The sequence below is a fragment of the Anopheles coluzzii genome, chromosome 3 (genome assembly GCF_943734685.1).
Source record: "Anopheles coluzzii chromosome 3, AcolN3, whole genome shotgun sequence".
In the NCBI taxonomy this organism is placed as follows: domain Eukaryota; kingdom Metazoa; phylum Arthropoda; class Insecta; order Diptera; family Culicidae; genus Anopheles; species Anopheles coluzzii.
Window position 1 is genome coordinate 9,778,682 of NC_064671.1, and position 437,842 is coordinate 10,216,523.

The following is a 437,842-nucleotide window of genomic DNA, read 5'->3' on the forward strand; positions in this document are numbered from 1 at the left end:
TCGTCTCTCGTCCCGAATGTTCCGCGGTATTGCTGGTCAACATTATTAATCATTTCGTTCTTTTACAGGCTAGTTCTCGCCATGCGGTACCAAGGGCTGAAGGTGAAGCTGTAAGTATTGCTATTACTTTATCTGCATTATATTATTGTATCTGTATTACTATTACTATTATCTATAACTGTAAAGCAGTTTGACAAAAAAAAACTTACTTATCCGGCGCTACAAGCGCTTTGCGTATTAGTTTGTATTAGTTCAACGTTCATAGTGTACGATTTTGCAATCCTTTCAAGTGAGCATTTGATTTCACTTGGATGAAACTTCGAAGCAAGAACTTATTTGTATTACTTTTATTTTAAATGTGTAGTACCACACACCACTACTACGCATAATCAAATTGATGGAACGGGGTAGAATCTCTACCACATAATAATTTAGAATCACTGGGAATAATTTGATAATTGTTGATACACTTACAACACGTTGGTAGAAGAAAACAATGATGTCTTTCGATTTGAATACCCCAATGATTCAATCAATCTACCAATGCTTGTTGTGTCGAAGAAAGGCATCTCCTTTATGAAATAAAGATCATCCAAGCACCCATAGTTGGTTAGCAAAACCGTTCTATAGTGAGTAACTTTTTCGTACACAGAGATTCTATAGTGAGCAATCGTGTCACCTATGAGCGTAACGTGAGCGTAACGTGAGCGTCACCTCTTACTTCGTTTTGTAATGGGAGATTTATTTGTTTTTACTATACATACTATACTATACAGAACATATTGTAATACACCATGATGCCATGCTGCAGAGAGATGTCCAGGTTTCGTACCGGCCAGCAGAGGAAGCTGCCGGATTGGGCAACCCTTTGGCTTTCTCAACGCCTAGGCCTGTACCTAGGGAGGAGGATATGGGGGCGTACGATTTTGGCCCATTGTTTGAGGTGGCAGCTCAAGCAATGAGGCCAAAAACTAAAAAATAAAGACGCCTCCAGAATTCTGCAGGCTATAATTGACGCGATAGGAAGGTTTGAGGGCGCTAGGACTTCAATGCTTTGTGAGGTCTAGGAATTATTGTTTTGCTGATTTATTTATTTCTTCAACAAAAGTAATTGAGCCACTATTCCGGTTGCAGTTACACTAAGATAGCAACTAGCAATATTTTTGCAATTTCACGCCTGTGTGGTTTGTGTTTTTGCAGTCATAAATTTTCAGATGTCTCGTATGGATTTTAATAAAATCGCAAACATATGACTATCTATATACATTACTAATTCATGATTTGTCTTTTTTTTGTAAGGCCTTAACCCGTAGCCAAAAACTGCAGCTTTTGCGCTGCATTAAAAACACCCCTTGCTCTGGCAGACAAAACATATGTATTATGGCAATAACAGCCTTACTGCCAGGGCATGGGGTGCAATAGCTGCCGGGCTACGTAGCACGGTGCCCACTTGTAAAAAAGTGTGGCAGCAGCTCAGGTTCCGCTATCGGCAAGTTCAGATGCGCGTAATCGCTGCGAATTGCAACGACGAAAGTAAGTAAGAAGTTGCTTGACGCGCTGTAAATGCATGAAGTAAGACATATTCAGTCGTACCTTGCATATAAATGGATACCAGCATTACATGCCAATCATAGAACACGTAAATTTTTAAAGCGCAACGCTATAAAATGAGTGCGAGAACATAGCACAGTTCAGTTACGCAGCCGGTAACGTAATAGGATTCGAGCAGTAGCATCGATTAAAAATTGCAGAGGTTTGTTAAAAGATGCTTGATGCGCTGGCAAATGCATGAAGTAAGACATGGTAAATTGTGCGTTAGTAAATTGATGTTATTTATCAAACCACGGTTTATTAGGTCTTGTATACTTACCATTGCTTTCCTCCAGGATGACGACGAATGGACGAATCTCTATAGAGAAACGCTATCGAGCTACCAAAATATCTACTTGACACTTGGAACCTGTGCTACACGAATGACGAGCAGCACAATATCCGATGCAATTGTAGCGGTCAGTGATATATTCTGGAAATGGTACAGAAAGATGTTAGTAATTAGTTCCAGGTCAAGAGAAGGAATATAGGGATTATATGCTACACAAACCCCCTTTGGAACAAAATGTACGAAAACAACCCTACGGATGCGGAAATCCCCCGTTTCATCCATTTTATCATGCGTAGTAGTTGTGTGGCTCAAAACGTTTAAATAATAATGATAATAAAGTAACACAAATATGTACTTGCTTGGAACTATCTTCCAAGTGTAGTCAATTGCTCGCTTGAAAGGATTGCAAAATCGTACGCTGTGAACGATGAACATTTACAACTTTCCATTGTAGATTAACCCAAACATGCGTGGTAAAATGCAATATAGTGAATCTATCGGAGCTACATAGCTAGGATTAAGTGTCGCCTGAAAGACGGATAAGATTTTGCACGAGTTGTGTTAAACAGTTGAAAAAAAAATCTAAAATTTAATAATTGAATTTTAATATTTATTCATCGATCGAAAGTATATCTTGCGGGAAAAATTATCTTTTGGTTCAGCAGTGGCATTACAGTTGAACTGAACTGAAAAACTGAAATGAACTGCAATTCCTATTGGGAAAAGTAGTGGTACAATAATGTACACGGAATAAGGACATTCCTGCGCCAAGGTGTTCTTTTTTATATGAGCACATGATGAAGCAACTAATTTTCATATCTTATAAGCATATCTTATAGATCATCAACATGTTTTTATATAACAAGCAAAACAGCTAACAAATTTATAGAACTTTTGAAAAAAACGTAAGTAAAATTTAGAAAAGACTTTAGCATCCTCTCAAAACTTGCGGCCTGGCCGGTTGGGGTGTTGGAGTTACAGCACATTTTTATTGAAAAAAAAAATTGGTAGGATTTTTTAAATTCTAATTTTACTACGATATGTTACAAAACATTGTTATGAACCTATAAAACAGTATTCATTCAAATCTAACAAGTAATTCAAAAGTACACGCTTTTAACCACGAAAAACAACATTCTTCCATACGAAATGCATGGCCTACCAGGGTATGCCTGATGAAAATTTATTCTTGATGGTGGGAACAAGTGGTCCGCAGACTAAAGGTTAGAACACTGCTTATTATTATATATTATACGTTTCGGATACGCATTTTAGGAGCATGGTTACTTACCAATTGGTTGCTTTCTTCCAGGACGAGTCCTATTGATCCCATTATAATGATGAAAGATCAAACACGAATATATCAAGCAGAAATATTCACAGGACAATAATAGCTCAACCGCACAGTTTGGCACTCTGATTGTAAAAGAACGATATGATAATGAAACGGAAGTGAGGCTGTGACGTTAGAGTGAGACAAAGATCGAGAAAAAAAATAAGGTGTCTGATCAAAAACGATACGAAACGATCAAGCTACAATCAGTACCGTTGCGTAACCGATCGCGCGGAGGACACATGACCATGTTTTCATACGAGTTTTTTTTTAAAGCCGCTAGCTAATTTTTTTTAAATGAAAAAATAGGAATTTTTACAGCTGAAAAAATATTTTGAATGAATTTCTGCTTAGCATTTTCGTAGTAAGCTGGCGATATCGGAATGATTGTCTCATGTCGTCATACATATGACTCAAGTTACACTAAGCAATTAACGCCGCGCTCTTGCAACTATCGAACAAAACATCTGACCCGCGTACAAGGTGGCCATAATATAGAGGTTATCTTTTTGCAAGATGTATGTCGTAACAAGGTGTATCATTATCGCAACTACCCAGTCAGACAAATCGGACTTAATTTACCCCTATCTTACCGCTAAATTACCGGTAATTTAAGAGTAATTTAATGGTAAATTAGCAGTCGTTAATTTATCCATTCGAGCAGTTTTGAAAGATCCTGTCAATGTTTGGATAGCTCCTATCAATTCCTTCCTCAATTTTGTTTTATTTTTTTCGGCCTCATTTCATTTTCCTTAAGTTATACAAACAATTTCTTTTTTTTTCAGCCAACTCGACATGTACAGCCGCTTCACCCGGAGAAAATGATGCACAATAAGCACTAATAAACGTACTTTCTCGGCTGATTTTTACGTTTAACAGTTTTGAACACACCGCCGTCGTCTTCTTCCGCTAAAGATCATTAAAACTACACTCTTTTTGCTCTTATTTATATCTTTTCACCGGCAACAAACGACAACACTTCCTTCCGCTAAATTGCTCTTAAATTACTGTTATGCCAGACACAAAACTGCTCGAATGGGTAAATTAACAGAAGGCTGTCTGACTGGGTTATACCCAGGTGACAACTGTTCTACAGTTTTAGCTTATGCTTCTTGTGAACAGCTCGATTTAACCCATTGCCTCATACAAATGCTTGAAAACATAGATGTGTGAGTGAACAACGATGTGTTGAAGCGTTGATGTTTATGTCAGAGCTTCGGTAGAAGCCGGACAAGCAAGTAGCTTGCAGTTTCGTCCTCGGGGTTCAACAATCAAAACACTGAGTAAGAAGAAATAAACTATTGTAACCGTATCAATAAACGATACGCAATCTCAAATTGCGCATATATTTATCTGTCAAACAGATCGGTTTGATATATTTATCTGTCAAAAAAAAAAAAAAAAAAAAAAAAAAAATATATATATATATATATATATATATATATATATATATATATATATATATATATATATATATATATATATATATATATATATATATATATATATATATATATATATATATATATATATATATATATATATATATATATATATATATATATATATATATATATATATATATATATATATATATATATATATATATATATATATATATATATATATATATATATATATATATAGGGGAAAGCGGGGCAAAATGGGCATGTGGGGCAAAATGGGCACCCTCTATTTAAGCATTATTTGACTACAAAAATACTTTCCAATGCTCAAAATGTATTCATCAGAGTGTTCTATGAACACTATGTAAGTATCATAACCCTTACATAATAAATAACCAAGAAAAATGCAAAATAAGGTTTAGTAGCATATTGATATAATTTTTGCCACTTCAAAAATAAGCTTAAACCATTGTCACAGGGATGTGTTGATGTTTTACATGATGTTTTTAAAGATATGATATTTCTTTACAATTTGTCTGAAGAAATCAAGGCGATTTAATGCGTATTTTTACTAATATAACAAAAAATACAAAAATGCTTCACGTGGGGCAAAATGGGCAGTTACGCTTGGGGCAAAATGGGCAGATGCTTTTGACATACGGCGCTTGGTGAGGCTATGGTGTTGTATTTGTCGCCTTAATAATGATAACAGGCACAGCTTCAAAAGATTCAGTTTTGTAGATTTAAACGTGTAAAAACTGTTTTAATTTTGATAACATATTTTTGGAAGAATTTGAAGGGCTTTCCTGACCAGCAAAACAAAAGATAGAACGAAAATACATTTCACGAAACGTGCGCATAAGCATAGACCATTACCTAAGCGCAGTTGTTGTGGCCCATTTTGCCCCGGTGTTTTGACGTTTCACAGTTTGTTTACATATGCCCATTTTGCCCCGGGGTTATGCCCATTTTACCCCGCGTGTCAAAAAAGCTTCTCGTAAAACATCAACTTTTATTTTACATTATTTTCATCTATTTAAGTTGTTTTAGTTCTATGTGGCAATTTTAATCCATAGATAAATGGTGGAGGCATACAATAATGAAAGAAAAATTGAGTTTTGTGGCATATTCAAAGGGATATTCAGTAAACTGCTTAACATGCCCATTTTGCCCCGCTTTCCCCTATATATGTATATATATATATATATATATATATATATATATATATATATATATATATATATATATATATATATATATATATATATATATATATATATATATATATATATATATATATATATATATATATATATATATATATATATATATTTTTTTTTTTTTTTTTTGACAGATAAATAAATCAAACCGATCTGTTTGACAGATAAATATATGCGCAATTTGAGATTGCGTATCGTTTATTGATACGGTTACAATAGTTTATTTCTTCTTACTCAGTGTTTTGATTGTTGAACCCCGAGGACGAAACTGCAAGCTACTTGCTTGTCCGGCTTCTACCGAAGCTCTGACATAAACATCAACGCTTCAACACATCGTTGTTCACTCACACATCTATGTTTTCAAGCATTTGTATGAGGCAATGGGTTAAATCGAGCTGTTCACAAGAAGCATAAGCTAAAACTGTAGAACAGTTGTCACCTGGGTATAACCCAGTCAGACAGCCTTCTGTTAATTTACCCATTCGAGCAGTTTTGTGTCTGGCATAACAGTAATTTAAGAGCAATTTAGCGGAAGGAAGTGTTGTCGTTTGTTGCCGGTGAAAAGATATAAATAAGAGCAAAAAGAGTGTAGTTTTAATGATCTTTAGCGGAAGAAGACGACGGCGGTGTGTTCAAAACTGTTAAACGTAAAAATCAGCCGAGAAAGTACGTTTATTAGCGCTTATTGTGCATCATTTTCTCCGGGTGAAGCGGCTGTACATGTCGAGTTGGCTGAAAAAAAAAGAAATTGTTTGTATAACTTAAGGAAAATGAAATGAGGCCGAAAAAAATAAAACAAAATTGAGGAAGGAATTGATAGGAGCTATCCAAACATTGACAGGATCTTTCAAAACTGCTCGAATGGATAAATTAACGACTGCTAATTTACCATTAAATTACTCTTAAATTACCGGTAATTTAGCGGTAAGATAGGGGTAAATTAAGTCCGATTTGTCTGACTGGGTAGTTGCGATAATGATACACCTTGTTACGACATACATCTTGCAAAAAGATAACCTCTATATTATGGCCACCTTGTACGCGGGTCAGATGTTTTGTTCGATAGTTGCAAGAGCGCGGCGTTAATTGCTTAGTGTAACTTGAGTCATATGTATGACGACATGAGACAATCATTCCGATATCGCCAGCTTACTACGAAAATGCTAAGCAGAAATTCATTCAAAATATTTTTTCAGCTGTAAAAATTCCTATTTTTTCATTTAAAAAAAATTAGCTAGCGGCTTTAAAAAAAAACTCGTATGAAAACATGGTCATGCGTCCTCCGCGCGATCGGTTACGCAACGGTACTGATTGTAGCTTGATCGTTTCGTAACGTTTTTGATCAGACACCTTATTTTTTTTCTCGATCTTTGTCTCTCTCTAACGTCACAGCCTCACTTCCGTTTCATTATCATATCGTTCTTTTACAATCAGAGTGCCAAACTGTGCGGTTGAGCTATTATTGTCCTGTGAATATTTCTGCTTGATATATTCGTGTTTGATCTTTCATCATTATAATGGGATCAATAGGACTCGTCCTGGAAGAAAGCAACCAATTGGTAAGTAACCATGCTCCTAAAATGCGTATCCGAAACGTATAATATATAATAATAAGCAGTGTTCTAACCTTTGGTCTGCGGACCACTTGTTCCCACCATCAAGAATAAATTTTCATCAGGCATACCCGGGTAGGCCATACATTTTGTATGGAAGAATGTGGTTTTTCGTGGTTAAAAGCGTGTACTTTTGAATTACTTGTTAGATTTGAATGAATACTGTTTTTTAGGTTCATAACAATGTTTTGTAACATATCGTAGTAAAATTAGAATTTAAAAAATCCTACCAATATTTTTTTTCAATAAAAAAGTGCTGTAACTCCAACACCCCAACCGGCCAGGCCGCAAGTTTTGAGAGGATGCTAAAGTCTTTTCTAAATTTTACTTACGTTTTTTTTTTCAAAAGTTCTATAAATATGTTAGATGTTTTGCTTGTTATATAAAACATGTTGATGATCTATAAGATATGCTTATAAGATATGAAAATTAGTTGCTTCATCATGTGCTCATATAAAAAAGAACACCTTGGCGCAGGAATGTCCTTATTCCGTGTACATTATTGTACCACTACTTTTCCCAATAGGAGTTGCAGTTCATTTCAGTTTTTCAGTTCAGTTCAGCTGTAATGCCACTGCTGAACCATAAGATATTTTTTCCCGCAAGATATACTTTCAATCGATGAATAAATATTAAAATTCAATTATTAAATTTTAGATTTTTCAAAGTCTTATCCGTCTTTCAGGCGACACTTTATCCTAGTTATGTAGCTCCGATAGATTCACTATATTGCATTTTACCACGCATTTTTGGGTTAATCTACAATGGAAAGTTGTAAATGTTCATCGTTCATAGCGTACGATTTTGCAATCCTTTCAAGCGAGCAATTGACTACACTTGGAAGATAGTTCCAAGCAAGTACATATTTGTCTTACTTTATTATCATTATTATTTAAACGTTTTGAGCCACACAACTACTACGCATGATAAAATGGATGAAATGGGGGATTTCCGCATCCGTTTCCGTAAATTTCGTTCCAAAGGATTGTGTAGCATATAATTCCTATGTTCCTTCTCTTTGCCTGGAACCAATTACTAACATCTTTCTGTACCATTTCCAGAATATATCACTGACCGCTAAAATTGCATCGGATATTGTGCTGCTCGTCATTCGTGTAGCACAGGTTCCAAGTGTCAAGTAGATACTTTGGTAGCTCGATAGCGTTTCTCTATAGAGATTCGTCCATTCGTCGTCATCCTGGAGGAAAGCAATGGTAAGTATACAAGACCTAATGAACCATGGTTTTATAAATAACATTAATTTACTAATGCACAATTTACCATGTCTTACTTCATGCATTTGCCAGCGCATCAAGCATCGTTTAACCAACCTCTGCAATTTTTAATCGATGCTACTGCTCGAATCCTATTACGTTACCGGTTGCGTAACTGAACTGTGCTATGTTCTCGCACTCATTTTATAGCGTTGCGCTTTAAAAATTTACGTGTTCTATGATTGACACGTAATGCTGGTATCCATTTCTATGGAAGGTACGACTGAATATGTCTTACTTCATGCATTTACAGCGCGTCAAGCAACTTCTTACTTACTTTCGTCGTTGCAATTCGCAGCGATTACGCGCATCTGAATCTGCCGATAGCGGAACCTGAGCTGCTGCCACACTTTTATACAAGTGGGCACCGTGCTACGTAGCCCGGCAGCTATTGAGCCACATGCTCTGGCAGTAAGGGTTTTATTGCCATAGTATATATGACTTACCTGCCTGAGCAAGGGGTGTTTTTCAATGCAGCGCAAAAGCTGCAGTTTTTGGCTACGGGTTAAGGCCTTACAAAAAAAGACAAATCATGAATTAGTACTGTATATAGATAGTCATATGTTTGCGATTTTATTAAAATCCATACGAGACATCTGAAAATTTATGACTGCAAAAACACAAACCACACAGGCGTGAAATTGCAAAAATATTGCTAGTTGCTATCTTAGTGTAACTGCAACCGGAATAGTGGCTCAATTACTTTTGTTGAATAAATAAATAAATCAGCAAACCAATAATTCCTAGACTTCACAAAACATTTAAATTTATGCGTTCTCAAACCGTCCGATCGCGTCAATAATGACTTGCAGAATTCTGAGAGCGTCTTTTTTTCTTTTTGGCCTCATTGCTTGAGCTGCCACCTCAAACAATGGGCCAAAATCGTACGCCCCCATATCCTCCTCCCTAGGTACAGGCCTAGGCGTTGAGAAAGCCAAAGGGTTGCCCAATCCGGCAGCTTCCTCTGCTGGCCGGTACGAAACCTGGACATCTCTCTGCAGCATGTCATCATGGTGTATTACAATATGTTCTGTATAGTATAGTATGTATAGTAAAAACAAATAAATAAATAGATAAATAGACAAACAAACTAAACTTAACAAAAACATCACACAATTACGCGTCGTCGAATCTTCCGATCGCGTCGATCATGGCCTGCAGTATTCTGGGAGCGTCTTTTTTTCTTTTTGGCCTCATTGCTTGAGCTGCCACCTCAAACAATGGGCCAAAATCGTACGCCCCCATATCCTCCTCCCTAGGTACAGGCCTAGGCGTTGAGGAAGCCAAAGGGTTGCGCAATCCGGCAGCTTCCTCTGTTGGCCGGTACGAAACCTGCAAAACAAGAGCACATTATCGTATCACCTTTGAAACTCATTCTCTGTTTTATCAACATACCTGGTCATCTCTCTGCAGCATGGCACCACTGCTGCTGCTTCTAAGGAAGGCCATGGCCTCGTACGCGAACCATTTTGGCCTGTACCTAAGATCTGAAATTAACATTAATAAAAAAAGTCCGATTTATGATGCCTTACTTCATGCATTTACAGCGCGTCAAGCAACTTATTACTTACTTTCGCCATTGCGGCTAGCAGCGTCTACGCGCGTCTGAATCTGCCGATAGCGGAACCTGAGCTGCTGCCACAGCTTCTTAAACTCCGGCACCGATCCCCGTAGCCCCGCAGCTATTGCACCCCATGCCCTGGCAGTAAGGCTTTTATTGCCATAATACATTAGTGATGGGTAGCCGGAATCGCACCCACGGCTCGGAATCGCTTCCGAGCATTGCTACTCCGGCTCCGATTCCGAAAAATTCAAACCGTCGATTCCGCCCGGAGCCGTCGGAGCCGTCCGGAGCCGTCGGAGCCGTCCGGAGCCGTCCGGAGCCGTCGGAGCCGTCCGGAGCCGTCCGGAGCCGTCCGGAGCCGCTAGTCGGCAGCCGGAGCCGTCGGAGCCGTCGGAGCCGTCCGGAGCCGTCGGAGCCGTCGGAGCCGGCCGGAGCCGTCGGAGCCGTCCGGAGCCGTCGGAGCCGTCCGGAGCCGTCCGGAGCCGTCGGAGCCGTCCGGAGCCGTCCGGAGCCGTCGGAGCCGTCCGGAGCCGTCCGGAGCCGCTAGTCGGCAGCTGGAGCCGTCGGAGCCGTCGGAGCCGTCCGGAGCCGTCGGGGCCGTTGGAGCCGTTGGAGCCGTTTGAGCTGTCCGGAATCGTTGGAGCCGTCGGAGCCGTCCGGAGCCGTCGGAGCCGTTGGAGCCGTCGGAGCCGCTAGTCGGCAGCTGGAGCCGGTCGGAGCCGTCGTAGCAGTTGGAGCCGACGGAGCCGGTTGGAGCCGTCCGGAGCCGACGGAGCCGACGGAGCCGTCCGGAGCCGGTCGGAACCGTCGTAGTCGTTGGAGCCGACGGAGCCGTCGTAGTCGTTGGAGCCAACGGAACCGGTTGGAGACGTTGGGACCGTCGGGGCCGTCGAAGCCGACAGAGCCAGTTCGAGCCGTCGGAGTCGTTGTAATAGTCGGAAGTCTTCTGAAGCGCATTAATTTCCCGATATCAGCGATGATTTCATTTTAAAAAAACAGCTTACGAGTAAAAAAAGAGTCTTCTTCATTTATTGCTCTGAAGTTTTTTTTGTATTTTTTTTAAACAATAAAGTCAAAAACAATTGTTTGCTCCGTATATATAGGGAAAAACTATGAATCAAACTATTATTGATCTTTATTTTCATAAAAGATGGACGGATGATTGATAGTTATATTCTTTGTCTTGTCCATGTGCCATCATGTTATTCGGTAAAAAACAAGTGCGGCCTAAACCATACACGTTAGTCAATGTAAACAACCGTGCAAAACTGCCATAATTACACTCGTCTGCCTCGTTCGTATTTTATCAAACCCACCTCCCGTCATAGATCTATTGCTCCTTGACCTCCTAATTTGATTCATTTTTTTTCCTATGTATATATACGGAGCAAACAATTATTTTTGGCTTTATTTTTGAAAAAAAAAACACACAAAAAAACTTCATATCAATAAATGAAGAAGACTCTTTTTTTACTCGTTAGCTGTTTTTTACAATAAAATTATCACTAATATCGGGAAATAAATGCGCTTCAGAATGCTTCCGACTATTACAACTACTCCGACGGCTCCGACGGCTCCGGACGGCTCCAACGGCTCCAACGGCTCCGACGGCTCCGCCGGTTCCGGACGGCTCCGGCTGGCTCCGGACGGCTCCGACGGCTCCAACGGCTCCAACGGCTCCAACGGCTCCAACGGCTCCGACGGCTCCGGACGGCTCCGACGGCTCCGGACGGCTCCGGCTGCCGACTAGCGGCTCCGGACGGCTCCGGACGGCTCCGGACGGCTCCGACGGCTCCGGACGGCTCCGACGGCTCCGGACGGCTCCGACGGCTCCGACGGCTCCGACCGGCTCCGGCTGCCGACTAGCGGCTCCGGACGGCTCCGAACGGCTCCGGACGGCTCCGAGGTCGGAGTTTCGCACCTACCTTCCGGAATCGCTTCCAATTTTGGCGGAGTCATCCGGAAGCGATTCCGGATTTTTGTTGAATTTACCCATCACTATAATACATATGGCTTGGCTGCCAGAGCAAGGGGTGTTCCGATACCAAGGCTATCAATATCCTTTTTGGCATCGGCAAAAAACGCCTGCTCCATTTGCCAGTCGCTCTTTACTAATTTTGTGCCGCATCCGAGCTTTGAGATCACTCAAAAAAGGATCAAAATTCAGCTTCATATCTTTACAGCGCGTCAAGCAACTTCCTACTTACATTCGCCTTTGCGAATAGATGCCAGCTCACGCATCCTGTTCTGTCGATACTTGTACCGGAGCTGGTACCACACCTTCCGGCAAATAGCCATTCTGATTTGGCGATAGTTGTATCGGAGCTGGTACCACACTTCCCGGCAAATAGCCACCGTTGTGGCTAGCCTGCCGGATATTTTAACCCATGCACTAGCTGTAACATTTCTATTGTTCTAGAGCGCATGGCTCGTCTGCCAGAGCATGAGGTGTTCCGATATCATGGCTATCAATAGCCTTTTTTGTCCCTCCTTGGGTAGTGCCTAGAACTCTGTACCTTTCTACTCTTTTTAACACAAAATTGCACAAAAACACAGAAAAAAACACAAAAAACTGATTAGGCACAAAAACAGTAATGGCACGATACAGCACTTGTAACAAAAAGGCCGAATCATGTATGGTCTCAAGATATGTGTATTTAGAAGGTGAATTATTTTCGCGTATGCCGGGCGCCATCATTGAGAATTGATAGGCTGAAACAAGATAAGTGTAGAAACGAGATCAAATATTACGGTATCAATACCCAAGAAACTGTATGTGATTATTAACAGTTTTTTTTAAGCCCAATCCGGCAGCTTCCTCTGCTGGCCGGTACGAAACCTGCAAAACAAGAGCACATTATCGTATCACCTTTGAAACTCATTCTCTGTTTCATTAACATACCTGGTCATCTCTCTGTAGCATGGCATCCGTGCTGCTGCTTCTTAAGAAGGCCATGGCCTCGTACGCGAACCATTTTGGCCTGTACCTAAGATCTGAAATTAACATTAATAAAAAAAGTCCGATTTATGATGCCTTACTTCATGCATTTACTGCGCCTCAAGCAACTTCTTACTTACTTTCGCCATTGCGGCTAGCAGCGTCTACGCGCATCTGAACCTGCCGATAGCGGAACCTGAGCTGCTGCCACATCTTTTTGCACTCCGGCACCGATCTCCGTAGCCCCGCAGCTATTGCACCCCATGCCCTGGCAGTTAGACTTTTATTGCCATAATATATATGGCTTGTCTGCTAGAGCAAGGGGTGTTCTGATACCAAGGCTATCAATATCCTTTTTGGACGTCGGCAAAAAACGCCTGCTCCATTTGCCAGTCGCTCTTTACTAATTTTGTGCCGCATCCGAGCTTTGAGATCACTCAAAAAAGGATCAAAATTCAGCTTCATATCTTTACAGCGCGTCAAGCAACTTCCTACATACATTCGCCGTTGCGAATAGATGCTGGCACACGCATCCTGATCTGTCGATACTTGTACCGGAGCTGGTACCACACCTTCCAGCGAATAGATATTCTGATTTGACGATAGTTGTATCGGAGCTGGTACCACACTTCCCGGCAAATAGCCACCGTTGTGGCTAGCCTGCCGGATATTTTAACCCATGCACTAGCTGTAACATTTCTATTGTTCTAGAGCGCATGGCTCGTCTGCCAGAGCATGAGGTGTTCCGATATCATGGCTATCAATAGCCTTTTTTGTCCCTCCTTGGGTAGTGCCGGCGGTTGAACGGCAGTGACCCGTGTACCGTGACCTATCACACGGTAATATACGGGGCCGTATCATTACGGTGGAGTCAGGTTAATGAGGGCCTAATAGGGTACATCGGGGGGTGTACCTAGTGGAGTACAAGTTGTGCTCGCCGAATGTAGCCTTAAAGGTTTGCAGATTGGCTTTTTGCCTTTCCTTCTCCCTGCTGCCTAATGGGGCCAGAGGGTTAAGAGGAAAAAGGCACATGGAGTGCGTTTAGGGCGGTAACGCGGCACGCTTAGTGTCGTGAGTCCCCCACTCTACGTCCCCCACGTAGGTTAGTCATAAAGATTTAATTCTCCATGTAAAAAAAAAAAAAAAAAAAAAAAAAACGTTTGGAATTCGAGGACGAAGTTCGAAGATCGCATCTGATGAAATTGACGTACATAAAAAGCATAGTTTATAAGCATTATTTAGATGCTCTTCTATCTTCTTAGGATCACTTACCACTTAGCATAGCATAAATATTTTTCGCGTCTCACATCTCTCATCAGCTGCTGGCCAATGTTTCGTCTATTTTGACTCAGGCAGAGAGAAGATGATTGTTCCCTTTTTTGTTATTACATGGTTGGGGCCAAACTTTCATCGCGACCTTTTTAATCTCTTCTGATCGGCACTCACAAATCGCGTGGATTGCGCGTTCACCGACATCCCTATAGTTCGCACGCCCACTTCGACATACAGCCTCATTTGAGTGCCATTCTCGGCCATCTAGGGGACCATTAGTTTGAGATATAACACGATTTTAAACTCACTATCGCTTTCTTCTCAATAAAAGCGATGAGATATTTTCCTTGGCAATGGGATGTTTCTCCTGCACAGTCAAAAAAAAAAAAAAAAAAAAAAAAAAAAAAAAAAAAAAAAAAATATATATATATATATATATATATATATATATATATATATATATATATATATATATATATATATATATATATATATATATATATATATATATATATATATATATATATATATATATATATATATATATATATATATATATATATATATATATATATATATATATATATATATATATATATATATATATATATATATATATATATATATATATATATATATATATATATATATATATATATATATATATATATATATATATATATCTCGGACATATAATCTTGAAATTGTATGCGCAATCTTAGCGCAATCTCAAATAGTATGCAAATATCGTTTAGAGCTTAGGGTTGGCTACGCGAAATGACATATGTTTTGATAAAACGAATATATGCGCAATCTGAGATTGAGCATCGTGTATTAATACGGTAATGTATTGAATTTTCGGAAGAACGGAAGATCGGAAGACGCTTGCAGTATGCTTGTTCAAACTCGAATGCCCATTTTATTTTTCTGCAGCTGTCACTTTCGGTTTTGACATTAATCAAGATTCACAGAGACATAAGGTGAGACGGAATACCACGATTGCTATATACAAGATATTACACTAACTATCCAGGAATATCAGAATAGCGGAGAAATGCAGGGAAAATAACAAAACAACGTGAAAGAGTGTTTTATAATAAACTTTTTGTTTGATACGGATTGAAGAGTACGCATGTTTTGTTTTGGGCCGGTAGCTTGTGTGATGACAATTCTCAAGATGGCCCCAGGAAAAAACGCTTCACTCTGACGTTTCAACTGTTTTAAGCCTGCAGCTTAAAAAACGCTAAGAATCTGCTCGAAAATGTCACTTGGGTACCCAGGTGACAACTGTTCTACATTTTTAGCTTAAACTCCTCGTGAACAGCTCGATTTAACCCATTGCCTCATATGAACGCTTGAAAACATGGGTGTGTGAGTGAACAACGATGTGTTGAAGCGTTGAAGTTTATGTCAGAACTTCGGTAGAAGCCGGACAAACAAGAAGTTTGCAGTTTCGTCCTCGGTGTTCAAACAGCCAAAACACTGAGTAAGAAGAAATAAACGATCTATCCAGGAGCATCAGAATAGCGGAGAAACGCAGGGTAAATAACAAAACAACGTGAAAGAGTGTTTTATAATAAACTTGTTGTTTAATATGGATTGAAAAGTACGCATGTTTTGTTTTGGGCCGGTAGCTTGTGCACAACGTGATGACAATTCTCAAAATGGCACCAGAAAAAACGCTTCACACTGACGTTTCAACTGTTATAATAAGCTTAAATTCTGCAATATCGCTTGCTCTTTAAGCCAATTTTAAGCCTGCTGTTTAAGCTTCCAGCAACTCGAAAAACGCTAACAATCTGCTCGAAAATGTCACTTGGGTACTCACTTTGGTACCCAGCTGCTCGAAAACTGCTGTCCAATGCAAATAATTGACAGGCTAAAATTTCAGCCAACCAAAGTGGGTAGAAAGGAGGTGTCGTCATGTAGAACAATTGGGCATCGAGCAAGGTGGAATGTATAATGAGGTGTAGTTATAGCGCTTTTGGCGATCCCCCCCCCCCCCTGAGCTTCGATTTTGACAGATGGTTTTCCGCTTGTATATGTAATGATGGATTGTTTACGTTTTGCATGGTCAATATTTGGTGGAGATCAATTTGGGTGAATATTTTAGTTTATTAGAACACAGTCCGTCATTTGAAATGGAAATTTTCCTTCGAGAACTTGAAGCGTTCGCCAAAAGCGGAAAACTAACTGTCAGTTTTCTTCGTCGATTCTTCTTCCATCTAGCTGTCAAAACGGGCTTATAACTTGACCTAATATCTTTACGGTCCTTGGCATCGAGGCTTCAGAAAAAAATTACAAAACCAGGATCGACGGCAGTTGTCAAATGCGACGAATGTTGCTGGTATTTTGATGATATATGAATTGTTTTCGTTTAATAAACATTTTTTTTAGTATTAAAAATTCGTATTTTGCATCCACACTCCATAAATCGAAATTTTACACGTTATAATGCAGCTGCTGCCTGTAAACAAATATCGACGGCTATTGTCTAACTGAATCTCAAAATGGCAACATGCCAAACGCTAAGAAGACGCCTCCTCTATATTCGACCTTGCAGCCAACGAACTGAAAACGGAAAGGACCCCAATGATCGTTTTAAAAAATCAATCCTGTAATGAGCGTGGAGCAAAATATAAAAACATGCACCGCCATAAATCTCTTGCGCATGTGTAGCCATGTGTCCAAGCATCAAGCCCGAAAAGAAACACGGCAAAGATCCATTTTTTTTTTGGAACGATAACATTTTACAGTTTACCCGCTTATTTTCTCTAGCAGTGCCAACTACGACAGCTCTTATCTGCAATATTCACCGCCAGTGTGGCTTACTGCGCTGCATTTCATGGGAAGCGACCGTGTTTGCACTTACACATCGCAACGGCAAGAAGCGCCGTGTGGCTGTTCAGGTGAGAAAATAATAAACAAATATAGTATACCCTGGGCTGGGAACAGATTCCCAGGATACGTGGGCTGTGGTCCGGGGCACTACACATCCTTTCTCTCATACACTATCACGACGTGCAAGCAAGGACGGAAGATTTATTCGCAGCTTCCGTAGAGCTCGAAGCTTTGGCCACGCAGCGCGCTGCTACAGAGGGAAATGCCCCGGTGCATTCCATCGCTGCAAGAGTGTGCAGCACGCGCCACATAAAGCACTCGGGTTGCAGTGCAAACAGTTTTCGGTTGAAAATGGGGGGCGGTTGAATCTTCATTTCATCGTCCCCATCCCCCCCCCCTCGTCCATCAAAAACCGTTCCAAACCTTGAGGTTGGTAAGCTTCGTTCCGGCAGCGTACAGGAGGAACGCTTTCAGCGGTTAAGCTTTGTGGCCTGGTTGCTGTTTGCACGGGATCTATAATGCAAAAAAGTATGTACCTTGTGCAATAAATTTTGCAAAACCCCGAAAGTCGTCGTGGCAGATTTCTGGGCTGCAAAGTAAGGGTTTAGCATTGCGTAGTGTGTACATATTACGGTACGGGTTTTAGGAATGTTACGAGGACTAGGAAGTGGTATTGGCAGTCTGAAAGGAAAGGATACTAAAATATTCACTGCACGCCACGGCATCGGTTCGCACAAATATGGTTCTGTGGATGGGAACCCTTTGCGGGCAGGGTACGGGCATCGGGTGGTAACGATGAATAAAAGACGACAGCAAACCAGAAAGAGCTGGTGCGAAGTGACGTAAAACAATCCACAATTACGTTACCCACGTTTCGACTTACTTGCGCCCCGGTACCAATCATAATCAAACAAATTGGATCAGAAAGTTTCTTTTCGCTGTGTTGCTGTTGCTTTCTTCGCGATAGATTGATAAGCGGCTGGAGCAGCGATAAACATTGAACGTCCGGGATGCCCATCACAATTATATCAATCTTCTGGGCTGTGAAGTGCGGGTGGAACTGAACGCTTTTGTAGGTGAAAATGTTGAAATAAAAAAGGCATTTGTTTTGAAATGAAACAGTGCGAAGATCGTTTTGGTGCAGCTGATTGCCTACATTTGGGCGTCTTTTGCATATTGAATTAAAAAATCAACTAAAACGCCTGAAAGTATGCAATGCGCATTGCACACCAATGAAAACCGTCGTTACTTTAGTTGTTAAATGATAGCTTTTACAATGCATTGTCATAGAACCCATCTATTTACTCAATAATCTAACGGTTCTTGTTTTCTTTTTTCGCTAGCTTCACACACTCATGGGAGGATTGATTATTTCCCCTCCCTGCGCCATAACGCCATCGTCATTCAGCTTAGCAAAAAAACATACACACACACTTTGTCTGTACCGCAACGAGAGCGGAAATATACAATATTTTCATTCAATCAACCGTCCATTCATCGTGCCAAAGCCCGGCCCGGTACGTGGAACGGAAACAGTGGAAACCGGGCGCTTGTGTAGTCTCTTTGATGACTTTCCGTCTTTCGGCCGTTCGGGATGCCGTGGTCCGAGCGGGAACGTGCTTCCACTGTGTGTTGAAGTTGTTGCACTCAAAATCAGAAAAAAATACACCCCGACGGATCTAACGACCAAACCCCGTTGCCCGGATGGTAGTTTGTTTGATATTGGTTAGCTCTTACTGGCTAGTGTTCGCGACAGATGAAGCACACCATACATACTGGTCGTGTTATAGGAATCATAATGGGAGCGGAGAGGAGGTACAGGCAAAAAAACAGGGAAGAGCTGTCAGAAGGAAAAAAGTTGATAAATTTAATTTATGAAACCATTGCCGTGCGCTGCTAGGCGGCTGTTACTGTTCCAACGGATCCCCCCCTCGAGTATGAAGTGGTAACTTTTTGCGGTTATGTATTTCGAGTTTTTTTTCCCTCTTCTATCCCTCTGTCCATCGTACGCTCTGACCGATGGGAATAGTTGAGTTTCAGATTGATTAATTAAATTATAATATTCCGAGCAGGTAAAACCCGTGCACCTTGATGAGCTTCCCGCACGGCAGTGTAGTGTGCGTGCGGGAGAAGGCAGCAAAAGCTCGTTAGTGAAAGGCCAATCAGGTCGCCTTCTAGGTTTTTTTTCCCCCGTTGCTCCTCTTTTTTAAACGCACAAAGATTAGAACCAAAGGTTTCATTAATGAAGAAGCGAACGTTAACTTCTTCTGGTAAGTTTCACCGGAATGCCGCCGGAAGGGCGGATGACCAGATCCGCCTTGTAGCGCACTTGATCGATCGACTCGCCGGGCAGGATACGGTAGCTGGCCAGCAGCTTCACGATGGTAACTTTCATCTCGAGCAGCGCGTACTTCTGACCAGTGTTGTTAACTGTTGACATTTTTCATGACAGTCACCGTAAACAGCCGGTCAAAATAATTTTTGGCTGATGACATTCAATGCTTCCACGACACGACTGTCATTAAACGAAATTCATTCGTGTCGCTACCGTCAGGGCTGATGCAATGACATGAAATGTAAACAATGTAGTCTGAATGTCATTTGACATTTTTTGAACAACACAAATCGATACGATCGGAGGATTATGAAGTGTATCGTCGCTGAATTCTAGTGAAATAACAAAAACTAGTGAAATGAAAGCCTTTGCACCGCACGCTCTGTTGTAGTTTGACATGAATACGGCCGTTTGCAATACGACACAGTTCACGATTCATACAGGTTGGCGAATGTCAAATGAATGTATCTTGAAAATGTCTTCATGTCAAATGACATTTTTTGACGGGAATGTCAAATGACAGAGAGAGATGGGAATGGGAAGCTTCAAATCGAATGAATGTTTACAATTTTATGTCGATGAACGTCACCGTTCGCAACACTGCTTCTGACCAATACAGTTCCGCGAACCGGCACTGAACGGGATGTAGTCGTACGGGCCGCGCGGGATTTCGTTCGCGTCGGAGAACCGCTCCGGGATAAACTTTTCCGGCTCGCGGAACACCTCGGGATTGCGGTGCAGGCAGAAGATGTTGAGCGAGATGGTTGTTCCGGCGGGCACTACTGTGCCGTCTGGAGTGAGGAAAAGAACAGCTTAGTTGCAAAGCTACAGAGCGAAGGCGACCAAAGTGACTTACTCATTTCCATATCCTCGAGAAGTTTACGCCCCACGAACGGAACCGGAGGAACTAAGCGCAACGACTCCTTGATTACTAGATCCAGATACTTAAGCTCCTGAAGGAGTGCGTTCGTGAGGACGATCGTCTTTGCACTCTCCCCCAGCACGGTATCGATCTCTTCGTACAGCTTCTGCTGAACATCCTGATGCTTTGCCAGCTGCAGAATGGTGAACGAAATGCCCGAAGTCGTCGTATCATGCCCCTCGAACATGAACGTGTCCACCTCCTCCCGAATGTCGGCCGTACTGAGCGGCTGTCCGTTGACCCTTACCTTCAGCAGCTGATCGAGGAACGTATCGCGGTGTTTGGAGTAATCGTCCACCTGTACGGGTTTGTTTTCCCTTGCCAGCTGTTTCCTTCTCGTATCGATGACAGTGTTTGTGAAATCATGCAACCGTTTGATGATCCTTCCCTGTTCCCTTGCGTAAGAGTACAGCACAAAGAGGGCGGGGAACTGATTCAGCACACTGAAGATGCGCCGAAACACGTACTCGGACACCTTCTTAACGCCCTGGGTGTACTCGTTGCTGGGGTCTTCCTGTGCGTTGATGTGAACACCCATCGATGTTGCTAGAAGGCCCAGATAAAACCATTGTACGATAAGCTACACCAATAATCCCACCAACACGCAAAGCCCCCGCGCAATGACCTACCGCAAATACTATCCAGCGCGTACAGCGTGATGTGATCGTAGATATCGAACTCTTGCTGATCGACGTGCCGTTCCAGCTTGGAGACGAGCGTGTCCGCCTCCTGGTTGAACACGTCCATGAATTGGTCGAGAATTTTGAAATGAAACGACGGTGTGATGATCTTGCGACGCTGGAACCACTTCTCGCCGAACGATAGCAGCAGACCGGTACCGAGCCACGGCTCTAGGAAGTCGTATTGGTAGGATTTTTTCGTGGTCTTTGCCAGCAGCACCTTTTCGATGTTTTGGGCGGAAGCGATTTCTAGCTCCAGCATGTTGAATGCACCGATTAGGCATATATCCTTACCGTATTGGGCATGGGAGTCAACAATGGTATCGAATATTTCTGTTGTAAAAGCGGAAATAAGCAAGTTTTTTTTAATACGGGTGTTCAAAAACATTGCAAAAACTCAATGCTCACCTGTAATAGATTTGTTATAAAACAGGTAACTACACCCAAGAATGTACTCCGGCTGGGGTCCTGGGAAGTACCTAAGAAGCTTCAGTCTCTCTTGTCGCTTTTGATGATATTTTAGCAATAGGTAGGAAAGATAAACCACAAACACCGCAACCAAAACAAACATTTTGGTAGTGTAACTTTTGAACCTTTACGCCTTATCGACACGGACCACTGGCAACTGATGCGTGAAGACACCGCTGCGCTGGACGTTTATATAGCAAGGGTCTTATCGTATCGATAAGATCAGCTGATTGCAGGTTTGTTTTCATCGAAAGCGTTGGCTACAGCGAGCAGTGAGTCGTGGGAGCAAAGCTCATGGGCGGGATTTCTGAGTGACTTTGAATCATCCAACCAAAGTCGGTTTTGGCGTCTGTAATCTTGTTGTCGAGTGACATCATTTGTTCAATTTAAATTTTGGTTTAGATTTGGATACCAATTGAATGTTTGCTGTTTTGGATATTTAAGACATTTTTTTGTAAATTTAACCAAACCTTAAAAAATTGTAAAATGTTCACGAGCCACGCCACCTTTACGAAACAAGACAGCCACTAAAAAAGAAGCTCTTGTCCCTTCCTTCGTTAACTCAAACAAACCGTGCGCCGGATAAGAAATCTCTTCCTGCTACGACGTAACGCTCCCGGTTTGATTGGCAACGACCGGGCAATAGCACTCTGACCCGTGTGCTCAGATCAAGATTTGCCAACTGTGTGACCGGAACGTGACAAACCAAATCCAACGTAATCCTTTTTGTCTTCCGAAGCCCGTGCCCGTGTCGTGCTCGCTATGGTGACGCTACGATACCAGCGATACAGGCGTTCTGTCTGTCTGTTCTTCAGGGTTCAGCGAAAGTCCTTACCTCGATTTGGACATTGGGCTAGATAAAAAGAAAACCAAAACTCACGAACAACTTGAAGAAGCGATGCTCGTGGTCCCACTCGAGATAACGATAGGATCACGGCTTGGAAAAGGCCCATGAACTCCGGCGGTGATGTTACAAAACTGTCCAGATTTGGACAACGCAGCATCATCATGTAACACAACGGTTTGAACTCCCTCTTCTGCAAAAAAAGAAACACGCAAAAAAGGGCAATACTAACCCAGCAACTTAACGATGCTTGTTTTTAATGTGATTTTGTACGGATTTTATGCCCGTGTACCATTCGCACCGTGACAAACCAACTGGTTTGCTTGTTTAGCTGCGAATGTCGTAATTCGCAAATGTGTACAACGTGCCCTCGGAGTTGGGGTTTGTGCTGCCGTTTACCACACGCCATTTCCCGTTGTATGGCTGATACCTTAGAAGCCCGTTTTAATTCACATTCACCTCCCGAGCCGTGTGTGTGTGTGCACAGGAAATGGGCGGCAAATGTTTACCAAGAGGGTGAGGAAATGGACGCAATAAAAGCATCTTCAGCTGTCCCGACGACGGCTGGTATCGGTGGTATGTATCGGAAACGGTTAAACGGTTTCATTACGAAGGGACGGTAACGTTTCACAAAAGGGTGGGGAGAGTGTATGAATTTTGCTGTGTAGCTTTTGCACCGTACAATGGAGGACGATCGGGATGGGTTTTTTTTCTGTTTCGCCACCAACCGTCCCCGGCTCGGAGGTTGGATGGATGGATCCCGCCAGCTGAACGGCAGCTGCTGGGAGCCTGGTGGGCGTTCAGTAAATCCAGCAGGGATTAGCTGAGACCGGTGGAGCTGAGTGTTGCGTTTAATAGTTGCTGAAAGCATAAATAAGCGACGAGATAAGACGGAAGGAATCTATTTTAATTTTATAGGTTTCGAACGGTGCAGGAACGGTGCTGGAACGGTGGACAGGATTATGGGCTCTGTATTGCTAATGGGAGCAATACTACTTACGGTGGAGCATTGTTGTCATCGAAAGCGACTTGGAGGGGGGAGGAAACGTGGCAGTTGTGTAAAAGTAGGAAGTGTTTTATTGTACACGAGCAAACAGATGTTAACTGGGCGTTGATGTGTATTATGGTGATGGTTCTTGTAGCAGAGAATCGTTTAACACGATGGAAATACGTTTGCTCTGAATCAGCTTTGGTTAGCAAATTTCAAGACTAAAAAGTGTTGTTATTAGCTAGCCAAGCGTTCAACTTGACGGTTTGTCGCCATAAAATAGGTTTCAATTGCAAATTGCATGCATTTAGGCGCTTCGATACGCATTACATTTTAGTTTTTACACGCCTAGATGTATGCAATTAACACAACAAAAACGCTTTAAAAACTTGTTTATTGCCTTTTTCGCTTTATTTTTTGTCATGTATTATTATTTTCAGAGCTAACTTTAGCTGTAGTGTTTGTTAAATGCAATAATTTGACAAATGTTGTGCAATTTGCCTTCAACTCTCTAGATGTAGTCCCAGCATCATTCAGATAAGAACATGCCATCGATGTTAATCCAATCACCCTCCTAAGAAAGCGTAACAACATGTCCCAATGTCCGGCCAATAACGGAACCCAATTCCTTCCGAAGCTTCTGTGTGCTTTGGGAATAAATAGTCTCCAATCTCAGCTGACCCAATAAAACACCAGCATGAGAAAGAAGGAAAGACGAAGCACACACGCACACACAATCGAGTGGACCTATTATCGTAATCACATTCTTTCCGGTAATCTAATTTCAATCGAGATCAATCTTGATGACATGACTCACTGTGCAATAGGTCGACAGGACAAAGACAAAAGGCTGCAAAAAAAGGCTAGCTAAATGTTGAATCTGTAAGCAATCCGAGCGTCAATCGATCTCAGCTCTATTTGGACGGGTTCCGGTGTCGGTTCGATGTCTTCGTGTCGCCATCATTTATCTTTCATGACTAGCCTCGATCTCGGAATCGATTTCGGTGCAAAAAGGAGTGAGTGTAGGGAAGGGTTTGGGGACAGTTTGGTGCAGCCCTATCGTAGCAGCTGTGCGCCCGAAGAGGGCAAGACGAAGCAAAAAGGATGGCCACATTGGAGCAAACGCAAACGGAAGCGAGCATAAAAATGGGAAAGTTTCTCTTAATTACTATCCTCGCCACATTGATCACAACTAATGTGAGTGAAATAACGTTTGCGAAATTAGATCCTATTTGATTATACGGCACGAAACCGGTCTTGGTGTCTGGCATGCGAGCGTTGGGAATGAGCTGAGCAGTGGGAAGTGCGGGACGAAGCTTTCCGAACAGGAAGCGCTGCGACAGGAGCTTTAATTGCTTTCGTTAAAGGGAAAAGATTGGTTTTCCGGTGCTTGTGGAGTGGAGTGTGAGATGCGCTTAGGCTATCGATCTTGGCATTGAGTTTTATGGAAATCGGACCGTTTCAGAAAAGGAAAGATTGCTGGTTCGGTAAAGCTACAGGGATTTGGAGTGGAAATTGACGTGCAGAATTCAAATGAAGCTCAAGGAAACGTATATGCAACTAGGATAAATATTCAAAAAAGGATCCCAAAATCCAGCATCCAGAAATATGAAACAGTTTCGTTACGCTCTACTATCCGTAGCGAAGCGTCATTTGATAAGCTAAATAAACAACAACAACAACAACCATCCACCCCGCCCAACACCCATCCATGACGCTCTATTGTCTTCCGTTTCCATCTCACCCCAAAAACAAAGTCCTGCGGGAGTTTCGAAAGTTTTCCTTCCCCGGTAGCAATGCAATTTCGACAACAACCAGTCACCAGGCATTGGGCAGATGGAGATGGAGAACCTGCCCTGGAACATAAAACCATTACTATTATGATTATTAGCATTCGCATTATGCTGCTGCTACAACTTTATCCGAGCCGGGGGCCAGAGGGGCTAAACAACCGAACCGCCCGGTTCGGGTTCATTTTTGGCTACTCTCCAGCATCTAACGTATGCTACGTTTTGACAGGATGGACTCTGTGTGTCTGTGTTTTTTTTTCTCGTAAATATAGAGATAACAATAAAACGTAATAACAGGTGACCTAAGGTGGGTTGGGAGTTGTGGAGGAAGTTACATTTACATGGAATGCGGTGTTTGGTGCGATGCTGGGAGAGCAGGAATTGGAAGAACTACACCAGAGTATGATCCCCCAGTTATTGATAGTTTCTTTTGGGTTGTTAGCGTGCAGGAGAAGAAGTATATTGTACCGTGCCGCTCTTAAATGGTAGGCCAAACATGTGAACAGGCTTATGCACCAGCAAATTGACCTTATCGTACAAAGCCCCTGTAGCTGTACAAAGTGTACTCGTTGCTCATTTGCCTGGATTTGGGAAGGCAAAAGTTAGTGCAGCTTCCCTTAGGCAATGTGTCCTTTTTACAATACCGTAATGAGTCATCGGGGAGCTTGTTGGATTATATATGACTAAGGGAGTTCCTAGTAGCTCTCCACAGTCTTACGACCTGCATAAATGTCCGCTCTGTGGTGGACAATTTTTGGTCAAAAGGTCCATAAAAGTCAAACGATGTTTGCAGGGGAGTATTCATATTTATATCCTTTACAGATAAATATCCCAAAAGTATTCGAGGTACTTCTTATAGGGTTTTCCAGGTCCTCATACTTGTGGGGCATTTCGTAGACTTTTTCTTGTTGGAAATTTGACCTTATGGTACCTTGTTTGAATCGGCTCCTTGGAAACTCCTATTGGATTTGTCCAACAAGTGTGCTATAGAGTGCAATTCCCATTACATTAAGCTCATTTCACGAAAGAAAGAGTCAATAAAGTATCCCACAGCTATATGAGAACTCCTAGAAAACCCTGTAAAGCATCACTTCAAGGAATGAACTTGCAATACTGACACACCGAGCAAGATGATTAAAGTAACTTTCCTTCATTCAACGCAGCGCTAATTACTGACAGGGTTACATACCTTCTGAAGCAATCTAACAAATTGTTATTTTAAGAAACTCAAATCCCTTCCCACTCTCCCGGCTTCCCTCCTTTCCCGCCATTACACCTTTGTGAACATCTTCCCCGGAGCAGGATTCATTTCATCCTGACCAAACACAATAGTACCGGTAGCAAACGGTGGTAGAGCTTAACATTTAATTCCGTCATAATTACTCCCCGATTCGTTACTTCCGTCATCTTCCGTCTTATCGTGCACACACCTTTTTAAATGGCAGGAGGGGGGGGGGGGGGAAAGAAGAATGCTTGCCGGAAAACTCGCGACGAGGGTGGCAAAACGGTTGGTGGCCACCGTGAAAAGTCAACGCACTTCAAGAAAACTTCACCCAATCTAGGTCACTCAGCGAACGTACCCTCCGGGACGGGGTTTTCGGGGCGTCTTGTGGAATGTTTTGACGGAATGAAATTGTTAATAAAACCGTGTAACCCTTCCGCATTAGGCATTTGCTTGCCGAATCCTTCGCGGCCGATGTGGAGGGATGGTTTTCGGTGGTGTTGGCTTCATACTTGGGAGCCTTTTTTTAGGGAAGTTCAAAAAGGGGCCTTGGGCGACCCTTTACGGTTGAGTGGCCGGCAGAGGTTGCAAATGGCGCGCTGCCTTCTTGGTTTCGGCGTTCGTTTGCATGCAAGAAAGTACCCCTCCTATGGTGAGGAATTTCTATCAGCAGGTGGATTTAGCAGTAAGGAAGCAGAGAGCGAAAAATGATAGGGAAAACGATTGCGAAGGGATGGAACTTTTTACGGCCGTCTCTCTCTCTTTTCCAGGTCAGCCCGTCGACGAGGGATGTCGGTAGCAAAATCAAAGCAGGGAGCAGGTGCAGTAGGGAAGTATGCGCCGGAATGGAATTACACTATCGCAGGGGTTGAGATGCTGATGAACTTTTTTCCGTGAAACGATGAAGAGATAGTGAAGGGACAGGGAAATCACGTGCATCGTTAATGACGTTAATGGGGCTTGAAATGAAGCAGGTGGAAACGCCGGCGAGATGTGCTCGTTTCTCTTTTTTCCCCCTTTCGACCGTAGAACGTAGCATAAAAGCTTAATCAGGGATTGAGTGCTTATCTGAAGCATGCATGCGAAGAATGCAACCCCGAACGCTTGATTGTTGCATCGCAGCACTTACTTTAAGCGAAGTACTTACCGCAGCTCAACTGTTCAGTGATATTTCTTTCCATTTTTACCTAAATTTTACTAAACAAAAAACCAATCTAATCGCAGTCTTTTTATAAAATTATTTTCTATTTTCAGTTGATTATTTCTCGCTCTCCCTCGCCCTTCAATACGTTCGTCACATTTGTGTCGAGCATCGATAAAAGCGGTAGATAAAAAGATTATACAATACACCTTTCGTACAATAGCCGTCGCAATAATGGTAATAATAATTACAATAGTATAATCGGTCCATTAAGAGGCTGGTGATGCTTCTCAGTTCTCACGCACGCACCAACGCACGCGCGCTATATAGGAAGGATCGCGGATTTTGGATAGCTAGCAGTGTGTGTTTTTCTCTCTCTTTCTCTATCTTTCGGGATCAAAGCAGCCGACGCTTGCTCGATGAACGACAACAAGGGGGCATGGGGCAACGTCCGTCTTTCGGGATTGTTGTAAAATTTCATTCTATAAAACTGTGTACCTGTATTTTCGGAACCGGAAACCACCGTGCGTCTCCTGCATATGATTAGTGATGATCATTAGTAGTATCCTAGTGCCAATTAAAATCTGTGTTCCCCTCTCATTTGTGAGTGGTTTCAGTGCTGTGCTGCTGTTTGTAGATGGCTTAGTAAACGGTTGGTTTATAATCTGTTGTGCTCAATTCTTGCAACAGCTGAAATGCTTCTTACAATGCTGTACAAAGATCGGGTTTAAATAAAAAATTAATCAGCATTAAACTGTTGAAGAATCGAACTCAACGATTGTAAACAAACGGCCGCGTTGTTGTGGTTGTTACTAAGAGGGATAACGTCATGCTTTTCTGCTACTATGATTGTTGACAGGTAAAATTGATATCTCTTCATACTTCGATTTACTATTTTCTACTCTGTCTGTCCCCCTTTTAACCATTCTCCCGCTCTCTCTCTTTCTCTCTCTCTATTTCACTCGCACACTTTCTCTCCCTTTCTCACTCCCTTCCATAAACGTGTTCGCTATTCGTTTAATCTTATTTTCTTTTGTTTATTTTATTTCGCTACTTAAGACCGCGCGAACACATAAATCGGATTGCAAATCATTTACATTACCATGGTGATTATCGCATCGTAATTGCCACAATTGTTCGATCGGTTTGTGAACAAAGAGCAACAAAAAAGCAGCATGGGGGAGGGCGGCCACCCACTGGTTCCGCCACCCAAACCCAACCCGATAGAGATTTAATAACAGATTATACATAAACGATTGTTTCGTGTAGCGCTTTTTTGCGTTGCGTTGCGCTGATGCTCTACTGGTAGGATTTGCATTTCGATGTTTGTTTATTTTTTTTTTTATTTTTTTTTACACATGCACTCTGTAACAAGCGACCATTCAAAGTGCCCTCAATATAGTACCGTAAGAGCCCCTCACCCCCCCCCCCCCCCCCCCTCCGATTGGGAGATAATTATCGCACAAATCAGTTCAATTGCCCACTTAGTACGGAACGTGCAATGCGGAGGGGGGGGGGGGATAGGGCTTAATTTCGCTAACGCAATTAGTTACGGGGCGACATGGCATGGCATTTAGCGCGCAGCGCAGCGACATTTTAATGGGGTGGGCACATTTTTGGCAACCGAGTAGTGGTAGTAGTGTCATTAGTTCGATGCGAGCCTTTCTAAATGGAGGTGAAATTTAATTTTAAAACATTATTCGATACAACGGGAACCGGGCAATGGGACAGGTTGGCTTGAATTAAAAGTCCAAGCAATAATAATCGCATTAAACTAGTCTGTACAATCGGTTTGTGCCATAATTTATCTGTGCGATTAGAGCGATTAGGAAGCATTTAGCCCAGAGGCAGCGAAACACACTGCAACATTTGTTGAACGATGTTCGAATGATAGTTCGATAACAGCAGGGTAAACAGTACAATTATCCAACAACGACAGAAAAGCATGACATAACGATTATGATTATGATTTTTACTCAGCAATGCTGTGAAGTGTTAAGAGAGAGAGAGAGATAGAGAAAAGGAGATCAAGAGAGTGGTACAGATGTAGGAGCATAAAAATAGAAGTTAAATTTGAGAAGAATTGATTACTTTTCACTGTCAACCTGCGATGAAGCACCCTACTAATGTGAAGCACCAATTAGGGTTAGTTTCTGTTCCGCGTCTTACAGCCTCCACCCATTACAGTTCGTCCGCGTGAGCGTTTGGATCAAGCGATCTTATTGTCAGCAATATATAGGCGATATTCTGGCGATGTAGCAGGCTTTTGCAGTAAACCAAAAAACTAAACATACAACACTGATGTAGCTTGCCATGGCGAAGTTGTCACGACGACGCGCAGTACAGCACGATGAACAGATTAGCTAAAGCACATCGAACGGCCTTCTAGAAGTCACTGATTTCACCCTCCGTGTCGGGATAGGTGCAGTTGAACGGGTTCCGCAGCCAGTGGCAGAGCGATTTGTTGTCGGCACGGTTGCGCTTCTTGCCACCGGCACCGGCCGACTTCTGGTGCGCCCTGGACGCCGCCGACCCGAAGCTCGACTCGTCGCTGTCCCGCACCGTCCCGACGCTATGGTATCCACTCTCGGCGCGCCGCGAGATGCCCGAATGTTTCGAGGTGCGGGGCGTCGAATCGTGCCCACTATCGTACGCTTCCGGTGTGGACAGAGGTAGCAGCGGCAGGGTGGGCAGGTTCTGGGGTGGAAGCAGAGTGGACGACGGTCCTTTCAGCTGCCCATCGTCGTCTTCGCTCTGGCAGTGGAGCAGCTCGGCCAGCGGGTTCTCGCGGATGTGCGTGTGAGGTCCGTCGTCCGGGTCCAGCATGTCGTCCGTTGTTTTCTCCATCTTCGGCAGGTTTGGGTCGGACGCACCGTCCGGATGGCGAAGGGAGGCGTACTGTTCCATGCCCGCGATCGCCACTATCCCCGTGAGGCTTGGCAACGAGCTTTGGCTGGGTGTGCGAGACATCGTCATGGACTGGCGACAATCCCGGCAGCGTGGACTCGGTGGACGGTAGGCCGGTTCGCTGCAGACACTGCCCGGGCCGGCATTGAAGCGATAGGCGGGCTCACTGTACACGCTGTTTGTATCGCCGAGCCGGAAGGAAGGTGTCACCTCGGCCATCGCTAGCTGGGAGGTGAAGATCTCGCGCAGTCGTGCGAGTTGGTCAAATTGGCTCCTGGAGTAAAGAGGAGTCCATGGAAGAAATTTGTAAGGGACGAAGAGGTTGTGCAGGTTATATAATTTGGAAGTCTCTCCAAGATAAATAGATCCTCGAGTTTGAATATCTTGATCTCTAAGCTGTAGATCTCTTCGAGGATCACCTTAGACAGACTTCCAGGTTTTATGCAGTAATATCAAAATCATTTTATAGTATCCCAATTGCCCTTACCTCATGTTATCGCCGATAACACAATCACTAAAGACATCTCCACCAACATTGAAGCTCGATACGATTGACAACTCTCCATGACTCAAGGCGCTCAGTGGATGCTCTCTGTGGAAGATCCAGCACAAAACATAACCTTTTTGTTAATATCAGCTCAGAACTATACACACCTATTACCTACCCCTTCATAGTCTTGGCAATTTCATCCTCCGTCACCTGTAGTCCACAGTCCATCATGCCGATGTTGTGACTGTTATGGCTATGCACGCTCATCGCGTCATCCCGGGACGCATGACGCGAGCAGAGCATGTGGATGCTTTCGTGTGAGATTTCCCGCGAACCAAGCGGATCCATGAGCGGCAACGCCGGCGGTACTTCCGAAGGTCCACTGTCCTGATCCTCCTCCTCCTGGGTGGTCGCATCCGTTTGCTGCTGTTGCGTGTGGGACGCCCTATCACTAGCTTGTGATGTAGTGCGCGATCGTTCCGAGTGATTGTCATGCAGAGAGCTTGCCGAGGTCATCGTTGCTGTGGGTGCCGCGGTGGACATTTTAGCGGCATGAGACACCGATGCGTAAAGTGGTTGACTCTGCTGGGGATGTTGATGATGCTGCTGCTGCTGCTGCTGCTGCTGTGTGGTAACATTGTATGTCTGTTCTGCGTCGAAACTGTAACCCTGCTTCAGGCCCGTTCGCACGTGACTCTCCGAGCTGTTCGCTGCAACAGTAGTCGCCGCAGTGAAGCCTCGCATTGCGATCGGATTGACCAACTCATCACCGTTCGCACGATCGAGCTCGAGCGTCAAGAAACCATCCTCATCCGATCGGCTCGGCTTAAACTTTGGCAAACTGTAAGTGGTATGGTGCTTCGTGTGCATCGGTGAGTTGTTGGCTGACATGGACTGCTGGAGGAGCTGGATGGACTGGTTTTCGACCCACTGTCGGATCATGTTCTTCTTGTGCGTATCCATAAACCCGTACCCGCCGGCAATGTTGGCAGCGGCGGCTGCCGCTGCTGCCGCACTTGCTGACAGCGGTTGTGATTGACTCGGATGAGCTTGTGCGCTGTGTGTTCGAGGACCATCGACCCAAGTTTCACACTTCTTCACGTGATTGATTTCGCGCATTAGATGACGCGCTTCATGCACCTTGGATTTGGAAACTCGCGGACCATCGATCCACTTCTCTTCGCTGATTTGTCGCGAGGGACTTTCTCGGTTTGCGGAGGGGCCGCCGACGTTCGCGACGGCCGGCCCTGCCGTTGGGCGTCGCATGGGCGAACCCTTTGGCGTAGGGATGTTGGAGCCTTTACTGACGCCAGACACATGCTTAAAGGCTCCCGCTATCACTTTGGGCGAGGCGTGCTGGGCCGCTATCTGAATGGCGCTCGAGACCAGCTCCGGACCCTGGCCCTGCTGGTGCGCGTACGCTGAATGCTGGTTGCGCTTAAGACTATCGGTGCGGCCAGGAACAGTGGTGGCACTACTCGTACCGGGAGCGTTTGTGGATTGAGCTGCAGGGGGATTGAATTGGAGGATTAAGGATCGGTAAAAATTGAGGAATGAAGAATACGAATCTCTAATAAGCCTAGAATTTCCCCCAGTTATTACAAACATTGTAGTCACTTACCTTTGGAAGCACTTGCCGCGGATGTTTTCTTCTTGGGTGAAGGAGTCGCGGTGCAGGGTCCTTTCTCTGCCACCGAACCCTTGAGCGCCTTGTTCATGGCGCACCGATTGTCGCCCGAGTTCAGACTTGGAAGATAGACGGGTGGATGCTCCCCGTCAGTTGGATCATCGCAAGGGCCCATGTAGATGACGGTGTCCTGCGAAAAGTCGGAGCTGGATGGATCCGGACCCTCGGACGAACCGCCCGACTGGTGGCCGGACGACCCATTGTTCAGTCCCTTGTCGCCTAGCAGATGGTTTCGGGGCCGCAGTCTTCGCCGCATCCGATGGATGCGTGAGGCAAGCTGGATGGTCGTGAGCGTGTCCGTGTGGGTCTATGTACAAGAGTCATGTCATAGGGGAAAATAAGGTTGTAAATAGTGATAAAGACGTCTCTTATTATTAAGAAAACTTGTGTGTTCTTACCTGTGTGTGAGCTACATGCGCCACTACCGCTACGTGACAGGTGATCGGTGCAAGGCAGTCCCGCAGCAGTGGCGTCAGTGGATGATCCCGGTTAGGTGGATGCTTCTGTCCGCTCAGAATCGCCAGCAGCACATTTCCAATGCCCGACAGTGGAAGACCTCCGTTTCGATTCGCACAGCCACCGAGATCGATTAGATGCAGACGACTTCTTCCTCCTTCAACTACGGTTGTAGGGTGAAAGTACGGTTCGGAATTAAATCATCCGAATCTCTAGTCCATCTCTCTCTCTCTCCAAAACTTACCTCCACGCTTGCCCGACAAGCTGTACTGATAGACGTGCAGGGTGTAGATTAAGGCCGGCTCGAAGTTGCACTGCGATCGTCCCGATAGCGCCAGATCGAGAAAGAGTGCGGCCCGTTCCGCTGTGGGCGCCCGAAGCTCCGTTGGCCGGCCGAGAAAGTCTCCCCGTAAGTACATCCCGGGCGAGTCATCCGATTCTGAGAGAGATTATGATTATGAAATGGGAAAAGAATAACCGAAAAGAAAGGATTTGCTTAATAAATTGTTGTTCGGATAAATAAGGGAAGCCAATCAGCTCTCCCATTCTTCGGTTGCCAACCCCTCTTAACCCATTTTGATAAACGGATCCAACTTTATCGTAATCGATTTATGACGAAATTGAAACCCCGGGTTCGTTCGTTGTTGCCTCCTAAAATACCCTAAAACTGCACAGTGTGTCCCTGGATTTTGTTGTACCAGCTTCTCCTTGCCCATAAAAAACGATCGATTATAGCACATGTGTGATTGTAGGGAAAAACCTTTTTCCTTGTGCCTTTTTCTTCCCTAAACCCTCATAGACACACACACCATCATCACGTGCAGGACATTTGTCTCAAAGGGGTTGCGCGTCTGGAAAACCTGTGCACAATCTCTTCCCTTTCACTGCTCGGTAACACATCTTGCTACCGTAAATAAAATGAACCTTATCAAAATTCCAAACACACACACACACACGGTCATATTCGTTCCGATCTCACTCCAAGAGTTATTCTTCCAGGACAACTGTATCCTTTTTCGGTGACAAAACAAGCCTATCCCAGCTGTGTCTCAGGCAATTCCTTTTTTCCGCGACAGTGGAAAGAGAAATGATGAGAGGAAAGTTTTGCTTTCGTTCACAATGAAAAGAAAAAAAAACGAGTCCTTCGTTTTTTGAAGGTAGCAGGTGAGTAAAATGTTTCGAAAATCGATTGATAGCGCCGGAGAGACATTCCGATACGTTAAATAACACATCCAGAAATTCCATAGGGCGAACCAGGGCGAATTTGATTGGAGGTGGATGAGTTACAGTGGACCAAGCAGAGAAGGGGAAAACCTTCCCGAAATGCAACCAAAATTACACAGAAACACCCAAAACCAGCCCAGCTGAGGCTAGAATTAGTCCTCAGTCATTGGAGTTCGTTAAAGTTGTGCTCCAATCTTTTCACTCATTGTCCATACACCCAAGAATGGAAATAGAAAGTAACGAAAAACTCATCTCTTGTTGGAGCAAAAGCGGAGTAGGATTGAAAAAAAAAATGTAGAAAAAGAAAGAGTAAATCGTTTGACGATTATGAGGGTTCTAACGAGGGTCACCGTGTGCTGCCCGGTCCAGCTTCTTCCCGCCCCGGCGATACGCTCACTGGAAAAGGGACTTTGCAGCATTTCTACTCGGGATGACAGGTTTCGGAAGGAGCAATTTACGAAAAAAGGGAACTGCTTTTCCGCCTGCTTCTCGCAACAACACAACTGGACATTTATAAATGATTTGATTGAAAGGCACACAGCAGTGGATTGTAGGTTAGAGCACGTTTCAGTTTTTGCCAGACATTTTCCTGGCTCCTACGGTTTGGGTTTTCTGTTTCGTATGATTGTGTGTCCTTTTTATTCCTTTTTTGCCTGCATCTGTATCCTTTTTCAAGAGCTCGAAGATGTCCCGTCCCGTGGTTGGGCGTGCTATTGGGGGCAGATTGAGCTGTTTGTTTGTTTGATTGATGATGATGCTCGCAACGACGCCGATGATGATGATGATGATGGTGAAAGTGAGCAAGCGATGGAATACAGACATCAGCAGTGATCAATTTCTTTTGCTACAAACGGTGAGTCAATTTAATGGGATGGTAACAAAATGGGACTGCTGTCCATATGTGACACTGACCGTAGAGATATAATGTACAGTTCTACATTGTACGATTGCAGAAAATCATAAACCATTGACAGTTTGTTGCATTGCAGCGATTTGATCAGATAATGGAAAATTAAGTTGTTAAAAGAGGTCCTGTGCTAGTGCTGTTACTGCCACCGTGCGCTACATTGTGTGCGGGGGTTGTTAAAATCCAATCAAGTGTGTCCGTCAATGGAAACGAAAGATGTAAACCGGATACAAAAAAGAGGTAATAATGGCAACGTAGAATGAAAATTGCAATGATGCCTTTTTTGCCGGGCGGAATTCTCACCGCGGAACGTGTGCAGTACGATATTGTACGACTCAATCGATCGACCATCAAATAGCGTCGTCCATTAACCAGTGCTATCGGTTTGTGTGGCATCGATCAGCCCATTAGCAAATCAAAAAGATATAAATCTTTATACTTCTTTTTTGCTGGTCGATCGATTCGTCGTTGCGCTTCAATTTGCCAGTTTTTGATTCTTTCTTATGCCTCTTTGCACTCGGTCCCTTCCAAGTTCCAATTTGCTATAAAAACACGACGCGCTTCATTCAACTTGATTTGAGGTTGACTTTTTCCATCGTTTTTCTCCGCAGTTGCTTGCGAGAGAAGAGCGTTTCCTTTTTGAGCCGTCAAGAATAGAGAGGTGACGCGAATTTTTACCTTTTTTCGCTCGATAGAAATAGCTCGCTGAGAATCATGGCAAGGGCTGGAAGTTTGTTTGGCCAATTTAAATGCTATCAAAAACGACCATTATGGTCTCCTTCCGCTTCTTGAGCGGATGGGCTGCCGAGCAAAAGGGGTGAACAAATGATAATGGGCAAATCATTACGGTAATGAGCCAAGTGCAGCCAATTGCCTCCTGAGGTGAGCAGCGATGGCCGATCGGCCGATAAAGCTGTTTGCATAATAAGAGCTAAGTTATTGATATTTACTGTGGAGAGCAATTCGCGCGGAAAAAGATGCTACTTGATAATCGGTACAAAACAACCAACCATTTGGAGGATTCAAGGAGGGAGGATGGTTCGATCGTGTTCATGTTTTTCCGCATCAAGCGTCAGTATCGATTGGGCGGCCCGCGTATCACAGTTGAACAAGCGCGCCCCTCCATCCACCAGGCCCAGGGATCATGTTCAACCAGGTTTTCGCGGTTGATTTCCGCGCTCATCCCGGTGGACAGCAAAAAGGCCTGGCTGGCTGGCACGGCCCAAAAAACCGATGTCAACAGTAATGAAATCAAATAAATACAATAATTGCTCGAGCGTCCTGATTGCCGCCATTAGGGGGCCGCGCACCGTTCGGCTGGTGCGTTGGTCGCGGTTGCAAGCGACTGTGCACGTCAAGTGCTTTATTTACGGTTCACCGTTTCGGTGTAGTGGCAGGATGTTACCGGCAGGCCCGCTACCGACACGCACGCGACGCTGGTCATTTGGACGGTGTTTGTGAAATTATGTTGCCCTGCTGGCACTGCTGGGCAGCATACCATCGGGAGACGGTGGCTTTGTGAGGCGTCCTGACATGATTATTGTCGAAGGGAACGAAAAGCGGACGCTTGGGGACAGTTTGCGAGTTTGCAATCGAACGATGCACTTTTAGGGAGGGGGGGGGGGGATTTGCGGAGGGGACTGTGGCAAGCCAAACCGACATGCAAAATGATAAATGTTGATGCTATTAGTGAATTATTAAACAATTAATTTATACTCCCTAATCTGGGATGATGAGGCCGGGTTGACCCGGGTACATACAGCATACGGAAGGCTTATCGGATTCCAGCTAATGTGTGTATGTTTGTGTGTGTGTGTGTGGTTATATGCGGGCTAATCCCTGGTGCAGGATGCTGCAGTGGAGTGGTTGGATGTTTAAGCCTATTTGAGCCGTTCATGACAGGTCGAGAAGAGGGATAGAGTGGGCTGCACTCGGGACAGCAGAGTCAAATGAATGGTTGAGTCTGGTAATTTTGTACTTAAAATGCATGTAAAGAATGCTTCACAATGGGCATAATGCATTGCTACTGGTGGACAAAAGGGCTTGAACGCTTCAGTTGTGTTTATCGCGCTGTGGCGCCTAAAAGTAGGCAATATGGAATACATTAGTGTCTTTTGTTCCATATTGGATTCAAATTTGATTTTCTATACTTATAACTTAAAAAGCTAAATTATTTAATTTTACAATTTTACACAATTGAAATTCTTTTAAATGAGAATGTTCCAAACTGAAATGATCCAAAAATTACCCCGCGAATAGCTAGAATATGTCCATAAAACACTCCTGCTGCAACCTAATCCCTTCAGGTGACTACCCCGACAAAGAACGCTCACCGACTCGTGGAATGGAACGTGGATTTTAATTGGAATTTTGCCATCATCGTACACTCATTTGATCGTTTCGCCCACGAATGCAGGAATGTCAATTATCTAGATACCGCTGTCCGGTGCGAATAATTGTCAAATATTTATCCTCGACTCTACACTTTTACGCTCTCCGTGCGCACTCTCTCTCTCTCGCGGGTAGCTGATGAACACGCCGAAATACTGATGAGATTTCTGTGAACGTCGTGCATCCGGAATGAATGTTGTGGAGTGGAATTTTTGCTGCGATTTAGTTGCTTTATTGGCGGTAGTGGTCGTTGTTGTTGAAGGGGTTAGGAACAGTTGTTAGAGATGGTGGACAAAGATTTAGTTGTGATTTGAGTTTTGCTTTCATAAGCATATATAGGATTGATTAACACGGTAATGTTATAGATTTGAATGAAATTAAATTAACTGTACATCAAATCATACTGCACTCTACGCGTCTAAACGTTACGCAGCACGCGTGTTACACGAACTGGAGCTACAGTTTTGCAAAAACACTCAAACGGCACGATAATCGGTGCACGAAATTTCGTGTAACACGAATTAAAATCACATTCTTTTGGAGCGAAACAAAAAAAAAATCCGCCATTAACCAATTCACTTTACGACCGAAGGAACCTCTCCACCCCTGCACCCCGCACCTAACCAAAGGAAGTGAAGCGAACTGCAATAATATTTTATTATCTCATGAATTCATTATTATTATCATTTCACCGTTTCTAGCATTTACGCAAAACGAGCTGTACGCCGCCACGCAATGGGGGTAAAGGCATCGTTTGCGTACCTTTTGTTGAAAGCGTAAAGCAGTATCCTGCTCGAGCTGAACGAACGGAAGTCACCTGGCTGACGACGGTGGTTTCACGGAGGCTTTTTGGAGTTTTTGAAGCGAGTTTGGAGTTTTTGGTTTTTGCAATTCCGGGGAAGGGAGTGAAGTTAGCGTTTAATCATTCGGTAGCTGGTTCCGGCTGTACCTAACCAAATTGGCAACCGGATGCGTACTGCAACGTTTATTGTTGGCGCACAGTAGAGCAAGTTTTGGTTGTAAAATTTGAAGCACCGATCAAAAAACGGAGCAAATCCGTACATTTTTAATAGGCAAGCGGTTTGTAGGCGCTTGAACTGTGTTGTGTCTGTTTAAATAATTAGCGGTCAGTCGGACAGCATGAAGGTAGAAGCTACCTTTAGCTTTTCCTACACCAACGGAACTTCATCAAAAAATCATAAATCCATCCAAGCGAGCTCCTCCTGTCAGGTGGTAATTATTTAAAATAAACAATAGAAAAGGGGGGCGCCACCACCGTCACCAGGCGTACTGCCGTTGGAGAACTTTCGGACACAATGATTGTGCAACAATAAACAGAGCGTTTAAAAACGAAGAAAGTTTACTGCACCTCTTTCCCGGCTGTGCAGTAAAACGTTTTGCAGTACCTTTTGAGCGCACTCGAGCGTTTGTTAAACCAGCGACCGTAATTTTCGTTACAATAAAAAAGGCCACACGATTGGGTTCATTAGTTTGATCTGACTGTGGTTGTGGTGCACGTGGAAGGAAGGCTGAAAATCGTGAGCCCCACAAAAGCCCAGCACCCATTCAAATGGAACTGGTCGTAAAAATGGCAATCGTGAAGCTGATATTCATAAACTTTATGCCAATGCTCGAAGCTGACAAAACCCCGTGGCAAACGTTCATCATTAGCAGGATGATGTTTTATAGAGTTTTAATCTGTTTTTGCGGGCGATTGGGGAGGAGGCGATGGTGTCCTTTTTTCCCTTATTTTTAGTGCCACGGAATGCCTTTCGGGCAACAGTTCTATTAGCTTAGCCAACCCCGTTTGTGTGGTTGTGAAATGGGCAAAACAAAAAGAATCAAGTTCTTTATGGGAACGGAACCCGCGCCACTCGATGATTGACTGGCGGCTTCCGGAATGAGAGAACAGGAACATTGTCATGTGGGTGGCTAGAAGAAAAAAATGGCAGCAAAGCGGGACTGTTTGCCAAAAGGAATGGTATGAATAGACCAGAATGGTAGTAAAAATTTTACCAGTAAAAAGAAAATGGCAACTTCTTTCCGGCCGGCCCGGAGCAATCGAATGCAGAAAGCAAAAGGAAACGCACTTTTTGCGTATGAACAGGCCGCATAGACGCAATTAAAACAGGAGGCCAAAAACCGGGTGTGAGTTTGGCTTGGGGCACCTTGCAAAAGGTAATAATAATAATCCAACGACGCTTGGAAAAAGTTTGTTCTGCATCTCGTGCCAAACCAACCCGCCCGAGGGACGCGAGTCATGGACTCGTGGATCTTCTATAGGCGGTTTGGTTTTTGTGTTAAACAAAAGAAAGGAACACACACACACACACACAAAGACACACACACCGAGTAAAGAAATCCCCGTAAGCAAATTGAAGAGCAGCAGTAGTAGTAGTAGCAGTAAAAGCTAATCGACTGATGGCGCTCCAAGCATTGGGAATGGAAAAGATAAAATACTGGAACATACGGAAATGGAAGGAGAAAGAAGCAGCGGGGTGAACGGGGACCAAGGATAACAGTTCACTGCCGTAGGATGCAGAAAATGGAGACAGGAAAGGGATTACCATTCGGTGGCGTAATGTGCCATTGTTCGGGACTAAGTACCGAAACCGAAAGGAAAATATGAGAAATTGTTAGTGGGTTGATGTGGCGGTGTGGTAATGAAATAAAATGTTGGCTTTTATTCATTTTTGCTACCTACTTTGGTGTGGTGGGATTTTGGTTTTTAGAAGGTTTCATGGGAATTCCTTGGGCTGAATAATGGTAACTGTTGAGCTGTATGTAAGGACGATAGGAAGAAGCAGCTTTATCTGTTAACGGAGAATGAAACTATTGATACTACTTTGAAGATTTGGAGAGAGTATCTGTTGGTACGCTATCTTGCCACCTCAATTTGGACCTACCACGTCTCCTCTGTCCTTGTGGACGGCCTAAAAAGACTTTACGGGCTGGGTCGTCCGTTTCCATGCGTAAAACATGGCCAGTCCACCGGAGCCTGGCGAGCTTGATACGCTGCACGACAGTGAGGTCGCCGTACGTCTCGTATAGCTCGTCATTATAGCGGCTCCTCCATTGTCCTTCCACACATACGGGGCCAAGTATCCTTCTGAGCATCTTCCTCTCGAACGCGGCTAAGAGGGTTTTGTCAGATTTGGACTGTGTCCATGTCTCAGAGGCGTATATGAGTACCGGAACTATATAGGTACTATGTAGTCCTAGCTTTGTCCGTCGCGACAGGTTCTTTGAGGTGAACTGATTTTTCAGGCTGTAGAAAGACCGGTTGGCAGCCAGCATCCTTGCGCGCAACTCAGCTTCCATGCTATTGTCGTTGCTGACCTTTGACCCAAGATAGGTGAATTGTGGGACGACTTCAAAAGTGCGTTCACCTATCTGCACGTCACGCCTACGTAGATTCTGATTATTTATTGGTAGGCCCGCTGATGTTGCCACCATCAGTTTGGTCTTTGCCTCGTTTATCTGCAATCCGAGGTTCTCTGCCGCCTGCTCGATCCCTTTGGTAGGCTTCTGCTACATAGGAGAGCCGCAGACCAATGATGTCTATATCATCAGCGTATGCCAGGGTCTGGGTTGACTTATAGAAGATGGTTCCCGTAGTATCCACCCTCGAGTCACGGATGGCCCTCTCTAGCGCCAGGTTGAATAGGAGACAAGCAAGCCCGTCCCCCTGGCGCAGACCTTTGGTGGTAGCAAAAGGTCCTGAGAGTTTTCCATCCACCCTCACCTGGCAAGTGACGTTGGTCATAGTCATTCTAACTAGCCTGATCAGTTTGGCCGGGATTAAACTAGATCTCCGAACAACTGCGACAACTAGATCTCCGAAATCAGGGCCAATTAGGGAGCGGATCAAACGGGGTCAAGTAGCACAACTGATCGGAGAAACAATTGATATACAAAATAGGCAGTTGTAGAATAGTTTGAATAGAGCTACACAAAATAAACAGACAGCTACAGACCCGTAGCAACAGTATCAATAAAGCAACATGAAACATTCTCTTGTATAACAATTTCAAAGTCTCAATGTATAACAATTTCCAGAATCAAGTATTATTGCCACTGGTTGATGAAACATTTTAAAGCAGTTATCACTTTAACTGCCTGCTTCCAATTAAAGCAGTAGTAGTAGCCAATACCACTCCCCTCTGGCCTGCTGCTGGAGTTTTTAGACCACGCGCCCGCCGGGGCGCGCGCTGTACAAAGCGAGCGGAAAATTTAATTTCCCCGCAGCAAACAGCAAACTAAATCATGTGCCTCAATCGTGCTACCACTAATGAGCTGCACCCGGTGTGCTAGGGACGGGGTTGGGCGCTCGGGTAAAACCCCACCCTGGCGAACCAAGCTTAGTGTGGCACCACGTACAACGGAAACTGCTGTTTACCGCAGCACCGGCAGCAGCAGCAGCAACTGTTCCATCCCCGTCTACAGAGCAGCCCAGCCCCGGTCAGCTTAAAGTATTTAGTCTTGAGAGAAAAGCGAACTAATTGAAAATAACGAAACTTTTTCCTCCATGCAAGGGGAGAGGGAGAGGAAAGAAAAGCTCGTGTGTCCAATGCACAGACCGTGCAGACCGGTGCAGGATTCGATTTAACTTCCTCCGTCCCGGGTTTTGCGGGATGCCCCGGGAGAAGCAAAGGAGCAACGAGAGAGAAAAAAAAATCCCTTGGCTTTGGAATTAAAAACTTTTAATCTTCCAGCCCGGGGGCATATTGCAAGCCAGCCGGGGGTTGTGTTATTCGCTTTTGCCTTACTTTGTGCTACACACATACAAGCACACTCTCGTATGCATTAGTTTTCTGAATGCAGTTTTTCATCCCACGGAGCGCAGGTAAAGATATTTCTCCGTTTTTCTCCGCCTCCCACAGGACACAGATGGCGCAAAGTTGGGTGCGCAAAGGTTGTGCTTTATCTTGCCGGAAAACGGAATTACATTTTCCTTTCGGAGCAATTTTTGGTGAATTGAAGGACAGAATAAAGGAGGAGCAATTTTGCTAGAGCTTTACTCTCTGCGAAAGGGAGCAAACCGCGGCTTGATAAAGTATTTATGAAATCATATGTCATGAGGACCTTACCTGGAGGTTCATGAACATTAAAGAAGCTTCGAAATAAACTAATTCCCTGTTAGGAGGTCATTTTACTTAAAGTTCTCCTTGTTTTTGAACATCATGTGTTTGCAACAGTAAACCCCAGATGTCTACGTACTTCTCTGCACATTAAGTACAACCCTAACGAACTGTGGGGACAATTCTGAATGAAAGTCTTCCCATCCCCTCCTCGGCTATGATTAACAGGATACATGAAAATTCACTTTTATCTGGCTACCGTTAGTGTGTGTGCATTCGGTCACTCTTATTGGCATGTGTTTTTGCTTCACCGAGTCGAGCCAGAGAGTTGTCACTAATCCAATGAGTGGTTGACTCCTCTCGGTGTCGGGCGGTTTTCACGTACACCACCGCTCGTTGTTCTATCGATGCGGGATGAATGTCGTGTGAATGCCATACACTTTCCTTCAATTACTTCCCCAAATCCCATCCCATCGCGGGTATGGAAACACTGGGAGTGCGTAGTCTGTGCTGCGATGGCTGTTCGGCTGTTCGGAAGTCAGCTGCAAAGGGGTGTGTTTCGTGTTATCCTCGCATGACTATGACGACATAGATAAAAACCCCGGGACAAGGGGACGGATAGCCCAGACAGTATGAGAAGGTTGTCCGGCCGGTGTGTGTCACAGTTTTTTTTCTTTCGTCATAGCAACATGAACCCAACAGCTGAGCATGTCAGTCGATGGCCCAACAGCACATGAAGCGATCCAGTTCATTTGTGTGCTGTACAGGGTCGTCATATTTTTCGACCGTTCATTTTCGGTGTGTTTGTGTCAAAAATTGACAACACAGGGTACTACTGCTGGATGCTAGAATGTGGTATCACGCCGGCGGGTGCGCCGGTTGGGGGGGAGGGGCGCACAAGTCACCCAAAACTCATCAGCTGCATCGGTTTACACAGCACGGCGGTGTTTTTCTTTCTCGGGAAAAGGCAGCAAGTGAAATATAAAATTTAACTACACACATAGAAAACAAAAACAAGCACCAGGTTGTTGGGCGCTTTTTGGAGCTGGATGTTTCCGGTTACAAGGGTACATTGTAGCTCGTTTTGTGTAGTGTAGCTGCAAAAGAGAGGGACCTCTTTCTCTCTGTGCGTCTGTGAGGGGGAGGGAGCAATGGAAAGACACAGAAGGGCTAACAATTTGTCAACGGTTTAGCCCGAGCTGTCGTGCATTCCCGGTGTCACATTTCGAACAAATGCAAAATTGTGTACATGCCACAGACATGTAATACGTTATTGGCAGCATTCTAGGGTTGTTTGGGAAGGGTTGTAGTTTTCGACCAAAGGGTTCTTCACAATGCTTGCGGATTTGGAGTTGAAGTACCGGGTGTAGTGTTTTGTTGCTTTTATTCCTCCTTTTTTATTGATTTCATAAAGAGTATCTTTGATAGTTAGAATATTACCCTCTGGAGTACACTTGACATGACCTGCCCTAGGCCAGATCTCTTGTCAGATCTCTTTTTCCAGATCTATATCAAAGGCCTCTCTGGAACAAGCAACGTATCGTCGGGTCACAAAGCTTTATCGGACATTTATTATCTTGATTGGCTTTTGATGACATTAAGGCTCATGTGCCATAAGAGGATTACACCACGCTACGTTGGTACATTATTGATATACTCAATGCAGTGAATTTTATTATGACAAGCCTGTCAGCGACACTGTACACTACATGCTGATCATCTCCACCACCACCACCAGTCGTCGTCGATGAATAAATTACCCATCAAAGGACGATTATGTCCAGCCGTTTGTACGGTGGAGGTGATAATAAATGTAAAACAAGTATCATACACTGTTTGCACTGTGTATGATGGAGTATGATATGGTGTAGGTGCTAGGTGGGGAGTGTAATTTTTTTCTGCTAATATGTAGAAAGGTTCACACTCTGTTTGATGAAGCACGTGTCGACCAGAATGAAAAATAGTACTCCAATGGATGGTGTGAAAAAACGAGCCTGCAGGACTTTCTGGATGCAATACCCGAGCTATGTCGAAGCCTATGCGTTTCTGTAGGCGTGAGTGAAGGCATATTAAGCCCGGCTTGCAAGCTTTCGAACCATTTGCTTTGTTTTTGTGCCGGTTGGTCCATCAACCCCCCCGCCAGTAACATATGGATGATGTGACGAAGCAGGAAGTGGCTGGATGGGGGAATAAGTGATTAATTACCTGTCGCATGTCCGGCTAGCAGATCCCTCGAGGATGAGCCCGGCTTGGTCGCGTTCACGCCGAGTGCACTGACGCGCACGGAAAAGCGGGCGCCCGATTTTTGACGTTTCTCATTAATGCCCTTGTACAGCCACGAGATGGCGCACGGTATCGCGCCGAGATCTCCCGGGGGAGACGTCACCGTGCCGAACATGGTGCGTGATTGACCTGGGGAGCAGACAGGGGAAAATGGATTATTGTGATTACCGTGTACGAGCGATGTGCACTTTGTGCAGGTTTCATTTGGTTTAGGACGTGTTTATTGAGCGTTGAAATGGAGTGAATTTGCCCGCAGATGGCGCTGCTTTGTTGATGTCAAATAGGCGTCAGTTAGGAGTGTAATTGTGTGTAGTCGGTTAAAATCGTCGTTTTAGGTTAAATATCTCTAAAAATTCTGAATTCTGAACCAATATGCAACTGTATAGGAGAAACATTTGGTATTTACAATTCAAATCAAAATACAAACAAAAACCATACGGAAAGGAAGATACATCCATAGCAACGTGACACCATGTCGGTCACATAATTCTCGTCCAGCTGACGTTATCAGCCGCCCTTAGGCTTAGAGGCGACATCTAAGGACACGTGAGAACGAAAAAAAGAGTAAAAAACATACCGAAAACAAGCACGACGCACAAAATGGACGCCCGCCAGCGAAGGGATGTCGCTTTCACCTCAAACTCGCATTCCCAAAAACGAAAACTTGCAAATGCAATAAAAGCGAACAAACAACCATTCCTCCCCAATCCAGTTCGCTGGGTTAGACGGCTGTTCGTTCGATCTATTGGGCCATGTGTTTTTGTTTCCTCTTTTTTGCCAGTCAGGTCCTGCCGGAAGCGATATATTGACATCCCTTTTAAATTTAGCCTACTCCTGCGTGAGGCCGAGGCTACACTGTTATGATGCGGGGGGTTTTTGTTTCATTCGGGTTTGTGTCGCTTTTCTTTTTGCTGAAGTGAGATGCTGCAAGCGATTTATCTTGTGCAGTGAAAGTGGAATAAATTTTGTTTCGCACACCATTGCGCTTTGTTGCTTTCTTCTGTAGAGACGCAGGAGCAGAACCAAGCAAAAAAAAAAACATGAAAGAAAAAAGGCATTTTTGGGGCGCTGTCGCGCTAGCAAGTACAAGTGTAACGGCAGCTGTGACAAAACTTTCGAATTAAAAAGAGAAACAAGCTCCAAGACTGGACAGGGAGGAACGGGCAAAAATGTTGTACAAAAGAATGCTAGAAGAAGCACGAATAAAAAAATAAAAAATAAAACCATCCCGCGAGTGAAACTTTGTGCGGAAGGTTTTTGCATGTTGCATACGCGCACGAGCTGTACCATTTTTTCCCCCATTTGCCTTTAGGGCGAATAAAGGGCTCGTTTGTGGTCCGGTTCGAACGAAAGGCCGCGGTGAGCCAAAGGGGACCCGCATGCCGGTGCAGGGCGTTGCGGGCGGACGTTTGACGAAACTTTGCGATTAAACTTTGTCCACTTTGGAACAATCTCGTTTGGCACGGTGGCGGGAAACGGCAAGGGTACAATCATAACAGCACACGGAGACACCATTGCGCAAAGTGTCAACAGTGACGCAGTGAACAGGAGACGACACAGAAGCCTCCCCCAGTTGTAAAGGGTAAGTTTGGTTCACTTTCTTTATTTTTTTGCTTGCCCAAATCTCCACAGTCTACGGAACAGTCTGTGCGTGGTGAAGATTTGAGCGGTGCACTGGGAAACAGATGCACCTGTGGCGATTCACGGACGGATCTTGGAACGCAGAACGGCTGCCACAGACAGGCAGCACTGTGCCGTCGTGCGCTCGGTACAGATTGGTGCAGCAGATGTTGTATTACTTTGTTATGAAATTGTTAAGCCGTTTACACGTCCACAGTTCACAGACAAGTTGTAAGTAGTTTTGGCTGGAAGGTAAACGGTCGTAAGCGGGATTATCGGGGCGTAAGTTTGCACCCGGTCCTGTTGGGCATGGGGTCTTGATTGATCGTGCAGCTACTAGTCTTATGTCCGCTGTCAGGTGTTGTTTTGAGTGGTAAAATTTTATATCTTCCAGAGAAAAGTGCAGAAAATAAACAGCAGCACTACTGAAATGCACCGGCAAACACACCTGCTCCTGGGTAGCCGAGAGACAGAAGACATCCATCCGATCCTTCCAGCACGGCTGGTATCACCTCGGAAAGGGCCGTTCCGCAAATATCTTGCTGCAAGTAGACGAACAGAGAGAGAGAGCGAGAGTAAGAGAGTATGAAAATGATTGTTAAAAGCAATGAAATAGATTTGTGTGCTTTAGTTTAGTGCATCACTATCAGAAATCGGTCGGATTATGGCTTTCAGTTTAATCCCTGAAATATTACGAATGCTCCTGGCCGTCGCCTGAAACCGCCGTGTTCAATATTCTCACACCATTCCGGTCGATGCAATCGCCTTTGGAAAGTTTGTCAACCAACACACCTGCTTCCTCCTTCAACCCCTAAATTAACACCGTTAGATCGAGCTCCCGAGCACCTTGCTACGATGGTGCGAAGGTGTTCGGTTTCACTCCAGCCGGACGGAATATACCAGCTAAAGCCTGGCGATGGCATTTTGTATTAAGATCACGTTTTTCATTAGCCAACTTTTTGTCACCTTCGCTCGTTATTATCATATTTCGGGTTGCGGGCTGCGGGCGGAAGACGATGATAAAGGGCAAACGATGGTTGGGTCGTTCCGTCGATGTGCAGCAGATTGTAAGCGCGATATGGCGCGTGAAAGCTTGTGAGGAGTTCGGCCGGTCGTCTTCTGCAGTAGGAGGGATTTTTCCGTTGCCAGTCTTGTTACGGGGTGACGAACACGCTGAAGAAAAGACCATATGGTGGCAATTTTCTCCTTTAAGACTGATACTTTAGGTAATTTTCTGCAGATTAAAGTAAATTTTACGATGCGTTGATATCAACGCCCAGATGTATGCAACACACATGGCAGAATCACGCCGATCATTGCCGATAGTATAGTACAACGCCCTTTTTTAGTCTACATTGAAATCCTAAAAAACAACTCCTTGCCATTTCTGGTTGCATCAAGAAGGTCATAAAATTTCTGCTTGAAAAACATGACTTATCGATTACATCACCGTACGCCATTCGCCCCTCAGAATCATCCCAATCTCAGGCACGGGAAGAACCCCAGAAACCATTTTTCGCCCCGAGACCGAATCGATGCACAAGTTGAACTGTTTTGACAGCGTTAATGGACGGTAACGGCGGCAAAGTGTGCCGAATTCAAACATGGAGCCAATATTTTATGACCCGCACTCGATTACGCTTTAAATAATATCTCAAATCGTACGCATCGCCATCACCCTCACTGGGAACAATCTGGTCGGTCAACTAGCTGCGTCAGTGTGTGTGTGTGTGTTTGATAAACGCGTCCTCGAGAGAGGGGATTCGCAGTTTTCCCGAAAAAAGGTTTACCTTGGTTTTGCCAGAAATTCTGGGGGAGGGAGTGCTTTCGCTCAGCCTTTCCAGCCTGAGTGAGGGTGAAACTGAACCAGCGTTTCAGGGCCCGTGCAGTTTACAGCCCATTAACTTTGCCGAGGTGTGATCAGTGGGCACATCAATTATGCACCATAAGTAAACCGGTGATGTGGTCATGGACATTCGCCTGGCACATCCAACCGTTCGGTACCCAGTGGTGTGGCCCGACCTCAGGACGAGGGTTGACTTGATTGAATATCGTTAAGCATTGGTAAGAACATTAGAGCGATGGGTCGTGTGGGTTTGTAGCGCAGCTCAAATGAGCTGGAAGAGAACAAGCTGTGTTTGGTTGTTACGGCGCAAACATTGGCACAGTTGTGTGCACAAAGTTGGCAAGCGCAGGAGGGCTTTTAGGCGTTTGGATATTAAAAAAAACTTACAGCTTGTTGATGCCATCAATTTCCAAATTTAAGGACTTCTTATTTTGTTGTAACGACATTGAAATGAAGTTTGCATTACTTAAGGAGTTTAATAGTGTGTCGAAGTAATTTTGAAATCATGATGGCATACCTTTAGGCGCATTGTTAGAGACTAAAATTGAATTCCAAACATTTCAAACAGATAATAATCCACCCAGTGGTTCAATGCAATCTTAGCATTCCAATTGCTCAATGCCCCACTGCTTTGTTGCGCCTGTGTTGCTTCAATCTTGCAAAGGAGTGTACATCAACCGTACCACTCCTTTGTACACGACAACCAGCGAGCACTGCTTGATTAGTTGATTAGATTCCTTCTGTCCGGGTTCTGATAGACTGCACCGGTGCACACGACAACTGTTCTGAATCAACCCATGCTACATACCTGCGAATCCTCGGTCGTAAATAATGCATCGAATGCAAACATTTTCGGTGCGGACACCATCGGGCCGCGCTCGGACGGGGCCATCGTTGCGCTGCTGTGCGTCTCCGTCAGCGTCACCTGACGCTTCTTCTTGTCCACGGTCAGGTAGGTGGGCGGAGGGTTGCTCGATGATGATGTGGCGGCTGGCGCCGACGACTGGTCCTGTTGTTCGCCGGCTGGCTGCCTCGGTGGGTCATCGGACACTCGGAGCATGACTTTGACCTGCGGGAGAGAACGGCAAAGGCACAGAAAAAACAGACACAAATGGAAGTGAGAATGTTGCACAAGGGAAGAGCAAAAGCACTTATGCTGTGTGGGTGTGTGTATGTGAAGGGTGTGCGTGTTCTTTTGGATTTCGGAGGAGCGGGATTAGCCCTTACACTGACGCGTAATAAGAGGGACAATGAGTAGGAAAATCCTCCGTCGAGAGTGAAACGTTGCTTAAGGCAAAAGGGATCGGGTCGGGTTGATGGAGTGGAGTGGGTGTGCTACTTTCTGTATCAAGTAGCTTGGGAAACCGTACCAGCGCTGGCGACGCCTAGCCCAGCCCTTCCCAGCCCTGCATGTGAGCTAACGAATTAAAATGTTATACGATTAATGTCACCTACGAGCAAGTGGGCAAGGAAAGTTCGACCGCCACCCCTAGGGAAGGGTCCAATCGGTGACAGTTTATTTATTTAGAACCATCAGCAGGAGACCTGCTCTGGTTGGGGACTACTGGTCAGTTCAGTGCGAGCATTGCCTTGCCCGATTGCTTTCTGGGAAATGATTTTACTGCCATATTTTCCCTTTTTTGGTTTGCACACAAAAGGCACAAAAGGGGACAAAGGGCGATAGGCGAGACTAACGTTAAAAAGGGGGCGTTTATACGGACACGGCCATCACACACATACACACAGGGAGTGCGAAGTGAGTGTGGTTTGGTAATGAAAAATAACCACTTTAGTCGATATTTATGGCCGTGACTGGGTAACCGGTTTTACACCCGCTAAAGAGATAATGTATTTGTCGACGCAGCAAAAGTGTTAGAGTGGTTGTAAGTGGTGCGACAGTTTTTCGGGTCTCGTCGAGAATGAGAATACTATTGGGCAGAACTAGAGAAAAAAGAAATAATAAATATTAAGCGCCTGCAGCTATGCAATGTACCGTATAATTCTTGCACAGGGAGTTGTTTTTATTTAACAAACTGCGTAAATAGGTATTATAACTATCGTTAGTTTTTAATTTCGATTTCGTGAATTCTTTGACCTATTTTTACTTAAAGTTTACAAAGTAAAAATAAAGTAAAATAAAAAAAAATGAAGAAAAAGATTTTTTTTTAAATATTGCATACACTTAGGCGATCAACAACTATATTCCAATTTAGATTAAATCCTACAAGATTATGTGTACATTTGTGCTACAGATTGCTACCAGCTGATGTAACCTAACCACACAACAATTACACAACAGCACGAATCACGCCAAATACGCTTCCATCACTGTTGATTCAAAATCTCCTCAACTTTCATTATCGCAAAGCAAATCAGCTGTCTGTGTAGTTGCAATAAAATGTGCCACCAGAGTTCGGAACCCCCACAGAACCCCGACAGCCGCAACATGGCGTGTTGGGTGTAATTATGCATATGCTTTATGATTATGATTTTATAAATACCACCTTACTGATTGTGCCTGCCAGTCAGCCAGCCAGCAAGTGCCGTTGTCATTACCCGCACCAACAAAAGGATGTGTAAGATTGTTCCTTTTTTTTTGGTTTCGTTCATTTCTTCTCTCCACGGTGCAAGGTGTTTAATATGCGCGCGAAAGTCCTATTAAATCTTCCCAACCTTTGGTCCCGTTTATTAGCTGGAAAGCTGGAAGCATGAAATGGTGGATTTTATTTCACTTAATGTGCTTGCGATGGTAGGATTACACACATAAAAAAAAACACTACTTCGCTGATCAACTGGCGCCATCGTTAATGTTAGTGAAAGAAAAATCGCTCCACAAACCATTTTATGGGTCTTTGTTTACGGCCGTGTTTATGGTCGTTACGTTTACGAGAGAGTGTTTACATATGAATGGCTATAATTTAATGTCACTCTCTCTCTCGCTCGTGATTGTGGGGCGGGCTGAGTGTTTGCGTGTGATACAGGTGATTTGCGGCGAGACGGGAGCGAATCCTGACCCGTATTAAAAACAGCCCCAGCCAGTCTGGATCGATATTTTCACTGTGCTTTTGTGTTTTCCAATGTGGCAGCGGTGGTTTGGCGACTGTCCAAACTTCTGGTGGAATTGTTTTAACTCAAATACCCATTGGAAGCAACACGTCTCAATCGATCGTACTAGAACGGCCCCACAAAGAATCGGCTCCGTGGAAGCTCACTAGAAAAAAATGAGTCGTGTCTTAATAAGATAAAACGAGCCCTTTGTTCCTGTTTTCCACTGCCGTTGGCATTGTCGTCGGATTCAAGGGGATGTAACTGGCAATTGATTTACCGAACCGTAAAAATCTAGCACCACCAAGCGTTTAGCAAAAAGGCTGTGCTACCGTTGCCATTGCATGATCGGGTGATATTTTTCATGTCATTTGTTTTGCAGACAAGAGAGAGAAAAAAGGCAAGACTAAACCGAAGCCCGTCTTGCGTTAGGTGTAACAAGCTGGAAAGATAACTTCCAGGTCGAGTTGAAACAGCCCCGATGGAAAATATTGCTCACATCGAACACGTTCGAAGCAAGTGGCTGCACATACTATCTGTTAAATGAACAACACTAGACATATTTCCCAACAGACACAGGCACACATTCCATTACAGGGGAAAGGACACGCAGCCACCGCGGCGATCCTGGCTCCCGAAATAGATTGATTTGTCCACACATAATTAACTAAATTCAATTAACTTTGTGGGTTTCCCTTTACTACAGCCGGGGCGAAGGATACGGAACTTCCCTAAAGCCCTAATTCCGATCAATCTTGCCGAACGTTCAAAGACACCCTCCGTTCGAAAAGGGATAGTTATTCGTCTAATAAATGCACTCTCGAAAGGAAATTCCACCCAAACCGACCCTTCATTCATGCCTCGAAGAGGCCCCTAAAAGCCTAATGTTCCGAACCCCTCGCGTCGAGGCACGCGAACAGCGCCGTAAGTATTATTTCCCCCCACGACTATTAAGACTATGCTGCTGCCTTGTTGCTCTTGGAAGCGTTTGAGTTCATGGATGATTCCTGGAGCTGGGATAGAACGAAGCAAACACATCGCCCTTCGTGTTTTGCCCCATTCCGTCGGAATTGCTGGAATGCATTTTTCAATGAGGTCATCAATGTGTGGGGTGTTTTTTCCTCTTCTCTTTCTGCTCGCTGCCTGCCGAGATGCCGTTGGGTGAAAATCAATACTGGACGTGGTTGGTGATCGATTAATTAATCGAGATTTGACCCCAGTACAGTGCTAGGGAGCCTTAACCGATGGGAAGGATGGAAGGAATTCGGTTTCATGTAATGAAATTTAATGCGTCAAATTGAGTCAGCTCCCGGGGGTGGTTCGGCTTCGCTGGAATGCGCCTTTGAGCCGTCAGTAAATTCAGTGAGTGTCTGAGATTTTTTATGTTCATTTCCACCCTTACCAGTTCATACTAACTCTAGTGAAACTCCTGTTTGCGGGGGTTTCTCTTAAGTATTACTTTTCTGATTCGTTTAGAAAGTTTCCAGTTAACCAAATTGAAGCACTTTCCAGCACAACGGCTTGCGCCAAGGAAAGGAAGTGTTTTTAAAGTTCAACAATACGTTTGGTGAAAGTTCAAAGATTTCTTCTTTTTTTGTTGGTCTGTTTGCGTCCAGATTGTGTTTGTGGTACAGACATTCCCGTTTACACCTTTTTCCTTGTCCTTTCCTCTCTATTTTCTTTAACAAAAGTTTCCCAACACACCATGGAATGTCCTTCTTCACTGTAAAGGGGGAAAAGTGTTAGAGCGCGGAAGTAAAGATAAAGCAAAAAAAAAAACAAAACTTCCTCACATTGTTTCGCTTTCCTACTCCGGGTGCAAACTTACTGCTCAGTTGTTGTTGGTAAAAGTTTAACTGTGTCTTTATTTGATTTCTTCCCAGCCACAGACGGCCTGTTTCGCTGCTGGCTGGACTTTGTCTTCCAACACGTGGTTTCGAGCGCTGTCGCGTGAGTCGTTGAATAGGAACACTCAAATGTGAGCAGCAGCAGGCAGGGTGCGCAGCAGTAGTGGAAAGCAAAGTTATCACCGGAAAAGGCCAACCAGCCACCACAAATTGGAAGTGCAGTGACATTTGGGCAAGCCTTAACAACAACGATCGGGACGGGAAAAAGAGAAGAGAAACACTTTGACAGCTTCGGAAAGGAAATGGCCGGCTGTGTACTACAAAACGGAATAGGAAAATGGGAGGTAATGGCGGATTTTGGGCGGAGCAGGCAGCAGACAAGGTGTCCTTTCGCTTTGCCAGGACATGTGTGTGTGTGTGTGTGTGTGTGTGAACGTCTCTGCACGTGCCACCGTGCCACGTTCTGAACACCTTTTGATGGGAGCAAAAGAAATTTAAAGTAATGGATTCTTTCCGTTAGCGTCACCGTGGCAGTTGCGTGCCGTGGTTGTTCCCCCCTCTCCGAAGAAGAACGGAAACATGATTTGCAGAAAATCGAAACTGCCACAATCTCGACGAGTCCTCCGGGCCAAAGGAAGAAGGACTGCTTCGCAACCCCGAAAACGTTCCACGGTTGCAGATTTAATTTGATGTTTATTTAATTTGAAATGAGTGGCTCTAACTTTACCGTCACACCTTTTGCTGCTTGGTGTGACGGTATCCCGCGTATCGCCACGGGGGAATGTTGCCCGTTTGGCAGTTTCGATACATGGTTCGGGAGAGAGTGATTGGAACATTGTGCTACTGTGTGCGTTGGCTTCAGGTGTGTGTATGTAGCAGTGATTGAGGAAAGAACGACATATCTTGTATGAGTTGTATAAGCTATTTTAACTGACTGACGTGGCACAGAGAGATGGATCTCTCTTGAATATCTATTTCATATCGCTTTTTTTCTTCATTTAATAATGTTCGATGCATTTAGGACCAGAAAACGTTCACGAAAAACTTTACCATTCATAATATTCCCTTCTTGCAGATACTAAGCGACCTTGTTCAGAGCGGAAAGTGAGCTTTTTAAGCTCACAAAAGTTATGCCTGTGGTTGTGAAGTAACTCAAGCAAAAAAAAAAAAGGAAGGTCTCATTTTACTTTGAATAAACAACGAACATAATTTGAAAACGGAACACTGCTACGACCGAGCGTAGAAAAACCCCGCTTTTGAATATTTAAACATAATGTAAAAACCTCCGACAAAAGCGACACGATTCGCTTTCTTAGAGCATGCTGCTAGGCGTGCTGCACCATCGCCTTGGTCGGAAAAGCAGCCAGATGTTGTAAAAGTTTGGCGGCGAGTTACTTTGCTTAGCTTTGCCGCAGCAGCAGCAGCAGATACGAAACGAACGAATGATGCAATATTTTCCGATCTTTATGAAGCGAACGGTGCACCGCATCAAGGAGATATAGTCTTCCCCTTTTTTTTTAGAAAGGATAACTTTGTCTTTGAAATACACACTCAAATGGAACAAAAGGGCTCAGCATCCCAAAGGAGCAGATCGAGTTGGGTGCATCGGGTGCACGAATCGACGGCATCCTGCGTGCACGCTCACTTGCTTGCCTGGTGAATGAGTAAGTTTCGTCTATTATTGCTAAAGTGAAATCATAAATAATAATTAAAACACATGGCCAAAGTTCACGTGCTGAAAGCTCGTGCTGTTTAGTTCAGTTCTTCAACCCGCTCCCCTAGAGAGAGAGAGAGAGAGTTTCGACACGGGATCGGACGGGATGATGATGTATGTTGTGTGGTTCTTATGGACGTTTGCCGCTCGAGTTTAGGCATGATAAAGTTGTTTAACACATTGGTTTTTCACTTTATGCACTGTAGTTTCATAATTTATGGCATGTTTTCGGACGGTGAGGGTGAAAACGAGCTCTACCGCTCGGACACTGCTTGAGTGTAGTCCTGTTAGAAGGTTAACAACATTCGTTTAGTGGCAAACAGTATTAGGAAAATATGTGAATAATTGCTGGCAAAAGAAAGAAAAAGTGAACAAATATTTGTTTTCTAATTGGAAACAATCATCCGGTTTGTATTAGAGCCATTAGAACCAAAAACATTCAAAGAAAACTTATTTCAAATCGTGCGATATTTGTTGCAGAAAATACAACCAAAACATGTTGTTTTTAAAGTAAAATTTTCCATTTCTCTTGAAGCTAGCTGTAATCAAATTTCGTGCCGCCATAAAACGCTCACGCTTGCCGGTAGACGAGCCGCCACCGCAAAATGTTTGCCTTGGGCAACCTCCCTCTATCGATTCGTTCGCAGCGATACGCCACACTGGGTTGGGCTCCCCACACACACACAAGTTGATGGAGAGCAAAAAGTTGTGCGCGTGGAGTTTATTTGTACGGTGGGGAAAGCAAAGAAACGGGGGCTCCAAAATTGTCAACTTTGGAAAAGAGAAGAAAGCCCAACCAAACAGAGATCCCCGGCCGACCGAACAGTGACAGGAAACCTCCTAGACGGTGACGGTTTGCCAGGTAAGTGAGACGAGGTAGCTTTTGTATAAATTAGCCCGTAGCGATCTTATCAAGAGTATTTCGTACGCTGCAAATTCAAAAGCAGCGTAGGCTCGGCATACCATTCGTGGTTTCGTTGTACCAACAACATAGAGAGAGAGACAGAGGGAGAGAGTGAGATGGAGTCACTTTTTCGGCCTCGGAGCCGCCCGAGGGCTTGGATCCTTTAATTTGAAATTTAAATATAAATTTTCAGCTTATCTAAACGATGTCAAACGCTGCAGGTCTTGCAGGGCGAGCATCTTCCCTTTTGCTGCTCATTTTGCACCGGACCGGAGGGAGGCGTGGCAGTAAAGACTCTACCGGTGACGGGAAGCACACGATCGGCACACGTTGTTGTGTGGCTAGTGTGAACATTTCGTCCCACCCAGCGCTTGTCGCTGCCTAAAGATGTGTAAACAATCGGATTTACCTGCTGTGTGCTGTGTTTTCGATGCCGTGACCAGGATCCCATAGACGCCTAAATGTATGCAATACAGGCTAGACAGCAGGGCTTATTGACTATGCTTGCCAGGTTGAATAAAGAGCGGAAACGAGAAGTGAATAGGTAAATTTACAATCCTTCTTACTGGATGCTAGCAAACCGCGGAAACAGCACCCCGGAACACACACCGCTCGCGTAACGTATGCACTCTGGCGCGAGAGGGCAAGGCTGGGATCGAAATTTCACGGTGAATTTACTCTCAGCCTTCAGTGGAGGTAGAGCACGCCTCACTCGCGTTCTATTTTTGCCCGAAAAGCCATTTTATTCCCATGCCTTCCCATGCAATAGGTCAGGGTGAAACGGGTGTGCTTCCTAAAAAAAGCGGAAAAGCATGGTTGGTGCATTGAAAAGATATGCAAAAGGAAGCACCGGCGGGCTGGAATCGATTTTGGGGTAAGATAAATTCTCCTACACACGCACACATTCACCCGATAAAATATATGCGACCAGACAACGGGATGCCTTCGGGTAAGTAATAGGAAGCGAGAAATACCTTTCAGCTTACCGTTGAGAATGTCTTCTTGCGGGGTTCGGCTGAGCTGCTGGGAAGTGTTTGAAAAGGACCGCCCCAGCTAAAAGAGAACCGGCATCCCTAAATGCCGCAGAACGTCTCTTGCGACTCTGCGTCCGCACCCTGCCCATCGGAAGGCTCACGTGTGCCCTGATGCGTGTGTAACAGGATAATGGAACCAGGCACAATCGAGATCTGTTAGATGGCTGCTATTTCCCATGCTGCGGCAGGCTGAATCATCTGTTTTTCGGGTGCTTCTCTCGGCACCCGTTCAGAAAAACACAGGATAAGAATCTGCCTACTGCTGCATGCATGTGGGAGCGCCATCGTATCCGTTGTACTGTTGACGGGTGGGTATGGTCGGAAGCTCTGGGAAAATCCTAAAAATAATCAATGGGTGCGCCTTTCGGTTTGGTGAAACAGTACCGAACTACCTTCATCTTGAGCAAGGTTGGGTTAGGTAAGTCTCGTGGCAGTAATCGACTGGTGGGGGGAGTCGAGAGTCGACTTGAAAAATGTGATGAAATCAGATCGTTGAACCAAGGCGTATGGGAACATCAGCATCATTCGCATGAATTTTGCATAATCGTCGAAATTTTGATGAGTTTTTTGCGTACCGTGGAGCAATTCCTCCGGTGACGCTGGGTTCCGTACACACTCAGCACCGAACTTGTTTGTGGTGAGCGGGGAATAAAGAATGCTAATGATCCAAATCGATGAATAAATGAAAAGGAGAATTGAACCATTTGTTCACCAACTTCACTAAAGAAGATAATCGTGCATGAAACTCGTCCGGTTAGGGGTTAGCGGCAGCTGAGATGAGCATTCTTGCAGAAGGGGGGGGGGGCACCTTAAGTCGCAAAACTTTACCTTTCCACAGTCGAGGCTGATTTAATGAAGAATGCCGCCCCGCCCTTAAGATTCGAGCATAGTTTTGAAGCATTTTGTATTTATATTCTTGAATCGGAAAAATCTTCCATAGATCTTGAAAACTTTGAAGGATTTTTGTCTTGAAAGTTTATCATTTGGCCGTGCCGGGTAGGTCGCTACTTGCGGCACGTTCCAGTAAGTCGGGGATACTCTTCCGGGGATGCTGAACCAAAAGGGAAGCGCATGGAAGGATAAAGAAAAGGTATTCACTGCTTTCGGGTGCGTCCTTGATGAGATGAGCAAGGTAAAACCGTACCTCGCACGGGCTGGGAAATTGAAAAAGGATGCAACCGTAGTTTCGAGTTGATGGTTGAGTATTTTGTTAGGATCAGAGTTGAGTTTGTACAACTGGAAAAGGGATAGCAATAGAGCGTAGTTTTGAGCTTGGGCGGAATAACTCAGGGGAGTGTGTTGTAGAAAGAGCCGTATGAGCTGTTTATAACGTATTTTTGCATTAACTTAGGCGCTTTAACATAATTTCAGTTCAAACTCCTAAAAGTATGCCATATTTATACAAAACGTCTTTCTTAAGGTACGTTTTAAACTTGTTAAATCCTTACAAAAGCATTTCAAAAGTAAATCATTCTAGGCATGATAAAGGTACCTTTTCTCTTTTTATAGCGCTTGGATTAGATTTTGATGAAAGGGTTTTTCGTCCGGGAACGGTCTGCGGAAACTTTCCTACTCAAAACGTTCCTAATGATAAACCTGTATAAACATTAAGAAGAAACAAACCCACTGGGCTGGACTGAGCTAGCCAATCAAATGTGCTAAAAGGACCGACCACCACCGACCCAGTTGCTTAATGTTTCGTAAACAAGTACACGAACTGGTGCTGGCCGGACGATGATGATGATTTGCAGGAAAAGTCCGTCATCCAAGATAATGAATTTTTAAATTCTGACCCGCACCGTGTTCGGGGAGTGGTGCGAGATTGTTTCCAAACCGTACCGAGCCCCAGTGCCGCAAAACGCAAAACGTCACATTTGACGTGCAGTAATCCCAGGAAAGCGCTTGAGTCTTGAAACGTTGAATTTTCCACCCAGTTAGTGGAAGTTGGAGCTATCGGTGGATGAGTTTTCAGCTTCAAACTTTTGCTTTCCCTTCGTTCGGTGGTGGGCGTTCGCTGTGTGCGTCATCATCGCCCTCCGATGACTTGTGCGGTGTCGTACCCAACCCCTGGTAACGCTGGTTCGATGGAAAATGCGACGGAATTAGTAAGTGCTCAAGTTTAATTAAGCAAATACACTGGCCAGGATTTATTGTGTTCATGATGCATGACGTGAATAGTCGTAAAATTTTATATTTCTCCCCGCACACGACGCGTCCTATCCATCCTGGAGTGGCGTTGTTGTTGTGTGTCCAGAGCTCCTGCAGGACTAGATACGACAGTGTAAAAGAGGGGGCAGCCTGTTCGCCGGTGGAAGGGGCCGCCCCTAGCACACACAAATATGGCCATAAATTATTTCTAATTAATTTCCCTTTTCCGGTGGGGGCAATTTTTCGGGACGCAGCAGCGAACCTTTGCGGTGGGCAAAAGAGCACTGCGTTGCTCGCACTGCGTACTGTGTCACGCGGTTGACAGGATTGTACACTGTGCCCACACTCCTCTGACGGTTGGAATGTAGCAGCAAATTCAAAAACCCCGAAATTGAATTGGAAAACTTTTCGCTCCTGCCGGTGGTGATGGCGGTGGTGGATGATAATCACAGAAAGCATCCGGTGGGGCGAATAGGGAATTATTGCTGTTAAGTAAGGAATTACGCTCAAGACACCTTCACCTGCGAGGAGACAAGTTCGTCTTGAATTGTTTTGCACTCTGTCTTCTGTCTTGTGAAAACGCAAACTCTCAACCGGTGAAATAATACCCAGCCCGGCAAAAGGAATGACACGTACGCGTACAGTCAAAAACGCATGAAATCTGTCCAAAGATTTCGTCGTTTCACCACCCCAACGACTGCGAAGAATGCCCCGGCACGGTGTCTTATCGTCGATCTGTTTGCACTCAATTACGGGAATAAATAGTGCTTGAGAATGTAAACAGTGTCATATCTAATTGTCTGAGAGCTGGGAAGCTGACGTTCATATGTCGCACTCAACCCCGCGGTGGCGTGAGATTGGGAGTGAAGTTTTTGACTGCTTGAGACGCCGCTGCTTCTGTCTTTCCACTGGCTGAGATGAAGAACAACAAGGCGTGGTGTGAGACATTTGAATAATCCTGCGCCTGAGTTTGTGGAACGAATCTTATGGCAGCTTTAGTGGTGGATTTGCATACGTTTTGTGGAGGGTGACTAACACTAACAATGTGCCTAAGCGTGCGTCATGTTCCTGAGCGGTTGCTACAGAGCGATAGTTGCTGAAGGAGCGTCAACGTTGTTGAGAGAAGTATTGCAAAAAATCTTATGATGATTAGAACAGTAAACGAATATGTTTAAAGAGAAAAGTATGTGGTTTTGATTCAGGTAGCTATTAAGGTATTGGATCTGGTCTACTAAGCCTTAAAAGAACACGTTATTGCATAGCTTTAGGCGCTAAAAATGGCAAAAGTGGTATTTGTTTCTATACAATGGTTTGAATACCCTCACTCTAGCAGAGGTATTTTTCGTTAATAGCAACGTTAATAGCGCAATTGTTGCGATTGAGCACAATTTGCGCTCTTGAAAACTTTTTGAATAGTTTTGCAAAGAGACTAACCACACTCAGACCGAAGACAGTGATACCTTAACTGTACGTACCGCTACGCCAGACAACATTTCACACAGCACATATTTGCACTCACTTGTGGGCAACACGGCACCGTTTTCAGCCCGCCGGCCACATTTTGCCACACAAAACACATGCACACACATACATTGCGCATGAAGAAAGTGATATACGAATCCATTCATGCACACCACCATTCGGCGAACCAATTCGCTTCCAGCAGCGGCGGTGCAAATGCTACTTTCCCAAAGTGTCATCGTTATCTCGCTCCCGGGCCGAGCGCACGCGGAACGGTAGGAAAAGTGCAAAGTCGAGAGACTTTTCGCCTCCATTTAATTCCCGACTTTCGCAGTCGCTTGACAACACACCGTCTACCCCGTGCAGCGTATCGTACACAAAAACACATTTGTCCTCGGTGGCGTATAAATGTTGACGGGAGCGAGGGAGCAACCAGAGCGTGTACACCGACCATGCGGCGGGCTTTGGCTTGCCACCAGCGGAAGGAAAACAGCGAAAATGTCCTCCCATTGCAACGACACGGTACATTCGCGCAGGAAAAGCTTACCATCGTAGCTGACACACTCACTCACACGGTAACACACTAAATCCGCACTTTCGCATTCCGTTTGTGCTCGGGAGTTTATGCTCAACGGGTTTCGCCATCTTTCGCTTCACCCCGTCGCGCGATGGGACACGGTACCGATACGAACGCGCCGGGAAGGTTCTGCTTCCTTCCATCGATTTCCAACCGGTCGGATTAAGTGTGACAATTGGAATAATGTACGTCGTCAATCAGCTCGGATACTCAACCGTGGTGAAACCGCTAGCTGGCTGGCAACTCGGCAAGGCAACAACAGTAGCGCAAACGGAGTAAGTGGTTCCGTGCGGGGAGCGGAGTGGAGCAGGAAAATTGTTCGGAAAATGTCACACGTGTGTGTGTGTGTGTCTCTCGGTGCTCAATTCCGTTGGCTGTCATTTTGATGGGGACTAAAAAGCGTATCGGGTTTGGGTGAGTGCGTTGTTTTGTTATCGGGAGAAAGCAAAAGTTTTTTTCCCCTCCAGCTACCTCTTCTTCTTCCACCTTCTCAGCGGCATGGAGAGCGATTCGCGGAAAGTGGATGCGTATTATCGTGTTAGGTATAAAGTGGCTCACAAGTGTTTTGAGAAGAAGAAAAAAGAAGCTAAACTCAAGTTAGCAAATGTTTGTGACAGGTAGAATGCATCACTTTAAAACAAAGCATAACAAAAGCATTGTTTGAAAGCGGTAGCAGAATAGTTAAGCAATTCAATGAATAAATCGAAAAAAGGTGATTATGTCTTGCGTATTGCATAGCTTTAGGCGTTTAACTCAACAAATGGGGAACATGCAAGTTTTCCACAAAAAAGCATGTGTGACTGAGCAAAACGGTAATCACATAATCCATTTACACTTCTGTTAGTCAATTCAGCAGTAAACGTGGTTTAGTCAATAAACATTAAGCTCGTGTAATCTAACCATTTCAGATAATTATCATCGACTGTTTACAAACCCGCCCAGCGTTCGTGTTGCGAAATCCAAAATCCTATTAATAATGGCTAATTTTCCCCCCCAAATATGTTGACATAAGCGCACAAATAAGCGCAATTATATTTACACGTCGTGCCAAAAAGCAAAGAGTCCACAAGGCACAAAAAATCGCTCTCCACAATGTTTGCGAATCCTTTTGTTTTGCTTAGCCCTGCGTTCGCCAGCGGTTCGGCTGCTTACTGACTGCCCAAAACACTGCTACGGCCAACACGCCAGCTGGTCCCGCGAGACCAGCACGCGCTTTCTTTGGACTTTCGGGCATGAATTAAACATTTCACGCTTTGGCGTATTTGCGTGTGGCCTACCAAGGCCACAGTGTGCGAGAGTCTTCGCCGGGTTCCGCCGGCCAACAGCGCCACCGGAAGGAGGAGTCTAATTTATTCACCGACAAGCAGACTTTTCACATTATGATTAATTGGGACACATTACGGTTTTATGCTAATGACTTCGTTAGGCTCTTCTCGCACTCCACCACCGGTGAACATACTGCGGCAGTCGGTGGGTCGTTTGGTGTGGGCTCTCTCTCTGCAGTAGCCACGCCAGCACCTTAAGGCCCCGCAGTACGTATACGTACCGTGTCCGTATCGTCCCGGTCCCTGGCTAATGATATTGATAATGTTCACTCGGGAGGACCTCCAACAAGGAGGACCTCTCGAACTGTTGGGCACGGTTATTATAGCCGTTGTTGGTAACTTCTCGGCGAGCAGATTACTAACTGCCAAGGAACGTACACAAGCAATCTTACACAACGCCGGCAAAGGCGGGATAAAGGATGCCAGTTAATGAAATCATAACGGGAATATGAAATGAGATTATTAATTTAAAACAATGCGGGATTAGAACATTAGTGACAATGAGCAGCCGGGAGAAGCGCCCGGGAAGTAGCGCACCATCGAAGCAGATTAAAAGATTGTTGGCGATTAAAGCTTGCGCGACCGCCGGCCTCGTACGGTGTCTTTCGTGTTCCCGGCGTTCCTGTGTCCTGTTCCAATGGTTCTTTGGGAGCTTGTTGGGTGGGTCTCGTTGTGTGAATGTGAGTATGGGGAATGCGCTTCTCAGCCGTGGATTAAAATGTGCTCAGCTGTAAGTGATAGGATTATGGTATTCGCACGGGATGGTTTGGGACACGGAAAAGACAATGGTGTATAATGGTTGTCCCGGGGATTTCGGTTGCGCCAACACATCCCACCACTGTTCTATGTCTCGGGGACATTATCACGATACACGGAATGGCTAATTGAGCCGGGGGAGGCCGGTAGTCCATTTTGAGCAGTGCAAAGATGTTTATGTCAATGTTGTTGTGTATGTTTTGTGGAGGTAAAGTAAAGCTGAAGAAGGATGCGAAAGGCTTATCTTAAAGCTAGTAAATGAATTATAAAGCACAGCACGTTGTCAGTCATGGTAGTTTTGGGTGAAAATTGTGTTAACGATGATGCTTTTCGTGTGGTTTGTTCAATGTTAATTAAATCTCTTTTATTAATAAATGATATTGGTGAAGTAAGACGCAGCCGTGAATCCTCCCAGTCTGTTTGAGGTAATTCTTACGAAATTTGTGGAAACTAATATCGCAAATGACAATTTGAATTAAATCAAGTTTAACATTACTTACATTTGTTAAATTCATATCTGATAAGAATTGAGTCATTAAAATCAATTTAAAAGAAACTTTCACACTAATTACAGTTGCAGCTAATCCAGCTCAGCTCATCAGGTCTAACTTCTAATGCAAATATTTGTCACATAAAAAGATACAACAACTTTTCCCCCCAGAGCACTTGCCTTTGAATCGTCGCTTTAGCTGATTATTTCATTCAATTAGCAAAACTTCTCATGGCAATTAGCAAACACAACTGCATCCTCGAGTGCGGCACAAAACCCATCAAGCTCGTTAGTTTGCTTACATCGCTGCACTTTCCCGCTGGCCCGAAAGCTCACACGGTACGATGGTCGGAGCAGCGGAGTAAAAGCATAAAACTATCAAGACACGGAATCGTAACCGTACAACAAAGCATGTTATCAAACTCCTAATTGTCCATCCCGAAACGGGGCTGTGGGAAGAAAAAGGGACTAGGCAAGGACCAGGCAGGAATCAAACGAGAGGCGGAGCAAGCAAAAAAAAAGCACACGCCCTTAAAGCTTCAATCCTATTATGACTTCGACTCTAAACGACTCCAAAACCACATCATCAAAGCTTCTCGAGCTACCAGAGGTTGTGCAGGGCTGCTGGTGCATACTATCCATGCACGCACACCCGGCACACAATGCTCGTGCTGTTTCCATTTGCCAGAGCTCGTTAGCAGGCAAACAAACCTCCAAACACATCCCCGAACATCGGTTCTTTGTGGGTGTATGCACTAAGGGAGAATGGTTCCACCACACAGAAAGTGCAGAAAGTTCGTCCCGGGGCCCGGCGGAGATAAATGAGCCAACTTCATTTGATCACGTTCTTTTGCATCTTACCCGGCCACACTGTTCTCCCGTGCAATCCTATACGCCTCGGCAGTGACAACTTTGGCCCCATAATTGTTGGACGATGTTTGCTTTCCTCTGTCACAGCCGTTCGCTCCGTGTCAGGGGGAAGATGGATGAATGTCGTCCCTTTTTTTCTCCTGTCCCGTTTGTCTCTAACTCAGATCGAGTGCATCAGCAGCATGGGGCGCTTTATGCATGTCAAAATTTATTTGCCATCATTAGGAGCCGACCTTAGACGACGATGACGACGGATAGAACTGACCGAAGCAAAACCCCGGCTTTTATGAGGTCATGTTCGTGGATGGTGGCGTTCGATTTTGCAGCAACGAAAGGATGACCCCCGTTACAGTGAAGGGCAAGATGGTAGTAGATGACCGTCCATGGTTGATGGTATGCATGCATGGATGAGCTTCACTAATGGCAGGTCGGTGCATAACGAACTCAACTCGTATCAACTTTATGACTTCTTCAGAGTTGAGCTGCAAGAAGCTGTGTCCCAAATTGGAATCAACATAATAGTAATAATGACAAAGTTCGGCACTGAATCGATCATCGTGCTGTTGGAAAGTCTTCTCAATCCCCGCAAAAAAACGTTAGTCTTGCTGGTCTTTGAAAAGCTGGCGTTTGAAGAATCATCCATCTTACCAGCGCCGGACACAAATTATGCTGCAGTGCAGATTCCCGTCCCCGGCTGTTCCTGGGTAGATGTACATGCCCACTACAGCTGCAGCTCATTGATATTCCGGTTGCGGTTTGCGGACAACGGCACTACGTGTGAAGTGCACGCTCACCATGCTGAAGCATCTCGTCGTACGCTCGCCTGGCGCCACCATGCCAGAGGACAACTTTATTTAGCTAATATATCAATTTCTATCGATTTAATCTAAATCGATTTTCGAGCTCATCCCACCCGGAGCGTCGTCCCTGGTGAAGAATGGTTATCCTGAAGCAGGGGGTTCTGTTGAGCTGGAAGATATAAATTGTCACAATCACCGGCTCAAAAGGAGTCGGCCGGAGAGCATGTGCAAGCCTAAATGATAATGGTGCCTTGCTTTGGACCAGTTCTCTGTGACCACTGGGCTCCCTGGGATGTCCCATTACTGACTGCTCAAAGAGAAGACATCTTCTGCAGATCAGAGCACGATAAAGACCCACAGAGAGAGAAACATTTTGCGGCCTTTCCCCTGAGGGGTTAATGCGTTGCCATGACCGCTTGAACTACTACGGTACTACGGCTATACGCCCAGTAGGTTGGTGGTTTTTGTGGGCGCCAGGTCACCCAGGTTCGGTCAAACCGGTGCAGACTGTAGCCGGGCAGGAAATTACCGTCAAAACTTTGGCTAATGGATAATTAAACACAATCCAATTAAAATGAGGCGCCCCCGGTGTCGGTATTATCCCGAGTACCTGTACATTCCTTCCCCGGGCAGCCCGGGTTGATTGGGCTGGGGCTGAAAGTTACGAACAATCCCCGGCAAGGTGACAGTTGGAAAATTGAAGAATCAGACAAGATGTGGCTGTGGGAATGATTGCGCTTCTTGGTGGTTCTTGGGAAGTTTGAAGTTCCAAAATGTGTCACAACCGAGGAAAAAAGAGTCTCGAGGATGTTGATTGCTGTGACTAAAAGTTTGGAAGCGTTTAAAAGACTGCAAGTGGCAGGTACTTACAATCTGATGTTCAGAATACACAGAAAACTGATGTTTTGGAATGTGGAATAATATGTTACCTGAAAAAGAGAAGAAAAAGACATCTGTTAATCAAAAGTTCAAATCCCTTTATCTTAAACCGAAATTATTTCTCAAGCTCCCCCGTACAGAACAAATGTGTTTTCTATAAATTAGTTCAGCAGCATCATGTTCTGCGCCGGAACAGAATGCCACCACAAGCAATATGTTGCAAATAGTGCACTGCAGTCACTTGCCGCATCTTCTATTATCTGATCGATTTCATTCAATACGCTCGGCCCCACAAAGAAGGGTGAAGATTGTTTTATGGGTTTGATAATTTCAATAACGAGTGCGCACTCTTCGTGCCACAGTGCCAAGAAACCGTCCACTTCAGCGGTAAAGAAAATCGAGTTGGCTCCAAGTTGCGTCACCAGTGTTTGTGCTGCAGGTTAAAAGGTTCTTTCCCTGTCCGGTACCATGGCCTGTGACAAGAGTAATAAATAGAGCTGGATGCAACTGGACACCAGCTGGCATGCCGCATTGCCAGCTGACCCTTTGGCCGGTGCGCTTTGTCTCGATCGCCATGGTACGCCTCTTTGTGTGTGCCGGTCTTCTTGGCTTGTTGGGGAGCGTTGGATCTTGGGTTTTGCCATCTTGCCTGCTTCAAAGTCCTCTGGACAATGATGAAAAAGTAAACTCCGATGCTCTCGATTCAGCATCGACCGGTTGCTTGCTTGCAAGCCAAGAACAAACATGATGCTGATGCAGCATCTGCCATCTGCGTTCTGCTTTATCAACTGTCCCCGGTGCCGGGATACATTCCGGACACGGAGATGAGCTTCCAAAACCGGGTCCTTTATTCCATTGGTCTTTTGTGTGTGTTCGGAATAGCAGCAACTTGGGAGACAAATTTCAGCTGCTTATCGATCCAGGCTCTTTACGCTCCATTTCAAGATATGTCCAACCGATTCCTTTTCATGCTGTGACGGAGTGACATTATCGGTGAAAAGAAAGCACAAATCGTTTGCACAAACAGCAGAGCCAAAGACGATCATTGCAAGCCGGTGGTGTACTAAATTTGGTGTAAATAAGATGGTCGGGTTTAGTCACCAAGACTAAACAAACACTCGTTTGACCGATTGACTTGGGGCCCCGCATCGATAATGGGTTTCCTCGTTCAATAGTGCGCGATTGAGTAAACAGGGAAAATCCATTTGAAAATAATAGCCACAAAATACTTCTACTGCAAGCAAGGAGCATTGCACTTGCGTTAAATATTTATCACAACTGGAAGCGCTCATTAATATTTAAAGGAAGCAACCTCACTCAAGCGTTACAGCTTACGAATTACCGTTTGTGGCTTTAATGAGCGATAGAGCAACAGTAGCAGAATCTTGTAAGACAAAGCAGAACGCCAGGAGAATGGATGCACCGTGCAAAAGGGCCAATGTGTTCCCCGCAGGCGCCGTACAACACGTACCGGAAATTATCAAACGAATCCAGTACGCTCGGACTGCATGTGGTGAGTGTTCTTGTGTGTGTATGTGCATTGCTAGATTTGGGATTAATATCGAACGTCATTCTATCCCCATTTCCTACCCAGCGGGAGTCACAATCGGAAGCGCCGTAAATCAAACGTGAATAATATCCACACCACAAATCATCCCGTTGATACATGCATCCTTTGTTCCGAGGCGGAGAGGATGTAAATACATGGCACTACAACAACAAAAAAACCGATCCAAAAGTTACTGAACCTGTACTGCGAACAGGCATTGCCTTTAAGCGCGAAGGGCATGAGTGTCTTTGTGAGGGGTTTTGTTCCCTCTGACAATCTGTTTTACACCAAAAAGGCACACCCGAACAGGCATCAAACACAGAGGCACAAAACAAAGGGAAACATCGATTCGAGTAATCACGAAAAAAAAGCAACCACAAATGCACACAGCTGCGGCAAGTGCATCGCATGTGCAGATACGCAACAAAAGGTTTTGTGGAAAAGTTGCAAAAAAAAGGAAAGGGAGAGATCGGTGAAAATCGGCCTACACTAACCCGATAGGAAAGGATTTGTCGCACAGTGTTCGTTTAGTGGACATAAGATGAGTTGTGGAGTTTTCAATTAAATGTTTAAACCGAACTTGTATTTAAAACTAGCTTGATAAGCGCCTGAAGGTATGCAATTGTATTTTGAAGGAAGAAGCAATAAATACACATCCCAAGCGCATATTTTCCAAAGTGTATGAGTTAACATTTGAAAGAAAACGAATAAATCAATTGCATACTTTTAGGCGGTCAAGTATTATATCCTACACTTACTAGGATCGATACATCGCCTGAAGTTAGGCAATTTGTATTGTAAAACTAGACTTTTGTCAGTTATAATGGGGTATTAAGATGTACATATTCGATTACTTCGTTGAACTGGTTTGTGAAAACTAAAACTAATGGAATATCGTAAAAAAATATTTATATTCTGTCCATTTTTTCGATGCTGCACTCTACTGTGTCAGGCTATCGTCTGCAATGGCATAAAAACAGCCTTTATGTTTTTTCGGTACCACACAAGAAAAAACAAGCGCCAAATCTACTTTGATGGTGTTGATGATTTTTTGCCATTTTTCTCGACTTTCTCCTGTGTGCCCCTTTCTCAGCTCCTTCCAAAACCCCCGCTTCCGCTTGTCAAACACGGTCAGGATAATGGATAATGAAAAACACAAACATATGCACCCGAGAGGGGGAGTGGAAATGTTGCACCACTTTTTTTGCCTGTCTTTTTTTCAGTCTACTTGGTGTTTCTGATATCAGCACAAAGCTTTGGAGTATCTCCTGCCGGTGGTTGTTTGATTTCTTTCAGTCTGTTTGCCTATGGATGCGGTTGTCGTTGAAGGCCTATCGTATTCGCTACAAATTGATGCCGGCAGGGATGAAGAGGGAGTGATTATTTCTTTTTTTGTGTATGTATGTGTGCCTTCTTTCGGGCTGCATTTATCATCAAAAGAGTAACCGCATCTGGTGTTTGGTGTGCGTTTAATGCGTCTCAATCCAATAGTCAAGATAAAAGGCGAATTTGAAGCACACGATAGAGAAAGAGATACGAAGATACATGTGATGTTTTACCAATTTTTAAACGATACAAGTGGGAAAGTTAGAGAAAAGGCCGTAAATATTGTTCATACACGCTGTACTATTTAGTATGCTTTAATGTCCCCCTTTTCGGACGAATTCTTCTCACCACACCTCTTAATGCGTCGGTAAGCCAAATTAAACCAACTCCACGTCTAGGGGTACTGCTTTGCGCATCCTTGCAGTGCAATGAAAAGTAATGCCTCCTCTCCCCAAGCAGAGTAATTTGAAGCTGGCAGTTATTTTGAAGTCTTATTTTATTTCACGTTGTTTTGCATATTGCACACTTCTGCATGCAAAAACGGTACAGTGATACAATAATGAAGAGCATGAAGAGCAGGAAGCACACCGTAGCCGTAGTAATGAAGTGGGGAAAAAGATTACAGCGCTGTCCCTGAAGAGTGCTTCAACAGTTGCTAAATTAATGGGAAAAGATCACTCATTTCCGTTGCACCGGATAGAGCGGGCGAAGCAAACATAAATGAACGCTGTCTTTCATGCGTCACGCTTACTGCTGTCATCTACAGTGGGCTGGATAATGCTTCAAATATCAAGCGACGAAAGATAAAAGACAAAAATAATGACCACCAGTTAGCGGGGGGGACAATTAAACGCATTACGCGGAGCAGACAGCTTGAGTGCAAAGTACTACTCGATTCAATTGCCTCTGCGAATGGCCGATAAGCAATATTGCACCTTCAGAATTTGATACTGCAACTTTAATCTGTTATCTAAGCGATAATAATTCGATAGTAACAGCAATTAATCGTCATCTTGGTGTTAGTATAATGAAATTACTGTATGAATGATGTTTTTTTTTCATTCAACTACAATGATAACACATATCAACTATTACAAGGCTGTGATGAGATAATCCTTATCAACCTTCCACCACACCTAGTGTGCGATAACAGACATCGAAAATCCAAAGCCAATGTTTTGGATGCTCCCCAAGCTCAGTTGATAAGTGTCCACCGTACGAGAAAGTGTTACGCGCAGCTGTTTTGCAAGCTAGAGAATGTTTTGGCTAGTCACGCTGCTGGTCGTGTACGTGGCTTATCTGCTGCTTAGGTACCATCAACAACGGCAGAAGCTGCTGGCTATTCGGGCTAAATTTGGTGGCCCAGAGTCGAGCTACTTTCTTGGGACGTTTTATTTGTTCAAAGACAAAAGTATTCCAGGTAAGAACGATGGTACAAGTACACGTTTGTTATGCGAATATACTTCATTTATGGTTGTCGTTTAGATATATTTGACCTCGTTGTTGGGCTTCATAAACGCTACGGTCAGGATGTGGCCATTATCGGTGCTTTTAACGATTTGGTGCTAGATCTGTCCAGCTCCAAGAATGTGGAAAAGATTCTGCTAGCGAAAACCACGAAGAAATCGTTCGTGTACGATTATCTTGAGCCATGGTTGGGCACAGGGCTGCTGATCTCGTTCGGGGAGAAGTGGTTCCAGCGGCGCAAGATAATAACGCCAGCGTTTCACTTCAAGATATTGGACCAGTTTATTGACGTGTTCAATGAGGAAGCGGATGTATTGATCTCCAAGCTGGAGAAGCATGTTGGAAAGGAAGAGTTTGATATCTACGACTATGTGACGCTGTACGCGTTGGACAGTATCTGTGGTGAGTGAGAGTTGCTGAAGGATGAGAAGAATTTTTGGAAGAATTTTAATACAAATTCAATGTATTCCTAACTTAGCAACTTCAATGGGTGTTCGCATTCATGCGCAGGATGATCCCAACAACGAGTACGCACAAGCCGTCAAGCAGATGAGCGTGTTCTTCCTGCGACGTGTGTTCAGTCTACTGCGTCAGTTCCCAGCACTGTTCTTCCTGTATCCGTTCGCCCGCGAGCAAGGGCGCGTAATCAAGAAGCTGCACCACTTCACCAACACCGTCATCGAGAGCCGGCGGGCACAGCTCGAGCAAGAGCAATGGCTCGGCAAGCAGGAGTTTGACGTGAACGAAGAGGATCTTTATTCCAAGCGACGCAACACGTTCCTCGATCAACTGCTCAAGGTGTCGATCGATGGAAAGCCTCTCAGCACGGCCGACATTCGGGAGGAGGTGGACACGTTCATGTTCGAAGGGCACGACACGACCACGTCGGGCATCGCATTCACCATCCTTCATCTGGCCAAGCATCAAGATGTGCAGCAAAGATTGTACGAGGAAATCGACCGAATGTTGGGAGAGGAAAAAACGAAAGTTCCGCTCACGAACGCGCTGCTGCAAGACTTCAAGTACCTCGATATGGTGATAAAGGAATCGCTTCGGCTTGTACCGCCCGTGCCAATCATTGGGCGGAAGCTGCTGGAGGACATGGAGATCAGTGAGTAGTTTTTTTCTAATTCTATTCTTCGACCGAGCTCTCAATGCTTGCGGTGTAGTGCTGTTGCTTGTGTGCTTGTGAGGGCCGTTTTTTAGGGCTCCTCCGTCCTTCAGATCAATCTTCATTTGCGTTCATTTGCTTTCTTTTTTTTCGGCGTCCCTGAACGGACGACGGTGTTCCCGTAGACGGCGCCATCATCCCGGCGGGCACATCGATTTCAATCAAAATCTTCAACATTCACCGCAACCGGACCGTGTTCCCCGAGCCCGAGCGGTTCGATCCGGAGCGGTTCTCGGAGGCGAACGAAATCAAGCGCGGCCCGTACGACTACATCCCGTTCAGTGCCGGCTCGAGGAACTGCATCGGACAGCGGTACGCGCTGCTGGAGATGAAGGTAACGATCGTGAAGCTGCTGGCCAGCTACCGGATCCTGCCCGGGGAGTCGGCAGGGCGGATACGGTACAAGACGGACCTGGTGATTCGACCGACCGAGGGCATACCGGTGAAGCTGCTGAAACGGACGGCCTGATTGACGTGTAGTAGTGGTTGATGGAGTGGGGCCGTGAGATTGAAACGCAGACATATACTTAGGAAAAGCATTTGGGTGGTTGATTTTTCAGGAAAAATAGGAAAGCGATAAACGTGTAGGTGTGTGTCAGGGTACTTAAAAGCTCTTTCGATATAAAAAAGCTTTTCAACAGGATTGACATGAGCAACAGCCCAAACGTATGCAATTTTCTTTTCATTACGAACTTTTAGTCAAAATTAGCATACATTTAGGGGCAAAACGGAATGTTTTGCTCTTAAAGCTGGGTTCGTTCATGTTTGATTTTAAGATTATTAAAACGTACCTCAAACATTACCAAATCCATTTCCAAAAGTAACAAAATTGATCTCTTTATTTGTGCTCCTGCTCCATGCATTTCCTCTATGTTACATTCGCCAACAGTGGTTAATCCGTAAACTTTACATTCGCTTGCTTGCGTTTTCTCTCTGTGCAAATATGTGTACATCGAGCCGAATCCAAAGATAAATAAGCTTTGTTTGATTTATCATGTTCACCCAACTCCATTGCTTACGAGCCGGAACAAACGTGTCCACGACCACGGGTTATACGACGTGCATACGGTTTTCGCCTTTAAATGTGTAATTCTGCTTCGACCGAACCCCTCACCTTGGCGCTCTTTTTGCATGCAAAGAATAATAATGGATTGTGTATTTGACTTATTCAGTTTTGGTGCATGACGGAAAAAAGGTTGAAGGTAAAATATACCTTTCTAACAGACAAAATAAACTTCCTCACACTCTACCAGTGCCTATGTCTACCGGTGAACCGGGTCTGGGCGGCTACAGTACTATCGTGTGCCCTGTCAAAATTCGTCACGCATCCGTTTCCCGCGTGGCCATACAATTTAACTCACATTACCTTGGGAAACTTATTACAGCCACCACTTATTTATGACAAACCTCACCTTCGTTTCCAATGCCGCGCTTTGTGTGGATAGTCTGTCACACCATCGGTCACAGCGTCTACCCGAATGGATGGCCAATTTCGGGGTTTCATTCTACCTTTTCTTTTTTCCGATATCTGACACGTTATGCTATTTCAAAGGCTATTATTTACCGACTACTAAAGCATCGCTTTCGCTAAAGGTAGTCTGGGTTAAAGGTAAAGAATGAAGGAATGGAGCACAACAGGAATATGCGGATAATCCAGGAATATGCGTCCAGCATAGCAAAACACCGGGGAGCTCCAGGACGCGTTCCCACCGGAAAGTGCGAAAATCGACATTTCAGACATGATTATGAGCAGGCTAATATAAATAAATAGAGGAAAAATATCGTTCCAGGGGAAATGCTTCACTAGAGTCTTTTGGGGCGTTTCCGAGGAGCAGCCAACAACTTCCCTTTCCATGCTTCGTTCCTGTATGTAGGAAGACGCACAAGGGACTCCCCGTTTTTGCTGGTTGCCCCGGACCTGGGCATAAATATTGTGAAGGAGTAATAATGTGCCCTTTATTGCCCATTGTTGCGTAACCACACGCGCAGGGCGGACCCGTTCGTGACCGAGTAAGGGAAAGAATACCCAAAAACTGGGGGGAAAAAGGTAGTGTTCGGTTGGATGTCACTGGGCCACTGAGGGTCCGGCTGTTTTTTCGGGTGGTGCAATTTATGCTAACCGACGTACTGCTGCTCTTGCTGTTGCCGACCTGGTCATTGTTGAAGTACGTGCGAATTGGTGCTGGGCGGTATGTATATAGGTCGTTCCGTTGGGCCGGGTTTGGCTTCCTGTTTGTTTGCTGTTCATTTCAGTTCTTGCCACTCACCACTCGTGTTCCCCTTTTTGGAAGGCAAAAAAGCAGGATATCCTTAATTCCCTGGAATACCCCGTCGCGGGGCAGTTCTTAACCCCCGCAAATAGTGGTAATGATCGTACCAATGATGATTATGAGTCTGAACGATGTGTCCCTTTTTGCCCGTCTACTACCATCTCTGCTGTCCCAACATAATAAAAAGCGATCGATACAAACACTATCAGCCGGTGACTTACTACCATCACTAGAAGCGCTCAGCAGGACACCCACCGTAAAGGTAGATTAGCAGCAAATGCGTCTTACCCCTAGACTAAACCGGTAGAGAGCCGGAAAGACTAAACTAACGAGAAGACAACCAACCGCGCTTGAGGTAGTTTCGATAAGAAACGAACGGCTGAAACCATTTCCCCGGGAAACTGGTTTTGGTTTTCAGTTGTTTTGGTTCTGATTTTATTTCTATCCCTCTCCGCCCGCAGCCCAGCAGGACGTCCATCCGTATTGATTGCGCACGGTGCCGCTGTCGAGTGCAGCAGGCAAACCAGGAGGTGGGAAGGTTGGGGACGCCCTCGAATCGTAGCATCCTGCTGGGTATTGTTCCAGGAAAAGTGTCCCGTAGGTCGCTGTGGTTCTACAGAGGCTTTTTTCCCCACGAAATCTATTTTTATGCTCGCGCTGGTGGTTTCGGCGTGTTTCACATTTCCTTTCTTGCGTGCGTACGTCACGTGGATTTTCTTTCCCTCTGTGCCTGGTTCCGGCGTTTCGGCGGTCGCACGGGCGGAGTGTCGCTCATAAATTCGATTGCTAACGACTTTCCAGCATACGAACGGAGCATAACAATAACTTTAATTGAGTGAGTATTTACCGGGCGCGCCGGGTAAGTATCGGTCGAAGTATGGTTGGAATGTTACGGGCTTTCCGGGCCGGGTTTCACTGCAAAAAAGTCCTTGCCGGGTGTCGTTTTGTGTCTGTGTGTGTACCGTTGTTTCTGTGCTGGTGTGAAGCTAAATTCCTTCACATTCTTTCACACAAACACTCACTCACACACAGACGCCCATGTACGACAAACTTTAAGCTCAAGTTACCCCGAAGCCTCAAGAATTGTACATTCAGGAAGTGAAACTTTAACCTCAGCCTTTAGCCGCACGGCAAAAATCACAAAAATAAAACACACCGATAGGTCTTGGTGGTGGTGGTGTGTGATTGTGTTTTTGTGTGCCAATGTGGGTCAACATCAACCGTACGACGGCGGGCAACGGAAGCCCCCGGATACCGGAACAAAGTACGGCCGGAAAATGCTCCAGTCTAGACCAATTTATTTCACTACCAAATGAGTGTGAGAGTGTGTGTCTGGAATGTTGACCCAAACCGGAATGATGCGGGGCATTTCGGTGTGTGTGTGTGTGTGTGTGTTTGTGCGCACTAAATGTTACATGTTGCTTCATTGAAAAGCTGCCCGAAAGTGTTGAAATTGTATTTCTGCTTTTTATTCGTTTAATTCCACTTTGAAGTGTTCTTGTTTTGGAGTGGAAAATGGGAGGAAAACGGCGGGTGTTTTGATTAACCGTAATGAAAACAACACACCCTCTCTCTCACACAGGGCGCATTAACTGCGCTGAGTGTGTGTGTCTGCAACGAGATTTCCATTGTAAAGTTGGGAATAAGAAAAACACAAACCTTCCAAATTCGAATTGGAAAACGGTTTTTTGTTGGTGTTTTCTCAATTTCAAAAAGGTAATTGGAAATAAAACCAAACCGTAATGGTTTCTCCGTTTACGATTCACCTCTCCCCAGCCCTACGATTCGGGGTGGGCTGGGTAGGGGCAAGAAAAGCTTCTGCGCACGGGGGAAAAAGCTAAAAAGCAACCCCATCCCACACCCAACCGAGCTGCTGCTTTACAACTGTCACCTGAAGCGGGAAGTCATCCTTTTTTGCCCTGGCAGGTTCCCTCTCCCACCTGTTTCCCTCTCCGCTCCTTCGGCACAGAAGTGGGTCGTGGCCGTGCAAATAAAAAGAAGAAGGTATTAACAAAATGTGGCAGATAGCAAATTGAAAATCACATAAATTATTTATGACATTCGTTTGTGGCGCGTTCGGTCACAATACGGAGCCGCGCAGGCAAGGCAGGTCGACGACGAAGGTGGCTGCAAAAGCATAATGGCAGTTGCTGCCAGTGTCATGTTGGGTCGGCGGGCTGTTATGTTGCTGCATTTTTTTTCTCCTTCTTGTTACTTACTCTGTAAATAAATAAGTAGACAGACAGACGGGGACGGGCTAGCAAACTATGGTCGAAGTGGCTGTCTTTCGCCTTTTTTTGCTCTTTCTCCGGAACACAAGCAAGCTAACAGAATCCCATTGCAAGGCACAGCCCCGGGAAGTTACATCACTATGGGTAGAAACGGGAGATGTGCTGAGAGAGAGGGAGGGATGGAAACAGTTGGCCGACAGCTTCTCCAAGCCAAGAGCTTCAAACAAGTACCCAGTTAGTGTGCGGCAAGAAAGAAAGAAGGAAGGAAAAAAGGACGTTCAAGTATCGGAAGTGGCCGGAACAGTTTTGGGCCGGATTTCTAGTCCATCACCTTTTCCCTCGAGAGAGAGAGTGTGTGTCGAGCGAATGGAACTTTTGCTTCTTTTCGCTATGCTTTTCTTTGCAGTGAGACGTTTGCGAAATAAAAATGGAAACAGTTAGCAAAAACCCCAGTCCGGTAGCTTTTACTTGTGTTGTTGTGGAAGGAGCCACTCATACACGTGGGAATGGGCATCAAACTTTACTTTGCCACAGTCTTAGCGCTGTCGTATTGCGAACATGTTACGTTTTGTTGCCATCAGCCTTTCGCTCGGAGGCAATTCCTCGCATGTTGCTTACTCACATTTATAGTTATCAAAAACCAATGGGTCCCTAAGCTTGAGGGTTCGTTTTCCCCAATAAAGACGTCCACACTGTCAAACTCGACGTGTGTGTGTGTACCGCACTGCCAAACCACGCACGGCCCCAATGGCTTCAGGTTGAAGTTGGTTACGAACGAACTATGCTGTGCAGTGGACAACTTTCCGCAGCATGAAATTAGCTTTATAACTTAGTTGTTACCGCTAGGAATGGCAAGAATGTGCCACACTGTCACAGGTAGCACCGGGCAAGGAATGTAATGCACCGGCAGTTGGTATGAGAACACAGAAATCTTACAAATATTACCCCGCTTCGTGCCAACGCTTCGAAACACGAACCTAAAGCTTGACAGTTTTTAAGTCGACTTTGTTGCACCACTCTTGTTAGATGGGGCAACATGGTGCGTGGGAGAAAGCAAACGACCGGTAAATAAACTGACATCATCCGTGGTTCGAGTGGACACCTGACCAGGTCATGCGCTGGGCTCCTCCCGCAGTTCAGGAGTTCACAGTCCATTTCGAGTTCAAGCAGGTGTGCGAAGCCAGCAAGCGTCTGCCATCGTCGTGATAATTATCCTGCACTGAACCGGCAACCACTGAACCTGTGGCTGCACCTGGTTGCACCATGCTGGTGCACATGGAAGCGGATTAAGGATGTAATTATTTTGAAGACTTCCTGCCTTTGCTCTCGTTTGGGGTTTCCTTTTTTTTGCAACGCTCAATTCCTTTTTCTTTTCGGTCCTCATTTTCACCCGGCGTGTACCCGGTCATTCCCAACTGCACCGTGTGATGGCGGACATTAATGAAAATTACCTCGTGTAAGGATGTGAAATGTGGCAAAAAGAAAAACTTCACACTTAACCGCACAAAACCGTCATCTACCGTGGGAAAGGTAGAGGTGCATTAGCAGTAAACGGTACCATTTGTGGTTTAACTAGCGCAATTTGCTGGAAAAGTGTGTTAGGAGTTCATTGTTTTTTGGAGCGTTAACAAATGTTGGATAGGAAAAGTATGAATTTTTACCGCTTTGTGTTAATGTCGATGTTTGAATCATAAAATATATGTATTTGAACATTCCTTTTATGATCAATCTTTAAAAGAGTAATAAAATAATCATTTAGCATTGATTCCTCTAAACCGCCTAAAGGTATGCAATCTGTAAGGCAAATCTCAACTATTCCTAGTGCACGAACCAACATGGCTCGATTAATGTTCCTTGTTCAGCATCTTGTTCGAATAAGCCATTTAAAACGGGAGCTTATGTTTATCCTTCCGGGCGCTGATAGATTTCAATTGCTCAAGAAATCAAATAAGCCGAACTAACCCCTCGCCCGCCTTCACGTACGTACGCAAACAGAGGGGCTTGGTAGGTAAATTTATTTCTTCATCCATTCTCAAGCGCCCGAGCTTTTGCCTGGGGCTGAGATGGTGTAAACCTTAGCATGGTATGCTTTGCCATTGAAATGACCCTTGCAGTAAAACAAGAGCTCTCTCCCCTCCACTAAATAATGGCGCACAATGGGTGTGCTGCTGCTGCATCGTTGCATGAACACCTTCTCTCTTCACTAGCAGAACGAACCCAAAGTTTAGCAATTTATGGAAAACGTATGTTTGCTCCTAATTTATTCTCCGGTACGGTGTTTAAACTGCTGGAATATTTTATACGACTGACCCCGTTCCGGACGCCGCCGGATCCCTGAAGTTGCTGTTTGGGGTGCAAACATCCTGGTGCTCTTTCTTCGATTGCATTCTTACCGAGGACTATGGTAGTGCCTGAGTGCGTTCCAAACGTGTGCCGTGTGCCAGTTCGGAGTTTCCGATTCGAGGATGCACGTACAGGCTCGGCCAAAGAGAGAGAGCGCGACGTACCACCCGGAAGTCGTTAGTAGTAGCCTCAGCCGGAAAAGGGACTGACCGTTTTACACGACTCGACGAGACGTGCAGACGGAGAAAAGTGGCTAACGCGTCGTGCGGTATGGGCAAGCGAATAAAACAAAGCGAGCTGAATCGTCGGCGGAAACAAATCATTAGTTCCAGCTCCAGAAACGGAGCGGAGCCTTTGCTGTGGGAGTGAGCATGGGACAAGCAAGGTATAGGAAATGTTACTTTGGAGTCTTGGCAAGAGCTTCCACTACAGCACTTGGGCACCGATGCAGCCATGCAGTGCAGTGAAAGGATACCCGATGACGGTGGAGCACTTGCGAAACATGACACCGGCAAGGAATTAATTTGGAATACATTTGTTTGGCCAATTAATTTTACATCATTCGTAGAAACGAGATAATTGAAGGTAGATACAGCAGAAAGGACGAAGGGGGAGCAGCTAAAACATACAGTACAAACTCTCTCCCTTTACACACTGCCTAAAGCAGTGTTTGGTACAAGTTAGGCTGCTTAATCATCCACTGGTGCCATTTGATTTGGTGATTAGGTTCATAATTTCCTTCCCGCTTCAGGTTGATTGTATTTGATTGTTGGTTTGCGTTGCCGAAAGCGTCTATTATTAGTGACCATCAAAAGACGTGGCGCGTGGCCCCGGACCGGGGCGTGGCACGTCTTGAACAAACAATTTCCACTTCCCGATTGGCATCGTAACACTTATCGGCCCACTATAGCCCAAAACGACAGCAATAATCATAGCGCTCTAATGATTGTGTAGGAATAAACATAAATATGAAACAAAAGCTTCGAACAAACCAGGGGAAAGTTTGGTATGCATATATTTTCGGTTCGACATATTGCGTCCTTTGAGACGGTCGACAGGGGATGGAAAAGGGCGAAAGCTTACTTCCTGCGAACACATTATGGAAATGCGAAGAGCACAGGCCAGAGCGCTTACAACAAACGAGTGCAAGGGAAATAAAAAAAAAACAGAAAATAGGGCTTAATTCCGGGCGCATGGCAAGCTCTGCTCTCCCTTCATTGTCGCCCATTGTTTACAGCATAATTTCACAATAATTTAATATTTATTTCAATTATATTGAATCACGCATTGATGTGACGGTCGTTCCGTGACCCACCACTCCTTGGTTTCCGCAGTCCGTTATTGTTCCGCCGCAAGGCTGCAAATGGTCAACCTGCCAGGGCCAATTACGATGACTACTGAAGTTGCCCACTCCACTCCAGGAGCATTTCCCCATCGATTGCTAAAATCGGATCGGAAATTAAAAAATCAGTCCCCACAAGGCATTGATCCTCTTAAACAAAGCCCATAGCGCAAAAAAAAGGAACATCTGCAACGCTCCGACAGGGACGGAAATAAAATGAACCACATCGACACCTTGATCCTCATCAAAATGGCAATCGACAGGAGACAGGAAGACAGGAGGGATCAATTTATGCTGCTTTTTTTTCGGAGTACACCCATTTCAAAAGAATTCAACAATCCAGTAGGGGGATCAATTTCAACACAGCAGCAGAACCGTTCCCTGACTCACGGATAAATTGCTCCAGGCATTTCGAAATGGCGTTTCGCATCAATTCCAGGATTAAGCATTCATCAGACTCTGGAGTGTACTTTAAGTTGCGAGTGTGCGTGCGGGGGGGGAGGACAGGACATTTCTACCGCAACGCAGTTGTTCGACAGTCGCGCAAATCCACGGAGCGATGACGCTCGTATCGGTCGCGTAAATTTTAATCCTGTCGCTCACTCTTATGCTCACAGTTTCGCTTACAAAACGTTTATATTGGAGGGACGCGACCGGGCTTATTGATTACGGACCTAGCTGGCCCAATCAATACGGTAAGCCAAAGTATCAAACGGGTGCACCGTTCTTAAACAGAGTAAACAGTCCCAACCAACTGGGAAGTTGTATCGTAAAGTGGGAATAGAAGGAGCAGAAGAAAGAAAAAAACAGTCCTTGTTGTTATTACCCTTGGAAAGCTTTCAGATCACGTCCAGAATGGAATCGCTCAATCAAGCCATGGACACTGATACACACACACACACACAACACTTTCCCGAAGTAACACCGTTGCGATGGTTACTGTCCCGGGGAAAGAAGTTGAATAGAAGAAAAAAAGGACCAGCTACTTTAGGACATTAAATTTCAAGCGACCCAAGGTGGCTGTTGAAAAGCTCCCCGTCCCGTCTCGCAAGGCTCGCCCTAGGAAATCTCTGCCCTAGATCTGGGTCATTGATTTTTTGCTTCTCCATTTTGCCCACCTTTTTTGGTGCCTTATTTGGCTAGAAAAGGCCCATTTCAGATTCCAACTTTGGTAATGTATGGGCTCCTCCGGTGGGCCCGTGAACTCTGTGCTCTTCCAACCAAAAAACAGCCACGGGGCTACCGAAAACTTCCTTTATTGACACCACCCGAATTGTGTGGGTATTTCCTTGGGTTGGGAAAAGTTTTTGCGTGCAACCATATCCACAGCAACACATTCCCGTACACGCTCCTACGGAGACGTAAATTAAGGTGAAAAACTAACTGCCCCAAGGGCAAACGCTTGCTCCGGGAGCTCGGATCGATATGCCAACCTGTCTGACGATGTGGTTGGCTCGGTAGGTAGCTCGCAGAAGCAGAAGGAATTTGTCAAATTAATAACACGATTAGATCGAGCGAAAGGATATCCGGGACAGGAATGTGATCTGCCAAAAGTGTATGTGTGTGTGTTAGCAACGGACACACCTTTCACCCCCAGGGGGTACGAATCGCCGAGATGGGACTTCCGATTAGGAAATGGGCATACGTTACTGTTATTGATACGGACAGGTTACAGGCACAAGATACACGGACACTGTGACAGACGTCATCTTTATTGGGGTAGAATTAATGGTAGCGAAAGATGGAGCAGGTGATTAGTTGAAGCTAACTTATTGTAGAACCGTTTTCCAGATAACTTCATGGTACACATTACATTATAGAACGGAGAACCCGTACAGATGCTCCGTTGCTAAACAGCAATTTGCCAGCCTTACTTAGCAGTGGAGGAGAGCACAATCCCCGTTCCAGTTTGCAGCAAAACATTATATTGCATTTCCTCTCAACCAGCTAAAGCCCACAACGTCTCACGATCATGCGACAAGTGGCTGTCTCGAGTATCTAAATGGATCTAACTCTTTTCGCAACATCGACACAACTTCCCCAATGAAGCCAGCTTTATCCACCATCTCCGGTTAAAGAGGGTTAGAGTGGCCAATACACTGTATCGAATGCAGTCCGGAAATTGAATGCTGCTGCTGCTGCTACTGGCGGGAAAATCATTCCTGCGAATCTTTCTTTTTCTTTCTTGCAGCTAAGAATAGTAGCGGTTGGTGGTCAGCACAACAATCGCTGTGCTGAAACGGTCGGTAATGGAGCAATTGATACTGTGTGTGTGTAAGGAGCGACCAGGAGGAGCTTGTTGTGCGCTACACGGGAGGGGTGGGTTGTTTTGTGGGACCTTTTATTTGCGTTTTGTCTGCGGTTTGGATATGTTCGGTTGGGTTCGACCGAACCTCCAGCCAGCCGGCAGGAGCACCAGCAATTGTGGAGCAGGAAATTGTACATTTTTCTCTCGCTCCTTTGCGGGGTTTCGAATATTTATGGCATGTGCAATGAAGCCTGAAAAAGGAGTGAGTATGTTTGCTCCCTCCGTCATATTTCAAGCAAAATGGGAAGATGCTCGATAATGTCCATTAGAAATCGATTTGGAACAATAAATTGTAGGTAAACAGCATCGGCATCAAGATCGAATAATTCAATCGTGAATTCATAATCATAATTATTGTTTATCTACATCTCTCTGAGCAAGTTAGCTGCTGCTATCGATTAAATCCTTATTTCCTATCTTTCCCTTGCTGGCTTTTTCCGACGCAAAAAGACCCAATGCTCATGGCTTTGTTGAAACAAATCACGTCCTACGCTTCCACCGGTTCGGATCGTTGGCTAAAAATAATGTCTTTCGCGAGCTTGCCCATCGTGCACTGAAGCAACTCCGAAGCACCACTCGATTGGGACGGTTTGCTGGAAAACCCACCCATTGTAAACTGCTTTCGTAAGTCAAACTGAAAAACTTCTCCTGCACCGAGAGCCAACCAAAGGATAAGGGCTTTTTGGGATGAAGAAGGAACAAGTGAAGAGAATATATTTAGCCTCTGAGTGGCCAGGGAAAGGAAATGCGAAATGACGTGACTTACGGAGCTGCCAGATTGGTTAGAGCCAAACTGCAGTGATAGGGAGTGGTTTTTGGAGCGCAAATACAAGCCAAATCCAAGTCTGAGGTCATTCGAACGAGCTGAAGTTTGCTAGTTGCACTGTTTTAGTATTCAATTCACCACACTGCAGTGACCGGGTGCTCGATTTGTCATTATTGGAGGCCTTTTTGTTTCGCAGTCTCACAAAGAATTGTGGTAAGAATTGCAATACTGCAACACACGCACACCCTTGTTTGTATAGCCACGACACTGCTCAAACAGCAGTTTCAGTCAATTGTTATATCATACGCATACAATTTTCCACTCAGTTGAGGAGAAAAATGGCCCCAGTCCCCCAATAACCAGCCCAATCTCAGGAAACACGATAAACACTCCGGAAAATGAATGTTGTTTCAACGTTGCAGCAGCAGCAGCAGCACCAGCACCAGCAAGCGTTCGAATCAACAATTTTCCATCCATTAAAATAACATATTGCAATGTCCTCCTGCCGCTGCCCAAGCTCCCCGTTTTGCGACTTACCTTGCCGAGGCCGATATTTTCCCGGTTTGCCATCCGGCGGGCCAAACCGGCCGGTACCGGGGGCGGTGCCCGCTGGATCGCTCCGCAGAAACCACCGTGCGCACTCATTTCCGTGGTGCCGTTGTTCGCTGTGGCCGGTGCAATTTCGCTACCGCCGGAAGCCAATCGTTGTGCAGCTCTGCAAGGAGAAGGAGAAAAGCAATGGAAAATATTAATACAACATGCTCAAAAAAAGAGGGAATGTGTGCGTTCACATATCGCGAGACAAAAGGCATAACATGGCATAACGCGACGCAGCGCAATGGCACAAGCAGACGAACCCGCAAAAATTGCACCTCAAACAGCAACAAAAAACGTCACAAAAAACGAAGCATTGTGTCAAACAGGGAGAGTGGCGAAAATGAAAAATAATGTTTTTTAATCAAATGTTAATTTTGGCACATTTGGGGAACATTTTTCATGCTAAGAAAACATTACTCTCACTGATGATGTGGATGAGGATTGAGGAGGAAGAGAGTACAAGCAATGCATCGAACGGAAAAGACGATTTGCGGGCATCAAAATCAATTAAAATATTTAACGCGCCGTTTCCATTATGTGTCTGCAATATTGGCCGCCATAGAGGGTGTGGGTTTCGGTTTGAGGTTTTTGTTTCATTTTTTCCGTTTCGTTTACACTCTTGATTAATGGACCAATTTTGCAATACAGTCTGTGGATTTTTGCAAGTTTTTTTTAGCACAAAGGCAAGATAAAACAAATGGTGTTTGTCATCAAATAGAAGGTCTTTTTCAGTTGTAATGCTTACACCACACATTGCTCTTATTCTCTGCGGCACATGTATGAAGAGTCATCCCAATCTGCACTAATTAATGCTTACACTGTATGAGATGCAGTTTTGGGCTGTGTCAATTCCAAAGGTCACAATTAACCCCGCCTAGTGTGAAATCGTGTTTGTGCTGTGTCAGCATGACTTGCTGAAATATTTCATACCGTACATGCATCAATGTTTATTGGAGCGTCAGTAAGTGCACTAAACACGTACACTGTCACCAAGCTTTATCAGCGATTAGTGCTTTCCCACTGCAGAGATATCAAATCTCTATCGAACATTTTCTATCGGGCGTGATTAGAAGGGTTTTAAAACAATCATCATTGAGGTGGTAGCAAACGGTTCCGAGCCAAACGGTTCAGTCAGTGTCGTACAGCGGTTTGGAGCAGTGTTACTGTGGCAAAATGATGCTCCTCGTGGCTATTGTGGTGGTGTACTTGAGCTACGTACTGTTCAAGTATCACCAAAAGCGACAACAATTGCTAGAAATATCGAAATATTTCAAGGGTCCCCGAGCGGACTACTTCCTGGGATGTTTCTATCTGTTCCGAAACAAGTCCGTTGCAGGTACGTAATGAACAGTGCTCAATGAAAGTGATTTGTCATTCTCATGTACCTTGTATGCCCGGAAATGTTACAGAAATATTTGACTTGCTCAATGACCTGCACCGAAAGTATGGCCACGATGTTACTATGATCGGAGCGTTCAACGATCTTGTGCTAGACATCTCCAGCACCCAGAACGTGGAGAAAGTGCTGCTCGCCAAGACGACGAAAAAGTCCTTCCCGTACGAATTCCTCGAGCCATGGCTCGGTACCGGTCTGCTGCTATCGTTCGGCGAGAAGTGGTTCCAGCGGCGAAGAATCATCACACCAGCGTTCCACTTCAAAATACTCGATCAATTCATGGACGTGTTCAATCACGAGGCGGACGTGCTGGTATCGAAGCTCGAGAAGCGCGTCAACCAGGGCGAGTTTGATATCTACGATTATATCACGCTCTATGCGCTTGATAGTATTTGTGGTAGGTTTGGTTGCTTCACACGATTAGCTGACTTAGCTGGTGCCTTATCTGAATCACACTCTCTTATCGCCATTTCTCCCCAAAACCCTAGCGACCTCCATGGGAGTGCAGATCAATGCGCAAGAGGACCCAAACAATGAGTACGCACGGGGCGTAAAGCAAATGTCAGAGTTTATCTTCCGCCGTGTGTTTAGCGTACTGCGCCAGTTCCCGGCCCTGTTCTTCCTGTATCCATTCGCGCGGGAGCAAGGGCGTGTGATTAAGAAGCTGCACGATTTTACCAACTCGGTGATAAACACGAGAAGAAGTCAGCTGCAGGCAGAACAGGCCGTCGGTAAGGTCGAGTTTAATGCGGATGAGGATGAGCTTTATTCGAAGCGTAGGGACACGTTCCTCGATCAGCTGCTGAAGGTAACGATCGATGGAAAGCCCCTCAGCACGGCCGATATTCGTGAGGAGGTGGACACGTTCATGTTCGAAGGCCACGACACAACGACTTCGGGCATTTCGTTCACCATTCTGCAGCTTGCCAAGCATCAAGAAATTCAGCAGAAGCTGTACGAAGAGATCGATGGAATGTTGGGAGCGGAAGCTAAGAGCACTGTACTGACCAGTGCCTTGCTGCAGGACATGAAGTACTTGGATCTGGTGGTGAAGGAGTCACTCCGGCTTGTACCACCCGTTCCGTTTATCGGGCGTAAACTTCTCGAGGACATGGAAATGAGTGAGTTTGTTTGTTTTTACTTCCTCGGTAACAATGTACTAACTAAAGCTATGAACTACTTGCAGATGGCACTACAATTCCAGCAGGCACCACGATCTCGCTCAACATCTTTAATGTCCATCGCAACCCGAAGGTGTTCCCCGAGCCGGAAAAGTTTATCCCCGAGCGGTTCTCGGACGCGAACGAAATTAAGCGCGGTCCGTACGACTATATCCCGTTCAGTGCCGGGTTTAGGAACTGTATTGGACAGAAGTACGCGCTGCTGGAGATGAAGGTAACGCTCGTGAAGCTGCTGGCTAGTTATCGGATCCTGCCCGGCGAGTCCATCGATCAAGTGCGCTACAAGACCGATCTAGTGCTTCGACCGACTGGTGGAATTCCGGTGAAGCTTGTGAAGAGAAGTTAAGGTGTGGTGTATTTATTAAAGTTCTAGTTAAGGTGGGTCGTATCTAGTCTGGATTTTGTCTAAAAACTGTTGTATATCTTAATTCCTTTAATAAAGCAATGCCAGCTTGATAAATGTACATATCATTGAACGTTTCACTTCTTTTAAGCTCATAAGTTATTCTACCACGCTTTGTGTGAAATGAATTTATTAACCGAGGAGCTAAGACGTTTAATCTTTTCGGTCGTGATTTCTACCGCAGCTAGTAAGAAAAAGCTTATACACAGGCGGAACACACACAAATAATCTTTTCGGTTTGCTGGTGCCCAGTTTTATCCGTCCGGAAGGTCGTCCGCACACTGTTGGTGTCGCAAAGTTTTTTGTCCTCAAGAGGTGGAGTTTTTCTTTTAACAATTTTCCTCTCTTTTTTTCCTTGCAAGCTACCACACAGCGTCTTTAGAAAATGTCCCAATTGTTAGCTGTTGTCACTTGAGGTTTCTTGGTTCGGTTCTGTTAAGATTTCCTTCTCCCTCTCCCTCGTGCTTTCTTTGCACATGTTGCGAGTGTACAAGAAACGGATGCACACAACAGAACAAGCCGTCAAGGATCTTAAACTTTTTCTTCGCTTCCGTGCCAAGAAAAAAAAAAAAGCTACCAAAAGTTGACGAAAAAAGAAGCAGCGTAAGAAACTCTTGTACCCTCGAAATGGTAGCTTGTGAACGGTGAATGTTTTTGTCAGAACTTTTCTCATTCTTTGGCGTGACCGCCCTGAACGCGCTTGGCATTACGCCTGAACTTGGTCAACTTTCCTCTGAGCGGTTGAAGCTTTTGTTCGCAATCTTGGTTTGTGTACGATCTCCGCGGGGATGCAGCCCTTCCCATCGCCACACAGCCTTCACATGTACTGCCATTTTCTTCATTCCAAGCTGGCCACTAAGCCGATGAGGATAATGTTAAGAAGCATGAAACATAACAAATAATGCTTGCTTACTGTGCGAAGCGGGGCGAAAAATAAGCTGCTGTACAAACGCGCGGTACAACCGGCGGTCTCTGGCACAATCCGCTCTAGTCAATCCGTCTTGCGTGGAGTGAGTCGGTGGGCCAAATATTTCACAGAAGATGTACGACCACGCTCGCCTCCGCCCAACCCAACGGACGAGCGTGAAAATCCGACCAGGCGAGGTCGAATGTATGAGCCGAGCCGGTGTGTATGTGTGTGTGGTTTTGCTACTCACTCGCGCGACTTTTGCTTCGTTGCGAAATGTGAAAGCTTTCGCGAAAGGGGCCTAAGCGGGCTGGGCCGTGTACGGGGTGAAGCGTGAACATCCTCTCGGGACGATGGCGGGACGTTTGGCAAACTTTCCGAAAATGGATGGGCGTTCATCCATTCACGGCCGTGTTTCCACTTATTTGGAGAAGGTGCAAAATGATGAAAAATACATGTGACGGATGGAGTTTTTTTTTACTGGTGGCATCTCCTACAAGTGCGGATGCATCAGCCAGGGAGGGTGGACGGTGATGATGATTTTTTATCATGTTTGGTCTTAGATGGAATTTATGCAGCTGGGATGATACGAATCAAGGAGAAGGGAAGAGATAACAGAGAGAAAGAGAAAGAGAGTGATAAAAAACACACACCCCAACCGAAAGGATGTTCCTGCCAGTCGAGAGTCTGGCTGAGGCTGTGGTTAGACGACTTTTTAATTAAACTGTCATTTGGATCATTGCACGAAAGTTTTGGGATAAAGATAGAGAAAGTGGAAAGCAACGAGAATGAGTGTATTTTACTAAAGACTTTGGTTAGTAATTTTGGAAAAGTCAATCACTTTTTTATGGCATTTTTAACAAGACATTTCAGAGTTCAAACTATGTTATTCTTGTCTTTTTTACTTTATTTGAATATTAATTTTGGAGAGAACTTATAGGAGAATATTCGGAACTTGATTTGGTTGTTAATTTTCACATAAATTACGCTTTTCCTCATCCAAGTATTATCGTATACAGTAATAGTATCATTGTTGTCGAGGTACATTACATCCCAACGAGTTAAATTTCGCTTGAAACATCCTTTTTCCAGTTCCAAGTAACAGGCATCATAATAACAAAATGACTCATAAGTGAACACAAAACAACAGCGCACCAAACAGCAGAAGTACGGTATAAATTGCTCGTCGTGCAACAGCTAGAGTTGCCTGTACCTACACGACTCCGGCACGAAGAGTTTAACGAGCAAATGAAGCAAACATCCCTTTCCCAAGCTAAGCAAAGCGTCTGCAAACGCTCATGCACAACCTCCCCACACACACGAAGCCGTCATAAAAATTGACGATAATAACTAGAACCCTTGATAAAGACACTGTGACACCGCAAAAGCTGTTTTCATTACAATTATTTTACAGCCTGCCCTGTGTGCGTTTTACATGCGAAATCTTACGCCTTCTTGGAGCATACACGAGTTGCTTAAAATGTCGTCTGTTTGCTAGCAGGAGTCGGCGAGAAGCAAGTGCATGCTGTGTTGTACATGAGTTTAAAAATGATCTCTTCCCTCCTTCTAAACACACTGATGATGTTGTTTCGAGACGCCCGGCTTACTACATCTGGGCACGTTTGCATTCTACCAGCATTAAAACCTACCAACACACGTTTCAGAGATGTTTCATTCACTTTCACCTTTCGTTTGGCAGTGCAGCGGGGGGCAACAAACTCCCCAAAGGAGCTGTTGATGTAGAGGTAGCAAAAAAAAACAAAAAAAGAACACAGAAGGAAACTCTCGGGAAAGCACTCGAGCTTCCCCATTCATTTATTTAATAAACGAAAAATGAAAAGCTTTGTAATTGCGAAGTCGAGAGTCGACAACCCCAACTCACTGGCTCAGGTCGTTCAGGTAAAGGTTATCATGTTACGGGGACCGTAACATCGGTCGGGTCGAACTGTTTCGGAAGTGCTTGTTGAAAATCTAAACTGTTCCGGACTCCACACCCGAACTGTCCGTGGGCATGGGGAGAGGAAAATTCAAATGCTCTTCGTGCATCTGCTCTTTCGTCCGCTGGTAGAGCAGGTAGAAACAATAAGTGGAACGATCCGGGGGGTTCGGGTTCTTATTGCTTTCTAAGGGGAATTTCGAGAGTGTGAGAAGGATGGCTGGTGTACGTGATCAAGTGTGAAGGTTGTGTCAAACTCGGTAAAGCAGTTGTCGACGGACAGAAGAAACCATCGTCATCGTAGGGGACGGGAAAATATTTGTGGAAACTGATTTTAATGTCCTCCAAAAGTCCACCTCGAGATTCCCATTTTACACACAGCGAGGGGACAGCATCTTTGTGGTGCAAACGCATGCGACTCGGCACATTTCTTCGACCCGGCTCGGAAAGATGCTGGAAGTAATTAAATTCCACAACAGGCAAGACATACCGAGAAGGGTATAGTATATCGCCGGAACTCGCCGCCCCTTCAGCTGGAATGTGTGTCGAATGGAATGGTTCGCGTTCGCCCCAAACCCCACTCCAAGAACGGCATGGAAGGGATTCTTAACATTTACATCTTTTTCAGCTCAGTCGTGTAGGCAAATACAACCCGACACGGGCACGTCCACAAACAAAACGGCAAAGAGGTCGGATAATGTGTGTATGTGTTGCGACCTTCCCCGTGCCCGATTAGCCCAATGTTTCCGGGACCTGTGCTGAAGGCTTCCAGGGTTCTGTGTTATATCTCACTTATCTGCTGTCCATTCTGTTGCTTATGCCAGGGATTTTCCGGTGAAAACTGGGCAGCAGGAGACTGGGCAAGGTTTGGGAAGTTTATCTGCCACCGACGCCTGTTATTAACCTTCATTAAAATGTCAGCTCGTCGCCGTCGTCGTCGAAAAGGGACTGCACACGGTTTCAGTGCGAGCGAGCGACCTGCACCGTGGCCGTTGTGACCTCCCCATTAAAAAGACATCTTTCATTTGCGAATTGATTATTTCGAGGTTGGATCAATTATGATATAATAGTCGGAAAATGAGCGTTTTATGGGAAAACTTTCGGCAGCGCCCGGCAGACGGACGGTTCGGACGGGCTCGGCGATGGCTGCCGGCTGATAAAAAGTTTCACCATCACTCGTACTCGCTTTTTGTGGTTATGCATGTATTATGGATTATGAACGGTCTGCTTAGCAGCCGGTGTGGAGTTTTGAGTATGATAGAAAGAGAGGGCTCGGATAGTAGGGTGTGATAATAATAGAGCAAAGTGTGCTATTCCGTGGGAGAGAAGCTAACGAAACTAAAACACATTTTGATTGATTTAGGGTTTTATGACGGTGAGTTTAATCATGTTTCAAGCATCAATGGATACAAGCTTGGGGAGGTTGAAAAGTTTAAATAGGGTTTTGCGATGAGGTTAAAATATTCACAAAAATAGCTAAAAATGTGTTCGCCCACAAGATTAGTGCCTAAAGTAATTCTCAAAATCTCTTCACCTTCACAGCAACATAAATTCTAAATAAACATATTTCCCTTTTTTTATTGTCGTTTCAAGCACGTGAAAGGCTAGGCTATGATCCTTCCAGTTCAGCGGGAAATGGCTTTCAATCTATCAGATAACAGAAACCCTCTCCCGTAGGAGCAGCTCGTAGCAATCTCCACTCCAAACACCACACCTCCAAAAGCAACAATAACACCCCTTTTATCCTCCCTCCCCCAACGGTGGTCGTACAAGCAAGGACAACAAAAAAAAAAAGGCATAGAGATGGCCCCGGAAGCCATCCTTTGCAGCAGTGCAGCAGCACCGCTTAAACCCCTCGAAATGTAAGCACCCGAAAAGTAGCATATTTCCACCGGAGACATAATCGTTTTATGCTAAAAGTAATGGCAAAAATATTCAAATTTTTCCTACCACCTTTTATCCCGACGATACAGAGCGTGTAGTAAGTGTGTGTGTGTATGTGTGTGTGTGTGGGTTTAGAAAAGAAAATTGCTGAGGAGAAAGTGCGGCATATGCGTACAACAGCAGCCCCACGTCTGAGCAGCAAGTGATAATGGCTGAAGGGTGGAATGGAAGGCAAAAAGCGCCCACTTCTTATTGAAACTTCTGCAAAGGGCTCCATGTCAGCCGCAGCAGCAACCAGTGCAGAAGTTATCCCGGAAAATTCACGGAAAAAGCTGTCACACTCGCTAATGCCTGAGAGGTACCGGGAAAGTTGTTTTGTGAAAAGCTGCAAAGCTACCACCACAAGTCGTGTATGTGTGTGTGTGATTGTGGGGTTGAATGAAGCGCGAAAATCCTCCCTTTGATAGAAAAAGGATCCCTGGAACATGATAGCCCTCCCCGTAACGCATTTTCACACACTCTTCCACAGTAAAGCCACTGTGGAAAGTAAAAAGCTTTCACAAAACAGTAAACAAATGCTTGCTTGCTTTTCCTGCTACTGTCCATTGCTGTTCAGCCGCACAAGCAGAGGCGCTTAATGTGACACTTCCGGGTACGGGTGTCCTAGCTCGTCCCACTTCCTGGGCGCCCCAATAAATTTATCTAATCTGGGGGAGGCAGCGTTTATTTGAATAAAAATGCGATAATTCTCGGTTAAATCTCAATTTCCACGATAAAATCAGATTACCGCCCCGAGAGTATCCGGATAAAAGAAGTGCGGTGAGGGTTCGTTTACTGGTTTCCAAGAGGGAGGGGGAGGGAAAAATCACATCCGATTTTCCGCACTTCGAGGTACAGTTTGGTTGGCAGTTTGTCACTGGGCTGGCTCACACCGGTGAAGCATCGAGAAGCATCGTTTTCGTAATTCGTTTTGTTTTGCGGGGCCTGTGTTCATCTTGTGCTTCCTTCACGTATCTTCATTTGTGGTGTTCACCACCATTCATTTCCCCCCCTCGCTTGGAAGTAAAGCCGTTAAGGGGAACAAGCCGTTTTGTAGAGTTTGAAGAGCGATTTCCGCGCGGAGGGTCGGCGTCTGGCAGACAATCGATTGCTTAGAATCGGAGCCACCCTTCGTCACCTTGTCACAACGCAAGCGAAAGTACAAGAGCAACAACACAAACGTGGGGGAGAAGGGAGAAAAAAAAAACATCGAAAAATCCCCGTCCGCCACAGTGAAATGCGCGCAAACCGAACCGGAAGCGCAAACGAACGGGAACGAACGCGAACTGGAGCGCATAATAAATGAGCGAAATTATTTTCCTCATTATGGTTCCGATGTTCCGATTTGGCGTTCGGGAAAATCGCCAGACCAAATCCAAAGAGGGATTGGGGGTGTCCTGGTGTATTTTTTTTTTCTTCTGCGGGCGCCCCAGCGGTTAAGGTGTCACCTGAAGGCTGGAGGTTACAGCGTGGTGAAAATTATATTTGCATAGAAAATCACGACATCACAACGGCAGCGCCCCTTTTCCACTCCGTTTCGGTGTAGGATTTTGCTACTTTTTTATGAAGGGGGGGAAGAGGACAAGGAATAGGAAGCAAGAAACGTCTCGACGGGGCATCCGTTCCCTTCGCTCTAAAAGCTAAATCTTTGCCCCATCCTTCTCGCATCGCCGCAGTGTGTACGCAGTGGGAAAGGTGTACAGAACAATATTTATTTTATGCGAATCTCGGGAGTTGGAAATATGTTTTGAATATAAATGATAATTTTAACGCAACGCTCCTATCTTTAAAGCACGCTCCTGTGTCCTCGGGGAGGGAATGAGAGAGTGAGAGTGAGAGCCAACGACACATACAGAGAGCTGGCGTACGCTCGGCTTCTCTTCTGCGGGGGTTTAGCGAGTGCGTGTTTTCTCCCGTGGGGACATCACTAAACAGTCGACCCGGTTTTAGTTGGCCGTATTTTGTGTCAACTCACTGTTTTGAGGGGGACAGGATGAAGCAACGTTGTTTATTTTGGGGCAGACTGTTTATGCAGAACAGGGAAGACTCCCCCCCGCCAGGAAGAGAAGCGCCCACGGAAGCGGAAGTACACGTCCGGGATTTTGGATACAACTATTACGCTACGACATGCTCGAAGCGCGGTGGTTGTGCGCTTTCGCCGCTCGGAAGGAAATCCGATACACACCAGGAGGAAGAGGATTCACCTACCTAAAGGTATAGCTAATCCGCGACACCCGAGGCAGGGCGCACAAGAGCCCCGGAAAAGGTATATATGTTTCCTCCCACCTTTTTATTAATGCGACTCCATCCTTAAGGACACGTAGGTGCAGGAAAACTTCCAGCTTCGGTTCAGTACGTTTGGATGGAAATTAAATGTTGCTTTTGATTTGAATGTGTTCCTTCTTTCCCGGAAGGTCTTCACACGTTTTCTCATCCTTATGCCTTTGCCTGTGCTGGCAAGCTTTTTCCGGACATGCCGGCAAAGGGAAGCTGTTTGATGTTACTCCCCGTACAGTTTCCACCCGCTGTTCGTGCTAGTGGAAAAAAGGAGGAGAGGAGAAATGTGTCTCCAAAAACGACCTCCTTTCTGCGCCACTCGCCACTACTACAGGGGCTCCATCAGGGGAGCAATTTTGTACCGGAAAGCATAATGAGTGTTTTTGGTGGAGGAGGTGGGGGCCACGAAGGTCGCAAATTAAACATAAATAATTTGCCAAAAACCTATTTTTAGACCACGACACGCCACGGCTTCCGCACAGAGCGTGGGATCGACACCGGCAACCACCGGTGTGCCCTCGGCAAAGGGTTTCCACTTTGGAAGCCCTTCAAAGGGGAAGCTATGGGTGGGGGGGGGGGGGGGGGGGTGGGAGTGTGGAGGTGTGTAGGTGTGTTTCGTATTTCGACCACTAGTTTTGGTGGGAAACTGTTACACCTGATCGCGCGGATCGCGAGCAAGTTCACGCTGCTTGTGTGGTGAGTCGTGAATCACTGTGCCGCTGAAACGGGATACGGTGGCATCGAAATTAAACGGCAAACTAATTAAGCACAACGATGTGTGTGTGTGTGTGTGAGAGCGTGTGTGGTCAGGTGTGTATGTTTGCTGGGTAGGCCCAATTTTCAAACACCAGCGAGAGAGAAAGGCAGTGAGATTGAATTTTGGTTTGATTTGCTATCCCCTGGAGTGGATTCTAGGTGCTAGAGGACAGCAAATATTTACACTGGGCGACAAATGAGTTCTCTTGATTAATATTTGATTTACCACAGAAAACGGTTCATGGTGAATCACGTGTTTACATAATGTTGGTGAGTTATTATGCTGGATGACACTTTAGAATTTTAGTGTGTAATTGAGACAGTTTGTAAAGAAAGTTACCTCTCTTTGCTTTGAAAAGTACAGGTAGCAATAAAAATTCATGTTGCTCATTTAGCAGCCTAAATGTATGCAATGCTCCTAACAATTGTTTCTGTTAAAGCTTTTTTAGCAGTCCTTTAATGTACTTTTCGCAAAATTGAGCTTAAATGTATCGAAATTTCAGTACATTTATTTTGTTTGTCCATATTTCAATCCATAACGAATTCAAGTAAACACATCTGCTACAAAAACATCCAATTTATGGCTGCTCCTTTCATCGTTGTCTTGATTTACAACCACAAAATCAAATAAGAAAAAAGCCCGTACTCGGCATCTCTTTGTCCAATGTGCCAACTGTGCGTTCGGTAGCAATTGATATAATTCTTCAACCATGTCAGAGCCATGTCGGTGGCACGATGATGTGACAGCATATTATTATCATTTTATCCAACATAATCGAAACCGCCCGAAACCGAAGGGATGAGCATCGAGCTGTGGTGCAAATCGTAACCAAAAAAAAGCACACAAAAAGGCATGTGACATAAAATAAAATATTGACAGGCGATGTTTTTTTTCGTGCAGGAGAAGTAAAAACCACCCCATCGTTGACACATCGTCATCGGAACGAACGATGAACCGTATGTGGCACCGGGTTTGCTGCTTGCGTAGAAGACACACAAAAAGTACAAGAATCAAAACATTTTGCTTGCCAACTGCGCTCATCTTCTGTCACGGCTGTGAATGAATCCTTGCCTTGCTTGCCTCCCCGGGTTTGAAATATAAACATAAGCGAAGCGAGCTGGCATCGCCACCATTCTGGTGCTGCCATTCAAACGATCGGCTGCAATCCATCTCTTGACGGGTGGTATCCTTCTCTTCACGGCTTGGAAAAGGAGTGATTTTTTATTTAAACTCATCCATTGGAAGAGTAGCGCTTTTTGTACGCAAAAACGGGTTCGCATCATATCATCGATCGATCAATCGATCACACACACACTCTCAAGTGTACGGCAGTAAGTACGTGTGACAAAAACGAACTCATTAAGGAACCATTAGCAGGGAAGGTTTCGCACTTTCAACGCCAACATTAACGCGAAGCGTCGAAAGAAACACTCTCGAGAATTTGAGAGAAAAATGGAAAAGCAAGATGCCATTTTTCACACCCGGCTAGGCGTTCCCATCGGTACCTCGGTTCCTCCGTTGGCGTTCTGGCGCTGATGAAAAATCACAACCAGAGCGAAAGAGCGAGCGTGTTTGAAGTGGTACCAGAACCTCGGCCGAAGCCGCCTGGACGGATGTATAGATGGGATGGATTTAATCAATTTTATGATTGGCTATAAAATTAATTATATTTAGAAAAGAGTTCTCCACACTCTTCCATTATCCTCCTGTGCTGTGTTGTGTTTCGGAGCCTTTTTTGTGCTGTATTTCCACACCGTACTTGATCGTTTTTCACCATCCACAACACCACCACAGTCCAATTTTCATTTATCGTCCCCTCCTGTGCCGCATCGCAGCGCATCAAATAAACAACGGCTTCAGAACGGAATTGCGTGGCGCAACACAAAGCGTACGGTGACGTCGTGCTGAGCTTTGCCTTTGCCACCATTTTCATCATCTGCTACACTTGATGTGGGCAAAGCCCCCGGACTGTATTAACGGTTGTTAAAAGTAATGAAAACACTTGTACACATCACTCGCCGGACATTGTTGCTTCGATCTCGGGGGCGTCCGTGTGGCGCTTGCACAAACGAGCGCGCGAAAGCGGGAGTCATTTTTCACGACTCCTTCATGACTGTTTCCCCGTCCACTTGCACTGGGAGGTCAGATTTGCAAACCCAGGCGTCAGTGATACGGACGCACGCAGCATCTGATGGATGATATTTAAGATGTAGTGCCGTTCGTTCCCTTCCCTCCATTTTGCTGTTCTACAGCTACAAGCGATCAGTTTTCAGTCCATTTCCAGCACGACCGAACCATGGATGCGAGAGAGAGAGTCTGTTTTTACAGTCAGTAAATTTGATTTATTCCCGACGCTCCCAACGGTGGCCATCTTTGCACCGCCACCTCCTGCAGGCAGCGACAGCGGTGAGGATAGCGAAAAAGTGTCGGCAAGATCCGCCTTCGCAGCAGGAGCAGCATGCTCCCTCTCTCTTTCGCTCGCCACTGAGTGTATCTCGCATAGTGAAAGTATTTATGGCGCACGATGGCGAGAGTGATCTCATTAGTGTTAATTGAATCCTGCTAATTGAAATTAGTACCGGTTCCAACGAACCGCACACACACACACCTACACCAAGGCTCTGTTTCCCCGCGTACCGGGAAGGATCGCACTTTACCACCACCCACAAAGGTGAACCGGGGGCCAGCGAGCAGGTTAGAGGGTAATTTATGGTGACAACTTCACTTAAGTTAATTTTGCACCGAAGCTTCACCGTTTAAAGTTGCGAAAAGTTGAATCGATTGGCGGCAAATCACTGGTTGGTGGTGGCTGACTGTTATTGAGTTACGCGGTTGTAGCTGCTTCGTAGCGGAACATGATAGTTTGCCAAGTGGATTTGCGTTGTTTATGGAGCGGGTGGAAATTGGTGGCTGGAAATTGGATCGCTTAAATTGGGATGATTCATTGGAAAATGTTTTTTATCGACGTTTGATCGTAAAGATATTAATGCTGCGTCCAATTTATGTTATTAATTTGCAATATTATTAGAAATAAATTAATCTTGTTCGATACCAAAATTCTTATTTGATTTTTAAATCTTTTTAAACCATTCAAATTGAAAAGACTAAAAAATAAATTAAAAAATACTTTCTCGGCCTATCCCACGAACCTATCTGTTACACTTTTTCACAACAATCAATAACAATTCCAGGTGGCGAAATCACCTTTCCAAACCATTTCCCGCCGAAAGCACATTGCGCCCCCCAATCGCTTGCGGGTGACTTTTGGACACATTTGTACAGCGCGTTGCGTGTACAAAGCGCTTCGCAAGGCTTTGCAGAATCGTTCCCCATTTAATTTTCCTTTATTGATACACAACCATCCGTACGCGGGTGTGGAGTTGTAGCTCCTGAAGGCTTGCCCCTGCAGGCCGATGGATAACCACTGATCCGAATGACAGAACCACTGACCACATCACGTACCACGGTGGCACGCAAACGCATTTCCGGTCCATTGGTTCCAGGAGCGACCGTGGTTGTGGTCGCATGTTACTCCGCCCATAGGTGTCCGTTCGTGTAACGCCGTGTGTGCGCCGAAAGCGTCATCATCGTCAGTGTCATGGTCACAGTTTTGGGGTGTGAAGTGTGTTCCAAGAAATAAAAAAAAAAAACAAACAAATTTCTGCTCACCCCCGAACCTTTGCGCGATCGATTGCGCGTTCGATGGCAAACGAAATAAAAATAGCATTATAGCAAATAAAATAACAAAAAAGCCGCAAGTTGCCCGTGAGGTTACGCGCGAGCACACAGATTTGGTATGCAAAAATCGACCACACAGGAACACATACACTTCAAACTCGATTCAACCACCATTGACGCAACAGTTCCCGCAACGGGCTAAACCGTTTGAACCGGCTAACCGCACATTTGCATAAATAAATTTCGTGCGCCAGGGAAAAATCAAACTTTACGTGCAAATAAATGCAAACACCCATCGCTCAGGGCAAACCAACCAACCTACAACCGAGAAAAAAAAAATCAAGCCCGAAAGAGAAGTTTTGTTTGTTCAATTTATGGTGGAAATCGTTTGATGTGATAATCTATTTTCGGTCGTCGTGCGTTTGCTTCGTACGTTTCGAAGCGGCGGGGAAAAACTCTTTCCCAAGCACTAGTTTGTTTTTGTGTGTGAAAATATGCATTTACAGTAGCACACACTGTTTGGCTCTTTTTCCACTACAGAAAGGACATTCTATTTAAAGCCTTTTTTCATAAACAATTCCCTTTTTATACTGTGCCTTTGACGGGCTTCATCAAGCTGCAGCTTCGTAGCAAACAGTAGCAAAAGCGTGTGGTGGTCGTCATCGATCGGTGGTTTTTGGATCCCTCCCAGCAACTCCCTTCGCGGTGGGAAAGGGGAAAATTAATGCACCGTACGCATCGAATTGATTACCTATCAATTATCGGTTGGAATTTATTACCGCACGAGATCAGCTGGAAAAATGGATGGCAAAAGATTGACGACATGGGATTTATCGGTTAAATTACGATTGAGCGGTGGCAATGAACCCGATTGAATGTGTATGTGTCACTTTTGGGGGGGTTTTGCTGCTGTTTCCCGCGGGTGGCAGACATAAAAATGTAACAGAAAATGTCGACTACTGTGTTGGGGGGTTGTGGGATGAGCGCAGCGCCAGTCGGTTTTTAACACAAATTGATGGATATTTGGCGACAACGTGATTTCATTTACGATAATTGAGATTGATACAAAACGTCAAAACGACATCCACTGAAGTGTTTGGAGTGTGAATATTAGCAAAGAGGATTACACTTTTGTTGAGGAAAACGGGTCACACTACAAATTAGATTCAAAATAAAGATTCATAGCAGATTAAGAGCGATAAATAGCTTGGATTATTGCATACCTTTAGGCGTATTTATAGAGCAAAATTCATTATGCGTTAGTTTATGTAGGAATAAACCATTCTTTTTCGTATAGTTCTAATATTTCAAATAATTAAATGCACCAACAGCATAAAAATATCAGTCAGAGATTCTCTTGGCAAGAAATGAATCAACCCTAAACATTCGATTTACTCATTTCAAAATACACACTCGAACGTGTCCGGAGAAGATCATGCTGGCGCCGGACTTTCCAAGATGGAGCAGGTGATCCATTCTCGAAACGCCACTCAAAATCATCTTCCACCTCTTTACGGAAGCCAGTAGGCAGCCGTGTGGTGGAACGAAATCGATAAACAAACGTATTATTTATGCCTGCAGCGCACATTTTTCCCTGTCCCGCACCCAGAGGACTTGTTGTGAGTGAGGGGAGAGAAGGGGGCTTGTTTTTCCTTCATGCTTCATATTTTTCTTGCATTCCAATAACTAAGGCTGAGTCAGCGCATCATCTTTAGACTGACCCGGAACGATGAAGAGCGGTTCACGGAACGGTCTGGACTGCTTCCTGGTGCCAATGTCGAGCGAATCTTGCGTTAAGAGCTAAGAGCAACAGCTGAAAGAAGCCACTTTCGCAATGGGAGAATCAATTTATACCGTGCGGTTGCGCTCTGCAGTGTACCATTTGTAGTGTGAAGAGATTAATCGATCGATATGCTTTATGTGTTTTTCACAATACTATCAAGATATGTTTTGTTTGATACCTGGTGCAATGTTTATTCAAATATTTTGAGCCTAAACTGTGTTAGGCTAAACTGAGAGTAGTCTATCATGTAACAGTGTTTGGAATAACACCTCAGTAATATATTGGAATGGTTATATGGTCCTACACAATTGACTGGGGCCAAATTATTTCATAATAAAACAGCTTCTCCATCAAACCAACCCCAAATATACCGTCCGGAAGTCATAAAGCACACATGACGCGGTGAGAAATGATGGTTGGGATCCAATGGAGAAACAAAAAATAGTCCCAGGAACTGAAATCATCAGCATCTCCAAGTCCAACCATTGTCCTACGTGCTGCGTATATACAGTAACAGCAAAAGGAAAGCCCCAAACCTTCACTAAAGATGTTGCAGAGGGTCGAGAACCCTCGATCCATACCTTCCATTCAGTTCCCTTTGGCACTGGAAAAATGTTAATATACCGCCAACCTTGGAAATAATAAAATCCTATTATCCTTTTAAATTCCTGCCTGATATGCTCCGCGCACTGGGAACAGCCGAATGCTACCGCCCCTTGGGTGGGGTGTATTTCTTCCGTTTTGGTGCTCTAAGATCCCTTCACACACAGGCACACACCTACACGTGTTCAAGTCCTTACACAAGCAAAACACCTTGACACACAAACAGCAGCACACTCCTCCCATTGGGAAAAAACGTACCGGAGCGGTAAGCAGTCCATAGCACGTTCATTCGACAGCAAAAACCAACGAAATGATGCTTTCTGCGGGGGAGCGGAAGAGTCGGGAATGCCCGGAATCAGCAGTCAAAAGTCTAAAGTCAGCAATAATAATTTCATGCAACATATGTTCCGTGAGGAATATGGGTTTTTGGCCTGGTCGTGCTGCGTCCTGGGAGCGGTACATGCAGCAGAAGCAGCAGCAAACGGGAATACATTTCTCAAAATGGGAAATGTTTTCTGATTCCACCCTGCTTCAGGAGCAGTATTGCTGAGGAGAGGAAGTTTAGAGCTTCGGATGATATGTTATACTGGTGGTGGAATTCGACTGGAAATATAACATACTGCCCTGTGCTTGGTGCTCTGGAGAGTAAGATGAGCTCGGGATGTTTTTCTTATCATGCAAAATGGGAAAAGGGGTTTTTTTCGGTGCTTTTGCTCCGGCTTCTAGAGCTTAATATAATAACTGACAACGTTCGATGGCTCTAGCACCGTTTATCCTTTGCGTCGTTTGCACTTGGGGGGAAGAAGGAGCGATCCTTTTGATAGTCGTTTTTATGATTGAAATCGTGCATAAGTTATAGCGTAGTGTTTGTGTGTGTGTGTATCTTAATAAAACAGCATCTTTGAACGATGGTTTTGATTGAGTTTGATGGTAATAGGGAGAAAATTGATAATCATCGAAATTGGGTTGACAAGTGAGTGTAACATATCTTTATCATGATGCAACATTTGTGGACTTGCGAAATTTGCAACTCATTTTTAACATTTTCTGACTCTTGATAGAGCTCATTTAACGTTAATATTCGATGTATTTTACTTTAAAAGGCAGCTTTTGCTCAAATTTAATCCACGCAAAGAATCGTTCACTCCTGCTTATGAAGTGCTCACGTAAAGCGAGCAAGCCAAAGGACCACCAACCGCATGCACCACATCCAAATATTTAGCCAATACGCCTGTCACAAGAGAAAATTTGCACTGCGTGAAAGCGAACATGCTAATAACGTGTATAATGCCTTTCCGCCTCGTTGCCATTTTTCCTCCCCCCTTCTTCTTTTCTCCTCCTGTAGCAGCCCAAATCACGCACATAATCAATTGTGTCGGTTCCAGCGGCACTGTGCCCGGGAACCCGTCATGGGAAACTGTTACACTGACCACTGCCAGCGGACGACCAGAAGCAGCTTCGAGCCGTTCGAGCCGTGTACGATGTACGTGCATGGACAGTTGCAGCTACTTGGAACAGGCAAAAACTACCTCCATTATCGTTACACCATTATCGGTTGCAGCGGGCGTGCTGCGTAGGCTGCACGCTCGCACACCCGCTGTGGCGTGGTCGATGGCGCGCGTGCATAATGTCCGCATTCGAGTCCGCCAGCCAGCCAGTCATCATAAAAGCGCGGACGGTCTCGCCCAGTGCGCGCACATTTGCATCGACAAAGAAGTGAATGTAAAATTAAAATCGATATTTTCCGAGACGCCTTATTATTGCCTTCGTCGTTCGGCCGCATCTCCAACGTCCCCAACGTTTGGAGTGTCAGCAAGCGTAGTTTTGCGTACTTCAGCATGGGATGGGTGGCAGCGAGATGAAAACCTGAACCACGAGCAAAAACCATCTGGATAGTGTGTCCTTTCATTAGCCGGCGCTCATTTACGGCACGACGACACAGCGTGTGCGAGGACAGTTTTATGAGCCCTGGCCGTAGAGTAGTGTCTGGTACGCGCCTGTCCGGGTACGGTTTGCTGCCCATAGCAGCATGGGGAGGATTATCGCGTCCGCTTCCTGTCCTGCCTGGTTTGGTTTTAACGGTGCGGAAAATATATGTGCTCGCAGTGCTCTCACATGCATAGTTTTCCCCCCAGGCCTTTTCCCCCTTAGAGCCTCACACGACCTCACATGACGGATGGAGACGCCATCGCCCATGCACTGGGGTTGGGCGTAGAGCTATTTTGCCCCCTCGCTCGACAGATGAACCTGCTGCTGAATAAATGTTGCTTCTGCGATATTCATTCTGTTTGCTTTTTATCCCTTTTGTTTGGCCGCGATGGGTATGAGGAAAAGCCAACAGACACCGCGAAGCATCTTTACCACGTACCAACGTGTGAAGGCTCTCGCGTTGATTGAATTGCAACGTTTGCAAGGGGTTTTCTAGTAGGTGTGAACGTTGTTGTGGGCTTTGTGCAGCAGGGCTTATTATTAAGCTCAAAGGATCATCGGAATGATGGCTTTGGAAGTCCTGCAAGAGGATCTGTAGCGCAAACTGTTGATCGAGTACTAAGCCTTGAATTATACCTTGCTAATTAACTGCATCTAATGACTCTATCACTCTCGATGCCTCGATGTGGCTTCAAGTGCAATAATGGAGACAACAAATACTGAATCGATTCTTCTTCATGCAGATTTGAAGTAATACAAACTACTTTTACAAACTGAGAGTCCTTGATTCCATTGAAATGAGTTCAACAAAACAATTCTTTGCAATAAAAATAGTAACCACTTGGCGTTATCTTTCTTCCTTTACAAATCCTTCTACAGCTTGCCCACAGAAAAGTGCCCACTGTCTGCGCAGCAATCACGTTTTTCTCCCTGGAGTCAGTGAAACGTAAAATCAATAATACTATTTTTAATGCATTGTTTGAGATGTTTTTCACTCTCCACTCTCTTGGCACTGCCAACTCTACTTGTAGCGCTCGCAGTCCTCGAACAACTTTCCACCCGGAAAAAGCACCCTGAGAATGACCGGCTGAACGAGCTGAGATGGAAAACTGATTTTATCTTCTCGTTCTGCACGCTGCCCCGCACGCTCAATCTGGTTTTCAATCTCATCCAGGGCAGCCATTTGAAAACCAAGGGCTACCAAGGGCAGACAGCTTCCGGTGTCCCAAGTGTTACATCCGATTGTCCATGCGCACGGTACACAAGGAGCGACCGACAAAAACTGTTGAGTCAAAATATGCGAAACAGTTGGACCGGCTGGCAAGTGAAGGAAGGAAGGAGAGAAGAAGTTCCGCAACAATCCGAGAAAACATGTAAATGGAATATGGAAAGTGTGCGTTTTTTTACTGGCCACTTCTTCATGATGGATGGAAAGGGCGTACAGATTGGGCAAGACAAGTAGCGTGCAAAAAATATAAATAAATCACTACATCAAACCTCCCCAAAGAGAGAGAGAGACGAGATCCCATGAATGGCCGCTTCAAATCCGAACCTACCGTGACGGGAATATTTGCTAACCTTCAACCCGATTAAAGCTTAGATTTGTGAGAGAAAGGTTGAGAATAAAAAAAACCCCGCATAACCCAAAAATAAAGCTCCACACGGACAGATTGCATAAAAATAATCTTACTTACTGGTACGGTTGAGCTGACGTGGAAAAATACGCGCAAACACACAGACACACTGGGTTGAACACGCTGTTTTTTTTATTTCACTTTTCGGAGCCTGTTTTCTACGAGGCTTGTTGACTTTAAAAAAGAAAATATAGCTTTTTTCACTGCTCTATCTTCTACCAAACATTCCATCACAAAACTGAGGCCGAAAAGCGAGGAATCTGTTACACTTTCGCGTTTTGCGTTTATCTTCAATTTAATATTTTTAATTGAGTCTGCACGACATGCATGTAGAAATAACCGGCCCACCAACCGCCGACTACACCGTACACTGGACGATCAGACACAAACAAACACACTCATAATCACACACATACACACACACTGTGCCTCAAAAGCAGAAACTCATTCAAACACGCTGCGAGGCTCTAGGGAGGCGGAACAGAAAAAAATCATCAGACCAGAAGCCCTCCAGCAGGTTGATGCAATTTGGCTTCGGTTTAGAACGCTTCGTACGCTGTGTGGCTGGAGCCCCCTTTTTTGCCCTCAACCGGTTGGGGTTTTTAGGAGGCTTTTTTCACTCGCCTTCAATCACTTGGGAACGTGGAACGAACAGCAAAAAACCCGTGTTTCAAATTTCACTTTTTCGCGCTACTCCGATTTCGATCGAGTTATATTCCTTCACCTTTCCACAGTACGGGGGAAAACACACATACACACACATAACGCTCAATCGACACTAGACTAGCATTTCACTGTGCTGGAAGGAAAAAGCACGTGCTGCGTGGATGTAAATTTGCCGCACTGTAGTAGTGGCGGGGCGTGTAATCAGGTCCCGGGTGCTTGTGATTTTTCGCTCGCTTCACGGTACGACGGTACGGTGGCATTATCATCGACATCATCCTTCCCGCATGCCGTTGTCGTGTCGTGTTATCCTTGCCTTATCCGCCCGGGCGCACTAGGCCGGGGTGGTAAAGCTTCGCCGCGTTCACGTAGCGGCGATGAGGCCGAGGAGTAGTAGTGGCACCGAAACATCAACATCATCAACCTCATCCTCGCTCGCGTCCTCCAAAGCGACGTCACTCCATATCGGGACGGGAGCCGAACCGGGCCGAGCTGGCTGCGTTGTTTCACTTCCTTCCGGCTGCTGGCAGGATCATCACACTCACCAAAACAAGCACACGACGGAGAGAAGCTCAGTCCGGATGATAAACCCTACGCGCACCGGGGGGAAGAAGTTTCGGCACCCGGTGGAAGGGAAATCATTTGTGAGTTGGAAAATGTTTCCGAACTTTTCTGCTGGATGCCGGGAGTCACGTTTTTCCCGGGAGCTACTGCTGTGCCGATCGGAATTATGTGATCGATTTGACTCGAAAATTTTTACCGTTTCCTTTTTGCTCACTTTATACAAATACTTATATACATGCACACGGTCACAGTTGAGTCGAATCACACCTTGCACAAACAGCCAGTGGCCGCTACGTTACGTTTCTTTAGCACGGAAAGAGGAAAAAAGGAAAAGTCGGCTAGATTTAACTATCATTCAACTTTCGACATCGGTGTGTGGAAATTTTTGCCAATTTTCCATCCTTTCGTTCGTCTTTTGACTGTCCTACGATTGCTGATGAACCGAGGCGAGCTCACAGTCTGTCGTCTTTCGGTAAAGGCAACCCGAGCTGCTCAACCTTGTTTGGAAGCGAATTTACGACTTCCGGAACGTACGTTTGTCACGTTTCACACCCAAATGCTGAGAAGCCAAACGCCGCCCTAGCGAACGGCTACTAACGCCGTTCACCCACTCTTGCACAGCGCAGCCCGCGAAACGCCGAACGAACCCCACCGGAAAACAACGCACGCTTTTCAAACATCGACACTCGGGGTAAAAATCTCGACCGCGCACAAGGACGAGTGCTGCTACGACGAGCGCGTCTCGAATGCAACTGAGGCAACGCAACGAACCGGTTCCGGTTTTTCCCTGTCACTCTCTCCTGTGCGGTGGCACGACCCGCCCGTGCATGGAGTCGACATAGGGTCGACATTCCCCCATGATGCTTGTGCCGGCTGCTCGGGAAAATTTTATCACACAACGGCTTTGTGGCATTGAACACGAGAGCGCGTGAGCGTAAGAGAGGATTTGCGTCTGTGTTTATGCTGCTGAGAGTGCTTGGAGTGCTTGGAAGAGAGAGAGAGAGAGAGAGAAAATTGAGAGTTCCGCTTTTCCAAAGCCGACTAGAGAGCGATGGAATGTGGAAAACGGTTCTGCGGGAGCTGGCGTTTGGTTCGCAAAGCAAAACAAAGCCACGTGATGCGCAGCGATACGGGCAGCAAATGCTGGTTGTAAACAGTGCTTCCAGGGTGGTGTAATTGAGTGACCAAGTCCACTCCTGAATGGGCTGGAGTATCTTGAAATTGGAACTCACGGGAAGCAAACGAATACCGCTTTGGAAAGCGATGCTTTTCCGGTTGATGAAGAAGATGATTTTCTATTTCAAAATAAATGGGTTTCTTTTAAAAATTATTAACAATTTCAAAATAAATGCCAAATAATGAGCTCAACTCAAGGTACAGCAAAAATAAATCATCCAAAATCATGCCCTTCTCTTGGTAAAAACTAGCCCCAAAACTATCTGGAAAATACCAATCCTCACGCAAAGAATGTTCCCCGGAATGTGGCTGTAACTGAAGGCGGATAAATGAAGACGGAACGCGCCAGTGCGATACTGCCCCTGACTACAAATTGGCCGCCCGTAATTGGTCAGATAAAAATGTGCACCAAACCGGAAACCGGGTGGAAGGTAAAGGACATAAATTCCACAGAATCTGCTCCGCTGTTTGCCTGTGCTTCGGCAGGGTTTAAGAGCAAATCCACCGACCGGGAGGACGGACTGTCTCTAGAAGACCCGCATTGTTTTACCCGCGTTCCTTTTTTTCCATGAAGAGCACACAAACACACAGCACAAGAAGAGACTTACAGGGAAAAAGGTTGTTTTCTTGGAACTAAACTTGATGCCGCTGCAAAGGAAAGAGTTTCCGCGGGAAGGATTATTGTTTGTTGTGATCTCGAGAGGACGCGGAAATGAGCAATTGAGCAGTTGGTGGAAAAGGTTTCAGGAAGCATTCCTACTTTGAGGTATTTTCAATCGCTGGAAAATCCTTTACGCGGAGAAAGTAAAAACCGGAGAAAAGGGTGTGCTGTCACATAAATCATACAATTTAATTTTATTCCACCTTCTTTGCTGCTCACTAATATGGGGTGCATATGGCTTCACAGACACGCTGCAGCCGTTTGCAACCACTTTTCAACCCACAGCTCACGGAAAGCATTTACCAAAGAGCACTCATTATTCATTTTTACCACCTTTTAGACACTCCGGGAAATGGCTTTCGAGCTATCCATTGGAGGCTGAAGAACAGTTTTGGATCACACTCTACTAGTGCACTTGTCCCCAGAGATGTTTGGCTTTCGCCCTGCTTTTTTGACGGGCCATTTGTTGGTGGTCCTCCTGTTAATCTTCACGCGTGGTTTTTCACGGTGAAAGGCTGCTACTTTTTGCGCTCTGCTTCGAAAACAAAACACCACATAAGGCACATGGAGTACGTGTTTCACCGTGTGAGAGGAGCCACTATTAATTATATCACTAATTAACGAAGAAAAATGATACCAACGAGTGTGTGTGTGTGTTTTTCTGCGTTGCCATATGCTAGGATGAGTGTGACTCCCATACGAGAATTGCGAAAAGAGATAAAACCGGCACGCAGAAAAGGGCGTGAAAACAGATGATCGCATCATAATTACTTCACTCTTTTTTTGTATTGTGGAAAACCTTTTGCTGGAGAATCTTCACAATGAACAGCGTGAAAAGAACGCACAGCATCCAAAACCGAGTGCCATACACACGGAGTGGCCTACTTTCATGACTGTATATCTAGCACGCCGGGAAAGAAGCGCTTAGAATGAACACACACAGACACACCACACACCTCTCGAAACACACAAATATTCATTATGGATGAAGTGTTTTTAAAACAAGAAACCCACTGCACAAGCACACAAGCTGCACAATTTCGCTGCAGTGGCTCTTTCAGAACTGGATCTGTTGCAGCTTGACTCGTGCTTGGCGTGCATTTGCAACGGGCGTAAATATTTACACTTTCCACTTAAGCCATTGCTTAAGCTTCTTCCGCTATGGGGAGCAGAAAAAAAACACGATTGGAGCAGATTAGAGCTACATCGGGATGAATGAATCACACTTTTGCTTTGCTAGTATTTCCAAAATAAGACAACGACGGAAAAACTGGAGGCGGTGGGATTAAAAACAAACCATCACAAACAGGAGAGGTCGACAAACGGTCACCTTCGACCGTCGACCAGCGGGGTTGTTCATTTGCACGGACCAGATTGGGAAGTCATAAATCTGGGTTTAATTGTTGCTAAATTAATACCGTGTGCTCTGTGTAGGTGCGGAGAAAGCCAAAAGAGATGGGAGTTGCTTGTTTATTGTTTGCCGCAGAAAACGGCGTCTTTGGCCGTGTATGGAGCGGGAAAAAGACGCTAACGTTTGCGGATTTCGATTCAATTACTTGTGGGGCGATCTCATGATAGATGGTGGTATCGCTTTATGGGTTGTTGAGTTGGTAAATACAGTGACTATTGCATGATTTGGTAAGGGGAAGGAAGGCTATCTATTGAAATTGGGTATTATTAGACTAAAATCGTTAGTATGAGGCTTACAGGGTTTTTCAGGGGTTCTCATAGTTGTGGGACATTTCCTTGTCTCTTTCTTATGGGAAGTGAACTTCATATGATGGAAATTGGACACTATGCAACCCTTTTTAGACAGGCTAGTTGGAAATTCCTATTAGATTTGTCCAACAAGGGTGCTATAGAGTCTAATTCCTATTAAAATAAGTTAATTTCACATAAGAAGTGCCTAATTGACTAATAAAGTGCCCCCCAGCTATGAGAACTCCTGAAAACCCGTGTAAATTGGTTGTAAATGTATTATTTTTCAAGGGAATGCAATGTCTTTTATCAGCTACATTTCATTGAAGCTTATTATTTTATAAAATTGTATTATTCCAATAAGTCATTAAGTAGAGGTTTTGGCATAAGTATTCTTATTTGATATAGCATCTGTAACTTCTCAACAATATAAAATAAACCAATACATTTAGCCTAAAACCATCAATCGCAAAATTCAACTCGTACCAACGATGCCAAGGATAAATGAACGGTGACAACAGCAGCAACACGTGCACACGACTGCAGCTCGTTGCTGTTAATGTGCGAATAGATTTATCCATCGTTCAAAATCATCCAAACCCTCCAAACAGAAAAATGCTACAATTTTGAGTTAGAGCAATCTAACCCCACAATGCCAACACTCTATCAAAGGATCACGTAAAAACACCTCCTGTTCGATGGGAAGCTCAACAAAACTTGTTTGGCGTTTTTGTGTCACCAATCTCGGCTCTAGCCCCTGGTTAGCCCCGAAAGTAAAGGACTTTTGCACCTTCCGTGACATGATTTACGATCGAGCGGCTTGCGAGCGAAGTGCCTGTAGCGTCGTGTCCATGGCGCTTACTTCCTCCAGGTTGGGTTGGCAACTAAGAAGGAAAAACACAACAACAACAAAAAAACGATCCCATAAAAGGAAACGTGTCAATTTTAAAGTAAAGTAAAAAGGAATCGTACCACTCTAACCCCGCCTGCTCGCCTTAAGATGACTCGTGACTCATACGCACGCACGTGCGTCGTGCAGAGATTTGTCCTCAAGCCGGATGGGCGTGAAAACGCACGCTCGGGCACGTTTCGGGAGGAGTTTTTATGGCCCAACCGTTTTTCCTTTTTTTTACTTGGGATCGCTGCCAGATGCGTGGTATTAAATTATCTCTTCACAGTTTTTACTGTCGGCGAACGGTTCGCGTCGATACCGGTGGCACGAAATCGGTTCGAACGAAGACGCGTAAACACATCCAAAATGCGCGACATCAAATTGCGATGATGAGGGAGTAAATAGTGATGTAGATGGGTGCGCGAACGAGCACTCGTTTATTTTATTCGTTCAAAAATCACCACATTACACGTGAAATTCTTAGTTTTGTTGGTCATTTTTCGACACTCTTGGACTTGGTCTTGGAGTAAACGAAACCAATCGAACGGTATGCGTCCAATTGCCGAACATCAAACTTGTCCATAACCATTATCAAAACCACCAAATTTCTCCCACGGAACCATTCGCATTCAGACACGTACGGCCACTTTCGGGCAACGACACGGCAAACAAGGACCACTTGAGAAGAGCGTGGACGAGATTTGACGGTGGGACGGTCCGACCGCAGATGAAAAGCGGATAAACGCGAGCTGCTTTTCCCGCTCCCGTGTACGCGAACGTGAAGTTCCACAAATGCACCTGTCAAATAGATAAAACCATCCAAGTATACTGCTGCCGAGTGGGTGAAAGAGAAAAGAAGATGGAGAGAGAGAGAGAGAGTTCACCTAAGCCGCACCAAGGGGATGGGGCAGGGCACACAAAATATTTCAAATCAGTTTGACAAAAACAACTGTTTGCCGTAAATTTGTTTACTATTTCGTTTCGACGTTTTTGGGACCGTTTCTTGCTCGCTCGCGCTCTCTCTCGCACACGCTCCCTTAAAAAAAAACCCTCTCGCTTTTTGTCCCACCCCAGCAATGGCAATCCTTTCGAATTTTCCATAGTTTTTCGCTTCGAAGTGTACCATAAATTTTCACCACAGCGATAATTCGGATTTATGGGTTCCGTTTTACTGTGTGTTCCTTTTTTTTACTGCCGCTGCTTCTGTCTCGTGCTCTTCGAGGCGATCGGATGGGAAACACCCGCACCCAGACGAACTTATTGTGTTGAACAGCAACAACAACAACAGCAAACAGCCTAAGTACTTGCGGTGCAATGGAAAATGCATTGCCTTCCGAAAAATGGTTGCCCCCTTTTTCCGTGTTTCACACACACAGGCGGTACACACAGGCAACACTATCGGGTTTCTGTTCCGGTGTGCGTCCGTCTGGTAGAAAACTTCCCCCTTTATGGCAGCACCAATCGATCGCGGCTGCTGTGCTGTGGAACCCCTTCCTGGACTTTGAAAACATTTATTGCCCTTGCACCGGGGACCCGTGTGTGTGTGTGTGTGTGTGTGTGTGTGTGTGTGTGTGTGTGTGTGTGTGTGTGTGTGTGTGTGTGTGTGTGTGTGTGTTTGGACAAAAGTTGTAAAACAAATGTTTCCATCGCGCGATATTGATTACCGGTTAATTTCGGATGCGTTACAAATTTCGGAAAGCGAAGGTGAAAAGTGTCATGTTTTTGGGGGGCTTGTATTTAGAGTTAATTGGTAACTGACACCTCTCGGGAGATGTGCGAGGAGGGTTTGTTGCCCTGGGTAAAGGTTAATGATACGATACTCAAATGTGCGATGCAGGCTTAGAGTAAGGCAAGGATGATTAGAATGGGAGCAGGGAACTCTTACAAAAGAATTGGGATTTATTTGCTTTACAAAACCTTGACAAAACCATGACATGAGCATTTGTAATGTGAGACTTCTTCAAGGTTTTTTCCTCTATTATACAGTCAGTATGACATGGCCATTTCTTGTAAAATAAAGAGGGGTTTTATAGCAAACATTTAAACTAATACTTCAAAGCATGTGACCGCTAAACCCGTTTAATACTTATTTTGCTTACTTTTTTGTGAAAAACTCCTAAATGTATGCAATACTCATATCAATACGTGGTTTTTATATTATCAAGCCAAAATTTCGGCAAATTAAATTGAATTGACATGTTATAGTTAAAACATTTAATAAAACTTTAAAACTTTAAATCCAACTAATGATGATTCCATAAATATCATCCATGATGCAAACAAAGATAATTTTCCACAAACTATGTATGAAGATAATTTATGTCTCTCATTATCCTCAACTGATCAACCCCAACGACTCGCAATCCTTACAAAACCCCGTTTCGAATCGCAAAGGCGCCACCGATCGGGCACACACACATGGCGCGAAGATCCAGCGCCACAGCACACATTTGTGGATGGCTTAATTCGCGCCACGAGACATAATTAATTTTTAAAAGCAATTCGTCGCACACGACGCCACAAACGCGGATACGAACCATATGGTGTTTGCGCGGCGGGGCCAAGCCCAGACAGCATCCACTAAAGTCAATAAACATACCGGCAAACAAGGTTCAAGCAGAGGATGAGGATCAACAAGAGAAAACAACTACCCGAGAACAGATACAAATAAGCCGAAATGTCTCACTCTTTGTGTGTGCGTGCGTGTGCATGCGTGCGTTGCACGATATCGTAAATCATTCTTGCGGAACTTTGTCACCGACCTTTTGACCGAAACCTATTCGACCCCTCCGTCCGTCCGTGTTCGGAAAAACAAACTCATCTTGAAGGGCTCATAAAGTATACAATTAACAGCATTCATCATATTTGCCCGGGTGTGAAGCATTCGAGCGCCCACAGTTTCTTCAATTTCGCGGAACGTTGAACATGGAAAATGTATTAACTGACAGGATGCGGCAGACAGCATCGACCCGGGACAGCCACAGTTTTACGCCACGGTTTGTGCTGTGTGTTTTTAAAATGTATATTCATATTTTTATAACGATGCAATCTGCACTTACTTTACATCGCAACGAACGCTGTTTTGTTACATCTCAATAAAAAGGTACACATGGTGAGATGTACACCACAAAAAAAGCGTTCATAAATTGGGTAATGTGTCACATCACAATAAAGAATGCTGCCGCAGTGACATAACTCATGAACGGCGCACCGGAATGCCGGGAGGAAATTTTTGAAAAAGGATTTCCCAACCCGCGGCCATAAACCGAACCGACAAAAGGATGGTAAAAAAATGCCCAAAAATATCCTTCTTTCCACTGGAGAATGTGAAAATTGCGATGCTTTATCAGATCAGCGTGTGGCGGGATGCTTGCGTGGCGCTGCTTTTCCATTTCTCGGTCCCCAGCCTCGGTGCGTGTTCATTATACTGGCCAACAGCGCAAAACAGCGCAGAAGAAAAGTGCTCGCACATAAATTTAGCCGGCAAGCAGTTTGTTTTGACGTTCGTGAAACAATTTTTATGACCAAACAACGTCGGCTTCGACGAAGGGATGAGAGAAACAGAGTTGGAGATGAAATGCAATGGGTGACCGCGAAAATGATCGTAACCGTCGCTGACGCCATTTGTCAAACGGATTCCGTGACCATCGCAGGCGACGCGTTCTGGAAAAGTCTCTTGAACAAATATGCGTATGGGTTCTATGAAAATTCTCACAAATAACAGTTCAGACCTGTTTCAGACCTGAACGAATGGACCTCAAGATCTCCATTACTATCCCTTAAAAACTTATCTAACTTTCTGTATCACTTAAATCTTGCCGGAAGAATTGTCATTTTCGATGCTTGTTGAAGTCATGATTCCTTATCCCTTGTTGTTTGTACTGCAACAACCCCATTTATCAGTCTTTCACCCCATCCCAATGGCCCGATCAATGCTTGCAACTGTTCCTACTTCTCATCAAAAACCACCCATTGTCTAGCGCAATGACATGTTTGTACAATCACTGCCAACCTCTAAGCACCTCGTTGGTGATCTGTAAGTGTTGACGGTCGATGACAAAACATCACCCACCGGCGCGACGTCTCCGTGAAATATGTGATGGGACGGTAAATTTATGACACGCGGGCACCGAGCACCGACTGACGGACTCCTACCAGCTTCACTTTCACCTGCTTCCGAGCGTGTAACGAAACTTTAAACTGAGTTGATTTCCAGCCGCCGTAGCAAACACACACCCAACGGAGTAACTAATTGAATTGAACAGTTCGTAAATTTATTGTGCTATTTGTGGGTATTTACTGGGGAAGAAGGGGAGCTGGAGTCTTGCGGCTGACACTAATGTAACCTTTTTCCGAAATTAGAACCTCGTTAGAATGCGACTTCCAGCAGCACGAAACAGAAAATAGTGCGAGATGGTGCTTGGTACAACACACACTCCGAAATGGCCGGAAAACGTCATCTTCAGCGCCCTTCCCTCCTGCGGTGCACCAAAAGATCGGAACGATCGAAAGGTTGTAGTGTCACCGCATTATGAGCAAACATTAGCGTTATTTATTTGGACGGCTTAAGTAGCGGTGGTGACGCTTTGTTTTCGCTCGCTGTCGTGGAAGGGAAGCGGCATACACGCAAGAATGTTCAAACAAATTCGGTTGGGTGACTTTCTCCGGCAAACCAAACATGGCATTACAAGACTGGAGGGCGCTGCGGTTTTTTCCCCCCGAAACTAATCGGATTGAATTATGTTTCTTTCCCCTTGGTCTTGGAGGAGAGATGTGGAGATGTTTTCGGGTGATTTTACCCAAAATCAGAGATCGGTTGAGTTGTTGAAGTAGACGGTAGTCGGCACACGGTGGCACATTAACGCCTTCCGTGCTGTCAGATTTGCCCGCCAACGCGCAGAAAGCGAAGATGCCTGAGCTGATTTACGACACACAGGAACGAATCTCTCTTCGTCAAGGTGGATTTCGAAGGAGTGGAGATTGTTTGTAGTGTTGAAGGTGGTAGTAGGACCCACTTTTTAAAACATTTTCTTTGAATGTGCATGTTGTGTTCTTTTTTTTCGGAAGTTATAACATCCAAAAACATGAATCATATCATCAAAAATGCGCTCTATAGCGACTAAACCCTGTCAAAAACAACTCCGAATACGAACTTCAAAAAGTGACAATTTGTTACAATGATAGATCCAATACTTGAGTAGCGTTTACCACTTACCTTTCGATGTACGCTGCCGTTGCGATTGCTTTGGCTGTTTCCAGTGCTATATTGACGCGCTCAGTCCTTGACGATGCGCTCCGTGTCGGTGCCTGCAGCCGACTACCAGCCGGCAATGGAGGACGTTCCTGGATGGGCGAAAGTACACCCGGCCACCCGGCCGTACCATTCGACGCCAGCTTAAACTGTATCGATTTTTGCAGCTGCTGCAGATTAACCTGATGGACTGCGGACGCGGCTGCCGTGGATGAACTGCCATCGGTTGGTTCGATCCCGCCCGAGGGATGCGACTTTGGCCGTGGATGAAGCGGCGGTGGTCCAAGCTGTGGAGCGACCGGGCGTACGTACTGCTCCAACGAGGACGCTACCGAGGATGCGGCGGACGTTACCGGTGGAGTCGTCCCGCTGAGGGAAGATCTTCGCGAGTCAATCTTTTCGTAGATATGATAATTGCTACGTACGGACTCGTACAAATTATGCTCCTCCTGTTCGGTGTTGCGCTGGGCGGTCGTATCGTACGGTTGGGCCGGTGAGCCTTCCTTTCCCAGGAAGGCTTTCGCCGTGGCACGCAACCGAGTGTCACTCTTCGTTAGCGTTCGACTCCCTTCCGGGGTGGAGTTGTGTTTGATGGGCGGTGTGTTGCTGCTGGTGGTGGTTCCCTTCGCGGACGAGCTTGTTAGCATTGTGACGGACGGCAGCCCTTGGTTCGTGCCTGCCACCTCAAAGGTAGTCTGGCTCAACAAGTGTTTTTCGTAGATGTCATTCAGCTGCTTCGGTGTTAGCTTTCCGGCAGGAGCAGCCGGTACTTGCACCGTGGTAGTGAAGCCTCGAGTTCCGACTGATGACTGGGCGCCGAAGCGTCGACAGCCATCTCCTGTTCCTGCTGACGCCATGCCCGCCGAGCTTGAGGACTTTTGATTTACGCCCTGTCTAATGCCACCCGACGACGACGACGACGACGGCTGTAGATAATCAGTCTTTTGTGATACCGGCCGGTGCTGGTGCATCTGCTGCGCTCCATAATTTGCCCCGGCGACCGATGCCACCGCAGGTGACGACGTATAAGCGTACGGATTCGGAATCTGCACCGGCAGCGGGAGCGTCGGTTGATTAAATATTCTGCCATTGTTTTCACCGCCGCTGACACAGGAGCCCGTCGTTGGTGCGGGCGGATTACGCCCGGATGACACCGAGCACCCGATAGCGGGGTCCGAGTACGGCAGTGCTACTTTCCCATTCGATCGGCCTACCGGACCGCTCGAGCCGGGCGCTTCCGGTCGCTGTGGCATCGGCACGGCCTTGCTCGGGCCATACTTGGCGTGTCGCTTCGGGTGTGGGTAAGCGGCCTGGCCCGGCTGCTGACTGTCTGCACCCGACTGCAGACAACCAAAGACAACGACCGTCGACGAAGCGTCCGTACCGACCTGGGCTGCACCGGCCGTCCGTTTGATCGCCGCCACGTTGCTTATCTGCCGGGGACGATGCACCGAGGCCTGGGAAAGAATTTTGTTTAATTAAAAACTAGTTTGCCTGTGTGCAAGTGTGTGTGTGTCATTCTATGCTTTCCAGTGTCAAATGACGCCACCCAACCGTCCCTGCAAGAATCTGAATCCGCATCGTGAAAGCCGATGAAAGAACGCGCCACCGGCTTTCTTTGTGCTCGTCGAGTGACATTATTTGATGCGTCGAACAATAAAGCCTGACAAATATGCATATACTCACAAAGCTGGCCGCGTAGTGTGGGACGCCCTGCTGGACGGGTATGCTGCTGGTACGGTCCGCCCGTCCGCCCCCTGCTCGATCCGGCTGCGATGGGCTGCAATCAAAAGAACGGTGCATGTTGTTTGGTGAATCGAAACGGTTGTGCGCTGCTGAAGCGTTGCTACGCGATACGCCCCTGGATGGCAGTGTGATGCGGGTCGCATGCGGATTGCCGCCTTTAAGGGGCGATGGGTTTGAAAGGACAGGGTTAGTTGAAAGGTTAGGAGAATTCGTTGTTGGGAACTGTTTATTGGTGTAATTTAAGGAAAGGGAAAGTGTAACGTTAAGGAAAGATAGCTTGTAATTTATAGAATTGTTAACCCATTTTTATAAAATTAATTGATTTCTGTCTAATGAAAGGAAAAACATCAAAAGGAGTCTTAGAAAATTTAACCTTTAAGTTGGCAACCGGATACCCGGGTATTTTTTTCAACTTAAAACTTCAATAACTTTGAATTCATTGCTTTTATTGACCTAAAATTTTTCGTAGCCTCCCAACTTTAAATTTCTGATTTTTTGGTGCATAAATTGTAATTTTAAACAGTCTTTAAGTATTTTATTTTGATTTTTTTTTAACTTTACCACGTAAGTTGGCAACCAGCATACCCGGGTATTCCATACATTTTGTATGGATAATGACGTTTCTCTTCTTCCTCTTTTCGTATTGTGCTTATTTTCGAGTCAAATTCAAGCGATTCCAAATTTCAATATGACCGTTATTTTTATATTAAAATGAAAAAAAACTTAATGAATAAATGAAATAGAAGAGAATATATGGTCGGCATTACTTGCTTACAGCATTAAAATGTAGAAAGCATTGTTTACCTATGAAAATCGTTAATTTTTTGCATCAAAACGTTTGGAATACCCGGGTATGCCGGTTGCCAACTTACGTGTGTAAATCTGGTTGCCATCTCTACGGTTAACTAGTTTTCGTTCGTTATTAAATATTATTGATTATTATTTTTATATTCGTTTATTAAATCCGTTTGTCAAAAGGAACAAATACTCACTCTTTATAATCGGTAATGGTTGCTGCTTTGAAGGACGATTTGCGTCTGGTGCTTCCAGTTGTTGACAGTTTAGAGACATTCTTGCGATCCATTTCATTGAGAATAACAATTTTTGAGAGAATCTGAAAGATTAAAATGATTTATTAATTTTATTTCGAAATTTCATTGTACTTTCTTTCATGAATAATAAAGATAAATTTTAGCCACGAATTTGTAATGAATTTCTCAGACATCTTATACATCTGATGTTATCCAGAACATGACCTATCATACGCGTCACTCGCCAGCTTGGAATTGCCTCACATCGAAACCCTTCTCATTGTCACGCCATTGTGAGATAAATAGCAATGAAATATTTCACCGTTTTGCTACCCCCAAAACACCAACGCCAGCGATAAACCAAGATCGCTCGATCACCCGACCCATTCGAGTGGTTTTACAATTAGACTGCTTACCCTTACCAAATCATTCTCATACCCCAGATAGCCTCAGACACCAGCGACGGCAGCACACAACAAAGACACCACAGCCAACGACCTATTTAATAGTTCAATATGATCGCCACTTGAACGAAAAGAACGAAAAACCCCTCCGGACGAAACAACAGCGCATCTTTTTCTGATTTATGGTGTAACGAAAACGCGCTGCAGCGTGCATTAGGCAAACGTTGGAAAACTCATGAATCACTGCACTAACAATGTGCCGAAGAAAAAGAAGAGCGAGTAAGAGAGGGAAATGGTTTTCCTTCGTGCAGTGGTGTGAACGATCGTGAGCATCTCAAATTTCATCCACCCGCGTATGCTCCCGGAAACTCGTCACGAACCGTGACCGCGGCGGCTGCGGCCTCGGCGGAGAAACCTCTTGACCCCATTCTCAGTGAGGCGGTGCATGAGATGAAGCGAATGAAAAGAAGAAGAAAAAAACTGGAAAACAGGCACCCCAACGCTGACCTCTGGGCCCAAGAAATCAATCATCAATTTCGCCCTACCAGCGTTGGACACGGAACGAATTCAAAAGAACTTTTCCCCAGCTCCACCCCAGCTACGGTCAATTGAAAAGGCTGGGTTCGCTTTGAAAATATCATCACACCATTTGCGATCGGATCTGTGTATTCACTTTCATTACAAGCCGTCTTTGCTTTGGGCGCGTAGCGATCGTATAACGGCTCTACCGACTCGTCTGTGGGGTGGGGTTTTCCTCAAGCGACGACAACGATCTTGACAAGTGTTAAAGATTGAAACGCCTAGCGTGTCTAATGCACTGCCTAATGCATCTGCGGGACTGACACAGACGGTGACAGAAGGTGCCATATGTTTCACCCTTAATGTTGTGGGGCCTGTTGTTGTGAGTCCGCAACGCACGACGACGCGGACTCAGGCGTTGACAGCGACGCTGGCGTCTAGCGTCGTGACGGATACGGCGAGTGACAGGGACCTTCAGATGGCTGACGATAACACTGTCGACACTGTCTCACCACAACTTCCTTTCCGTTGGGAAAGGACTGTTGGTGAGTTTATGCCGCATTAGGAGTGTTCTTCATTATCACAAGCGTGCACACATGCAACCTGTTATTCCACTCGTTTTGGGAAAGAAAAGCACCTCAACCTCAACCACCACAATCGATTGCCCAAGAATACAGTGGACAACCACCACAAATATGGGTAGCACATTTCACATTTTCAACGGTTGGGATGACCTCCAAAAAAACTAAAACAAATTGAAACAAAATCTCATTTCGCAGTCGATCTCCTCCGTGACAGACACGCCAGACACGCTGTATTGACAGTCTGGGAGGCGTTCCTCGAAAACCCCGAGTGTTGCCTGTCCTACGATGCCTAGCTGCCTGACCGCAGCCCTCGGCTCCGAAAACCTCGACTTGACCTCCATTCCGCTTGCTGGCACTGGCCGGTGTCGTAAGGTTGCCTGTGCTCGATATTATTGCAAAAGATGTAGCCCTCAACTTGTTGGCTACAGTCCAAAATATTGTGAAAAAAAACGCCCGAATGATTGTGGATGAATTAATTTTCGAGAGAGGTCCTCTCACCACGCGTGCTCCGGGGCTCATGATGTCTTATTAAACATTTGAATGATCCGAACGATCGGGAGGGTTGGGTAAATAATGCTTGAAGGCATCGTTAACGTAGCGGTTGACAAACGAGCATGAGTAAACGATTCGCACATTGGACTGACATTAATAAGCGGTATCGTGATGTTAACCGTTCATAACATCGATTGGATGGAAATGGGGATGTTTTTTCTTATGTTTTGAGGTGCTACTGCTCTTTGGAACTTCTCGTGTGTGCGTGTGTGTGTATAACAAGAACCCCTCGAACCCCGAAAGACTCGAACCGCACCCACGGTTGGTAAATAAACATTCCAGAAAATGGCAGCACAGAACCTTCCGAACATCAAACGCATCAATCCAGGACTGGCTGGGAGGTGTTCCAGCACGACCGACGGAGCCTACCGGCCACCGGGGTTTCCTGTGTTCCTGTGTGATGCGAGTAAACAAATCAATCACCCACAGCTCACACCGAAGCTCGACTCTTCCGGGAGCTCCTGCGAGCGGAGCTTCATCTTCTACCGGCGGTTTCATCTTCTGCCCATATTCGGAGAATTATTGCATTTATTTAATCATGCGCTCGGGGGTCCCGGTCGGGCGTGAACATCATCCCCCTTTGGCTGGACATACAGGGAGGAGCCGGCCGGTCGGGTCGTGTCGATGATGGAACAGTTCGACTGGAAGGTTTTTTTCCCTTCTGTTGCTGTCTGTGTGTGTATATTACGTTTTCTCATGCAGAAGCAATGGTAGCAGATCGTTTGAAAACGGGGAGCAAGCATTTGTTTAATTTTGTCTGCCACAGTTACGCTGTCTTGTCTGTGATGGAAAGGGAGACTGTAGAAATACCAAAAAGAAAGGCTGAACTGATGCTGATGGACGTGTGCTTTCGATTGGCACTGGTAAAAGAGGTTGAAACTGGTGACCCAATACGCGTAAATATAGTTGGAATGTGATACATGAAAATTCAGAATTGGTTTTACTTTAGACAAAACATACAAAAAGTAATATCTTAAAGGCTTTGGGTATTTCAGTATCTATAATTAAGGCATAAAAAACGATTGATCCTGAGGTATAAATTTCCATTTATTTATCTTTGGGTGGTGTTGGGACATCTTAAAATGATTTTGTGTTATGTTTGAAATTTATATTCTTCGTCTTCTCCTTCTTATTCTTCTTCTACTTTGTCTGAAATAAGTCTTTCTCTGTTTTTCCTTTCTTCTTTTTCTTCTCCTTCTTCTTCTTCTTCTTCTTCTTCTTCTTTTTCTTCTTCTTCTTCTTCTTCTTCTTCTTCTTCTTCTTCTTCTTCTTCTTCTTCTTCTTCTTCTTCTTCTTCTTCTTCTTATATTAGTCTTTCTCTCTTTTTTCCTTCATTTATTCTTCTTCTTCTTCTTCTTCATAAGCTTCTTTTTCTTGTTCTTCGTAAGCATGTTCTTCTTCTTATTCATGTTATTTTTCTTCTTGTTCGTGATATTATTCTTCTTAAAGTTAAAACTTTAAATTTAATTAAAACAACTCACTGTAAGGTATGAAGCAAAACAGATTTAAAGAATCAACAAATATGATCGATTAAAAGCAAAAAATAATGAAGAAACGCTCCTTTTCCCCTAATCTTAGGTCAATCAATGTTAGATATTACACATAACATCAACAAAAAGCCATTAATATGTCACTATTGATTTGACAAACGTAGCCTCGTTATCACTGACCCACCAGTCGACTCCAATCGCTACCGCTGAAAACCAGCTTGTCAACGTTTGTTCACCTATTAGAGGGCAACGACGATCGAACCATTGGTCAGCCTCATTTCACATCCACATCTCCCCCAGAAACGAATCCCGCCTAATCACTACAATGTTGCTCGCATCGAGAACGATTTTAATGATCACCGGTGTCCTTTTACGGCGCGGCAACATCGGCACAGGTTACATCACCGTTCACAACCGTTCGCAAATAGAGAAACATCCCCACGGGGTATCTGTCCCAAAAGAAGCGCTTCGATGCGTTTGGCATCGCGAGGGCACCCTTTCGGTTGCGATCCGGCGAAGGACGAATCTACCAAGCATGGGACAGAATGGGAGAAGGGCAACTCACTAGGGCAATATAAATTATGAACACGCGGGTTGACTCAGGGGCATTAGAGTCCATTCCTGGCTTGTGGCCTGCGCGGGGTCAAAGTGGTCGCGCGATCGATTCCCAAACTGTTTTTGAGCGGCCGATTTGGAGTTGGAAGGTGGAAAGCAGCAATGCTATTCAGGCGCGAATGCAGCGCCGAGTGCATGCATGCAAATGACGAACTAGCGGTGCCAGCCGGTTCGAGGCGTGGAATGACGCATTTGGATTCCGTGCCGGGTTTGGGAATTTCGTTCACCTGGACCTGGGTCGACTGCGGAATGGAAAGGTACGAAGTGCAACACTTTTTTCGTGTTGTGCCGTTGTGGCTACGACCGAGCCGCGTGTTTGGCTGTTTACGGATGGTGGCCCAATTTAGGCAGACAGTGATTTACATCTCACTTCGGTGATGCGGATTCGGGCGTTTTCGCGTCTGATCGCGGGGTAAAGGGCGCATTGGGTTGGATGGGCAGGATCGGAACGTTGGGAGCAAGCATTTGAGTGTTCATTTTTTTGGTTCCATGAAAATGCACAGACCACAGCGCACAATGGGCGAGCAGGAGGTTAAGAATCATGTTTCTTTGTGACCTATTTGAATAATAGTAATTTTGTGAACATTAAAATGTTCTTGAATGTGATTTAAAACATTGAGGTACGTGGAAAAGTCGTAACATTTCGGAATACTCATATAACAATTTTGTCCATCTCTCCCTTCAGCAAACGAATCACTGTGCGGGGCCAAAAGTTCACCCAGAAGAAATGCATGAGAATCGCCCGAGCAATGCAAAGCGCACACAAAAGTGCACGAAAACATAATAAAAAAAAGAGAAACGCTCGCCACTCGCCTCGGAATGCTTTCTTTTCCCACCGCCTGCAAACGGATATCGTTCCGTCTGTTTATGTGTCTGCCAGTAGCCAGCTACTGGTGGTCGATCACACCCCCCCCTTAAGAGGGAAGAGGAAAAAATACTCAGCCCACCCAGCATAGCTCCCGATGACGTTTTCGAGCCGTAGAACCGAACATTTGGTCATCTCATTATTTGCTCTTGCAACATACCGAAAGACCGCAGATCGTCGTCGAATGGTTGTTAGGAAAACATAACTCCCTTTCCCTCTGCTCCCTAGTTCCCCGTTTCTCAATGTTTTTGAATTCGTTCGCATTGCAAGCGATCAAGCGCCGGGCGAATGCACCGAGAAGGCCACCGCATAATGCCCCACCGACACCAGGCAGACAAACACCGTTTCCGAACCTGTCCGTTAAGCAAAGCAAACAACACTTTGCTTTTTGGGAGACGTTTTGTTTTTGTGCCCCTTCTTCTTCCTTCTTCCCACTGCTTTGTTTTGCGGGTGATTTAATGTGCTGATCTTATCGCAGACCCGTCCTCTGTCCGGGCTGTCTAATGTCTAATCGAACGAATCTATGTTTCCTCCAAGAGGTAACGAGCGCCCCTCCAGGGCGCATAAGGCTCTGGCAGCTGGTGTGCTAATCCACCGGGAAAATCTCCACCTTAAGGCCCGTTTAGGAACGTTTATGAGTCAATTAAAATGTTTGCCTCGTAAGCCGATTACAACACTGGGGAGATATTCGGACGATAAACTGGTGCGGAATGTTTTGGAGCCGCCCAGCGTTTTGGAGCGAAGATCACGATCGTGGGGCATCGTGAGAAATGCCCGCCGTACGTACACTTCAGTTGACCGAGTCTTCTCAAGTGCGAAGCAGCAAGTGCTGTTTAGGAGTGCTGAGGACGTAGTCGAAGTGGACAAAAGGCTTCGCGGGCCGCTCGAAAGTGAAAAGTGATCAATCGATCGTTCAATCCGGTCGATGAGTTAATAAATTGAATCCGTTGTTCATTGGGGCGGCATGCTTCAAACGTTGGTCCTCACTCACTAAAGCGGACGGTCTTTAATTGAGGTGCGGGGCGTTTGATTGTACGCTCAATTGCATGTGGAATGTGCACGAGCTGGCAAAAAAAAGAACTGTAGGCGTCCTTGGCAAGCGTTTCGTGATTGCTTTTCATCACAAAAGTGGGTCATTGCGGAGAAGGCTGCATGGCAATGGCTAATTATAGATTATTATTTTAACTATTTTCCACTCATGAGGCTCCTCAATCGTGCTTAAGTAGCTCCTGAAAAATTGTGAATAAATAAAAACCATCCACAACGATGTGGATTTAAGTAAGAGTTATCGTTCCCATGTTGATGCTGCCAATGTTTGTTCATCAACCAAACCGACCATTAAAAACAACACCGATCACGTTTCGCAAAACCGGAAACCACCCCCCCATTTAGGCACTCATTTCGTGGAAAACTCTCTACTGCCCTTTGCTCCTGCAGCTCATTCCTTCTCCGCCAACCCGAAAAAACCAAAAACAAAAATACAGAACGATGCTGGACGCAAGCCATTATCATGATTAATGTGTATTTATTACTCTTTAATTGCCATCCCGACCAAAAAAAGGAACTCCTGCAGAAACTGTGTCACTGGATCGGCCGGCGAAGGAGCGGAACTTGCACCGAGGGGGAGTACCGAAATGACGATTTAAATGAATATTTAACACGAAAACTTCAACCGCAAAGGAATGGCAGTTTGGCAGTTGTTTCGCTCCCCCAGCAACATCGCCATCACAAGCAACGAAAACACACGTTCCCGTTTCAAAACGTACGGCAAGAAACTGGGTTGCGACGGGTTTGGCTTTAGTTGATTTGAAGTTTTGGACCCGAAAACCGGGGATACAAAGGCGCTAATGGATTAAACGTATCGTAGCCCTCCAACAAAAAAAACGCGACCAATCAGTGTGAATCGATGCAAATATTCAGTGGAGTGGCCTGGAGTGGAGCAACCGTATCAATTTCCGTTTTTGACAGATAGGTACAAGCTCTCAAAACATCCACACCGTGATCTGAAGTGGAGATAAATCACCAAGCTGCAAGCAGGACAGCATTAATGCGAAAACACGATGGTTAACGATTGGAAGGGAAATTAAATCCCGTCCAGTGCGTATGCACACCCTCTTTCTCTCCCATGGAGGACAAGGCAAGAACTGCACCCTATTATTTCGGCACCAAACCGGGAGATCAGTAAAGATCTTAATTTATTGCAAAACAACTAGCAACAACAAAAAGAAGACAAAAACAAAGTCTGCGCTGCATCTTATCGTACGCGCATTTATCACTGGCGCAAAACGAAACGAAATAATACCGTTCGTTGTAGGGCCGAAAACAGGCTGAGGACGGAGACGGTGTGCGAGCGCAGGATCGTTATTAAAATTATTTGCAAATTTATGATGTGGCCCATGGTTGATGCTGCCCCTCGGCTCGCTTGCTCCCTGGGTAGAGATGACACCGCATTATGATTATGTGGACCAGTAAGCGCAAGAAGGGGGTATTTTTGTGTTTTTTTTTGCCCCAACTCCAATCCCAAACCACGAACAACTTTGGCTCATTTGTTCAATTTGACAGAGACAGATTTTAGGGTGTGTGTGTGTGTGTGGATATGTATATGGGTAAAGGGGAAAACTGATGCTTTTACAGCTTTTTTTTGTTGTTGTTACCCACATTTGCCCGCAAGAATAACGATCGATCCAGCGTGTCTTGTCCATCTGGCATGTAGAAGATAACGCACAATGTTTCCAGTGTGCGCCAGTATGTGCTACCCGGACCCCGTAGCTACTGTACCCAAATGACTCAATTTGTTGCCGAGTGGCACCGCCGGAGCGATCGTTACGAACGGGCGAGATTTATGGGTTCTGCCAGCATTCGAGGTTAAAACACAGTTTGCTGCATGATTTACACATTAATAAGTGTCACGTGGCGAGCGAGCGAGAGTCGTTGAAGCGAGAGCGCGCGAGAATTGGCGGGAAAGCGACAAACAAAAAACGAAATGAGACTGATGCTATACATTATGCACTTGTTTTGGTGGTTCTTTTTTAGGAGTTTTGTAATTAATTGAGGTTTTGTGGCGTTCGAACACATGTGCATGTGTGTGTGTTGATAGACGTTAAAGGGTAATAATGAGGTGTTGAAAATTTGTCGTTGAGACCAGTTCAACGTCATGAGGCATTATTTCTGAATTTGTAACTGCATTCAACAAAAAAAGATCAATTTTATTGATTTAATAAGGCGTGAAATTGTCCAACTATAACACGCAATTAAACGTTACGTAGTTTATGGAGAATTTTCATTTGTGTTAAAATTGTCCAACTATATCATGCAATTAATCTCTTTCTTGTAGCATAAACTCATGTCTATATTTTCATGATTTGCATTACGTAGTTTATGGACGATATCTAATTTAATCTCAATTTCTTCTGGTTGCGATCGATGTTAAAAAAGCGTTTCTGGCAAAATGAATTGAACTCTAGAAAGCTGTAACCAGTTGAGATTTTATGTGTCACATGCTAAACATAATGAGAAGTCTCACAGTAGCTCGCCCAGCTTCTCCATCGCTCAATTAATATCTTACCATCCCGTTAAATTGATTTTAATTCAAAACTACAGCTTTTCCATTTTGCGACAAAAGCCACTGTGGCCCCTCCCGGAGGCACTTTAATTCGGGGAAAGTTAATCATCCGAGCGCACGCAACAAACGCTTCAAAACGCCACAATCCCCTCGTCTATGCTCAAAACGCACCATACAGGCACAATCATCGTCTAATCGGTGACAGGAAAATGAAGTCCACAGTTTGCGCGGTTTGCAAACTAGTTTTAATGCCGCTGCGGTCTCATTAAATCGCGTATTATCAACTTTTCGCTGACAAACCGTGGGTCTGGTTGCCCTGTGGAAAAGCTCCCAACACCACCACCACCACCTGTCATTCCTTTGCTGTTGGGTTGCTGTCGATGGATGTAAAACGCTCATTTTCAGCTGCTCATTTCAGCACAAACCGCCTTCCGAGTGGATGCTAATGATAGCGAAAAGTCACACTGGCATGATTGGATTGTTATCGGTGCAATCGGTTCGCTGCCCCACCGGACCCGTCAGCACCACCACGAGCAGCATGATAATGTGCGTGTGCGTGTGCGCGAGGATTAACATGAATATTAGCTGCAATGGGGTAGCGCTTTTTCCTTTTCCCATTGACAGCCATTTAATAGGAAATTAAAATGAGAAAGCGCCTCGGCTGGCAGCTGCCGGTGTCATGTGTGTCGCAAAGCGAGCAAGCAGGCGCTCACCGCATCCCGCTCAACCCAGAAGTTGCTACCGATTTGTTCGCGCAAAATCGGCAAGAAGCAGAGGGGCGTAAGAGATAAATACATCACGTACACGCTGGAGCTAATGATTTGCCTAATGATCTCCATCTGACTCAAATTATCTGCTCGATGCTGTTTTAATCACTTTGGCAATTCATCGACTCGCTGGCAATGCTGAAGGGCAAGGGAAAACGCATTCTTCCCTGCTCTGCTAAACAATTAGTAACAGATTCTGTGCCGATGCTGGTGCTGCTGCTGCTGCCGTCTCATCCCCATTGGAAGTGCTTTGTACTTCTGTGTTTTGCTTCGTTTTGCTGGTGGTCTGCCTTTTGCAGGCTCCATTACTTTTCACCACTGCCCACCGGTATCCGTTCTCGTTCTGTTCCGTTTGAATCTCAGCTTCGCTGGAGCGTGGTCGAAGCGATAATTTATCAGTCACCGTGCCTCGTGCGTCTCGTGGCTCGTTTGTAGCCGATTGATTAATCGGCACGGAGCGCCGTTTTCGTACGTACCGATGGCCAATCATCCGGATCTCCATCTTATCCCGGATGGTACTCGTCGAGGGATCAATCAAACGGCACCACCAAATGGGTAAAAGACTTCGATGCACTGCGCAGACAGCGCTGGATCTCGGCACCATTTCGCGCTGCATTCGCTTTCGATCATTTATCATTATTCTAATTATGCCCCAGGCGTGTCGTTTCGTGACGTGCAGACGTTATACACGCACATGATGCTGTCACTTTCTTCCAGTCCGCAGTCGGTGGATGGATCAGGACGTAACTGTCAGCGTGAGGTCAAGTACTCGACACGACACGACTGCCAATCGGAGTGTCACCGACTGAAGCGCACGCACCTCGAGGGAAGGAAGACTGCAAACCTTAATCCTGATGCAATTGGTGTGTGTGTGTTTTTTTTTTCTCTCTCGTTTTCCAGTGGGATCGGTTTCGAGATTGAATGGTATAGGGAATACAGCAGTTGGAAATTAATGTACCGAGTGAGTACACGAAAGTAGGACGCAGCATCGATCGAATGGTTTTCCGATTCGGATAGAACGGTGCGTGATGGGAACGATTGGACTTTTTTGCACTCTCTCGCTCCAGACTGGGCCTAAACATAATTGGATCTTGTTGAGTGGAGAATAGATTCGTCTAGAATGAAACTGTTTGACAGTTTGCTGCTTTGTAACTGACTACGGCAGAGCAATCAGTGATCACTCTATCGATGCATCAATCAAGCTGTAATGGTTGTAGGAAATGGATGTTGAAGCATTCTTTTGCAATTGAAGCGTTGATTTGTTTGAGCTTCGTTTCAAACCTATTTAATTGTGAAATTTTGATAATTTTCCTTGATTATATGGCTTTGCAATGATGTCCTGAGACCATAACTGAACCCATTCAACTGCTTAACTTCTTTATCCGTTTTAAAATTAATATTCCTCCATCCAAACTTACTCTTCCAGAAGTACTTCTCATTCTCGTTAACTCTTCGCACTAACGACCACTGTCACCGGCAGTCCAATTTTATCATGTGACATTACGCAACCTCAATCCGCTGTTCCGTTCGCTACCCAGCTTGTTAGCCACCTTTCATCGCAACCCTGCAAGCAAGAGGAAAGGTGGGTGCGGTCGTGAACTCTCCCACCAAAAAAAAAAAGACGCCTGTCCCGTCAATCTCACCACGGATTAACCTTTCCCATTCAACCCGCCGATGCGGTCGCTCGGGCAACGATCGAAATGCAATTTCAATGCGGCCACCCATCCCTTCAAGGAGATGCACTTCAACCGTCACGCACCATCGAAAGAGGGGGCCGTCCGTCCACCAGTCGAACTCAAGCGAAAAGAAAGAAACTCCAAAATGTAATCGACTTTTAGTGCTGAACGATTTGGAAGTAAATTTTACGGATAATCAGTCAGAATGCGTAATGGACGTCAATTCCGGGTTTTATAGTTATTGGCACCCAGAAAGGTACGCGACTTATTAAAACTTGAGAGAGAAACAGAAAAAAGGTACCTTCCATACCGTGAAATGATGCACAAATAAGGGTAAATCTTATTAGCAACTGCGTGACGGTAAAGTAAGTACAGTTGACCTAAAACAGAACCTCCGATCGTTGTATAACTTCGATATCAGTAATTCGGTCGAGTCGTAAAATCTTCATCGATCACAGCCGCTTATGAGCCGGGGTGGAGAATCCTTACGACTCTCCACGTTGCGACTAATGGACGGATATGTGGATATGTGGCTTCGGAGCCAGCGCCCTGTCGAATTTTTCCTCCCGTTTGAAGGCCATTATTGCAGTTTAATTGAATCTCCCTGATCGTTACGGCGCCAGTTTGAGCGACGTTCACGCGCAACGGCTCTTAATTTTGTCAGCGTACTTAAGTGTTCTTCAATCCGAACAAACGACCGACAACCGGGAGGAAATAAAACTTGAGATTCGTATTCGCCTCGCGGTGTGGCGAAGCTATAGAAAGATGGTCAGCGAGTGTGGTTGGTTGGTGAAGAGGGGCAATGTAACTGAAACCTTGCTGAGCGGGGAGCGAGAGAGAGAGAAAGTCTTTGCAACATTGTGCTTTTTTATTGGAGGAATATTTTGTATCAGTATCAGTACATTAAGTAGTCTTTTGGATACTTCATTTGGAATCAGATGTCAAACAAAACTTCCCCTTTTTATAACAATTTCCTTCATATCTCTTAGCTGAGTATCTCTTCGTATCTCTTATGACAGGAGGATTGAGAATATCTGCGGCAACAAGACCCTCTAGTTTAAAATCTATTTGTAACTAACCTGAAATCCCATGAAATCCCAAGCTTCTCCCAGCAATCAAAACTAAACGGATATGCACTCACTGATGAAAGGGTGCACCCACCTTACCGCTCGTAAATGTGCAGTCAGCATCCTGCCACGGCAAATATGTTTCCATCCATCCATCCATATGTTTATCCACCATCGCGCGCCACAAATGAGTACCTTCCGTGTGGGGCTATGAGCGCGCAACGCAAGAAATCACGACCACTTCCGTCGAACATTGCAATCGGCTGAGTCAAACTTCCACTGCATATAGGCATATAGATAGACTCACACACACACACACACACACATACTCACCCACCGATGCCAAGACATGCATTTGCATTTGCATGGTTAATTTATCACCAATTATGCAGTTGACTAATTGGCGGTGCGGTTACACCGCAGCACGGCAACCAGAAAGGAAACAAAGAACGCGCACAGCGCCCTCGCTGCCGAGATATCCGTTCTACGTCGGGTCGCTGGACCTACCGAGAGGTGGTGGTTGCGACAGCGCAATATTTCTATCGATGCCGCCGTCAAAGTCACTTGTAACATATAACATATGGAGACAGAGAGAGAGAGCTTGGAGAAGGAAACAGTACTTCTTTCGTTGTGCCGCGCTAAAGGTGCTAGTTCAAGTGGTGCACAAGAACGGTTGAAGAATCCTGCAAGACGATCAGACACGATTGCAACCATGTGTTGTCTTGCTGCATCTGTGTCGGTGTGCTTCGCAAAGACGTGATCTTTGTGTACGCAGGCATGCTCTAGCTTGCTCACCAACGTCCCCGGAAAAGTGGGCTGTCGGGCTCGTTCATTGATAGCAAAATGGTTCCACCATGCGCCATGCGAATTTATTAGAACAACGTTTGCCAACGGGAACGAGGAAGAGTGAGTTGACGCAACGCTCAAAGAGGATGCTTAAGAGAGAGAGGGAGCCGCTTTATGGCCAACGGTTGTTGACCAACGTTGTGCGCCAATTAATAGTGCGGAAGTTGTCACTCGAGAGTGTCAAAATGGGGAGTTCGGTGCGTACCGGTTTGCATTAGCATTGCCCTTTCGAAGTATTGCGAAACGTAAGGAAAAATGGTTAGAACTTAAAAAAAAGAACCCCGCTCAAAAGAAGGTTAGTTCAAAGGGTGATTCTTTTTATTTGTGTGCCCCCAGAAGAACAAAGAGCGTTTTTAATGCTGCAGGCTTTCCTCTGTTGGTATTTGCTTGTTTGTTCATCGCGGGTAGCTCTTGAGAGGCCTAAGTGGCTGTTGACGGATTTATTGTGTGCGGCATGAGAGTGAATTATTCGCACAAAAGGCTTCTCCAGTGCCTTTCATACTGGTTTGGTGGAAAATATTAGGCCCCAGAAAGTATGCTCAATTTCGTGTGAATTAGTTTGCTTCCATTAGGGCTTATTTTAGCGAAGGATCAAAGGTCTATGGCAAGAATCAAGAACAGTTTTCTTCTAATTTTGAAATGCTTTTTGATTTTTCTTCCATGATACAACTCAATTCCTTCATCTCGATGCATTAGAATGAATTTGATTGCATGTTTTGAAGGCATTGTTGTACAAATCATAACCCAACAAACCCCTATTCTCAGCCCACTCTCAAAAACACTCCTTAAAATCAAACACATAACGCTCGACTGCAATCATACAATTATCGATAACGATCCAATTAATCGTTCCATCAGCGTGAGCTTGTCTCACCCAATCAGGGCCCTTTCGGTTAAGAAGAATCGGCCGAAAACGAGACCCTAAGTACGATAAACAATAATCTCAACCACCATAATCGCATAAGAGCATCGGGGAAACCTAACAAGATTATTCTGCCCATGTTCGCGACCCTTGCATGATGGTACGTGCAGCGTGTTTCTAATTCTTTCTCATTTTTTTGTTGGGTTAGAAAAATCTGTGAAAAACCACTACACCCTCCGTCGATGAGGGGTTAAAATTAATTCTAATATAATACCTTCTAATTTGAGAAAGAATTAACCTTAAAAGTAGAAAGTATAGTACATGCGATTACCTTCACATCGCATAAAAAGCACTGATTTATTTCTTATTAAATCACACTTTAATGCATTTCGTTCTTCGCTCGCTCCATCACCGACCAACAACTGGAACTCCCCTTTAGCAAGTTATTATAAAATAATTCGTCTTAATATTCCTCCCCATTACGGTGAGCGGCCTCGGGGCCAATGGTCAGGATTAATGTGCGCCCTTTCTTGATAAACTTGTCCATATCGTAAACAATTCACCGCCCAGCAAAGCCCGCTCGTGGGACAAACTTGCAATCCGTACGCGTACGCACCACCACCGACACGTTGCAATTGAACATAATACTCGCCATAAACTTTACCTGTAAGAAAAAAGGGAGAAAACCCTTTAACCGGACTGCTTTACGCGAGCCGTCGATTGGAGAATGGGAGAAAAAAAGGTCGCAAAACGGAATCGATGCGCGTGAGACACAATCTTTCGCACAAACGGCTGCGGCGCCTTCGGGCGCCCCAAAGTGTCGGTGAGCCCTAACCGCTGACAGTTAAATTTACTACGCTACTTCGACGGCACCCCGAGAGTGGTCTAGGTCAGTGGCAAGGCCATAAATGGTTCTGATCGGGCGGTAGTGCAGTAGTAGTAGTAGCAGAAACGCGACCAAACGACGATGTGACTGCCATGAGCCGGGAGAAATATGTGTGCTTTTTAGTGCGCTTATAGCTGAATGGGGTGGAGTTGTTTAAGGTGTGTATTGATATGGCGCCGTGAAGTTAATCGAAAGCAAAAGGATGGACTTTACATCTAGTTGGAAGATTAAAAACGAAAGGAAATGATTCGTTTTTTCTCCCCTCCCTTGAACTAATAATTTTACAAGTCTGCTTTTCTAGTCGCCCCTTCGGGCAGCGCATATCACTTGGAGGGTGGTACACTATCGAGCACTCGTAAATAAGCTGTCAAGCATTAATGAACACTTGGAGCCAGTCCTGTTTGGAAGGGGCAAAATGTAAAAAAAGGTATTAAAGCCCTAACCCGTTCTTGAAATTCAAAAGATAGGAAAAAGAGTTACCCCAACCCAGAGTTCCCCATTATGAATAGAAATGGTTTATCAGCATAAGTCAATTAAAAGCATGTTTCCGGTCTGATGAAAAAGGAAAAAAAAGAACATCGCAAACGAATGCACCAAAGAACTCTCGACATCGACTGCCCAGCCACCACCTTCACCATCATGACGATTGTTCTTGAAATTGAATTAATGCATAAATTACTTACAAATTTTCTACACTTTTCCATCCTTCTTTATTTCAAAAAAAAAGCTCGCAACAGACGAACCAACCACTGGACCAACTTTCTTAATTAGTGTTGCTTTACAGTGGTGGCTTTTCTTTTTTTTTCCTCCAATGTACTATCCCATCAACACTAATGAGCTCCGGCGACAGAATGCATTTCGGGTAGGGGGGAAAATTCAGGCCATCCCAACGCCTTCACACCTTCCTTTCCGATGAGAACGAGCGAGCGAAAGAGAGGAAGTGAGAAAAATCGCACGCCAAAGAAAAAACGTCATCAATTACGTGGGCGAGAAGGTGATAAAATGGTTTGCACCTGCAGCGCCCACGTGTTGCACACGTACAAGCCCCCCTCCCGATGGGTGTCAATTTTCGGTTTCACCCACATTAAAACTGTGCTGGGCACTATTGTGTTGCGTTTGTTATTGTAGGCTTTCGGGTCGGCGTGGACGGACGGCGAAACAGATGCAAATCAATGGACTGACTGAGGCGTGGAGGGTGCAGTAAAAGCGCAGTAATGTAATAAACTTATAAAATATGTCACCGCATCGGATTAAATATACATGAACAGCATCAGCAGCAGCATGTAAACGCAATGTTTTACAAACAATAATGGACGAACAGCGAACAGGTTGCGCGTTTGCGACGGGATCAGTTTACGAGCTGTTGTTTCTCCAGGTTTTTTTTTTTAATATGCTTTATTTACAAATCTCCCTCCTCCATCCAGGGGTCACAACAGTTTTACGTCCCAAACCTCTTTCGGTCTGTTTTGCACACGTAAAAACCTTTATCTTCATCTTGTTATTTTCGGAAGCTCATAAAACCTTCGTTCGGAACGGTTGTTTTCCTTAATGACCCATGGGTGGGTGGTTTGTTTTTTGTTTTTCAGTGCTGCTTGTTTCTAATGACCCAAGACGCTTTGTATGGTAAAACCGAAAAGGAAAGATCGCGCGAGTGGAAATAAATTACCGCAGCCCCCAGAATGATGGCGATGGAGCGGTGGTTGGTGTTTGGATGCGGTGCGTGTTATCGAACGTGTTATATCAACAGCTTCGGACGGAGCTGCAATCGCACATTTCATCATGCAACCCGTAAATCTGTTAACACTGCCACAGACAGTTGGGTTGTGCAGAAGAGAGCAAAAGAAGATCGCAGCTCGGGACAAAGAATTAAGTCGCGAGACAGTTTAAACGACTCTAAGCTGGAAAGGGAAGGCGTGAGAAAAATTATGAAATGATGCGCTGGTGTCGTTTTCCTCCTTTTGGACAATAATTGCAGCAATGTGTGCCAACAGACGGTGTGCAAGAATAAGCATACAATAAGGGCGATATAAAAGGTATAGTTTTAATTAAACATTATCTCCCTCAATGTTAATTGACTTTATGGGCGCGTGATGTGAGACACAAACATTAAGCCTTGATTTATAATTACACCTGCAATTAAACTTCACCAGCATTAGCACCACCGTATTGTTCTAACCTGTTCTGCTATTGCTCGTTTCGCTCATTGCAAATTATGCCGCGCGCTGTGCTGTGTTGATCTGTTCTAAATCACACAAGAAGTCACAACAGTCGTTTCGAGTGAATGAATTTTCATCGCCAAATGAACCGCTTTTTTACGTATCGTTTATTGTTTGGTGGAAGCGTCCCGGATGATTCGGATTTTCACACGATTCCTGAACTTCTCCTTCAGAAGCCGCTGTCTGCTGTTCTGGAACGACCCATGTGCAACGGAGCGCAAATGATGGTTTTAATAAACCCTGCTCAAGCTCGGAGCTCTGGGGCCTTTTGATGTTTCAGATCCATTGATAAATAATTCTAATGGCGTTGTTCGTTTGATGTGAGGAAGGTACTGATTTAAAATTAAAGTATCTAGCTTATTGTACTTATTTTTATTTTCAAAAAATTCAAAAATATAGAAATGACTTTAAATACCACCTTATTTCAATGGAATATTCTTCCAATTACACTTCTCCGAAAGGGAAAAGCATACATTCTATCAGTCGTAGGCATCATTATGATTTACTCGATGCAAAATTTGCTACTTTATCGGCAAACATTAGTCACATATCGTACTGCAACCGTGTCAAAGGTCGTGTCAATTGCAGACCTCATCTAAACGGTTCCCAACCGGTCACCAGACTGCACCAACCACCAACCAACTGGCCGGGCCACACGCTAGCCCGGTACGATGACGGGACCGAATGTGATAGTATCCCGAGCATCATCGCGATAAGACTCATCCGTGAAATGGAAACTACGGTCACGGTACCGCTTATCTCTTCCGCTGCAGAATTCAAAACGGTCGAGCTGGGGCATGAGATTGCAAAAAAAAAAGAATAAGAAAGGGACAGAACCCTCCGGGGGCAGCATCGGGACGGGAGTAAGGATTAATTTCCATCTGAATGCGCACGGTTTCACGCAGCCACTCTGTATGCTGCTGCCGGGCCGTGTCACAGCGGGCATCATGATGCGAGATGTCCTTTTATATCCCAGCGAGCACCGGGAATGGAAGCAAAATAGCCGGCAGCATCGGAAAATTGTTCCCGCTGCCATCTGATAAAAGATTGACATCTGAAATGAGCTACCGATGGGTCGCTGTGTGTGTTATGCAAACGTGTGTTTCAGACTTACCTGAACCCAATTCATGCGCTACCATTGAGCATCAAGAACCGATGATTTAAGGAAGCAAACGGGAAAAAAGGAAAATTCTTTGGGACAGGTGTATTGCACTGGACGGAGAGCATAGAAGCATCGCGATAAGAAACGCTCTCCAACTTTTAGTGACATCTATTTTGTAGCTCATTCAACAAACTCCAACACAAATGCGACAGCATGGGTGTGCTTCGGGCTATTGACATCATGTGCTTGCTTTTTTGTGTGGCTCTTTCCGCAACCACTCCCAGTGCGGCTGTTGATGTGATACCTAGCATCCCCGGGTGTGCTCTCCCATTAAGTACCGCCAGCATTAGTGTCACTGTTACAAACGTCATCTTCCCATTGCGGTGGCCAGATCGGTAACAGATGGAGCAAACTGTTGGACAGACAGCAGACTGAGCAAGTCGCCCGAGGGGCAATTTGGCAGTGCGAAATGGTACCGAACTGGTGGGCCAGTTCCAGTGAAACATATCTGGCCAGCATTATTCTATTATTGCTCGCTGTAGACGACGTGTGTATGCCCATCGAATGGAAGTCAAACAGATATGTATGTTGAATCAATGTTCCTGTTGGAAATGAATGTAGACTGTTGGGACTGTTGGAGTGGAGTTGCGAATGTGCCCAACAAGAATTTGAACTCAAACGTTTGTCTAATAGGAAGATGATAGGAACCTCTATAGGTCGATTTAAAGCATTTTACAGGGTTTCCCACGATTTATTGGTCAGTTCCCATGATTTTTTGGTGTGTTCCCACGATTTTTTGGTCGTATCCCATAAATTTTTGGTTCGTTCCCATAATTTATTGGTATTTTCCGATTGGATATCAATACAATTGGACCAAAAAATTCTGGGAAACGACCAAAAAATCGTGGGAACGCACCAAAAAAATATGGGAACCCACCAAAAATTGATGAGAACCAACCAATAAATCGTGGGAAACCCTGTAAATTCATTGAGAAAATTCAAACAATTGACACATTTGCTAAAGCTTTGCGCTGATAATTGCCAATTTAATTTAATTTCATTCCCAACATCGCACGTTAGCACGCTTCACAGACCCATTCTTACCGGTTCAGCACCACCGGAGAGCTCGTAAATAATCGATTGAAATAGTGCATTGCACCAGCAGCGGCAGCTACGGCGGCGGCGGCGGCAGAAAGTTAATAACGTTTGAATATTTTAAACACTCCCCTGTCCCGGGACACACACACACTCACACCATCACATCCAACATTCCACGGAAAAATGGCACGCTTCACATGCACACATGCACGCTATACCGAAATGCGATGGCGAGCATTTAAAGCCATTAAAGCTAAATCAAATGCCGCATACGGACACTGTCCAAACATTCCCAACCCCGATGACCAGACCCGATGCTGGCAAACGCTTTATGCTGCAAAAATTAATTTTCCAAGCCCTGTGACCTCGTCGTCGTCGTCGTCGTCGTGGTTGTCGTTGTCGACGTCGGGGCTGTGAATGAAATTTATACTTTACCATTCCCCCGGCAAAGCGGAGCGAGTGCATATTTTATTCAATTTAACTACCGACTCGACTACAACAACGCCAGAATGCGGCGGTGCGTCTGCCCATTCTGTCTTCTGCAACACGCTGCATTGCCAACGGAGATGCATTTGCATTCCTTCAGTGTGCACACACACACACACGCGTGCACACGCGCGCACACGTGGCCAAAGAAAGCTGCCAGCGTCAGGTACAACTTCAGGGCCGGTGCATGTGTCAGAACTTGGCACAAGAATCGGCGCATGAGTTGTGGGTACCTCAGCGAGCGGTCAACGGTGGCCGGTGGGCACCACACACTATAGGCATGTGTGTGCAAGGTGCCGAGACTTAGATTCGATCGTGATAGCATAAGAGTGTGCTGCTGCTGTCATGCCAAGAAATAAACATCGTTTGCGCGCAGAATAGGATATGACACGGCTAGTGCCCTGGTTTGGCGAGAATGCGCCTAGCGCGCCTGCAACCACTGCGGAGGCGGTCGGCTCTGTTTGGCAGGGTTTATGTTGGTCAACCCATCTATCGTTTTGACCAGTCGACCTAGCTTCCCTCAGTGAGAGGTTTTTTATGCCAAAGAGAAATTCCGCTAACGAACGCCCCGTTTGCGAAAGCAGGAAAGTATCACTTACTGCCCAAGCTGGTGGCATGAAGGGGTTTGCTGTTTGTGTTTTTCCTTGACTAACAACAGGCTGATAATGAATCTCGTGTACAGTGAGACATATTTTCACATTCATATCGTTTACTTACTGCGGCCTTTGGGTAGTAAATTTGCAAGAAACGCTGAGCGTGCTGACAGAGTGTGTGAGCGTTAGGAGCGAAGGTGGGAAATGGGTGGATGTAACGTAACGTTCTTCATGCGCTGTATCAATAAGTCAGGGTAAGGTTTCAACAAGAAGAGAGCGCTCATCGGGCACAAGTCCTGAGACTTTATTAAGAGAGAAAAAATAGTCTGAGTTGTATCAGGTTTCAAGAAGACACGTTTGAGGATTAAAACAGGATTTACTAGGCCAATTAGTACATCTTAAATCTCACAGAGGGCGCTAAAGGCACTAAGTGCAATTTTGACATTTAATTTAATAATTTGAAATAAAAAAACTGAAAAATATAAAATGCTATAAATGATTTTCGATGTACAAAAAAGCAAATTATTAAGATTCAACCGTTAGGAGCACGTGACATGAACGACGCCACAAGCCGAGAGTATTAAAAATATAGTCTCTTCAAAATAGCTTCAAAATAGAGTCACGTAATGCACTGTGAATCATCCTATTTTGCCTCCAAGCTGAGCGCCTTTACCATTACCTCCTCCCGTCATTGGAGTAGGCGAAATTCTTGTGAATATCTTCCAGTAAAATCTAAAACCCAACAGCGCCACCAACGATGAGACGCGCGTGTCTTTTCATCCCTCGTGTGCGCATCGATGCAAAACTTCATCACTATGCATACGGAATTGTTTTCCCCTCCCCCCTAATGCAGACCACCGAGTGCCCATGGCTACCGGGGGGCAGCTTATGGGGAATAATTTTATGCAAAAGTGTCCTCCCGGTTCGCTTCTCAGCCGCGAGGAAGGTGTCGGTGGCCCCAGAAGGGACAGCGAGCAGAGAGGACGTTAAGACAAAAGCTGCTGGTGCAAAAATTAATAATTCCTTACTGTGGCTGCGCTTCTAAGAAAGTGGCATTTGTGTATTATGATCGTTGTTGTTGTTCTGTTGTTGTTTTTTTTGGTTCGTTTTATGTTGTCGCCCTTACCCCGTGGCTCAGATTTCGCGAAACGCGTCCGTCGCGCAGAAGTAAAATTAATTAATTTTAACAAACGTACCCGTGGCCGTGATGGTGCTCCACCGCAAGCGTCCTGTGTCCGGTGCACTGTTGTGTCGATTCTGTTGTCCTTTCTGTTTTGTGGGCTTGCAGGTTGCGATGTGGATGCTCGTCTGGGCGGGGGAAGCTGCAGAGCCCAGCTAAAGCCAGCAAATTCGCAGGATGTAAAGCAGCAGCTCGGTTGCAGGCGAACACATAAAAGTGCGTCCTATGCACTCGGTGGGGCAAGTGGTTGCTGGTTTTTCTTTCTTTTATTTTTTCTTAGCAAAGAGCTTTATCTCGGGCGTATTATCTTCGCACGAAGTGGCTACCATAAACTGGATGCTTGGAGGGGTTTTTTCCCCCCTTCAACTTCTTTTAAGTTTGTCACCGAAAGAAATAAAACCAACGACCAAACTAACGTTGCGCGAAACTGTTTGAGTGTGCCGAAAAAGGACGGACAAGGCACAACTTGGACGAGCAAAAGCATTGGACAATCAAGATAAGAATCACAAGAGCGCGCGCATAAAATAGTGCACTAATTACTGCGCTCCCGGTTTTGGCAGCTCGAAAGCAAAAGCGCGGATCGCAAATGCGACCAATTTTCTACCTCTTCTTTACACTATCACTTGTAAAAAATCGCACAACATAAAGAGACACACACACACACACGCACAAACTGGACCAGGACAAGCTGCTCGGTCAGCCCGTCAGCTCGAGGTCAGCAACAAGGCGAACCCATCGATCGAGCGGCGGCGCTGGTTGGCGCGCTTAACAATGAATCAACGATAAAAATCACTCCAACACGCAGACCATAACTATAATCACAATCACAAAATTAAATGCCAACAAGCAATTTCACCAAGCCCACTCACTTCACCGAACAGCCGAAGGGTAAAGAAGAAGAAAAAAACATAATAATAACCACAACAAATTGGTGTGAAAGGCGAATGCAAATAATGTGCCAATTTAACGAGCCGCGCGACACTTTTGACGAAAATCAATTTGGCAATCATCATCATCCTCGCCGAGCATCTTGTTAACGTTTAATATTTTGCATTTTTTATTTACGTTTTGCAACACCAACCGTAGGGAATTATAATCCTAGCGCTTTGCGTAACGCATTCACTTCAGTAATCAATCAATTCCTAGGCCCGCGCCAAACACTGACACGGATGACATTTTCCAAACATTCTCCGCAATCTCCGGTATGCGCATACGCACGTGAGCCTTTTTGGCGCGCGCCGCCAACAACACTGGCGAACGTAACGAAACGCACGCACGCGATACGCAACGCAACAACAGCAACGCGGAAAGCAAACGCAAAACACCACAACAGCACACGATCAGCGCAAAAGAAAACACTCTCAACCGACCCGGCAGCCCGTCAACCAGCGACTGTCGATGCTGAGTGCCGGAGCGATTAATTTAAAATGCATTCGCCAGACGTGTTTTTTTTTCGCTTCTTCCCGAAAGATTTAAAAGGCGCGGCAAGAAGGGCAGAACCGTGGCTTTATGCTCGGCTGGCAGGGGTTTGTGCAGCATAGAAATGCCGGCGTAAATGCTCCCTACCACACCACCCATGGCATCGGGTGGACGGACGCACCACTAACACATCGAAACGCACTCACCACGCTGGTCTGCAGGGTTTCGGTTGGTTCAGCAAGTAAGGGGGGGATGGGTTTTCAAGCCGTTTCACAAAATAAAGGGGAATGAGCCTGTGTGCTCGAAGCTGCAGTGAGCGACGTTCGTTGGAGGGAGATCGGCTCGATTTTTACGGCCGGCGTTGGACGGCCGTTTGCTGGATTACTTTGGAAGGAAGTGGAAGTGAGAAAGTAAATAAATCCTGTCGCTCCGTTCTGTATTCTGAGGTTCCGGAGGGTGGCTGGATTACGTTTTGTGGGATGGCATCCGGAATGTCTGAAGTGGTGGAAGTTCTAAGTTTGTAGAATAAGTACATTTACGAGGGGTGAAATTGACTCCATGACGGGAGAAACAAGCCTGTGAATTGTAAAACATCACACGTTTTATTTATTCGTCAAAATGGCATTGAAAACGTGTTTTATCCGGTTCGAAGGACTAAATATCGAAATGGTAAATCAATGAGGTTAAAATTTGCAACCATGTTTCAGTAGTTTATGGAAGTATAAAGTAATGTGGAAAAGTAAAATAAAATAACAAATGGTCAAGTGTATGAGTAATAATGTGAATTTGCTAATCAAATTAATAATAATCCTAAAATGAAATAATCTGTTAATTCTTCAAATATTTGTCCATTTTTGCCTCACTTTTCACTCACTGTGCTTGAACATCGCAACATAAACACTGTCCCTCTGGGGTAACCCTTCTCGCCAGCAGCAGCCACTGAACCCGCCCATGGTAACCCATGGCAACATCAACACATGTGCGCCACAAGACACAAGTGTTCGAGGCACTCACTGCGCGGCCAAACCGAACCGATCTTCGCGATCGCCAAACCGTGACGAATTCAGTTCCGTAAAGACAAGGCATCGTTGGCTGATGGAGCGATAGCACAAGCCGTCGCCGGCTATTAGACACCAGCCAGAGCCAGAGCCAGAAAGGTGGCATTTAATTTGCACCATCCGAAAAATGTTGATAGCTCTGCTCACTCGCATCGATCGTGACGGTTGCTGTGAGCACACTCCAAACCAAAACCATCAAAACAAACCGTAAAAACAGATTGCGAACGAATGATATCCAGGCTGGGCACCCAGTGAGCACGGCATGCTTTATTGCAGCCCCGTATATGGGTCAAATTAAGCGTATGACGTATGAACCTGTGCAGCTGGTGGAAGGAGGACGCCGTTGTGATGTGATGGAACGCGCAGAAAAGGTTGAGGTTTAATAGAATTAATTAAAAACTTTCTCCGCCAACTCTGCCTGCCCGAAAAAGGGCTCCCATTAGAAGATATCGACCGAGGAGATAGTTGGGATAGTGTGTTTGGGATGAATATTAATTTTCAACCATAAAGTGGCGTTCGACCGAAGCGTTCGAAGGTGCCGGATGGAGGTGATAATTGAATTGCACTTCATTAGCCAATATTGGATGGTTTTGTGGAAGTGCGAGTTGAGCTGACAGGATAATGAAACGCCATTAATTTAGGTGCTCAAATAACAAATCATTCTTTGTAAATTCTGAAATTTGTCTCAATTCGGTCCATAACTGTTTAAAGTATCTAGCAACGCTCTTTAAACGTTAAAGATTGTTCTTAATATATCAATCACTCCCCGTATCATTTTGAAATTAATTTTAAAATCAATTTACGTTAAGGAATTAGCTCCAGTTTCACACTCTCCTTTGTTCAGCTTCCCCCTCGAGGGCTTTCAACACAACAAATAAAGGAATGGCAATCCCTTTCCTTTGCGCTTTCATTTGATCTCGCCAGTCACTATTTGCATTTGATCTATAATCCAATATCGGAAGTGGATGGTTGTGATATTATTCTAAAGCCCTTTTTTCCAGGTTTTTTCAAACGCCCACACAAACACACACGCACTAATCCCTTGCACACTCCGGCCCGTGACGAAAGACTTTAGTCCAAACACCTACACAAATAATGGCAATGGTTTGGGGAAAACAGCCGAACCATACCACATTCACTGTAATTGAAATCATCTGTAATTCGCCATAAAGATAGGAAGATGCATTCCAACAACCCGAGGGTGTTTGTGGGGAGGGCGGGGCAGGGTGAGACATGACGACATAAAAGTGCCTGTTCGCTTTTCTATTTAATCTTCACCGAGCACGCGAAACGACGGGCGATGGGCCCTTGGCGTGACGCCGCATCATCGAAAGTCACGTGTTTGGACCGTCGTCCCAGTGTTTGCGGATGGGTTATGTTGTGTTGTGTGTTGTTGCGGCTGCATCATTTGCTCAGGAGGTAAACAACCTGCTCAGCGCAGGGAGGGACCGAGCAGGGAGAATGGAATGGCCGATCGGCTTGACATCATGTTCGCAAACGCCGCTGTCGTAGGGCGTAGACAAACAGACAACAGCGGTGCAGCGAAGCATTTATCTATTAAATTTGTCTGCAGCCTTCCCTTGCTCGTGCACTTGTCCGTTGTCCATTCCCGCGTTTGCCCCGAAATTTGAGGGACCATTTTTCAGCCCAGTGTGATTGTGTGTGTGTGTGTGTGTGTGTTTGCGCGGCAGGCGGGAAAACCAACAAATTGCTCAAGCACCGGCTGCCGGCGGAGTTATCCGGGGCAGGGGCAGGCAGATAAACAAACAGTGTGACCGTACAGTGTCGTGCACTTTAACTTATTGAGTCCGCTCATTCCACCCACCAGCACCATCCGTTGTGCCAAAAACGGAACCTTAAGATGCTGGAGGCTGAAGTTCCATCAGCGAGTAAAATCTTCTTCGGAGCTGGGGAGGCTGGGGAACACACACTTTACGGCCACAATCGGGCCAAAAATGTACAAATAATGTTGGCCATTTTTCTTACCACCCAAAATGAAACATCCGGCGACCTGCGAGGGTAAATAAATCCCGTAGAAAGTGATCCATCCCAACCAACCCCTTACACTATCATATCATCCTTACCCTTGCGCCATACTTAGGGAAGGTTCTGATGGCATTGGAAGAAATGGTACGGAATGGTAAGCATTTAATGTTGCATCAATTATGGGTCCTTCGGATGCATTATCTTTATCACCGGCTAGTTGAAGGCTGAAATCACGGTCGGTGCTAATAGTGCTCGTGATCGATCAATTTGCCCCTGACAATGAAGGGAGTAGAAATGAAGATGAATCTCTGTGCTGTGAGTCATAATCGATGGCATGTGTGATCGATTTTTCCCATTTTTATCTTATAACGAAGACATTCTGAATGATCGAAGGAAAGGATTTGAAGAGGTGGAAAAGTATAAAGGAAAAGTAAACAGTATTCCCTGTACTAATATGATTTTCTTCCCCATTTTACTGAATACTTTAACATATTATCAGTAATTTATCATACAGGAATGACAACAATAGACCTCTTTACAGCTCTTTTGTGCTATTCATCTAGTCGCTTCCTTTGCATTTCACAAGCCCAATAGACCGATATAAAAATCCAATAATAATTATTGCAGAGAAACACTGCAACGCAATAAATAATACTAATTTGAAATATGTGCAAATTTTTCATTTTCCATTTCCCCTCGTATTCACAAAATTATTTCAATTCTGCATCCTGTCTAGCGTCGTCAACCCAAAGGGAATGGTAAGGTAAAACGATAGCGAATAACACCATCAACAACAAAATAATGCCAACATAAACAAATTGTAGCAGCACCACCACTACATGTAGACAAACAGTCAAACAAGTCAACATGCGCTCCGGTCCGCTATTAATCCTGTCGTCTGTGTGTATTTTTCACCTTTTCCTTTCATTTTCGTTTTTTTTTCGTTATTCGGGCTTTGCAAAAAAAAAAAAACCATCATGCACACCCTTGACCGTGGAGCCGTTTGTGTAAAGAAGGGGTTGTAGAGCAAGTGAACAAGAGCGACACTCCCTCGCAACTGCTATCGGAGCGCTCTATCCAGTATCCTGCAGTGAGGACCTTCCCGTACTTACGCACACATTTAAAGCAAGCACACAGCAATTCGATAATAAGCGTCGAAAGGCACCCGCCAGCTCAAAACAATGTTAGTATCCGGTTGCCAGTTCCTGCGTATCAGTGATTTTAGAGAGAGGGGGATTGTTTTTGAAACGACCAACAAAAAAGAGTCCCTGGCAGTGAAAAATAATCACAGCTATCGCAAGGGGGTAATATGGGCGAAGGCGAGGTGAAAATAAGTCCCCCCACCCCTTCACTGTGGTATCGCGATCGCCCAGTACGTAACAACGGGCTGAAAAAAGGGCGTAAAGTAATCATCACTAATCACGTGAGCGCATTTGCCATCACGCGGATTTTGCTTCGTTCCCCTTCACGGGTTTTTGGCAGTTTTGGTGCATGAGGGAGTGAGGATGTTTTGGCTCTATAAATGTTTGTTACAAAGCGAACGAAGGAGAGAGAGCAAGAATGAAATATATTAGTCCGCAGTGTTCGATTGCTAAATCTAGCTCAAACACTGCACACAGTGAGCGTCAATTCGACTGGAAGGTGATCCGATTTCGCTTAATTGAAAGCGATTAATCAAGTGTGCCGGTCCGGCGGGGAGTCCATCATAGCAGTGCGACACTGGTTAAAAGGGCGTTCTGTCACAATACGCAGCAGAGTGTCCCCTTTACAATTTTTATGTGTGGATTTTTCATTTTCAGCTCTCAAACAGCGCGAATCAACCCTAGAAAGTAGAAGAAAGCCAGGGAAGATGCATCACGAATACACCTTCTTTCGACCGCTTCGGACGTGCTTTGTTTGGCCATGTGCTTGAGAGCGAGGCCAGGCCGCGGTCGAAAGGGGTGAGTAAATTTACCTTCGCGCTTCATTTTCTTTTTATGAACCTAAGCACACCCTCTCCCCCCCACCGGTTCCTGCGAGACGCATGGCGCATCGCCCTTCACGTGCAATTGCGCATGGTCGTGGTACGCGTTTTCGGGCACGGACGAGCTGCATCGGTACACAGAAATTAAAAGCATTCGAAACGAGAACGGCCGGGCAGGCACGCACGCACGCGGTAATTGATTTCTTCATGCACACGTGTATGTGTGTGTCTAAGTTGGTTTGTTGATTCAGTGTGGCAAAGGAGAGAAAGAAAGGAAAATATATTTAAAAAAATGCTATCCTCTTTGGCAAAGCCGTTCACTAAGTTCACTAAGCAGAGATGGCTTCAACCGTGTGTGAGTGTATTCTGGAAGTAATGAAAATGCTAAAAATAACAAGACCGAAGGAGTGAAGTTCACTTCCGATTTCCCGCAAGAAATTCCCCTCCCCGACGCATGCAAGAAGTGCATACAGGAAAGCAGGAGAGAAACGAACGAAAAAGAAGAAAAAAAAACGAACCTAACTCGACCCGATCTCGGTAGTTATGTTTAGACAGAGCATTTAGTTCATGTAAATATTATGCTTACCTACATTTGCTGCCACGCGTTTGGGCGGGGCGGGCGGTTCGCTATGTTCTCTGTTAGGGTTCTTGCCCGGAGTTGCTTCTTTTTTAAAGGTGTCGAGGCGGGAATGCTGCGCACACTGATAGCTCACATTTTTCTCCCACGTGTGTGTTCTTTCCGAAAGCGATCAAAGCGCATTTATTCAGCGGGAGAACGATTATTTATGCGATGCACTTGAGTCGATCGCTCGTTGCGTCGTTTCGAAAAGGAGGGGGGCAAAGGGGTCAAAGTGAAAGTCTTTGTACGGGGTACTTGAACTGTTCCACAGTATTGAGCATTGATGTATGTTATACGTATGAATAGTTCTATTGAATGGTGGGTGGGATATGTATTATATTGATTGGTGCATGATGAATACTTAAAAGATCAATAACTCAATGAATGGGGGACTTGTGAGTAGTTGTGTCTTGAAATACAAGCATGTTTTGTCACAACAACAGGCGAAAAGTTGTTCAGTTGAGGTAAAGAGTGCTTAAGTTAAATTTGACAAAGGATTGCATATATTCAGGCGTTCTTCTTCCTCTCGGTGCAATAAAATAGTTTAACATTCATTTAACATATTAAACGATACAATTATTTATTAAAACAAGAGTTTACAAGTTCCTGATTTCACTCACAAAATTACCAAAATGTTCAATCCAGCCCTCAAATAATCATTTCATCACATATATCAAGTCCTTTCCGGCTTCTGTTCGGCGTCACAGGAAGCTCATAATTTCAAACTCAATTTAAGAAATCAATAAATATTCAAGATTCAATCCCACGCTATATCATCCCGATTTGCAGCACGGCAAGGGTTTGTCTGTTGCACTGCACTGAAGTCATGAATAATTTTACTACCCAACGAAAACCTTCGTTTTCTAGGAATAAAAAACCCGCCGTGAAAATATTCAAACATGCTGATATATACTTTTTCTCTCTTTCCTTTCTAGTCTTTTAACCCACTAGATCTACCGAGCAGTCATACATTTTCACTTACTATTGTGCAAATAAGTGTATCGGTGCGCGACTCGAGCAAATCACGCCCGGGAAAGGATGGATGGCGCTCCATATCAAGGAGTATGAATAATTTTAGCATAAATCAAATCAAAAGCTATCCTCAACTACGAGCCACGAGCTCGCTGCGTGAATTATAGTTTTCTTGCAGCGGTGTGATTTAGTTTTGGTGATGAGAAACGTGCAAAAATTGTACAACCTAAGGAGGTTTGGTGAAAGTTTTGCATGATAAAAATCGGTCTGTGTGAGTGCGAGGCATATAAGGACGCAGAAACTTTATGACAGAGTTTGATCGACTGTTTTTCATGGATACAGTGTTTGAGCACTTTTTTATTTTCCTCGCTTTTTTGATGATGTCAACGGAGGAGAAAATATAGTTTCATCGATGCTCTTTCATAGAGGCCATCAATTATTTACACGCTTTCGTTTTTTAGATGAAGAGCGACAGTGAGAGAGAGCTTTTAGTGATTTACACAAACCCGTCACAATGTATTGCAGTTTGCTTCTATTTTTAAGGACCCGTACTTTTCCCCTCTTTGTGTGGTTACTGTGTCGCTGCGCTGATTGAAACCCATGACTGCATGCAATAATAATCATATCAGCTACAGCTTTCAGATAGTGCACTGATTGCAGTCCCTGCATTGTTTTCCATCATTTTGATTTACTAGCTGCACCTTTGTTTTGCAGCAGCAGCAGCGGCGGCAGTAGACACTGTTGCTGCTGTAAAGAATAAAACAAAACAGCTCACAATAAAATGGAGCCCATACCTCAAACTCCCGAATGGGGAATTCATATTTTGACCAGCGTACTCCGGTGCAGTTCGTTGTTTGTCTTAGGATACAGCTCAAAGGCCCCGATTTCCATTCGTTCTGGGAAACGGTGGTGGAGCAGGAACGAATCAACCATTAAACATTCACCAGCGCTTGGGTATTGGAAACATTAGTTTTCCATTTTCCCACTCGCAGCGCAGCACGGAAATGGAAAGGATGCTTCTGTGTCTGTGTGTACCATTGCAGCTCACCTGTGTGTGTGTGTGTGTGTGTGTGTGTGTGTGTGTGTGTGTGTGTGTGTGTGTGTGTGTGTGTGTGTGTGTGTGTGTGTGTGTGTGCCGATGACTTCCTCACACCATCGGTTGGCTCTTTACGCTTCGCTTCAGTCAGGAAACTTTCCACCGAAAGCAGCAGTGTGTTGCAATTTGGTTTTTGAATAATTTATCCTTTCCGAACTGGTGGGCAACGGGGGGGCGGCAAGAGTGTGTGTGTGTGTGTGTGTGGGATGGATGCTCAAAAGGTAACATTGACTTCGCCACCGGCAACGAACGGAAAACCGTGGAACCGTGTCACTGAAACGCTTTTTTTATTATTTTGGAAAGGGCAAAGGATGCCAGTGTTGCTCCGAGCAAATATCTTCCCCCATCCCCATCAGTCCGAGGCCAATGAAAACATATATTTCCACTTAAATATTGATTTCCATTGACATGACACTGGCTGTCAGCGAGTCCGATTTTCCCGAACAGCGATGGTTACCTGGTGGTGTGCAATGAGGACATGTGGGGAGCACGACCGGGCGGGACTTTTAACACCGGCCGATCGGTAGTTGTCCTTTAGTCCTGCAGGCTTCCAAGAGCACACAACTGTAACACCGAACCGAAATGGTCGATTGGGTCGTGTCACTTTGGGGAGGGAGCATCCTTGGTCCCGAATAAGTGGTTGCAGTGTTACAGCCACTGTCAATGGATGGTTGGGCAAATAATGTAATTCGCGTTCTATTTTCGAACTTCGAGCCTGCGGAATGGTTTCATTTCGTCGAAATAGATGCATGTTGCAACATTACACTTGCAGAGTGACACATTTTAAGGCACTAATGCATACTTGGAACACTCGGAGGCAGTCTATTAGCATTGATTGAATCTTATTGGAATCGTTGGACAGAAGAGATTGGTAATTAGTGAAAAGTACATGCTCCATTTACAGTTCACGCTCTATAAATATCAAACTGTTCAACTGAAAAACCCTACGTAGTAAGCAAAACGGCAATAAATCTCTTCTGTGACGTGTATTGCATACTTCTAGGCGTACTTTCCTGCCTCGCCTAAATGAATGCAATTGGTGTGTAAAAACAGTTCGCCTGAAAAATCAAACAAAACTTCTAATTGGATATGAAACACTTTGTCTTTGTTTAACCACTCACCCCGACACAACACAAAACGTACTGGTTTGTCCAACTTCGTACGCACTGTTATACAGGTGATTAAAAAATAATTTCATCAACCATTCACGGGGAACCACAGCGGACCAGGCACACAAATCGTCGTTTGAATCAACGCCTTCTCAACTGGACGGCACTGCTAATAGAATGCTGGACGACTGCCTACCAAGCGAAACGCTAGCAAGCAAACGAGCACACTGCACAGAAGGATGAGGGGTTGGAAAAATGCAAATCGACACTAGACAGAACCATCATGATGGCAAACATCCTCCAGTTACGCCACCCTCATTGCTCCACGTTCTACGTGCTACCTTCACGCGTTGCATGCCCGTGATAAAATAAGAAAAGTTTTGCGAACCCCTTTTTCACGCGACGCCACGACAGTGAGCGCTGGTGCTTAGTGGCCGCGTCAGAAGATGGATCAGTCAACCGTCAGCCCCTGTCACGTGATTGCAATGGGAATTGGGAATAGTAGTCCCCTGTCTTTCGCTAACGTACATCCATCAACGCCCGGTTATGTTTTATTGATTTGTTTGCTAATAACGGGTAACTGGTGTTTCCGATTAGGGAGAGGTTGATGCACGCCGGCTTCCCCAACAATTTGAAATCCAATCCAAACTCTGCTGGACGTGTACAATCAGCAATGACAACAAGAGCGGAACCTGAAACCGAAGCAGCGAAGGGGATTGAAATTACAAAACAAATGCAAATGTATCCTTTCCCCCCGTCGGTGGAGGTTAATTCCGGTTTGAAAAATTCACACACTTCCAAATTGATTTTGCCGAGCAGGCGGCATTCGAAGCCGCACGTCCCGACAAAGCCGCTCTTTGTGTGCGTGTGTGTGGTTTTGACTGTATCGCATGAATGGAAGTGCAATCTAGCGCTAAAATGGCAGTCCGCACTAAAGCTAGGTTTGTCGCGAAGGGAAGTAAGCGTGACAGTTAGTGGCTTGGTGGTTGCTGGTCGGTTTTGTCGCGAAACATTATTTGTGGTTTCTGATTGAGTTACGAGCTGTTACAATGGACGGTTGTTGAAGGTTGCTGTGTAAAGCCGTGTGTTTAAGAAGAGGTTTAATTGGAGTAGATAATAATTTGCTGAAAAGTGGAAACAGGCAATTTAATCACAACGGCTAGATAATTAAACAATTAGTGTTTGTCATTTTCCGAAAAAAAGCCTGGAAGAAATGCTCTTTGGAGAAAAGCCAAACCATTTCTAATGGATGGTCTGCTTTAATGCGATCTCTGGCTGTGGGCCATTCCAAAACATTAACTTCCATATACACATACACGCCATCCTTCGCCAGCTAAAAGATGCTTTAATACATGTTCCGTGCGTCTGACGTTGTCAGCGTACGATATTAGAGCACATTCATTAGACATTCACCGTGGCCCCCCTAATAAGGCACGTGAGGCTTCTGTGCACAGCCTGATGCCACGTCAGTTGCCCAGCAAAAACACCGAATAAAAAAACACGTGAGAGATGCCGGAAAAGTAAAACCAAGCGACTCACCTTTCTATCAACTATACCCAAGAAACGCCGTTTCCCCGATCGGTGCACCTTCATCATCTTACTACGCTCACCATCTGTGTGCTGACTTTCCATTTCGTTTTGCGGGACCCATCTTCCCTCCAACTCTCCACTGGCGATGGAGATGGATGACAACGGTGGTCGAATCGATTTTGCCCCATCACTTCCAACCAAACTTCCGGGGCATTTCCTTGGGCGGGGCGGGCTTGCCCAGAATGTCCTAGACGCACGCTAAGCAATTTCGACTGCCCGGGGACGGTTCGTTACCGGGAAAGCCTCCTCCCCCCCCCTCCCCGAACGGCCTTCGTGTTCGTGCCTCGAGACAGCTCGGTGAACGTGCCAGGACTGGTGAATGATCGAACTAAATTTGCTTCATGCTGCTGCCGTTCTGGTCGGGTCTTATGGTGGATCCTGCTTCGGTGGATTCAATTGTCTTTAAGCGTGGCCCATCTGTGGCATCTGTGGTGACGTGGCAATCGAACCCGCAAGGAAATTTGAGCAACTCACAGCCCACCGAATCGTTTTCTCCGAATGTTGGCTGCAAGGAGAAACCATTTCTCCTTGCAAGGCTCTTTCCCCCAAAACGTTCCAACCTCATTCGAGTTGGCCAATAATGAGCCCAGCGTCAAAACGTGGCCTAGTTTCAAATTCTTTTCGGCACTAAATTCCAACTCGTGCGTGTCCTAGCCTGCCGCCCGAAAACACATTCTAGCTGGAACTAGCTGCTCGTACCACATTTCGCACATAAAACGCACGATTTCCACACGATTCCAACGTGCCCAACGCGACGTTGTGGGCCCCCGCTCAATGAAGAGCGTACGTGAGCGGCCACTAACTCACTCACACGGCAACGGTTTCTGTTTCGGCTGCTGAAGAAAGAAAGTCCTCCCGGTTGAAGGAATTTCGTGGAAATAAAAGCAAGCAAGTGGATTGTGTCACATAAATTTTAGCCCAAAATGCAATATTTTAACGGAAATTCACTTTTGACTGCGACCGCTTCTTGCGAAAGTGTGATTTTTCTTCCAATGCTGAGCGTAGCAGGGATGACTTTTCAATTCCGTGTCGTTTTGGGGGAGGCAGTGAGTTCGTTGGGGAGGATACATAAAATTTGCATTAAATTTAAAACCTTCCCGCTTTCAAAGGACGTTTCGTGCTGTGCTTCATTCACACAAAAGAACTGGCGAACTAACGATGGCACCGGTGCGTATGGTATAGGGTTGGTTTGGAAAAGGCAACAAGAGTATCTATAAACTGATCAGCGTGTCGTTGTGAAACCTATCCATTGAGAAGCTGCCGTTCCTATGGTAAGGGCGGAACTAAAGGACCGACTTCACATAAGCCTTACAGGGGGAATCAACAGTAACCTCCAGCACATGCCGCTTCTCAGCACATTCCATTGGAGCACACTTTAAAGTGCCGAGAGTGTACCCCTCGCCTAAAAATGGCTCGCCCTTTTACATGCTGTTCGTTTTGGAAAAACCAAAAAACATTGCAAACCACCCAAACCTGCACCCGAAGTTAAAGGACGCGACAAAAGAGCGTTATCCCGCTGCTACTTCCATCCCGTTACGGGGCGAATCTATTGAATGGTCCTTAAGCCGATAGCTTGCCGTTTGCGTTACTTCCTTTCGGTGGCTGATAGTTTCTGTTCCAGAAAAACAAACCGCCCTTTTGATCAGACGCCGTCTCTTGCCAGGGTTCTCTGTTCGTTTGGAGGCACACGAACGATCTGCCAAGTCCCACAAAGCCATCTGGCTGGAAGTTTCGGTTCGGCTGGCGCGCTCCGGGGGAGTTGTTTGATGTTTTGTGACGGCGATGTTTGCCTTTATGGTCTCGTTGCTGGTGTATTATTATTAAATCTAGCAGATGATCGTCTTATGGGCTGAAGCAATGAAAAATCCTTCCAGTGCGGTGTGTGTATGTGTGAGTGTGTTTGAATTGAAGTCGTCCTTTAAGCCGCTTCCGACAAACACCGAAACAAACCGAACCGTTCGGCTTTGTTGGGCCAGTGATCAATGGTATTAGTGCGGGGAAGAGGTTTTAAGAAATTGTTCTAGTTTGAGTGCTTTTTGGCATCGTTCAATAGTTTCAGTTTGAAAGATTAAATTTCATCTTTCTGTCTTCCATCGAAGCTCGTATTGCGCACACAAACTCTTAACATTCTTATTAAAACGGTAATGATGCGATGTTTGCCTACCTTTAGGCGTTACCATAACGAATTTATAGCAACGCTAATCAACACTTTCTCCATATCAACACAATACGGGTACAAATCGATTCAATAAATCCTATGCAGCTCATTCCCTGGCTATTTTTCAAACAAACCATGATCTTCTTCGTCAAATTTAAAAGAAACGAGAAAAGTTTTATCGTCAATGAGAAGAAACAGAGCTTTCATAAGGATGATTCCCGACTAGCGTTGTTCTCTTGCCAAGCCCGCTGCATTACGTATGCATCATGCTTGAAATGCTCTCACCCACTCCTCCCCTATCTGTTACACATCACCCCTTAGCAAACCATTGAAACAGTTGGCTCGGGCAGCGGACAAGATGCACCGGACGGCACAGAACAACGGTACCATAGATTTTCACGGGAATATAATAAATTTCGCTTCTGAAAGAAACAGATGTTACGCCTGGAAGCAGCAAACCACCATCACTAACCCCTTTCCATCTACGTTTGTTTGTTCGTTTTAGTGCCAGCGCTTTGGACGGGTTCCGGTTGATTGTGTCCAGAAACTGATGCACGGGAAAGTGGATGCGCGAAAAAGGCGAATCAGCGAAGAGACCACGACGACGGACGTGGCAAATCCTTCAGCAAGGTGAAAGTGGATTGCTTTTTACCGTTTGTTGGTGCTGCTGTTCTCATCTTGCTGCCAGGAATTTGCACTCCATCTCGAACGCGCACAACGACTTCAGTGGCCGCTTGTGCCTGATGAAGCTTTCCAGAGCAATCAAGGGCTGGCGCCAAATAAAGCATGCAATTTGTTCGAGGTTGCATTAAGGCGAGCACTATTACTCGAAATGAAATCCAGATACATTTCTCCGACCGACAGATAAACAATCGTGCGAAACGATATTGTGTGACATGTATTTCGCTGTGAAATGATATCGACAAATGGCAGCGCGTTGCGTCCAGTTTAGTGGATTACCGCTGCGTCTGGTTAAAATTCCTCGCCATGCTTTGTAAAGCGGAACACACGCAGAGACACAATCACACCACTCAGCGTGTGCCGGTGGTTTCACAATTAAACTATAAATTAGTTATCTTAGACATAAATCTCAACGCCACGGGCTGGGCGAAGTTATGGGCGCCTGCTCGATTCCCCGTTCGTTTTCGCACGTGTTTTAGCACAGCGAAGCTCGCGAGAATGTGTTGCGAACGTGATTGTGGTCACTGTGGCACGGGCGATATCAGGCGATCTTACACTGACACACACACACACTTCCCAGCATTCCATGACCGGCGACTTGCAGTCCAAACTGATCCATCTGTCCATCAGCAGCGCGGCCAGTGGGCAGATAGTATCGCCGGGCTCAGTTTCTCAGCCCCGGCAGTCGATGGGCGCTCGATGGATTAGCGCAAATGAAAACAGATTAAGATTGATGAAGTGTTGCGGTTTCGGCTGGAGTTGGTGTGTGTGCTTGTGTGGTCCTGTCGGCTAAATCAATTACTTGCTGCAGCGCTGTGGCTAGTGGTCTAGCCGCCCCACAAAGACGCCTGTGGACGTGCGTCTTGCAGTGGTTAGTGGTTGGGTTTTGCTAAATGAGGTCTTTTGCGACGCAGCTTGTCAGTTTATTAATTATAAGCTTTCGAGGTTTGGCCACGTGCGTGATTTACTGCCCCAGTTTGGCAGGAAGATGAACTTTGGATTCTGGATAGCTCATGGGGCATTTTGGTGGTTTAGCCTGAAGATGTGTTCTCATTGATTTCCAGATATGCTCCGTTGAGGATTGTCCGTAATTGACATCTTATTTGACGTGGTTGTCATTTCTGATTAAAGATCTCATCATTGCTGGAATTTGCTTTTAACAAGACATCACGACCACTTCATCCCTGGAGTCTTTAAACGTGCAATACTCGCACGCCATAAAAACATTCCTTAACAGCACATGGTAATTGCCCCATTTTAAAGTACCGTGTCAATGTCCCAATGGACCCATCGACACCCCTCCGTACTCCCTTCGGCAATACGAAATGGACGCCATTATCAGCACTATCTCGCATCGATACCGTGAGTGCATTCGTAATGAGTTTTCTTTAATTACCTCGCGCGGCGCACACTCTGCTCCACCCCTTTTTTCCCCATAACGAGTCGTCCTCGAGGGTCTGTTGTAAAAACGACCGGTCAAGATGGCGCGTGATCGCCAGTCGGTAATTAACACATTTTGTCATCGCTAAATGGGCAGCCACGGTAGCAGCAACGTCCATTTGCAATGTGGGCGATTGGGTGGACTGCAGTCGCACTCGCCCAAATGGTAAGTTCAACTGTCCGACAATATGCTAATGCCTGCGAGCCTTACACTGCACTAAACGCCGTCATTACAGGTTGTGGTAGGGGTTTTCTTTTTTCTTGTTCGTGAAAAACATCGAACACGTAAGCGGAAGTGCGCGTGCGAGGTTTTCCCAAACCCCGGGAACTGCTACCGCCGCTGTTTGGGGAATGGAGACGAGCGTTACCGTTATCTGGTGCTTTGGACACGGCGTGGTATTTCCTATCAAGGGTTTAGTGCAATGCTTTCCTGCCCACAGTACAGACACACACACATGGAAAAACTCATTTCAACGAGACGTAGACAAAAGTAGCTCCAAAGCGAGACGACGTACCGGCGTAAGTCCTTCAGGATTTGGCCGCGAGCATCCCAAAAGGGACGCCCAGGACGCATTTCCCACATGTGGATAGTATTGTCTCCTGCCCCAAATCCTCCACTACCCACGAGGAAGGAAGCTATTTCCGGACGTTTTGCTATCGTTGTTTCGGGTTTGGCTGGTTGGAAAAGCCTCTCCCGCGTGGTGGTGGTGTAGGGGAACATCCTCGTAAGGTCGGCCCACACGTAAGCGTACGAGCAACGTGTATGGGACAATGCAAACAAAACTGTAGCGCAGTACTGCAATGCGGTCTGTATCGCCCACTACTCTTCCAAAACAGGGGGAGCCTTTCCACCATAACACACTACTACAGCGGATGAGGCACGGAAATGGAAAAACAATGGTACCGGGGGGGGGGGGGGGGGGGGGGGAGGGGGGAGAAGAAAAGGGCGCCAGGGCACACACAAAAAAAAAGAAACTCGGTAACGACTTAACAATGAACAAACAACCCGAAGAGTAGCCATTTCCCTTGTGGGGCGAACGCAATCCCGCTCCCGGGCTAAAGCTGGTCTTTTAGGAAGCTTTTAGAGTAACTAAATATCCTGCTGCAACTGCTGGTGATGCTACTTGCTCCCGGGGTTTGTGTTTTGTTCTTGTGGAGTTTTTGTTTTCGCTTTCCTTTTTCTTTTATTTCGGTACCAGTGCCAGTTTCCAACTCGAGCGCGTCAATGGCGAGCGCTCAATGGTGAAATGGTTTTACATTTCATTTTTCAACGCAATTCTTGGTTCTTGGCACCAAGGGGCAGGGAGGGATTCGAAAGCTTTCGCTATGTTTTTTTTGTCTCTCCTTCCCCGCCTTTCCGGCTGATGAGAGAGATTATGGTTTTTGCAAAAGGTTAAATTTAACGTACAGAAACTATTCACCATTCTTTTGCATGACGGTTTTCGGCGAGCGTGGTAGAGATGATTTCAATTCCACTAAAACGACCTTACGTACGTATCTTTCTTTTCACCATTTTATACTTTATTCCGTCCCACAATTGTGGCCTGTACAGTTGCGGGCCAATTTATGCGTTATTAGTATTAAGGAAATGAGAAAAAATGTTGACTTTTGTCTAGCGGCTATCTTTATTCCGAGTACGATGTAATTTAGGGAGAAAAAAGCTTTTTAATTTTATTGCTATTTTTTTATTGCCCATTTCAAGTGCTTTCATTTATTGTCTTTTACTTTTTGTATTATATGCTTGTTAAACATTGTAATGGAAAACACTTTGGCAACTCTTATTAGAATCTTCTATATTCCTTTCATCATTTTAGGTAAAAAAGGATTATTTCTTGTATTTTGCCTAAGAAACGAGTCCTAAACAGACAATATTAGTGATTTAGTCATGGCCAGTGCTGCAAAATGTCATGAGTATCACGAGACTTTCACCAACGAAAACAATGAACATATCCGTGGTAGCTTGATGCTCATTGCTTATAGTCAATAAAAGTGCGTCATGACATGCTGAACATGACATGTGAATTTTTGAGTCCAACGCGATGCTCTGACTGACAAGCTTAGCTTAATGCCGGCGCAAGCATAATCATGATTTTTTCTGGCTGTGAACAGTGCAGGCAAATGTCACTGTTTCAGTCATCAACACTCATGACTGAAACGAAGCTCAAATCAGCTCACGTACACAACTGTGATGATCAGTGATGAGACTCAAACAGTTGGCAGACTCAATCACATGCTTGGTGACATTTAGTTTAGCACCCAACGTTTGGTCACTTACTTGGTCACAACATTTTTGTCGGCGATAATCACGACATTCTTGGAATATACTTGGCGCGTGGTCTCTAACAACCAAATGAGCATGCTTTCTCCCTCTATCTGTTTTGATTATCTGTCGGGTCAAACAGAGCGAGGAAACATGCTCAATTTGTTTCTTGGAACCACTCGCACGCACCGCATATCTCCCATGACCATCGTGATAATCACCGACTGAAAATGTCGCGACCAAGTGATTGAACACGAGTAGGTTGCACACAATGTCACCTAGCAGGTGATGGTCGCACCAAATGTTTGAGGCTCGCCTCTGATGATTACGGTAGAGCTCGTGACGCTGACATGATTCTGTTTCAGTCGGAATTTGTCAAGACTATGTCAGTGACATTTTGCAAAACTGATCACAGCAAAAAAAAGTCGTGCCATAGTGACTGACCAAGCGATGGTCACAAACATGTCATGAGCATGTATTGGTCACACCAACCGTTCTGAGTATCACCTCTGATTATCACAATTGAGTACATGACGCTGATATGGATTTTGTTTCAGTCAGATTTTTTTCTGACATTTTGCAGCACTGGTCATGTCACTTCTATAGTTAACACACAGGAACAGATGAAAACATTGTATCTCTACCAAACATACACTTTATGAGCAACAATTTCCATATGCCAACCTCTAAATAATTAATATTAATTTACATCACTTCATATCACTGCCAATCCCCTATGAAACTTTGCTCCTAAAACTGTGCCCCTAACAAGCTGCCCTAACGTCGCCCAAACATATTCATAATAAAGCAATGAACGATGCTCGTTTGCACCAACCACCAAAAAGCATACACTTTACGATTGAATTGAACCCTCGCCGCCCTACGAACATAAACCCCAAAACATTAAAACACGTGCATGCATTCCTGCGACGCATCGATCGCGCGTGGTGAGATTTGGTCCCCGCAGGGCAAGGCCGAATTAAGGCCCCGGCCCCCACCGTGCAATCATAATTTAGATGCGGTTCAACGCCTAACCTAATTTCCCTCCCACACTTACACACTCGAAAATTGCTACGGAATTAATCAGGATGCGTTTTTTTGCTTCTATTTTAATCATCAATTTAAAAGAGAATTTCTCTACACCTTATCGTTGATGCGCTCCATCACAGCCAACGCCAAACCATCACCCATTTCCCTAGAAACGGGCATCTACTCGAAAAAAAATGACGCATTTGATGAGTCATAATTTTTAATGTCATCTGCCGAGGGTGTCACTGGGTAAAAACTCATCTCGCCTCATAAACGCTCCACGCCAATTCGCAATTTTATCCTATACGTTGGCTACGGGAATGTAATTAAAATGTGTGCCCCCTCCTCTTAGCTTAAAGTCACCGCTTCCGGCAGGGGACATAATTCCGCCCCAAGAGTCGTTTAAGTTTTGTGGTTAAAAATCCTTTGCAGTATGTCAAAACGGTTTGACGAATATGGGGCGCGTGGTGTTACAATATGTTTTCGTTGGTAGGTGTTGTTGGTTAAGGCGTTAAAGCCTTGACATCATGACAAACACATCGCTTAGCTTGTAAAGTGCTGAACGATACAACTTTGCGTCAAAACTGTGCCACTGCGACGACGACAAACTTCGTCAGACAAGCGTGCAAATATTGAACTTGTTCGAAGAAATCCGGAACAAACGTGCGCTTGATGCGGGTAAAAGTCAAATCTTAATTTTAACACCAACTCGCTGGCATCATCTCGCCTACCTCCCCCGGTGGTTAAACGATATGCTCGGCGCGTTTCGTTGGAACATCCCTCAGTAGTAGTAGGGCTTTCGGCGAGGACCTAAACACCGTGAGTGTTGACTCAATTCACCTCAATTACCGCGTGCCTTCACTCATGAATACCACTAGCACACCGACCTGGCCCCTCCTGGAGGCAATTTATTTAGAAACACCACTACCGGCAGCTTTTTTCTTCCCCTCTTGACTGCTGAAATTTGTGTTTCCTTCCCTTGGAAAGAAGAAAAAACCGACGCAAAGCTATCTTACCGGCTTCCATTGCACCGGGCAGGACCGGCGATGCGTAGGCAAGATAAATGCGGCACGATAAACCGACCGGTATCAAAACATCATTATCTCACGGCGGAGGGAGGCTCGCGGCGTTACGCATAATCCGTGCCTCCGTGCTAAAATATTCCTGTTATCAAGTTTCCGGGAGGCTTTTTTTTTGTTTGCTGGGTAAGATACAGGGCGGGTGGGCACCCTCAGGATGAGTGCCGCGAATCGTTTATCCTGCGGCAAATCTGCTAAGCCGCACCTCAATTGCTTGCACGTGTAATGGATGCTGGAGGATTTCGTAATGTTGAAAGTTACCATGTTCTCGTGGAAAATCTAGCAAGCAAATATTAAAAATTCAAAATGAAAAGATAAAACAAAACAATTGCATACCTTTAGGCGAATTTCGTCATGCTCAAGAAAAAACGCCTAAAAGTATGCAACTTGTGTTACATTTTGCGATTAAAACCATCTTTTCATGACCAATGACGTAACTGCTTGTGGTTCGGGTATAAAACGTGTCATAAAAAATCATATTCAACCACAGCCGTTTGATACTTTGTGTCACAAAGTACCAAAAACTACAAACAAACCACATCGCATCGTTCATTTTTCATCCCGTATCAAATCATTGTGCTCGTAAACAGATTCATAAACGAGCCCATAAACCTACTACCTCCAAACCATCGCCGTTTACTCTTTACTAAGCTTGCCCAAAGGCGCATCTTTCTATGTATTCAGTTACACATGGCGCTTTGCTGAAACGCGGTGCAAGCCACAATCCTTTCCCATCGGAGGGTCCGAACCGAACGCACTATAGCTTCATCGTTCATCGTAACTGTGTTACTGGTTATGCATTTGTTTCTGTACACACAACACGTAACCACCGTTTTTATGTCGTTTCATGTCTTCTGCTATCAGTTAAATGCTTCTTTTTGCTCATTTTTTCCCCCAACTCTCATCACCATCGGCCGTGGAGCTTTTGCATGGAGTTGGAAAATTATTCTCATGATACATTTTCCATCCCTGTCCCTTACTCATACCAAACAACAAGCTGTCCGGCAAACACCTGCAATGATGCGATCATTTGTCCACTGACCCGGTAGCATGATGATACTCGCACACAGTGCCCAAAGCAACCGGGTCGTATCGATCTAAAAAATTGCTCCCAAAGGCACACGTACAAAACGTACACCAGCACACACCCACACGCATAAAATCATAACCAATCCTGTACGACTGACCGTGCAACGACCGTCCAAATGATGCAACACAACAAAAAAACGAGCAATACAGGAACAGGAAGCTACGCGATACTGTGTTCCACTTGGCATTGGGCCGTCTGCTAAAACTCTGCCTGTCTGAACTTCAATCCGACTTCTGTGTGTGAGCAAGTGTTGCGTACCGAATCCGTGCTCCAGCATGCTGCGTTTCATCTGGCACATGTTTTCCTTTGCCGCTTCTTTTATTTTCGTTGTGTGCCGCTTCGGTTTCGGATTCGAAATTTTCATTTGCGTTTCCGTTTGCTGTTTCCGCTGGAAGGGTTTTTGCGCTCATTTTGTTGGATCGTTCGCCTACATTGCACGCTCATTGCAGTGGTGGGGATGTTTTCTCTCTCTCTCTCTCTCTCTCTCTCTCTCTTTCTCTCTCTCTCTCTCTCTCTTGCTCATTGTGAAATTGAAAAACAGAAAACAATCCACTCGTATATTGGAAGCAAAGCGTACTTTTCCGTTCCGTAGAGAGAAGCTATGCACCGGTCGAAGTGATGCTTGCCTAACAATACAATACGCAAGGAAGCAGATGTACGGTTTGGGGATTGAAAAGTCTCAGGTTCGTTATAGTGCTACTACCAGTGTGTGTGTGTTAGTGTTCCATTTGTTCGGAAATCATAAGTTTCATGACCCGTACCATGGTTCAACGGAGTATTGATTGATCCTGCAGCACGACTGTGAGCCTCGCTGTAGTGATGGTCAGTCTTGATGATTGGCCCGGATCTTGTGTTACGTTTGAAATCCCCAAAAGAGGGATCATTCCTCCCCAAAAAAGAAAAGAGGCCCTTCATAAGCCTCACATAAGCCTTACGCTTGGCTAGTACCAGTACTGTGATTGTTTTTAATCTTTCCTGAAGGGTTGTACTGCGCTTCTTGAAACTCAACATTTTACATCCATTCTTTGATGCATTATCCCTTGAAAGCTCCAGCAAAAGAGCCAACTTTTCGCTACCTTTCGATGCCAACTTACAGCCGCTTACTTGAATAATACATTATGCAAAGTGACTAATTTAACTTTATGCTTCCGTTCATCGTGTCGTTACATCAGGAGTCAACACACAGGAGTCAGCCTACGCCCGGTGCGCTGGGAGTTGCACTTCTTTTGCCGCGCGAACACATAATGCAGGATCTTATCACCGAAACGAAATGAGATCAGTCCTGCCGTCATCGTCGTCGTCGTGTTCGTTGTCGTGAACCAGTGAGCGACTATGCGTGATCCCTATCACAGATTGATGATTTAATATTCACCTCAGTGCTCGGGGAAAGGTTTCGAAATGACAAACACGCCAAGGCAGCTCCATTTCGATCAGCATCAGCGAAACGGAGCTGTTTTATTCATTACGAACGCGTCGTCTTCCTCCAGCACGCGAAACACTATCACTTTTCAAAGCTTACTTCACTTACCGGTTGGAGGAGGAACACACCAAAAACCAGATGCAACTGACATCGGACGATGATGCGGATGTCTTTAATGTACCCCTTTTTGAGGGGAGGAACTTGGAGCAGCATGAGGACAACCAACGGGCGCAGGGTTGATTTGCCCGAGGATGAGGAGCACTAATTACGAATTCTCTTTGCACCATCACCTGCAGAGCGCAGCAGAAGAGCATATTTTACGTGATCCGATTTCATGTTTTCCATCGCCAACGACACTGCTGGAACGGTGCCACTTTTACTGCTCTCGACAACGCCTTTTTCTTTGGTAGTTTTTCCTCGCAGTTTTTAGTTCCGGTAAGCAGCAGGGTTCGTGTTGTCGTCGGATGGTGTAGCTTGCCGAGTTTCTTTTCTTTGGCGAATTTCATTATTTTCTTTATTTTCATGGTATGTTCATTTTTTACTGAGCGTGTAGGAACTGGCCTTGAATTTAAGACAAATTTTGGATCTAAATTATTATGTCTTGGAGTCAAATGAAGGTTCAAAACTGTTACATCTTTACTGCCAAACAATTTGAAATTATATTGATTTGGTAACATAATGTGATTAAAATAAAACATTTTTTCTGTTTTTTTTTTTTCGCACATTATTAAAAAGGCTCTGACGTACAATTCTCACAATGCAATTCTCTCTTTCAACTCGTTCCCCAACATCTTTCTACATTAAAAATTCAACAAATTTCCCCAAGAATCCGTACACCGTGCTCAACTTTGCTGGACCACCTGCTTTAATGCATCCAGCGGCCAGCAGCAGAAACTGAACAACTTCAACTTCCGCTGACCGCTTTGCCCAACCCATTTCTCCGCTTATCCGTGGCGAAAACCGAGTGGTGAAAATTTAATACGACACTAAATTGTTCACTCCCATCCCACACGCCAGTCGCTACAGCACATAATTCCAATCCCTTCACACTTTAACCATTCACTCGATCGAGTACAGGCAATGGCAATGGTTGGAATTGGGGGAAAAAGCATAGTGCAAACTAGAAACATGCACTTGGGTTGACATTTTTCGAGCTGATAAATTATTCAGTGTGAAAAGCGAAGAATGCTCCCGCACTTGCCCCGCTTTGCTGTGCCTCAGCTGTTGGTCAGATTTGTTGGTCAGAAACAATATGGCGATCGGGAATGGGAATGGATCTTGCGACCGAATTCCATGCACTTTCTAGCAATTGTGTTCGGTGTCTGTTTCTCTGTCTTTTTTTGGTGGTGGTCGTTTATTGGCGACAGATTACTTTAGAAGAAGAATGTATCACAGAAGATGCGACCATTTATTCTGTTTTATAAATAGCAGACGAAGGATATTGACGCAATCGAGGATCTTGTCAACTCATCAATCTTCTTGAAGAGACATAAAATTTAGAGTATTTCTTTCCAAACGAGATTGAGTTTCATTCGTGTTTTCATCTGTCTTGTTTGTCTATTCAAATTTCCAAAATCTTCGTAAAAAAATTATTATATTTTGAAAAGAATCAATTTTATTCAAAATTATTGGACTATTCAGTAATGTATTCAAAATTCTAGACTCAAATAGCTCACAATAAAAAGAGTCTGCGTTAAACGACTTTCATTCCCCAACACTCCCCTACTTCCCCACACTCAATCCTTTGCCCCAAACGTCTTACCCTGAATCTGCAATGTGCAATATTAGTTTCTTTATTTAATTTATAGCTTAAAGTTTACTTCAACATTACGTCGTTGCTCTATTCCTCTACTCACTTGCATCTCCACCGTGCAGAACAAGCCTCCCCAATCCTCACTCGCTATCCATTCCATAATGGGTGGAAAACGTCGGTTTTCCCCGGGCACACTGGTACGCTTTTGTTCCCGGTTGTCGTTTCCGGTTGGCATTTCCTTTTTAAATTTGCGATAAATTTTAATGCCTCACGCTCTCTCGCTTTTTAATTCCCTGTTCCCTCTTCCCGTCCCGAATGGCCTTCCCTTCGAAGCATCAGAAGAAGAAACTGGTGAGAGAGAAGAAGAAAAAAAGCATTGCTGTCCAATGCTAATGAGTTCGAAGCCCACCACCGATCCGGCTTCCTTCGAAACCCCACTTCAATGCGGGACTGTTTCCGGGGTTGTCGCAGCGCATCCCGATTTTCCCCGAAATTGGGAAGAAAAGTTAGAGATAAAGCACACACACAAAAGCGAAAAATAAAATAAAAACACCAACCACCAGCACATCGGCAAATGACAAAACGTCTTCGAGGCATTAGTGTTATGCGCGAGTGCGATGGCTTTTCCTCACTGCGGAAGTGGCCAGGCGGGGGAAGGGAAGGGCCAGTACCGAAAGGCCAATGGAAGAGGCCAACGCAAAACGATTCGAATTTCATGCCCAACTTGCAGCCCCGGCAGCGAATGTAATTTGAATTTTCCTCCGAAATGACATCGGGGAATTTATTGTGGTTTTCATAATGGCTTTTTCCACCACCAACTCGCGGAACGCTGTTTTCTCTTTCCGATGGTTACAGCAGCTTCCGGCAGCATTGTGTGGAGCCGTGGCAGCAATGAGCCTGCCAGCTCGCGGTACGCCGTGTGTACAGCGTCGGTACGATTGATTGGATGGTGAACTGGACACTTGAGGATAGTCTGATGAACGGGTTTGCTTGAAGGGTTTTTTGTCGTTTCCGTCTCTTGAGCTTGAGCTGGAAAGGCAAAGGATAACGATATAATTTCTCATGAATTCTAAAAAGGCTTCTAGTAAATTAAAAATAAAATGCTCACCCTCGAAGGGCCAGAACTCATTTCGCAGAGTTTATTTGCAGTTCGCTCTTTCGGTAGCCATAATTTACTAGCATTTTGCCTAGATTTCAGACGACAATCGACAGCAGCTGGAATTAAACATGCATTTACATTTCAAGCACAGTGTCCAATTACGGCGAATGAAAGCCCAGTCTCCCGCAACCAATATCGTATTGGTATAGCATCAGCTTTACGTCGATTAATCCGTATCTCTTATCAAACGAAATTATGAACACACACCCTTTGCCACTGCACTGGGAAAACACCGGACACAGGACGGCCCAATAAGCCCATCAGCCGGATGACTGTCCTCCCGCTCGCACGAGCTTGATCATAATCGATTGATGTAGGGCACGATTTACCGGGAAAGCGTAATTCTCATCTCGAACAAATCCGTTTCGATCGATTATTTTTACCCTGGTCACTTTACCCCTGGTCCGGTTGCACAAATCCCAACCCAGCCCATACTCACATTCATATTCATTACAACTGGGCCGAGGGAAAGCTGGACAACATTGGTAACCCCTAATCCTTTGCCGTGCGAGTGCCCGACTAGCCGTATATTGTGGCCGGTCCACTGATAGCCCTTCAAAATGGAGATCAGTGCAAAACGGGGAGAGTTGAATGTGCACTTCGATATCAGCATGAATGCAGTACACTTGAAACTGGAGCTTTAACAGGAATTGGAACAGAGTAAAGTCATTTTGTGAAAAACTTGCAAAATAAGGGTTAAAGTTTAATAGCTTATGAGGAAATATTTGTTTCCTCCTTTCGACACTGTTCTGCAATTAATTTGCCCTCTCTTCGCGCTGCAATCGAACCGCATTGGAGCGCTGCGTGTAGGCAAACCTCAACTCACCATTCCGAAATCCTCAAAGCCGACAATTTGCGACAGCACAGTCGTTTGACTGCTGTCTGCACAGCTTTCCGAGCTGCTCCTTTCCGCGAAACCTTTTCGAAACCCCTGCCCAGCCGCCACAAAAATCACCACAAAACGGTTCACTCAACCGACCCTAACCCTTCCATTTCCTTCGCAGCGTTACTGCTCGAACGAAATCCTTGCCCTCGCGGACCCCCCCCGGAGAGCGTGTCATCGCCGGATAACGGCGCCACGGAGTTTTTAATTAAATTGTTTTAATTGGTTCCCGTCGACACCCGGAGAAAACCAGTGGGACACCCACTCGATCGAGCCCTTCCGTTGCTCAGTGCTGTGCTGCTGCCTGTAAAACCCCACCGAGTGTCGGCTGTTAAGAGCCCGTCTCAACTTTATAATGATTTTATTGGTTTCCATCCCGCCCGCAACCGAAAATCGCAACTAATCTCTGCCTCTGTGTCTTGACTTTCCTCGGGACGCTACTGTTTCGGGGGTTTTGAGTGAGCTATTTGGGTGAGGAAAATCTGTGCTATTACCGGGAGAAGCAAACAACAACAAAAAAACCAGGCAAAAGATAATTATCGATGGCTAATTTGGGCAGCAAACTCTTACTGGAGTTCCCTGTGTGTTCCTGTGTGTAACAATTCTGTTCCCCATCAAAATGGTATGGCGACCACCAGAACGGAACAACTCTTCATCCGGTATCGTAACATTTTAAGTAAGAACCCTTCAACGCCCAGCTTCAAGCAACGAGTCCGACGCTCTTGACTGTGCGGACAGAAAAATGAAGCTCCATTAATCAAATGATTTCACAATAACCTTCAAGAAGCTCGTCGGTTTACGGTTTTTTTTTGCATCCGGAGTTGTGTTTCTTCTTTCGTTTGCTGAAATGAAAGTTCTCTCTCTCTCTCTCTCTCTCTCTCTTCCTCACTCAAACGGCTGTGTTACACATTTCTTGACAAATTTTCCCAACCTTGGGGGAAATCCACCAGCACACCCTAACCCGTGTATACCACCACACACACACACACATTTATTTGCCGTCTTTTGGTTGGCAGTGAAGTTAGCGTACTTGTTTCGTTTCTTCCTCTACTCCATGTTGGATGAAGTTTTCATTTCTTCGCTCCTGTGCGCTCCCTCTACGGACATGGATGACTCGAACGACTTGGTACGTTAGTTGGCGGTGAAAAGTTGGTAATTACGGAACGGGCAACAAACAACTTGACATACGGTACCAACAACAGACATGTACACATATTGCCAATGGGAATGATTCGTCGTTGTCGGTTGTGGCGGCTTTGAGGAATGATGTTTGGAGTGGAAGCGAGTTGTGATTTTAAGTTTGACTTAGCTTTTAGCGTTATGAGTCTGAAGTCAGTTATGCGATTTAATTTGGTTTAAATTGATTCAATGCAATAAAAATACTTTGTGTAATGCAATCAAAAGAAGAATGTGTTTAAATAGTATAATTCCGCCTAAATGTATGCAATTTGCACTGCAAAATAGGCAATTTAAATCAAAAGAACACGTTAAGCTTGTCATTAAACTGTAAACGGTTTTTGAAAGATTCAAATTGTTAAAACAAATGAAAAAAATGCCAAAACAAACAGTTCTCTTTGCCAACCCTACATAACTTGATTCCGCAAATGGAACGTACAAGCACCTAACTGCTAATCAAACAATGAGATAATATGCAAAAGCTCGTTTTCACTGTAATTGCATCAGGGTTCAGTTTATCGTGCAGACAAACATGACAACCGTTCGCTCTGCTTCAAACCATCGTCTACCCGCTCCAAGACGCATCCCAGGTGAAGTATAAAATATTCAAATTACTCTAACCAGTCTCCGGCAGTCCTCCAGCCGCATGCACTGGCTACACTTCTTTTACACTACTTCCTGAAGAGTGGAAAAAAGGAACACAACAACCAGTGCCGACAATGCTACCTCACTCGCTCGGGTGGAATGATAGCTTGGTGGAAAAGTGAAATAATTTAATTTTCCTTCCTTCCTGCCAAAGACACACAGGCAGCATTCAACAGACGCAGTTTCGCCAACTTGCTCGCTGGTTATTTGAGCGCGTTTTCGCATGTTTCCCCGGGAGCGCTTTTGCGGCTAGGAATCCGTTACTTAATCCGTTCGCTTTCATTCGCATTACGGCATGCCGGTCCGGTAGCAAATGGTGGATTTGAGACGTTCCAACGTTTCGAACTGAATTTGCAAAACATTACAGTGGCAAAAGTGCAGTCGTTTTCTGCGTTGGCTCGGGTTGGGGGCTGATTGACGCGATGGTGCTACGGGACTCCTGCCAACCGTCAGACGAGTTGCGTTTGCTCAGTCGGACAAGGGAACACGCGATGCGCGTACTGGCAGCAGTTTAAAGTTTCATAGCTACTGACGCTGACAGATGAGTGTGCACGGTGAGCTTTGCGTTGAAGAAGAAACGAAGATGTTTAAGAGTTTGAGGGCGCCACCATCAAGTCGGTTTTGTTCACGTTCCTTTGCTTAATGCCCTTTGTAGGATGGAAATGCAGTAAAATGGTCATTTCCAATAAAGGTTTGAGAAGGAAGAGATTGAATGGTGATTGCTTTATTATCCATTTGTTTCTTCGTTGCTTTCGATTACTGATTGATTATTTACGGTTGATGGATGACAATCGTGTTTTATGTTATTTTTTAGCAACATGACGTACATATTAAACGGAAAATTTCTCACTTTTGTGAAATCAAATTTCTGCTTTAAGATTTCTACTCCCCGTCCCAAAGGCAATCCTTTTCCACTGCGTCGTTCTACCCCTTGCCGAGGTGACAATTTATGCACGCCATTGTGATAAATGAGAACACATTTTTCCCGACCCGCAACCATCAACCATTCGGAAGCGTGTGTGTGTGCGTAGAGTCACCCCCTCACCTGTGCGACTACACTTTGACCCTTACGCCACTCATAATCCTGATGAGAGGGCATGTCGTTCTTGCCGACGCCTTGCACCACCAAAAAACTGCTTACAACTGATTTATTGCATTCAATTAAATCGAGCATCAAGCTGAAGGTGGAATGTTCGGAAACCCTAGTGGAGAACCTATTTCTCTCATTGCCGTAACAGGTCCCAGGGCCCATAACCCGCTACCCATTGGGATAAGATTACAACCTGCCCCCGCAGCTACTTCTCGAAGTGAACTCATTTCTTGGCCTTGCCAGAGACCGGAGTTTTCCTGCTTCCCTAGGGTACTTAAAAACCACGCAATGCTACACACGTAAGAAATATGTCGTCACTCTTAGCCACCTCATAAACCACACCTCACACTGTGCCGACAGTGGCCATAAAAGACGTAGACACGCATCCAAGAGAGGGAGAAAGAGGGAGCAGCGAAAAAAAAAAAGCTCCAAGCTTCAAGGGGGTAGACGACGAACTCCCTCAGCTCACCTTTTGCACAATATCCTAATGGAGTCCCCGCGTGATGGTGATTTACGTGATACGGACGTAGCGGAATGTTTTCACCGCAGCTGCCCCTCATACATCAAAACCTACGGTGCCCACCAGACTGAAAAATAGAGAATTTATTAGTCCTTTCGATGCCGGTGACGTTAGCATAAGCATTTCGCTATTATCAAATGTAAATTTACCCACTCCCGGCCATCGGGGTTTTGTCCCGGGTTTGTCGGGGCACCGGCGAACAACTATTACTACCAGCGGTCGGGTTCTGATGGAAGGTCGCTACCGCCGAACGGTTTATCCTTGTCTGCTTCCCATCTAAGCCTGTCTGCATCGGCACTGCTACAACAGCAGGGTGGTGGTTAGTGTCGGTACCGGGCACACATCGATACCGAAACGGGAGGCACTTTTGAGGGTGAAACTGTCGTGATGAATATGATTTACATTTATTAGCTTTTTGTGTAAACGCCTGGCAGCGGACGGGCCCATGGTTCTGTGGCGGTATTTATCGCCACGTCTCGAGGGAACCACACACAGCAAAGGGTTTGATCGGTGCTGTAAGATAGCGAAGAAGGCAAAGGAGATAAAGTTTAGCGCACAAAAGACACTCGATTGTCTGCATCCTTTAGTGTGACGGAACATGTGCTGATTTGCTGATCATCACTCCTTTAATATAGCTATTGCATAACTCTGGGCGCAAAGTCCCCTGAATGTATGTAACTCGCATATCAGTGTCATTGCTTATTAAAGTAAGTAATTATTGCAAAGCAGATTGCATAACTTTAGGCTCATTATCTTCAGAACGGATTACGTTTGTTTTAAGGCAGCAAAACTCGTGGCTAATAATCAATTCCCGTTTAACCACTTTATTCAATACGTAATAATAGGAAATTTAATTCCAACGAATATTTTGCCTCATTACCGTGAAACGTGATACTATGTATAGACTACAATTCACAGACAATGCGGAGGCTCTACGTTACATGTGCCCAGGCGATTCCTGGCACGTTTTTCTATCTAACAACATTTTCAGTTCAAATGAATGCTCTTAAGCCTTCCAAGAAACACTTCCGAGCAGATGCAGAAAGCAAACTAGATGCATGTAAAATTCCTTGAAAATGCTCTCTCTCGGTAAGCTTATCCGGCGAACGAACGAACGTCAGTGTTAACTGACACAATTTACTGCGAATCAATCAGCCAACCTAACGGCACGAGCTGTGTGTATTGTTGCTGAAGCTGAGGATTACGGGAAAGTTTCCGTCTATTACAGCCCGCGTTACCACTTCCAGGTATAGTTTGCATCCCTCAGTGCAAGCTGTACACCTGCTGTCACTTCAGCTCGCCATTAACGTCAATTTGAATAACGTTTTCAGCGGATATGCAGCAGCAAATGTGTTCCTCCGGCTGCAGCTCACTCAAGTCACTCAAGCTTTACCGCATTCGACACATACCGCGGCTCCGTATACGACAATCTAACATCGGAAGCGACTCGAATATCTTGCCAGCAGCACGGATTTGGCTACATTCGCTCCCGTTCAACCGCAACCGCGGGAACCAAAATAAAACTGCACACAACTAACCAACTCAAGGACGAGGTTACAATCTACTCACAAAAGCCACTCGATGCCACGGTTCACGTACCACACACACACACACACACACACACACACACGATCGGAAAACCGGAACGTACCATTAACGTTCGGCGACTGCGAGAAATCGATCCATCCGTGAAGCCACACCAGAAGGCCCGCTTTCCGGTACGGTCCGGAACAATAGAAAGTAAGGGATAGGAAAATGATTTTTCCTTCCGGTGCCCGAAAGGCACCGAAACTGGAAGTTCATGGCTGCGTCATCACCATCAGTCGTTACGCCAACGATGCACAGTTCGGCCCAGGCAGCGGCAGGTCGCTGCGGTTAACCAGCTCGTGGCTATTTTGCACACCAACTCCCGGTTATCACAAAACCCACACGCGCAGGTTTGGCGAAGAAGGTTGATAAAAGGCAAAAAGAAATAAACATAGACGGTCACAATAATAATACAAAAAAACAAACCTCTGCACCTGCAACCGTTACAAAATGTTTCTATTCTATTAGACTCGAGTGCCGCCGGGTGCATCTCGGAACCGTGGGAGCAATGGAGGGGCAACAAAAATCATTACAGCGTAATGCCGGAAGGATCGTGGATTCGTTAGTTGGTGGATTTTTTTTTATTTTGTTCTTTATTCTCCTTGCAGCAACACAATAAACTCGATGCATGTGTACATCCGGTTGGGAAAGGATTTTTTTTCCAGCTCACAGCACAGCAAAAAGTCAACCGACGGCACCAACGAACGCTACCAAACGACGCGGTCGTCCTCTCGCGAATGGATAGCGTGGCGCGTACCGTGCCAGCCAGGAAATCTAGTTAACAGCTAGACAAGGAGAAGAAAAATAATCCCAAACCAGCGTTGTTTCCCTTTCCACTCTGCGTTCCTCTGCTACCTCACCTATTGCTGCTGATGCTGACGATGGTGGTGGTGATGATGTTTGCTTTATTAAAGTGTTACTCACCGAGGCCACGACCACGAGGGGTTTTCGCCTCCATTCGCAGTCGCCGCATGTCGCCTCCCATATTAAGATGATAAAAGGTTAATATCATGCATTATTTATTATCATTGCTGGGCACCGTACCATGCGGAAGTGCATCGTGCGAAAACGGCAACAGAGAGACAGAGAGACAGAGGGGCAGACAGACGAGGGGAAAGCTTTATGGTGCAGACGGAAGGTGAAATGTTTTATCGCTTCCGACCCATTCGCCGTCCATTTATCGGACACATAGTTTATGATATTTAATAAATAGACGATAGCTGGAAGAAGGATCTGATCTCGTCGCCCAGATACACCCGAAAGGAAGGGAGTGTTCTTAATTAAGGAAAGCAACTAGGAACCGGTTCACTGCAGACACTGGAAGCTGGAAAGCGAGCTATGTCTTGGGTTGATTGTTTTTAGTTTCTTTTCTTTCTCAGCTTTTGGAGACAGAGCTTTGTGAAGTGGACCTGTGGGAGCCCATGACAGGTTATAAAGGGGACGTGGGATGCCGTTGCATCAAAACTGCCCATAAAAACGTTGCAATATATCATTATCCCCGTGCGTAGGAAGTTAATTGTTTTTTTTTTCCTCCGTATTAAACGTGGGAGGAATTTATATGAGCGTTTGATTAGATTGTGTTGTGTGGTGAGCACGAGAACCTTGAACAATTAATAAGAAGCACAACTTTATTTAATTGGTAACCTTAGCTGAGGGTTATTGTTACACCGTGGCAGCTTTATGCTGACAGAATAACGCCTAAATGTGTGCAATATCATTCCATGCATGTTACTTTGTATTGCTTTTGCGTACATAGCATACTTTTAGGCGTTTTATGTCCTAACGCTGTATACATTTCGGCTTTATTAAACTCGCCTTGTTCATACATTTCAGATGCATCTCTCCATCAACGACGATTGACTTTGGTCACATTATGAGGTGTCATAAACATAACCAAAGCTAATCCGGCCCATAAACGGGGAAGAAAAATACACCATCTCAACTTGTGCAATGCATTGATAAACTTACGCCAATAATGACCACCCATCAGTCGTACCCAAACGTGCACAAGCATTTGCACAACACCACACCATCCCGCCAGTGGCCAACATCAAATGTCGACATTCCCTGCCCTATTCCCTCAACCCGCACTGCTGCGGCAAGGCTAATGATTTAACAAGCTTCCCTGTTTATTATGTAGCTCGCAGCTTCAAATGTGCAGGGTGAAAGCGAACGAAAACAACATTCCGAAGATAACTCTAATGGCATTTATCATCACACGCGCGCGCGCTCCCCTCTATTCTTCGACTCGCCTTGTGCTCAGTTTGTCGGAAATGGAATCGCAAATTTACCCACGCTCCCTGCTCCTCCTGTGCCAAAAACAGGGAACCCACAATGGCCAGCAAGCAGGACAAATGGTGTTGCGATAGTGGAAACATGATGTACGATGTGGCCACGAATCCGGTCCGTTTGCTGCCATGCGGCCCATTCTGCTATTATCATGCGCGTTTCATCTGCCCCCGCCCCATCCACCTCCGGGGAGGTATGTAGCGCAACACTGCGTGTTTTCCGAGCGCTGGGTAGGCCTTTGTTGCGCGGGAAAAGCGGGAAAGAGCTCAACTGTTGCCACGGCAAACACCGACCGATTCCAGCTTCCATCGTACATCATCTCATCTCTGATAAGGCAAGCGGAAAAAAGTCGTTAAAAGAGCACGAAAATGGTCAAAATTAGGCACGAGACTCGAACGAATGGGTAGAGTAGATGGGGAAGGTAGTGGTAGGTCCTGTGGGAGGGAAGCAAACGGGAGCGTGTGGGATGAGCATTCTGGGGAAAATGGTATTTTTCTCCCTTGTCTATCTGTTATTGTTTCACTGTTGCTCGAAGAACGGGGCACCTCTCGGTCGGTGAAGAGTGGGGACAAAGGGAAAGAAGCACACAACATAACAAATAGCCTTGACGTATTATGTTTACGGATGATGATAATTTGTTTTCTTTAAGAAGGACACGTCTCGGGAGACCGGTGACGAGGTCCCAGTGCGACGAAAGCTGCTCCATACGTGGCTTTAAAAGACGGCGAGCGTGTAATAGGCTTATCCTTCAGGAAACCCAGCCCTGGGTATGAGCTTCCCGGTAGCGGAGATGTTTTCTGGGAAGGTTGAGACAATGTTTGTCGATGCATACCGCTGCATGGTGAATAGTAATATGTTCATTAATTATGTCACAATAAATGAAAGTGGAGAACAGAAAACATAAGAAGATACACAAAACGACGAGACTACGAGAGTTTTAAATTTTAAAGCATCTCAATGACGTCATCGGTATAAAAGCGCCTAAATGTATGGAATTACTCCAACAATAGCTGATTGATAGCTTATTTTAAGCTATATTGTAGATCAATTCACATGAAATAATCCTAAATATGAACTTAATAAATACTTCCAACAAACTTTATAAGACTATTACCCAAAAATGATCTTATACAAACACTAATACACCATTTTAGGCGTTAAATAGGCACTTGAACGTTCCCTCTTCACATTCAAACCATCCCCAAAACAATCATTCCATCTATAATCGAATGTTGTTGATTTCAATTTCGCTTCCTTTCTTCTACCCCGGACGTGTGGGCAAAAGAAATCAATTAGAAGCAAACACTTTATGATTCCCATCGGAACGCTTGAGGCCGGAATCATCCCACCAAATAAAATAACGAAAAAATAGCCCTTAACATTCCCCGGGAAGGATTCGGTCCTGATTGGCCGGGGTTAAAGATTGGCCCGAGAAAGAGAAACGAAACTTTTAGCTTACGTGCCTTCGCCCTACAATCAAACCCGTCGATTTCCCATTATTAATCTTCCTAAACGATTCATTACCAACCCCGGGCCCTCCGGGCTGCATGTATCGAACCTCGAGATGCTGGTCCGGCCGCGAGGGTTGAAGGAAGCGGTCACTCCTGCTGGACATTCGAACAGTTTCGAAAGAAAAGCAAAAAGGGGACCAGAAAAAAGAAATCGACTATAAAAATGCTTTTGCTACTTGTGTGTGTGTGTGTGTGTGTGTGTGTGTGTGTGTGTGTGTGTGTGCAACGCATTCAAGCCCGCACAGCTTCCCGGATGATTTTGAAGAAGTGTCATTTTCGTGCGTCCTTTTCCGCTCCCCCCAAACGCTCGATTGTGTTTCCTTTTTTTTATTTCAACCGTGCCGGATTAGCTTTGATTTCTTCCCAACAGACATAAACAACAGAGCACCGAAACCCCTTTTTCCAAGCTCCAACCCTAGCGCCTTGCCGATGGCCATAAAACAGCAACACCGAGTTGAATCCCTTTGTCCGCAAGGAGAGAGGAGTGAAAGCAAATCAAGGAATTTATATTCCGCCACCGTTTTTACGGTCCCCGGAATCGGAGGCGGAAATAAAAACGCAAGAAAACACATCACTTTTATGCTCGCTTTACCGACGTGTGCCCGGCGTTTCGAATGCTCCGATGCGAACAGGGCGCTTATGGTGACGATGATGATCATTGGCAATGTGGTAACGTGGTCGCACCATGGATATACGCCCTTTATTTTATTCGTCCAGCATTCCAGCAGCAGCAGCGGCAGCAGCATCATGCGTGGAACCATGCGTCAAGGGACCGATTTCGTGGTGATGGGAAAAAGATACTCCGGCAAGTGTTTGAGCGGAAAAGGGGCCGAAAAAAACAACAACAACCACGACGACGACGGTATCAAACACACCTTCAAACCGTGCAGTCACCGGGAAACCGGGATCTACCTAAAAGAGCCAAAACAAGGTACACTAAAAAAAAGAAAAAAGCCATGGTAGTCGAATCATAAAAACTCATGCTGCGTGATGAAGTGTACGCCTGGTGTGTGGTGCGCGCGTATCGGGATACACACGCGCGTGCAGTTCCGGGGGAAAAATCTCAACCTCACAGGCTACCCATTTTGAGCAGAAACTACTACTACTAACACCGCTTCCTCTCGCGCGCTTACTGCTTGTGCAGGAGGGTGAAAATATACAAGTGAAAATACGACTCATGGGGGAGAAAAACAAGGATCCACTTGGGTTGGCTTTCTTCCCGGAAGCTGCCCGCCCGGTACAACACACTGAACGGGAACCGTTGGCAGGTTGGCAGGTGGAAGTGATTCGAAATCCCATCGAAATCAGTGCAGAAGCGTTTAAGTTTGAATTTACGACACTGCTGCGTACGCCCAGTGGTGATATAAAATAAATGTGAACAAGCGTCCCCGTTCGTTGCGCTGCCGTACCAGGGCGGACGGGGGTTTTTTCCGATACTCACGCCATTTTAAGCCATTCCGGGGGGAGATGCAGAGCTTTTGGCGAGTCGAACCTGGAATGTTCTGTTTGCTTGTTGCTGGAACGAAAAATCGCTAACGTCACTTCCTTAAAAAACACATACTTGCCCGCAAAGCTGATGAGTTTTGGGTAAACTTCTTTGCTGAATGCAAAAATAGAAACAATCACGCTTTGGCACATGCAAAAGACGAGCAAGAAACAAACTGCTTTTCCGCAACTGTGCAGCCGAGTGTGTGCCGAGCAAATGGACAATAAAATGAGAAAATTGTTTCTTCTCCTCTCCGCACCAACCCATACTCCCTCCTGGCATCCAGCAACAGCAACAGCATGCAGCTGCTCGCGTGTGTATTACCGTATGCAAATGGTTCGGAACTGGTTCGATGCACCTGATGACGTTTTTCTTGTTTTGTGGCGCATTTATATTGCCCTCGCCGTGTTTGAGGGCAGGGCGGGATTTGTTTTGGGGATTTTTGCTGAACGGGGCAAGAAATAAAGACGCTCAACGGTCGGTCGTTTGCGGAGGCGGCATGCATGCATGCATGTATAATAAGATTGTGTGATTGGGGAAGTGGAACTTTTGCTGGCCCTTAAGCGCAGTTTCTATTTTATGGAACGTTCAATTTGTGTTGTCTCTTGCGTAAGCGCTGTTGGCAGCTCCAGCGCGGGTTGCAGCTGATGCTTTTAGTGTTTGGTATTGCAGGGTAAAATAAAATAAAAGCCTGCTAGGAAGAAGTAATAAAATTGGGATGACATTATACACAATTGCCTAACTTTAGGCGCTGAATATTTGAGTACTTAATGCCATAGCTAGCAGCTATTTTCTACATTTTGCAATAGATTTTGAGTTAATTGGCCTGATTCAAACGTTCCAATCTTTCTCGAATAGTGCGTTCCTTAAGAATGATTCGCTGAGGATAATAAAAAATTCCTTTCAGCCTAAAGTTATGCATACCGGTCAACAGTATGCCCTTATAATCGCCTCAGAAGCTTCTTTTCAAACTTTATTCATTGCAATTCCTTCTTTTGCGACAATTTTTCATAAAGTTTCAACATCAATACATCATGTAAGAAAATTTGACTTGCATCTTTCACCTTCCTTCCGTATTCTTTTCCGCAGTAATAACGCCTCAATAAATCAACAGCCCAAAATCTGATGCTTAGAATATGTTAAAAATGATAAATCTCTTCCCCTTACAAGTCTCCAAAACAACGACCCGTTGGGCCCATGTTCCGCCATTTATTTAACTTGCCTCACGTAGCAAGTCCATCCCGATTGCCGAGAGACAGCCGCATCAATTCGATAATTTTGTTACATCCTGTAGGGCTCTGCCCCACTTACGAGGGGCCTTTTCCTTCCCTGTAGCAGTTTATCTGAGGGCGACCGAGGCAGAAACTCACATTTTGCCGAAACCGTGTGATGATGATAATCTGCCGCATTACAGTGTTCCTTTTTGATTGACTCACACTCCACTGTGCGGGCCGAAAAATTCAGCACGGGACTTCCCTGTTTGGAAATCCTGTTGAATTTTCCCTCCTGACCTAGATTTGCTCCTTACTTCAACGGGATGAGGGCTTCATCTTCTCTCTTCCACCGACGTTTTCAGCGCTTTCCGGAGTGCCATTTGGCTACGTCTGGTATGTCAAGCACCGAGCGCCGTTGAAATCTGACACGTCGTGCAGCAACACAGCCGACGGATGCGATGCCCGTATGACAGCGAACAAAGACAAGGAAGCAAGCGCGCTCGAAACAATGAAGCAAGCGGGGAGAGAGAGAGAGAGAGGGAGACAAAAAATGGGGAAAACAATTGCACTCATTTAAATTTTTCCACTTTTCGTGCGATTTTCCCAACCCTCCTGCTGCTGCTTCACTAAGTATGCCCGGGATTTACTTTTTCCACCGCTTTCCTTCCTTCCCTGCCGCCACACAGTGTGCTAATAGCGCGCACTCAAACGCGGTGTATGGCTTCGGTATGCCCAGGGATTGTCAGTTCACTTTTGTGCGCCCACTAAGTGCCCCGGCATCGGCTTCGTCAGCTCGGGATCACTGTCAGACGCTTGCAGGCTTTTCCAGCCTCGTTCGCCGTAAGTGAGCTGGGCAATAAAGCTAAGCCCCCTGCTACCACTTGCCACTTGCCGAGGGGTTTAAGTGACTGAACGGAAAATAAATAAAAAAGGATAAAGCCTGCCGTAACAGAGCAAAACAAAAAAAAAAAGAAGAAAGAAAGCAAGCTTGCAGTATCGGTGCTTTCTCGGTTTACCGTCGTTTGGTGGACGGTTTGCTTTGGACGGTTTACTTCCGTCAAAACCGCGATGCAAAAAGGGAGGAGACTGAGCTGTGGAATCTCATCACTTCATTACGCTCATTTGCAGTTAATTTCGACCCGCCTCGAAGCCCCCGCCCGAGCGGGATTTGGAAGTTGGCAGCCACTTTCGGAGGGAAGCGATACAATATTGATGAAAAGACAATTTACCTCAATGCTTTAAGCGGGGAAGCGTTTTCTTTTAAAGCAGTCTGCTTCTTTTAAGGAATCTTTCCGCCCTACCCGTTTTTCAAGACTGTCTCGACTTTAATTCGGGCACTCTGCCAGATTAATCCGCTCTTCCGACACAAAACCTCACTGCCAGCTAATGCAACCGCTCGCATGCCAACCCGCACAGCTACACACATGAATAGTTAACGCGAATGGGTTTAAAATAAATTAAAATTTACCATCCGCAAGCGCAGCGTGTACCCGTCACCATGCAACAAGCGTCGTAGGCTAATAATGGCATGGCTGTGCTTTTCTTAGCAAAAAACCCCCACTCCTGCTGCCTGCCAGCGTTGGGTAGGAAAAGCAATTTTCCACTGCTTACTTTTCCCAGCAAAGGGGTGCTTTACAAGCTTAATGCCATTTCGCTGTTCATTATTTCAGCATGCGAGGTGTGTGCGCTAGGTGCTTCAACAAGCGTGATATATCTTCATAAAGCAGTTGCTAGGAAACTGTTGGGGTTTTGTCTCTAGTGTCGGTGTGTGTGTTTTGTGTGTCCCACACACAACCCACAGCGAGACAGTAATTTATAAAGACATCAAAAATGAAAAGCTCTCGGGATTTTAGCGTATGCTCGGGTGTGTGAATGACACACACACAGCATAAGATAATCATTCTTAATATTCTTCTTTTACGAAACATGGTTTAGTGTATCGAAAAAGAAACGCACTGGCTTCGACCAGTTGTTACTTAAAGCAACAACGCAAAGGATATTCATAAAGAATTGCAGAAAGCTTCCATAAAACTTCACACAAGCAAGTGGGCATAAATCATTCATAACGGGTGCAGTGATTAATGCTGGCCACCATTATTCGGAAAACTCCCCGAATGAAATGGAAATGTTTCAGCTTCTGGGGTTTTAAAAATCCACTCCCCTACCAGACACACACACCCTCTAATGATGTTAACTCGGTGCGAAAGCGTGGGCTAGTGGACGATATTTAATTTGCAATAATTAATTAATAAATCACGCACAGCAAATCCAGCAACAGAATGGGGGCACCGGCTGCATTCGTTTGATCATGCCCAACGTCTGAAATGTATAAATACATGTATAAACATTTGATGTTTACTGAGCTCTTAACAAGCTCCAACAACACGCTGTGTGGCACTGTTTTCATAGTGCAAGAGGAAGTGAAGCTTAAAAAAGCAACGAATAATTTTGTCGCTTTTTTTGTTGTTGCATTATCGATGACATCGATCCGAAATAGAATGTTGATTTTCCTACAATACTTTGATTTGCGCGACTGTTGCTGCTGTTTAAATACGGTCGCCTAATTACTGCTGTTTGACAAGCACACCCCATATGGGCAACACATTAGCCGGGTATTAACCAGGGCACACATAATACCGACCATTTGTTTGATATTTCCTATCAAAGTCAGATCAAATCCCTTTCACCAAACACCATCTAGAAAAAGGGCGGGCGCTGGGAGCAATAAGGACATGAAAACATATTTGGTTTCATAATGAGCGATGAGGGTAAAAATTAAGCGTTAAATATTGATTCTTCCTGGCGCTTTGGGGCGGGGACTGTTCGATTCGAATGCAACGAGTTGATTTTCAATTATGCGTATTTGCCCCTGTGCGCCATGATGCAATCGTTCGTGGGTGTTTTTGCTGAGTTGTTTCCACCAAACGTGTCATGTTCGTTCCATCAAAGTGCAAAAGTGCACTTCAAAATGCAAATGATGCCAATCGTCGCTGGCAAAAAGTGTGCGCCGTGTTGCGGTCGAGCCCCGGGTGGTGGATGATGGTGGTCGGTGCCGGAATAATGGTGTCAAAATTGAATCGTTATTTAAACGTGCAATATTGAAAACGTCACGTCCCTGACTGGGCTGCGCTCCGAGTTCGACGGAATGTTCGACGAAGGCTAATTTTGTACAATTGGTTCGGACATATTTCACGCACGCGGGTTATCGGTTTAAAATGTTTTTCATGTTTCCTCCGTCTGTGTTTTTGAAGTTTCAATAATGAACGATACATTTATGAAACAGTTTTCAACTTCAGGTCAAGCTCTTGTCAAATGCGGTACAAATGTATACTTGAAGTTTCAAACAATCTTCGTAAAACAATCAGCCTAAAGGTATGCAATCCACCTGTCGAAAGAGTTATTTTAAGCCAACTATGTATTAATATACATTACTTTGACTATTTTTTCGTTATTATACTTTTTTCCTTTATACTTATTTGGGTCAGCCTAGTACTGTAATCCTCATGCAATCCTAATCAAGATTATATTTTCCTAACGGAATATCCAACAGTGGAAATTACCCATCCTCAAAAATGTACCGAAATCCTAAACAATCACTAACCGAGAGGTTCCATCATCACTATCTTGATCTTTACACAATGAACCAACACTACAAAGAACGCCACTCTCCGAGCGATCATAATGCTCTGGGAAGAATGTGGCGCTTCCCATCGCACGCACAGCATGATCTTCTTCACTTGCCGGACCGGTTGATAAGATGCATAACATTTGTTTGTATGCGTTCCACAATTGCGGTAAGTAGAGAAATGCCCATTTAGAAGGTTCATCGGTACGCCGAAACGGATCACTCAGTCGCTTGCTGGACGCAGGCCGCACTCAAGTTCTAGTCAGCTGATGCTAGTGTAATATTGCGATCGCGAGTAAACGTTCAATTCCTGAACCAAACCAGACTTAACCAACCGAATCCTAAAAAGTATCGGATGACAAACGAAAGAGCTCACGTCGAGCATCGCCGCGTGGATGTGAAATGATTTTGGTTTTATCTCAAACACCAGGCTTATCTGTGTTTGTACCGGCTGTCCGGCGTTTATCTTGCCGTCAGAAGATTTAGATGCAATTTATGTGCTCCCTTCCCGAAAGCTGCAACAATTGTGGAACGCTACCGACGAGGTGTTCAGTTCCATTGTAGTGCTCTGCTCGCAAGTAACCTTCCGCGAAGTCGCTGGATGGTTAGTGCAGTCAGTGTGTCGAACCGTGACGAGAAGTGATCTTTGGATAGTGATTTTTGGAACAAATTGTAAGTGTCACAGTGAAACAGTTGTATGTTTAAGTTCTTGTTTGCCTCTGTCCTTGACCTAAATTGCAACCTTATAAAATGGGCTTGAGTCTTCTATTGCGATATCAAGTACAAGCATGCACGCGCACAAATTAAGCTCAATTACCACAACACGCATTGAGGTACCGTGCCACAGTCCGGCAGTCCCGTGCGACTAATTCCGGTAACGTGCCGTCCGTTATTCTGCGCCAGCACTATCAATTGTGTGCTAAAAATACCAAACCAACAACCACCACGGATGATGATCCGCACTGATCCGGGGCACTTTATCCGCTCTGATTTATGGCAGTGACAACGCAAATCGTTGCTAGGTAGACATGAGCGCGCGCGCGCACTCTCGCACTTGTGATATCTGCCCAGCGGGCATTTGTTTTTGATCGGAACAACACGGTAGCACATGTCGACTACGTCACGTTTCTCTGTAAACATTTACCATCACGCCACCGAGGGCGGAAAACAGTCACTGCTTCCGGGAGTAATGGTTGATCTTGATTTTCTCATTTTGGTTTTATTGTATGTAGTGATCTAAAGGAAGTAGTTTACAATGGACGAGGAGTCAATCTTGCTGGAGGAGTCTAGCGTTGAGCTGGCTAGCGCCTCTAACATCGAGAGTACAGCTGCACCTTCCACCTTCAGCCCAGTAACGTTCGTTACACAGATTATTACCGAAACTACCAAGCTATTGATCGATTCGACGACCCAGAGTACGTCTACGATCGTTTCTTCTACAACCGGCCCACCAAGCACAGCAGCCATGGAAACTTCGACGATCACGCCCGAAACAACCGTAACGGATACGTCCACCGTCACCGCAACCGAAAGTATCTTAGCGACCAGCACAATGTCTACCATAACTGAGGCATTGCTATTCTCCGGGTTTGACTACACGATCTTCGCTCTGCTACTACTTCTTTCCACCTTCATCGGTGTGTACTTTGGCTTTCTGTCCAAGATCAAGCAGAACAACAAGAAGGAATATCTGCTCGGGGGTAAAACGATGAACAAATTCCCAGTATCAGCTTCTCTTATTGCAAGGTTAGTAGAACTGTCCCAGCATGCATAGGATCTTGTGAATCTTAAGCTGTCTACTTCTCCTCACAGTCACGTATCCGGGATTACAATGTTGGGAGTGCCTTCGGAGATGTACAGCCACGGAACGCAGTACTGGATGTTCATCATTCCTGCCTTTACGGTACGGCATCTCGGATACTTTGAAAGATCCTAAAAGCAAACTAACCTTCCGTTTCCCTTTGGACAGGTTGCACTCCTGATGAAAACGATCTATCTGCCAGTGTTCTACGATCTGCAGGTAACGTCCGCCTTCACCTATCTTGAACTGCGCTTCGACAAGTTCGTCCGTTCCGCGGCAAGTCTGGTGTACGCGCTCCAGTGCATCATCTACATCCCGATCGTGATCTACGTGCCGGCGCTTGCCTTCAGCCAGGTGACGGGCGTAAATCTTCACGTCATCACACCGATCATCTGTGTGATCTGCATTTTCTACACCACGGTCGGTGGACTGCGGGCTGTCGTGTGGACCGATACGCTACAGTTTGTGCTGATGATTGGAGCGTGCATTGCGGTGATTGTGTTGGGCATTAGCTCGGTCGGAGGTTTCATGGAGGTGTGGGAAGCAGCAGATCGTGGAAAGCGCCTTATCTTCTTCAAGTAAGAATATCCTGGACACTGGAAATTTATTATAAAGATACAAAACATGTTATTTCTTTCTTCTCTGAAACAGTATGGACCCTAACCCATTCGTTCGAACATCGTTCTGGACGGTTTGCTTCGGTCTGACGACCCTCTGGGTCTCCAACCTTGCAGTGAACCAGGGCTGCGTACAGCGCTTCCTAGCCGTGCCCGACCTCCGGGTGGCCAAAAACTCACTCATCATCTTCACCGCCGGGCTCATCTTCGTCAAGAGCTGCTCGTGCTTCATCGGCCTGCTGATCTACGCCAAGTACGAGTCGTGCGATCCCTACTCCACGCACAAGATCACCAAGATCGATCAAATCCTACCGTACTACATCATGGACGTTGGTAGCAAGATTCCCGGCCTACCCGGGCTTTTCGTGTCCGGTATCTTCTCCGCTGCCCTGTCGACCATGTCTTCCGTGCTGAACACGCTAGCCGGTACGATCTACGAAGACTTCATCCACCACCGGATGCCGAATGCAAGCGAGAAGAAGGCCAGCAACATCATGAAGATGTTGGTTGTGGTGTTGGGTTTTCTGGTGCTCGGGCTGGTGTTCGTGGCCGAACGGATGGGACAGGTGATGCACATTGCCATCTCGTCTTCCGGTGTCACTTCCGGTACGATGTTGGGCATGTTCACGGCCGGTATGATATCGCGGCGTATGAACACGAAGGGTATCATCAGTGCGGCCGTTGTGTCGATGGTGCTCACCGGGACGATTATGACCGGAGCTCAGCTTAATCCTAAACCTCCGATGCTTCCGCTACGCACGGATGGATGTGACGCTGGTGTTATCGCTAATGTAACCTCCATTTTGAGCAGCACGGTCCCGGAGACGGTCGAAGGTGACACTATTCCACTCATCTTTAAGCTAAGCTTTATGCACTACTCGCTTTTGGGGTTGATTACCTTCTTCGTGGTTGCGTTCGTGGTGAGTGAACTGACCGGTGGCGGTGACATCAGTGACGAACGGTTATTGGCACCGTTCCGCCGTAGCTCGAAAAAGCTCGAGAAGGAAATGACGCTGTTGAAGCACAACATCAAGTACGAGGAGATCGATATGGCGCTAAAGGAGCTACAGAAACCGTCGGATTTGGAAAAGAAATAGATGCTAGATATGGGGTCAAGCCGCAGTAATGTTAGAGTAAATAAAGCTAGCAAAATGGTACGTTAATTCATTGTAATTCATTTCCTGTCAGACTTTTGCATTATTTATTCCATTTTTTCCGTAAAAGTTTTTCTTTTTTCATCTCATCACTAAATGTAAATAATTTACACATTGCTTGTCGTTCATATTTTTATTTCAAAACTTTACCCGTTTCGGTCTCATCTCTTAGCTCATATTTTATTCGAATTTTCCTTCCCCATCGGTGTCGATGTTCGCTCAAACTTTCCCGGTGACGAGTTCCGTACGCCGACGACGACGACGTCGAGCTACTTATTATTCTCTGCGAGCATCTTGTCTTGTTATTCGCCCACGGTTTCACAAACGTCCTTTTCTTCGCCCCTCCCCCCCCCCTCCCCCCAGCATGCTTACGGTGTCCATTTTCCCTTTGGCCGGGGCTGGTGCGCCTCCCAGCAAAGCTTCCAAACGGTCGGGGGGACTTTCCCGGGCTCACGTTGCTCACGTTCGTAAAATTGTACATTCACAGCACATAAGTCATTTTGGCATTTTTTTGTGTTCATTGCGTTTCGTTTTTCGCATTCCTGCCTGTTTTTCCTCCGTGGAGCGTGGAGGTGGAAAAGGGGGGGGGATGTATAAAGCGCGCCGGTACGAACAATACGTGGTGCAGTTCGCAAACTCGAAAGCCATCACGGACGCGTAAGCGCAAGTAAACTTTCAACCCATTCGATGCTGTCGCGTAGCCTAGCAGGGGGATGTTTTGAGTTATTTTTGTCTGAAACGGAATGAAAAGTACCTGGTGGTGTTTTTTTACGCTAAAAAAGGTATTTTTATTTTGTTTTATGTTTCATTTTTATTGAAGAGTACAACTTCAAGTCCAAAATCGTTTTAATGCAACATTATTTGATATTTTAAACGCTATACTTACTTCCTTTAAGCTGCTTCAATTTCCTTATCGTTCTACCCCTAACATACAAACTATTTCTACACCCAATGCCACTCCTAACGCCAGAAAATTCTTGCTTCGATCGAAGAAAAGTGAAACGCCGTCTCGTTCGTCTCTTTTTTCCTGCTAACCACGACAAAATCGATGATGAACTTGAAGTTGAGAAATGGTCACATCCTAGCGACTTTCCTTCGTTACTGTTGCCCCTTCTCTTCTTTCTTTCTTAAGACTCTCACCCATAAACATCTTAAGGTTTTAAGATTTTTCCGTAACCATTCTGCTACAGTAACAGCTTTCCAACAGGACTTATTTCGAATTCAAACACGCTCATCATCAAACATCATTCATTTTCGTCGAGAACCGTTCTCCAACTCCAGCCCCTTTCACTCAGCGCTCAGCAATTTTCCAACTGACGAGGATCGATGGATTTTCCAGCCCTCGCAAAACGCAACGATGCGTGCATCCGACGCGACCGTGCGCACTGACTTCCTCCTCCTGCGGAGAGAGAGAGAGAAAAAAGGCAAAAAAAGCATCCACCCACACACCGTCCCCAAACACACAACAGGAAACAAACATTCAGACACGCAACAGCCGAACCGAACAAAAATAATATTTATGCAGTGAAACAGACAACGGCCGGAAACCATTCAATGGTCGCCAAAAATGGTTGGCAGCTCTACTGCCACGCAGACATTCCAGCTTTAGCTGCAAAAGTGCGTTCCATTTTCCAGGGGGCGAGCGGCTTTCTATATTCGTGTACTCTGCATTGACAAATGATGTTTCTATGCTAATGTGGGTGCAAAGAGAGAGAGAGGGTGTATTGGTTGGGGAATTTAGACGCAACACCGTTTCATTGTGTTGGACGAAATGGCTTTAAGGTATGCGTTTTATTTGAATGTTAATATTGTATTACAATTTAAAGAATCGAAACAATTTTGTATTGCATACTTTTAGGCGCTTTCAAAATACAGTGTGAATTCATGCACCTTATTGCATACCTTCAGGCGTTCGATTTACAGGGCTCGTCATACAAGAATCGTAGAAAGCATCACGTAAACGCAAAAAGTGATATAATACTGAACACAAACAGAAAGCCACACGCAACAGCAATTCACTCATAGTAAGTAGTTTCCACATTTATTGTTATGCTTGAGAGCAGAATAAAAACGGATAGATGATGCTTTACAAAATAACACATACAGCGTAAAAATGGAAAGAAATTGGAAAAGAAAGCGATACAAACTAAAAGTGCGTCGTTACGCAGAGCGATGGTGTCTTACACACCCTTGGACTTGGTTGGTTTTGGGCTCATCATCTCTCTCTTTCTCTAACAGACGAATAAACAAAAATCTCAATTCAATTTGGTGTCTCCTCGAAACCACAGGTTTGACAGGCGCGCAGCAGCTAAGGATTACACCGGCAGACGCAGCAGGACGGAAACAGGAACCAGTCCATAAAGATGCCCTTACAGTCGTTGTCCGGATCGTACGCTAGCAGTCGGTGCCATTTGTACTTCTGCTCACAGCCACAGTCGCCGGAGCAACGGTTCGTTTGGGTTTTACTGCTTGGAGCGGAATAGAACGGATAAAAAAAAACACATGTTGATGATCACACATCGCACAGCATCTCGAAGCCACACGGGGGCCATTCTACTTACGAACACACTTCCTGGTGGATCGCCTGCTCAAAGTGTTGCGTGTTGACGATGGCGCGCACCTTGCCGGCCGAATTCGTCGCCCAGTATGGCGTCACTATCTCGATCTTCGATTCGCACGCATCAACCCTGGAGCGCATCAACAAAATAAAACAAAAACCCAAAAAAAAAAAAAAGAAAAGGTAAACGATCGTAATCGGCGCGCTACTTGAGATCAACCGTCCTTACCTGCCCGTGTTGGATTCGCCCGTGCCGCCACCGTTCCCATTCGCCGGTGTGGCCGTCTGGCGTGCGTTTGTGCCCGATCCACCGCTGCTGGAGCTTCCACCGCGCCCTCCGCTATTGCTGCCCCGGGAGCTGGTGTTCTGGCGCTTCTTGCGCAGCTTGCTGAAGTACGAGTCGCCCCCGATCCGCACCTCGCCGCCCGGCTCCCCGTACAGGTCCATCAGCTCGGGCAGCAGCGTAAAGTCGTCGCCATCGTCGTACGGGTCGCCGGGCGTGCTCCGCTTTCGCTTCCGTCCCGGTCCGGCTGACGGTAACCGTGATGCCATCTCGAAGTCACCGTACATTCGCTTCATTAGTGCTTTGTTCTCGTCGATGAACATCTCAATCTTGTCGCTGGGGAACGAGCAAAATGCAAAATATCTTACAGTAACAACACCGTTTGATAACTATCTTCTGCTGGGTTCTTCTGGCTGAGAAGCACGCTGAAATGCGGCTGTCAGCGTGTGTGTGTTGTAGGGATGGGCAAATACCTATTTTATCCGGAGTCGGATTGGTCTAACCTGGATTGTACGGAACAAAACACCGGACTCATCAATTTGAAATCTGGATGAGTCCGGATAGGTCCGAATCGATCCAAATGAGTACATATTAGAGTTACTTCAGTCTGTTTTAGTGGGGGAGGGACTCCAGACTCATCAACTTCGAATCCAGATCAGTCCGTATCTGTCTGGATGAATCCGGATGAGTCTAAATGAGTCCAAATGAGTACGGTCGAGTTCGGTTTAGCTCGGGCTAGTAATTTAGACGGGTATTTTCGGCCTAAGAATCTTACATATTCGATACCTTACAGGGTTTCCCACGATTTATTGGTTGGTTCCCATCAATTTTTGGTGCGTTCCCACAATTTTTTGACCGTTTCCCAGAATTTGTTGGTCCAATTGTATTGATATCCAATCGGAAAATACCATTAAATTATGGGAACGAACCAAACATCTATGGGATACGATAAAAAAATTGTGGGAACGCACCAAAAAATCATGAGAACTGACCAATAAATCGTGGGAAACCCTGTATTTGAAAGGGACGAACCATAACGGAAGTCATTTTGGGAATTAGGAATTGCATTGCCAACCTACACTACTAGCTCGAACTCTACCGGACTTGTTAGGATTCACCCGGATCGGGACCGATCCAGACTGATTCAGACTGATCTTTCCATAATTGCGGAATTGAAGACAGTTAGGATCCGGAGTCGGATTCATATTTTGAGCATCAGAATCAGAGTTGATCCACAACTCCACTCCGGATTACCCATCACTAGCGTATTGGCCCCACCAAAGCTGTTGTTCCGTGAATGTCACGGTGAAGACACCTGACGACGTTTTCAGCCTGGTGGTGGTGGTGGTGGTGGTGCGCGTACATCGCCCCTGTTCGCGTACATCGCGCCCCCGGGGGATGACACAGCTGGCCTTGCCATTCTAATCAACCTGCTGAACTTCTCCCCTCCACGGCGGCGCTCGCCGGGAAACAAATCGAGTGGAAAATCTCTTCACTGTCCGGTGGAATCGAAGTCTTTGAAAATGTCTTCACCGACTCCGTCTCTCTTGCTCTCACTTTCAAACCGCAGAGTGGTGGACGCATCTTGGCGAGCGACGCCAGTGACCTCATTTCGAAATGTCACTTATTTATCTTTCTCATATTTTAGCGCATCCGCGGAGGACCGCCGGCGATTGGACCACATTTGAATTCCGGAGGCATTGTGAACTCAAGAAGAGAAGGTGCATGGACACAGACCGACCCAAAACAAACAAAAAAAGAGATCTTTCATCATCTGTGAAATTGGCTTTGGCGCTTAAAAAGCGATCGAGCGATCTTGAATGATCCGAAAAATTAGTTTACCCTTAAGTGAGACGTCCGTCGTAAAATATGTTCGCCGCAACAGCAGAACACACACACACTCTAATGAATTCTACGTGTCATGTTCCGGCGATCGTTCAGGTTGATGAAGTTCGGTCAGACGTAAGGGAAGAGCGCAATCGCGTAGAGCAGAATTTATGAGCCACTTTACCGCAAACGTCCACACCGTGCACAGCGTTTATGCGTCCCTGCGTCACGTTTGCGACGTTTTCCGCGACCCTGTCCCTCTTCTTCCAAAGCCCCTTCCAAACTCACCTAGGATAGGTATTGCCCGCCGTCGGGCAGAACAGTTGATGGTACTTCTTTATGCAGGGAACACCTCTGATGACATCTCCGTGAATGCTGAGCCCGAGCGCGACGGATAAAGCTGTCCACCAGATCTGCGAAAAACGGGGAAAAGGTTGTGGGTTGTGGTTATGTGTGCATCCGAAACGGTGACGAAACATAATGGAGTAGCGCGTGGAGTGCGCACGTAGCACCCGATTCCAACAGCCTCAGTGCTCTAGGTTCTAGTGAATGACCTGTTGAGGTGCTGGCTCTTGTTGTTTCTGGTTGACGCGAAACCCTTCCCAACCGTGGTGGCGTACGTGCAGAACGGACCGTGGCGTGATCGTGGTCAATTTCCATTCGGACGATCGTCGGACGAGGTTTGTGAGTGTGTGATTCATCGACTCGTTTTTGCAGCCTGCCGCAGCGGCCCCAGATACTGGAGTCTGCTCACGTTCACCACCAACTGTCACGATTGCTGCCGGTGGAAGTATAAACAACGCTTCGCTTTTGCCAACACACACACGAAAAAGTGTCCAACTTAGCATGCGACGCTCGTCCGAAAATATTGGTACATGGCGTCCCGGTTGATGGCGGTCCCGGGTCTGCCAGTGCCTGTCTGCCTGCCTGCCCGTGAAAGAGGACCCCAAGTAGCACGGTAGCAAATTGATTTATTTCTGCTTTTATGGCGTGATTCAACGCCTGGTCTGGAAAATGGAGTATTGTGGACAGCACCTACCAGCCGACTAGCAGCAGCGATCACGATCGAGACCCGATCGGGACACGTCTGGGCGGCGGGCGAATGCGGGAAATGCGTTCACTGCAAACTGCACTGCACAAAACAATTGGAGCAGCGCCTACCAGGTGGCATTATCACGGCCACCGGCCTTGGCGTGTCTAACGTTAAGGAAACTAAATTAATTATCATTTCATAAGCAGAAACCAACCTTTTGCCGATCGTTGCTCAGGACGGGCAAAACTGTACTTGCGCACGGTAGCAGCACCGACAACAGGGCGGCCCGTTAAAGGGAAGTGAATGTGAAGGTCAGAGTGACCCGGGGGCCTATGGGAGATGCCGATTCGTTCCACAAAAAACCTAGCTAGGGTGTCCAAGCAGCAAGTAGCTCTGTGGCTGGTCGAGTCGTCGGTACCGAGACATAAGACGCCAATTTTATTACACCACACCACTCCACCACGGTTGCACTACACAGTGCCTAATGGTGTGTGAGGCGAGATTATTAGACGCGGCGAGGAACGGATTTTATTATCCAGTGTCCGGTAAAATATCAACCCAAATCGAATCAATCAAAAGCGTTTGGTAGCCACAGCAAAAAGCGGGAAGAAATCATGTACCTAACCCCGCCCCTGAGAAGGCACCCAACCAAGCAAGCAACAAAACTCATTTTCGTCCATTGACTTACCTGACATTACTTGGACTTGGAGCAAGCATAAAAAACAGAGCCTAAATATCGTTGTTGGGTGCTTCTTCTACACAGTACTGTACCCCAACACAGGCAGTAAGAAGCTGACAGCCACCCGAACCACGCGCAAAAATCGTTCCTATGGTTACGAGCTCGTAAGCATTGCTTGGTGGTTCATGCTTTCAAAAAATTTGTCACGTGGGCGGCTGGTTAAGCCGGTTTTCTGGTGCTGCTGCCTAAGCCCAGCTAGTCGCTCCCCTCTGTGCCGAAAGTCAGAACGATCTTCGGGCCTCGGAAGGGTGTATGTGTGTTGGTAATTTTTAGCGATCAACGAGGAACCTCCCTCCGCAAAACAAAAAACACAGGCAAAACACTGGTAGCGTTATTTGATTGATCTTCCTCCGGTTTTTGGGGAGGAGAACCCAATACCAATCCACCCCGTTCAAGTCTGCTTGGCGCGCTTGAGTTGATTTGCATAAAAAATAGCCATCTTTTAATCTATCACATCACCCGCGTCAATGACACCGAGCCGAGCGGGCCTGTAAAAAGCATTTCCAGCCAGTGATTTGGTGTTGGTGGCGACGAACCCCACCGTCACCAATACGTTCAGCTTAGGAGATACATTGCGCAATGTCAAAACGCGCGCTGTCAGGTGGGAATTCTTGCAGATAAATTACAGCTTAAGGCTACACACTATCGGCACGTGTACTAACAGTAATCTGAAATCGGTTTTACTAAAAGACATAAAGGTAAGGAAACACGCTCATAATGGCGCTCGAGTTTTATCTAATCTTTAACGCGAGGTGTGTGTTACATTACACACACACGATCGTTACACTTACCGGTATTTGGATGAACGTTCCGTTGCTGACTTGAGGATAGGCGAATAATGGCACGACAGGAACGGTCCCATTCTTTATAAATATGGGCCCCTGGATCGGTGTGACTGTTGGCATGCGAGAGTTTTTACGATTATCTGGAATGAGCAGAAAAAAAGACACAAAACAGAGCTTTCAGTTTCAGTTTCGGCAGTACAGCACAACCTACACATTCACTCTCGTGCACAGGCAAAGGCACGTTCACTTCCTACCTCGGTTGAAGCGTGAAAGAACCGCCGAGTGACTTCGGATTCGCATTCCACCATTTAATTCAGCCTCACTAAACTACATAAACATCCGACGTGTGTGTGTGCATAAGTTTCGCGCGAACCCGCGCGCGATTAGATCTACAATCGCACCAGCGAGTTCGCGCGAAACCACGTAGACACGCGCCAGAGACATGCGATGGAGATGCGACGGGCCGTACGTTGCATAAAGTCACCCGCCCCCCTCGATGATGCCCGAAACGGAATGAGGGGTGATGGTGTTAGAGGCAAGTCGCACCCTAATCTTGCCCATGCACGCCATTCGCCGATATCGGAGCATCATGGGGAACATGTGAACATGGAGTAACATGGAGCTCATTGTGCGCTTTCCTGGAAGACGAAACTCTCACCAAACCCATCTGTAGAGCTGGTTGTAGTTTAATTGAGCAGAATGAAATCTTGCAATCGAGGGTGAGTGTTGGCGGTGTAAAAGGTATCCATTTCAAGTCCGCGTGTTAATTGAATAAAACGTTTGTCAGTGTAATGCCGCAAGCAACAAAAAAACCGTTTTTATCATGCAAGCGATCGGCGCACTGTGAAAGGAGGATCATTCTTTGCGTGCCTTTTGCGAGCATTCGTAAAAAAAAACAAATGCACGCGGAAGCACTGTCTAGGTGCGTTAGATCATACCGTTATGAACTTTGGCTTGCCATCTCGCTTCGTCCAAAAAAAGGAGCTGACAAACAAACTGACGCCAAGCCCACCGTGACACACAGCGGCAATAAACCACGAGCCAACCCGACGGGTGCAAAATGCCATCCACCGGCGCCGCCGGTCGACTGATTTATGCTGTCAAAATTCGCGACAACACGCAACACGCAAACGACAGCGACCGATCGAACGCCAATAAAGAACATGATCGCACATTAAAACTCGGCCCCAGTACTGTGTGGGGGCCGATGACGATCGACCTTTACGCGGGGTTTCAATGACCGATGTGCATTGTGTGCGTGCCGCTCAAGCAGCGAAAGTCAAGGTTAGCGGGGTGACCCGTCACGTTGCGTTTCCTAAAGCGCACCCCGTTTTCGCAGTCTCGGCAGTCGCACCTCCTACGCGCTTTCCGGGGAATGACAACGTGTGTGCTGTGTGAGAATCGATCGAGCAAAACCAAAACCGAATGGGAAGCGCTTTAAAACGGATCGAACACTGCACATTCTTCCGGCCGTTAGTTGACTGCGTTGTATTGGGTGTGTTAGCAGCAGCGCATGAGTAACGCTTGATGTATGGTATGATACTATCCTTGGCAGATGTTTCCTTTCACTTATTTTCCGGCTGATTTGTCATCTATCTGGTATCCATTACACACCGTCAAAGAATGTCCGACAAGAATGCATTGCTTCTACGAATTTCCGTATAACACTACAGGATCCTCTCGAACAACGCACTGAGTTCCACTCTCTAGGGGAGCTTTCGCACATCACACCACTACCACCACTTCCACCATCGCAGGTGTTAATTGGCTGACAAATAGGTGTGCAAAGATTTCGCGCCACTACGCGACCTAACCGGATCACTAATCTAGTGCACCGTGCATGCTAATTTGCGTCGATTAGCCCGCACTGTACACCTACACGGCAGGCTGTCCGCAGTGTACGGAGTGACCAGAGTGTCTTGGACGTCAATAGCAAAGGCTACTAGTGTTTGTTTGTGTTTACGTGGGCGGGTTGTGGTGTTGCGGAATTTTGGGGAGATGGACAGATGACAAACAAAGTGCGTCGAAGGGTAAAGCTGTTAGCGGTGGCGATCGAATTTGAGACCCGAAAATGAGTACATCACACAGAAGGAAAACGGGAATTTCCTACTGTACAGTTACGGGTTATTGAAATCGAAAGCAATAGTGTGAATAGCTAAGATTCTGCTGATTTTGGGCTGTATACTAATCATAGTTCCTTAATATTCATATTGTTAATATCCTTCATGAAATCAAAAGTGCAGAATTAGCTACTGAACTAATTCATTTTACTAAAATGAGCAACAGATACTTAGGATCCTCTCAACTACTTCCATCAACTCCCTAACATTTTCGTCCACTAACTAATGTCCCTTTCTCACTCCACAGTTACCCGCTCAGTCGCCAAACAAAACCCAAGCGCTGGCACGAGAGTGCCATCCAAGTGATTGCTTTGCATCTAATTACTCGGAAGATACTTCTATCTGTTTGCTTGTGCATTACGAAACCTTCCCCTTGCGCTGGGTGTATACCACCACAGCAATACGTCCTTCAGACCCCCTCAAAATCTCCTCTCCTCGCAACACATTAGCGCACACCGGAGAGGGCATGACAATAATTTCATCCCGAAACGTTCCAACCATCACCGTCTGAGTCGATCATCTCAGCTAATCAAAGAGCACACGTTAATCAGCAGCGCATACCAGGCCTCGCCGCGAAGCGTTGGTGAGATATTTCCATCAGCTAGCTAGCTAGCTTGCCCGCTCTGCTGCGTGCGTACGACGCAGCAATTAGCGATGCGTTCCCATGCGACCCCTAACACGTGTCTGCTGGGCGCTGCTGGATGGAGGCACTCTCCAACACACAGGCAAAGCCAAAGTACGACGAAAGCTTCAAAGGTTGTGTGCGTGGCACTACTAGCACACTGACTTACTGGCTGACTGGCATTGACGTGAAATTACCGCCCCATTGACGGCGGCCCAAGGGGTAGAGTGCGATTTGTTTGTGAACTTCTACCGATCAAACACCGACCTCCAGGTCGGATCTTCTACCGCCTGTATGGTGTGGATTTCGTAACAAAAATGCTAACGGTAGTGGAACGTTGCGCGTACGGAGGCGTTGAAGATCGTTTCCTGTGAGCCGTACGATCATCGCTAACAGCTGCACTATTCAAGTACAATGTTTCAAACAGAACTGGAGAGTCATAAACACCGGCAAGGGCATCAGATTGCACCACTTTTCGGCGTGTCATCTTCATATCTGTGTGTGATTCTCCCACTACAACTAGCTCATCTGGAAGTGAAACCCCCACATCGATCGTTCGCACGTGACAATAGCAACAACGCCGACATCCGCCGGTCGGAAGTGGCCGGATGTTTCAACTTCCCACCCCGTTTTTGCGTTGACGCAACACGGCGGGAATTCTCACAGGATGTAGATTTTGTGTTTCTGTTAATTAAACTTGGCACATTTTTTACTGTCCTGGCTGACGCACGTTCGGTCATGGCACAGTTTTGATCGGTGATCTAGTGTCTGGTCGTTTGCCGGTTGCTGCAATAGAAGCTTGAAAGCGCTCTCCTATTGCTGGATGATGGATGGCTGTCGTCCTACGCCACACGCCACGAAAGGGAGCGTGTCGGAACAATGGCGATCGTTCTTGAGTGTTATGGTCTGAGAAAAAGTCACTCGTTGCATATTCAATGCTTCAAATCTTCTTGAGCGATCGTTAGCTTAGGGTCGTTTGTTTTAGTTTGTTCCTTTCTCAAAGCATGCCATCTTCAGTGCAATCGCAGCAAAGGTTATGGAGATGCACACTAAAAGTACATCTGGATCTCGGTAGGTTTGCCAATTCCGTACCAGTACCACCATAAATGCAGCAGCAAAAAACAAAATCCCATCCACTGCAATAAATCACTACCAAACGGACTCATGCAAACGCAAAGCACTTAAGGGCACACTGTTGAAAGCTTCTCGCACCCAATAAATCAATTAGCCGGCACTGGTCGGCCCGTAAGGACGCTTTGCAAAGGGACAACCTGCATGCACACGTATGCGTGGGAACGTCAGCAAACATTCGTCCGCAATGACGAATGACGACGAATGATGGTTCAAAGCGCGTGATATTTTCTCAACCACAGCCACAGACAATCAGACCCCTTTCGCCTGCACGCTGCTGAAGGCTTCGACCGTTATTGATTTTCTGTTTACGATGGGTACTTGGCGAACATCGTGGGTCACTCTCGGGGTGGCCACAATCAAGCAGCAGCAGCAGTAGCGCAATGGTAAAGGTCTACACACACTGTCCTGCAACTAGACGAGGACCCATAGGACGCGAGAGAGCGGGCGCGCGCGCGCGCATTAGCAAGAAGCGCTTCGTTTCGCGCATATGTTTGCGCAGATGCGGCTGGCCCCGCGTGCGCGTGTCAGGGTTACCCTGTAAGTACCGTGGGGCTTTCTCAATAGTACGACAAATTATTCATTCCGCGCTGTGACATCTTAAGCATTGAGGAGATGCGCTGATGACAGCTGGGAGACGGTGAGCGGAGCAGACTGTTGATGCTCATGTTTATCAGCGATCGAACATTGGTTGCACGTCTTGTACAGCGCTGGCAAGTTGCCCTAAAGTGTATTTATGAGCACTTGGAATGGATTTGTTCAGTTTGTGATGATACAGACATGACAGAATTGATGTTTTGAAGGTCAAATGCTACAGTTATTGCCATTATGACACTGTTTTGCCTCAAAGTCGTTAGTTGTTTTGGGATGTTCATTAATTAACCTAAAATTTGAACTGGTTTAGAACATTTTGCACATAACAATTATAATTCTTTATGACAAGAATATTATTTTTAAAAAATCGAAATGTTTTGAATGATAATGCGAATCTTGTCAACTAAGACGACTCCATTGGAGCATTCAATATCCACAAAACAATCTATATATCCACACAATCAATATCACGATCAAAGATACTGGTATGAAGTAAAAAAAGTGTGTTAGAGTAAAAACCTGATAATAACATAGCAAAACTCGGTGATCTGGAGACAAAAATTGATTGCCAAGTGGCAAACTTTGAATGAAACTGGATGATCTTGACATAAAAGAACACAGACACTGATCAGAAGTCCAAGAACATAAGGCATATACTACAAAAACACATCTCATATCTATAAACCTTGAACTTTTTCTATTCCTTTTCCACGGCACATTTAAGAACACTCTGCTTCCAACATCTGGAACTCACCTGAGATCCCAACAATCGGAGTCACCTCCACCGCTTCGTCGTAGTAATCGTCATCATCCTCCTCGTCGTAGTCCAGCACCGGATGGATGGAGGTGCGCGTCCCGGCCGGTCCCACGCTCGCAAACACGGCCGGCCGCTGGACGTAGCTGCCGGCGCCGCCCTGAACGTTCGCGGGCGCTCGCGGTACCGCCGGCGGGGCCGGTGCCGCCGCCTGCTGCGGCGTACTGCTGCGATAGTTCGTCCCGGTCTGCGGGTTGGCGTGCTGCTCCGCAAACGGGCGTCCCGGTTGCGTGGCGTAGCTGCCGGACGAGTACTCGTAGTAGGCGGGCTGCTGTGCCGGTGGTGGTTGCTGTGCGGGTTGCTGCTGCTGCTGCTGCTGAGCTGGGGTGCCCCCGTTCGTTGGGCTGCCGTCCGCGTACGAACCTTCACCGTACGTTCGACCCGGCGCCGGCGGGGATTGCTGTGTTTGCGGAGGTGGCGTCGGTCCGGGCGAATAGTTGGCGCCGGGCGGTACGAACGATGGAGGAGGCAAGTAGTTGTTGCGGGGCGTCTGTCGGTACTGAATAGAATGTTGCTGCTGCTGCTGATGCTGAGGAGATTGCTTTGCTTGCCGCTGCGGTGGTGCATAGGGTGCATTTTTGTAGTAGTCCTGATCGTCGCCCTGATGACCGGCGGGACCGTACAGCAGATTGTTCACAGCCGAGGCGTGCTGGTTTTGCAGCGGACTTGCGGTGACCCACGTCGGGGCCTGAATGTTGCCAAAGGGCAGGGTATAGTTCACTAGCGCCATGGTTTTGGTTTCCACTTCACTTCGGGGAGCACCGTTATTACTCACTAGCAACACTTGCTCAAACACGGACACAAACGCTTCAATCTACTTGCTATGCTTAGGGACACTTTGTGACTACATAAGGCCATTCTATTGGCAGCACATTAAACTGAACTCACAATTGTCACATCACTAGGACAAAACACAAGATTAGATCCTCAGAAACACTCTCAACCTCTCGTTCGTTGCGCAGCTTTCTGTAACGGAAGAATCAAAACAAAACAATATCATTAATATTTTGTTGAAGAAAGCCTCATCATCCTGAAAAGCAGTCTTATATTCCTTTCGCAACGCACCGCCCAAAAGGCGTCACCATAACTGACGCCCATTAATCAACCATTAAACCAACTCGTTATCACTTCTGCTCAGAATGGCGCATAATGCTTGCATAATCGGCAACTTTCTCCTTCCTGCAGCCTGCGTCCAAAACACACACACACCAAGACCTCCAGGCTAGCAAAACATCACCAGCGTCACATGTGAAATCCACCCCTTCTTCCCTGGCTGACAAAGCCGCCCTGTGACATAACGGCGACACTGCGACGACCACAGACGACGGACGGCTTCATCTCTGCGATCCTCTTCATCCGCAAACGCACCCGAAAGCGCAGTGTGTGTGTCGAATTGCCATTCACAGCTAGTCTACCGTACAAACACACATCCCCAGTGGTCGATCGACGGCGAAAAGCGAAAATGAATAAATTTATGTTTATTAACCACCACCCCGTGGTGAGCGGACTTACACACACACACAGCGCACATGTGGTGATACAATGAACTTTGTGGCTGAACTTTTTCGCCTCGCGCAAAAGGGAGATGCGTGCGTGCGCGTCCGCGTGTGGTGCGTGATATCTTCCCCTGTAACCTGTTTGCGGCTTAAGTGAGAATGTGTATGTGCGTCAATTCCGATGTTGACATTTCCTGGCTAGCTTTGTATGACTAACTTCCTGGCTCATATTAAAGCATATTTAACGCAAGAGCCACTGCTGTACCATTTCGGAAGCAAGAGCGCGATTGCGGCGGTTGAAGTACACCTCTCTTAGCAGAAGAAAACGCATGTCAGTTAGCGAATTATAACACCTCCTGGGTGTTTTTTTGCCTTCTTCTTCTAACAAACGCCCTCTCCATGTCGGTCATGAATCAACACGAACCCCACGCAGGAAGTGATTTGTACCTACAGATCATTATCTCAAGGAGGGCGTTTGGGCGTTGCTCGGGTCTAAATTGGACAACGGTGGATTGGAACGTGTTCTTTGCTGTTTTTTTTTTACGTCCCGTCACTCCCGGCAGTATTGTTGTGACTCATTTGGTACCTCGCTAGTACAGAGGAAACATGCGGTTTTGCGTAGACGGCAAATGGCCTGAGTGTTCTTGTGTTTCCTCGTTATTAATTGGCATTGTGGGGAGGTTTTATTTCCTCCGAGATTGATATCTCCCTTTATTATTGAACGATTGGTACCGTTACAAAGCAAGTGACTCACACGCATCTAAACCTCAAACGACACACACACAGACACACAAATCATGACCTTATTAATATAATATTTCTCTTTAAAAAAAAAACCCCTGCCACAGTCACCAATAAAAACCACACAAAACAACGGAACGGGGCCACAAAAGAGCTCAGCGCCAATGTCAACGTTTGGCGTCTCGCCCAGCGACGCGCACTGTTCGCACTGCGCAAGATTTATCCCAGGCCCAACATTGTTGCCCAGAGTGCACACAGTGCGACGCGGCGCGGCGGTTGTAGAGACAAAAGATCTGACCCCTGTTCCGTGTCACAAGCATTCTAGCCCGTCCCACCAGGCAAGCAAGCTGCGGTTCTTTGTGTTTCATGCTCCAATGGTACGGGCTTGGTGGCAGCAGGGAGGAAGAATAGCAATAGCTTGAGATTACTAATAAAATATACATCCCTAATTGGTTTCCATAAAAAAAAAGAAACAGACCGGAGGACACGGGGCCCGTTCGCACGCTGAAGCCCGTCTACGATCTACACGCGGTGCCAATGGATGGCTTGGGTAGGGAATCAACAAGGAATTTCCTGCTAGAAATACTACTAAACCTCAGAGAGCGGGCGGTAAAGATTCAGTAGGGAAAGCCGTACCGTTGACGCTCAAGGCCTGAGGAGGAGTGCTAGGAGCACTGGTAAACAGAGGTTAGTACATCTCGGGACCTGCTACAAGCCCAGCTCTCGGCGCATGCTCCATATATGCCAGCGCGAACGGTCGTGCACATATTATGTATGCAAATGACTGTCAATCGTTGTGACAGTGGTCGGATACTGCTGCTACCGCTCCAAGGACAGGCGCGACATGCAATGCGCGAAACCGCAACCGTTCGGTGTGCAGGAGAGATCACACGATCCCTCCCCCCGAGAGCATACCAATTAAAGCCCGTTGACAAGATTGTTATTGATCATAAGCGTGATAATCGATCGAGCGCCAGGCCAGTGTTTGCTTTGGATTTGTCCAACAAATGGGCAGTCATTAGTGGGTGCATATAGCCACGGACACAAAAGGATCGGGTGAGCGTTAGGCTTCAAATATAATAAAACAAACGCAATAACGGTAACGCGTTTAAATAGAGCAGAAAGCGGGGAGGAAGCCCATTAGAGAGGGTGACCTTTTCGCTTTGCTACCGCCTTTTAGCTTTGCATGATTTATGGCTGTCCTTTGGAAAAACAAAACTAAAACCAAACGGAGACCACGTAACTCGGCCGCGATCGTAAGGCATCCAACTTTAAAACAGCAATCGATTGCACAGCTGGTTGTTGCTGTTTGGTATCGTGATCTGTGTTATAGTCTTGTGGGTATGAATATGCTAATCCGGTACGATATCGTCCAGCTTCCTGGATAGAAACCGTATCAAACGTTTGAATAGCTTCCACACACAAAATAAACCAAAAATGTGAATGATCAGTTATTTCCCAAAGCAACGTCTTTCGATGCAAATTCCAGACACATTTCTTGGAACAGGTGGAAGATCTTGACGCAAAAGAACCTCTTAATGGAGAGGCATAAAAGGCAAAATAAGAAAAGAAAGATAAACCCTCTAAGCAAGTCTTTTTCAGCCTTAAAAAAACCAGCCAGACAGCACGCTCAGCTGTGTGAAAGTGTTATTTATCATTATCAACCCAAACGGCGATCCGGCGAACCGGACGGCAAACAGAAACAGCCATCCCTCCTCAAAATGACGCGAATTCAACACCAACACCCATACCAATGCACCATCATCACTACACCGCCGCTGTCCGACACAAAAAAAGCCAACCCCCAACTGTCACCCGTGTGTTGGTGTCGATGATGATCATTATGTGTCGAATGATGATGGTGTGAGGTCCATTGATGAATATTAGCGATTGTCACGGAAGGCCCACCGTGTGGCCATCGTCTTCGGGTGTGATGGTGAGTTACATAAAAAAAACTGCGACATCCGAATGCTACATCCGCGGCAAGTCGGCAAATATCATCAGCCGCCCGAGAGAGCGCGCGCGCGCGCCGATTTGTTTAAGCATTTTACGAACAAAAGACTTGTGGCAAACAACAAGTGACGAACCTCGTGATGGGAAACAGTCGCGCAATTAATTAGACTTAAGCGTTATTTTTCAACCCCTTTTCTCACTGAATTGCTTGCACTGTTTCACCAGACAAAAGCTGCACCAAAATTAAACCGAAAAATTGTCTCGTCCCCATACCGCAGCGGAACTGCGACGAAAGTGAAATCAATGGTTCTTTAGTAATGCAGGGCAGCGATCGGCAGCGATCAGCATGCAAAGCTCCCCCTCTAAAACCCTGACGCAATCGGTCACACCACTAAACCCACCGGTGCCAGTGCCACACAACCCGGTGCCGACCCTAATATCCGACCGTCCGACCACAGGTGTTGTGAAACCGGACAACAACGAAAAAAAAGCTCCACATCTCATTCCACGTTGGCGCGCGCGGGCTCTCGCGCACGCATATGATCGCTCGACGCAAGATCAAACGAGCATCGTGAAAGATCGTGGAAGAAAAAAATGCCACACCGGCCACACAAATCGGAAAACAAAACAGCCCGCAAAGGAAGCAACGGCAGCAGCAGCAGCAGCAGCATCACAAAAGTGGCCTCCCCCCGCCGCCCCGTTTGTCCGCACACTCCTTTCACTGTGAATGTCACTCGAAAGCAGGCTGGCTGACTGGCTGGCTGGCCGGGCTCTCGACAAACTCGAAAACCATATACACACCACCGCTCCCTGATCGACCGGTTATAAGGTTAACCACCATCGGCATCACCACTGCCACTGCCACTGCCTGTTCCCCCAACAAACACGGAGCTAGCATAATCCTGGCCCCGGACCAGAAAGCGACGGCGGTTGATATTCATTCAATTTCTCAATGTCACGCATCGGCCGTCCACGAACCAGATTCGCTATAGCAGCCTGAAGACGACAGTCAGTCGGGTCGGTCGGGTTCGTCGTCTCATCGCACTGCCCGAATCGAGCGCCCGATTTCGCTCATCATATCGAATCTAAAAACGGTTGGCCACTATTTCACAATCGCATTATTTGAACGCGTCCAAACACACACACGCACAAACAATAGTGCACAAACACACACACACACACACAGTACCGCACACACAAACACACTATGAACAATTACAACCGCTTTATGAATTTCTGTGTTTTTGCCATCAAGATCGGTAACCTTTAGCGATGATTTGCACTTCCAACCCAAATGCGAGGGAAGAGCGGCGGTAGGGTTAAGGTAGGGGAGGAGCAAAATAAAACAGAAGAAAAACACACATCTTCGACCTTGTCCACACCCCGGTTCTGGGAGACTGTTACCGCCCTCCCCACCCCTTCCCTTGGGCGGCCGAGTAAGGGCGATTCGCTCGGTCTAAAGGAAACGAAATGAAGCAATAATTACATTAGCTCGGGATTTGGGGGTCAGTTGATGCTGTTGATGTTGCTGCTACTGCTATTACCACTACTGCTGCTGCTGTTTCAACCGCCTCTAAGGGTAGTGGTTCCCGCCTACCCCCTTTTGTTTAAATTTTCCCGCTTCAACCCCCCTCAATTGACAATGAACTTCAACGAGCGGGGTGTAGTGTAATTGGCGCACTAAAACAAAGGAGGTCAACCGGCCACACACTAAGCCGCACTAAGCCGCAGCGCTCGCGTATCTCCAAACCACTCGTAGCACTCACACCACTCAACACCACCACCCTTCGGGTAGAACTTTGGAACAAATGGGAATTTGTCACAAAGACACGGGAACGAACACTGGGCACGCACAGAACACACGCGTTTCGCGACTGTTTTTTCAGCTCGCTTAGTACAGTTCAGTTTGCGGACAGCCAGCGAGCGCGCGTCCTGCCACTACCAGCTGACGATGCGCAATGAAACGAATCTCCGCGTTCGATTATGTAAAAATTGCCCGATCCGGTGAGAGAGCGATCGCGGAAACTAAAACTGAGCGGGAGAGGGTTTGCTTTGAGAGAAAGAGAGAGAGAGAGATATACTTTGGTTGTCTACTGAGGGTGGGGGTAGTAGCTATGCTGGAAGCGATCGCGATCATAGAGAACTGGGAGAGTTTGTTGTAAGGGTGATTTTTAGTAGCGGGCGAAACTCTCTAGAATTAAGCGGAGATCGCGGAATTAATTGAAAGGGCGGTGGATTTATTCTCGTTTTTTATTTATGTTTCTATGTTGGTTTTTGATTAAAAAGAATGGCCATTTTATAATCATTTTTTAGATTATTGTACGAAAGATCCCCATTTTTTTAATTTAAAATAAACAATAAGTATTGTGTTTAAACAAAAATAGCACCAAAATGTGTCTCTTTTCAAGTAATATACACATAAAATAATAAACAATTTGTATGAGGCCTTAAATAGGGGTAAAATAAACCATTTATACTAAAAAAATCATTATCCATAACAAAGGACTTCAACAAGCGACGAACCTATGGCATGGAACATTATTAGACGAAAATTCACATTACAATGCACTAGGAAATTAGATTGAAAAATCGGTCAAATACTTCCTATATAATGATTTGTGACAAAATCAATATTTTAAAATCGAATGCAATGCCATGCCAAAATTTAGCGGCCATAATCGAATTAAATAAAAAAAAAACACTAAAATCACCAACCCTCCTATCGAAACCATTTTCTCAATGAAGCGAAGAGCAACGGAGAGCGATCGCGATCGGTGAAAAGAGAACTTTGCGCGAGCTTAAACAGTTTTCAAAACGGCCCCTCATTTGCATGACGGATCGGCGAAACGGCGGAATGTGACGCGAAACCAATTGCGCGAGTCAGACGCTGGGCAGGGCAAGCGATCAGAACCGGAAGCGGACATCGATCGGTGGCAAGGAAGCAACATTATAAATAGAACTAATCAGATCCGTATCGCGGGAAGATCCCAAAAGCGCGGAGGGGGGGGGGGGGGAGAATCCGGGAATAATTGATTTGTACCGCGCATCATCGAACAACTGACACGTCTATGGAGACGAACCAATACGTCATAACCGTGACGGCATTAAAGGTGATGATGTAAAGCTGATGATTAATACAAGCATCACAAGGGTTGTTGGGTTAAAGGGCTTCCCTCAAACACCAAGCGACATTTACGGTGGGTTTTTTTTTCTTTTGCGCGCGAGAACTCTCTCAACAACAAGGATCTACAACCCCCTGTGGGCCGGTGAATCGGTTTCCAAGTCGAGTTTGCTTACCTTCGCGCGAAGAAGCTGCTTAGAGCTTAGACAGCTTGCATCCATCGCCGCTTTCGTTTCGATCCGGTTTTTATTTGGTTGTCGCTTCTTCCAAGCGATCGCGCCCGCGCAAATTCATCGATCAAACTGGGCAGAGGAGGACGAGTGGGGGGACAGGGATCAAACACATGCCTGATATCGGCATTCCACGCATTCCAGAGTTCAAGGTCAACGCTGGAAACGGCTGCTAGTTGGTTTCATTGATGTTTTGCAAACGAGCTTCTTTTTTTTTTTGGTTTGCTTTACTCTCTAGCAATCGTTCACCGTTCCAGAGCGTTAGCAGCATCGGGGCTAGCAACAATGTAGCTAGAATTGACCGTCACAACTTCTACAGATGCATCAAGCCCTTCTGCTCCCTTGGCAAGCGTTGGGCACCTACAGCCAGTGCCCTAAACCTGTTGACATTTCTTCACGCGACGCTCGGGCCGTGTGATTTATGGTGACGGTTGATTTGTTTTTAATGAGCCGAGCCGAGAGTTCGAAGTACTTTCAAAACTCGACGCAAAACAAAAAAAAACGCAACCATTCGAACATTTTTCGAAGGCCCTTGCAATGTTTGCAAAACCATTACTACAAGCGGTGCGCAATGCAAAGTGTACAAAACGAGGCAATTGAGAGCAATGCCTTTCTGTTTCTTTGTACCCTCCCCAGAGGGGGGTTAACGGGGTGGACTTATTCTTTGGGCCTTTTCAAACGGGCGGGGGTAAGGCAAATGAGCCCTAGAATCGCCACACACACACACTCACTGACTGCACCACCTTGCGGCAAGTGTGTACGCGAGACCTTCGCTGTGGGGCGACCTCCTTGAAGCGTTATGTTGAGGTGAACCCGCTTAACGCTCTTAACTGTTTAGCCCCTGTGCAACACTGTAACGGCTGTCTAAATGTCACAAAATAATACCGGGAAACGGGTGTTTAAAGTTTGTCGTCCCCGTTCTATTCCCTCCAAGGCTGTGAAGGACCCTAGACAGGCCAACGCCGCCATCTAATCTACACCGATCACTTGTCGGGTAAAAAACAGAAACGAACGGACCACCCGCTGGGATTGATACAGATTCGGCGCTCCAATCCGGCCACAATCTATCGATCATACGTGATCCGCTCGAGTGACCACCACGATCAGGTTCTAGATTTGATTAATCATAACGATTATGAGCCGCCGCTTGGCTGCAGCACCCCGGCTACTAGATTGTCTGGTGGCTGCCGGATTAAAAGTAAAAAAAAAGCGCCATACGATCAGACGGCCACCACGGCGCGGTGCCACACCTCGCTCGCGAGCTAATTTGTATTTACCGAACGTACAGTCGTTCCGTTTGATGGTTATTGTGGGCAAATTATGGAACAAACCAGCCTAACGCTTGATGGCAGAACTCGCGTTGCGCTCGTAAAAACCTGCACCCGGGGGGAGGGCGATTATCCGCACTGTTTTGGGTGAAGTTTTATGGGCATTAAACGGCGTTATGGGCTTCATTCCAACATCGAGGCGCGCATTAATAAAAACGCACCTGTGCAACGAGCTTAAATTAGATTAACGATTTTAAACTGATTTGCTCTAAACATTTACTTCCTTGCTGTTCACCCCTCTTACCTTCATTGCCTTTGCTGTTGTAACCGTGAAACGATTTAGATGGCGGAAGGATATCGCTTCCGTTTTTTTTGTCCACATCGAACCGACTTTGTCGTCCATTGTGCTGAAACGAAAAGCGAACGAAATAAATGAGAACGAAAGGAATAAAAATCGATTAAAAAGTAACGCACAAATTCTCTGACCAGCCGACCAGACACGGAAGCGGCACTCCACATCCTGGTAGTGTACACAGAACAGAAATCCACAAAATGCGAGTAACTCAACACCACAAACGCCGCGGGAAACGGCTGGCATGGCGCCAAAATTGGCGTTAGCTTTTGCGCTATCAATCAAAAACCGTTTTTCTAAATTGACTTGTCACACAGCAATGAGTCCATTATTTTATTATGCCCCCTCTCCCCTTTAAGGAATGCAAATAAAACAGGCAATAACAAGGTATTACACAGCGGCCACAGCACTTCTTAGGTACGTCCGGGATGTGATTAATTTCGGACGAAACACTGGCCAGATATATCCTGCTGGAATTTGGATCCGTTTGCTGTTCGCGCTGATCCATTTTCCAGGCGATCGCGCACAACGATCGCACCATTGCGCTGCACGTAAGAGACGTGGGAGAGTTTAATCGTATTCTTGTGACGGTCGTGTCGGCACAACGTATTACTACACTCCGTGCGGTGGCGCAATCAATTATCGATGTAAATTTATTGCACCGTCGGCGTCACTATTCACTAAACAAACCATCGTCATAGGTAATACAGGGGTTTTCAGGGGTTATCATAGCCGTAAGATACTTGTTTGACTCTTTCTTATAGGATATGAACTCTATGGCACCCTATTGGACAAACTCTTTGCAAATTTCCTATTGGATTTGTCCAAAAAGGGTGCCATAAAGTCCAATTCCTTTCAAGATAAAGTTCATTTGGTGTAAGAAAGAATCATGAAAGTATCCCACCAGTATGAGAACCCCTGAAAAACCCTGCAAGTCTCGATCGATCGCAAACGGCAAACAAGCATAAATAAATTTCAACCCATTTCTCGCTACAAGAGCTACATTTCAAATGAACGATCGAACCACCGCTCTTTACCGTTAAATCACATTTCACAGTTTTTTTTATTATAATTTAATCTCAACACTTCCTACAAGAGATAATATATCGAAATGCATACATGCGAACGAACAGGCACACACACGCACGCACCCACAAGTACAGTGTGTGTGTGTGTGAGTTGGACACATTGGCCATTTTCGCTGGCGCTATGTCCATCAACATGAAAAATGGGATTATTTGGGGACACGTGTGTGTGTTGTGTTGATCGTGTAAATATAGGAGTGTTATCAAGAATAGACGCTACTGTGCGCGTAATGTTGTGTGCGCTTCCTAAAATAACGAACATGTAACATTGTTCCTACACATTACATGCTTCCTGTTTTGCGTATCTCATATAATTAATCCTTTTTTTTTTGTTTTTTTGTTGCTTCAAATTGTTCTGATGTGCAAATGCGTTACACTGGGGCGTTACATGTAACGCTAGGTAGCCATAATATGTATTGGTTTTTTTGCTTTCGTTTGAACGTTATTTGTCTTTGTCTATTTTCATTTTGTACCTGCCACAATTGTTACTGATTTTTTTTGTTTTCTTCTTCTTCTTCTTCTTTGTTTTTTTTGCTTTCCTTTGCGTTGCCTTTTTCGTTGCCACATTAGAGTATAATTCGGGAATGAATCGTAAACGCCTACCACAACGTACCGCTTGCTGGAATGACTTTTGCCTACTCTCTTTAGTTTCATCCAGTCTTCTCGTAGCCATTTGCAAACACCAAATTACCAAACTATCTAAACGGCCACTCTTCGGATGTGTGTAATCTTGTAAACACTCACTAACTGCCTAAAACTCACTGTGCTATGGGGTCCAGATTTCCTTTTCGAATCGGTTCTCACTCACTGCTGTACGTTTTAGATGTATGTGTATAGGTTGGAATTTACTTACTATATGCTACAACGGTTAAAATCGACATTTAGTGTGTTTCCCCCCTTCAAGTAGGTAACAGTGTAATTTTTCTTTTGCATTATTGTATTGCGTTCTGCCCTTTCTGGCACGCGTTTGTTTCGTTTTTCGTCAAAGGAATTGGGAAATATCACTATTGCGAGAGAAAAAAAACCAGGAGGAACCTTTCTGAGCGCCAATAAATTAAGATTCGTAGGTGAAAGAACATGCTGCCAGCACAAGGCGGAAACAGCGAACAAGAAAGTTAATAAATATTGAGCAAGTAAGTGTAACACAGTAGTTGCTTAAATTGCAGGAGATATCAAGGGGATGAAGGAGTGTTCCTTTTGTAAAAAATTTCTTCTAGAGCCTCTCCGAGACACGCACGCACGCACGCACGCACGCATGGGGCGCGCATATTAGTAATCACAGGAAGAGTAGTAAACAATGTAAAATTAGGCCTACACTTAAAATGCTAAACTGGAGAAATAACTGCACTATCCTTCTCCCTCTCTCTCTCTTTCTCTCTTATGACCACACTTTTTTGTTGTAAATTGTCATGTGTAAATTGTGTGCCTCCCACCCCCTCATTCTGATACGGTATTTTCGGGCGCTTCTTCCTCCACGATCACCACCGCACCGCAGCAGGCTGCCTGCTCGTCCTCATCCTCGGAAAGGGACCGATCTGCTGCTTCCGGTTCCGGCCCGTCATAGTTCAGCGAGTCGGACGTATCGTTCGATGAGCTGCCAGCGTTCTCCTTCTCCGTAGAGTTGCTTCCTCCGCCGCCACGGGCACCGTTCTCCACGCGTAGCAGCTCTGCCGACCGGGTGCTACCATCCTCTTCTTCCTCCTCGTCCGGCTGTCCGCCGGATTCTGCCGCAAGCGATTCGATCGCAAAGTTGTCTGAATCGGACGAGGAGGATGCTGACGATAGCCGGCCATCTTCACGGTCCGGTTCGGTTGCACGCTTCACACCAGCAGCAGCAGCAGCAAACTTGCCGGCCAATCCACTCGGGCCCGGTTTCTCGCCGTCCGGTTGCCGTTGAAGATCGCGCACACCGAACGTTCCATCGGTAATGCGGCGTACTTCGCGCGGTTTAGGCGTTCCGTTTGTGGCACTTCCAGAGGGACCCACCGATAGCGCCGGGCTGCGTGCTGGACGGAAGGTGTTGTTCTCGAAGTTAAACGCCCAGCTGCGCAGTGGATCCGTTCCGACGCGGCTAGGACTTTCCGAGCGGGCTCGCACCGGTTGCAGCGCAGGGCCGGCACGTGGTGCCGACCCCCTTGCACCCGGACCATCGTTCAGTGGCACGTTCTCATACTCGTGCTCGCGCAACCGCGCTAGCTGGGGCGTATTGCGCAGCACTCGCGGGTAGCTGCCCGTCATTGTGGGGTACTCCCGGGCCGGGGGAATGTAATCGGCTTGATCAATCGCTCCATAACGTACAATTTCTTGCTGCTGCTGGCCATGGGCTCCACCGGCGGTCGAGCAGCCGTCACAGTTGCGCGAAAACATAAAGTTAAAATCGATAAACTTGTAATCCGGCGGCGTTTGACCGACCCACAGCGGAAGCCACTTGTTCACCAGCAGCCACTGCAGGGACGGTTTGGTCACACGCCCGCCCACTCCGTTCGCGTACATTGGATCGGCCGTGGAAAGGTCGGCGGGCGGTAGGCCACCCACGGAAGCGAGTGACGGTGGCGCGGGAACGTTGGCAGTCGGCTCCTGGGCCGCGGATTGTTGCGATTGTTTCGACTTTCGGCTTATCTTCGGGATGGCACCGGTTGATTTGCCTCCCAACGTGCCACCCGTGCCCACACCACTCACACCAACAGCGGCGGCACTCGCCAATCCACCCATAATGCTTCCACCCTGTCCACCGGTTCCTCCCGAAGCTCCTCCCGACGATGCTCCTCCTGCGCCTCCAGCTGCACCTGCCAGCGTACTGTCGTTCCCGTTCGCCGCGTTCACACTGCCACCCGCCGCTCCGTTCGCGGTGGACGGTTTGTTGAGATTGTTCATCGATTGGGAGTTTTCGCCCCCGAGACAGCTGAAAAAGCTCTTCACGTTCACCGACGACGAGTCCTTGGTTGCGTTTGGCTGCGCATTCGCGGTACCGTTCGCACAGTACGGGGCATTAGTGCCTGCTGGACCTCCTACCACACTCCCTGGTGCATTAGCTCCCGGTTGGTTTAGCCGTATGTGGCCCACCGTACCGAGATGACTGTGCCCAAGCACCGCATAGTGTCCGCCCAGGCTGTAGTGATCGATGTTGCCACAGGACGAGCTTAGATGGCGCTCGATACGCCCAACGCCGTGCCCGATCACATCGAACCGCCCGAAAAGACCCGCCGCCCGGTTCGCCGCCGGTGCAAACGAGCCCGTATTCTGGTAGGCCGGTTCCTCTCTTACGCGCTCGTACAAATTGTCGCACTTGGCGACGCCGTTCGATTGGCTGTGGCAGCGATAGTAATGGTACGATTCGGTGTCGTCGAAGCTACGCTGTCGGGGCGGTCGCGGTTGCTGCGGTGCGGCCGAGCCGACCGGATAGCGGGCACGGTTCAGATCCAGGTGAAGGTTAGCATACCGGCCATTGGAGGAGCCGGCCACGGGTGGTTGATTCTGGTAGTAGCTTGGAGCCGGTCGACCCCGTGGCACATCATAGCCGGCTGTTCGATCGTACAGCTCGTTCCGGTACGCCATCGGGTGGTAAAGTTGCTGCATGCTGTGCAACATGCTGGGTGGTGGGGGTGGAATGCATGCAGCAGCACCGCCATTCAGCGAACGCCCCGACGGACCGGGCTGTGGTTGATTGGCGGCCGCGTGTTGCGGCGCCGGATTCGAGACAGCAGGGATACCCGCAGGGGCACCGTTACCACCGACTCCCGCCCCACCTCCACCACCGTTCAAGGGAGCAAACTGTTCGATCGATTCGTAAATGTTCTCGTAGTGCACACTGTTGCCGTTTGGCGCATTGTTCATGGCCGGTTCCGGGTTGAGCCCTTCCGCCTGGCTGTTCTCGTCGTCGTTGGCCCCGGCGGCCGGTAAACTCGCCGCTTCATTCTGCAGGGCTGCACAGTTCGCGTACCGGGTGTAGGTGGTGGTGGTGGTGTGGTGATGGGAGGAGAAGGATTGTTTGGTGGCGGCCCGTGCGCCCTGCTGCTCGCTTCACAAGGGCTTATCTATCATTGCCACACCGGCGTAGCTGCGGCCGATGCTCATCGACGAGGGCAGGATGCGCCAGCTGTCCGTTTCCGGGCTGTACACCTCGACCGACGCCAGATTCGACAGCCCGTCGTCCCCGCCGACCACGTAAAGCATTCCGTTGTGCGCAACGACGCCAGCATTGCGCCGGCAGAACGCCATATCACCGACCGGGCGCCACGTGTTCGTCGCCGGATCGTACGCTTCGACCGATTTGCGCACCAGCGGCCCATCGTGACCGCCCACCGCGTACAAAATGTTGTCCAGCACGCCCACGCCCGCCCCGCTGCGCCGGGCCGACATTTCCGCAATCTGCGTCCAGGTGTCGGTGGACGGGTTGTACCGTTCGACCGACGCCAAACACTGCCGGGAGGCGCCATCGTACCCCCCAACGGCGTACAGCAGCCCGTTCACTACCCCCACCCCGACCGAGCTGCGGCGCGTCGACATGGAAGCGATCAGGCGCCACTCCTGCCGCTTCGGGTCGAACATTTCCGCCGAGCTGAGCCCGGTCGAGCCGTCGAACCCGCCGACCGCGTAGATGCAGTGGTTGAGCACTGCGACGCCCAGCGTCGAGCGGCGCGCCTCCATGTTGTGGCTGGTGGTCCACTGGTCCAGCACCGGATCGTACACGTCGACCGTTTTGACGCGCAGCGAACCGTTAAACCCGCCGACCGCGTACACCTTGTCGCCCAGTACGGCCAGTCCCGCCCGGCAACGGCGCGTGGGCATTTCCGCCACCTGGTACCACTTCTCCTCCCGCAAATCGTAACACTCAACCGAGCGGATGGCTTTCGGGGCTTGGCCACCGATCACGAGCAGCACTTTTGGCAGGCCGACCGGTTGTCGCGGGATGGTGCGGGGTGTTTTGAAGCACGTTTTCTGCTCGCCTTTCAGCAGATGATACTTGAGCGCCTCGATGATGTAGTCCTTGCACTGGAGGTCGCCCTTCATGAGCTGCTCCTTCTCGACGTACTGCACGAGATAGTCCTGGGAGAGCAGGGGCAGCCGGACGTGCTCCATCAGGTCGGCCAGATGGTGCTGGCGCCCGCTCACATCGTACTGTATCCAAGTGATAACACATTCATACACCTTTTGGAGAGGATGATTAGAAGCATGGTATTAGAAAAGGGGGTTTTAAAAGAGAAAGCAAAACGCCTGCCCGTACCTTCTCCTCCGTAGGAACTGACAAACGGTCGCTCTTGATCAGATGTGCCACTTGGTCACTGGTGAGATTGAGAAACTCATCAAACTGTACCACTTCCCTGCGAATTAAGCATCAATATGGTCATTTTAATTACATTCCTTCCCGCCCTACTGCAACTCCAACTCTGAAACTCACGAGAAATGCTGCTCGATGTACGTTTCCGCATAGTTGAGCAGATCGATACAGCCGTGGATGTCGGCAAAATCGCGTATCCCCAGGCAGTTGCTCGGATCGAGCTGCGTCTGCAGATAGTCGCAGCACGCATCGCGCACATCGGTCAGCTGCAGCAGGTTGGCCGCCGTCAGCAGTATCTGCACATTGTCCTCCGTCACCTCCACCACCGCCCGGTACACGTACTCGATCAGCAGCTGCAAGGCGCGCGGATCCACCCCCTGCAGCGTGATCCGATCCTGCCGGCTCTCCTCGAACCCGGTAAACATGGCGTAGAAGTAGGGACTGCACGAGGCCAGCACCATTTTGTGCGCCGGGATTTCGATCCCTTCCGCCACCAGCACCACATCGCACAGCAGGTTTTGCCTGGAAAGGTGCAAATAAATGCAAAATGAATGGGAAAAACGCGTTATGCTGAGTTATACGGGGACAGCGGGCTGAGGTCTGAACAAGGTGGCAGATGTCGCGTGGGAATTGGGTTACGTACTCTCGCATCATGTTCATGGCCTCGAACGAGCGCTGCGTGTGGATGTTGTTACGGTACGCTCCGGTCGTTTTCTCCTTCCCGTTCGACCGTGGCAGCTGCTTCTGGGAGCTTTCGTCCAGCGAGTTTTGGCTAGCATAACGCACCAGGATGCAGCTGGAAGGAGGGAGAAGCGCAATGGTGTTAAATAATCATTTCATAATTGGTTCGCTATCCTTGAGCTAGTGGTTTTTTTCTTCTCGAATCTCCTCTATTCTGGATACACGAAGAACGGAAAAATGTAAACAAAACATTGCCTCGCATCTCACTAACACACTCTCACACTTTCTCGCACCACAAACACACACACGCATGCAAACACAGAGGGCAGAAAATCGATAACATCAACTTTCGTCTCCAGGCCGATGGTTTGAGAAGGAAAACGCGGATTGCTTTGATTTCCATCCTACCTTCCACGCTCCATCGTGCCCTCTGCGGCCGAGTTTTGGCTGCTTCCGGTGTTGCTGTTGATGTTGTGCTGATTGTTGCCGTTGCCCAGGCTGCTCATGATTCCTAGTGTGTACTGTATGAATGATAGCATACAATGGAGAGGGGAACCGAGAGTGTCTTGTGTGCTCCTGCTGGCTTCTCTGCTTGTTTCCTTTTCTCGCTGTTTCCGATTCTACAACGCACGGAGCTGCATTATGAGCTGCACTTGCGGTACGATTCCCGACAAAGAAATGCGTTGCTAGAAAATCAGTGTCCGGAAGTTCGCTCGACGTACTACACAGCAACTACACCCCACAAACACACAAACTGAACCAACATCGGTGTGCAGTAGCAGCTGGACAGAAACGTGCCCAATTGTGCAGCGATGGTGATTATTCTACACAGCTCATCCGGTCACGGTAATTTCCCTGGTCAGGCACAATGCATACCACTCCGCACTTTGCTTTGTTTGTCGCGGGAAATTCGATTTTTTCCGACTTTTCCAGTGCAGACGCAGTTTCCGTGCGTTTGGTTCTTTGCAAACACGAGCACACACACACACTCATACAAGTGACGGATCCGCAGTGTGATGATGATTAAGCGCAGTCCACACACAGCGAGCGTATGTTGAAGCGTGAGGCTTGTTTTGATTATGGGAATGGGAGCAAATGTGTCCGCGTGAGCTAATTGTGGTTTTATGTTGAATTAGACTAAAACCGGATATAATTACAGGGCAGTTTTTACTATTTCTTTTATTTTTCTTTTATTTTACTCACACATTTTTCACATTAATTAATTCTTCTTCTTCTATTTAGCGTAACGTCGTACACAGACATGCCGACCTGTACAGGCTTTCGAGACTTGATTCATGACCACGCAACCAGATAGTCAATCTTTGCTACGGGGGGTAGTTATGGGATAAATGAAGTTTTTGTCGGAATCCGGCTAGCTCCGCAGTTTTTTGGAATCGATTCCAGATAATAGGTTTGGAATCAGTTTTAGGAATCTATTCTGGAATCGACTCCAGAATCTTAATCGACTCCGGAATTGGTTCCGGAATCGACTCAGGATTCGGAATCGGTTCCGTAATCGACTCCGCAATGAATCAAAATCGGTTCCGGAATCGACTCCGGAATCGGCTTCGGAATCAGCTCTGGAATCGGCTTCGGAATCGTCTCCGGAATCGGCTTCGGAATCAGCTCCGGAATCGACTCCGGAATCGACTCCGGAATCGGAATCGATTCCAGCATCGGAATCGATTCCAGCATCGGAATCGGCTCCGGAATTAATTCCGAACACGGAATCGGGTAGATCCGATTCGGAGCTCCCACCAATAACGGGGGTACGGTCCATTCTAGGCTTGAACCCATGACGTTAGGTCGTTCGAGTTGACGACTGTACCACGGAACCGCCCTCATTAATTTAACATTAATTAATTATTTGATATGATTATGGCTGTATATAATTGTTTTAAACCTTTTGAAATGGTTTTTAACATTCGATCAAAAGAGAATTATTTGGCGTTTTACAATTGATGTGTCAAATCAGTACAATTTACTCAAAGAACTGTCAAATTTAGAAGACCGCGTATCTACGAATCCTCGTATAAGAGGTGCCATGTATCTCAGGGACTATTGTACATTCGTGAAGCACGACGTAACAACATGCCCGTCATGGGTTCAAACCTCTAATGGAACAAGCTCCCCGTACACAGTTCCTCAGTTCCCAAGAACTTCAAAAACTTAGTGTAGATGTCTTGGTCGCAAATTTCTTGGTCGCAAAATGCTTTGTCGCATAATTCTTGGTCACTACTGAATACTGAAACAAACTATTTATAAATAGGCTGTAAACGATATTGTTAGAAGGTATCGTGGTTAAGTTGAAGTAGAACCCTTTGATACCGTATTGCAATTTCCCCCCTTCTCAACCTTCCTAGGGTCTCGATTCCCTATATTCCAAGTTTCCCAACGTCATTCTGCAAAAAAAAACCTATTTGCTACCAAAGCACAGCATGCTCTGCTCTGAATTCCACATTGTAGTCATCTGTTTTCATCTTCAGAGCACATTTTTTTCACACCCCCGACCGTTACAATCATCATCGCACCACGTGCCTGCCTGGGTTTAACGGGGATCTGAAAAATCTGATGAAATAATTGTCCGTTGCTAAATAATAGGAAACTTGTTTCCAGCGCTATCAAGCAGCACCGATCGTTTCGAGTTGCATACACCGGCACAAAACACCAACAACAACCCATAAACCTATTTGCAGTAAATACACTAGCAACGAACCATTATTAATAGCCGAAAAGGCAAAGGGCTCCGAGCGATCGGCGCGAGAGATAAGCTTTTCCCGCGGGAGCACACACGACACGGAATCATCGCGCGGTTACGAATGCACAATGGGCATTTGCCGGGATGAAATTCAAAAAATCAACTTTGTAATAGCGTAATTCCAAATAATAGGTTTTAATACTAAGGGTTAAACTAAGAAAAATACCAAATATGAGCTCTTTATCTGTTCTGGTTCTCTAGAAAACACCTCTCAAAGTCGAGATTTGTTAAAAAAACGCAGAAAAATCTTCACTTTTTTGGAAAACTTTAAACCTTTGTAATTTTTTCAAATATGAACCGATTATGATAAATTTAGACATTTTATAAAGGATATTTAGTCAGCTTTATAAGCACATGAAAAATTTTGAGCTAAGTTAATTAAATGCAAAAATATACGATAATAACTGAAGAAACCTCCTGAAAATTTTCATAATTTTAATTTTAGACTTGATGCCATTATAAAAGTGGCGTAGAGTGGCGTTGTCTCATATATGTCACATCATAGTGTAATATATATACTATCAATCTGTGAAGAAATATTCTGCGAAAGTTTGCGAACGCGAATTTTATTGAAGTTTTTTCACATCAACTTTTTCTAAAAACAGACACATGCGTAACTAGGCGGCTCCATAGGTGCCTAGTGTAGCGTATTTTGTGTATTCTACAAAAATATATTCTACGTGCTTTTGATCAATTTTCATTTCAATTACGAAGCTGTGTATCTTATTTTCAGCTCATGTACTTATCTTATATGTAAATTTCTATTCTAACCTAACTTTATCATTAAATATAATGAAGCAAATCAGAACCAAATACCTTTTGGTCCTACTGCAGATTACAGAAGGATATAAGGAAAGTAATTCTTAAATTATACGCATAACAGGAAAACGTTATGAATGCAGTAGCATCTATTGGCGTTTTGGGAGAAGAAACTCCCAAAACTCATGACAAACTAAATATAAGGATAGAGGGGAGATGCTACAAAGAATATTTTGCAAGAAAGAAAATGCATCCAGAAGGACATTTTGTATAATGAGCTGTATTTCTCTGATTCGTTAACCAGTTCAATATCAGTAGCTACACGCACTAAAAGAAAGACAGGGTTTAACTTTACAAATGAAGTAAATACTTAGTTTGTAGCTATCGTGCAATTTTGATTTTTTCAGATAGTTGTAAAACCAAGAAGGATTTTTAGTTTTATTACCCCTTCTGAAGGCAGTACAGCACTTGGAAAGGTATTGGATAAATATTCAAAGACAAACAATATGTGCTGCTTTTCATTACGAATTTGGGAAGTACTTTATTTCAATGCACCTGCTCTATCGAATTATTTAAATGCCTTTATTCATGTCTTTAGAAAAGTGAACTAGACGTCAGGAGCTTGTAATAGCATCCACCTAAGTTGTGTATGTAAATTTTTAATATTTGTACTACCTGTGAGTAAAAGTGACGAGAATTAGCTACAATTGTCCTATACAAAGCAGAAAAAATTATTTTATTCAAAATTATTATGTTTTGTTTATATATTATTATTATTATTTATTTATTTAATCTTCATTATGGAACATTACAGTATATTTTAAAATGGTTTATACTATTAGCAACAAATAATACAAGAAAAAAAACACACAAAATTAATAAAACTAAGCAAAAATCCCTTAAAACACTATTTTATGTAGCGCCACCTGGTGGTATGGATGCGAACTACAAATAAAATGTTATTTACTATCATAATACTCTACTACAAACGATAAAAACTAACAATTTCTGCAAAAATAATTTTATCCCGCAATTTGTTCTAAACTGCCCATTGTGGAATGTCAGGATGTGTATATATTCCCGTTGATCAATTTCAAATCGATCGCGCGGTTGTTTTGCGCAAAACGAATAAAACCGAGCAACTCTGTGATGTGCTTTGTCACGTGAAAAACAGCGTTCAAGGTAATCATTATCATCGCCATCGTTCATAGTTACCGAAAAATAACATCTTATTAAAAACATCCATAAAAGCACGTTGTTATTCACCGTTCTGGATGCGCAACGCAACACATTTTTACTGACGGAATCGATCACGTGTGATGTGCGTTTTAGTTTTGCATTTGCCCCGCAGTGGTGGCATGTTTCACAAGGAGGAAGCCAGCCTTCAAGTTTTACACCAAATGATGAAATTCCAGCCTTGGCCCACACACAACCACACACACACATGCTTAATTTCAATTTATTCCAGAACAATTACACTAATCTGGCACAATCCGTAACGGCATTTTTTGTGTGCATACTCAATACTCAAATTCTTTTATTGGCGCAACGCCACGCTAATCCGAACGCGTGTGGCGAGTTATTTTTATTATTATCAACGCGGCCCTACGCCAGTGCGGTGATTGCGTTGCGGACTACTTTACCGGCGGCCAACATAAGCCAACTGGGGAGGCGCACAAAAAAAGCGCGTGCCGCCTCTGCTAGCATATATTTAATTCGCAACCATGCGGAGAAAATGTCGGTCGTGATTCACAGGGAGTTAGAAGAGGAGAAGTTTGTCCTGATTCTGTTTTTTGTTGTGGCTGTGAGTCCTACTTTTGAACTCAACTGCCAGCAAAAAGCCTCAAATCAGACCAAATAATTCTAGATGCAATCGCCTGATATGGAATGCTCGGGAATACTCTCGAAGCAACTTTAATTTATGCGAATATAGAGACTCTGTGGTTTTATTATTTGCCGAACGAATCCTTACGCATGTTGCCGGGGTAGAACAGGCTGAAATAGAAAGCAACCAGGCAGAGTACCTGAACAGGGAGGGGCAAATGAGAGCGAGAAAATGAATCGCGTGCAGTGAAGCCGTCGGCCGTGAAACGTCACTTCAGAATTGCGGTCGACGTCACACTCCGTCGCCAGACAAATTGTTCTCGTGTTACCAAAATGCACAGCCTACACACAGCTCCAACGTTGAGGAAGTCCAACAGGCTTACATCAGCAGCATGGGCGTCTTCCCCTCAGTCGCGCCATATCCAGGTTGAGCTGCGGCTTAGTGAGAGTTGAGTCGTGGCACGAGGTATCGGAATACCTACAACTGTCCCATCGATCTGGGCAGCATTCCCCCTCTCCCTTAGGTCGCTCTCTCCACAAACCCTCATTACACGGCCTAACTGTGCCGGGGTGTATTGACCTCCAGACACTCTCCGCCACCATCGTACCATCGTAATGGAAAGTGGAACACATTCCTCGGAATTTGCTGTTAAAACTGGGGGCCTAGGACTAGGCAGAGGCAGCGGCAAGGACCATGCTAATTAGTCTTTAACCACACCCCATGGCGAACTCAAAACTCGCTGATAATCGCGCTGGATGGGACAGTAACCGTATACCGGTTTTTGGCAGCGGTTTCCTACTTGCCAGGATTATGAATCATGAATTGCATAATGAATTTGGTACAAGTGCCATCCAATCAACTGCAGTGATTGTAGTCTGCCGCTTGGCCATTGGTGATAAGAGATGGACCGTTCCGCGGGACTGACCTCGACCGTTTTTCGCTCGCCAAATTCGGAAGTCCAATATTCTTAATCTCAACAGCTAACTGCTCTGATAGTAATGTCTGGAAGCATGAGAAAAACCTGTCCCAGTGCTCCTTCTAGATCCACGGTTCAGTAGCTCGTTATCTCGTTTGAAATGCCTCTGCCTTCTTGCTAAAACCTGCGAATTAGATTACATGTGTTTTCGCAGCTCCCAAAAAATCGTCTGGCCGGCTTGGGAAACATGAATCATGTCAAGATCACTTGATCCTTATCTGTGCAAATGATAACACACAAACTGCGGACTATGTGTTTGTCCTGCTTAGAAAACACAAACGATCGCATCACTGCAACAACATCAAACCTATCTGGCGGTCCAGAAACGGGCCCACCAGAAAATACCTAAACAAACAAATCCCTCCCTGCTTCCTCTTTCCCTTCCATTTTGCTACTGATTACCAATGTTTTTGCTTACAAGATCGATCCTAGATGCTGCATAGGGCGCAGCAGTAGCAGATAGCAGCAGCGATTGCACGATCGCCTATTGCGACGTCTCTGCCCCTGTCACGGAGGGCCCCAGGAGGCCAAAACACTGACGTACCGTGCGGTACCGAAACCACCACACCGATGACGTAGTGAAACGCAAACGCCAACGAAAAACTGTGACGCTGTGTGTGAGTGCCGTGCGGTACCACTGCCGTGCGCTGTATAAACTGTCCCGCAAACGCTTGGCAGCGTTTAGTCTCGTACTGTGTCTGCTTCGAAACGGTTCGCTCCCTTGGTAGCGAGTGTACAAAACTACTACTATACACTGCCTACTCTGTGACTTGTTCGTGTGCGTGTGTGTGTGTGTGTGTTTCTGCAAGAAGTGCCTACTTAGTTGTGAGATTTTATTAGAAAAAGAAGAACAAACTTTGCGCAGCCAAAATGTCCACCGTGGACGCCCAGGTGCAGAGCCCGATCGAGGGCGCCAATCAATCAGCCACCATACTGCAGCTAGCAATGGCTGCCCTTCGGCTGACGAAAGTCCCGGGGACCGATAGTAACAACAACCTCCAGCAGCGACTGCGGCCCGTGATTTCGCTCAGCGAGGTGGCTTATCACGATTGCTACGACGATTGCTGGATCGTGCTGTACGATCGAGTGTACGATATTACGAATTTCCTCCGATTGGTAAGCAGCAAACGCTATGTCCATGTGTTGATGTTACACTTAGATCTTGGATATGCGTACCTTGAACTAGTTCGTTGACACTATACTAGAACGTGTGTTAGATAAGGAGATCGGGGGTGAATGATGTGAAGATTAGACATTGAAATGTATAAGAGAGTGTGGTGTCCATAACTGGAAGTGCGTGACTCAGTTCCGGAATTCAATTCCGTTCCCAACGGACATCTCAGCTTAGCGTGTTTGCGCGCTCTAACATAGACTCTGGCTTCCAGCTTCTCAAGTTCAATGCGAATGCGGAGACTTTCACACAACGCTGCACGCGGGGTGTGTTTGCACGAAACGGCAAACATTTACAGCGCGTGTGTTTTATGTGCTCAGATAATCTTCAAAGCAAATGGTTCGTTGATATCCCCAAAAAAGAAATAACACAACAAAAAAAGGTCAACCATGGACAGAGCTTTCGTACCAACCCGTCTTTCTGATATCTGGGACCAAAAGATGTCTTACGAGACCTACTGGAGAACTTGTCTCGGTAGCTAAGTTGGTTCTTCATGCAGAGTAACAGATACTCGCCACGTACCAACAGACACAGGACTTGATTTACGAACGCTGTAGAGATAATCTTTTATCATGTCTGCCACTGTGCTGGAGGTATCGTGATTTTGGTGCAGCGTGTTTTTTTTTTGTTCAGAAAGAGAGAGTGAATAAACCCCCCCTGCACCTGAACCATGGCACGTCATAGCAAGTATGCGATGCGACTTGATAAAGGGAGTCGGTGCGTGTGGCACGTTATCAGAAGATGATGCCAATCTGCACCGCAGGGGAGGTAGCAGCTACCTAACATAGTGACATAATCTCTCCCACGTCAACGAACTGATCAATACGCAGCCGAGTCCCCTTGTGTTCTATCTTACCGACTTAATCTTTTCCACTCCTTATCTGCAGCACCCCGGTGGACATGATGTGCTGGTGGAGAATGCTGGACGTGATGCTACGATCGCTTTCCTCAACGCGGGCCACTCTGCAATGGCGATCAAGTCGCTGAAGCTGTACGAAATTGGAGAACTGCCCCCGAACGAGTGCATCTACCGATGTGTGGGAAAGCTTACCCTTACGAACCTTCCCGATTAGGACATTTTCCCCTTGCATTTCCTCCCTTATGTTTCTCTCTATCTCTTTACCTTCCCTCCCATTTCCATGATCGCAAGCCCGAAACTGAAACGCTCGGTTTCATGCTCTACTGATTATTTATTTGCATTATTTCGTTCCTTCTCTATCTCTCTGTCCCATCTCTGTTTTACATTAACAATCGTGCGCGCGCGCGTCTTCTGAAGCATGGTAGTAGAGCTTTAAATTAAAAAAAAAACCTCCGATGCGACAGTATTTGAGTAATGTTGAAGGGAAACGGATTAGCTTAAGCACACTACAAGGCAAGCCAAGTTACAGCGAGCAGGAAGATCTTGCAGCCTCCCAAGCCACGGTTGATAGTACACTCTCCCTGGAACCTGAAACAATCCCCAAAATGGTTGGTGATAGGAGCCTGTTTGAGTAGTTTCTTCCTGCCCGAACGAACGGCATCGTTTATCGCCTGCTCTACGACGTACCACTCCGCACAAGCTCGGGTTCCGGGTCGGCCGTAAGATTGAGTAGGTCAGGCGAAACAATTGAATACCGTTGGCGGTTGTGTTCTTATTATAGCCTGCCCTAGCCAAGAATTAATTAGTGACGTTTCGAGCATTGATTAACGAGGGTAGCCCAATTACGGACGTACACTGCAGAATAAATCAATAATTGTGCCACATTCCATCAAATTGCGCAACGTTGCCAATGACATTAATTTTAATCTACCAAACCAACAAAACCAACGTCGGACGTCTGTTGATAATGAATAAAAGAGGATACTGTTAATATGTTTAGTAAGATTATTTCATTTCCTTTTATTTCTCGCCTTCTTTTTTGTAGTGTTTTTTTGTTGTTGTCACGTCACTCGTTCGACAGTCTTTTTGCTAGTAAAAAAAAGCAACTGTACCATCCCTGCTTCCCATCATTACCGTTGGTAACAACCACCCCAATCGCGAATCCGAAATCGGCGAGCTCGTCGGTGCGGTTTCTAAGTTATTCTTATCTCGTAGCACTGCCACGACCGCTAGTGGAACATCCGCACTAGCAGCGTTGCCAGGAGGAATGTGAAAAAGCTGACGCTCACCGTTTGACTGCCGCTCTGCATGGTGCCTTCCACCGTCGGCTGGCGGCTGGGACTGTCCGACGAGCGTTGCTTCTGCGATCGGATGCTGCACGCCTCACCGCAGTCCTCGTTTTCGCAGATGTCGCACAGGGAAGCCTTCGGTCCGTCGTAGAACTGACGGGCGATACGAGCTGGGTGTTTTTTGTATGTGCGTGTGTGTGGGTAAAAGACATTCCAGATGATTGATTAACGATAATGAAAGTCTAATGGAAGTTTTTGTAATTTAAAAAGACTTACAATTGTCATAATAATCGTAGATTACAACCGGTGCCGGCTTCTGCTTGGCTACCTTGTGCGTCCGGAAGGCGGAGATCGTTGGACAGAGCTCGCGCTGATCCAAGCTGTCGAAGTACAGCACTACCGTCGTGTCACCGTCCTTAGTTTCCACTTTCTGTTGGGGAGGAAATTATATACAAAAAACGTATTTCAAAGCTTCAAACTCAATCAGCGATCACTCGGCAATAGATTCTTACCTTAATGAATGGCATATTTTCCAACGACGGCAGCGTGTCCGAGTCCGCAGTAAACCCGCTCGGGAAGCCCACCTCCATCACAGCCATGTTCGACACGTTCTGTCCGGCCGACGGTACAAAGCTCGCACACACCGACAGATGCAGATAGTCTGGATTGGTGTTCGCGTTCACCTGCGGATCGAGCACAAACCGTGGCCACTCGCCGGTCACATTCATGTTGTACTTATAGGACAGCTGCACCACGGCAAAACCACTGCCCGTGGCCTGAATCTCGATGTTGCGGGCAGCCGACGGTAGCTCAAACTTCTGCAGGATCATACCATTCTCCGCGTTTACCGTCATGCGCTTTTCCTGATTTTCATTGATCTTTGCCGTCAGCGTGACGTCATTGTTGGGCGATGTGATCTTGGCGGCCAGCTTGGCAAGTGCCTGCAGCCCCACGACCGTGTCCTGCGTCGACTGGAAGCCACCTTTGTCGTTACGCTGCCCAATCAGCCACTTCATGATCGGCAGGGCGTCCGTGTCGAGGCCAGCCTCCAGGAAGGCCAACATACCGTACGCACTCATCTCGACGTTCACCGAGTTGGGTCGGCTGTACCACGGGTTCTTCTGTTCCGTCTCGGGGATCGGTTTGTGCCACCACTTCGAATCACTGTCGGTCGTTGCCTTCGTGTCCAGCTTGCTCAGGATCAAACCCTTCGACGAGTGATCGGCAAGCTGGAGTGCGTACGCTGCCAGTGCCAGTGCGTAGGTATCGTCCAACGATTCCGTATTGCGGTACACGTAATCGATCGCCTTGTTGATCGTGTTCTTGTACTTATCCACCAGGTTAATGTTCTCCAGGAAAGCGATCAGTGTGTACGCGGTAAGGGCAACACCCGAGCCGGATCCACCCTGCATGTCCTTGTGCGATACGACACCCACCTCCGGGAAGCTACCGTTCGGTGCCTGATGATCGCTCAACCATTCCAGCGATTTGTCGATCACGCCTTCATCGATCGTGATGTGGTTGGCCGCCTGCTTGAACGATCGCGCAACGAACGCCGTCAGCCAGGTGCTGCCGCTCTTATCGTTCTCACCGAACGCACTGAACGAACCGTCACGGTGCTTGTAGCCCAGCTCCCGCTGATAGCCCGCCTCCATGAACTTCTTCGCCTTGGCCTCGATGTTGGCCGTCAGCTTGTTGGTGGCCTTCAGGTAGTCCAGCACGACAATGTTCGGCACAAAGTTGAGCATGTTCTGCTCGCCGCAACCGTACGGCATGCGGATCAGCGAGTCCAGGTTCTGTATGGTCGAGCCCATCACATCGCCAATCACGGCCACCTCAATGCGGGTCGAGTCTGGGACAGCGTTCTTGGGGATTTCCACCTCGAACGTCTTGGTCAGTTCTGGTGCTGCGCGCAGATCAATAAAGGCGGCCTTGTTGATGAACTGGGGCAGACCTTCCGGTTCGACCAGCAGCTGACGCTCAACCGCATCACCGGCGATCTTCGTTTTGGCCGTCACCTTGATCGTGATGTGGCCAAGCTTCTTCGGTTTCACCATGAACGAGACCGACTTGCCGGTGTTTGAGGCAATGTCCAGTCGCTTCTGACGGAATAGTTCAACTTCTACGAAAATAAAGAAGAGCAACAACGTAAAATACACGAGAGATGAGGATTCAATAGGGATTTGAACTTACTATTCGACTCAACAACTTCATTCTCCACGTCAGCAAACTCAAACTCCTGCTCATCGTTGTGCAGCACCACCTCGGCCGTCTGATCATCCTCCATGTAGTTAAACACAACGATCGGAATGGCGACCACCTCGCCCCGCTTGACCGAGTACGGCAGGTTCGTTGAGACGAAGAATGGCAGGAACACGTTCAGCTTGCGAGGCTGCTGCGTAAGGCCCAGACCGTAGATTGGATTCACCGAAAAGCCAGTAATGATCCAGGACGTGATCGTATCGGGGACCTTCTTCTGCAGCGTCTTCTCTCCACTGAAGCTGTTTTTTTTGGGGGGGAAAGTAGCGACATTTAGCATTGGTAGCAGGGAAATATATGGCAAGAGTTAGGAGTTTAAAACGGGTTATCCGGGGAAGCACAATACAAGCAAAGCCCATTCCACCGCATTACCAAGCACACTCTCAATGGCCCCAATCGTGAGGTTAGTATTACATGAAGAAACCCAATGGTATTATGAGAAGGATGAATATCTCCCCACCGAGTTAGGCCTCACCGCATTTATGTAATGAATTTCGTAACGCATTTCCAAGAAGCATGATGAACGTGTGTGTGTTTTTTAATAAACTCCAGCCAGAAAAACCTGTGACAAATTTCAACAAAACTTCAAAACGTTGGTGAAACATTAAAGTTTGTGCTTTTTGGGGTGAAGACGATCCTGACGTCTCGCTGTGGTGAGTTAAGGGTTTCAGCAGAAGATCTTGACGACCTGATCGTACCCAAATATCCACACAAACATCTTCGTTGCGAGCAAACCGAGAGAAGGCGTCCACACACACGGCCGGCTTCCAGTTAGCTCGTAACCATGGTAATAGTAGCATTGTTAATGAGTAGTACAACTGTTCGCAAGCACAGCTCACTAGCACAACTGCAGCTGTTTAGCAGTGGGAGGTTGTTGTTGTTTTTTTTTAGATTGGTTACAAAACAAAAACATTGTTGTGGTTGGGAGCGGCTGCCACCGTGAATCAGAATATTTACCCGGAGTAGGTATTGTCAAAAAGCCAAGTGTTTTGAATTTCCTGCGACAGGAAGAGGCGCGGAATGTCACGGTGCGGTCGCGGAATGCGACTGAACGCGAACGGACCGGCCAACGGGGGCCGCGTGTTCGTTACCAGCACGTGGTGTTGCTTCTGCGCACGTGGCTTTTCGATCGTCGTGTACAGCACGGTACCGTTCGGTGCGCGGTGAAACTTATAGATCGGTACCTCGGGCAACGTATTGTTGGCTGGAAGTATGTGTGAATCCAATGGGAATGGGAAAGATGGTGAAATGGAGTGAGGATTGATGGAAATGGCAAACTTCAATAACGTTTGGGGCGGAGTGAAAAGCGCTGGGCAGGTCCCCAATTGGCAACACATCGCAGACAGTTCTTTGCTCAGAAGGAGAGAGATAGTGAGAGGGATAGAGTAGATCGTCGAAAGAGGAATACGTTGTGCCGGATGTTGTGAATGCATGTATGAGAAATACTCGGTGCGCCATCATTACATCCTTCTTAGTGTTTTGCAATATTCCGTACACCTTGAAGATGACATCTAACATCGTATCTGCTGCAGTACAGACTAACCAAACAACCCAACACAGACGAAACACACAGCATTACTCTACAAAACCGGGGCCTCAACTACTCGTCAAGCTACAAGGACTACTACTTCCTCCCCAACTCGAAAGTGTCGGCTACAGAAAGAAGAAAAGAAAAGCAAAAAGGACTTCTCGAACCTTTCAGCAGCTATGGTCTGCCAGAGCCAAGTCTCGGGGAACTCTTTGCGCACCGGCACAACCGGAGCAGGAGCAGGGCTGCCCGAATCATAGCTCAACTTCACCACTGGGGCAGTGCCTTTAGCAAACGCACTAAGCGCTACGGGTCTAGCCGCATAAAAACGATTCGAAATGTTGTCCACAATAAAATCTTTAACAAAAACCGATATGAAAGAAGTTTGATTATTAATAATGCTTTGTGATGATTGAGAGAACAACCTGCAATAGGATCATGGAACCAGCTTTTGTTTTTGTTTCGATTGTTTCCGCCCCATCAAGATCACACTGCAAACAGCCCACCCCCCCAAAACTTGTCCAAACGAAAGCGATCACGCGCCAATAGCTCTACAGTACATACCCAGAGTCTTCACCTTCCCAGAGCCAACGGTCGGGAAATGTTTTTCTTACAGATGTGCGCAGGCAGATAGGCAGAATAGCGGGAATGTGTGACCCACCAAATCGTTGGGCCTGTCGGAAGGCGGGTGCCACTACCACTGCATTTGGCTTATTGTTCATGGTGTTATACAAGAAAGGATTCTCTTGGATGGGAGCTAACGGCACTGGTTTTGAAGACAAACACACACACACATATAGACACATTTACATAGACGACACAAGGGGTATGTTTTAATGGACGAGTATACGATATGATTTCGATCGATTATGGAGTACGAGTACATGCACATCCATGATAGAAAACGAGGACCCCTTACGAACCGTAATAAATCGTGGGACAACAGCTAACAAACTCTACAACAAAGGATCTACAGTGAAAGCTTAGAAACGAACCTGACACTCGACAGCCAGAGCCACGTTTCGACAAAGTCTCTCCGGATGGTTACCGGAGCCTCAGCTGGCATTGCGACCTGAGGAATCGCATCAGACGCGCGATCAAACGAGATCATTTCTGGCCTGGGTACATCGATTCCTGCACTCACTGCCGACTCCAGGAAGAACATGTCTTCAAGATAATAATGCTTTTCTGCAAATAGTTAGATACAATAACATAAAATCCTACATGGTGGCCCAATCCAAAGAAATGCAACTGGAAGTGCAAGGTGTTGATAGCGTGGTTCAAATAAACTATTCTTTTTTCCAAGTGACCAATAAAAAGTGAAGGTAGATATACTGGAGTGCAGAGAAAAGGAAACGCGCATAGCCCACCTTGAGATCGTTTGCCACAGCCAGGTTTCGGGGAACTCTTTACGAACTGGAGCAGGTGCTAAAACGCGAGGCCTACTGAAAGGCCTTTTTACAACGGCAGATGTTACAGTATATCCCATAGCTGCCATCGGCATCAGCACGATTGGGGGGACTGCATGAGAATCGTTCACGAATGATGTGTTTATAACTACTGGCTGTGGTAACAGGTTTAGTACAAATAATGATCCGAAACATAACCACAAACATTCCCCTGATTTACGAACACAAAGTATTAGCTGTCTGACATCATCATGCACGGCTTGATCCCTTACAGCACGAGTGTAGTGTCAAGCAAACGACGAGGAAAAGGTAAACCGATATGCAAAGAAAGGTAACGCACCTTGCTGGAGCGATCGTTTGCCATAGCCACGTTTCGGGGAACTCTTTACGAACTGGAGCAGGTGCGGAAGCACGGACCGGTGCCCTTCCCGGTGCCGCGAGCCCGCTAAAAGGCCTTGTAACTGGACCGGATCGTAGACTGATACTGGTCCCAAAAGCTGCCATGGGCATCATTAGCGAGACATATCTGAAACGCTCTGCGCAAAGAGTGACGACCATGGTGATCGAGAAACGGATTTGTGATTAATCGTAGTGACTACGCAACATTCACATAGCGTGAAAACGATTGCGCTATAAAAAAGCTCCCTTTTTAGGGCATATGCTAATATACAAGTCCAGAGAATTTGAGGACAAAAACGCTGGACACTTGTTTTGAGAGACTGTATCAGAGTCACAGTTGATCAATCTAGGGCTGGACGTTGCGGTATTTTTCTTCACATAAATTTATTTTAACGACTAACTTAAACCTAGACGGATTGCGCGCGTCCGATCGCTGCCGTTGCCGTTCGTGGAAGAAGAAGGTTCCCGCTGTTCGGGCGATCACCTTTCATCCGTTGCCCTCTCACGCACACCAACCAACGCGTTGATGGCCGCCAAATTATGGCACTCTAATTATGGCATTGCTTGTATTATTGCTGAACTCTCTTTCATGCAATCTCCTCCGCCGATCCTAACTCTTATGTATAAACATCCTCCCCCCCCTTGATATGGCATATCAACAAATCGATTGCTACCGGAACAAGCACAACACAACAAACTCCCGTCAGAACGGTGCAACCAAAAATACAGACTGCTGCACGTGCATTCAGCGCTATCAAACTATTCTCCTATCAATTTCTCTTTGCTCAAATCAACCTCCTCTGAAGCTGCGTTGTCTATTGACGATGGTATCGGTAACAGGCATATTTTTGTTATGGGACGTTTGTATATACCCTTACTGGTGCGCACAGATACTACTCTCGTTATTCCGTCCCTTCCAGCATGCGTCTCAACAATACGTGCCAAAGGCCATCGGGTTGCGGGTAACAGTTCATCGATGAGAATGACCATCCTGCCTATCGTGAACTGAGGATTCTGTTCATGTCCCACCGTGTCCTTTTGCAGCTCCTGCAAATATTCGCCTTTCCAGTGGACCCAGAAACGCTGCACGTAGGCTTGTAGCTTCCAATAGTGCTCCAACCGGTTTAAGGGAACGTCACACAAGTTGGGTTCGGGAAGTGCTTGCATGGAGGTGCCGATCAGAAAGTGGCCCGGAGTTAGCGCCGCCAGTTCATCAGGATTTTCTGAAAGAGGAAGCAACGGTCGCGAATTCATGACCGCTTCGATTTGTGTTAGTATCGTATAAAGATCTTCAAATGACAAACGAGATGCACCGAGGATACGATACAGATGTCTTTTTGCTACCTTCACCGCAGATTCCCACAGTCCGCCGAAATGAGGAGCCCTTGGGGGATTAAAGTGCCATGATATGCCTTGGGACGTGCAGAACTCATTTACTTGCTGTTCTTCTTCCTTTCTAGCGATGAGCGATGCCAATTCTGTTATTTCGTTACTAGCTCCTTCGAAGTTTTTTCCGTTATCCGAGTGAATGTGACACGGCTTACCACGGCGAGCAATGAATCTTCGTAGCGCTGCTAAAAAGGCTGATGTAGACAAGTCACATACCAGCTCGAGATGTACCGCCTTTGTAGCGAAACACACAAAAAGGCAGAGATAAGCCTTGCAGGCGGCTGCCCTTCTGTGTACCGGTTTTAAATAAAATGGGCCGGCGTAGTCGATTCCTACGTTGCTGAAAGGTCGGCTAGGTGTCACTCTGGATGCGGGTAGTTGTCCAATTCGCTGGCATGCGATAAAGGGATCCGACCGAAAACACCGGAAACATTCCCGCGTTATGCTTCTAACTAATCGTCGAGCATCCAAAGGCCAAAACTCCTCTCTTATGTTGCTGATGAGATTTCGCCCTCCAGCATGAAGTAGTTTCCAGTGATAGTGAACCACTATGTTGCGTGTAAACGGATGCCCCTTTGGAAGGAGAGCAGGATGCTTTGACTGGAACGGCAAATCAGCTAAGTTTAACCTTCCTCCGACTCTAAGCACACCTTGGTTGTCCAAAAACGGGTTGAGATTCCTAATCGGCGAGTTTTTCTTTATAGGTTGGCCGTTCCGAAGGGCTGAAATTTCGTTTCGGAAGGCATCGTCTTGAGCAGTCTTGACCAGAAATGCCTTTGCCTCCTCATTCTGCTCTGGTGTCAATACGATGGATACCGGGTCACCAGCAGGCTTCGTTCTAGCCTTAAGCCTTAGATTCTTTATAAATCGCTTGCAGTATGCAATAATGTGCAGTAATTGGGAGTATGATGACCACCTTTTGAACCAAGGGTTAACTGCAGGCGATGCGCTGGCAACAGCAACTAGCAAACGCGTTTCCTTTTCGATACCGGTCGGTAGTAGAGGTTCAGATGTAGGCCATTCATTAGAAGGTAGCGCCAGCCAAGCTGGCCCAGAGATCCAAATGCTGCTTTTTATAAAATCGGGTGCCGTCATGCCCCGCGAAACGAGATCAGCCGGGTTCTGCTGTCCAGGTACATGCCTCCATGTGTGGCCCTTCGTACATTGTTGAATGTCTGCTACTCTATTTGCCACATATGTTTTCCAGGTATTTGGAGCTGCTTTGATCCAATGTAGTGTAATACTGGAATCGGACCAGAAATGTACCGACTGCACAGGAAGCTGAATGGCTTTGGCAATGTGCTCGTACAGATGAGCCCCTAATACGGCACCGCAGAGTTCTAAACGAGGCAGGCTTATACGCTTCAATGGAGCTACTCTAGATTTCGATGCAAGCAAAGATATTTTAATATTCCCCTCGGCATCCTCGCACCTTGCATAAACGCATGAGCCATATGCCGACTCTGAAGCATCAGTAAATATGTGCAGTTGCACATTCGATCGTAAGGCGAAACAGTATCGTTCGATTCTATAGCAAGTCAGAATCTCCAACTTCTCATAAAAATCTTTCCATTTCAGCCCAAATGACTCTGGTACAGTCTCATCCCAGCCAATCGATAGCGCCCAAAGCTGCTGCATCATTATTTTTGCTCGCACTACGACAGGAGCGATAAGACCCAACGGGTCAAATAATCGAGCTATCTCCGAACAAATGCTCCGTTTAGTAGAGGGTAACTGCAGTGGCTTGATGCTTGATGCAAAGCATAAATTATCGCGCTCAGGTTCCCAGCAGACACCTAGGGCTTTTATAGTTTCGTCGGTATCAAACTGCAGTGATGATTTGGTTCCGATTTGAGAAGCATCGAGCTCTTGCAAAACCTCCAAACGATTTGAGGTCCACTTTCGTAATGGAAAGCCGCCCTTTAGCATCATTCCAGTTAGCTCCGATCGGAGCTGTATAGCTTCCTCAACAGATGATGCCCCGCCAATGAAGTCATCTACGTAGAAATTGCGAATCGCACGACTAGCAAGAGGGTAATTGCTTCCTTCGTCCTGCACTAATTGAAGCAAGGTGCGCGTAGCTAGGAAAGAGGAAGGAGCCAAACCGTATGTGACAGTATTCAGTTCATACTCTTTTACTGGTGATGTTGATGAGAATCGAAACAATATTCTCACTAATGCGCGGTCATCTTCATGCAAGAGGATTTGACGGTACATTTTTTCGATATCTCCGACTAAGGCCACAAAATAGGTGCGAAAACGCAAAATAATGTCCAACAGCTCATCTTGCACTATAGGTCCCACACATAGTGCTTCGTTGAGGGAGTAGCCTGTAGATGTTTTCGCGGAGCCGTCAAAGACTACTCTCACCTTAGTAGTGGAACTGCTCTCCTTTATGACTGGGTGATGAGGCAGATAAAAGGTTTTCGTTGGGCTTGACGCATTTTCATTAACAGGCTGCATGTGTCCGAGATCTATATATTCTTGCATGAAGGCATGATACTCCTTCTTCAATTGCGAATTTCGGGATAGGCGCTTTTCTAATGAGTAGAATCGGCGCAACGCCTGGCCTTTTGACTCGCCCAAGCGTACCGAGAACTCTGGATGTTTAGGCATCTGCACCACGTATCGTCCGTCACTATTTCTTCCAGTCTTCGATCTATACAGCTCTTCGCAATGCTTTTCTTCTACTGAATATGGTTCGCATGCATGTAGCTCCTCTGCCTTCCAAAACTGCTCTATTTTTTCTTCTAAAGAAACCATTGATACTCGTGTTGGGTTTGAGTGAGGATTAACGACCTCCTCGCTGGCTGGACCGACTACAAGCCACCCAAACACGCTGTTGATCAGTATTGGTAATTTATCTGCCAGATAAATACGCTCTGCAGTTGGAAAAAAGGTGTAAAAATGCTCTGCTCCGATTATCATATCTATTGATTCGGCCTGATTAAAATGAGGGTCCGCCAGGGATAGTCCAGGCGGAATGTTCCAGCGGCTTATATTAATGTGGTGGGAAGGAAGTTTTGCAGCTACTTCATCCATTAGCAGGAAATTTACTCCACAAGAAAATTGGCTGGTGCGAGATCGAATTTCAGCATACACGGACTCCCGCACCCTCGTCGTAGCACAACCAGCACCTTTAACGTCAATGTCCAATCTGGAAGTAGGTAGACCTATTAATTTTGCCAATCTTTTGCTTATTAGGTTAGGTTGTGATGCACTATCTAATAATGCTCTTGCTGGATGGTGATTGCCAAACGCATCCACAACAATGACAATAGTAGTGAGTAAGAATACCTCTCGTTGGTCCGCTGCTCGGTTTTCGTTTTCCAATGCTGCTGTGCTGTTAAATGAAGCGCTAGGAGCTACCTGAGGGCTAGTATGTAGTGTTCGGTCGTGGGTGTGCTGCCGGCGTACAAAATCAAAGGAGTGCAATAAAGAATGATGTTGCTGGTTGCAATGTTTGCACCGATTGGTCGAAGGACAATCTTTCATGCTGTGGTCGACTCTTAAACAATTAATGCAGAGACTCTTCGCTCGCACTATCTGAAGGCGCTCAGATTGCGGAAGTCGCATAAATTGGTTACAGTACCATAATAAGTGATCTAGTCGACAGCAAGGACATCGTTTGGTATTATTTGCGGTGTACGAATAGTACGAAAGATGCGAAGAAGGCCTTACGGCAGGCACCGATGTAGAGCTTACATCCGCAGATTTACTCATATAAACAGAGTCTAATGTTTTCATTCTTCTCTGCAGAAATTCTATTAACGCCTCATATGTTGGCTTTTTCATGCTAGCTGCCTTGTCTTCCCAATGTGTAAGAGTTTCCGCTGGTAGTTTGGAGCACAAAACATATTCTAACATTGAGCTCCATTGGTCGGTTGGCTCTCCTAGCTTTTGAATCATTTTTACATGCCGATTAAATTCATCTACCAATCTATGCAAGTCAGCTGACGATTCTTTTCGTAATTGTGGGATGCCGAACATTTGCTTAAAGTGCATCTTTTGCAGAAGGTATTCATTTGAGAATCGCTCCTTGAGCTCCTGCCATGCGATGGAGTAATTCGATGCGCACAATGGGATCGACTCTATCAATCTAGCGGCCTCACCAGTTAATGAAGCTCTCAAATAATGGAATTTTTGAATATCCAAAACGCTTGCATTGTTATGAACTAATGCTTCAAAGGTATCATGAAATGCCATCCAGTGCATTATATCACCGTTAAATTCGGGCAAAGAGATGGCTGGTAATTTAACGTGGTTTTGAATGGGAGAGTGGCTTGGGTTTTGAGCGTGGCTTGAGCCAAGCTCAGAGCTAACGGCTTGAGCTGTTTGAGTAGGCATGTGCGATAGCATGGCGCTTTTCATAGCTATGAACCTTTCCTCAAAATTATCCATCAACTCCTCTTCTTCTAGCTTCTCAGCTTCACTGGGCGCTAACAAACACAATTGCGTATGAGCCGTTTCAAACTCCTTTTCCATACCTTCAATCGTTTGGAGCCTGACAGGCACGAGATGCTTGTGTTGTTCAGGCTGGAAGTTCGCTATGAAAACCTCATTTCGTTTCAGCTTCGTGAATAAAGAATTCAACCGTTGTCTTAGGCTCGCAATTTCGGTCATCTTTATACTTGACCTGTTGAGATGGCAGGATTCGGGAAAACAGTTGCAATGACGATGGCAGGGAAACACACACAGATGATGACGGATGGCTGTTCCAAACTGCGACTGGCGGGAAACACACGATTACGAAGACGGATATCACACGCGCGAAAACAACCGGTTGCGACACGGAAGATAAGCTGACGTTTTCTCACACTAATGTTCAACGGATTGGACAGTAACTTAACTTTAGTGTTCTTTGTAACAAGACGTTACACGATTCAAAGACGAACGAAATCTTATATTATAATAAAGGCAAGACGCCTCACAGCTTTTTTTACGCGACTGCGGTGAATCGCTGAATTGTATCCAAAAACGCGATGGCTGCGGTAGAACGCTTCTTATAGCTTTTACGATGGCCGTGGCAAGACGCCGAAGAAGGCGGTAGTTAGTCTGTCTTGTTGGCAACGGACTGAATACGACGGAGACGCGGACACGCAATCAATGACGAGTAATAAACGGCACGATTGTCCCTTTGCAGGTTGAAATTTCACATTTACTGGCCGCCAAAGTTCGTACACTCAAACACGTATTAACGATAGTTCCTTTGCACGGTACGCACTAAATCACAAAACGAAACAAAAAAAATGCTCAACGAATAAATCTTTTCACTTAGCGCTTTTCGAAAAAGGTTTTCAATCCTGGTCACGGCACCATATGATCAATCTAGGGCTGGACGTTGCGGTATTTTTCTTCACATAAATTTATTTTAACGACTAACTTAAACCTAGACGGATTGCGCGCGTCCGATCGCTGCCGTTGCCGTTCGTGGAAGAAGAAGGTTCCCGCTGTTCGGGCGATCACCTTTCATCCGTTGCCCTCTCACGCACACCAACCAACGCGTTGATGGCCGCCAAATTATGGCACTCTAATTATGGCATTGCTTGTATTATTGCTGAACTCTCTTTCATGCAATCTCCTCCGCCGATCCTAACTCTTATGTATAAACAACAGTAGCGAATGATTTGTATATAATTTAGTTTAGTACAACAAATGATGCACAAAACAAACAGGAACAGCTCTCCTGATTTACGAACACAACATGTTAGCTGACCCACGTAGTCATGCACGGCCTTGCCTTGAACGAGTGGAATGTTAAGCAATTGGTGAGGAAAGGGAAATCGGCAGACAAAGAAAGGAACAGCGCATAGCCCACCTTGCTGGAGCGATCGTTTGCCACAGCCACGTTTCGGGGAACTCTTTGCGAACCGGTGCCGATTGTACAGGAGCAAAGGCGCCTGCACCAAATTTTGCTACTGGAGCAACTCGTGTCACAACGCTTGCACTAGCTGCCATCGGCATCATCATACCAGGAAGGCCCGCCCGATGGAAGTACAATACGAAAGGACCTGTGCGAAGAGGACACGATGATCAAGAAATAGAGCTATGAATAAGTTGATTAAGCGAACAACTGGTTTCCACTTCTAGAAGATATGGAGAGAGTCAGGACTAACGAATTCGAAATCTACAAAGCCTGGAAGTAGAATAGTGTCGAGTGCAGAGAAGAATAATCGCGTGCAGATGATAAGAACCAGTGCCCAGAGAGGATCATTCTCCCGTCTTACGATCAAAGAGTTGCGTTTATCTTACAAAACCATGCGCTGAACTACCCATACCCCTCCCCACATCACGAGTGTAGTGTCAAGCAAACAGTAAGGGAAACAAAACTTTAATGAAATGTAACGCATAGCCCACCTTGCCGAAGCGATCGTTTGCCACAGCCACGTTTCGGGGAACTCTTTGCGAGTCACCAGTGCCGGTGATGCTGGAGGGCCAGAATCAACCTCCGATTCCGCAAAATATACATCTGCTACTGGAATGGCAGCCATTTGCACCATCGGTATTCCTTCCATTCCCGCCCTATGGAATGGCATGTAATACTCTGCGCGAAGAGTAGACGGCGACCGAGAGATGGGGTTAAGATAAAGGTTGGAAACATCACTAGCACATAACATGGAAAAAGGACATGCTGGCATCTCGCACAGTAAAGAATCGTCTGCTTTTGAATAAGTTTGAGTGTTAGTGGACATTCCGTTGCCTGAAGGGTTGCACTATACATGTTGCTAGCTGCATGATTATATTCCATACGGACAAAGAGTAGATAAGATAGAGAAACACAACTGCACAAACCCGAGAGCTGGAAAGCTACTCCAGATCCAGGCCTCTGGGAAAGATTTCCGGACGACAGGTTCGTTCATTTGGGAAGCGGCGCCTAATCCCGGTTTTAGTCTCAGCGCTATATGTGCGGGAAGAAGACCTGTGCGAGGCTTCGACTTCCCCTTTATTCTTGTTGTGTGGACTCTGTAATACACAACAACTTTTCATTTCCCATGGGAATTAGTATTTCCAGATACTGATGTATGAGCTAACGTCTTCTCGGAGATTTAGGCTGAGCGTAGACAACTTATACAGAACACATATCTCCATTGGAATGTATTTGATTATTAGTAGATATTTTGTAGAACGAAACATTTTCCCAGTATGATACTATGGTGTAACGGTATGATTGTTCCGAATTATCAAAAAGTTGGAGAAAAAAAATTACAAACTTTAAAGCTGCAATGCTACTCCAGAGCCAACATTCTGGGAAGGATTTTCTAGGAAGGACAGTTGGTTCATACTTTTGCAACGAAGCGTGCGCAAGAACGCCCTCATAGTGCAGCTTTGTACGGGGCACTGGACCTCTACGAAAATACTGTAAATTGTGCACATTTGTGGACATTAGACGCCTACGATGAAACTGAGTTCTAATCAGCTTTATTGTGCCTGTGGATGGAATCGAGCTTTCAGTGATCGTTGGGACCTCGTAATACAAAAGACCATCATAACGTTCGGCAATGATAATCTGTGAGAAATCTTATTGATGCGGAGGCCATGAACTACCAAGACTCGAACCCAAGAAGAGTATGTTGTCTAAACGTGCATTTTACATCATTATCAAGGGATCAGCCTTTTGTAAAACGTACTTAGGTCGCTAAAATGCGGAAGCTTTTTCAAGAAAATTAAATTATAAATCTACGTTAACATACTATACTGTACAAATCGATGGTAAGTGTGGTTGCTATCAAGAAACTATGTCCACTCTATTCCTATACCTTTTGGTCCACTTGCGCTACCCACAAATAATTACACAATATTAAACACATTAATAGCACAATCGTTTTACTAAATCTTCCACCATACAAGAAAGAGATAGAGAATAGAGAAGGTACTAGCAATGGAGGGAGAACAAATCGAAATCATAATAATAACAATACAAACAAAAAACACCACCAACAAAAAGAAAGTACGCACCCTTCCTCGGCCGCGCTATACCAAATCCACGATTCCGGAAAATCTTTCCTTACGGTGGGACCATCAGCACTCGGTATGCCCGCGCTGGCGCCCAGGGAAGGAGAGGCAAACGCAATGGCTTCCGGAAACGCGAGCTCTGGGAAGATCAATGCTTAGTTGAATGATAAAATAATAAAACGTACGACAACATTACTTGAACATTAAACCAACGAACAAACAACGCGACAAGTCCCGAACCTTCAACTACAAGTTTTGGTTTTAGCGCCTGCAAAATGTGTGTGTGTTTTTGTTTTCCTTTTAACCTGCAAAATGGAATACAATGGTACCGTTGTGTATGAAGATGAAGGGGAAAGATGGGTCAGTCTCTAAGCCTGTGTAAATCCACCATTTCCGATTCGCTCAACCTGTTGAATTCCTGAATCCTAAAGGCTTGGTCTAAAAACCATTCCATTCTCCTAAAGTGGTTATGTTAGTTGCTTTCTTTGCACAGTACAGTAAGTCGCAAAAGTACGAGTACGAGGACAAACCTGGCGATCGTGTGCCATATCCATGATTCGGGAAAGCTTTTCCGAACCACTGGCCCCTCACTGATTGGGGCAGAGCTTAACGTGCTCGGTGCGTACTCCAGTGCACTACCAATTCTGTCCTCCTCGGCCACGCGTATATCGAGCAAATCGTCTGTGTCGTCACAGCAGCGCAAAACGGCCGACCCTGTGATAAGCAAGCCGAGAAGTAAGCCGTCAAGTGCGCGCGATCATGTCTCTTTCGAACACGTTCCAACCAAATGGAACCGCGGGAGGAGAAAACAATGGGTCTTACTAGCGTATGAAATTGATGGAACATAGATCGATTACCCATAGTTACGATACTGCCTACCAAGCATGAACAGAAGACGTAGAAGAAGGAGGAAGGTTATATTGAACGCAGATTCTACGTATGAAAGACGGATTGAGACATTGAAGGTAAAGCGACGGCAGCAGTAACAGCAGCAGCAGTACAAACCCTTCATCACTTTCCCATATCCATGACTCTGGGAAGGTTCGCCTAACAACGATTGGATCACTCGCCACAGGCGAGCTAGCTGATAGTGCCGTGGCGGCGAGAAATGGTCTTGCAGAAGTGATAATGACACCTGCTGGCACGGGGCGTGCAGCTAAGCTAAAGAACACTGGACGTTTTTCTGTGAAGGGGAAGCAGTCGTTTGTGGTCATTCGTGGTAAGAGAATCCTATCAACTTGATGGCTCAGTGCCTAAAAGCTCTCAATCAACTCTATACTATGATCGTCCATAAAACAAATTGTTTAACGCCTGTAGCCTCTCTGAGATTTCACCTGTTCGGAAGATGGAATAACGATTTCAAGTATATTTGTTCATACTTACGGGGAGGGTCATTCGCGTTCGACATCACAAATGCACCGACGGTCTGTAATTAATTCAGTTTTGGTAACAACTACAATCGATTCTCAAACTCCCTGCTCGACTACTCACACTAAAATCCCGATGTTCAGCATGCGGATTCCATGCGAAACGCTTCTTCCTGCGATAGAACCCGTACGAGCGCTCCTCGTACTTCTCCAGCTCGCTAAACACCTGCTGCTTCGTAATATCGTTACCGCTCTTGAGCAGCAGCACGCTCTGATCGACACCGAGCAGTCCGACGTACGAGTCTGGATTGGTGCTAATGCTGATCTCCACATCCTGGCCCGGTTTCGACTGCTCCTTCGAGAGGCTTACTTTCATCTAGAAATCAAAATGTAAACCTACCATTACAACGCTACGCCTTGACCTTGAACTACGAAGGGGACTCTCGCGATCACTTACAAAGTTTTGCAGCTCACTGTCAAAGGTGATCACCTTGCTGTCGCTGACCATATCCCCGTTCGAGGCAATATAGTACACAACCAGCTTGGCCCTCGGTACCATCGCAAAGGTGGCGGGGAATTTGAACGACTGCGTTTTGCTTTCCGGCACAGCGATCGTATTACTTAGCAGCACATCTCCCCGTCCGAGCAACTGGTAGGTGAAGTACTTCATCGGGCTGGTCGAGGTCACCTCCACCAGCACATCCTTACCGACCAGCGGCATCTCCGTCAGCACTTGAGCGCGGATGTACGAATCCACGTCCGATTCGGCCTTCGAAATTCCGTGCAGATAAAACTCTTGACCCAGATACACACCGACCACGTTGATGTACGAGCTGTTCACCTCGGTGTTAATCTCCAGCTTCGCCATACCGTTCTGATCGAGCGTGTAGTTCTGCACCGATGTGGTGCTTTCGAACGAAGACTGCTTTACTTCGACCGGATTCGTTTGGTCCTGCACTGGCGCACCATCCTGGTAGGACACCTTCAGCCACGCCGTGTACGGCAGCCCAGGCTTGAAGTTATCGTCCGACTTTACCAGCTCCATCTTGTAGCGACGATCGTAGATCATCACCTTGGCCGAGGCGTTCTGTTTCCGTCCAGTTAGCTCTTCCTCCACCACAGCCTCAATGACGATGTTACGCGAGTAATCACCCTCCAAATGGATATCCTCGCGCAGATCGAACTCAACCGAACCCTTGCCATCGATCGGGATCACCTTGCGCGTGATCACATCCTTAGCGAACGGCTGCACGTAATTGAACTGGAACTCGGGACTGACCGACACGGTTGCCTCACCCTTCACCGGCTTGCCGTACGTGTATTTCGAGCGAATGATCGCCTTCACCTTACCATCCTTGAACGTGGTGATGCCGGGCGACTCAACCGTAACCTCAAACTTGGGCAACACATACTCATCCACTTCAAACACTTTATTGTGTTTCTAGTGAAGTAAAAGAAATACAATTCCAGGTCACAACACTGCCTGACTTTCAGAAATTGGGGCGCTATACGTACCGATCCCAGCACTTCCACGTTGATGGTCCACGCGCCCAGCACCGGGGCGGTCGAGAGGGTTAGCTCCGACTCAAACACACCCTTCACCAGCTTGCCCTCCTTCCACTGCTTGATGCGGTTCGCCTTAGCGTCGTTAATGTGCACGCTAATGTTGTCCGCCTTCTGGAGGGGTTTGGTGTTCGGGTCGAGTACCAGCACACGGAACCGCACCGTATCGCCCGGCTTGTAGATGGATTTGTCCGTTTGCACAAATACCGAGAAGCTCTTCTGCTGATACTCCAAATCGGTTTCGTTCTTAAAGGTTAGGCCCGATAACCCTTCGGCGACCAGCTTGTACGACGACTCGGGAATATCACCAATCTAAGCGTGTCACAATAAAGGGAAATTAAAAACAATTCTACAGCTGCAACGAGCAACCTGCACCCTGCCCGAGTGGATGGAAACCCGAGGGGGGCATATACTTACAGCGAACGGTACGAGCCGCGTTTCACCGGTGTTCAGCGTAATCTCCTGTTTGGCGATCACGCTGCTTGCATCCGTAATGGCAAGGCTGAAACGGATCGGTTCGCTCACATCCTGGTTCGTTACCGCTACATGGTACTCGGAGTTGGGCCGGAGCAGTTTCGCACCCACGATCGAGTAGTGGCTGATGAGATGGGAAAAGGAACAAAATAAACAAAAAACAATTCGATTAGCTCGAGCGGCACTCGCTATACAAGGTGCAATTAAACAAATGTGTCAGGCAATCTACCAATCACGTGTAAATCGTAAATTATACCCATTAGGCAGGATACGATGTCTAATATCCGGTCGAATGTGGTAGAAAGTATCACGCCCATTCTAGATTTAACGTTAGTGATAACAACAGCAAAAATCCCACCAAATCGTTTGTGATACCTTTTCAGTTAGCGTACCCAGGGTGGAGCACGTTTTCCCACACGCTTCACTGGGTGAGCTAATCTGACGCAATAAAACCGACCTCATCTTCTAATGCATTAATGTGTTTGTTGTTGCACTTCCTGGTGCTAAAATTCTAAACACGTAAAGCAAATCAGCGCCGATGCACGAAGAACGCATCATTTCCCAACAAACACTCTAGTTAACGTTCGATTGTTAAAAATAGTGACATCATCTGCAGCTTATTGTTCGGTTCCCCTACCTGAGCGTACATTAAACGCATCCAGTAGGGTCATTAGAAGAGAAATAACAGCTCCATAAAAGGAGCCAAAACATGCCAACTGCAATTGTCGATGCATCACACCCTAGAATCAGTGTACTCGTACCCGGGTACGATGTATTATTTGATTCGTGTATATTTGAAGGCCTCCAAAATACCTCCAAAGCTGATCAACAGCCTAATGGCTGTGTTTTGTTGCGAACGAGCATCATCGAGTGGAAATTTTATTTATTCCTTCTCCTCTTTTTGTGTTGTGTTGCTCCCCCGTTTGCTAATCAGCTTCCATTATCGGGGCCTCTGCTTTGGTGGAGGTAACGCGGATCGTACCTCACGGTGGTTCAACGCTTCTTTGCAGCTGTTTGGAGTACGATGGTCAGTCAGATCGCAGGCTTTCATGCGCTATACGCTGTACGCCAATGCTCGGGACGCTTCACGCTTATGTAATCTCAGCTACAGCAGGGCGTTACGGAAAGAATGACCTTCACCAAAACGGGTGAGGTTATTTCCGAGTGAGCTCGCTTGCGAAGATTCGCTCGCCATGGCGATCGCAGCTGCGGATGAGTCAAGGTCACGCAACGTGTCCGATTGGAGCCTGGGATGGGTTCGTGCGGTGGTCTTCTTTTGCCGTTTCATTCTTCTGCAATGCTTTATGTTTTGGGATTTCCAGAATTTTGAAGATGATGTATTGTGTTGCTGGAAAGGTTTTACTTTTTTGTGGCATTGCTCGTTTTTGTAGGGAACGAACTATTCTGCGCTTTTTGCTATGAGTCGTCACCTGTATAAAAAAGAGACATATTCGTCGATACACACCATCGGAACGCTGACTGGAATAAGTAATGACCTCACGGCGATTCGTGTAGGTTGGTGTTTGCATGCTCCAGTACCGAACACACTGACACGCACACACACACACACACACACACACACACACACACACACACACACACAAGAATGCGTCACCAACGAGGAAGGTAAACAATGAGCCCAACAACCCCAAGATCGTGTCCTACGCATAAACTGCCCGCGATCGCTTCCAGTTGTACACCGACGCACGGTATGTGTGTCTGTATGAGTGTGTGTGTCAGTCACTCTTCAAACTCTAACCTAACAGCAGATCGGTCACTATACGAACGACAACAGCTCCAAGTCGCTTGAATCAGCAGAGGTTGTTTGTGCTTCCTGACCAAAAACGGAAGACACACGTCCTCCACTGTGTCGCCTCGCGTCGTGTCTCGACGATCGTATGGTGGAGACAAAAAGCGGTTCGACCACTTTCTGCAACGATTTCGTCACCGTCCCCATGGCTTTTTATGCCGACGACACACGCAACCATCTGCGGAGTGCAGTGTTTCGAACGAATCTTCTCGACCGAAACGTCGACCGATCTTCATTCGCGTCTTAAATTCTAAATCTTCTGTTGACTGAAATGCTAAACAAATAAATCACCAATTTGCATACTAACCCCTCACACTGCACCGCTGGTACAAGCACTACACTCAGCACCAGACACACTGCCAGCAGCGACGAAGACGATGTCGACAGGATCCGGATCGCCGGGTCCTTCTTCGATGCGAACATCGTTGAACGTCGCATAACGCTATGCGACCTTAAGCCTTAGCTTCTCGCGACACAAATCAGGCTTTCCTTTGTGCACTGTGCCAACGGTATTGGGCAAACGATATCAGTTCTACGAAGCTACTACTGTTAACACACAACAATCACAAGCGCTGTTAGGGAATAAAAATACGATTAGTGAGAAACCGCAACAAATAACGCACGGTAATTCCCCGCACAATTTGCGAAAATTGAACAACAATGAACTAAAAAAAAACGGTGCACTCTTTAACTGTCCCGCTAATGAGTTCACTACGAGCAGGGCCATTACAATAGGAAGTTGTAGTGCGCTGCGTCGCAGCACACGGTACGGAAACAGGTAGAGCGAGATGGGAACAGATTAGCTGGAAAGGGGTCGGTTTGGGGGGTTGCGCGGCACAAGATCACAAAGTCGCGGGGGTGTGATCAAGTACAAATAGACACACACACATTCACATAAGAGCCACAAACACACACACACCTACAATAGAAAAAATCACTGATGCACAGCGTCACCCCTGGCACCGATCGGTTCGGTAGTGGAGCACGAACTAAACCTGCAACCTGTTCGGTCGTTAGGCTTTATACGCAAAGCTCCAAACCGCTGCTCTCGCTCCACGGGACCCGACTTGGCCGAACGCGAGATCGCGATCTTCGGCTGAACGATGTTGTGTGATCACGCACTTTCATCCGTCTATGCGTGTGTATGTGTGTACGTCCGGGCTTGCATCGGAACCGGTCTCCTGTTGCATCGCGGTAGGTACGGTGATCATCAGTACCTTAAGGGCAATGTTTAATAGACACCTCTTACACAACAGCGTCTTTGGAGACGCCAATTTCCCTTAATCCTTTCTTAACTTTTAAATACCTATAACGAATGTTTTCTGCTTTACTCACTCGATCATCTTCAGTCAACGCTTTCAAGGGTTAATTCATCCCCCAAGAACGCACCAATACACGGGCACGGACAAAAAACGCCGGCTCGCATCATCAAAACCGGCTCAACCAGCTCCTCCAGAAACTTGTTTTTATTTACCAAAAAAAAACTCAAAACAAAACAACACGACAACCAACAAAATCCGAAGAAAAACTCGCCAGCTCCGCTTCAAAAACAAACCCGTCACGGCTTGATAACTTCGCATCTCATTCTAACCCCGGAGTGGGGTGGAGGAGTGAGGGGCGCCGGTCATGATCGCACTCTCCAAATGCTTCAACAGCATCCACCAGCTTGAAGCATCTCTAATTCATCCCAATTATCAGCCATCTGCTAGCTCGCGAGAGTTCGGGGATTTATGAAGCGTTCAAATGCAATCTATCAACGGAGAGTACACTCACGAAAGTGGACGGGAAATCCCAATCCAAGGATGGAATGAGAATTTTCCCCCCCATCTCCCCAACCCACGAATGACGCTCACGTACGTACGTAGCTTTGGGTCGGTAAACAGAGCGAATGTTTGTTCGCGATCGAACTGTTTTTAAGTGTGAGACCACCAGGAAGTTGGGGTCGCTTTCCGAGAAGCTTTGTTTGATTACTGTTCTGAAGTCATCGAAAGATAAGCGTATGAAATACGACATTTTTGCATTGTTGTTAGAAGCGCTTTTTTATTGTGCGTTTGTATTTAAATTGGTGTAACAATTTATTTTCCAATAACACGACATTAATACATCTTCCCGAAATGGCAGGGGTTTCCTGTTCGGTAGGCACTTCCAGCTGATTAAACAGCGATCTCGTAGAACGATCGAGCACAGCGAGCTGGAATAGGAGTAATATTTATTTGAGCAGGCAGCGATTATGGTACAGCTTTCGTCAAAACACTTACTATTGTCGTAGTAATCGTATATGATCACATTTGCCGGTTTAGCGTTCTCCACCTCATGCTTCTGGAACGCGGACATTTGAAGATGCACAGCTTCCTCTCCAATGTTGTCAAAGTACAGTACCACCGTTGTGTCACTGCGTTTTGTTTCCACTTTCTGTATTGAGATGATGAAAGTTAAAAATCTGTTTTTGTTTAAATTATTTCCTTCTTACCTTAACCATCTCATGTTGCTTGAGTTGCTTCAGCGTGTCACTCTCAACGATGAACCCGCTCGGCATGTCCACCTCCATAACGGCCATGTTAGAAACGGCTTGATCCTCCTTCGGAATAAAGCTCGTAGTAATAGACAGATCGATGCAGCTCTTGATCGATCCTTGCTTCACTTCGGGCTTAAGCGTAAAACGAGGACTGTTATCCACATCCTTTATGTTATACTTGTACGACAGCTGGAACAATGCACAACCCGTACCGGTAGCGATCATCTCAAGCTTTCGCGTGTTTGCAGCAAGCTCATGCTTTTGGAGCACCAAAATATTCCCCCCATTAACCTGTAGACACTTCTCCTGTTCGCCCGTGATGATCACCTTGAGGGACATGTCCGCCTCGGAGGAGGAGAGTTGAGCAGCCATCTTCGAAAGAGCCTGCAAGCCAACGACCGTGTCCTGCGTTGACTCGAACCCACCCTTATCGTTGCGCTGGGAAACCAACCACTTCATGATCGGTAAACCTTCCAGTCCTGCACTGGATGCTTCCAGTGTTGCCAATAGCCCGTATGCACTCATCTCCACGTTAACCGAACATGGTCGGTACCACCAACAACAGTCGGCGCCGTTCTTCTCTGGGATCTCTTTGCTCCACCATTGAATGTCGCCTTGCTTATTCGATTTTGATAGCAAACTAGCGTATACTTCATTTTTAAGTGGATGATTAGCAATTTGCAGTGCGTATGCAGCTAAGGCGTGTGCATACACATCATCTAGCTCGCTGATGTGTTCCTTCACGTACGTTAGAGCCTTATCAACCGACGCTTTGTACTTCTCCCCCAGCTTCGGGTTCTCCAAGAAGGCAATAACGGTGTAGGCGGTCAAAGCGATCCCTGACCCTGCACCTCCTTGCATATCCTTGTGGCAAATCGTTCCAACTTCCGGGAAAGCTCCATCAGCTGTCTGAACCTTACTGAGCCATCCGAGCGCACTATCAATCACATCCTCCTCAATGGTCATATGCTTGGCCGCCTGCTGGAATGATTTCGCCACAAACGCTGTCAGCCAGGTGCTGCCGCTCTTATCACTCTCGCCGAACGCACTGAACGAACCGTCCTGGTGCTTGTAGGTCAGCTCCCGCTGATAGCCTATCTCCATGCACCGCTTCGCTTTGCTCTCAATTTCCACCGTCAGACGCTTGCAAGCTTTCAGATAATCCAACACTACGATACACGGGACAAAGTTGAGCATATTCTGCTCACCGCACCCGAACGGCATGCGTATCAGCGAGTCAAGATTCTCGATCGATGATCCCAGCACATCGCCAATTACGGACACTTCCACCTTGGTCGAGTCGGGAACGGCATCTTCAGGGATTTCCACTTCAAACGGTTGTTTGATCTCTTTCACTGAGCGTAAATCGACGAGAAGCGCCTTGTTGATGTACTGCGGTAGACCTTCCGGTTCAACGAGCAATTGGCGCTCGATACCATCCCCGGCCAGGGCACACTTGGCAGTAATCTTCAGCGTGACATGTCCCACCTTCGCTGGTTTAAGTACGAAGGTAAGCGTTTTGCCTGTACCGCGTGGTACTGTTATTTGTTCTTGGCGATGTTTTTCTGTTCCAAAACGAGACATCAAAGAGATTAGAGTACTTAATCGCCTTTAAAAAAAAGTCTATTAATTACCTTTTTGATCCTTAGTATCAGAAACAAATTCGAACTCGTCATCATTATTATAGAAGATAACATCCGCCAGTTGATCTTCATCCATGTAATTGAATACTACCACAGGTATACGGATAGTTTCTCCCAGCTTTACCGAATACGGCAGATCGATCGATAGGAAAAATGGCATAAATACGTTCACTTTTGATGGGTTGTCCACCAGCCCCAGACCGTGGCTCTTGCTCAGTGAAAATCCGGTAATGATCCAGGACGTTATCGTGTCTGGGACGATTTTTCTAATGCTCTCCATTTCTTTGCTGGATTAAAGAACAAATTAACATTAATTTACTAAGATGAACTATGGACAATTTTAACTTATCACCTACCAATTAGAAATGCTCTCCCATATCCACGTTTCGGGAAACTTGGAGCGTACAGTGGGTTCGTTGACAGGCGCCGTAGCCATATCACTATCCATTATCGCCCCTTTCATCACACATGCTTCCATCATTGGAGCAGCACCAAATGCCATGCTATTCGCGCTGCATGCAAAAAATCGACCTTGTGGCCATATGTCTGTAAAATAACTTGTTTTAAAGATATATTCGAATTTAAGTGTTTTAGTTCAACCTTACCTTCCGGAATAAACCTATTGGAAAGAAGTACAGCTCCGGCATTCTGTAAAATATTAACGAAAATTCTCTCTTATAATACACTTCATAACGAACCACTCCGAATCTCAAGTCTTACCTTGCAGTCGGACGTACTATTCTTATCATAAAATTCGTGACAGTTCTGTGCTGACTCGTACATTTCCAACTGCTGCACCACCTCATCGCGGCTGATGTCATTGCCAGACTTTAGCAGCAGTACGCTCTGATCGACCGCAAGTAGACCAACGAAAGAGTCTTTCTCCGTCCGTATATCGATGTCGAGCGTTTCAGCCGGTTTCAACTCATCCTTTGAAAGAGTCAGTTGAATCTAAAACAAAAAAGTATTGTCCATTTAGCGTTAAAAGTCTGCTCATGATCTTTCATACCAACTCATACCTGATTTTCAAACACCCGCTTAAACTCAACAGTGGCATAGCTGCTCACGATGTAGCCTGCACTGGAGATGTAATGTACCAGCAGCTTTGCCCGAGGCACCATAGCAAATGTAGAAGGTATAGTAATACTGATTGTTGTGCTCGCCTCGCTGCCCTTTACTGCTCCACCTGCCAGCAGCTCTCCCCGTGCCAGCAAAGAATAGGACACACATTGTAGTGGTTTTGTACATGCGACATCAAAGGTTAGGTCCTTCCCAGCTGTTGGTCTGAAACAATGAATAAGAAAGTAAATTATGTGTATATCCTTATGCTTATTCACTATCACTTACTCTTTCTCCGAAAGCCGCACTCTCATCAATGCTTCCTCGTAATCTCGAGGTTTCGTGATGCCTTGCACATAATAATCCTTCCCACGGTACTTCACCTCCACGCTGACATAGTCAAAGTCCAGCTCGTCCAGCTTTACGTTCAGCTGTGCCATTCCTTTCTCATCAAGCGTAGAGGACTGCTTATGCAAATCGATGTTATAGTTTCGCAGCACTATTTCAACCTCCTTTGCCCCGTCCTGCACTGGACTACCGTCAAGGTTCGTCACCTGTATCCAGGCATTGTACGGTAGTCCCGGGAAATAGCTCGACTCTTCAATCATACGCACTTGATAGCGTTCATCATGCAATTGTACCGTGGTGGAACCTTTTTGAATGCGCCCAGTCAGTGTTTCGCAAACCTCCGCCTCGATCGTAAGCTCCCGAATGTACGTTTTGCTAGAAAGGATCTCTTTCAGGTTGAATTCGACAACCGTCTTGCCATCGATCGGTAACACCTTCTGGCAGATGCTGGTTTCAGTTGGCTCGCGTCTGAAGCACATTGAGGAGGCGAGCTTTACGGAAACGGTCAATTCTCCAGCAACCGGCTTTCCGTAGGTGTACTTCGAGTTGACGACTACCTTTAGCAGCTCATCGTCGAGGAACGTATAGCCTGGGGATTCCACCGTCACCTCGTACGTGGGAAGTACGTACTCATCCACATCGAACGTTTTGGACTCTTTCTGTAAAAAAATCAACAATTAGCTAAACTACGAACTGGTCTCATTCTGCTCGTTGCTTACCAATCCAACCACCTCCACATTGATGGTCCACTCGCCCAGCACCGGCTCGGTCGAAAGTGTGAGTTCCGCTTGGAACACTCCGCACTCACCGAGCGACGCGTTGCTCCACTGCTTGATCCGGTTGCCCTTGCCGTCGCGTATGTAAACCATCATCCCGCTGTCTCTCGCCGGTAGCGGCTTCATGCTCCGGTCCAGCACCAGCACCCGGTATCGAACCGTATCGCCGGGTTTGTACACAGACTTATCAGTCTGAATCAACACCGAGCAGAATTTGTTATCAAAGTCCAAACGGCTCTTTGTTTTAAACTCCAAACCGGAAAGACCTTCCGCAACCAGCTCATACTCTTCCTCGGGAATACTGTCAATCTGGATCGGGATGGCAAGAGAAATAATTGTTGGATCATAGGCCAATAATTAACATTCCACCCCTAATCACTCACCGTGAAGCTAATCAAGCGTGACTCATTGCTGTTCAGCGTGATCTCTTCCGTTGCAATTGGTTTGTCTTTCGCAGCGATCGAGATGCGAAACACAATCGCTGACTTTGTGTCGAAAGTTGACACCACACACCGGTACACGGAGTTTGGACGTAAAATTCTAGCCCCAATGATTGAGTAATGGCTGTGCAGAAAAGTTGGAAATATTTTAGCAGAAACAGACATCGTTAAATCATTATCTCCAATATCGGAGCTAAATGTAAACCATTTCCTAAATAAACAATAAGCACACTCTAACGCCTTTCTAGCGCGATGTGAGTGACTCATCCGCAAAAATACACCCCACCCGCCATATAACTGCCAGATGTGCTGACATCACCAAAACGCTCTCCCAAAAAAAATTAAAGCGACAGGAATTTTTACGATTTTGGATCACCCGCTCTTCTTACCCATCTTTGTGATCTTTCGGATCAGGCACTGTACGCTTCACTTCACCACCGAAACGCATTCCACCGCCCTTAGAAAACATTCTAAACTTTGCTTCGAATAAATACAACGCACAATAAATGCCAAAAAAAAATCCTCAACAAATTGTGATACAAAAGATGAAGGTCACTTTACTGTTTCACGCCACACTGCCTAGCGCACGAATGAGCCGCGAGAGCTGCGGTATGCTTTTATTTATCATCACTCTTTCGAGCTCCATCGGGCATACTCGGGTGATGTGTGTATGTTTGTGTAAGCGAACCGAAACCGGGTGCATAAAAATGTTGGTGCCATCACGTTAGCATCGACAGAATCAAAACATACAACCTCTCGCATACTAAGGGCCGCTGGTTTGTTGTAAGCGTGCCGTGTTTATACGCGCAATCGTGTGCGCAATCGCGCGAAACGTTCTCCCTCGCGAACTCACTCTCGCGAGTGAGACGTGGAACTCACGGATGCTCTCATCGTTGCCGGTGCGGTAGCGATGTAAACAAAACATGACCTTGAAATTACGCGCAGTTAAGTTTGGGTGTAAATGTTGCATCTTGCGCTGGATTGCATTTCTCAAAAAAAAAAAACATTAGGAATATCTATTTTTTATTAGATTTACATTTTTTGCTGTGTATTTTTACAGATAATAGTGTTAACAAGCTCGATTAAAAGGCGTAGACAGCTACAGTATCTGAAATAAATTATCAAAATAAATAATTTTAATATTTGCTTAAATTATCCATCAACTTTATCCTACCTTTTGTATCAAACGAGGTCAAATAGAGCAATCCTGTTACAATATCGACGAAGCTCCAACGAGATATTGCTACAATTGGATAGCAAACTTGCGACACCTGCCTAACGTTCCAGACGAGCTCTAGGTGAGATTTATTTTCCAGCACAATAGCACTCTAGTAAGAAAGAAAAATAAAATTATAAGAATTTACATGGCTGTTGTCCCCTTCGACCAGAAGAAACTTACTTCAGTACTATTATGGTAATGCTCCTCCTGTCCTTCTATCTCGTACCCAGTGGGGAGATCCACTTCAACCTTCCAAAGTTCTGGCTCGTAAAACAGGAGTGGCTTAAGCAGGGTAAAGCAAAGGTATAACGCTAGCTTATGATTTTCAACCTGTCTCTTCTTAATGTTCACCCCAATCTTCTCACTATTTGATACGTTACTCGGTTCGGTTCTAGTTGCATTTTTACTCGCCAAACTATACCGAACGGACAGCTTCATCAACACCAAACCCGTACCTCTCGCTGATACACGCACACCGGTTGTGCCCTGGGGAAGCTGAACAGTTTGTAATAGTTCCCTGTTGGTTGCATTAATCTCAAACTTGTGCCCTCCTGCCTCGATGTACATGTTGGGCATGGTGGTGGGGATTTTGTGTGCCAACGCTGCGAGTGCTTCTAATGCGACGATCCTCTCCAACGAAGCTACAGAACGATCACCGGCGAATGTGTGCTTTTGAAGCCATTGGGCAATGCGTATCATTTCTTCGTGATTGATAGCGTTTCGTTTGATGTTAGCAAGAAGCGCATAAGCAGTTGCTTCTTGGTCGCGCTTTTCCGGAGACGATCGAGGATCGCCTCCCGAGACACTCCAGTAGCGATACTTTCCATCCACAATAGCCAGCGAGTTAAGCTTCGCAAGCATTCTTGCACTGTCTGGGTGGTTTATGAGTGTAAGTAGATAGGTCGTTTTTGCCAATAAGTAGACATCATTAATAGGAGAGGCTAGTAGTAGGGAGATCGTTTTGTTGATGAATTGTTTATATTCCCTTGAAAACTCCTTTCCAACAAATGCAAACATAACGCTACTCGCAAGTGATAGCTCCTTTCCTCCGGTACGCTGTATGTGGGGATGTGCGATCGGGCAGCTTTCATTGAAACTACCATCCTTGCCGCTTTGCAGCATGAGCCAGTTTAGTCCATCATTTAGGAAATCAATTTCTACTGGAATAGCTTCGTACATGATTAGCTTCCTGAGAGCTTGAACGGTGCTCGCTGTAAACCAAACACCACCGCACTCGTGCAAATTTCCAAACATACTAAATGATCCATCATCCAACCGATATCTAGAAAGCTGCTGGTAGCCAACATCCATGTACGAAAAAAGCTTTTTCTTCGTATCGGGTGATAAAAGGTTAGCCCTTTTCAAATAATCGTAAACAGCCATCGTTGTCTGGAGGAAGAGTAAGGTCTCTTCCCCGTTGCCATGTGACGATCGAACCATGTGCTCCAAATCAAACATGTTAAGATTAAGGAAGGTTCCTGAAGAGACAGACAATTATGTTCATCCTGCGTTCATATCTTTTTTTTTTTTTTTTTGTTAATTCCTTCTTACCTACGACCGAAAGAGTAACCTCTCTGTAATTTACATCACGATTCTGTTCAACGGGTGGTAATGCTAGATTGAACGTTAACTTGCTCTGTTGAGGAAAATCTAGCACCCGGACATCTTCTACCGTACGTATTAAACCTTCAGGACGAACTGGAATCGATTGTCGCACAGAATCTAGCACTTTCCCCTTCGAATCGCGAAGAAACACCTCTAACGTGAGTTCACCAACACTGCTTGAACTGACACTAACTCGTACATTTTCCGTTGCTCCTTGTGCAAGGTAAAGAGGCGTTATTTTCATCGTAGGACGCACCTCCAACGACACGTTGATCGCTTTACCATAATTGTGAACGAGACAGTGAACGCTGACCTCTTCGAACCGTTTGATCGATGGTGGCATGTGAAGCTGTACGAAGATACGCTTTTGTGATTTGATTTGAAGCGGCTTCTTCAAGATCTGCAATCCATTAACGGGACCAACGGAAAAACCGCTCACCACCCAGGTCGTTATGGTGTCGGGAAGTGATTTTTCGATGGATGTTTGGCCACTGTTGGATGGAAAAAAAATATTAAACGGACAGTGTTTCAATGGATATCACTGTGTAAGGATCATACTTCTTCGCTTTTATCGATTCCCACAGCCACGTTTCAGGAAAGTCTTCTCTAACACTGTCATCCTCGTCCAGGGTTGAAGTAGTTCGTGCCAGCTCACCAAAAGAGTGTGGAATGAATCCAACTGTAAGAAGATAGCCACATTAGAACCATGCTTTAACCGCTTTTCCACAATATTACCATCCGGAAGATACCCATCCGTCAGCAGCGTAACTCCAACACTCTATTTTTGATTCGAAGAAAGCAATGAATTCCAATAGAAATGTACTTTTGCATGTTCAGAAAACACAACTTACCCCAAAACTATCATACGATGACCATGTGCCCAATGTCCCTTCTAGAGATTGCAACATTTTTTCCCACTTTTGTTGAGTTATATCATTGTTTGAGCTAGTTCTATGCTTTATACGCTCATCAACGCCCAACAAACCAACAAAGGCGTCCTTTTCCGCGAGTATATTGAAGGAGTACCTATCCGAGTTTGGTTCCATCAAATGTTCTGTAACGTTAAGCTAAAGAAGATCTTTTGCAATGCTCACTGCAATATCAAAGTAACGACTTAAGGCATGCATCAACTTACCGCACTGCTACTGGAGGACAGAAATCTTATAATGATCGAAGAACTCAATATCTTTCCATCCTCCTTGACGGCGAACGCTAACAACTTCATCTGTGGTGCCATCTGCGGGCTTGATGTTAGCGTCAGATGATGAGTATTGACCCGAGTGGCCGATTTCTGAACACCACTTGCACATACTTTACCATGGCAGTAGCCAACGTAGTAGATACGATCAATCCTAACGTTTGAATGAACATCAACCGTGATGTTTCGACGGACGATACAGCTGAAAATAAACAGATCTTAGTTGGTTTATCGTGCTCGACACAGTTAACGTCCACTCGTTTACGTACTATGCCTGTCGTGTAGTTATTGCAAGATATTCAAGACTCCTTTCCTCGTACATAGGATACGCGAAGACGAGAGGGAAAATATGATTCCTGTACACACCCTCCACAGTAACTTCTGCCGTGCTCGTAGTCGTATTGATTGCAACCCTGAAGACTCCGTTTGCGTTTGTCTGCAGCGACAATATACTTGGCGCCACTTCGTCAATGTCATTTCGATCTTCGTCGAGCACTTTGTAGCGAACTGTAACAGGTTGATTCACAAGCGGTTTCTCATCAATCGTTGCAAGCTTCACCATTAATCGCATCGCCAGCCCCGGATAGAATGCTTCGTTGCCATCGAGCACCTCCATCGTGACACCTCCAGCATTGTGTACCGTGTAGGAGCAGGTCGTATTGTAGCTAACGCCCGTCGAACTCTCGGTAACGATCACATCGAACCAAACGTTACGCTCTTCGTCACAGGATTTGGCAACGACGTCCGTTGGAAAGTCCACAATAGCTGTTCCGTTGATGAAGAGTTCTTTGCGTGCCACTTCCTTTGTCTGGGACGGATAATTGTTGTAATTGGCCCGCACGACAACCGTCGCATTGCCCCGCACTGATCCTCCGTGCACGAAAGACGCGCTCAACTTGAGAGACATTTTAGGTTCATCACATTGAAAGTATGCCTTCGGTATGCTTTGCACCTGCACCCTGTACAGTGGCAGTGTGTACTCCTCTACACTGAACGTATCTTTGTAAATCTGCTCATTCACGCAGGCAGTGATTATCCACCGGCCAAACGATGTGTACTCAGCCAGCTGAAAGCTTCCCTCGAAAACGCCGCTGGAAAGCGACACACCGTTCCACTGTTTCATGCGAACCCGGTCTGGATCGGCGATGAAGATCGTTGGCCTAACACTTTGCCCCACCGGTTTGGTGTCCGGCAGCAGGAACAGCACGCGAAACTGCACCCTATCGCCCGGTTTGTATGCAGGCTTATCAGTCTGAAACAGCACCAAATAGCTCCGGTCGATGCGTTCCAATGAAGTTGTGTTTAGTAAGGTTTGCTTTTGCTTTTCCCAAACCTTGAGCTGGTAATGCCCTTCCTTCAAACTATTAAGCTATTACAGGTAAGAGGTAATCATGAATAACACTCCTTAGAGATGAATTTAACTCTTCATTTAATATACTTACAGACACTTCAACCTTCCGCAGTTCCTTCGGCTTCACCTCCACAGATGTTGCTCCAACAACCGTATCATTTGCGGTAACAATTTCATACATAAATTGCTCCGTTCCAGATCCTAAATTGCTCACCATCAGTTCATAGGCGGTGTGAGGCCGCACCGTACGAGGGGCAAGCATTGCGTACCTAAATAATAAAAACCCCCACACACTCGTGTTCAAGTTTATTTCACTATCGGCCCACCCCGGCTGACTCACCTTTGACCGGCACAATCTCGGGGAATCCCCCACACGACTAAGACGACGAGAAGCAGCATCGCAAAAACCGCATTCGAAGCCATTGCGCACGATCCGCACGCTACGGGTTAAGAACGGAAACTGATCTCGGCGCGCGAAAGAGTCATAGCGCGAAGGGGTCTTGCCTTCGCGATCGCGTTATGCAATCGTGCAAGATTGTTCGCCCAAGGACGGTTGGCTAGCGAGTGTGCTGCGGGAGATAATTTCATTCAACTGAGCTGTACATTTAGATGCAAAATTCTATACTTATGATCGTCACTGTACAACTCACACTTTGAATTGACCAGCTTGCATACAAGCCAGTCGTTATTATCACCCGCACGATCAACATTCACCAACGACTTTGTAGAACGATCGTGTTCAATATTTATTCTGCATACAATGTATTTTTCCATTGCGTATATTTTTAAATCGACGGTCCTGGCACCTTAACAGCTGCCGTTCCAAAAAAACAGAATCCAATAATAAGATTGCCCTTAAATCGAATCACGCAACAATGTTACGCGAGGTCATTCAACCAGATTCGTTTTAATGTTTCTAGATCATTTTACCTCCGCGATTCCGCATAACAACGCACAATCGGAGCACTGTTTGCATCCAAAGTTATCATTACCTGGTACTGGCTAGCGCGATGGATGCACTTCCCTTGCCCGACTTATTATCTGGAGGGCGTTTTGTTGGTGTTATGTTTCAACAATCGAATGCATCCTGCACCCCGAGATGACCCGGTGCATATTAAGCATCGAGCGAGCGACTCCGGTAAGGTAAACAGCGGAATCCGTGATAAGCGAACGCCTTAAAAGACGCACTTCGCACCGTTCCCGGTAGCAGTTGGCTGGCTAGCGTCCTTTGCGTCCGACCCGCAAACTCAAGCGAGCAGTGTGTGAGAAACAGTGTGTGATGAAGTGGTTAGTGTTAGGTGAGTTTTGAGGTGAACAAGAAATGGGTGTGTTCTTGATGTTAATATTGGTATCGTTTGTTTGCAGCCTTTGCCCTTGTGGCGGCTACCAGCTGGGCACAGGGAAGTACCGTGAAAAGTGTCTTCGTCGGTACCGACGCACAGGAGTACGTGTACGAGTATGAGCTGGATGTGACGACCGGTGTGGTTGAGCCGGAGTACGGTTCCATGTACCGTGTAAAGGCTTTCATGCATGTCCGCCCAGGTTAGTTGATCTTTGCTGTTCTTCTACTACTTTAATTCCCTAGAAAAGACTGACACAGACTAATGCTCTAAAACTTCACAGATCCCTCCGGCAATGGTACGTTCGTGTACTTTGACCAACCGAAGGTGTTCCTGTACACCGGTCACCTTCCGCTGCCGGTTGAGCCAACGGACGCTAACTACACTCAGTACGCCAAGCAGGCTGAACCCTTTGTGCAGCCGTTTTACGTGACGTACGACAAGTTCGGCATGGTGCAGGAAGTGTTCACCACCAAGACGGACGTGCTGTGGAGCGTTAACCTCAAGAAGGGTGTGGCCGGTATGCTGCAGCTGCCGGTGGACAAGATCCCAGCGAAAACGCTCGCCAAACCGTTCGTCTTTACCGAGACGGAGGAATCGGTCTATGGTAAGGTGAATGTAACGTACGCAGTGAACCCGCTGCACTACGAGACGGTCAAGATTGTTAAGACTCCAGACTATGAAACGTTCACCCATCTGCCGCACGTCATGTACTCGAACGTGGAATCGCACCAAGCGTTCCACAACTGGACCACCTGGAACTCGGTACTGCCGGTGGTGGAGTACGAGGTGCAGTACGGCAAGCACGGCGTGTACGTGCTGAAGGCACACTCCGAAAGCATCAAGTATGTGCAGCCGTTCACCGTTGAGGGACAGAAGCAGTACGTCAAGACGGAGCAGAAGGTGAAGTACGTGCAGGCGGTTGCCCCGACCAAGCAGTACGAGTTCTCGAGCTTCCCTGTATGTAGCAAACTATACAGAAAGTGATCGTGAAGTGTACAGTATTAAGAACATTTTCCGCTTCTTCTCAGATGTACCACTATGTCCACTACGAGACGTCGGAGTCTGTGTTTGAGGAGACTTATCCTACGCTCGCCACCTTCACGCCCGTGGTTGACATCTCCACCGTTGGTCCCAAGGTCCAGGCCATGCTGTACGAAGCTGTCCAGTATCTGCAGGTAAGAGTTTCAGTTTCCTTTTGAGGCTGAAAATGTTCCACAACACCTCCAAAAACACCATCTCATCACCAACAGGAAACCCCGATCACGCACCAGCAAACGGACACAAAGCACGGCATCGTGATCACGCGCATCATCGAGTCGCTGAAACCATTCACCGTCGAAAACTACGCTCAGTTCTGGACGGTGCTCACGAAATCGACCACCCCGAAGGATCTGATGGCCGTCGACATCTTCTACAAGGTGCTGCCGTCCGTTGGCACCAAGTACGCCGTCCAGTTCGTGATGGATATGGTGAAGAACCACAAGGTGAAGGATTCGGTCGCTTCCGGCATGCTGTTCTCGCTCGGTGTCAATGTGCGCGCTCCCTCCGTCGAGCTGCTGCACAGCGTCGAGGAGTTCATGAACTTCCCGAACTACGTCAAGCCCGATGTTGCGCACGCTGCCATCCTTTCGTTCGGTACGATGGTGTACAAAACGTTCCAGCACGATCACTACTCAACGGAGATCGAGAAGTACATCAAGGTGTACTACAAACATCTGAAGGAAGCGAAAACGTTCGAGGAGCAGCTGGTGTGGCTGCACGGTTTGAAGAACATTCAGCTCGGTACGGTCGGTGAGCTGCTGGTGCCGCTGGTCAAGGGCGAACAGGTGCTGGAGCTAGCGTACGATCGCCACCTGCAGGTGCACGTGATCTACGCGCTGATGGAAATCATGGAGCACGAGCATGACGCACTGTTTGAGGTTGTGTTCCCGATCGTCGTTGATGATACGCTGCCGGTTGAGCTGCGTGTGGCCGCCGTCAAGGTGATTGTTTCCATGGAGGATGTGCACTACTTTACGAAGCTGGTTGCGTTCATGAAGATGGAAAAGAATGTGCATCTGTACTCGTACTTTGTGACGACCGTGCGTAGCTTGGTCAACTCGGACGTTTACTTCGGTACGGACTTCTACCACTACCTGCAGCACGTTGTCACGGAGTTTGTGCACTACGATGCGGCCGTCGAGACGAAGTCGTTCTTCTACGACTACGTCGATCCGGAGCAGAAGGTTGGCAGCATCATTCGCGGTAACATGATCGCGGATGTGAAGTACAACAAGGTGAACCAGTTCTACGTTAGCTTCGCCCCGTACGTGATGGATCGCGTGTACGATCTGTACTCGGTGTACGTCAAGTTCGAGGGTGTGCACAATCCGCTGTCGCTGGTGTGGCCCAAGCTGTTCAACGTCGATCCGAAAACGATCAACGAACCGATCACGAAGAACCACGAAAACGTCCCGGTGCACGTGGAGTTTACGTTCATGGCGAACGGCAAGGTGATGTACACGAAGTACTTCAACGAGGAAACGATCAAGCAGTTCTACACGTACACCTATCTGACTATCCTGAAGACGCTGCAGTACCAGTTCACGACGGTGCTGAATGTGGCGGAGGTTGAGCTGTACACGCCCACGTACGATGGTGTGCCGGCGAAGATTAACCTGAAGCTGCCAGTCGTCTCGCAGTTCAAGTACAACGTGGTGGTGCCCTCGACGACCAACGCTAACGAGGTGACGCTTACCGTGAGCAGCTTCTTCCGCATGTGGGCTCACGGTTACTACGGTGTGTCGGTGTACAATCCATTCGCCCTTACCTGGCAGGGAGCGCGCCGTGTTCAGGCGTTTGATTTCAACGTTCCGCTTGTGTTCGATGTCATCTTCAACTTCCAGCAGAACTCGTTCAAGCTCGTGTGGAGCAAGCACGCCAACGAAGCGTTCAACGTGGTCGGCTTCAAGTCGCACGTCAAGACGCAAGTGTACGCCCGCCCCGACACGGAGGTGGACTACCTGAAGTCGACCTGCCCCACCTGCTTCCACTACGAAACGGTGACGGCCGTCCCGGCACCCAAGAAGAAGGATGTCGTCCTGTACGAGGCACACTCCAAGTACACCGGTCTCCACTTCTACCTGTCCGTGTTTGATGTGGAGGTGCCACCGACCGTCAAGTACTACAAATCGCTTACCGACGTCTTCACCTCGGAGCTGTTCCACGACCTGGAGCACGTTACCGTGTTTGACTTTGTGACGAAGTATCTCACCTGGTTCTACACGACCGTGCTGCCACCGACCCCGATCAGCCACGGTGTCGTTGGGTACGTTAACCCGTGCAAGGTGTACGCGTTCGATAAGGTCGAGTTCACGTTCAAGGTTGACAGTGAGGTACTGCCGCACAAGCTGTGGACCACCCCGGACTACCGCCAGTACGTCAAGTTCACGGCCGTGTTCAAGAAGACCGATGTGGTCGTGAACCACTGGGACGTGAACGTGTACTACACGCACGAGCATGGTACGTACTTCAAGACGATCAACATGCAGGTAACGCGCCAAACGCCGGGCGAGAAGAACATGAATATCTGCCTCGACTGGGTGAAGGATGTCGTGCCGGAGTCGGTCACTGGTAAGCTGTCGTACTTCCACGGCTACTCGTACGATCACAAGTGCGTGAAGGACGATATGGTGGTGTCGATCGAATGGACCGGTGTGCCGTCGGAGGTGCAGAAGAACTTCACCTCGTACATTCTGCCATCGTACCATACCGTGCCGACCTACTACTACCAACAGTGTGTGCCGCGCGTGCTGCCCATGTTCGAGGACTACTCCGCACCGGTTACGTACGAGTGTGCCGAGCTGTACAACACCGTCCGCAAGTATCTGTACACCGTCGACTACAAGCACGTGTACCCGGCGTACGTAGAGTTTGTTAAGCCGTTCTGGTTCTGGGTGAAGCATGTCGTGCCGTCGTACTACCCCGAGGTGGAGCAGTTCCACTTTGTGCCGGAGAACCGATTCGTGGTGGAGGTTGAGTACCCAATGTACTATACGTATCCGATCGTGGATGTTGTTGTGAAGTCGGCTTACGAAACGGTCGCATTCGAGCATGTACCGTACTACGATTGGGTTTGGGTGTTCCAGCCCGACAGCACCGTGTTCACCAAGTAAGTATGGAATGGTTTGATTGAAACAGCATTTGTTCTTACGTTTTTTAACGCATTTTCTGAAGGTACTTCGAAGTGATGAAGTCGTTCGGATACGTGGACAGCTGCGTCGTTAACCCGGTGTACGAGTATGCTCCCTATCACTACACCGCCGCCAAGGAACCGATGTACAACGAGTGGGTTCTGTACGCTTCCGATCATCCCACGACCTACACCTGGGCCGTTTATGTGCAGAAAATGGAGAAGAAGCATGTTGTAAGTACAGCAAACCTGATGAAAGATGGATGAAATTGAGCTTCAGCGATCATGAAATTCTTCTCCTTCTCGCAGGCCTTCAAACTCGTCCTAAACGGTCACAGCGTTGTGGTTCAGCCCCTGTTCGGCAAGCAGTACGAAGAAGGTACCAAGAAGTACACCTTCACCGTCGACAGCGAGCTGATGTACGCCCTCGAGCACGGCAGCACGGATGTGTATCCGTTCAAGTACTACTACGTTTACGATACGATCGTCTTTGCCGTACCGAACGTTTCCCTCTACGTGACGTACGACGGATACCAGGTGAAGATTGAAACGCCCAAAACGGAAAACGTTGCCTTCTATGGCCAGTGCTACGTGTAAGCTGCAGTAGGGATAATAATGTAAACTGCCATTGTAATTCAATTTCAAGTGTCTCGAAATAAATGAACTTTTCAATGTAATTGCCTACGGTGTTCAAACCTTGTAGAATACAACCTTTCGACACATCTATACACCCAGCTCGCCGTTGATTGACAGTCGTATTCTATTGCTAAATCCCCCAATCATGCTGATCACTCTATCACCTATGATAAGACCCCCCACTGCGTAGGCAGCTTCTTACGATAACCACGCGTTATCGCTTCCCTCAGCCGTAAAACACTTACGGTGGCTCCATTCCGTTTCACCTATAAAAGGAAGGTTTCACGCCTTGCAATCGGTTTCTATTCTGTCGTGTGTTTCTTTCGAAATGATCGTTAAAACCGTTTTGCTGCTGCTTTGCTGTGCTACCGGATTGCTTCAGGGGGAGCAAGTCCGGTACGATAACTACCGTGTGTACGAAGTGTCGATCGCTGATCGAACGCAGCTCGAAGCGCTCCAGTATCTGGAACGCTATCCCGATGGAGTGAGTGTCTAAAGAAGAGTTAAATAGAGAGATCTGTGTAGTTACATTTCGGGTTGCATTTCCTGTTATTTTTCAGTACCTCTTTTGGGAGTCCCCTGTGCAGACGAACATGAAGTTGAACATTGTGGTGCCACCGCACAAGTACGCCGAGTTTGAGGAGATGAGCAACCAGCTTGCGCTCACGAACCGTTTGCGTATTTCGAATCTCCAAGAGTATGTTTCGAACGTTCATTTTTGGTGATATTATCTTACGTGATGTCATTTTTTTGAAATACACCTTCATTAGGGTCATCGATCAAGAAAGCCCGAAACGATCGCGTCGTGCTTTCGATTGGAAGGAGTATCAAACGCTGGACGAAATCTACAGCTGGCTCGATGAGAAGGTGGCCGAGTTCCCTGCGATCGTGTCGGTGCAAACGGTCGGCAAGTCGTACGAGGATCGCGATATTAAGGCGGTAAAGATTTCGTACAAGGAAGGTAATCCGGGTATCTTTATTGAGTCAAACATTCATGCCCGTGAGTGGATCACATCTGCCACTGTGACGTGGTTGATCAATGAGTTCCTTACGTCCACTGCACCGGAGGTGCGTGAGTTGGCAGAGAACTATGACTGGTACATACTGCCGGTGGTTAATCCGGATGGTTTCAACTACACCAAGACCACCAACCGGCTGTGGCGCAAAAACCGTTACCCGCACAATGTGCTGTGCTACGGTGTGGACATGAACCGTAACTTCCCCGGACATTGGATGGGTAAGTGATAAGTGAAGTCAGTGAAAAGGAGAGTGAATACTTAACGGTGGATGGTTTTCCTTCTCCACAGAGGGTGGTGCCTCGGCCGTCCCTTGCACGGACACGTACGCTGGACCGGAAGCTGGTTCGGAAATCGAAACGCAAAACATCATGAACTACTTCGTGAGCGTGAAGGATAAGGTGAAGGCTTACCTGTCGTTCCATTCGTACGGTCAGTACATCCTGTTCCCGTACGGTCACCAGAATGCGGAGTACTCCGAAAACTACTACGACATGATGGAGATGGGTGAGGCGGCCGCTGTTGCTATTTACAATCGTTACGGCACGCCGTACGAGTTCGGCACTACGGCTGATGTGTTGTGTAAGTGTGATAGCATATCTCGGGGAGATCCTGTTCACAGCCATAAGCCCTAAGCTCACTCCATCCTTCTTCCTTCACAGATATTGCATCGGGCTCTTCGCCGGATTGGGCGCACGGTACGCACGGCACTCCGGTCGCTGCCACTTTCGAGTTCCGCGATAATGGCTACCACGGATTCATCCTGCCCCCGGACCAGATCATCCCGAACGCGATGGAGGTGCTGGATGGGCTGGTAGCCTTCTGCCGCAAGGGAAAGGAGCTCGGACACTTAACGGTGTAATCGGTGATTTGCGGTACATTGTGAACGATCTATAGTAACAGATTAGATTAGCGTGATATATAATAATAACAATAAAAAACACATACTCACGTTTGCTCATTGATTACACAATGTTTCGGGCTCACTGAATCACTCTTTCCGCTTTCAGGAGCCGTACGCAATGTTTTATTCAATGTATGTCAATAATGCACTATTGATAAGCGGCGTTCAGTAGGCGATTTCTTGTCACTGATAATCAGGGAAGGTAGGAGAAGGTTACGATCGCTCTGAACATGTGTCGGGGCGTGATTTCTGCCACCAGACTCAACATAAACGACTTTACGCATCGTCAGCAGGGTCGTAAATTGTCGTCTAAGTATATAAACAGTATCTTGTTGAATAATGGAAAGATGATAACGAAGGCGTGGGAAGACTTTGTTAACTCGGGGAAACGCTTTCGCTGTCAGATAATTGGGCAGGTGTGTGGATATGTATATAAGAAGCAGTTGGGTGGGATGATTTTCAAACAATTCGTTCCAGTATGCGATCACAGTGTAGCAGTTTTCTCGTGCTGCTCGTGCTGGGTGTTGCATCCGGTGGGCTAGTACGGTACGACAACTTCCACCTGTTTCGGGTTGCGATCACAGATCAAGAGCAGTTGAAGGTTCTGCAGAATGTGGAGCTTCAGAATGATCAGGTAAGGGTGCGATCATAAAATGAAACGATCTTGTAACTTATGTTAGAATTTCAACAGTTCATATTTCTAGACTATCCCACACAAGTGGGTATGAATGTGAGTGTGCTCGTTTCTCCACGAAAGCTGCTGGACTACCTTCAACTTGCGAAGAATGTGCATCTTTCCTCACACTTGGCCACAACCAACTTCCAAGCGATTCTGGATGCGGAAAACCCTCCCGCAAAGAACAAACGCAGCGATGAGTTCGGTTGGGAAGAGTATCAAACACTCGATGCCATTTACAACTGGATCGATGAATTGGCTGTTAAGTACTCCTCCATTCTTACCGTCCAGAGCATTGGGCAATCGTACGAAGGTCGTGAGATGAAGGTGGTGAAGCTGTCCCATCAGGCAGGAAATCCTGGCATCTTTATTGAGTCGAACATTCACGCTCGTGAGTGGATCACCTCCGCTACGACCACGTGGCTGTTGAATGAACTGCTCACGTCCTCCGATCCGGCAGTACAGGAACTGCTCACGTCCTACGACTGGTACATTCTGCCCGTCGCCAATCCGGACGGATTCCACTACACCAAGACGACGAATCGATTGTGGCGCAAGAATCGCTACCCCCACAACATCCTCTGCCCGGGGGTTGATCTGAATCGTAACTTCCCGTACCACTGGATGGAAGGTGGTGCCTCGCAGGTAGCGTGCAATGATATCTACGCGGGACCGTCTCCCGCATCGGAAGTGGAAACACGTAACATGATGGAGTACTACGAAACGATCGTCGATCGGATTGAGCTGCATCTGCAGTTCCACTCGTACGGGCAGTACATCCTGCTGCCTTACGGTTACCAAGATGCCGACTATCCGGACAACTATTCCGATCAGCTTGAAATAGCGGAAGCGGCTGCGATCGGGTTTTCCAAGCGCTACAACACACCGTACACCTACGGTACCATTGCGGATGTGCTGTGTAAGTTTTATAAAACAAACAGCTTAAGCTTGCAGGACCTTTCACAGCTCCATCCAACCGCTTCATTTCAGATGTCGACTCCGGATCTACCACCGATTGGGCGCACGGTTATCACAAAACCCCGCTGTCCATGTGCTTCGAGTTCCGCGATAATGGTGCGTACGGGTTTGTGCTGCCCGCGGACCAGATAATTCCGAACGCCGAGGAAACGCTCGACGCTCTGATAGCGATGCTGGCCAAAGCCAAAACAATGGGCTACTTCCAACGATCCTGAAGTGCACACTAGACAAATGACTGCTCCATCAATCAAACACATGAGTGGGTTTGCGTTTTTATGACTTCTGACTGCCTGTCAGCATAGATAAACCAGACTAAGAGGTTTTATTTGCAATTGTCAGTGCCCTCAACCCCTATTTTTGATAAGATGCAATAAAAATGCAAAGCTTCTTGCCGATTGCTTGCACGGTACGCACGGTAGTGTTCATTTATTGCCGCAACAGGTAACGATGGTAACGGAACGGTTCGTGGGTCTAGCGCTAGTTTGCGCAGTGACGTTGGTAGCTTGCGCTCACGGCAAGCTTAGCTACGAAAACTATGCAGTGTATAGGGTTGACATTGCTTCGGAGAAACAGCTGGCGGTGCTGCAACACCTGGAGTCCCTTCCCAATGGGGTGTGTACTATTCAGAGTTCGTTTTGTATACAAGAAGTAAAATGGGCACATTTCTTTCCGTTGCGATTTCAGTACACCTTTCTGGACTTTCCATCGAGTGTGAACAAAAGCGTTGAAGTTGTCATTCCACCCAGTGAGGTAGTGAATGCGCAAAGACTCTTCCGACAGCATGGCATCACGAATAGCCTCATCACTGGCAACCTGAAACAGTAATGTCGATGTAAATTTACTTTGCAAATGGAATTCTGCATCATCAAAATACTCTCTTTATTTCTTAGAATCCTTGATCAGGAGCGTCCCGCTCGCAGAAAGGCGGAAGGTTTCGGCTGGACCGACTATCATACCCTCGAAGAGATCTACGCCTGGCTGGACGAGATGGTGGCACAGTACAGCACCGTCCTGTCGGTGGAAACCATTGGACAAACGTACGAGAAGCGTGACATGAAGGTGATCAAGCTGTCGTACAAGGCGGGCAATCAGGGTATCTACATCGATGCGAACATTCACGCCCGCGAATGGATCACTTCGGCTACCGTTACGTGGCTGCTGAACGAGCTGCTCACGTCCGAGGATGCTCGTGTGCGTTATATTGCGGAAAATTATGACTGGTTCATTGTGCCTGTGGCAAATCCGGATGGGTTTGTGTACACGCATACCACGGTAAGAGAGGCTGTGGGAAAGTGAGGCTTGCATGTGCTATATGAAAATCATTTGCAGGAACGTTTGTGGCGCAAAACCCGAACCCAGCACAATCTGCTGTGCTACGGAACTGATCCTAATCGCAACTTTAACCACCAATGGAACAGTATGTGTTGTATATGTGTGGAGTAGATATTACTTGATCTCTGCACCTTAAACACTCTCTCCTTTACAGATGGTGGAACGTCTACGATGCCCTGCTCCGACACCTACTCCGGTCCGGAACCAGAGTCGGAGGTTGAAGTGAGCAATCTCACCTCATTCGTACGATCGATCGCGGCAAACGTGAAACTTGCTCTGTCCGTTCACTCGCACGGCCAATATATACTATTTCCCTTTGGCTACAATAATGCACCGCGCGCTTACAACTATCAAGATTTGTTGCAGGTCGGACAGCGTGCTGCAGTTGATATCTACAAACTATACAGTATGCCATACCGCGTAGGGACGACGGCTGATGCGTTGTGTAAGTTGACTAAAAAGCCCAAAAACAGGCATCACATCATCAACACTTCCTTCTTAAAACCACATTCTTCTACAGATGTTGCTTCGGGAATTTCGGTTGATTGGGCCTTTGCCGTTGCTGGCATTCCGCTTAGCTACACGTATGAGTTGCGCGATCAGGGACCGTTTGGATTCATCCTGCCGGCCGAACAGATTGTGCCGAACGCTGAGGAGCTGCTCGAAGGTATTGCCAGCATGATCGATGAGGCGAAGATTTTGGGCTACATGTGAAATGGATGTGCAATATTGATACAGTGACCGAGGTCCTGTTCGCTTAGGAAACAATAAATTGAAAAGTTTACCACATTATCTAAGTTTTGTAACTGCTTTATCTTATCACGGTGACCGATTTGCATTCATTATGTCATGGACGCTGATAATGACTTTCAGTTATGTTTACTAACGAGTTTTTGTTATGTTCGATATACCTGCTGATTTGGGGACTACTGACAAAGCAATAGCCATACCGATTTGATAAGAATTGTTTCTTACGGCGAACCACTTTTTTCGTTTAACTATTCGCACGTCACGGAAGCTTGAATGGGACCGAATTGAATAGAAATTATCTTGATTCAATGATACTACTCTCAATCCACAACCAGCGTCTTATCAGCACAGGGACTTTCCAATAGCCGGCCCAATCACCTGCCTCAAGTACTATCTCTTTTCGTACGAAAATTTTGTTGCCAAATCATTCCCCAGCCAATGGGCGTTCTGCGTCACTTAATCCTATCTCTTGGGGGATGATAGGCTAATGCTTTGTTTTCCCCCGTCCCGATGATCTCCAATCATTATCGTATCCGAGCCCCCAATGGAACGTACTCCAACACCGCTGATAGCCGATTGCCTATAAAAGCGGCCTGATTGTGTACGCATCGCTATCGTTTCGTTCAATACGCAAAGACGACAAGGATGTGGTTCAAGCTAACGTTGCTGCTGGTGGCCGCCATTACCTGGGGCGGTTCAGCCGAACAGGCACGGTTCGACAACTACCGCGTGTATGAGGTGTCGATCGAGACGGAACGGCAGCTGAAGACGCTCCAGCATCTGGAGCTGAATCCCGATGGGTACAGCTTCTGGGAATCCCCGGTGCAGACCAACATGCGCCTGAGCATCGTGGTGCCGCCGCACAAGTTTGCCCACTTCGAGGAGCTCTCGGTGGCGCTTGCACTGAAGACACGCCTGCAGATTGAAGACTTCCAGAAGTAAGATATACATCGTTTTATTGTGACAGCTATGTGTTAATCTTTGACTGACCTCATTTCACAGAGTGATCGACAACGAACGTCCGATGCGCAGTACGCGCGCCACCTTCGGCTGGACCGACTACTACACCGTGGATGAGATCTACGCCTGGATGGATCAGATGGTCGCGCAGAATCCTACCATTCTGTCCGGTTCGGTGTACGGCAAATCGTTCGAGGGACGTGATCTGAAGGCAATCAAGCTGTCGCACAAGGCCGGCAATCCGGGTATCTTCATTGAGGCTAACATTCACGCTCGCGAGTGGATCTCGTCCGCTACTGCTACGTGGCTGCTGAACGAGCTGGTTACGTCGAGCAACGCTGCCGTGCAGAACTTGGCCCAGAACTACGATTGGTACTTCATCATGGTCGCTAATCCTGACGGTTTGACCTACAGCAAGACCACGGTGAGTAGTTTTAGGGTCGTGATAAGGTATGGAAGATGTTGATCGTAACCTACTGCTCTTCTCAACAGAACCGTCAATGGCGCAAGACTCGTCAGCCAGTCAATGCACTCTGCGTTGGTGCTGATCCTAACCGCAACTTTGACTACATGTGGATGAGTAAGTGCATCGAAACTCATGTGACTCATTGGCGGAGACATCTCAAACTACATCTTTTTCCCTTTCTCAAGCCGGTGGAGCTTCATCTGTCCCCTGTTCGGACACGTTTGCCGGATTGACCGCCTTCTCCGAGCCGGAAACGAAAGCCATGGCTGACTACTACGCGACGATTGCGGACAAAATCAACATCCAGTTCTCGTTCCACTCTTACGGCCAGTACCTGCTGACTCCGTTCGGATTCAGTGGTGCTCCTCTCCCTTCGAACAATGCCGATCTGCAGCGTATTGCCGCTGTTACGGCTGCCGCGATCGAGGCTACCTATGGAACGCGCTATACCTATGGCAACAGTGCCAGTGTGCTGTGTAAGTATCTTACTTTCATTTTAAAGTTTAAATATAATTAAATGATGCACTTCTTTCCTCTTCTGTCCACAGACACTACCTCTGGAAGCACGGTCGACTACTTCGTCGGAGTGCACGGTACCAAGCTCGGATTCACCTTCGAGTTCCGCGACACCGGAGCAACCGGATTCGTCCTTCCCGCTAACCAGATCATCCCGAACGCGGAGGAGACGCTCAACGGCATTATTGCTTTCGTGGCCGAAGCCAAGACTCTTGGATACGTCTAAACGGCACTGCCTGTTTTTATTTCCCTATTCCAATAAAGCAATACAACTAAACTTAAAACGGTTTACATATCTTTCCCTCTTTCCCTCTCCATGCTTTGCGACTGGTTCGCTTGCGGTGCGCTAGTTTCGTTGAGCTTGCGCTTTAAAGTGGCGTATGTAGGACGCCAGTAGTTCATCCATCTTGTACCCTTGCTTCGTTTCTAGCAGCAGCTTGGTCGATCCCATCAAGCTGCCAAACTTCACGTGGAAGTACGTATTGCCCGAGCTCCAGAAGTTTAGCTCGGTGTAGCTGTAGCTCTGCAGCACCTCCTTTGTGTGTGGATCGATCAGATGAAAGCCGGTGCGATTGATCGCTATCAGCAGCATCGCTGGTAGGTTCTGATCAGTCGCTTGGTTTACCACGAAAAACGTTGAGCCGAACATTGGGAATTGCTGCATAATCTTCAAGAAGGCTAGCTTCGCCTCGCTCACGGTGATTCCCTTGACGGAGTCAATCTTCGCAACGATATCACGCTTCCAGTGATCTACCTTCTGCAGCCGTTCCGCATCCTTCGCTATCAGTACGGGCAGGAAGTCGTGGAAGCTCTTGCTTAGCAATGCCAGATCGGACACTTCATACTGTGCCCAGAAGATGTACGCTGCCAGATCCACCACCTGCTCCTTGGTGAGTTGATAGTAGCCTTGCAGCACCTTCGGCACCTCCTGGTGGAAGTGGAATATCTCGTCCGCATTGCGATCACGCCCCGGCACTACGGCGAGCCACAGTTTCTTCATGAAGAACAGCTGATACTCACACTGGATGCGGTTGTCATTCGTACGCGACGGATGTGTCTCGCGCAACCACTCCAACAGTTCGTAGATGAAGTCAAACACAAAGTAATCCTCCGGCACGGACAGTACCTTGTCCATCACCTTGATGAACAGACTGAACCCTTCGCACGACTTTAGCTCTAGCCGGCGGGTAATAGTCTGTATCAAATCCTTTGTCTTGGTGCACGACTCGATCTGGAACGCTTCGTCCGTATCGTCCGGGAAGTAAACCTTGTGGTAGATCTCCACCGTACGGTAGCGTATCGCTTCCACCTCGACAATGTACGGCGGATACTTCCGGGCGCCCAGCTTGATCGTTTTCTGCAACCGCTGCAAACAATCGATCGCGATCGGATGCTTGCGGGTGCGCAGGAACAGAAACAGTTCCTTCTGGAGCGGTTGGCTCGGGAACATTACACCCGTCGCAAGCCACAGCAGATCCCAGCCACGTTCTTCACTGATTTGGATCTTGTTTTCGGTCAGCTGGCGCATCATTTGACAGTAAACTTCATCGCGAAGCAAGTCGTCGGACATTGCCGGGGTGAATATTTTGGCGACATCGATCGGTTCGCGGCTTTTTGGCAAGTCGCCCATGTACTAGAGGAAGAAGTTGGAAGGACAAATCAATAAGTGTCTTAAAGTAAAGACATCTTAATGCACTTACCTTCAAAATCAGGGTGAAAATCATAACAGCAGTATCGCACTTGGCACGATCGTTTTGAAGACGTTCAAGCAGTGGCGCCTTCATTGGATCCCTCGTGTGCTTCCAGAGCTCTTCAACTGTCGTCCTGCGCACACTAGTGATGCTTGTTGAAGAGGACACAATCCTAGGAAAAGGAGGGCAAATAGATGAAAAATTCTTTAAAATTAATATAAATCTTCTAAACTTACGCAATCGGAGCTCGGAAGTGATTCGACGCGAACTGCTGCAAAGTGTGCATCTTCTTCCGCTGAATGGTGTTGTAAATAGGACCAGCATGTTTCTTGCTCTTTATCGCATTCTCTTTCTGTAAGAAGTAGCATATGTTAACAAAAACCCGACTACAATAGCCCACAATCAAACGTTACCTTGTAGAAGTTCAACACAACACCCGAAGGAGGCAAGATCGTTGGTAGAATGTAGATCGATTCCGTTGGGAAGTAGCCCGACTTGCCATTGCTCTCTCCATACCCCCAAGTAGCCTCCTCAGCCATCAACGACTCACCGGTGAACCCTTGCCCGAGCGTTATCAGATCACCCTTCAGCAGCGTCAGCACCGTATCGTCCGTTGTGTCCGATTTGTACGACTGCACCACGATCGCATAGATGCTGCGCTTCTTCAACCCGTCCAGCAGGAAGTTCACCAACTCCGCCACTACCTTCGCATCGAACGTTTTGAAGCTAAACTCCTCGCCCTGAATCGTCCCAATATACAATGTGCCGACTTCCGTCTCCCCATCTTCCTCACAGCTAATGTGCACCACCTCCGGATAGGACAGCTCCACAAGCACTTGCTCCTGTTCATCCACAAAGTATACCCCGGACCAGTTCACCGCAATGATCACGTTTGCCGCTGCTAGCGATGGACCACTGCACTGAACCGCCTCGAAGAAGCGCGAAAACATCATACCCCATGTGATCTTCGCAAACAGCACAATGTCCTCCTTGGCAACACCGCGCTGCAGGAACTCCTTCACACACCGACTCTTCTTGAACGCACTCTCAATCATCTGCATCCAGCGTGGAGTCGTCTCCGCTCTCAGTACACTTTTCGGCAGAAAATCCTTCAGTCTCTCCTGCAGTGTTTTCGTGCTCATCTCACTTCCATACTCTGCGTAGTACTGCAGCGCGGCAAGCATCGCCAAATCCTTGTCCGAATTGCTGACAAGCTCTCCCAAATTCAAGCCACGCACAATCTGCGCATATATCAGCTCCGTTGCAATGGGATCAATGGCAGGATCGTGCCACGGGGCGAACAGTTCCTTGCGGAAGAAGATCTTCCAATCGGCCGCTCGCTCACTCTGCCCCTGCTCTTTCGCGTACTGCTCACAGTTGGAGATCGCGTCCATCAAGAACTCACGACCACTCTGCAGTGACAGCACCTTGTCCTGCATTGTGATGAAGATCGAAAAGCCGAAGCAATCTTTCAATCCCACCAGCTCGCTCACCTTCTCGCACAGCTCACCGGCCGTTGTGGCGGAGTCGGTCTCCAGCGTACGGTTGCTACCATCCATCAGGATCACACCGACATTGATCGGTCGTTTCGTTTTAGTTGCTTGTAGCTCCAGCAAGGATGGAGGTTGTCGGCGTGTTCCATTCTTCAGGGTACGATCAAGCCGTAGCTCGCAGTATGGGGCATACAACTCGGGACCGTCCCTTATGAACGATCGTAGATACTTCTCAAACCGTTCCGACGGTGGGAAACAACCCACACACAGGGAGAGCAAGATCCATCCCTTTGCATGCGAAGTGGCCGTTGGGTTGTTGGTAAGCTGCTTACAGATCTGGCAGTAAATCTCATCACGCAAGTTCTTGTTCAAAATGCCATGCCCAATGATAAAGTGCAGCTTGTCCAGATTGTTGCTGCGACTGTTCAGAAACTCCTGATAGTCCGTAATTTCCTCCGTGTTCTCCACGATCGACTTCAGCTCGGCGGGGATTTTCGACTTCTTCTTCAACGTCCGGTGGATCATCTTACGATCATGCTCGGACAGCGTTTCCTGGAATGCCTGGAAGTCCTTCGTCTTGGCAAAATTGCGCCCCAACGTGACGGTAACACGCTGCATCACAGGTTTCAGCTTGGAGTCGTCACTTTCATCTTCGTACTTTGCGTCCGCCATATCACCCATAAAGCGTAGAATCGTGATCCAAAGAGCCTTTTAGGGGGAAGGGAGAATACAAAAACAAATCATAGTTAATTAATGACTCCGCTTTCTTCTCCCCTAGTCTAGACCAATCCACAGCGCGTGTCTCACCTGGGCGGATATCACATCGGCCGTGCTGTACAGATCGAGCAGGGAGGATTTAAGCTTGCGCTTACTGAACTGATAAGACGCATTGTTCGCAAAGTAGGTGGCCGCAAATTTGGAAAAGTTGTAGTCGGATAAATCCTCCCGATAAGAAACCGTTTGTTGTTGCTGCTGCTGATCCGTTCCTTCTGGCTGGTCAGCACCCTAGCACATGGATGGGGACGCATAGGACGGACACAACAAGCGTATTAGTGTTTGTAGCTCAAGCCTGCCCGAGGTTGCGGCTTTACCATTAGATCGAAGAAAAGAAACTATGTATAGTGCTATATACAGGTGGAATAACAAATGAAATGGAAATGGTTGTGTTATCTGATGTAATGTGTGTATTGTGTCATCGATGTTAGTGAGCAAACTCAACGCGATTGTGTACTTCTGTTCGAATTTTTGGTGTGTGTATATATGTACAACTCTTTGACTCTATGTCTATATAAATGTATGTGTGTGTTGCGTGTGTTTGTTAGTTTATGATCTTATGCTATCTTTAATCTACAGTATTTACAACATGTCTTCAATTTTGAGCGTGCCGCCCAATACTTCCACGGAACGCGGAAACGTGCGTCGCGTGTGCGGAATTTCGCCACCATAAATGGTCGTCCGTGGTTGCAAAGCAAGGGGCTAACACGTCAATCTGATCAATCATAGTAATTGTGGACTTGGCCACCACGCTAAACTGACTATCTTGACGAGTGCGTGTAGGAGTTGTCATGTAAGCTGACGGCAGGGCTTACGCGCGATAAGAGGCGCGATATCGTTGCAGACCCTGGACGGATAGGCTATCCGTCAAACCGTCTGGGCAGCTCTCCCCCCGGGGCAGTCGGCGATCAATCGGCGCTTGTGACTGACGCGCTCCAGATTGGTGTCGTCTCACATACATTACAACCTGCACGACATGTCTTACTCATAATGAATCTCTTGCATCTTGAAACTGCAAACAGCTGAGCTCTTTTTTATGTATGTACATTCGAAAACAGGAACAAGGTGTATTGCTTTTAGCTGCTAATAATACTTGCTGTACTAGACGGATTTAATACATTGTTTGTGTTGTTCGAGACGAAGGTGTTTGTAATGCGATGGGAGATTAAGTGTGACTGATTTATTTACAAAATAACATCTAATTGTCGTTGGTGCATTGCTGTCTGTGTGTTTGAGCTGTGGGCGTGATTGTGCCGGGCTGTGCGAGGTTGTATGACCACTAACTGTTAGCCTATTTCGAGTGAAGGGATCTACAACAATGTGTGTGAGTGTGTGTTTGAATGCCGATTATGACCGATTATTCGATGTGGAGCCCCCGTTTCATAGCCTAGATGATTCGTAATAGTTAACCGGACGGGACAGAAGCTTCGTGGGGATGATCTTTTTGTTGCGACTCTTCTCTTCGAAATACTGGCGCATTTTGCTTACGGCTAGCGATGGTTTCCGCTTCGGTACCGGCTCGGGGCTCGTAGTACCTTCCAGAAACCCGAACACGTCGTCCACGATCTTGTTGTCCTCCTCCACGTTAATGCTCGGCTGCGGCTGCACCACCACCATAATCGGCGGTGCTGGTGGTGGTGGTGGCGGCTCCGCCATCTCCTTGTTAAGCTCATCCACCCGCAGCCAGTAGTTGTGTTCGGCGTCCTCCTGCCAGCGCGCATTGCCCGACTTGCGGAACTGTAGCTCCTCGGTGCGCTGCAGCGCAATGATTTCGTTCATGCGCCGCGCTCGGTAGGTGATGCGATCGCGTAGATTGCGGCGCGTTAGATACCCACGGCACTGGGCTTGCAGTTGTACGATCGCTTCCCGCAGCCGTCCGAAAGCGTACGTTTGGGTGCGCGATTTGATGACCGATTGTAGTCGCCGGTAGCCGTTGCGCATGATCAAGTACTCCGCACGGTAGCCACGGGCTCGCCAGTGCTTCTGGATCGTGATCGCTGCCTGGCGGTAGCGGCGCAAATACCTCCAGAACAGTACCTTACGCAGGGCTCGCTGAATCAGCACCACGTAGTGTAGATACACACGCGATCGTTCCGATTCGAGCAGATAGTCGTGGCTTTCCTTCAGGAACACCTTCGTCATGCCGAACTGATAGTCGTCCGGTATAGGGACGAGCACCTTGGCGCAGATATCCTTCGCCGCCTGTACACAGTCCACCTTGTGGGCGGGACCAATGCCAGACACGAGGTGACGATACCGCTGCACAAACTCACGGTACGTGTGTCGGACGGCGTATCCAGCCTTTCTTATCTTTGCGGTTTCCATCATGCCCGAGTAGCGGAGCTGCCGTACACACAGTGCCTTATCGATGATCTAAACACACAAAAACGAAACGAAACATAATCACACATTAGTAGCAGATATCGGGGCAGCATTTCCTGGAAAATCTGAAGCTACCTCTTAAACCCCTTACCTTTGGCCTCTTTATATCGTTCGGCTTGATGCAGCGGATGAAGTACGGATGGCAGGAGGAAAGCGTACGCATCAGCGAGTCAAGCGAATTCCTGAACTGCAGCGACAGCGTAATCGACCGCTTGGTCGTGTCCAGCGAGTCATCCGTCCCGAACAGTGCCACCAGATAGTCGTTGGTGCTCTTCGTTACTAGCTCCTTCAGGTCGGCACTGAACGAGTCGCGATTTTTCTCCAAAAAGCCATCCACCCGGTAGAACACGACGCCCGCAAAGTGCTGTATGCCGAACGCTGCGTCCTTATCATACTTCGGTTTCACGTAGACCGATTTCGTGCCGTGCGTTGAGTGTAGCTTCGAGAGCATGGTCATATCGGTGCCCTTCGGGAAGCGCGTCTCTTCGTCGATCAGCGACATAAGGTTGAGCGACTTCATGCCGATCATGTCCAGAATTTCCTGATTGTCGATAAAGTCGATCGTGGTCCAGTTGATGCCTTCCCGTGCGTACTCCGCTTGCTCCATCTGCAAGAGGAAGTTCAAGAGTGCGCTAGAGTTCTCTTATAAGACCTCTCTAAGGCCCCCCCGCCCCATTCTCACCTTGAAGATGTGCTTCACGAAGAACTGCTGCAAGTTCTCGTTCGCATAGTTGATGCACAGCTGCTCGAAGCTGTTCACCTCGAACTGCTCGAACCCGAAGATGTCCAGCACACCGATCGACAGCTTACCCCTGCCCGACGGCTTGTAGATCGCCCGGTTGATCTTGTCCACGATCGTGATGAACAGCTTCCCGTAGATCGCCTTCACAAACGCATCCCTCGCCTCCAGTGCCTGATCCTTCGAAAGCTGCGACACTACCCGCTCGCCATGTGCCAGGATCGTCCGGCGCGTCAGCGCACTCAGCAGCTGCGCCTTGGACACACCGAGCAGCACCGCCACCCGGCCCACATTCACCGTATCACTAATCTCCACCGCATCAATGTTCTGCACCACCGTCGCCTTATACTTCACGTTGCCCATGTGCAGGATGGCCGCCAGCAGGCGCAGTATCGACCGAATCTCCTCATCATCGAACGCCAGCACCTTCATCGCCGACCGCACATCGGCAAACTCTTTCGCATCGTTCCGGCCCTCACAAAGCAACGTCTGCCCACTGGTAAGATAGGCGTACGCCTTCGGCGCATCCTCCAAATCGAGCGCCTTCCGTTCATCCTTCGACAGCCCCGCCAGCATCGAGTAAAAGATGTGATAGTTCCGCTCGCCCCTATTCTGCCGCACAATGCGTGACTTCTCCAACAGATACTGCTCAATCCGAGCCCCCCCAATCACGCCCTCCGCCGTAAAGTGCACATCGATGTACTTGCCAAACCGGGACGAATTATCGTTGCGCATCGTTTTCGCATTCCCAAACGCTTCCAGGATCGGGTTCGACTCGATGATCTGCTGCTCGATCCACGAATGCTTCCCGCTCGTCGCGGCCAGATACTGCAGGATCAGCTTGGTGCTTTCCGTCTTCCCAGCGCCCGACTCACCGCTGATCACGATGCACTGATCGCGCTGCTCGCGCCTCATCTCCTGGTACGCACTGTCACCGATCGCGAAGATGTGCGGTGGCAACTCACCCAGCTTCCGGTCGCGGTACAGATTGATCTCGGCGTAGGTGTAGATCGGCAGTATCTCGTACGGGTTTATCGCAACCAGCATGCTGCCCGTGTACGTCTACCGAGGTGGAGGAGCAAAACAAACAAACAAACAAACAAAAAACAATCAATAAAGCACCAAACGGACACACCAAAAACACTGATTGACCTACATAAATCTGCTTCTGCCGGTAGCGCACGATGAGATTACGCAGTATGGCGTACTCCTGGAGGTCGCCGAGCGTTATCATGTCGTGCACGGTCTTCTGTGACGTCACGTGCATCGGTTTGATTATCTGGGACGATGGATCGGGGTCGTTGTGTGAGAATTTGGTTGTGCTCAAAACAGGATAGCTTTGCTTACCTCGGCGTCCTTCACCCAGAACTCTTCCCCATCGTCGTTCGCCACCAGCGTGCGGCCCTCGTGCGTACGAAGCACGCGGCCCGCGTACGGTAGCTCGAACTCATGCTTCTGCTTGGGCTGGATCCAGACCCATTCGCCCTGCAAGATAAAGAGACGATTAAACGTTAGATTGGTAATTGGTAAACAATAACAGACTCTTTTTTTTTAGGGGTAAGACAATAAACTCCTAATAAAGGATTTATCTAATCGGCTTCCGATGGGGGTCGGAAGATCCGGGTTCACTCGATCAAGTTCGATCAGGTGCGTGTGCTATTTTAGAGCAAAATTACTCTGCTTTCTTTAATTAATTCAAGGTCTAATTCCACTCAAACGGTAAGGTGCGGTAAGCTGATTACGGAACAGATACTTCTGGAGCTTTTGTTTAAGACCATCAACACGCAGCCCTTGCCCCACTGTCTTCGCCTTAATCCTTATCGAAACAGACAAGATTAACCGATGGGTTCGGTGGTTTACCAGCTAAAACTGGACTTAAATTTCACTCAAATTACAGTCGTTTTTTTTCAACTCCATTGTCACCTCCCCACAAAAAACGGTTCGATAAGACCACCACGGCACGATAGCCACACCACATGCCCACACAACAAAGTGCACACCCGTGGAGTGAAATCGATTCTTCCACGTTCCATTTCATAACATAATTAGAGAAGGACACGTTCGCCCATGCCAATCAACTCATAATAGACCCATGTTTTTCTTCCTATCAAAGGCAATGCACTTCAAGTACCATATCGCGCCGCATGCTCTCCCTGCAAACTTGGGACGCACCACTGTCTCCACGCACAATCAACCCAACGGTTCACTTATCAACGATCAACGAGGTAACACACTATCACAAGGGACGAGGTAACGCCGAGGGGCACCTGTATCGCGGCTCGTCATCAGCGAAACTGACGGACCCGCATCCACCCGCAACCGCCAGCTAGACGGAAGTGCGCTCGACAGGCTCGACACGTTGCGCCGCGATGGCGCACAGACAGTTCGTCTTATCCTTGATTTGTCAGCCCGCTCGTGCACGCGTTATCAATGACTAAGCTCCGGTGGAATGTAACACCTTACCAGCTGGCATCACACACAAGAGTGGGGAAGGTGTGTGTGGGTGTGTGTGGGGGGAAATAGAACTCAATACTTACAAGCTCCTCTTTAGTATCCATCGTGACAAAGTCGTTTTGTGGTGCTGTTGCTATTCCTTCTCAACTCTACTTCTCAACACACACTTCCTGAATTCGTCATCGAATCGTAAAACAAAATGACGAGAAAGTTGCAACGTCACCAGTATGCGTGTTGTGCTTCTTCCTACTGCTTCTTACGCGATCTATTCGTATCAGCACTAATTGCACGGTGTAATCAAATTGTAAGTACGTCAATTTACATCCGGATCCGGACACTTTTTAACGATTTTTTACGAAATTCTTCACAAATTCACTACGCTGCCAACGAATCAACGCGTTTGCACAGAGGGAAGAAAAGGTAACGAGCAACTGCCTATCACCTTCTACCGCCGGTACCTAATGCACTGGCTTCGATTCAATCAATCGCCTGTGACTGTACCAGAGACTGGGCTGAGATTCGCACGATATCTCACCACTAGGCTGTGCCCCCCCCCCCCTCCTCGCCGCGTTATCAATTATTGAGGGTGTTATCTTTCCAATGAAAGGTGATAAGTAATTTCCCTCCCGTGCGGCCAAACACACTGGACGAGATACACTGTGTGGCAAAGTGACATAAACGTCGAACGGTGACATTAAATATTAAATTGTAAATTAAATATTTTTTTTAAAAGCATTTTTGGTAAAAAGGTAAAAACACGTGCCATGTTTGCAATGCAAAATTGCGCCAAATTGCTCGATCCGGAAGCTGCTCGAATCCGTTACTGCTCGACTTGCTGTCAGACCAGCGTTGAATTTGGCGAGGGAGCCTTTCTGGCCGCACTGTTGTTTGTTTACATTCAAAAGACGGTAGGTTATCAATTTCCACATTTTTATTCATTTCTTCGTGTAATTACTGCTTTTACGAGTACAATCATTAACAAAATCAATTGCCTTCGGTGTTCTCATCACATTCCTTACCCAAAATCCTATGAATACTCGTTACTTTCATAGAACGCCTTCCCTCTCTTGTTCCAGCCGGCTTTTCAGCACCACCGCAACACGATGGCAAGACCGATCTCGTTCGTTACCGGAAATGCCAAGAAGCTGGAAGAGGTGCGTGCCATCCTAGGGGCACGCTTCCCGCGGGAAATTGTCGCCGTAAAGCTGGACCTTCCGGAGCTGCAGGGTGAAATCGATGATATCTGCAAGCTAAAGTGCTTGGAAGCGGCCCGCCAGGTTAAGGGGCCAGTAATGGTGGAAGATACCTGCTTGTGCTTTAACGCACTGAAAGGACTTCCGGGTAAGTCAAGCCGCTGCATTTAACATTTGTGTTAGACTTTAACAGCCAATTTAAACTCCCGGCAGGTCCCTACATCAAGTGGTTCCTCGACAAGCTCGGCCCGGAAGGATTGCATAAGCTGCTCGACGGTTGGGAGGACAAGTCCGCCCAGGCCGTGTGTACCTTCGCCTACACGGACCGGCCGGACGGTGAGGTGATACTGTTCCAGGGCCGTACCGAGGGAAACATTGTGGCACCAAGGGGGCCGCGCGATTTCGGCTGGGATCCCGTCTTCCAGCCGACCGGGTACGACCAAACGTACGCCGAGCTGCCGAAGCCAAAGAAGAACGAAATCTCACACCGGTACCGTGCGTTAGCGAAGTTGGCGGAACATTTTGCCGATGAAAGCAAATGAGTTGAAGGTTTTTATCAGTAAAAGTGTTAGCATTTTACAAACGCAAGAGCTTTTGGAGTATTATTGGTAATTTATTTTACTACAAACGCTCGGTTTTTTTACTTTTTGCATTACTTAGCAGCCTCTCTCTCTCTCCGCCGTACTCGTACTTGTCATTTTAAAATAGTCTTTTGCAGAGCTTGGAAATGTTAACGTTTTTCGCTTTCTCTCTCGCTCTAAACTTTCCTGACTTAAATTAAACGCACACACACACACACACGCTGGTCGAGTTAAGAAATGTGGAAACCGGCATAATTGACGGAGAAGAACAAATTGAACTTTTGAAATAGAAAATGTGACGAAAGGAGGAAAGTAACCCTCCCCTCTCTCGTTGTGACTAGTCCGAGGACAGGCGCCCTCGAAACGAAGCCGCTGTGATGAGCCGCGCCCCCTCTAGTCGGTCTTCTTGCTCTTCGCCTTTGGTTTTTTGGTCGCTGCCGGTGCAGCGGCGGCGGCGGCGGCGGGAGCAGCCGCCTTCTTCTTCTTCTGCTGCTTGTCCGACGCGTTCCAGTAGTACAGCATCTGCAGCGCAATGACCAGGTTGGCGAACGAGGACGAACCGTACGTGATGATCATCATCTGATCGCCCGTCTCCTGGATCGAGGTGAAGATGCGGGCGAGCGAACCGGCCAGCAGCATAAAGCACGTTACCGCCGATAGCTGCCCGGTGCTACCGTTGCGATAGTTGGTGAATGCCTGCGACAGCTTCCCGAGCAGCAGTATCGGCACGTTGAACCCTTGCGCAATGAGCAGATAGTTGAGCGGGGTCAGCCCACCCATCAGCACGTACACCAGCGCGGAATAGCCGACGGTAAAGGCACCGGCAAGCACGGTAGAACCACCGTAGAACAGCACCATCATCGCAATGATGGCCGTCTGCAGGGCGAGGAAGGCCGTATCGCCCCAGGCACTGAACGGAAACCCGTTCACGAAGCTGTACGCCATGTGGATCGTGATGGCGAACAGGTCCAGCAGCACGCTGAACAGGCTGATGCCGCGGGCCGACTTGTTGGCGAGAATCTTCGTAATCTGGGGCACCTTTACCAGCACCGAGCCGGCGATGATGCCGAGCCCTAGGCCCTTGCTGAGCAGCGCCCGGAAACAGTCACCTACAAAGAGGGAGGGAAAACGAGTTCAAAGGTTAGCGCGAAAGATTGCAAGAGCACACACACACGATATTACGTACCATCGAGCAGGTCGAACTCTACGAAGTAATTATCGTAGCACTTCTCGTCCATCAGGTACAGCATGAACTGCTTGCCGTAGTCCACCATTTTCGAAGGCCGCTAGGGACTATGCCACACTTTAGGCGATAAAACGGGATACTCCAAGGAGGGTTTATGCAAAACCGCAGCACCAAAAGCACCAAACTCCGAGGGAGAAAAACACTAAATTACCGACGGGGCTCACGCACAGACGGCACAGAAAAAAAGGACAACACGGCACCGACAGTGACAGCGTCAAATGTCAAACACTGCAGTGTGCGATGTGTTGCGATGTTTTTTCCCCATTGCGGGTTGGCGATGATTTTTGTTTCGCGAGATCTAGTATGGCTTTTGGTTTCATTTTCGGCTGAAAATCTGTTAAAATTTGATGTTCTTTAAATCTTCTGTAGTTTCATAATTTTTAGCTATAATAAAACACTATTTTCTGCAAAATAAACACCACAATCTAAGCCCACTGTGCACTGCTGTTCGGAAACGTCAAACCGTGCATGCGATAAGCAACAAATCGCAAGCATCGGCTGCGCACAACATAACAGAGCGGAAAAGATTCGCCAACAAATACATTCTTTTGTTGATATTTTCTACCAAACATTGCCGAAATTTGCTATTGAATGGCTTCAGCGACACCTCAGGTAAGCAGAAGTGGTGGGTGTTTCTCATAAATCACCTGTAACCTGGCCCCAGTCCACGACGTAGTTTCTCTCCCATCACCAATCGAGTGTTTTGATGTTGATGTAACCGAGTCCATATTTCATCATCCTGCGTGTGTCTGTTTACGTGCTCACGTACTTGTGTTTCCCTTTGTTTGCCAGGGAGCAAAGCTGCTCTATGGGTTGAGGAAATCGAACAAATTCGCCAAAGGGCTCGGGGCCATGCTGCCCCAGGCTTACCGGAAGTTTTGGAACGAATGGAAAAACCAAACGCCCGCGGCCGTCCATTACGTCCCGAAGGATGGTAAGTGTGATGGGGGAGGGGGAAGTGAACCCACACAAAGCAGGCTCCCTCAAACGCGACCACTCAATCATACTTTCGCCCGTAGGTATGTTCCAGCGGGAAGACATTACCGGGCTCGTATCGCCCATCCAGAACGTGCCACTGCCGCTCATTGATCCGCCGGAAGCGCACGACGGCATCTGGGGCGGTGAGGCGGTGATCAAGGGCTTCCAGAAGCGCAACCAGTACAAACGGCGCGTGCCACACTTCTGGGTGCCGGTGCTGCGCCGCTCGGTCGTGCACAGCCGGGTGCTGAACGAGTACATGGCGGTGACGGTGACCGATAGGACGCTCGCCCAGATCCACGACCACCATGGGTTCGATCACTATCTGCTGAAAACCCCGGCCTGCGATCTACGCTCACTGCTCGCCATCAAGCTGAAGAAGAAAGTGCTGGAAGAGCTGGCCGCTGGCTGCCCGCGGCTGGCGGCGGAACCGTCCAAGCAGCAGGAGTACCTGAAAGAGTTCGCCTGCTACCTGGAGCAGTACACGCCGGAGGAGATCGAGTGGTACGGGCTGACCTATACCGAGGCGCTGATGAAGATGAAAAGCATCACCGAAGAGCACGACGCCCAGCTGCCCCAGAAGCTGCTGTTCCGGCAGAAGCTGATCGAGCAGCTGCGGGAGGCCGGCATCCGGGAAGCGCAGGAAGGCGAAAGTGGCGGATCCGAGGTGGAGGAGCTGAAGGGAATCAAGGATTCTGCCTCCTCCTCTTGGTTGTCGAAGCTTAGCTTTAAACCGAAAAATTGGTAGACTGAGGGTGGCGACGCGTCTTTCGTTAGTGTGCGTGTGTGTAATTTGGGTGAATTAGAAGTACGCGCGGGAGTCCTGTTTTAATTTCACTGTCTGTGCCAGTGAATAAAACCACCATCAAAACGCGCCTGTTAATAATAGTAACCAAACAAAAACAAAACTCATCTTCTTTATGCTATATTTCGTTCGCTTATTCAGTGGGCAGTGGTCAGTTTTCGGTACGGCACGCAGTGTAGTGGCAGGGTTTCAGTCCCGTGACAGTGTCAGTTGTATGAGCGGCAGTACTTTAACGGAGGACAGATCGGACAGGATCGCTTCAATGTTTTCGACCGACGTCACCTGCATGAGGCTTTCGCGCCGGAAGCTCAGTATGATGATGGCCAGCAGGGACAGTATTTCCAGGCTGTCGTACCCGAGAATCAAATCCCACAGTATCAGTAGCTGTTCCGGTGGTAGGTGGCCGCTGAACGCGCGCATCAACCACTTGAACACTACACGAATCCTGCAGCATGTGGAACGGAACATAGATAACGAACGGTCGCAAGCACGGTGCGTGGTAGGCTACTTACGGTTGGATTTGAAGTTCCCGGAAGTGTGACCACAGCTGTGGTTCGTGCGTTTGCAGCAGCTTCTCGAACAGCAGGCACAAACTCACGATCCCCTGCGGATGGGTGTTGATCGTGGTGAGCCGATGGCAGTACCGGATGTAGAACGCCCGGAAGGTGTAGTACAGCGAGACGGGATTATCGTACAGGTAGCAGAACGGGGCGGCCAGCATGCAGATGCCGTGGAACGGCACGAACCCACACGGTGGCCCTTCGTACTGCTTCGCTTTCGCCGAGTTGGTGAACTCCACCTGTATCAGCTGGCTAATCTCTGTGTCTCTGCTAAAGCAGAGCATAATCTGTGTTGGCGAATGAAGGGAACAGATCAAAGCAACCTTTTTTTAAGATTCCAAAATCGACCACGTGTGTCGCAGCTAACCTACCTGATAGAGCACATCTTCAAACACGAAGTAACGGTCATCGTTCGTAGCGGTCAGTTGTACGTCTTTGAACACCAGCTTGTCCACGATGGACTCGTTGGTCAGTACGGACTGCCGTAGCGCTTCCCAGTGTTCCACGTGCTGCAAAAGAAAGCATTTTTAAATATTGCATTCGTGATGCAAACACGGGCCACCACACTTCATACGCACATGTTGCTCCACTTGGCTGCCGAGCACGTACGACCATAACGCTCCCCGTAACGGTGGCGGCGTTACTCCCTTCTTCAGCGCCTGCTGGCACAGCGGGGCGTGCCGTGTCTTCAGGATCTTCTGACACGTGACCGACCAGTCGCCAAAGTTGTTATCGTTGCGCAGCAGCTCGGAAAAGTGAACCCGCAGCTCGAACAGATTCTTCACCGTGAGCGAAATGTGCGAGAATTCCCATTTCGGCAGAAAGCTTGAAAGAAAAGAAGGACTCAAATTAGCGCCATTCGATCGCGCCCGTAAGGGGGCACACTTCCGGGCAAAAATGGAAGGCTCCCCCTTCAAGGCGGATTATCCCGTAAAACGTGTGTATGATTGTTTGTGGTTACTCAGTCTCATCCTGCTTCATCGGTCCCTTGAGCGATAGCAGCACGTCGAGCAGATCTTTGGGAGCGTACACCGGTCGATAGTTGCTGAGATCGATCTGATAGGTGCTGAGCTCGTCCCACTTGGAGAGGATCTCCTCCCGGTCGGATGCGGTGCGCATCTGACCGTGCAGTTGCGCTTTCGATTCCGAGCACATCGAGTTCAACGACTTGCGTACCCGTCGTTCCCATTGGATACCTGCTCGGCGTAGATAGTTCAACGGATCGCTGCTGGCCGGCGTTGGACGAGTGTCACTTTTTACGCTGTTCCGGATCAGATGGTAGATCACGTTGCGGATCTCAATCTCCAGCCCGTTCGCCTTGATCGCCGTCTCGAGCGTCTGCTTCATGTCGTCCTTGTCCACCTCCGGAGAGCAGGAAAGTTTCTAGCCCCCAAAAAATAGAAAAGTAAAATGGATTTATTGGTTGCGCACTCCTGAGACCCAAGGTCCTTGCCACTTACTTGCACCATCTTGTAGAGATTCCCGTACAGCTTCATCGTCTTCACGTCCTCCGCCAGCCGAAGGGCCGTATGGTGGATGCTCGTGTCCTTCAGTTCCTCCATGAAGCTGCTGTCGTGCACGGCCAGCGGATAGATTGCACCAGGCTCTGCCGAGTCGGCCAACTCTGTCGACGACTGAAAGGAAACTGTTGCAATATTCGTCGGCGAGAAGAACCTCCCGCACTCGTCATGCTCAACGAGTTCTTTCTCCATTTTTTTCCATGTTACTTTACGTCCACAATCCCCCCCATTTCATCCCCCTGCTTACCGTTGTGTCTTCTGTGTCCTTTGAATTGGTTGCCCTCACCAGCATCGTTTTCACTCGTGCTCCACGGTCCACCGCCAGCCACTTTCTCCCCCTGATAGCGAGAACTCGCGTTGCAGAGCTCGTTTGGTGAATCAATTTTACGACAACCCGTCAGCAAACTTCCACGACGGCCGATGGTAAATATTTATTTATTCCGACGGGGTAACCACCTACTCACGGCCTTTCTCTCTCTCCCGCTCTGTCTCGCTCTCTCTCTTCACAAGGGTCGAATTTTGAAAATGGGGTGGGACGGCATAAGACCGCCCTTTCTGGTCAGGATTTGCTGCCTTTTTTCCTTCCACGGTAGGATTTTCCGGTATCAAAAAACGGACACGCACAAACACCGAAACAGCACACAGCACAGCACGAGAGCAAGAGTTTGTCCCGAGCTGCCCAGTATTTGTCCGTACACTGTGTGGCTGGGTGGCGCTGGTGGTGCTTTGATTGGTAACCAAATAACCAGGCATCGTTACCCGTGGCAACGCTCGGTTTGGTGGCGGTGACCTGTTTTACAGTTTTTTGCGCAAGTTTTCTCGGTCGGTTTGGGTTTAGAGAGGGGACAGAGCTGGGAGGAGGTTGGTATGTTGGAAGGGGGGGTATTCGAGGGGTTACTTTCTTTCTGAATTTAACTACTTCGGGGTTTGTTTTTTTTTTGCAAAACTTGCATCAAATATGAAGAATTTGTATTAAACTAGTTCATGTGGGCAGGTGATAGGACTTTGAAATGTAATTCTGAGGTGTCTGTAAACTCTGAGGCGCACACAAGCGGAAAATGGGGACATCCAGTGTCCCTATGCGAGACCTGATAATCCTTTCAAGCTTTCTCCAAACTTCCAAAGATATCCAGGCTTTGGAACTAGGACTCTATATTGGAGCTAGATCGTAGCACGTGTCTTATACATCCCCTTGGAACTATTTTCAGACCTGTTCTGAGCTTAAGACCCCACTCCAGTGTTAGAAAAATCAAAAAATAAGGGAATGAAGCATAGCACAAAAAAGCGATTTCCAGGACACACTCCAAATTCCTATAAAACCTCAAGCGAATGGTACTGAACAATCCCGTTAGAAATTCAAAATCCAGTTAGATATTAACCATGATGCAATGCCTTCCGATTGTCCTGCTTGTCATGCTCATCCGACTCATCATCGGCACTTTCTTCCTCCTTAATTTCGGTCACCACATACGACCCGAACCGCACCGTAAAGAAGTAGATAAACTCTACCAAGCTTAGAATGCTCGCCCCGGTAAACAGCCCCAATATGCCACCGATCGAGACGACCACGTCGATGTCTTCGCGCACGATCTGGCGCCGGTAGCGCTGCGACGGTAGGCTCATAATCTTGATCAGTACCGAGCGTCCGGTCCGTGCTTCCATGTCCGTTTCGCGTCCTATGATGCGAATCTCGTGCTCGGTACAGGAAGGGAAGCAATCGCACACCAGCCCGTTCGTGCGCCACGGCTGCATGATGGTCGTCTGGGGAAACATCAGATCGCGCTGGTCGAGACAGTTTAGCCCATCGTACCCGCAGACGGGACTTTTATCGTTCTCTGGAAAAGAAGGGATGTGTGATACTGCTGTACTACTACCACTACCCACACTACTTCCAGTACTTCCAAGCAGCATGTTATGGTGGCAACAGTTGCACGTTTTGATCTGCGCTGTCTTGAGGCACTCCGTCACGCACACACTGTAGCTGTACTTCGCGTACCGGTGGTCGGTCCCTTCGTCGGGGAAAACGCACCGCCGCACACTTTTGTCAACCGTTCGAACTAGCGGATCGTTTGCGATGCTCTGGACGGTGATGTAGATCTTCCCAGCGTACCCTTCCGGCATCTGGTTGAACTGGAGCGTGGTTAGCAGCATATGCGGGATGTCCTCTTCGTTCTGGACGTATGCCTTAAAAGAAAGTAAAAGAGCTTAGAGATGCATCAACTACATTTCCACTGCCACTTCCTGACCGTTGTAGCTCGGCTAAAGTTCAGCTGCAGCTCTCCCTTCGGCGATGCCATGCTCATATCCATCCGCAACCACTGTGGCCCATATCTGCGTGGAAGAATTTAGTGTCATTTTGGAACTCCAACGCCAAAACTTCCACTCCCCACTCCCAATTACTTGCTAACAGTCTGTATGGAGTTGAGCAGAAAGCACGAGCCCATCGTCGTCTGGATCGGCCGGAAGTAGCGACAACAATCGAACACCTTCCCATTCCAGCGGCACTCATCAAACAGCTGGGAACAGTTCGCCCGCACCGCGTTCGAGAACCTTGGATACCCCTCCACCGGACACTTGACACAGTCGTCACAGTCCTTGTACATCGCACAGTACGACTTGATCGAGCCGTAGTTGTACAGGTTGTGGTAGATCAGGCGCAACATAAACTCCTCCACATCGTAGTTGTACTCCATCTCCTCGGTCGTGCGCAACCCGTCGATCACCTGCTGGAGCGCATCGTACTGCTGCTTGGTGTAGCCCATCTCACAGACGCCCACCGACGGGAAGTGGGCAATGTCTTTGCGCGGATCCAGATTCTCCACCACGATGCTGACCGCATCCTTGCGGAACAGCTCCATGTACGTGTTGATCAGCATGTACGAGCCGGTCCAGGCGAACAGGACGCATGCCATCCAGAATAGGCGCTCGGTCCAGTGGTACTTCCGGTTGGAGATGTACCCCACGCCGGCCAGGGAGCAGTTGGAGCAGTAATCGACCAGGATGCGGTACAGGACGCGGAATGCTTTTACCACCACCATCGTTGAGCGTGATCTGACGAAGCAGGGGTTCGTCGCTTGACGGGCGATGCCGCGTTCGTTTTCTGCGTGAAATTAATTATTAAAGCAGCCACTTTTGCGCAGCATGGAAAGTGAATTAGCCGTGCTGCGGGACCGTCATGTCGTCTTCAATATTAGATGAACTATATTGCCCATATCGTGACGACCTCCCAAAGCGGTTCTTTCTTTTCTTCATCAACCAGAGCATCCAATCGTGGCTTGTGTTTTCGTTTTTATTGAATCCAATAGATAGGTAACTGTTATAATCGGTAAATATGTTTCTATTCTGTAACACGTTAGACTTTTGGGGAGGGGAGAACCTTTCCTTTCCAGTGTGCCGTGGAACGTCCACCTCTTCCTCCTGCGTATTCTGCGCTTTCTCTCTCTCACGCTCTCAGTGTGTATAGGTTTGTGTACCGATGTTTTGTATGGTCGGTGTGAGTTTTCAAAAAGGGTATGTGGGAAACAGGTGCGTACGCCCTGTGCCCTTAGTGGGTTCGGATTATACGGTGGACGAAGGTGTGCTGTGCTGTGGGTTGGAGTTTTTTTTCTGTTGCTTCTGTACCAGCTCGGGGAGAGGCGGCGGTGCAGATATTAATCGCCCCCTTTGCCTATAATGTCTCATCAATCACATGTTTCTTTGCAATCCTTTAAACCTAACGATCGTTAGTGTACGGTGTGCGTGTGTGTGTGTGTAGTGACATCGTTGCTGCTTAGTGTACGTGCGCCTTAAGCACAATTAGTTAAAGTCTTTCAATCCGGTGCCACACCATCCAGCCCTGCCATTATTCCATTCGCAATATTCGTATTTAAAACGCTCTTGAGAAAGAAAACGAAATGAACAACATCGCGTGCGACGAAATTTGGGACAGGGCACCACCACGCGCAACCTATCTATTCTTCCGTACGCTTCTCCCAATGCCAACCACCATCGTGTATAATATATTTGGTTCATATTCCTATTCTAATGTTTAGGCTGCCTCTATCGGTCTGTCCGTCTGTCTAAGTTTGGTTGTATAATTCGTTCCCGCGTTTTGCTGAGTTCGTTTCAAAATAGTTTCACAGACACGCACGCACACACACACATACATACGTTTCTTTTGCTTTTGTACAACAAACTAACTACGGAGGATTGGGTTGATCGTGTATCACGTGTACGAGGAGTAAGAGGTAACTAAACTAAAACCAAACGTTACGTTGCTTCTGGGAATGGTTGCACACCGCTTAACACACTAGTGCATTGTTTTTTTTGTTAATCCGTACCCTACCGGCTGTATGAACATGTAACCGAACGCAACGGAACAACATTACTATGCCTAGAATATACCACCCCCTACCTATACACCCCCCTCCTTATGTGTGGTAGTGGTTGTGTATTGCGAATTCCTATCCTAAATATATGTGTATATCTGTTTCATGCTGCTGACTGTTCTCCTGTTGCCGTATCTTCTCTTCGTGAACATTACGGGAATGGTTAACTTTAATAAGATGCTTCGTTTTCCTTTTCTTCTTCCTCCTCCTCCTCTTCTTAAACCCCGCGCTCGATAGCTTTTCCGCTTAACCAGCTTGCTGGTTTGTTTGTTGTTTTACTCTTTTTTGTTGCTAAATTACAGAACACACACGCGACACAGCGAGCCGAGCAGAACAGAAGCGCACGCGGGTAAACTTAATATCACACACACACACAGAATCATCTTGGCTTGGGGCGGCTTAGGAATTGGTTTGTTCAATCATTTACAACTCGCGATACATGCGCATGTAACGAAGAATGTGTGTAGCCAACACACACAGAGTGTGCAGTTTAGTGCAGCAATTGCTATTCACAACGTGGTTCTTTTGTTTTTTGGAAGGAATGGGTGTATAATTAACACAACGATTAGAGTTTAACTTCACATCGGGTTTCCCGCGCTCTCTCTCACTCTCTCTCTCTCTCTTTATCGATCTCTCTTTATCGAGTGCTTTTCTTTGTTTATTGCTAGAGCGAGTGTGTGTGTTTTTATTCTTGTGCATTCTCCACACAACTTTTCGTTACCGTACTTGCCCCGTCACATTTTGGTTTAACCGTTTTTTTTTTTTAAACTAATTACGAATAATGGCAAAACTTGAAAAAGTACATTTCTAGCGGATTAGTATAAAAATAAAACAACCAAAGGTATAGAAACAAAAAACAACCATTTTCCAACTGAATACTTTTTAGGACGATTACCTTACAGGGTTTGCCAGGCGTTCTCATAGCTGTCGAACACTTCCTTTACTCTTTCCTATTGGAAGTAAACTTCATATGATGGCAATTGGATTCTATGGTTCCTTTTTTCCATGGTTCCAAGGCTCTTTGAAAATTCCTACTGGGTTTGTCCAACAAGGGTGCTATAGAGTCCAATTCCCATTACTTCAAATTCATATCACGTGTGAAAGAGAAAACAAAAGTGTCCCATAGCTATGAGAACTCCTGGAAAAACCCTGTAAGACGTAGAATGGATCAATTCGCTTGTTCGCCTTGTACAAGCTTGCTCTTTAGACTGTTTACTCATACATGCTACATGCCGGTGGGGTAAAAGTATGATGCGGACTATCTCTGGCACGGCACACATGTTTTGTTACCTTTATCTTTCTCTTTCTCTCTCTGTTTCGAATTCAACTTTTAGCTACTTTTCTTCATTTTCATTTTTTTGTGTATCTTCACGGTTCAGTTCACGGCTGCAGTTCTCGATAGAATAAAATTTCACGCCTAAAAATTATCAACAAAATAAAGAGAACAATAAAACATAACATTTTTAAAATTACAAGACCAATACAGCCCATTGCGGAACGCCTACAGTTGGAACACGTGTGGAAAAGATGGTAAACTCTCCCAAAACAAATCTCCGTTGCCTTTCGATCAAACTCTTCTGACTAAAAGTCCACCAATTGCCCTATACCACCACCACTTTTCCTCCGGGGTTTTGCTTGTTTTCAAAAGCGTGCGCCATTGGCAGCTGGTGATGGTGCTGTGTGCCGATCGTACGCGCTTTCAAAAACATAAACCGACCGGGGGAAACGCTTCCATCGCTTTAGAATGGATTTTCACCGCAGCACTGTATACAGTCCATACAGTTGTGCTATCTTTTGCCATCCTGCTGCCCCAGCTGGACGTCGCTCAGCGAGGTGAGCTGATCCTGCAACGATTTGATCGTCGCCATCAGGGTGCGCTTTTCGTCCAGCAGCGTCGTGATGTCGTCCTGGGCCGCCTTCAGGTAGTTCTTCAGCATCTCATTATCTTGCCGTACTTTCATTCTACAAAAAAGGAGCGATAATTGTAAATTAAATAAACATTTAACTGTGCAAAATTAATTTTCCTCTTCGCTTACCGATTGCTTTCCGCCGTCTTCTCATTGTCCGTGAGCTGTTTCTTCAGGCTGTCGTTGTCCAGCTTCAGCTGCTGCAGCACCAGATGCAACGATTTCACCTCCCGGTCGCGTTCCCGCCGTACCTCGGTGTCGGAGCGGTTCAGCTTGCGCTTGCCGCCCCCACCGTCCACCGCATCGTCCGCCTTGCTGCCGAACGTGGGCTGCACGTAAAACACGCCCGCCTCGTCCCGTGTCAGCAGCACCCGGCCGATGGCAAGGTTTACCGGCAGCGTCCCGGGCGAGGTTATGTTCACCGGCGGCCGATCCTCGATCAGATTGATCTTCACGTTCTCCACCGTCACCTCCATCGGTATCGGCGTCGGTATCACCTCATCCTCCGCCAGATCGCCCAGCCCGACGACGGTGCTCATCGCGAGCTGCAGATCGATATCCTTCACCTCGACGTTTAGCTTCCGCTTGAACCAGCTAGTTTTTTTTAGGCACACGCAAGGTAAAGACAGAGAGAAATGTTACACGATCAAGAAAGGACAAACAAAAAACGCCAAGAATCGCTATTGTAAAACACTTCATCTTAATTTCCCTACGTTTTCATAGACCCAGTCCCCTTACTCATACTTGCAGTCAATTTCCCACAGTATTTGTTGTCATTACCTCAGGATTGTCTTCTTGTCAGTGATTTTGCACGAGTCGGCCGGCAGGGTGAGCTCTTCCTCTAATCTAATCGCAACACAAGGCGGTGCTTCCGGATTATGCGGTGCAATGTTCCATGCTCTACATCTAGTTCCGAACTTGGTCTGGTGGTGAGTGGGTGCGTCGTATACGATGGGCAAGAAGGGTGGGAGTTGGGTTTCGCAGTTCATACAGCATTGAGAGTTGCCCATCATGGTGGTCGCGCAGGGAGGCGCATTTACATAATTTCATCCAGATTTGTTTCGAATAACCCATTTACACATTATGAAAAGCGCAAAACACAGCCATTTTCGGCAATTTAATATGAACGAGTCAAAAGAAAATAGGGCATAAGGGAGTGGGGAAAAGAAACAAATGGAAAAGAAAGAAAAAAAACTATTAACTGCATGGTCTTGGCCGACATTTTTAGATTTCATATATGGCAAAACAAGATTGTAAGTGTAAATCGCTATAGAAAACGAAGTAGTTATGTAAAAGAAGTATAAAGAGATAGTTTAAAGACAAAGAAAGTGTAAAGAAGCATAAAACGGAATTAGTTTTAGGCAAATTAGAAAACCAAAAATAAACATATATAATGTCAAGAAAAGTGAAAGTGAAAAGAAAATAGAAAAGAGAGCGTACATAGAGTAAAAAACGAGAAAGAGAGAAGTAAACAGCGACACATTGTAGCAGAAAGAGAGATTACAACAAACAATGAAATGGAATATAAAGAGTTCTAATTCTAATAGACTGACTTCGCTGACACAATAATAATATACTGTACACAAAATGTGGGTGAGGAAAATCGTGAGTGAGAAAATCGTACTGATTTCTGGGGCGGGTGCTGTTTTCGAGTACATAGAAAATGGGTGTGATAGACATTCAAAACATGGGTTTAATTGGTTAAAGGTGATAAAAAGATTAAAAGATCAACACTGCACGCAAACCTTGCGGAAGAAAAAGAGAAACACATGCATCTGCACTATATCCTAGAAACAGAACAGTCGGAAAAACTGACCGTACTACTATCATGACGGCCTGATTGGTTGTTGAGTGCGTACAGTGAGCGATCCTAGAATGTGTTTTGGTAAGCAAGCGATATAATTGGGCGGCTTTCAAATGCTTTTAAGTGTCTACTTTACTGATCAAATTTCCCTGACAACTGTCAACAGTAGTTGGTTATAATCATACTATACTAGGATGCGTTGTTAAGCGCATGTTACAGGGTTTTAAAGGAGTTCTCATAGCTATGGGACATTTTATTTACTCATTCATACGTGAAATTCACTTAATCTAACGAGAATTGGACTCTATAGCTCCCTTGTGGGACAAATCCAATAGGAGTTTCTACGAAGGCTGTCCAAAAAGGGTGCCATAGAGTCCAATTTCTATCATATGAAGTTCACTTCAAATAATAAAGAGTCAAGGAAGTGTCCCACAATTATGAGAACCCCTGGAAAACCCTGTATACTCTATTTCAGACCTCTACTCCTACCAGCAATTAAGAAACTAGAATTCAAGCAGATGCAGAAGAGTTTGCAATCAATTGTCTGTACTGGGTCAGTGTTACAGTTGGAGATGGTGACTACACTTTGAGGATTGTTCATTCGTGAGTATTTTCAACTTCATTTGTGCATAGTGTGGGCCTTATCTTAAACAGGGAATGGACACACATGTGGAAAAGAAAAACCTCGTACATGCTTTCTTTACTTGAGATGCTAAAAAGCTGCCACAAACACATAAAATGGCAGAGGAAGGTGGACCACTGAATGGTTCAACATATTTCACACACACAAAAAAAACGAATCTCTCTTTCCATCAACTACAATGTTCAACACAGCGCAACACGGCGCAATTGCCTTGCATTGATAAAACAAAATGAACGAAACAAGTTAAAAATATAAAAAGAAATGATAAAACACAAAACACCGAAACAGAACATAAATAACGCTTAAAATCATACACAGTTTGTAACATACAAACAAAACACGCACAAAAGTACTAGTGGAAAAAATATAGATACCTTGCTGTTGCGGTGGCCACCCTTTTTTTTCGGTGGCGTGGCGTGTATTTATGTGTATATTATGGATTCAGCCAACAAGTGTGAGCATTTCGTTTGATGATGGCAGTGCAACGATGGGTTTGGTTTTGATTACATTGTATGAAAACGACATACATACACAGCACAAACACACACACACACAGAGAAAGAGACACAAAAAGAGACAGAGACGCAAACGCACCAAAGGAAACACAACATCGATATATGTGTATATGTTGATTAGAACCATCGCGAGCGAGCAACCAACATCAACATCCATAATTGTAGGATAGGATATGGATCGTAATTATTGTTTTTTTTTTTTTTGGTAATAATAGCAAATATGCCCAATGAAGTATATATTGGTTGCAACGGGAGTTGTGTAGCGCATAGCCACAGCATGAGCGATGAGCAACAAGGATCGTGGCATTTGCACAGCGGACAACCCCACATTCAGTAGTGTGGCGAGTAAGAAATATGTTGCAATATTTTGAATAATTACAAAAGTATGATTGTAAATTGGTGTGTGTGTTTTTTTTTTGTGGCACACGTGTTGCAGGTGCAGGTAAGTTATCACAGTAGTATTGCAGTGTGTTGTGTTGTGTTCGTTTTCGGTTGATACCGTTTAAGCAATTTTTTGTTTTGTTTTTCATTCAGGTAATTCACACCACGATCGTCGATTGTTATTCGGTTTGATTATTGTTTTGTTTGTTTTTTGTTTTTGTTTTTTTTGGTTATACAAGATAGAGATGATAGAAGAAAGCATGCAAAAAAAGAAAAAAGAAAAGAAAAATATGTTTCAACAACATTAACACTCGGATAGTTTTCGGATTATGTATGTATATAATATAGTAGCATATATATATATATAGATATCGTTAGTATAATTGTAAGATATTTGGTCATATTTTAGCTAGCACGAGTAGAAAAATAGAGGAATGAAAACAGGGAGCAAACAGAAAAGAAGGATAAACTGGATAAGAGAAACAGAAGAAGATGTACGTAAAAGAGACGCGTGGTGCCAATGGAGCAAAAAGAAAGAAAGAATTTTCTTGTCGCCGTATGGACAAGAGAATGGAAACGTGTGCATAAATGGATGAAAAATGACAAAAGTTTTACAAAAAAATGATTTAATTTCAAAACGAAACATGCCAATTTCAATTACTTGATATACAATACTCGTATAGTAGTGTGCAGTTACAATTCAGTTTAGCGCCAAATAAAGAAGATGAAAGAGAAAAGGACAAAAAATGAATAAAACAGATCTTTAAGCCTTTCGCACATTCGCACTCAATGCACGCGCCGTTCTTGGTGTGCGCGGCCGTTTGAGCTTCCGGTGTTACCTATTTCGAAGCTCGATATGCATTTTAGCCATCCATTTTAGCAGACATTGAGCACATCATGACAGATATATTTCGCGATACATGGGGAATCTTATGTACAAGAGGGGAGATGATATCATATCGGGGGGAAGGAGGAGATAAAAGATGCATATTTAAACGATGATTTACGGCCAGATTAAATTGTTTTGCGATGAAGGTACAAAGTATAGTGCGATTCTCATTATCGTAAATCATCGATTGCCGTTAACAACAGATAACAATTGCGGGAAGTATTCGATATAATAGACACCGAAAAGAAAAGAAGGAAGAACAAAAAAAACGGAAATACAACGTTCGAATGAAGTGGTGAAACCACCATACCATAGGTTATCGATTATCATGATTATTGTATGAGGAAACACAACACATACAGAGTGAAAACAAGGAAACAAAAGGAACAAAGTGTAATCGAAACAATCGATAGGGAAAACCAGACCAGAGAAAAAGGTAGCAAAGAGAAAAGAGAGACAGCAAAAGTGTTCGAAGAGAGAGAAAGGTTGTTGTGTTCTAGTGTGTGGATGTGTGTGTTTTTAATAGATAGTTGAAGGATTTCCTCAAAACCCAACCAGTGAAGGGGTAAGCGTACCTGAAATTCATCCCACGGTATCGCACCGCATTCATCACAGCTTATCGCCGACACTTGCAATCGAAGCGAGGAACCATTGCCAACATTCTGGCGTATCACCTCCACCGTGGTTAATCTATCAAAATAAAGGAAACACATCAGTTTATATGAAAACACCACATACACACACACACACACAAACGAACCTGAACGTCACCATCGACACAATGTCGCGCCGCTTCAGACTGATGCTTTCGGACGGGTCGGACGGGGAGGACATGTTCGAGAGGAACGGATCCTCGCACACCTCGCTGGCCACCTCGATCGGTGCCATCTTGATCGTGCTCTCCTGCCCGAACGGGTACAGCTTAAACATCGCGTCCATACAGTCCGTCGTCTTCTCCGTGTCCTCCAGCACGCGCTGCAGCTCCGAGTCGGAGCTCAAATCCGACTGCACCGACAGCGTGTCGCTAATGTCGTCGGATGTGTTGGTTTTCAGCGCAGAATCGATCGACGTCATCAGATGCGAGAAGCCCTTCTTCATGGAGCTTAGCCCCGAGTTGAGGTCCTTCGAGAACGAGGACGAGTCGGTGGTTGAGTTGCGCCCCACCTTCGATTGCGTCTGCACCGGAATGTGTTGTGGCTGCTGGGGGATAGGGGTGGTGACGCTCGTCGTACCGACGGTTCGTGCGGTTACCACGACCGACGAGGAGGAGGGCGTCTCGACCGAGGCTACGCCCGACGTAGAAGAGGTCGTCGGTATGCTTTGTATCTGTACGTTGTGTCTGGAACGCGAACGAGCGAGAGGGAGATTTAAGCATAGGGTAAGTACGTGTGACGGACAGGATTCTAAGTGTGCGAGATAGCGTACCCGTGGGTGTTGGGATTGGAAATGTGATGTACTTCCACCGGTGGTTCTGTTGCGATTGGGGAGGGACATTCGGTACTGCTAAAAATGTTAGAATTTCTTGTTTGGTCCATCGAATTTGGCCACCCGGAACCTGAAGCGGGAAGAAGGTGAGGATGGATTTGATCATTTGCGATGATCGTGTGTTAATCTTTTCCGACCCTATTTGTACCTAAACTGGCCGAATCCGGTAACACGCTCTCGCCATCACCGCCGCTTGACTCTTTGCCGGGCGTTTGTGAAGGCATGACGAGCGAAACTTCCACCTGCGGTATCACACAGCCAACGATAATCGATTTTTCCGTATTTGCCTACAAGTAAATCGAAAGATGAGTCTAAGAAGAATTGCCCAATTCTTACGGTTCACTGTCTTACCGCTTGCAGTATTCGCTTCGAATCAAGCGACAGAAAGGTGGCCAGCTCGGTCAGCTCTTCCGCCAGCCGCAGCAAAAACAGATACTGATAATGATCGATTTGAACACTAACTAGATTGGAAACGTGAGCGATCACGTGCAGATCGGCCGTCCGATTGTCCGTCTCACTGTCCGCCTCGACCGACGGGAATGCTTGCGGTAGCTGCGGCGGCGCCCTTGCCTCGCCGCCCTGCCCAGACGCGGAGGAAAATCGTTTCCGCTTCTCATCCTCCAACGTCGCACCACCACCAACACCACCACTCCAGTAACCGCTCCCGAGCGGGGTGGACTCTAAATCTAGTGATTGTTTTAAACTGCTCACGGACAGTATCAGACTGCTTTCGCTCGATTTGTTCGAGATGGTATTATTGCTATTGTGAATGCGCTTGCTGCCGTCGCTGTTCCGCTCAACACCGCCAGCGACCGTATCCGCCGGGCCGATCATCAGCTCGGGCATTTCGTCCGAGCGCCCGTGCAGCCAGATCGTTACCGGCACGGCATCGACGAACGGAATGGCACGGCTCGGGCCGATCGAACGCGCGCCGTAAAACTCGACCCACACCGGGTCCAGCTTTAGGCACCACACATCACGCGGTTCGCGCCACGTTGCGTAGCGCGTCAGATTGCTAAACGCGGACTGCAGCCCGTCCGCACCGGACCCGTTCAGCATCGGTGGTCCGTTCAGCCCGCCGGCCACGTCCGTTGCCGCAATGTGTGACAGTATGCGATCGGTCACGATACACAGATCGCCCGGTTTTGAGGGAAAGCCCGACCCGAACACAAGGCTACCCTCCTGCAGGGAGGATATCGCCTGCGCTAGGTCGGCCCGCGACGAGCCCGTCTCGCGAATGTTCGTCAGCGCAAACCGGGACACCTCCACGTGCATTGCCTTGGGCCGATCACGCTGCTGCGGTGCGCCGGGCGACGCTTCGAATATTAGGCGCGGCATAATGCACTCCACCTTCACGTCCATGTACATTATGTTCGGTTGCTGCTCCGCGTCCGACGTCGCTCCGCTCGACGGGGTGGACGGGGAGTTGAGGCCGCTCGTGACGTTGTTCGTGCGCAGGAGACTTTCGTGCAGGTTCAGCACGAACGAGCTGAGCCAGAGCAGACTGTCCAGGTGGAAGTGCACTTGTACGGGATTGATGTGAACGAACGCTTTCGACGGTGGCACTGTGTGGGTAGGGGGAAAATATAATCGATAAATTATGTTCTATGCTGTGTAATAGATAATAATGTCTCCATAAAACCACTTACAAGGAAATACAAAGTCCCCGGGATAGTAGAAGTACGTAAATTCCGCATGCAGTGTGGCCATATCCGGTGGTACTCGGTCCCGATCGGCTAAAAACAACAACAAAAACGATAGAAACTATTAGAAAATGTTGCGCTGCGTACGAAAACAGTCTTTGAAATAATTAAATGTAATAACAAGATAAGGGAAAAAGTATCGCATGCAAGAGGAGTTACGAAAACAACAGTCTATTGTTTAACCATGAATACTAATTATTCTAAATGATTAAAAACGAAACATTAACTTCACATTCAATGCTAAAGGTCAACAGTGTGTATCCTGATTTAGAAGTAATGTAAAATTCATGTCGCTCTAATTTTTAATTGAATGGTTCTGCCACAACCAACACACGGGCTCTTCGCACGCACGTGCAACCCCAAACAAGGCTTTAATCAGTAGTAGAAGCTTTCCTCATTCAAGCCCGTACATCCGTGTAGGGAAAATGTTACTTTTACTGCGCCTGGGTCGTGCGTTCTATCGCATCTTGGTGGATTACTGCAACAATGCATCGCTGGCCGGCATCGGGTACATCGTCAACCGCCGGTACCACCCAACGGAGCGACTGTTCTGGTTCGTTTGCACCTCCATTGCGTGGGTTTTTGCGGTCCGGCTCATATGCTCCTACATGGAGCTATTCCGGACGGATACGATCAGCATTGCGGTGGAGAACATAGATACGCGGGCCGAGCCGATAGTGTTCCCGGCGGTCGGTGTCTGTGAGATGGGCTACGTGAAGGAAGTGTATCCCGGGCTGCAGTCGTACCTTGGCGCGTTGCAGACGAACGACGAGATGGAGTTTAACTACGACGTGGAAGACTATATGCTGCGCATTATCTTTCACAACCTGTACAACGAAGGCTCGATAAGTAGCTACTGTGCAATGTACGAGGAGTGTGACGATTGTATGAGGTGCCCGAAGGATGGGTACAGCCAGACAGCGGCCATGGTGCGCGCTAACTGTAGCACACTGTTCCGCGAGTGCCGCTGGAATGACAAACCGTTCGATTGCTGTCGCTACTTTCAACCGATCGAAACAACGATCGGAACGTGCTATCTGCTTAACTCGCTGCAAACGGTAGAGAAGTAAGGTGCTAACAAAACCTTGTCAAAGAGCTAAATAAGCTCTAACTGTGAGTCTTTTCCTACAGACATGGCAAAAAATGGCTGCCGCTGGAAATGGACACGGAGCATCCTGATGGCGATCTGCTGTTGACATACAATTATGCAGTTACGGTAAGCAGGAGAGAGAGAGAGAGAGAGAGAGAGAGTGATGATAGTGATGTGCTCTTTGGAGCACACCCATAACTGCGATCCGACACCGGCTATTGTTAGTACGATTCTGACACCAGCAAAATCGGAACCACTAGTTCTACCCGGAGTCGGAGTCGTCTGGAGTCGCCCGTAGTCATTCGGAGTCGTATGAAATCGTCGGGAATCATATGGAGTTGTCCGGAGACGTCTTTAGTCGTCTGGAGTCGACTGGAATCACCCGGAGTCGTCCATAGTTATCAGAAGTCGTCCGGAGTCATCTGGAGTCGTCCTGAGTCGTTCGGAATCGTCTTGAGTCGCCCGAAGTCGTTCGGAGTTGGAGTCGTCTGTAGTCGTTTGAAGTCGTTTGGAGCTGTCCGGAGCCGTCCGGAGCCGTCCGGAGCCGTCTGGAGTCGTCTGGAGTCATCGGAGGTCATCCGGAGTCATTCGGAGTCGTCTTTAGTCGTCCGGGGTCGTCTTTAGTCGTCCGGAGTCGACGGAAATCATCAGATATCGTCCGGAGTCTAAATCATCCGAAATCGCCCGGAGTCATTGGGAATCGACCGGAGTCGTTCGGAATCGTCTTGATTCGCCCGAAATCGTTCGCAGTTGCAGTCGTCTGGAGTCGTTCAAAGTCGTTCGTCGTCCGGAGTCGACTGGAATCATCGAGAGTCGTCCGGAGTCATCAGAAGTCGTCCGGAGTCAGAGTCATCCGGAGTTGCCCGGAGTCATCGGGAGTCGTCCGGAGTCCTTAGGAGTCGTCTTGAGTCGTCTGGAGTCGTCTGGAGTCACCCGAAGTCGTTTGAAATCGGAGTCGATCGCAGTTGGAGCCATTGGGAGTCTTCCAGAGTCGATCGGAGTCGACATTTGTGTCGAAGGCCGACTCCGGAAAATTCTGGACGACTCCGAACGACTCCAAACGACTCTGACTCCGGGCGACTCCGACTCCAAAATCGTTTCCGGACGATTCCGAACGACTCCGGATAATGCTGACCTACCTTCCGCAGTCGGTTCCGAAATGATCGGTGGCGGATCGGAGTCGACTCGGGATTTGTTCCCAACTTTTCCCATCACTTTTCTGAAACGCGCTTTTTTCGTCCATTCCCCAATGCAGACTCACTTAATGAACGAAGACGACATCCCACACATCCTGCTGCGTCGGCTACAGTTTCAACAGACCATGCAGGGGCACGAGGAGAAAATCTACTTCACGCTGCAGAACATTGTCAACGATCCGCTGGTGCGGTCGGTGGACATTGACGTGCGACGCTGTCTCTTCCCGGACGAGCATGCGCTACCGTTCGGCAACACTAGCTACCCCAAGTACAGCTACAGCGTGTGCGTTACCGAGTGTTTGAAATCGATCCAGCTGCGTGTGTGCAATTGTTTTCATCACAATATGCTGCTCGCAGGCAAGTTTTCGTGTGCATGTGACATGTGTGTGTGTAGAACAAAGCATCTCATCTAATTTGTTGCTTCCAAAACTTCCCAAAAAGGTCACGAAAATGGGTCCGTGTGCGGGTACGCCGGCATGCAATGTTTGGACAATGCGGGGCTGATTGCACCGCCGACGCGGATTTTACAGCCCTGGTATACGGGCGGCTTTCCCTGCCACTGCTATCCGTCCTGCAAGGAGAACGAGATCCGTATCGTGGGCAGACACACGTATATGAACGATCAAGCGGAACGTTCGGTTAAGCTGAAGCTGATGATTCATCCGACCCAGCGCTACCGCCGACAGATTGTGCGCGAAAACATCGATGTGGTCGTGTCGATCGGTGGCATTTTGGGACTGTTTACCGGGGCGAGCATTCTAAGCATTGCGGAGTTTTTCTACTTCTTTACGGTGCGTTTCGTTAGCTACGCGGTTCGCGACGATGGGCATGATACGGATGAGAGCAGCGATGATGCGGAGGAATCGTCTAGCGATGATGAGCATGAGGAACAGAACGTGTACACTAATATCTCTTAAATTTTGCTACAAAAACACTTAACGAGTAGGTAGATGGATGAGCTAAACAAATTCTCTAAGACTAGCAGCAACAGTAACACAAATCAGAAATACAGAAGAGAGAAAGGAACATAGTCTAAAGGATCAGAATCAACCGTAAACACACATACGGCCGGTACCTTTCTTCCGCTTGTTTTGTGCTTGTAGCGTACCGTTATAGCCATCATATATGGACACGAAACAATGGTTCCGGTGTGAAACGAAAACAAACATTTAAAATTATTGCACACAACGCCAAGGAATGTTTAGGGGGAAGAGGCTCGGTTTGTGTGTCCCGCGCTTCGTCCTACACCTACCCGAAACGAACTCCTTTGGCATCTGCTTGTTCCCGGACGTCGTCACGCGGTACAGCGTAAACTCCTCGATTTTCATCACCACACAGGCACACATCAGCTTGGCCAGATTGTCCAGGACATGCTTTTTCATCGGCGAAACCGCACTGTTGTGATTGCTGACTCCGCTGCTCGGTGTGCCGGGCACGGAGGGAGCTGCCGTTTGATTGGGCCCATTAAGCCCACCACCACCACCACGCTGTTGCCCAAGGGCTGGCGATGCGGGTGTCGTTTGCTGCTGGCCGTAGTTGGTTGTTCTGACGAAAAGGGAAGTTTTGTGTAATGTGAGATTGTGCTTGTGTCAAAGATCAAAAGGGCGGATTGTGGCGTAAGCCGGATGTACCTTTCCAATGATGCATGCTGCGGTGGTCGATTCGGTTGACTTAGGTTTAGAATGGCTTCCCTGAAGGAGTTTAGTGACTGCTCGAGCCACAGTGCGGGCGGTATGCTTGCCTCGCGGTATCTAGGGGATGGAAGTAAGGAAAATAGGACAGTGTTAGGGCGGCCAGACGGATTATGCTTTGGGGAAATGTCACACGCTATCATTCGTGCATTAAATGGATGTATTCCTTATGTAAAATTCATACCATTATTTTCGTTCATTAGCCCACTAACGTATTATGTTCAAATTTAGTGCAAATAGTGCAGCAAATTAAATCCAATTAAGCTTGCATGCCTTCATTCATCGCGGATGCCATTAAACCTTTCCATAAAAGCTCATTAAACGCATTCTCCCCCGAAAACACTTCCGAAACAACCATCATGCGCTGCAACATCAACCCTAACTTGCTCGAATTCACTTTACGCAGCGGGTTCCCGCAGGCCAGCAGCAAACACTCTCGGCACACATCGGTGCTGCGACTTGCTCGTTAATTAAATTACCGCGCATCCATTGACATGTGACACTGCCCACCACACTTGTCCGGCCCCCGGGGGTACGGGCCCAATCATACTCACTTTGCCCAGTGGGATCGGTCGGCCTTCGCCAAATGGTACGGATAGTAATCGATCTGGAAGCCCTGCACCGATATCTGCAGCGCGCCACCGTCCTGCAGGTTCGGGTGGCTGGACCGGCCCACCCCCACATCGTCGCACAGGTGCAGATCGATGCGCTGGCTGAAGAAGTGGTACGACGTTTCCCGCACGTCGTACAGGTTAAAGTAGCGCTGGGCCGCAGACAGCTGCTGCGCGTCGGGCGCCTTCTTCGATTGGTCCAGCTGGGCCTGATACTCGGGCAGCGTTTCCAGCTTCCTCTGGGCCTTCACTCGCTGCACCACGTTGGTCGACGCTTTGATCAGCCCGGTCAGCGAGTCGACAAAGTGGAGGGCCGCCTTCAGCTGCGAATCCGTCAGCACCCACAGCAGATCGTCCAGTATGAGCACGAGCCGGCTGGCAACGATGCTACAGTCCGATAGGCGCTTTTTGATCGTGATCCGGCAGCGGGCCTGGTTGGTGAGCAGCCGCAGTGGCGTGAGGCTAAGGTCCTGGGTGCTGCTCGCCTCGATGCGCACCGTCTGCCAGGACAGCTCCTTGAAGATCAGTATCATGCCGCGGGCCGGATCTTTCAGTCTTGTAACGCGCAGATCGCCCAGCAGCCATTTGGGCGTGCGGGATTCGACCCGTATGCGGGACATCTGCACCGAGGCGGTAAATGCGGGGCTCTTGAGGTTCACGTTCACCGTGTTGACCGCGATCGTGATACCGTCGATGATTTTGTGTATAAAGCTGTATTTCCCCTGAGGTACGGTCATGCTCGAGAGGCCGGCCGTCGGTGTGCCGCTGCGCGCGATTTCGCATGTTTCTATCGTTATGTTTACCTCGTCTAGTGTCTGTAAAGCGGAGGAAAAAAAGGTAAAATGAAAGGAATTAGGTTAGAAATTGCACCGACACGAAGCGAGTCAATTATTGAACGGAATTGTTAATCTGGTAAAATGATATACACTTCCTGAAGAGTTTGACACTAATGACAAACGGCTCTACCAACTCTCTCTCTCTCTTTCTTCCCAAGTTTCCACAGCCTACTTACCAGTACAATCGGTGTGCTTTTCAGCTTGGTCCAGGATATTCGAAACGAGACGTGATTGCACCAGGCGGACGTCAGCCGCAGCCAGGCCGGCAGTTCCAGCAGCTCCGTCAGCACGTTCTCGTCCAGCTGCAGGTTGGAGAGCTCACCTTCGCCCCGGAATGCGCTCAGGTTCACCTTATCGGGTGATAAATTCTTCGTGTAACTGCAAGTAAAAGCCAAGCGAGGAGAAACAAAGCGAAGAGAAAGCGAGATGATGAGCACAGCTTCACACACACACACACACACAAAACAGCAAGCAAATAAATAAACCAAATTAAACGACATGCTCGGAGAAGCAGAAACAAGCGCTCGGGAGTGGGTGAGTGGGAAATAAAACGCCACCCAACGCCGGCATATAAAATGGTACAGTGCCTGTATTTCCTTTAGTTCCCCTTGGCGGGCAGGACCATCATCAGCTGCGTTACCAGATGGTGAAAATAAGGATGTATGGGAACCTTTTCCCCCCAATTCCTCCCAAACGTACGTAAAACTGTCGAAAGCACTTGGCTGCATAGGACCTGTTCCGGGGACCTCCTCGTGCTCCAATTCATTGCCCTAAGGTAGGGAAGGGAAAAACCGGCAAAGGACCAAAAAAAGAGCGAATGTCCCTAACCACCCTTAACCACCGGTGGATTTGATGGCACGTTACACACGATTGGGGCCGCCAGCGCGTTATTGGCGTGCATGAGAGAGAGAGAGAGAGAGAGAGAGAAAAGGAAAGCGACGCAATGGCCTCGGGGTACAAGGCATCTAAATGACAGCCCCGTGTTGCCGTGTCAGTAGCGGAGAAGAAGAGAGGCAATTTTGGACCGCATTGCCGCAAGCGATCGTCCCGGAATGTCCCCGAACGCCCGAAAAGTATCCTGCGGAACGAAGCTAATGTGTGTGTGTGTGGAGCACGATGTGAGCCATCACAGTGAGCCATCGCAGGGATCATGTGTTTGTGAGATGAATTCTAATCAGGGGCAAATTACGCCCCGCAAACCGTTTTATGCTCACACGCATGATGCTCACGGCGATGACCTCTGGCCTATAAACGACATGATAGCGGTGAAGGTTAGAAGAAAGAGAAACTGTAACCACAAAAGTGTATCTCTTTTCTCATGTTTTTTTTTATTTCTTTCCTGCAGCAACACCACATCAGTCAAATCAGTTCCCAGTTCGGGGTTCGTAATTGAGTCATGCGTTGAGTGAGGACTGCTTGCTGAGGACCATTGCAGATCCCGAGAAGACATCTCTGATAATTCGTCCAAAGGACGCTCTGCCTCCGAATAGAACAGACACGGCAAAGTGAATTAAACATATTGATCAGCTGGCAAGGCAAGCAGTCGTTAAACGGTCTCCATCGAAGTGGAATCTTGGAAGCGTTCCTTGACGTTCGCTCGTGAAGTCATCGGTGGAGGACAATTAGATTATGCGACAGAAGAAGAGGAAGGATAACTAAAGCCAATGCAGATTTAAATCGCAAGCACATCGAATGCCTGTGGCCAATTTTATGCAATGCGCGTCTTTTGAAGCCTTCAATAAGAAAGAGGGAATAAAATGAGAAAGAACATCGCTCGTTCAATGAATATGTATGATCCACTTATCTACCTATCTGTGCAACGACAGCTTAAACATTCCTCTCTATTCTACAATCTGATCACTTCAAGAAGACGTTTTAGACAAAAAGGTGCAAAAAGCAGTTACGATGAGGAAATAATAAGCTCTCAGCTGAGCATATTTATGCTGTAGCTTCATAAATCTCCTCTTTCTTTCTAATGTACCTTCTTCCTTGTCTTAAGGGAGGCATGAAGAATCAAAACGACATTACCACCTCATCACCTGGGATAAATCTGGGAGCGAAAATTTGTTCCGAATTTTGACACCAATCTTGTCCGCCGCAAACGAAAAACAGGACCCCATCATCAACATCACATCAACCTTCCCGTCCAAAAAAAAAAGGGACAATTTTTGTTCGCCGGCAATTTACCGCTTTGATGACTATAAACAAATTAGATTCCCGCCGGGAATGTACGCGCCACACCACCTTTTTCCACCGTTTTCGTATCATAGTGACACAAGGAGACAGCAGCAGCCACTGGTCAATTGCCCGGCACAGTGTGACCAAGCAAATCCAGGAAGGATCACGAATGAAAAACAAAACACCAGAAAAGACGAAGGATTTTTCGTGAAGGAAATTGAGCGAAAAAGAAGAAATCCACGGGCGAGTCTTCAAATCCACAATCTTCCCCTTCACTCCCCCCCCCCCCCTTGAGGGCATTGGTTAGCTCTCCATTTTACAGCGGACAAATTAAAACGTCACCCAGACAGGAGCTAACATTTAACCATTTTGTCGTCGTCGTTGTCGTCGCCGCGCACTGGGAATGTGCAGCGGCAAAGGAACCAAAACAACAAAAAAAGCACTGGAGTCCCCTGCTGAGATAACTCCATGTCCACGCGCAAGCACACACACACACACACACACCAAGTTAGCTGGCGCATGGGGCAAAAGTTTATATTGAAATCACCGGCGAACCATCCCCGTTGTTAAAACAATTCCTTCACCGATGAGCAGGAACTGGAGCTGGAAGTGAACACAGCAGCAGCAGCCGAGAGGTCCCCACCTCCCCGCATCCCAAAAGCCCTGAGCCCTGGAAACTTCAGCAGGAATTCAATTATGCACTGATCCAGTGTCCGTGGCGGCGTGACTTTTGCCCTGACGAGCGCAAACCAACGATCTTGAGGGCAGAAGGGAGCGAAAAAACGGGCAAAGGAGCCTGCGAGATGGAGGACTCCTGGTGTGTGTGTGTTTGTGCCCTGTGGCCAATACGGGCGGGAATGACTTTCAATTTGCCTGCTGCCAACTACGGCCCAACTTCTGCCCAACATCCGGGCAGCCAAGGGAAATGGGGGGGGGGGGGGGGTTCCCGCCAGCAAACTCTCGTTTCGGACCATTACCGCGCAAAGGCAAAAGGGAGCAGACCTGACCAACCAAGGGGAAGTTGGGGGTTTCTAATGACTCTCTGGTCAACGTGTGGCGTTGCAAGGCCGGGGGCAAGGATATGAAGTAGTGACAGTTTCAAAGGAATTGAAGCAGAGTGGTGATCGTAATAGCGCGCCCTCCACGATACACTGTCAAGTGCAACGTTTCAACCACCGGGTGCGATCGATAAATGTAATGGATTCCTTGGGCGGGAAAAATGATGCTGTAATACCACAAAATGTGATTGAATGCGTTGATGTGGATTGAATGGATGTCTCAAAGTAATATCTCTCGTAAAGATATTGTCACGTTGTAAAGAAAGTAATTTCAAAAGCCCAAATATATTTAAGGTTAGATCAGTCTTAAGAACTCGTGACATACAATATGAAACGGATTCTTAGGAATTGTACATGTCTCCATGAATTTGGAGAATTTCTTTAGTTATTGGAATAAACATCACTAAGGATCTAGGCCAAAAGACAGTAAGGGTTTGTCTCTATACAACAAAGCGACATAACTTCGTGACTCTGAAGTAACATCCTTTGGAATTAAATCCAACTCTTAAAATCTGGAATATCAAATACTGGAATCAAATCTGGAATAGTCAAAGGCCTACAGGCGTGCTTAAATACTGATCATTCTATAGTCTGAGAACTTCAAGCTCTACTTCTGAGTATCTGGAGACTTCTTCTGAGGACTTCATCTGATAACTTCTTCTGAGGACTTCTTCTGAGGACTTCTTCTGAAGATGTCTTCTGGGGACTCCTTCCGAAGACTTCTGCTGCAGATGTCTTCTGAGGACTCCTTCCGAGGACTTCTTCTGAAGAATTCTTTTGAGGACTTCTTCTAAGGACTTCTTCTTATTTGGTAAACAACTGATGTCAGTCTAGGCCTGTCTAAGCCTACTAGAGTAGCTTGGTTATCTGTGACGGATTGGTGTACCGACCGCAGAATACTCAGTTCATATGAGAGGAACACGACCAACCAAAGAACATGTTAAGATAAACGAGGTTAAAACTGTGTCAAACGTTTATCAACCAACCATGGGAAGATACTGTTTACTTTAGCCAACAAATTTAAATAATTATTAACATGAAGTACCTTATATGCAGGAAACTTTGTAGAAGTCCTAGCTTTTGTCCAAGATACCAACACACGCCATCCAATATAAAGTACGTCTATTATTAACATACTTAATCAAGATCTTTCACTTCTTGAAATAACACAGAAGGAAAAACTCTCTAGCACGACATTACAACCATTCCAAAACAACGCATAATGCACCAACCGTCAACCTGTGTACAAAAATAGCACACGAGAGGAGCATGGCACATTCACCGAGCGAACTAAACCCATCAGTCATAGTAAATGTTTGCCGAAACATTAACACTTCATCCTACGACCAAGCACACACACACACACACACACACACCCATAGTCAGGAAATGATCGCTTGCCATGCTCACACTCCCTCGACAGATAACGGTCAAGTTTAATGATGAATATTGCACAACCATCCAAGTCTATGTGACGAACCTCAACTATGCTACACCAACCCCACCAACCAAAGGCGTTCCAGGCACCCACACACAGTGCAAGATACCATCGGCTCCACCTAAGCCTGAGCTATTATCGAGCGTACCATGCATAAATAATGCTTCTAATGAATAAGTGAACGGTTTGTACGGTACGGCCCCGGGTTCCTGGTTTACCTTCAGCATTCTCGTGCTTTTAGAGTGCTCTTAGAGACAAGACATACAAGACAATTCCAATCCATCCTTCTCTAAGTCAGCAGCAGAAGCAGGAGTTCGGCAGGAGTTTCAATGTGGTCACCAAAAATTGGTTACCTTCCAAAGGCTGTATCGAGGCACACTGATCAAACTGATTGCCCCCGCCACTGATGGCAGATATGATTCGACGATATCGACGACTAAACTTAATAACCAATCCATCCCCTCCCGAAGTACCCCCCAGAGGGGACACAAACCCCCCCCCCCCCCCCCTTGTGTGGTCGTCCCTGAAGTCCAATGCTGCACCGGCTGGAAGGCCAATATTGATGACACGCGGTACGTGCCACAGGTTGCTGCTGTTGCTTTCCTTTTGCGCGGGAAAACCCGTCCCCGTCAAACGAATGCCGCATTTCTGATCAAGAAAAGCAGGAAGGCATTTGAAACGGGAGAAGAAGAGCAACGTTGGAAAGGAAATAAATTTCATACCATTATTTATGTATTCCATCCCAGTTTGGGGACCTTGCGCGGGCTTGCTCTGCTGTGTCTGTGTGCGTGCGAAATAGAAAGAAAAGCTTCACGATGAGCTGTAAAGCTAAGCACGTCCGGATGATCGATCCATCTCCATCTCGTTTGGCGGAAGTGAAGCACAAAAAAAAGAAGAAGGAAGGACCTTCGCAGCGGAACAGCAGAAGCACATCCGGTTTACCGGGCTGAAGAGAGGAGTTGCGACCGAAATGCTGATGCGGAGGAGGAGGAGGACATCTTTCTCATTTACAATCATGCTTCATCTGCAGACATTCTCCCGTCTCCGTTCTCACAGACCTCCCCCACTGGAGCGAAATGAGGCATGAAAGGATCCGGAACGTTCGCACGTGTTCGCGCCGTCCGCCGGCGGTCTACGCGCTAGGTTGAGCGCGATAGATTTCCGCACCAATCATACAACTATGCATACGCGAACGCGTTTCCAATGCTAACATGACTTTCCCGGAGAGTGGTTGGTTAGGAGTGCAAAACTTTCGACCAGAAAGACGACACCCAGTAGGCAACGAACCGCTCGCGCGTCAGCAAAAAGCACGTGTCTGTTACGCTGCTCCCTGCTCTGCTCCAGTGTAGTGACTTTTTCGCGAAATTGCTTCCCTATCCGCATAATCTAATATGCTGGACGAGAGGCGCAAAACCATCACCAAGAGAAGAAGCGAGTAGAGGAGTAAATTGCAAAGTTTTGTACGAGCACGAAATGGCAATTTTCTACAGTGAGTAACAAAAGTTCGTTACCGCTAGGGGGAAGAACCTGAGCACTCATCCGGCTCGAAGGACTAAACTCGAGTGGCGCTTCGTCGCTCACAAACCGTACCATTCATTGCCAATCAATCACAATCGGGAAGGGAAATGAAATGAAAAGCATCATTAATTACACAATTGCACACTCACAACCTCCATCATTACATCTTCCACTGGGTAAGAGCATTGATTCCTTCAATCTATTCAAGAAAATTCCAAACCAACGTCGATCCATGATTTGAAGACAACTTCAACCAACAGGCGCATGTGTTTTTTAGCAAAAAGGTGATAAGGTGTTGCTAATAAATCTGCTTAACATCCGTAACCCTCTCCCTGTCTCTCTCTCGCTCTCTTTGTTTCTAGGGAACGGAAGTTTACTCTGTTGGAGCATTCCCAGGAGGATTAACACATTTTTATCAAAATAATTGCTTTCCTGGAAAAGCGTTGCAAAATTCCCAACACAACCTCACACTCATCAATCCAATCGCTGTGCCCAGAGAGTTTTGTGTGATACGATAGGTAGTAATATTTAATGGGGATTTCCTGTAAATTGTGTCCCACTGTCTCACACCACTCATATGTCATCATCGTCATCATCATCATCGAGAAGTATTCAGTTGGAACACATCTGAATACATCACCGGAGGACGGTGACAAGGAATATGGCATTCGGTTCAGAAGGGAGGCAAATGTTTAGATTTATTGTGCATCAAACCGCATCAAACGGGCGCAAAACAAGAGGCTGAAAACGTGCGTATGTGCATTTACATGTTCTACCCACAGGTGAGTTATGACAACTGCAGCACAGAACATGCAATGCCGCTCCAAATGGGACATTGGAAAATACGTATGAGTTTTCTTTTGCTTCAATTTATAGTGCGGCAAACGTTTATTTTTATGTTTATTTTTTAAATTTTAATTGGTTTCCATCGGCCAATATATTACACGAAATTGGAGGATCCCAGCTAATCTAAACTGATCCCATCCCAGCAAGGACTAATCCTGCTACGTGTTCAATCAAAAACAGCATTAATCTACAGAAAAATGTGTCTAAATCTTTGCCATCTTCAAAAACACGCCCTGGTGCCGTGACCAGGATTTTAAGCTCCTAATTCAATGCATTGAGTCAATTTTTCAAATCTTAATTACTTTCTCTTCGGTACACGAACACGAGATTTGCCTAAGGTGGGGCTGTGGAAATGGAAAGTTCATTTCCAGTGACACACTAATTAATCTCTGTTGCGTTAATCATTATTCGTAAAATCAATAGATCGCATCAAAAGCGATTTATTTTAATTACTTCCACCGATCCAATCAAAAAGTCAGAAATGTTAAAGCCCCCAGAAATTAGGGAAAAACGGTCATCGACGTTTAGCAACAAAACAAATGGAGCAACAAAAATCGTACAATTTGCAGGCGAATTACTCTCAACGTAATTAAGAAGAATTTACAAACACACACACACTAAAGAGCAAAAAAGCAAATAAAAAATAACATCATCGTAATCTTAATCGTCTCCACCAACAATGCAATCACATCTTTCACTGTCTCAGCAGCTTCACAGCACACCAGCCAGCCAGCCAGCCAGCCGGCCAGCTCTATAATTCCAAATTACTCTCCCATTTCCTCTTCTACGCCAAATGGGCCGCCCTCTGCTCTGCACCCGGTTGTCGTAATGACGTCCGTTTGAAGGGAAACGATCAGCGAGCAGTTTCGTCCCCGGCATGGAGGACATCCACCGACGACAACCACCACCACTTTACTTGTTTAGTAATAGCGACCAGGATTCAGTATATCAAGCAACGGAAAGGGCGACAAAAAAGAAGAGTCTGTGCTCTATTTTTCATCATCTCAGTCTCAGGGGAGGGTGGGGGGAGGGGGGGAGATAGGTCGTGGCAAAGACCTTTTACCGTTGCGGTCGTTGAGATGAAGAAATGTAGAGCGGTGGAGATGGGCACTTCACTTCACCCCCTTCAAGGCTGTGGGATGGCGGGCTGAGGCTGAGTGTAATGAGTGCAGTATGTTCTTGACGCCGAATAGCTAACGGCACCAGAGATAGTGAAGCGAAGTAAAAAAAAACGTTGAAGCAAGAAGGTTAACAGTTAACAGGACACGATGAAATGCATTTTTTTCTTTAGTTTTTATTACTGGCTGGTCTGTAACTGAAAGACACACCGTTGAAGTCATGGCTTGGTTGTATGGTACACGTTATCGACGGATATGAGTGTCCAAATCAAAGGAGGCGATGCAATTTTAAATTCAAATTAGACGTTACATGTTGTAAGCATATTGAATATTTCCTTTCCTTTTTTCTTTTTTTAACTAGTTTTCATAACAAATTCCCCTTCTTATTCTCTTGAAAGTAACAAGGAAAACAATCCAGTTCTAGTGAAAAACTGTATCGAAAAAAGCAACACTCACTTAACAAAGATTGGGAACGAGGTTTAGAAACACTTTCAAGTGTCGTTAGTGGAAACTGTTTACTGCAACTACAACTTTTCCCTATTTTCCCTTCCTCCAAACATACAAAGCTGTAGCATAATCCCAGCTTCATGAAGTGCATGTGGTGGTGCACACTTGCAAGCAACAAAGTTTGTGTGTCCCCCGCTCCACCGGCCGTGCCCCGCCGCCAGCACGACGACGAGTTAACGTAGATTGATAGAAGCGAGAAGAGCGTAACATAAACATCCATTTATCATCGGACTAAAAAACATTGTGTATGTGTGTTTGTGTGTGTGCGCACACAAGTTTGTTTTTAACTGAATTGAACAAAAAAGACGCTTTGTCAAGTGTTTTATTTTGTACCATTTTTGTTTCGCTCCCTTTCCATTACAGTGTAGTAAAGAGCGCAGCTGGGGCTCATCTCATGGAGTTCCGCTAGAATAGAGGACTGCATGACACATTTGCGCCCTGGCTGCTCGGGGGCCCCAAGTTTTGGTCGAGTTTTGGGGTGCACGATGATGGGGCGCAAACGATGGCGTCTTATCGCAACACAACCACGGACGCACTGATTAAACAACACACTGGCCAATAAACTCGCGCGGAAGGTTAAACTACACCCCTGTGCTGCTGATGTATGAACCGGTCCGGCGTAATGTAGCGACTTTTTCACCCCTATTTTTAATCCTTTCCTCATCCACCTGATAAGGAGCACACACCGTTTCGTTTCATCGACCACCACAAACAACACTACAACCCGGAGTAAGCAGCAGTATCAGCAATGTGGAGTTTTGCAACACTTGCCCAACGTTCTCCCCCCTATTTGCGAAAGCATAACGGCATCATCATTTCCCGCTTGCTCGCTGCAAGCATCGTGTTATGGTCTCCCGCAAAGATCAAAGAGGATCAAGCGGACAACACAAAAGCAGCGGTCGTGTCCACCAAAGCAGGCACAGACTCGAGATAGTCTTCCTGTACACACGAGCAAAGGTTGCTTATGCTTATTTTATGCACTTTCAAAGCGATTACAGCTCCAAACGAACATTAACCTAGACGTGGACGGTGACAGCGGGAAGGAATAACAGATTGTGTTGTGTTGAGATGTTGTGTTGCATGGGATGCACTCACTTAATCCCTTTTTGTGGGGGAAAAATGGCACCAGACCAGTGTAGCATCTGATAAGACTCAACTCACTCTCACTAGCAGCTCGGTTGAAAATGTTTAGTAAGCTTGATCAAGGAATGTAAACATTTGAAACAATAGCGTTTGCACCGCGCAAATTGTGAGATTTAGATGTTTGAGAGTTTAATGAAAAAAAGGAAAAATTAAATATATAATTCCTGCTCCTGAAAGGAAGAGAACGATTTTTTACATCATCATCATCATCAACTACTGGCCGACTTCGGAAGGGAGTCGTCCGGAATCATCCGAAGTCGTGCAGAGTCGTTCGGAGTCGTTCGGAGTTGAAGTCGTCAAGAGTTTCCTGAAGTCGTCCAGAGTTTCCTGGAGTCGTCCAGAGTTTCCTGGAGTCGTCCAGAGTTTCCTGGAGTCGTCCAGAGTTTCATGGAGTCGTCCAGAGTCTTCCAGAGTCGTCCAGAGTCTTCCAGAGTCGTCCAGAGTCTTCCAGAGTCGCTCAGGGTCGTCTAGAGTCGTTCGGTGTGGCACGGAGTAACCGGACGGCTCCAGTAACCTCCAATCGACTTTACACGACTCCAGTAACCTCCAATCGACTTTAGACGACTCCGAATGACTACGACTTCTATAGATTCCGGACGACTTCGGTTGACTCCAGACGACTTCGGACAACTCTAAACAAGTAAAGTAGTGATGTCGTCGTGGTTGTCCTCCATGCCGGGGCCGAAACTGCTCGCTGATCGTTTCCCTTCAAACAGCCGGAGTTGGATCGTAGTCGTGCGTACGTTCCAGAGCGCACATCACTGCTAATGACCCTTTTTTTTAGATTTTTTTTGTAAAACCCGAACTTCCCCTCAGGCCGCAGCCTATCAATTACTGTTTTGTTCGGTTTTCATTGACAACACTCGCACTCGGCAAGTGCGTCACTTCATATCAACATAATTGACATACATTTTTAATAAATCTCTGCCCCGATCTGGATGGCGGATCATCACAAAGGCAGTAAAAAAACCCCTTCCCACAAACCGAACGCCTGAATTATAATCTAATAGCGCCTCCGTCCCGCTTAGCTACACGTGTTGCAAGCGTTTTGTGGATGAACGACACGAGGCAAAGAAAGAATGAAAAAAAAAACGTACATTTCAAAATTACAATCTCGTCCCCAATATCCTCACTCTCTCACACAGGGGCTTGCTAGGTGCTAGAGTAAAATGTTTCCAAAACCCACCTCCCGTAGGATAATTCTATTACGTGGAAGCCCATTTATGTTGAAAAGTGTCTATGAGAGTGTGTGTGTGCGCCCGTGTCTATGTATTAGATAAAGCCCACGGAGTCGTTTTATTTTTATTTTATTTTATTATCCCCCCTTCATGCTTCCCTTTTTTGCTTTTCTTTTTTGCCTACCCCGGTACCAAAATCCATGCGACTTTTCGCTAACGGATTGATTAAATGGCGCCCGATTAGACGATCCGATAGAAGCACTTTTCAGGCTTAACGGATTGAGCGAGATACACCGTCGCGGCGACACGATACATGTTGCATACATGTGTACTACATTTCAAGAGCCCCCCCTCGCTTTTTTTCGGATAGCAATGAGTTCAAACACACTTACGAATCCGTTGTTCAATATTTTTTTTATTTTTTACTTTCTTTTTCTAAGCACATTCTTTCATTCATACACACACCCTCCCCACCTATTTTTCGAAGTATTTTTTTTTTCTTCTTGAAAAACAAAAAAACTAACGCACACAAGGAGACCCACGGGAGAGTGCGAAACGACAAAGAAGAGAAAACACACACACACACCTTCTCCTCCCCATGGTGTTTTTCGCAAGGTGATCCCGTAGGAGAACGCGAACGCAAAAACACACACACACGCATGCAGGCTAGCACACAAACACACACCTCACTCCTCCCCCCCCTCGTGTTTCCCCCCCCACCCCCTTTTGATTCCGTAGGAGATCGCGAAACAGCAAAAAACACACTCACAACCACGTACGCATGCAAGCACACATACACACACATACACATACACCTACCCCTCCCCCTCTCTTGGTGTTTTTCACAAGGTGATCCCGTAGGATCTCGTTAAGCGAAGCGGCAAAAACACACACAGCCACGCACGCAGGCATGCACACACATACACACACACAGACGCGCGCGTGCACGCACGCACGAACGCACGAGGGAGCGTAAATGAAGAACGTATAGAACCTACGTTGCCGGTCTCCCCCTCCCGTGTTCTCGTTCTCCGACAAGGCTGAGGTGTACACGTTTGTGCGTGTACCTTTGCCGTCCCTCCTCTCCTTCCTCATCCGTTGACCGTTCGTTGTAAGCTGGAGGATGAGTTCAGCGCTGTTGAAGAAATGAAAGTTAAGAATAAGATTACTCACTCTTTTTTGGTATGCTTTGTGTGTTATCATAACTTACCTTATTGCAAACAAAATCCGGAATGAAGCTCCTCGTTTAGAATATTCCGCATTCGATCACATCCTCGGCGATGCTCGACGCCATCAGTGGATGAAAGCAGGAAAAGAAACAAAGAAAAGCATCAGTCACCATCAGCATCATCTTACTCTCACACTTTTACATCGGTTGATGATTCTTACCTTTTCAATTCCACCAAAACAAACAGCGATGGAACCAAATCCAGATCACCAAAATCACACACGATTTCTGGAGCAAACCGACACATCCTCCCCCTCCAATTGTTTGCCACAGACTGACGTGTGTGTGAGCAGCAATGTTCTTGAAGCGGTGAGCAACGGTAAAGCACACACAAGAAGAAGCGAGACGGCTATACGAGTAGCGACTTACGCCGCCGCACAGACGGCGCGCGTCATAATTTTATGCGCGAAAATCTTAAAATTCAAGTTATTCATGACAAATTGAGTCGACATTTTCATACTCTGACGAACTTTTACGAAAGATATGTAAAAACTTAATGTAGTGCAATTAAATTTAGTGCAATATCATTAGCAGAACATAAAATTTTGATATTTGTTTGTAAAGTCAGATCCTAGGAGCTACTACTTTTTTGAACAATAAGTGTAGAAACACAAATTTTGTCTGAGTCCAGAACAGCAACAGGGAAGATGTCGTACGCTGAGTGTGGAGATGTGTGTGTATGTGGTGAACGTTGCCGCGACAAGCGTGCTTTAGGATACATCGCGTGTAGGAGGGGGTAAAATCGCTTCCCCGGTACCAAAATCCATGCGACTTTTCGCTAACGGATTGATTAAATGGCGCCCGATTAGACGATCCGATAGAAGCACTTTTCAGGCTTAACGGATTGAGCGAGATACACCGTCGCGGCGACACGATACATGTTGCATACATGTGTACTACATTTCAAGAGCCCCCCCACGCTTTTTTTCGGATAGCAATGAGTTCAAACACACTTACGAATCCGTTGTTCAATATTTTTTTTATTTTCTACTTTCTTTTTCTAAGCACATTCTTTCATTCATACACACACCCTCCCCACTGGTATTTTTCGAAGTATTTTTTTTCTTCTTGAAAAACAAAAAAACTAACGCACACAAGGAGACCCACGGGAGAGTGCGAAACGACAAAGAAGAGAAAACACACACACACACCTTCTCCTCCCCATGGTGTTTTTCGCAAGGTGATCCCGTAGGAGAACGCGAACGCAAAAACACACACAGACAAAGCCACGCACGCATGCAGGCTAGAACACAAACACACACCTCACTCCTCCCCCCCCTCGTGTTTCCCCCCACCCCCTTTTGATTCCGTAGGAGATCGCGAAACAGCAAAAAACACACTCACAACCACGTACGCATGCAAGCACACATACACACACATACACATACACCTACCCCTCCCCTCTCTGGTGTTTTTCACAAGGTGATCCCGTAGGATCTCGCTAAGCGAAGCGGCAAAAACACACACAGCCACGCTCGCAGGCATGCACACACATACACACACACACAGACGCGCGCGTGCACGCACGCACGAACGCACGAGGGAGCGTAAATGAAGAACGTATAGAACCTACGTTGCCGGTCTCCCCCTCCCGTGTTCTCGTTCTCCGACAAGGCTGAGGTGTGCACGTTTGTGCGTGTACCTTCGCCGTCCCTCCTCTCCTTCCTCATCCGTTGACCGTTCGTTGTAAGCTGGAGGATGAGTTCAGCGCTGTTGAAGAAATGAAAGTTAAGAATAAGATTACTCACTCTTTTTTGGTATGCTTTGTGTGTTATCATAACTTACCTTATTGCAAACAAAATCCGGAATGAAGCTCCTCGTTTAGAATATTCCGCATTCGATCACATCCTCGGCGATGCTCGACGCCATCAGTGGATAAAAGCCGAAAAAAACAAAGAAAAGCATCAGTCACCATCAGCATCATCTTACTCTCACACTTTTACATCGGTTGATGATTCTTACCTTTTCAAATTCATCAAAACAAACAGCGATGGAACCAAATCCAGAACACCAAAATCACACACGATTTCTGGAGCAAACCGACACATCCTCCCCCTCCAATTGTTTGCCACAGACTGACGTGTGTGTGAGCAGCAATGTTCTTGAAGCGGTGAGCAACGGTAAAGCACACACAAGAAGAAGCGAGACGGCTATACGAGTAGCGACTTACGCCGCCGCACAGACAGCGCGCGTCATAATTTTATGCGCGAAAATCTTAAAATTCAAGTTATTCATGACAAATTGAATCGACATTTTCATACTCTGACGAACTTTTACGAAAGATATGTAAAAACTTAATGTAGTGCAATTAAATTTAGTGCAATATCATTAGCAGAACATAACATTTTGATATTTGTTTGTAAATTCAGATCCTAAGAGCTACTACTTTTTTGAACAATAAGTGTAGAAACACAAATTTTGTCTGAGTCCAGAACAGCAACAGGGAAGATGTCGTACCCTGAGTGTGGAGATGTGTGTGTGTATGTGGTGAACGTTGCCGCGTCAAGCGTGCTGTAGGATACAATGCGTGTAGGAGGGGGTAAAATCGCTTGGCTCATTGAAAATACAGGCAAAGTTGGCGCGAAGAAAACGCAACACTACGGATTGTATGGAAAATGTTGCGCGTTCAATCCGATTGCCATGCGATTGTCCTGGGGGTTGTCCTGGGGGTTGGCTCATTGAAAATACAGGCAAAGTTGGCGCGAAGAAAACGCAACACTGCGGATTGTATGGAAAATGTTGCGCGTTCAATCCGATTGCCATGCGATTGTCCTGGGGGTAGGCACGCGCGCCCAGACACGAGCCGTTCCACGAAATATTCCTATCGCGCGCACACACCAACCCGGTAACCGGGTGGCATAACCGCACCGTGTCACGCAACAGGAAAAAAAACGCCCGGTGGCCGTAGTACACACCATATGGTACGGTATGAGCGCGCTATTTTCAGGCTATTTTTCTACCACCATCCGCTACTTCCCCTCAGTGGTTGGAACTTTAAAACTGCACACCGATCCCCAGGTGAGGCCAGGGTGGGTGTGTGGAACTATATAGAGGGAAACACACACACACACCGGGTGGAACAATTTTCTCGTGCTCACTAATAAAAGCGAGAATCATCGTTCGCGGGATCATGAAGGGTGTTATCGAGGAGGCAGCTTTTGAGCCACACACCACTTCATACAGGTGGTGCGCGCCCGGGGTGTCTACAGGATTATGCTCGATTTTTTCGATGACAAAAGGGTTCATGCCCTAAAAAAAAGAGGAATATACTTTTAATGGCAAGTGTATTATGGGTGTATTGTTAAGTTTCTTCGCTTAAAGTTTTGATAGGGCACAGTATAGAAAAGCAAGTTTAATAGACTTTTTTTTTTAAGAATAACCTTTCGATGATAAACCTTGATCTACAAAGAGTTCCTTTTTGTTATTAACATCCTTTTTTACCGACGCAATATCCCATTTTCACTCTACCGGATGCGGATTTATACACAACCCACTCCTCGGCTAAAGAAAATAGTCTTTTACGGTTGGGTCGAGGATGGTGAGCGATAAAAAAGCAAACCACCTTCATATCAACCGAACCGGTGCTCTGGTTGCGTTTTGTTGCTGCAGCAAAACCCCCCCGCGCGCTGACACAACCATGCTGCCGTGTGGAAAAGGTCATGGCTTTCGGGCACACGGACACACAAACCGACAAACCGGTGGGTGGTGATAAACCGGAAGCAGTACGTCTTAAGCTTCGGTTTAGTAGCGAACGCACGGTACGCCTAGTGTATTGTTTTGCAAGTGAAGCGAACGTTTCCTTTTCTTATTTTACATTAAACTCCCAAGGAAAGCTCCCCCACAGCCAGTATTGAACCGGCAAAGCTCGGCGCTCTATCGCTAACAAGCGTTGCGGGCAAAAGAATGTGAAATGAAATAATAACATCAACATCGATTAACTTGCTTTAGTTGTGCTGTCCCTCGCGTCGCTGCTGTGGAAAAAATGCTCCAGAACGCGGGTGTTAGCCTTGGGAAAAGTATCCCTTTCACAAACCGCCTTTGTTTTTTACAGCGAATTAGCTCAATCGAAATGGAAAGGCACACAAGCCAGTGCCGGGTTTGTTGCTATTGCTTTACGCCCGTGTGCCTCAACAACAACAACAACGGCAACGGCTAGTGAAAAAGGTAGCAACAATTAATTTACATTTAAATGACATGCAAACAGCAGCAGCACCAGCAGTCCCGACGATCCATCACGTGGAGCAGAGCTTAAAAGTTCGCTGTTAGCGCGCGAGCCCCTTTTTTGTCGTTTTCGCAGTTTGTTTAGCGCAAAGTAACGCTGTTCTATACATTCGACATTGCCCCGTGCGTAAAACTGTACGCAAGGTCAGTTCTCAGCCTACTCTGCACAGCGACTGTCCAACGACAAAACAAGGCAGCGCAAAAGGACGACTGCCTGTGAAGGATCAAAATGTCGTAATGCGGCACACCTTCAACCTTCGTAATGGCGTAATGCGTTGTAACGCTCTTGTGACCATATCGCACCGTTTTGGCACGCTTCCAGACCCTCCGGTGTCCCCCGGTGTGGGTGTGGGGATTCTTTCTTCGCTTGTAATGAGGTAAACTTTTCGCTTCGGCGGGGGTTGACATTTTCTCCAAAGGTGTTGTTTTGTAACAGCTGTTTCGTTCGGCCGACTTCTTACTAACTCAGAACAACAACTAAAACGAGAAAATGTTAATGCTTAGGGGTTCATGCTGCAGCGGAATCCCTTTTGAACCAAAGGATAAGGGTTGAGCCCAATGGGTGGGAGAAATCGGGATGACTTCCTGGAAAACGGATCCTTTCTTAACAAAGCCACAACTCTACTCTAGCCACTTACCGGGAGAGATGTTTGAGCAGTTGATTCTTTATAATGGACACCATTGTTGATGCACCACTTTGGGATTTAAGAACTCTCTCGGATTCGTTTCACCTTCGATTCAGTAGTTCGACTGAATGCGCTTTTCTTTCCACCGTTGCCGGTCTGCCTTTCTTTCCGCACTTTTCGTGCCACTTCCGGAAACACTTGGCACCCGCTTCTTCCTTCCCTCTTCTTTCACACACTCGCGTTGGACGATGGTGCAGTACGTGAATTGCACATGACACGGGATGCGGATGGGGGAGGACACTCTTGCAAACCACTCCACCACCTGAGCCACCAACTATTTACTTCCTTTATTCGATTGACACTTTTTCACTTTTCCAGCCCCTTGAGCAACCCAACACCAGCGTAATGCACTGACTCATGCCATCACATTAGCACCTCGGGCAGCTAGCCATGGTTACGGACACAGGTGGGACACCAAGTTGGCTGGTAAGCGACTACGGGCAAGAACGTCGTGTAACTTCCTTTCTGTGACCCGTTTACGGCTTTCCGTTTGCCCTTGCCATACCCCCACAACCCCGCTCACACACCAAACGCAATGGACAATGGAACCAGATTGCACACACGCACACTCTCTCTCTGGCCACGGAACGGAACGGAACTGTTTTCACTGTTGGCACCTTTGCATCGTCGACGACCGTGTTTGCCACGCACTCGGTCGTGTCGGTGCTGAGCGAACGGAAAAACGCGTTTAACAGTGGAAAAACAAGTGAAGGACGACAACGACGACGACGGCCACGGTACACGTCCTTCCGAGGTTGTCCGCACGCAGTGAAAACAAATCTTCTTCTTGCGGAGGGCCTTTCTTCGCCCAAGTCCTTTTTTTCGCTACGTGCATTTGACGTTTCAACGCGGACAGCTATACAGGTGGGTTGAGTGCTTCGGTGCTCATCCGGCTGTCGTTTCATTGGATGAAATATTTTGTGATAAAATTAGATTCCAATGATAAGAAAACATGCTAAAACAGATCCAATTATTAAAATTGTACATTTTCAATAATAATTCCTTCTAAAATCTAATTATTTTATGTAAAAAGTATTTCCGTTTGATAGTGTGCGTGTGCAATCGGCCTGTGGCAAACGGCGCGCCTGACGTTTCGTGTCGGCTTGTTGTGACAGCTTCAATGCGGGAAGAGGAGTTGTTTTTCAACAAAATTAGGCCCAATTTCCCTCACTGTTACAATTAAACGCCGATTTCATCTCTTTTCCGCGACAGAAATGGCTCCAGCGAAAGAAAGTGACTCGAAAAGCGGTAAATAATCCTTGTTGTATTTGGAAATTAGTCATAAAATCCTACCAAACGCTCACACCGGCCATTTGTTTACACTTCTTGCAGATGTGCAATCGGCCCCGCCGATAAAGAAGCCCAAACTGGAGGATGTTCTCGACGAGGAAGAGGAGGGCAACAGTGGCCAGCAGGTCCAGCGGCGAAAGCAAACCGTTACCGATCGCTCCAAGCAGTGTCCGTATCTGGACACCATCAATCGGCATCTGCTTGACTTTGACTTTGAGAAGCTGTGCTCGGTGTCACTGACCCGCATCAACGTGTACGCCTGTCTGGTGTGCGGCAAATACTTCCAGGGCCGCGGGACCAACACCCACGCGTACACCCACTCGGTGGCGGAATCGCACCACGTGTTTTTGAACTTATCCACGCTCAAGTTTTACTGTCTGCCGGACAATTACGAGATCATCGATTCCTCCCTAGACGACATCAAGTACGTGCTGGATCCGGTGTTTACCGTGCGTGACATCCGCTCCCTCGACCGGGAGGACGTGAAGCAGTCGCGGACGGTCGACGGTACGTTCTACCATCCCGGTGTGGTGGGGCTGAACAACATCAAGGCGAACGATTACTGCAACGTGATCCTGCAGGCCCTGTCGCACGTGAAGCCGATCCGGGACTTTTTCCTGATGGAGAAGAACTACGCCAACATTAAGCGGCCGCCGGGCGATACGGCCTTCACGCTGGTCCAGCGGTTCGGTGAGCTGCTGCGCAAGCTGTGGAATCCGCGCAACTTCAAGGCGCACGTGTCGCCGCACGAGATGCTGCAGGCGGTCGTGCTGTGGAGCAGCAAGCAGTTCCAGATCACCAAGCAGGGCGATCCGATCGAGTTTCTTTCCTGGTTTTTGCACAGCTTGCACAAGCAGCTGCGCGGCAACAAGCAGCCCGATTCGTCCGTCATAAATCGTAGCTTTTTGGGAGAGATGAAAATTTACACCCGCAAGCTGCCGCCGACCGAGCTGGACGATGTGCAGAAGCAGCTGCTGCTCGCGACGGACGAGTATCAGGAGAAGGTGGAAACGTCCACGTTTCTCTATCTGACGTGCGATTTGCCCGCGACGCCACTGTTTATCGATGAGCTGCGGGAAAACATCATTCCGCAGGTAAATCTGTACCAGCTGCTGGCCAAGTTTAACTCAATCTCAGAGAAGGAGTACAAAACGTACAAGGATAACTTTCTGAAGCGGTTCGAAATCACGCGCCTACCCAAGTATGTCATCCTGTACATTAAGCGGTTCACCAAGAATACGTTCTTCTTGGAGAAGAATCCTACCATCGTTAACTTCCCAGTCAAGTAAGTAGTCAGCGGGCAGAGTGTCTTCCATCGTGGAGTATTAATGTGTCGTTCTATTTTCCATCCACAGAAATGTCGATTTCGGTGACATTCTCACGGAGGATAACAAGAAAACGCATCGCTACACCAAGTACAACCTGGTGGCGAACATCGTGCACGACGGCGAACCGAACTCTGGCACGTACCGGTGCCACATCCTGCAGAAAAGCACCAACCAGTGGTACGAGATGCAGGATCTGCACGTCACCAACATCCTGCCGCAGATGATCACGCTGACCGAGGCGTACATTCAGATCTACGAGCTGCAGGAAAGCGACGAAACGTAGACGCATCTTTAGTACTTTTAGGGTTTTAAACGTCTCCTGATTTGCTCTAAATAGAAAATGTTTCTTTTCCCAACACAAACTGCATCGTCATCATGCCCTTCCTAACTGAAAGAATTTTGGTTATTTTTCTGATGAAATCTGCAAATAGTAAATTGTTTTATTTCGGTTCCATATATTGTCTTGCTTAACGTCTACCCCTGTGTGTGTGGTGTAGGTTTTCTAATGTTAATCTTAATCCCCTCTCGAAAAAAAGGAGTGAGGGACAAATATTGTCGTGAGGGTGTTCGGTGAGGTGTCAAGAGATGAAGGAGGCATTCTTATGCGTTTGTTTGTTTTATGCTTAAACCGGTACGCTCTACAAACTATTCAGCAATACTTGCAATACTTGTTATACCTTTGCGTGTGTGTATGTATAGTATATGTTTATGTATAAATAACCTACATAGTGGCTGTTCTGGACAAAAAAAGAACAACAGAACCACCGTTCAATGCCAATCTGGGACGAAAACCTGATGAAATCGCTTACACATCTAAATATTGCCACTCGGTGTGTTTGTGTGTGTTTCCCTTCTTACTATGAAAAACCCATCTCTCCCTCTCCTCTTTGAGACACTTTGCCACTGTAATTGTGTATAATTTTGTTTCGCGTCCACTACAATTTAAATACCATTTACACGCGTAAAGCAACGAACAACGAATCGCTGTTTCGCCCTTTCGCCTCAATAACTCCTCTCTCTCTCTCTCGCAGGTCTCAGGTACGGATACACGTGTGTGTGTGTTTGTTAGTGGTTTTGCTTGGTGGAAACGTTTGGCTTCTACACTTACAACTCGGGCACACGCGGGCACACACATCATTCATGGGGTACGTTATGTTCGTTAAATTGAAATGCACCTTTTGCTTTTGCATGCATTTTCTGCTACGAAATCTATCGCTACGAAAACTGGACAATCGTTCGCAAAACACTAACTTATTCGTTTAACTAAACCGATTCTTTTGTTATTGTAAAGAGCAAAGCAAAAGAAAAGCTAATAATTAATACTCATGCTATAACGACATTTACCGTGTGCTAGTGTAAAATGAAATCAGCTTAACAAGGAGTTTAAAAAAAAGAACAAGGAAGCACTCACTCTCTCACTAGCGGAAGGTTTCGTTAAGTGGCTCACACTTTGTGCATCTTTGCGGAGGATCGCTCGGGAAACACATTAAAAGACAAGCACGGGTTTAAAATAGACTATTTCGCCTAAACAACACACCCTACACGACTAACACTCGCTGGAGATGAGAGGGGATGCGGAAGACTCACTTTCCTATCCCCTATCCAACCACTTAAGCCGCCGATTCGTCTCGTTTTTGTAAGGCATTTGGACACATTTTGAATGCACTACCGGCGAGGGGCTTTGGAAGAGCGGACCCACCCCCCAAACCTCGTCTATCAGTCTCGTTTTGGTACGCGCACACACTGGTCGTGTCGTCCCCACGTCGTCCTCGACTACTCGTCACTATCCATTGCCGTCGGGATACCATTATTATTGCTGCTGCCGCCACCGCCCCCGTTATTGCCATTGCCGCCGACCGGGTGCACCATATTCGAGAAGGAAATGGCCCCATCGTTCGTCTGGATCACGTACGTCAGCACGCTGTCGATCTGCACCTGGCCGATCAGATTGCTGAAGAACAGATCCTCCAGATCGCGCTTCGAGTTGAGCGCTCGCAGTGTCGGGAGCTTTAGCAGCAGTTTCACCAACCGCTGTTCACCTTGCTCCCGGTCGCCGGCGCGCTGCTGTCGGTGCTGTTGCTGCTGCTGATGCTGCTGCGATCGATGACGATGGCGAGGAGGTTGCTGGCTACGCTCGTAGTAATCGTCCTCCTCGTCGTCCTCATTATCGTCCTCCTCGTTGGCGCGCAAATTTTCCTCACTCTCGCTACTCACCAGGCGCGCGTGTCGGTCGCGATAGTAATCGCGGAATTCGGCCAGCACGAGATCCTGCAGCTTCACGAGATGTTGATTCTTTTCCTTGTCCTGCAGCACATTATCTGGGAGGAGAGGGAGAGCAAACGTACTGTAAATAATGGACTGTTTCAAGCAAATTGTCCTTCTACACGCACCTGGATTAAAAATCGACAGCAATCGCAGGTAAGCGTACTCATGGTCGGTAAGATTCAGCTTCTGCAGATCGTTCACAAACTCCTGTATGAGCAGGATGTACTTCTTCAGGTAGTTGATGACGTCGGCACTGTGCTTTTTGTTCAGGATGGCCGACTTCATGTACTGGATCAGTGCCAGCATGATCGTGTTGAACGACAGCTGCCCACTGCTCTGCGCCAGCCCGATCATAAACAGCTCCGGCCACACCTGACGCACCAGCTCGCCCTGGAAGCCATCACTAAAAGCCATCATGATTATTTACTGCTTCTTTCTCACTTTCAAAGCCGTTTTGAACACTCACCCAAGCATCTGGAAGACGTGATTCTTCTTCATCCAGTGTACCGTCGCGAACAGCAGCCGCGAGCCGGTCTCGCACACGTAGTGCACGCTCAGATAGCTCGGCAGCACGGTCGGCACCTGGATGTCGAACTGGACGCAGGCCTCGGTCAGTGCCATCTCGCCCCGCCCGATGCCGCCGTAATCGTACTCGATGCACACCTCCTCGCCGCCGCTGCCATTGTTCAGCTCCGCCTTGATGCCGAAGCTGTTGTTGTTGTTCAGGCTGCTGTTCAGCTCCTGCTCCATGCTCTGGATGAACTCGAGCGAGCTGCACAGCAACGATTTGTCCAGCGAAGCGTCACCGGTGTCCATCGCCAGCGACGCGTAGTGTGCGGACGATGCATTCGAGGCACTACCGCGCAGCGCTGCACCACCACCACCGCTGCCATCACCAACGCCACTGCCATCGACCGTTGTGTCCGCGGCAAGCAGAGAAGCTGCGGCAGCGGCCGCTGCAGCCGCACCCGGCGTCGTACCACCGAGCGTTGCACTGGACATGGCCACCGCCGCAACGGCCGCCGTCGTATTCAGCCCAATCAGCGCGGCAATCGAATCGGCCGCACTCGTCGACACACCGCCCAGCTCCGACGCCGACTGCCGATCCGGCACTTCCGTCTTCAACGACTGCAAGCTACCGAACGGGCTGCCGGGCATTCCGCTAGCCGATACACTCGAACCACCACCACCACCACCACCACTGCCGGGGGAAAATTGATGCCCAACCGAACCGGAAGTGGCAGATCGCTCCGCATCCCTTGCGAGCGATTTCTCGCCCAGCGTGCGCTTGCTAAGGTTCGCCGTAAAGTCGGCCAAACTGAACCCGGGCAGATAGTTGAACAAGGAGGCAGCGGCCGCCGCGGAAGAAACGGATGTGGACGCTCCACTGCCTGCACCTGCCCCCTTCGCTTCACCGCCCTTGCTCAGACCGTGATGCTGCTGGTGGTACTCTTTGTTCCGGTGCGGATTGTACTTGCTGTTCGGGTTCGGGCCCGACTGGCCATCCTTCTTGTCGATGATCGGTTTCCGCTCGTGCTGGACCGCTGCAAAACCAAAAAGCCGCGGAACGGGTCGGTTAAAAATCGTAACCTTAGTCCTTTACACGCTCTTTCACCCTTCTCTTTCTCAGAGCCAGCCCAAATACTTACAATCGCTGCGCATGCCACAGGCGAGACACTTTTGCAGCCGGCAGTACTGGCACCGGTTCCGGTGGTGCTTCGTCACCTCGCAGTTCATCGAGCCGCGGCACTGGTAGCCGAGCTGTTTGCGGATCGACCGCTTGAAGAAGCCCTTGCAGCCCTCGCAGCTGATCGCGCCATAGTGGCGACCGGAGGCCCGATCGCCACACACCAGACAGAGCTCGATGCTCATGCTGTCGTGCTGGAGCTGGTGCTGATGGTGCTGGGCGGACTGGCTGGACAAGGACGATTGGTAGCTTTTGTCGTCGTGCAGGGGATGAAGATTGCCGCCACCGGTGAGCTGCTGCTGCAGATGGATGCTGCCACCCTCCAGCTTCATAACCTGTGGAAACAAAACAAGCAAACATTAACATTGTGCCAAATACAACCTTCTTATAAGGATTCTAAACAACCTTAATCCCATACGCTTCATTATTCCTGCTGGAATCTGATGGGAATTCGAAATTGGAACAGGAAAATGCAAACAGCTTCTAGCAAACCCACTGCACACACAACACTGCACACTAGTCAACGTGTCTGTTGTGTGGTGATCGTGATCGACTTTCCAACTCCAACACCCACCCACCAAAGCCGCCCGCGCATTCACCTGTTCCGCCACAAAGGTGCGAGAAGGTGCGAGAGAGCACAAAAAAAATAAAACTGTCCGTACGGTACACGGTACCTAATGGAAATGATTGCTACTGCCACGCTACCCTTCGATACCTTTTCGCGCCGTAACCGTGGAGCGGAGAGCACAAGGCGCAGCAGACGTGCAAGAGAGTGCCTCCCGTGCTCAGAAATTCCATCCCTCCGACTACGAAACTCGGAACTAACCCTTGCAATCGAGCGAACGTTACATCATCAACACGATCATGATCATCTTCTTGTTGTGCAGCAGCAGCAGCAGCAGTAGCGAACCTTCTTCCCCGGTGGGTGAACTTGATGTTCTATCCAGCAGCAGCTCTTCGCGCTTGCCACACCACACTCCAGAGGTCAAAGCTCTGGACGCGCTTCTTGCGTTGATTTCCCTTGCTCGCTCTCTCTCTCTCTCTCGCGATACTCTTTACGCTCTCCTTCTCCTTCCTTCCGCGATCTAACATTACTTCTGGATGGTTGATTGTGCTACCCCTCCACCCTTCAATCCCTCAGTGGCTCGGTCGTGGCTGGCTGCCTCACACAGCGGGTGCATCTCACCAACAACCCCGCGCACATCATCTGCTGCTACCGTTTGTCTCTCCCTTTAGCTCGTAATTTGTAGGGATGCTTCTCTGTGGTTCCCGATGCCCCGTTTTGCCACCATTGCTGCTACTCCGTTTCGATTGCTTCTGCTTCTACTCCAGGGGTGGTTTCTATTGCTCCGCAATCTCAGCACGAAGGTTAGTGAGACGCGAACACCAGCGCCCGCAAAGGGTTGCATTCGTACGCATCACACCTGCATTCGCCACGCATCGCCGTTTTGCGTTTATTGCTTTTGAGGGTAATTCTCGAACTTCTGGAGTCCCCTCCACCCCTTCCCCGCACCCCCAACCACCCTCCCTCGGCCTGACGCGAGATTATTGCATCGGGAATTGATGCGATACGGTCAATTGCTTTCGCGGGTGGTGGCTGCTGCTCCATCATCATCATTCGTTCAATTTGGCAGGAATTTTGGAATGTGAAGCGTTTAGCCAAAATTTTGTGAAATTTATTGATAGGTGCTAATTTTTGGATTTTCCTTAACTTTCTTCCTTACAGCAAGGGATCAACAATCTTTTGAAGGAGGAAGGATTTTTCAAGGTCAATCGTTAGGAATATGTTGTATTTATGAAGAAATTGGTTCCAAAAAGTGGTCCAAGGAACTATCCATGAAGTCTCAAAGTCTGAATATTGGTTAAAATATGAAGTTTATAAATGACTTTAGGTTGGGCGGTCTCCCGTGGTACAGTCGTCAACTCGAACGAGTCAATAACATGCCCGTCATGGGTTCAAAACCTAGAATGGACCGTCCCCCCGTTGAATTAATTCTCGTAGAAAGCCTGTATAGGTCGGCGTGGTCCGCTGAGGACGTTAAGCGAAATAGAAGAAGATAAGACTTTATTAGAGGATAAAGGCCGGGCTACATTGATCGTACTCGCACGCGTAATTTTGATTTTCACTAGCGCATCTGGCGGCGGCTGACCGAAGCATTTTTCCAAACAATTTAGAGCCGCTCCAGAAAATACGTTAATTTTCCATGTTTTTTAATTAAATCGGAGGAGAAAAGTTTTGTAAAACGTAGATACACATGCCTTGCACGCATTGCATCCATTTTTGCAATGGAAAACGATGGAAAAACTACTAAATTTTGAGATCCGGCAGGTCCATTCCCTCGATGACCAAAAAAAGCTTCCACCAGCCGCCGCCAGATGCGCTAGTGAAAATCAAAATTACGCGTGCGAGTACGATCAATGTAGCCCGGCCTTAAGACTTATTTCAAAGGATTTTCAATCTCAAAAATCGATACAAAGTATCATTATTAGACCTTCATTCGACAAACACTTTGACACTGTTGCAGTATGAGACTTTTACGATCAAAAATTAATCTTAAGCTGTTGAGCTAGCAAGATTGAAACCCTGTAAGAGAAGTACTACTTGTCAAAACTTTTAATAAGCAAATTAATTACAATCAACCTTACTGCTGATCAATCTGATCTCACGAGATCAATAACACATCACGGTTTCCCGCACACACAACACACACACGCATAGTGCACCGCACTGTAACAATTTCCCGGCCTGCTACGATACACACTCACACACGATGCTCTCTCGCTCCTGTCTCTTCATTAGCCTTACCCTTACCCCACGCACACCTTTCACCTTCTTCCCGAACGACGGATGGGGGGCCCAATCCCAAGACACCAACACACAAAACGGACGTCCAATATCGAAAAGGGGCCGCCGCGGTCTGAGGACGGGGTACCGCCGGGTGGTTTTGCGGACATCGACCGATGGTCACTCAAACCCCCCTTCTTGAAGGTGGTGCAGGAGAAACAGGCAGGCAGCAGCGAGAAGAGATTGGAGGGAAGCAGCCCGTTTTGATAGATTTCATTGAACTTTACACACGCGCGCACTCGACACGGGAAAGAGAGGAGGCGAGATTGTTCGCCTCTTCCTACTACCATCCCTCCACTGTGTGTGTGTGTGTGTGTAAGCGCCCTTTTTCTCGCGGCTTCTCAGCGCGCCTGCTGTTCATTATGGTCACCGTTACGCCTCGTCATAGTTCTTCCCGCCGCTTTCCCCGTAAACCGCCCTGGCAGCGGTGCAAGGTGCTCTCAACGGTGACGCAGTAGCACCGATCAGCACCGATCCATCTCAAAAAAGGGCTACCACCACCAGCGCGCGCCATCACCACCCCGCACACACACACACACACACAACAGGTGGAAGTGCGCGAAGAAATGCAGGAGAAAGAGAGAGAGAGAGTGGAAGGTAAAAAAACAAGTTGCCTACGAAGTCACTTTTTCCTCAACGATCTAGTTTTAATTTCTACGCTGCGTGGAGAGTGTGAGACAAATACACACACACACACACATACACACACACGGGGCTGTAGTATTATGCCGTTACAAATTAATCGCTTGTAGAGAAGGAGAAAGAGCATTGGAATTGGATGGAATTGGGAGGATTGGAATATTGTAATTTCATAAACGATCATCATTTCAATTCGGTAATTTGTGAGAAAATTATCAAAGAAAGGTACAAGAAAGTATAAGGGTACATGAATAAACAGAGAAATTGGCAAATGGATGAACAATTTTAATAAACTATATTGAAAAGTGCCCTTCAATCAATCAATTAACGTTGTCTTAAAAAATAATACATTCTTTTCTTCCAATTCTTCCAATTCCAGTTCCAATTCAGACAAACAACTACCTAATAAATTGAATATGTTCCAATTTAAGACCTTTTCTCTAAATAAAATAGCGATCTCCACATTATTTTCTAATTAAATCAATGAATTAAGACTAATCTGTAGCACAAAGACGTGCCATTTTCGACATCCTCTCTTTTAAACAAGCGAAGGACAATGCGTATTGCGCTTCATTGATCGTTGAAGCAAGCATCATTGACGGGCACATGACCTCCGGCCTCATTACACAAATAATAAGAGTATACTGACGGATCGGTTACAATCCTAATAAGGAACTTTTGCTTATTTGCCTACCCATTAAGCTTGATCTTCAGCTTGATTGATTGTGGGCTTGATCACAAAGCTCTTAAAGTGCTTATTTCTATCTTCTGATTAGAAACCATACGTACATCAAGGTTTGTAGACAATTTTTTGTCATATCGAAATGCTTCTTTCTCTTCTTCATTGACTCGACGAAATTTGTGTGGGATTTAGTATGATTTAGCATCATAAATGGTTAGCAAGCTTTACGTGACTATGTTGAACTTCTTATAGGCCAAAAATCGGTCAGAATGTGAAGCAGCCCGGTGGTCTATGGGTAAATGCACGAGATACTACAAGACTAAATTCGGTTCAATTCCCGTCGCTTGGACATACATGTGTTGTTTAGCAGGGTCTTTATATCTTCGCTAGGAAGCAGTTTCAAATAACTGTTAAATATTTAAGACGCTTTTAAACATACAATCTGTTTGAATGTTTTCTCTTCCCGTTATTTTTTATATTTCTTTTTCCCCTTTGAGGATCAATAAGGAGCCACAAAAAACAATCCCATTCGCGCGCCGTTTCACGCAACAGCTTGCGTAAAAAAATCGCACAAACAATCACCCCGCAACCCAAACACACAGGCGGCACTCGGCGGCCGACCGAGCCTGTGCAAAAACCTTCACGGTCCTGGATCGGGTTTGGGTGACATTCACCTCGCGGAGGCCAACATTCACCGCCCAGTTTTTATTCGTTTTTGGTTTGTGTGTGTGTGTGTCTTACGCCGTTGTTCCGCGTGTATTTCTGGTGCCCTTTTTCCCCCTGTCTCTCTCTCTCTTGCTGGTCAGGTGTGTGGTAGAGGAGGGGACAAAAGGCATCCGCGAGAGAACCCGTTCGTTCGTTCGCCCGAGAGACAAGGAAGCGCGGAGGACAACAAAAAACGTCCACCAAACGAGACACTTTCAGATCAGCATTATAATCTCGCCGTGTGTGTGTCTTCGTGCCAATTGTGGAAAAGGTCGACTGGCAGGACCGGCCACTTCGGACGCACACTTTAGCCCTAGCCCGCGCGCCAGCCAATAATCCACGAGGGGTTTTGTCTCAAAGCGGTCGGGCGCGCCTGCTTTGTTGTGCGCTTTGTGTGAAGAAGACGTTAGAGAAGAGCGCAAAGACGAAGTAGGCGACGATGAAGCCGCTGACGACGGGTGTAGCATATTAAAAACGGGGTACGATCCACACCGCTGTCGTCTATTTACATTGACTGATCTGGGGGTGAGGTTGTTCGAGTATGTGGAGCGTTGTGGACCAACACAAACACACATAGCATCGGGGACATTTGATACGGTGAAGCTGCCCAGCAAGACTATAAAGGTGAAACGATTTTTCACCTTTCCACACCCTGATAGCTACCCTTACCACGCTTCTTGTGGCCGGAGGGTTGTCTTTTTTTTCTAAAATGAAAACGCTGATGCTCGATCGTCAACAATAAAGAGATTGGCGTTTCTGTGTGTGTGTGTGTGTTTGATTGGGGCAGTAAACGGTCCCGGTTGGGTGGAGCAAGCGGAGAGACCGATCAATCGATCATCTCTCCATCCCCAAAAGGGGGAACCATAGTGACGGGCAAGGGCCGGAACAGAATGAAGTTGTCTCTCAGGTAGCAAAGGGTTGCATTCCACTAGAACAGAGAAGAAGAAAAACAATCCCGCTAACAATTACGCAAGCAATTTAGCCCTCTCAGCCGCGCCACCCCTTTCTGAACATTCCCTCCCAGGGGGTTGTTACCTTTACAACGCTGACATTCTCTTTGCTTCAATGCACCAGTCACACAGGCCAGAGCAATTGGGGGGGGGGGGGAGGGATATGATAGGCCAAATGTCACGATCTTGTTCTCAGCTTCATCTCACACTCATCTCACCCGGAATGCTGCGCCGTGAGCGTGGCGCGTCAAGTGAATGGGAGGTGAATGGAGATCGCGCAAAAAAATTGGAGCAATTTAAGGACCTGCCGACCGCCCTTCCCTTTACCGGATGACATTTACCTTCCTTACACGGCTGGCGCCGGGTGGGATGGGGAGGGGTGTGGATGGGTTCCTTTCACCCGTCTGGGTTGGCTGCTGTTGCTACCGTATTTTTGTTTCTTCCTCTTCGTTGTTGATCGCACACTTCGGGGAACGGGGGTTGCCTCGAGCAACGAAATAGCTCTGTGTGCGCGTGTGTGTGTATGTGGCAACTGTTCTAACGGGAACCACACGGAACGCCTGCTGAGATGTGTGCGGCTAGAAGGAGAACCTTTACAATCACACACGGTTCACGGCCACCAATGGAGCACCACCACAACCACCGGGGATCATCGTCGGTGGTATTTCCGCAAGATCTGTAACGTCATCAGAACGGGCACACATTCACCTGGTGAGGGCACTCACACACACACGAGGAACACCACGCAAGCAGAAAAAAAACACGCACGTGTACACTATCTGCTTGACTTTTGCACCCTTTGACACTACACACAGGCCACACGCGCTATTGTATAAGAACGGAACTTGTAACCTTTATGGACGGAGTGTGGGGGTTCTCTTCACAACATCGGATCGCGCACAGCAAAAAAAAAACACAACTCATACACGCACACAATTCTCCGATGAAAAAGAATGTGTAAAAGAATTACATTTGCATCCAAAGAACGAGGGCGACACTGGGCTGGGTATGTGACTCGGTGGGGATGCTGCCGCTGATGATGATGGTGCTGCTGCTGCTGCTGCTCGGCCTCTAGCAGGTGTGACGATGTCGTCGCAACATTTCGACTGGTAAAAGGGAAGAGCACACACGCCGTACCGAGGCGAGAACCTGTTTCCTGTGCCACCACCCCGCGTTTCTGCTAATCCGCGGGCGAACGGCACGACACGATCCCGTTTCTTTTCCTACCCTGGGCTGATCGCTTTGTTGTGACAGCGGGCGGAAGACACTTGTGCTGCTTAAGGTGCGGCTACACGTAGTGCGAGCGTGCGACGGGTAGATAAGTTTGAGCACAAATGTATTCAATAATGTTTTATTGATGGGAAAGTAATAACAATAATATAAGATAATTTTTTATTAACTCTTTGTGATTTCTATCGCTCACAAAAATGCTGAAAAAACGACAGGAAAATAACTTTTGGTAGCGGAAGAAATATATGCTACGCACCAAAGTGTATGAATATCAGGTGGTCTCGTCCCATACAAATTGACAACTAATTTCTGTGGAATAATGGTTTACCACTGTCAGGCGTGATGCTACCTGGCATGAATATAATGTTAAGTGACAGGAGGTAGGGTATAAAGTAAGTTGCAATGTAGAATAAACTCTCTCTCTGCGTTCTGAACTCTACCCCTCAAGTGTGCTGCGTTAATTCATTACGATTCTGCTAACAATTTCGAAATCAAAAAAATCTCCTTTTGACAGAATGGGTGAAGTGAATTTCCATAGGAACGGTTCGCTTTGTTCTTAGCAACACATACGTAGTACACATTGGAATCCTCATCGACGGCATTATTTTGATCCAAAAATGGATTTTAATTAGTTCAGATTTGGTTTAGCTTACAGTAACATATATTTTGAGTGCTTTTTAAGGTATTTCAGTGCAAATAACGAAGATTCTAAGATTGTTTGTGTGTAAGGCAAGTCGTCAGAAAGCTTGTTTGGGGAAATGTTTTCACCCATGCTGTCAAAAAGTGACGTTCAACTTTTGCTATAAAAAACAGGCTATGAGACCACCTGATATTCATACACTTTGCTACGCACCGTGTATATTGGACTTGATAACTCTTTCCAGATTGACAGCAGCATGGTGGTTGACGTTTCATTCAAACCAATCAAGGTGAGTAGAGACCTGCGGTCGAACCTGTGAGCACCTTGACATCGTAGCATAAATCAACCCTTGGATGCACCACGCATTTTCCGTCACAGAAATGTAATATTTGATGATTTTTGGAAGATAACATATTTTCGCAACTCTAATAATACGCAACTCTGTGGTGAATAGAAGAGAAATAGGCTCAAGTTGAAAGAAATCTTCCAAAAAATTTATAGCTCTTTTTCGTTCTCCTGAGATTAGGCTGGTGAGTAAAAGGAAAAGGTGTAATTTTTGAAATTTACCCTAGCAGTAATTGCTGATTTTGCTTTAGTAAACGTTTTGACTTCTCCTTTGGCACAACAACCTTAACCGACTGGTCAAGGTTTTCCTATACCTCTAATGGGCTTGGCTTTCAGTGACTTATTTATTACCATAGCAGGATAGTCCTACATATGGGGGCTCGGTCCATTCGGGGCTTGAAGCCATGACGGGCATGTAGTTAAGTCGTACGAGTTGAAGACTGTTCCACAGGACCGAACCTGTTTCTGCTTCTACGAGACCAAAATTTTCTAAATTTCTATTCCAACCACCTTTTCATTTTATGTGTAAATAAAACATTCTGATCTAGATCACTCAAAAAGGGACAATTTTGGTTCGAGTGCGAAAGAAGCAGATCAGTTTGGAAGCATCACTGTTTGCATCAACTATGCATGTTCAAATGAAAAAATGGACTCAAATTTCAAATTGTATGCGTGTTGCGTAAACTAACTGCAAGCGTACCAAATTTTGCGTAAAACGTTACCGCTTTCCATTAGCAGCATGGAATAAACAATCCAACTGCAACTCTTGCTACCAAAATCAAATAAAACACAGATGTTTACATTTACTAGTATCAACAAACAGGACTCCCATGCGTTGTCCTTACGTTATCCTCGGCACTCGGCAGTTTCGACAAACAAATCGGACCAGACTTCCTGCGCCGTATGGAACATTTCATCATCACAGAAAACCCTTATTTTTGTTTTGTTTGGATCTTGGTAGAACGGCATCTCGGCATAAAGAGCTGTGTCTCGCGTGCAGTCGCTAATGGGTTAAATAAACATATTGCCGTTTGAAATACGATCATTGCAGAAGGTACATACTGCCATAGCTGAACAAATGTGTGCCAGAGTTTGCATAAAAGAATAAAAAATAGAGACTGACTGCACTTGAACGCCATTCACGAAAGCCTCGTTACATTGTTCACGTCCTGCTGCCGTGCTTTTGTTCGGCGCTTGTCGAAGGACTTGTCTATTTTCATTGCGCTGAAATAATACAAAACCGCATGGAAATTCACTCCAAACTCTCTCTCTCTCTACATGTCGCACACACCTGTTCTTTCCTGTGGGATTTAAACCTTTGTTTCGTTTCGAACACTTCCCTTCGGCATATGTGACTTTTTGTAAAAAGGGATACACACTTGCATATCCTCACGAGATGCTCGTGTTCGTAGCGTGGAGAAAAAAAAAACGCTCTCATTTCAACGAAAGCGAGAAAAAAGAAACAATAAAACGTACGTTAAACGTACGATAGAGCACGTTTCTGTGTGCCACTTCCGGTACAATCCTATTCGGTACGGTGCAGCATCCTCTTGAGACGGAGCTAATGAAAGGCAAAACGGGAATTTCGGTCGCAAAAGGGTGTAAAAGGCATGAGTGTTGGTGAATAATAATGACATCATTTGTGGCATTAGCTGAGATGGAGAAGGAAATAATTGGCACAGCATTTTTTTTTTGTTTAGCTCATTTGTTCTGATAATTTATTATTAGTACATTTCATTTCACCATTTATTTAGATTTAAGTTACGTCGGCACTTCCTCAATCTGCTTGGTTATATGAACTCATGTCTCTAAACTTATTAATCAACTCCAAAATAATATTTAATAAAATTTAAACAAAATTAAGTAGCATAAGATGATCCAGCAAGGATTTTAAAATGATAAGGATCGACTCAGAAATATTAGAAATCACAAGAAGAAGAGAAATATCGAGTTTCGATCATACTCTCATCAAAGTAGTTCATGATTCTCTTCATATTATCCTCTCCTCACTTCTCGAGCAAAGGTGTCAAACCTCATTTGAATTGAGCAAACCCGCATGAAGGTACAAACGGTCTTTTGCAAACAAATTTCATGTTTAACCATTTGAAGTTTCTTTTTAACTTTAATTAAGATTTTTATAGAATTTTACGAGTTTCTATTAAAATGAGAAAACTGTATGCTCTTTTCAATTATATACTCTATACAATTATTAAGGTATATTATATTGAGGCTTTACTAACTTAAATTGTTAATTATTTAGTCAAAATTGTATAATCATTTATCCATTTCGTGCATAGAAGAATTTAATTTTTTTTTAAATTGTTGCATTATTTGCACTTCACTCAGTGTAGCGCATAGCTCGCGCAATTTCCAACTGTCTTCCGCAGCAAAGCAGCAGACGCACGCGGCCATGCGGGTACGAGATTGAAGCATCCTCTCAGCTTATGCTGCACCACACACCGCTTCGGCCACGCTTCGGGTCGGTCTGTGCTCTAGCCCTCAAAGCAGCGGCCGCCGCGTTCGAACGAACGAACGAGCGCAACCATTCCGTTTCCAACCTCTCGTCCGGGAAGTTGTGTGCTGTGTGTGCTGCGTTGCTCCGGAGCCTCTGGAGATCGGTTCCCGTCGAAACGGTTTCGTACCGGCACGGCTTCCGATAGACAGAGAAGTGCGTATATATACATAACAAAAAACAATTTCCCACAAAACCAAAACGAAACGAAATAAGGGGAAATAAACTACGGAAAAACGATTAGTTTACAGTGCTTGCGCTGATATCGTGAGTGTGGTACGGACTGTTGTGTGCTTATCTGGGATGGAGTGAATTCGAATCGGTTAGTTGGATTATTATCGTTTAATTGCGTACCATCGTCACCATAGCAACAGGCGGTTGCTACTGCACGGTGTAGGCGAAAAAAGCGGAGTAGTGCTCTTTTGTAGTGTTTTTGCTGCGAGTTCATTGCTTTTGTGTGTGTGTCCCTCCGTGTTTTTGGTGTGTCTTTGAGTGAGTTGCGAAAAAAAAGAAAAACAAAGCCAACATTTCTATACCAAACCAGCAAGAAAAGCGGTGAAATACGCATGCAAGAAAAAAACGTTTAATAATTCGACTGGTGCAATTTCGACGTCATCGTGTTTTGACCGAAGAGTGTGTTTATGTGTGTGTGTGTGTGTGTGTGTGTGTGCGTACAGAGGCTTCTCGCACTGTTTACTTTGATCGCAACAATTGTCGCTCATTATCGGCCTCCTCGGGAGGGGGGGTGCGTGCCAAAATTTCACTGCCAGTGCCACCCCCATTGGCCCACCGCTTTCAACCCCTTTGCAGCTCCCAGGCCGGGCGGGACTGAAAAACGGTTGGCTAATGTTTTTTTTTTTTGGAAATGCGTTTTCCTACCGATTGGCAAAATTGCTGCTTTTCTCTTCCAACCATCACCCTCTTCGAATGCAGAGCAACCGAAATGTGCATGTGCAGATTGAACAAGCAGAAGGAAAAAACGCACATGCAAACAAAATCCAATTGATGTCGAGCGAAAAAGGGGGAAAAAGTGAAAGAAAAGTGTTGGCATGCTGGATGGAAAATGGTTGTGTGTAGGCGAGCGTCATCTTCACCGGTGCTCCGGTTGCTTTGCTTTTTTTCTGCCTTCCTTCGTTCGATCCAAGTGATCATCGATTTCGCGTCGACGCAAAAGTAATGGAGCCATTTTCCTGCTTTTTGCGCCCCGGCCGTGATTGCGCCCGGGCCCGTCCGGAAAAGTGGGTGCAATATTGACCAAAAATAGTGCCACAGAAAAAAAATTAAGTGTGTGTGTTTGTGTGTGTAGTAGTAGTAGTAAGCGTCAAGCAATCAAAGAAGATGAAAACAAAAACGCATAACAACATTGATGAAATACGTTTGAAATTACGCGCGTAATAAAGGGTTACTACGCGATGGCATTTGTTGAGTGTTTTGTAAATTTCTTTCTTTTTTTATTTTTTTTTCAAAGTGTAGTTTGTCTTTCAGTGTAAATAATAATTGCATTTTTTGGCCATTTTTTTGTTGATTTCCCGTTTTCCTCCCACAGAGTGCAATCATCATCTTCAACATCCTCAACTTGATCTTTGTGAATGTTAAACGATCGAAAACGGAGTGAAAAGTGATTTTGCCAATTTTGTGTGCTTGTCTATGTGTGTGTGTGTTTGTGTTTGTAAAACAGTGAATATTCGAGGTCGTCTTCCATTACACAAAAAAAAAGAATAATTACCCACCCCAAGTTACGTCGGAAGTGAGTTTGTGAGAAGATTTTGCCAAGATTTTTCCCCTAGCTGCAGCAAAAAAAAAAGAAGAAAAAAGTGAAACGCATTTTTTCGCGTCCGGTGTGTCATTGCACAGCAACAAAAAGTTCTTTCCCTTCTGCGACCTCTCGAGCTCGCTCTCTCTCTCTCTCTCTCTCTCTCTCTCTCTCTCTCTCTGGAGATGATTAATTGAGCTGAGTGTTTTTTGGAGGAAACGTGTAAAAAAGGTAAGGCTTCATTTGGCACATTAAACGCTACTTAACGGATCGGATCTTAGAGAGGATACGTTTGGGTTGGAGTGGCCGAGATCGAGGTGGGAAGGAATGTGAATGTGTAGGAAGGTTTCTGTTCGCTTTTGAAGACTGATTTCTGGACCATTTTCCCGCGTTCCATGATGCTCTTTAAGGCTTTGGATTGTAATTTCAAAGTTTGTTACATTTGCGGGCCAACGTCCTAATGGCTTTCCACAGGTAACAGCTAAAAGGAGTCCTCTCTGGCAACACTTTAGAGATTGGACCCGTTTGGACACTGCGGACCGGGTGCGTACACGTACTTTTTCTTAATCCTGGCTTTTGTTTTTGTTTGGGTACCTTTTGGGCTCGTTATTTATGGGATGGGATTGGTTTATTTCATCCTCATCCTCACATCCTCCCACACTAGACACACAGAGAGGCCTAGACAGACGGCTAGGGGCATGGGAGAATTTTCCTCTTCCTTTTAGTTCGGATGCATCTTCAAGTCCTCCCTGGTGCCTAAAGTACCTGGGTGACCTTTTTGGTCGTATGTCCAGCCATGGGAGTATTGGCTGTGGATTTCCCCGTTCGCTGCATCCATTGAACAACCATGTGGTTGCAAGATGTCAACTGATGTTTTTCTCCTTCTACTGTACCCAAGACTCATAGAAGGATTTCAAAGGCAAAACTGCATCATCATGAGGATCGCTTTTCGGGTAAATTTTGGAAGTGCCTGGACTGACTTCTGATTTTTGTTTGGAATTCGCTACGATTCTGATTTTGTAAGAGGATACCATTGTTGTCTGCAAAGCTTTGAAGTAGTTTTTGAAGTTTTATAAAGATATATCCTCCCAAGATGGCATCAATTGGTAGCCAATTTCCAGAAATTTACCAATTTCTATTCTTAACATTGTAGTTTTTACTAATTTTGCTTCTAAACTACCTCCTAATCTTCATTAATTGATTACACAACAACGTTCATTAATTGATAAGAGTCGTGATAAGAGAGCAGGTAGGACGCTGGTTCCCCATAAGTCAACCACTAGGATCCATTGGACATTCAATTAAAAGCAATTACATTTAACATCTGTTTCAATCTCTGCTGCAAAAGCCACACAACAAACACACACACCCACTTGCCAGGCACGTAATGAATGTCCGTTTATCAAAGTGCAGCGATCACGCATGCTTGAATGTGCCGGTAGGCCACGTGCTATGACGTTGTCCATCGAGGCAGGTAAGCAAAAAAAGGGGTTTGGTATTACAATTACCGGACTGCTCTCTACCGTCTGCTCTCGTTTTGTGTTTTATCAGTTTCAATCACCCAATTGAACGTTTCCCCACATCGCCTGCAGTGCAGTGGCGTCGCCAAACGACGCCAAACTCTCGATGAATTGCATAATTTTGTATGGGTGCCCTCAACCCCCGCTGCTTAGAGCTTAGAGTTTTCCCTGCTTCCCCCGAGGCCACGCCAAAGCAGCTAGATTAACGCGACAGCGGCAACGAAAAACCCCGTACTCGCACGCACGCACGTACCAATGTCAACCGGGCGAGCGCAGCGCGGCGCGATGTTTTTGTCCATGGCAACACCCTATCCAGATAGCAGTGCCTTTGCTGGGCACAATCACGTCCCCTTGGGTTTTCCCTCCCTTTGTAACCGCGGAAAACCGGATCCACGTGCGTGTGTGTGTGTGTGTGTTTGTCGAACACACCTGAAGCCCTCTCGTGGTCGTCGTCGGTCCGTCCGTTTGCATGGTCGTCCTTTTTAAAGGTACAATTACTCAACGGTTGAGCTGGAGGTTAAAAATAGGGTTTCTTGTAGAAGGAAAAAAAACACACACTATTCTAATGCACTATAAATAAAGCTAGAGAGAGAGAGAGAGAGAGAGACTAAATGGCAAGGATTGATCGATTTTCATTCGCACACATGTGAGAGGGGTTGTGCTATGTTTGTGTGTGAATATTGTATGGTTAAATGCACGTGGCGCCCAGCAGGAAAACTCGCAGCTCGGAAGGAAATCATTGCAATTGTAAATCGTGTACTTTAGTGCAGTAACGGAACTGGCGTTTTTTTCTTCTCCCTCTCTCTTAAGGAAGATTCTTATCCGCAGCGAAAATTGCAATTCAAAACGAATACAGTCAGACAGACGCCAGAGGGACGAGAGCGGTTATTAGCGAGCATATGTAACTTTTGCAAGCGAACAAGAGGATTTCTGCAAACCCCTTTTCTGCCCAAGGACCCGTTCGTGTCGAGGACTGTGCGGACGTGAACACATGTTTTTGGCTGAAAGTTTGCCTGCTCCGCCTGCTTCCGTCTCGAATGCAACTGTGAATGATGATTGAAGTTGGTTCGCTTTCTTTCCCATGTGCCATCCATGCGTTCCGTGCTCGATCGTGGTGGTCCGGTTTTGCTTTCCCGCCCGAGGACCCAGGGTTCAGATCATCGGAGGTTTCGGAGTTCAGAACATTGCATTTGCATGGCAAAGAGCATTCGCCGACGAATACCGAACCAAATCGACCGGCAAATACGCACACCACCATCTGGGATGCAATTCTCAGGTTGGAAGAAAGTGCCCCGTTGCTGCATCCCGTGCCTGTGCGACCTTGCGGTGAAAATTGCATTGCGCCCGATCTTTCGAGGGTGTCGGTTTGATGCAACAAAAAATAAGAGGCATACCCACAAGATGATCCTCTCCGCTTTGAAAGCACGTTGCCCGAGGGGGGACATGTTAAGAAGAGTGCAACAAACGAAACAACAACAAAATAACAGCGCACATATAACAAATGTCTTTCGAGATGTTACACCGTGAAAGTGAAGTGGTGCAATTGCAACCAGAGACATGGAAACGAACGAAACGAATAGAGTGGGAAGGATGAAACGCATCATTTGCAAACGCATGACGGTCCTCCTTTTGCAGATTCGCTTTTCGGGGTCGTTTTGTATGCTGCTCTTTGGGCAGATTCGCCGCGTAATTACCATTTGAATGAGACGGATAAAAGCGGTACAAGAGTGATCGGTTACGGGTAATTGTAGGGGTTTTTGGCGTGTTGCGTTTTTTTCGGGTTAGGATGTAGCGTGGATTTCCTGTGCAATGAAATTGAATGCACTTTTTTTCGGGCAGGGAAAAGGTACAATTGAACGATGGTGTCCGTCCGATGCAGGAAGTGTGATGGGAGGTTTAGTGTTCTTTCCCTGAGCTTAACATTCACTGACAAATCACACTCTTTTGCTGAAGATCTTCTTCACAAAAAAGGGAGATATTTTGGAGAAATTGTTTTAATCCACCGACTCTCAGCCAATGGAGCTTTATCTTTAATTTAATGAGATTTATTGCAACATGCCGTGAAGGTTGGACACTTTTATTGCGGAGTCAAAGGCTCCGGAAGTCGCCATCATCTGTCTAGCCGCAGTTTGTCGCAGTAACGTCACAGCCCGTGGGTTTAACGACCGGCGACAAAATCATCTCATCGCCTTTCGGCACGGCACAACCACCATCACCACGGTGGACATCATTTAATGACGATGGAGAGTGAAAACGTGCAATGAAACATGCGCTTTTCCTCCCTTCAAGACCACCTCCTTCTGCTCTCTGCGTACGCCAGTGGAAAGTGAAAACTTTTGCACCTCACCGTCCTCACCGTCTCCGTTCCGTCACAAGCAGTGCAAAACCGATGCTCTTTCGTTGCTTTCATCTTCACGCACATATGAATCAACGGACGCCTGCCTGCCCAGACGCCTTGCCATCCGATGCGGCGAGGAAAGAATGTCGCCAATGACACTGTCCGTGCGTATGGAACGGCGACCCTATACAATCACAAACCTAACAAAACAGCTACTTGGTTTTTGGTTTTGCGCAAAAACAAACGCCGCACAAAAACACGCATAATGTCGCATAGCGCATAGCGCAAAGGCGACCCGGTGAGAAGCACGAGAGGAAGGGAATATTAAACTCCCCCTCTGACCATTTTGTCCCCTCTCTCCCCGTTTTGTAGCCTAACAGACGACATCGACCGAAATCCTGTTTCGGTTGGCACAAAAGTGTCACGCGGCCACACGACTTCGGATCCATTTTTCGGGTAGACAAATGTCCAAAAGCTGGTTATGGAATTTTATCTCTGTGTGGAGAAGTGTTAAGACACTTCGCGTCTTTTGCTCAACTCGCGATCGTGTGTGTGTGTGTGTCAGTGTCTCTCGGCGCGCGCATATTTTTGTAACTGTTTTGCTTGTCCAATTTATGATAAGAAAGTTGTTCCCCAACTGTTTTTTTTTTCTTGCGGGAAGATACCACAACACTACGTCCCTCGCACATGCAAAATAGCTCCGGATCTGTATGCTGCGGTTCCGGTTGATGCTCTTTTAGCTTCAAATTTGTTGCCCAAATAGTGCAAAAACATCCGAAACATCCTGCTTGCGTAAAGCAATCTTTCGATTGGCTTTCGGCTTTGGGCCTTTTTTGCATTAAAACTACTCTCGCTCGCATCGAAACCGATTCCCCGGAATATTTAGATTAATTCCTCTTAAGGCTGCGGTGGTGCGCGATCTTTAAAGCTCATAATTCTAGCGTAACACACACAAAAAAACACGATGACCTTGGTAAATGGATTAGCAAAAAACGTGCCGCAACTAATCGTCAAAATCCTTCAAACAAGCGCTGGTTAACAGAAATACCGATATCAAACTGGAAATGGTGGATTCTGGGTGGTTGCGGTTGATGCCGGAGCAAAAATAGAGATCATCTTGCGTGGCGACGATCTCGTGCCAACTTCCAGGAAGGTTTGGCAGAAACACGAACACAGAGGAGTGAAAGTTGAATTTAAGTTTGATGTTTTGAGGTTTTCGATACACTAACACAAAACACGAGCCAAAGAGTTTTTCATTGTATTTTTTTGCTCTATAGACATACAACATTTTTATTTGTTTATTTTTATACTATCACTGTGTTATCAATTCCATTACACGTTCAAACGAATTCATTGTTCTTATTTGATTTTGACATTTCTTCTTTAAAAAAAGTATTTCAAGCTCTAGAGCGACCGTGACAGGACTCGAACCTGCAATCTTCGGATCCGAAGTCCGACGCCTTCTCCATTAGGCCACACGGTCGTTGTTGGGTGCCGAGCGCTCGCAAGCAAACAGGTTTGCTTGCGTTCGCGCTCGCCTCGACGATAAGATTGTTAGAAACCCTCCACAGCGCGCTCCACTGCTCTTCTCTTGTCTGTTATGTCGTTTTGGACTTCGAATGCGTCTTCGTCGTCGTTCTACTATCCCTCCCTTCCTGCCTGCTGTGCCTCATTTAACGGAACAGCCAGCGCGCCAAGGCGAGAACGTGATGTTGACAGTAGCAAGTAGCGAACGGATTAGAGAGCAAAACGGTCAAAACTTGTTACAAATCTGTACGGCTCTTTGCCCGTGCCCGCTGGTAGGTGAAGGAAAAAAAAACATGTGGCCTTAACAATCCACACAGAAAAATAAGGCACTGACAATGTTTACCGAAGAAATTATGTCGGAAACACACGCGGAAGTGGGTGTTTTGGGTTTTTGGCCTGGGGTTTGCAGGGGGCCTAACGTACCGCCACTTGATATGACCGACCTTCATTTCGATGGTGGTGGTGCTGGTGGTTGGTAACGGGGTGGCGTCTACCTTTTTTCCATAAGTCTAACACCAAAGCAGATTCTAAATTCCTCTCAAGAGTGAAAAGTTAAAAAACATACATCGAAATCCTCGTCGCTTCTTCTGAACGAACGCATCACGCGTACGTGAATGTTTATGTTGGTTTATGTTGGGCTCCGCTTCTTCATCCACCCGTCTCTCGCTGAAGTGATTCTGTTTGCCTGTTCGCATGTTTTGCGCTCCATCATGGCCACCGAGAGGCACCTGCCCGCAACTGGGTAAGGCCTGCCGCCAAAGCCTCTTCAGAGATTGAGCCCGAAGCGCCTGGAGAAGATCGTACAACCAGTAGGCTCGAAGAAGCTTCCTAAAAATGCCTCTACCCGAGCGCTGCTTGAACGATCGTGGAAGGTGGTTCAGATTGGTTTGGAAATGGCTGGTGCTTTTTCTTTTGAAGTTTTTTCCTCTTTTCCCTCAAACCGCGCGATCAATTGCTCTGGCCTCTGGGTTGGATCGTAGAGTAGCCTTTTTAAAAAGGCTCTCTTAAGGCGATGGAATGCCAAAGGGAAACAAGTGCCTGCCTACACTTGATCGGGCTCGATCACTTGGCATTTTTCGGGGGCCCCCTTCTCAGCCTCGAGAACTCTTTGCGCTCCGGGTGTTTGTGTTTGTGCTGCGTTGTCGGTGTTGGAGGCGGTGAAAGGCTTCAAGCGTAAAGGGGTTCCTTAAGATAGGATAGTACACGTTAGCCAACATACCAGCTGGCCCTCGGGTGAAGCAATGAAGAAACAGGGACAAGACTCACTTTAAAAATTTCGAAACAACACAAATAATGTCAACAATCCTGCGCTGGCGCTGGCATCAAGCAGGGCATCCGCCATGGAGCAGGGAAACGAGGAAAAGATTTCCCTACAAACTACCAACACACAACACGCTCCAGTGTTCGACATACGAGATCGATCTCGGCTCTGACCGGTGCCGAAACCAGACTCGAATTACCAAACAGCCCTCACAGTGACAAACCCAGTCCACGAGGACGCGTCCACAGGCAAAACAAAAAGAATCTCTGTTCAGTGCCGTTGTCTTTGTGTGGCTGTGTGTCTGATATGCAGGGCTGCGGTGACAACAAACCAAACCAAGCCACTGGGAGCTCAAGAAAAGCCGCTCCAAGACGTCGACAAACGGGTAACGGTGGGTCCCCTTGTCACCGTCGGCTGTGTTCTCTCTGCTCTGTTCAATATTCAATTACCAATTTCCGAGCCGTTTGCTTTCGTTGTTCGGCACGAGATCTAATCATCTTGCCTTTGGGGAGGGTTTCTCGTGTTTGAACGGCCAGTGCCCGCTAAACATGACAAAGCAACCGGAGGGGCAGCCTCGGCTGTGGGAGGCTGCTGACAGAACCTGAGGGATCCTCCGGTTTTTTTGTTGTTTTTATTTTCTCGCCACCATTTTGTCAGGCGTACCTCTGTCACTGTCACGTGATTTGACTGTACAAACAGTGTGCCGACGATGGGGGTCTTCCTCCGTGTATGTTGCGTGTTCGATGTTGCAGTCATCTTCGCCGACAGACTCACACACGCAGAGTGTGTACCTTGACAGAATTCCCGAAAAGTGCATAAGAATAGGGACAAAGAGAGATCGGGGAGAGAGATCACAACTTAGGCAATCTTCTGAAGACAGACTTTTGGAGCTTAGCTTAGGGTTTGTTGACATCGTTGGTGCATTCGGTGGAGTTTTCGAGTTCCAGTGCACGTTCTGATGTCTCCGGCAGATACGTACACAGGTGCATTGTGAAGTTGTTTGTGGATTTCAAAGAATTTTGGCGAGACATTAATCTCTGGAGTTCGAAGACATCGTAGAGCGCTGACCTAAGAATTAATGTTGTTGGTTGAAGTGTCCAATCAATTTCCAAAAGTCTGTTCAGGTTTCATTTGCCTTCTCCTAGCAAAAGCAGGAAATGATTATACATTTATAAAGAATTCATGATTTAAGCTCGTCTCTGTAGCATCCTTTCGCTGTATTCAAACCACAGCACTAGCGCGATATTCACGCTCTAGCAAAAGAATGGCAATGGAAACTGTATACGCGCACCACCGACCACACTATCTCCGTTTTGGAACTCTCCCCGCTATGGTGGCTCGTGGTATCGTTTCCCGCCGAGAACAACGAACACCGAACAAAGGAAGGATTGCGATGTATTTCCGCAGCCTTCATTAGTGAAGCAATTCCTCCCGGGGACTATGGGTAAACGAGGATAAAGCAAAATATATGTGTATCAAACCGTCCAGACACAGCAACGTTCTGATGCTGCGCTTTCGTTTCTCCTGGTACTGAGGAATGGTTTATACTGCGCGCTGCTAGAGCAATTTATTTACAACTTCCGGGATTTAAGTGGACCTACAGATCGGCATCGCCCTACCAGAGCGATGTTCCTGCACGTACGGAGCCTGCTGTACGAGAAGAAAGATAGTCTGTCCGTGGTACGTCTGTTCTCTGGGTGGGAATACGTGCGCGAACGGAAGCCGAGGATCAGACGCTTTGATCTCGGGATCGGTTCCTTGTTTCGAGCGAGCACATGCTCCTTCTGGACGCCGTGGACATGGGCCTGGTGCTTGTCGAGCAATTAATAACGGTCAGTTTATAATCATTACTCTCTAGAGAGGAGCGTATTCTGGACGAAAGTTCAATTGTTGGCCAGCTCACCCTATCCCGCATATTCCACACGAGGTGTTTGGTACTGCAGCAGAAATATGACGGTCATCGTGCCCATCGTTCTTGTTCGGCCGGTTCTGCCTTTGTAAACCGCAGAATCACATAAAACCCCAATACACAACCCAATCAAGACACGAGGAATGATTACGTTAAATTTCACACCAGCATACAAAGTGGCTCCAACAACGATCATAAAGAGCTGTACCACGGTTGCCCTCATTGGCATAGAGAGTTGCTGATGCTTTCGATTTGCTGGTTCGCTTCTATCTTAGACTCATCATCGAAAACGATTAAAGGAAAATCGAAACAGGCTCTAGAACTCTCGCTTCCAATTTCACCAGCCAGAGAAAGATTGAATGGCGGTATACGGCTGAGATACACTGGTGAGCTGCGGTTCTTCCAGACATCGATCAGTGCGACTTAATTAGGGCCTTAATCCGTATGATTTAACGAGAGCGTGCGATCGCGCGCCTGGGAAACGAAACCTGCTCTGCCGGCGCACGAAAGCGCAAGTTCACTTTCCACCACCGACGACGACCCGAAAAGCGAAAAGGTTCTAGTTTGTGTTGTTTCATTACGCCTGTACGCTGTTTACCTGCTTTTATGTACCAGCGGCGCTGCATGCAGGGCATTGTGGTGCCCTCGGACGACCCTTAATGATGCTTTCGAATGCTGCGATGCTTCTGCTGCTTCTGGTTCTGGGCTCCGTTCGGTTCCACAATATCTCAGGGCCCCCATTTTCCAATTTCATTCGTTCCTCCTTTCTTTCTTTCTGCTGCTTTCGTATTGTTTGTGTGGCTTCTTTTTTTCGGGTCTCGGTGCTTCTCCCGGCTGCTTCTGCATGCTGCATTCGATTTACGCCGCGCTGCCGTGGAGTTCAAGTGGAAACCGACTGAGGTTGATTATGAGTTACGACCTTGGGAATCATTATCGTATACATGCATACACACGCACACACACACACTTGATCGAGCGTAAGGGCAAGGGTTCACAGGTGTTTCTTCTACCGCAGTCGTCGGTTCATCTCAATCGTGGCCCGGCTTATTGCTTATGTTGTGTGCATGGTTTGCTCATCGGACGATCTCTTTTTCGTTCCGTCTCGTGACCTTATCTTCCACACTCAGCAACGATTACTGCTCACTGTGCGCATCGGTGGAAGCTCATGTTAGGAATTAAAGAAACGATCGCAAAGTACTTTTGTGGCTGTTGAATTATTGCTGTTGAAGAGAAGGAAAAAAAACGAACCCTTTTATGTAGCCAACTATCGCGATATGGTTCGATGAGCGCAGTACTTGTATCACCTAGTTTAGATTGAGCGATAAGTGAATCTTAATGGTGAGAAAAAGAAAAGATACTACGAGCGTTTGTCTATTATGAAGCTCTTTTGAGATTTCGTTTCGATTTCGTTAAACACTTCAATCCGGTTCGAAGGACCAAAACAAAGTGAAACGTGTAATGGCGAACTGAGATGATCCTCGTGTTTGCTTTTAGTTACATTTTTGCATTAAAGCATCCTGGTTCTGCACTGCTGGTCAGTCGTTTGCTTTATCTCAATGTCAATATTTCATTTCACAGTATCTCGCGGAGTTGGACCGTGGTTAACCTGGAAGATGACGGCCCGCCGGCTGAAAAATGTCTAATTTATTCACAGAATCCACCATTGCGTCACATTCCCATCACCGCACAGGCACGTAATCCCGTTAGCGTACATGTTGAAATCCACCGACGAACAACACAAGCCTGAGGGGGAAATATTTTGGCTCCAAAAATACCATTAAGCAGCTACCATGAGTCATGAGTGTCCCTTCGTTTCGTTCAGTTTGGAGGTTTTTTTAAAAACATTTCTTCTGAGGCTTGTGGCTGCGTTTCTGCCGTTCCATTTTCTGCTATTTGCAAATACTTTTACCACTCGCGCACACTCCCTTGCTCATTATGCTGGGAGTGTATAGCCAGCGCGTCCGGTTTGCGTTCCTTTCGACCTTGACTGCTCATGTCACCAAAACCCGCGTTCGCTGTTCGTTCGCTTAACGACGCGCAAGTCTTTCGTCTTGATGGTTTCAGCGAGCTGCTGCAGGGCCGCGCTTGTGAAGACGTATTTCTTCTTGGGTTTTTTTTATTTGCTCGCTCACCACCGACCAAACGAAGGGGTTTCTCTTATCGTCACTGGCAAATGATTGCCTCGTTCGTCCTTTTCCCGCCATTGCCACTCTTGCACTCGCGTTTGCCATATTTTCTCAAACGTTTTAAAATCACAGCATAGCTATCATGATTGTGGTCAGCCCAAGTATGTGTGTGTGTTTGAGTATTTTCTTCTTCTTCTTTTTTCGCAACCATACAACAACCGGTTTGCCATTGCCTCGACCTGGACCGCAGCCACCCCGCAGCCTCGGGTTTGTTGTTACCTTCTCTCTCCCCTGTTTTGGTGCTTTAAAGTGCCTCCGGATAGTAACGGCACGATCACCTCCGGGTGGATGGAACGTGGCAGGTTTTTTTTGTTCGTTGTTGCTGCTGTTGTTGCGCTAGCCGTGCCTCAACGATGAACCACGCAGCCTAACGCAGGTGCCAGTAGATCTTCCCCGTTCGCTGCTGCAATCAACCCTCCCTGAGCAAGCAACAACACTCCGTAGGGCTGGTGCCTGCTGGACGGGCGTAAAAATATCAATGTTTTATTACTGTTGGCTACTGGCTGGTGGCTAGATAAAGCGGCAGGCAGATGATCGGTAGCTCTCGCCGGCACTGTGTAGGGCTGAACGGGTAGGACATCGATTGCATTCTGCCTCGCTGTGTACTGCCCCGTGGCTCAACAATGATGACGCTTGATGTCGCTTTTGTGTCGACGAACACACGGCACACGATCGCGGTTCGTCGCTTGGCACTGCGCTGATGTCTTTCGTTGGTGATCCGACGAACAATCCGAGCGGGTTTGAGTGATTCGATTCAGACGTGCGCCGTGTTGCCGTACGGATCAAGCGAAAGCAACGTGATAATCCAAACTCGATGGGGAGAAGGCGTGTGAGTGAAGCAGGAGGAGGATGGATTCGGTGCGAGATGCGAGAAGTCTGCGTCAATTTTATGCTTCAACGCGCGCGAACGCGAATGTCCGTTTGTATATGTGTGTTTTTTTTATCTACGTACGTTTGTCGAACATTGTGCGAGCTTGTTCGGCCGTTTCTCTTGCCGGCCGCGAGATCAAGCTCGCAGGTTGTATTTTTAGCAGTTTGTTTTCTTTTTGTTTTGCTTCACGACTGATGCTATCAGCACTCTGTGCAGGAGATGAAACCCCCCTTCGGTATATGGCTCCGTTGCTCCCAGGCGTTTGGTTGGGTTCGAATCGGTTAGTTCACCCTTGCGCACCCGGCTCAAGGACGTTCGCCTGTCGGTGGACCGCAGAGCGCTGGCAGAACGTAATGGAATTCCAGCGGAAAGCAAGTCTCTCCCATGTCAACGGGCCGAGCCGAGCCGGGCTCGACAACTGGCAATATTATTGACATCGCCAAGGATCTTACCTTGCACGCCTTGCCGCCGCCGTGTTCCTCCCTGCCTTTTTCGGAGAGCTAATGACGTTAAGCGATTTGTCATAGAGGAGCGCTCGCCCCGGAGTGGCAATCGCGAAACGTTTAGACCGTGTGCGTAAGGTGCTGAAAGCGATTACTTGAGTCGATCGTCACGAAAAAGGAGTCCTGCGTTTGTCGTGTCTGACGACGACAGGTTGGGCGATCGTTCCGTTGGCGATCGCTGATGTATCGCTACAATGTATGTCCCGGACAACTTTGTAAGCTGGTGAAATCTCGTCTATGCCGGAAAATTATTCCCTCGACAACTACAAAAACAATAGCAACATGTCATGTAGTGTCACCCATCCTCGGGAATCTCGAGACGTTCGACACAGGCTCTGGCGATGAACATGTCAGACCAGGCAGCGAGTTGATGGAGATAAACGATATTTGCCTTTACGATTTGTGGTCGTGATCTAGAAATGGATAATGACAACAAAAAACTTTATCAAACGCGATCACTATAAGTCCTGCTGGATGTGAGCCAGCGTTGACTATTAGTGCTTCTTTCCTGCATCATCTTTCTGTCAGCCAGGGGAAAACAAGTTCGTACCACATTCTTATGCGAATGATGCTACCATGTTGTGCCAGTGCTATGGTGCTGTCCCGTCAGCTTATTACATAACTATTTAAGGGTTTCTTTCCTGAACTGTGCAGTGAGTTATTCCCAGTTACCTGGCTACACGTGCTGCTCTGCTGTCCCATGCCCCTACTGCCTTTTCCGCTGAGCTCTCATAAATTCTCTGCGTACGTGCAACAATGATGAAACTGCTACTGCTGCTGATACGACTTGCTGCGGTGACGATCAGCAACTAAGATGACGACACTATTATGCTGCGCAGTGATTGCAGCCCGCTCCACCGTACAAGGTTCGTGCGATCTTGCGCCTGTGCAGCTTTCTGGGTTACGTGCGTTGTGTGTGTGTGTGTGTCGTATATCGTCGTTACCTTGGCCCTGTACCGTCACCGCAAGATCTTCTAGGTCTTTATCGATCTCGATCGAATTGTGCGGCATCGGAGGAGCGGGTTCTGGTTTTTAACGGCCGACACTGCCACGTACCACGTTCTAATGCAATGTAACAGCGTGTTTTTGTGTTGCTGTGGTGATCCTCTGCTTCACGCAGGAATGAAGCGTTTCTACACACACACAGTTACATCAGATGCACCAGGAATCGATCGAATCTGAACCGATCGCTGACAGCAACGGTACTCTCGGGCGGTTTTGTTTGGAAGCAAAAGGGACTCTCGTCTTTCCCGTCTTTGTCTCCCGCCGAGCAAACCGATCCCGATATCACGACGAAATAGAACGGGTAACCTACGCAATGGCACACTAGACGCGCTCGCGCGGAGACTGGTGACAAGCAGATTCCATCGCTCGCCACGAACGAGTTTGAATCCGGAGGCCCTGGCTAACCGCAATCTCAAACCTCGAGCCGACCCCGTTTCACAAACTTGATGTCTGGCCGTCGAATAATATTATGCGTCGGTTTTGCGGCGTTTGTGCCTTAGAACACGATCCATCGGCGGGCGGGCATTAGAACCGCTTCCCTTTGGAGGTTCGGGAAAGTGCTGCAAATGGAATTAAATTTCCCGTCCCCTAGCGTAGCTCATTTACCATTTCCGAAAAGAAACGCGGTAGAGCAGAGCATCCCAACAACGCCCACTGGCCACGAGGTGGGTTGTGGCTGTCTAAACTAAGTCGTCCTTAAATGTCGAACCGTGACCATGATATCTAGAGCCAGTCTACCACAGTCCCACCCCGAAACCGCAACCAACCGTTGCGTGGCTTGATTTATTTCTTCTGATCGATGCGTCCCTAGGCCCTAGCGGTCCTACACTTCTACGCTAACGCTGTGTCTACTGTGGCGGGTCTAAATTTATGTCAACCACGTTTGAAGTTGAATATCTCATGCACCGTAAGCGTCCAGATATGCTCTCGCGGTGAAGTAATTGGTTGTGGCTCGGATCGTTACCGGATCTCTGCCCTTCCCTTTCCGGGGAGGATGAGTTCAGGAAGTTTTCTCCATTTCCAGAACCTTTTGTGAGGAGGTTTTTCGATAAGGCTGGCCAACCGACTGTTCAGCTACGGGTGGTAGGTTGTCGTATTCCTTTTTTTGTTGAGAATGTTACTATCGCTGCACTTGATTTATGGGAAATAGCGAGCTCTTTATCACTTTTTATCAACAAAAAGGGTCTGACACACAAGATGAATAGAGTTTTGGTGGAGTCGGAGGTCATAACTCTAAAGGGTTTTTTTTTGAGTAATTTGATACTACTTTGCTCAAATGTTCTTAAATCTTAATGTCCAAAAATTAGCATCTCAATGATATATAGCTGCATGTAGCCGACTCTTCTGCAGACTCTTCCTACCAACTACCAGACACATCGACAGCCTCCCACTTTCCCACTCGCATCCAGTTGATCTTGTTTTAATGTTGTTTCATACGAACAGACATCATTTATCTCTGGCCCAGCCATCTTTCTAATGCATTTCTTGTTTTCACTCTTCTCGTTTGCAGGTCAGTCAGTCAGTCAGTCGTACCCGGCTCCTTCCCTGCACCGAAGTGCTTCGCCCAGCGGACACAACGCCCCGATTGACTTTCTCCGGCGCGAGCAATTTGGGCTTACTGGATTGTAGATCATACACGCCACACTGCCATAGACGCTGGTAGATTGTGTTGTCTGGGCGAGAAAATTTCGGTATGACCTCGAAACCGGCAAAGCTCACACTCTAAAGGCCCCTGCAGGAAAATTCATCCAATGTTTGTGCTTTTGGTTGGGGATTTTGGTCTGGGAAATGAAACGATCGTCGAGCTAAAGACGTTTCCAGCGATGGGGCGGTGAAATTGCATCATTAATTCATGCCTGATAGGGTTTGTGCACTCCAGAGAAGGACCTAAATCGATGAGAGTCTATCCACAGACCCATAACATACATTGGAAGTTGCAAAAAAAAACACAAACCACATCTTGAAAGAATCGTTTCAAGGCGTGGAAGAAAACATCTCTCACACACCGCAAAGGGAAGTAAAACCCATGTTGACAAGAGATCTTCCGATTGTTCGAGTCAACTTCAATGCTTTTCACCGGTATTGTGTAGTCGGTGTGTAGACTGTTGGCAGTTACCAGGAAATGGAAAAATCGGAAAAGTAACCATTCGGACCCAGAAGTGTTTCGGATCTTTATGTACCTGGGTGGATCATTTTCAATCCGATCTCGGAATGTAGGTTGAGTTGATGTTGGTAGAGGTTTGGTAGGGTTCCTTTTCCAAGTGGAACTTCCAAAATGCTCACTTTTTTTTCCTTCAATGCACTTGAACGGCGTGTGATTTCCCATTTACTTTAAGAGCACTAGAAGCAACTGCTGCTTTACGCCCCGCCAAAGGTTCGTCCCAATTTCCGGGGCAGTGGGCGCGAAAAAAAAAACAAAAACCGACAGACTGTTCAATCCGCCCATAGCCAATTGGAAGAGTCGGTGGATTTGATGCTTTTTAGACGAAACAATTTATGCAATCAGTGCGCGCAGTTTTTGCCCGCCTCTTGCTGGCTTGTGGTTTCTTGTTTTTGTGGCCCCCTTTCCACCGATCCGGTGTTACGACGGGTAGAGATGTTAATAATTACTAAGCAGTTAATTTGAATGCAGTTTCATCTGTTAGCTATCGTGTTTCCTTTTCTTGTCTCTCGTAACTATAAATGTTTAATTGCCCTTTTTCTGCTGTGCGGTGACAGTTTTCTACTTGGGCAGATGAATTATCGTCTCAATTGGAGCTGTTTTTCACCTAATTTATAGTGCGGCTAATGATGTTCGACGGTTTGTTATCTGCTTGCATAACCTGACGGGGTTGGTTGTCTTTTTTTTTGTTCGGTTTTGTACCTTATAATCGTGATCGTGGACCTGTAAAAAAAGTGCAACGTGTGCAGCATTACGTTACGGAGCAAACAGCAACTTCAGCGGAAACTATCTTTCTTGACATGTAACACCGTTTGACCCGTTTCTAACTTCCCAAACAACAACAACCCCTTAGCTAAGCGCAAGCTAAATTTGCTTTTTCTGAGATTTCTTTTCCCTTTGAGAAAAAATTGTAAAATGACTGTTGGATTAATTTCCGCCGCACATTAGATGTGCTTGCGCGATCAATCTGTTGGCTGTAGATCTTTGTCACAGTTCTTGGTAATCGTCGTGACATGTCTTGCCGTAACACACGTTTTCCTTTTTGTTTTTTGTGGTGATTGAATATCTCCACTGAGGAAATTGACCATCAAAACAATTGCTGAAAATGCGCCATGTCTTTAGCATGAAATAATAATTGCAACCAAAAGCGTCTCTAGAATGATGTCATCCCACAGCAGCCATGTTTCACTCACATTAATCCGTGCGTACCCAAAACACTTAATTAGCACCGGAAAACGAGCGGAAAATTGAAAACTCTGCACCGTGACACATGTTGTGAAAACATTGGAGACATTCTCCCTCCCCTCGGTGGCTGGAAAGTCGGCCAAACTTTTGCTGTCTGCCATCACTGCGTCAGCTTTTTTTTCGGACAAATTGGCTAAATTGGGCGGCAGAGTGTTAATCCGTGAAGGTCTTTCTTGCTGCCTCGTCGCGGTGCTTTTTCGGGGGGAAAGTATGCTATGCAATTGATGTACGGTAATTATATTATTTTGTAATTTAACATCACAGTGTAGTAGATTGCACACTACTTGTAGTCTTGCGGTGACAAATTCCCTTATTTTCTTCTGTTTTATTTTGGTTTGTTTTCGTGTTTTGGAATGTTTTGGAATTTTTAAAAATTTACCTTCATGCTGGCACCAGTATGAGACAAATATTGATTCTGATTGTTAACATCAGTTATCTACCTAGCTACGCCACCAAATCAGCTCAAATGAAGCATAATTATAGCCGAGATTGTTCTTTTCTCCCCTCCATATTTCCCAATTCGGTCCCTTTTTTGACCCAAACTCTGATTTTGCTGTTTGCCGAGGGTCCGTTACTTCCGGCCGGATGATTCAGGAGGGCCCGTGTTTCGAGCCGGAACGCTGCATATGCAGCTAAATTTAAAACACATCCTTTCCATCTTCCGGGGTGCTTCCGATTGCGACACACACACGCACACACACAAAACAGTAATGCTTTCGTGCCCATCAGGGAAGGTTTAACTGTCGTTTACCTAAAAATAAACAAATAAATACCGGTGTGTGTGTCTGTCTCTGGGTCTCGGTTTCCCGATCGACCTTTTTTCTCATTCCTCCCGTGTCGTTCAATATCCGGTTCGATGAGCATTTGCTCAATCAATGTCCCTCGGTCGGAATGCATGGGGTAGATATAGGGAGATATAGGGAGATAAAAAACGGATTCTCTACAGACCGTTGACATACCTGGAACAACACTGTCAGCCAACAAGTAAGGTTTGATCACACTTTATTGCGTGCCCATTGCACAATACGGGTAGGTGTGAGGATGATGTGTAGTTAATTTTGGCACTACCGTAATGTAATTGGAAATTTGTTCCTATTCAGGGAGTTTGTCTCTGAGAATGTTCTTCTACGACGCTGCGTGGGAAATGTTACGATCGCGCTGGTCTCCTACACTGTCGGCACGCGTTTGAACCTTCCCCGACAGAATGTGAGGAATTTCAAAGTGAATTAATCCTATCAACGGAAAATCGAGCACCATACGGGTGAGATTATTGTCCACATGGTGTGAGACCGCCACAGGTTTGGAGGTATTTTTTTCAATAATCCAACTAAAAATGTAATTTAAACTTTGTGTCCAAATGACGAACCACAACAATCAAAAGGCTCCGAAACGATTTCAACTTTCTAATGCAGCTGCACAAAAGGGTCTTTGCTGCTGCTGCTGCTCAGGAGTCGGGTGAGTCGTCAATTATTTTGGAATTAAAAGATCATTAAACAGCTTCCACCGCACGAAAACACGACCGATGTTCTCTGTTTTCGGGGGCTTTTTTTTTCCTTTTTATTCCTCAAACCCTGCCTGCCACATGTTTATATGTTTTATAATAATCATAATTGATTGAATTAATTCATAATTATATTATCGGATGATATTTTTTGCCATGTTAATGATACACAACGTGAATGTTTTGATGTTTTTCGTGTTTTCCGCAGACCATGGTGTTGCTTAAAACAATTTCAACGGTTTTTCGCGGGTATATTTCGTTCATTCTCAACATTAAGAAAAGCCAAAATTAGCCTTTGTTTGTAGAAAAACATTTCATCATACATAAGTTTAACTACCTCATACCTGCATTCCCTGTTCTGCTCTATGAGCTTTACGAGTTTTAGCCTAAACAAACGGACCTTAAATATGCCATTTTATTACGCACATTAAACTAGAAAAACAAGAGATTGAGATAGCATTTAATGTTCGACCTTTTTACCTTACGTAATGAGCTCATTTCTACGTCATATATTTTTATCTCGTACATCTGTACCATCTTGCATATATTTTTATCTCGCTCCCTGTCGTGATCGCGACGTGTCTTTAGCTGCCACTATCTACATGCATTAACTCCCAAGTACAACATGGAACTCCACTGCGAATGGAACCTTAGCCACGAGCGGATTAATAATATTATTTCTTTAAACCCCTACTCATATCTGTACTTGTTGTAGCTTGTAATGAGTCTCCTCATCTTCTTCTGCAGCTCACCTTTTTGCGTGTATGTAATAAGATGAGCCCCAGTTTCCTTTCCCGCATTACCGATATTATTGTTCGCATGAAAAGATTATTAGTCCCGCTCATCAAAATCCGCACTGTAATACGACCCTTTCGACACCTTTTCATCACCACCACACAACACGCTCGGGGAACGGGAATGGGGGATTTTCCACGTCCAGCTCCACGTTTGCATCTGCATCTCCCAGCAAGCGCGGCCGCATTGGATGAAATAATGATGCAATGAAGCACATGATTGACCGTAATAATGATTGCTGCTGCTGCTTCCAACGCCAGAGATCAACCTCGTCCATCTGTGTATATATGTACAGCCCCCATATGTGTGTGTGTGTCTACATATGCAGCAGAGGCGTTTGCAGGAAAATCACATTTGCCGCGTGCTTGATGCGCTAGATTACGGACAATTTCGCTTCCGTACTTCGATCCGCAGCACAAAAAAACCCACTCTAGAGGGAGTGTTTCTGCAGAGAAGAAGAGGGAAAATAGGGAGCAAGAAGCACACAAAATTGAATCCATCGATCGATCGGATGGTACACCGTCGCTGAAGAACGTTGAAGAAGTCGGGGGAAAACTCCGGGAGTTGATTTAAGCTCTGGAGGGTTCGGTTGGTGCTCGCCCCATGAAGCTGCAGTGGCCTGGAACATGCGGTTTTCCACACCGTTTGGTGTGGTTGGGATTTTTGTTTTGCTCACGGGGAGCTAACGGAGGGTTTGTTTCGTTGCAGTTTCATTCGCCACGGGCGCGCTAGTCAGAAGCTATCGTGTTTCTTACGGTTAATTGATCGAAGCGATGAGATTTTAATTAGCATTTGTTTGTGTTTTTTTGTTGCCATCGTTTAAACGTCATAAGATCTTGACAGCAAATTTCATGTAATATCTGAGAATAGAAAATGTGTTTTTGTACGCCTTAAAGATTCAAGGAAATTGTACTCCAAACAAGGCATTATTCTTCACCAGGGCTATTTGCTTTCCAAGACCCACAAACGTGTCTATCTATTTTTTTTAGATTTTTGTTACTATTTCAACCTCCCACCGCACGAGCTGCCGTTGTGTACCGTTAATCAACCCAACTATCCAGGGTGTAAACAGATTATGAGGTGTGTGCAAATGGACAAACATTCACCGCACCGCGCATAAGAAGACTCGCAGATAGCACATTCTTGCGCCCGAGCACTTGGACTACGAATTGCTCGTGTAGGCGTCCCGGTGACCCGGCACAAACAGACAAATCGCTGTTCGTTAGCACACACTCATCTGTGCATAGCATGCATGCACCTTCACAAATCACTGATAAGAACGCCAAACCCCTTTCCTAAAAAATAAACCTACAATCCACAGAACCAGAGCAAACAGTTCTAGGGCAGACAAACAGTTGTCGTGCGTGCCGGGGTACTTGTGGGTGGGGTTTAGAAAGCGCTAGGAAATGGTCTCCAATTTGAGGGTTTTTTTTGTGCTGGAATACGTTACACCATTTCCTCTTTTCCACCCGCCTGCGTGTGCGTTGGATGCATATTCTATCTGCACGTTGTTACAATTAATTTAGACCCCGGTGCTGCAGGGACGGCATATCCCTTGACACAGCTGCTGCGTATGCTGCCATAATCGCTTCTGCCTCCACTTCACTCTCTCTCTCTCTCTCTCTGTAGCGGCATTTCACCACCTTCTCGCCTCGCCACCTATTCGACTGTAAAGCAAAGGCATTATCGCTGCACTGCACACTGTTGCCAGCCAATAATGAGCCATGTGCGGAACGGTAATGATTCAGCATAGGGGTTGTAATGACCAAGGCGTGAAGCGAAAAGAGCCGCCGAGTCTCGGACGGGAGAGTCTCGGCCAAGAGAACCAACTTGCGATGTTGGGGATTGGTCTCCGGGCGTCATATCACCCGGTACAAACCGCTGTGGCACTCCTGCGGGAAAACGTTCAGTAAATTATCATATTAACAAGAGCCGTACATTGCAGCGAACGATACGCCGTAGAGTGTGTGTGTGTGTGTGTTTGCTAATGGCTGCTACACTGCTTTCCTGGTTGGAGTTGTTGGAGAACGGTTTGTTGTACGGCTTTTGGGTCCCAAGATTCTAGGCCATACGCCCATACGATCGTACGGGCCCCGTAGGTTGGGGAGTTTGGAATGCACTCACCAAGACTTCCTGCTGAGGGGTAGTGTGGTACAGATTTGGAGCATCGTTTTCGCTCGCCAATCCAACGCCCTCTTGTGGTGAAAACTTTTTATTTGTTCCTACACACCATAAACCCTGCACTGGAAGGCATGGAAATAAGGCGGAAAAAGACCCAGCGAACTCCCAGCGGTCTCAAAACAAATGAGTACGGCACCGGAGGTGCTCTTTTAATAAAAATTCAACTCCAATGCCCAAGTGTGAGCAGGCGGGATTCCTTCGACCGAGCTCGTCGTCTCAGGGGGAAAATCTGTGCCCGGAACCAAGGGTCCCTTTTGAATGTAGGCTATTTATTTTTCGCCCTTTACACGTCTTAGCGTGTAGGAGCAATTGATAGTATTCGTTCAGTCATTCGTTAGCACGATAGTGCGGCAGTAGTAGGCGCGAGAACCTCCTGAACTCCTGAATGCTCCAGAAGAGACCGCTTCCTACAACAAAGCACGCTTTTATCTTGCATTCTATCACGGCTGGATGTCGGTTCGCGTATCGGGAGAGTTCCTCTTTGGATGGTTTATCGGGGCACATAAGTTCTTCCTGCTGCGTGAAGGCTTCCCCTGTTCGCAGAGCTTTGTTTAGACATCGGAAGAGCATTTAATAATGGCATGGCAGTTGGTGGACCTGTGTGTACTTTTAATCCACACACTCCAGTGAAGGGATCCGGGTTTCAATTTTCCAGCAAAAAATAGCGCAAACCCCAGCCCTATATAATCATCACCTACTCTGACACGATTAATCATCATCATCATCGTGCACTTTGGCGAGCGCTGCATTGTTGTGCACTAGAAGCAGCGAGAGATCCCGTTTCTTTCCTCTTTTTTGCAGGCCGGATATGAGCGCTCGATCGACATACAGCATACGTGCCGGCCGATAATCGCTGTCCAAGCAAAAATTTATATTCCACGTACGGGTTGGCAAGATGAAAGCATGTTCCCTTTTTGCATGGTGAAGGTGTCCAACCTGCTCCGCTCTGACACGTTCCACGGTTGCACCTTTTACACCTCTGCATCCACTCACTCCCGGTCGTCGTCGTCATCGTCGTCGTCCCGGCTGAGCCGTTGTTAATTGAACATTATTGATTTGCATCGCTCGCCCGGATCGGTTGGACGCGTCACATCGCGCACGGTTCTGTTCAGCCGTAACTAATGGCCTACCCCGGAGCCTCCGGAATCGTGTAGCGAGAAGCTGATTCACCATCGTCATCCTCTATCTGACTGGCCTTGGCCGTGAATATATTATTTTACACGTCTCCCTGCCCTTTTTATTATTATTCTTCCCATCGTTCCATCCGTTCCATACGTACACGGTAGTCGACGAAAAGGTTCCCTTCGTGATCGGGAAAGAACATCGCGCTATTTTTAGCTACGAAGTGCGAACTTCTATGCTAGAGCCTCCAAGCGTGCTATTTAGCATATTTCGTCTACGAAGAGATGATGGAAGATGGATGCATACCGAATCGCTGCATCCAATTCGATCGTTGCCCAGCGAATTCCAACGAGCTGCCCATCATCATGGGATTACGATTGGAGTTCAGGGTTTTTTTAGCAGCGTCATCTCGCTTCAAACCATCTCTTGGGAGCCTCGATGCCAAAGTTGAGCAGGGGAACGAAATCGCTCGATGCTTTCGAGAAGCGAAACATTCTTACGCCTCCATGAAGCATTCAACGTTTTGTGAAGGCTGTTTTTTCCTAAGCATAATGATTGTTTCCCATATTCTTAGCATCACCAACTAGGCTCTAACTAAGAGTTCACAAGTTGATTTGCCGCAACCTTCCCAGCCTCCCCAGGTGGTGCGAACACGGATGGAAAGGTGTCGCTTTTGGGGTTTGGGTTAGTGTTTTGGTGTCACCGTCACCCCACGAAAAGAACGGTGATCTTTACACGCCCGTTACACGCACTGTGGCGCGGTGGGAGCCACGCCGAGTTGTCATTTATGTGCGACTAAATGGATTAATGTATCTAGCGGCCTTCCAACCGGCCACTACTTCCTGGGTGAGATAATTTTCGGGCGGAACCAGCCACATACCTCTTTTATGTCGCATTATACTGCTGCACGAGCGCGGGTAACGAGCGAGTCCGAGATCAAGATCTTGTGCTGGGGAGGGGAAGACTTTGTGTCGCGGCCTAGTTGCGGTTTTTAGTCGGAAGTGTTATCAAGCGCGTGTCTAGCACCGGCGGGGCGTCATCTTTATTGTTCGTCAACGACTAGCAGTACTGGTTTGTAAAATTATGACCCTCTTTTTTGCGCAAAACCATGGGTTAATTAGATTCCTAGATGTTCTAGTTTATGGCTTACCAAGCTGCCGGTCCGTGCTGCAGTTCCCTTGAGTGTCGTGTGGCGTGGAAGCGGTCCAGGTGATCGATCGAGCTCTCCCACCTGAGCGATATCTTGGACAACGACAACCACCATGATAAAGCAGGTGACATTCTCCTCATTCCGGGGGCTTAAAGACTCACCTGTACCGTTGCCGGCCTCTCCTCATTTGCATACCAGTAGGGATGAAAGTCAATCTTGAAGAAAGTATCCACTTCAAAACCACTCAAGAAATGGATAGATTTGTTTATCGAAAATAGTTCGAACAGAGAGATATTCATGGTGCCGATGGTTTGTTTTCCTCGAACATAAAAACCCCCTTCTTTGAGGCCTCTTGTACAGGAACGGTGCTTCTGACAGGCAACCCGAGTGGGTTTTCAATCGGTCGTTACAGTTATTGATGTGTTGTGGGTTTAAATTTCATCGGAAAACTGCTTTACATAGGATTCATGTTGGGGGCCTGGAGATGAGCTTACCCGCGCGGGTGAGATTGATTTTGATGACGTTTACACTTCACACCAGATGCTGTAACGGGTTTGATTTAAATATAAATACTTCATTAGCACAACAAGTGGGCCCTTTCGCTCACCGTGTGTCTGTGTGTGTCGGTCAGCAGCTGCAGCTCTTCCAATTGGAAGAGAGCTAATAAGCTCCTTAAGGTACAACATCACGAACGAGCGCTGGAATGACGTTTTGGGGGTAGGAATAAATTATAATCGGTAAATTGTTTTCTAATCCTCCCAAAAATAGGCAATCGTTTTGTTTTCCCAATACCGCAACATGCAGCATTTACATAATAATATAATGCTTTTCGTAAGACAGAGGTTAAAGCGAGATACCCAAACGGATGTGGCGGTAAACTATTCTATCGAAATAATCAAGCCAAATCACAAACTTCCTGTTTCTGAACATCTCCAACTCTAATTCCGAACATCGGCGCGGTGAATCCTCCAATTTTGATCAATTATTTATGTTGCTTGTTTGCTTGTTTTGATTGCCGTTTGCCGTTGACCTCGCGTGCTGGACGGCCTAGACGGCCCTTCTTCTACGCAATTAGTTCCACCTCACTAGGGGAAGATGATAAATGCATTGACAAAGGTCCACTTCATAGTTCCAGTCTGCAGACGTGCAGCAGGTGAAGTCATACCATCATTCTGGCAATAATAAATACGAAATTATGATTGCCACAGCTCGATCGATCAATTATGGATGCAAACGTTGACCAGGGTCCAGGGTTTTGATCGATCGCGAACACACCGCCATCGGATTCGGTTTGGTCCGAATCGATCGTTATCGTGTATCTGATTTGGGGTGGGCGGACGGAGGGCTTTTATTTATAGACGAAATCAATGTCATCGGTGACGTGTACGGGGTGCAGTAAACAGTAACAGTCAACTCCACGCTATCGACAGTTGGCACACCGTTGGAATGCATTCCGTTTATTGATGAGCTTTCGAACGGAGAATTGCGTGAATGTGTGTGTTTGTGTGTTAGATAAGTGTGAAGAGTTTGCTAAGCGGAAAGCCAAAACGGCAACTCATCGGCAAGGCGTAGCTCAAAGTCAGTGTCTGGACCGATTTGGAGCAATTCACTAGTGTAACCACTAGCGCGAGTAAAAGAAAAACAATCTAAAGGTTGGAAAACGCTGCAAGGGGATAAAACGCTCATAAGTGTAAAATGTAATAGCCGTTGAGTGTAAACCGATTGAGCAGAAACAGTTAGCTATCGACGGTGTTGGTCGTGATAGCGGGCCCGCGAAATTGTTCTCGCGGTTAGTACCAGCCGTTACCGTTTTAGCGTTCGTCGGCGGATGTAGGAAAACGCACACACGCTTTCAATCAACAGCGCAGTGCGATAAAACCCCCAACCACACACTTTAAGTGCACGATTAATAGCTTCACGTGAAGTAACCGCAAATGGAAGAAAAACAGGCTCTAAAATCGAGAAAATCTAACCAACTAACTGCATTATTCTGAACGTTAAAGTGTCTCATTCTGGTCCACCATAAAGGGGGCGGGGAGTATTACCACAGGGAAGCAAACAATGGAGGTGGCGAGATTTGACGCACCCCGACCGTAACACAACCCAGGTGCCAGGTAGCTCTGGCTGCTCCAAAATGCGCCCGTTAATTCGTTAATATGTGCTGTTTTTCTTTTCTTCACCTCCGTGATTCCTTTCAACAGCCCTGTCCGATAACCATCTGTGGTCGGTTTTTGGGAAATATTTAAGGGGTACAGTTATCTCTCCGCATCGCCCTGCTATGATCGATTGGTTTGCGATCGATCGGATTGCTTTGATAGGTGAGAGGCTTCAGAGATATACACACTACAACAGAGGGGGGAAAAGAAACATGCCACACAAAACATGGCCATCGAGAGAACGGGGCTCTAATTGATTGCAGGCCCCATTGTGGGTAAGATGAATCGTGAGAAGAGACTGTGGCCACCGTAACAGATGAAAAAGTGACGGATTGCAATTGATTGTTTGGTGTGCTGGTTGGTATAGTGTGTTTGGAAAATAGGTTGCGTCACGAGTGCACTAGTCTTGAGTGTTTTTGTTCGCAAAATACCTTGATGAAGTATAAGAACACGCTTTTTCTGCGTTAGAGACTGCAGGCTGTCGCTGTAGGAAATAATTGTTTAATTCCTCCTGCTGTGTGGGATGGATTTATCGGATCGATGGTGACGATTCCATCTGTCCTTCTAGTTCTCGATCACGAATGCAAATCCCCATGGTGCTGGTGTGATCTAAAAATGGTCTCATGCTCTTAGTGATGATGTACGATTTGACGCGTAATGAACTGCCAGGGGTGGTTTGATACGTTGGTGGTTCCAAATACCCCAATGGCGCTGACGTTCACACTCCGATTGACCGTCCAAGGAGCTGAAGAGATGAAATGTGTGATTTACGCGAGTGGGAATGGAGATTTAATCCGGTAGCAGGCTCTTACGACTTCATTTGCCCACCTTAAAGACCTCCTTTTTTGCTGCTGCCAATTAAACGCCAGTCGCTACCACTGTTCGATCGCCTTGACACGAGGAATTAATTTGTACAGGGATTTACATTTTTAAGAAAACCGTTTACAGGCCTAGACAGCTTCTTTGCTATTTCAGATCACAGCTAGAAGATAACTGTCGGCTCGGCTACATTTTGTGCTGGAGGACGAAACGAAACGATCAATCTGGTGTGAAATTCGAAACACTTTGTTTGTGTCAAAAGGTCGTTTACTAACAAGGTGCTAACAAGATCGTCTACCCAGTGTCACTTGTAGCATGATCGCTTCCTAGCAGCACATCTTCAGACGCGATGCCATTTGCCGAAATGTAAAACAGTGCGCCACAAACCACTTCCGTACTCGATCTCGCGGCCTTCGCGATGATCCACTTCAATGGCACACGCTTGATCGCATTTCGGATGCCACTTTACTCCACTTTCGAAATTCGAACTCAATCATGGTCAAGGTGTGTGGCTGCCTCGGCGGCGGTGGTGGTGGTGATCCACAAATGCACAACACAACCACTAGGCAAACAGAAGAAAGAAAAAAACGCTAACAACTGGCCATTGAACTGACGCGCGGGTGCTGGTGGGCGCCTTTACCCAACCATATCCGTTCGATATATACTGAATACCGATTCGGCGCGGGTTTATAGTGGCACCTTCTCGTAACTCAGTCAAGTTCAGCAACGATCATGCGCATCATCGCACACAGCGCCATAAAGAGCACCCCTCCCCCTGAAAGAATGGATCGGGGTGAGCTAGTTTTCGCCCAACTCACCCATCGTGGTTTGTTTGATTTGTTTGTTTAGGTACGATCAACTGATCTTCTCGATACGGGCCTGATCGTGGCATCCCAGCACCCCGATGTGTAGTGCACGCGGGTGTCGAATGAATTGGGTTAGGTTTAATGCTTAGTTAGTTTGGTTTCCGTTTCGTTTTCCGAAGTTGCGCTTCCGATTTGCTTCCAGTTGGAACTTGCACCTCCATTAGGTGCGCAATGCATGAGAAGCAATCTATCTTTACCGCACGGGGAAATGAAGTTTCTTGTGTTGGGCGAAAGTTGAACGAATTGTGTGTAATTCACTGACACATTTGTTTTTCTATTGTGTGTGCATTTCCCTCCGTTTTGGGAAGTATGATGTTCTGTGTAGCGAATGAAGCGAGCACGTTCGGTGATCGATCGGTAGCATTAATCCTGGTCACGGCACCAGACATTATTCGCTTCAATAACGACGTTCTCAAGCCATCAGCAAACAGCGCTTGATTCTCGATAATTAGTTAAGTACCTTCGAACGTACATGGTCGTCGTAAGGTCTCATTGGTTTGGCCACTTTCCAATAAACTCCCTCTACCAGCCAGGTGTTGCAGCTCCCGCTGGGAGAAAACGTGTCTTTCACACCAATCATTCCCCGACTTGCGACTAATTTCAACGCACGCACTCACCTTCGTACAATGTTAGCTCATTGGCAGCTAAGTGGTCACCGTGAAGTTTTGCTATGTATCTATTCTTTCACCCGAGCACTCGCAACTTCCGCTCTTTCACCCGACACGGGAGAAGGGTTTGCTGGCGCGCATCATCTTCACTCCCCTCCGTTACCCACGACCTTATACTTGTCCGCATATCCGCATTTTGACGCCGTTCACATCCGCAATTGTACGCCCGATTGTACGCTAATGGAGATCACTACAAGATACACACACCGACTGTGCGGCGCACGCTGCGAAAGTGGTAGTCTGTCATTGAGTCTCGGTCTCTTGCCGAGGGTACCCCTGCGAGTGGAAGCTCCTCTCGTTCAATGGAGAAGAGCTGTGGTGCTCCGAAAACCAATTAATCTTTACCGTGATTGAGCTCGCGGTCGGATGCGGTCGTTTGGTGCGTGTTTTTCGGAGATTGAAGCGCAGTAGACGACGAACCCTACGAGCCCACTTAATGGTGCGCAATCTGCCTACGGATGACCCTCATTACGGGGATCCGTATGCATGGAAGTGTCCGCCGAAGAGCGGATGTGTTAATTGGACAGCCATAACCATTTGCTGGGCAAGTCTTATTTCATCCCCTCCGGTCCTATCCCTCGGAAAATAAAAGATGAGATTTGCCTCCGCGCGCAGGGAGTCCTTGATTGAAGTTTTCTCCTGAAAAGTAACGAAGGTTGCGTTTGTGTGTTCAAATGTCTGCTCATTTGGTTCATGTGTAATGTTGCCTAACTACACGTACCGTTGAGTTTTCAGAAATCATTACATGACACTGTCTTCACAGGCACATCGTGTTCTAGAATGCATGAAAAAAACGGTACTACTGCGTATGATTTGAACCTAGACGATCTTTCCTTACCTGCCATTGTGGGCAGGTCCACTAGACTATTTCGAGCGGTGGTTCTTGTTAATGGACCCGCAGGCCACCAACACTCCAGTGTCCAGATAAGCCCTAGATTGCGCAATCGACGCTCTTCCTCCGCGCTTCGAAAGAAAGCACACTCAATTCGGGCAATTAAGGAAGTGGACATAACTGTCCACTGGTCGTTTGTTTCCCCCCCCCCCCGTTTTTCCGCCTTGTGTGACACGGCACGATGCAGGAAGCTCGCGCTGCGTCGGTAGAAATTATGAGCTCCAAAATAATAATTATTCGCTATTACCTGGTACCGGTGAAATGGATGTCCCAGAGGCAGCGTCAACGCAAAACGTTTTATTTTTATTGCTAACGGTGGCTTTGAGGTTTTTTCCTCTCTTGTTGGGGTCTTGCTGTAGGCCTCATCATAGTTCTGTCAATGGTTTTTTTGGGGGGAACTTTATTTGATTAAAGTCTACGTGTGCCCTTTTTTGTCTGTTGGAAGCCATCTGAGGTTTAAACATGACGTTCTACGCAAGGTTCATCTCAATTTCTGGGTTTTTTTTTGTGTGGTTAGCCTGCTTGGCTACTCTAATGCGACGGGTGATGATTATTTCCGCCCAGTACCCTGCCCGTTACTTGGCTTAGGAGGTTGATAATGATGGAGCGCTGGTGGTCGCGTTAAGTGGCATTTGTCCTCCGCGAAAGTTGCTGCAGTGATGTGATGTTGTTCAGTATCTGCAAGACATTGCAGCAAGACGTGTTTCGTCCGCGCATCACCATCATCATCTGTGTTATGTGTAATGTGGTAAAAAATGACAAACATGAGTCTCATTGTCGTCCACTACTTTCGCTGGTCGCTTAGTCGCTACGTACTTAATGACTTAATCGATCGAGAGGGGTTAAATTGCGCGGGTTTTCGAGGAGAGTTTTCGTTTCACACAGAATAGAAATTGTGTTACAAGATATGTACAACATCATTCAACTTTAGTACAAGGAAAATTCCACATGCCTTCACACGAACAGACAGAATTTCTCTGACTACCCCTGGCTAGCCTCTGCGGTATGTCAAACCATTTTATCGACCATCCCCAATGTTCCTAGTGCAAACGTTACACTTCACCGAGACAATCGAAAGTGACAGAGCTTTGTGCCTCGTAAACCAACCGCGCGCACATACAATCTTGCAACTGCGTACGATTTAGAGGCTATCGAATGGACGACTTCAAACGACACGATGCGTACCCAACAATGTTTCATCGATTGATGATGTCCACGGCAAGACGTATCGACGCTGCCATCCCCATCATGGGCTGCCACGGGTTTGGACGTAAACATGTCGTTTCTTTTCTGGGTTAATTCCACCAGTGTCCACAGATCAAGTTTCACCTTTTTCCGAGCGCGACACGTATGTGAGCGCTCCGGCCAAAACGAAGGCGCCACCGGTAGGAACTTTCGTCTGAAGTCCAAGTGATAGACGTTGGTAACACAAGAAGGCTCTCGCTCTCTCTCTCTCTCTCTCTCTCTCTGTCTCTCTCTCTCTCTCTCTTTCTCGCTCTCTATCTATTCTTGGAGAGGGCTTTTTTGGAAGCAGAAAAAAGTGGATTATTCCTTAATTGGAGCAGGCATTGGTTGGTGACCTACTGTCCTGCTGGTTTTGCCGATTTTGTTGGTGGGTTGGTGGCCGTTTCATCGCTTCTATGGGTCGCCCTTTTCGAGAATAGCATAAGGTCGGCCAGCGTAGGATGTTGAGAGTTTTGCTGCACAGACGATTCTATTCTGTCCCTTGTGGCTTGAACGTGACTGCATCCGTGGGTGCATAGGGCATAATCAAACAAGTTTGCGATGACGTGATGGCTGGCAGGCTTGATAGCTGACAGAGAGGTGATGTCAGAAGGTGGATATTCTAAGGAGTTTCATAACGTTCGCCGTTATAATGACTTCCAAGATCACTCCATTATTTTACGAAGATGAATGAATTCTTCTTTCCATCCTCAAAGACGACACCTCCGACGGACCGTGCAGAGGTACACATTCAATATTGACTTATTTGAATAACTGCTCGCAAAGTATATTGACAAGCCCTCTCTTTTGTCACGATTTGTATTTGAAATTGCAATAGAGAGGGGAAGAGAAAGAAAATACTAATATACTGCCGACCAATCATTAAGCCCATAAATATACATTCCACCATGCACGATGCTGCCATCTTCGCAAGAATCGCACATTGTTGCAATAACACAAATCATCGCCCCTCGACGATCTTCCCACAATCATTACTGTCCGCCAGTGGTGCTTCGCACCTTCCATCCTTTTGCAGCTACAGCAGCAGCACTGCGTTTAATCACACCTTTCACCCAACCCGATCATTATCGTCTTGTTGTGCGTAAAGTTTTCACTTTCCGGAATCTGCCACACCACTCCCGGCCCCCCCGGTGGCGAACTGCCCATCCCCATTTCTCCCCCAACCCAACGGTTGTGTTCCGCAAATCAAAGCGCGGTCGGTGACGGAATTGGTTGATCGGCCAAATATCAGTCGCCCGTATGCCGCCACCCATTTTTCATAACCCATAAATTACCGGTACATAATTTCATCAAACTGAGCGCTCCTCATGGTGGGTGGGAGTGGGAAGGGAGGGGAGTTATTTATTCGTCATTTTGTACAGCCAGGCTGTAGAAGGTGAGCAGTAAGGAGGTGGTGCTTACATTCCAACGCGTTTTGCGCGACGAAGCCAATCTCATGCAGGTTTATTGTTTTTTTCTGCTTCTCTTTTCCTTGCTTTTTGCGATTCCCTCCGGTCGCTGTTGTTAACCCGATGATGTATGATTTTCTTCGCAGCGGCGGGAACGTTGTTTTTGCTGTCGCTGAAGTCATCACGGCACGGCGCTATATCGTCATTCAAGCGCGCGGTGTAGAGATGTCTCATTAGACCAGGCGACGGGGCAGCATGCCGCATGCATGCCGAAAACCTGAAAGGCCCTAATGTCGAAGGCATCAGCATCATCTTTGTCTCATCTTTATTCAGGGCAGGAGAGGAGAAACGCACACACGAGCAGCAACAACCACCGCGTTCCTTCATAGTTAATGAATATCCCAACAGTCTCTTACGCGCTCGGCCTCTCTCTCTCTCTAGAGACACAGTACGCAAACAGTGTCTATGTGTGTTTGCCTTCTTCCCTTTTTATTAGCTACCACCTGGAGGAGTGCGAAAGGGTCGAACCCCGGTGCATGCTGGCCGTGCTGTTTGCCTGTCGACGGCATTGATGAACACATTAGAAATGATTATGAAGTTATTCAAACGCGACCTGCACCGTGTGGACGTGTCGTGAATTGTGACGGGACGTCTGACGTCCGGCGGCACTTTGCAACTGGGTGGTGATGGGCCGTGGGTTTGTTTGTGCCGGCTTGAGTTGTTTTTCCCTTCGGCTATGTTTACTTCAATCCCAGGGAGTGTGTGTGTCTTCCATTGAAATATTGTGAAAATATTTTGCAAGCAATGCGACGATTAAGTGACCCAAGGAGGGAGAGTTTGAGGACTGGAAGGAAAGGGGACAAGATCAACGAAAGCATTGCCTTTTATGCCTCCCTGCTTGCCGTTTGCTCTCTTCCTGCTCACCATGTCGACTTCCGATTGAAAAGCAATCACTCAAGGGAAAAAAGGTTCGAGACCACTTTCGCCTGAGCGGTTCGAGTCGCTGGCCGCTCCTCCTTAAGTGATATTACCGTGGCTTGCTACATATTTACATAATCTCTGCTAGCTCCAGAAGCATGATTGATCGAACCCGTGCCGTCGCACCGGAAGCAATATCTATTTGGTAGCCGCCCCGCGTGTTTGCCTTTGCGTGTTGCGTGAGCTTAAGATGAAGCTTGTTACACTCTGCCCGCCGGAAAGGACCGGGAGGACCCGTTTAGCAATCAACGACACCGGACCACACCCAGTCAGCACGCTTATCGGAGAGCGAAATTATGATTTTCTTTACCCGCACTGGCCACAACCACCTAGTTTGTTGCCGAGAGACCGGTCGCGGTAGAAGGCACCCGGCCCGGCCAGTCCACCAGAGCTTAGGGCGGCTTTTTATTCTTTGAAGACCACCGGCGATGCTTGAAGAGTGACGTTTCATTACCGCTTCCGTGATCCAGCGCACCTGTTTATGCACCCCGGCCATGGGCGTCGTTCTCGCCACTAACGTTACATTTGCACAAAATTGCAAATGAAGGCGAGCGAGCCGCCCCGATGCCGCCCTTTTAATCGTGCGGCAGGTCCGCCTCGAAACCGCGCCACCGCAGCTCGTGATGCTTTGCTGAAAACTTTGTTGTTCCCATTTGCTAATGTTTGTCGAACGTCGTCGGCGGCGGCATTGTTAAAAGCAGATGCCCATTACATACCTTCTTCGCTGCCCGCCTAGGCCGGTCACATTCTCTGTATCGGTTGCTGTACTGCGAAACTATGCTAAACGTGCACGATGTGCTGCGAGCGAACCATCTTCGCTGGAGCCACTTAAAAACAATAGAAACATCCCGGTGTTGGTGATGGGGAATGAACAACATAAAAAGCTCTCACCATTTTGCCTGCACCATTTAATTCACCAACAACACCCGTCGGTGGTTCGATTTCCGCCCAACGCCAAACACCGGTGGCCAATATTTATGCTTATGTTTGGAGCTGGGGCTGTTTGCACTGGCTTAAAGCAACTCTATTCGGAGGGAAATCTTACCTACGCCCCATACGAAGTTTCAATTCCCATTGTTTGCTCACACGGAAGTGCGCCGAAGTACGGGTCTGGGGGGATGTGTGTGCGAAGGTTCGTCGCTTGCCGATCGCACAAATCTTTCGTACCGATCGCGCTAGATTTTTGCTGCCAGTGGGATCGTTTCGCCCTGCCGTCATCACTTTCGTTGAAGAAGACCCGGCGAAAGCGAGACAAGAGACGCCGATCGTCACCACTAAGTGGACCGATCATGGCTAATGAAGAGGTGATTCCGAACGATTCCTCCTCAACTGTAGCCGCTTTGCATCGCACGCTGGGAGACGGCCGTGATGGCAGATGGCGTCACAGCTTGTTCCGTGTGCCAAATTGTGCTTCGCTGGCGTACTTTTATTTTTAGGTCGGGATTTGTAGCTGATTGATGCTGACGGTTAGAAAGTGAGCTTTGCTGTGTGAATTGTGTTGCGGTTCACTCCATACCTAAAAGGAGTGTGCTTTTTTTGGGTTCACTTCATAAAGCTATCGTTTAAATAGGTTAAAAACATTTACCTCTGCTCGCTCTGTGTTAATCAATCCGAAGCAAATGTGAACGGTATTCGAGCACCACTCGATGAGAAGGTGGCTTTTACATAACGTCCAGAATCGATTTTACTGACCAACCAGCGCGGTCAGCAATCGCTTTAACCTTAACCGGCTATCAATTGCAGTTGTAAGCGATGCATTTTACGACCGATGCCAGCGCCGCGCGATAGGCAAATAAAGTTTCGCATCGAATCACATGCCGACAACTTATGGCAGTTGGATGGACCGCCTGTCGAGCTCCAAATTCCAACATGGGCTAATCTGCCGCCGCACACGAATTTCTGGGTCCTCGCGTATGCCCTACTGCCCCGTGCGTTCCCATCGTTAATCATCCGATCCGAACGGCCGCGGCGGTGGTGAAGAACGTGGCCTCCGACCTGCTTAAGCGGCGTGTCGTCGTCGTTCCGAGCAGCGGCAGCCGCTTACGCAACGAAACCGTTCAAACGAAAGCGAAACACTAACCGCGGTGGTCAAGCTCGATTTGATTACGCCGTTGGCGTGGAAAGGGGGGAGCAGCAGTCCAGCAGCCCAGGTTAGGAAACTGTGCACTCGCAGCCGCTGTAACGGATCTGCCAGCCGAACTGGTTCTGGCTTCCCTTTTACAGCGAGCGCTGCCTAAGCAAGCAATGTGTAGGGCGAAACGTAACGCGTAAGTTCCTCTGGAACACTGGCTCGTTGCCAACTTGAGACACCAAACCGGGCGTCTAATGAAAAGCGAATTCGTCTAGGTTGGCTGGTGACAGTGGTGGCACGCAAAACAACATATACACTCACTGCGACCTGCAAAAGCCCTCGTTCGTGGCGATGTTTCGTGTAAGTGCAGCGCGTGCAAGAAAAACCGGGGCCACATGATTGCGCATAATGGGCAGTTTGTTTATCTGCGCGCGAGGTTGCTGCGGCGTGTCGCGTGCACTGTTGGCGGGACCCGTGGTTGCAGCATCAGCATCGGTGGTTCATCTTCTCCAGCCTCCATCAACTTGTCACCGGCAAATTGTTGTACAAATTTAGTGTGCGTTTTTTTTGCTTTTCTCGCTTTAGGACACTGCAGTGATTGCATCACCGAAAGAGGGTCGTGTGACACCCAGCCGGAGCAGTCCGTGGTGAAGGCAAACAGCACCGCGCAGCGCATGTATGGAGCGACGCTTTTCGTGCGGATCCGGATAGTATGAATGTAAGTGGTAGTGTTTTGGAGCGATATTTTATTATTTTACTTCTAGCAGCGACTTCTAAGCGACTAACCTCAGAGTAGTCATCCATCTAAATCCTAAAATGCATTACAAGCAGACTCATGCAACTCACGTGCATCGCCTAAAATGGTCCCGTCAGCTTTGAAGTGACACCGCACGAGCATGACGGCTTAAACCACCCACCTACCCCATTACCCAGCGGGAATAGGGCTAGCACGGCTGTCTGCCCGACAGGATAATTGAAATGTTTAGTAACAACAGAGATAGCGCTTTAATGGAAGGTGGCCGCGCACCGACGCCTACACCTTTGGCTTTGGCAAAAACGGCACCCTTCTCTGGCGGTCTGCCTTACGGCCGAAGTTGCAGGTAGCTGCAAGCAACATACAAACGGGTCAAAGGCTCAAAATCCTTCCTTAGACAGCTCCGTTTTCCTTGTTTTATAGTGTCTGCCGGTGGTTTTCGAAGTTTGTCTCGGGGACGCCGTGGTGCGATAATCGGATCCTCGGGGGTCCATGTCTAGGGTCTACCAGTGCGAACGGGAAATAAATTGTCCATTAGGAAGTTACTTATCGGAATTGGACGTACATTATCGAGGCGAGCGGGCGTACAGTTTTCTTCCCTTTCAGATCACGTTCCCGTCTGCGACGTGCCGGACGATGTGTTAGAATTCCTCGAAGCGATAATGTACCCTCGAAACGAATATCCCTCAAAAGATATCCCTTGGGTTCTTGGGCGGTGTATTGGAATGTAGCACGAACGCACACTGATTGATCTTTTACTGTCTCAATTGTGTTCTATGCATTTTCCACTCGTTGGAAACGGTTTTAAATACCACCGGGCGAAATATCTTGTCCGTAGAGAACATAACATCTGAGGCACGTTTTGTGGTGACGGCGAGGGGTGGTAAGTTTTCCGAAACACAAGGCGATTAATATTCATGCGAACAAACATAAGACCCGCCAGCGAGCTTGTTTACAACACCACCGCAACCCCGACAATGCCGCACGATGTTTAACATACATTCCTCGATCATGCTCGCACACCACCACCCTCGCTAACTCCCAAAAGCACCCCACACTGGCACTGGCAAACACACACACACACACACACAAAAGAGTGTATGTTTGTCTATTTAAGTTTGTCCCGTTTCGAAACACGCTGCACCGGACCAGAAAGGGGGTGGTTGAATGCTTGCGTCACCTTCCCCCGCTCTACGTACTGTCAGATGGTACGGTGCAGACATGCACTCGGCTTTACGGTTGGAATTTAATCGCATTTTTTCGAATGACAATATCTCAGCCCTAGCGCTGTGTGGAACTGTCTGTTTCCTTTTCTGTCAGCCGTTGGGAAGAGGGTTGGGAAGAGGTAAAGACTTTTCGGACCCCGGCGTTCATTCTATGGCCTTTATGTTCTGATCTCATCAGGTGTCCGACCAGCCTGAACCGGTCTGCCTTGTGAAGGTGAACATTCGATGTCGATTAATAAAGGAATAAAAGAATGCAATGCGCGGTCTGCAGTGTGCTGTTGCTACACGTGTGCGGTTTGAGCCACAAAAAATCAATCAATTTACCGTTCAGCGAAGAGAGCATTAGAACGTGTTGAAAGAGTTCAACTGTTCGGTATTTGAAAAAATGAATCAAAAGTGAATTGATAATTAACAAAAAATCAATAAAAAAATAAATGATTATTACCTTTTACCTTTTATACCGTTAAAAGGGGTACGCATGAAGCATTTCCCTCATTTCAATCCTTCACTATGGTTATTAAATTGTGTGAGAATCATTCCCTTTTTGTTCTGTTCTCGCGGTGCAAGAAATTGATCGTAAAGATTTGCTGGTTTTTTTTACTACATGGATCAATAAAAGAATACTACCACTTCAATAGTAAAACAAAAACCTCCCAAAACAACAATGGAACACTATCATAACCGTGCACGTTTATCGCTTGTTAATGCATTATGCTTTGCATAATTATCAAACACCACCTTCTTCCACTTTCTTTCTCCACCATCTACACGTGCGCAAGACATGACAAGACAGGTGTCTTCCCGGGACGCGTGCACCAACCGCGTGCTTGCTGCTTTGGTTGGAAATTAATTTGGCATTTAATTTTTCATGAGCTCATGAATGATTCAACCTCCGATGGGGTAGTACGCACTCCCACCGCACCGGGGGTTTGCACTTTTGCGTGAGTTTAATTTCTTTTTGCGCCTAAACGCTCATCGTTGAAAAGGCAGGCTGATAGGGTGTGAGGGTGGTGATCGTCACCTCATTTTTTAGGTTCTTTTTAAGGGTGGAGTTTACATTCCTTTAAACATTGCCCAATTAGGTTACGAAAGGCAATGAACATTTATGTTATTTTCTCTTAGTCTTATGGTACAGCTTGAAGTAACGCACAAAACGATGTCACATTCGGGTGATCGTTCAACACGCTCTCTGTCATCGGTGTCTTCATTTTTTTCGGTTTTCATTTTGGCTACGTACCGTCATGCGACACTGCCCAACTGACCAAGTTTCCCACCGTTTACGTGCTCGGGCGAGTGTAACGCCCGGTGTAATGGGGCACCGGAACGCCAAGGTAGTACCAGCGGCAAAAGAGAAAAAAAATTAGGGCCCACCAAAAAAGACAGTAAGGCCATGGTGATGATTAAAAATGAAAAAAAAAATGATGGTGCACACGATGTGTGCGCATAAATCGTTTACTGCCTTGCGCTCATTGCGGCGACGCGGTCAGGTTCACAGAGCCGCCGCTGTACATGCTTCCAGTAAAGCACACGCAAGTTAAAGGTCACCTGGGGGGGGACAATATATTTTGCAACCACCCTAGGGCCCCCTTGTGATGAGCTGTGAGCTGGACTGTGATAAACATCTAATGTTGCTCTGTTTTTTTTTCTGGAGCAGATTGATTTGTTGCAACGCTGTGCTTGTGGTGCAATTTATTCTTGTGAAATATTGACTACCTTCTGTGGGAAAGTTCGACCCAAAAGAAATAAACATATTCAACGGCTCCATACGACACTGTAGCGGGACTCATATGTGTGCTTCCAGAGACGAAACTCGTAAAAACAAAAAAACCGGATGCTTTTAATGTGATGCTCCGAACATGATCCTACCTTTGCTGGGGAGAACTCGGAAGAGGATCCTCTCGCCGGTGCAACAACAGATGACAACCGTGGCTCAAGCAACAGAAAGGCAAACAAAAACAAAACACACACACAAAAGTGAAATCAAAACAGATCCAATTTGAGGCGCACAAATAAAAAAATGGCCAAGTGGTGCAATTTTCTGCTTGTAAAAAATATGATTCAACATCCTTTTCCTTGAAGTTCCCATGCTTTTGGAGAGATTGGACATTGAGACAGGGCTGTATTTTTTTTATTGAAATCCTCATATAAGGATGCTTCCACGAGATTTTCTTGCCTGCTGACTTTAGTGGGGAAGCCAGATTGCTCTTTTTTTTTGCTGTGTGTTCTACACACTGAAGCTGCCACCATTCACATATCGCACCATCTGGACCGGATGGAGGGTAGCCTTTCGGGGATGTAAACCATGGCGACGGCCACTTTTGCGTCGACCCGTTTCGCAAACCGACGGAAGCGAAATAAGATGTGGATAATTAATAAAAGAAGCCAAACGGCCCAAAACGGTTGCTGGCCCGTTTTTGTGCTTCTTCTTTTTTGCTATTTAAACGGTTATGGATCGCTTATGGATCTACTGCGCAAAGGGTGGTGTTTGCACCGTTTTCTTATGATTGAAATTGCATGCTCGGTTGGGCGGTGCTGCTGTTCCAGTTTTCCAGTACTCACCCAAACTAAACCATCCCATCGCGGGTTTTTTTTTTATTTTTTGTAGGACGGATTCTTCTCGCAAGAGAAACCCGCTCTAGCAAGCAAATAAAATAATAGACACTGGTTGGTGCAAACACAACCAAAACACACGAAAAAAAACCTCTCGGAGGAAGTTTGCAAAACCGTTCCCTAAAAGCTCATAACGCACCCGAGAGAGAGAGGGTAAACACCCGGTCTGTAGTGAAGAAAACAAAAAAAGACAGCAAAGACCCAAAAGTGCTTTGTTCCGCAAAACGAGAGTGAAATACAAGGGTGAGAAAACGGAAGCACTAATGAAGCACGTTAAGAGGGAGAGCACAACGTAAAGTCTGAAGAAAGGCTTTGGATTAAACCAACCGTGCAGAATTGGATCGTGCTTTTGTTGGTGAGTGCGATCAGTTTCCATCTTCAAAAGGGTTAGGGTAATTAGATCTCGTCTGGTAGGATAAGAAACGAGCCAGAGTGGACAGAATGGTTTAAGAAGTGGACCGAATGCGTCACGAACAGGATGACACATGTTGCTACACGATCTGTTGAGTGAGTCAGGTGCTTGGTTTCTTTGTTGGAGTTGCAAAATAGCTTTGACGTCAAATTACCAATAGTTGAAATTTGTTCTTGTTCAGCGTCGGACTTGAGCTCGACTCATATCTTCATGTATTTTTTGCTTTTTGAGGGTTTTTTATCTTAAAATTGCCGACGAGGCTCCAATGTATGGAGTTTGCTCATGATGGAAGTTCTTCAATATTGATTTCAAACAAATTCCGACCTCTTTTGGATGAAGTTGATTGAATAAAATTAATCAATTCTTGCATGGAATCCGAAATAGGTCATTGATTGTTAATTCTTCCATTTTCAAATTCTATTGTAAGCACCCCGGTGTTGCCCAATTTTACATTCTATTACAACCCTCTGTGCCCTTGAGCACACCTAGACCCGACTACACCCAGACCTAGCCTTAAAAAAGGTCTGGTCTTCGCTATTGATGCCCACAAAAGCATCACAAACATCCATTACCTTTGAGCACAAGTGTAATGACAAAGCTAATATTGCGTTTCTCTCTCTCTCCCTGAGCCACCAGTTTCAGCGCGCGTTTTGCACGCAGTTCTCCCCCTATGCCTTCCTTTTCGAGGCTATGAGCTACTTCGGCACCGAGTACCACCGAACCCCATGCATCCCAGCTTGCGGTCTGTCCGGCGAGGATGTTCCCCTAGAATGGGGTCGTTTAGGAGCCAACTGAAACCTTCCTTTTCCCCCCTGTGGGGACAAGTAATTGGATAGCAATTTGCCTCCATTTTCTAGCACAAGCATTGAGGAACTAGAAAAATTACAAAAAAAAGAAGATCTTAAAACTTCCTCCTTTCCAAGACTGGTGCTGGTGCGAGTGATGTGATTACTTTTCTAATCTTTCAGTCTCATCTTCAATTTTCTCGTACGGCTTCATCGTACACACCATTTGAAGGGTGCATTGGAAGGCTTTTGTGTTGCTTCTCTTTGCTTCTTTGATTTCTTCAAAAAATGATCGCCCGCGTATTGAACAAAACCGTTTAATGGCTGCTTACGGCGATCATGAGCAGAACAGCCGAGCTCTTCCAAATTTCGTCGTGAAAGGCACGCATCCAACCAACCCAACCTTACTCGGGGCCAACAAATATGTAAACTATTACAACGCCGCCACCGCACGCCTCACTTATGATTGATGCATTTATGCTTCGGGTGAGGCTGCTGCTGCTGCTGCTGCCGTGCATGGAAATTCCACTGCCCATCGCCAGACGCAATAATTACCCCGGTACAAATCATGCGGAGATAAATCGTTTACTGTGGCCACTGTAGTGTGTGTGGATGTGTTTGAGAGTGCGTGGAGGGAAAGGTCAGCTACAATTATGGTGTGCGTGGTGGGACGAAGATGCCACAACCAGCCCCTACAAAACTGTCCCGAAACGAGGCGCGCATATGGTGGGAGACGAACTCGGATGCTTCACGTGGCATTTCGTCAGCTTCTGCAGTTACTAAATCTGTTTTACTGCCTCCGATGCCCTCAGGTGCTCGATGGTCGATGGCCTTAATCGTACTTGGGCAGTCAATCCACGCCGAGTGGACATCGCGTTCAGCGGGGCTGCAGATAATCCTACAGTTTACAGGTTGAAGGTACCCTCGAGATGATACTTTGTTGTGTGGGCAATCTTTATTTGTGGGTTGCTTAGGGTAAGGTTTATCGGTATTTAGAAGCTCATAATCGCTAGCTAGACTAAACCACAGTTAAAAGACGCATTTTATTGAAGAATATGGCAAGTTTATGGGTTCATTTGAATAACTCTATCAGCGTCAATGTCAAAGCAAGAATAAAATACTTCATCGTTTCTAATCCATGCTCAAGGATAATCTATTACACAATCAATGTAAAACAACAATGTTTTGTGTAAAATGTAGCCGCTCGTTACGACACCCCGGACACAGTGCCAAAACAATTGAAACAGGCGTTCCGTTTCCCCTCCGCCTTAATTGTTTTTTAATTCACTGCAACGCATGACGGAACACCGAACATCGCTCATTTTGATGAAAGGAAAAACGAGTGAACATAATACATTCATTAGACGCTTCACAATTTTCACGGGAAGTTTATCATTGACCGTAACGACACCGGCACGCCGTCGCGAAGACGCACCTTTACTTTCATCGTTTTCTCCCGCTTGTTGTCTAATTCAATTTATGGGTGTTAATTGCGATGCTATTTTCCATCCTCGCACCAACCGTTTTCGGTCGGTTGCGTATCAAGTGGGATCAAACACCACCAACGCTGCGGAGATCATTATCAGACAGACGCGTTTAGTGACGCTTTTCAGCCCTCTTTTCTTCCTTCACATGGATCTGTTCTCAACGGTGGCCTGTGAATAACTACGTCAAAGCCGACCTAGAAGCTCGATTGGAATGTTCCACCATCAAGGGGGTATCGGGTAGCGCACGGCTCACGAAAACGTGCATCCCACGATTCGCTGCAAGCACGATGCAACACAGCCTAACGCTTGAGCCTGTTTGATGAGGACCAATTTTCAAATTACCAAACCGCACGCGCACCTTCCTAATTCCCCGTTCATCCCAACATCAGACGCTGCCCTTCAGATGCTGAGATGTGAGAACGGATCGCTGAGATTCATCGTTGAGCTGCTTTACCGGAGGCTGCCGAACACCGGTAGCAGTAACGACCTGGCGGAGCTGTGCTTTGACGAAAGAATTCAACAGAAACCCACGGATGGACGGCACTGGAAGGCATTTTGCTAAAACAATTATTGGCGCCCGCATCCAATCACGCTTTGGGCTCTTCTTTTACGCGCTTCAAACACCTCGACGACGATGAAACATTGTCTACGACAGGTTAATGCGCGATGGTTCTCACCGTATAAGGAAATTCGCTGCTACAATGTTCTCTCGATCGTGTGGTAATATTAAAGTTACCTCTTCTTCTCGCTGAAAGACTGTTAAGGAAATAAACAGCTTTTATGTCCAAGAAGAATGAGCTTCCCAAAAACTGCTGGAACCGTTTTGTTCCCCAGCCTTTCCTAATAGCTTCATAATTGAAATATCAATTTGGAAGTAACCACCGACAGTTTCGCTCAAACCAACTGCTTAACTTGACTTGGCTTTTTCAGTTTTCCCATCAACTGCTTGAATTGGTTGAAAAAAAATGGTCCTAAAGAACCCATTTGCGTACAATTTTGCTTGATAAAGCGAGGACAACCAAATTTTTTGGCAATTTATGGTTGCTTAATCGAGACAGCAGGCTCCCGTTCTGCTCGATCGCTTATTCGCCAATTATCACTCCCAAACTGCATGGTCACTATCGCTCTCTCTCTCTCTCTCCCCAAGATCTCCCCAGACAGCAAGGGCCACCATCTGCATTGAGCTTCTTATTTCAGAGCGCGCCTGATTAGCGCGGCCACAGTTCATCTGGCAGACGGCAGTCGCCTCCCGTGCGATAAGCAAAAAGGCAATTAGACTCCGCGAATTATTGCAAACGATCGGCGGACAATTCTACTGTATTGCTACTGAATTGCTTGGCGACGAATGCCGCATCGCCGCAGACATCTTCGAACTTTCCCCCAAGTGGAAGTCAATTAACTTTACCACCATTAACCCTTCTTGCGATTACTGGACTGGCCTTATCAGTGCTTGGCAAAGATCTGCCACTGAAGCTCCAAATGGAGATCGCTTTACCGAATGGCGACACGATCAAGCTGAAGCGATCGTAAAATTGCAATGTTCATTACCGGCTGCTAATGGTCGACTAGAGAACGGGGAGCGAGTGAGCGGACTCATGTACGATGCCAGCCAGAGGCCCATAAACACAAGCCGATGCCAATGAAGAAAATCTAGCTTTCCAAGCGTGTTCAAACGCCAACGAGATCCGATCGGTCGTTTCAATTTCCAATATGCCTCCCTCCCGTGGAGCCAATGGAGCGTACAGATCTCGCCCAGAAATCCTTGGAATGTCTGGAAGGCGTGTGCTTTTTTTTCTTTTTTCTGCTGTCCATTTAATAAACTCCCCGTGGAGACTGCTGCTGCTGCTCGGTTGGCCATCTGGACCCCTGTCCGTTGGCAGCTGGGGCAACCCCGGGGGCAAGGTGATTTCCAAAATCTGCAAACCAGCAATCGGTTCAGTGAACTTCTGGCACAGACGGTTGCACAACTTTGTGTGGCGTGCGCAACTTTGGCACGATAACTTCTCGTCGTTTCACGTCGCTTTGCATCTCTTGTCGTTGGTCAGTTTCTGTTTTGCAGTGAAGTTGCTGCACAAAAGCGATTCAATCGCATAATGCCTGCCAATCTAAGCTATGATTGGGAGCGTTGGACCAACCTCTACCCACGGAGTTGCTGGGGGAACTGGTAGGCTGTATTGCAACTTTGAAAATGGAACAGCATGTATTGGAACTGTCTGGAGCGTTTTTTTTACTTTTGTACCCTAATGTGTCTATCAGTGTTGTCAAACTGCTTTGTACTGCACCATACTTTTCTTCCCAAAGCCGTTGACTTCGCTGACTTCTCCTACATAGAAACGTCCACGTACTTCAAACGATTAAAATGTTCCCTTCATCGTACGAAGTGTGTGGTGCTGCTGCAGGGCTGATTGTAAATAATATCGCTTTCCACCCAGGCATTAGGCGGTGAAAGGCATTTACTTGAGGGACTTGCATCTATCTGCACCTCGCCACGGACCCAAGCAGGCGAAGGGACCTTATCCCGCAAAAGGTGTTCCGTATCCCACGTGTCGGTGTCAAATAAAGTTTACTTGTTTTCTCTTTCACTTTCTATCGGCCCGGGCTTGAACTGTACGGTAACTGGTAAAACGTGTTAAAATGTACCGCCAGCGTGCATTGTCCTTTCCGGATATGTTAAAAAGGCGGTCCATTGCTCCTGCCTCACTAAGGCCCTCCTTCATTATGCAATCTGTCCGTTATCCAACGGTAAGTCATCGAAGGAGAGAAAAAAAAAAGCTTATCACACAGAGCAACCAGCTCGAAAACGTGTGTCAATCATCTGTTGGGCCGTTTTCTGTTAGAAAACATCCAGTGGAATGTACCAACAACTATCCTAACAAATAGTGCATACAAATTGAAGCGTGTTTTTACTTTGAAAGATGGTTTATGTTCGTCAAAAAGACAACAAAACCCACGTGTTAGTTTTTATTGTTTTCATCTCATCCACTGCAGCAAAACTTTAAACATTCTCCACTATCGCTTCGCTGCCGGGCAATCGTTTCACTTTTAACGCAACTGACCGTTTGGAATGTGCCGAAAAGTACACAAAGTCAGTCCGCACAAGTCCCCCGTAGGCTAAGGGTAAGCAAGTGAAAGATAAACCACGGCGTTGGGGAGAGGTTAGAGGCTAGAGAAAGCCATTGATGGTAACCTCATGGAAAAAATGCCATCCAAAACAGTCCCTGTGATACGAGGCAGAGAGAGAAGGTGCACCACCTCTGTGGCCTCATAGGTCTCAGGCACGAGTTTATCACTGCGCTGGTCGGAAAATGAAAGCTAACATTGCACGGGTCAACATTTTTCCTTGTTGATTTATCGTTCGTTTCGCTGCCGTTTTGCCAGTATTGCAGTAAAGGCACGTTTCGGGCGGAAATGATTTAGCACGGGCTAATTAATTAATTGCTTAATAAAGCAACAGCCATTCCTTGCCACTACACGGACCGTAAGCGTTGGTTTGATTTTGCAACAAACCCGTTAAACTGGAACGGTTAGATATTCAAGCAATTTTGCAATTTCACTGCGAATTGATGTGTTGCTGTTTGCAGGATGGTTGATAAATATTTTGAAGTTCTTTACACCTTGAAAGCCTATTTTCCCTATTACACCCGCAGACTATCGATCTTGATTCACTTAACCAGATCCTAAATTATTACCCTTCTTAATGCCCTTCTTTCCCCTCAAGCTCATCTTCAATTAGCCCACAACAACGATCGCGGCACGATTTATGGCGCTAGCGATATCGCCCCTAATGTGCAAACGCTTTTACTTTGCTAATAAGCAAAAACCGCTCAGCCCCTTTTTATCGCCCGAATGCATCTCGAATGCGCTTAAGCACGGGCGCTTCCTCCGCGACAGCTAAAAAAGGGGGCTTGCAGCGAGCTGCAAAGCGGATTAACTCGCCGAGAACCTCAGAACGATCGATCGATTACCATCCATCAATGCCCGCCCTACGCAATGGCACGCGTGTGGACCGGGCTGGCGCTCGCGGGCCGCCTTAGTCAAATCTGTTCAAAGCAAAGTGCATCTTCCACCAACGCGATCCAGGCTTTCCGGTTTCGTCACTCAGCCTCGCGGCAAGAGTAGGCTTCAGATCACGTTCTAACGTGCCTAAACAAGTTTTCTGGCTTGAAAGAAAACGCTTACTGCGCGGCCCAAGAAGTGTTTCGAACAACCGTACGAGCCGTTAAGATCGCTTCTGATGTTTCGTGCTGCGTAATCCGAGTCATTTCCGGTGGTTTTCTAACGTTCGAAGCCTCCTCGTACGGTGCTTGTTGATTCCACCCAAAAAACGCCTGCGTTGAAGATATTCGATGCTGTCTTCCTCTGCTAAATGAGGCTCAACGGCTATCAAATAAATTTTTATGGCACGAACGAAACATCCTGTGTGTGTGTGTTGCGAAAAACTTGTTCTGGCGCGTGTTAAACATTTGCCTCGCCCGGCGCTCCGTTGACAGGCTCACTCGATCATCCTCAGCCTTTTTGCGGCTTGTCAACCGGTGCAGCGCGGTCAACTACCGCGCCTCGCGATGAAGCCTTAATCCGTTTATTTTGGTGTCTCAGGTGTCGGACAATCCTCTTCGAACACAACACTCTCCGGACGGTGAAAGAACCCCACGGCCAAACCCTTTGCGCTTAATGCTGCTTTTAGCGCGCCGAGCCGAGCGGTGGTACAAGTGTCTACAGTATCTCCACGTCCCCGTGTTTCCGTCCTTACGATCGATCCTGCCGATAGTTGGTGTAGCGATTATTTATGGGTACTATTTCAGCGGTTGATTAATAAACCGCATTACTTTATGGGTGTCTTTCCTTGGTGCAACGTACATTTTTTTGTTCTGCTTAACACTCTCATCCAGCTTTCGGTCACGGTCGATGGTGAATCATGCAAAAACAAAAGCAAATGTACACCCGCCATGTTCACGTTGCGGTGGATTGTTCATTAACATTCTCGCACCAGATCCCGGACGGCAGATAAACTGGCTGTTCTTTTGCGGCATTTCCCCAAGGGACCGCGCGTTTTGCGCGTGGGCGACAGTGTGAAAGGACATTGCCACCACGGTGCAATAAATCTCGGCACCGTGCGGCAAACAAACCCATTAGACCCCGAATACCTTCCCTTTGGAGTGTGGTGAAGGTCCAGGATGATCAGAATAATTGAAGCCACAGTTCGACGCCTGTCAGCAGCGAGAGATCGATGTGGTCAAGGCGTCCAGGTACCGTCCGACGATCGCTCATCTTCCCGTACACTGGTTAGCCAGATTGTTGGGTATGATATAAAACCGAAACGTTTTAATTGGCACGTACGGGAAGTGCTTTTCGGGTTGTTTTATGCTTTATCTTGATCGTGTTGGTGTAAGTTCATAAAAAAAGACTTTAAAACACGAGTCAATATAGAGTAGAAAACAGCCAATATAGAAAGTCAATGCAGTTGCACATTTTCGTTGAGGTTCTAGAGCTTTATATATTGTATGACATGTCTTTTAGGTCCATTTTACACAAGAACCATCGCGAATTCTCCATGCCCATTTCAATACATTCCCGATCGTCTCCAACCTCTTCAGACGACCTTACAGAAACACGCATACGAAGATCCCAGCGATATCTTGCACCCGCCGTAGCCTTAACGACCTCTCATTAATTAACCTAAAGCCGTTACCGTACCATCTCAAGCTAATTGTACTAAATGGTGCAACTGCGTTTCGCACACCTTCCCGCCTAAATCCCCCCTCCTCCCCCTGCCTCGTCATCCCGTTCTCCGAAATGACAGTTGCAACAATAAATCACCACCTGCTGCAACTTGATCAACCCCTTTGCTGACACTGATGACTGGCCCGCCGCCCCGTCCAACGCGCACTAATTGCGCACCGTAAAGTCGGCGCGCGGTGTTTTATTACTGCACTGCGCCACTGCCAATTGCGTACCGAACGGCTAGAAATCCTCACCTACCAACACCATTATGTTGACATTCGAGCTGGAACTGTAGAATTCCCGTGATGATTTCCCCCGTTTGTTGCTCTGCTGTGGCAGAGACATAAATCCAATCCAAACGGATAGGCTCTCCCGGGGTCTTCTTTGCTGCAATGGCTCCGGTGCGCTCAGGTGCGCATCGCAGTTCACCGCGCCACGCCGCTTTTTGCGTTGGCTACTTCGATGTTTGGTCTTTGTTCTTTCTCATAACAGGAGCTTGAATGTGTACAAACATTCAGAATTGCTTAGTACGACACATTTTGCCTGCTTGTTGATGCGATTTGGCATGAATGCGTCACACATTGGAGCGGTTGAGTTTGGAGCAACAAGAATAGCAGAAAGCTCCATTCCCCGTTGAGTACGCGCGTGCACTCTTTGGACATTGGAGCAACACAATTACTGGACGGATTCATCCTCAGGGCATTTCAAAGAGCTCCCCGCTCGAAGGATGCGTGTTTGCCTGTGTTCCGCGTGCCATTACCAGGTGCAGCTACCTGTTGAAGACGGACAACGCAGGCAAGAAAGGATTTCTCCAGCAGTGCGCTCTGCGCTATGCAATGCCCATAGGATGCAAGTTATGTCGCAGTGTAATGATCCCTTAAAGATACACTTTTTATTGTGCCTATAAAGATGAATTCAATTAAGCTCGAGCGGGCAAAACGGCGAAACATTTTCATTTCCATCCTTGTGCTCCTCCTTGTACCACCCTTTTTTTCCTTCTAAACATTCGTTTTCTTTCTCTCCCCTCTTCTTGTGCAGAGTTTATCGACCGGCCGCCGTCGCAACGCAAACGACAAACACTTAACCCCCCCCGGACCCGATGCGATAATTGGCCCGGCACCACGATGAGATGGTTTAAACGATCGACCGAGTCGCCGAAACTGCTCAGCCTGTCCCCGCTGCGACACTCCGAGTCCGGGAATGTGTACGGCGGTAATGAACCACCGTACGCCGGGCTGGCTGCACACGATCACGCCCGGACAACGATCCGGCGGCGCAGTGCGGGCGATGGCGGTGGACTGTTTGGGATGAATCCGGCCGGTGGTGGTGATGGTGAAGGACACGAGGAGCCACTGTCAGTGCCGGCGGGCCTGTCCAACTCTCCGTCCAGCTCGTCCACTACGTCCGGTTCGTCCAGTTCGAGCGTATCCTCACCGTCGTCCACCTCCAACTCGTCCAGCTCGTGCACCACGAGCAGTTCGCCGTTTTCCTACACCAGTGACAGCAAGGGCAGCAGCGTCAGCAGTACCGGTACGCACAAGATCCTACAGTCCGGAACCGCCACCATACCCAGGAAGTCCCGTATAGGTAAGTCTCCCGCAAACCTTTTAATCCTGCACAAATCCTGCCCGGAAAGTGAGATTCGAACAGGAAGTGAACCATTTCGGAGGTGCCCAAAAAATCAACCTGTTTGGTTCGTTGACAGCTTAACGATCGGAAACGGATCGCGTTTGCACTGGAGATCACACCGAAGTTGCGCTTTAAAGCGTGCTGCCCGTTTCGCACGCAAATGCTCGGGAATGCCTACGGGGTTTCGGGCAAGAGTGCACAGTGAATGGGTTGAAATCGTCCCAAAGTCCAAAGCGTCCGGACCATCATTCAACAGCTGTGTTTGGTTTTGGGGATGTTCGTGTGCGGATTAAGAGCACGCCATCTCGGATCTCGGTGTCTTCTAAGCACACACGCCGTGCGCTGGATTGAGGAAGAACGCAATCTGCGTCTGCGTCCGGCGTTCGCGATCGTTTCGAAATTGGTTTCTTCCAGGGAAAGATCATTTCACTCACTTGAGGGGTTTTGTTTTTTGCTCAATTTAGCGCACTTTCGAACATCTTCCGTGCAATTTGAACGCCTCGGGAGACTTTGTTACTTTGCACAACGTACCCCGTTCGGTTTCTTTTTTCAAGTTCTTGTTCTCATTAAACCACCGATGCTGCCCCCGTACAAACCCTAAAAATAGACCTTGCGGACCTTTCCACTGGTCGCTAATTGTTACGTTACGCCGTGGTGCGGCTTATCGCCGTGTGGTCGCTCCCGTACAATTGCCCCATTGCTCCCTGAAGAATGGCACCCATGATCATCCTAATGACCTCCCGCTGTGGATCGCCCGCGGCGGGAGTGTAGTAGCATCTGTAAAACGCCCCAGCCCCAGCAACATATTTCATCGTTAATCTTCTGCACAAGCGCGTGTGTCCACGTGTGACACATGACTTGGGTGCTGGATTCGCTTCCGAAACCGATGAACTTGTTCACTTAATTGCCTTCGCCTTGGCGATATTGATATGTGGTGTGTTGTGAGCGCGCGTTTGCCCGTGTATTGCCGTAGGAAGATCATCGGCGTTTTGTTGCAGAGAGGGGGGAACTCCTACTCCCGTGTGGGCTGCTTCGGAAGATGTTCTGCATAGTGATTTGGGCGAACGAGCCCAGAACGAGATATACCTCCCACGATTCGTTACCGTTGTCTAGGTGTGTCATATCTCGATCGTTGCTGTGGTGTCGAATAAAAATCACATAAAATACTCATATTTATAATGAACCTGCGCAGCAAAGTGCTGGCTTCTTGAAGAACGCCAGTTATGAGTTATGAGACACCCCTTTGAATGTTGACGCAATAGGGAAAGCTCGAACATCGCGTGGATGAGTGCGTGTTCCCTTTGGAAGAAAAAGGGGCATCTCGATCAATATTGAAGATAATTGGTTTCCCGAAAAGTGTGCTCCAAATTAGTACCAGGTCACAGAATGTGTGAAATAGAGAAATCAAAGTCCACGCTTCCACGCTCCAAAGAAAAAGTGGAACAGGAACTGCAGCGAATCGGAGCACCGGCGGGAAGAATGATGAACTTCATAAATCACACCATGATGTGAATGCACCGAACGGGATCTTGGAACCCGAGGTGTGCTGTACTTGCAGGTGAAACTACACCATACACCGTACGGGACAGCAAAAAGCCCCCAAGCGCTGGTCATTGTCATTGTCATGCAAGATTGGACCCCGTTTTGGGTTTCACGGAGTGTGCATATTTTACCACCCAAACACGCACACTCACATGACGGTTGGACGGAAGGTACAAATGGTGAGGGAGAAAAAGAAGCGAATTCAAAACAAAGCCACCAACAATCGCCCCAGTTAATGGGTGTTTTTGTTTGCTTCTGTTCGGTGCGGTGACATGTCCCACCGGTCAGTGGGCCACATGTTTGTCGAGAAGTCGGCTACAGAGCAGAAAGTTGGTGTACGAATATTTGGAGTGATTTTTTGCGGTTTTCTGGGGTGTTTGAAAAGATGTTCTGAAATTGTGGACATCATTCGCAGTAACATCAGATGTTGGGGACATTGTGGAAATAAAAGTGTTTTGAGAACAAGAGGGACACTCAGAGCACCCTGTAGACATGGCTGGAATTCCAGGAACAACTTCAATATTGCAACGAACATGAACACGGTAACACAGATGATGCAGGTTTTTTTCAAGACATGCAATTAATCCCATCTGTCATGTTGCACGCTTCCACAGTTCGGCAATCCGGGCAGTTCCGCAATGTCCGGTTAATTTATTCCTCCAAAACCTGAACTGGATTTCTTTGGGGGACTATTAATATACATCCAGACTGCAACGGTATGGCTTTTCACCTTAAGCCGTCTGACGATGATGATGATGGTGATGATGATGTAATTCCATTCCGATGCTGCAACCAATAAGTCTTTGATAGGCGGCCCTTACTCAAGCACCTTCCGATAAGCTCATCCGAAATGCGGTGGAAATGGAAATGAGTTATTTAGTAATCGGTGGATGAATGGACGCCTTAAATTAAGGTTTATTTTTTGTTCATGTTTCTTTCCCAGTTTGGGGAAATGGTTTTGGAAATCTGTATCAGCAGGGAACACTTGACCCCACTTGGGGTATTGAAGCTGGCTACAAATTATAGACCGTTTCTCTGTGGTGAGCAGAAGTGCATTGGAAATGGTTTAACCTTATTAATACAATTTGCTCACCCACCCATCCAGTGCTGCAAACCTGTTGGGGGTGTGTATGTGTATTGCACGATTCCACGACCGCCCATTAACCTACTGAACCGTGTCCGCTTGGATTGGAACAGCGAGCACAAGCGCAGCCCAGCCTCTGCTCCAGCAATTCGACAGGAAAGTGTAAAATACTTCCTCCGCAAGTAGCTTCTACTTTCCTCCACTCTCCAGAGACTTTGATAAGTGATTTTCATCCCGGCTGTAAGGAAGTACTTACCTTCCCTCTAACGCCCATGATCTTTGCTCTCCTCCCTCCCGCCAGCTCGCTCACCAGCTGTGTGATCTCAATCCCGCTGAATGCACTCGGCGAAATTGATCGGTTGACCCCGTGCCGAAGATTTCACCCCTCCCCGTGGTTGAGGGGTGAAATCTTGCAACCTTGCGCGGAAAATTGGTTCCAATTCGAACGTTTTGCCAGATTTTTCCGACTGTTGTAACTCTTGCTGTTGTAGTAATTGAAATTGCAGGAGGAGCACGTACAAACCATCCAAACCCTTCCGGTACGGTTCGGTGTTCATGTACACGGACGGACGTGCCTCACTGATTGGCACAGTCCAAGAAATCCGTTTGTTTTCCAAAAAAAAAAACCCTCCCGAAGACCCTTCGACCAACGACGGGCGTGGGCGCTGTAAAGCAACGGAAACGGAATGTTCAGTTCCTGTTGGAAGCATTCCCGAAGGGGACCATGGGTCGCTTTCTAGAAGAGCCCCGTTTTGAAAGAAAATAAGCCGCAGCGAATGTTTGTTGTAGGCAAAGGGGAAGTACTAAGGAAGTACTGCCGCCCCGAACTGGGTCAGACATAGGTCGTAATGACCCGATCAAACCGAGCCGAGATTTTGTGTAACTACTCTCTCCCTCTGTGTGTATGTAGGTGGAACGAGGTTGGTACATTCTTGTGCCACCGATTCAACTCGGAAGTACTCCGGGTGAAGAGCGTGAGGAGAAAGAACGATCGCGTAATGATGATGATGACCGACCCTTAGATGTGTGTCCACAGCTCCAGGTAGGCACGTGTGGGGTTTGCTCCAAGTTCCGTTGCAGTTCCGTTGCAGCGGTCGTTTTGTTTTGCAGGTTAACATCCCGCTCCGGCCATGAAAGGGTTGTAACACGATAAGTGCTTTAATTAGAGAGGCACTAGGTAGCGGTCCCGCGTGGTGTACCTCGATGTATAGCGCTCGATGAGCTTGACCCCATGGTTCATCTATTAATTCACCACCGGAGCTTGAATTGATCCGTTAACGAGCGATAATTGTGCGGTTAGGTGCGCGGTATCCAAAACTAATTCCATCCACGGTCCGTTTCTTAACCCGAGAGTGCAAGATCTCAATTCAGTTGTTAGGTTTCAGGTGTACAATTATGTTTCTCTCACAGCAAAAAAGACCTCATATTTCACACAGAACCGTCAAATTAGACAAGCGAAGCTCAAACGTTCAAGAACTGAACGTTACGCCGGTTCGCAAGCAAATCATCTCGGCGCTTTATTTCGCGATCGTTTTGTTCGGTTGCGCAAAAACCTGCGCATGCCTCCCAAACCCATCTCGCACGGACGCCACTTTTGGGATGTTGAACGCGCTCATAATCCGTTGCCTCGTTTGCCTAATCGTACGTACGGCGTCGTACGTAAAAGGGTAATCATAATCATTAGTGCAACAGCAACAGACCACCGCGAGCAAGGATGCACCGGCGTGATGAATTCCTGCACGTTTTCGGTTTTGTTTGCCGGTGTCCAGTCACCTTGGTGCTGGAGGTGACCGTACCCGGATCGTGCCGCTCATGTGCAGAATGCAAATTGGGTGGGAAGGAAGCTACAATTATGGTTTGCCGTTCGCTTGCCGCTGTGGTAGTGGGATGACTTAAAAAACGCTGCTTTATGCCATATGGTGATTAGTGTCCGCACGGATTGCAAAACATTGAAGTGATGCGATTCCATACGAGAACGCGATCTCAATCAATCGGAGACATGGTGCGGCTTCTATTCCACTTCAGCTACATAAAAGCACATTTCCTGCAGCATAAGTGCGGCGACGCTACGATGGCGCCTCTTTGCTTGCGCCGGATGCTACTGGAATAAATATAAATATCCCCAGCAGTTGACATTCCACACGATCATAACAGCCGTGCAGTTTCCCAGAACAACCGCATTGCAAGGGGAATAAAAATAAAAACCCACCGCTTCATTTCCTGTCGTAATTCGTTTGCGTTTCCACACTACGCAGATGCTAATAACTCACGTGCTCGTCGCACGTCGATGTCAGCGTCAGACTCGAGACGATCGCGTAAGCCTTTTACTGACGAGGATCGCAAGTTCTTGCGAAGACATTCTTTCTAGTGCTGTTGCTGCAAGACACATACGACGACCAGTAAAGGCCGATCGTTTGCGATCGTTATTTTATTAGAGACCGAGCGATTAGAGTTGATCTCATGGATTTTCCGGTTCGCCAGAGCTGGATGCGATGGACATAAGGCATACAATGTTTTGATGTGCGATTTCAAGAGATGCTGCAATGACCGTACCTTGCCCGGGTGACACGATCGCGCATTTGTTGGGTATGCGCTGGACCGGTCCGGTAATTACGGCGATCGTTTCTAGTCGCTCGAAATATCAATTGCATTGCTCACGACTGGTGATGACAGTTGTGGTGACTGCACCTGTTCTAGATCTGAGTCGTGATCGTGACGGCGGGAATAGGACGAGTGGTGCAAAAATCTGGTAATAATTTCTCTAATTGGAGCAATTTTGTTTCAGTAATCGGTTCAGATGTAGCTGGAATATCTGGAAGAATCCCGGTTTTGTTGTGGAATATCCAGGAGAGAGGTACTGATGGTGCGATGGTGGTTTTGTTCTTCAATTATAACTGTAGAAACTGCTAGAGGACGCTCTTTGAGGACATATCACAATAATTGCTTGACTTTATTCCCTTATTCCTCTACGAGGGCACAAGAAGACTTGTTTAGTAGAGATCGAGAAGACTATGACACCTGGGGTCATCTGGGTCTCAAGAAATCTTCATCATCCTATTCTTCAGGTGTATCTTATCGACATGAATACGCTCTCTTATATGACACATCTGTCGCAGAGAAGTAGCAATAGCATTGTGTTATTATACTCCTTCCAATCCTATAATGCCCCTTTAAACTCATGCTCGATTTGGAGGTGTCCATATATTTAAAACATTAAAGCCACTCATATTCCCCCTCACCAAAACGACGGTATAAAACCCGCTCAGACGGGCGCAAATTAACGCTTGATGGACAATAAAGCAAGGCAATAAATTATTTCATTCCTTCCGTCCGCAAACAAAAAGCACACGTTTGTTTGACGACCACGATGTTTGGACATTTCGCGTCATGCTTAGAAATGGTTCGGAAAAGACTTGCTATGTCCACCTACACGCCGCTTGCGACGGAAAGGAAAGAAAAACATAAATCCCACCCATTTGCAGCGAAATGCGATTCTTTTCGAGCTCTTTTACATGACAAAGCAGCACCTGGAGTGTTTGGAGGGATTTGTCTAGAATAACCAGTTGAATAATGTCCACTCCATGACGGGGGTTTCGTGCGGACGAGATCCATCCCCCTGTGTAACCTGTGTCGCATGTACAGTGGCTCAAGCTACTAAAAACCAGACGGCCATTAATTAATCTTCACGTCCAATAGCTTCACCCCGACAAGTGTCCGCAACGAGGGTTGGAACGATTCCCGGTGAGACAAATTTCGTGCCAAATCGCACACACACAGACTTTTTGCTAATGTGTGCTCATTTGCCATTAATCATAACGCCTCGCCGTTGGTCGTGTACCGATCCCACCAGTGTCACTGACCGCGGGAAGACACCGTGCGCGCACGTGAATTAAATGTGTTACAAACTAGACGTGCGCTTCGGGCTCAAAATAGATCAAACCCGCCATTGGCGGTGCACAATCTTTATTCGTCATGCTTCCACTGCACATTGGACACGGAGCATATCCCCCCCCACAAGTAAGCATACTAAACTGAGTGTACTGACTAATCACAACGCTCCAGTGAGATTTCGGCGAATTTGGTGCGGGATTCCCGTCCTCGATATCTCGACACGGTTATCCCGGTTTCTTCGACTCTTTCTCTCTCTCTCTCTCTTGCTCTCTCCCGAGCATCGTCATTACATAATGCGAGACACGATGACCTCTAAAAAATTCAGGCACAGATCGCCACAGCAGCAGCCCAACAGCAAAGGCATGCAAAAACGGCCGAAAGTCGCACGATCGCACGAGATGCGCAAAAAAGGGGAACGATGACGCTCGATGATCATCATGATGATGCGAAAACAAGTTTTTATGCTGCGCCGGCGGGTCAATTTCTTCGGTGTAGGTCGGTCGGAGGCTGTTGAGGGTTCGGCCTGTTTTTGTTGCTCCTTTTGTTGATCGTGTTTTTATGCTCCTTGCGTCACGTTTCACATTATCGCATCGCCTTAATCAGAGGGCGGCCGAAAAGGCGGCATGGCCGCGCGCATGTTCGGTGTGTTTGCCCCTCTTCGCAAAATGGTTTATTTCTTATTTTGTCTGATCATCAGGGAATGAAATAAGGGCTTGAAGGGAATTGGTTCCCGGTAGTACGGAAAGTGAAGGGTTCGGTTTTGAATGATTATGTTTTGTGGCTCAACAATATCTTGAACATTTTTATGAATTAAAATCTCTAAGGAAAAGTTATAATAATTTAGAACACGATTTTATTTGTATTAAAATGGTAGAAAGTTTGAAAATGCAATTAAATGAGTCATCATGCCTTTTTGCCCTTGCGAGAACCCCTGCACATCATGCTCTCTCTCCCCGAGAAGCACGAAGTCAATTTCAATCATAATATTGCAAAAATATCGTTTGATTGCAGTTTCATCTCGATTCATCTTCGGCCTGTCCGGCGGGAAGTGGATTTTCCTTTCAATTGCAAATACCAGCCGCACGGCACGGAACCTGTTTCATCAGCCCCTTTATCGCCCGGCATTACATCTGGTGGCTAGAGAGGGTTCCTCGTGTTAAGGAAGGAAGAAGCGAAAAAAAACGTTGGCCACATGTCGGGCGTGGCATTTACTTTCGCTTTTAAATGTTAACCGCCAAGACAGGGCAAGACATTCGTGGTACGTCTAGTATGCTGAAGATGGCAAGCGATCGTTGTGTCGTTCAAAAAGGGAGCACGAAGAATCGCCACCAGAATCGACCCCAGTCGAGTGACATAAAAATGAAATCGATATGTCCTCGAAACAACTCCCACAGAGCGCACAGCCACACGCAAAGAAGCTACGATGCAGTGAATCGAAGTGATCGAATTGTCCGTACTCCCCACGATCGATTAATCGGGCAGCCATTACGTGATCTCGAGCGTGGGCGTCCTAGTACGTCCTTCCCCGAAGGCAATCTCCTGCCCGACCCGTGGCGGGAACTCCGTTTACTTTTCTTTCCTCTCTTACCGGGGCACAACGCGACCGGAAGGTCAGCACGCGACGACGCATAGGTTCGTCGCTTGAGCCTCTCAATCCAACTTCCCCGTTTATTGCACCTGGCTGCAGGGCAGTGGTTCCGATCTTCCCACCCCTTTTCTTCCCAACACAACAACTTTTGATTTTATTTGGTTCACCGTCGTGTGTGACGCGATCGAGCCATTTCCCTTTCACCAAACGGGGGCTGATCGCGGTACGACCCACCCAACTGTGGCAGTGGCGGTAGCCTGCAATTGTGTAGGGATTTATACGGCTGCCGCCTTCTCCATTTCCTTTCTATCGCTGTTTATTGATTTAGATGGGAGCTCGAATACCACCACCGGCCCCCCGGGACACGCGATATTGCGAATGGGAGAGATAATTAATTTATTAAATGAATTGGCCAATGTTGTTTTTATTTTCTTTTCTGTGCGGCCACTTTACTACCACCCACCCAGGGGTTGAAGTGGGGCTTTTCGGCATGACCTTGCATCTTTTTGCGAGCAGTTCTGTTTTTTTTGTTGTTGTCCTCTGTACGATTATGGCGCAGATTTGTTGTGAACTGTTTTATAACATAGCGAGTCACCGTTGTCGATGGAGATTGCAGTTGTTTGTGGCGAATTCGCCGGTTCGCTGCCTGTGTACAACACGATGTTCCGTGTGAGCGAGGCGAAATTCACAAGGGGAGTACATTAATATTTATAATATTTTCACTTTCACCCAAACTTCGTAACACACTTGTGAGCGTGTGTGTTTGTTTGGTGGAATTTTTGCAACGTTTTTTCCAGTTCCAGTCAAAAGAAAGTGACCGATCTGAGCGCAGTTTCCGCTCAGTTTGTGACGCAGTGAAGCGTTGTTTGAGCTTCGATTTCGATGAAGATGAAGATCAAAGCAAAAATACAACTCATTAACGCATATTAGCGACACTATCATCAAAAGAAGCCATCAAACAGAGTCTTTTTGTGTCCCTATCACACTTACAACCATAGAAACATTACAGCCACAAATTCTAATGACCTTCTTGACCCGAATTTCCGGACGACACGCTCTCATTTCCAAAGTTTCTGGACCATCTGGACACACCACAGTACACACAAAAAAGGGCTCTTATCTCACGGCCCAACACGTGCGCACCACCAGTTGCGCATCCGAGGAGGCCGTTTTGACAGAACTCTTTCAATGCCACTGCGCCAACATGTTCCCCGCCTCTGAGCTTGGTGTCAGCCATACAGTCTACACCGAGCACCGAGAAAGCCATATGTGTGTGTGTGTGCGTAATAAAGTGGTCACGTTCCACGTTCTTAACTGCCGTCCATTTCTGTTTGATTTCTAACGACACTCTAATCGGAAACGGTGTCACCCACGTGGGGCATGGTCGCTCAGTTCCATGGCTCTCTGCAACAGCAAACAGCAACGCATGAGCAAACGATAGACAGGCAGCAGAAGAAGAAGAAGAAGAAGAAGAAGAAGAAATCGCACGCCCTACAGTTGCGCACCTGTACTTGCACTTCACACTTGTTTGCCCGTGGCAAACGCGTCGATCAGATGGGGACTGGGGCCTGGCTTTCGAAACTTCGGCGCGAACGATCGGTGTTTGTCAGTCAACTTGCAAAGTAGGCAAAATGTGTGTAAAAGCCACTGTCATTTCATTTCGTTTTTTTGTTGTCATATACCCTCCAAAGAGCGGTCTTAGCGCAAGCGAGAAGTGCGCAAGCGAACACGCGAGCCAGCAGCAGCTGTTAATTGATCGAGCCATGGATATTTATGTTAATTTATTGTTGTCGTTGACTCTCCAACCGTGGGCCTTTTTTGCCTCTTTTCGGTCTTACCTGGCTGTACGATGACTGTGGAATAGTAAACTACCTACCTCCACCTACCTTCGTCACCTCCAACTGTGGGTCATGCGCGGGGAACTTCACGGTATTGACATGACGTTGCAGATCGATTGATCACCACCAAACAGGGGGCCCCGTGAAGAGACAAATATGATCACATTTACCTTTACCACTCAATGGGGAGAATATTAAACATGGCACCAGGAATGTGTTGTCTATTGCATCCGCTTCCTTTCGCGCAATGGCTCCCATGTCAACGCGAGAGGATGACTCCCGCGTTTACGTCATTTTGAGGGGTTCGTCGCCGCGCAGCTGATTCGAGACACCCCACCCAGGGCAAGATCAATGTTTGGGGCCTCGGTCTGCGCTCTCTTTGCAGGCGAGTCACTTTCTCTGTCCCTCTCTCTCGCTCTCGTTCTCTTTTACTTGCTCCGTCTCTCTCTCATTGGTTCTCTTTGCATTTTGCGGGCATTATCGCTCTATCGCGCTTTCTGTGTGTGTGTGGAGCTTGAGGGAGGCCGCTGAGCAGGCCCGGTGGACAACGCCAGTTCAGTCTCTGTGCCATACGCAATCAGGGTGGTGTTTTTAGTGGAGCGCGCATGTCTGTGAAACGATCGTGAGGTTTTGTGTGAGGACTCCCCCGTCCGCTGGGAAGGATAACATAGCGAAGTAGCTAAAGGTGAGGAGTTGGAAAAATGTGTCCCAAAGGAGAAGATCCGACGTGGGTCCATAAATGTGTTTAGTAAGAACCTTCAAACGACCTCTCTCCCCTCTAACAACACTCGCCAAAGCCATGTATCGGGCATTTTTGACAAACTTCCACGAAGGATGTGAAGACACCGATCGGGTCGTCATCGCGACAGACGAGTTCAGGGTCGTCCCATCGCGTGGCCGGCATGCAAACACCGAGCATCCTCCAACCGATGTCTTCGTATGCACTTTTGCGAGCAACAGACATGAGTCAAAGACTCCGTTTGGACAAACAATAAAACCCGAGGCGGCGAAGCGGGCCTGCGAGCGTGTTCTGTTGGAAAGCCATATTCAGCTAATGGTCTTGGTCTTGGTACACATTTATGACTATTAATGTTTCACCTTTAGCCGGGGCCGTGTGTTGTTCTTGGGCCTGCACTTGCTGATGGTCGTGTTGGAGCAACGTGGCTGCAGTTTTAAGAACAAACTGTTCCGAGCAAGACTGAGTTGTTTTTTTGGTGCATTCTTCATTCTGAGAGCGTTTCTGAAGTCTTCAACGACTCGCTTCAATGCAAAAGTGTGTGGCTGTGTGTGATTTTTAGTGCTTCGAAGCTTTGCCCTTCTTAACACGAGAGGCATAATTTATTGTTCACGTTCATTTTTTGGTGAGATTTTCTCTTCTGCTCTTCGGCGCGAGTGGAGCCATTTCACTCCCGACAGTGGACCCGTTCGGACACTGGTTCGAAATCTCCTTTCGAATTTCCTCTTTCTCCGAGCAGGCTTCGAAGCTCCCCGGCCACTATCGCGCAATTCCCTTGATGATTAATTAACCGCAAAAGTAAACACATACTTACCCCGTTCTCTTTCTCTCTTTGTTTCTCTTTTGGCTCTTTAAACGCTGGTGCTTTTGCAAACAACGCCACAGATCTATCACCCGTCAACTGGACCAAGCGCACCGGATCGTCCGGCATCAACTGCTACAGCATCGAGGAAGGGCGGGTTATCGAGCGACCGAAAGGTCGTTACGTTTCACCGGTACGCATCAAAAACAAGCAGCAAGCGATCGCGAACGCAGCAACAACTGGCAGCAGTACAGTGCAAGCTACCACCAGCTCCACCACTGCCGCTGGCAATTCACTATCGTCTGCCACCACGACCACAACCACACCCGTGACGCGACGCATACTGCAACGGGCCGATAAGGGTGCGGATGTGTCCGTCAACGGCGGTATCGCATCGTCCGGCGGTGGTTCGTCGCTGTACAAGCAGCTAAGCCGCTCGATTGGCAATATTGTCGATACGATCGAGAGTCGCAGCCCGTCCCTTAGCCAGCGGTCGATACCGTACCGGGAGAAGAAGAATCCGCTCGGCAGCACGCGGCTGTCCTGCTATCAACCGATCAGTCTTGAAACGCGATCGACCGGGGAGAAAGAGGAAGACGAGGACCCGGAGCAACCACCGCCCAATCGAAGGAAGTATGGTGGTGCCACGGCGGTCGACAGTGCAACACTGCGAGTGCAAAAAGTGCGCCATCCGCTCTACAAATCGGTGGACGATCTGATCTTTCTCGGCTCGACCGGTGACGTTATTGTGCCCGCGAGCAAACCGGCCGAACCGTCGCCGGCAGCAAGTCCACGGCAGCAAAGCACGCTGCATCGGCTAGCGGCGTCTGATACGAGGCGCAACCAACATCAGCTGCAGCGCGCTATCACGGTGGATGTGGAGAGCGAACGAAACAGTGGGCCAACCGCAACCGCAACCACCGATCGGCGCTTATCATTCCCGCAAGGCACGGAACGGGGAACGGTGGTGGACCGTGACGCACTGCCCCCAGCGGCCAGCACAGCTAGCGAAGTACCAAAGAACGAAGGCGACGCCACGATGATGGATCCGGGCGATCACGACGAGACGTACGGGTTCGCCCAGATGCGCACCACGCTTGGGCCGATTGAGACGGCCTACCGGTTGCGGCTGGAAGCGTTCAAGCACGAGCCGGGGAATGGGGTTGATGTGGCGCCGGCACCATCATCCGCCGGCTCGTCCACGTTCAAGACGCCAAAGAGGAAGGACAACTTTACCAACAAAATCCGGGCGATGTCCGATCGCACCCAGAAGCTGTTCTCGCGCATCTACTCCACAAATAGTGGTGCTGGTGGTACTACGAGCGGACAGAAGGGATACCATCTGTCGACTAGCAAGTCGCTGAAGAAGTCGACCGGGAAGTTGTCGGAGGCGAGCAGGAGGAGTGTGAGCTATGGTGCGTTGCCCGGGTTGGCGGACTTCCAGCAGGGTGTGGCCAAAGAGCGAGACGATACGTACGAAGATGTTGGGAAGGAGCCGGATGCTGTTCCTCAGGACAAACCACAACAGCACCAGATGGATGATCTCGATGCGGATCTTCTTGTGGGTGGTGGAACGGTGATTGCGATCAGTGGAAGTACCGGACACACGGACGCGGAGGATGGAGATTCAGGCATTCTGGTGAACGAATCTGGCGCCTCGTCCATACTCGAAACGGACGACGTGTTCCATGAACAACAGTTGATTGGTGGACCAAGAATTCCGAGCATACCTACTAAGGTACATCATCATGGCGGAGTGGCGGAGGCGACAGAGTTTAAGCTGGTCACGATCAGGTTGGACGAACCCCTGGGTGAGCTGATGGATGTGCCGGGTGGTGAGGATGGTAGTGGACTCGGTATCATTATCGCACCGATTGCGACCACCGAGGGTGAGGTCAGCAATCGGTACAAGGTGGCCCACGTACTGCCCGGAGGACTTGTTTGCAGGTAAGGCGCTGGTCGATCGATCTTCCAAAATTATTCGGAAGTAGAAAAACCGGTTCGGATAAGTCATTTAGAGCACACATTGGACATGTTGAAGTCTAATCGTTTTAATATATCTCTCTCTCCTCTGCTTTTCGGGTCCCTCAGGGAAGGTTCGATAAAGCCGAACGATGAAATTGTCAACATCCTCGGGAAGCGACTGCGCGGTCTGTCGATGCGTCAGGTGCAGGAGTTGCTCAACAGTTGCGCCCGCCGTGGTACTGGCCGCACCAGCATCGATCTTGTCATTTGTCGCAGCAGGGCAAACGGCACCGATCATCACCAAGACGACGACGATCATCATCAACAGCAGCAGCAGCAAAGGCTACCGTCGGTAAATCGACGGCTGTTCCGCAATAGCCGCAAGATATCGCTCGACTCGTACCTGGAAGACGAACGACCGGATCACAGTGGAAGCGAGACGGGATCCGAGCAGGATACGACCAACTACACGTCGATTGCTATCAAGTGAGTGGAGTCGTTTGAATCTTTTGAATGGGATTCACAATAGGAAGTCACTAAACATTTGCTTTCATTTTTTTCCAGAATCGATGGTAACAAGTACAACACGCTCGGAACGCCCCGACGATCGAAGCAACCACTCTCGATGGTTTACAAACAGCAGCAGCAGCAACAGCAGCAACACCAACAACAGTCACCACAATCTCAGCCTCCTTCGATTGGCAGCATCGTTGCCTGCGACGGTATCCCCAGCACGGAGGTGGACTCTCAGCCACCCTCCCTCGACTGCGCCAAGCGTCGTTCGTTCACCAAAAATGTCACCCCAACGCAACCCTCCAACACGTCCTCGAAAGTCGTGCGCCGCTCGCTGGTCGGCAAACAGTCCAACAGTCCCGCCCAAGCCTCACCCCAGCCGGTGACGACCGCCCGCAGCACCATGAACCTGTGCGACGACGAAAAGCTGGAACTGCACGCCTCCACCTCGGACGATGCAGAAACGAGCAGTGGGACGAGTTCGCTCGAGCTGGACAAATCGACCGCAAGCAACTTCTGCACACTGCCCCGCAGGCCCAAATCGTCCGCCCTTTGCTCGTTCCACACGGTAGCGTTCGAGAAGGGACCGGGCAAGAAGTCGCTCGGCTTTACGATCGTCGGCGGACGGGATAGTCCCCGCGGTGCGCTCGGGATCTTCATCAAGAGCATCCTGCCGACGGGCCAGGCGGCGGAAGATGGACGGTTGCGGGCGGGCGATGAGGTGCTGGCCGTCAATGGGCAGGTGTGTCACGATCTTACCCATCTCGAGGCGGTGAAGCTGTTCAAGAGCATCAAGACGGGCGAGATCGTGCTGCAGCTCTGTCGGCGCAACAAGTCCGCCCATCGGTCGATGGACATCGATGCGAATGCGTGTTGAGGGGGAGGATGGTGGGGATTTGGTTTTTTCTCGTAGCAAGACTAATTAGCTGGTAAAGCAAGTAAGCGTGTCTGTGTGTGTGTGTAAAGGAAGGGATGTTGATCCTTTGTAGTAGGTTGGGTTAGGACAGATCAGGGTTCTACTTAGTAGACAGTGGAAATAGTTAATAGCGCTGGGTGTAAATATGCGAGAGCACTGGTTCCACTCTCCAGAATCACTTGAACCTTCATTGGAGTGTGTTGAGTAAGTGCTGTAGTAAGTTGTGTCGTAAGTAAAGATGTCTGTATGTATGTGGTATTGCATATTATTAAAAATTATAAACAGAAATATCCTAATCATTCGTGTCGTTCTCCTATCCCAATAGAGAATCAATTGGATTATCATTGAAGATGCTCCAAGGATGAAGATCTTGAAGAGAAGAATTCAAAAAACCGAAATTACTTTGTGAAAAACATAAGATATGCAAGTAACTTCAAGAGATACAAAGAACTTGATGTTGTCCGAACTAAACGTGAATATGACAGGGAAGTTGATAGAAAGTTGAAGGTTTCAGGTAAGTATACTTACTATAAAGCTTAAAGATATCATGAGGACTAGACTAGGAAAGACATATAAATGACCCCTGAACAGTCTCTCAACTCACGTTCTTTCTACTCTTCCACCGTGAACTCCTCCAACACACACTCCATTCCTTAAGATCTAGAGTATTATGTTTATTGTTTGTTGCTTGCTGTTTCCATGTTTTGTTGCTTTTAAAATTCCCACAAAATGTTCATCGCCTTCGCCCTGGACTGGAGTATGGACATTGCTCTGATCTACCCTCCTATTCGATTCTCTCTGCCTTGTTGTATGAAAGCAATAGCCAGCAATTGAGCCACTAAGAATATGAAATGTCGCATTCAGTGTTTGCATTGCATTGAATGGAGATGAGAGTTGTTGTTGTGCACCTGCACGTAGGGGCATTGCATTATGCGTGGTAGTTATTATTGTTATAGTTAAGATGCGTGGTAATACAGTAGCAGGTTAAGCAGTCGGGAGGGTTTGTTTACGCGCGTGGAAAAGGGCCTGTGAAAGGTGAAGATATCTGTGTGTGTCTAGTTGGGTTTGGTTTGGTATCTTCTGCTTTAGTAGTAAGTTATAAATCATTTCACTGTTCTACCATCTTAGAGGAACATTCTTCTCAATTCAGTATCAATTCGATCCGGCGTGCCACCACCATCGCGCACCGTAGCTTGGAGACTGCTTTTGCCAGCTCCCCGGCACGTCCAACGCAAGTACTTAGTAGTTCTTTTCAACCCACGCTTCCTCCCCTGGCAGGAGGACGTGTCGTGTCTATTAGGAATGTATGTGTTCCATTCTCACTCAATCGCCGTCGCTTCGCCCTCTCTCGCCTCTGTTCTCGCACTCCTCCTCCACCACTTCAGTTCTTGATGTCACTGATCCGCCGGGACAGTGATCCAGCACCAGTGCCTGTGCCGTGTGCCTTCCTGCCCATCGTGGAGCTGAGCATGGTTGGGTACAGGTTCAGCGGGGCCATGTTGGGATTTTCGATGCGCGTCGGCGATGAGACCAGCGTGGCGGTACGGTTGGCAGCACTACCTGCACGGTTCAGCGAACCCAGCACCTCCTGCGGTTCCTGATATCCCGAGTCCATATCGTCAAAGTGTGCGTACGATTCCATCAGAGGTGTCGGATCTTCATAATCGTAATCGACAAATCCCGAGTTCTCGAACGAGTTCTTGCTCTTCACGATAGTGCCGTGGGTCGAGGGGATGTACTGCTCGTGCTTGCGCCCATAGTCAATCACTTCATAATGGTCCTCCGGATTGCCGCCGTACGATTCCGTGATGAAGTGTTGCGTGCCGTGCGGTGTGAGGGCCGCCCAAAGGGTACGATTGTCAGGATGGGCTGGCGGCTGATGGTGGTGATGGTGCAGATGGTTGGTGGGATAGAGAATCGTTCCGCCGGGCATAAATACAGCCGCCTTGGCGGTGGACGGTTCATGACCCAGGGCGTGCAGTGGAGGTTGCTTCAGGTTGCTATCGTGATAGGAGTAGCTGAACGAGCTGCAGCGGAAGCAGAATCGACTGCAAAAGAAATGGAAAATATGGGCCATTATGAGGAAAAGACCAATTTAAAGCTATAATTACATACTCGCGACATTTGAGCACTACCATGGCGAGAAGAGCGCCAAGCAGGATGACTCCAACACAGGACGAAATTAGTACCAACATCCAGGTATCGTCCATTCCTGCGACAACAAAAAAGAAGTAAATTTTCAAACATGAACTTTCAACCCTCTCTCCAATCGTGGCCTACCATTCCCGGGCAGCTCGACAAACTCCATCCCGGACTGTTCGTTCGCCTTCAGGGACGGCTCGCAGATGAACGCAGCACTGCACAGTAGGCTGTTGTTGCTGTTGCCGTTCGGTTTGCTCGCGGCCAGTGCGTTTTTCGGCAACAGAAACGAAGACAGTGGTGGCGGTGGCATCGACAGTATCATATCGGGCGGTGGCCCCAACTCGAGGCAATCCCCAAGGCAACTCATCCTGTGCTTCGCCTTGTGTTCCTTGTGCTGCGTCCTACTTTCGCCTATTCCAACGTTACTGGGTGCTTCTGCAACGCGTGAAACACACAAAGTATCACTTTTAGTATTTAAAAACAATATTTTCTTATTTCACAGTTCAAAGCCAGTTGAAAAAAACACGAAACTTGTTGGATTATTATTGGAGTTCGCGAAAAACTCACTGCTTACCCTAGAAAGAAAATAGGCTTCTACGCGTTCGACGCGTTACTGGCACGACTATACTGGAATTTCTTTCGTTGGTCGAATTTTCAAGCAGCTCCGTTTGTAGTATTGGTGATGTTGGTGTGCAATAGGGAAACTTTTCCCTCGCCAGAAGGACGACTAAACGGCACCGCTTACACTGTGTGTGTGCGATGGAAAATTGGCGCACGCGCACCCCACACACATCATAGGACAGAGCGTTGGAAAGGTGTTGATGGGTGTATGTTTTTATTGATTTCTGAATTATATGTTTGCACTGGCGCGCGGTACCTTGTTCGGTACAAGCGGATGGTAAGCGGGAAAGGGAAGCGATGAGTCAAAATAAACACCGAGTGTGTTTTCGTTCCGCTTCCGCTGGGTAGAAAAGGAGCACGGGGAGGACCGGAGAGGGAAGAAATGAAATGAAAAAAAGGACTAAACAGGAAACGGAGTAGAGAAAGGGAGTAGTTGTACACCCTTCCGGAAACCGTGTTCGTCCTGTTTTTTGCCCCGTTGCTAAGGAGCCCTATAGCATGCTGAGGTAGAAACGCAGCTTGTTTGCAACGAACGGGGGAAATGCGCAGAACACAAATAGGGACATTCTTTACACCTGTGTGGGTGCGTGTGTATGTGTGTGCGCACTTGTGTGTCTAGGTGGGTTTGGTTCGCTGGCAATCAGAAGCAGTGAAAGCGAAAACCCATGCTAATATGCTCATGGGACGGCGAAAAGCGCAATCCCGGCGGACACGGTCTAGTAGGAAGCTGACGAGCGCATTGAATTGGGGGAAGAAAAATGCGCTAACAAAGAGCACAATGACCGGAGCACAAACGTTGTCTAATTGTGGCGTTTTTGATGGGTTTTGTAGGGATTCGTGGAATTGCTTTTTAATTACGGAAGCGTCCACGAGGAATGCTACAGAAATGACGGATTTGATTCTTCTCTTTAGTATTCCACATACATTTTTGACGTTTGTGGAAATAAGCCTACTTCTTCTTGAAATTAACAATAGTCCTTGCTTTGGGCAGATGATCCGAACAAGAAGGGCAAAAGTCGAAGAGTCTACCATTCAATTTTCCAATTGCTCTGAAGAGTATGTCTAATAGACTACTTTTGTTCTCTTTGCAAGCATCTTCACTTATGTTTTATTCATATTTACAAAGCAACAAGTAAAATTCTGGAGTAGAATCAGATGAGGACGCTTTTGTAAGATAGTGAAGCCGTATATTCCTCTATAAGACTACAAAAAAATCATTGAGTACCTAAAAACTGATGTCTTCTAATGGACTTGTAACCTAGAAATTAAAAGTACACCTCACGAAATCCTATCAGATCTCAATTCAAATTACTCCAACCGGGATTTGGAGCCATAAGAACATCAGGGTATAACACTATTTATGGAAATAGGGCAAGATCCCGACCAAAATCATTTGATTATATCTTGGGAATATGCACTTCACCGAGAACGGAGATAATCTCCAAAAGAAACTGTATTCTACACAGGTTGACAACAACGTAAACCACAGAATTCTCATCTCATCTCAGTTCATTGTACTGTACGTTATCTGCCGAAAAAAATAAAATCTCCTCAAAGCTAACACAACACACCCGCAAGGTAAATATTGATTACCAAGCGTCATCAAGAACGCATCTCCGACAGATAATCCTGCACGATAAAAATTCGTGGACAATTGCTAAGAATGACGATGACGCTTTGCCTGAAAAAAACACAATACTTTACTGGAATGGGAAACTCTGGTTTAATTAAATTTATTTTAGCTTATCATATAGAGAGCTTATTTATAGCACTATCTACAGCAACGAACTCAATAAGTGAGCTCCTGTATGAGTTTCGTGTTTGGCTGCGTCCTACACCCTATACGTGGTTTACGCCTCATCATCCAAGTAGACGTGGAATCTATCTATGTGGCTACCGTTCGCGCGAACGGTATCTCTCTCTCTTTCTACACCTATTACAACACGATCAGCTGCTAGGTCTTAGGAACTAGATCCATTCTCAAACAGTAGCTGACATCCCATTCTCTAAAAAGGCGTTCTCCCGTTCCTTTGTGTTTGATACGCTTGGGCATCCCTCCTCCAACAAATGATAACAGAAAGCCGTCCACGACGTGTGCATCATCCCTTGTATCCACAGCGTGTCTCAAACGGCGGAGAGGATTAGGCCTTTGTGTTGGACATCAAGACGCGAATGCTGAGACGATAGAAACCTTCGCTGGACAACTCTCAGATTGGTAAAGAAAAAAAGTAACGGCAGTTCTACTTATCTTCCCGTCCTCCAACTTCAATAGACCCTCCCTTCACATGGAGCCTTGCCTGTTAAGTTAACACCGGACTGATATCCCACTCCCGCTCACTCAGTAGTCACTTCCCGTATACACACACACACACACGAGAGCATGATGGAGTCGTCGGTTTTCGGGGGAGAGAGAGCGCGCGGGATCTTAAATCGCGATCAAGTACTCAACGCATCAGCCCGGCGCAACACGGTTCGCGCTATCGCTGACATCTTTTAAAATAGCTCATTCACGCGTGGCACGGCCGCAGTCGGTTCCGCGCTAGTCCCCCGGGAAGGTTGCAGCAGCCGCGTGCGTTCACGGTGTGCCGACATGGTGCGCGTGTGTACATGGACCACTTTCTCCCACTGAAGGCGTCGGTTGCTGTTGCTCCAAGGTGCGCGTGTCGTAGTGCCGCTAAAAATACCTAATCGAGCGTAATTGAAGTACACGCCGGCCTCAACTTCCGTGTTTTGTGACGTGTTGGCGATCGTTAGGCCAGTGTGTTTGTGTGTATGCAAAGCTTCGTAAGATTGCAGTGCGTTCACTGTTGCTAATTCGGAACGTAAACTCCAGTAAACGATGGATCCAACCGTTTCCTCCACAATGGAAGAAGCTACCGAAGCACCATTGGAGCAGCGATTGCTCTTCTCTCCGATCGATTATGTCATCTTTTGCTCGATGCTGGGCATGTCGGCACTGATCGGTGTGTACTATGGATTCTTCGCTAAGCAAAAGCAAAACAACACGGCCGAGTATCTGCTGGGCAGCAAGCAGATGAAGGTGTTCCCCGTGGCCATGTCGCTAACGGCGACGTAAGTTGAATGTCCCCGCGTAGAGGGAAGGTAAAGGAATGGATTCGCTCTCAACCCTTGTTCGCACGACCATTTTCCAGCCACATCTCGGCCATCACGATGCTCGGTGTACCGGCGGAGATGTACAAGTACGGGATACAGTATTGGGCCTGCTCCATATCGGGGCTCATCGTGACGATCTTCATGGTGTACGTGTTCCTGCCGGTTTTTCACGAACTCCAGACCGTCTCCTGCTACAGCTACATCGAGCAGCGGTTCGATAAGCGCACCCGCACCTTAGCTAGTGGTCTGTTCATGTTCTACTGCTTGCTCAACACGCCCGTTATCATCTACGCACCCGCCATTGCCTTCAGTCAAGGTAATCTTGAGGTTCAAGATCCCACGCGACATCACGTCACTCACGTTTCTCGCTTCATCTTCTCACAGTCACCGGTATCAATGTGCACATCATCACGCCCATCATTTGCTGTATCTGCATATTCTACACAACATTCGGCGGCATACGGTATGGTAGATGGGATTCGAGATAAACAATTCGTCCTTGACCTCACAATGATGATGCGTTGTCTAATCCATTTTGTCTAGTGCGGTCATCTGGACGGATACGTTGCAATTTGGCGCGATGCTGTGTGCGCTGTTCGTTGTGATGACCCTCGGGACGTTGCAGCTTGGTGGAGTGGTGAACGTGTTCCGGTTAGCGGAAGCCGGAGGTCGTTTGATTTGGTTTAAGTGAGTTGAAGAGGAACTCTTGGATGCCCGGAGGAACTATTATTTTCTACTTTTCCAATTCCACAGTATGGATCCTGATCCGTATCTTCGTACCTCGTTCTGGCTAGTCTCGGTCGGCCTAACGTCCATGTGGATATCAAACATTGGAGTTACGCCTGAATGTATTCAACGCTTCCTAACCATTCCCGATATGTCCAGTGCCAAGAAGTAAGGCTTTATGCCTCTTCAACCACCTGTTTCACTGTTAACATATCTCTTCCCTCGTGAATTCTGAATTTTAGGGCCGTTTGGATATTCGGCGTAGGTCACATTCTCGTGAAGCTTTTCTCCGTCTACAATGGGCTGCTAATCTTCGGCAAGTACCACGACTGTGACCCCATCCACGAGGGCACGGTGCAGAAGTACGATCAGATCTTTGCCTACTACGTGCTGGACGTTGCGAGGCACATCCCTGGGCTGCCGGGTCTGTTCGTGGTTGGGATCTTCTCCGCTGCCCTATCGTCCATGTCCACCAGCATGAACACACTGTCGGGCACACTGTTCGAGGACTTTATACGGCCCCGGTTTGCGCTGAAGGACAAAACGGCCAGCACGGTAGTGAAGGTGATGGTGATGACGATCGGTGTGATTTGTCTGCTGCTGGTGTTTGTCGTGGAGCAGCTCGGTAGTATCTTCAGCTTGGCTATTTCTGTGTCGGGCGTTACTTCGGGTACGATGCTCGGTATCTTCTTTCTGGGGATGTTCTCGCCGCACATCAATGGAAAGGGTGCTTTCTGGGGCGCGATCGTATCGTTGATATCGCTCAGTGTGATTGCCGTCGGAGCGCAGCTGGAGATTCTGGGCGGGCATCTCAAGTACGAGAGCTTACCCTTCCGGTACGATGGTTGCAGTGACTTCAATGTAACGGGGTATATATTGCAATCAACACACTCTTTACACACATTCTAACGTTTGTCTTTGGGGCGGGGCCCTAATGTCTTACAGCACGGAAACCAGCACCTTCTACCGGGATGCAGCCGGCCACGACAACTCCGAAGTGCCGTGGGTCTTCCGAATCGGCTTCATGTACTACTCCCTGCTCGGCACGATCATTGTCATCGTCGTCGGAATTGTTGTGAGCTACGCAACCGGCGGCCAGAAGGAACGAGTGCCCCTAAACCTGCTCACGCCCTGGGTTCGGCCACTGTACCGCTCGCTCGACTACACGCCCGAAAAGGGCGAATACAAGCTAACGCGCAGCTGCGAGATGACCGAAATAGAGAAAATCGCCAAATGAGCTTTTCCGATGTGTGTGTGTGTTCCTTCCGTTTCCCCCCAACCCCCCTTCTATCCGATCGCTGGTCGGACGTAAACCCTGTTCGGCATCCGGCTCCCAATGTGCCGCAACCGTTCTTCGCGCAAGTTTTTCGCCAACAGTGTCGCCACCTGGTCGGCACTGTCCAAGTCCTGCTTCAGCGTTTCACTGTAACACTCGTGCAGCCAGTGGACGGCTTTGGCCACGTTCGCACTAAACACACCGAACACGTCGCGGGTGTGTTGATACCGGGCCGGATTAACCATATCGGTGAGGAGGTAGATGAGTGCGTGCCGCACGGCGGACTGCTGCCGGACCGTAATGTACGGTATCTCCACCGATGGTAGTGCGGCCTGGGCGGCCTCCAGTGCCATCAGTGCACCGTGACACGTGGACCTTGCGTCCAGCGCAAGCTCGATCGTTTCTGCCGCACTTTTCGACGGCCGTAGCAGCTCCCAGTAGTCCACGACCTGGTGCAGCCCTTTGGCGGCAGCTCGAAGCAATCCGCCGGCAATGCGCCACTGCTCGACGGCACCACCGAGCCGGTCGCGTACATCCCGTGCCGCCTCTAGCTCCGTATCGAGGGTCTGTTCGTTCACTGTACCGTACGCACCGCTGTAAACGGTCGACAGGAGCTGATCCTGTTCGGCGTACAGTCGCTTCAAGCGTTCAAAGTCCTTGCGGAGCGTTAGCGCACGCTTGCGCGCGTGTACAATCATCTCCTCGCGGAAGTGGTCCGCCTCCTGGTCCATGGCGGTGCGGGACAGTCGCGCCACAAACTCTTCCTGCTGGGCCGCTTTGAACTGGTTCGACACGATGTCTAGCTTGAGAATGATCTGAAATTTGACAAGCAAAAGAAGGTGTTCGTTAGCGATGCAAAGCCTACTGTTTGGGGGGTGAGATTCCATCAACGTACTTCACGAACCTTAACCAGCTCGGCACGGGCACTCTCGGCTAGATGATCCTTTTCAGCCATTATCGGTCGCCTAAATACACCACCATTCGGGACGGTTCCATTAGCAAGCATCACCTCATTCGGTAAGGGTGGAGGTGGTGGCTGTGGTGGCGGTACCGTAACTCCCTGCTCGACTCCACCCTTCTTGGCACTGTTTAGCAGCTCAACCCAAGCCTCCGCCGTCATCAGCCGTGGACCGGGCGTCGTACTTTCGAGCGCGCAAATTTCCTCATCCAACCGACGGTACGCTTCGACGAACGATTCGGACTGCTTCGGCAGGAACGCTGGTGGCTGGTGGAGGCCGTACCCCCCGTCGGTATCCATTACCGGGGTTGGCGGATGCCCCGCTGGCACCGATTCCTCAAGCACAACGGACGATGAACATCCCATGCCGGTGTGCATCACTGTACGCGAACCTGCTAGTCGCCGTCGAATGTTGGCCAAGAACGCCCGAGGAAGGACCATCCGGCCAGCGTACAAGTTGAGTAGCAGGTGTGCGCCTCGTTTCGCTTCCAATTATCGACTGAATGGTCAGTGTGGGTCGTCCTTGGGTTTTCCCGCCTTGCCTGTGCAATCACGTTCACATTCATCCGAAATGTCCGCGAGTGAGTGATGTGAGGGCAAACCAGCAGCACGGCGAGTGTCAGCACGCTACGACCACTACAGCGGTTGCTCTTTAAGCTCGACACCTTCCAGGGTATGTGCGGTAGGCGGTCTTGCCGGCGTTGCGTGCTTATCTAACTCGTTTCATCGCACACCACAATCGCCCCAAACGACATATTCATCGTATTAACAATAACGTTATCCCCGCATGACATCGCACAAATCGAGCCGCCGCACGATACACAACGATTCGAAAGCGATTTTATGCTGGCCCATCGCGTCCCGAAACAGTACCTCCCTTCGGGGATGATTAATTTCGGATTCAGTAAACGGTCGTGAACGTTCCTGACCCCAACCGCGAAGGAAAGGGCACACACAGACAATGGTGATGAACGAATAATGGGAAGGGTTTTCCACCCCGTAAGGACCTCCGACGCCAGCTGTTGAAAGAGGTGTCTGCTGTTTGCGGCATCCGATAGTACACGATTGCTACCATTTGTGTGTGTGTGTGTGTTCTCCCCTTTTGTACCGAGAGTGAAAGGTCCTGGTCCGATTATTTCATCACCCCGGCCTGGGCGCGTTACTGTCAAAAGCGAAGGTCATTGGCGGGAAACAAAGCGGTTTCACTCATTCATAAGGGTTCGTGAATTATTACAGCGAAACCCCTCCGAGGGCACTGCGCGCCATATCACAACGTAGCAGACGACCTCAATTCGCACTTTTTCATGCTCATAAGACCTCTTATCATTCTCTTTATTAAACTATCGGCCGGATACCTTGTATCCCGCGAGAGTGTGTGTTTTTGTTTTCCTATCAAGTTCTAACCGACTGTTCTAGCACGATAGGGAGAGCGAGCTGCTGCATTCTTTCGCTTTCCTTAAAAACGCAAGCATTATAATGCGTTCGTTTAGCTTTCTTTTGTTTTTGCCTAATCAAACTGTGTTTTGCACTATATTTACAGTGGAAAGGGCGGCTAATAGTGTCCTGCTGCTGCTGCCTGTTGTTATTGAGGATAAGTAAGGACACGGGCGGGCACGTACATCGGTACGTCCTTTTAACTACGTTCCCAGCGTGTAATATCATTTTAACTGTGAGAATACTTAAGGAAAAAGTGGCGCAAAACCACGTGAGGAGGTTGTAAGGAAGCCATATTGCTACGGTAGAAACGAACCAATACTCTTTTACTTTTCCTACGCTGTGTCTCCAATTGCCAGTGGATTCATTTCCTTTTCATTTTAAATAATATTTCACCTAGTGTGAGCATCTCCACTGCAGCTAGTCTGGGGCATAAGGGTACTTTAAATAAGTAAATAATTCACAAAAATGTCTTAACCGTAACGGAGTGGGAGCCCCCTTAGGGTCTTGCAATATCCACCTGTGCACAATAATTTTTGTTCGTTTGCCTAGTGTAAGCGTGCTAGTACGATAAAACAGTAAAAAATAAACAATACCAACAATGAACGGAAAGCTAAACAATAAAACCTCACACTGATCAGCCTTATTTCCCAACGCCCCCATTCCCGGGCGCTATTTGGCGGGCCCGCGGCAAACGATCACAACAGCCGGCTGCAGCTTGGCTCCGTCCACAGCTGGAAGATCCGCTTCCGCTCGTTCGCCAGCTGCGTAAGATCACAGGAATGACTAAGACAGCGCAGGGTGCCCAGATACGCTTGTTTTAGCAGCTGCAGCCGCCGGACGATGCGGTCCCGTTCGCAGGCATTGTCCGTTGCCCGGCGCCAGTCGAGCAAGCTTAACCGGATGCCGTCGGAGAGTTCGCGCTTGAGCATTACCAGACAACCGGTGCGCGAGGCTGCGTTCTAAAAAAAAAAGAGGAAGAAATTGAATTTGAGCATAAATTGCAATCAAAATCATACCACCGTTACTTACCACATCCGAACAGAGCAAAAAGTAGGCATGCAAACGTTCCGCCGGCGTGAGGTTGGACAGGATGAAGCCGATCAGGTTCGGTACGTTGATTTGCAACGTTTCGGGGAAGATACGACTGTCCGCTTTTCTGTAAGATAAATGAAGCACAATCAACACTTTAGACGCTTGTTCAACCCCGCGGAGCGGTTTATCTCGAGCGCTTATCGCGCTTACCTTCCGCGCGGAAAGATGATAAGCGACGGGAAGACATCCATCGTGTACTCCCAGGGCAGATCGTTCAGCTCGCCATCGATGCGCACGAACCACAGGCCCGGCTGATGGCGCAGCATGTGCGACACGGTGAGCAGATGGTGCGCTTGGATGTAGCAAAAGGCACACTGGGCGGAGTAGAAGCTGACCACGACGGTACGGTTCGATTCGAGCACCGTGCGCTGGAAGTTGCTCGAGGTAATCTCCCTCACCCGGCGGTAAGTGGGCGCAGTAGTGTGGGCTCGCTCGGAGGGTGGCGATGTGGGAGTAGGCTCTGGCAGGGATCCTGCCTTTGTCTGCTTGTTTGTCGCTTCCACGGTTTGTTTTCGCTGCTTTGACTCCGCTTCCGCCTTCGCTCTAGCCTCGGCAAGTGCTTTCCTATGCGTTTCAAGGTAGCCCCGCTCCTGCTCCACGTACCTGTCCGCGTTGAACGCGTGCGTGTGCGCGTAGGTCGTCGCTTTCGAGCGCAAAAATCGCTGCACCGATCGGTTGTAGTAGTCGTGCACGAATTTCGACAGTGTGTGCAGATTGATCGGATCCCGCAGCGCGTACGCCGACTCGTCGGTATGGTCCACGATGAACGCCACGGTACGGTTCGGTTCGTTCAGCACATCCACGCCCAGCCGCTCGCCGAGCGCGTGGTACAGATTGCTGTCCATGCTGAGGAAGGTGAGCGTTTTGTTGCCCTTGCAGGACAGTCCACCGATCGCGGCGTAGTAATCCATCGATTCATTCTGTCTTTCCGGTTCGGTGAAGAACACGTTCGTCTTTTCCGCTTCGGCCAGCTGCAACAGCTCACACTGACGGCGTACGCTTTGACGGGTAAGCAGCTTCGGACCACGGTAATCATGCTCGGCATCGATCATGGACGTTGCACTCGATTGCTCCTGGTCGTAGACCGTTTCCGCCTCATTGTGTCGTCGTCCGGTACATGCGTCACGTGATTGCCACATAAGGCTAGGTTTGCGGGGCCCTTCCGGTCCGAATGCGCCACACTCTTCGTGTTTGGCGCAGTCCATCGCCGGCGCTATGTCACAGTACTCCCCTGCCGACGATGGTTTTCCCCCACCGACCGGCTTACCGTCGACAAACTTTGACGTATTGAGCACGTTCACAAACGATACCGAGACGGTCGATTTGAAACCATCTTTGCACCGATTGCGACGATTCCCGGGTGACGATTCGTCATCGTCCTCGCCGTCCTGGGACGGATGGCGGCCGAGTACACGCGCACAGTGCTCCCGTTTCTCCTCGTACCGTGCCACATTGGCCGCCCGCTGTTCGGCAATATACTCGCGCGCCATTTCCAGTATCCAGGCGTCCCCGGGACAGTTGTAGTACTGCATGCTGAGCTGGCGCAGCATCATGTACGCATCGGAACTGTCCTCGAAGAGTGGGCGGGGGGTGAAAAGGATAAGTGCCGGCCCTTGGCGAAGGTATGGGTCGAGGGTGAAAGATTTTATGTTGCCGGGCGGGGATACCCACAGCGAGACCACGTGCAGTTGCTTTTGGATCCAGGCGTTTAGGTCTTGTGGTGTCCACCGGGGGCTATTTCCTTCGTATTCCTTTAAATAAAAAAAAAATGAATCATAAAATCGCTCTTTGTGACCTTTTAACAGCTAAAAAAGCGCTTACTATAGTTTCATTCCAGAGGTACAGGCGGATCGAGGGGACCATCTCTACGCCAAACAGTTGGGCAGACTCGCCCGTAACGACCCCGAACGAAACCTCCTGGAACGGATCCTTCTCGAGCCATTTCAGTGAGGCTTGATAGTACCGCTGGTAGATTTTGCTATCCAGGCTGACGTCTAAAAATGCAACCACCACCGCCTAAAAGTAAATAAAGGATTAAAGCAAGTTCCAGCTACTCCCCGGACGCCATACTCACATCCTTCCCGGTCATATGATCCATCAGATCACCCGGACTGGCGAACCGGTGCAGCGGCAGCATGAGCGACTGTACGAACCGCGACAGGGCGGCCGTCGTCCACGCCTCATGGTACTGCACGGCCAGCCCGCTCGGCTGATACGCCATCAGTACCGGCCACGACTGTACCTTGGTGTACCGCTGGCGACACTCTCCACCCGGCTGCCAGCAGTTAATGGCGGCAAAGTGTGCCTCGCGGTAGTACAGCTGTGCCACCTGCTCGTACGCATGGCGCGCGTACTGACTCTCCGCACACCACGGCGCGTAGTACAGTACGAGCGAAAGTTCCGACACGGAGACGCGCGTCTGGGTCGTACCGAGCGCCCCGGTCGGCCAATCGCTCACCAGCGAACCCTTCGCAAAGAATGGCACCGCCGGCGGTGCTTTCGACACCTTGGGCGGACTGTTCTGGATCGTCGCGTACGTCGTCAGTATCAGGGCCAGTATGCAGAGCGCCTCGCGCCCGTAAATGATTATCATGCTGATGCGATTGTACCGGCGAGTCTTCTCGTCCACGGTTGCACCACCGCTCAACTGTCCGCCGTTATCACTCGGTTGTTCGAACTTCGGATCCGTCGCCGTTGCTGCCACGTTACCATTGCCCGCCGCTGGTGACCGATCCGTCACTACGCTTGCGGCCGTTGTTCCGCTGTCCGCCGGGTTGTCATCGTGGGGCTGTTGTCGTTCCGGGGAAGCGGACGGTCCACTGGCTGCTCCACGCTGGCGGGGCTGTGCTTTGCGACCCGCCGAAGGAAACTGCTGACGTCGCAGCTGGCTGGCGCTGTGCTGATGGTGATGGTTGTGTTGTGTCGGGTTGTTTGCCACAGCTAGCGATAACGTGCTTGGTGGAGGGGGCAAAGAAGACGACGTCACAGACGGTGCCGGTGGTGGTAGTGGAGGACGTAGTCGCGCTGCTTCTTGAAAGTTGCTGCTGCTGCAATCTTCTGCTGACGGGTGGTCTGATGTTAGCGCATTCATAGGGAAGTGCTTTCATTCGCCTTGGTCGCTGATGTCGGAGCCCGTTCAGGTAGAGCCAGTACCACGTCATTACCCGCAGTCTGGAGCGCTGTGTGTGTGTGTGTCCGCGCGCGGTTCCACTTGGCTCAAAACATTCTATTGTGGGTTTCTTGCTGCTGGCAGCATCACACACGGCCGTGGAACGAACGCGCACCTGGCTCGACGATATCCTTGCTGCTGGATCACGATTATCGATGTACGCTACACGGGCTGGATTATTTCACTGGTCATGGTAGCATACGATTTTTGCTAGGCTAGTAAATCCAATTATCCAGTTCTGTGTTCCCCTTTTTCTTCTCCGTAATCCAATTTGGCGAAACAAAATAAGAACAACACGCAGTGGCACGCACACAGCTGCACGTGCGGTGACAGACAGTGTGGCCAGATTATTTTGGCGGTTTTCGGTAGGCGCATCAAAATTTTATCGGTAGTTTTCGGTAGGTTAAAACTCGAAACTGAACTCGAGTTGAAAGAAGTGAAAGCGAAAGAAGTGTTAAGCGTGATGTGTGAAGGGGGGGGGGTACGCAAAATTAAAGTTCCATTTCAAAAGAATATGCATCCTTCACTTAGGATATGGATTAGATTTGGTTCAGCGGTTACACAAATGAAGGTCTTTCTGAAGTGTTGATCTGAAAATGGTACAAGGAATTCTAAACCAAAGAATAACTAAGATGCTCATTCTTTTTTTTCAGTGGTGGCAAGTTCTTTTCCTTGGGGCTCCACGCGACCGCTTAGGGCCACTGCAGTGCTCCATTGGATACGATTTTATCGTACGTGCTGTAATTCGGTTTTCGCTGGATTATTTAGATTGATTTGATTGTTTGGATGAGTTTCATCGTTCAATGATTACAAAAAATTGAGATTTTTTCCTTCAAACCCAAATATATATACATCGGTATTTCTGGTCACTTTGCGCACAGGGCAGGCGAGCTTTTGGCGGCTACCGTCGCAAAACGTCAAAACCGGCGTCGCATGTACTGCAAACCGACGTCGCCAGCGAGCGAAACTCGCAACGATTTCGAGGCGCTGGCGACGGTCGTTTTTGACGTTTTGCGACGGTTATTGACCTTTCGAGTGAGCTTTTGCCCTGCGGTCCAGTGTGGCCAGATTATATTGGCAGATTTCGGCAGGAGCACTGTTGAGAACGCAACCATTTAACCGTCTTGTGTACGACCAAAAAACATTACGTAATCGTACAACCGCCTACCCGGGTAGGCCATACAATTTGTATGGAAGAATGATGTTTTTTGTGATTAAAAGAGTATGGCTGGTATTATTTAATCCGTTCGTAGCGGGAACGTACGGCGCTCACATGAAATTCTAGGGATGGCAACACATTTCTTGCGCCCGGTCCTACAACGCCGCGGTGAATAACTGTAGCAACCATCTAGTACGTTAGGAAAATGAGTTTCGGGACGTACGCCGCCGCTACGAACGGATTCAATAATACCAGCCTATATCTTTTGAATTTGTTGTAAGATTTGAATGAAAACTGTCTTATAGGTTCATAATAATGTTTTATAACATATCGTTGTAAAATTAGAATTTTAAAAATCCTATCAATATTTTTTTTTAATCAAAAATGTGCAGTAAGGCACTTGTCTGCGCTCCATCACATGCGATTTTATCCCACGTGCTGTCAAACGCTTTTTCGTATAATATTGCGATTATTGTAATATTGTGCGTTCACTTTCAGCCTGCGCGCTCAGTTTGGTTTTCTCGCAGCGGCATGGTGGTATCGGTGTCTCGCTCGCACTATTGCAGCTTGTTCGGGAAGAAACGGAAAGGAAGGGGTATGAGGAAAATACAATGCAACAGCGCGAGCGAGCGTTCTTTTCAGTGAGAGCGCCTCGTGTATTTTAAAGGCATGCAAGAGAGCGCCGGTCTGGTGGTACAGTCGTCAACTCGAACGACTTAATAACATGCCCGTCGTGGGTTCAAGCCCCGAATAGACCGACCCCCTATAGGTAGTCTATAGGAAGGACTGACTATCCTGCTATGGTACCAATAAGTCACTGAAAGCCAAGCCCACTTCACTAGTGGGTACAGGCAGGCCTTGACCGGCAGCGACTATTGTGCCAAATGAAGAAGAAGAATGAGCAAGAGAGCACATTCTCCCTGTGGTAGCGCTCCATCCGCCATTCATTAATTATCAGCCCAAAACAACGGACTTCGGATCCGATCTTGGGCCGGACCCCCACCGTATGTTTCTACCTTCCCCTCGCCTGAAAATTTCATTCTCTTTGTCTGTCGGGTAAGCTTTAACCGCCGACAGCGAGATTCAAATTCAAATTTAAATGACTTTATTTGACGAGAAATTTTCGGAATCCACGCAACTGACATTTTCTACTTATTATGAACATTAAATTTTAACGGATAAAAAGTGCCAAGCAAACAAACGTGCATCAGCGCGTTAAGTAACAAATGTGGTTAACAATCCTTGAAATAGCATCCCAAGCGCCACAGATTAAGCTTAAACGACTGAAAAATCAAATATCTGTGATTTTCGGTAGGATAAATGGAAAATCGGTAGTTTTAGGGCGGTCATCTGTGAATCGGTAGGCATATAAAAAATCGGTAGGAATACAGATAAATCGGTATTTCTGGTCACTCTGGCGTGAGGATAAAAACTATTTTTCTTTTTTTTTGTTGGAAATGTAGATTAACCTTTTATCGCAAATAATTTCATTCTATCAGTAATAAAAAAAGTGCAAAGCTTGTTTAAAAAATATTACAAAGTCACATTTTTTTATTTCATTTTTATTTCAATATGGCAACGATCCAACCTCTTTTACACTGACACTTGCTTTGTTTACATTCCTCGTACGGGAAAAAACAATAACCAGAAGCGGCGTTTTGCGGAAAATTCCCTCCAGCATTTAGAATGGAAGTGGAAACAACAAAACCCTGCTTCAAAAGCAAAGATCTCTCCGAGGTGAATCCCATGGGAAAGAAGCGACAGTGGAAATCGTTGAAGCAAATTTTAGCCCACGAGAAAACCCTGCCGTGGAAGGAGTCTGACATTACCTGTGAGGGAGAAAATCAGCTCATTTCCTGCAATTTCGTGTTAGTGATATTATTTCGCGTTTTTTAGATTCATCAGTAAACGCTCCACCTTCGCTAAAGCCGGCGAAAAAGTATTCCGACATTTCCGGCCTGATTGCACCGTACACGGATCCACACTCGAAGCTGCGGTACCACAACGTGGAGGAGTACCAAACCATCCGCACCTTTCCGATGGACCTTACCGCCGGCTACTTGGCGCTGCGTGGTGCTACGAGTATTGTGTAATAGCGCTAGGAAACACTCTTTATTAAGTATTAAATCTTCCTTTATTTGCGAAGATCCAAATTCGACAATCTTACAAACCTAACAGTCACCGATCATGATCCTTATTCACTTAAGCTTAAACCGGGAACAGACGTGTAAAAGTAGAGAAAATCGGTCCACTCTCAATATCACAACCGGGTTTCACAAAATGTATCACTCTTAAATCAGAGCGCTCGGGCGTAGCACAAGCTCTCCACCACCGTACACAGAACGCGGAAAATGGAAAGCACCGTCCTACTTTTTTTTTCTCGATTCCTTTTCCCGTTGTCTGGGACCCAGGGAACAGTCGCTTACATCGCTACAAACTAGTCTATCATACACGTGTAGGGTGGGGAAGGAAAGTACCGGACAATTAACCATCCATTCACCCAGTAGCATAGTCTTATCAGGTCCATCAGGGTGTTTTTAGAAGAAAACAGCAGTTGGTCACACCAGCTCTCCCTCAAAAACGACCCTACAGACTATGTTCGTACAGCAGATAGCTCTTCAGCTCGCTCGGTATGAACAGGGGCGGCACAAACTCGCCCAGATTCCGCCCGAACAGTCGGCGGTAGTGGGCACGGATCTGGGACTTGAGCTTCCGTGGGACTGAGGCACGCTCCACCAGCAGATCGCGCTGCTCGTCGGTGAGCTGCTGGTTGCGGCGGATCATGCACGGGTCAAACTCTTCCGCTGCGTCCAGTATGATGCGGAAGGCGGCCGATTCGTGGTGCAGGTTGGAAAGGCAGTTAAGCAAACCGTCCGGATCGCGGTACTGGGTCTTCAGAATTACCTGCACGAGGAGGATAAGGCATTAGGGAAGAGAACAGGAGAACCTGAGCCTTGTCTTCACTTACCCTTGCACCGTATCGTAGCAGCAAATGCAGTTCTTGCGGCGTCACGTGCTCATTGCTGGCAAGCAGCTCGGCCAACGGTGGGCGCAGTATCGCATTGGTGGCCACATCTCCGACGACGCGAATGTTGGGATCGGCACCGTAAAACAAGAGCATCTGGTGAGTAGAAACAAAACGGAACATTATTACCTTTAAATCTAACCTTTTAAACCACCATTTTAGCGCACCTTCATGATCTCTACTCTGTTGGGAATATTGTCGGCGCAGGCCACATGCAGCGGAGACCCAATCACCGGGCTGCTACGGTTCACGTTCGCACCATGCTCGAGTAGTATTCTCACCAGCACCGGATCACCCCGCAGGACGGCCAGATCGAGCGGGCTTGGCCGGTCCGGCTCGGGCAGCGGGGCTGGAATGTCCACCCGGGCGCCCTGTTTCAGCAGCATCGTGACGAGTGATGCATTACCTAGAAAAGTAACGAATATTGACCAGAATGAGACATCAATGTGATGATCGTGGAGGAATTGAAACAAGAAGATCGTCCTGTGTCTATGAGCCAAAAAGGAGGTAAAGCGAATGACCGAAAATAAAAGGAAAAGTGGACCAAAAAGCAGATTTCGATCTCGAGTAGTAAGTCCGTCAATCGGTCCCAATGAAAGATAGAAAGACATACCACCGAAAAGATCTAATCCTAGCCATCCCCAAAAGCCGCAAGTTAAGCCAACGCATTCGAAAGAAAAGAACCATCATTAACAAACCATCATCGAGCAGAAAATGCCTCAAACCTACCTGATAGAACGGCATAATGCAGCACGGTTCTGTAATCATTCCTAGCATCAGTCATCGCATTCACGTCCGCACCGTAGTGCAGCAGCAGCAGCACCGAATCAATGTTACCATTCGTCCGGACCGCGCGCATCAGTGGCGTAATGCCCGACCGGTCGCGTGCCTCCGTACTGGCGCCGTACGTAAGCAGCAGCTCCAGGCTTTCCACGTCGGTGGCGAGATTGATTTCCGAGCCGAAAAAGTACCGCTTGTTCGGATCAGCACCACGGTCGAGCAGCAGCCGGGCCACCTCGTAGTGTTTGTTGCGCAGCGCCAGCCGCAGCGGTTCGTCGCAGAGCGTGGTGCGCGGGTACGGATCGTTGGTGGGCTCGCGGTAATCGACCTTGCAGCCGGCATCGAGCAGCGTTTTGGCGAGCTGTAAGTAGCTGTGTGATAGTAAAAAAGGATTCAAATTAATATAGCTTTATTACTTTTTTTTAGGATTATTAAATGGTCCCTTACCCATGCTCTGCCGCCAGATGGAGCGCACTGTAGCCGACCTCGTCGATCGCGTTTATGTCGGCACCACGCACGATCAGCAGATTGACCGCTGCCTCGTTGTTCTGCCAGACGGCGTAGTGTAGCGGCCGCAGACCTTGCGTCACCTGCTCGTTGACCTTCGCACCGCAGGCGAGCAATATGCGCAGCTCGTCCATGGACACCATCCGGATGATGGCGTCGGCCAGGGCCCGCTGTAGCGGGTTAGCGGCACACTCCGCCGGCATCGCGATAATGCGTCCTAATAATCGCGAATGGGAGGAAATTAATTCAACAATTTAGTAAGTTTGTTTGAGCGTACTTTGCATTTTAAAACTAAAATCCGCTTTTTCCTTTTGTTTATTGTTTTCACAGTACCGGCATGATCGTTTCGCATACGCCGCTCGCTTGGTATAAAAAAAAACCCTTGCTCTCGTTCGCTCGTATGACGTGTGAAGAGGATTTTCGTAATTTACAAAAATAAACCATCCTCTCTCCCCTTTCGTTGCCATCACCCAGCACAGCTGACCGCTGATCGTCAAAAGGGCGCACTGTTCACCTTTTACCTCATCGCACAGACACACACACACAGTAACACACTCACGCACACGATCGTGACAATAATTTGCCACAGATCGTTTAAGCCGGATACGGGTTAATTTCGTAATCGACCGACGGAACGGCCCCTCTACTTTTCAACCCGATCCCAGCAATCCAGCGCAGAGAGAGGGGCCAGACATCACGATCAACCCGGAAATGCTTACCTCGCCCGTTCATCGTGTGGAAGGGTGTCCTGGGGGAGTTGAGCTAGCGCCAACAGAAAGATCGAAGATTGGGAAAAATAGAACAAACTGTGTTTGTAGCAGCAGCAGCAGCCCTGGGAAGCGGAGGGCGCTTGAGGGAGAACAGCACGTGCACGGTTGTACTTAATTAGCCAAAACGGCCGGCTGCCGTTGTATTGGAAACAAAGAAGCACTGGGTGATTGATGGGAGTTGAGGAGAATTGCGCGTTAGGACGAATTAAAGCGATGTGGCCAAGAGAATTGACGAATTTGCCTTCCGTTCTTGCACCGCACGCAAACGGAACTGAGTCTTGCGTTCAAAACGGTAATAGAAAGTGAGTCGTGTGTGTGTGCAAAAAGAGGAAAATGAGATCCCGAAGAGAGCAGAAGTGAGTTTTCCTTCCCTCGAGCGCCACTCACGAGTAGCACTCAGCGCTATTCTCTCTCACGCGATCGTTTACATGCACACGCAAATAAGGAAGAGGAGAAAAGACTGCGTGGGCAAACCTAAACAAACCGAGCACAGCCCGTTTGTCGGAGAGTGGAAAAAATTTGGAAAAGCGCAAGCATCAGCTGTTTAAAAAAAAATACGGCACGATCGGTACACCGACGAAGCAAACTGTCATGCACGCTGCAACGCTGGTGCAATGTGCATAATATTTCACGTTGTTGTATAAACAGTGCCACTTTGCTCATTGTTTGTGCGCATTTTTTCCCCCTCCCCCAGCATTGAAGAAGATCGATTGTCACCCGTGATGGGATAACGAGAGCATCTGGCTGAGGGACACTAATCCGCATGTCCTTTGTACTGGCACCATTCGTGCAAGCGCGGTACACCGTCTCGAAGTATCCAAAAGCAATTTGCTCCAAAAACGAGTCCGTCCGTCCCCACCCCTATAGAGATGCGAAATTGCGCATCGGTTAAGCCGGTTACCCTCATTTACGCTTGCATGAGCTGGTTGGCTGGCGCGTGACGGATCATTCTCGGCAGTTCCTTTCCTGGTTTGGAATTTGGAGCTCGCTGCATGCGTCTCGTGCACACCAGCGCACGCAGCAAGTTCAATGGCATTAGTCAAAAATAGCATAAAAAGACATGCCGCCCGTCTGGTAGGATCGGGTAGTCCGACCGACTGTCAATCAATCAAGAGGGCAGGAAGCCAGCAAGCAAGCTGATGGAGCTGATGAAGCAGTCGCGGATGAAGATCACTTTGCTGAAGATTGAACTATAAAACACTTACTTTTGTAACGTTTGTTTTGTAGAGTTCAAATTCAAATTGTTTTCGGTTGCTGTTTGCGTTGTCACCAAGCTTCACTTCCGCGCCTGCGGACCGAATTCTTGCCTCAATGTTCGCAGCAATACGTTCACTTGAAAGTTACTGGAGGTACACTGTTTCCGAAATGTTTCTCGAGCCACTAAGGGGTTCACCACACTGCCCTACACTCTTCGAACAGGTATGTGAACTTCTTCTAGCACTCTTGCTTTCACTGCTTCAAGCTGAAATCCTTCCCCTTCTTGCCTTTACAGCCCGTAGGAAGGATCCGATTCTAGTGTTTTGTATTGTATGAGCTTCTGTGCCCTTCCTGCTTGGAAGTCGATCGTCGACTGAAGATCGCGTACGGGCTAGCCTGCCTGGTATATGTCCTCTCAGCGGGAAATCCCTTCCTGTCTACCATAAAGAGCGTACACACTGAAGGCGTAATTAATAAGCAAACAAAAACAACGCGGTTATAATTCTGTGTGAGTCTGTGTGTGTGTGTGTGTGTGTGTGTGTGTGTCTTGTGGTGATCTTTCTCGCTCTCACTCTCTTTGCAGCATCTTCCGGAAAAGCGCAACACACGCTTACCATTTCGCGCACCGCAACAGCTGTGTGTGCGTAGTTGTGCATTGGCGCGTGATTCGAGTGCCAAATTGGCGTTGGGTTTTGCACCCGTATAAAGGAAAATCAGGTTTGGTGTGGTATTGGTGATGTTTAACGCGGTTTTCCATTGTTGTCTGTTCCGTCGCCTTGCGACAAGCGGCAACAAAACAATGTCGCATCAAGCGTGAGAGAACGGTGGCACGGCAGCACCACAGTACATTGTACCCGTTGGCTGTGAAGGTCCCACAGAAACATGCATTTTAACAAATGTGATTACTACCATTATCACTAAGGGAGGGAACAAATTGGAGCACGAAGGTTAACGCGTGGAACAAGGCGCGACTCACATTGACTCAGATCGGGATGAGATACGATATTAAGTATTTTAAATTATTTTCCATTAATTTCTACAATATCGGCTCTGCTCGTACAAAAACCAACGCTCACACGGTGCATCGTAATAGGTAATTCAGAGGAAATTTAACACGCTGTAAACAGGTCAAACACAGCGTCATTACTACTGCGTAACTGTTCCACTTCTGCAGATTGATCTCAGTAGAGCGTTTGACCGATAAATCACCACTTCTAGAAACGGATCGCGCACCCATGCTGCGCGTGTGATTGTTGCGGTTTAATTAAAAACTATCGCATCACCACCAAAAGGCGGTACGATAAAGGATGCGCACGTGTCATGCTGGTCGAGGGAAAAAAAGGTTCATGGAGACGCCCAGTACTTTACGTGAACTTGAACTTTTGCATGTGAGTTCTAATCCGTTGAACTGACCGTTCACCATAAAGACGGTACAATTTTTTAAACAAGAGCTCCCCTTTATTTTTATGTGGCCTTGAACTCTTGTGCTGGATAGTATCGATGGTTGTATGACACGCCGTCGACTTCCGAAACAATGCGCCACCGCTACCGCATGGGTACCTTCACCCGTCAGTCGAGTTGCCGGGGGCTGGCCAATACCCTTCCTGTTTCGCGAGGATGGCACACACAAAGGTAACCCCTTCCCCCTCACCCCGATAGATCATCCACTTGTAAGCGTTATTTTTGTTTTGCTTTGCGTCGTGTTTTTTCTCGATACAGCGCAACACACGTGACGCGACGGAGAACGCGCAAAACAAACAAAACGCACTAGCGAATAAGAACGGCGCGCGAATAAGATTACACACACACACACGTACACGTACGTGTGTACACACCGGAAAGCCGGAGCGCAAAAAGTAAGTTGCAAAAAAACAACAAATCCCGCTCACAAACGCAAAAGCCTAGATACACTTTGGCTCGAGGGTGATTCGATGGCGAAAACATGTTTTCTGCTCACTTTTGGCGTGTGCGCCTTCCCCGATACGTGGTGCAATATTGCGCACCTTTGCGCGTTTGTTTGTTACCCATATTTCCCGTTGGGCAAAGTAGGCCGGGCTTGTCTGTCGAAAGCGTGGAACGGGAAACGCTTCCGGGGTGGTGCGCGTCGGAAAATATGTGCGCGCGGCTCTTGGTGCAGGTAATGGATTTTTGACGTTTTTGGGGCTGACAGGAACATTTAAGCAGCGGATTTAATTGCGCCAAGTTATGATGCTCAGACTGATTTATTATGAAACTTTATCGATAGAAGATGAGTTGTACATTAGATTCACTAGAATACGCACGCCATTTCTACCGGTCAGTGCCATCCTGCTCTGCGGCGTAACACCGTTTTAGCAGCGTGTTGGCATATTCGAGTTGTTCCTAAAAATAGAAAACAGAAAACGCATTATTATCATGTTTTTGGGGGCAAAACTCTATTTATAAACTCCTCCCTTCGAACTTCCTTACCTGACATTCCTCTTTGCCACCGTTCAGCTTAATGATCGTCTCCAGCTTCTGCTTCATGTTGCCCTCACGGCACCTCCGGACGCCCTCCGCACACTCCGTCAGCACGTTCAGCGTGGACAGGGCCGTTTCCAGCTTTGCATCATAGTCCCGCGAAGGTTTCACTGCCGCCATCACCCGCTCGACCGCGTTCAGCTTGATGAACTCGTCCCGAACGGCGGCAAACTCCGTGCACAGGTTCGCCATCAGGAAGGACGCTTTAATGCGCAGCTTCTCGTTGTCCGTCTGTATGCAGCCCAGTATGCATTCGAGCCCACCGATATCGATGAACGCCGCCAGGCAGGGTTCGTGGTGCCGCACCATACACGAGATCGCGTGCATGGCCTGCTGTGCAACGGTGGGTTCGTCCGAAAGCAGCTCCGTCAGCTTCGCCAGTATGTTCTGCTCGAGCAGGTGCTGCTGGCAGAAGGGATTGTTTTGGGCCAGCTCCCCAACAAGCTGTAACGTGCCGCTGCGCACCTCCGCGCTGGGTGATTCCAGTCCCGGCTTTATGATGACGAACCCTCCCACCTTGTAGAAATCGTTCGCTGTGTCGATGTCCTGCACGTAGTCAATCACGGTGTCGATTGCTTCGGCCTTTGCATCGTCGTTGGAGTCACTGTCGAGCAGAACCTTCATCGCTTTCTCGAGCTGCTGCACAACGTCGACGGTAAGGGACTTGAGGGCTTCCTCCAGAAACCGGCGCCGCTCTTCGTCCATCGGCTGCAGGTGGGCAGGATGTGGTGCATCTTCACTTTTCGTCGCTTCCATGGCGAACTTCAGCAAGCCCTGTGGAAGCAGGTTTTTGTGTGTTAAATTGTGCTTGCAATGGTTGAGGAAAATGTCCATCACGTACCTGCATGTTGCGGGGCTGTCTCGGTTGGTCGGGATTATCTCCACTAGCCATTTTAACACTTTATTTCGCAGGCTTTTCTTCGCAACTCTTTGAACTGTTTAGCAAATACGCAAAAACGCACGAGATGTTGTTTTCCCGAAGTTTTTTTGGTCTCGAAACGGTTTCGACGGTAGCTGTCACAACATTCGAGACAATTCGAGAATGTGCCGTGAAATGTTTCAACATGCTGAAATAATTCATTTCAATTTGAATTTAATTACTTTTTGGCTTATTTACTGGAACTAAAACGTAAATTGTAGCTGCTTTTATTCTAATGCTGTTCAATTTGAATGTTTTTAAAATTGTTAGAGTTTGTTGAAGTATTTTCTCACAATTTTCATGAAAAATTCATCTTGTTGTTGGACATAATCAACTGTCGGATGGATGAAATCCGACACCATCCGAGCTGTCAGTTTTGACAACGTTCTAGAAACACAAACAAAACACTGGAAAATAGACGCGAAACGCAGGACGTGCTGGGATAGTGCCGTTTTTCGTGAAATAGTCCGTTTTATTTAGCTTAAACCCCAAACACAACAATGGCATACGATGCAGCACACGATGATGGACCAGGATTCGTCGGAATTCGGTTCTGCCAGGAATGGTAAGCATCATAATCGGCGAACTTTCATCCACACCAAGCACCATGCTCACGCACCGGCCACAATGTTTACCTCGTTCCAGCAACAACATGCTGTATCCGAAGGAGGACAAGGAAAACAAAATTCTGCTCTACGCCTGCCGTAACTGTGATTACAAGCAGGAGGCGGACTCGAACTGTATCTACGTGAACAAAATTATGCACGAAATCGAGTAAGTTAGATGAGTGGGGTAGTGTTGTCTATGGGCCTTTCTTCACGTGCCACTCCTGTCTGCCTTCTCTTTCAGCGAGCTAACGCACATTGTACCGGACGTGATATCGGATCCCACGCTGCCACGCACGGAGGAACACGCCTGCCCGAAGTGCTCCCACCGTGAGGCCGTCTTCTTCCAGGCCCAGACACGCCGAGCTGAGGAGGAAATGAGACTGTACTACGTGTGCACCAACTCATCCTGCTGCCATCGGTGGACGGAATGAATCGTATGGATGTTCCGTAATGGCAAGTTGCTCGTGCAGGTATTACTGATGGAATAAATATAATGTTCTCCCTTGTAAATGAATATTCATTTACAATTTTCACACCTTTTTTAAGCATAATTTAATCTAGCTCGGTAGAGATAGTGATGAAAATACGTTACCTCCGAACAGTAGCAGTAGCAGTTTTGTGTAAGCTAATTAAACATGCATCACCTTATCTCGCCCATCGGTACAATCGTGGGCACAAGCATCTGCTCCCACGAACTAGAAAAGAGAAAGGCACAACACCTAACTGCTCCTTATCTTGGAGACAGTCATCATGGTGCAGGGCTTTAAAGATTAAAGAATTCGTTCATGGGATGGAATGGGAGAAAATGGAACCTGTATGATAGTGCCCACACAATCCAGACACAGGCAGTGTGAAAAGTGCGAAAGGTACACACATTTACATTTGCATAAAGCTGTACGAGGTGAGTATGGGCGGACAGATACACGACGGGATCCAGTTTTGTTCGGATGCTCTTGTCGATGGAAAGGCTCGTGTAACTAACGATAACTGTAAATGGTCCATTTTCACCCACTCTTCTACCCATCCAACTTACCAGCAATTGTTTTTTCTCCATACGCAAATGCATTGAGAGAAAACGAAATTGAAAAACACATTTAGATGTTTAGATTACTTTTATTGAATATTGTGATTCATACAATTGCCTCCAACCATGGTGCAAACAGAATAGTGTAGAAAAGGACACAGCAAAGTCCGCTGACGGTCGTTTTCCGTATGGTTATTGATCACGCAAACGCAGTTACAGCCACACACCACGAGACCTTTTTAAATGGTGCACCGCGTGTGCATAATAATTTTCACATAATGGCCGTCCAAACGGTCCGTACGCATATATGTGTGTATGTGTGTGTGTGGTTCACTTTGTCACACCCATTAACGTTAAGGGGGTTCGAAGGGCTCATAATTATTGAGCGCAATTAAATATGCAACGAAAGGACGTCAACGGCAAAAGAGTAAGCATGGTTAGTGACAGCAAACGGGCAATCAATACTCTAAACCACCTTCGATATTGATAAGACAATAATACATGCCGCACGATCGTTTCCAACTGGCGCCTAATGTCCCACGATCGTGTCCCACTTCCCTGTCTTCCCGCGATACAACCCCGCTCGCTACACGCAGCCCAATCAAACCGTTTAATTACATTATTTATATCACTTTTATTCATCGTCTTTTCTTTCATTCTTTCTTTCCGCTCTGGGGTGTCATGGGTCCAGTCATTTATTGCCCCCTTCCTTCTCCCCTTGTTTGCGAAATAAAAGAGTGACACCATGGCACACCCCCTGGCACACAGAGGGAATGAGTTTAATGAACTTAACTGCGAGTTCACACAAAACATTTGAAAAGTGCATTCGGTTCGGTTTGTTTTGGGCATATAAACTCACCCGGCGTACCGTTCGGGGTGGTCGGATGGTGTGGCCGTTGTACGTTCTTATTTTGCTCCCTTTTTGGTCAGGAGAAGTGTGTAATTCTCACCCTGTTGTTTTTTTTAACGCACCAACACGCCCCGCCACACACACACACACACACACACACCGCTGTTTGTGTTAACTAATTCGCACGCAAACTGCACAATTTTTGGGTGCAACAATACGGAAAAGACAATGCAAAAATACAGTGTAATGAATAATAAGGGGAAAGGCCGAGATCGTGAGGATCGGGAGGGAGAAATAAAAGAAAAAAAGGGAACGACCCAACATGACAAGATATAAAAAATGGTGGAAAAATGAGTTCAAAATTAAATAATTAATAACGATCATTTATTTCCAGCGTGTTGCGATCGCTCTTTTTAAGTGCTTTAGAGTCTCTGACCTTTAGGAAAGCCGTACTGGTTTAATATATGATAGGTTATTAGTAGGTTTCAATAAGGATAAGCTCGAAACTGAACCTTTCATCAACCTCTAGAGAGTATTTTTTTAAAGCATTTCTTATCTTCATCCACATAAACGGATTATTTGAAGCACTCTTTCGACTGCTTCACCTTTACGACTGCATTTCTATAAATTGATTCGCAATTAACGCACGTTTCCACATCACTTCCTTCTTCCTATCAACCTCCACCACCCACACACATCATGCCCGGGACCAACGCCCCCTTTGGACGTGCGATCATAAACCAATCCAACGGTGCATTGGCTTCTTTCCTTACCAATTCCTCCTGGCCCGCGTAAAGCTGTGCAACAAGCGGCGACCGTTGCGGTTTTTTGTCGTTCCTTGCCCCAATCCTCCTCACGGTTGGCTCCCTTCCTTTTTGGGATTAGGAAAGCGGAACATGTTTTGCAGAAAACCCGTTCCTACACCAAACGCACAAACCCTGCGGACGCGAGCGGCTGCCGCCAGCCAAAGTGAATGTTCTAAACTAACTGTGCTCGTAAAAAGAAACCCCGGGAAAAGCCAGCATAAAAAGTCGAACAGCAGCACCCGATTGTGTGCAGCCTTTTATTACTTGTTCGATAAATCCGCTTTAGGCAGTGTAATTTAAGTTTTGCCATTCCTTCGCTCGATGGAGAGCTGCTAAAGAGCTGCCTGGATGTTATTATTATTATTATTTTGTTCAGCTTCTAAACTCACGCTTTACGATCGGTCGTTTAATTTGATTGCCGGACCCGTTCACCAATTCCTATCGATGGGATAGGATACTTTGCCATGTAATCCCGGATGGATGTCGCATTTGTCTATCCGAATGATTTAAAAGCCACTGGTAGTGGTCTTCCCATCCCATCTCATCCTATCCCAGGTTTCGAGGACAATCACCTTCAGCAGCATCCGTGTGGGAAAATGTTGTTATGCACATGCCGCATTTGGGGATGGAAGGAGGTGGGGGAGTCGTCGTGTCCTTCGGATGATCGATGCAAAATCCCATTGTGAAACGGTCATTGGCTTGCGCGGTAAGGCTCGGTACGCATACGCACCGATGCGGAAGCGTGCTTGGCTTGTTCGTACCAAAGGGCTGTCGTTCCACGCAGGCAGCCTCCACACGACGACGACGACGTACGGCCCAGTAGGGGTGTCCTTTTGATCTTTCCCGTTCGTTAGAGGATCATCAACGAGTGGCCCTCGCCGTGTTTGTCCCCCTTTCGCTCACACTGTTAGTAGGCTGGGTGCTTTTCTTCTCTTTTGCTCGTTTTTTTTTTCACTGCATCCTTTGGAATCTTCAGCACGGGATAGACAGGGTTTTCCATCATTTTTGCATCACTATCTGTGTTTTTTTTGCAATGTTAAGGTTGTTTAGTAAATATTTTTAAGCATATTCAGCAGCATTGCAATTTATTAATATTTTTAAAAATTAAAAATACATAGTTTTTGTATTCTTTAATACATTCTCTCCTAATCCATGGACCCATCCATTAATATCCCACTTTAAAACTTCAAAAAATCACAAGCAAACTCTGTAAAACGAGGAAGAAGAGAGCCCTTTATCAGCCCTTTCATTCCGATGCGACGGCTGAAAGGTATAATCCTCCACCGGCGCTCCACGATCGTCCGCAAAACCGATGGGGGGGCCACAAATCATGCACAGACACGTGAAGAGGGAGAGAGAGCAGGTTGGAATTGTTTGGAGCGTGCAGAAGCAGCAGCTATGGACAGTTCCCGCTATGATGCACACACTCTCTTCGGTCGCCGATGCAAGCCGGGAGGAACTAAAAGGCGAAAAAAGCACGGATTTCATGGGAAAAAGATGCACCCCACCAACCATCCGATCGACGATGGTGCATTGTGCGCGCGATCGTCGTGGAAGAACGAATGGCAGCGGCGGCCGCAAAAGGATCCGAAAGAATCAAGGCAAATCTTGGGAAGAAAGCCACGAAGAAGCCGCTTCCGTGTGTGCATCCCTGCACACATCCGCGGACGGGACGACGACGACGATGGTGATGATGCGTGTACGGACTTGCACAACACAAAGAAGATCCCTTCCTTGCACACGGTTCTGGCTGGTCCACCGTCCCGTCCAGCACCATCCCAACAAGGTAGGCGCTGAAATGAGAAAGAAAAGGGAGCGAGAGAGAGAGATAGAAGCGGGAGAGAATGCAATAAAATCAAGTTGCATAGAACATAAACCGTCTCCGAGAGCATTAATGCGAGAGAGAGAGAGCGAGCGATGCAGAAACAGCGATTTTAATCCCAGCATCCCTGGACCGGCAGGCATGGAAAAGGTCATTCAACTGCTCTCGCCAATGTGTTTGTGTGCAAAAGCGTGTGTAAGGGAGAGAGAGAGAGAGCGAGAGAGAGGGAGTGAAGGGGAGAAGTTTGCACACAATCCTACCAACACATACACACGGAGACCGAACACCGAACACCACAGGGAAAACTCACGCGTCACGTGTATAAAACGCGCGCACGCACATTGTAACCAACCTCCACAGCCTCCCCCCTCATGTAGCCCCTTCGTTTCTCCACTTGGTTCGATGCATCTTTATGTGTGTGTATGTGTGTGTGTTTGCTCCGTTGCATAGAAATGTGCATTCTATCAATCCCGCTGGCCGCTGTTTTGTCTCTGTTGCGCGAACGACCCCGGCAAAAAGGGGGGGGGGGGGAGTTTTTGAGGTCGGAGGAAGCAAGGTTTCGGTTTTATTGGCGAATTTTCAGTGTTTTATGTTTTTAATGCGAGGGCGCTTCCGACACAACACACCATTCGATCTTCCCCAAATTGATGCTTGTATTGTGCATTCCCATTGATAGGTGTAAGGATGTTCTTAAAAGGGTTGTAAATATGATGTCTTTCCAAATTAGTATTCTTTTTTTATGTAAAACACATTATTGTCACTTTTAATGATGGTTTCATGATACACAAATACCCCTTGGAAGGTTTCAGCAAACTGTGTTATTACCGTTACCCTGCTTTAGACCTGCTTTAGACCTGCAGCCGTTTCTTAGTGTGGGAGGAGAAACAACAACCATCCTCCTCCTCTCGGCCGAACGGGAAACGATCCTAGTCGCGCGTTGTAGAGGCCAACACATTTACCATACGGTCATCAAACTCGAAGCAATTACCGGATGTTCGAGGTTCAATATAAACCGCAAAGATCTATGACATGAACCATAAAAAACAGTGACCAATACAATAAATGACTGGCAATATTGGAATATAACAGTTCGAATGGAGGCATTTCCACTGTTCAGGCGATCGTGTTCTTCTGACCTAACCTGAGTGTAATATTTATTGCTCTCAACGGTACAGCACTTGGCTGTGAACAGTATCTTAAAAGGGTTCAATTTGCCGTTGTAAATGGTGGGACCGTCTCAGAGAAGTTACATTCCAAAGTAACTATAGCCAAAGATTGCCTCTAAAGTAAATGAAAGCATGAACCGATCAATCAACAAAAGTACCTTGTTATCTTGGTACAATAGTAGTTATTACTTGAGAACACATAACATATTTAAACTATTGTCGAACGATCAACATTACATTCCAATTCGCAGACCGAGCGGTCAGGATTAACAGTCTTATTTAAACAGCAATTCTTCTCATAAAACCCTTTTTCTTGCCAAGCTCATTAGAAATTCAATTTGTCGGTAACTTTTAGCTCAAGTAGGGTACAACAATGCACTATTTATCCCAACTCGACGCCAGCTAAACAAAAGAACGGCTGCTGCAAAACGGCTGCTGCTCCGTCGTTCACAAAGATACAGAACAATTAGAAGCCGTCTATCGCGAGTCAGCCGTCCCGAGACACATCATTGTTGCAGACACATCTCATCCGGGATCTAGAGGCTCAAAGATGCAAAATATTTGCACTCATCGCACAGCTTCTTGAAAACCGGGGGACCTTGACCCGTGCTTGAGGGAAACCGGTGTGAGCAACACGCACCACAAATGCGGGAATGCCTGCAAAGCTGTCCGCAAGGGGGACAGAGATTAGGAATTAGGGGCGAAAGGATATGGGTTAGCGTTTTATTAGATGATCTCAGGATCGGACTTTTCGCCACATACACACACACAAAAGCACAAGCACACATCGCACAAAACCTCATTACTTACATCCGGTGCATGGTGTGCGGCGTTCCTCTTCACAGTGAAAAGTGGACAGCAAATTTTGAAGCATTTTCCTTCCCTTCGTGCCGATTCGACTCCTTATTTATCATAACCAGTTTTGTGACCCGACCGACCGGCGAAAGAGGGGGTTCCTGAACAGCAATTGCACTCTGCTGTGTGCGGTGGCAGGGCGCAGAATGCATTTAAGAACGGGACACCGGGGAGGACGCTGCTTATTTCGGCGCACTCCTGCGAATGTGTCGGGGAGGGTCTTTATGCCATCTTTGGGATCGTCCGGTTGCAGCCTGACGGAAACCGGCCACATCTTCCATTTGGCGGTGTGCATAATAATAAATTCGCACACACGTCTAATCCTGCAGCGCAAAAAGGCCGCTGGCGATGATGATGATGATGATGAGTGCACTCATCTTTTTTTTTGTTAGGTTCGATCATTGTCCTGCATCAGCTGCATTTTAATTATGTGTCTAGCGATTAGAGATCGCTGTCCGGGTGGGAAAAGGGTGCACTTGGAACAAGATTTCGATGCGGGTCGGCTCTGGTTCCAGCGTGACCTTTCTAAACACTGGCGCATCTGGGCGCAAGTAAAGATCATCGTTCCCAAGGTTATTGCGCGCGCATGTTTAATGCGCAAAACTACAACAAAAAGGGGCGACCGGTTGCAATTTGTGGATCTAACCTAACTGCGAATATCTTAACCCGTAGCCCCTTTTAATATAGGTGCTACCAGCACCAAGGTCGAGCACCGGGAGACCCGCTCTTTTTAGTTAAAATTCCCAAAAGCCTGTC

The 437,842-nt window shown here is 46.8% G+C and overlaps 35 protein-coding genes, 2 long non-coding RNA genes and 1 other non-coding gene across 56 annotated transcripts; 17 read left to right on the top strand and 21 right to left on the bottom strand.

Moving 5' to 3' along the window:
• Positions 1-1,092: 1,092 nt before the first annotated feature.
• On the bottom strand, positions 1,093-3,435 carry LOC125907274 (uncharacterized). The gene is made up of 3 exons (XR_007452544.1): positions 3,174-3,435; positions 1,871-2,023; positions 1,093-1,777 (listed from the first exon to the last, which is right to left on the bottom strand). It is a non-coding gene; the product is annotated as an uncharacterized LOC125907274 (long non-coding RNA).
• A 15,213-nt stretch (positions 3,436-18,648) lies between these two features.
• Positions 18,649-21,899, bottom strand: LOC120959608 (cytochrome P450 4d1-like). The gene is made up of 5 exons (XM_049609358.1): positions 21,689-21,899; positions 21,230-21,613; positions 20,535-21,146; positions 20,290-20,469; positions 18,649-19,773 (listed from the first exon to the last, which is right to left on the bottom strand). Exons 1-5 carry the CDS (start codon positions 21,849-21,851, stop codon positions 19,601-19,603), a joined length of 1,512 nt encoding a protein of 503 aa, XP_049465315.1. The 5' UTR covers positions 21,852-21,899; the 3' UTR covers positions 18,649-19,600.
• Positions 21,900-27,815: 5,916 nt separating this feature from the next.
• LOC120955273 (uncharacterized) lies at positions 27,816-244,308 on the bottom strand. 4 transcript variants are annotated; one of them, XM_049608321.1, is made up of 20 exons: positions 244,201-244,308; positions 243,589-243,853; positions 241,415-241,595; positions 240,950-241,309; positions 239,892-240,875; positions 239,559-239,810; positions 239,451-239,493; positions 239,026-239,250; positions 116,844-117,058; positions 115,122-116,614; positions 83,786-83,963; positions 49,434-49,694; positions 47,228-47,321; positions 45,082-45,288; positions 33,518-33,712; positions 33,216-33,436; positions 32,752-33,124; positions 31,306-32,635; positions 31,128-31,232; positions 27,816-30,914 (listed from the first exon to the last, which is right to left on the bottom strand). In XM_049608321.1, the coding sequence occupies exons 2-20, from the start codon at positions 243,717-243,719 to the stop codon at positions 30,119-30,121; spliced, it is 7,644 nt and encodes a 2,547-aa protein (XP_049464278.1). In that variant the 5' UTR covers positions 243,720-243,853; positions 244,201-244,308; the 3' UTR covers positions 27,816-30,118. The 4 variants fall into 4 exon arrangements, with proteins under 4 accessions (XP_049464278.1, XP_049464279.1, XP_049464280.1 ...); XM_049608322.1 differs by having other exon boundaries at positions 244,205-244,300; XM_049608323.1 differs by having other exon boundaries at positions 244,170-244,287.
• On the top strand, positions 70,553-73,283 carry LOC120955274 (cytochrome P450 4d1-like). Its single transcript, XM_040375988.2, has 4 exons — positions 70,553-70,770; positions 70,836-71,219; positions 71,296-71,928; positions 72,114-73,283. Exons 1-4 carry the CDS (start codon positions 70,608-70,610, stop codon positions 72,455-72,457), a joined length of 1,524 nt encoding a protein of 507 aa, XP_040231922.2. The 5' UTR covers positions 70,553-70,607; the 3' UTR covers positions 72,458-73,283.
• Positions 84,925-86,886, top strand: LOC120955275 (cytochrome P450 4C1-like). The gene is made up of 4 exons (XM_040375989.2): positions 84,925-85,181; positions 85,255-85,638; positions 85,730-86,362; positions 86,428-86,886. Exons 1-4 carry the CDS (start codon positions 85,019-85,021, stop codon positions 86,766-86,768), a joined length of 1,521 nt encoding a protein of 506 aa, XP_040231923.2. The 5' UTR covers positions 84,925-85,018; the 3' UTR covers positions 86,769-86,886.
• On the top strand, positions 181,416-184,816 carry LOC120958322 (sodium-coupled monocarboxylate transporter 1-like). Its single transcript, XM_040381038.2, has 5 exons — positions 181,416-181,883; positions 182,444-182,957; positions 183,024-183,114; positions 183,181-183,590; positions 183,664-184,816. Exons 2-5 carry the CDS (start codon positions 182,467-182,469, stop codon positions 184,724-184,726), a joined length of 2,055 nt encoding a protein of 684 aa, XP_040236972.2. The 5' UTR covers positions 181,416-181,883; positions 182,444-182,466; the 3' UTR covers positions 184,727-184,816.
• LOC120958344 (protein spaetzle 3) lies at positions 186,798-203,447 on the bottom strand. 3 transcript variants are annotated; one of them, XM_040381064.2, is made up of 7 exons: positions 203,245-203,447; positions 197,229-198,254; positions 192,014-192,147; positions 189,739-189,863; positions 187,570-187,959; positions 187,345-187,470; positions 186,798-187,251 (listed from the first exon to the last, which is right to left on the bottom strand). In XM_040381064.2, exons 2-7 carry the CDS (start codon positions 198,016-198,018, stop codon positions 187,092-187,094), a joined length of 1,725 nt encoding a protein of 574 aa, XP_040236998.2. In that variant the 5' UTR covers positions 198,019-198,254; positions 203,245-203,447; the 3' UTR covers positions 186,798-187,091. The 3 variants fall into 3 exon arrangements, with proteins under 3 accessions (XP_040236998.2, XP_040237001.2, XP_040236996.2); XM_040381067.2 differs by having other exon boundaries at positions 186,798-187,248; positions 202,965-203,447; XM_040381062.2 differs by having other exon boundaries at positions 202,965-203,447.
• Positions 207,482-214,500, bottom strand: LOC120956671 (ring canal kelch homolog). Of its 2 annotated transcripts, none has more exons than XM_049608326.1 (5): positions 213,902-214,500; positions 213,456-213,608; positions 212,933-213,334; positions 212,759-212,855; positions 207,482-212,682 (listed from the first exon to the last, which is right to left on the bottom strand). In XM_049608326.1, exons 1-5 carry the CDS (start codon positions 214,030-214,032, stop codon positions 208,972-208,974), a joined length of 4,494 nt encoding a protein of 1,497 aa, XP_049464283.1. In that variant the 5' UTR covers positions 214,033-214,500; the 3' UTR covers positions 207,482-208,971. The 2 variants fall into 2 exon arrangements, with proteins under 2 accessions (XP_049464283.1, XP_040234274.1); XM_040378340.2 differs by having other exon boundaries at positions 211,555-212,682.
• LOC120954666 (uncharacterized) lies at positions 220,472-222,844 on the top strand. The gene is made up of 2 exons (XM_040374783.2): positions 220,472-220,927; positions 221,870-222,844. The coding sequence occupies exons 1-2, from the start codon at positions 220,682-220,684 to the stop codon at positions 222,053-222,055; spliced, it is 432 nt and encodes a 143-aa protein (XP_040230717.1). The 5' UTR covers positions 220,472-220,681; the 3' UTR covers positions 222,056-222,844.
• LOC125907234 (uncharacterized) lies at positions 229,062-235,723 on the bottom strand. Of its 2 annotated transcripts, none has more exons than XM_049608329.1 (2): positions 233,412-235,723; positions 229,062-233,271 (listed from the first exon to the last, which is right to left on the bottom strand). In XM_049608329.1, the coding sequence occupies exon 2, from the start codon at positions 233,154-233,156 to the stop codon at positions 229,485-229,487; it is 3,672 nt and encodes a 1,223-aa protein (XP_049464286.1). In that variant the 5' UTR covers positions 233,157-233,271; positions 233,412-235,723; the 3' UTR covers positions 229,062-229,484. Both variants share the same exon structure in this region, with proteins under 2 accessions (XP_049464286.1, XP_049464287.1).
• Positions 244,309-245,301: 993 nt separating the features above from the next.
• On the bottom strand, positions 245,302-250,667 carry LOC120956515 (CD109 antigen-like). Its single transcript, XM_049608327.1, has 12 exons — positions 250,452-250,667; positions 250,006-250,186; positions 249,566-249,931; positions 248,787-249,505; positions 248,459-248,723; positions 248,160-248,390; positions 248,045-248,087; positions 247,796-247,985; positions 247,431-247,726; positions 245,752-247,361; positions 245,540-245,693; positions 245,302-245,472 (listed from the first exon to the last, which is right to left on the bottom strand). The coding sequence occupies exons 1-12, from the start codon at positions 250,529-250,531 to the stop codon at positions 245,435-245,437; spliced, it is 4,173 nt and encodes a 1,390-aa protein (XP_049464284.1). The 5' UTR covers positions 250,532-250,667; the 3' UTR covers positions 245,302-245,434.
• A 417-nt stretch (positions 250,668-251,084) lies between these two features.
• Positions 251,085-256,005, bottom strand: LOC120958332 (CD109 antigen-like). The gene is made up of 11 exons (XM_040381047.2): positions 255,776-256,005; positions 255,527-255,704; positions 254,354-255,453; positions 254,022-254,286; positions 253,738-253,953; positions 253,622-253,664; positions 253,445-253,565; positions 252,833-253,377; positions 251,462-252,759; positions 251,237-251,390; positions 251,085-251,170 (listed from the first exon to the last, which is right to left on the bottom strand). The coding sequence occupies exons 1-11, from the start codon at positions 255,856-255,858 to the stop codon at positions 251,145-251,147; spliced, it is 4,029 nt and encodes a 1,342-aa protein (XP_040236981.2). The 5' UTR covers positions 255,859-256,005; the 3' UTR covers positions 251,085-251,144.
• A 338-nt stretch (positions 256,006-256,343) lies between these two features.
• LOC120960057 (uncharacterized) lies at positions 256,344-261,626 on the top strand. The gene is made up of 7 exons (XM_040383978.2): positions 256,344-256,733; positions 256,801-256,977; positions 257,059-257,735; positions 257,807-257,953; positions 258,029-260,928; positions 260,994-261,183; positions 261,259-261,626. Exons 1-7 carry the CDS (start codon positions 256,715-256,717, stop codon positions 261,544-261,546), a joined length of 4,398 nt encoding a protein of 1,465 aa, XP_040239912.2. The 5' UTR covers positions 256,344-256,714; the 3' UTR covers positions 261,547-261,626.
• A 249-nt stretch (positions 261,627-261,875) lies between these two features.
• LOC120960063 (zinc carboxypeptidase-like) lies at positions 261,876-263,566 on the top strand. Its single transcript, XM_040383989.2, has 5 exons — positions 261,876-262,069; positions 262,146-262,282; positions 262,356-262,822; positions 262,893-263,183; positions 263,264-263,566. Exons 1-5 carry the CDS (start codon positions 261,914-261,916, stop codon positions 263,461-263,463), a joined length of 1,251 nt encoding a protein of 416 aa, XP_040239923.2. The 5' UTR covers positions 261,876-261,913; the 3' UTR covers positions 263,464-263,566.
• A 94-nt stretch (positions 263,567-263,660) lies between these two features.
• LOC120960061 (zinc carboxypeptidase-like) lies at positions 263,661-265,568 on the top strand. The gene is made up of 3 exons (XM_040383987.2): positions 263,661-264,139; positions 264,197-265,100; positions 265,172-265,568. Exons 1-3 carry the CDS (start codon positions 263,984-263,986, stop codon positions 265,372-265,374), a joined length of 1,263 nt encoding a protein of 420 aa, XP_040239921.2. The 5' UTR covers positions 263,661-263,983; the 3' UTR covers positions 265,375-265,568.
• Positions 265,569-265,576: 8 nt separating this feature from the next.
• Positions 265,577-267,283, top strand: LOC120960062 (zinc carboxypeptidase-like). Its single transcript, XM_040383988.2, has 6 exons — positions 265,577-265,771; positions 265,844-265,980; positions 266,050-266,431; positions 266,489-266,576; positions 266,646-266,936; positions 267,012-267,283. Exons 1-6 carry the CDS (start codon positions 265,607-265,609, stop codon positions 267,203-267,205), a joined length of 1,257 nt encoding a protein of 418 aa, XP_040239922.2. The 5' UTR covers positions 265,577-265,606; the 3' UTR covers positions 267,206-267,283.
• Positions 267,284-267,375: 92 nt separating this feature from the next.
• LOC120960064 (zinc carboxypeptidase-like) lies at positions 267,376-269,467 on the top strand. The gene is made up of 5 exons (XM_040383990.2): positions 267,376-268,179; positions 268,244-268,625; positions 268,694-268,781; positions 268,853-269,143; positions 269,216-269,467. The coding sequence occupies exons 1-5, from the start codon at positions 267,887-267,889 to the stop codon at positions 269,407-269,409; spliced, it is 1,248 nt and encodes a 415-aa protein (XP_040239924.2). The 5' UTR covers positions 267,376-267,886; the 3' UTR covers positions 269,410-269,467.
• Positions 269,401-279,223, bottom strand: LOC120960055 (unconventional myosin-VIIa-like). Of its 4 annotated transcripts, none has more exons than XM_040383974.2 (11): positions 278,800-279,215; positions 277,610-277,747; positions 277,419-277,541; positions 276,206-277,324; positions 275,615-276,130; positions 274,630-275,514; positions 273,175-273,372; positions 271,288-273,075; positions 271,111-271,226; positions 270,884-271,046; positions 269,401-270,816 (listed from the first exon to the last, which is right to left on the bottom strand). In XM_040383974.2, exons 1-11 carry the CDS (start codon positions 278,818-278,820, stop codon positions 269,530-269,532), a joined length of 6,354 nt encoding a protein of 2,117 aa, XP_040239908.2. In that variant the 5' UTR covers positions 278,821-279,215; the 3' UTR covers positions 269,401-269,529. The 4 variants fall into 4 exon arrangements, with proteins under 4 accessions (XP_040239908.2, XP_040239909.2, XP_049464282.1 ...); XM_040383975.2 differs by lacking the exon at positions 278,800-279,215 and adding an exon at positions 278,394-278,601; XM_049608325.1 differs by lacking the exons at positions 269,401-270,816; positions 270,884-271,046; positions 271,111-271,226; positions 271,288-273,075 and having other exon boundaries at positions 273,279-273,372; positions 274,677-275,514; positions 278,800-279,222.
• A 296-nt stretch (positions 279,224-279,519) lies between these two features.
• Positions 279,520-280,499, top strand: LOC120960068 (inosine triphosphate pyrophosphatase). Of its 2 annotated transcripts, none has more exons than XM_040383995.2 (3): positions 279,520-279,624; positions 279,793-280,057; positions 280,123-280,499. In XM_040383995.2, the coding sequence occupies exons 2-3, from the start codon at positions 279,820-279,822 to the stop codon at positions 280,449-280,451; spliced, it is 567 nt and encodes a 188-aa protein (XP_040239929.1). In that variant the 5' UTR covers positions 279,520-279,624; positions 279,793-279,819; the 3' UTR covers positions 280,452-280,499. The 2 variants fall into 2 exon arrangements, with proteins under 2 accessions (XP_040239929.1, XP_040239931.1); XM_040383997.2 differs by having other exon boundaries at positions 279,542-279,624; positions 279,769-280,057.
• Positions 280,500-280,501: 2 nt separating this feature from the next.
• LOC120960067 (mannose-P-dolichol utilization defect 1 protein homolog) lies at positions 280,502-281,948 on the bottom strand. The gene is made up of 2 exons (XM_040383994.2): positions 281,677-281,948; positions 280,502-281,599 (listed from the first exon to the last, which is right to left on the bottom strand). Exons 1-2 carry the CDS (start codon positions 281,762-281,764, stop codon positions 280,884-280,886), a joined length of 804 nt encoding a protein of 267 aa, XP_040239928.2. The 5' UTR covers positions 281,765-281,948; the 3' UTR covers positions 280,502-280,883.
• Positions 281,949-282,185: 237 nt separating this feature from the next.
• On the top strand, positions 282,186-283,622 carry LOC120960066 (39S ribosomal protein L28, mitochondrial). The gene is made up of 3 exons (XM_040383993.2): positions 282,186-282,348; positions 282,529-282,670; positions 282,756-283,622. The coding sequence occupies exons 1-3, from the start codon at positions 282,328-282,330 to the stop codon at positions 283,460-283,462; spliced, it is 870 nt and encodes a 289-aa protein (XP_040239927.2). The 5' UTR covers positions 282,186-282,327; the 3' UTR covers positions 283,463-283,622.
• Positions 283,623-283,691: 69 nt separating this feature from the next.
• On the bottom strand, positions 283,692-286,319 carry LOC120960059 (TBC1 domain family member 19). Its single transcript, XM_040383985.2, has 7 exons — positions 285,847-286,319; positions 285,540-285,713; positions 285,041-285,462; positions 284,658-284,904; positions 284,451-284,588; positions 284,032-284,366; positions 283,692-283,964 (listed from the first exon to the last, which is right to left on the bottom strand). The coding sequence occupies exons 1-7, from the start codon at positions 285,889-285,891 to the stop codon at positions 283,709-283,711; spliced, it is 1,617 nt and encodes a 538-aa protein (XP_040239919.2). The 5' UTR covers positions 285,892-286,319; the 3' UTR covers positions 283,692-283,708.
• A 200-nt stretch (positions 286,320-286,519) lies between these two features.
• LOC120960065 (sodium channel protein Nach) lies at positions 286,520-288,637 on the bottom strand. The gene is made up of 3 exons (XM_049610704.1): positions 288,000-288,637; positions 287,846-287,930; positions 286,520-287,804 (listed from the first exon to the last, which is right to left on the bottom strand). Exons 1-3 carry the CDS (start codon positions 288,635-288,637, stop codon positions 286,974-286,976), a joined length of 1,554 nt encoding a protein of 517 aa, XP_049466661.1. The 3' UTR covers positions 286,520-286,973.
• Positions 288,638-288,870: 233 nt separating this feature from the next.
• LOC120960056 (UHRF1-binding protein 1-like) lies at positions 288,871-322,650 on the bottom strand. Its single transcript, XM_040383977.2, is given in 16 exon segments — positions 288,871-291,928; positions 292,003-292,467; positions 292,654-292,796; positions 294,695-294,715; positions 296,681-296,795; positions 296,866-297,444; positions 297,531-297,660; positions 297,739-297,877; positions 297,942-299,155; positions 299,240-299,326; positions 302,655-302,675; positions 302,832-303,124; positions 303,211-303,330; positions 303,825-304,696; positions 304,894-305,095; positions 321,789-322,650. Coding segments are annotated over 16 exon segments (4,668 nt in total). The 5' UTR covers positions 321,833-322,650; the 3' UTR covers positions 288,871-291,705.
• LOC125907235 (uncharacterized) lies at positions 299,380-300,366 on the top strand. Its single transcript, XM_049608336.1, has one exon. It carries the CDS (start codon positions 299,719-299,721, stop codon positions 300,361-300,363), a length of 645 nt encoding a protein of 214 aa, XP_049464293.1. The 5' UTR covers positions 299,380-299,718; the 3' UTR covers positions 300,364-300,366.
• On the bottom strand, positions 314,750-321,758 carry LOC125907236 (uncharacterized). Its single transcript, XR_007452521.1, has 3 exons — positions 318,715-321,758; positions 316,912-318,639; positions 314,750-316,836 (listed from the first exon to the last, which is right to left on the bottom strand). It is a non-coding gene; the product is annotated as an uncharacterized LOC125907236 (long non-coding RNA).
• A 273-nt stretch (positions 322,651-322,923) lies between the features above and the next one.
• On the top strand, positions 322,924-324,816 carry LOC120960060 (U4/U6.U5 tri-snRNP-associated protein 2). Its single transcript, XM_040383986.2, has 3 exons — positions 322,924-323,084; positions 323,169-324,411; positions 324,482-324,816. Exons 1-3 carry the CDS (start codon positions 323,051-323,053, stop codon positions 324,735-324,737), a joined length of 1,533 nt encoding a protein of 510 aa, XP_040239920.1. The 5' UTR covers positions 322,924-323,050; the 3' UTR covers positions 324,738-324,816.
• Positions 324,817-324,874: 58 nt separating this feature from the next.
• On the bottom strand, positions 324,875-335,482 carry LOC120960058 (nuclear hormone receptor HR78). Of its 5 annotated transcripts, none has more exons than XM_049608332.1 (5): positions 335,198-335,482; positions 328,369-328,741; positions 327,186-328,263; positions 326,845-327,122; positions 324,875-326,772 (listed from the first exon to the last, which is right to left on the bottom strand). In XM_049608332.1, the coding sequence occupies exons 2-5, from the start codon at positions 328,736-328,738 to the stop codon at positions 326,228-326,230; spliced, it is 2,271 nt and encodes a 756-aa protein (XP_049464289.1). In that variant the 5' UTR covers positions 328,739-328,741; positions 335,198-335,482; the 3' UTR covers positions 324,875-326,227. The 5 variants fall into 5 exon arrangements, with proteins under 5 accessions (XP_049464289.1, XP_040239918.2, XP_049464291.1 ...); XM_040383984.2 differs by having other exon boundaries at positions 334,569-335,482; XM_049608334.1 differs by lacking the exon at positions 335,198-335,482 and adding an exon at positions 331,219-331,793.
• A 3,465-nt stretch (positions 335,483-338,947) lies between these two features.
• On the top strand, positions 338,948-404,860 carry LOC120956824 (streptococcal hemagglutinin-like). Of its 2 annotated transcripts, none has more exons than XM_040378576.2 (7): positions 338,948-339,110; positions 340,501-340,938; positions 375,651-375,783; positions 389,099-389,647; positions 401,254-403,117; positions 403,262-403,621; positions 403,700-404,860. In XM_040378576.2, exons 4-7 carry the CDS (start codon positions 389,185-389,187, stop codon positions 404,523-404,525), a joined length of 3,513 nt encoding a protein of 1,170 aa, XP_040234510.2. In that variant the 5' UTR covers positions 338,948-339,110; positions 340,501-340,938; positions 375,651-375,783; positions 389,099-389,184; the 3' UTR covers positions 404,526-404,860. The 2 variants fall into 2 exon arrangements, with proteins under 2 accessions (XP_040234510.2, XP_040234512.2); XM_040378578.2 differs by lacking the exon at positions 338,948-339,110 and adding an exon at positions 339,117-339,276.
• On the bottom strand, positions 345,976-346,048 carry Trnar-ucg (transfer RNA arginine (anticodon UCG)). The gene has a single exon. It is a non-coding gene; the product is annotated as a tRNA-Arg (tRNA).
• A 357-nt stretch (positions 404,861-405,217) lies between the features above and the next one.
• On the bottom strand, positions 405,218-407,441 carry LOC120959784 (uncharacterized). Its single transcript, XM_040383425.2, has 4 exons — positions 407,281-407,441; positions 406,845-407,141; positions 406,680-406,776; positions 405,218-406,612 (listed from the first exon to the last, which is right to left on the bottom strand). The coding sequence occupies exons 2-4, from the start codon at positions 407,071-407,073 to the stop codon at positions 405,946-405,948; spliced, it is 993 nt and encodes a 330-aa protein (XP_040239359.2). The 5' UTR covers positions 407,074-407,141; positions 407,281-407,441; the 3' UTR covers positions 405,218-405,945.
• A 2,361-nt stretch (positions 407,442-409,802) lies between these two features.
• Positions 409,803-412,414, top strand: LOC120959780 (sodium-coupled monocarboxylate transporter 1-like). Its single transcript, XM_040383420.2, has 7 exons — positions 409,803-410,399; positions 410,480-410,757; positions 410,826-410,904; positions 410,985-411,128; positions 411,195-411,335; positions 411,410-412,036; positions 412,113-412,414. Exons 1-7 carry the CDS (start codon positions 410,167-410,169, stop codon positions 412,402-412,404), a joined length of 1,794 nt encoding a protein of 597 aa, XP_040239354.2. The 5' UTR covers positions 409,803-410,166; the 3' UTR covers positions 412,405-412,414.
• A 40-nt stretch (positions 412,415-412,454) lies between these two features.
• Positions 412,455-414,592, bottom strand: LOC120959783 (uncharacterized). 2 transcript variants are annotated; one of them, XM_040383424.2, is made up of 2 exons: positions 413,348-414,592; positions 412,455-413,258 (listed from the first exon to the last, which is right to left on the bottom strand). In XM_040383424.2, exons 1-2 carry the CDS (start codon positions 413,840-413,842, stop codon positions 412,455-412,457), a joined length of 1,299 nt encoding a protein of 432 aa, XP_040239358.2. In that variant the 5' UTR covers positions 413,843-414,592. The 2 variants fall into 2 exon arrangements, with proteins under 2 accessions (XP_040239358.2, XP_040239357.2); XM_040383423.2 differs by having other exon boundaries at positions 413,339-414,592.
• Positions 414,593-414,699: 107 nt separating this feature from the next.
• Positions 414,700-419,439, bottom strand: LOC120959779 (thioredoxin domain-containing protein 11). Its single transcript, XM_040383419.2, has 5 exons — positions 418,005-419,439; positions 417,752-417,946; positions 416,081-417,681; positions 415,868-415,994; positions 414,700-415,797 (listed from the first exon to the last, which is right to left on the bottom strand). The coding sequence occupies exons 1-5, from the start codon at positions 419,019-419,021 to the stop codon at positions 415,534-415,536; spliced, it is 3,204 nt and encodes a 1,067-aa protein (XP_040239353.2). The 5' UTR covers positions 419,022-419,439; the 3' UTR covers positions 414,700-415,533.
• A 2,416-nt stretch (positions 419,440-421,855) lies between these two features.
• Positions 421,856-422,433, top strand: LOC120959787 (INO80 complex subunit C). The gene is made up of 2 exons (XM_040383429.2): positions 421,856-422,089; positions 422,155-422,433. The coding sequence occupies exons 1-2, from the start codon at positions 421,945-421,947 to the stop codon at positions 422,349-422,351; spliced, it is 342 nt and encodes a 113-aa protein (XP_040239363.1). The 5' UTR covers positions 421,856-421,944; the 3' UTR covers positions 422,352-422,433.
• LOC120959781 (putative ankyrin repeat protein RF_0381) lies at positions 422,370-426,981 on the bottom strand. 2 transcript variants are annotated; one of them, XM_040383422.2, is made up of 6 exons: positions 426,546-426,981; positions 424,511-424,787; positions 424,013-424,434; positions 423,451-423,689; positions 423,227-423,379; positions 422,370-423,162 (listed from the first exon to the last, which is right to left on the bottom strand). In XM_040383422.2, exons 2-6 carry the CDS (start codon positions 424,771-424,773, stop codon positions 422,845-422,847), a joined length of 1,395 nt encoding a protein of 464 aa, XP_040239356.1. In that variant the 5' UTR covers positions 424,774-424,787; positions 426,546-426,981; the 3' UTR covers positions 422,370-422,844. The 2 variants fall into 2 exon arrangements, with proteins under 2 accessions (XP_040239356.1, XP_040239355.1); XM_040383421.2 differs by lacking the exon at positions 426,546-426,981 and adding an exon at positions 425,290-425,666.
• A 1,744-nt stretch (positions 426,982-428,725) lies between these two features.
• On the bottom strand, positions 428,726-430,031 carry LOC120959785 (hsp70-binding protein 1). The gene is made up of 3 exons (XM_040383427.2): positions 429,878-430,031; positions 428,986-429,810; positions 428,726-428,898 (listed from the first exon to the last, which is right to left on the bottom strand). Exons 1-3 carry the CDS (start codon positions 429,926-429,928, stop codon positions 428,827-428,829), a joined length of 948 nt encoding a protein of 315 aa, XP_040239361.2. The 5' UTR covers positions 429,929-430,031; the 3' UTR covers positions 428,726-428,826.
• A 301-nt stretch (positions 430,032-430,332) lies between these two features.
• Positions 430,333-431,096, top strand: LOC120959786 (DNA-directed RNA polymerase II subunit RPB9). The gene is made up of 3 exons (XM_040383428.2): positions 430,333-430,520; positions 430,601-430,729; positions 430,805-431,096. Exons 1-3 carry the CDS (start codon positions 430,456-430,458, stop codon positions 430,992-430,994), a joined length of 384 nt encoding a protein of 127 aa, XP_040239362.1. The 5' UTR covers positions 430,333-430,455; the 3' UTR covers positions 430,995-431,096.
• The last annotated feature ends 6,746 nt before the right edge of the window (positions 431,097-437,842 follow it).

Excerpts from the sequence above, each read along its gene's own strand:
- LOC120959608 (XM_049609358.1), bottom strand. The coding sequence starts at position 21,851 with ATGTTTGTTTTGGTTGCGGTGTTTGTGGTTTATCTTTCCTACCTATTG. Across the intron at positions 21,614-21,688 it reads TTATAACAAATCTATTACAG|AAATATTCGATACCATTGTT; the intron begins GTGAGCATTGAG and ends CTTTTACAACAG. Across the intron at positions 20,470-20,534 it reads TCTCGAGGATATGGAAATGA|ACGGCACAGTAGTGCCCGCC; the intron begins GTAAGTCACTTT and ends TCCTCACTCCAG.
- LOC120955274 (XM_040375988.2), top strand. The coding sequence starts at position 70,608 with ATGTTTTGGCTAGTCACGCTGCTGGTCGTGTACGTGGCTTATCTGCTG. Across the intron at positions 71,220-71,295 it reads CGCGTTGGACAGTATCTGTG|CAACTTCAATGGGTGTTCGC; the intron begins GTGAGTGAGAGT and ends TTCCTAACTTAG. Across the intron at positions 71,929-72,113 it reads GCTGGAGGACATGGAGATCA|ACGGCGCCATCATCCCGGCG; the intron begins GTGAGTAGTTTT and ends GTGTTCCCGTAG.
- LOC120955275 (XM_040375989.2), top strand. The coding sequence starts at position 85,019 with ATGATGCTCCTCGTGGCTATTGTGGTGGTGTACTTGAGCTACGTACTG. Across the intron at positions 85,639-85,729 it reads TGCGCTTGATAGTATTTGTG|CGACCTCCATGGGAGTGCAG; the intron begins GTAGGTTTGGTT and ends CCAAAACCCTAG. Across the intron at positions 86,363-86,427 it reads TCTCGAGGACATGGAAATGA|ATGGCACTACAATTCCAGCA; the intron begins GTGAGTTTGTTT and ends AACTACTTGCAG.
- LOC120958322 (XM_040381038.2), top strand. The coding sequence starts at position 182,467 with ATGGACGAGGAGTCAATCTTGCTGGAGGAGTCTAGCGTTGAGCTGGCT. Across the intron at positions 182,958-183,023 it reads TCAGCTTCTCTTATTGCAAG|TCACGTATCCGGGATTACAA; the intron begins GTTAGTAGAACT and ends TTCTCCTCACAG. Across the intron at positions 183,115-183,180 it reads TCATCATTCCTGCCTTTACG|GTTGCACTCCTGATGAAAAC; the intron begins GTACGGCATCTC and ends CCCTTTGGACAG.
- LOC120958344 (XM_040381064.2), bottom strand. The coding sequence starts at position 198,018 with ATGGCGCTAGTGAACTATACCCTGCCCTTTGGCAACATTCAGGCCCCG. Across the intron at positions 192,148-197,228 it reads TCCGATTGTTGGGATCTCAG|ATAATCGTAAAAACTCTCGC; the intron begins GTGAGTTCCAGA and ends TGCTCATTCCAG. Across the intron at positions 187,960-189,738 it reads GCGGGCAATACCTATCCTAG|CGACAAGATTGAGATGTTCA; the intron begins GTGAGTTTGGAA and ends CTCGTTCCCCAG.
- LOC120956671 (XM_040378340.2), bottom strand. The coding sequence starts at position 214,032 with ATGCTATCATTCATACAGTACACACTAGGAATCATGAGCAGCCTGGGC. Across the intron at positions 213,609-213,901 it reads GGCACGATGGAGCGTGGAAG|CTGCATCCTGGTGCGTTATG; the intron begins GTAGGATGGAAA and ends CCCTCCTTCCAG. Across the intron at positions 212,683-212,758 it reads CAGTTCCTACGGAGGAGAAG|GTGTATGAATGTGTTATCAC; the intron begins GTACGGGCAGGC and ends CCTCTCCAAAAG.
- LOC120954666 (XM_040374783.2), top strand. The coding sequence starts at position 220,682 with ATGTCCACCGTGGACGCCCAGGTGCAGAGCCCGATCGAGGGCGCCAAT. Across the intron at positions 220,928-221,869 it reads TTACGAATTTCCTCCGATTG|CACCCCGGTGGACATGATGT; the intron begins GTAAGCAGCAAA and ends CCTTATCTGCAG.
- LOC125907234 (XM_049608329.1), bottom strand. The coding sequence starts at position 233,156 with ATGGATGAAGTAGCTGCAAAACTTCCTTCCCACCACATTAATATAAGC.
- LOC120955273 (XM_049608321.1), bottom strand. The coding sequence starts at position 243,719 with ATGCGACGTTCAACGATGTTCGCATCGAAGAAGGACCCGGCGATCCGG. Across the intron at positions 239,251-239,450 it reads GAACGCGAATGACCCTCCCC|AAAAACGTCCAGTGTTCTTT; the intron begins GTAAGTATGAAC and ends TCCCCTTCACAG. Across the intron at positions 31,233-31,305 it reads ATTGCCAAGACTATGAAGGG|AGAGCATCCACTGAGCGCCT; the intron begins GTAGGTAATAGG and ends GATCTTCCACAG.
- LOC120956515 (XM_049608327.1), bottom strand. The coding sequence starts at position 250,531 with ATGTTTTCTAAGGGCGGTGGAATGCGTTTCGGTGGTGAAGTGAAGCGT. Across the intron at positions 248,724-248,786 it reads GTGCGGCTTTCGGAGAAAGA|ACCAACAGCTGGGAAGGACC; the intron begins GTAAGTGATAGT and ends TCATTGTTTCAG. Across the intron at positions 247,727-247,795 it reads TGGGAGAGCATTTCTAATTG|CAAAGAAATGGAGAGCATTA; the intron begins GTAGGTGATAAG and ends TCTTTAATCCAG.
- LOC120958332 (XM_040381047.2), bottom strand. The coding sequence starts at position 255,858 with ATGGCTTCGAATGCGGTTTTTGCGATGCTGCTTCTCGTCGTCTTAGTC. Across the intron at positions 251,391-251,461 it reads ATTACCATAATAGTACTGAA|AGTGCTATTGTGCTGGAAAA; the intron begins GTAAGTTTCTTC and ends CTTTCTTACTAG. Across the intron at positions 251,171-251,236 it reads GACCTCGTTTGATACAAAAG|ATACTGTAGCTGTCTACGCC; the intron begins GTAGGATAAAGT and ends AATTTATTTCAG.
- LOC120960057 (XM_040383978.2), top strand. Across the intron at positions 256,978-257,058 it reads TTTCATGCATGTCCGCCCAG|ATCCCTCCGGCAATGGTACG; the intron begins GTTAGTTGATCT and ends AAAACTTCACAG. Across the intron at positions 261,184-261,258 it reads AAATGGAGAAGAAGCATGTT|GCCTTCAAACTCGTCCTAAA; the intron begins GTAAGTACAGCA and ends TCCTTCTCGCAG.
- LOC120960063 (XM_040383989.2), top strand. The coding sequence starts at position 261,914 with ATGATCGTTAAAACCGTTTTGCTGCTGCTTTGCTGTGCTACCGGATTG. Across the intron at positions 262,283-262,355 it reads CGTATTTCGAATCTCCAAGA|GGTCATCGATCAAGAAAGCC; the intron begins GTATGTTTCGAA and ends CACCTTCATTAG. Across the intron at positions 263,184-263,263 it reads CACTACGGCTGATGTGTTGT|ATATTGCATCGGGCTCTTCG; the intron begins GTAAGTGTGATA and ends CTTCCTTCACAG.
- LOC120960061 (XM_040383987.2), top strand. The coding sequence starts at position 263,984 with ATGCGATCACAGTGTAGCAGTTTTCTCGTGCTGCTCGTGCTGGGTGTT. Across the intron at positions 264,140-264,196 it reads TGGAGCTTCAGAATGATCAG|TTCATATTTCTAGACTATCC; the intron begins GTAAGGGTGCGA and ends GAATTTCAACAG. Across the intron at positions 265,101-265,171 it reads TACCATTGCGGATGTGCTGT|ATGTCGACTCCGGATCTACC; the intron begins GTAAGTTTTATA and ends GCTTCATTTCAG.
- LOC120960062 (XM_040383988.2), top strand. The coding sequence starts at position 265,607 with ATGGTAACGGAACGGTTCGTGGGTCTAGCGCTAGTTTGCGCAGTGACG. Across the intron at positions 265,981-266,049 it reads ATCACTGGCAACCTGAAACA|AATCCTTGATCAGGAGCGTC; the intron begins GTAATGTCGATG and ends TTTATTTCTTAG. Across the intron at positions 266,937-267,011 it reads GACGACGGCTGATGCGTTGT|ATGTTGCTTCGGGAATTTCG; the intron begins GTAAGTTGACTA and ends ATTCTTCTACAG.
- LOC120960064 (XM_040383990.2), top strand. The coding sequence starts at position 267,887 with ATGTGGTTCAAGCTAACGTTGCTGCTGGTGGCCGCCATTACCTGGGGC. Across the intron at positions 268,180-268,243 it reads CAGATTGAAGACTTCCAGAA|AGTGATCGACAACGAACGTC; the intron begins GTAAGATATACA and ends CTCATTTCACAG. Across the intron at positions 268,782-268,852 it reads CTTTGACTACATGTGGATGA|CCGGTGGAGCTTCATCTGTC; the intron begins GTAAGTGCATCG and ends CCCTTTCTCAAG.
- LOC120960055 (XM_040383974.2), bottom strand. The coding sequence starts at position 278,820 with ATGGATACTAAAGAGGAGCTT. Across the intron at positions 277,542-277,609 it reads TCTGGGTGAAGGACGCCGAG|ATAATCAAACCGATGCACGT; the intron begins GTAAGCAAAGCT and ends CCATCGTCCCAG. Across the intron at positions 273,373-274,629 it reads AGCGGAAACCATCGCTAGCC|GGTGCTGACCAGCCAGAAGG; the intron begins GTAAGCAAAATG and ends TCCATGTGCTAG.
- LOC120960068 (XM_040383995.2), top strand. The coding sequence starts at position 279,820 with ATGGCAAGACCGATCTCGTTCGTTACCGGAAATGCCAAGAAGCTGGAA. Across the intron at positions 280,058-280,122 it reads CGCACTGAAAGGACTTCCGG|GTCCCTACATCAAGTGGTTC; the intron begins GTAAGTCAAGCC and ends AACTCCCGGCAG.
- LOC120960067 (XM_040383994.2), bottom strand. The coding sequence starts at position 281,764 with ATGGTGGACTACGGCAAGCAGTTCATGCTGTACCTGATGGACGAGAAG. Across the intron at positions 281,600-281,676 it reads AGAGTTCGACCTGCTCGATG|GTGACTGTTTCCGGGCGCTG; the intron begins GTACGTAATATC and ends CCCTCTTTGTAG.
- LOC120960066 (XM_040383993.2), top strand. The coding sequence starts at position 282,328 with ATGGCTTCAGCGACACCTCAG. Across the intron at positions 282,349-282,528 it reads TGGCTTCAGCGACACCTCAG|GGAGCAAAGCTGCTCTATGG; the intron begins GTAAGCAGAAGT and ends TTTGTTTGCCAG. Across the intron at positions 282,671-282,755 it reads CCATTACGTCCCGAAGGATG|GTATGTTCCAGCGGGAAGAC; the intron begins GTAAGTGTGATG and ends TTTCGCCCGTAG.
- LOC120960059 (XM_040383985.2), bottom strand. The coding sequence starts at position 285,891 with ATGCTGGTGAGGGCAACCAATTCAAAGGACACAGAAGACACAACG. Across the intron at positions 284,905-285,040 it reads ATGAAGCAGGATGAGACTGA|CTTTCTGCCGAAATGGGAAT; the intron begins GTAACCACAAAC and ends TTTTCTTTCAAG. Across the intron at positions 283,965-284,031 it reads CGGGAACTTCAAATCCAACC|GATTCGTGTAGTGTTCAAGT; the intron begins GTAAGTAGCCTA and ends CACATGCTGCAG.
- LOC120960065 (XM_049610704.1), bottom strand. The coding sequence starts at position 288,637 with ATGGTGGTGGTAAAAGCATTCCGCGTCCTGTACCGCATCCTGGTCGAT. Across the intron at positions 287,931-287,999 it reads TCCATACAGACTGTTAGCAA|ATATGGGCCACAGTGGTTGC; the intron begins GTAATTGGGAGT and ends TCTTCCACGCAG. Across the intron at positions 287,805-287,845 it reads ACTTTAGCCGAGCTACAACG|GCTCTTTTACTTTCTTTTAA; the intron begins GTCAGGAAGTGG and ends ATGCATCTCTAA.
- LOC125907235 (XM_049608336.1), top strand. The coding sequence starts at position 299,719 with ATGTTACTTTTACTGCGCCTGGGTCGTGCGTTCTATCGCATCTTGGTG.
- LOC120960060 (XM_040383986.2), top strand. The coding sequence starts at position 323,051 with ATGGCTCCAGCGAAAGAAAGTGACTCGAAAAGCG. Across the intron at positions 323,085-323,168 it reads AGAAAGTGACTCGAAAAGCG|ATGTGCAATCGGCCCCGCCG; the intron begins GTAAATAATCCT and ends CACTTCTTGCAG. Across the intron at positions 324,412-324,481 it reads ATCGTTAACTTCCCAGTCAA|AAATGTCGATTTCGGTGACA; the intron begins GTAAGTAGTCAG and ends TTCCATCCACAG.
- LOC120960058 (XM_049608332.1), bottom strand. The coding sequence starts at position 328,738 with ATGAAGCTGGAGGGTGGCAGCATCCATCTGCAGCAGCAGCTCACCGGT. Across the intron at positions 327,123-327,185 it reads CACGTCTTCCAGATGCTTGG|TGATGGCTTCCAGGGCGAGC; the intron begins GTGAGTGTTCAA and ends GATGGCTTTTAG. Across the intron at positions 326,773-326,844 it reads GCTGTCGATTTTTAATCCAG|ATAATGTGCTGCAGGACAAG; the intron begins GTGCGTGTAGAA and ends CTCTCCTCCCAG.
- LOC120956824 (XM_040378576.2), top strand. The coding sequence starts at position 389,185 with ATGAGATGGTTTAAACGATCGACCGAGTCGCCGAAACTGCTCAGCCTG. Across the intron at positions 389,648-401,253 it reads ACCCAGGAAGTCCCGTATAG|ATCTATCACCCGTCAACTGG; the intron begins GTAAGTCTCCCG and ends ACAACGCCACAG. Across the intron at positions 403,622-403,699 it reads TACACGTCGATTGCTATCAA|AATCGATGGTAACAAGTACA; the intron begins GTGAGTGGAGTC and ends ATTTTTTTCCAG.
- LOC120959784 (XM_040383425.2), bottom strand. The coding sequence starts at position 407,073 with ATGAGTTGCCTTGGGGATTGCCTCGAGTTGGGGCCACCGCCCGATATG. Across the intron at positions 406,777-406,844 it reads TGTCGAGCTGCCCGGGAATG|GAATGGACGATACCTGGATG; the intron begins GTAGGCCACGAT and ends TTGTTGTCGCAG. Across the intron at positions 406,613-406,679 it reads GTAGTGCTCAAATGTCGCGA|TCGATTCTGCTTCCGCTGCA; the intron begins GTATGTAATTAT and ends TTTCTTTTGCAG.
- LOC120959780 (XM_040383420.2), top strand. The coding sequence starts at position 410,167 with ATGGATCCAACCGTTTCCTCCACAATGGAAGAAGCTACCGAAGCACCA. Across the intron at positions 410,905-410,984 it reads ACAACATTCGGCGGCATACG|TGCGGTCATCTGGACGGATA; the intron begins GTATGGTAGATG and ends CATTTTGTCTAG. Across the intron at positions 412,037-412,112 it reads AGTGACTTCAATGTAACGGG|CACGGAAACCAGCACCTTCT; the intron begins GTATATATTGCA and ends AATGTCTTACAG.
- LOC120959783 (XM_040383423.2), bottom strand. The coding sequence starts at position 413,842 with ATGGTCCTTCCTCGGGCGTTCTTGGCCAACATTCGACGGCGACTAGCA. Across the intron at positions 413,259-413,338 it reads AGCTGGTTAAGGTTCGTGAA|ATCATTCTCAAGCTAGACAT; the intron begins GTACGTTGATGG and ends GTCAAATTTCAG.
- LOC120959779 (XM_040383419.2), bottom strand. The coding sequence starts at position 419,021 with ATGAATGCGCTAACATCAGACCACCCGTCAGCAGAAGATTGCAGCAGC. Across the intron at positions 417,947-418,004 it reads ATCATATGACCGGGAAGGAT|GCGGTGGTGGTTGCATTTTT; the intron begins GTGAGTATGGCG and ends ATTTACTTTTAG. Across the intron at positions 417,682-417,751 it reads ACCTCTGGAATGAAACTATA|GAATACGAAGGAAATAGCCC; the intron begins GTAAGCGCTTTT and ends TTTTATTTAAAG.
- LOC120959787 (XM_040383429.2), top strand. The coding sequence starts at position 421,945 with ATGGAAGTGGAAACAACAAAACCCTGCTTCAAAAGCAAAGATCTCTCC. Across the intron at positions 422,090-422,154 it reads GAAGGAGTCTGACATTACCT|ATTCATCAGTAAACGCTCCA; the intron begins GTGAGGGAGAAA and ends CGCGTTTTTTAG.
- LOC120959781 (XM_040383421.2), bottom strand. Across the intron at positions 423,380-423,450 it reads ACAGAGTAGAGATCATGAAG|ATGCTCTTGTTTTACGGTGC; the intron begins GTGCGCTAAAAT and ends TCTACTCACCAG. Across the intron at positions 423,163-423,226 it reads TGCTACGATACGGTGCAAGG|GTAATTCTGAAGACCCAGTA; the intron begins GTAAGTGAAGAC and ends CTCCTCGTGCAG.
- LOC120959785 (XM_040383427.2), bottom strand. The coding sequence starts at position 429,928 with ATGGCTAGTGGAGATAATCCCGACCAACCGAGACAGCCCCGCAACATG. Across the intron at positions 429,811-429,877 it reads GACAGCCCCGCAACATGCAG|GGCTTGCTGAAGTTCGCCAT; the intron begins GTACGTGATGGA and ends CTGCTTCCACAG. Across the intron at positions 428,899-428,985 it reads GTGGCAAAGAGGAATGTCAG|GAACAACTCGAATATGCCAA; the intron begins GTAAGGAAGTTC and ends TTCTATTTTTAG.
- LOC120959786 (XM_040383428.2), top strand. The coding sequence starts at position 430,456 with ATGGCATACGATGCAGCACACGATGATGGACCAGGATTCGTCGGAATT. Across the intron at positions 430,521-430,600 it reads ATTCGGTTCTGCCAGGAATG|CAACAACATGCTGTATCCGA; the intron begins GTAAGCATCATA and ends ACCTCGTTCCAG. Across the intron at positions 430,730-430,804 it reads AAAATTATGCACGAAATCGA|CGAGCTAACGCACATTGTAC; the intron begins GTAAGTTAGATG and ends CTTCTCTTTCAG.